This window comes from Podarcis liolepis, assembly GCF_965112155.1.
Source record: "Podarcis liolepis genome assembly, chromosome: 14".
Lineage (NCBI taxonomy): Eukaryota > Metazoa > Chordata > Lepidosauria > Squamata > Lacertidae > Podarcis > Podarcis liolepis.
Window position 1 is genome coordinate 49955456 of NC_139569.1, and position 576716 is coordinate 50532171.

At 45.0% G+C, this 576716-nt stretch overlaps 3 protein-coding genes and 4 long non-coding RNA genes across 20 annotated transcripts; 4 read left to right on the forward strand and 3 right to left on the reverse strand.

Annotated features, from left to right (window-relative positions):
- Nucleotides 1-82946: 82946 nt before the first annotated feature.
- Nucleotides 82947-444057, forward strand: RORA (RAR related orphan receptor A; the record flags this gene model as incomplete). 8 transcript variants are annotated; one of them, XM_083475828.1, is made up of 11 exons in its annotated part: nt 82947-83195; nt 320504-320533; nt 403240-403325; nt 412366-412507; nt 413388-413783; nt 417477-417598; nt 422159-422291; nt 423935-424042; nt 425748-425858; nt 428529-428641; nt 430595-444057. In XM_083475828.1, the coding sequence occupies 11 exons, from the start codon at nt 82979-82981 to the stop codon at nt 430757-430759; spliced, it is 1623 nt and encodes a 540-aa protein (XP_083331954.1). In that variant the 3' UTR covers nt 430760-444057. The 8 variants fall into 8 exon arrangements, 7 of the variants coding, with proteins under 7 accessions (XP_083331954.1, XP_083331957.1, XP_083331959.1 ...); XM_083475831.1 differs by having other exon boundaries at nt 82979-83195; nt 413388-413594; XM_083475833.1 differs by lacking the exon at nt 82947-83195 and adding an exon at nt 83304-83328.
- On the reverse strand, nt 97118-114054 carry LOC310693681. 2 transcript variants are annotated; one of them, XR_014519320.1, is made up of 5 exons: nt 113916-114054; nt 108706-108783; nt 105232-105304; nt 99499-99599; nt 97118-97265 (listed from the first exon to the last, which is right to left on the reverse strand). It is a non-coding gene; the product is annotated as an uncharacterized lncRNA (long non-coding RNA). The 2 variants fall into 2 exon arrangements; XR_014519321.1 differs by lacking the exons at nt 97118-97265; nt 99499-99599 and having other exon boundaries at nt 105139-105304.
- On the reverse strand, nt 253226-260234 carry LOC310693699. Of its 2 annotated transcripts, none has more exons than XR_014519341.1 (3): nt 260107-260234; nt 255999-256092; nt 253226-253607 (listed from the first exon to the last, which is right to left on the reverse strand). It is a non-coding gene; the product is annotated as an uncharacterized lncRNA (long non-coding RNA). The 2 variants fall into 2 exon arrangements; XR_014519342.1 differs by having other exon boundaries at nt 255870-256092.
- Nucleotides 444058-447301: 3244 nt separating the features above from the next.
- Nucleotides 447302-476787, forward strand: ICE2 (interactor of little elongation complex ELL subunit 2). 4 transcript variants are annotated; one of them, XR_014519190.1, is made up of 15 exons: nt 447302-447447; nt 451596-451700; nt 453570-453837; nt 454607-454726; nt 455765-455899; nt 456912-457034; nt 458087-458246; nt 459404-459573; nt 461244-462375; nt 462628-462791; nt 465505-465634; nt 469218-469302; nt 470908-471033; nt 471920-472178; nt 475747-476787. XR_014519190.1 is itself a non-coding variant. In XM_083475653.1 (15 exons), exons 1-15 carry the CDS (start codon nt 447419-447421, stop codon nt 475960-475962), a joined length of 3147 nt encoding a protein of 1048 aa, XP_083331779.1. In that variant the 5' UTR covers nt 447303-447418; the 3' UTR covers nt 475963-476787. The 4 variants fall into 4 exon arrangements, 3 of the variants coding, with proteins under 3 accessions (XP_083331779.1, XP_083331780.1, XP_083331781.1); XM_083475653.1 differs by having other exon boundaries at nt 447303-447447; nt 470983-471033; XM_083475654.1 differs by having other exon boundaries at nt 447310-447447; nt 458087-458153; nt 470983-471033.
- A 31538-nt stretch (nt 476788-508325) lies between these two features.
- On the forward strand, nt 508326-544427 carry ANXA2 (annexin A2). Of its 2 annotated transcripts, none has more exons than XM_083475981.1 (13): nt 508326-508455; nt 521871-521930; nt 523912-524011; nt 529699-529793; nt 531132-531245; nt 535944-536034; nt 537886-537965; nt 539624-539683; nt 540207-540300; nt 541890-541985; nt 542502-542560; nt 543205-543327; nt 543981-544427. In XM_083475981.1, exons 2-13 carry the CDS (start codon nt 521883-521885, stop codon nt 544038-544040), a joined length of 1020 nt encoding a protein of 339 aa, XP_083332107.1. In that variant the 5' UTR covers nt 508326-508455; nt 521871-521882; the 3' UTR covers nt 544041-544427. The 2 variants fall into 2 exon arrangements, with proteins under 2 accessions (XP_083332107.1, XP_083332108.1); XM_083475982.1 differs by having other exon boundaries at nt 508414-508635.
- On the forward strand, nt 524018-525467 carry LOC310693693. The gene is made up of 2 exons (XR_014519334.1): nt 524018-524276; nt 524801-525467. It is a non-coding gene; the product is annotated as an uncharacterized lncRNA (long non-coding RNA).
- On the reverse strand, nt 543973-550270 carry LOC310693698. Its single transcript, XR_014519340.1, has 2 exons — nt 545486-550270; nt 543973-544791 (listed from the first exon to the last, which is right to left on the reverse strand). It is a non-coding gene; the product is annotated as an uncharacterized lncRNA (long non-coding RNA).
- Between the last annotated feature and the right edge of the window lie 26446 nt (nt 550271-576716).

The following is a 576716-nucleotide window of genomic DNA, read 5'->3' on the forward strand; positions in this document are numbered from 1 at the left end:
CCCCAGCTGGGTGTGACCTTGGGCCAGTCACTGCCTCTCAGTCTAACCTGCCTCACAGGGTTGTTGTGGGGTCAAATAAGGACGGGGAGAATCATATAGGCCACCTTAACCCACTTGGAGAAAAAAAGGTGGAGAAATAAGTGCCATAATAAATAAATGTGTGTGCATGTGTTTGCACACACCCACACGTATATGTTTTGCTGCCACTGCCTCCTCCCTTCCTCCCTTCCTCTCTCCCTCCACCAGCCGCCAGGCAAAATGGCACCCATTTGGCTCCCGTTCTGACACAAGATAAATGAGAGCTGGGCCTTTAGCGCTTTTCTCTGGCTGCCAGGGGTTCCAAAATAGCAAACTATTTTTCACAACCACAATGTGATCTTCTGGAGTGAGTTGCAGCAGGTGTAGGGGCAGGAACAATCGTCGCCTGCAGAGTGCGAAGAGGGGGATTCATTAAGTTGCCTTGTTTGTCTACAAAGGAAGAAGTCGCCTTTCACAATTGGCCAGACGTCGCCTTTTACTGGACGAGGCTGCAGCATTCTTTTAGTAGATGTGGACCACCCATTTCAGCTCAGAAGCTTCTGTGAATGTAAATGGGCCACCGAGAACCAACATTAAAAATCTCCAGACTTGCAAGCATTTCACTGATTAAAAACGGGTGCACTCTTGTAACCTCTCCCTGTTGTTATGGCTGCTGCACTGTTCCCCCTTTTATCTAGAACCTATTTTGGGGTCAGGGCAAAATAAACATTTTCATATTGTTATGGGCTGGGGGGGAGTCAGTCTGGATGATGCCCTGTGTCCATTCCAATTCTTGGGGTCCTGCACCCAGGGAGGGTTAGAATCTCATAGAAGAAGTTGTGACTTAACTGATCTCATCAGCATCCCAAAGGAATGAGCTGGGTTGCAAGAGCTAAAACTCGGTGATGGTGCCCTCCAGGCAAATGGGTGGGGCTCCCTGCCCTGACTTTGCTGCTAGGCAGGAGAACAATAGTCAGTGGGATGAGTGCCAGTTGAGTGGAAGCAGATAGGAAAGCTGTGGACACAGAGATCTGCTTGCTCTGTGCTGAATCCAAAGCCCCTCCATCTTATTATGTTCGTGCTGCAGATATGTAAATAAAACCCTATATCCCAAAGACACCACAATCTCTGCTGGCCTTCATTCCAAAAAACCCCGAACCCTGGGCAAGCACAGGCATCCCTATAGTTACTCACCACTCAGTAACACTTCGTTTTGAAATTCCATACTGGTTGTATCTGATTCTTTCACGACTGTGAATATACAGTAAACATGCAGGTACTGTCAACCTATTGCAAAACAGAACCCCTCATTTATTAATGTTTAAATGCAATTGAAAAAGAGGCAGGGCAACACAAATATGTTCATAGGGCAAGAGCTCAAACACAACTTAAATGGCTTGAGCATCAGTGCCTTTGCTCATTTGCCTTCAGTTACGATGCTCTAGCAGATAGTTAGTTATATGATAGTGTATTGTAACTGAAGGCATAAATGCCAGCCTCCTGCCTAAGGAATGCATCTTAGTTTATAAACATAGTTTCCCCCCGGGAATGTAGAGTTATGTGATGCATGATTAACTTAAATGCCGCAGTTTATTTCTGAGGCTGCAATCATAATGCAATTTGTACAGAGCTCATTTTAGGGGGTGGGGGAAGGGATACACTATGCATGAGGCGGCGGGGGGGGGGGCGATATTGCTATTAAATTTCTTAACTGACTTTCAACCAGGCCAGACGTTGAGAAGGCTGGCTTGCCAACACACGTACACACACCCCTAATAAAATGTTGGAGTTGGAGAAGAGCTAGGAGGATGTTCACAGAAAGGAGACCTATCCCTGCATGCCAGCCTTCCCCAGCCTGGTGCCCTTCAGATGCTTAGAGTGGCAACTCTCACAAACCCCAAGAAACTTGACTATATAGAGCTCAGCGGCAGTAATCAGAATCACAGAACTGTAGCTTGGAAGGGACCCAAAGGATCATCTAATCCAGGGGTCAGCAAACTTTTTCAGCAGGGTCCACTGTCCCTCAGACCTTCGGGGGGGGCTGGCCTTTTTTTGGGGGGGGATGAACGAATTCCTATGCCCCACAAATAACCCAGAGATACATTTTAAATAAATGCCCACATTCTACACACTGATTCCCAGGCCGTCTGCAGGCTGGATTTAGAAGGCGATTGGGTCAGATCTGGCCCCTGGGCCTTAGGTTGCCTACCCATGATCTAATCCAATACAATGCAGGAATCACAGCTAAGGAATCCTTGACAGGTAGCCATCCAACCTCTGTTTCGAAACCTCCAACAAGGAGAGTCCACCAGGCAGTCCATTCCACTGTTGAATAGATCAGAAAGTTCTTCCCAATGTTTCGTTGGAATCTCCTTTCTTTTTATTTGAATCCATTGCTTCGGATACTGCAGCTCTTGTGCCAAAGTAGTGAAGAAGTGCTTCTGTACAAGATGCCCAGGTGCAGGTGAAATGCCCCTTCCCCTAATTCAGCTCCTTGTAATTCTTCAAAGGAGGTGAGTCCCTATTGTTGCTTTATTATATTCCCCCAGCCTCTGAAATTGTTTGCTCACAGTATCAATTACTCGTCAAGTGAGCTGCAGTCAATGTGTTTGAATTGCCCCCATTTTACTGGGCTTTGTCTCTGTTTTGAAATCAATCTGCTGCCCCTTTTTAATCCATTTCCTTTCCTCTAAGCCCTCATGTGGGATGTTGCAGCATTGATCACTGCCACAATGCCCTATTGTCTCTCTCGGTCTGTGAATAGATATATAATGGAGCACAAGGGAGATTCTTCCTTAATCCTATCCAGTGGGGTTGCCATTCTGCATTTCAAACACCCTGGACAGGCTCCCTGGTAAGAACAGCCTTTCTGGCTCAGACAAGAGGCCTCTCTGGTCTAGCACCCTGTTCTGCCAGCCAGATGACCCACAGGGAAGCCTGCAGCAGGACCTCAGCACCACGGCAGTCTCCTCGCTCCTGATGCCCAGCAGCTGGCACTCAGAGCAGCTGGCTGCCTCCAATAAGGAGCGAGCGCATCGCCATCCCGACTTGTAGACATTGATAGACGTATCCTCCATAGATTTGTCTGTACTTTGAAAGCTGCCAAAGCTGATGGTAGCCACTGTTACATCTTGTGGCAGTGAATTCCACAGACGGGCTTCCTCTTTCTTGTCTTTTTCACCATTCAGCTAAATTGGATGGCCTCATTGAACAGTATTGTGAGAATTACAGAATCATAGAACTGTAGAGTTGGAAGGGATCCAAAGTGTTAACTAATCCACCCCCACCCCCCCAATGCAGGAACATTTATTGTACTTTCTTGTTGCTGCAAATTTGTCTAATCCCCTTTTGGAGTCATTTAAGCTTGTGGCCATCCAATCCATCTTGGGGCAATGAGTTTCATGGGCTAACAATGTGGGCAGACATGTTTCCTTCCTTTTGTTTCCTGGGTCTCTTTCCAGTAAGCTGACCTTTCACCTTCGCTTCTCTAGGATTCCCTTTTCTTTTTTAAATTCTAAATATTGAAAGATTTTTTGGGTAACAAAAGTACATACAGCACCTCTGTTTTCAATACATGGAGTCCTTTCTACAGATCAGTAACATCTGATGTGAGACCCGACTGTCATAGGCAGTGTGAGGTTGGGGGAGAAGAGAGGTGGGGAGAGAGGGCAGGGGAGAAAGAAAGGGGGATAGTAAACTTTCTTTTACACAGTGTGTGTGTGGGGGGGGTGTTGTGACAGCGTCACATGGGTAGGTTCTTCATCTATTCATTTGTTGGTTTTTGTTGGCGGTGAGGGAGATTTGGGGAGCCCAGGGCAAGGCTGGTGACATTCGGCTGATGGCGGTGAGCTCTTGTTTGTGAGAGTCCTGCCCAGTAACACCTTTTGTCCTGACCTCTGAACTTTGAAGGTCGAAGCAGCCTTTCTCCTCCTGGGTTCTAGTGTCTGCTCACTTCTCTTTGGGGAGGGGTGGGGAACCTGAGTTGATATGGAGAGTGTGCACTGCCTCCTAACATGAGCAAGGACCGCAAGCCATTGTTGCTCCAAGTAAATTTATTTCCCTCTTCATTGGTGATGCGAGGCTTGGCTCCTTGCTGCTTCCACCCCCCCACCCCCTTAACCTTGCAAGCAAAGATACTTTGCAAGAAGCTGGCAGTGTCCGTCTTTCGAAGGCAGATCACACACCGTTCGCTGCACCCAGTTGTGCTGTGAGATTGAAAACAATGTCCCCCACAGCACGGCCCCTACTGCGCCTCTCATTATAACACCATCCTTGGAACCCAGCCATTTGAGGTGTGCTTTCGCAAAGGTGTTATTATCGAGGGGCTGGGGATACTTAATGCTCTGTCAGCATTTCCATTACCAAACTGTTTTTGTTGGGGGTGACACACAGGCCATGAGCATTGCATTCTGGGTTGGAGAGAGAGACATCAATCTGTGATAAATTTTTATTTGCTTTCTCTCTCCTACCCAAATACTCTGAAATCTAACTGGCAAGCCATTTCCCCCCTCCTCTTCATTAATTGTTGCTGATACAAATGAAATTGGGGATTTGGGAGATTTAAATATTTAAGCAGGTCTCCTGTGGCGCAGGAAATGTAAACAGACCACAACTTGTGCTTGACAATGGGGAAGAAAGCAGCCCCCCTCAGCCCCCCTCATCCCTCAGCAAAAGGCAGACTGATATGTTAGCAGGGACGCGTTGCTGTCTGTGGATCAGTGCCAACAGAAACAGAGAGGTTTGTTTTATGCTTAATTACATGAACTTCAAATCAATGCTTGGAGGTACAGGAAAGGTTGTCGGAATGGCCTGCCCTTCTGTTAGGCAACTTACATAAGGGCTGGGATTCAGATTCCTGAAACGCATCTATCCTTCAAAATTTGCACTGCTCTCCATTTTGCCATGCAGTTCTCCAGCCAAATTATGTGTACAAAATGCATTTTGTCATGAGATTGGGTGGGGGGGGGGCACAGTCTGGATGATTCCTGTGCCCTTTCCAAACATGTTTTGCGCTGTGTGTGTATGTGTTGGGTATAAGAGCTTGCCAAACCAGCTCCTTTGTCTTTCACTGACTAGTTAAGTACCACAATTTGCCATATCCAAAGAAGTTGCTTTGTACCATAGAACCAATGGGTGGGCCTCCACCCCCCCCCTCAAGCTGTTAAGTAGGAGAAGAATAGCCAGTGTGTGGGAGCTGAGCTTGGAAGCAGGCTGGAAGTTGGAGACCCAGAGACATGCTGGGTCTGTGCTGGATCCAAAGCTGTGACTAATGGGGAAAGTTGTGTATATGTGTAAATAAAACCATACAGTGGTCTTGCGAAGCACGGTGTCGGAAAAGTTTTGGAAAAACTTCAAAAATTGCCAAAAACCTCAAAAAAGGCTACCACACCGCGTTCTATGAGTTGCTCCTCGAAGTCAAGTCGCAACTGTATTAACGGTGTTAAGAAAAAGGAAACAAACTTGCAAAAAACGCAAGACGTTTTCGTCTTGCGAAGCAAGCCCATAGGGAAATTCGTCTTGCGAAGCAGCTCAAAAACCGCAAAACCCTTTCGTCCAGCGAGTTTTTTGTCTTGCGAGGCATTCGTCTTGCGGGGCACCACTGTATATCCTAAAGATAGCTCAGCGGCTGACCTTCATTCCAAGGAAACCAAACCCTGCGTATGTGCAGGCATTCCTGGAGTCTTTTGCTGTGGTCCAGCAAAGTGGTCCTTACTTTCATCAGACTTCGCTATAACAGGGATGGAGAACCAGACTGCAACTGTCTTACAGCTAAGCATTTGGCCATGATGGCTGGCATAGGCGCCAATTCTATAGCCCTGCCAAAGTCTATTGGAATGAGGCTGAAGCCCCCCAATCATGAGGGGCCGAGCCTCGTGGTGGCAGATCTTGCGCCAATGATGTGTCGCAACGTGCCTGATGTCATGCACACATTTCACACACCCCTCCAATGTTGGGCGGAACTTGGCACCTCTGGTGGCTGGAGCTGATGGGAGTTGTAGTCCCAGCAACATTGGGAGGGCCTTGGCTTCCGCATCCCTGCTCCATCGCTTGCAGCCAGTGGAAGTGCCTTGATGTGTCTGAAGTGGCTCAGGAGGTGTTTTGTTTGCAGCCCTGAGCTCTCCTTTCCCTGAAAATGCAGATCTGGCTCTTCCTCTGTGTCTCTTTGCATTTTGGGCAGGAGGAGCGAGCAGACGGTGGCTGCCGAGGACCAGAGGGAAGCGTCTGCTTGATAAATGCCTGTGCCTTTCATTAGTTATGCTTAACAAGAAAAATATTGTGCTTGATAATTCAGGCCACACGGTTGCCTGCCACATCCAGTCGCCTTCTCTGCCCTTGTCTCTCTGACTACCTCATCCGCTGAAAGAAGTGATGTTATAATAATATGTGAATGGAATCCATAAGTTTGATTCCAGTGCTCTCTCCCTTCCCATCACCCAAGAAATTCCAGGCAGGAGGTGCTTCCTGTGACATTTATCTGGTGTGCAAATTGTATTTGCTCTTTGGGGAAAGTCCATTGTTGTGTTGGGTGAACTGTATGATTTCTGATCCTTCCGTTCTCAGCCTCCACTTTCTTGGGCTGTGGTATTTCACAACTGATGAGTAAGGTATACCAAGTTGTGGTTGTTTGTCACAGGGCACAGGTGCGCTCCACTTCCTCCTGGAACTGTGGACTTGGTTTTTAAAATCTTAATGTGGGGTGGGGGGTGGGGTGGAGTTAGCAGTACTTATTGTTACTCAGGGATACTGCCTGCTTCCTAAATAAAGAGGCAAAGTAAGAGAAAGTGATATTGGTGATGTTCAAGTGAGCAGCCTCAATGACTGATTTATTGTTCCTTCCTTCCTCCGTCTTCCTGACCAGGGCAGATTCAAGAGAGATGAAATAAAAATAAAGATTGTATTATATGTCACCCAGCCTCCCAAAGGAGGCAGGGCCTAGTGCACTTCAGAATTTTAAAAAATGACAGTTTGTATACAATAGTTAATTTAATACATCTAAAAGCGCAAAACTAAAAACTATGAATCCTAGAGCAAATGTATGTCCTCAGAGCCAGGCAAACAAAAACATCTGTAATTGATGTCTAAATACTGAAAGTGATAAGGACAAAATCTTGGGGTCCAGTACCTAAACTGTTTCCCAACTTTCCTAGGGTCTAGCCCTGCAGGTTCTGAATTAGTCAGGTTCAAGCAAGAGACCACAGCCAGGCAAACTGAAGCAAAACAGCAGCTAGGAAGCTTTGATTGCTTTTATGGTTGCAACAAGGTTTCAGCTCCCCCCCCCCCCAAAAAAAAAACACCAAGGAAGAAGAATCCCAGAACAAAGGGCACATGGCTTCTGAAGAGTTCCCAAAATTTCCCACAATACATTTCACACAGCACCATCAAAACATCCCAGGTATGTTACAGAAAAGGTATGGTGTCAGACAGAAACCTGAGATCCAGACATGTCCCTTTCAATCCTGCCTGGTTCAAGTACCCACTTCACACAAGTCAGTGAGAGTATTTACATATCGCTTTGTCAGGAAGGCATCCCTTGGCACCTTTTTCTGTTCTTCCTGGGTCTCATTTCCATTATTACCTTTTGGAACTAAATAAAACCATCTATTTGACTATTTTTGGTAAATTTCTATGCTTCAGAAAATGGGGTTTCCTTGCCTTATTATGGTGCTGGGAGCCCAGTATAACAGAGGGAATTGTATAAAAACCAGTGGTAGTGTGTGCATGTAATGCAGTTGTCAATCCTTACAACGTAGCGTGCAAGCTCAGGAGGCCAATACTTTGTCCACAACAAAAGCATGAGAGGGGCAACTGCACTTTTCCAGGGAGGAAGTTCCATAACCAGGGAGCCACTACCAAGAGGTCCCTGCCTAAAGACACTATGTCTTGACAGGATGATGAACAGGGCCTCCACTGCTGACCTCTAGTGCATGGGTCAAAATCCATTCCACATACCATGAAACTGGGCTCCTGAAAGAGAGTTTTCCAGTGACTCTTAGCGGTCCCCTGCCCTTATCAGTGCCTGAAATGCTCCCTCCTTGCTCCACATCAGGGCCATTTGCGATCCTGCCCTTGGAACAATCATGCTGCCACAGCAGATCTATTTCTAGGTGTCATCCCAGCTTCTTGCTGCTTAGTCACTTGCCCAATTCTGTTCCTCCCCCCTCCCCCCGCCTTCTTCTTCTTCTTTACATACTTAGCACCCTGAAGTGTGTAGATTGGATTCTGGAGGCTATGCTGTTAACTAAGCAGTTTCTCTGCTCTCTTTGACACACAAACCTCGTTGCTCAGGCTGTGACCTGCTGCACCCCCCTGGCCTGGGGGTTGGGCTGGCCATCAGGTGGCAAGCAGTGGCGGGGCTAGGCTGCCATGAAACCCATCAGGACCCTTTGCTCTAGTGGTGAATAGCTGCCCCACTGAGTGAGCCATCAGACTCGCAGTTTGGAGCATGCTCCTGGGCCCTGGGGTGTGCTCAGGCTCCAGTTTGGCCATTAGGCCTCCTAGAGAGGAAGGGCTATGCAGGGCTCCCTGTCTGTGCTGAGAGTTGGCCCCTCTGCCCCTTTCTTTACCTGTCCCTTTCCTTGGCTCTAGACCCTCTGGACCCTGGCTCTCTTTCTCCTTTGAGAAGGGATAGGGAGCCATCTGTTGCCCTACAGCTCAGCCCCTTGACAAGCAAGTACATGGGAATAGGTAGTCCCCAAACAGCTCAGTCTGACTTGCCAGGCCAGAGTTAGCAGCTTAACCGTTGCAAGGAGCAGTTGTGCCACCTGCCATCAGGGGAGACTGTGTCCAGGTTTACCTGCATTTACTTGCTCAGTCTACTGTCCAGGTACTGCTCTCTGTGGATGAGGCAACTTCAAGGGGCCCTCTGCTCTCCTTTCTTTGGGTTATCTACCTTTAAATCCATTGACTAGAGGACTCCTTGAAAGATGGGACACTTCCAAACGAAAACCATCCTCTGTAAATTTGAACACATGACCACCTAGGTCCGTCCAGCATTGTCTACTTTTGCTGGCAGTGACTCCTGGAGGTCTCAGTAAAACTCTTTCTCATTGCCTGCTCTCGGATCCTTTTAATGGTTTGAACCTGAGGCCTTCTACATGCCAGCCAAGTGCACCACCACCAAACTATGGTCCCTCCTGGTACCCACCTGAAAATTGTAGATGTTGGCTTGTTGTTGGCACCGTTTCTTTTACTGTTGGAAGGGGAACTTGTACGGGCTGTATCAGTATTTCCAGCTGCAATCTCTATCTATCTATCTATCTATCTATCTATCTATCTATCTATCTATCTATCATCTATCTATCTACCATCTATCTATCTAACATGTTTTTATATTGCTTTTCAGCCAAGACTCCCAGAGTAACTTACAAATACCTTCAGCCTTAAAATATAAAAAGGCACAACATGAAAGGAAAAGGCTTTGGGGAGGGGGGAGGAAAACCAACTCAGGCACTAGTTCTTAGTTCGTATCATGACCAGGTGAAATGGAAAGATTTCAAGGAGAATAGGAGGAGCAGAATGTTACGTGTTTCAGCAGAAGTGGATGGGGAGACCTCTGCAGTCCCATCTCTCTCCATCTCCTGTTGCCTGATGGACCAGCAGCTTCCACCCTCCCTTTGGATTCTGCCAAGAGACACCAGGCAGGTGAATGAAAAGTGGCCAGTGCATTCAGTAGCCTTATATACCTAAGAACTGTGTCTGGAGCCACTTTTAACAGTTTCATGTTGAAAGTACTTTAAACATGATTTGGAAAGTTTTCTCATTGCTTATTATATTTAGCACCAATTCATAGCTCTAACTTGGATCATTGATGTATCCAGTCTCGCACTTTCTCGAATGGCGCATCTGCCTCACCTTTTGCAAGCTTTAAGGAGTGCCAAGATGCTAGCACATTTATGGGCATGAGTCATCAAGATCTATTCTGCCCATATCAGGCTCAGCAAGGCAAAAACCTTTGTGTTGTGTATCTCTCTCTCCCCGACCTCCCAACAATTGTACCCAAATAACCTGAAAAGCACATTCAAAACTCAGCTATTATTTCTGGAAGTTTATGTTGTTGTTGTTGTTGTTGTTGTTGTTGTTGTTGTTGTTGTTGTTGTTGTTGTTGCTGCTGCTGTTATACTCCACCCATCTGGCTGGGTTTCCCCAGCCACTCTGGGCAGTTTACAGCATATATAAAAACAAAGTAAAACATCAAGCATTAATAACTTCCCAATACAGGGTTGTCTTCAGATGTCTTCTAAAAGTTATATAGTTCTTTATCTCCTTGGCATCTGAAGGGAGGGTGTGCCACAGGGAGGGTGCCACTCCTGAGAAGGCCCTCTGCCTGATTCCCTGTAGCTTCACTCCTTGCAGCAGAAGACTCAGTCACTGGCATTTTTAGGCCTCATTCCGTTAACAATTCAGGTGGGTGCTCTCCTCAATGTGCTTTCACAAGGTCTCTCTGGGAACCCAGGTCAAGAACTGTAGAGTTAGAGGGGACCTTGAGAGTCATCTAGTCCACCCCTCCACAATGCAGGGATCTTTTGCCCAGTGTGGGACTCAAACCCACAACCCTGGGATTAAGGGTCTTATGCTCTGCAGTCTGAGCTCTCCCGGTGTCTGCTGAAGCTGTGGACCAGTTCTGCAGGGTAAGACCAACATTGTTGGACTAGCATAGTATGATTAACATTGGCTATGCAACCCAATGACACTGGATTCTGGTTTTACCTGGAACAAACCTGTCCAATCTCACAGTGTGGAGCAGCTTGATTTGGATCAAATTTCCAATTATGCGTCCCAATTTTGGAGTTTTTGGAGCCATGTTTAGTATTTGAACTGTATGTTGCATTACTTCCTCTCCTTTCCTAATATCTCCTTGTCCCCCCCCCCCCCCCGGTTTTAATTTTATAATTATTGCCTGAAGATTGATATGTTTAAATCAGTACTCTACAAGAAATCTAGAAGCTGTGTGTAGAGTGTTCATTTAATCTAAGCATTTATGCCATGCTCTTTAGCTGGAAAAGCTCCCAGAGCAGCTTAGGTAAAGGTAAAGGTACCCCTGCCCATGCGGGCCTGTCGTGTCCAACTCTGGGGTTGTGCGCTCATCTCACTTAAGAGGCCGGGAGCCAGCGCTGTCCGAAGACACTTCCGGGTCACGTGGCCAGCGTGACGAAGCTGCTCTGGCGAGCCAGCACCAGTGCCACACACAGAAACGCCGTTTACCTTCCCGCTATAAAGTGGTACCTATTTATCTACTTGCACTTAAGAGTGCTTTCGAACTGCTAGGTGGGCAGGAGCTGGGACCGAAAGACGGGAGCTCACCCCGCCGCGGGGATTCGAACCGCCGACCATGCGATCGGCAAGTCCTAGGCACTGAGGTTTTACCCACATCCCATTGTGTCTGGAGTCTCAGCAGCTTGGCTGGGCCATGTGGGGCATAGGGGGCGGAAAGGAGGGCAGGGTCCACCCAGCCATGAGGCAAGGTTAGGTGACCGCCTCGGGTGGCAGGATCCAGAGGGGCAGCTAGCTCTTTCATCCTCCCCCTTGCTCTCAATGTAGCTCTTCTCCCACCCTTTCTTCCCTGGTGGGGAGGGAGGCGCCACTTTATGGCTCACCTCAAGGGCCAAAATGTCTTGGGCTGGCCCTGAAGAGGGGTCATATGGATGCAGGAGTGCGTCAAGACCTCCAAGAAATAATTTTCCAAACCTGCAAATTCTGAGTCTTCATGCCACACTGAAACCCAGCATCTCAGAGCTTGTTATGTGCTGGCATCCACGGGGGGGGGGGGGGGGAGAGTGCTGGTATTATGATCTGCATACGCTTTCCATACAAGCCCAACATTTTCTCTCTCCCTTTCCCTTTTTGCCTTTTTAAAACAATTGAGTTGACATTTTCAAACTGCTTGCAATAATGTCTCCGTGATCTTTCCTTTGGACTGTAGTAGCTGCATCGATAGGCAAAGTTGCATAATTGGGATAATTTTGTTCACTTTTTTGCAACTATCGGCCCCACATTCCAGTGCTGCCAGCACCCGATGAACAAAATCCAATCTGTTAATTATTTCCATTTCCATGTTTCCAGTTGCATCTTTTATTTAATAAAGGGGGGGGGGTCTCTTCTTTTGTTTTAGCTTCTCTTGTGAAACCTTTGAAGCCAGCCTCCTCCTGCTGCCTTCCTGAAGGTTTGTGCTTCTCCATCAACTGGCTGTTCTTTCTGACGCAGGTCCCTGAGGATCCCCTGAGCCCCCTAAGCAGAGAGAGAAATTCCTGTTCCTTCTCCTGCACAGGAAGCGGAATCAGGTCTTATTAAATTCCTACAACTGAATTCACTTAAACTCCCTCAGAGTAGGATGTTTTGCCTGACAAGCTGTGTCAAGAAAAAAGGCTCTCGTCTAGCTAATTAAGACATTTCTTTTGACAGGCTGGATAGCATTTAAGCTCAGTGTGTTGTACACAAGCTAATAATTTAATGTCCCCCCCACCCCCTGCAACTATATATGCTATAACCAGAAAATGTCAAAAATACAGAAGACTCAGAAGTCCCATTGAAATGAATCTGAGGTAAAAGCGATTAAAAAAAAACATGGGAGGGATCACTTGCAGAAAACTTTTATCCAAGTGGTTTATAGGAAAGGCATTAAAAACATCCCAGTTTTCATCAGTTAAGATCATCCTCCGCCCACCTGATGCCCTCCAGTTGTGTGTGTGGCTGATGGGAGTTGTAGTCCAAAACAGCAGGAGGGCAGCAACTGGGACAAGGTTGGTCAAGTTCTGTGATGTTTTGCTTCCTATGCGGAGTCTTTGTGGGGGACACATTGAGTGGATCTAGAGAACTGGTAGAAGTGGATCCCCCTGAGTTTCATGGTCTGCCAGGCCCAATTGTTCAGGTCACGTGGCTCCTTTATTATTTAATCTACATTGTCTTCCAATCTACATTGGCTTTTGAGCCCAGTTCCAAGCACCACTCATATTGAGAGCATCTTGTGACCCGGAAAACTTAGAGCTGTGCAATAGGTTGCAATTTCCATGTACAGGGATAGCATGTGCCACAGAAACACACTGGTTTCTTTTTTCTTTTATCCACACTTACTTTCATTGCCTAAAGCCTAAGCAATGTGGGAGAAAATCCACAAAACCAGAAGTGTGCTAGCACTGATGCAGGAGAGAATAAAATACCTTGAGCATGTGGAGTGTTTTGCTCACTTTTATGTCTAACCCGCCTCTCCCTGCTTCTGGTAACCATACAGATGACTCCCGCGAGTGAGAGATAGCAGACATTCTCTGCCCCACAAATATTTCCCACCACCTCAAATGCTCCTTGTAACATTATATTAAGGTCCTATCTAGCACCAACAGAGTTTATTGAATGCTTGTGGAATTTTAGAGTGAACTCAGCTCTTCTAAGTACAAAGCTGGCAGGAACTCTGAGCCCGAGTGGGAAGCCAAGATGCTTGGAAGGTTTCAAGAACAACAGCAGCAAAGAGGTGTGTTGAATAAAGACATTTGTTTTGCCCTTCCCTCCTACTGGCCACTGATTCAGAACTGTTAGAAATTCCCCTTAGACTTGTGCAAATCTTAGCACTGCCCTTTGGGGAGAAGCCTTGACTGGGAACATCGCACCCCTTTGGTGTTATTGCAGCAGCTTCGCTAAGTAGAAGGAAGAGCACAGCTGCTGCCAGGCTATCCAGGCTTCCTTGATCTCTCTGGCATAGGCCACTTTCCCCTTCAGCTGCAGGCAAGAGCAGCTGATGGTGGCATGGATAATAGCGTGAGGGAGGCGGGCAGGGATAGTTCTATCATTGGGCAAAATGAGGCATCTGCCTCAAGCAGCATCTGCTGGGTGGGAGGGGATCAAGAAGACAGAGGAGAGCTGTGTATGGACTTGCTAGGAGTCCCCCTAGCCCCCTCAGGGAGCCAGTGTGGTGTAGTGGTTAAGAGCGGTAGTCTCGTAATCTGGGGAACCGGGTTTGAGTCTCCGCTCCTCCGCATGCAGCTGCTGGGTGACCTTGGGCCAGTCACACTTCTCTGAAGTCTCTCAGCCCCACTCACCTCACAGAGTGTTTGTTGTGGGGGAGGAAGGGAAAGGAGAATGTTAGCCGCTTTGAGACTCCTTAAAGGGAGTGAAAGGCGGGATATCAAATCCAAACTCTTCTTCTTCTTCTCAGAAAACTACAGTTCCCTGACTTCCCTGTGGAGAGAGATTGTTAAACCATTCTGAGAATTTTAAGTCTGCAAGGGGAATAGTGAAGTCTCCTAACAACTCTCTTCACCCTTAAAAGACTGCAGCCCCCAGAACTATTTTGGGGCAGCCCTGGGTGTGCCATCATAGTGCTTTCAGTGAATGATGTGAATGGAGCAAGAAATGTTAGCAACCCTCACAATGGAAGGGAGAAGTGGAGGCTGGGAGGGAAGTGCCTTGGAAGATCCAGTCACAGGATAGAAGTAACCCCCCCCCCACTTCCTAAACCTGAAGAAGGAAGTGGGTACCTGAGACCTGAGAGGCCACAAGACGAAAGGGATAGCACAGTCAGAAAGTGTGAGAATCTAAATCTCAGGGACGTGAGTCCGAGCCCCACGTTGGGCAAAAGATTCCAGCATTGCAGGGGGTTGGGCGAGATGACCTGCAAGGTGCCTTCCAACTCTAGAGTTCTGTGATTCTAAGCCTGTCCTCTTGTGCCATCATATTTCATCTCTCTATTTTTGCTGCTTATTTAGCTGAATTGTGGCACCTTCCTACAAAGGTGACAGATTTCTTCTCCATCCTTGCTTTCTCTTACCTCCCTTCCCTCCCCTCCCAGCTACCATTTTTCATCTTTGCATCATCTGCTCTATCTTCCCTACTTCAATTTTAATTCTACGTTTATGGTTGGCTTACCTAAGTCTAATCCCCCCCCCCCAACTCTCTCCCTTTGGGACTTTGTAGCTGCTCTGCTCAAAATTTCATTCTTGCGAGAAAAAACTAAACCTTTAAACATGGTAGTTAAAACATCATGGATAATCAAATGAAATGATGAAATAGTCCCCTAAGGGAGAACATACTGCAATTTGTAAAATATTCCCTCCAGATGTCTCAGAAAACACTCCCTCTCCTCGTAAGATCACCCCCCCCCCCCGCAACAGGGCTTGATTTGCATTTAGATATGTTGGAGTGATGCTCAAATGGGGTTGGCTTTCATTTATACCTGAAGTGGTACAGCCAGGTGGTGTCAGGTGTCAGGTGCTGTCCACGGGTGGCAAATACAGGGTGCCAGTGAGAATCTGGGCTGCCATTTCTGGATTTGTGGTCTGTGCACTGACTGAAGGAGAAGAGGCACCCTTGGAGCAGGCGAGAGTCATCAATGCTTGGAAAGAGACTCTGAGCAGATCCAAACCATATATTTAAAGCACATGACTTCCGCCAAAGAATCCTGGGAACCATAGTCTTCCCCTCACAGAGCTACAATTCCCAGCACCCTAAACAAATTACAGTTTCCCAGCCAGTTCATTCCACTGTTTGCCTCCCAATTCTAGTATGATAAGAGAGGGAGAAAAATTCTCTCTGCTATGCAAATCTGTATCAGGCGCCCCTACAGTCACCACTTCCCCTGAACTGAATAAAAATCTCTCTTCATGTTAGCCTCTCCTCATATGGAAGGTGCTCCAGATTCCTATTTCTTTGCTTGGTTTATTTATTTATTTAAAATGTTTTCATTAAGATTTTTCTTGGGTAACAAAAGTATATACAGCATCTCTGCTTTCAGTCCTTTCTACAGATCAGTTACATTCAGCTTTCAGGATGGCTTACAAGAAACAATCAGCTTCATTTCTAAAAGGTACCCTGAACAATGCCAACCTATTAAAAAGCCATTGGGATCCTTCTCACAGGGCAGCTGGTGGTACAATGGCCCTGGGGGCAAGGGAGAGAAAAGTTCAGTTGAATGTCACTCTGAGGTGATCTTCGCTTGCCTCCTGTGTCCTTCTCTGTACATGTTCTAGCTCTACAGTGTCTGTGATGGGGGCAGCCAGAACTATACACAATCCACTTGGGACTTTACCATCCTGGATAACTGGGTTCTCATCAGTGTCCTGGCATCAAGGCAGGCCAGCAGCTGCAGCACCACCACGGAGAGCTCTAAGTGAACCAGTTTGCTCCAACAAGGGCTGGACTGGTGAGCTGAGACTTTATGAGACTCTTCCTCCAGTCCACATGTTCTAAGCTCCATCCACCTGGTCTAAAGGTTGTGGATCTTCAAGTTCTTCTGGGGGCTAGCCAGAAGTCCGCAAGCAGGACCTGAATGCAACAGCAGCCCTGTTCCCACTTGCGAGTCCCATCAACTGACCAGTCACCATGCTTCTTCACCTTCCTGTGCCATCCTGGCATGCTCCCTATGCCACTGGGCACGTGTGGGAACAACAACAACAACAACAACAACAATGTATCTGTACCCCACCCATCTGAATGGGTTGCCCCAGCTGCTCTGGGAAGTGTTTGATTTGCCCTGGCAAGTCCCGCTCAAGGCAAGGCATCTGTGATGCTCCCATTTCAAGGTCTGCAGGCTGCAAATCACCATCCTTGGGCTCTGTGGGCTCCAAGCCACCAACCTCAGATTTTGTGGGCTCTGAATCAGGAGCCTGGTCCAGTACCCCACCTGTTGGGCCAGCAGGCCAGGGCTTGGCCAGTTCCTCTTCCTCCAACTCTGAGCTCAAGGCCAGGGTCCCAGCGCTTAGCCACTTTGCTGTTTACACCCAGCTCTAGATTCAGATGCTTGCCTTGTCACAGCCAAATCTTTGCACTCCAGCCTCACTCCTAACTAGCAGATAACAATATAAAGTACTTAAGTGCAGTGTGTCTGTTGATGAGCTCCCTGCACCCACCGGCTGATCCTGAATTCTTCTGTCTCCCTGTTAATTATGTGTCATTGTGTTTTCGCTGATGAAATCCCTTTGTGGTAGGAGAACAGCCTACCGTTGGGTTTGGCACCTAAGCTGCTCCTCTGCAACGGGGTAATTAAACAACAAAGACCATGTTTGAGTGGCAGGTGTTGAAGCACTCCTTTCTTCTTTGTCTGGGAAGACATAGTTTATTAATTAAAAGCAGAATTTCTAAACTGGGAACAAGAGGAGAAAATGTCAAAGACAGCAATGGCAACGTTCTTTGACTCAGAAAGTGCAGCTTGTTTAGCCAGGGATTGAACTAACCAGCTGCCATCAACTTAGTTACCCCCAGATGTTGTGTCGACTCCTCCTGCCACCAGCATGGCCAGTGGCCACAGACTGACGGGAACTGGAGTCCAGCAACTTCTCCAGAGCCACAGGTTCTCCACCCCAGTCTAGTTCAGCAGCCTCTTATACACCCTCTTATAGGCATTAGTGAGAAATATCTTGCTGATATGTTAATAACATTAGTCAATGTGTCAAAAGACAGGCTTCCTGCTTTCTTCACAAGGATATTAAGATACTGAGAAAAGTAGCTGCCTTTTAATGGCACAAATCCAATCTTACAAGGCAAATGTGAGATTGTACTGGAAAAGCTTGATTGCCACAACTATTTCAATTTTACTTTTGCATGTTTCAGTTTGGCCAGTTGTTAGACATTGGTATGATGGGGATTTAAATTTAGGTAAAATAACTGGCTGAGCTTGACTTGCTAATTATGCCATTGAAGAGTTGATGACTTGGTTTTAATTAAGTTGCTATAGACTTATGTTTAATTCTGTTTACTTTCTTGCACAGTTGTATTCTGTCCACCCCCATTTGTTGTTGTTGTTGTTAAGACATCTGAGTTTAAGGAATAAATCTGGATGGATTGAAAATAATGTATCCATCAATAATAAAGCAGTAACAACTGCAAGTAAAAAAAAATCTTCAAATGTGAGGGAGAACTATCACATTTTTGCCTGGTGGAAAAAGATGTTTGGGAAGTATATGCCATAAATGGGAAGCCACCACAAATAAGGCCACTTCACCTCAGAAAATGGCTTGGGCCAGGATTAGTGCCTGCTGGTGATGGACCTGCTGGCTACCTGGAAAATCCATTGTTTCTATGGTTTTCCCTAGTGAGAGGTTTATGACTCAGTGCATCTATGACTCAGTACATAGAATTTGTCTGTGCCAGATGAGAGAAAGGGTCCATTTAGTTCTACATCCCATCTCCAACAGTGGCTGATCATGACAAAATCAATCATTGTAATTGCGGGCACTTTCACTTTTTAAATAACGTGTTTGCTGCCAAAAGAGCATATTTTAAGGGTCTGTCTTACTTTATGGCTGCCATTTGTCCAGATTTTCCTTTAAAAAGTTCGACAACTTTGGTGGTTTTCTGGTTTTTACTTTTTGAAATATGGCAACCCTATCTTATTTTTTTGATGGTAAGTCGTTTTAAACTGTTTTTGTATAGTGTTTGAATGTTAAGACCCACCTTGGAAACTGGAAACCACTTGAGTGGGAGAGGGCTTGCACTCTTGCGCTCGAATCCTGCTTGAGAGTTTCCTGCAGGCATTTAGCTGGCCCCTGTGAGAACAGGATGCCGGACTAGGTGGACAACTGGCCTGACCCAGCAGGCTCTTTTGATGTCCTTTTGCTCTGGGACCTTAGGGTGAAAGGTGGGTAATAGACAGATAAATCACAAAAGCCCTGTTGAATTAGACCCAAGACCCCTCTTGTCTAGCATTCCATTCTTACTGTCTCTTATATCACGATATGTCTTTTGGATGTGCTTCCTTGAAATCCAAACAAGACAAAGAGCAGTGTACCAATGCTTTACATAAATAAAAGCTGGGCATTCCATGTTCAGGGTCCTGGTTACAGCCCATCGGAACGGGTAATGGGGTGGAGGGGAGGGAATTGCATTTGGCAAGGTGCTTTTGCCTAGGCAGCCTCTGACTTTGCAAATGAGGCAGACAACCAGGGGTTATGTGGACTTATGTTTGTCAGCACACGCACATGTCAGAACCAATTGGAATCTCTAAGCCTCCGTTTGTTCAGAAGGCTCATGTTTGCTCCAGGTATCTAAATTTAGCCCCCCCCCCCTTTTGGTCAGCCGGAATAACTTATGTTATGGAAAAGAACGCTTGCAAATCTTTGCCATGTCACACCTTATTAGTCACACAAGCACTTAAAAAGCAAAGCGAAGGAAGGAGACACTCCACGGATTTGTGGAGACAGGACCTTGTTATTAATATTATTAAAAGTACCGGCCTGAGCTGGCTCAGGATTTTCTTTGACTTGAACCGGACCAAGTTTTAGAACATGAAATCTCAGAGCAACACAGCTTGGGGGAGAAGGATCCATCCCTGTTCTAAAAAGGGGAGGGGGCGACTCAGACGTCTTCACAATGTGATGCAGTCTTTCACGTCTCCCCCCTACCAGGATCAAAGGCAAAGTGTGTATTTTGCTGACATGTTGCTCTTTTGGGGAACTATTGCAGACTTGCATGCTGGTTGGGGGTTACAGGCATAGGCAGTGAGCTTAAACTGGGCCAAAAAGCTCTCAGATACGCAAAGGTTTCTGTGAAATGGGTTTTCTGTCAGGATTTGAACCAGGGGCCTCTCCGTTGGTGCTCTGCTGCCCCCTATTGTGAACCACAAAATTCGAATCATTATTACTATTTTCCAGTTGTAACCAACCAAACCCTGAAATTAATGCTATCTGAAAGACCAAATTATTTCATACGAACCTGCCCAGGCTCTGAGATCTTCAGGAAGGCCCTTCTCTTGGTCCTGGCCCCTCACAGGCAGGCTTGGCTGGGACGCAGGAAAGGGCCTTCTTGGTGGCTGCTCCCGGACTCTGGAGCTCCCTTCCTAGAGAAGTTAGACTGGCTCCCTCCTTGTTGTCCTTCTGCTGGCAGGTGAAGACCTTTTTATTCCAGAAGGCCTTTAGGAACTAGCTGGAAAGGGCTAGTGTATTATTAGTGTATATTATTTCTTTTCTTTTGTTACTATCTTTTTAATAGAACATTTAAATATAGTTTTAATTTTCTTAATGTTCAATTACTTTTTAATGACCATCTTTTCTATGTTTTTAGTTTTTTCTGTTTTATCTGTAAGCTGCCTTGAGTCCCAGTCTGCAAAAAAGGTGGGCTATAAATCGTCTTCATCACCAAAATTTGTTATGTCCATTAACTTAAATTGGTCTAATCTGAGATGGACTAGCATTGGACGCCACCTGCTGCCACCATATTGAAGATGGGTGGCTGAGGCTGGAATGCCTTTTCTAAGGCTACCAGAGTCAGTTCAGGGCTATCTTGGGATTTGAACATGGGCTTTTTTGCTACACAACATTTTATTCGTGTGTGTGTGTGTGTGTAAGAGAGAGAGAGAGAGAGAGAGAGAGAGAGAGAGAGAGAGAGAATTATTTGCTTTTGTTACTGCAATCAAATGGATTTCTCTATTTTCCAAACTTCAGTGTTAAACACCTTATTGAGACCTTGACAGAAGTGGAAGATATAAGCAGAAGCCTTCATGCACAACTGAGAAGGAAAACCCAGCTTGCTTGCTTTATTTTAGTAACATCATTAGATCCAAACTAGCCTCAACAATTGTGGACTCACCCAATAAATTAACATTCGATTGATCTATGGATTAAACTGACCAAAACCTGCAGTGCTAATTTTATGTGTGTGACATTTATTCAGGGCCTATGTGAATGCTATTTGTTTTTAAGCACCCCCAACTACCCACCTCCTGGCCCAATGCTTTTAATAGCTACCTAGCAGGATGAAATCTGACAGGTGCAGCTTCTCCCATTAGAGGATGCCTTGAGGCCATTGCCAGCGTTCCAAGATTTCTACCTGGTTACGGAAGCTCATCTCTCTTTGCCAGATCCCGTTAGGCTAGCCCCAAATGACAGATGGCCCAGCCATACTGCCAGGCAGCACAGATGTGATCTCCGTTCTCAGATAGACAGTTGCCACAGTGCCCAGTAGCCTAAATTGCCCTGGCAAAAAAGGACGACTGAAGCCAGGGGGAGGTTGAAAGAGGTTGCTTGTGTGTGTGTGTGTGTGTGTGTGTGTGTGTGTGTGTGTGTGAGAGAGAGAGAGAGAGAGAGAGAGAGAGAGAGAGAGAGAGGAGGGGGGCCTTTTTTTTTGGAAACAATATTTCCAAACAAGGTGATAAAATTATTTCATTTTGCCATAAGGATAGGTGTTAGCAGCTAAGCAAACTGACTGAATTCATAATGCGATTGCAGCATTCAGTTTTTCAGAACGACGCTGATGTCACAAGCAGGCATGATGTCATAAGGGGGCTCTTTTTCAGAACTGTTCATTTTTACGGCAGCTGCCATGGTACAGAAGTGGCTGGTTAATATGGGAAACAGCCCTACTAGAAAAATCAACCAATAAACTGAAACTGACACGGGGACAAACAGAAGAAGACACCTTCACCCTGGTCTGGCTCCCCTTTATCACATACACAGCCTAACAAGACAATGACAATAATCCACCAATGGCATACAAATCAATATGGCTAACCTGATCCAAAACACCCACCCACCTCACTCACACACGAAAACAAAGACCACCACAGCCAACCACAAATGAACAACCACACCATAGGCCAACCCCAACCTCTCACCACCAAAGGAACACAAGCGAACAGCAGAGAACCTGCACAAGCAATGCTGACACAAAATCCTACATACATTAAGCAAAATACATTAAGCTGGTTAAAATAAAAATAAAAACAGGCAGGCAGCCTGAGTTTGAAGGGGGAAATGCAGCCTATACACAGCTGCCACAGCTGCCTTTGCTAGCTATATAAGGAGTGGGATGATCTATCAGGTATCCTGCTCCCAGACTGTATAGGCCTTTGTAAGGTAAAGGACCCCTGGACAGTTGAGTCCAGTCAAAGGCGACTATGGGGTGTGGCGCTCATCTCGCTTTCAGGCCAAGGGAGCCAGTGTTTGTCCACAGTCAGCTTTCCGCATCATGTGACCAGCATTACTAAACTGCTTCTGGTGCAACGGAACACCATGACGGAAGCCAGAGGGCACGGAAACACCGTTTCCCTTCCTGCCACAGCAGTACCTGTTTATTTACTCACACTAGTATGCTTTTGAACTGCAAGGTTGGCAGAAGCAGGGACAGTGCAATGGGAGCTCACCCCGTCGCATGGATTCGAACCGCCAACCTTCTGATCAGCAAGCTGAAGAGGCTCAGTGGTTTAGACCACAGCGCCACCCATTTTCCTTTGTAGGCCTTTGTACACCAGGCCTTGAATTCAGCCCAGTTAACAGTGGCATCACACGGCCACAATAGTCTGTCCCAGTGAGCAGATGAGCTGCTGCATTTTATTTATCTGTGCAGTATATGAAGTTGGACCAGCCTCAGGGGAGCTCCGCATTATTACCAAACATTCATTTTTATCTGTCTGTTCCTTCAGTCAACAACATGTGCTTAGTCCAATGGTCTATAACTTGAATTTCACTTCAGTGTCCTGCATTGTGAGTAGCCAATAGATGGCACTGCTGTGACTCCCTCTGTTATTATCTTGCCCAATAGGCAAATCCTATTTCAGAAGGACCAGCCTCTTCAAGGAGATAAGCCCAAATGAACAGGTGCACCAGAGAGTTGCAGCCTTTTGCTGCATTTTGGCCTGAGAGAAGGCAAGGGATTGATGCGGTCTGAGGCCAGCCTGCTTGGATGCAAACCACATTATACCCAATGCAACATCCTCCAAGTAAGCTACACAGAGAAGGGGGTGGGGGAGGGAGAAAGGCTCCAGCCATGAGGAAGCAGGTGAATCTTTGGGGTTTGGCCCAAGGGGAAGACTAGAGCTGATGCAGTGAGTAGTGCCTGAAGGTGACCTACACATAAGTGCTCAAATGAGCACTGAGACATGAATCCAGCACTTCTGTATTGAATTTGTGGCCCGCTTCCCCAGTTGAGACTGGATCTCAAAGTGGGCTGCAGCTGAAACCCACAGAACGGTGCCATATAGGAAGGAAGGCCAGTCTCTTTAGGCCAGTATGCAGACGGCCTGGGTGAACAATGGGATTTGCTGCCAATAACTAGGATGGTTTTAAAGGAGGATTCAGCAAGTTACTGGAGGAGGAGGAAGAGAACCCTGGTGACTAGTCATGATGGCTGTGTGCTGCCTCCTAAGTCAGAGTCAGTATGCTTCTGGTAAGCACCATTGGGAGACAATAAGTGTGCCCATGACCTTGCTTGTGTTTACCCCATTGCATAGGAGCCAACTCCTATATTTCAGGGGGCAAGCCCCCCCCCCAGTTGATGGGCATTCACATTCAAATGGTGTGTGTGCACCGTGTCATGTGATCAGTTATGCAGGGCGGGCCTTACCAGGGCCCCCACAATATTTCATTCAAGTTGGCACCCCTGTCTCATTGGGAACTGGCTGGGCATTGTGAGAACCCCATGGGCCTCTGACCTGATCCAGCAGAGCTCTCTTTTCTCATGAACAGGTGCCACAGTGGCCCAGTTTACACGTCATGGTAAGGTAAAGGGGTAAAGGGACCCCTGACCATTAGGTCCGGTCGTGGCCGACTCTGGGGTTGCGGCGCTCATCTTGCTTTACTGGCCGAGGGAGCCGGCGTACAGCTTCCGGATCATGTGGCCAGCATGACTAAGCCACTTCTGGCAAAGAGCAGCGCATGGAAACGCCGTTTCCCTTCCCGCCGGAGCGGTACCTATCTGCTTGCACTTTGACCTGCTTTCGAACTGCTAGGTTGGCAGGAGCAGGGACCGAGCAACAGGAGCTCACCCTGTTGCGGGGATTGGAACCTCTGACCTTCTGATCGGCAAGTCCTAGGCTCTGTGGTTTAACCCGCAGCGCCAGCCGCGTCCCAGTCACATGTCATGGTAACCCATAGTTAATTGCTTGCTGTGAAGTCCATGATCTGGGCTGTTTGTCTCCCTCCAGCTCATGCAGAGAGGGACCAAACTGCAATCTTGGCTTAGCTATACATCCGATAACCGGCCAAGCGCAAACCATAGTTCATATTGGGTTGGGGTTGCATGCAGTGAAATGAACCACAAACCCTGGGGCAGATACAATCCTCAGCCAGGCTTCATGGTTTGTTTCCACCCAGCATGAGTAGGCAGAAGTGGGAAGGAGCAAATAAAATGTGAGTCATGGTTTCTAGTTTACCAGTGATGGGCAAATATGGCCAGTGAGTTGTTTAGCATGTTTGTGTGGGGCGCTGCAAAGTCAAGAGGTGGGAGAATGTTAAAAAGCGCACTATGGATCCCATCTGATGCAGGCCAACTTGAAGGCAAACAGCCGTGCCCATAGCATTTATTTATTTACACCCTACCTTTTCCAGTCAAGATTGGCTCCCATAGTGGGTCACTATTAAAATCTACAAAATTGTGTCCTCATTCAGGGAAGTGTTTGCTTATAGCAAGTTTGTTGGGTCCTTGCCAGCAAACCTGCTGTAAGCGATTGTTGTGGGCCCCTTCTGAGACGTGTCTGGAGGGTGGCAATGAAGGAACAGACTTTTTCTGTGGTGGCTCCCCAATTATGGATTGCTCTTCCTTGGGAAACAACAACAGCAACAACAACAACAACAATTTATTGTTTATACCCTGCCCATCTGGCGGGGTTTCCCCAACCACTCTGGGCGGCTTCCAGCAAAATATTAAAATACAATAATTCACAAAGTACAGGCTTTGCCATCTTTCTGGCATCAGGTAAGTGTGTTTTTATTTTCCAGGCATCTGGATGGTGCCAATAGTCTAGCTTTTGGTTGTTTATTTTCCCTGATCATTCTAATATGGGTGTGGTGGTTATTTTATGATGTTGAGTGATTTTTCTGGATGAACAAAATTAATATATTTGTTTCAATATAATGAACTTTTATTGTATATTTTGGATGTTATTGTTTCCGTAAATCACTTTGGGACTTCTTATGGCAGTGGGAAGTAATAATAAATGGAATAAATTGAAATTGAATTTAACAACATGTGATACAAATAACGGTTGTTGATGCAGGTCCTTTCTTCCTTGTATGGATGACACTTGACCGAGTACCTTATGTGAAACAATGTCTCTGCCCCCAAGGAGCCTGCACTCTTAATTCCAAACCTCATCGTTCTCTAAAGCTTTGCACCTGAGCTTTTTCAGACTCTGTTGCTGAGAACAGGGTTGGGAAACATTTTTTTTTATTTAAAAAGATCTTATTAAATATAGATGAAGAAGCATTTCTGCAGCAGCCTTAATGAGGCTTTTTGTTTATTTCTCACAAAACACAGCCGGATCCATTGTGCTTAGCTAAATTTAGCTGGTGTCAGCTTGGGAGGTGTGAACTTGAGCTCCACTGGATTGGGGAGCAAAGGGGCTCTGTATGTCCGCCCCTCCGAGGTATTGCCTACATGATGCTTCTGTGGCACAGTCACCCCCCAAGTGGAAAGAGGTGGCTGGCAGTGATGCAGTGCCATGGTGTCTGCACTGACATGTGGCAGCTTCAAACTCAGATTTAAAGCTAAGAAGGCGGTAATTGGAGATCTTCTCCACTCTATGAAACTTTCTTGTGTTGTGCCTCACAATTCATCATTTGCCTCTCAAATTCACTGCAGCAAGATGGTGTCACAATGGGGATTACCGTATTTTTCGCCCCATAGGACGCTCCGTCCCATAGGATGCACCTAGTTTTTTGTGGGGGAAATAAAGGAAAAAATTTTCCCTTTATTTCCCCCCCAAAAGCAGGTCGGGGAAACCGAACCAGGTCGAGGAACAGTGGGGTGGCGGCGCTGCGCCTCCCTGCTGTCCCTCGAGCTTGTGGGGCTGGCCGATGTCTGTCCGGTGCGAGGGGCGCTCTGCTTCAGGGCGCCCTGCCCACCGGGCGGCAGGCTGCTATCCGCAGCGTGGGGAGCTCTGCGGGGAACTCCTGCAGGGCTCCCCACACTGCGGATGTGTTCCCGAAGCGCAGGGCGCTCTGCTTTCAGGGCACCCTGCGCTCCAGGAAGCAGGCTGCTATCCGCAGCCTAGACAGCCCTGCGGGAACTCCCGCAGGGCTGCCTAGGCTGTGGATGTCTTCCTGAAGCCTGGAGAGTGAGAGGGGTCGGTGCGCACCGACCCCTCTCGCTCTCCAAGCTTCAGCGAAAGCCTGCATTCGCCCCATAGGACGCACCCAGATTTCCCCTTCATTTTTGGAGGGGAAAAAGTGTGTCCTATAGGGCGAAAAATACGGTAGATGGATTAGTGGAGGCAAGTTTTGTCACGTGGCTGAAATCCATTACAGCTAAATGGAACCTCCATATCCAGTCGATATGATCCAAGAGTTGTCTGTCTCTTTCCCCACCCTCATTTGGTTGCCAGAGAGGATTCTGGGTCCCAAAGCTTGGACTGCATGCAAAGTCCTCTTCTATATTACAAAGGATATTTGCTCGTGTCTTTCATATTGTGTGTTGCAGTCCCCTGGAGCAACCAAAATGTGGGGCTGGATTTAAAGGATGAAGGAGGATCAGTGGGAGAAGAGAGCCATGGATGTCATGGAGAAGTGGATCTTGTGCTCAAGAAAGGGAAAAGGCTTCTTACTTGCTCACCTTCTCTTTAGTGGCCCACACCATCTATCCAAGCTCCCCAGTCCTGGAAAACTATGGGGAATATATGGGTTCAGAACACCACTGTCCAGTGCCCCTTATTTATGAATGCATAATCTTGATTGCATCTGTCCACGGACCATAGCAGGTAACCAGCAGGCAGTAATGCTGGAAGCCACATAAGGGGAGAATGTTCCTCTTGTGCTCAGGTTCTGCTTACAAATTTCGCAAAGGCCTCTGGTTGGCCACCATGAGAACAGGATGTTGGGTAGATTTAATCTGTTTTTAGTCTATTGTCATAACTTTTCAAGAGTCTTAGATTATAGGTGTTGATTTTTCTTATTGTTACTTTTATTGTTTGATCCTTTTTGTAAAATGCATTAAGGGCTTTTAAAGTAACCAAGTGGTGTATAAATTATATGAAATACATAAAATATCCAAAAAGATGGTCCAGCAGGCTCTTCCCATGTACATAACCAGATAAAAAGAAATGGAGGCTCAGATCCTACCTCTGCCGTGTGCTCTGCAACTGTTTATTGCCACAGCTGGATTAATTCATCTTTTTAAGCGTTCCATCATTTTCAGGAATGAAATATTGCAAGCAAAACCTAAGTTTCCTCCGCCATGGGCGCCCAGCTCTTAAGAAGCAAGCTGACATGTGTGTTTTTGCTCCAGTGTTATGGTCTGCCCCTTTCCTGATTTTCAAACAGGGTGGGGGGACTGCAAACAGCCGCCACCCGGAAACGTGTGAGCGCCTTGGAGCGCCATGCATGCCCTTGGCTCTGTGGTTAAGGGAGTGATGAATTAGGCCCCTTTGGAGAGAGCTGGGGGCAGGCTGGATGCACACTGGAGAAGAGCCCTTCTCTGCGTCATGCCTGCCGGGGCTTCGGGATGATTGATTAAGCTGGCATCACCTACGAAGGGAACTTGCCGCGGCACTTTTCTGCTGAAACAATACAGCCGAGCTGGAAAGGGACCATTCTTCCTGCCCTCCTTTCCTAGGAAGGAATATCTGAATATGCCTTACAGCAGGTCAGGGTCAGCTGAGCTGTGGGCACCAGTTGGAGGGGAGCCAGGAGCAGCAGGGCAAGCTGCTGGCCAGGACTGGAGATCCAGCAGTCAGGACCAAAGGAGAAATCAGGCGGCAGGATCAAGGAGGCAGGCGCATGCTGGCTCTAAGGCGTTTCTCACTACTACCGTATTTTTCGCCCTATAGGACGCACTTTTTCCCCTCCAAAAATGAAGGGGAAATGTGGGTGCGTTCTATGGGGCGAATGCAGGCTTTCACTGAAGCCTGGAGAGCGAGAGGGGTTGGTGCGCACCGACCCCTCTCGCTCTCCAGGCTTCAGGAGAGCCCCAGCGCCAGCCCCACAAGGTCGGGGGACAGAGGGAGGCGGAACGCCGCCATCCCGCTGTCTCCCGAAGTGGTTTGGAGGCTGACGGCAGGGAGAAGAGCGCTTATCCCCGCTGCCTGCCCCACCACTCCGGGGACAGCAGGGCGACGCAGCGCGTCTCCCCGCTGTCCCCGGACTTGATCTCAAGGCGGGCGGCGGGGAGAAGAGCGCTTCTCCCCGCTGCCTGCCCCACAAGCGCCTGGGGGGGAAATAATTTTTTTTTCTTTAATTCCCCCCCAAAAAACTTGATGCGTCCTATGGGCCGGTGCGTCCTATGGGGCGAAAAATACGGTAGTCTCTTTCACAGGAGGTTTTTAAGCAAAGGTTGGATGGCTGTCTGTCAGGGTTTCTCTAGTTGTGATTTCTGCATCGAGGTTTGACTAGATGACCCTCAGGGGTCCTTCCAGCTCTGTGGTTCTATGGTTACCCAGTGAGCTTCATGGCTGAGAGGGGCTTTGGAACAGGGCCTTCCTAGTCCTAGTTGCACACAACACCAGCACTTTGCAACGATGGGAATAAGAAGAGTCCCCTCCCTGCCCCAAAATCAATTTGGAGGAAGCAGTGAGGGACTGAGATACCTAAAAGTGATTTGAAATGGCAGCTTAAACAGATGCAGCCGTTTGTTTGACAACACAGCCATCAAGTGCTCCTTACGAATGAGGCTTATCTGTATTCTAGATTACATTAATAGATGTAACTCTTTCAGGGATGACGCAAATCTTCATAGGATGCATGAGGAATGCTGCTGGTTGAGATTTCTGAGGTTTGGGGAATGACATTCTTCAAATGCGCTTCCACCTTATCTGAAAGTGTGTCGAGTTTGTACATGCAGATATTTGCACAGGGCCAGCTTCAAGGGGTGACTATGCGTATACAAAGCCCCTAACAATGTGGACACAGTTTACCTGTGAGGTTGCCTTACTCTACGTACATCTACTTGTCTGCCTCAATCTGCAGAACTGGTGCTGTTGCAAGTGCCACATTGTACGTATTCCACATTTCTAAGAAGCTGATATTTTAGTGTGGCAGCACCTACACGTTGGAACTCCCTGCCTATTGATATCAGGCAAGTGCCATCACTGTATTCTTTTTGGTGCCTGCTAAAAACATTTTTGTTTTGACAAGCCTACCCAGATATTTAGAACGTTGATGTGTTTTGCAGTTTTGCACTGATGGTTTTAATTTTCTGAATGTTTTAATTGTTTATACTAATAATTTCATTGTTTTTATTCTTTTTGTAAACTGCTTGGAGGTTTGGGTTTGTTTTTGTTTTGCAATGTAGCGGTACATGTTGTTTTTGTTGTTTAGTCATTTAGTCTTGTCTGACACTTCGTGACCCCCTGGACCAGAGCACGCCAGGCACTCCTGTCTTCCACTGCCTCCCGCAGTTTAGTCAAACTCATGCTGGTAGCTTCAAGAGCACTATCCGACCATCTCGTCCTCTGTCGTCCCCTTCTCCTTGTGCCCTCCATCTTTCCCAACATCAGGGTCTTTTCCAGGGAGTCTTCCCTTCTCATGAGGTGGCCAAAGTACATACTTTTCATTAAATAAAATAAATAAATAAATAAATAAATAAATAAATAAATAAATATTTATTTACAAAGCCTGAAATGTGAGGCTTCCTTACACAGGTGCTGATGCCACGAGCTGCTTCCACGAGCCACCCTTTCTCCTGCAAAAAGCTACCAGGCCAGCCTAGGACTGCAAACAAAAGACGCCACACTTCGATTTCACTGCTTGCCCTGGGAGCAGGCCCAACATCAGCACAGCTGCTCCAGCTCCTCAGTGGGATCTCATTTAATTTGGGGTCTTTTACAGCTTTTACCCCCTGGGGATGGGGCTAGCATTTAGATTTCCCAGAAGCCTGCTGATCAGCGTGTGTCATCAGGGCTAGCCCATGGGCAACGCCATGGAGAGAGTCAGGGGCTGGGAGCCCGGAGCTGAGTGTAACCTGGATCTGAAGGCAGCAGGAGGCAACGTCAGAGAATAAAGCAGGTGTCAGAACCAAAGAGCAAGCAGGGCAGAGCTGGATTGACTAATGGTCTGGTTTGATGTAAAGCAGTTTCCAATGGGCTGGAATTTCAGAATCCCAGGATAAATTTTCATGATAATTACAGAAGCATCCCTGTGTACGCAAGGAGTTGCAACATTGGCTGCTATCCACAATCGGCATAAAGGCAATGTATTGGCTGTGGGTGGAATAAAAATCTATTATTGGCCTTGACGGGACGCCTGTTCTAACCAATGGTGAATTGTGAAAGAAAATTTCTCATGCTCAAGGCAGTGCTTTTAGTAGCAATCACATCCCCAAGCCAGGTATTGAAGCTGGAGGCCCTGTCCTCCGATTCACACCTAGGCTCATTTCATCAGCACAGGGTAGTTCTCAGACCAGATCCAACCTTTGTCCCCAAGATCAGTTCTTGGTTCCACAGGGCCCAGGAAGTGGTTCCTCCCTCATTTTACCCCAACCTTAAAACACCTGAGGAGGAGGATTGTCACACCTTAGATGAATGAAGGGCTCTCTGTTTCAACCTAGACAGAACAGCAGCATTCTGGAAATCAGAAGCTTTATTTGTTTAATTTGGGGGTGTCACAGTGGGGTGGAAGGTATCCACCTCCACCATTTCCAAGGGGCTCGCCCAAGCCTATCAAGCCGTGGGGAAGTTCAGGGGGGCTGACTGCTCCCTCCCTCAGGGGAGCAGCCACCTCTGCCGTATTTAAGGAAGCTTCCCCATTGTGGAAATTGGCAGGGCAGCCATGTGGGTCTCCATGCACACATTTGCCAAGCACCGTAAGATAGATTCATGGGCCTCGGCCAACATAAGCTTTGGAAGAAAAGTACTTCGGCAGGTAGTCAGTCCGTGCCCCTTCTCCCCTCTTGCCCATACATACTACAGCCTGCTATCTCCCATACCAGGTCTGCCCTCCAGGAACCTCTGGGGGGGGGGGGAACGGCAATTCTTACTGTGAATTTTTATTCCCGGGATTCTTGGAGAACAGGGCTCACCTCTCATCGGAGGCTGGGTCAAAGGAGATAACTGTAACAACAGGGCCATACATCAGTAGCATAAGGCACAGGGTAGGCTGTTTTTCCCCTGCATCTGTTTCTTTAGCCAGTGTGGTGTAGTGGTTAAGAGCGGTAGTCTCGTAACCTGGGGAACTGGGTTCGCGTCTCCGCTCCTCCACCTGCAGCTGCTGGGTGACCTTGGGCCAGTCACACTTCTCTGAAGTCTCTCAGCCCCACTCACCTCACAGAGTGTTTGTTGTGGGGGAGGAAGGGAAAGGAGAATGTTAGCCGCTTTGAGACTCCTTAAAGGGAGTGAAAGGCGGGATATCAAATCCAAACTCTTCTTCTTCTTCTTCTTCTTCTTTATGTTTGCCATGCTTCTGAGCACCATGGATGGAGACCATAAGTAGAGTCAACACAAGCGCAGAAGGGTTTGAAACCAGAACACAATGTTGGCAGCAGTTTGCAATCAATTGGACAAGGCTGGGTTTGGGGGGGCGTACCCATGGTCCCCCATTTGAGTGTCCATTACTCAGTTTCAGGGGTGGCACAGAAAGCAGGGCTTGCAGCACCAAATGGCACCAAATCAGCACACCACTTTGGCACCAGTTTGGAGCCAATCGGGCAAGGCTGGGTTTTGAGGTTTGAGTGTCAATTACTTGGGGGGGGGGCAGCACGAAGCGTAGGGTTTGCAGCACAGAATGCCACAAAACTAGCACAAAACTTTGGCATCAGTTGGGGGGACGGACCCAGAATTTCAGAGTCACACATTAATGAAGCCCACACTGGTTTGCAAAATCCATTCTTGAGACAAGATTCCACTTCAGAGTTTTCTACTCAGAGGCATGACTGCCTCAGACAGATGCCACTGCAAGGAGGACCTGAGTGCAGCAGCAGCACAGTCCCCAGCAACTGTCATTTAGAGGCAACCTGCCTCCAACCGTGGAGACCATCGCCAGAGTGGCTAAGTAGCCACTGGTAGCCTATTATCTCTGTGAATCTGTCCAATCCTCTTTCAGAGCCATCCAAGTTGGTGTTATGAGAGAGGAAGAAGAACTTTCTTTGGAGGACTGGAGCCACCCCCTGCCCAGCAAAAAAACCCCCAATATGGGTTGAGGTGAAAGCTCCCAGAGACACTTTAATTCATGATATATTCTTAGTAAAAAAGAAAGATGGAGGATGGGTGTCCCCCCCCCCATCATTTCTATATAAATAGCATCAAAATTTACAAACCTCAGCATATTACTCTCCTTTCAGAGAAGAGACTTAGCCCAAAGCAAATCTTGGAGACGTGTCACATGGCGACAGTATTATTCATGATTTGCTGTTCCTAGAAGGAAGGCACACTCATCCAGAGCAAGGCATCTTGGAGGGAGACTAGGCAATTCATATTGCAGCTTTGAATCTAATGAATATTCTTTTAAAATATGCAATGTTATGCTGTAATTGGCTGAATGAGGACGAGTGCTGAAAACAATTATTTAAATTCCATTTCAAGAGGCTTTTTTCCAGGCTTAATGCTAAATGGATATGGGAGCTGGGTGGGAGAGGAGATGAGGATGATTAGGGGCCTGACTTCTTGTATTTCGGCTACGCAAATCTTTTCGGCTTTCCCTGTGAGCAGGTGTGGGGTTGCATGTGAGAGAGTGTGCAGTGGAGATTATAACATTACCACACCCTGAAACATTTGTGGCCATGAAATTCATATTTGGCCATTCTAAATTAGGCTTTTAGCTAAACTAGGTTTTGCTGTGTTGCTTTGTGGGTGGGGCTGTGATGCAGTAACGCGACTGAACACAGTTTGGTGCACATGTTTAGGACGTAATTCTCACAGCCTTCCTTGAAGGGGGATTGAGTGGAGGAAGGAAAATACAAAATCCTTTGTAATGCAGTTTGTGCCTTGATATATTTTGCAAACTCAGGATACTAACCCCAACATCTCCTGCGCTCCCAACCTTTTTAAAAAGAAAACTTAGGACTCAGCTGCAAATAAAATGTTTTAAATGTGTTGTAAAGTGCAATATACAAATGTGACACGAGATGGCGACAGTGAGCTATGCAAAATTCAATGTATTTTTCAAAATGTTTTAAAAACAAAATTCACAGCATTTTTTATATGTTTGTAGATTCCACCTTAGGGTTGTATACTACCAAGTTTTACTGATAGTAATGCTACTGAAATTAATAGACCTAATTTAGTTGTGTTTATTGACTTCAGTGGATTGTGTCTGAGTAAAATTTCACTGAATACATTTTAAAAAAGTGAATCAGAGTTGCTTGGTGATGGATGAAGCACAGGTTTAATTCTGTCCAGACACTAGAGAGCCCACCAGTCTAAGACCCTCTGGAGGCTGGGCCAGTTGATACACAGATTTCAAATGGAAACTGGAAATGAATTTAATGAACAATTAGAAAAAAGAGAAAATTTGGAAGGAGGGAGGGAGGAGAGAACACGAGAGCATAGTGTTATGAGTTTGGGGGTGGTCATTCTGGATGATATCCTTGGATCCCCTCCAGGCATGTGATTCTGTATCCAGTGGTTCCAGTAGTAGATAGGTAGCCGTGTTGGTCTGCCATAGTCAAAATAAAAAAAATCCTTCCAGTAGCACCTTAAAGACCAACTAAGTTAGTTCTTGGTATGAGCTTTCGTGTGCATGCAAAAAAGGTATCTGAAGAAGTGTGCATGCACACGAAAGCTCATACCAAGAACTAACTTAGTTGGTCTTTAAGGTGCTACTGGAAGGAATTTTTTTATTGTATCCAGTGGGTTAGAATCTAGCAGAAGAGGTTGCTGAACCAGTCAGGCAAGTTTCTTTGTAAGGCAATGACATTTGCCAGCCACTTAAGTGCCCTCATCAGCATGTCAGGAATGGGCTAACTTGCAATGGCTACAACTGAGAGATGGGGAACAATAGCCTGAATGCTAGAAGCTGCTGAAAGACAGACAGACACCTAGATCTCAGTCACGGTGAGCCCCCTCCACCCTGTTCTCAGGTTTTATATATATCTCTGTAAATAAACCATGTAGCCTAAAGACACCAAAATCTCTGCTGACCTTCATTCCAAGGAAACCAAACCCTGGGTCTGGTGCTTGGAAACCCTGGAGTCTGTCTCCGCTCTGAGATTGGGGCGGCATGTAACAATCTCAACATGAAGCCAACTGTCAAGAATGTATTAATAGAAATAATTGTTTCAGCAAACACATATTTTCAAGGAGCCCTCCTGAGCAGGTTTGGCGGTGACAAAATTTTTCTTTTTTTACAGTATTCCATTAAAGCAAGGCACTGTGGAAGATCCAGCCAAACACAATTTAAAATATCAATTTAAAGTCAGATTAAATAGATCAGACAGAGGGGTGTCCCTGTGAGTGGGCAGGGCCGGCAATTTTATTTATTTCTCTAATATTCCACCTTGAAACCAGAAGTTACCAAGAGGGTGTACAACATAAGACAATCTGCCAAAACTCATTAAGTGCTGCTAGACAGATGAAAATGTACACCTGCCATATCTAAGGAACAATGAAAATAGATGTATTGTTATCAGTCTGCAGGAGGGGGCCAGTCTGAATGATACCCATGGGTCTCTTCCAGACCTGCAGTCCTGTAAATATGGGGTTAGACTGTACAAGAACAAACCTGGTAAACTGGTCAGACAATATTTCTTTGTAAGGCAATAGCCTGAGCTGGCCGGTTAAGAACATTTACATGACCAAAGGGATTGCTTTGTTGCCACAGAGACAAATGGGTAGGCATTTTCCCACCCCCAACTCACAACCAAGGAGGGCTTTGTGTTCATGTGAGTTTGGGGCTGAGGCTGGAAGCTGGAAGACACAGAGACATGTCTTGATCTGTGCAGGACCCCACAGCTGTGACTTGGGGCTTCCCCGGAAAATTAATAGGGAAGCAAGATCTGTTGGAGTGTCAATGCTGTGAGCGCCACCATCCTGTGCTCAGGTAGTGTATATGTGTAAATACAACCGTATATCCTAAAGACACCACAATCTCCACTGACCTTCATTCTGAGGAAACCCAGCCTGCCTCTGAGAGGCCTAAATAGGAATATCCACGGGATACAGCACCTTCTTCTTCTTCTTTTAAAAAAACATTTATACTTTTACTAATAAGATTTGTCATTGACAAAGAAAAGGTTCTGCATCAGGTGTCCAAACTTTTTTCAAAGAGGGCCAGATTTGATGAAGTGAAGGGCCGTGAGGGCTGACCAAAGTTTTTAACCTTTTTTAGGATTGAAATTGGTGAGGTTTTTTTAGGATTTTACCCCCAGGAGATAAACTGCCACAGGGGCCAAATTAAACCAACTGGCAGGCCGGATTAGGCCCCTGAAACAGACTTTGGACATGCCTGGTAGTGCATACCTCCAGAGCAATGAATCTGAAAGGTTTTCCAGCAACAGAAAAGCAAATAAACATTGACAAAAGGCAAACCTACAGTAACAACTTAGTTATCGTGTTACATCATATTAAGCATGAAACCCACCACAGGTAAGCCATTATTGAACCATTACTTAGGACAGATGAAACACAAAGGTACATTTCAGGATATATAAACAAAAAACAAAATATTGTGTCCTTTCCTTTATGGCTACTTCAGGTGAAGGAAAGGGAGAAATTTACACCAACAAAACCATTCTGTCCGCCATCAGACTGTCCGTGTTGGAGCCAGACCAGGACATTTTGCTGCCTTAGGCAAAACCAAAAATGCCAAATGTCTGTACACTGCTTGAGGCAGCCCGGGGAGTAAAAGCAGGTGTGCGATTGCCATGGTAGTGGTGTGGTGGTGGTGTGGGCAGCATGTGGGCATGCGGCAGTGAAAACGGGCATGGAGATCCACTGCCGACAGGAGGATCTGCCACCTGAGGCAATCTCCCCACGCTGCCTCATGGGTAGGCCAGCCCTGGCCCTTGTTCTCCAGCGTGATAGAGCACTTTCTGAAGACTGCTGTGGATGGGCACAGGAGGAGGAGTTCTTTCAGACTTTCTGAAACATCCACATTTTCCAGGCAGCCTTTTAAAAGAGGGAAGAGGCAGTGAACAAGCAAGGAATGTTGCAGATAATCTAACAGGCTGTGGCAGCATTTTATGCAAAATTATTTATTATGAAAATTATTGTCATGAAATATTCATCCCTTCCCCTACTCCTGCAATATGGTCAGGGAAGGAGCCTCTCTCTCTCTCTCTCTCTCTCTCTCTCTCTCTCACACACACACACACACACACACACACTCACACACGTTCAGCAAGGCAGAGAGTGGCTCCAAGATACTCAGTCATCTTTGGGGGATGTGAGGTGTGTTTTGAAGGTAACCTTTCTTGGCAGAAAAGAGGCTGGTGGAAAGCTGACTTTCCCAACTCGGGAAGGGGAAATAAGCTGCCAAAGCAGAGGAGTTTTCTGCTCTCCTGATTATACATGCTGCAGAATACCATTTGGTCAGCCAAACAGCAAGTGATTGAAAGGAAGGAGGGAAGCAAATGGTTGAGGAGGCAGCTAAGAGAGCAAAAAACAGCTGGCAAAGTCCCTGTTCCATTCCCAGTCAGAGGAAGAGTCATAGCTCGGTGTTAGAGCTTTGGCTTTGCAGGCAGAAGCTTCCAGGTTCAATTCTCAGCATCTCCAAGGATGTCTGAAACCATGGAGAGTTGCTGCCAGTCAGTGTGGGCAGTGTTGAGCTTGATGGACCAACTGGTATAGCTTTGCACAAAGCAGCTTTCTGTATATATATATTTTAATATCAGAACCACTAAGATTGCAATTTTATTTTGCTTTTAGGGAAAGTGCTACAGCTCAGTGCTAGAGCCTTTGCTTTGTGTGCAGAAGCTCCCAGGTTCATCCTCTGGCATTTCCAGTTAAGGCTGGAGAGAGACCCCTGCCTGAAATCCAAGAGAGAGGCTGCCAGTCAGAGCAAGCAATACTGCACTTGATGGATCAATGGTCTGACTCAGTAGAAGGCAACCTTGCATATTCCTATACCCCATTGTGAAGGCTTAATGAGCCCCCTTCTCTCTCTTTCTCTAACCAACTCTGGTTTTGTAAAGAAACAATATGTTAATTTTTTATATTGTGTGGTCCTTCCTTCCCCATCTCTTTGGCCACCTTGAACCATGGCACACTCAGCATGCTGAAGAAGCCAAGCCGTTGAAATGTGACAATGGGGCAAAAAGAAGTGGCTGCCTTGTGTCTCAATGGCTTGTTCTTTTGGCTAAAATGGCATTTCATCTTCTGCAACTTGAGGGACCTTTGCGGCTTCAAGGATTGAAATCTGGATGCCAGGGATGTGTTTGGGCCTGCACAGATGCCATTCCTGGGTGAGGGGGTGGGGTGAAGAGACCCCCTGTATCTCCTAGCGCATGAGCCACCAGGCAACGATGGTCTTTGGCACTCATCCAGTGGCTGCTGTTAACTGGATGAGTACCAAACCAGAAGAAAACGAAAGCTAAAGATTAAAAGCTTTGTTGCCTGTTCTTTTCCGAAGTTCCAGCCAGGGATATACATCTGTGGAGGGGAAACTGGCTCCTAGGATGGCGTCCCTTTGCCAAATCGGCACGAGTGTTTGGCATGGCTGGGCGAGACTGAAATAAATGCATGAGTTGGATGACTCTAGGAACTGGATGAGACAAAGACCACAGCACAGAGCGAAAGAGCACTTTCTTGGTGCTGTTTATAACGGAGCTGAAAAAGCCAAATGGTGGTAGTCCTTGGCCAAGATAAGAAGAAATGCACTGAGAATGATTTAGTGGCTCAACACATTCGGAGTCTTGAGACTCCTCTTCAAAGGCAATTGGTTGAATCCCTTCAGATCCATCCCACTCTGCAACAGGGAATCTGTCCATTTCAATTTTTCCTCACTTTCTCATTTTCCCGGTCTTAAGGTCAGTGCATCACATTTCCGCATCACTTTGTGATTATTATTACTTTTTGTAAAGATGTCTTCAGGCTAGCACTAGCACCCGCACTACAGATCTCTTCCACTGCTCCCTTCCCAAAACGTACCTCGCGCTCCTGCTCCCCTGCACATGCTTTGCATCTATTTCTGGAGCTGCATCTGTGAGACACACACATGCCAATTGCACCAGGCATTTCCAGGGAGGATCAGGTTGTTGACCTAATGGTTAATCCAGGCCGGCCTGGAAGCTGTTTGTTCATTCAGCACCAGAGTATGAGCTGCCGGCTTGTTTAACGTTACATGTGTATCCGCTTTCATCTGTCAAATGCTTCATCGCGGGCTTGCATCGGCCTCTAGGTAATAGAAGCACTTGTTTGATACGCTCTCTGATCTTGCCTTAAACATCACTCTCTCAATTTGCTTTCTGAGGAGCACTGCTCTGACCCGGTGGGAAAATGTGTCTTTAATTTGTCCTTTCACCTACTCCTGGAGCACTGAAAGCATTCCGTAGCCACCTTTCCCACTCTGTGTTGTGGAAATGAAGAAATGCTCTGCATGGTTTGTATTTTAGGCTTGGTGGAGTTCTTTAATTTTGTTTTGTGGGCTCCCCTCCCCACCCATCTAGAAATAAATAAGAACCAGTATTTTGTTTTGCATCAATTTACTTTCAAAGTGATGTTCCATTTTCTCTCCACATCCCAGACAGATGGGGGACAGAGGAGTGCAGCCATTGGAGCTTGGCGAGACAACGTAATGGGAGTCCCTGTTGGGTTTAATGACAATGTGCTGCTTTTGACTTCCTTCTGCTAATAGTGGCTTGGATCCTAAGATAAGTGAATGACAGGGAGTTATCAGAAGGAAAGCTACCCACACCCACATAAGAATCATACAAGTGTACAGTTGGAAGGGACCCAAAGGTCCAAACCTCTGCACAGCAGAAATCTCAGCTAAAGAAGCCTTGACAGGAGGGCTTCAAACTTCTGCTTTGAAACCTTCTATGAAGGAGAACCCACCACCTTCTGAGGGAATCCGTTCCACTGTCAAACAGCTCTTATCGTCAGAAAGTTCTTCCTGATATTTACTCAGTATCTTTTTTTCATGTAATTTGAATCCATTGGTTTGGGTCCTACAGAAAACAACCTTGCTCCATCTTCCATGTACTTCAACAACACAACAGGGAGAGTGGTGATAAAGTAGCAAAATGCAATGTAACAAAAGATCACCAGGGCAACCGTTACAAAGTTAGAAATCTCAACAACCATGAAAGTAACAGGAGTAATCTTTTTCTTAATGAACATTAATATATTTGAATCTTGATAGCAGAAGAATCCACTCATAAATTAACAGGTGCTCAACACTTGAACATAGTTCCGGTATACATCATGTTTCCTCCTCCAGAGGGGCTTAATCATCGAGCTAACAAAATTAAGTAAAACAAGATTTTCGTCAACATCTATTTCCATGAGGTAAATAAAATGTGAAGAGAATGTGTTCATGCAACATTACCTGTTGTAGTAAAATGTAGACAGTGCACAATTATTAGTTTAGAACAAGGGTAAATCTATAAGGGTAAAAAATGACAAAAATAACTCATCTGATCACAGAAGGATATAAAATTGACAGCCCTTCAGATATTTCAAGATGACTATCATATCTCTTATCAGTCTCTTCTTATCCAGCTCCCACAACTGTTCCTCATAAGGCTTGGTTTCCAGACCCTTTATCATCTTGGTTGCCCTCCTCTACACACCTTCCAGCTTGTCAATACCCTTCTTAGATTATGGTGCCCAGAACTGGACACAGGACTCCAGGTGTGATCTGACCAAGGCAGAATAAAGTGGTACTATGATTTCCTGGATCTGGACGCTATATGTTGATGCAGCCTAGAATAGCATTAGCTTTTTTTTGATGGTGCAAAGAGACGAGCCTGCTGGGTCAGGCCCTGTAGTCCAGCATCTTGTTCTTGCCACATGCTTCTGAGAAAATGGCAAACAGGACCTGAGCAGAAGAGCATTCTCCCTCTCCTGTGGCTTCCAGCAACTGGCATCCAGAAGCAAAACATGGCCATTTACATGCGCGTTCAGTTTAATAGTAGAGTACTATGGTCACAGCTCCCAACTGGCTCAACAACACATCTCACACGAGTTCCTGGGCGCCACTCTAGACTTAAGTCCAGGATCGCTACCTCTCTGGTGAGTTCCAACACCAGCTGTTTTAGGGCATAATAATTTACAGTAAACTATCTAGAAAATTTATCTCTTCATCATGACCCTGCCTGCTTCGCAGATTTCATTTTTAAAAACTGCTTGGTTTTGTTGTGGTAGAAGAGAAGTTGCATTGTGCTACTATATCTTTTAAAAAAATGATTATATACAGCCAGTGCTTTTTTTCTAAAAAAATGTTTAGAGGTACTCTCATTCCATCTGAGACTCAGGAAACACCGTGAGTGGAAATGAGGCTGCCATCGGGGGTAGGAGCGGAACTGACGATTCACCGTGCTAGAGAAGAAACTTTTTTAAAAAAGTTTAGATTCACAAAATGTTTAGGGGTACGTGTACCCCTGCATCCTGCCCGAAAAAAGTACTGTATACAGCCCTGGAATCTGTTTGGTTGGAAGGTGACTTAGAAAACTTTAAAAAGAAATAAATAATCCAGCTGCTCTGGATTCTTCCTGCTGCAGTGCTGGCTCCAGGTTTTCAAGGAGCCCCCGAGCAGGATGCCTTCAGTGGTCCTTCTTTCCCTCCCCCCCCTCCATCACTTCTAGTTGCTGCACCCCTCCGGCTTCCTCAATGCTCCTGCCTTATTGATTGCCAGGCAGCCAATGAGCAAGTACTTTGCTTGCTCACATTTTCTGTGACAGGAAAAGAGGCAGGTGAACACGCAGGTGAACAAGCAGGCTGCAATGGTGTAAAGGAGGAGCAGGTGTAAGGGGCTCTTTGTCAGTGGTCCCCTTTTGGGTGTGTGTTTGTGGACCCTCGGCAGGTGCCCAACCAGGCTGACCTTTGGCTCCAGCCCTGCATCAAATACTGTAGCTCAGCAGAAGGGCACCTACTTTGCAGACAGAACTTCCCAGGTTCTCTCCCCACCATCTCTAGTTAAAAGGAACCCAGAGAAGACAATGGGGTGGATGAGGAGGCCATGGTCTGAAACCCCACAGAGGTGCTGAGTTCAGATCCTGCTTGTGGGCTTTCTATAATTGGCATCTGGCTGGTCACTGGGAGGACAGGATCCTGGACTAGATGGGTCCTCTTTGGTCTGATTCAGCAGCCAAGCTCTTCTTACATTACTCAGCGTAGATCGGGGTAAGGTGCTGGTGTGACCCTCCAGATGTTGCTGGACTACAACTCCCATCATCCCTCACTGATGGCTGTGCTAGCTGGGGCTCACAGGAACGTCCCACACCATCTGGAGAGCCACAGGTTCCCCACCCCTGGAGCAGACAGTGCCAGGCTAGCTGGACCACAAGTCTGACCTGGGATGAAGCAGCTTCCTATGCAGACATACAGAAGCACCTGCTTTTCACTCTTCGTTTCTGCTCACTGAAGTAGATGTTGGTAGCAGTGTGTTTGAACTGTTTTTAATTCTGAATTTTCAATTGTTGTAACATGCCCTGGGACCTGCTGGTGAAGGGCTGAGTAATGTAAGAACAGATGATGATTCTGATGAGGCCAGAGGATGCCAACTCCTGATGTTGCTGTTCCCCCGAGTAAGGCACCCTCAGTGGACCATCCACTGCTTCCATTTGAACCGGGTCTTCATTCTAGAGCAAAGGGAAGAGGGATTTTTGCACATTCCCTTTTGCAGTTGAGAACTGAAAGCTTCTCAGCCCATTCCAGATAGACTAAGAGCTTTAATCGCTTGGCTTCCACCACCAATTATGCCTGAGAAACGGGATAGCTGGGAGGCTCATATCGAATTGTTATCAAAACGTCTCAGTTCAGATTCTGACAGCTTCTAAGGGGAATGCGTTTCCTCAGCCCGGAGTGGAGAACAGAGAATTCCACTCAGTAACTTCCCACTCAAGCTATAGATTTACTGTCAGAAAAAATAAAATCATGCCTGAATTCCTCTTCAATTAAAGCATCTGGCTATTCCTTTAGCATCTGTTAGTTCCTCTGCTTTGAGTGTACGGAGAGAGAGGCTCACCAAGGTATCTGGATACGGAGACAATTCTACTTGCCAAGAATTCTCTTCTTTAGAATGGTTAATGTTGCCATGACACAGCCTTAGAAATAACATTGTCTGGATGTTGAGGATCAGTTTGAAGACTGCTCTGGGCTCGTTCATATGTGCAGGAATATGCCTTCTATTGAGTTGCACCATCGGTCCATCTAGGCTTGTTTTGCAGCAGCTCTTCAGGATTTCAGGCCAGGCGTCTTTCCTAGCCACACCCGGAGTTGCTGGAAATTGAACCTGGAACCTGCGGCACACAAGCAACAGATGTGCTCTACCACTGAGCCTACCACCAATGTTCCTGATGAACAGAGGAAGCTGCCTTATATGGAGCCAGCTCAATGGTCCCTCTAGCTTTGAATCGCCGTATGGAAGCTGGAGGGCAGATTATACTGAATCAGACCATGGGCCCACCTAGCTCAGAATTGTCTACACAGTGTTTCAGACAGGGAATCTATCCCAGAGCTACCTGGAGATGCCAAGGATTGAAACTGGGACCTTCTGCATGCAAAGCAGATGCTGAGCTATGGTCCTTTCCCATCAAAATGACCCTCTCTCATTCCCCAGGTATGGTTGGACTCCAACTCCCATTAGCCCATGGTCAGTTATGATGGGAGTTAGAGTCCAACAACATAGAGAGAGCCACAGATTCCCCACCCCTGGGTCTACACAGTCAATGGCTCTCCAGGATTTCTAGCAGGTGACATTCTCAGCCCACCCCAGAGCTGCTGGGGGGGGGGGGCTGGCGCCTTTAGCATGCAAGTCTCACCACTTATTTACTGTATCTTTTGATCCAGGGAGCCAGGGAGGGAGGTGCATGGCGATGATGATCCAGGGACCCTGGCAGATGCTCGCTGTTTGACCAGGGCTTCAAACCAATCCCAAGTCTCCATTTTCAAATAACATTGTATTGTTGAACAGGAAAAAATGTGTACCAGTTTGTGGCCACCAATTAGTGCTATTTAGATGAAAATCTCTTCCCCCCCCCCTTCTCATTAAGGTTTTTTTGTCTCGTCCCTCAGTGTATAGGTCAAGACAGTTGGCATAGCATGAACATGAGTGACAAGGTGAATGCCTGTTGTTCAAATCTCCACTCACTCCTCTGTGGTCATTATCGTGCACCCTTTGGAAAGCAGTTAACTCTTTCAGCGACACTCTGCAATCCATCACATGATGTTATGAGTTGTGGGGGGCGGGGGGGGGGAGTCATCAGTCGGATTATACCATGGGTCCCTTCCAGTTCTTGGGATCTTGTATCTGCGCAGATAGGATGCATAAGAGAAAGCTTAGCCAAACCAGTTCATTTGTCAAGATAGTGGCTTTGGATGGCTAGGTAAGTACCACAGTGTAGCATATCCAAATAAGTTGCTCTATGGTATATACACCATATAGGCAGGTCTTTCCCCTCACCTAGCTGCTATGTAGGAGAACAATAGGCAGAGTTGGGAGTGAGTGAGCTGGAAGCAAGCTGGAAGCTGAATACACAGAGGCATGTCTTGCTCTGTGCTGGGCTTTGGAAACATTTGGGGAAGCAAGATTCATGCTAATGCTGTGAGCTCCTCCATCCTATGCAGCCCATCTTCATTCTGAGGGAACTGAACCCCAGGTAAGCTCTTGGAACTCCCGGGGTCTCTCACTGCTCAGAGATTGGGGTGCTTCATAACAAGGGAGCAGCAATGCTTGCCTGTTTTATTCATTTTTAGTTTATTTAAAACATAAATATTATTTACCGTATTTTTTGCACCATAACACTCACTTTTTTCCTCCTAAAAAGTAAGGGGAAATGTCTGTGCGTGTTATGGAGGGAATGCCTACGGGTGGCATGCCTACGGATTTTCCTCCTCTAAAAACTACGTGCGTGTTATGGTCGAGTGCGTGTTATAGAGCGAAAAATACGGTACCTTTCTGAACACCAGGATCCAAGCCTCCCTTTTATAATAGAGAGAAAACAGTCTAACAATAGAACAGAGATGGGTGCAGCAAATACTTTAACTAGAAAACAACAGAGCCTGACACTCCTGGGGAAACAACAATGTTTTATAGTATAGATATACTATAAAAGCTGAAGGTGATGAACAGTCCTTTTGTGACAGGAAAGTGCAGGCCTCCAGGTCCTTAAATCAGTTACACTGGGTTATGGCTTTTAATTTCGATGTGCCAAGTGTTCTGAGCCATGGACAGTGAGCATCTTTTTCTTCTTCAGATGCAGATACATGACCATGACTTGGAGTAACTGAATTACCATATCATAAATTCATGGCAATCCATCTTGCCTCAGGCACCTACAGCTTCCCGCCATCTGTGGATCTTGATTATTGCCTTTTATTAACTAGAGTGCTCTTCTTCCAGAGATGGGACACAAAGCTTCCTACTTAATTTGTTCATGAACTGGAGTTATCTAGTGGACGAGGATACTCTGGAACAGGGGTCAGCAAACTTTTTCAGCAGGGGTCTGGTCCACTCTCCCTCAGACCTTATGGGGGGCCGGACTATATTTTGGGGAAAAAATAATGAACAAATTCCTATGCCCCACAAATACCCAGAGATGCATTTTAAAGAAAATGACACGTTCTATTCATGTAAAAACATGCTGATTCCCTGACCGTCCATGGGCCGGATTTAGAAGGCGATTGGGCCGCATCCGGTCCCTGGGCCTTAGTTTGCCTACCCATGCTCTGGAAGACGATGAGCCTTCCCAGATACTTCCTGCTTTTGGAGGGAAATCCTTCAAGGACAACTTATTCTGTTGCTTTCAGAAGGCATGTAGATGCTGTAGGATGGATCCCCATCCTGGGAATCTGGATGAAAGGAGCATAATTGGGAAAAGGGGGAGAAGTCAACAAGAACTTTGCATCAAAACAAACCCAGGAGGGGGGTACCTCAGACCTGGAATTGAATTTATTTTTTTTTCTTCATTTATTAAATTTGTATTCTGGCCTTCTGAGAGGTTCACAACATAAGAAAGTTCTGGAGGGCCACCATTTATGTTGTGCCACCGCCAGGCCACACCCCCTCTAGCTCTGCTCCACCCTCTATTCCAGGGCTTCTGCCTGGAAGGTATCCTTGTCCTCTTGCCTTCCAGGGCTGGTGTCTGTGTGTGCTTCCAGGTGACACCAAACTGGGAGTGGCAGCTAATACCTCAGACAATGGATTCAAGATGAAAGATTATTTTAACAGATTAGTGAACCAACAAAATGAATTTCAGCAATGACAAATGTAACTTTCTGTATTCAAGCTTAAGAACATGAAAAGCAACTTGCTTGATCAGATCAAGGTCCATCTTGCCCAGCATATTCGTTGCAATAATCCCAGCAACCTGCAAGTACTAGGTTATTAGCTGATGGTGGTCCAACAGGGGACAGCTTGCCTCCCACTCCACATTCCCTCAGGATCATAATTACTCTCCTTAGAAATCCAAAATCCAGCTCAGCCTGGATTGTTCTTGATGCATTGCCCAGGATTTTGCAGCCAACTCACATCACGAAATTTTGCACAGTAATAAATGGGAATCAGAAATGTGAATTCCACCAAGAAGGCTGTGAAATCACCTAAGCTTCTTTTCCAACTTGGGTCCTTCTGCTGGAGAGCAGAGAAGGATGGGAGGCTTCCCAGTGGACAAAGTAAAAGAGAAAAGTAAAAGAGCTTTCTATATTTGTAGTTTAAATACCTTGGATAATTAGTGCTTCTCAAGATAATTAGTACTTTCTTTCCTCTGTTTGCTTGAAATGAGCTAATCAGGTGTTTGTGCTGGTGACACCTTAAGCTCTTGGTTGCTTTGCTAAATCTTTCTAAGGTCATGTTACCTTACCTTATCCGAGACCCCTAGAGAATCTGTGTTAGGTTCTAGAAAGTGCGGATAATTCTTTTCTAGATCAGGGATCATTGACACTCCAGATGATGTTGGATTTCAACTCCCTTCATCCCAGTCACCATGGCCAATGGTCAGGAATGAGGGGTGTTGTAGTCCAGCAATATTAGGCTCCTCATTCCTGTTTTAGACTCAATAAATCTTGGCAGGTCCCAGGACACAATATTCCAGGGACTTTAAGCCTCACATCTCAGCAGCCATCAAGATGCACTCCATAAATGGTGAAAGGATGCAGCCCCAGTGACTGATGGAACTAGGGCAGACACCGAGGGCCTCGGCCAAGCCCTCCTCTCAATGACCACCCTGGAAGTAGGAGGAGTCTGGACTTGATATCCTGCTTTATCACTACCCAAAGGAGTCTCAAAGCGGCTAACATTCGCCTTTCCCTTCCTCCCCCACAACAAACACTCTGTGAGGTGAGTGGGGCTGAGAAACTTCAGAGAAGTGTGACTAGCCCAAGGTCACCCAGCAGCTGCATGTGGGGGAGTGGAGACGCAAACCCGGTTCACCAGATTACGAGTCTACTGCTCTTAACCACTACACCACACTGGCTCTAAGTAGCAGATGGTGCATCAGTGGTGGCAAGCAGGTCTGGTATCAGCACCTGGGTAAACATTGCCAGGTTGGACTGCTGGCCACTGCACCATCCTTTCTTTCTTCTTATTTTTAAAACATTTTACAGTCCATCTAGTTCAGCATTCCCCACCCTGACTGGCAGCAGCTCTCGAGGATTTCAGACAGGAGTCTCTTTCTCAGCCTTATCTAGAGATGCCAGGAACCTGGAAACTTCTTTATGCAAAGCAAATGCAGAACCACTGAGGTACGGTTCTTCTTTCTGGATGTGCTCCAGCCTAGGCTGGTACTGCTACATTAGCAATCACACTACCCACCACCAGAATCAGCAGAAGAGCTACACTTACTGCTTCTGGTCACCACCAGGTGGGGTGGAGAGTAGATGTGATGGAAGCAGAACATTGCACCCCCAGTCCTGAATGGGAACTTGGAAGTGCACTTGAGGGAGGGAGCACCAGGTAAGAGGAAATCATGTACACTCACCCATGGAGGAACAGTGTGCCTTCAGGGACAGAGGGAGCTGCCTTGAATTCCTGACACAGATCAGTGGTCCATCTAGCTGAATGGCAGCTCTACCAGCCATACCTCACTGGGCACCCTCCAGAAGCTTTTGTTTCTGACAAGGGCAGCCCCATGAACAAAGCACTGCAGTCATCTAGAAGTCTTTTAAGTGGGAGACTGAAAAGCAGAAGGAAAGCAACGAATGGCTTGGGATAATAATTTATAATGATGATGATGGTAACAACAACAACAACGATGATGATGATAATAATAATTTATTAATTTATTATTTATACCCCGCCCATCTGGCTGGGATGCAGGGATTACTGTGGACCAGTGGCTGGCAGATGGTACAGAGAACTTGGGAGGCGGCTGGCAGATGGCGGGGGTAGCTGGACCAAGGCTGCAGCAGCAGCAGCTCTTGGCTTGGGAAGAGCGCAGTTTGGAAAGCGAGATCAGAGGACACTCATTTTCCTGGGGATTAACACAAGGCTAGCAAAGCATCCTAGGAGGACCAAGCCAAGGATAATGCTCAGTATGGCATTCAGGCCTCAGCACAGAGCAGCAAAAAGGAGATGTCTTCGGATGTCTGCCAGAGGAATTTTTGTTTCCCATGTGGATTACTATGGGAAATCCATCTGCCATATGAATGTTTGACTAACTCAGTCTGTGTTTGTCATTCCCTCAAGATTGTCAATCACTCTCCGCAATTAAACACATCACATTGTTATTCTGCTCTTCATTTGAGGAGAACCTACCCGAGGCTGAAAGATTCTGATTGGCCCAAAGCCAACCCCTCAGTCTGAGTGACTCCTCTGACTGAAAGCCTTTCCTTCCCTCATCACCCTTGCCTGGCTAAGCTGGGACCTGACCCCCAGCCTGTCTCTGACTGCGTTTCCCCTGTCCTTCCCAGAGTGCCCTTCAGCCTCCTCTGCAGGGTCAGTTCAAGGCGGTTTGAAGTCTCAGGTGTGGGCAAGATGGTGCCCAATAGAGGCAGGCAATTTGTCTGTTCTGCTTTCTCTCAGTTCCTCATTTTTGTTCTCTTCCATTCAGTTCTCTATATTTCTACATCCCTTTGTGATTATTATTATTTTAATTGCTTGTGCAAATTTATCAGCATCTTAGAGAAAATTTCTCCTTATACACACATTCTTGTATGCAATACTGTCTAATGTACACATTTTTGCAAAGCAATCTTACCTAATACAATGCATTTTTGCATGCTATTTTTACAGATATAGGCATTTTAAGGCATTGCACCCCGGGATATGCATTTTTGTACATATTACTTGGCAGGAAAACTGCACTTCAAAATTCTGATATGTGTGAATTTTGAAGGCTGGGTGTGTTTCAGTTCATGTATAGTGTTGCAAAGTGTAAAGTTGGTAGGCTTGCTTTTCAAAGCAAACAGAATAGAAAATCTTCTCATACCTTGTGAGGTCTCCCACATTTCATGTTCAAAAGCCAACCATATGATCAGTTGAACACTGGCACACAGGCTCTGTCTGCTCCCTGGGGCAGCTGCCTCACCCAGCCTCATGGTAGGGCCAGCCCTCAATGTCATCATTTTTCATCATTGTATTTTTATGCCACCTTTACATAGTAATAACCATGCTCAAGGCGGCTTACAGCATGAAAAAGATTACAAACATAACATAGCAAAAGTAGTCATAAATAAATAAAACATCAAAAAGTACACAAGCAAATTTATCATTTTTTGCATAAATCATAAGAACTAAAATAAAAAAATCAGTAACTGCAACAATTCCTCACCCCAGCGAAAACCCCTAAACAAGACCCCAACCCAAGATTCTGTTCAGCAGCACTCAGCTTTTGTAGCTGGAGTCAGTCCGGGTCCCTCCTTCCCAGGCCAAGTGAAGAAAGGTCTGTTAGCCAGGGAGCAGGCCTTCCAGGACTCACAGCCAAGATGGTCTCCTTGGGTGAATCTACACACAGGAAGAAACCTGCTATAAATAAGTCAGGAATAGAACTGTTAGAACCCAATACTAAGAATCTGTCAAGAATGTATAACTTGTTGCTGAAATGGAATACACAAGATGAAACAGTTAAATCAGCTATGATTAAGTGGGCACAAGACATTGGTCATAACATTATGTTTGCTGACTGGGAACAGTTGTGGACCACCGGTATAAAATTTACGGCATGTAATGCCTTGAGAGAGAATATTATGAAAATGATTTATAGGTGGTACATGACCCCAGTCAAGCTAGCAAAAATCTACCATTTGCCTGATAATAAGTGTTGGAAATGTAAAGAAACTGAAGGTACTTTTTATCACCTTTGGTGGACGTGCCCGAAGATTAAGGCTTTCTGGGAAATGATATTGTCAGGGTTGCTTCCAGATCCTAGCTCACAGAGGATCACGCTAGCCAGCGATCATTAAATAAAAGTCTTTATTGAGTTACAGTTTCCATTCTCAAGCTGCTGCGTGCAACTCTACGTCTTATGCTTAGATCGGCGAAGCTCCGTCTGAATCTCCGCCCCTTGTACACCAACTTAATATCCTAGCCCTGCTCCACCTTTTCCGCCTGACTGTTCTTCTCTGGGTCCCTCTGCCCCCCGGGGTCTCTTCCTTCCGGGATTCTTCTGACGCTGACCCCCCGGACCCTCCTGTCTCCTTGCGCCGGGCTTTAGGACCTGGCTCCCTTTCCGGGCTGCCTACTGCGCCACCTTCCTGTGCATTTGAACTTGGCGCGCGCGCCCAACCTTCCACCTTCCGTCTAACCGTCTCTTCGCTCCCCGATGGAGGTGTGGCCACTCCTGACTCGTGCCCTCCCTCCTGTTGTGAGCTGCCAGCGCTTGATCCCTGGCGCCCTTCCTCTTCCCTGCTCTCTGGCGGTGACGCTGGTCCCGATTTCCAACTGCTCCCCTCTGAGTCCCCTCTGGCTCTATCTTCCTGGGGTGTCCCCCTAGTCTCCCCCCTTGCCCTGGCCACTGGTGCTCCTTTCTGTGAATCTTCTGATTCACTGGAAAGACTCGGAGATCTCGGGTCGTCGTCATCACTCATCTTTTCTTCTGCCTCCTCCCCCTCGCTCTCTGTTTCCTCCCTTGCCCTCGCCTCTGCTCCTGAACCCCTGACAGATATATAATGAAATGAAAAAGGTACTTAAATGTACTTTTCCCAAGAAACCAGAAGCCTTTCTCTTGGGCATTGTCGGCCAATTGGTGCCAAAGAAAGACAGGACTTTTTTATGTATGCTACTACAGCAGCAAGAATTCTCATCGCAAAGTATTGGAAGACACAGGATCTACCCACTCTGGAAGAATGGCAGATGAAGGTGATAGACTATATGGGACTGGCCGATATGACTGGCAGAATCCGAGACCAGGGGAAAGAGACGGCGGAAGAAGATTGGAAGAAATTCAAAATTTATCTTAAGAAATATTGTAAAATTAATGAATGCTAAAATGTTGAGGTTATAGAAAAAAGGGGACTACAGCTGTAAAAGATTAAGTAAAAGAAAAGAACAAGGGAAAATTAGATAAAATCAAGGGGGAGGATTAGCTGAAACAAATTTGGAAATTGGGATGCAGAAAGGGGAGGTACGGGGAAGTCGGTGAAGCAAGGTTTAAGAAAAAAGGATTTGAAATTATACATGTTTGTTTATGTGTTTGTTTGTTTGTTTGTATTGTGCATTGTCTGTGTTTATAAAAATTGTGAAAAACCAATAAAAAATTTATTAAAAAAATAATATAAATAAGTCAGGAATCAAATTGTTATAAGAAAAGAAAAAAATGCTATGTAAAAATTGCATATAAATTTCTTTTGTCCTCTGGCACTATTTGGCGTTGCATGTTTATAACGTATACAAAACATTGTTTTTGACTAATGTAGCTGTGTCTGCTTGCTCTGTAACTCAATCTCTGGCAGTTGCAGCCGTTTGGCTCAGGCATGACATGTAGGGAACCCCCTCAGAAATAGAGTTAAGCCTTCCTCTTACACACAGAATACAGAATCTTTTGGTGTGCAAGAGTGAAGCAGGCCTCCAAGTTTTATTTCAGAAAGAACTGTTTTCCAGGGGTTGGTCCCTTGCTGTGCAGGCTGAAGGTCCCAGGTGCAATCTCTGGCCTCTCCAGGTAGGGCCGGAAAGGACTCCTGCTTGCAATCCTGGAAAGCCACTGTCAGCTGTCAATGGACCAGTACTCTGACTCCATACAAGGTGCTCCTAAGAGAGTATTCTCTCTCTCTCTCTCTCTCTCTCTCTCTCTCTCTCACACACACACACACACACACACACACACACACACCTTTAGGCCAGTACAGTGGCACCTTGAGTTCCAAATGCCTCAGGTTACAAACACTTCAGGTGACAAACTCCACTAACCTGGAAGAGTTACCTCATGTTGAGAACTTTCCCCCAGAATGAGAACGGAAATCGTGTGCCGGTGATGCAGTGGCAGCAAGAGGCCCCATTAGCAAAAGCATGCCTCTAGCTAAGAACAGCTTCAGGTTAAGAACGGACCTCTGGAACGAATTAAGTTCGTATCTAGAGGCACCACTGTAGACGGGTGATGGAGTGTCTGCATTCTGAAGGTCCCAGGTTCAATCCTTAGGAGCATCTCCTGTTAAAAAATGGATTGGATAGCAGCAGGTGATGGAAGGGAGATAGATCAATGGCCTGATTTGGTCAAAGCAGCTTTCTGTACTCCGAAGGACCTGAAGTTTAGGAAATCCAGTGCTAGAGAATTCAATGGGCTTTCTCGAAACAGGGGGGGGGGATTCATAAAGGAATAAAATATGTAGCATTATCAGGAGTAGCCCCCCCCCCACCTGCACACACACACCCCAGCCAGCCTCATTATTGGCTGTAAGTTCCCCAAATCACAATGTGAACTAGCACATAATTATTATGTAAGATAACTGCAGACAATTATTCTGCCTCCCTTCCTCTTACAATGTTATAGAACTAATTACTTTCTCCTTGTGTAATGTTACTTAGGTAAATTGAACCATTGCAATAATTTAAATCTCATCCTTTTCACTTCCCTGGGTTCCCTTCTCTGCTCTGCAGTCCTGACTTGTGTTTCTGGAGGTGTGTGTGTGTGTGTGTGTGTGTGTGTGTGTACACACACACTGCACCAATTCCATTTTTATTTCCTCTTAATACTGAACTCAGGAGGCTGACTCCCAATTAGTTTTTAGGTAAAGACATTTTAATTGCATTTTATAATGTGTATAAAACAGAGAGTTATAACAATAGGTGAAAATTAAAAGATAAAAAATAAAACTCTAAAATAGGCACGTAGACTGAGTACAGTTTCACGTGGGTTAAAATAACAAAGTCCACGTAATGAATATTGATGTTATCTGATTTTAAAGTGTAGTTCTAGATTTGCTAGGCTTGTGACAAAGGTTCTCTTGATGGCCCACTGTATATGTAAAAATGCCAGATTATATAAAAAGTGCCTGGAGGTTCTAGTCCTTGCTGAAATCTCAAATTACGCACAACTTTCTCCATTATCACAGAGCAGCAAGGCCAGCTAGTTTTGAATCGATTCCACATTCCAGGCCCCCTCCTTGCACAGAACTTTCTTTTCAGTGGCCTGATCCTCTTCCCCAGGAAAACATTTGCATCCAGGCACAAACTTGCTCCAACCTTGAGGACTTAAAGGAAACCACCCCCATCTTTGCGATCGCTTGTCATTGCTATGAATTAGCTTCCCCTGGCGTCATGATAATAGGTGACGGGACGCCTGAGAGCCGTCCTTCTCTGCAGTGTGTAACTCCTGCTCTGCTCCCATTATCCCTGCTGTGAGTGCTGTTACACCAGCAATTGTTTTGATGATGAATTACAGAACACGGTGCAAGCACTGAGCATTCAGAAGGGCATGGCATTTGAAACCATTCTGCGCTTGAAATACAGTAATTGAATACAACCGGCTCAATTTAATGTAGGCAAAAAAGCAGGGGAGGGAGTCACTTACCACTGTCATAGCGTTGCTTAGCTCTTGTTTCACCCAAATGTTCTGCCTTCCCCTGATCATTTTAAACTACTTTCAACCTAAGTATAAAGACAACGAGGATGCTTCCCTAAGTAGGGACGCCCCATACTGCTGCACTAAAACTCTGATCCTCGACCTCTGCTACTTTGTGGCTCCACTTATCTGAGAGAAAGGCTTTAGGAGTAAGCTCAGAGGAAAAATCCATACCCAACTGTCTTGCAGGCAGTGGTGTAGGAAGGGGGGGCGGAGGGGGCAGGTCGCCCCGGGTGCCACTCTGGGAGGGGTGACAAGATAGCCCCTGCCTCCCCCCAGCTGTAGAGCGGCCGAGGGCGCGCAGCGTCTGTACGGGCTGCCTCTCACACGGCGACTGTATGGGCTGCCGCACATGCGCAGTCCATACGGGATGCCACTCATGCGGCAGCCTGTACAGTCATCGTGCTGCACATGTGCGGCATTCCGTACGGAGCACGCACCTGCAGGATGCCGCACATGCGCAGTCCGTATGGGCTGCGCTGCCCCGGGTGCCGGAGAGGGTTCCTCCGCCACTGCTTGCAGGACATATTTGATAGGAGAAAAGTCTCAGGAGTAAACCCTACACCATGGGTAGGCAAACTAAGGTCCGCGGGCCGGATCAGGCCCAACTGCCTTCTGGATTCGGCCCACGGACAGTCCGGGAATCGCCGCATGGATCACCAGCGCGCACGTTCTTTCCCTCTCCCTCCCTCCCTCCCCCTGACACGGCGGTGGCGGCGGTACCTCCTCCCTCGCTCCTCCTGGCTTCTCCCCGCCCTGCCTAGAGGAGGAAGGGGGCTGGGCTTTGTTGGTGCCAGCAGCAGCAGTGCTCAAGCATCCACCATTTTAAGCAGCCACTCTCCGGAGCCCTTTCATACGCCGCTCATCGTCCCTCCACCACAGCAGCCGCCAGCCCCCGTCGTTCGCAAGACAGAGGTAAGCAGCCACCAGGGCTTGTGGTGCTCTTGAATCTTCTCCCCCCCCCAAAAAAAAAAATCTTGGTTGACCACAAACTTGACATGAGCCAACAGTGCGACGCGGCAGCTAAAAAAGCCAATGCAATTCTGGGCTGCATCAATAGGAGTCTAGCATCTAGATCAAGGGAAGTAATAGTGCCACTGTATTCTGATCTGGTCAGACCTCACCTGGAGTACTGTGTCCAGTTCTGGGCACCACAATTCAAGAAGGACACTGACAAACTGGAACGTGTCCAGAGGAGGGCAACCAAAATGGTCAAAGGCCTGGAAACGCTGCCTTATGAGGAACGGCTAAGGGAGCTGGGCATGTTTAGCCTGGAGAAGAGGAGGTTAAGGGGTGATATGATAACCATGTTCAAATATATAAAAGGATGTCACATAGAGGAGGGAGAAAGGTTGTTTTCTGCTGCTCCAGAGAAGCGGACATGGAGCAATGGATGCAAACTACAAGAAAGAAGATTCCACCTAAACATTAGGAAGAACTTCCTGACAGTAAGAGCTGTTTGACAGTGGAATTTGCTGCCAAGGAGTGTGGTGGAGTCTCCTACTTTGGAGGTCTTTAAGCAGAGGCTTGACAACCATATGTCAGGAGTGCTCTGATGATGTTTCCTGCTTGGCAGGGGGTTGGACTCGATGGCCCTTGTGGTCTCTTCCAACTCTATGATTCTATGATTCTATGATTCTATGATTCTATGATTCTATGATTCTATGATTCTATGATTCTATGATTCTATGATTCTATGATTCTATGATTCTATGAAAATATAGTCTGCCCCCACAAGATCTGAGGGACAATGGACCAGCCCCCTGCTGAAAATGTTTGCTGACCCCTGCCCTATACCAATCTGGAGTGAAGTCCCTAAGATGGCTGGATGGCAACTCCTTCCGGCAACTCCTGCCGCCAGGTTGCTGCCAAATATACTGCTTACAGACACTGACATTCTTGAGATCCAGGCACCTGCTAAAGCAGCGGTGCGGTGTATTCTCCCACCACCTAGGTCGGGCACGCAGGTTGTGCTCCCAGAGCGTGGGGTGTGGAGGGAGCCTGTTGCGCCCAGCCTGGCCAGGCACAAGAATGCAGCCTCAGTAGCATCCTAGCCTGAAGCTGCCCAGTGGAGGAGAGGGGCAGCAGCGCTGCTGTGACTCTCATCCTTCTCTCTGCCCCCCAGGTCAGAACTGACCTGGGAGCGGAGCTGGGCTGTGCACAAGGGATATTGGAGCTCCCTCAGCACACAGCCCTGTTGAGAGGCGGTCTGTTGGGGGACGCCTGGTTGCACCCCCTCCCAAAAATGTGCTCAGTGCCCTGGCCCCCACTGCACCCCCCATGCTACACCCCTACATATAAGGTTAGATTACTGCAATGCATTATATGTAGGGTTGACTTTGAAGATGGTTTGGAAACTTCAGCTAGTGCAGAATTCAATGGCCAGGTTGTTCCATAGGGCAAGATGGTTTGAGCATATTACACCAATCCTGGTCAGACTGCATTGGCTACCAATTAGTTTCTGGGCCCAATTCAAGGTGCTAGTTTTGACCTATAATGCCTTAAAATGGCTTAGGACCACATTATCTCAAGGACTGCCTCTCCCCATATGAACCTGGACCCTGAGATCATCTTCTGAGGTCCTCCCTCATGTGCCTCCTCCATGAGCAGTCCAGAGGGTGGCAACATGAGAACAGGGCCTTTTCTGCAGTGGCATCTCCTTTGTGGAATGTTCTCTCCAGGGAGATTTGGCTGGCCCCTTCATTATACATCTTTAGGCACCAGGCAAAAACGTTCCTCTTTAACCAGGCCTTTGGATGATTGACATCGAATGCCCTTTTAAAATGTGTTGGGGAGGGAGGGTTATTGGGCTGTTTTTGTTTTTATTATGTCTTTTGTGTTTTTATATTGTGATTTTATGTTGTAGCAGCCCTGAGACCTGCAGGTATATGGCAATATACAAATTTAATAAATATTAATAATAAAACTGCTGCATGCAACCCAATCTCTGAGCAGCAAAAAACTACAGGGGTGCTTGCGCTTCCCCGGGAATCTTTTCCTTAGAATGAAGGTCAACAGAGACTGTTGCATCTTTAGGATATATGGTTTGATTTACCCCTATATACAACCTGAGCTCACAGCATTAACACTCCAACAGATCTTGCTTCCTCATTAGGTGTCCAGGGAAGCCCCAAGCCACAGCTCTTGGGTCCAGCACAGAGCTGACATGCTCCTGTTTTTCCAGCTTCCTGCACCAGCCAAACTCACTCTCACACAACCCCTGCCTGGCCTATTCCCCACCCCCCTAGGATGATGTGGCATCCAGCCAGGTGAGGGGGGTGAGGTGGAGAAAATTGCCTGCCCACTTCCTGGAGAGGACCATTGCTATGGCAACCTAGCTCACTCTTTGAGATGCTGATGAGAGCACGTAATAGGCCAGGTAAGACCATTAGCTTGACAAAGGAACCAGACTGGTCTGTTCACCAGATTTCCTCTTGTAGATTCTAAACTCACCACCACAGGATCACAGTTATCATGCAGACTGACTCCACAAATCCATAACAATACTAACGTGCTCAGACTTTTGGCGGTGCTTAGTTCCAGAAATCAGGGTTATGGTTTCATGCTGCCCAGATCATTGCTGTAGATTTTATCGAGGTGTTAAGCTGTTTACAGTTTCTGCATTGGTGTGTACACTGCCTTGTGATACCATATGAAAGGCTGTACAGAAATGTTTAAATAAATGAAAAAGCCTTCCATGTGCATCTAGGATTTCACCAGGGACAAAAGTAGGAATGAGAATATGCCCTCAGCCACATTCTGGAGACAGGGAGAGGCAGGGAACAAAGGATTCCAGAGCACACAGGAAAGCAGCAGAAGCTTCTTCATCCCTTTCCCACCCTGCCTTTCAAACCACATGTGGCTCACAGAAGGAAACCCACAATTACATTGCTTTGGACGAGATGACCCTTTGGGTCCCTTCCAGGTCTACAGTTCTATAATTCTATGAACCTTAAGAGTGATGGAAACCAGCATTTTAAACTGTGCCTCTGCTCAATATCCCTATTTACATAACTCTTACCAAGCTTATTGTCGGCTTGCACCTGAGAAGGAAAAGTTTAGGAGTTCAATGCTTGGCAAGTAAGAGTCGTCAGCAAATGTAACAAGGTATTCTGGGTGTGAACCACACTTCACAGGTACTGCAAAGTTGGGAGCACTTATTATAATAGTGAGCGTGATCCATTATCATCAACACCACCCACATGTGACAAACTAGAATAGTAAGGCATGGTGCTACCCAATTAAAATTGCCAGGCTGTACTTCCATAATGCACAAGAAAAAACTGTATGTATGTATGTATGTATGTATGTATGTATGTATGTAATTAAAAAGGCTACCTTTCCCATATTAAATGTTGCAAATGCCCATTCAAAAGGAGGCAATTTAAAAAGGCCTGTGTCCACAAACTTTCCATTATTTTCAGTGGGAGACCCAGATGCACTGCTCTCCTTAAAACTTCTGTGTTTCCCATCCAATTGATATTCTATTTTATCCCCCCCCCCACTCTATAAACATTTAAGAACTTATGGTTTTTCAACAGATTGGAAGGTAGGTACCCACTTTATAAGCAACTAAAAAGTGTACACAGACACAGCCTAACTGCTCTCTCTCTTCCTCTCTCCTTGCAACCCAAGGGACCTCTATGTTCTATTTATTTGGTTGTCATAGATCAGGGATGGAGAACCTACATCCCTGCAGGTGTTTTTGGTCTTGAACACTCAGAAGCCGCAGTCACATTGGGGAATGAGGGGATGGAGAGGCTTTCATGTTTGTTTGTAACAGATTAGCACAGAAGAAGTCAGAGAGTGAGGGACATAAACATAGGCCAGAGCCTTCTTTGCTTTTTGTGGATGGGGGTTCCTACTTCAAGCTAGCAGTTTAAATAGAAATATTTCTTTGCATGATGGTTTGCTTTTCTAATTCAAAGCTAAAGTTTGTATTTCAGCTGCCTGAAGATCTTTAGTCAAAGCTCATTGGGCTGTATTGTGCTAGTCCTACCCCATGCAATTCATGATCCTACAGTAGTCATGTCTGTTAACTTCAGTGTGTCTGTCTCTGCTTTGAATAAGACAAGCATTGGATACCACACAATGTATTTGAGTTGAACCTATGTAGCTGGTAAGCACCTCTGAGTTCAATGAAGAAGAAGAGTTTGGATTTGATATCTGGCTTTATCACTACCTGAAGGAGTCTCAAAGCTGCTAACAATCTCCTTTCACTTCCTCCCCCACAACAAATACTCTGCGAGGTGAGTGGGGCTGGGAGACTTCAGAGAAGTGTGACTGGCCCAAGGTCACCCAGCAGCTGCACGTGGAGGAGCAGGGAAGCGAACCCGGTTCACCAGATTATGAGTCCACCGCTCTTAACCACCACACCACACAATGAAGCTGAGTCCCAGGAAACTTCACACAGGATTGCTGCTATGCTGATCCTAATGCATTGTGTTATGGACCGCCGCTCTTTGGGGGAGGGACAACAGAACAACACAACTGCCTGCTTCTGGACTCCCCTTGGAGGTACCACAATGACCTCCTTCACTTCAAAAATTTACCACTGCACCACTTTGGGTATCCCACAAAATCTGGAGCATCATAGGTCCCTTGCCTCTGTGCTAACCTTTCTGCGACCTGTACAACCTTTTAATAGTACAATTTTAACAGTAATAGAAACAAATAATTGTTTTTAAGTTGAACTGATTTATTTGAATTGCATTATTTTAGCTTCCTTTTTGATTCATTGGAAAAACGAGCGCATTCATCTTTTCCTGAGTACTGTTAAGTCCCCAGCTGGAACTGATGGACAGATGCTAATTCTGAGACCTCCTCCAGGCTGTGCAACAAAGTTGCATGACTTGTGTTCCAGTCTCACCTGAACTGAACTCCCTAGTGGTTTCAGCCTCAGTCCCACCTGCTGTTGAGGGATAATAATACTGTTCTACCTAACAGAGTTGTTGTAAGGATTACAGATAATAATTTTGAAGTGCTTGCATCCTATAACAAATGCTGGTAGAACAAACTTCAGTAGGAAATTGTACAAGGGAACAATAAAAATGTCAACAATAATAATTATCCTTTTAAAGACACATACAACAAGTCCCAAGGTGAATTACAGTATGAAATTTGGGGAGCTTAATTCTTGGCTAATAAGATTCAACTGCCTACAAGCAGAATGTCAAGCACAAACCACTGTCTTGTGCGGAGTGAAATTTGCCTCTAACCATGGTTTGTTCCGCTTGGTTTGCTTCATTGCAGAAAAACAAGATGCCATTTAGGTTGGAATCTGTCTCACGTAATGAGTAGCTGGGATTTTAATCTTTTACCAGACACTGTGTTTGAAATCTGAAGGCCCTTTGTTGTTGCTCAGAAGTCTCCTACAAAAGCAGAGATGGGTAACTAAGACCCACTAAGTCTCTTCATCTGGGAAGAGACCTTTTCCTGCCCCGTTCAGCAGCTGTGCAGTTCCCTGATAGAAGGGGGAAGGCTGTAGTTGAGGGATAAAGCACCTGCTTTGCATGCAGAAAGTTGCCAGGTTCAATCCCTGGCGTCTCCAACTAGAACTGGGAAAAACCTCTCTGTTTGAGACCCTGGAAAAGGCAGCTGCCAGTTTCTATTGACCATTCTGAGTCAGGTAAATCAGTGGTCAGACTCTTTCTAAAACAGTTTCCTTATGCTCCCAGAGTTATTGCATCAAACTCTGCAGCTGGTTGCCAGTAATAGCCACAGAAGGCCCCAAGAACCAATATCTGTGCCATCCTGGTTTAATTCCATAAGCAAATCTTGCATAAAGTTGTTTTCATGTGAAGGCACATTGGTGTAACAAACAAACTTGTCATGGATATTTTTGCTTGGATGCTTCTGGTCTTCGCAGATTCAAGGTGTGCAACAGTCTTGAGAAAGATGAACATAAGCCCCTGTTTACCATATACAGTCCTGATTGCCCCCCATAAATCAAATGACTGCTCTATCCCTATGTTTGTTTGTTTTTCAAACCTTTGGGAATACTTTGTTAAAATGCCAAACTGAGCTGCTGTTAACTGTAGCCATGCTTCAAGATCCACCCCTGGTTTCTCAGCAGTGTGATCTCTGCCTCGTGAGTGGAGGGATCTCGTCTCTAGTACCCACCAGTTTGTTCAGAGCAGTGTTGGGATGACAGTGGAGTTCATAAAGTTCTTACAATGTCTATGGTTCTGCCTATGCGGGCTCTGGTCACATTCACACGATACATTAAAAGCACTCAGTACCACTTTAAACAGTCATGGCTTCCCCCAAAGAATTCTGGGAGCTGTAGTTTGTTAAGGGTGCTGAGAGTTAGGAGACCCCTATCCCCCCCCATTCCCCCCCCCCCCCGAGCTGCAATTCGCAGAGTGGCTTAACAATCAATTGCTCTCCACAGGGAATTCTAGAACTGTAGCTCTGGGGGAGGGGGAATGGGGTCTACTAACAACTCTCAGCATCCTTACCAAACTATAGCTCCCAGAATACCTTCGGAAAAACCATTACTGTTTAAATTGGTAACATAGTGCTTTAAATGCATGGTGTCAACTTGGCCTAGGAGAGCAGCAACTCATCCCCAATATCAGTGGTGGTTTTGGCTGGGTTGCCCTTGATAAAACTTGCCTGCCCCACCTGAAACACACTGCTTTTGCCCCAGAAAGGAATATATATATATATATACACGTATTCACTGGTGGCAGATCAATCACCAATCTCTGGCATAATGTGTAATTTGAGAGTGCTCAGCTTTCCCTGGATGGAGCCCAAGATATCTCTTTTCTGGCCTCAAACTGGAATTTGGTGTTATCTTAATGTTCTGCCTGAGATTTATTAATAGAGGATGGAGAAAGGACACGATCATTTCCCCTATCATAACCACCTGGCAAAGAGCCATATAAAAAACCTGACGTTTCCCCCATTCTTTATTGCCTAGCAAATGCTGTCAAGGGAAGGTCATCTGATTCCTCACCCATCAATACAGGAAGGTGATAAATGTGTCACATCACATTCTGTGCCGCTGTCTTCACCCTTGGGAAAGTGGCGGCAGGGGAGGGGGGGAGATAATGCTTTATGTCGATGTACATTGATTTTCTTTTATAATTGCTAAAAAAACCTGAAATGTGGAGGACTGCTACTCCTTGATGCCATCAAGGGATGACAGCTTAGACTGCCAGTGCAGCATGGTGGTGAGAGCGTAAGACCAGGACCTGGGAGAGATGAGGGTTCAAATCCCCTCACTTGGCCATGAAGCTCACTGGGCGACCTTTAGGCCAGTCACGGCATCTCAGCCTCAACTACCTGACAGAGTTATTGTAGGGATTGATGGAGGAAGAGGCGTTGAACAATGAATGCAACCTTAAGCACACTGGAGGAAAAGGTGGGATATAAATGCAATAAATATAATAAAATATATAGAGATCGCCTGATGCTCAAATGACCCAGGCCCAACTTACAATGCCTTTGGACCAGTGTGATTGCAGCCCCTCCCCCCCATGCGTCACCGGGTGTCAGGGCTGGAGGCAGAAGCAGGTCAGCACGAAGAAGGAGAGTCAGTTGTCAGTGAAGTTAACTCTTTATTCAAGGAAACAGCATACATACAACTCAGCAACACTTCCCCTATGGAGCAGTTGCCAGGACTGAAGGTCCCTGTCTTCCACCCTTTCTAAGGCTCTTTCTCTCCCAGATATTTCCCAAGCAGTCTCAAACTGCATCTGTGCACCTCTGGCCTCTGCTCTTCTCATTACTCTGCACATTCTTGGAGGGGATCTTGTCACAGCAGGAGAGGGAGACTCCAGGGATTCTCCACCAGTTGCTTGACCCCCCCTCCCTCTGCCTCAGCATCGGAGTCTGAACTGCTCCCTGTCATAGGTTCCTCCTGCCCATTAAACCCTGTTGTCCCTTCACTATCCAGCACCTCCTTCCAGTCTTCCCCCTCTGACCTCTCCTCAGTGTCCCACCAACTTTCTTTCTCTGGGATTTCCCTTAGGGGTTCCCCCAGCTGGTGCCTCCCATTGTCCAGCCATTGGGTATTCTATATGCAGTGCAGGATGTAATCCACCATAACTGGATGACAAGAAGATTCAAGAGTTACCCAGACCAGACTCAGATGCTCACCTGTGACACATTCACACTGTACATTGAAAGCACATTGTTTTCCTCATGGAGTGCTTTGGTTCACATTGACTGCTGATCCAGAGTTTGCCCTGTTTCCAGTGACCAGCTGCAAGGCGTTCCTCTGCCTAAAGCCACAATTAGGACAGGCACATGATGGAGGTGATGGAGTGAGACCCCTAGGAGAAAAGGCTGCAGAATTTGGGACTTTTTAGTTTAGAGAAAAGGTGAGCAAGAGGTGACATAATAGAAGTTTATAAAACTATGCATGGCATGGGGAAAGGGGATAGAGAAAAGTTTCTCTCTCTCATAACACCAAGACTCACGGACTTCCAATGAAGTTGCATGTTGGAAGATTCAAGACGGATAAAAGAAAGGACTTGTTCATGCAACACATAGTGTAACTATGGAACTCACTCCCGCAAGGTTCAGAATTTCAAACAATGCTCTCACAGCTGAGACCCAACATCCAAGTTGCCTCAGCAAAGTCCTGGAGCAACTGGCTGAGTTTTACAGCAGGGCTAGTACTCATGGACTGGAGGCCTCATCTCCTGCGCGCTGCCTCCTGGCCAGTGCCATCCTGGCTTCATCAGGGTACTGGGGTTTACTGCTGTGGGGATCCCATCTCAAGGCCTTCTGGATCCCTGAAGGCATCTGTGGACCAGCCACCTGAGGTTCAGGGGAGGAGAGGGAGACTCCAGTGCCCATGGACTCACATGGGGTGAGCCAGGCCATGGCTCCATCTCCTCCTCAGAGCTGCAGTGGCCCAAAGAGTCTGCTTCCAATAAGTCTTGGTCTGAGGCTCTGACAGAAGATGCTTTTCCTCTGAATGTTGGCCAAAATGGACTGCCTCTCCCCATAGGAACCACCCTGGATCCTGCAACCACCATCCAAGGTCCTTCTTCAAGTGTGTCCTCCATGGGAGGTCTGGAGAGTGACAAGATGAGAACCGGCCTTTTCAGTGGTGGCTCCCCATTTGTGGTATGCTTTCTTTGAGGAGGCTTTCCTGGTGCCATTGTTATGTATCTTCAGGTGGCAGGCAAAAACATTCCTTTTTAACCAGGCCTTTTAACTATTTATGGCCTTTCTGAGTGGGTGAGATGTTTTAATGTAATTCCCTGCACGTCCTCTGGTCTTAATGTATTTATACTTTTCTGTAAGTTGTTCATAAGTTGCTTTGAGTTGCCACTGTTTAAAAAGTGACTAATAAATGTAATAAATAATAAAAATAAATGTGCGTCTATATATGCAAAAGGATGCGGGTGGTGCTATGGTCTAAACCACAGAGCCTAGGGCTTGCCAATCAGAAGGTTGGCGGTTCGAATCCCTGTGAATGGGTGAGCTCTTGTTGCTCGGTCCCTGCTCCTGACAACCTAGCAGTTTGAAAGCACCCCAAAAAGTGCAAGCAGATAAATAGGTACCGCTCCTGCAGGAAGGTAAATGGCGTTTCCGTGCGCTGCTCTGGTTTGCCAGAGGCGGCTTAGTCATGCTGGCCACACGACTCAGAAGCTGTACGCCGGCTCCCTCGGCCAGTAAAGCAAGATGAGCGCCGCAACCCCAGAGTCGGTCACGACTGGACCTAATGGTCAGGGGTCCCTTTACCTTTATATATGCAAATGAACATAATATAGTGTGGTGCAAATTGTGCAATTGGCCTGTGCTCTGAGCCTCTTAAGGTCCTAGTAGCTCTCCTTGGAAGCCATAAACCCACAGCTGTAAAACATAACCTAAGCCAATTTACTGACCACGGGTGTCCTTCTTGAGTAGGGGCACTTTGCTCCTTCTCCCTTGGCGACATTTGCATATGGACATTTGTTCCATGAAACTGCAAGACTGAGAAGAGATGGAACATTGCATTTGACTCTCCAAACTCCCTTGCAAGAGCACCACAACTGACGCTCATATTTAATTCATATCTAAAGCCTCCATTCGCTGCATACATTTTAAAAAAGCGCTCGTGGCATTTCCAGTCTGTTGCATCCTTGGTTCAGGAGGTCAGCACTGTGAAAAGCAGCTGTGCCCAGGATGGTAGAGCTTTAGTCAGGGTACAGCTGGCATTTGTTTGGAGTGGCACAGAAACACTATCCTACGGTTGGATGTACAGGGATGACCAGAGATATTTTGGTGCTGTAGCTGTTAAGATCCAAAGGGTTCTCTCTACAGTCAGAGGGCAGATAATCAGACATCTTCTTTGTCTCTGCAGCCTTTTCTCTGAAAGCATCCTCAAACAGCTTCACCCATTGCTTTGGGTGAGGAAAAACAATTTAATTTGGTAATGTGATGGTCTCAATTATAGCAACTGTGAGTAAGGCTTATGGTCCCTGGGTTTTTTGTGCAGGTGATCTCACCAAGCCAGGGATCACACAGCAAACAGGTTTGTGGCACAGTTCTGTGCAACAAATCAGATTGCAATGTTATGTAATGACATCAATGAGGGCAAGTGAAGTCAACTCCAGGTAATTTACCTGGAGAGCTGAATCTTTTTGAAAAGGAGAGCTTGAAAAATTATCAAAAAGATTGTAGGTTTTTGACAGTGCTTAAATACGTTTGTGCAATTTCAGTTCAGCCTGAACAAAAAACAATAGAAGTTGTTATGGCTCAGTCTCATTATTGGAGTGGGATTTTGTCATGATGACTAACTTCTGCTTCTTCCTGGGGCAAGCCAGCCTTTCCACCTCTCCCTTTGCTAGATGCTGCTCTCAGGTCTTGGATGTCATCCTGCAGAGTTTCTCCAGCAGCAGCAACAGCAACAACAACAGCTGCCTCCTTGGCAGGCTCTCCAGGCAGTTGCCTTTGCCATGCTGGAGTTGCCTTGGGGTCTGCTGCATGGCTGTCTCACTGATGGCTTTGCACCGTCTGCCTGCACCCCATTTTCCACTGCTCATCTTTACATCACGCATTTGCAGTCAACCTGAAGGGTGCAGGTCCTCATTTGGAAAACTGCAGAAAAGAACCACGGTTCTAATTATGTGTTATCTGAGCCATCAAATTGGCAAGATCCGAACCATCCTGGTGCAGGGATGGGTCACTTAGGGTTGACAGCTGGTTTTAACAGGACAAGTACAGGGAATGTCAAGATACCCCCATAACAAACAAGTGACCCAGAGAGCTCTGTCATGAAACCTGCAAGCCTGAGGCCCTCAACTCCTGATTTAGCTATTTGCTGTGTCAAAGGAGAGAGAAAAAGTTGGTCTTCTCCCTTGAGAACAGCAGTACCATTAACAATGCAATTTGTGAGTGGAACACATTGTTACACCTTGAATTGTTCTTGTTGAGTTATACTGAGTCAGATCATCAATCTATATACCGGTAGCTCAGTACTGTCTACACTGACTGGCAGATGCTCTCCAGGGTTTCTGGCAGGGAGTTTCTCCTAGCCCTACTCAGAGATGATGTAGGACACCCTTTCTTAATGTTTGGTCCCCAGATGTTGTTGAACCACAGCTCCCATCATCATCAAGCACTGGTCCTGCTTGCTAGGGATGATGGGAGTTATAGTGGAACAACATCTGAAGAACCAAGGTTGAGAAATGCTTCTGCAGGGGATTGAACCTGGGACCTCTTCTGCAGGCAGCGAAGATTCTCTAACCACTGACCCGCACATCTTTCCCATGTAGTTGTGTTCTTTAGAAGGGGGCGGCTACATGGAGCATCCATGTTCAGATGCAGGTTTGCTGCTGAATACTGGTTGCTGGGGAGGCTAATGGTGTGAGCATGGAGGACTGATCTTTCAGGCTTTGCAATGGGCTTCTCAAAGGCATCCAGGTGCCCACAGTGGCACAGAGTGCTAGCCTAGCAGAGCTCTTTTTACATTGCCCATTGGCTTCCCAGGGTCAACCATGGTTTTCCTCTGTCAAAGAGGCAGCCATAAAGCCTTGACATCAATCCATCTGCTCAAAATCCATGGCTTGTTCAGGCTCCCTCTGTGGGTTCATTATCTATCTGAATAGTTCTCCGCTCCCTTTTCACTACTCCATCCTCTCCACCCAGCCAGGAGCACTAAATTAGAACTAGTTTCCTGCTACTGAGTGACAGCGCTAAATAGTTTAGAGGTTAAAAAGCCACTGCAAAATAATTGGAGGTGCTGTAGGCTGAAAGCCAAACTGGGGCCAGTTCAGCCTTGGAGCCCCCACCTCCACCCCCTACCCCCACCAACTCCCTGCCTTTCTCTAGACTATCATTGTGGGTTATTCTTAGATAATCCTCTTTTGGTTTGGAGGCTTGCAGACAATGGTCTGGGGGCCATTACTAATCGCAATACATTTGGAGAGTGGAATTAAAAATAGACTAAGGGTGAGGGGAAATGGCTTTCTCTCCCCCCCCCCATCTCCATAAGCTACAGTTGTGCCAACATGATCATGTACAGGCCTTTTACAAATTGATCTGCTCTTCATTTCATTTTATTGTTCATTTCCTTGAATCATGAACTGGAAATTACTCCGAAAAGGTCTTCCTGTAGGGATGATGGATCACTGGGTTCAGACCTGGAACCTTGGAGGAGGAGCAGACACACCCACCCAGAAGATTTCTGCTCAACCAGTGACTCTGAGTGAGCTATCAAATCCAGACATCCCTGTCTTACAACCAGAGGTTTTCCATACCACTTGCCTGGTTCCTGGCTGGCTGCCATCAACACCATCCCTGCCCTGGGCCACAGGAACAGAGGAGATGGTGAGCTGGAAAGGAACTTCAGAACTGCTGGTGGGGTGAGGGCCTAGCTGAGAGCCAGGAAAGGAATGGAGCCTCCAAATTACTCCTATACAGTCGTATGTTCGGCTTCCAAAAATAGTTCGCAAACCGGAACAGTCACTTCCTGGTTTGTGGCATTCGGGACCCAAAACGTTCAACTCACAAGGCATCCATCAACCAAGATATAAGCTTTCAGTCTGAGGTGCCTTGGATGTCTAAGCATCAATGCAAAGCTATTGGTGAGAACAGCTAATGAGTCATTAGCCTGGCAGAGGGTCCTTTGCTGCTCTTCATGTGGTATAGAGCATGCCTTCCAGAAAGGAAAAGCTATCATGTGGAAAGCAGGTTGCTGTTGCTAGCATTACCCAAATTACATTTGCCCTCCACCCTCAGCTATGGAGAATTGTCTCCTGGCACCTTCATTAATTTGCTTCACCTTGCTAGCTTTGTTTCTTGGAAGAGGATTAACAGACTCTGAGTATATCTGTGCTGCAGACTTAAACTAGTTGAAGCAATGCTCTCTCTTTCCAAGGAAGCCAGGGGATTGTAGTTTTGTGGTGGGGCAGGGGAAAGTGCAAAGCTAGGGGATAACCTTAGTCCTCCATGCAAACTACAGTCCTCACAATTCTTTAAGGTGAGTCACAGCAGTGAAAAACTGTATTCCACTAGAGCAAGGGTAGGCACACCCTCTGAATTAGGAATTTGTGTTGTTTTGGGTGGTTCATTTTTACTATCATACTGGATACTGAGTTGTAGCAGTGACCACTTTGTAGTGATGATCAGAATTTAAAGTTATCCACCAGCAACACTAGAACTTTCCAAAAGTACTTGCTAATTTTTATTTTCATTTTTAACAAAAGAAAAAAGAAAGGAAAAATAGAGAAAGTGGGGAAGTGAAACAAACTGGGGAAGACTCATCACCTAACATTAAAAACCACAGTAACCATCAATACATCCATCACAACTGAAACGTATAAACAGTTTGTCCATTTCTGGTTGCCATTGCTCAAAAAGAATGTTGTAGAAGTGGAAACGATTCAGGAAAGGGCAACCAAAATGATCAAGGTGTTGAACTCCCCTGTGAGGAAAGCTTGCAATATTCATGGGTTTTTAGTTAAGAAAAGGGTGTGTAAGCAGGGAATATGATAGAGGCCCAGAAATCTATGCATGGTGTGGAGAATATAACTCAGGGCAAATCCCTGAAGCTGAATGTTGGAAGATTCCAGGCAGATAAAAGGAAGTTCTTCACACAACATAGAGCTAAACTGTGGCGTTCACTCCCCACAAGATGTAGCAATGGCTACAATTTTGATGGCTTTGAAAGGGCAGTTTAACAGTGGAATGGACTCCCTCAGAAGGTGGTGGAGTCTTCTTCATTGCAGGTTTTTAAACAAGCCAGATGGTCATCTGTTAGGGATTCTTTAGCTTTGGTTCCTGCATTGCAAGGGACCTTGCAAGGGTCTCTTCCAACTCTACAGTTCTATGAAAAGAGAACTAAACAAATTCATGTCAATACCTCTGTATACCAGTTCCTGAAACTCACAAGTGGGGAGAGGGTGGTTTCACTGAGGTCCTGCTTTCAGCCTTTTCGGAGGCATCTTGTTGACTACTCTGAGAACAGGATATTGGACTAGATGAGCCGCTGGCCTGATCCACTGGCTCTTCTAATATTCCTGCATTCGTAATTATGTGCTTTTGCTAATATATATTTATTTCAAAGAACAAACACCACCTCAACCTTTAAATCAGTAGAATGCAAGCTCTTGCAGAACAGTTCTATGTACAGCAGAGGAGGGTCTTCAGCAATTCAGTCTGGTGAGAGGGGCTACTATGAATGGGCTAGAACGAGAGTACATATGCTAAGAGCCTGTTTCTGTTTTCCACAGTGAAGTGCTGGTGAACACCATGCGCAGCGCACCCTCGATCTTGTAATAACTGTAAAACCCACAGACTTTCTTAAGTCTCTTCAACTTCAGCTGGGATTATACACTATCAGATTGGACGTGGATAATATTTCCCCAGCATCTTCCTTTGTAAAAGCTGTGACATTTCGCTAGGGTGCTTTTGATTTATTTTGCCATCTGTTGAGAACAGTCTGTTATCAATAGAGATGGTTCCTGATTCCTTTCACATCACTGAGGTTTGGCAAGCAGTCAATAACCTTGAAGATGAGGTGGGAACGATATCTTCAGCATATCAATTAACCTTCTGCAAGTTGCTTAGGTGATTGGATCTAAATGAAATCTACCCCAATCCCAGGGCTTTTCCAGCTTTCCCCTGTAAGAAATGGTGGGCAACAGGCTCAGTTGCAGAACATCTGTGCTGTACTCAGAAGGTCCCACGTTCGCTCTCTAGGTGGGGAAAGGAAAGACCCCGGAGAGCCTCTGTCAGTCAGTGTCAGTCCTGGGCTACTGGATGGACCAGTGGTCTGACCCAAGATAAAGAAAATTCCTACATTCTGTGCAGCAAAGTTGGGTAAGGGGCTGGATGTATCAGAGTACCAGCCTCCCATCAGTACACAAACAGATACACATTTTATATCTTGAAAGAAAAGCATTTTTGTACTGTTTGCTGCTCCCCACTCTCCTGAGCAGTGAGAAGTTCCAGAGACAGCATTATGGAGTGTAAGTTCCCTTGGAGGAGAAAGGGCAGGTGACTTAAAGCATATTTTTCATGTGTTATTCAGCTTTAAAATTAACAGGCAGACTCTTACATGTGTGAGGTTACAGCTATGAGTGTGTGGGGGTGTGCACTGTGTTATTTTGCATTGGTCACACCCGCTTTTGTCTTCTCCATGCCCACTCTCAGAATATGGCTCCAGGGGTGGGTGGGGGGGGGGGGAGGTTGGCCAAGCAAGGATGTGGCTCTCAAGCCAAAAAAGTTTCCCCACTCGTACCAGGGAGTAGCTCTCCTACCTTACACAAGAACTACTGCAAGGGTCGCCTGCATCTGCAAGGTGCCTTTGGCTTTCCAGCCTTGGGGTAAATGGGGCACTGCCCCTCTAAGCTCAGTAAAGCCAGCCCCCCCCTGACCTGCCTACTTACTAACATGCAGCCCAGGGGATGAAAACACCTCTCAGCTCCTTCCTCTTCAGTCTCAGTGCAGTGGGTGGGGGCAAAACTGGAAATGAGTTGGCTCTGTTTTTGGGGGGCTTTGGCTTCCTGATACCATCATTTACTCACAGCTCTACTGTTGGTGTAGGGACGCGGGTGGCACTGTGGGTAAAACCTCAGCGCCTAGGACTTGCTGATTGTAAGGTCAGCAGTTTGAATCCCCGTGGCGGGGTGAGCTCCCATCGTTCGGTCCCAGCTCCTGCCAACCTAGCAGTTCAAAAGCACCCCTAAGTGCAAGTAGATAAATAGGGACTGCTTTATAGCGGGAAGGTAAACGGCATTTCTGTGTGCTGCGCTGGTGCTGGCTCGCCAGATGCAGCTTCGTCACGCTGGCCACGTGACCCGGAAGTGTCTTCGGACAGCGCCGGCTCCCGGCCTCTTGAGTGAGATGAGCGCGCAACTCTAGAGTTGGTCACGACTGGCCCGTACGGGCAGGGGTACCTTTACCTTTACCTTTACTACTGTTGGTAGCCCATTTTCAGGAGAGAACTGTTAAGCAGAGGAGGATGTTTAACCTTTCAGCCACCCTTGGATTTCCCCCCCCCCTTCCTCCAGTCAAGCTCAGAAAGCATAATTTACTATATGTACATCCATCCTTTCCGCCATGGAGCTCAGGGTTCAAGATTCTCTCGCTCCCCATTTCATCCTCAGCACAGCCCTGCGAGGTATTATAGGCTAAAAGAAAGTGACTAGTGCAAGGTCACCCTGGTTGAGTGGAGACTTGAACCCTGACGCCCTAGCCCCATGGAGCAAGTGGTGAGGAGGTCAGTGGATGGGCAGGGGAAAGCTGAAAGGCCCATCTGCTCTCCCCTGCAAATTTCAGAGTTTATTTTGCCAAGGGCACGTGTTGTCTCACCCTGTGTCTTCCTGAGAAAGCAGAGGGGTTGCCTGTTAGCAGCGGTGGTGTAGTGGTTAGAGTGTCATATTAGGATCTGAGACACCAGGCTTCAGATCGCCACGTAGCTCACTGGGTGGCCTTGGGCCAGTCACTGCCTCCCAGCCTAGACTACCTCACAGAGTTGTTGTGGGGATTAAATGAGGAGGGGAAGAAAGAACCATGTATGCCACCTTGAGAAAAAGGAGGACTATAAATGCAATAAATAATAACACAATGACTGGTGAGCTGTGCTTGGCATGGAAGTCACCCTTCATGTGGGTCTGGAGGGCATCAACCCTTGCCTGCAAGGAAATCATGTGCCAATTTGCATGTAAAACAACCAAACTTCTTCTTTTTTAAGATAAAAGGAAAGTAAAAAAGAAAGTAAGAAGGTCAGGCTTGAAACTTGTTTAGAATAAAACACTCTGAGTCAGCCTTCTGCGGCCTGGTCCCCTCCAGCCTGGTGCCCTCTTTGGACTACAACTGCCACAGCATGGCTGTGCCAACTGGGCTGCTGGGAGATGTAGTCCAAGCCATCTGGAAGGCACCTGGTTGGGGAAGGCAGCTCTCCACTTCCCAAGCGCTGCTGCACAATGTGCCACATTCTGTCTGGATCTGAGACAGCAGAGGCGTGGGGGGGGGGCAGGGGCTTGGTGGGATGGGAGAAATGGTCTGAATGGAAGAAGGTTGCTTGAAGAGGTTGAAAATGCGCTACCTGCCAAAGGAAAGGCAAACTGATTTGGACTGAGTGGGGAACATGACAGACGGTTTGTGGTGTAGTCTGGGAGCTGGAGGTGAAGAAAGCAGGCAAGGTGCAGAAAGGTAAACAGCTTTGGAGGTGATGGGACCAGCAGAGGAGGCCAGAGGCCAGGTGGAGTTCTTGTTGGTTCAGCGTTTCCAACAGAAATGAAATATTCTAGGAATCCACATCTTAGCTCACAGAGGAAATCCAGCCTGACTAGAGTGCTGCCCTATCCTCTCCAGCAACACCCCTCAGCTCCCTCTTCTCAGAGCTGGAGGAGCGCTCCCTAAACTTTGATGTCTGGAGCACTGTTCTTTTTTTCTGGATTAAAATTGGAAATACAGTGCTCTTCTTGCACTACCCTCCCCTCATTCTGTTGGAAAAAATGCATTTTCTTAATTGGCTCTGCAGGTAAAACCTTGCAACTGTGGGAGGGCCTGGCAAATATTTTGAGCAAGTCACCTCATAGTTGCAAGGAGGCTCTTTTGTTTGGGGAGACAGTAAGAAAATGTATTTGTTTGGGGAGGGAGCTTGGTGGGGGTGGGGGCGTCACAAAAGAGGAAGGCTTTCAGTTTTAATTCAGGTGTGTGTGTGTGTATTAGTTTGGTAATTTTATCGGCTCGTATGTGTTTATTATCTATGTACCTAAATTGCAATGGTGGGTGCCCATCATTTATTTTGGCAATGCTATCTGTTAAGGTTAAGCTTGAACTTTTGTATATAAATTGCAATGAATTAGTGGCTGGTGCAAACAAATATCTGTTTGTCCTTCCAGCTGAAAAATGGGAGGTATAGAACTATTTTAAATTAGCATGAGTGAAAAGCATTCTGATTTGCACATTCCATTAGGCAGAGGCAGCCAATGTTGTTGGGCTCCAGTGATCATCAGCCCCCACCTAACATGACCAGTGGGTGGGGTGCTGGGAGTTGTCATCTAACAACATCAGAGGGTGCCACGTTGGATAAGATAACCTTGCTATAAGAGCTCAGTTACACTCGTCTTCCCCAACATCTGGTGCCATCTATATGTTTTGGACTATAATTCCCAGCATTCCTGAGAGGGAGATGTGATCCAAAACACCTGAGGGACACAAGGTTTAGGAAACCTGCTTGAGACTCACTCAGATAAGAATCTGTATTATCAGGGAGCTATCTGTGGTCCTGAAACGCCTAAGCCTATTGCCTGGATTATGTACCTCTGTTGCTGGACAACCATTCCTGTTGAAGGCCAGTCTGCTTGGTATCCCGTAGGCTAACAGCTGAGCTGGATCAAGGAACTGACATTTGGATTTTTCATTTTATTTCAAAGTGCCCTGAACATTTGCAATAGGATGATATATCTAAATTAAATTAAATTAAAACTCCCTTCCACCAAACATGTCCTGAGTTTTCACAATTCTCTTTGCTGCAGACATGCTAATGAGCTCGGGTGGTAGCCACTGATTTTATTAAATATATTTGGATTCCTGCCCGGTTTCCACTTCACCTTCAGATGAGGTGAACTTCTGCCTTTTTAAAATCTTCCATTGATCTTCTCTCTCTTTAAAGCTTCTCCAAAAACTGCATGACAACGGACAGAAAATATTTAAAGAAAGCCTGAAGAAAAGTCAGCTCCTCTTTTTTCTCTTCCTCCAAGAGGGCCCTGGAGAACTGAGGCAACTTCAGCACTGAGAGTTCAAAGGAATGAGAGTGGTCACTCCCTCTATGGACAGCAGCTTGTTGATCCCCATATTATGTGGCCTTTTGATCTGATCTCAGACCTTGTGTACTGGCTCTTAATTTTGTTCATAGCACTTCTGCAAAGTACTCATAACTGAGCTGGAGGCAGCCGATGAGAGGAAGCCAAGAGCCAGGAAGCAGTAGTAGAAAAAGTCAGAACCAGAGACTCATGCAAAGTCTTGACAGCTCTTCCCATCTGGAAAAGCCAGTGCTCAGCCTGGCTGAGTGGAGTCACTCATCCTCAGAAACTGCAGCTGGGAACCTGCAGTGCTCCTTCTGCGGCTGGACTCCAGCTCCCACCATCCCTGACCACTGGCCATGCTGGCCAGGGCTGATGGGAGTTGGAGTCCAATCATATCTAGAGAGCACAGGACCTGCTCCAGGCAGCTCCAGTCACTGAAGAACTTTCCTATGAATTGTGCCCTATGGTTATTAATTTATTGACTGCACAAGGGACTAAACTTGTTTTGGGCTTGCCCGGCCTATGGCTGCAATCCTAGCCATTATTTGTTTGAAGTAGCACTCACTGAACACTCTGGACCTTACCTCTAAGTAAACATGCATAGAATCACAGTGCACACAGTGTACATGCAGTGTCCTCTGCCAGAGACTGATGGACTCCAGCTTCCATCAGTCACAGCCAGCATGGTCAATGGTCAGGGGTGAGGAAGGTTGGAATCCAAAAGCATATGGAGAGCAACAGATTCCTCATCCCTGCTGTATATATATGTTGATAAACAGCCTAAGATACCAAATTTAATAGCCAATACCAAAGTGCTTTTAAAAGGCTTGTATTAAGCAGCCTGGAAAGTCTAGGAGCCAGCTAATTAAAAAGATATATTTTCAAAACTGACAGTTTTTTGGGAATGGGGATTGTAACAACCAACACCTCAGGATTTTAACAGCACTCTAGGCAGACACCTGGAGTGAGATGTAATCATAAACAATCCAGAATAAGGTCCAAATGCAAAAACTGAGAAGGATAAAAAGACTCAGGTAGAAGTTGAAGTTAAGATTGGTGCTGCAGGCCAATATGATCAGCACCTTAATTTTCCGTTCCTTTCCTAATGATTCCTAGCATGGAATTTGCCTTTTTCATAGCTGCTGCACACTGGGTTGATGCCTTCATCGATCTATTTACTACGACCCAAAGGACTCATTCCTGATCAGTTACTACCCATTCAGACATCATGAGCAGATACATATGTGAAATTAATATTCTTTTGTCCCAACATGCATCACTTTACACTTGTTTAAATTGAATGGCGTTTGCCATTTTACTGACCAGTTTGGACAGGTCCTTTTGCAACTCTTCATAGTCACTTTTTGTTTTAATGACTCAAACAATTTAGGATCCTCAGTAAACTGGGCCACCTCACTGCTCACCCCTCACTCTAGATAATTTATAAACAGGTTAAAATGCACAGTACTGATCCCTGCGGGACTCCCTCCTTTCTGACATTCCTCCATTGGGAAAGGCTCTCAGGCAGAGAATGTCTCTTTAACTGGAGATGCTTCTGGAGACTGAACTGGGAAGCTTCTCTCCAACTGAGCAGCCTTTGGCCTCTCCACAACCCATTCATGATTGTAACACATTTGTTGGTCAGAGAACTTAAGGAATCAGAGTTATGTCATACTATCATTTTAAACTAGATTTGTTATTGCACACCTTAACAAATATACACCCCCCTTTTTTAAAAAGAAGAAGAAGACTCCCCCACAAAGATCTACTCCCTTCAAATTGCAACACTGCAAAAGGGGGCCACCTCCTGAGCTCCGAGAGAGCAATTAAATTCAATGCCCATTTGAAGTGGATGCAATAAAGTCAAACAAAATGGAAAGCAATATGCTAATTACAAAAAACATCCATCAAGCTGCATCTCTTGGAGATGAGAGTCCCACACTTTGTCAGAACTTCTTGACGTGTACGAGAAATTCCAAATTACCCTTGAAAGTCCTCAGCTGGAGAGGCCTTCTAAGTAGAGACATAAAAGGGTGTTGGAACAGATCAGTGGGCTTAGAGCTCAGCTCTGCACTTCACTTTGCTCCTCTGAGTGCTTCAATCGCTGCAAACTTGCAAAACAGCAGCCCCGGCCCCTGCCTGACTCATTAGCACCAGTCCCCAAAGTAACATCAGTCAGGCTGGCTGCAGATTTGTGGAGGATTCTTTGCCCCTTGGCAGATTGAACCAAATAAATCAATACCTTGCCCAACACCCTTTTAAAACAGTCATCCCCCACCCACTCCAAATTTGGCATAACCTTTCCCTTGAACACTTTAAAGGCTGTTGTGGAAATAATATTTCGCCGGGAACTGCTGCAAATAAAGGGAGATGAGGGTCAATTTCCTGTTTGAATGCAGGGTGAAAAAGACAAGGCCCTCCCAAGTGCCCCCAACAGTACCCTGTGTTTTCTGCAGAATAACTGACTGGTGCTTGAGAAGAGGGCCAGCCGGAGACATTTTCTGATGGAGACAAACATGGTCCCCACCTCCCCAAAAGGAAAATCCACGGAGAGCTGAATTTGGTCATGGGAAATGACCATACCTGAGAGCAAGGGGTTAGCTGAGGAGGTGCAGAGAAAGCTAGGGATCTCCAGGATGGGGAGAATGGTGGTGGTGGGGAACTGCTGCCTGAAGCATCTGTTTCACTACACCTAATGATAGGGCTGGCCCTGTTTGAGAATGTGATCTGTGTCCCAACATCATCACTCAGAGCATTTCCCTCTGCCTCAGCCAACCATGGGGAGTGTGGCAATGCATGGTGTCCTAATGTTCTACATGTTATGGATAAGTAGAGGTTACTCCACATGGGGCTGGCATCTTCGGAAGTGGCCTTGTGTAATTTTACTCAACAGATCTAGAACCACTGGAAGCTGCTTTACCCCAAGTCACAGCACCAGTCCATCTCACTTAGAATTGTTTGCATTGACTAGCAGTGTCTTTCAAGGGTCTCAGGCAGGAGCTGTGTCTAGCATACCCTTCAACATTTCTCCACTGAAAATAGGGACTTCCTAAGGAAAGCGGGATATTCTGGGATCAAATCAGAAACCGGGATGACTTCTCTACATCAGGGACATCCCTGGAAAATAGGGACACTTGGAGGGTCTGGCCTAGCCCTACCTACAGAGGCTGGCTATTGATTCTGAGGCCTTCTGCATGCAAAGCATATGCCCTCCCACTAAGCTAGAAACATTGCAAAAATGTCACAGCACTCAATTGTGGCACTCCTTAATATAGGACACATCCCACCTTTATGGTTTGACATGGGATTCAGAGTGTGAACTTGCATATCAAGTTGTTGGTGAACTACTGAGTACATCTGTTAAAATGTACCCAGCTTGTCATCTTTTATATAAAAGCAGTCTAGACAAATTGTTCTCGAGGTGTTCTCTAAAAAGAGAGACCCATTTACTGCCTCTTCCTGCACACTTTTCACTCATATAAGTTATGAATCAGCAAGAGTTAGATCTAGACCCTCATTGTGGAGTTCTTGCATCATAACTGGCGAGTCAATTTGGATAAAAAATAAGAAAGTAATTGCATTCTTTTAGATATAGAAGATTTAGCAAGAATTCCTAAGTGGATGTTAATAAGTTGGAACTTATTCCAACCTTTTACACCAACAGGGCTCAGCACACATACCCTCCACCATCCTGAGAAAGCTCTTTAATCCCAATTTTATTTTATTCTTTGGTAGATTTACAAAAAACAAAAACAGGAGGCGCTTCTGGATTCAGCTGTGTCACTGGAGACCCAGGTAGCCTCAGTGACTAGAAGCACCTTTTATCATCTGCACCTGGTATGACAGCTATGACTGTTCCCAGGTCAGGAGAGCTTGGTCACAGTAGTTCAGGCACTGGTGACTTCAGAACTGGATTACTGGCAATGAACTCTATGAGGGGCTTCCTTGGCGCTTGACCCAGAAGCTGCTGTTAGTGCAGAATGCTGCACCACAATGGCTGACAGGAGTGAGACCCCATCATAGGAGTCAACTCCTAGGGGCCAAGGTCCTTTCGACCCCCCCCCCCCAATATAACACCTCAGCTCAGGTTGCTTGTTTTCTCTACCTGGCCAAGTTCAAGGTGTTCTTGTTAACAGCTTGGGAGTTTACTTCTGGGATTGGCTTGCCCCATAGATGGGCTTAACCACATCAATCTGTGGAATTGGCAGCATTATAGACGACACAAAATGCTTATTCTGCACTTGTAAGAAGTCAGTATTTTAGGATGGCAGCACCTACACTCTGGAACTCCCTGCCTATTTGCATCAGGCAGGCACCATTGCCGTGCTTTTGGGTGCTTGCTTAAAACTTTGTTATTTAGGCAAGCCTATGCAGACATGGAGAAGTTGCTGTGTTTTAGTGCCCCCCCCCACATCAATTTTAATCTTTTGAATCTGTTTAACATCTGTTTTTAATTGTCTTTCTTGACAATATTTAATGTTTTATTTTATATTACTGTAAACTGCCCAGGGGTGATTTTTTTTTTACAGTCAAGAAGTACCGTATTTTTCGCTCTATAAGACGCACTTCCCCCTCCTAAAAAGTAAGGGGGAATGTGTGTGCGTCTTATGGAGCAAATGCAGGCTGCAGAGCTATCGCTGCGCTCAGGAGGCTTTGCGTTGCTTTCGCTGAAGCCAGGAGAGCAAGAGGGATTGCTGCTTTCGCTGTGAGGTGATCCCTCTTGCTGTTCTGACTTTGCTTCGCTGGAGAGGTGCTGCGCAGAGAGGGAGAGATTTTTTTTCTCTTGTTCTCTTCCTCTAAAACTAGGTGCGTCTTATAGAGCGAAAAATACGGTATATGCATTTTGTTAAATAACAAGCAAGCAAGCAAGTACTCTGCTATACATAGAGTCAGTTTTCTGGTGTACTGTATGTGTGTGGCTATGTTAGTGTGTTATAGCAAATAAAAAAAAGAGTCTCATGACACCAAAGACAGATTAATTGTGGCAGAATGGAGCCCAGATTATCAGATACATGAAGCCTGATTACACAGGGTCAGGTCCACTGATGCATCTGCCAGAATATATACAATGGTACCTCAGGTTACAGACGCTTTGGGTTGCAAACTCTGCTGACCAAGAAGTGGTTGCTCCAGGTTAAGAACTTCGCCCCACGATAAGAACGGAAATAGTGCGCCAGCAGCGCAGCAGCAGCAGGAGGCCCCATTAGCGAAAGCACGCCTCAGGTTAAGAACAGACCTCTGGAATGAATTAAGTTCTTAACCCGAGATTAGTCCAGCCCCCTCCCCACCTGGTAGAGTCAACACGTTTTGCACTACAACTTCCATCAGCCCCAGTCAGCATAGCCATGGCTGATGGGAATTATAGTCCAAAACATCTGGAGAACTGCAGGTTGGGGAACGCTGTGTTCAAGACTCAGGTATGTATGTTCTCAAAAGAGAATAAGTCAGAAGGGTACCAATGTTTATTTTATTTATTTTGAGAAATTATGTGCAGCTTAATTACAATCACCTCTAAGTGGTGTACAAAGAGATCACATAGATCAGGGCTGAGAAGCCTGTGAGTTGCAGGACTTCCACTCCTCAGCCAGCATGGGCAATGGTCAGGGATGATGAGAGCCACAGGTTCTCCTGACCCAGATCTACAGGAGCAGAAGCTGTCTGTGCAAGTGTCGGAGAGGCTCCCCAACAGGCAGAAATTCAACTTGTGCAGCTGTTCCCTTCACAGAGATACAGTCCTGGGGAAAGCTTACCTGTTCAGGTTCTGCCTGTTACACTGCTGTTAAAAATGGCGCAGGAGCTCCAAACGCCTCATTGGAGCCTCAGCTCATCAATATTGTGTGGATATATTGGGAAGAAGTTTTGTTTTTGTTTTTGTTTTAAAAAGCAACAAAACACAGGCATCAAACTGAGTTTTGGGAGACAGGAGGGAGGAAGGGGGGCCCACCCCACCCACCACCTACTGCTCCCAGTGACAAGCTTACTTATTCTGAAGGGAACTCTGTCTGCGTTCTTTGAATCAGAGTAATGAAGACTTTGGGAAAGGGAGAAAAGTGTTATTTTGACTTGCATAATTCAGGATGTAACAAGAGCCTGTGGCAGTTGAGAGACTCAAAATACAGTTGTGCAGTTGCTACTGTTCTTCCAGGTATGTTAAATTAAGGTTGAAATATTCCTTAAAACCAGAAACAAATAAACTAACAAAAAACACCACCATGATCTAGAAATGAAGTTTTCATTGGAGGCTTGCTTTATTTATTTATTTATTTACCTGTTTGGGAGGAGTAGAATTAAATGATCTTGCATTCCCAATTTTCTTACTTTTTCCCTTTGAAACGTTGAAGGCTTTGCAGCTACTTTGATCACTCCTCTTTCACAGAGTCTTTATGTCTCTGTGTTTATTTTTATTTTAGTTTTTGGAAGAGGGATGATATAAATCTCAAATACACTCACTTAATAACTGCTTTTAAAAATATCCTAGGCAGGGATCCTGTGCCTTTAACATCTCTCTAGCAGCCTGGCGCAATGAAGGCAAAAGCTGCACTAGCTGGATTTCTGACTGCCGTGCAAAGAGGCCCAAGACCTCAGAAAGTGCCAAGGCAGTTTTTAGTGGCTTACGTCTGTGATTCTTTCTGCACTTAGCTGGGAATAAGTCCCATTGAACTAAGTGGGGCTTACTTCTGATTAAACATGCATCAGATTCCACTTTACACCAGAGCCTGTGGCCTTACAGATGATACTGAACTACAACTCCCATCATTCCCAGCCATCACTGACTTGGGCTGATGGGAGTTGCAGTCCAGCACTAGAACAGAAGAAGAGCTTGGAACTTGCTTGAGGACTTGGTGCACTAGAGCAAAAGGATACTGTGGAGTCAGAAAAGGTTCAGAGAAGAACATTCACAATGATCAAGGGAGATGGAGTGCTTAGGATTTTTTTAGCTTACAGGAAAGGTGAGTGAGAGGTGACATGCATGGCATAGAGAAAGCAGATACAGAAAAGCTTTTCTCCCTCTCTCATGAGAACTGGACATTCAATGAAGTGGAAGGTTGGAAGATTCAGGGCAGATAAAAGAAAGGACTTCTTAATGCAGCGCAGATGAGATTTGGTCCCTCAGGAGGCAGTGACGGACACAAATCTTATGGCCACCACCAAATTCATGGGGGAGAAAGCGGTCAATGACTACTAGTCATCAGCTAATAATGCTTCTGAATATGAGCCAGGAGGGGAGAGTGGTCTTCTGCACAGGTCCTCTTTAGAGGTTTCCTAGGCTAGAGGCATCTCATGGGCCCCTTTGAGAACAGGATGCTGGACTGATCCAGCAGACTCTTCTGACATAGCAGGAGAAGTGAATCAGATGAAAGGTCCATCAGGGCTGGGAAAACTTCCTTAGTTCTAGGGCACATTCCCTTGTGGCTAACCTTCCAGGGCTTCTTTTTCCAGCTGGAACTCAGCAGAACTCAGTTCTGGCACCTCTTAGGTGGGTGCCATTGTCATTATAAGAGAACCACCCTGAGACCTCCGTGTATAGGTAAAGGTAAAGGGACCCCTGACCATTAAGTCCAGTTGTGGATGACTCTGGGGTTGTGGTGCTCATCTCGTTCTATAGGCCGAGGGAGCTGGCGTTTGTACGCAGACAGCTTCTGGGTCATGTGGCCAGCATGACTAAGCAGCTTCTCGCAAACCAGAGCAGCGCACGGAAACACCGTTTACCTTCCCGCCAGAGCAGTACCTATTTATCTACTTGCACTCTGACATGCTTTTGAACTGCTAGGTTGGCAGGAGCAGGGACCGAGCAACAGGAGCTCACTCCGTCACAGGGATTCATACCGCGACCTTCTGATCAGCAAGCCCTAGGCTCAGTGGTTTAGACCACAGCACCACCCGTGTCCCCCATAGGACAGTATATAAATTCAATAAATAAATAAAATAAATAAACAAGGGAGGTGTTCATGGTGAGTTCCAGCATCCCTTTGTCTAGAAAAATACCACTTCTCTTGGTGGGGTGGGAGGGAGAGGCAAATATATGTGTCTCTTATCTTCATACAGTAGTAGGCTGTACTACAGGCCAGGCAAACACCAGAGGTTTCTGCAGCCCCACATCGCTCCATCCAGGCAGGAAAGGGGAATAATTTTAGGTGAAGGACTTAGATTTCAGCTACTCCAGGAAGATGTGGAGCAAAGGCAGCGAGGGGTGAGCCTGGCATATGTGGCATTAGGGGAGAAACAAGGGCCTGAGAGATAGGACTGGAGGGCGACATTCATCCCTCCCTCTGAGACTGTGGTTCCCAACCCCTGATTCATTACCCACACTGGCCAACCAAGTACCTCTGGAAAGTCCACAAAGAAGCTCCCCACTCACTGTTCAATTCCATAGAATTCAAGCTGCAATACTGTACTGCACCAGAAAACAAAAGTTGGGTGGACACTCCTTCATTGGAGGTTTTTAAATGGAGGTTGGATGGCCCTCTACCCGGGATGTATTAGCTGTAATTCCTGTATTGCAGTGGGGGGTGAGTGGTTGGCCTAGATGACCTTTGGGCTCCCTTCCAACTTTACAATTCTGTGCACTAAAAGAACCAATGAAAATGCAATTTAAAAAAAACAATATTGCATGTGGATGTGCCATGGGCCACCTGAGCGAGGTCCACAGTTTGGGATCCCCTGCTCCACCCCAGGGCTAGGGCTCCTGTGGTCTTCCAGACACCCTTGGACTGCACATCCCATCCCCACTGACCAGAAACAGTCCTTGGGCCACCTGGTTACAAGGCTTCGCTGAAGGAGGGCCCACCCAAGGCAGTCAATTCCACTGCCAAAAAAGTTTTATTTCTAAATATTATTATTGCACAACATCGCAATTTGAATTCTATGTAATTCGGCAACTTGGGGGGAAAGGAAGCCTGTGGACTTCCCAGAGGTATCTGGTTGGCTGCTGGAGGAATTGTGATGTTAAACTGAATCGGTGGTTGGGATCTACAACCTCAGGGACCCCTCAGGGAGAGGGGTCAATACGGCCCTCCATACCTCTCTGCCAGGCCCTTGGGACACACACACACACACACTCATGCCAGGCTGCATCCTTTGCTGCACCAGGAGTACTTTGGGCTGGCTGAAGTGTGGACTCCTTCTCCAGTTTTGGAGGTTCACTCCCTGACACCCCCAAGACTAAGAAGAAGCAGAGGGCAGGTGATGGGGAGGTGGTGGTGGTGGTGGTGGACTGGGCAGTTGGAGCAGGCAAGCTAGTCCTGGGAGCTGCAGGGGGACCGATGACCTGACTGGATCTGAGGAACCACCCCCTCCCCAGTCCTTAAAACGTTTTCGCTCAAAGGGCCCATTTCCTCGAAAGCAAAGACCAAACCAGAAGGGGCCAGAGGAGCCCAGATGCGCGACAAAAGCCCATCCAATCCAGAAGCCCAGGATCTCCTGTGGCGGGGGGGGGGGGCGTTGGGAGGCGCAGGCAGCCCGGCAGCCCAGCGGGTTCGAGCCTTGCCTGGGCAGGGGCTGCGCGCGTCTACACGGGAGTAGAGGGGGTGGGAAGAGCGAGCGAGCGCGGGGTCCCCGTTAAAGCTCTCGCTAGCGCTGCTTGTGGTCACAGCCAAGCAAGCTCGTCTCCCATCTGGCTCAGCCTCGCTCCGCTCTGCCTCTCCCCGCCGCCGCCCCCCCCCCAGCATCATTCCCGTTCGCAGCCTCCTTCTTCTGCCCCCTCTCCGTCTCCCCCGCCCCGTCCTGCCGGCCCAGGGAGCCACCCTGGCCCAGCCGCCACGGCCGCCCCCCCGGGCGCGCTCGCCGTCTCCGAAGCCGGGCCGGGAGGGGGCAGAGGCGGCGGCGGCAGAAGCAGCAGCAGCAGCAGCACCAGCGCCAAGGCGAGGCGGCGCGATCGCCCAGCCAGAAACATGGAGTCCGCGCCGGCAGCAGCCGAGCCCGCCGCCGCCGAGCCGGGCTCCGAAGCCGCCGCCGCCGCGGCCACGGCCGGCGCTGCAGCCCGGGATCCCGCGGCCGGCGCGGAGCTGGCCCGGAAAGGAGAGGCGCCGCCGCCGCCGCCGCCGGCTCCCAACCGCAGGCAGAGCTACTCGGGCAGCAGCAGCAGCAGCGGCGGCGGAGGAGGAGGAGGTAGGAAAGCGGGGAAGGGGGAGGGGAGGGGGAGAGGGGGGGAGAGAGAAGCCCCCTCCGCCGGGATCCCCGCGGCCAGGGCCGGGGTCGACCCACGATTGCGTCTCCTTTCCGTCTCCAGATATGTATATAAGTATGTGTATATATATGTGTGTGCGCGCGTGTTTGTATAGGGGTGTATGTACAGTATGTATATGTGTGCACATATATATATGTATATGTATATGTATATCTGGTTCGACATGCTACCTTGCAAACTTTTAATGGATTTTTTTTTTAAGAAAAAGAAACCACAAGCCTTTGCTTCCATGAGAAGCCCGGCCTTTTGGTGGGAGGAGACTCCGAAGGCCCGTTCACACGTTCCCCCTGGTTGGAATGTTTTTGTTTTCGGAACTGGCCTGCCTGAAAAGGCGCGCTTGCCTTTCTCAGCACGTGTCCCGGGCGAGGCGCGGGAGGCGAAGGGCCGGGCTCGTCTTTGCCGACGTGCACGTGTAGAGGCGAGGACGCGGGACTGGCCAGAGCAGCAAAAACATCGCCCCGCCGGAAAATAAAAGTCCCCAAATGCCATTTTGGGTCTGGGATTTGGGGTGTGGGATTTATCTCCCACAAGGCAAAGAGGGTTTCAGCCCCAAGTCAAGGAATCAAACACTTTGGATTGGCAGGTGCTTCTCCCTCTCCCTCTCTCCCCGACTCCTTTTTAAATATAGGTGTCTGTTTTGTTCCATTATTAAATGGTGGGCAGAGTTTTGGAGGGGCGGGGCTGGCTTCTTGCGTGGTTTCTTCCTGAAGCGTGTTGATGGAAGCGTTCAGACGAGCTCGAGGAGCTCCGTGTTTGCACACTGGGCTGGTGCAGTTGTTTCCTTTGGAGTTGTTGCTGGCAGGTGGAGGCCGTTGACCTCTCCTTCCTGGATCTGGCAGGAGTCCTCTGCTCGCCTCTCCTTTTTGAACGTCCCGCGTTGCGCGCTTTTCTCACGGTCCGGAGGCGAGCGCAGGTCAGGTCCTCTTGACACGTGCAGGTCACGCGAAGTTCAGCGCCGGGCGGGCGGCGGCTGCACCGTCGGCGAAACAAAAAAGACCTCGCGGCTGCTGATGGAGGCGGGGGCGCGCGCGCGTTTAGCAACGCGGGTCTGCCTGGCTTTTTTAGCGCAGGGGGGCGAGCGCCCCCCTTTTCTGCTTGGCGCGCCAACGGTTAAAGCCCAGAGGACTTCCAGAAACGTGGATTGGTGTGATCTGCTTTCTTTCTAAAACGAGGAAGGTGATGATGAAGGATTAACTCTCCTCTGTAAATAAAGTAGGCATGGAGGAGAGACGCGGGACCGATTCACCAGGTTGTGAGAACGTAGCCATGCTCGCCTTGCTATGCCAAGCTACAAGTTGGATTTAGCAAGCCCATAGCTAGAAGACTGTCTTCTGTCAGTGGGGGTTATTATTTTGGAGGCGGGGGGAGCTGTCGGCACAGCACTGGAGACAGAGGATCGGGGCTTGGAGAGGGAAGGGGGCTTGCAAGGCAGGCTGGTGCCCCCCTCTCGACGCTGCTCAAAATATGGCTGATCATGTGCGCGCCAATATTATTTGTTGTTGTTGTTGTTTGTTCCTCCCAATTTAGGCCACGCCTTCCATTCCGAGCAGCTTCCTCCTTGGCTGGCGATCCCCGTACAGCGGGCGGGGGGGGGGGCGGCGGACTAAAAGATGATAGACACCCCTTGAAATCAGGAGTGCGTGCTTGCGAGTGTGTGTGGGGGGGGGGGCAATTTCCCGAGATTTTTTAAATGCAACTCTAGGGAGTGGAAGAAATGTGTATAATTGTATTTGCAATACGTATAGAGAGAGGCATTTTTTGGCATTTGCAAGGGACCTTGGGATGGTGGCTTCCACGAAAAGGAATGTAAAAGCTGGTTACATAACAACGTTAATCAGAAACACTGGCGAAAATGTGTCTGAGGAGAGCCAGATTTTTTTTGGGGGGGGGGGGAATGTTTACGAAGCGGCAGGACTTTTGCTGTTATACAACCTCCCTTTTCTTCTTCTTTTTTTGCTGGCTCCATCCCTCCTTAACTTTCTCTGCTTTCAGATAGCTTAATCCCACCTTATTGTTTACCCTGGAATTTTCCTCCCCCTCCCCCTTCAAGAAGAGAGCGGGGAGTGAGAGAGTGAAATCTACAGTGTGCAGAGAATACTTCTGCACTCCTCTCTCTCTCTCTCTCTCTCTCTCTCTCTCTGCACATCTCTGTTTCCTTCCCAGCCTGAGCCATGCAAGTCTGTGGGAAATTATGTAACCAGAGTTGAAGTGTGTGTGTGTGCCTGTTATTATTGCCATAGAAATAAAAAAAAGGCCTGGGAGAAGGAGTAGAAGGCGACCTCGACAGTTGATGGCGATGGCGACTTGTGCTCCATCCTTATCACGGTGATCTTAAACGGTTTAGGCTTTTGAAACTGCTAACCTGCTGACCCAAATGTGCAGTGATGCTGCTTTGCTCTCTTTCTCTATCCTCATTGTCCCCCGCCCACCCCCAAACCAATTGTAGAGAGGATTAAATCAGGAGGGAAAGTGAAAATGTACACAGGCTCTCTGTGTGTGTCTCAGCACGCAAGCACTGCCCTTATGTAACAACCTGAATGGAAGTAACGGGGGGGGGGGGATACGTAAGTTAAGGGGACCGGCTGAGTTCAGGGGCGGGAGAGCATCCACCAAGGAAAGCCTTAGCTGAGGGTGGGGGGATGCAATGGGCCTCCTTTGTGGATGGCAACACTGAGCAAAGCAGAAATGTCTCTGCTTTTGCAGGAGTTCTGGCTTCTATGCTCAGGAGAAGGGAAATGTTTGCAATGGCTGTTGTGATGATGATGTAATAATGGAGTTGGCAGAAAATAATATCTGCTTCCAGTGTGTAAAATGGTTGGAAAAGTGGAACTGGCATTTCCTTCTAGCATAACACCTGCAGCAGAGCTGGAAGCTCACTGACTCTCTGAGCAAAGGCTTTGTGGATGAAGGCTGCAGCTGCCTGCCATTTGATATCCTTAGGGGTGTAGTGGAAGGGGAACCTGACTCGGGATTTATTCCAAGTGGGAGTGATGTCATCTGCCAGAGTGCTGGAATCATTGATGAAGTCTCCTTGCTCCAGCAACTGAATGTAGTGATGAGGAAGCTTACAAGTTTGTGACAGGGTTAGCATAGTTTTCTCATAATGAGAAAAATAACCAAGCAGAGAGGCTAGATACTGCTTTTCTTTGATGGAGGTCCTACTTCAGGTGAGCAGTTTAACCAGTAACACTTCTTCACAAGATTGTCTGCATTTCTAATCCAAAGTTAAAGCCTGCATTTCTGCATTTGACTCAATGTGTTTTACAGGTTGAAGCTTTGGAGCTGGATAAGTAAGCAACACTGAATTCAATGGAGCTTAGCTCTAGGAAGCTACGCATAGGGTTACATTCATGCTAAACTTCACGAATTTGGAATATTTATTTATTTGGACACTAAGATCCAACTCCAAGGGCCTTCTGACTGTTCCTTCACTGCAAGAAGTGAGGTTAGAGGGAAACAGGTAGAGGGCTTTCTCAGAAGTCGTGTCTGTCCTTTGGAACGCCCTCCCATCAGATGTAAAGGAAATAAACAACTACCCAGTATTTGACTTTTAGAAGACATCCGAAAGCAGCCCTGTATAGGGAAGTTTTCAATGTTTGATGTCTTACTGTGTTTTTATTTGTAGGATGCTGCCCATGCTGCCTGGGGTAATCCAGTTAGATGGGCAACATAATAAATAATAAAATTGTAGAATTGTAGAGTTGGAAGGGACCCCAAGGGTCATCTAGTCCACCCCCTGCAATGCAGGAATCTCAGCTAAAGCATCCACGACAGATGGCCACCCGACCTCTGCTTAAAAACCTCCTGAGGGAGACCATTTCACTAACCAAGAGCTCTTACTGTCAGAAGGTTTTTTTCATATGTTTAGTCAGAATCTCCTTTCTTATAACTTGAAGTCATTGCCTCGAGTCCTACCCTCCAGAGAAGAGAAAACAAGCTTGTTCCCTTTTCCATGTGACAGCCCTTGAGATATTTGAAGATGGCTACCATATCTCTTCTCAGTCTCCTCTTTTCCAGGCTAAACAGGTCCCGCTCCAACCGTTCCTCATAAGGCTTGTTTTAAAAACCCTTGGTCATCTTGGTTGCCCTCTTCTGCACACATTCCAGCTTGTCAACATCCTTCTTAAATTGTGGTGCCCAGAACTGGACACAGTATTCCAGGTGTGGTCTGGCCAAGGCAGAGCAGAGTGGTACTATTACTGTACTTCCCTTGATGTGGACACTATACTTCTCTTGATGCAGCCTAGAATAGCACTAACTTTTTTTTGCTGCTGTATCACACTATTGACTCATGTTCAGCTTGTGGTCCACTAAGAACCCTAGTTCCTTTTGCACATCTACTGCTAGTAAGCCAAGTGTTCCCCATCCTCTATGTGTGCAGCTGGTTCTTCCTGCCTAAGTGCAGAACCTTACATTTGTCCCTAATGAAATTCATGTTGTTACCTTGTGCCCAGCTCTCCAATCTACTAAGGTCCTTTTGAATTCTAATTCTGTCTTCTGTGGCATTAGCTATCCCTCTCAGTTTGATGTCATCTGCAAATTGGATGAGCATCCCCTCAGTTCCTTCATCCAAGTCATTTATAAAGACATTGAACAACAATGGGCCCAGGGCGGAACCCTGTGGCACCTCACTTGTCACTTTTCCCCAGGATGCTGAGGAACCCTTAATAGGTACTATTTGGGTACAGTCTGTCAACCTGCTACAAAGCCATCTAACAGTTAACTGACATTTTACCAGCTTCCTCACAAGCTTCCTCACCAGTTTCCTCACAGGAATATCACTTTGTCAAAAGCCTTACTGACATCAAGATACACTATGTCCCTGATTCACCAAGTTTGTAATTCCATCAAAAAAGAAATGAGGTTCGTCTGGCATGACTTTTTTTTTTTTTTTGAGAAACCTATCCTGGGTCTCAGTAATTACATCATCCCTTTCTAAATGCTCACAGGCCAACTGTTGAATTATCTGTTCTAGGACCTTCCCTAGTACTCTTCTCAAGCTCACCGGTCAGTAGTTAGCTGGATCTTTCCCCCCTTTTTGAAGATGGGGACAACACTTGCCCACTTCCAGTCTGTAGAGACCTCACCTGTTCTCCCAGAATTCTCAAAGATCATAGACAGGATCTATGAGATTACATCTGCAAGCTCCTTTAGTATCCTTGGATGCAGCTCATCAGGCTCTGGAGATTTGAATTCATTTAAAGTAGCTAGGTGTTTCTCCCATGGAAACTTTCAAAAATGTATAAAAATGTGTCAAGTAATTGTTGGAGATGCGGAGACTCAGGAACATTCTACCATATGTGGTGGACATGTAGGAAAATACAGGTATTCTGGGAGAGTATACATGCAGAACTGCAAAAAATGCTAAAGATCTCTTTCAATAAAAAACCAGAGGCCTACCTCCTAGGAATAACAGATTTGGATATTCCACAAAAGAGGAAGGGTATCTTTTTATATGCGACGACGGCAGCAAGAGTTTTGATCGCAGCAAAATGGAAGAGTAATGAAATCCCCTCTATACAAGATTGGATCTAAAAGCTGACAGAATATGCCGAATTAGATGGTTTATCAGAAAAAATAAAGAATAAATCAAAACAGGAATTTGTTTCTAAATGGGAGGTTTTCAAAGAATATCTGAAAAATAAATATAGTAATTTAAATTCTGTTGCAGCATTCGAGGAACTTTAGTAATAGTTGCAAGGTAGATATAAGAAATTAGATTTATTGAGAATAAGTTTAATTATGAAAAAATGTGTATTGGCAATAAGTAATATGAATTTGAAATATGGAATAGACGGGAGGTTGGGTCTTTAGTGTTAAGACCAATAGATCTTTTATTGTTTGCTAAGAAAATTATGTGTCTATGGTTACTTTTGTAATTTGTGTGTAATTTGGTATTTGGGTTTTTGTTGTTGTTTTTCTTGTTGTATAAATAAAAAACTTTATTTAAAAAAATAGAGTAGCTAGGTGTTTCTTTCCTACCTCTTTTCCTGTCTTGGGCTGCAGCTCCCTCCTTACACCATTTATTCTGTTATCACCAGGTTGGGCATCACTTTCCTTTTGGGTGAAGACAAGGGAAAAGTAGGTGTTGAGTAGTTCTGCCCTTTCTCTGTCACCCAATAGCATTTCTCCGTGTTCCCCATGCAGAGTACCTACCACTTGCTTGTTCTTCCTCTCACTTTGGACATAGCCGAAGAAACCTTTATTATTATTATTACCCTCTCTTGCAAGCCTGAGCTCATTCTGAGCTTTAGCCAGCCTGACTTTCCCCCTGCAACTGTTGGCTACTTATATATACTCCTCCTTTGTGATTTCTCCTTTCCTCCATTTCTTATACATGCCCTTCTTAATCTCAGCTCATCTGTAAGCTCCTTATGCAGCCACACCGGTTTCCTTAGATGTCTCCCACTTTTCTTTCTTGTTGGTTTTGTCTGCATTTGGGCCTTCAATATTTCTCCTTTTAGGAACTCCCATCCTTCTTGGACTCCCTTCTCACTGAATATTTCTGACCACAGGATGACACCCAGTAGCTCCTTAAGCTTTTTGAAACTGGCCTTCTTAAAGTCCAGAGTGCGTGTCTGACTACACTCAGCTTTCCCTTGCCTTTGTATGATCACTTCCTCCCATGTTTCTGAGTTCTTCCACTTATTTGATCAGTTCCTCCCTGTTGCTTCTTCCACCTTCTGGGAAATGAAGTTGTCAGCAAGGCAATGGGGGAATTTGTTGGACCTTACACCCTTGGCAGAATTTGAGTTTCAACAGATATCAGGGAAATTGAAGTCTCCCATGACTACTATGTTTGGAAATCTTCTTTAGGAAGGCATCTTTCAAGTTTTTAGTCTGGCTTGGGGGTCTATAGCAGAGACCCACAGTAAGGTCACTGTTGTTTCTCTCTCCTACATTTTTTACCCATATATTCTCAATCTGCTTTTCATACTGCAGGTCATGGAGTATATAAGTGTACATATACCGGTATATACAATTGTACATATCCTTTACTACTACTACTACTACTACTACTACTGCTACTAATATTGATTTCAGTAAGTCTTTTGAGTATTATGTGGCACCTGTAACAGTGCCAGTTCTGCCAATCAAAGCAGTTGAGTGGGCACATGTAAGGTAAGGTGGGAACAATAATGTGAAAGAACTAGGTTTGCATGGGTTAAATTGTGCATAAACACAGTGTACACCAAGTCACACACATGGCGGTATCAGAGGCATCAGGCATCAATAGGATGTTTTGGTTTTCCTTTTGATACAACTGGAAAACTTTTACTTCCATCCTGCCCTGCCCTGCCCCAGCCTCTTTCGCTGTTGCTGCTGCCACTGCCAAGATCGCTTAAGCAGCTTGTGGCTGTTGGCTTTTGAGGAGCAACAGTAAAAGTCTTGCTGAATGGCAGAAATGCATTAGTGCTGTAGTGGCAGCAACCCGCTGCGGTGTCTTTCATTTTGTAATTTGATCTAATAATTTTTGATAGAGTTCTAAAGCAACCCACTAGGACGGTGGCAAGTTTTAAGGAATAGATGTGCTCCAAGAAGCGACACCAGGGCTGGCATTATAGCAGCGTGAAAAGGTGCTGTGGAAAGGAAGCCAGCAGCAGTGTAAGAGCAAGCTGAATGCAAAAGCTGGCTGGAGGTGGCAAAGCAGCACTTGGATTGAGATGACCTCCACTGTCGGACTCAGTTGCATTACAGCTTTCAAGGATGCCGGTTTACTGCTAGGATTGTGATGTTTCTGCACAAAAGAGACACTGGAAGATGGGGTAGAGAAAGAAATATAAGATAGGAACATGAGATGTGCTTGCAGGATCAGGCCATAGGGGGCCCATGTCATGCAATATCCTCTTCCCACAGTGGCCAGCCAGGTGCCGTGGAAAACCAGCAAGTAGGACCCCAGAGCACAAGAGCTCTGCCTCTCTCCCTCCCTCCTGTGGTTTCCAGCAACTGGTATTCAGAAGCATTTACTGCCTCCAAACAGGGAGGCAGACAGAGCATAGCCATTGTGGCTAGGAGCCATCCATAACCTTTTCCATGCCTTTGCCCAATCCTTTTATAAGGATTAAAATCTTTAAATGAGTTCTTGCACACTGCAGGGTTTGCAGAGCCCCCAACCCCCTGCTCCGTGCTTGTGTCATGTCAAGGAGCGGCATTCGAGTTATGGGATGGTGCCTCGGCTCTGTCCCAAGATTGTGTGGCACTGCTACCATGTTAGATATGGACATCTCTGCACAGTCTAGTCTCTGTGCCTAGATGACCCGTGCATTCTGGAACCCTGCACAATGAGGGTTTTTCTGGAACATGTGGAAAGCCTTTGCACGGAGAAGTCTGAGCAAGCAGTTGTCCTTTGCAGATGTGCATGCCTAATGCACAGACCATCTGGGGCCTCTCTGCCCTGTTTGATGCCCCTTTGCCTAACGCAGGTGTGTAGAGCGCTGTGGGAGTGTTTGTGGTTCAGTCTGCGGGTGGGCAAATGTGGATCCTTGAGCCCAGCCAAGGCTAAAAGCTTGCTGACTTGTCTTACCCTGTTGGCCAGCTGTATAATGTGAATTGCTTTTAGCTTCTCTGAGCTGCTTTCAAAACAGTAAAAGCGTCCTGTGCCACCTTAAAGGCTAACAGATTGATTGCACCATACGCCTTCATGGACTGCATCCCACTCCATCAGGAGCTGGGCTTTAGTCCAAGAAAGCTGCTGCCACAATAAATCTGTTAGTCTTTAAGATGCCACAGGACTCTTAAGCTGTTGCAACAGACTAATATGACTGAGAGCTGTTCCAGGTGTCTCTGCCACCCTGTAAATTGGGAAAGATGTTCACGAGTGCTGAGGGTTCAGCTGCTTGAAACTTGGTAGAGGTCTGTTTCTTTTGAGCATATTTCTGGCTATGCTTATTAACATGTGTGTACCTTTGTCTCTATCTTGACCCTGTGGCATGTTGAACAATGGAAGCGTGATGCCTCGTTGCTTGAGGAACTAGATTTCATCCTTCAAGATTACTGGCTTATCTCTACATGACAAACTTGTGTCAATTTTATACCAGTTTAGCTGAAACAGCTTCCTCACCAAGAATCCAAGGAATTTACACTTGGTTGAGAGCTGAGAATTCTGCTTCGCTCTCCTTCCTATAGAACTACAGTTCCCAGAATTCCTTGGGAGGGGAACGTAATAACTACTCTTTCAGGTCCATATGGGGATGGGGAACCTGTGGCCCTTCAGATGCTTTTGGACTACATCTCCAACCATCCTTGACCATTGGTCATGCTGGCTGGGCCTGATGGGAATTGGAGCCCAGCAATATCTGGAGGGTAATTGATCTCCCATCCCTGATCTATAGTGTAGATATCTCCTGCAAATTTCAGGCTGCCATGGCTTCTGTTAAGACGGCTGGCTGACCCCATTGTGCTACCTGAACCGTTGTGAAGAAAAGACAGGCAGTTGTAATATTACTGACGTAAGACTTCATGCTCCTTTGCATGAAATCCCCTTTGGTCTGCATGTTGTCTTTAGAATACAGAACTGGGTTGTCAGCTCTGCAGAAAAACTCAAGGCTTCAGAAAGTAGAATTCATGTTATTTCTATTTAGGCTATTATAATTAGGTAATGATGTTATCTCAAATCAGAAGGAGATGGAGCAGCCTCACAAGAAGATCCCCTGCTTTGGCTATTTAGCTTTCTTGTGTATGTGGAGTTTCAGCCATTTTCCCTGACTGATTTCATAAAATTTACATACACACCACTTGATTGTAAAAAAACAACCCCTCCACACACCTCTAAATGGTCTACATAAAGATAAAACAATAAAATTACCAATAAGAAGAATTAACAACAGTCATTTAAGACTTTAAAACTTAAAAGAAAATAGACTAAAAATAGATTCAAGCTTGCAACAGCTTTCTAAGCATCTGGATAGGCTTGCCTAAACAAAAATGTTCTTGGCAGTGAAGGTGTCTGTCTGACATCAATAAGCAGGGAGTTCCAAGGTGTGGAACAGATATTATGTGGCATCTGTAACACCGATTAAAATGGTCGGGCATCCATGTATGGGGTAGAGTGACCTCTTAGGTAAAGTGGACTTGTTGCCGTGGCTGCACCCAAATCCAGATCCGGAGTGTTCCCACACAGCCCAGACCAGTGGCTAGAAGCTGAGCAGGCCAAGATTACAGCCTCATTGATAGGGAAGGTGCCCAGCAACATTTTGGTCACACCTAGCGAATCCAGAGCTCTCATACTACTGCCTGCTACTCACAAGGGCTGCTGTTACACACCTGTTTCCTCCATAACCGGTACCATTCCTAGTCGAGGCCCTTCCTGGGGTGTCTGCTTAGAGAGAGGCTCAGCGAGTGGCCAGAAGGGAGAGCATCTTCTTCATTGTGGTCCCCTGACTGTGGAACGCTCTTCCCAGCAAGGCCCTCCTGGTGCTGATGTGGCTTCTTTTTGATGCCTGGAATATGTGCCAGCTGTGCTTGATGCTAATGTCGCTCTGGATTGCTGATAAGCTTGCATGATGGATGAATGTTCAAAGCAAGAAGGTGTCTGTTTTCACAGTGCTGGGCTGGTTGTGGCTGTTGCTGTGTGTATGTGTGTGTCGGTTGCACCTCCTGGCAGTTGATACATCATGGGAGAGGCAATCCTGGGGAATCTGCTCGATTTAGTAAGAAAAACGTCTTAGTCCTTGTGTGGAAATGCCTGGCCATTATATGATGAAATAACTGAAGGCATCTTGGTGGGCTTCTAGTGGCCAATGGAGGTGCTCAGTGCACTCCCTCGCTCACATCCCCCTGGGTCTACAGCTCACACCTTTAGGCTCCCCACCCATTAAGCATTGTCCAAAATACACACCCCCTTCCACTAATTGATGTCCAGCTGACGACCCCCCCCTCTGCTCTTCTCATATGGGCATTTTTCTTACTTTTGGACTCTGCAGTGTTGCCTGGAGCCAGGCAGTCCTGGTATATTTTAAGAATGATGCACCCCGTGATTTAGAGACTTCCCACTTATGAAGACTTCAGTTCGCCCTTTGGCAATTCATGGGTAATGATAAATCATCTCCAGAGAGGAGAATATGTGCTTCTCTCTTGCTAGCAAAGAGTCAGCCTGACTCCCATGCATCTAAGTGAAGTCCCACTGAGTTCAGTGGATTTACTCTGAAGTAAGTGTGTGCGCCACCACCACCACAGTTTTGTACTTAAAGGCAAATCTGCCAAATCCACACTTTCCAAAACAATATGGAGAACTAAAACACAGACGTCCTTAGAAATCCTCCCTTCAGATTTTGCAGGTCTCTGGAGTGCAGTTCTCCAGCTCAGTAAAGTATGCAAAAATGCATTGTTTTAGGGGAAATAACATACAAAAATGCATAATAGATAATAGAAATATCAGTTAAAACAGTTTAAAAAAACTATTTAAAAAGTTATTAAAATACAGATTACAAATATATTAAATACAGATTAAGGCATACAGCAACTTTCCACATGTCTGTGTAGGCTTGTCTGATCAAAATTGTTTTTAGCAGATGCCAAAAACAGTACAATGAAGGCACCTGCCTAATGTCAATAGGCAAGGAGTTCCAAAGTGTAAGTACTGTCACACTAAAAGATGGATTTTAAACAAGTGCAGAATGAGTTTTATGGTTATGTGGTGCTTGTGGTTGTGCAGGGGAAAGAGAAAAATTAATAGAAAGCATTAGCATTTCATACAATTTATAAAAATGAACAACCACACTAAATGGTTGGCATCTGTCTGTTTCGGAAGTGCCTTTGTTGGTGAAGTCAGACCTTTGGAGAGTTATAGAGACCGATACAAGAGAGACATGTTTTAATGCAACTGGGGAGATGGAGGTGTCTGGCTCCGCTGCTGCAAGTGTACCACTAAGCACCACAAACTACCTTACATATGAGTCAGTCCAGAACAACCATTTCCATTGCTAAATCAATGGAGACTAATAATGCAAGCTCCCACCCTGACTAGCCCAGGCAAAATTTTGGATTTTGGTGGCTGGTGCTTCTGCTGTTTCATAGCCCTGAGCTATGGAGTTGATTTTTCAGCTGCATTTTCTACCCTTTGGGGATTCATCAGCCATCAGGCTCAAACTGAAGCACAAAACTTCCAGGGGCTGCGTACAGACTCTGGAGGGCTGTCCTTGAGCAACTGCAATTGTTCAGTGGCAGAGGTGAGAAATGCCTTAAGAACAGGGGTCAGCAAACTTTTTCAGCAGGGGGCCGGTCCACTGTCCCTCAAACCTTGTGGGGGGCCGGACCTTATTTTGAAAAAAAATAATAAATTTGAATGAATTTCTATGCCCCACGAATAACCCAGAGATGCATTTTAAATAAAAGCACACATTCTACTCATGTAAAAACATGCTGATTCCGGGACTGTCCGCGGGCCGGATTTAGAAGGCGATTGGGTCGGATTCAGCCCCCGGGCTTTAGTTTGCCTACCCATGCTTAAGAGTTTTGTGAGCTCTTTGCTTGGCCCCACACCTTCTCCCTGCCCTTTCCTCTCTGTGTAAAACCCACTTCTTGTTTTACCCTTCTCTTTTAAATCCTACTTGTGTGAGTGCCACTCCTGTGAAAGAAAGGCCAACCCCTGTGTCCAACCCCTCAGCTTCAGCCCATTGTGTGGAGGGACGAGAAATTTCCCTGAAAGAATGCAAATGGTTAGGCATATTCTTGGAGTCATAAGGACTAGAATGTTACCACCAGCAGGCATGAGTTGGCTTTCTAGCTCTTTCTCTTTCTCAATGCTCCTGCTAAATTGCAGAATATGCAAGCAGCTCTGAATATATTCAGAATGCCTTTTGAAATAATACATTTTTCTACTTCGCTACATTGAGAGTGAATTTGAGAGTCACTGGAACCTTCTGCTTCTTATCATTCCTGCCTCGACCGCCACGTCTCCCCGTGGTGGCCCAGTTGTTCCACTTCTGCTCTGCTGATGTGGCCCTTTGCTGGTTACCATCATTTTTACTCCTTTGAATGTTTTGCTCCCTGATTATGAGCAAAAGGCTGCTCCCGCCCCCTTCTTCTTCCCTAGCACGAGTTGAACTTCTTGATAGCGTAACAAATTTTAGCTTAGCTTGCTACTATTCTAATGAGCTTCCTTCTGGCTAGATAAAAAAAAAAATTAAGCTGCAGCCTTGCTGGAAAAGATTCCTGCACACGGATTTGACAACTAAGTTTAGCCGATTGTTAAAAAGCAAGCTATGATTATGGGCTGGCAGCCTGTGCTACCAGTTCTGAATTTTAAAGAAGCAGAGATCTAATGCTTATTGGCAAAACAATCCCCGCTCGAAACAATATGTTTCAGAAAGGGGGGGGGGCAGCCTGAGCAGCTTTGGCATTTTTGCCAAGAGGGTGGGGGGGGGGAGAGAGCACATGCCTGTTTTTCAAGCTGCTTCGGCTCCCCCTAGAGAAAAGCATCTCTACTTCCATCCTTTAGGGACCAGGTAATAAAGTCCCTCTGGAATGATCTGCCCTTTCTTTGGAAATGAAATGCATTGCTCCAAAAATGTCTCTTCAGCAACCCTTTTATGGATTCTGATGTAGATTATTCTCTTAGCTGCTCAAATATTTGTTGAATATTTGATAACTTTCTTGGGCATGCCATGCTTTTTATTTTGTTTTCATAAGACCATGAGACGAGCCTGCTAGATCAGACCAGTGACCCACCCAAGCAGATGCAGCACCCAAAGACAAGAGCCCTCTGCAGTGGCGTAGCGTGGGTTGTCAGCACCCGGGGCAAGGCAAGTAATTTGTGCCCCCTAACCAGTGGATTTGCGCCCCCTAATCCACAGCCCTAATCCACGGCCCTCCCTGCACCCCCCACGCTACGCCACTGGCCCTCTGTCTTCCCGTGGGTCCCAGCAACTGGTACTGTAGCCAGGACTCAGAAGCATTGCTGCTGCCTCTTGTGGAGGCCCAGGACGGCCCCCATGGAGAATGGGAATGGATAGACTTATCCTCCATGAATCTGTCCAGTCCATCACTGCGTCCTGTGGGAGAGAGTTCCACAGTTTAACTATGCACAGCATGAAGAAGTACTTTCTTGTGTCTATCCTAAGTCTTTCAACACTGGATGTTCATGAGTTCTTGTGTAATGAGAAAGGGAGACAAACTTTTCTCTGTCCATTTCTCCGTGCCATGCTTAATTTTATAAACTTCTGGTATAGTACCTCATCCTTGTCTTTTTTAAAAACTAAAAAAAGTCCCAAATGCTGCAGCCTTTTCTCATAGGAGAGTCACTCCATCCCTTCATCATTCTATATAATATAACATAATATAGATGCATATAATATAATTATAAAATCTCTCTCTTTCTCATGATGCTTGATTTTGGGTCTGTCAAATGAATCTGATGATCCAGGATCAATTTGAATCAGAGCAAGAAATGCTGTGAAATCTGGAGCACTCTGATTTTGATTTAAAAAAGAAATCACATTTGATAAAATTTGACTGGAAAAAACTGCATTTGTGTGTGCGTGTATTTGGCATATATGTTTCAACTCTGCCGTTGCCCAAATGGCTGTTGCATTCACTGTTTTTGTATGAATGCTTCTGATATCAGATTGAATCTGCAACATGGGGTTTGTAGTATCTCATAATAAAAATATTGTGGCATTTGCAACAACATGTGTGCTTTAAAATATCAGAACACAGCCAAAAAAATATAGAAGAAGCATTGCTGCAGCATGAAAGTGTGGAAATCCTTCCAAAGGAGCATGCAATAGATTTGACTTGAGCCTTCTGGATTCTAGCAATGCTGCCAGAATAATACTTGGAACAGACAGAAAAGCACTAGTTGAATCAAATTCCTTGGCACTGCATTTGAAGCAAGCTGCATTTTTCCAGGTTAGATTTCTTGGATGGCACTGTATTTAAATTCTCCTCCCCCATCTATGGAGAACACCATAAACATTAGAGTTCTTAACAGGAAGTTTTAAAATTGCCCCATGAGACAGTGTGGCTTCTATGGTTTGGCAAGCAGCAGAACGTCCCCTGTTACAGTTTTAAACAGCCAAGTAACTTTTTGCTGGATGCCTTTGCAGACTATTAGTACATATTTAGGATTATTGAACAGTACAGCCTCTCTTGTACTCTACCATTACAGGATGCAGGTGGAAAGTTGTAGGTCTGAATACTCCCATATGAAGCAAAAATCCCTGAACACAGACATAACCTGAGGGGAGAGAAGCGTAAGCCTGACCCCTTTCCCTGACATGCTAGCTTTCTACAGGCACCTGAAGTTCTACAATATTGAAGATTCAATAGAATCAATATTCTATGATTCTATGAGCCACTCCACTTCCAGTCCTTCAGTGGTCCTAACCATGATGGCTACATACTCTCCAGCACAAAGCAGTCCAAATCCAGGATACCATCTTCCATATCCCACACAAGATTGCAGACATGAAAAAATGCTTCTTGGGGCATGGTGCGCAAAAACACACATTTTGGGGCACTGCACAAGATTGTAGACCTGGAAAAAAGCACGTGGTGGGGTTTTTTTGGGGTGTGTGTGTGAGATGTCTGCTCGAAATTGCACGAGAGCAAGGTGCCCCAAATGGCTGCTTTACTCTCACAGGAAAAAATGGCATGTCCCGGTTTTGAGAGTTGGCAGTTGGCAGATATGTGGCTCTGTTTTACCTCCACTGTCGGAGGCAGTGAACTTCTGAATACTAGTTTCTGGGAATCACATAGGCATTTGGTTGGCCACTATGAGAACAGGAGGCTGAACTAGATGGGTCATTGGCCTGATCCAGCCCAGCTCTTCTTCTGGAATCATAGAATTGTTGAGTTGGAAGGGACACCAAGAGTCATCTAGTCCAACCCTCTGCAGTGCAGGAAGCACACCTTATCTTCTCACTGTTTGGGGAGGGGGGAAGGCTTGACCACTCAGTTCTGCTACCAGTGCCCATTTAGGCAAAACCACCACCAGGGCATGATCACCCTCACAGCATTTGAGTCAGCCAGAGTCATTTCTGGGCTGGGACCACTTTCCCGCTCCTCCAGTTCACCTCTGTCTCGCTGCTTCCCTTCCCTTCCCATAGCATCAGTGACAGCAGGCCCTGTGGAAGCTCAATGATATTGCCTGCTCTTTATCCTTCCACAAGGTTCATGGAAGCAAAGCAGCTGCAGCATTTTCACTTCTGCAGATGGGCAAGCCTGCCAGCCTGCCAGGATCCGCCATGGAGGAGCCAGAGACATCTGTGATAGTGAGTGAATTACCTCGCCAGGTCTGACCCCCACAGTGCTGCTGTTTGGGAGCAGAAGCTTTCATGTGAATGGTGTTGAGCTTTCTCCTCTTGCTTGGTGTATGTTCTCTTTCTCTGGAACAATGAAAAAGGAAATCAGCCGTAGGGGTGTATTTGAAGATGCAATGCCAAGCAACGGTTTTATGCTACTCCTATGATTTGCAGGGATACAGGGTTGGACAAAAGAATGCTGAGAATTCCAAGCAGATTGTAACTCTATAGAGGAATAAATTCTGTGCATGTAGCAAAGTTCCATTTTCAGTGCCCAGCAACGTCATGTAGGGTTGAGGATGTCCCCTTGCATAAAATCAGCAGTTCAAAAAATACATTATTTTTAAAAGAAAAATTGCCCATTAAAATGCATATCAATCTTATTTTTAAAAATCTATTTTAAAATTTTGTATACAGTGGTACCTTAGTTTACGAACTGAATCCGTTCCGGAAGTCCACTCTTAAACCGAAACCGTTCTTAAACCGAGGCGTGCTTTCCCTAATGAGGCCTCCCGCTGCCAGTGCCTTTTTACCGTTCGGATTCTGTTCTTAGACCGAGGTAAAGTTCTCAAACCAGGACACTACTTCCGGTTTTGCGGAGTCCGTAAACTGAATCGTTCATAAACAGGACTGTTCTTTAACCAAGGTACCACTGTATTGCTTTATTGTCAAAACCTCTAAGCAGTTCCTATTTTTTTTAGGTCAACTTGCTTTCGTCTTCTGAATTTTATTGAAAATCTTGGTGTGTACCGTATTTTATGATTTGTGTAAACTGATTAGCAGTTTCTAATAAATTTTAAAATTGAGAGAGAGAAAGTCCCTTTGCCTGAAATCTTGGAGAGCTGCTGCCAGTCTGTGTTGACGCTACTGAGTTTGATGGACCAATAGTCTGACTGGGCGGGGGGGGGCAGGACATGGTTGAGGTATATAATGTCATGCCTGGTGTGCATAAAGATGACCAAGAGGAGTCTTTCTCCTTCTTTCATAATACTGGAACCTGGTGGAGTCATCCTTCAAAGCTGAGTGTTTAGGAAAGGCTAATGGAAGAACTTGTTCACACAACACATCTTCAGCCTTTGGAACTCACTGCCACAAGCCGTGGTGCTGGCCACCAACCTGGGCAGCTATTAGAGGGATTAGACAAAGCCATGGAGGATAAAGCTATCAGCAGCTAGCCGTCATGATGGCCGTGTAGTGCCTCGAGGATCAGAGGCAACATGCCTCTGAATGTCAGTTGCAAGGGGAGGCAAGCAGGGAGAGTGCTGTTGTGCTCTGGTCGTGTTTCCATTTATTTATTTATTTCATAAAATTTACACCGACACGGATATTCAGATGAAGGGGTCATATGTGCCTAATAATAATAATAATAATAATAATAATAATACTGGAAGACTGTAGGAATTATCTAATATTAAAGGTCTGGAGAAAGAGATTTAATTCATCTTTAAGTGTTGCCTTTCTCGTGAGAGGCTCTGGCAGATGGCTGATTCAAAGTGCGTTTACCTTGAGCTCAGTTGCATTAGACTGACAGCTTTTTATAGTCAATTGGATAAGGCAGCAGCCGTCAGAATGGGAGCAGCAGTGTGGGGACAGATAATGGGGGCCCTGAAATGATGATCCGAATGTGAGCTCAGTCCATGACGTGCTTCCAGTTTAGCTTGTTGTGAAGGCAAGTAGTTACACGCATGCACGCACGCACACACACACACACACACACGCACACGCACACACACACACCATGGGAGATTTTGGGCATTTTGTGGTATGCTTGTTGGACGCATATGTCAGGTGAGCAGGCAAGCACCTACACCCATTCACCTTTCTTTGGCCTGGGGCCCCATTCACCCTTGTCCATCCCTGCAGGGCCCCATATTGCCAGTGGTGGGCATGGCCGGAGGTGGGCACAGCCAACCTGCCCTCTTACATGTGTGCGTGCACACATGCCCAGAGGCACACAGCCCTCCTCTTTAGATGGTGTGTGCAGATCAGCTCGGGCAATTGAGTTATCAGCCTGCTGGCCAGATGCACCCACCCCAGTGCTGTGTCTGCTTTACCTTTCTCCTCGGTGCCCGATTCTGCGCCATGAAACTTTCTGTCCCAAGGCATCATGCTGTTAAGTGCAGCTAGGTAGCTATTTTGTAAGCACTGGGCTCTGTATCCTCTTACTTTGAAATGTGGCAAGCTAGCCGTCCTGCTGTGTTTAGGCCCTGCCCCCTTGCCCATTCCAGTGAAGGAAGCCCTAGGCGTCTGTCCCAAAGGCAGAAGAACACTGAAAGCTGCTTTGCTGGGGCTCCATCCAGCTCAGTATCTAGCTCAGTATTGCCAACAGGGCAGGGGGTTTCCAGGGTTCCAGGCAGGGAACACTTGCAGAGCTTTCTGGGATTGAACCTGAGAACTTCTGCAGGCCAAGCAGGTGCTCTGGTGCCGAGCTACGGCACCAAAAGAGTTAATACCGAGATTTTTGATTTTTTTTTTTTAAGCTCCCAATAGCCAGGCTGAATCTCACCCTAACATGAAGGGCTAGAAGCAGGAGCAAGGTGCCTTTAAATCTCACAGATCACTTGACAGAGACACATCTTTGGCAAGAGGCCTCATGTCCTAAACCTGCAGAGTTAAATTTACCCAGCCTGACAACTGTATACTGAGGGTTGAGTTACATAACAGCAGTTGCTGTGTTTCACATTGCACTAATCCTAAAACAGAGATAATGCAGACCCTGCAAAACTGAATCTTTGCTGTGTGCGGAAGCTGGTGTGCTGACAGGACTTACTCTTTCCTATATGTACGTTCAAGTTGCTGCTTCTTTATGTTCTGCCATTTGGGCCACCTGCTAGCTTCTGAATATTTGAATTATAGGCCTGCAAGTCAACAGCACGGAGCTGCTGTGATCTAGTGGGTGGGGAGCTGGACTAGGAGCAGGGAGTCCTGGGTTCAAGTTCTGTCCTTGGACCAGTTACTCCCTCCTAGCTTTAACCCACCTCACAGGATTGTTGTGAGAATTACAATCCCGGGGTGGGGAAGAACCATGTTCAACACCTTGAGCCTTGAAGAAGAGTGGGGTTAAAATGCAATTAGTAACCCAAGAAATATCTCAGGCCTGGCAGGTGGATGTTAGTGCAAGGCAAGAACTGTGATACTGAAACCATTTATCAGCAGTAACTTTGGGGTTCCACTTAAAACCCACAGCTACTCTTCCTCCCACTGACCCTTAGGTTTTGTGATCAACTGGACTGCCAGTAGCAGATTGAGCTTCCACCCAGAGAACGTCCATGATTAAACCATCGGTGGCTGTCAACCCAACATTTAAGTATCACTGGTCTGTAGGCAATGGCCATGTATATCCTCAAGTGTTTTATCTTGAAAAGCTATATTTGTAGTGGGTGGGTGGGTGGGGGGACATTTCTCACTTGCATGAAAACAAAAAAGCCACAATGGCCTGAGGTCTCCCGCGTCATCTCCTGATCACGGATCTTTTCATGAGTAACATTATGGCTCAACTTTTTGTAGCCCTGCTGAGAATATGTCCAAGGAGGCAGCCTGGTGCTTTTCCTAAGCAGTTGTGTTTCACTTTTGCACATGTGGAAATTTGGGCATTGTGTTTCCCCCCTTGGAGTGCCCCCCCCCCATGGTCGGGGAAGATGGGAGTTGGAGCCTGACAACATCTTGGCTGCAGGGGGAGAGTGTCAGTGCTCTGTTGACTCAGTGCCAAAACACCAGGACAAAGGAATGGCTGCCCGAGATCTAATCCAGCCTCCTGCATCTGACAGTTGTTAGCATTGCATGCTTCAGAAGGAAGAGTGAGAGGACCAGCAGGAGGCAGATGTCAGAACACCTTCTGCTAATCCTGAATAGTTGCTGTAGCTTCTGAAGACATGGCTTTCTCTGACCTTTCTGTGTAGGCAAGATTAAAGAAATTTTGATACTCCCCTCCCTACCCCCAAAAAAGGATTGAATCTGAGAGTGGAGAGATTTCCCCAAAATTGCTCTAAAATTTGTTCTGTTCTCTGTGCAGAGACTCTACTTGTTTGTGAATCTTCCTTAAACCTTTGTCTCCTGCCTTTGATTATTGGAGAGTATAAAGCAGAAAACGGATTTTTCTTTTTGCATGTTTATTTTTGTTGGTCTCAACAGTGGCTCCCACTCTGGGCATTTTGGGGCAGATGTAGTCAATGCTGCTGACATTCCTCTTTGCTACTCCTATTTGCCCTCACTGTCCTCCGCAGCCATTTTGTCTGATTGGTTATAGTGACTCAAGCAATTTTTGCCTATGATGTTAAACCTAGTGTCTGATGTGATGTTTTCACAGATGGCTAAAGGGAGTCACATAAGAGGCCACAGCCAACTGGGTTCAGTGGCAGTCTGGGCAACTAAGGCCAAGGTGAGTGAGGGCAAAGGACGTGGTAAGGAAATGACATTTTGCAGGAGCCACAGACAAGGGAACACAAAAGTGTTTTGAGTAGCATTTAAACCATTTGGATGCTTGGAGAGAAGGGTATTTCCCCCCAGGATTTCCCAAAATTAGTCAATATTCCTCCCAGTAAAGAGAGCCTAGTTAATCTAGGTATTCTTGCCTACAGATTAACTAAGCAGCACCAACTATCAATGCTCATAGGCTGTTAACTGTGTGTGCTAAGGAGAAGTTAAAATCTTTTCCTCCTGCTCCCCAAAGAAACAGCAGGCAGACAATTGCTTGTTAGCAATGCTCGAACCACCAGCAGCAGCACTGTGTCAACCTGCTCAAGATGGTTTATAGGGGAATAAATGGCTAATTGGAGTCTCACTCAAACAAGACAAGCAGGACTGAGTCTGAAGAAACTATTAAGCCTATGCTTCTGTGCCCAAAGGTACTTGTTCTTGTTGGTACATTTATATATATAGAAAAAGATAATTTCCTAGGTACCAATATCCAAGTTTGGGACAAGTTCTCTTTGATGAGAGAACCTCAGCGGAGATTTAAAATCACAAAGTATCAGCAAAGTAAAGCGTAGAAATATAGGTTTAGACTTTTAAAACATGCCCTTCCAAGTTCCTTAAAAGTTTACCTCTTCCCCCAGCATAGGAAAAGACCGCAGGTTTGGTAAAATGGTTTACTTACAAATTCTTCAAAGGTCTGGTTCATGTGCTTTTCCATACATCAGTCAGAAAAGCTGCATAGGCAGTAAAATGTAGTTTACTTACAAAGTGGTAGAAGTTCCTAGATTATTGGTATAGGAACTCAACAGTTCCTGATGAGAGCCATATGGCTGAGCCGCAGCAACCAGTGCAAACTACTTCACACGCTGAGCTTCTCAAGTAGACTGGGTACAACAGTAACTTGATGACTCATTTTCTCCCAAGGTAAAGTGACATAGCTAAGCCTAGCAGGACACATTACTCTATGGTCCTAACCTCTTCATTCATTTAGACTTAAGCATGCTGGTTATATGAGGCTGGTTATCGCACAGTACTGTCAGTGTTGTTGTTGTTGTTGCTTTAAAGTGTTGGTTCATGTGCCAAGGCATCATTTAAGCATCGGGGGGGGGGGGGGGCAGGCCTATCACATGGGCTATTAAATTACTCATAATTGGGTGCAACTTTTACTAATCTGGTTGGACACTGTGAGAACTGGATGCTGGAAAAAATAATTTTCTGATTATTTTCCCTTGGTGTTGGAAGCTGTCACCATGTTTGGGTTTCAGAGGATGACAGCCATGCAGCTGATGAGCCAATAACTCACTCTGTGCGTTTGCTTGAAGAAATGTCTGCTGATGACAGGATTCAAGCTTCTTTCTCCACCCCAGTTCTTAGAGCTGAAACAGAGGAGAGGTGAGCTGCCTAGGAGGAATCTGTTGCGGGCCATACCTTTAAAGAATATAAGATGAGCCTGCTGGATCAGGCAAAAGAGGACCCATCTCATCCAGGATCCTGCTTCCACATTGGCCAACCAGGTGCTTGTAGGAAACTGACAAGCAGGACCCAAGCAAAGAGCCCTTTTCCCTCCTGCTGTCTCAAGCAACTGGTGTTCAGAAGCATTGCTGTATCCAGCCATGGAGACAGAGCATAGCCATCATGGTCGCCTTATCCTACATGAATATGTCCAATCCATCCAAGTTGGTGGTCCTCACTGCCTCCTGTGGGAATGAGTTCCATAGTTTAACTATGGGCTGCATGAAGACGGACTTTGTTCACTGCATGTTGGGTCTGGGAGGGAGGCGTTTATCCTTGATCTAGGAGGGCATAGCTCAGTGATCAAGACTTTTCCTTCAGAGAGCCCAGCCTTAACCCGTGACACTTCCAGTCAAGCAAAGGATCAGGTAGCCCAGCCTTTGTCAAGGCAGCCCTCCAGTTCTTATTGGACTACAACTCCCATCAGCCCCTGCCACTATAACCAATGGTAATAGAATAACAGGATCATGGAATTGTAGAGCTTGAAGGGACACTAAGGGTCATCTAGTCCAACCCCCTGCAATGCAGGAATCTCAGCTAAATTACCGTATTTTTCGCTCTATAACACGCACCCGACCATAACACGCATGTAGTTTTTAGAGGAGGAAAATCTGTAGGCATGCCACCCGTAGGCATTTCCTCCATAACACGCACAGACATTTCCCCTTACTTTCTAGGAGGAAAAAAGTGAGTGTTATGGTGCAAAAAATACGGTATCCATGACAGATGGTCATTCAACCTCGGCTTTAAAACCTCCAAGGAAGGAGAGCCAATAACCTTCTGAGGTAGACCATTCCACTAACCAACAGCTCTTACTGTCAGAAAGTTTTTCCTGATGACGAGTCAAAATCTCCTTTCTTGTAACTTGAAACCATTGGTTTGAGTCCCTTGCTCCAGAGTAGGAGTAAACAAGCTTGCTGTATCCTCCACGTGACATCCCTTAAGATATTTGAAGATGGCTATCATACCTCCTCTCAATCTCCACTTTTCTAGGCTACACATACCCAGCTCCTTCAAGCGCTCCTTGCATGACTTAGTTTCCAGACCCTTAATCATCTTGGTTGCCCTTCTCTGTACACGTTCCAGCTTGTCAACATCCTTCTTAAATTGTGGTGTTCAGAAGTGGACACAGTATTCCAGGTGTGATCTGACCAAGACATAATAGAGTGGTACTCTTACTTCCCTTGATCTGGACACTACTGCTGATGCAGCCTAGAACAGCATTAGCTTTTTGTTGTTGCTGCACCACACTACTGACTCGTTCACCTTGTGGTCCACCAAGACCCCTAGATCCTTTTAACAAGTGCTGTAAGTAATCAAGGTGACCCCCATCTTATATTTGTGCATCTGGTTCTTCCTGCCTAAGTGCAGAACCTTAAATTTGTTGCTATTGAGATTGATTTTGTTAGCTTGTGCCCAACTCTCCAATCTGTTAAGGTCATTCTGAATTGTGATTCTGCCTTCTGCAGCCTTACTGTAGCTACCCCTCCTAGTTTGTTGTTATCTGCAAATTTAACGAGAACCCCCTCCATTTCTTCATCCAAATTGTTTATAAAGATGTTGAACAACAGTGAGACCAAGACAGGATGATGAGGAACCATTAATGAGTACTCTTTGGGTCCGGTCCATCAACCAGCTACAAATCCACCTAACAGTTACCTTGTTCAACCCACATTTTACCAGCTTCCTCACAAAAATATCATACCCTCCTAGTTTGTTGTCATCTGCAAACTAGATGAGCACCCCCTTAATAGGTACCCTTTGCGTCCAGTCTGTCAACCAGCTACAAAGCCATCTAACAGTTAACTGACATTTTACCAGCTTCTTTATAAGCTTCATCATCAGTTTCCTCACAATAATGTCATGGGGGACTTTGTCAAAAGCCTCACTGAAATCAAGATACACTATGTCCACAGCATCCCCCTGATCCACCAAATTGGTAGTTCCAACAAAAAAAGAAATGTGATGAGTCCGGCATGACTTATTTTTGAGAAACCCATGCTGGGTCTTAGTAATCACAGTATCCTTTTCTAAATGCTCGCAGACTGACTGTTGAATTCTAGGACCTGTTCTAGGACCTGGGTCTTCTCCCCCCCCCCCCACTTTGAAGATGGGGAAAACATTTGCCCGCCTCCAGTCTGTAGAGACCTCACCTGGTCTCCAAGAATTCTCAAAGATTGTAGACAAAGGCTCTGAAATTTCATACGCAAGCTCCTTTAGTACCCTTGGATGCAGCTCATCGGGCCCTGGAGATCTGAATTCATTTAAAGTAGCTAGGCGTTCCCTTCCTACCTCTTTTCCTATCTTGAGCTGCAGCTCCTCCTTACATCATTTATTCTGTTATCACCAGGTTGGGCATCACTTTCCTTTTGGGTGAAGACAGAGGCAAAGTAGGTGTTGAGTAATTCCGCCTTCTCTCTGTCACCCAATAGCATTTCTCCATCGTCTCTTCCAACATGTATAATTGAACACAGCAGCACATGTATAATTGAGCATGTGGAGTAAATATGCTGCTTGATTTGTTCAACTGGAACACTTCAATTTATGAAAGGGGAAGTGCAGTGGGAGTGGGGGGAGGAAAGGCAATTCTACTCGATACAGAAGGGATTAAAAGTATGAAAGTAACATCTGCAACCCAATGTCTCAGTAGGGGGCTACTGTCCAGCCAGACAGTTCTGCCCCCTTCCTGGACATTCCATTCCATAGCGCTCTCTCTCTCTCTCTCTCTCTCCATTCCATATGGATTGGCCCTCTGAGAATCAGGTTCACTACCAATATGTGGGATGCTTTCCTGACCAATAGCTGTGTTGCAACAGAAGGTAGGAAGAGGCCTGCAGGATTAGTCCAAAGGTCCATCTGAGGCTATCAATGGCTACTAGCCAGGCCCTGTCCTGCCACCACGGTGGTTTCCCATTAAGGCATCCAGCTGGCTACTGGGATCATTGGCCTGATCAGCAGACTCTTACATTCTTAGCTCCCCCCGCTTCCTTCAAGGAGCTCAGGACAGGGTGTACACATTATTATTCCTCCCCAAGTTTTATCCTTATGTCCAGTCTCAGAGGTAAGTGAGGCTGATATAGATTTAGATGATATTGAAATAGATGAGTGTGTCTGTGTATGCCTGCACTCACCCACTGACCTTCGCAGCCAGCTTTGAATCCCAGTGAGAGTCCAGCACACCGACTGCTTCACCACACCAGCAACCAGTCATGTTAGGCAAATGAAGCTTCCATGTATTGGGGTAGTCTACCTCTGAGGTTCTTACCTAGTCCAGCTTCCTTTTTTCACAGTGAACTCAGGTTCAGTGAGTGACCTTGGGCCAGTCACTGCCTCTCAGCATAACCTTTCTCATAGTGTGAGAATAAAATGGGGGAGAGAGAAAACCTGGTGAGATATAAAATCTATCATCTATCTATCTGTCTATCTGTCTGTCTATCTATCTATCTATCATCTATCTATCTATCTATCTATCTATCTATCTATCTATCTATCATCTCTATCTATCTATCATCTATCTATATCTATTCTAATCTATCTATCTTTCTCATTTTTTGTCAGATCATTTTTATAAACAAGTAACTATTTCACCTAGGGATGTGGGTGGCGCTGTGGGTAAAACCTCAGTGCCTAGGACTTGCTGATCGCAAGGTCAGCGGTTCGAATCCCTGCGGCGGGGTGAGCTCCTGTCGTTCGGTCCCTGCTCCTGCCCACCTTGCAGTTTGAAAGCACCCTGAAGTGCAAGTAGATAAATAGGTGCCACTCCAGCGGGAAGGTAAACGGCGTTTCCGTGTGCTGCGCTGGTGCTGGCTCGCCAGTTGCAGCTTTGTCACGCTGGCCACGTGACCTGGAAGTGTCTTCGGACGGCGCCAGCTCACAGCCTCTTGAGCGAGATGAGCACGCAACCCTAGAGTCGGACACGACTGGCCCGCGCGGGCAGGGGTACCTTTACCTTTACCTTAACTATTTCACCTGGTGAAGGTATTACACCCAGCTTGAAATGCACTAGATTGCATGATGATGTTGCATCCAATGATGTCATGCTCAAAGTTTACCCATCAAATTCAATGGTCATGGCTCAACAAGTTCATTGATACAAATAGGTCTACTCTACATTCCTTTCTTTTTTATGGCTTCCTAGTAAGGTAAGGGCCAGATATCTTACAACAGTCGTTTCCGTTTCATTTCATTCGTTTATTTATTTTTAAGAAAAATATTATCCTTCCTATTTTTCAGAAGATGTTCAAGGCAGCTAATAGTAATAATTAAAAAATGACAGTGATAAAATATAAAACCACCCAGAGTTCAACCAAATAGTAAATCAAAATAATGAATAATGAACTACACAACGAGTACATAGCAGCCATCAGAATTAAGACATCGAAGTACAAAAAAAGGAAACATTGAAGCTTTACATAAACAGTGGCGTTACAAATGTCTAGTCTTACCTCCAAAGGCAGGAAAGAGATCCATTGCTCATGTTACTTGAAATAAACTGGCTTCATGAGAGCCTTAGACAGGCGAGTGCTCATGTTGGGATCAGACATTTGGTTAACAATTCAGCTGCAAAACTTCCTCTAGCTCAGTGGTACACTTGCTCAGATCCCATTCATTTCTATGGAACTTAGGAACATCAGAAACTGCCTTGATCCTGAATCAGATCACTAGCTCAGTATTGTCTACCCTGGCTGGCAGTGGCTCTCCAGGTTTCGGCAGGGAGATGCTGAGGATTGAAGCTGGGACCTTCTGCATGCAAAGCAGGCACTCTTAACACTGAGCCAGGATCATTCCCTGGAGTTCTTGCATGGAAGATGTTTCCCACTGGGCTGGGCTATTTGCAGTGCAACACAGTTCTGTGATGGTGATCTCCCAGAACTGTTTTATAGCTGACAGCATCCATTGCATGCAGAATCCACATTTTTTTTTAAAAAAAGTGTTCTGAATACTGATGCCTTGTATCTTTTCTCTCTTGCTTGGTGTCCTTTTAATTATGAGTTGTCGTCCTCGCTATCTGCAGATTCTGGTGTGTCTTGCTGGGCATTTATTTATGTCTTGAGTTGAAACTCATTTGTACCTTAGCCTTTCTGTGCAAATAATTTTATAAATGCAGGGAAATGGGGTGATTGGGATATGGCCGTTAACATGATCAGTAGTTTTTCATAGCAGGTGAGCTTGAGGATTTGGGAAGCAAATTAGAAATGGCCTTGCATTTTGAAGGTCTCTCATGCTTAAGATCTAGAACCTGAACAACTGCCTTAAAACTTGGGCTGGGGTGTTGCAGCATTCATGTCAAATTGTGATAAATCTGCATGCTTCAGGATGGGCGTTGAGAGTTAGGTCAGAGATGGGTAACCTGCAGCCCTCCAGTGATGATGGGAATTGGAGTCCAACCACAACAGCCCTGCCAAAGGGCTCAGGCCTTATCTACACTTATCCCTTAGCTCTTTCCAGCATGGCCCACAATTTAAAGCTCCATTTCCGAGTTCCCCTCTTCTTTAGTCTGGGCGCGTCCCCTGTGAAAACCAGCTCTTTAAAGCTCAGTTGGAGGAAACATCAATCAGCAGGAACCCTCTGATTCAGTTTTCACAAGCGTGTTTTTGCAGGAAAAGCTCTGGAGAGGGGAGGGGGAACTGCTTGGACAGGGAGCGTTAAAGCACAGGCCTCCGTCTGGAAAGAAAAGGTAAAAAGCAAGTGTGTAAGCATAGATTCAGATGAACCTATGCATCACGGTGTGTGTGTGTGTGTGTGTGTGTGTGTGTGTGTCTGGTCCTGAAGAGAACTGGAGTCCAATGACAATCTGGAGGGCCACATGCTTCCCATTGCTGGGTGAGGCCATTACTATAGAGAGCTCCGGCTTAAAACACTCTTATCTCCCAATAGTGATAGAAATGAAACTGAATCAGAGCAGTATTGGGGAATGAGCAGGCTATCTGGCTAACGTTAAAAAAGAAAGCTGTGTGTTCTGTAGTTTAGCCAACCCTTCTGGATGATTCTAGAAACATGCAGACAGTGTCTGCATGACCCACCTGTTGAACTTCTACCCAATTATGCGCCCACAACTCAGAGGAACAATGATCTTCCATGCCAGCAAAAGCTTCCGAGAGCAACTGATGTTAAAGCCTTTATAATCTCTGCTAATTATTAACATTACTATCCTATTCCCTGCTCTTGATACAGCTTGTGTGGGGAATAGCAAGGTAATGATGATACGCAAATGGTGCAGTTTTGCATGCATGCGCTCGCCTGTGTGTCTGGTTTCCTAATTAAGCAAACATCCCTCTCAAACCTTTCTCAGGGGTTCCTTTTCTAATACCCCCCCCCGCCTCTGGTGGCGGGTGCAGCTGTAACACGGGCTCCATTCAAACCAGGGTTTGAAAATTTTAAGTGCCTTTTTAAAAAATGTTTTTAAAAAACATTTATATCTTGCCTTTCACTTCCACAATGGAACCCCAGAACTCATATAAATAGTATATCCCATATACTAATAGCAAATGGATTTGAGTCCTAGCATACATGCAGTTTTTGTTGTTGTTGTTGTTTTGCTGGGATATGTGTGTAAAATGGATGTCTAGGGAGTGGAGATGTAATGGAATGTGTGGAAACAAGCATGACAAGGCTGGCTAGAACCCTTGGAAAGGTGCATCTGAACAAAGCTGTTTTTAGATGATGTATAGAGGCATATATGGGACGCGGGTGGCGCTGTGGGTTAAACCACAGAGCCTAGAGCTTGCTGATCAGAAGGTTGGCGGTTCGAATCCCTGCGACGGGGTGAGCTCCCGTTGCTCGGTCCCTGCTCCTGCCAACCTAGCAGTTCGAAAGCAAAGTGCAAGTAGATAAATAGGTACCGCTCTGGCGGGAAGGTAAACGGTGTTTCCGTGCGTTGCTCTGGTTTGCCAGAAGCGGCTTAGTCATGCTGGCCACATGACCTGAAAGCTGTACGCCGGCTCCCTCGGCCAGTAAAGTAAGATGAGCACTGCAACCCCAGAGTCGATCATGACTGGACCTAATGGTCAGGGGTCCCCCCCTTTACCTTTATAGAGGCATAGGCAGAAGGGGCCACTTTGATCTCTTCCCGTAGTGAAGCATTCGGTAACCTTGGTGCCACTTCCATGAAGGCTCTCTGGCACTCACCAACTTCATCCCTAGTTGTGCTGGGGCATACCACCTCCAAGAGCCTGAAAAGTGCAGGAATTGGGGTCTGTAGTCAACACCTCATCACACAGAACAGATGCAGCCGTAGCAACCACCCCATCCTCTCTGGTGGTGCTGTCATTGAATGCCAGGTCAGTTCAAAAGAGATCTCTCACCCACAACTTGATGATGGATGGGGGCAGGTGTGGTGTAGCCAATGGTCCAAAACATTTAGAGGGGCACTGGGTTGCAGAAAGCTTACACAAACCCATGATTAAGCCAAACAAGGATAGGGAGAGGAGCTGGAGAGGAGATAAAGGAAGATCATCATTCCCAAATTTGGCTCTTGATTTGCAAAGTACAGCCATCAGGAGCCAGGATTATGCCTGTAAAGGCCCTCAGCTACTGCACAGAAGCTCTGCACCCCACTTTTTCCTCTGGAGCCCTAAAACATGCTATTGCAGCTCCTTTCCCGCTAACTCTGAAGCTAACAGTGGCAGAGGGCACTGTTTTTTATTGATCCTTTCCTCTTCAGCACCAACACACAGGAGCTGGATAGCTATTTTTAAAATACCTGTAATAATTTTTTCTTCAAAGTATAGACAAAAGGATGCTGGCTGTTTTCCCTCCTTGTGTTTTTTTTGAGGGGGGGTCTGTTTTGCAGTATATTGTTATTGCTGCAATTTGGCATCAATTGCTGCAATTTGAGGGGAGGGCGGGCAAGGAGCCCCCTCTTGGGCCGCTCGGCAGTCTTTGCAACCAGCCTGCTCCCGGATCGTTTTTTCGTTGTTTTTACACAGTCCATTTCTGTGTGCGCGCCGACCAATTTTCTGAAAGGAAATTGGCCGTTCTCTCTGTATTATATGTTTTAGCTGAGTTCAAACAGCCAAACACCTTCTGCTGGAATCCTCTGCTGAGTGCTGATATTCGATTTGAGTCCTGCAATGGTGATATCAGCTATTAGGCTAACTTGGGGTGGATGTGTGGATGAGTGTGTTTGTGTAGACGTGTTTAGATTCCCTTTCCATTCATTTTCAGATGCCTCCAAATGTGCTGGCTATAAATACCATGGTTTATAATAGTAGGTCAGAGAAAGGAGAGCACTTATCAACCCCACTGAACCTGAAAATGTCTCCCCCCCCTGGGTGGGGGGCAGCGGTTCTGGGCGACTGCGCTAGCATCTCTTTCCTTCCACCCCTTAGCTGCTCACTGAAGCTAAAATCCCTCGGCCCGCCGGGATACGCAATGGCAAATTACAGCCCCGACATTGTCCACAGCAGCAGCAGCAGCAGCCTCTATAGCTGTGGAAGCAAACAAAAGATGGTTGTGGCCGTGTGTGGAGCGTACCAGATTGGAAGTGATGTTTCCTGTCTACTGGGCCTTCTCTGAGCCGGCGAGGAATGAAATCAAAGGCGACGGGTTGCTTCCCTACAGCTCCAAAGAAGACTTTGTGGCTGAGATGTCTTCTTCCATCCCATTCCTCGAGACTGAATCCCTCCCCTGCTTGTCTTCTTCTTGTGGTCTTCTGTTCCCCAGGCACCTCCTGTGATGGAACACTTAGCGCACTCTCAGTGTCTCTCTCCCTAGTTTCCAGCTGCATTGGGTGTCTGTTGTCAGATGCTCAAGACTTTCCAGAACACATCACAATTGCGGGGGGGGGGGGGGAGCTGTATACATGTTGTTTTGTTTTGCTTTTATTTTAAAAAAACACTAAATGTACGGCAGGGGATAGTAAGTAAGTGATGACAGGGTGACATATTGACTGAAACCTCATGTAATGCCTTCTGAAAGAATATGCCTTTTGGTGAATATTTTCTCTTTAATTATTATTACTATTATTAATTTGTTGCCCTTCTTCTAGCAGATGGTAGGTAGGGTTTTTTTGGGGGGAGGGAGTTGTCTGAAATAATTAATATGTTTATTAAATAAGGTAGTGGAGTCCATTATCTAGCAAATCAATTATGTAAATGTGTCAAAAAGCATCAGAAGTTTAGCATTTTAACTGTTGCCAAACTAAATCCACTTTCCTAAATTATAGATGAAAGACGTGGGATTTCTCTTCTCCTTTCCATGTGATGTTGGGGCTTCAGTCTTCTTTCCCCTTCGAGTGTAACAGAAGAACAATTTTTACTAGTGGGCTGTGTGTGTGTCTTTGCACGAATCGGGGTATTCCTTACCTACCACGAAGATGCACGCCCCTTTATATACAGACCTTTATATGGATGGTAAACTGACAGGGTGAAGAGGGGAAAGGAAAGTGGCTGAAGTAAAATGCCTGGATGAGAAAATGAATTGCTGGCTGGTAAAGAGATTCATTCTCTTCATGTTTCAGTGTGAACCCGCCTCGTTTCCCCTTCCTGAACCAACAGGTGAACTGGGATGCAGCCACGCTCTGAATTAAGTACCGTATTTTTTCGCTCTATAAGACGCACCAGACCACAAGACGCACCTAGTTTTTGGAGGAGGAAAACAAGAAAAAAAATATTCTGAATCCCAGAAGCCAGAACAGCAAGAGGGATCGCTGCGCGGTGAAAGCAGCAAGCCCTCTTGCTGTTCTGGCTTCTGGGATAGCTGCACAGCCTGCATTCGCTCCATAAGACGCACACGCATTTCCCCTTGCTTTTTAGGAGGGAAAAAGTGAGCCTTATGGAGCAAAAAATACGGTATGTCTCCAAATTTTGCAGTGCAGTTGGTTCCCCATTCCCAAGGTTGTGTGCAAAAATGTGTGCACTGGTGAAAATGGTGAAAAGTCCAAAAGTGTGTGGAGAACATTGCATGCAAAACTGTGCATGCAGACAAAAAAGAAAAAAGGTGTGCAAAAATTTGTTTACAAAGAGAAATGGGCAAGAAAATGCAGTTGCATTTTGGGTTGCTTTTGTTTCATTAAATCGCAGACGGGGGGGAATGGGGAGAACTAAACTTCAGGCTGGGGGGGGGGAATGAAGAGAAACTAACACTGCCAGATTTGTCCATCAATCCATCAACTCATAGTTCTGCCCCCTCCCAGCAAAGAATTCCCTACAGAAAACCTATAAACCTATTAATAGCTGACCCTTTTGAAAAAGCAATATATTCTTCCTGATTATTTCATGTTGCCCAGAATTCTTCACAGAATTCTGGCCCATTCCAGATCGGCTTCCTCCTTTGCCGCCAAGACTCTGCTCTGAACCTGGGTTTTAGGATTTGGCGAGGGACCACAGCGGATTGAGAGATCACTTGCTTGTTATGCAGAAGGCTCCTGGCCCAATCCCTGGCTCATCCTCAGTTAAAAAGAGGGTGTGGAGGGACCCTTCCTCTGCCAGAGACTTGGAAGGCCTGCAGCTAGTCAGAGAAGACAAATTTTAATATTTTCACATCATTTGTTTACCGGTATTTGGAAATTTTATATTTATGTATATTGTTTGTTTTATTGAACAACAAAAGCAGACCACAGAAATATGAACAAAATAATAGATCCGTTCATGACAAAACACTTCTGAGAATAAAGTCAAAAGAAAAAAAATCTGGAGTGAATGAAATGGATACATTTATAAAATTGTAAACTTACAATGGGATATAAAAACACAACTTACGTTGTACAATAAAGGAAATGAGGAAAAAAGAAAAAGGTCTTCCCTGTTTATTGTCACCTCCAACTAAAACCATACTTGGAAATATTTGGAAATTTTCTAGGCCATTTAACATTTTCAAGAAATCTAAGCAGTGTACAAGATAACTAAAAACATAACTTGAAAACATGGTTTAAAACCATCTCTCTCTCTCTCTCTCTCTCTCTCTCTCTCTCTCTCTCTCTCACACACACACACACACACACACACACACACTCATATGAAATACTTCCAGGAAACATAAACAGCAAGATGCAACAGCAGAGGTTAAAAAAGAAGAGAAAGATACGACTTCAGGAGGTACTTGAAGCTGATGGCACCATTGTGAATTTCAGAGGGATTAGGACATCCCAAACTACAGGGGCACCCATGGGAAATGCCCTTAGCTCAGATTCTCCCCATCGGTGGCCCTTGCACTGCCCCACTGACTGTGGGGTCACCCAGTTACAACACTTTCCTTTCTCCTGGAATTCTTGCAATTCTGATTTCTTAAAAAATGCCTTACGAATGTGAAGCTTCCTTTCTACCCGAGATTACAAGCATTCATGCAACACAACGCCCAATGTGTTGTGTTTATTAATTTGTCAGTGTTAGATCAATCATAACAGAATGAACAGAGGTGTCTGATAGAGTTGAAAGAAGATGGAGCAGGGCTGGTGCTGCAAAAGGAGAGAGAGGGGGATGACAGATGTGATGTCTAATTTGAATGGATGCGCTACAGGCAAGGAGCGGGAGGGAAGGGGACGCGGCAGCCTCAACCCTCAGCAATGGCCTCGGGAAGGAGACAATATTAAAGCTTTATAACAATGAAAGAACATTGCCTGATGTGTTTCGCAGAATGGGGTAATGTATTCCGAACACACAGCAGTGGTTATATTTAATCTGACACTGCTAAAGATGGTTGGGAAGGGGACAACGGATCCGCCAGCATTTTATTTCAACACACACCCTCTGCTTGCTCTGCAGGTTTCTCTCTCACCCCCCCACCCCCGTTTGCAATTTCCTCTTTGCAAAACCCAAGGCATCCAGGAGGGCAGCCTTTGGCAAGCCTCTTGTTCTCCAGATGTTTGGGGCTACAACTCCCATCAGCTGTGCTGGCTGGGGCTGGTGGGAAGGGTATTCTGAAACATCTAAAGTGCGCCAACACTGGCCTGGAATAACACTGTTGGGCTAAAGGGCCAAACACTGGCCTGGAATAACTCAAGTTCCTCTCTTCCTATGCTTGGAGTTATCCAGTGAGAATCAATGATCAGCATCCTCTTGGGCTGAAGGAATTGGTGCTGAGGACTGGGCTTTTAAATATATTAGTAGCAGGAAATCATCTAGCGAAGCAGTTGGACCCTTGGGTGACAAGGGAGTTTAAGGAGTTGTAAAGGAGGGTAAAGAGATTGCAGGGAAGCTAAATGATTTCTTTGCATCTGTCTTCATAATGGAGGATATAGGGCAGATCCCAGTGCCTGAAGTACCGGTAACCTTTGCAGGAGGTAAGTCTGAAAAACTAGGATAGATAGTGGTGATGGCATATGAGGTTCTAGGCCTTATAGACAAAATAAAAACCAACCAACTGCTGCGTCCATCCGAGTGTTCTCAAGGAACTCAAATCTGAAATTATCTAATGAAAATAATGTCTCTCAGATCAGCCTCCATACTTGAGGACTGGAAAGTAGTCAATATAAATCCAATTTTTAAGAAAGGATCTCAGGGATCCTGGAAACTACAGGCTTGTTAGCTAATGTCTGTCCTTGGAAAACTGGTGGAGAGTATTGTTAAATATAAAATAACCCAGCACATAGAAGAACAAGCCCCACAGATGCAGAGCCAGCATGGCTTCTGGAAAGGAAAGTCCTGTCTCACAAACCTATTAGAATTATTTGAGGATGTCAACAAGCATATAGAGAGAAGTGATCCAGTTGACGTAGTGTGCTTGGACTTTCAAAAAACTTTTGACAAAGTACCTTATCAAAGACTCCTGAGTAAGCTTAGCAGTCAAGAAATAAGAGGAGAGGTCCTCTTGTGAATCAAGAATTGGTTAAGTTGCAGGAAGCAAAGCGTAGGAATAAATGGAGAGGAGTAGAAAGTGGAGTCTCCTCAGGAATCGGTGTTGGGATCTGTGCTTTTTAACTTGTTCACAAATGATCTAGAGTTAGGAGTGATCAGTGAGGTAGCCAGGTTTGCTGACGATACTAAATTGTTCAGGGTTGTTAAAACGAAAAGAGTTTGTGAAGAGTTTCAAAAGTACCTCCAAACTGAGTGAACGGGCAGTAAAATGGCAAATGCAATTCAATGTAAACAAGTGTAAAGTGATGCATGTTGGAGCAAAACGTTTTTTACTTCACATACATGCTGATGGGGCCTGAACTGGAGGTAAAGGACCAAGAGTAAGACCTTGGGGTCATAGTAGAGCGCTCTATGAAGATGTTGACCCAGTGCGCTGCAGCCATGAAAAAGGCAAATTCCATGTTAGGGATTGTTAGGAAAGAAATTGAAAATAGAACTGCCAATATCATAATGCTGTTCTCTGGTGTGGCTGCATGTGGAGTACTGCGTGCACTTCTGGTCCCCTCACCTCAAATAGGATATCATAGAGTTGGAGAAGGTTAAGAAAAGGCCACCCAAATGATCAAGTGGATGGAGCGACTCCCCTGTGTAGAAAGATTGCAGCGTTTGGGCCTTTTTAGTATAGAGAAAGGGTGAGAAAGGTGACAAGTTTATAAAATTATGCATGGCATGGAGAGAGCAGATACAGAAAAGTTTTTCTCCCCCTCATAATATTGGAACTCATGGGCATCCAATGAAGATAAGAGCTGTTGGACAGTGGAATTTGCTGCCAAGGAGTGTGGTGGAGTCTCCTTCTTTGGAGGTCTTTAAGCAGAGGCTTGACAACCATATGTCAGGAGTGCTCTGATGGTGTTTCCTGCTTGGCAGGGGGTTGGACTCGATGGCCCTTGTGGTCTCTTCCAACTCTAGGATTCTATGATTCTATAAGATGAATGATGGAAGATTTATTGCAGATAAAAGAAAGTACTTCTTCATGCAGCGCAGAGTCAAGTTATGGAACTCACTCCTCCAAGAGATGGTGATGGTCACCAACTTGGATGACTTTAAAAGAGGTTTTGACAGATTCATGGTAGAGAGGGGTATTGATGCCGACTGGTCATGATGTCTGTGCTCTGTCTCAACAGTTGCTGGAAATCACAGGAGGAGAGAGGCATTTGGTTAACACTGTGAGAGCAGGGGTCATTGGCCGATCCCTCAGGCTCTTCTTGTGTTCTTATGTTCTAAACAGTGATCCTGCCCACCTCATTCATTGCACTTCCCCCTAAATTGGAAAGGCCCAATTATTTAGCCTTTCCTTGTTGGGAAGCCCAATCCAGTCCCCTAAACATTTTAGCTAAGAACTCTGATGACTTGCCATCCTCAACAGATGAATGGCTGGTGTCAAGAGTCTCCTGATGGGACTGATGACAAAGAATCTAAGCTGATAAAAAGCCTCTCTGATCTTAATATAGTCTGTCCCTTTGTCTGTTGGCTGTGCTTAACTTAGTGCTACATTCAGCATTGTGGGTTTGTAGAGATGTTAGTGCAGAGAGTCTGTAAGACTCCCACTCCTTGCTCCCATAAATACATCTCTGTGATAAAGTTTGGAATGATTTTTGCACTTATAACTTTGTGATGCATCCTTTTGGCTTGTTAAGATGAAAGGCCTTCATCGAACTTGCTCTCCTCTGATGTGATTTAAAAAATAACAACACAGGAGCATAGTAAATAGATTATACTCTGTGTGCAAAAGAGAGAGAGAGAGAGAGCGCGCACTGGTGCAGATTAGTGTTTTGAGCCAGGAGGTTTTGCCACCATGAAGGGTGGGGAAAACATGGGGGGGGGGAGTTTCTTTCTTTCTTTTTTGACAAGCTGCTTGTCAGAATTTTCAGAATAACTTTCTTTTATTTATTATTCATTATGCAGAATTCTGTAGCATAAATGGATTTGTTTGCATGCCACCAGGCTGATTGAAAAATAACCAACATCAGGGCAACTTGGGCTGAGTAGGGCTGTGAGCAACTGGGGAGAAGGGGGGAGCAGGAGCAGAAGAGCCTGGCTGCTGGATCAGAGCAAATGCCCATCTTCCCCAGCATCCTGTTTCCACCGTTGGATCTAGCCATGGCGGTCAGTGGGTGATCACAATTGGTTTCTCTCCTTCTCCTTCTCCCTCTCCCTCTCCCCACCTCCAGCCTAACTGGAACCTTGCAGGATGGTTATGAGGACAAAGTACGTAATTGTGTGTGCACCCTGTCCTGGTTTTTTTGGAGGAAAGTGGGGGCACAGAAGAACATAACAAGAGCCTGCTAAGGCAGGCCAATGACCCATCTATTCCAGCGTCCTGCTCTTACAGTGACTAGTCCGGTGGCAATGGGAAGCCCCCCAAAAAGACCCAGGCACAAAGATCCTCTCTCCTCCTGTGGCTTCCAGCAGAGGATGACTATCAGGCTATTGTTAGTATTCCCCTCCATGAAGTTGTTCAATTCTCTTTTAAAACCATCACTGCCTCCTGTGGGAGTGAGTTCCATAGTTTTAACTCTGCACTTTGTGAAAAGGTACTTCCTTTTACCTGTCCCAAATATTCCAACAGTCAGCTTCATTCGATATACATGAATTCTAGTGTTACAAGAAAGGGAGAAAAATTATTCTCTATCCAGTTTCCCCATGCCATGCAAAATGTTATAAGCATCTATCATGTCACCTCTCACTCACCTTTTCTCAAAACTAAAAAGTCCCAAATGCTGCAACCTTTCTTCATGAGCAGTCTAGTGTCCAGATCAAGGGAAGTAATAGTACCACTCTTTTCTGCCTTGGTCAGACCACACCTGGAATCCCGTGTCCAGTTCTGGGCACTGCAATTTAAGAAGGATGTTGACAAGCTGGAATGTGTGCAGAGGAGGGTGACCAAGATGATCAAGGGCCTGGAAACTTAACCTTATGAGGAGCGCTTGAAGGAGCTGGGTATGTTTAGCCTGGAAAAGAGGAGATATGATAGCCATCTTGAAATGTCTTAAGGGCTGCCACGTGGAAGATAGAGCAGGCTTGTTTTCTCCTGCTCTGGAGGGCGGAACTCAAACCCATGACTTCAAGTTACAAGAAAGGAGATTCTGACTAAACATCAGGAAGAACTTTCTGACAGTAAGAGCTATTCAGCCATGGAACAGACTCTCACGAAAGGTGCTGGGCTCTCCTTTCTTGGAAGTTTTTAAGCAGAGGTTGGATGTTCATCTGTCATGGATGCTTTAGCTGAGATTCCTGCATTGCAGGGGGTTGGACTAGACGACCCTTGGGTACCTTCCAACTCTATGATTCTGTGAGGAAGTTGCTCCTTCATCTCCTTGACAGTTTTGATTGCCCTTTACTGAACCTTTTCCCATGTTTACAATATCCCTTTAGAGGCGGGGAAATCAGAACTAGACTAGAGGAAGGCCCTTGGCACTCCATGGAGTCTATTAAGGTCTACAGATCTACATCAGGGGGGTACCCTAGAGGTGGAGTGCTACTATAGAGAAGCCTTAATGCACAGCAGTGACCCACCTGGCCTCAGGAGGCAGGAGTGCATGAAGAAGATCTCATACCATGGGCAGGTGGCCTTTCGTGTACCCTTGCCCTCAGCCATGGTTCAATTATATGAGTTGATGAAGCCCTGGCTTTAGGCTACCCTCTCGGATGTGCTTGGCTGGGGCAGTTGGGAGCTGAAACCCAAATCATCTTGAGGACACCAAGGTAGGGAAGGCTGGTCTTAGGCCACATCAGCCCATGACTGAGGCTTCGTGCTCTGACCACATGGCCTCAGCTCATCATTAACACTTCTGCATAGCAGCCACCACCATATTCTTCTAGTCTGTCTGTATGCATGCATCCAGTTGTATTTATAGAAGAATGCCTGTGAAATGTGAAAGAAACAGGCCTTTGAAGTGTCAAGCCATAAATTCTGGAGGGGAAAAAACAGATCTTTCTTCCCTGCAGGAGGAGCCTGCATTTCATGTCGAACTGTCTTAATTTGCCTAAAATATTTCCCCATTGGCTCCAGCCGTGGAAAATAATAAGGCAGAAGAAGGGAGCTGGCACGCCTCAATCCAGAGATGTTTTCTGCACTTAGGCCCAGTGTTTCTTTCTTCCACTTGCTCTCAGCTTTTCATCCATTTCCATTGCGCTTGAAACCCCTGAAAGGCAGAACATCACTGCCTGAGGTTTGGGGCTGAGGGAGAGAACTCTTCCTGGACATTTTGCTTACTGGTTTCCTCTGCTGATTAATTAATTAAATATTCATTTATTTCATTAAAATTATACACAAAAAACAAAACAACCCTCCAAGGCTCTGTCTGATATCAATAGGCAGGGAGTTGGAGCTGTTGCCACACTCCTAAACTGATTTCTTACAAATGCCAGTCTCCAGATCAAAGTGGTCAAGTGGGCATATATGGGATGAAGTGTGGGCTTTTTTCCAGCTGGAACTCTCTAGAAATCAGTTCTGTCACCTCTCAAGTGGGCACCATTGCCATCATAAGATGACAAGTGAGGCGCTCATGGTGAGTTCTGTTTTTTAAAAATTCATATTTTTATTGCATTTTCCATTTTTTTCCTATTTGGACATTATCTTAAAATTCACTTTATATATTGCTCGTCTGAGCATCAGCTTCCCTCCCTCCGGCTTCATGGCTTCCCCATTTACCGTATATCTTTTCTTCCTAGCATTTGCAGGTCTTTCCTTTTACTGTTTTCCTGTTTTCCTTCCTAGTCTCTTTAACTTTCAATAAAGGTAAAAGGGTACCAATCTTAGCATTGCAAGTCTTCTCACAACCCCGCTAGTGTTGTTAATTGTTTACAATGTTCTTTCAAATATAATATAAATTTACTCCAGTCTTTTTGAAAAGCTTGATCCTGTTGGTATCATTTTCGTCTGCCACTCTTCTAACGTTGGTATCTCTCGCTGTTTCCATTTCTGGGCTAATAAAGTCCTTGATCTGTAGTTGCATACATAAATAATTTCTGGTCACACTTTGGTATCTCTCCTGCAACTAACCCTAATAAGCAAGCTTCTGGTTTTTTAACAAAGCTATTCTTGAATATTTTCTTTAACTCGTGGTGAGTTCTAGCACCTCTTTTTCAAGAAAAATAGCACTGGATAAGGCTATCTCATGGGCAAACTGGACCCAAGTTACTAAGGGCTTTATATACTAATAGTAACACCCTGAACTCGGCCCAGTAGCAAATAGATGACCAGTGCAGGTCTCTGAGCACAGTTGTTATATCCTGACAAGCTTTCACTCCTGTCAGTTATCGTTCAGCAGCGTTCTGCGCTAACTGTAGCTTTTGGGTCAAGGACAAGGGAAGCCCCACATAGTGCACATTGCAGTAGTTCAGTCTTGATGGGAAAGGCAAATGCTGGCTGCAGGGTTTTGAGGGCCTAGGGAGGAGCTGAGGGGATAGGGCCACTCAACATCAATGAGCCCAGGGGATGGGGAGATAGGACTTTTGGTTTTTCTTGGCTTCTGATATTTTCTAGTCTTGAGTTCAGTCTTCCATATTTCTGCATCAGCCTGGGGTTTTTTTTGTTTTTGTTTTTTAAAAAAACTCCTGAAAATTCATCAGCATTTCAAATACCTCTTAATATTTATTTAGTTTATTTATTTCATTAAATGTATATACAACTTGATTGCAAGAAAAAACCTCCCAAAGTGATTTACAAAAAGAATAAAACTGCAATTATCAATGAATAAAACCAGCAGTTTAAAAATATTTTTTAAAAAATAACTAAAATCCACAACCAGCAAAAAACAGATTAAAGCACATGTTTCTGAGCACATTGATATATGCTACTTTGACTGATATGCACACATTTTTGCAATTGATTCCCCCTAATGCATTTTTTGTTATTTTCACTGATGCATGCCTTTGATGCACACTTTCTGCCAGCAAACGTGTTTGTATACATTGCTTTTGGCTGGAGACTTGTATCACAAAATTCAGTGAAGTCTTGAGTTTCGAAGGATAACTGTGTTTTGGTCCCCATGCTGTGTGAATTAGGTTGGTTTGCATTAAAATCCTATCTGAGCCAAATTTCTCCCTATCCCTAATGGGCCTGTCTTCTTCCACGAGCATACCCAATCTCCACCACTGCCATTGTTGCCAGTCGCTCCACCTCCTCTACATCATCACTTTGCAGAGAGCCAATGAAGAAACAGACATTGGCAGTTGTCACTCCTCTTCCTCACTTCCACTGTGGTTTGGTTGTACTTTCCTTCTGTTCCAGAGGGTGGGGTGAGTTGCACGGCTGTAATGGTGATAGAGGTGTCTCAGGGGCTCTTCAGTGGGCCTCCTTTTGGAGTGTAGGGTCTTGACAGGTGCCCAGTTATGCCTCCCTGTGAAGCTAGCCCTGGGAAATACCTCTGAGAACCTTTGCAGTGAGACCGTGGAAAGCCAGTCATTGCAGATGTGGACAGAATTCTAGTGTTTCAGAAGCCTCTTTCCATCCTCAGGCCTCCCCAAATGATGGGGAGGGGATTCAAGACAGAAAAAGGGGGCTTCTTAACACAACGTACAGTGGTACCTCGGATTAAGTACTTAATTCGTTCCAGAGGTCCGTTCTTAACCTGAAACTGTTCTTAACCTGAAGCACCACTTTAGCTAATGGGGCCTGCTGCTGCTGCCGCACTGCCAGAGCACAATTTCTGTTCTCATCCTGAAGCAAAGTTCTTAACCTGAAGCACTATTTCTGGGTTAGCGGAGGCTGTAACCTGAAGCGCATGTAACCTGAAGTGTATGTAACCCGAGGTACCACTGTACAAGGAATTAGCTGCCACAAGCTGTGAAAAGAGCTACTGGACAGCATGATTTTTGCAGGGAAGCAAAGAAACTCATGGAAGAGGTGGAGAGGCCTATCTATTAACCATGATGGTTAAATGCAACCTTCATTTCAGAGGCAGTGTATCTCTGAATACCATGTCTAGGTGATTACACTTTGGGGTACCATGGGGCATTTTTAAAATTCCCAATGCTATTTAATATCTATATGAAACCGCTGAGAGCAGTCATTATGAGTTTTGGGACAAGGTGCCATCAATTCACTGATGACACCCAGCTCTGTTTCTGCACAACATCTGAGTCAGGAGAGGCCGTGCAGTTCCTGAAGTGAATTCCCTGATGGGTTGCATGAGGAAAAATAAGTTGAGCTGGAATCCTGATAAGAAGGGGGCACGGTGGATGAGTGGTTCCTATGCATGGGAAATTGGTCAGTTGCTTGTCCTGGATGGGCTTGCACCCCCCTCCCCAAAGGAGCCACTTCGGAGTCTGGGGGTGCTTGTAATCCAGCAACATCTGGAAGTTTCCCCATCCCCAATTAAACCGTTGTCTACCTTACTTTACAGGCTGTTAAGTGTCTGGAGTGGCTGTGACTAAATGTTTGAACCATGTTAATGTTGTAGCCAGTGCAACACAGACAAGTTTGCCTGGATGATCAAGACCATTTTGGAACTAGAAGTTCCCAGCTTGTTACATCCTATTTTATACTGAAGCATATTAAAGATTCTGTTTAATTACAAGACATTAAAGCTTCCAACAGATTCTTCAAAGGTATCAGAGGGTAAAATAACTACTGACTTAGCTGAAATTCAGTTTCATTAAGACTGTCCATATGTCAGAGAGAGGCCTAATAAGTTTTGTTCAAAGATAAAGATCTTTGGATATTCCCCACCAATGTAACTCTATCAGCTTTGATACTTGCTAATTGGAGACTGATGTCCCCATTTATATTGGCTGACCACTGGATTTGCAGTATCTGCCTGTCCTGGAGCTGGCAAAATCACTCAGAGCAAATTGAGGGCAAGATAGAGTAATGTATTACAGAAACATTACTATGATATTATTATATTATTATAATGAGCGGTAATGGAGGTGTCAATGTATGGTCTATCAGATTCACTTGGCATGTTACACATGGAAGACCTATGCAAAGCTTTCTACGTATTAGTTTTGATCATTATTAATGTTTTATTATTGTCTATGGAGCCGTCAGAGTGGCAAACGTCAAAGGCATTAAACCATAATATCAAACATTAATTTGTCAAAGCCGAATCCGCTGCTGCATTTATGTGGAATAAGTCAAAGCTGATATCAAGGTTACAGATCTGATTTACAGACTGAATCCATTTGTCTAATATATTTACAGAGTCTGGTTACTCTGCCTTTTTATTTCAAAGACAGTGTCCAAGCCTTACTACCTTAAAAATGAAGCACAGCATTTACTTACTTACTTACTTACTTACTTACTTACTTACTTACTTACTTAAACAAACAAACAAACAAACAAGCAAACAAGCAAACAAACACTGGTACCCTTTTTTCTGCTGGTGCAAAAATTCCTCTTAGGGTGACTTTTAAACATACAGCAATGAAGATGGACCAAAACTCACTAGCAAATGCAAAAGTGGGACCTGCAACAAATTGTCGCAGTGTAATGTTCTCCAGTTCAGGGTGCCAGTCAGTCAGCCATGATCTTTCACAAATGTTCTAAAGAAACAGAATTTAAGCAGCAGCAGGTCATACAGCCTCAGCAGCCAGAAAAGTTTAGTCTTCACTTAACGAAGAAATGAAAACAGGAAAAGGATCTCTTCCTTTCACAACCACCCTTAAGTCAAGTTTGTTCAGTTGTCTCCAAAGTCTGCTGTCCCATATATTTGCTCCATTCTGAGTTGGATGAAGGAATTATGGGGATGCTCATCAAATTTCCAGGTGACACCAAATTAGGAGGGGCAGCTAATGCTGCAGAAGACAGATCAAGGGAAGTAATAGTACCTTGGTCAGACCACACCTGGAATACTGTGTCCAATTCTAGGCACCACAGTTCAAGAAGGATGTTGACAAGCTGGAACGTGTACAGAGGGGGGCAGCCAAGATGATCAAGGGTCTGGAAACTAAGCCTTGTGAGGAGCGCTTGAAGGAGCTGGGTATGTGTAGCCTGGAAAAGAGGAGATTGAGAGGAGATATGATAGCCATCTTCAAATCTTAAGGGCTGCCATATGGAAGAGGGAGCATGCTTGTTTTCTCCTGCTCTGGAGGGTAGGACTTGAACCAATGGCTTCAAGTTACAAGAAAGGAGATTCCGACTAAACATTTGGAAAAACTTTCTGACACTAAGGTGTTCAGCAGTGGAACAGACCACTATCTTAGTGGTAGACGATCTTTCCTTGGAGGTTGTTAAGCAGAGGTTGGATGTCCATCTGCCATGGATGCTTTAGCTGAGATTCCTGCATTGCAGGGGGTTGGACTAGATGACCCTTGGGATCCCTTCTAACTCTTAAGATTCTATGATTCTATGAAATGCTGTTTGCATTTTCCTTTTCTCTTCCTCTCTTTGTTTCTTCCTCTTTCCCCAAGATGAACAGTCCCCCTTTTTGTCCAGGTGAAGCTATTGTTGCTGTTTTTCATGTGGAAGGAACATTCTCAGAGTAGGAGACAAAATGGAGGGGAGGTGGAAGGGGAGTAAATAAGATTCCCATTATTTCTGCATTGGCTTGTGGAAGTGCCAGATGTGCGTTTTGATTTTCTGCCCATCTGGAAAGCTGTTTAACATTAACAAGAACTTATGAATTCTCATGTTCATTTTAATTGCCAGTTTATTCTCTTTTAACATTGGGTGACCGTAGAGGAGAACCATATCTTTGCAGCAATCTTGTTGCCTTCATTTCCTTTCACACAGCCACTGTAAGGGGTAGCAGGCTTGATGAACAAACAAGAATTGCATTGCTGGAGCAGATGTATCACACCAAGCCCACTGTCTCCAACAGGGGACAGACACTGGGAATCTCACAAGCAGGAAAAGACAGTAAACCACATTGACTACCCCTCAGTACCTTGTGTCCTCTTCAGCTTCCTGAATTGGCATTCTTCATTCTCTGTTTACTTTCTGGTGATTTACTCAATATGCAATTCTTTAAAAGTCGAAGTTCTACTTAGATAAGGGAGGATTGTAAAAACTGATCTAGACCGTTGATTCCTTTGCAGCATTTCAACTCATCTCAGGCCTGCAGATAGGAGCTATATTTGCTTTTGATGGGAAGGAATCCACAGCAGGGTGGATGTATTTAAAGCACCCAAGAGAGGAGGAGAGAGGTCCAGTTTAAAGAATGGATTTAGAATGGCATTGACAATTAACACTGAGCAAAACTCTTTATTTGTAGAACAGTTGCTCAGACCTTTCAGGGAAGCTTTTATTGTGCAGAGTGTGTGTCTCCCGGGGAAATAATTGTTTGTGTAAATTGGCTCCAAAAGGTGTAACAATATCAGTGGTCTGAGCAGTGGGCTTTTGCAGATCTTAAGTAGCAGTGGGGCCTGGTGGGCTCTGTGGATTATTTCCTGGAGATTATTTCCTGGGGTCAGTCACCAAATGCCTCTCGTGCCTTGCCATTACTATTTACTGTTTTAGTTTACTGTTTTATCTTCATTGTTTTTGTTTTTATCAGCCTCCTGTAAACTGTCTTGGAAATCTAGTCTGTTATCTATTGGACTGCTATTTTTAGCAGATATATTCCTTTTATCTCCATTTTTAAATAAGAAAGAAAGAAAAGGAAACCTTTATAAAGCAATCTGTATATCCCAATGGGTTAAATTCAAAGGTTAATCATTCCCTGTCAGATTTTAGTATTTAAAAAACAAAATATGTGACAATTGAGTATTTTATTCTTTAAAAAATCCACCTTGAGGGGCAATTCCATTGTGACTATGAAGACTGAGGAAGTACTTCATGTTCCAACAGATATGTGAGCTAGTTGAACATTGAAATAAATGGGACAGTTACTCATGAGTTTGTTTAATGTATTTAAAATTCTGCCTTTCTCCCAAGCTGGGATCCAAGTCGACTTGCAACATTTTATAAACATCACTATAAAATATGAAGCGATAAGAACGAACTGTTAGAAACAATTCCCACCTATTTCAGTGGCAACTATTTTAATCTAGCATAGTATTGATCGAAGCCGATGACCCCATGTCTCTTCTTGTGCTCTCGCCTGATATCAAAGAAAAGAGAAGCTGTGGTATCATTGCACCCCCCGTTTCCTCAGTTGACAAAGGGTATTCTTTTGTCATCATCCTGACCTCAGAGGGGAGAGGAGCAGTGAAATATACTCAGAGTCAAGAGTGGATTTCATGCTCTTTATTCAGCTCATAGTGGTGGGGAGGAATGGAAGTTTCCTCACAATATCTCCTTTATATACATTATTTACACAATGGGCTGCACGTGATTGGCTAATTCCGGGATTCTCCTGTAGGCCAATCGGGTTGTGGATTCACTTCCACCTGGAGCTGGATTGGGTGGCTCCTGCTGACCAATCATACTGCTGCATTGTTCTAGGACCAATTAGACTGCTGCATTCTGAATCCTATTGTTCTAGGGCCAATCAGACTGCTGCATTCTGAATCCTATTGTTCTAGGACCAATCAGACTGCTGCATTTTGGATCCTATTGTTCTAGGACCAATCAGACTGCTGCATTTTGGATCCTATTCAACTCAGTACATAACAAGCAGTAACAACAACCCTGTGTTTTATCTCTGCATAGTTGAAGAAGCCAACAGCTCTCACATCCCCCAGGCCAGGTGGTTGACTCATTAATAGTCACTATTCCTTGAACAAAGGGAGGTAGAGCATGGGAGGCGTGGCCTGGAGACAAAGGCTCAAGAAGCCTCAGTTCACCTCTACCCTCTGCTGGAGCCACAAGGCGTTTTCATGGAGCTGTCTGTGGTGCTGCAACCAACAGGCTGCCTTGCTTGCAACGTCAGGTCTAGGACAGAACATCCTTGAACTGGGATGGAAACAGCAGACTGAGGAAAAAATAATACAATTCTCCCTCTCTTTATAATATTAGAAATTGGGATTATCCAGTGATGTTGATTGGCAGGAAATTCAGAACAGACAAAAAAGGTACTATTTCATATGATCCATGATTATTTAGATGATAGCATTGAGAGAGGACTAGACATAATCAAGGAGGCTGTCACTCTTGATATCTACACCCTGATGGTATTCCCCCACCCCCAACCTGTTCAGAGGCAGTGTACTTCCAAATATCAGCTCTTAGGGAGCCACAGCAGCAGAGGAAAGACTGTTGACTTCAAGTTCTGCTTGTGAGTTTCCTCAAGACATCTTATTAGGCACTAGTGGGAAGCAGAATATTGGGCCAGATGGACCATTGATCTACTTCAGGAGGGATCACATGGAGCCGGGGCTGGGAAAATGGGGTCCCAGCAATGTCATTCTCTTTCATTTCATGTTCCTGTTCAGCCAGTGCCTGGCCACTAACATGTACTTGTGTCCCTAAAGGCAGGTAGGAAATTTCAGAGAGGCAGGGAGGCTGAATTGCACACATCAGTCTGATAGAACCAAACCAAATCTATGACTACTGATTTCCGGTGCTTCCGAATTTCCTTCCAGTACTTTGAGCACGACTTTTATGATGCCTCACTTTTTCTTTTTGTATTTCCAGGTAATTTTTCCTCATTAGATGTTTACTTTCAATTTGGAGGGAAATATGAGAAAAGCCCTTAGGTTTCAGATGGCCATAAGTGCTTGCAGCTGTTTACATTGTAAAACTCATCAACCACAATTTAGGTACATCTCCAAAGCCATTAACATGAGCAGAAAACAATAAGGAAATCAGCCCACTAATTGAAATGGGGGAAAGGGCAACTTAGAGATGAAACTCAGCAATGAAAAAATGTTTGTTTATCCAACTTTTATCCCTCAGGTGGGGACTTGTTTTAGTGTTGTACAAAATCTATCTCTATAAGGGCCAGTCATTAGACTGAAGACATTGCTGTTATATGTAGATGTAAGGTAAAGGGACCCCTGACCATTAGGTCCAGTCGTGACCAACTCTGGGGTTGCGGCTCATCTCGCTCTATAGGCCGAGGGAACTGGCATACAGGTTCCGGGTCATGTGGCCAGCATGACTAAGCCGCTTCTGGTGAACCAGAGCAGCGCACGGAAACGCCGTTTACCTTCCTGCCGGAGCGGTACCTATTTATCCACTTGCACTTTGACATGCTTTCGAACTGCTAGGTTGGCAGGAGCTGGGACAGGACAACGGGAGCACATCCCATCGCGGGGATTCAAACCACCAACCTTCTGATCAGCAAGATCTAGGCTCTGTGGTTTAACCCACAGCGCCACCCACGTCCCACATATGTAGATGTAGGGATGGTCATTTTCAAAAGGAGGTGGCCTTTCAAACCAACTGAAGGGCATCGCTGGATGCGGGAGACATATAACAAACCCCTTTGTAACTAATTTTGGGCTGGTTCAACATAATACTAAACCAAAGTTTAGCATTACGAGAATGAGCCTTGCTGAGCCTGTGCTTCGTACACACCTGTCCACCTCTGGCCATTACCAGCCCTACCATTAGACAGAGTGAAGCATCCACCTTGGACAGCTAATTGTGGATGTCATGAAAAGGAAACAAATTGTCTTTTCAGCTGGGATCCTTCATCCAAGCTAGTTATCACTGTTCAAGGACACATCCCAGCCAGGCAAAGGCATTCATGGAGGACATGGAGCTCAGTCGGTGAGGGGTGTGGCTTCAGAAGTGTCCCAAGGCCAAGACAGAGAGCACTGGAAAGTTGCATCCAACTTGTGAGCTAGAGGCTGCCCACCTCTGATGTACACCGAAGGTTAGGGGGCATGAATGAACTGGTCAAAGTATTGCCAATTACATGTTGACACACACACAAATGGAAACAAAAGTTGAGAAATCCTAATCTATCAGTTCCGCTTTGGAAAGTAATAGCAGTTAAATCTGAAACCCCAATATCTAGGGATAAATAGTTAAACTATTAAACTATAGAACTCACTCCCACAGGAGACAATGATTGCCACCAACCTAGATGGCTTTAGAAGAGGATCAGAGTCCCTGGTGGACAAACTAAGGCCCGGGGGCCGGATCCGGCCCAATCACCTTCCAAATCTGGCCCATGGACAGTCTGGGAATCAGCGTGTTTTTACGTGAGTAGAATGTGTCCCTTTATTTAAAATGCATCTCTAGGAATTTGTTCATCCCCCCCCCCCCCAGAATATAGTCCGGCCCCACACAAGGTCTGAGGGACAGTGGACTGGCCCCCTGCTGAAAAGGTTTGCTGACCCCTGGATTAGACAAATTCACAGAGGAAAGACTCCCTAGGTGGCACAATGGGTCTGTGTGTCTGGCTGCTAACCAGAAGGCTGGTGGTTCGAGCCCACCCAGGGATGGTTGTGGACAGAATTCCTGCATAGCAAGGGGCTGGACTAGATGACCCTTGGGATCCCTTCCAACTCTACAATTCTATGATTCTATGAAAAATGTGAAATACAGGCCTGGAAGCAGCTGGCTCCTCTGGCTATTTAGAGATGAGAGAAAAGTTTTTTCTCCCCTCTCTGGAGAGGCACAAGACTAACATGAATTGACAAGTGGAAGTGCGAGAGATCAGCTGGTCTCTTACCACAGGAAGCTCTTGTTTTATGAATGAACAGCAGCCAGGCAAGCACTGGTGCAAAGCAGAAAATAATTTTTTCTGACTTGGAGCAGGGAGAAGTAAAAGAGATGCTGTTAGCCTTTGTGTGTGTGTTCAAACAATGATTTATTCTGTATTTGGAAACTAATTAAGAAGGTTGGAGAAGTTCAGTACATGGGGCAATGACACTGGCAGGTCTCGGCTGTTGATTAGTCTCAGAATAATAGGAAATATAACCTGCTGGGAATTGAGAGAGCTTGGAGTGGTGAACAAATTGAGGCCTACTTTTTACAGTGAACCATTTCAGGTAGCAGGTAGGGGAAAGGCTCTTTTTATGTTCTTATGGGATGTAGTTCAAAGGCCATCTAGAGGGCACCAGGCTTGGCAAGTCTGGGGTAAATTTGTTTTCCAACAATGAGCCAGCAAGATGGTGGGGTGTGTGATTATGATAGGGTTTTTTTGCTTGTTTGTCCTAGACAGACCTTGTTCTGGATAAAAGGTTGAGGCAAGGGTGGTGGCAACTCATGTGTGGGCTTTCTCCATTGTGGCCCCCTGGAGGTGGAACGTTCTATGTCAAGCGGCTAGAGGCCTCCTTCCTCTTCATTTGAATCCAACTAGCAGTTTAAAACATTTCCTTTTTAAACCTTGGATTACGTTGCTGCTTAAAGCATCACTGCCGAATGCTGCTCTGTGTTCTTACGTTTCACTTCCCATTTTGGTGTGATAATTTGAGCTGGATCAGTCTTGCTTTGATGCTTGTATATTTTATATTTGTAAGCCACTTGGACCAACTCCTTCGTAAGGGTGGAGTTGGAGAGGTATGCATTTTAAGGTAAATAAGTAATGAAATGATAAATGAGGCAACAGATTGTAGAAGCAGCCAGTTTTAAATGCACAGGAGGATAGCTAAGCTTCATCCCTGCTGAGGAGCATGGAATGGAATGTGCCTTCTCAAAACAAAAGGCACAACAAAACCAAAGTGCTACAAAGGCAGAGTCCAGCTTTAGCTGTATCTGCTTGCAATTCCCCCACTGGAAGAGAAGTGCATGGATGTATTGACAGAACAAACATGAACACATGGCTCTGCCTTATAACAAAGTCTTAGCCCTCGCTAGAGATGGTACCTGGGACCTTCTACCACTGAGCTACCACCTTTCACCAAAGATTCAGACTATTGGTCTACCTTGTTTAGGGTTACATATAAGTTCTCCTCATCTGTGTTCATTTGCATAAATAAATAAATAAATAAATAAATAAATAAATTAAATGACAGTGATGCAATATCCTCTCCTCTCACCATGTCATTGGCTGGTCTTTCCACCCATTTTTTCAGTGTCCCTCCTTTTCTCCTTGCTGTCTCCTTCTAGTGCACGCTGGAAACCTGTGGAGCTCCACCATGTTTGCATCCATCCCCACCACTGCAATAGATCAGGAAAAAATGGCCCCATTAGAGCATTCTTGCACCCTCATTGTCTTCTCCTCTCCCCACCCCTCTCATGCGTACTTCCTTCATTTGAGTTGCTTGCACCAGTTGGTGAGAAATTAATTGGCCTTTGCCAGACAGCTAATTACCATTAGGCTACATTTGATTTTTTTTCTTAAGTGCTGTTCAGCTAATTGCTGTGATCACTTAGCTTGTATTCTTCTGATCTTTATGACAGTGATGTATTTACTTGTTTGGGATTCTACCCCAACTTGCCCCAAAAGTTCAAGGCCAGTTGCAATGCAAAGCAGTAGATTAGAAACTCTATAGGACAGTCCAGAAATGGCTAAATGCAGCCCTGTGCTGTTGAACTTCTAGTGCATCCAGTTGTTACTGTGCAGGCATGGATAACAGTACACATAGGTGTATTGAACAGGGTTATATGCAGCTCCCTGGCAGAGCTTTTAACACAGGTCTGCAGCACAAGGTTTCATAGTCAAGGGGGCAAGAGTGATGGGAGACCCTGGAAGATGTTGCTTTTCTGTGCCTGGATAAAAATTCTCTCCCAAGGAATTAATTTATTCATTTAAAATATTTATAAATTGCTTCATATCAAAAGATCCCTAAGCAGTGTACAAAAAAAAAACAATAAAAACCAACCATATCCAATGGAAGAACATAATGATCCCCAAGGATCTATGGGAAGCTGTCTTCAGGCACTAGGCCCATTGGCAGACCAACTCTGCGTTACAAAGATGTCTGCAATTGAGACACAAAGGCTGGCAGCATCAACCCCACCGTGTGGGGACCCCTTGCAGATGACCACAGTGCCTGGAGACAACCAATCAGGTTGTGTATCCACAGTAGTGATATGCTACTCCAGAGGAGGACTGACTGCTGGGAGGAGTGCAGAAAGAAGAAACGCCATGGTGCATCTGCAACAGCACAACCGGATGCCTTCATTGCTTCATCTGCAACAAAACATGTCTCTCCCATATCAGTCTCTATAGCCACAGCAGGCACTTGAGCTCATCTCCAAAGGCACACTCTTCAATGGTCTCCTGAAACAGATGGATGTCAACAACAACTTTATGATAATAGTACCACTCTGTTCTGCCTTAGTCACACCCCAACTGAAACACTGTGTCCAGTTCTGGGCACCACAGTAAACGAAAAATATTGACAAGCTGGACCATGCGCAGGTGAGGGTGATCATTGATGATAAATGGTCTGGAAACAAAGCCTTCTGAGGAACAGCTGAGGGAGCTGGGTATGTTTAGCCTGGAGAAGAAGGAGAAGCTATACGATAGCCATCTTCAAATATCTGAAGAGCTGTCAACTGGAAGATGGAGCAAGCTTCTTTTTTGCTGCTCCAGAGGGTAGGACCCAAACCAAAGGATTAAAATTACAAGACAGGAGATTTCTACTAAATATCAGAAAGTACTTTCTGACTTTAAGACCTGCTTGAGAGTGGAACAGACTCCTTTAGAATGTGGTGGACTCTCCTTTGTTGGAGGTCTTTCAACTAAGGTTGGGTGGCCATCTGTCAGGTATTCATTAGCTACGATTCCTGTGCTGCAGGGGGTTGGACTAGAGGACCACTGGTGTGCCTTCCAACTCTGAAATTATATGATTAAAAGGAAATCAGAGTAAAAGTTTGGATGGTGGTGCAACAGGGTCAGACTCTTGCATTATGAAGGATATCTGTGGTGGGCACTTAGATTTTTTGGGATTTTTTAAAGTAGTGATTTCACGCAGCTTTCAGTTTAGCTTCCCTTTCCTTCCACTGGCTTGTCATAGATGTGCCTAGGGAGGAATGCAAAGAAGTCTTATCTTGGCTCTAATAACATTTTCAGCCCGTTTCATTGGGTGTTTGTGAAATTATTGCACAGTGTGGTGGAATTATGATAGAGGTAATGTACACAGACCAGATTTACATGGATTGGATTGCATCAGACATGTGCATTGGTCACCACAGATCTCATGCTCTGGACTCTGACTTGGTTTCTCACCTCCACTTCTGATGGCCTGGTGCCTTCTTCAGCCATTGGAAACTCAAATGGCCTGGTATGCTGAGCTCCTGACAATGGCAAGTAAGGCGCCTTCTGCCTTTCAAAATTGCTTCAGGGGTAAGCAGGCCATTCTTACACAGAGAATGAGGTATCCGTGAAGCCACAAAACTGCTTCAAACACTCAACCAAAACAGCAGTGCACCCAGGAGTTTCTCTGTTTCCCATCATTCTAACAAGCTTCCAGCCTGTGTGTCTTGTGTTGGCTGGTCAGCTGGGAGTCAAATTAATCAATGTGTTTCATCATTTTCCTTATTAGCCTTGATGGTTCTGTCTTGGTGGATTTGCAGGTTTCTATAGCTAATATTGAGTAGATTATTTCAAGCACACACTGGAGAACCCTTGCTGCTTGACAAGGTTTGTCTTCACATGTTATGTTGTTTACGTGTGCCCATGCAGAAGAAAACGTAATGATGCATTTGCCATGAAAGAACATGTGGGTCTCATATGGGTCCATGCAGCAGAGAACCAGACAGGCTGCACTCCTTGCTGAGTGTACATTTGGCAAATGTTTGGCAGGCATGTTGCTCTGTAATGTGTGAGATGGCCCTAAGAAAAATATTATTTTGAATGGTGACATTATTAGTTTGGGCAGGTAGGAGTAAACCTGTGTATGCTCACAGTGGCAAATTTCTAAGGATGTGACTTCTAAATTTCCTGGTTTGGTCTGGCAAAAGAGCCCAGTAGAGGCCAAGGGAGGCAGGCAGGTGTGGCACTACCATGGAGAGCTCCAGCTGAGCAACTTGCTCTAGCGAAGTCTAGAGGCGAACCAAGTGGGCAATATTCAACTAAGTTTTACTCAGTAGAGCCACTGAAATTAATGAACATGACTAAGCTAGGTCCATTGATTTCAGCAGGTCTACTTTGAGTAAATCCTAGTAGGGCAACTGGTTTGAGTTCGGAAGGTCCCAGGTTTAATCCCTGGCAGCATTTCCATCTGACAGATTCAGACAGCAAGTGATGAGGAGGACACTTCTCTGCCTGAGACCCCACTGGAACCAAGACTGCCAGCCAGAGGAGACAATACTGGGCATGGTGGTCCATAGGACTGGGACTAACCTCTTGTATGTCACTCTAAATGAGGTTGCTAGACTCCAGCACTTGCTAGACTCTCAGAATCCATGGCCACTTGCCAGCCTGGCTGGGTGGGATGGAAAGTGGAGTCCAACTACATCTGGACAGTCCATCCCTACCCCTGCCCTAAACTTTTTTTGCGGAAGGGTAGTGTCTGGATGAGATAAAATCAGCATCTTTTTTAAAAATTAAATTTCCAGAATTTCACAAATTACCTTCATTTCAAATAATTACATAACATCTTTGTTTCATAGATTCACTGCCCACTCACACCTCCACAGTGTTTTTATTTGAACCCTTTTATACTTGTATATCAAGCTTCTACACTGTATATCAAACTCTTATCTGTTACAAAAATCCCTGCAATTTTGACATTTTTCTTCCACTGCTCATATCTTGAATCCTGCCGGCGACTTCATTTGATTATAATACTTTTTCAAATAGTCCACAAAAAGTCTCCAATCCTCGAGAAAAAGTTCATCATTTTGGTCTCTTAAATTTGCCGTCAGCTTTGCCATTTCTGCATAGTCTATTAGTTTTAAAAGCCATTCCTCCTTCGCTGGAACCTTTTTTTCTTTCCATTTCTCTGTGTATGGTATTCTAGCTGCTGTGGTCACATACATAAATAGTTTGGTCAACTTCTTCAGAGTATCAGTCCCTATTATCCCTTTGGATCTTTTAGGAATAGCCCACTTAAACATCTTCATTTCATTATATATCATTTCCCAAAGGCCTTTAGTCTTTTTGCATGTCCACCAGATATGAAAGAATGACCCTTCAGCCTATTTACCTTTCCAACATTTACTTGATACATTTTTATACATTTTGGCCAATTTATTTGGCATTAAATACCACCTGTGCATCATTTTCAAACAGTTTTCTTTTAAAGCATAACAGGCAATGAATTTCATGTCCTTTCCCCATAGCTTCTCCCAAGAAACCATATGAATATTATGATCTAAGTCTTTCAATCACTGTATCATTGTTATGTTGGCTAGCTTATGCAAAACAACCTGGCTGAGCTACTGCTATCAAAAGAACAATTGAGGGACATTAGCAATACAAGAGAACTCCTGCCCCTTTGCTCCAGGTGTGAAAAGAGACTGGGGATTTGGAAGGTTGCCAGGGTAACTGCTGGGGGGGGGAGGGTTGCTGGCAGGGAGAAGGAGGAAGAAGAGCTGAAGAGGAGGAGGAAGAAGAGCCTGCGCTACTTCCTCTGGAAATTACCATGCCATAAGACCTGAACTCCCTCTGTGCAGACTGAAGGTGTCAATACAGTGGTACCTCAGGATGCGAACGGGATCCGTTCCGGAGCCCCGTTTGCATCCTGAATGGAACGTAAGACGCAACGGCGCGTCTGTGCATGTGTGAGCGGCGAAACCCGAAAGTAACGCGCTCTGTTACTTCTGGGCTGCCGTGGAGCACAACCCGAAAGCGCTCAACCTGAAGCACATTCAACCCGAGGTATGACTGTAGGTGGAAAAAACCATGTTTTTAAAAGTAATGACTATCTCTGCTGTGTCTTCAGTTCTCCAAAGGAGCACAGACCCTGTATGAGTGCCACTGCTCAGCAGAGAGAGGGGCAGGCACACGATTTTTGTAGGAATATGTATCTCTGTAAGTCTCCCAGTTCACCTTCATATTTATTTCAGTTGGGCACAAGCCTCTATGGGGGATAACCACACTGGTGAGATAAAATCAGCATCTTGAGAGAGATCAAAATGACAGCATCTCCAGAGAACTCCTCCTTGAGTGTGGGGCTTTGTAGCTATGATTAGAATGTGTGAATGAGGTATTTTTCTACTGATTAAACTTGATAATGGCAATAGGGGTTAGCCATAGTTAGTCCTACGGAGAGCAGTCCCACTGAAATTAATGGACCTTTGTGTGTGGTATGAGCTGGATCAAAGATATTTCCCTTCACCACAGAGGACTAGGGGCCTGCTCTCTTCTGAGGGAATAGATATGCAAGGTGGTATCTTTGATAAGATCAGCAAAAAAGGATGTTCACAGGAAGAAGATGCAGAGCTCTTCATTAGAATACAAGGGAGAAGTATCTAACCCCTCAGCAAACTGTACAAAGCTGGTTGTTCAAGGCCTTTTTGGAAATAAATGTCATTGCTTCTTGCATGTAAATGACTTGGCATTGCATCCATCCGCCTCAGGCAAAGCTTTTCATAAGCTCTCTAACACTTTCTTGGAGGCTGGTATAGAGATGTTTGGAACTGGGGATTTGTACAAATGGGTTGGGAATTGTAATTTGCCACTTAGGGTTGTCTCTCAAAACATTTTGCCTTTGAAAGGAAGTCGCCACTCCTGTGGTATTGTTTATAGAGAGCGCAGGGAGGTTGTTGAGAACCTCCACAGGATGAAAACAGGTGGAACTGCAGCTGCTGCTCCAGAAAGTTTGCCATGAAAGATTAAGACGGGAATGAAACATCACCCAAGGCTGTTTTGTTTTTCTGAAAGTGCAACTCTTCATTTCATCCCTGTTTTTGCATTAATGAAGTCATGATCTCCTGGATTCTTTTTTCAATAATTAAAAAAAACCAGTTGCAACTGTGAGGTGGAGTTGCAGGAGCAGAGTGGGGAGGAAGTGGGAGACATTAAGTGAGAAAATCTGAAGAGGTTTCTAACCAAAAAAGATAGTTTGGTTGGTATATTTAATTATCCTAAAAGGATTTATTAAAGGGGGGATATAAACTCAGCACAGGGAAGGAGAGAAAGAGGAAGGATTTGGGGGCAGAGTGCCAACTTGGATAAAATATTGGGGGTTGGGCAGATAAGCCTTACCCCACATAATCAATCACATACACCATTTGAATGGCAATGCCCATCAACTGGGGGAGGGTAGCCCCCTCAAATATTTTATTGGGGTGGCTGAAGACGCCTCGACCCCTAGGACTTTGCTTCTATGCTTGGGAGGATGCCAATGGAATTAGCAGTGAAACAATGTTGGAGGGACAGAGAAGGAAAGAGCAAGCCACCTTGGGATGGAGCTGTGGCCTGGGGGGCAACATCTGAGAGTGAACCTTCTCTCATTATGGCACACGGTCCTTCTCAAAGATCCACATCATGACACTGCTGATGACTATCATCTCAAGAAGGGACGCGGGTGGTGCTGTGGGTTAAACCACAGAGCCTAGGACTTGCCGATCAGAAGGTCGGCGGTTCGAATCCCCGCGACAGGGTGAGCTCCCGTTGCTCGGTCCCTGCTCCTGCCAACCTAGCAGTTCGAAAGCACACCAAGGTGCAAGTAGATAAATAGGTGCTGCTCTGGCAGGAAGGTTAATGGCGTTTCTGTGCGCTGCTCTGGTTTGGCCAGAAGTGGCTTAGTCATGCTGGCCGCATAACCTGAAAAAACTGTCTGCGGACAAATGTTGGCTCCCTTGGCCTGTAAAGTGAGATGTTACCTTTATCATCTCAAGAACATAAAAGCAGCCTTGCTGGATCCAACAAAGGCCTTAAGCCTTCTCTTCCCATTTGAGTTAATCAGATGTCTCTGGATATAGAACCATCCTTTATGGTCAGTTGTCATTGACAGTCTTATCTTCTATTCAAGCCATGAGTTTTCTCTCAGTGAATGCCATAGTTTAGATATGTACTTTGTGAAGAAGCTATGTGCTAAATTAGCAAAGAGATTGTATACACTGAATAATAGAAATGATGTAGACAATTTTGTTTAAATATGGCATCCTTTTATAAAATTGATAACTGAAGAATGGCAACTACCAAAATCACAGGCTGGACCTTGACAAACTTAAACAGACTGATATACCTTGGAGGTGGGAGAGAAGTAAGTTGGAATTTTGGTTTTGCTGCCACAGCGACCTGTCCCCCCCCCTTATTTATAATGGTTGTTATATATTGGAAATAAATAAAACTGTATATAAGAAAAGAAGAAGCTATGAGCTCTGCAGGCATCCAGTGAAGCTGACTGGTGGAAGATTCAGGGCAGATAAAATAAAGTGTGGGAGGGAGGGAGGGAGGGAGGGTTTACCCATGAAATGCAGAGATGGAGGAAGACCAGAGAGAGAAACTGCCCCTCCCCACCCCTTGGACTCAGCCTCAAGGTTTTCTCCAGCTATTTAAATAACAATAAACATGCATGTTACTTGCATTCACTTCACTGATGTGACATTGCTTTGGCCCTCATTTCCGCAGTCATTTCTGATCAAGCAGGTTTTTAACTTTTAAGGCAGAGTGAAACTGGTGCAATTCAAATTCGTAAATTAAAAACATTACATTCACAAGAACAGGGTAGATGCTGATAGATAAAAAAGGTAAAGGTAAAGACCCCGGGATTTTTTAAGTCCAGTCAAAGGTGACTGGGGTGCGGTGCTCATCTCGCTTCAGGCCAAGGGAGACGGCGTTTCTCCACAGACAGCTTTCCGGTCATGTGGCCACCATGACTAAACCGCTTATGGTGCTTATGGACACCATGACGGAAGCCAAAGCACACGGAAACACCATTTACCTTCCTGCTGCAGTGGTACCTATTTAGCTACTTGTACTAGTGTGCTAGGGATGCGGGTGGCACTATGGGTTAAACAACAGAGCCTAGGACTTGTTGATCAGAAGGTCGGAGGTTCGAATCCCCACAACAGGGTGAGCTCCCATTGCTTGGTCCCTGCTCCTGCCAACCTAGCAGTTTGAAAGCACGTCAAAGTGCAAGTAGAGAAATAGGTACTGCTCCGGCAGGAAGGTAAACGGCGTTTCCATGTGCTGCTCTGGTTCGCCAGAAGCAGCTTAGTCATGCTGGCCCCGTGACCTGGAAGCTGTACGCCGGCTCCCTCAGCCAGTAAAGCAAGATGAGTGCCGCAACCCCAGAGTCGGCCACGACTGGACCTAATGGTCAGGGGTCCCTTTACCTTTACTAGTGTGCTAGGTTGGCAGAAGCTGGGACAGAGCAACAGGTGCTCACTCTGTTGCACAGATTTGAACCGCCAACCTTCTGATCGGCAAGCCCAAGAGACCACAGCACCACCAGTGTCCCCTAATCCCAGGTGTCAAAGGCCTGGCTAAAGAGGTGCATCTTCAAGCATTTGCTAAAAGCTGTAATGAAGTCTCTAGGTGCACCTATGTGTAGAGGGAGTTCCATAACTCGGGCCACCTTCTCAGGGTGGTGGGACTCTGAAGAAGGCCCTCTTGGCTGATCTTAACACTCAGGAGTGTCTGTAGGATATATGGGATTTGAACACTAACATGAACACCTTCAATTGGGCCTGGAGATTAACTGGCAGCCAATGCAGCTGCTTTAGGACAGGGTCCTAAAAGCATATGAGATCTAAAGGCAACCCTGGCCAGTAATTTAACTGCTGCATTTTGGACCAGCTGAAATTTCTAAGTCTTCATTGCCATAATTCAATCTGTAAACTACCAGAGCATGGAGTACCATGACTGAGTCACCTCTTTCCAAAAGAGACCATAGCTGGTGAACCACTTCTAGCCGCCAAAGCCACTCAGGCCTCAGGCGACAATGTTGGATCCAGGTGTACCTCCACCCAGCTGTGAACCTGAGTGACCAAAATTCCCATCACTTTCTCTTCTCAAATACACCATGGATAATAATGCATTGGGTGGGCAGGGAAACCCAACAATGCTCATCTGTCTCCAGCCAAAGATGGGCTTCTTCTCCCAGCCTCTCTGACACCAGCTTTTTGCCTTCTGCTTTGAGCAAATGTGATTTGCAAATGAAAAATTTCATTAGTAGAGAAGTTGCCTGTGAGGGAATTAGAGGAGGAGGAGGGAGGAAGAGAAAGAGCAAAAAAGCAGCACAGTAGCACTCAAAGCTGTTGCACGGAGCAACACAATTGCTTCGTTGGAGGAAGAAAAAGATTTACAATCCCCTGTTTGCAATTAAAAGAACAATTGCTTCTAAAGTGGCGCTTATTATTTTTAAGAAGTGTGTAGACATTCCAACAATGCAGATTGAAGGAAATAAGTCAGCTTGTGAGCAAAACATGCTGGAGATAATTGGCAAGGCTCACTTAATGCGTCTTGTTTGGTATCCAAGAGCTATTCACTGTGTGCCACCGTAACAGTATGTTGTTGGTACAACAGTGCTGACAGTTTGCGGAGATGAAAGGCAAGGCAACGGGAGGATGTAGCACAGATTTTGCCAGGCAATCTGGAAGAAACTGATTCTGTGCGGGGTCTGAACGTTTCCAGCCGGCTCCTTCGGTTATTAATTAATCCTTTCTTTTCTGATCTCTGCTCTCCCTGCTGCTGCTTTGGGGCAGAAACTGCTGGCACCCATTGCCTTTTTGAAGTCCTAAAGATTGTGGAGATGATGGCTTTGGGGGTGTGAGTGGCGACTGAAAGCCCCCTTGCCTTCCAAGTGTACAGTCCCCTGTGCCAGGGTGGGGGCCCATCCCTATCCCAGGAAAGCCCTTTGGGGTGGAGGGAAGTTTGAATCTGTAGTGTGTGTAGTGTCGGAGTCATTAGCCATGGGCCACCGAGAGCTGCAGGGCTTCCTGCAGGAGCCCTAGTTTTTCTGTCTGAGGAAAAAGAAAAGCAGAACCCTTCCTAGGTCTTCTGACCAGGGCTTGGAACGCGCTAGCTCAAAAATCCCTGAAATATGCCTGGAAGCCCTTCCTATAATTGCCAGATGAACTAAAGGTGGATTAAGTTCATTTGGGGGTAGAACATTGCATGATTTCCCCTTCGTCTTCATGGTCATTGTCATTCTCTCCCCGCCCCCAGCCTCCTGTGAGATGGACCAGCCTGGCTGCTGCTAAGATTTTCTTTTCTGATTAGCCTTGTAAGGCCGTCAGAAAATGCTGTTTTGTTCCTGGATTGCTCATGAACACACACCCTCCAACATGACTGGATGGCAGGATTGGACTCTCTTTTTAAGGTTGCATACATTTCACGGAATCATAGAATTTTAGAGTTGGAAGGAACTTCAAGGATCATCTAGTCCAATCCGCTGGAATGCAGGAATATTTTGCCCAATGTGGGGCTCAAACTAATGACCCTGTGATTAAGAGTCTCATGCTCTACTGACTGAGCCATCTAGATTTAAAGCACATGTACATCACACAGCTTCCCCCAAATAATCCTGGGAACTGTAGTTTGTTAAGCATGCTGGAATCACAGCTCGGGGGAACCATAGTTCCCAGGATTATTTGGGTGAAACCTTGTGTCACAGATGCAGCCATAGATCAGAACAAAGCTCCTCTTGAGCAATACTGGTTGAGTACGTGTGTGTGTGTGTGTGTGTGTGTGTGTGTGTGTCTCCATCCTTTGTGGATTATTGGATGATGTGGGACAGTGGGAGCCAGTGAGTTTCAGCTGTTTCCCATTTCCTGCCCACCTGCCCACCCAACTCGCGCCTGGTGGCTGCAGCCCAATGTCCCACTCACCTTTGTCTTCTTCAAGTGTCTTCACCCTCAAAGCTTTTTGGTGTGGGGGTGTGGGGTGGTCAGTAGGTATTTGCTCACCCATCATCCAACATGTTCTCCTCCTCTGTAAGTCTGTTTGCACATGACAGTGCTTGGAAAGTTGGGAGGGTGTTCATTACTGCAATCCAGCTTTTGCTCCCTTGCTAAAGTTGCAACCCTAACCCCATTTACCTGGAAGTTAGCCATACTGAATTCAATAGGATTTATTTCTGAGTAGCTACAGTTAGGATAAACTGGTGTCTTGTCCTTTAAAAAAAGAAAAAAGCTTAGGAACATTGAATCAGGTCTGTTCTTAAAAGTGAATCAAACAGATTCCTGAGTCTTGTTCCTGGCAGTGTAGGCTCCAGCTGGTTTATTTTCATTCTTTATTACATTGATATTCTACCTTTTCTCTAAGGAGCTCCTCACAACAACTTTGAGAGGTAAGCTAGGGTGAGGGTCCCTAGGTCACCCTTTGTGGATGAGCTTTGTGGATGAGTTGAACCCTCATCTCCCAGGTCCTACCCTAACACTAACCACTCGGCCACACTAGTGTTCTGTTCCTGGATGAGGCCAGACCATGTGACAAGGGACCATATTTTCTTATTATGCAGAGTCAAATGATAGATTATTCTCTGCGTTCCATAGCAGAGAAGTAGCACGTGTGTTTGTGGGGATGGCTGTATATGCTTCTTTCCTTGGCTCTAAGTGAGGAGGGAGAGAAAGAGAGAGATCAGCAAGGTCTGCAGAGTTCCAAAGCAGGGGGGTCACTTGTGGGGAGGGGAATAGACTCGAGGGAGGATGGAAGCAGCAGCTGTCTAGCCAGAAACTGTTTGGTAGGAGTGAGGAATTGAAGGCTTGGTTGGGAAGAGGAAAAAGGCCAGCGCAATACTTCTTCAGCATCCAAGTGTCGTGCCTCCAGGATCCCAGAGGATCCAGGAATGGGATCCCTCAGATCACAGGTGCCAACATGTGAAATGGGCAACTATTAGGGATGAAGACATTTCCTGGTTCCATTCCTTTACTCTTCCTCTCAAACACTGTCTCTGTCTGCGCCTCTCACCCTTCTCCTGAATTCTGGCTCAACTAGGACCCTTTCTTAACACTGAGTCCAGGATTGGAGCATGAATGTCTAGCCACAGCCTTCTGTTCCTCCCATTTGTTTGCATCTTACCATTTCTCCATTCCTTCCTTCCATTTATTATTCATTGCTTTTCAGGCCCTCACAAAATGACATAGGACAGCAAAATAAAAGCCACAGCAGAACATACGGGAGAGCAGGAAAGCACGGCGAGGATGCAGACAAGTAGACACACGAGGGGAACTTAAGGGAAGGCAAGAGCTAAAAATGTGAACCACCCTGTGATCTTTGGATGAAGGTCGGTATACAAATTTAAAAGATAAGACAAGGTGATAAGATAGATAAGATAAGGGATGATGAGCTAAGTGGTTATTGAAAGCCAGAAGGGGATAAATGAATGTCGCAGAGATTTCCACAACAGTGGGGGCCCCCTGGGAAGGCCACATCTCTCATGTACACCAACCGCTTTCAGAAATGAAAAATGGAACAAGGGAGAATCTTTTGTGCAAGAGAGGGTAACCTGGTGCCCACCAGATATTGCTACACTCCAGCTCCCATCATCCCTGACAATTGACCATTGTGCCTGGGGCTGATGGGACTTTGAGACAGAACCTGTTGGAGGACTTCAGGTTGCCCAAAGTGATTGCTTTGTTTCACCACTCAGGCCTTTACAGGAAGCGAGACCTATTTGTAACATGCAAATTTATTTTGTATATGCCACTTACTGGAGCAAAATACCTCCATGGTTTAATATGGATGAGTCTAAAATATTCATTAAAAATAGCAATTAGAAAAACAAACATTAAAAACAAGTTACATAATAAATGAAATCAAATCAGCAATTTAAAAATGCTTATACTTACTACAACTGCATATCAAAAGTACATTCTAAATTACATGCTGGCTTGCTGGAACAAAAACACTTTTATCAGGCACCAAAACCTGTACCGTGAAGGTGTGTGCCTAAGATCCATGGACAGGGAGTACCAAAGTGTAGGTCTTGCCACACTAAAGGATTGATCCCTTGCAAATGCAGAACAAACATTACGTGGCACTTGTAAACGTGCCCATTCTGCAGATGTAAGTGGTTGAGAGCACATGTGTTGGGTTAGGTGGTCCTTCCAGCAAAATGATAGCAAGCTGCTGAGGACTTTTATATGCAATAGTAACTCCCTGAATGTGGCCTAGTAACAAATCAGCAGCCCGAGTGGGCAGGGGGAATTGGCAGGACCTGGGAAGAAACGCAGAATTTCAGAGGCATTCCTAATGGTTATGCAGAGGCGTAGCTGGGGGGCTGGGAGGGCACACTGGGCACCACACTGTGGGGCGCAGCACTTATCGTGGGGCCTGCAGTGTGCCTGAGCCATGCGTTTCTCCTGGGAGTGATGCGGTGGCTCAGGCGCCTGCAGGCTCCGTGCTGCCAAAACAGCTGAAGTGGAGGTGGCAGGCGGACTCCTTGAAGGTTCTGCACAGCGCACCCTGCCCTGGCTCGCCCCGCCCCATGGACGGCTCGCCCCGGGTGCCCAAGCAGCTAGCTACGCCACTGTGGTTATGTAGCATTTCTGAGTGTGTAGTGCTTTACTACACACACACACACACACACACACACACACACACACCCAGTACAGGCTTTTAATTGCACAGCCAGCCCTTGAGCTAGACTGTCATTTTCAGCAACAGTCTTTCAACCTCCCTGTGTTGGCAAGCTGGAAGTTTGCCCTAAACCTATTAAGAATTTTTATTTCCATCTGGAGCGCAGACTTGTGGTGTTCAGCTGGCAAGTGACTATTTTGGGCCACACAGCAGGGTCCAAGGGAATCATTCAAACGACACTACAACTGTGCTTTTGCCAAGCTATACCTGGTACAGTTTTATAACTACCTATCATCCAAAACTAGGGACTGGCAACCTCTGCCGCCCAACCTTATATGCCAGGAACAAATAAGAAGAAACAAAGGAAGCGGCCTTACATCACGTCTGAGCCTCTGCAGCTGCACTTCTGCGTTGCCACTGGTATCCTAGCAGGCCTGCCAGCAGCCTGGCAATCTTTGCAGTGCCAGTGGTGGCTTGGCCGTCCTTGCGCCAGTAGTCTGGCAGGCCTCGCGGCAGCAGCAACTACCCATCTGGATGCCACACTTTGAAAATTTGGGGCCCCCTCAGCCCCCCTGGCCCCCAATGGTGCCCCTGGTCCACACTGACTAGCAGTGGCTCTCTGGGGTTACATGCAATTGATCTCTCCCAGCCCTGCCTGGAGATGTCAGGGGTTGAACCAGGGACCTTCTACATGCCAAGCAGATGTTCTTTCACTGAGCTACAACCTTCCCCTGATAGGAACATGGTAAGTCACCTCATCCTGAGTCAGATTCATTTCCTGGAATAGTATAACAGTCAGTCTCTCTTCCCAGAACTAGAGCTCTGTGAGGGGAAGAAGGGTCTGCTAACGACTCTCGGGGTACTGAACAAACTACAGTTCCCAGGATTCCTGACTTTTAAGAAAGTATAATGCTGCTTTAAATGAATAGTTCAGGTGAGCCTTGAGTCCAGCCTTGAGGTTGCCAACTGCAGCGGTCAGGCTATCCCTGTCCAGGAACGGGCACACCTGGCAAACTAGACAAAGCTGGTGGAAGGATCACCGCTGTTTCTAAGCTGCTTGGAAGAAGGCCGGTGAGGAGAAAATAGATGATAGTGGTGATAAAATAGCTTTAGGGATCTAGTTTGGCCAATGGGCCACCCCGCCCCCCGGATAGAAAACAAGCCCTCACCTCAACATGCCCAGGGCTGGCTGGGTGAAATTCCAGTAGCATGGGAGAATATACATTTATCATTGCCATGGCAACCTCTGATGTTGATTCATTAAATGGCACTCTTTCACCCTTGAGATGATATACTCTGCTGGCCTAAAGTGTCCCAAGAATTTGTTTCTTGCCTCTGGATTATTACTAAAATGAACGGCAGTATACAACGAAGGCACTTTTTTTTTTAACCACAGAGAAGTCATTGGTTATTAATTGGCTATTATGACATACTTTTGCAAATGAACTTTTTAACAAGTCGTTTTAGCTGTAAAGAAAATCCTGCAGCTCGCCCTTAGCAATTAGGATTTAGGGAGCTGAATAGGAAGGACACAGTCAAAGAGGGAGTATTTATAGAACAGAAGATATTTCGCAAGCAGGAGGAGACCTCTTGCCCTGCTCAGCTCCTTGATTTTATTGATCTCAGGCCCTCCGTGCTGATATCCAACTCTCTCTTTCTTCCTCATTATAAGATCCTTGCTTCCATTCTAGTCATTTCGCTGGAAATGTTTGCTGGAAATGATCGTGATCATGGCTGACCATATAAATTTACCTGGGCATTTATTTCCATCCCTTTTGGATTTCATCCAAGGTGCTGGTTTAGCTAGAACCAGCCCCATATATTTGGAGTTATGTCTGCTGGCCCCTCTCACTGTATGTCCATTTCCCAGAATATGCCCCAATATGGGAGAGGCCACTTCATTCTCCTACCCTGCCCCAGGGCAAACATCAGTTCTGCCATTTTAAATATACCACGGTGTCTCTGATGTAGCACCACCTGGTGGCATTGAGGGCATTAAAATGCTGCCCCCCGCAAAAAAAGCAATGTTGCACTGGGAAAATTTATGAAAATAAAAAGTGGCTGCTTGTAGCTACTCACTGCCAGGTAAGCTTGTGGCTGGAAGCAGAGGAGGATTTAGGGCAGTGCCGCACTGGGCGCCAAGCCTGGGGGGCACCACATGGTGCTACAACTATGACACAGTGAATTGAGCAGAATGGAAGGTGAGAGGCAGGGGCTGCCAAATTTTGGTCTTGCACAGGGCTCCACTGAAGTCTGAAAGACCAATGTTTGTGCCTGCTCACCAATGTAGGGAAGGCTCACTGAGGATGTCTGGCCAACTGTCCAGGAGGGAGCTGTGGCCCAAGATAGGGAAAGAGGTCTTTGTCTATGATCTTTGAGAATTCTTGGAGAACAGGAAAGGTCCCTGCAGACTGGAAGTGGACAAGTGTTGTCCCTATCTTCAAAAGGGGGGGGGGGATCCAGGTAAGTACTGACCAGTGTGCTTGACATTGATATCAGGAAAGGTCCTGGAACAGGTAATTGAACAGTCGGCCTGTGAGCATTTAGAAAAGAACGCGGTGATTACTAAGACCCAGGATGGGTTTCTCAAAAATAAGTCATGCCAGACAAACCTCATTTCTTTTTTGATGGAGTAACAAGCTTGGTGGATCAGGGGGATGCTGTGGACATAGTGTATAGGGATTTCAGTAAGGCTTTTTGGCGAAGTCCCCCATGATATTCTTGCGAGGAAGCTGGTAAAATGTGGGTTGAACGAGGTAACCAAATACAGGGCACTGTATGGTCACAGCAGTTGCTGAGAAAGTCTGGCAAGCTCCCCCCATGGCTACTGTGCCTTTCCCATAAGAAGGAAATTTTGGTCACATCCTCTTAGTTGACAGTGCCCATTGCACCGTCCTCCATCTCTGGACTCAGTTTCACAGCATCCTGGCATTAGACTGATGAGAATTCGTGACTTGGCTTCATTTCAGTCAGTGGAATAGAAAATAAGCCGGCAGCAGTGGCTGTGGATGACTTTCCTTTTTCTCAACAACTTTTTGTTCCTTCCTTTTGATATTGGCTCAAGCCTCTTTTTAAAAAACCTTTTAAAAGAAAAAGTCAAATTCTGATTGGACAGCTGTTCTAGTTTTGCTTGGGGACGTTTTCTCAATGTGGATTAATCAATGTTATGAACTGGGTCTGTGGGGGGCTGGGTCTGTAATTGGTTTCAGGTGACACTTCAACTAGTCAATCTGTGAAACAGTCAAGTGTTGACACAGCTCGGCAGTTCCAGCTGTTCCTGCTCACCCTCTTCATCTGCCCCCGCTCTGGATGTGGCACCCCGTCCCTTCTCCCTTCTGGTGCCATGACTTTCCAAACTGGATCTCTTACTCACCATCCTCACTGTCACCTGCACATCTTTTCCTGGGCTTTGAAACTCTTTTACTCAGCAGGCACTTAGGACACCCTCTTCTTCCGGGAAACTTCCCAGATGTCCCTTTGAATCAGAACTGCATTTTTCATGGTGTTTTCCCAATATCTTTCATTCTGATGGAATAAATAGCCCCTGTGTGGAGAATCCTGCAGCTTCCTCAAATGGTGCCCTTGTCAGGCAGGCTAGCCAAAGAAGTGTTTCTAAAACAACTGGCCCCTTTGCTACTTGGAGAGCTGTTTTTTTAAAAAAAGCTTTAATGCAAAGAGTGGTGTAACTGGAGTGAAGCAATAGGAATGTCTGGGGCCTGGGTGAAGCTTGTACAGGGAATGCCAACTGGGCATCAGACATCTTACTGGCAGTTAGGAAAATAACATTGCATTACACAACACTTCCTTTGAACTGAGGAGTGATTGGGCACATTTTAAAGGGATGGAAGGCCAAGTAATCAGCGTGTTTGGAGGTTCAGGGTGGGCAGTATTCTAGGAAAATATAGCCAACTCCATGAGAGCTGGGTCTGCAGCCTGACCAGGTCATCATGATCACCATCCCACATTTTCTTTTGGCTAAGTTTTGACAAAAAGGGGAAAAGTATACATGCCAACAACAGTAAATCATGTATTTTAAAATTTAATAAAGATTAATAATAATAATAATAATAATAATAATAATAATAATAATAGAAGGAAATAATAAAAAAGAAGCACTAAAACCATTTGTAACATAATATCCAGCAGCAGAGGAGGCAAAACAGTTGCAGTATTTCCCACTTGGCCTGTCCTGCGCCTCCATAACTACCTTGCTGCCCTCAGGGGTGATGGAGGACACAGTGCCATTGCCAGTAAAAGTCATTGCCATTTACTAGGAAAACAGATTCCATTGATACTGAGAGAACATTCGTTGGAGGATGCTTCCGGACAAAGCTTTTTAGCATCTTCTGTGTGGTCCCATTACAGGTCGTTGGCTTTAAAAAGAAACCAACCAGGATCCATATAGCATTTACATCCTTTGGAAATTTTCCAGTACTTATTCCTCCTTCCAACTTTTTGGAAAGATGTGGCACCGCAGGGCAAGAAATTATTTGGCATGGGTGTCCCTTCTGCGTTTCTTTGCACATTTACAGTGGCAGCATTGATGGGTGTGGCTCGACACAGTCAGTGACATTCCTGAGGGGCTGTCCTTTAATGCTCCACCTCTTCTCTCCCACTATTGTCTTTTAGGATTGCAGCCTAAAAGTAGGTGCTGTGAGCTACACCAGGGACTGGCCCTGCCATTAGGCAAAAGGAGGTGACTGCCTCAGGGGGCAGCAGGGGCAGCTCCTTGGTTGTTCCTCCTGAGCCCCTGGGCTATACCCTTTGCTGGAGGACACAGCTGGTGGTGCTGCCCTCAGAGGTGATGAAGGATATTATGCCATTGCCAGCACTGAAAAAAGATTGAACTGCCAGCCCAGTTGGCTTCTGTACATGGGATGGGGAGATGCCATCTCCTGTTAGCTCCCTTCGTGATGGTGGGGCTACTCTCATCAGCTGGCGGTCACCACTCCTCACTGCCCCTCAAGTTTCCTCAGAATGAAGCTGCATGATGACGTGTCCTGCGGTGGTGGGTGGCCTTAACAGGAGATCATCAAGGTTCATTCTGGAAGGGGCTTGTTAAGTCTTCCAGTGCCTGTTCTTGCATCTGGCTTTGTGATCTGTTCACAAGTGAATGTTTCGTTGCATAATTCTGCCCGTGCGTCTCCAAGGTTTTGCAGTCGGACAAAGTGGCAAGATGAAAGGAATCCTACCGGTTAAATTTTCATGTATTTATGCATTATTATAGCTTGACAGTCAGAAATAATATCCTTCCCCTTTTATCCTGTGTTTCCCTCTTTTGAATCTGATATTTCCTTTAAAAGAAAGGGAGGAAGAAAGAAATAAGCAGAAACGAAGTGTAAAAGAAGATAGAATTAAACCCTAGTTAGGATGACTTCGCTTCAAATAGTGTGAGATCTTAGATCTGTCTCCCCCCTCCAACCCCCCCCCCATCTAGTCTGCAGAGACTTGGCAGTCTGAGATGCCCTTGGGTGTTCAAAGGTAGATCAGTCTGCCTTTGATGTTTCACCTACAAAAGTGTCACATCACAACTGATGCTGTTATTTCGCATTGCATGTGAAAGATTCACTAAAAGGTTAATTTCAAATCATGTTGAGTTTCATGCCATTAAAGTCAGTGCTCCCCCCCCCCACTGAACATTACCAGGGAAATGATTAGCTGGGAGGGAGGCTGGGTTTACCTACCTCGCTGTTGCTTGTGAGAGTAAATCGGTGAGCTTGAGAGACACTCACACGGATCCATGAGCCCCACATGCTGCTGCAAGGCCTGACCCTGCATCATGCAACATACCCTTCCTTTGCAGTTCTGCCCCAATGGATGTACTGGGTCCAATATAAGCTATACCAATCAAAGCCACTTTTACTAAGATCCTCATTATGCATAAGCTTGCTGGATCCCCAGGTCTTATTCTGGCCCCAAATATTTGCGACTGAATTTGGAATTGTAAGCAACTCTGGGTCTCAAGCTGGTGGCTCCAGAGGCAAGACCCAGGGGCCACTGACTCCATGCCATTATGCTGGCTTCCTGGAGGAGGGAGCTGTTTGCCCTGATATCTTCTCTGTGGATCTCCTGAAGGGGCAGTGTTGCAATTACCAACTTAGCTGACTTTAAGGAGCCAGTAGGGTTCCACCTGCCATAAAACAAGACCTTAGTTGTTCTCAGACGCTTTACCAGATCAGAACTATTTGATTCTCTGTTTGCTTTCTGGCCAGGGATTAGGGAGAATTCAGTTGACATTTAAGGCAACCTAATTCACACTTTCTGAATCAATGCAAACTGAAACACAGCCACCGTTTGAAATTCATGCCTCTTCTAATTTTGCAGCATAGTTCTACAGCCAAGTAATATGTACAAAAATCCACATACTGTACTAGGGTAAAGTGTGCATGAAATGCATATATCAGTGGAAGAGCATACTAAAATGCATTCCAATAGGGTAAATTAGTTTGCAATACATAAGGCAAAATTGCATAAAAATGTATATCAGGAGAAATTTGCACTAAAACGCTGATGAATTTTTGTGAGGACTTTTAGATAATAATAATAATAATAATAATAATAATAATAATAATAATAATAATAATAATAGGAAACCAGTGTGGGAATGTGGCGAACTTAAGATCAGAAAAATTAAAAACAGAGAAACTGAAACTGGCAGATCCATCTATGCCAATTTCTGCCTCACTATCTCCTTTGTGTGTACCTGATTTCCACTCTTTCAAAGATTGATTTCTGGCAAACCAGGCATTTTAACCAATAACAGCAAGGGTAGTACCAGTAGGTGGGAAATGTCTCAGATTCAATGTACTGGATTAGAACAACATCATCTCATGTGTGGAACACTTGTGAATGGTGGTCTTTTAAGGAAGTGATTTTTTTAAATGATAGCAATTGCTTGTAATTATTCAGTTATGTGGTGGAGTAACAGTGGAGCTTTTAACTGCCTCTTACCAGTAATAACAATGCCAGTTGTGTTGGCATAAATGCATCCGATTGTTTTGCAAATGCATCAAGAGTTATGTTGATGCTTGTGCTGGGATTGAGTGGGTGGCATCCTGCGGTGTGCTGAGCCATCTCAGCCTTGGAGTGGTGACAGATTCCAGAGGGAAGCCGGCAACAGGCCAGTGGCCAAATGCTGTTGTTGCTTCCGACATGGAGAAAATTAAGTCCTCTTGGTTTCATGCCCAGCCCGTGTAAAGTGTTGCAGGCAAAGAGCGAGAGTGTTTCATCATGTTTGAAACAGCAACCAACTTCCAAGATATTGTCCTTTAGAGGCCCCCGTAAAGTCCTTTGAGTGAAGAATTCTTGCATCCTCTGTGGAAGCTTCTGGCTCAAAGCTTCTATAAATTCCACCTGTTATGAGCACTCTCTCTCTCTCTCTCTCTCTCTCTTACTTCAGAGGGCGCATACAGAATACTACTTAATGAAGATCAGCAAAGGGTCCTGTGGCACCTGAAATAGGAATGCTCTATTAGTAGGGACGCAAGAGAGGGCCTTCTTCGTGGTTGCTCCCAGAATGTGGAACTCCCTCCCTAAAGAAGTTAGACTGGCTCCCTCATTGTTGTCCTTCCACCGGCAGGTGAAGACTTTCTCCAACAGGTTTTTGGGAACTGACTGCTTATAACGAAAGAGCTGGTGCCATGCTGTTTTTGTTGGGATTGTCTGTATAGTTTTAATAGATCAGAGAGAGAGAGAGAGAGAGAGAGAGAGAGAGAGATTTAAATCTATTAATGTTTATATGTTTTTAATTATCTCCCCCCCCCATGTTTTAGCTGTTATTTGTGAGCCGCCTTGAGTCTCCTGTCAAGGTAAAAGGCGGGGTATAAATAAATATATTATCTTTTGTTGTTGTTGGCATCTTGGGAGACACTAGAGGAGTGCATCTTTGGGACAGAAGTCAAAGTGTTGGGAGGTTGCAGCGCCTGCTGTGGCTGTAGGGACAGATATGGGAGAAACATTCTTTGTTGCAGCTGCGACAGTTGAAGGCATCCAGATGTGCTACAGGTACAGCATGGCGTTTCTTCTCTCTGTGTCCCTCCAAGCAGTCATTCCTCCTTTGGTCACAGCTGTGGATACATGACCTGCCAGGAGGGGCACAGGATTCCCACATGGTGGGGCTGATGCTGCCAGCCTTCATGTCACGTTTGCAGACATCTTTGTAATAAATTGCTGGTCTGCCAATGGGCCTAGTGCCTGAGGACAGCTGCTCATGGAACACGTCCTTGGGAATCCTGTCATCTTGGTGGTCATGACCAAGTCAGCATAGATGCCACTGAGGCAGAAGTGAAAAAATGCTGGGATGATGATGATAATTCCTTTGCCAAACTGGGCCCCTCTAGATGTTTTGGACTACCACTGCCTACTGGTGTTGACTGGCAGTGTCTCTCCAGGGTTTCACATGTGAGATGTTCCCAGCCCTACCTGGAGAGGCTGGGGATGGACTTGGAGACCTTCTGCATGCAAAGCACATGTCCCATCACTGAGCTATTATCACTATTAATTACTATTACTATATTACTGTTGATTACCCACCTTGCATCCTAAAATCTCAGGACAGGTTACAACAAGAAAAACACAATATTAATATGAAATTGCAATATTACACAAAACTAAAAACAGTTTCAAGCAATTTAAAACACCTAAGAATGTGACTTTTATTCAGCTTTTAAAATTTCTACTAGAAGCTTTTCATTCAAGCACTATAGCATGAGAATGTTGGGTTTTTTACACAAATAAACAATCCTGAGTACAATTTTTAAAATCAAAATTTAAAAACCACACTGTTAAAATTTCACCACCTGCCACAAATGTAATAATGATCATGCACTAAAGTGAAGAAGCGTGGTGATGGGGGCAACAGCCTAAAATGTCACTTTGCACGTCGAAACCACGCTCCTTAAAACATGTGGAAAGGTGATCTGCATCTGTAGTGATAGTGCTACTGCTCCATTCCTTTTTTTAAAAAAGTATTTTGTGAGCTTTGAAAGCTCACAAGGAACTTCAAAGTATAGGGAAAAGGCAGGAAAACCAAATATGATGATGACATCATTCATATGCCCCAAACAAAGTGGGCAAACAAAGAGCAGCTATAGATTGGCTACAAACTACAGCGTTTTCCTCAAGCATGTTCCCCACAACTTCTCATTCTCTGGCCCATTGCTAGGACCAAGCTGGCCTCCCTTGGCTGTGTTTCCTGCTAGCACTGCAGCATGTACCCATATGAATTCTCCCTAGTTATGTTGTCAGTGACTGCAATTACTGAGACCCAACCTTGGAAATAACAGGCTCAGGAGGATGGCAAGTTTGCCACCCTGAACCAACACTAGCAGCAGTTGTATATGTACATTTCCATTCCTTGCTATTGGGTCTTTCTGTTTTTGCTTCCTCACTTCCAGATTGTAAGCTTTTGGGGGGCAGAGGGCTCCCCCCTTATTTGTATTACTTTGTAAATACACTATAAGGTGTATGCATGAAACCAGCCTAAGAGCAGTCAAAGGATGAGGGGCTTTCAACTTCTTCAATGAGTCCTTCACATTGTGCTGAGGGTTCCAGTCTTAAATGTATAGCCCACCCATCCTTCTTTGGAAAATCTCAGAACATTTAGGAGTTTGTGATGTATATTTATACCCCGCCCAGCTGGCTGGGTTTCTCCAGCCACTCTGGGCAGCTCCCAACAGAATATTGAAAACACAATAAAACATCAAACTTTAAAAACTTCCCTAAACAGATGTCTTCTGAAAGTCAGATACTACAGTTGTTTATTTCCTTGACATCTGGTGGGAGAACATTCCACAGGGCGGGCACCACTACCGAGAAGGCCCTCTGCCTGGTTCCCTGTAACCTCACTTCTTGCAGTGAGGTAACCGCCAGAAGGCCCTTGGAGCTGGACCTCAGTGTCCGCACTGAACAAAGGGAGTGGAGACGCTCCTTCAGGTATACTGGTTGTGGGTGTCAAGCATTACGTCTAGAAGAGAGAGAGACCATGTGGTGTAGTGGTTAGAGTATTGGACTAGGGTCTGGGAGATCAGGGTTCAAATCCCTGCTCAGCCATGAAGCTTACTTGGTGTGGTCTTGGGCCAGTCACAGTCTCTCAGGCTAGCTTACCTCATAAGGTTGTTTTGAGGATAAAATAGGGTGGAAGAGGACCATGCATGCTAACTTGAGCTCCTAGAGGAAAGGTGGGATATAAATGCAGTAAATCAAATAACAATAAGTGGAGCTGTATGCTATGTGTGCTGCAAAAGTGTACTGAGGTCAGGGCTGTACATTGGGGTGAGAGGATAGGGGTGCCTGTATGTCAGACACAAAGCATTGTCCACAACGGTGAGAAGTCATCAAGAAAGAACTGCCAAACCAGCAGTCTGCCTCTTAACACAATAACCGTCAAAGGCATAACTTGCCACTGAGAGTCTTATTTTTATTTATGCTGTACTCAGAAAATAACCCCCCGTTGCGTGCGAGCCACATCTCGGCAGGGTGCAAAAAGAATAAAGCCAGGATTGTAAATACTTTATACCGAAACAGCCAACAAGCACACACCCCCTCCGCTCCCCCCCCCCGGGGTGGCTGGAGTCCCGTCTTGTTCTCGCTCCTTTGTGCTGCTGTTGTGTGTTGCCTTCTTGGCCAGCTTTTGCACTCCCTTTGATTTATTGTGGTACTCAGAGCCTCTTCTCGCTGTCTCTCCCACAATGTGTGGCTGGTACATGTGCATCCTAGGCCCCATAAGCGCCTATGTTGCTGTACATGCAGAGCTGTTGTTACAGATAGAGATTAGAAAGAAGACTGCATTCTATACCCACTTACCTGGAAGTCCCATTGAGCTCAGTGGAGCTTTCTTCTGAGTAGACATGAATGGGTTTCCACTGTAAGGCTGTAATTCCACTGTAATTCATCTACCAGGACTGTTTTCTGCACAGTCCAGCTGAAATGAATGGGGAGGTGCAGGGGCCAGGTAGAACTCACAGTCACCCCATGTAGTTACACAACTGGCTCTGTGTCATCCTGTTTGTTTTGCAAAAGCAGATTTTTTTTGGGGGGGGGGGAGGAAGAAAATAGTACTTCAGGGTAGTCCAAGAGCTGCTACTGGAGACATTGTGACATTGTACGGGGGGGAGAGATGGCAGCCCCCGTAGGTACATGGAGGCAACCATGTTTTTCTCCATTCAGTTCCCTAGTATTTTTTTTTTAAAATGATATTTATTAGAAGTTTAAAAAATTACAGAAAAAAGAAAAAAGGAAAACAATAAAAAATTTAACAGAACATACATTACAATACATAAAAAGAAAAACTTAAAAAAACACAACACAACAATACAGCAATACAGCAAAAAGAAACAAAAACACTAAAACACACATCCAATATTCCATATCTTTACCTTTCATTTACTTGTTTCATCGACCTCCTCACACCTCCCTTTTTTGTATTCTAGTTCAATTAACTATTTCAGCAAATTCTTTCCATCTTTCTCCATTTTTGTTCTATAATTTATCTTAACAGTCTAACCTTAAATTTTTTCATTTTGGCCCATTATCAATCAGCTTTTACTTAATTCTTTACTACATTTCTGCTAAAACCATATAACTTCATTCCAGCATCCTTCTAACATTCATTAATTTTGCAGTGTTTTTGTAAATACACTTTAAATTTCCTTCAGTTCCCTAGTAAAGGGACTGCACATTATTCCGTTCATGCTGCTCCAAGACATTTTGCTGCCTGAAGCAAAGGACATACACCACACCCATTCCACATTTGGTAGGAAATCCTGCTTCAATACTAGCAACCCCCTCAACTGTTCTAATTTGAGTGGGACACCCTGGAATTACAGAAGGCATCGTGGCTTGGATCCCAGAATGTCTTGTCTTTTGGTCTGGCGCTCTGCTGCGAATCAGCTGGCTCCTGTGAGAGCTCGGAACCAAAAAATGAGTGTCCCAATTTTGATTGGCAGGATGTTGGAAGGTATGTACTAGCAATGGGGCACTGTACTGCCCTTGTGGAAGGCCTGCAGCAAAGCTGTAAGGGTAGAGAGCAAGGCACATGACACAAACCCTCTTGTCCAACAGAAGTGTGTGGTTAGGAAGCTCAGGAGGAAGAGCTGAGGGGCACCACTCTTCCCAGCACATACTGCCTTAGACAGTCACCTCACTTTGCCTAGTGGTAGGACTGGCTCTGATTGCAGAGGAGGCATTAACAGCTTGGAGGAGAGGAAGTTCCTGGACTTTCTTGGAGCTACAGACTTCTGGGATTGGTTCACTGATTATGAGGCTTGGACAGTAGGTTTATTTCCCAATCCATGCATGGATCTTTGCTTTGCTCCAAAACAGTATCCTCCCCATCCCTTTGTGTTAGGTTTATGTCATTGAGCAAATGCATCCTTTGTGTTTCAGTCTCTTTTGCTCAGAAACTCTCTATTCAGCTAGCCAGGCATCAGTTGTAGCTGAAGGTTTCTCTGCCTTTCTTAAGGCACAGGGTGTCACTGATGTCATAATTGCCCATGGCACTCAAACGCTGAGAAGTGCAGACACAAGCAGAACTTTGCTGTCAAGCACAGTCACCCAGAGCAGGTTGGGTTCCTTGCTTGTGTTGCACGGAGGGTTTGACTTGCACTATCCCTGCTTTGGGACACAGGTGGCACTGTGGGTTAAACCACAGAGCCTAGGACTTGCCGATCAGAAGGTTGGCAGTTCGAATCCTCGCAACGGGGTGAGCTCCCGTTGCTCAGTCCCTGCTCCTGCCCACCTAGCAGTTCGAAAGCACGTCAAAGTGCAAGTAGATAAATAGGTACCGCTCTGGCAGGAAGGTAAACGGCGTTTCCGTGTGCTGCTCTGGTTCGCCAGAAGTGGCTTTGTCATGCTGACCACACGACCCAGAAGCTGTCTGCAGACAAACGCTGGCTCCCTCGGCCTATAGAGTGAGATGAGCACACAACCCCAGAGTCGGTCACGACTGGACCTAATGGTCAGGGATACCTTTACCTTTACCTTTTTATCTCTGCTTTGAGGCTTTATAGCAGGGGTAGCCAATGTAGTCCCTGCCAGATGTTGTTAGGCTCCAGCTCCCATCATCCCAGACTGTTTGCCATCCTGGTTGGAATTGGTGCAGGGCACCACATTGGCCACCTGTACTATATAGGGTCTGGTGAAATGGGATTGGCTCTTGGAGTTGGTTGAGGGAATGCCCTGAAGCTGAATTTTGGGGCGACTGAGGCTAAATGATGGGAGATGCAAGATGGACAAAAGGAAGTGCTTTGTCACACAACATACAGTTAAAATAAGGAATTTGCCAAGACAAGATGCAGCAATGGCCTCCAACTAGGACAGCTTTAAAAGGGGATTAGACAAACCAAGCTGGAGGCAGATTAATCAATTGAGAATTTGAGTAAGAGCTGAATCACACCTGTTCGTTTTGTTCTTTGAAGCACTTTTGACTCACTCTGCTCATTTGTTTCTTAAACTGGTACTTACCTTGCCCTGCCTTTGAAAGCTCACAGAGTGAAATTTGGTCAATACGTGAGTGCCTTTCTTTGGTTAAAAAGCAGGTGATGAATCAACTTGAAAATTATTTAATCAGTCGATGGTCCCCAAACAAATCACATTTGAAAACTCCTTGATGCGTCAGCAAATTGAAATGAGTTTTTCGATATTGTCTTACCTGATCTCAGATTTTAATAATGTTTCCTGAGCTGCACAGGAAATGGCCCAGTGTGTGCCATCCCACCACAACCACCCTGCTCCTTCAGGTTGCTGTCTCCATGGCAACGACATGATAGAACCAATCTGAATTCAATTTCAGGAGTAATGAGAGGAGATAATTTTGCACTCAATCAATCACTGTCAGTAGCTGCTATCAGCCAATCAGTCATTATGTCAGTCACACTCATAGTAAACCTTCCCCCCTCCTTTCTAGAAGAAGGTCCGGTCAGGGGAGAATGTTTTCACATCAAGAAACATCGCTAAACTCTTGTCTGGCTTCAGAGCTAACAGGTACTACATCCAAGTTCTCATTGACCTCTGATTTTAAACCAGCATTACAAAATAATGGGCAGATCCAGCTAGAAGGGCTCCATCCTCATCTTCATCAAGATGACCTGCCATTGGGGGTTTCCACCTCACCAGCCACTTGCTGGCCGTATAGAGTTCCCACAAAGTGTGGGAAAGGGAGCACCCAGATATTTCCTAAGACTTAAATAAGGACAGGATGGGATTATGTGTCTCCTCACATCTAGTCCACCACCTGGAAGGGATCTAGAGTGCAGCTTCCCTCACATGTCTGCTGCATCCCCACAGCATTAGGCCTGGATGGAACACCTGGATGCAGCCTACAAGTGTTGGCCAAAGCCATGTGCTTGATTACCTAGCAAGAACCTAGTACTTAAACCCATGATTTTGACCTATGCCCATATGACTTATTCAGACATTTCCTCCCATGCGGACATGAAGAGCGCACCACGTAGGCAGAAAGAATAGTTACATGCATTCCAGTTTCCTTCTGAATGATAAGAATATAAGAAGAGGAGCCTGGTAGTTGGATCAGACCCAGAGGCCCACCTAGTCCTGCGTTCTGTTCTCACACTGACTGATCAGATGCCCACTATGGGCAAGAGGACAACAACACACTCCCCACCTCCAGTTCCCAATCACACTGGGAACCAGCAGCACATAGCCACTGTGGTGAAAAGCCATTGATAGCCCAATTCTCCTCGATGAATTAGTCCAGGGGTCAGCAACCTAAGGCCCATGGGCCGGAAGCAGCCCATGGAGGTCATTTGACCAGCCCACAAGCCGCCCCTGAACCAAGTTGCCTGCTCGCATGCTGCGCTAAACCGGCACAGCGTGGCACAGGGACTCGCTTCTGCAGCGCCGAAAATTGTGTCTGTACAGACGCAGACACCGAAAATCTCTGAAAATTGTGGGTGCATGTACTCATGCACGTGTGCGGTCTGGCCCATGGAGGGATCTCCACGGGACCGATCTGGTCCGGGCAAGATAAACCTTGCTGACCCCTGATATTAGTCTGATCCCCTTTAAAATCCATCGAGTTGTTGGCTATCTTTTAACTTGTAGTAGTGGGTTTCCTGGGTTAAACTGAAGGAGAATTTAAGTGAGTAGTCAGATGACATGGTCATAGAAAGAAATAGTTTTAGCTCTTTAAAACATGTTGGCTTACCTTATTGTACCCTCCTCCCTTCACTTGCTGCTAGAATAGCCTTCCCCAACCTGTTGCTCTCCAGATGTTGGAGTCCCAACTCTCATCAGTCCCAACCAGCACAGCCAATAGCCAGGGGTGATGATAGCAGTCGTAATCCCAAACATTTGGGGGCACCAGGTTGGGGAAAGCTGAACTAGAACATACAGGGAAGAGAAATGGCTGATTATATGTCTCAAAACATTATAATCTGTAAAACACCAGTAAAACAAACCCCAGGAAGTATTTCCAACATATTTGGAAAGCAATTTAAGGACTGTGGCTGCATTCACATGGCAGTTCATTCCATTTTCAGAATGTTTCTCTAACTGTTAATTGCCACATTATATCTAAGCTTTCACATGATATAAAAGCAACACCTGAAACTATAATAGAAGGCTGTGCAAAGTTTCCATGTTATTTTCAAGGGGATTATTTGTCAAAGCAAAGCACATGGCAATGAGCACTAAGCTTGTGCTATATTCCACCATAGTTCCAGAAGTGGCTTTTACATCATGTGAACTTAACAGTTTGCAAAAACTCACGGAAATTGCCTTGTGAATGCGGGCTCTGCCTCATTATTCCAGATCAGGCTGCTCATCCCTCTAGCTTTGTCTTGTCTCTACTTCCTAGTGGTGGTTCCCCAGGGGTGGGGTCTCATTTAGAGAAAGATCTTTCACACCCACTGCTACTTGAGGCCCTTTGAACAGAAAGTGTCAGGATTTGAATGTGGGGTTTCTGCTTACAAAGCCCTTGCCTGCCCACCAATATATGCCCCCTTCTTTAAAAACATAAATACTTTGTCAGTACTCGTCACTCTCTGGCTGATTCTGACTACCAGGCCCAGGGGCCAGGTGTGGCCCCCAAGGCACCTCTGCCTGGTCCTCAGGCTTTATCTCAGTGGTCTGGCTCCACCCACTCCTTGAATGTTTTTGCCTGTCCTTGTACTGTGTGCTGTGATGGCACATTTTTGTGGAATGTAACTTAGTGTACAAAGGTAAGAGTGATGTCCATTGATCCAGGCACTTTTGCTTCTGATTCTGCCCACCTCTGGCATGTGTGACCCCTTGAAGGAGCCAAGGGGAAGGCTGAACAAGATCTCCATTTATCCTCATAGAATAAAAATAAGCAATTTTGGTCTGTTTACATAATTTCCACAGGTTACAGAATCCAGTGTGGAATAAGAAGCCACTTAGTGTAAATTTTCCTTTTTCCACCCTTGCAGCTCTGTCTGTTTCCTGTTTGTGCTTTTTTAAAGAATCAAATGTGACCTTTCTGGACTTAAGGGAGCCCCATTATTACCACCATACCATATCAGCTTTCAGCAGAGATTTATGCCTTTCCCAGACGTGCAAGCTAAGAGAGATTTTAAAGAATGTTCCCCCAGGCCTCTAACTTACTTTCAGTTCTAAGCTTAACTCACTTTGCAAAGACACCTTAGGCAAATGACTAGATCTGAACTGATGTACGAGGATTCGGAGGTGAGTGACAGCTTGTTGGCACCCCTCCCGCTAAGCTGGATTTAACCGAACCTCCACAAGCCCCACGGGAAGCTGGGAAGTCAAAGCAAGAACAACTGGATGGTGTTGATTCAGCTGTTGCAAAATTTATGTAACTTCTTATATCTGTCATTGCATTTTTCTGACCAAGGAAGGCCACAGGAGGTGCAGAAAGACCTGGTTCTGACCACCCCCATGGCCTACTGGGCAGTCCCCAGCCAAGGGTGGTAGGACCTGGTCAAGGTTGCCTGTCAATTCCTGTTTCTGTCCAACCAGCATTCCATGTGAGTCAGTGAGGATTCACTGAGGGCAGACCTTGATTCAGGATGTAGACAGGTAGCATCCCTAGTTAGTCATGGTTCTCAAGTCACTCTTGGAGCTAGAGGCTTTGAATGCTGCTGCTGCTGCCAGACAGAAAAAGTAGAGATCAGTTCCTGATTTATTCCTTCCATGTCTCTCCTTAAAAGGTCTGATCGGAAGTAAAACTGAGACCCCTGGTAAATCATTCCCTTGTTGGAAGTCAGACTTCCTGTCCCCCAACTGTCACCTGGGGGCAGCCATTTCATTAGAAACAGGACTCATTCCATCAGCTTTGCCAAAAGATCAGCATCTTCTTCCCCTGAACTGTGCCAGTTGGCATTATAAGAGCAAATGTCTAAGAACTGGTACCTGAGTCTGATTTCTTTTCTCTTCCCTTCCTGCCCATTTCCCCTTGTGTGTTGTGCTTTTATAGATTGTTCGCTTGCAATTCATTGATTGCATGTAAGCCACTCTGGGAACCTTTTTGGTTGGGGGGCGGGGTACAAGTGCTAGTTGTGGTTGTAATAACAACCAGTGGCGTAGCGTGGGTTGTCAGCACCCGGGGCAAGGCAAGTAATTTGCGCCCCCTAACCCGTGGATTTGCGCCCCCTAACCCGTGGATTTGCACCCCCTAACCCGTGGATTTGCGCCCCCTAACCCTAACCCCCAGATGTTGCGCCCGGTGCGGCCGTCCCCCCTTGCACCCCCCACGCTACGCCACTGATAACAACACCTCTTCTTCAAAAGTATAGACCAGCCAGATATTTTGGACTACAACTCTCATCAGCCCTGGCTGGCACCCCCATGCTCACATCAGCTCTAGCATGCATGATGGCCAAGTTCATCCAAAAAGGCATAGCTAGAAGGGCTTTGCCATTCTGGAACATGTGTATTCATGGAAGGCGGAAGCATTTCAGACAAAACCCAAAGAGAAGTGTCTGAAATAGGGCTGTGCAACCACTTTGTCCAAGTCTAAAAGTGAATTGGGCCAATCTGTGCTATATCCAGAATGGGTCAAGACAACTACAGAGTAGGTTGGGTGCACCCAAATCAATTTGTAGTGATTTCTGCCTTTGCAAAACCTTTTTAAGAAGTCTCTCTAAAGCCAGACGTACCATCTCCAAAGTGTTGCAATTATTCATTGTAGTGCCATACAGTCCTAATATAAATTATATTGACTCTTCCATATATAGATTTATTTTGGGGGGGCTCTTTAGAAGTGAAATATTATGGAAGAAGGAGAAGAAATGTTTATTTCAGCTTGATTATAATTCACTAGAATCTTCAAGGGCCTTGTAAAATTGCTTTGTGGGATGGATCCTGCCCACATGCCTCCAGCTGTCTGCAGAGAAGGGTAATTGTCCAGAAAAGTGTGAATACATTGGATTGGATTGTGTAAAATATGGTTGGCAGTCCCTCCTGAAGGTTCCAGCCCTGTGAACCAACAAGCTTTGTTTTCATATCCACCCTGTTAACTTGAAGCACTTTACAGAGTGCACTCATTAGGACAAGGTACATCATCCAGGTAAATGTCCTGTAAAAATAGTATTTGCTTAGAGTTTAGGCAAAAATTAATCCACAGATTTCCCCTCTTCAATTGGTTTGGTTTCTCCATCCCACTCCCTCCAAGAGCTATTAAAATCAGACCTGGCTTACCAGAATGAAATATTTATAGTGCTTGAGAAAGATGCAAAAATGTTGTTTTAATTGAAGCAAGAACCGAGGTGCAATGCTAACTTTCATTATGCAAAGAATAATCCATCTCTGCACTCCCACAAACCCCCCCCCCCGCATGCCCTTCTTGTCCTGTGGACAGTGTGCTCTCAATATTTTTGGGTGGCCAGAGTGGGGCTAAGGAGAGAAGAGGTCCATATGACCAGTGGCGGAGCTTCATGCTCCAGCACTGGGGGGTGGAGAGCAGGCGGGGGTGGGGCCAGCGTGCATCCTGGGGGCGTGGCACACCACCCACAGAGGTGTAGCGAGTGTCCTGGGGGCGTGGCGCCCAGCGTGGGGGGAGCCACGATGGCACCCTACTGGGATCGCTCTGCTGGGGGCGGTGCGCTCCTCCCACACTCCTCTTCCTCTGCCAGTGCATATGAATCGATTCAGAAGAAAACACTTCACTTGAGTATCCTTCATCAACCTGAAGTCTTGTGCTGGGGCAGGGTGGGGGTGGGGCTTTTTCAGCCTGAGGGTCACTTTCTGGAGGCCACATAACTGCAGCAGGCTGGGCTAGAGGAAAAGTGAATAGGGCAAAAGGATGTGACTCTTCACTTTGTTCATTGGGGTACATTCTGCCCATGCAAGAGACAGAGGTCCAGACTCTCCATACAGGAAGGGCCGTTGTTGCAGTTCAAGGACACATTCCAGCCAGGCAGAAACACTTGAGCAGATTGTTGAGCACGGCTGGTGAGGGCTGCAGCTTAGCAGGGGGCACGATCTGGGCAGTGTCCTGAGGGACACTTTGAGGAGCATTTGGGCCTGGGGTTCCCCACTTCTGGTCTGCACCACTATTATGCTGCCATTTTCCCTGCCACTTCCAAGCCTGGCTCAGATCTTGAAGATGGCCATTATGCTGACTGCTACTGATGTTCGAGGGGGCGGCAGGCTCTTTAGCTGAGCTTGGAGAGAGCAGCTTCTCAGTTGACCCAGCAGGTCAGAGTGAAAAGCGGTGCCAGTTCTCCATGGTGTCCCGGCAGACCAGAGTTACAGCTGGGAGGAAATGCCTTTCTTTCTCTGGATCCTCCTATCTTCAGCTTTCTCCGTCATTTTGCATCCCTGTGGCAGAGAGGGGGGAATATTCCCCAGGGAGACATTTTCATAGTGGAAAGGGCTGCATTGGCATTATTTTTCCCTGCATCATATTTCCCTTGTGAAAATATTTACAGGCATACGGTAAACCAGGGCAGCTGTTCTAAGGATTCTGGGCGTCTCTCTCCCTGTTGGGCTTCCCCTCAAAAATGCATCTCCTTGGAATTGCACAAATACCCCAGATCTTCTTCCAAGTTCTTGTAGACAATTTTAACCAAGGCAGACACATTGCTAGGGGTAGTCACTATCGGCACACAGTATTATTTAGCTCCTGTATTCATTCTTGAACTTAAAAAGGGGGAATATGTTGGGTGCTTTTTCTTTAGGGGAGGAACATTTAAGGTGCCATAAAAAGGAACCTGTCCCTCTCAATCTTATGCAATTGGCATACCTTTATGGAATTGGCATACGTCACTCATTTCGCCATTTTGGACATCACACTTTGGCATGGGTCCAGATGGTCACTGCCATGGAAAGCATGTCCTGTTAAGAAGGGCTGAGCAAACTGTGTATTGTTTAGCCTGGAGAAATGAGACAGGATAGCTCTCTTCAAGTACCTGAAGGGTTGACATATAGAAGAGGGAAAAGACTTGTTTTCTGCTGCTGTGATAGGAGCATAGGTTATGATGAAACAGTGGGAGAAATGTGTTGACAGTAGGATCAGTTTGATACATAGAGGGTTGAGTGATTTCTCCTTGGCTAGAAGTCATCCCGCAGCAGCAGCAGCTGGGCAGCCCTTCTCTGGGAAGGCACAAGATCTCTGGATTTCCTACACTGAGCCCGGAGTTTGACTCTGTGGCCCGGAAGCCCATTCCCAGCTCATTATTTATGGCAGCCCTGTCTGCCATACGGAGGATTTCAGTACATTACAAGGTAGTTGTTTGGGAGGCTGAGAATAATGTACTACAGAAGCTCTGTAGAGAAACAACTGATTTTTATAAATACCAAACATTTGTTACAAGGGAAGCCAGTGTTCCCTTTCATTCCAGGGAGATCATAACTGCCAGGCTCTCCCTTCTAGTATCAGCCACTCCATCAGGCTGGAGCAGAGGGAGAGGTGGGGCTGCCCACGGGATCTCCCCGACATCTCCGCTGACAGACCAGGAACTCTTGGCTCCTCCTTTCCTTGAACTCCTTCCACTCCATAAGCCTGTTGGATCAAGCCAGTCTAGTGCAGCATCCCGTTTTCACAATGGGCAGATCCAGTCCTTTATTTTCTTTAAAAAAAAATGTTTAGGGGTACTCTCATTTTCCTAATCATATTGAAATACCGCCCCTCAGTGAGGCCAAACTTAGATTCACAAAATGTTTAGGGGTATGTGCACCCCTACGTCTCCCCAGAACAAAAGCACTGGCCCTGTAGGAAACCCACCAGTGGAACTCAAGCCCAAGAGCGCTGTCTCTTCCTGTGGTTTTATTCAGAAGCATTGCTGCCTCTGACTGTGGAGCCAGAGCACAGCCAGCATGGCATGTCGCCCTTGATAGCCCTCTCTTCCATGAATTTGTCCAATCTTTTTTAAAACCATCCAAGTTGGTGGCCATCAGTGTCTCCTGTGGGCGTAGGTTCCATTGTTTAGCTATCTGCTGCATGACCAACTATCCTGCTGAATTCACTTATAAAGGAATGGGGAAGAAATTAATTTCAGTTCACATTTCAATGTAACTTTCCCTAACTTGCACTTTCAAAACCCAGCTATCCTTTGAAATATGCAATTCTCTGAATTTTGCAGTTCTCTGAATTTTGCAACGCAGTTCTCCAAACCTACCCCAAAGTGTACAAAAATGCATATACTGGAGGAAAGTGTGCACAAAAATGAGCAAAAGTGAAATGCAAAAGTAAAACCTCCTTTTTGTCTGATTCTGTAAGCATCAACCTTTCGTTTACTCAGGGCTTGATGGAGCAGCTGTTTGAGGGCTGAGCTGTAGGCTGGATTTGGATTCTGGCAGTTGCTGAAAGAGGGAGACCAGGATTGTGGCCATTACTGAGGAAAGCACTCTCGGTGGGGGTAGTGGGTGGGTGGGTGGAAAGGGGAGCCCTGTAAGCATGTGCCTGAAAGGGTATTCCTCTCCCTCGTCCTCCTAAATATCAAAGGAAACTAAAGAGCCTAATATAGATATGCAGGATTACTCATGTAAATCAGACATAGGTTGGTGGATGGTGGGCATATCAGCCTATGGGGAGAGAATAAGAGTCCTGCTGGATTAGACCAAAGACACAACTAGTCCAGCATCCTATTCCTATGGTGGCCAACAGTGGTGGACTTTGGGCTTTCAAATTTCAGTGGTGCCCTGTGTGACACCAAAATTTGGCACCCCCTGCCTCTTGCCCTCTGTTCTAAGTCATTGTTGTGGCACCCTCTGTGGCACCCTCTTGGCTTGGTGCTCAGTGCGGGCAAACTGATGCTGCTCCCCTAAACCCACCTCTGGTGGCCAACCAGATGCCCATTATGGCAAGTCTGCAGGCAGCCTCTCAGTGCAACAGCGCTCCCTCCCTCCCTCCTTGTGCTTCCCAGGAACTGGCATTCAACATGGTCATTGTGACTAGCAGCCATTGGTGGTCTTATTATCCAGTTAGGAACATAGGATGCTGCCTTATACTGAGTCAGTCTTGGTCCATTGCTTCATCTTGCTCAGTACTGTCTACACTGACTGGCAGCAGCTACCCAAGGTTCCAGGTAGGGGCCCCACCTCTCTGGAGATGCTGGGGTTGAGTTTGGGACCGTCTCATGCCAAGCAGATGCTCTATCACCTAGCTATGCCTCCATCCTTAGTCTGTATTTTCACAACCATGCATTAATTTGCAAATGTTGTTGTTGTTGAGTCGTTTAGTCGTGTCCGACTCTTCGTGACCCCATGGACCAGAGCACACCAGGCACTCCTGTCTTCCATGGCCTCCCACAGTTTGGTCAAAATTTGCAAATAGTTCAAAATAAAAAGAAAATCTTATGAAAATTCCTATTCAAATACTTATTAAAATTTGCATGCAAATTTTTGAAGCTGAGATTGAAGCTGAGAATGAAGTCAGATCATCAGAGGTGTGCTAAAGAGGAAGGATAACAGAAGTTTGGCTCTACACATTACTTCTGTTTGCATTGGTATCTGCAAAGAGAAATGCCTCAAGTATTCCTCATTGTAAACATTCTTGTGATAGGAAGAAAAATTCATCTGGAATCTCCTTCCTGACCCATGCAGTCCAACAAATGTGTTTTGTGGACCAGAAAAAAAGGTGGGGGTGAGAAAGAGCCCATTCATTGGTGACGGTCTCGACGCACTGGCTACTTTTCTCTCCAAAGCTGGAGAAGTGAAACTTGCTCACCTCCCCTGCCCCCCCCCATTCCCTACAGGTCCTGTTCAGCCACACAGCAAATTACTTAAAAGGGCAAATGAAATGTTTGCTGTCCTGGCCAGCTCATTCAGTCCAAGGGAGCAGAACAAATAGTTTGAAGAGCACCAGCACAGAAGCAACCGATTCCCTTTTCTTGCAGGGGTTGGAGAACTTGCTGGAGGGATCAACATTTTTCTCAATGTTATGGTTGTAGTGATGTCAAAATATTTTCAGACTCTCATTAACCATGGCCTGAAAATAACCTGGACTCAGCTATTTAGCCTGGTAAAGCTTGCATAAAAGCATTTCTCCCCTGTGGTGCTAATACACTCAAAATAATAAGCCAAAGAGGGTAGCTGCTGTGTCCCAGCATAACAGAGGTGGCCTTTTAGGAGAGGAGGTAGAGAAGCTCAGTGGTGCACCTGCTTTGTATGCTAAAGGGATCCCAGGTTCCATCCCTGGCAGCTCTAGTTAGAAAGGACCACAGATGGGGAAGAACTTTGCCACAGACCCTGCCAGCGAGGGTAGACAATGCTGGTGGAGATGGACCAAGAGTCTAACACAGCATGAAGCGGAGTATATGTCTGAGATGCAGAAGGTCCTAGGTTCAGGTCCTGGCAATTCCACTTGAAAGAACATCATGGTCAGTGGTCAGTGGTGAAGCACAAGAGGCCATTGTGACAACCTGCCCTAACCAAGATGACAAAGTTCAGACCATACACTTAAAGACTATCATATCACTTTAAACAGTCAAGGCTTTCCCCAAAACTTCTTGGAAAATGCAGTTTTTTTCAGGGTCCTGAGAGTTGTGAGGAGACCTCCATTCCCCTCATTAAACCACTCTAGGAATTGTAGCTCTGGGAGGGGAAGAGGGGTCTCCTCACAACTCTCAGTGCCCATAACAAACCACAGATCCGATAATCTCTGGGATGCTATGACTATTTAAAGTGGTATCATAGTGCTTTAATTGTATGGTGTGAATGTGGCCAAGGATCGTACATTGCCATAGCCTTAAGGAGGTCCAGAAATGCAGGTATCACCACCACCACCATTGACCATTGGTCATACTGTCTGGTGCTGATGGAGGCTGGAAATCAACCATGTCTGGAACACCAGAGATTAGCCATGCTTGGTAAACAACAACCCATGTCTTCTTAATTCACCATGCTTCCCATATTGTAAGAGTTACAGAGTTAGGTGGTAACTAAGGAAGGTGCAGGTTGCTTTTTTATTTTTATTATTGCATTTATATCTCACCTTTCCTGTGAGGAGCTCAATGTCATGTACGTGGTTCTCATTTTATCCCCACAACAATCCTGTGAGGTGGGTTGCTGTGTATAAACTCAGCACAGCACAAGCCCCAATATACTGTGGCACCGTGCGCAAGACCCTTTCCTCTACTTCTTGGGCAAGAGTTCATAGAGCATGTCTAATACATCTTTCTTCTTCCACCCCAGGATCTTTGGATCCAAGTCATTATGCTGGGCAATTTTGGATGGAGCAAAACATGAATGAAGCTAAAGCAGTATATGACATGAAAAAGAAGCAGTTTTTATTTAGTGGTGCAGTGGTAAAATTTGATGTGCAGGAGGCCAGGAACTCATCAGGAGAGCCCCCCACCATAGGTACACCCCCCCAAAATGCAGGTAGATTTGTTAATCCACAATTATTACACACATGCACAGCCAAAAAGAACATCAGTAAATGGCATAATACCCAGTTTATTGGGATCAGCATGACTACAATTCTATGTGCCGTTTCCCAGGACTAAGCCCTATTGAATTCAGTGATGTGCTTCCTTCTGCCTTTATGGGTAAAATATATTGTAAAATATGTTGCGCTTTAAGGGGAAATCTTCTGCCAATTAAAATGCAACTTTCAGCCTTTAAATAGAAATGCAAACAACCTCGCAAAGAAGTGTTGTCATTTTAATTGCTACCATAAAGCAGGAAGCCCATGAAATGAAAGAAAATAAGTCTCTGCTTGAGGATTTTCCTCATTTTCTCACTTCTGCTAGGCCAACCTGTCATGAACAAACTTGAAAGCCTTGTTATTACCTGATTCAGGTAGGTAGCCATGTTGGTCTGACGCAGTCGAAATAAAAAAAAGTAAAAAATTGTCCAGCACCACCTTAGAGACCAACTAAGTTTCTTCCGGGTATAAATTTTTGTGTGCATTCACATGAAAGCTTATACCCAGAAGAAACTTAGTTGGTCTCTAAGGTGCTGCTGGACAATTTTTTAATTTTTTTGTTATTACCCGACACACCTAGGAGAACTGGGAGGGTCCATCAATTACCCTAGCACTTGAGCTGAAAACATCATTGCTCCTGCTCCAAACAAACATCCCAGAGCTGTGCTGCCTTGCATTCTGCTTCCACTGCACCCCTTTCAGTCATTAGAGTTAAATAAATGTGCAGGCTCACACTGTTATACAAAGAGACAGACTGTAAGACATCCCTTGCTGGTGGCCAAAGGCTAATGTTGGTCACTGTGACAGAGCATCCTGGCTGCCTGACCTCATTGGGGTCAGGATGGCTCCAACAACGGAAAGCAGGAACTGTGCCATTTCTAAGACTGCAAGAAACACTGAAGCTTGGTCATGCATAATGTGGGTCAGTGTGACGACATTGCGCAGACATGGGCAAGCGATTAAATGCCTTCCCTCGAGCGCCCTTCATGCGCAGTCGCTTTGGGGGCACCAACCTGCTTTTGCAGAAGTCCCACCGAAATCGCGATGCAGAGACGGAAGCCGTGCATGGCTGATTGCCTCTCTGCATCTGAGCATCTTCTCTCTAACTTGCACTGACTCCTTATTGCTAATCAAATCCAAAGCGGCTTTGTGTTTCCCCACACCTTGCGGCACTGTTTTTAAAATTCACGACCCCTGAAGTGCCTTCGTCTTGGAGAGCTCTCTTTCGAGGTAGAGCGGCTGCTTTAATATTTACAGATAGACACACTAATTCCCTTGATGACGGTAATTAATGTGCTGCTTATATCCTATTATGTGGTGATTTAACGAGCTGGAGGGTAGCTTATGGATCCGCCGCTCCTCTTAAACCACCGAGCGATGCTCAGGCAGGAGAGAAGAATGCGGAAAATAGAGCATAAAAAATTCATGTTTTGCTAACGAGAATCTTTCAGATTAAAAAGGAAAAAAGAGCCCACTCATAATAAATAGATGTTATGAAAACAACTGAGAGATTGCAACCCCTCTTTAAAAAAAAAAGTGCTGCTTTTAATTGACAATTAAAACTCACTTTCATGTTCCCAGCTTACTCTTGGCTTTTACTGTTGTTTCTTACACAATGTTGACCTTTTTTTTTTTGCAGAGGAGTAGGTTGTATCATGTGGCAAATGTCAGAAGTCCATTTCAGATGTTAGTAATCAGCAACAGCTCTTGTTATGCAGGAAGAAGCCCCCCCCCAATTCATTGGATCTGGTCAGAAGTAATCATGCTCCCCCCCCAAGTTGAAAAATAACTCCATTTTGATTTCCAATCCAATCCAAACTCCCCTTTGAAATCAAAGGTGATACTGATGTTTCTGTTGATTCAGAGGGGAGATTCAAGGGGGATGCAGCCTCCTAAGTAGCTGAAAGGAGGGCAGACAGGAACCCACCACCCCAGGGGTCCTCAGTGGTGGGTTGCTGTTTCTCCTCCACTCAGTATTGAATCCAGATTTTGGGAGGGTGCATAGGCTTTCCTCCAATAATGAATTCCTCTCCTCCCTCCTTGGTTGCTTCTTCTCTTCTTCGTCTTCACTGCTGCTACTAACAGCTTGCTTCCCAGTAGGGTTGCCAGGTCAGAAGCCTCCCAGACCCTGAGAGCTCAGGGCCCAAACCTGAGACCTCTGGTGATGTCATGGGAGTTGGGTCCTGGTGAGTCTTCCTCTGTGCTCCCTCCCACCAATGAGCCCTGGAGACTGAGGTTAATCGGGAGAGGGGAGGAGGGCACGGAGTAGGACAGGAGTAATGCACTCCTGTCCGCCTAGAGTTTCACGCCCTCCTGGAGGTAAAGCTGGAGACCAGGTCAGCCAGCATAGGCATCTACTGCTCCTCTTCCTCCCTACCAGATGAATTGTCAGGGCAAGAGTGAAGGGCAAGGGGACAAGCAAGAAGGTTGCAATGATGGAGACCATGCTGACCTTTGATGCCCAGCCTCTGCTAACTCTATTGGGTGAGCAGGCGGAAGTCAAGCCAGGAAGACTTCTTCTTTGAGTAGGATTTTTATCCATGCCAGATAAGAATTTTGTGGTTGCAATGTGTGCTGCCTTACTGAAGTCATGTTTTACAGGTTAGGAAATAAATGGATGAAATAATATACAAATACTGCATGAAGAGAGCAAAGGTTTTTGGACAGCTTGGGTGAAATAGACATTTGCCTACATCCGCCCTCGGTGTTAAAATGCACATTGTACTGTCTTAATGGTCATGAAACAGAAAAAACCCTTGGATACAGGAAGCCAGGCGTTCCAAGAACCCGGTTTAAAAAAGAGATACTGTCTCAAGGACTTAAGAATCTCTAGAGGAGAGTGGAAAGAACTGGGAAGCGGGAGTGTTTTCTCTGAAACGCGTTGCTGTTAAATTCCCACACAATAGCATGTAAAGCTGCTTAAATGTGGAACTGCGCAGCCTGCTTCCACACCTACATATGAAAGGTCAACACTGCCTTACTGTAAGGCAGTCAAATGTGATTTGAAAGAGAAAAGAAATCCTTTTCTTTTTTTAGTGTTGAGTACTCTGGGTTGCAGTATCAACAACTTGAGTTGTGCAGTTCTAATATTTATCAGGAAAAGCTCCCAGGTTTGATGTCTGCCCGTCAGAGTAAATGTAGCATCCTCCAGATATGGTTGGAGAATCATCTCCCTCACCCCCAACTGCTCTGGCCAATGGCTGGGGGTTTCGGGAAGGTCACAAACATCTCTATTTCTTTATTAACAGTAGGAACAAAATCTAAAGGCATGGAAATGGGAAACAACTCCTGTCTGGTGTCTTCTAATTCCAAGCTGCTCCCCTGCCTTTTATTTTAGGTCTTTGATTTTTCAAAGCAAATTAATCTTTTCCCCTGTCAAGATGTACCGTCAATAAGATAAAGCCAGCACAACAAGTAATTTATATAATGGAATAAAAAGTCACAAGAAGGCTGAAATTTTTGGAGCAAAGTTTTTAATTGCCCCACCTGAGCTGAGGGTCCAGGTGTCAGGTGGGAGCCAGGACGCTCCTTTCTTCTCCCTAAGGGGTCATTGTTTAAACCGGGGCTCACCAACATTTGGTGGTCCCGTCTCTTTCTCTGCTCTTTCAAAGGTGGCAGCCATTTTATGTTATTCCACTCACACCATGGCAACCATTTTGTGACTGGCACTCACACACATCTTCCAAATTCCAAATGTGCTCACTGATCCAAAAAGGCTGGTGTAAGCCGGAAAGCAGGGCCAGGGTTTATTCCAATTTCTGTACAGTTACTAGCAATTTGAGGTGCTCCATAAAGATGATGATGATACACTAATAATAATCTTCTGTAATAAGCCGGGAATTTCTAGGCATTTAATGCATGGAGATTTGACTGTGTGGAAAGGACTTTAATTTTACTGGTTTATCTGATAGACAGTTCATTTACCATTAAGAAATGCTAGATTTAAAATGTTAGAAGGCTTTACTTTTAAAACACACACACCCCAACAGACTTTGAGACATCATAGTTCTAGAAATATAATACTTCTTACAAGTATTTTTTTTCTCGCTAGAGAAAGCCCAAGGCATGTTAAATGTATTTTCTAATTTTCCATCTGTTGAGAGGTTCAGATTGTACAAGACTCAGTCCAGAAGAGGTTGTTATTCCAGCTGGTAAACCACTTGAAATGTAAAAATGCTTCATAGGAAGTTTCCTTTTCAGGCTGCAAGTGGCTCTAAATGTTGCATGACTAGGTTTTCTTCTTCTTTTTTGTAGTCCTTTTGTAGTTGCCAAATGAATTCCCATCTGCACGTAAGTTGCACCCAAAGTCTCAGCTATCTTGGCTATTTTAGATTTTTATTTTTTATTTTGCTAAGAATATCAAGTGCAGAAGCTGTGAGCAAAATGTTCTCTGACCCAACAATTTACTGCAATACAGAGCTGAAACTAGTTTGTTCCCAATGATTCCTTTCCATCAATTTTGAAGCTGAGTGTTCATCAAATATTGCCTGGACTTGGTAGTAGTCATCAAATATTTGATATCTGTATTTGACACCACACATGGCAGTTGTGAACAGGCACTATTTGATAGCTGACATGCAATGGCGCATCGTATTTGTTCAGTTGGTTTAAAATCTTTGTATACTGCCCTTATGCTGAATTGCATTCAAAGCAACTTAACGAAATCAAGTTAAAAATATCATGAAGGGGATTCTCAGTCTGCATAAAACACACAATTGTACAAAACCATCATAAAATGATTCCTCAAACATACAAGATTGAGATCTTTTAGCCACAATGGCTTAGGCACTGGTAACATCAGAAGTGGATTACTGACTTTTGCTCCATGTGGCCTGTTATGTAGTGTAGTTTCACCCTGGGCCAACAGGGGGATACTGTATATAGTTTTCACTCAGGTCTGTAGATAGTTTTCACTCAGGTCCGCGCCAGTTATTTTAGGCGGGAACTCTGGGCTGTTGTGGTTACAATGTTGACAGCCGGCTGCCTATAAATACAGGCCGGCTGAGCTGTTCGCAGTCAGTTCTATTCCAGCTTACCATAATAAAGAGCTATTTGAAGAAATCGCTGTGCCGGCTGCTATGTCAACCCACGACTTAACACGGCCCTACCCTAAAAGCTGGTCCAGAAGCTGTGCAGAAAACAGCAGGCCCAGCTGTTGACCAGAGGTGGTTATCAACAGCATCATGCCCTCCAATGCAACACGGCCCAAATCCGGGACACCATCTTCTCGGTCTGAAATCTTTCACAAGTCACGTGACTGCACAAGATTGTAGACCCAGGATAAGTGCTTTTTCAGGCACAGCGCCTAAAAATGTGGGCCTGAAAAAATGTTCCTCCCGCACAGAATAAGGTTCCACTGTACATCTATTTCAGGAGCTTCTAGAATTGAGGTTCTTGGGATCTGTGTGCAGTGTATACAGTGACCCACGTGTTCCAGCTGAGCTTTGCTCGAGCAGCAATGCCTCTCTGAGCTCTGGCATGTTCTTGTATCCTTGGTTGTTCTTCACTCCTGGTTTGCTCATTTAATCCTGCCTCTTGGTTTATCCTTCAGTCTTGACTTTTTTCAAAGAGGGCCAGATTTGATGAAGTGAACATCTGTCAGGGCCGACTAGAGTTGTTGAGCTTTTTTTAGGATTAAAGTTGAAGTGTTGTTGAGCTCCCCCCCTACAATTTCCCCCCAAAGTTGTTGCACTTTTGGGGGAATTTTACCCCGAAGTTGTTGTTCATTTAGGTTAGGACCCCCAAACGGACTTTGGACATTCCTGCCCTAGAGCAACCCCTTTCTCTTGGTTCCTGGTTCATCTCAGACAGCTCCCTGTGGATTAGTTATAACAGTGTGGAGTGTAAGCCCTGGTTTGGCATATAAATGAGCATGCTTTGGTGTTGTAGCTGAACAACCCAATGTACATTGCAAAGTTGCACCTAGCAACTTAAGTGAGTGAGTAGGAAGGAGGGAAGGAGGGGGAGAAGCCTTTACTTTCTTCAAGGTCACCTTTTCCTGAAGAAATTGGGGAATGGGAGATCCAAAAGAACTCTGTTACAGCTTTTGAAGGCTGAGGGCAGCTGAGATACTAGTGAGTCTCTCAGGAGCAGCTTGAGGAAGGTCTTCTGCCACACCTGAGGCAGACTCTCATTTATCTGAGCCACTGTGCTCTGACTGCTAACAACCAGCCCAAATTGGCTTGCCTTCCTCACATTTGTCAAGGAGCCAGCTGCATTGGCTCAGCTGCTGTGGCTGAGGAGGAGGAAGAGGAGGCAGCAGCAAAAGGATCAGAGGAAGCTTGAAGTCATCATCACTCTTACTCAGTTTACCTTTCTTTCCCTCTTAATTTCTTTTTTTTTGCTTCCAAGGCTTCTTTCTTTGCCATAACTATCTCTTCTGTCTTGGACCACTTGTACATTTTCTGGTATTTTAAGAAGGATGAGTCCCCCACACACACACCCAGTTTAGGAAGGTGCCATCAACTGGGATAGACAAATCTGACAATTTTGGTTTCTACCCATTTCTCCCTTTCTAGCCTTAAATTCAGTTCACATTTCTGCATCAGTTTGGGATATACGTATGTAGATAGACAGACAGACAGACAGACAGGCAGATGGATTCCTAACAATAATTCATCAGCATTAAAGTGTGTTTTTCTCCCAATATGCTTTTTTTCACACAATCCTCTTTTGTATGTTATTACTTTTTTATGTTTTACTGAAAACTAATACAAACCTTTTGATGCACGCCTTCCCCAAACATATTGTTACACGCCACTCCTGTCTCTGAGCAGTGCAGGGTTCTGGGGGTTCCAGACCTTGGGTCTTGCTGCTCCCATAGCCACAGCCTTGGATTCAAACAGAAATCAACCATTCCTCTCAAATGTTGCACTGCCTTTTCTGCCTTCTGTTTAGTTTCTCTGTCCCATTACTCTTACTCCCTGCCCTAAACTTTTAGCTCTCATTGCCTCTAACTCTCCACTCTAAACTCTTGCTTTATCTGTTGAGGGCACCCACCCATTTAACATCTGGTACCAAGTCCAAGGGATGCGGGTGGTGCTGTGGTCTAAACCACTAAGCCTTGGGCTTGCCAATCAGAAGGTCGGCGATGCGAATCCCCACGACGGGGTGAGCTCCCGTTGCTCAGTCCCAGCTCCTGCCAACCTAGCAGTTCGAAAGCACGTCAAAGTGCAAGTAGATAAATAGGTACCGCTCTGGCGGGAAGGTAAACAGTGTTTCCGTGCGCTGCTCTGGTTCACCAGTAGCAGCTTAGTCATGCTGGCCACATGACCCGGAAGCTGTCTGCAGACAAATGCCGGCTCCCTCGGCCTATAGAGCGAGATGAGCACCGCAACCCCAGAGTCGGCCACGACTGGATTTAACTGTCAGGGGTCCTTTACCTTTTTTTTTTTAACCTAGTCCTCCTGTCCTCTGTTTTGTTAAAATGTCTCATCCCCCAGACTATCACCCCACAAGAAGCTTAGCCTGGCTATTGACACTTGCTGATTCCAGTGGATTAGAAGTGTCTAGCACAAAATTTAGCACCCAACGCCTTAATTAAATACCTACTGGACCTAGGAATTTAGGGGAGTTTGACTTCAGGGTCAAGATTTCAACTATCCCCCCCCTCCACTCTCAATCCACTGCAGAAGTTGCAGCTGGGCCTGTGGGGGGAACTGCAGAGCTCTAAATCTGTTTCTAGCTTACATTAGGCAAACATTTAACAAACATTTTACAGCATGTATTAACGTTTATTTGTTTTTATGAAGAGTTTTGAGACAGACACAACTGGAATAGATGAAAATTATCTTTTCCCAGTATTTTTGCAGAAATAAACCAGCCCTGCAGACAGTTAGTGCTCAGAAGCTAAATTCATGGGCTTCAGATTGTTTGCCAGGCAAGATTTACAAAGCCCATATTCTCTGGCTATCAAGGCATGGGCTCAGATATAGAGTCAAGCCCCAGATTTTAACCACCGCCATCGAAAAGACTGCCATGGAAAGAAGAGTTGATGGCAAGCATTCCTTCATGGGAAAAGCATTGTAAATATCAGAGGCCGCAGCTGAGAGTCTGGGCTGGTGATAAACAGGGGCTGGGCTATAAAGAAGAGCAGTTGTTGAAAGTTTTTTGCAATACTTTTGTCCTTTCACTGCCATGTTTGTTCCCTTTTGTGATACTTTTGAATTCAGTGTGCCTTGGTGCAAAGGAAAGCTTTTGAATTTACTTCAAAACCAGAAACAGACTCTTATTTTGTAATTTATTCCCCATCCCATATTTTCCGGCAAGATGCTCAAGGAGGTGTACATGGTTCTCCCCTATCCTCATTTAATCTTTGCAGCTACCCTATTGGATAGGTTAGGCTGAGAGGCAGTGATTGGCTCAAGATTGGTCCAGTGAGTTCTTTGGCCAAGTGGGGATTTGAATCCCAGTCTATGAGCAGCAGCAGGAGACTCCTGGGGCACCTCAAAGACTCCACAGTGCAGCACACTGTTGAATCCTGGATTGCCATGGAGACCCTGGTTGTGTGGTCTGGTACTGAGAGGGTTGGAATGCAGGCTGATGGGGGGGGGGTGTCCTCTTGCCCACACTGGTTTGCACAGATGCTGGTACTAAGTCATTTGCAGACTGCCAGTCAGGCTGAAGGTGAAATCTGGGACAGACCACAGCTGAGGAGATGCTGTTCTGTTGCAAGCAAAAGAGAAGCCATGGGGTCTGACGCTGGTGGTGCAGCCAAAATCAGGCTAGTAATAGATGCTGGAGGACAGACCAGGCCAGGGAAGGAAGACCAGGCCATCTGCATGGCTACCTGATGAGCTAAGCTGCTTTGTTGTTGTTTAGTCATTTAGTTGTGTCTGACACTTCGTGACCCCATGGACCAGAGCACGCCAGGCACTCCTGTCTCCCACTGCCTCCCGCAGTTTGGTCAAACTCATGTTTGTAGCTTCGAGAGCACTGTCCAACCATCTCGTCCTCTATCGTCCTCTTCTCCTTGTGCCCTCCATCTTTCCCAACATCAGGGTCTTTTCCAGGGAGTCTTCTCTTCTCATGAGGTGGCCAAAGTATTGGAGCCTCAGCTTCAGGATCTGTCCTTCCAGTGATCACTCAGGGCTGATTTCCTTCAGAGTGGATAGGTTTGATTTTCTTGCAGTGCAGTCCATGGGACTCTCAGGAGTCTCCTCCAGCACCACAATTCAAAAGCATCCATTCTTCGGCGATCAGCCTTCTTTATGGTCCAGCTCTCACTTCCATACATCACTCCTGGGAAAACCATAGCTTGAACTATACGGACCTTAGTTTGAGGAGCTAAAGTAAACATGAGAGCTGACTGTATTCTGGCCAGAACTGCAGCCCAGAGGGTGCCCTTGTTCCATAGCCCCTGGTTTGCAGGGGGACCAGGACACTAATGGAGCAGGAGGCCAGGAAGACTGGCTGCTGGGGGCTGAGTTCAAGAGACACACTCCTTACAGCAGGAGGCAGGAGGCTGGCTTCTGGGTTGGTATTTTGAACTAAGCAGAAAAGTTGTCTTGCTGTAATCTATTACAAGTTGCATTGGTTGTTTTGTTGTGGCTGCTGCTGCTGCTGCTGTTTTAAAACCTGATAGGAACATAGTAAAATGCAAACCATTGGTCCATCTAGCTAGGTATTGTCTACACTGACCGGCAGCAGCTCTCTGGGGTTTCAGACAGGCGTCTCTCCCAATCCTACCGGGAGATGCCAGGGGTTGAACCCGGGACCTTCTGCATGCAAGGCAGGTGCAAAGCAGATGCAGAGCTTCCATATGCAAGGCCAAGGCAAGGCGGACCTTCTGCATGCAGGGCCGGTGCTCTGCCTCTGAGCTACAGTCCTTTCCGATCCTCACTAGGGATGATCTCCCACCCCTGCTGAGGATCAAGAGGGGCACAGCATTTTGGCACTCCTGAGTCCCTGGTGGGCTTCCCAGAGGTATTTGGCCAATCACCGAGAAGCAGATGCTGGACGAGGTGGTCCAGCTGGGTTCTTCTGATGTTTTAAGGTCATGTGCAAATCAGAAAATTAAGAGAATGCTCTTCAAGGCACAACGGTTGCCTTCTGACTTCTCTCTTCCCAAGTTGTCAAGCACACACACACACACACACACACACACAAACACACACACACACACACACACCCCACTGCCCCTTTGATGCTTGGTTTAATTAAGTGTTTCAATTTCTTGAGAGAGCCTCCAGTAGCAACACTGGCCATAAATGAGAAGAATTATGACCTGCAAAGAAGCAGCTCAGTCACTGGTGGCTCATCAACATTCTTTCCCATTAAGATTGCTATTAAGTAATGGGATTTTTTGAATGTATTTTGCTTATGTACGGTTAAGTACGGAGGGAGGGGGAATCCTTCATTTGTGTTCCATCTGGAGAGTTGCATAAGCTGCTTTTGGAGATTAGGAGGGTTACCTGGGATGGAAATGGGCAGGGGCAAATGTAAGCGAGCAGGTTTTTGCTGAGCATGGGCAGAGCGACGGTATATTTAGCAGATGTAGCCACATCGCTTCAGAGTGAGTATGCACACAAACGTCAGGGAACAGCCATGGCTCAGTGGGAGAACAACATGTTTTGGTTAAAGAAACATATGTATTCTGAATAATCATTTTGATTAATTTTGTTGCCTCTAATCATGGGGAAGGGAAAAAAGGTAGAGCAGGGCTGCATGAATCTCAAGCCTGAGGGACCAAATGTGGCCCCCAGACCTCTCTGTGTGGCCCTTGGGACCCTCCCCAAGCTATACTCCCCTGCTCCTGGCACATACCCTCCTCAAATGCTTTTTCCTGGCTTGAATGTGTCCTTGAACTGTGGATACATCCCTGTATTTGTGCATGGAGAAACCTCTGACTTTCAAAAACCTGGAATCTACTCTACTGCTGAAAGAGTCATGCCCATTGCCCCAGCCTCCTGTGACATACAACCCTAGAAAGGTTCCCTACAGGGAATGTGGCCCTCGGGTAGAAAAATATTTCCTGCCTGAGAGCTACAACATGGCACTAAAGCGGAAGTGCAGTTGGACTGTAGTGGATCAGTATAGGTAATGAAGATCATTGTCATAGGCTTGTGGGGGGTGAGGTTAGAATCTACAAGAGAAAACCTGGTGAACTGCTCAGACTAGTCCCTTTGTTAAGGTAATGGCCTTAGATGTCCAATTAAATAGTTCCATTTACTCATCTAAAAGGCTCTCCATGGAGATAAAAGGGTGGGCCTTTTCCCACCTCACTTGGCTGTATGCCACATCCTCCTAGGATGGAGAACATGAGGCCAAGGGAGGCTGAGAGTTGTGTGTGAGAGAGAGTTTTGTTGGTGTGTCAATGCTGTGAGTCCCTCTATCCTATGCTTTTCTTTATATATATGTAAAGAAAACCATATATCCTAAAGACACCACAGTCTCCATTGACCTTCATTCCAAGGAAACCAAACTCTGGGTAAGCGCAGGCATCCCTAGAGTCTCTTGCCACTTGGAGATTGGGGTGCATGCACCAATATATGGTGGGTTCAGTGGACAGAACAGAGCTATTCATATAACTATCTCCTTTGCCTGCAGTTTTCTGCAAGGCAACACCTGGCCACTGCAGATTCAAATTCATGGCATGTCATGTACCAGACTTTCAGAGGTGACATTATCCAAGGTTAACAGGATGCACTTGCTGCCAGTCTCTCTTTTTCCTACTTTCTTGGATGGGCCTGTGTGCCACTGAAACGGAGGCAGATTTATCACCAAGCATGAAAGTAAAGAGCAATATCGGGAGCCAGTTCCAGTTTCTCCAACTTCTTAATTGGCAAAGTGACCTGCATGGCCTTGTTTTTTCCTTTGCGGCACTGGCTGCTGTCCCTTTTGTGGGAATGTTCTGGGGTGCAGGAGAGGATATATTGACTAATTATATCCTTATCCAACTTGTGCTAACAAGTTCCCAAAATATCAGCAGAGTTTATAAACATTCCCCTTTAAGTTCGCAACGGTAACGTGTGCACAGGTTCGCTAGAACCTCTATAATAATTACTCTGGTAATTTCCCCTTTTGTTCCCTCTTAAAATACAAGACACGACACAGTCTTTATAAAAGTATAAAAGAGTTTACTCACGTTCTGTTCACAATATGATCCCAGAAGGCAGACAGCTTAAAAAGGTTACATACATTCAGAATCTATCTTGTAGCAAGATAGACCTTATCTCCTCTCTTGGCTGGGAGCCAAGAGAGCATCCTTAGATGTTTCCTCATCGAAGGAAGATGGCAGAGAGAGAGAGTGGCTGCCTGCCCTGTGCTTTTGTCATTACCTGCACAGGTGAGGCCACACCCACCTCTGGTCACATGCGGAGGAAGTCCGTCCCCAGGAAGTTTACCTGCTTTCTGGACAGACATCCCTCCCCATGTTCTAACATGTACACTCTAGGAATGTTGTCATTGACTGCTCCTGTGTTTACATCCCACACCTTTGAGGGTTCAGGATCTGACAGTGTGCTGTTGTGGAGAGGACTTCCTGATTCCCCCCACCTAAGCTGATTTTGTAACCACCCATGGAATCGTAATATAAAGACTGAATTGGATCAGGCTATAATGGGGTCCACGTTGCATGGGAGAGTGATGGCAGGGGAGGGTGTGTGTGTGTGTGTGTGTGTGTGTGTACATATACTGTTACCTAACCCTGTACCTTGAGGAGGGTGCTTTTTCCAACTTGGGGCCCCTGAGATTGTCAGTACTTACAGATGGAAAAGACAGTGTGCCACAGGCAGCAGCAAGCAAAAGAATCCTAGCTTACTAGGATTCACATTCACACCATACATGTAACAGCATGGTGTGAATGTGGCCTAGAACAGCAGAAGGACTGGGGAAAATGAGCTAAAACCACCAATGCATGAAGTAGAACAAAACTCCTGAAGCAGCCCCAGACAGTTCTGCAAACCATCCTTTGTTAAGTGTTTACACCTCTCTCTGCCAGTTACTATTTATTAGCAGGGGAGGGTTGGGGCAGTAAGTGAGACTATAAGATGGTTTGCCTTCAGATGACACCAGGTGAAAGCACGTGCAATGTGTCCATGAGAGCGGCCTTGAAATAACTTTCACAGCTGTGTGTTTATCAGATCAACCTGCCATTTTCTCCTTCGATCGACTTAATAGCAGCTTTTGTGAGGTGGGCTCCATCCACCGTCTGGATTCAAGCTCAGGGAAGTCTTGGGAAGATGGCTAACAGGAGTAAAGATCTTTGGGTGGAATGTCACAAGGGCGTGCATTTTTCTTATTTGTCTCATCCTTTCCACACACAAAAGGCTGCCAAGGAAGATACATCGTGCTCTCTCACCATGTTTGTGGCCTGAATCACAATAAGAAAGGATAGCAGTGAGGAACTCTCAATGGCTTGGCTGGGTTTGTCATGTCATTCAAATTTTAACTGTTTTGCATTCCAGTTACCGGTAAATTTGACACTGATGATTTACTAAAGCATTTATCAGTTGGTTTTACCTCCCATGACCCACTGGAACAATGTAGGATTGCCATATTTTGAAGAGCAAAAAAGAGGTAAATACCCCTACTATATGTAGGCTATAGAAGCTGTGATATATTGCTGGGGGGGGGAGTACAAGAGAAGAGGAAAGCAAGTCTTCAACCACCAGCTATATCTATGTGTCATCCACAAAGTATAACCAGAGACATTTTGGCAAATTAAAAAAATCCACCCAGACAGGAATTTTACCCCTGAAAAGGAGGACGTGTCCTGGGAATAGAAGACACATGGCAACCCTAGAACAATGTGACTTCTGGTGCATTCTGGGAAAAGGACCATGGCAGTTGACAGACTGAACCATCCGTCTCCTCCAATGCAACCAAACCCACAGGCAGTGGAGAAAGACAGTGAGGCATCAAAAATCTCGGAACAAAAACATTCAAAGACAGAAATGAGTACCAAGACAAATTACATGCTAATAAATGAAACATGAAATGAACAAGATTGTAATGACTGGGACATGGAAACAAATGGTGCCTTAAGTAGGAGAGACAGATGGAATCCGGAGCTATAGATCTATCTAAGCCCCTCTTCAGGCATTCCTGGACATGGTGCCACTCTGGAACACGATGGATATTGAAAATGGCTGGATTAGGAGGGAGACCACTGGAAGGGCTTTGAAGGGGGCCCTTCAAAATGAAGCCAGCCTCAAAACATTTCAGAATTTGTGGTGCGGGTGAGCCACGTTGTCATGGGTTAAGTTGTAGAAACAGGGAGATGGCCACAAGGTGAAGCTCAGTTTTATACCATTGTAACTGTCATGGCTTCCCTGCTGGTGAAGGACAGGTAATAAATTTAATTGTCTTCATCTGTGAGTGTTTGTGCCCCCCACTCACATCTCTGAGTGACATTTTCTTGATCCCTCCATACGAGGGCATTGAGCCAGTATGGTCCCAGATGCAGGTCCTCTGTGGAAGGAGGCAAGTACAGTATCTCATTTGGCATTTCCCTCAGATGCTTTCATATAAGGTCTTCAAGGTAAGATAAATTTAACATCCTTTGTCAGGAGCTGGAGCTGGAACACGATGAAATGCAAGCTTTCTTGAACAAGGTTACGGGCTGAGAATATGGGTTGACCTTCTGTTCCTTTCTCGGTTCCTGTGTGGACTTGCTTTCCCTCTGAAGGGAACAGTTGGGAGGAAAGGACAGAAATGTCACCAGGGCCTAGACCCTTCAGCCAAGCTCCACCAACTGCCTAATTCAGCTGTTACACAAAAATCAAATTCACTGTCAAACTAGAGGACTGGCCAGCTGTCAAACTTTTTCATGCATTGGGGACTCCAATATGCATGGGAAACTGTTCAATGCATGCAATGCCCTGGTAGGATCCTGCTATGGTATGAATAAATTTCATAGTGTGTGTGTGTGTGTGTGTGTGTGTACACACAAATATTTTGCAGGGTGGGGGTGTCCATGTCAGGTGTGGCTGCTGTCCATTGGGCTGGTAGGGCAGACACCAGAGAACCAAACAGTAGGTGGTGCCAGAGGCGATGACAGGGCCAGCTAATTATAGTTTTGTCCCCTTCTTTTCCCCTGCTGAGTTCTCCAAAGGCATGGCACTGAGACAGAGGAGGAAGGAGCTGACCAGCACTGCCACCCCCTGGACTGGTTGTGCATAGGAAGGCTGGGGCTGACTGATTGTAATGGACCCATCCCTACTGATCAATGTGGAGGGAGAGCAGAGAAAGTGAATGATCCAACATATGTGAAACTGATATGGACTGGAAAGAGACTGATCTGTCCACCCCAGGTATAACCCACCATGACATTCCCCGGAGTGAACTTTGATGGCCTGAATGGGAGTTGTGCCACAGCACTGTCATGCATTTCAATGGGGCTTGTGCAAGAGAACTTCCCAGTGGATGGTTGCTGAATGGGGATTGAACCCTGGCTTCCAAGTCTCCAACACAGCCTTTTTTCACATCTCTGGAACAAGGGCAATTGGCTCGATCAGGGATTCAAAATGGCTGCTTCGCAACTGATAAGTCAAGAAGATAAAAAGATGAACAATTGTATTAAATATGCATTTAATATAATTGTGTATCTTTTTATCTTCTTATCAGCTGTGAAGCAACAATTTTGAATCTATAATTTATTATAGATTAGATCTGTAATTTACTATAGATGTTTAGTTATTTTTTAAGATGAAGGTAGTGAGCAGTAAAGGGACGCAGATGGCGCTGTGGGTAAAACCTCAGTGCCTAGGACTTGCCGATCGTATGGTCGGCGGTTCGAATCCCCACGGCGGGGTGAGTTCCCGTCATTCGGTCCCAGCTCCTGCCCACCTAGCAGTTCGAAAGCACCCCTAAGTGCAAGTAGATAAATAGGTACCGCTTTATAGCGGGAAGGTAAATGGCGTTTCCGTGTGCTGCACTGGTGCTGGCTCGCCAGCTGCAGCTTTGTCACGCTGGCCATGTGACCCGGAAGTGTCTTCGGACAGCGCCGGCTCACGGCCTCTAGAGTGAGATGAGCGCACAACCCTAGAGTCGGACACAGCTGGCCCGTACGGGCAGGGGTACCTTTACCTTTACCTTTAGTGAGCAGTAAGAGGTTGAGCTATAACCAAAATCAGAAGTTACTTTGTGGATTTTTTTACAGTGAATGAAGATCTACTATATTTATCAATCAGTTGATTTCTTTACTACGATTTGTGACCAGAACTCAAAAAGAAACTTTCTACAAATACATAAAATAATGCCAAACGAAACAACACAGAAAAAACATAAAAACAACAAAAAAATACTATTAATTGTGTTGTGCTATAGAGCACCAGGCAAGAAAACAAAATTATAAGTTTGTCAGAATTAGTCCCTAGGGAGTTTTTTATTTAGTAGCACAGTATTTAGCTACAATGGAAGAGGTGGATGCAGCCTTTTCTGAAGGCAGCAAAAAAAGCAGCAGCATAAAATGAATCCGATAATCCTGGGAATTTCTGTAAAAAAAGGTTAAATGAAAAGGTATTCAAGAGAACAGACAGGAGTTGATGAATAATTATTTATTAAATATATATCCCGTCTTTCCTCACAAAGGAGCCCAGGGGTACCAAAGCATTTTTAGTGATAAAACAGTATAATTGCAAATATCTTTTTAAAAAAACATTGAAAACATTTGAAACATCAAAAAGCATTTTAAAATGTTTAGTATATCCACATCCTTCTCCTTTTGTGTGTGTGCCATTTGCACTGGCCTTCAAGAACAGCCTTGTACCAGGACTCCACTACACTGGTTGCTGAAGAACTGTGAAAAGATCTCCTGATGTTTTAGAAGCTGTGGCAGGGAACAATTTGGATGAAAGACGTGGTTCTGGAAGAGTTAAACCCTCCCCACCATTTCCCCAATTTAAAGTACCCCAGGAGGTGCTATTAGCTAAAGGATTTGTCCTCTCTATCCCCACCCAGGGGCAATAATATTGCTGGCTGGGTGGAATTTCAATCTGGAAAAGAGCTAACACTCTCTCTTTCCCAGCACTGGAGGCTTCATCCAACACACAGCACCATGGAGTTGCGTTTAAGTCTAAAGAGCATCCCGGCAGGTTTCACAGCCTTATAATAGTCTGGCCATTAGCCATCAACTTTTCACTGAGGTGCAATCTTGGACACATTTCCCCCCAAAATATAGTGCCCCTTGGACCTAAACAAGCTATTCTCATGTGGCTGGTTGGAGGTGGGAGGATGTGTGGCTGTGCGCAATGCACAAGCCTGAGAACGTCATAGAGGTCCTTCCACCATCATTGTTGCTGATGTGAAGATGGGCTGTGCGTGTGGCTGAGTTTAGCTTTTTCATTTCAGATGTCAAAGAAACCAATAAATTGGTTTTTCTAAGTTGAAGAAAACTTCTCAGGGAGGTCAGGTGAGGGGTGATTTGCACATTGCAGCAGCCTTTTACTATGGGTGAAGGTGGGTTTTTGTGTTGGTTTCTTCAAACTGTTACACAAACAGTTCCCAGTTCCACATAGTAATCATATTTTTTAAAAAAAATATTTATACCCCGCCCATCTGGCTGGGTTTCCCCAGCATTCCCTTCATTTCCACATACACACAGCTGAACAATCCCATTCCAAAAGGGTTAGCATGAGTCAACCATGTGATGCAGCAGCAAAAGAAAAAGAAAAAGCTAATGCTATTCTAGGTAAAGGGACCCCTGACCATTAGGTCCAGTTGTGGCCGACTCTGGGGTTTCAGCACTCATCTCGCTTTATTGGCCGAGGGAGCCGGCATACATCTTCTGGGTCATGTGGCCAGCATGACTAAGCTGCTTCTGGCAAACCAGAGCAGCGCACGGAAATGCTGTTTACCTTCCCGCCAGAGTGGTACCTATTTATCTACTTGCACTTTGGCGTGCTTTCAAACTGCTAGGTTGGCAGGAGCTGGGACTGAGCAACGGGAGCTCACCCCGTCGCAGGGATTCGAACCGCCGACCTTCTGATCGGCAAGCCATAGGCTCTGTGGTTTAACCCACAGCTGCATCAATAGAAGAGTCTGGCGTCCCAGTTAATGCAAGTAATAGTACTACCCTATTCTGCCTTGGTCAGACCCCACCTGGAATACTGTGTCCAGTTCTGTGCACCACAATTTAGAAATCGACAAGCTAGAACATGTACAGAGGAGGGTGACCAAGGTGATCAAATGTCTGGAAACCAAGCCCTATGAATGGCTGAGGGAACTGAGTATCCAGTCAACCTCTCTGCCTTTTGGAGATTCCATTTCAAAGCCTGGCTCCTGATGGCTGCTTTTCTTTTTTTGTGACATGTATAAGCGAAAGTCATTTGGTGAGTTCAGCATGCTTATGCATACTGCAGGGTTCTCTTAGCATAGCTGCCATCCCATTACTAGATTGGTAGTATTCCTTATTGTTTCCAAAACCCTTTGTCTCAATGTTCTTGCAAAGGTAACTATGCTTGTGGTATTTTTAAACATTTTTTTAAAAAAATGCATTTCAATTCCCAAGGAAGTTGGGAGTTTTTTGTGAAGTCTGTCGAAGCAACAAGTTTTGACTCATCTATCACACTTCTTTGGGAAGGATGCAGGGCCAGCGTGGAACGTAGCTGAAACCACTCCAGTGAGAAAGGGGGGTGCTGCAGAGAAAGGGCAGCAGCGTAGCATGTCACAACCACCCCAGCTTCCACATGTTGATCCTCCGCTCACTTTCACCTGGGGAAGCTCTTCTGCTAGGCTGCCTCAGTGGGAGAGGTGGGAAGCAGCTGGGCTTGCTCCATCAACTTTGTTGAAAGTCCAGCTCCATCAGGCACCTCCAGCCTCGCCACCAGCTGTCTATGCTTGCTCTGGGACAATCTGTTAAGAGATAGAGGTTAGGAGACATTTAACTGATATAATCAACTCTAAACTGTTATGCAAAAGTGCTTAATGTCTGACTCCCTTATTTACACTGGATGTCGGTGTGTGTGTGGAGGGTAAATGGGTGTGTGTGTGTGTTCGTTAAAGGTATTTTCAGAAACTGAAAAATAAAAGGTTAAAAAGAAGAATGGCTATGATGGACTGCTGTCACTCAGAAGTTGCCACATGCCTCCACCCATCCAGAATATACTTTTCCTTACAGCCGCTGTCCAATATCACAGCCCTCCAGAAATATTAAATGATCGACTGGGTTTTATTGTGTTCAGTCAGAGGACACAATGAGAAGCTGCAAGAGAACCTTCTGCTCTGCTTGGCTCACTGCCCCATCACTCAGGAGGTTTTTAAGAGGACTCTGAATGGCCACCAGTGGGGGATGCTAGCACACTGAGAGGCAGTGTGTTACAGAGGGTAGAGTGTCAGTCTAGGACAGAGTTTCCCAAACTTGGGTCTCCAGCTGTTGTTGGACTACAACTCCCATCAACCCTAGCTAGCAGGACCAATGGTCAGGGGTTATGGGAAGTGTTATGGGAAAAACAGCTGGAGACCCATGTTCAGGAAAGCCTGGTCAAGGACCTGGGAGGCGAGGGTTCAAATCCACACTCAGCTGTGAAGCTCACTGGGTAACCCTGGGGCAGTCACTGCCTCTCCACTTAACCTACCTCACAGGGTTGTTATAGTGATTAAATGAGCTCTGAGCAGTGTGACTTGGGTTCCTCATCTGACACTGAGGCTTAGGGCAATGTCCTTGGGGCAAGGAGCCGGCCTGAGGCAGAGTTGCTGAGGCAGAAGGGGAACTATTCAGCTAAACATCTGGAATGAGGGAGCAAGACTAGGAGTTGGACACAATGAGATGTTGCACCAGCCACTGCCAGGAGGCGAGTAAGAGGTTTTATAGCTGGCCTGGCTGTTCCACCACAGCCAGGCCATGCTATTGTGGAGCATCAGCAGATCCTTGAGCTGGAGAATACTTTGGCTGTGATTTCTCCTCCCCAGTATGGCTCTGAGATGTACACTTTAGGCTGTAGTTCAGGCTCCATATTCCTGGAGTCTCAGCGGTTAGTGTGGAGGGTTGGGGTGGGTCAAGGTATTCCTCCAATTCTACAATGTCCCATAATGGAACATCATTCAGGATTGTAGTCTTGGGGTGCTTGTTAGTGTCCACTGGCTCCCCTTCATGACCTTGCTTACTGGGAGGATGGAAGAGCTCTTCCAAGAGGTTTAAATTAGAGTCTTTCTTGGGGTAGGTTGTGATATGAATACAACAGGATATGACAACCAAAAATACTGGCTTACCCACAGACTCCGCCTTCTAGAAACCAAACAACAATGAAACAATTATTTACCAAATATCTTCCTTTATATTTATGGAATTTTATTTTATTTTTAAACTGTCAGTCAATGATGAGACATGCAAGCCAGCTGCCCCATTAGCTCCCCCTCCCCCTTTCCTGCTACATGCCCAAGAACAAGTGCTGCATCCATAGAGGTCTGGATCCAGATCATTTCTGGCTACTACTGATCATTTCCTAGTCATGAAATGTTGTCTGCTAATGGCTCTGAACAGAGAACAGAGTGCACAGGCTCTCCTGAGAGGTTTAAAACACTGTGAAGCAATTGTGTTGCATCCAGGTATTAATGGACTGACCTCAAACAGAAGCAGCAGAGAGAGATTTTTCTCCCTGCTCACATGCGGACCGAGCAGAATGAATTATTATCTGGACGATCAGCTGTGGAATGTGACTTGCTAGGAGAAGTCAGTCGTATAACTCACTTTAGTGGCTGAGGCTTCCCTGACTGAGGGAGAGAGAAAGAAAAAGAATTTATATATCCCCAAAGAATGTCATGTCTGTTTTAGATTTGCACAGGCCAGTGAATGTATGCAGATGTTCTGTTCAGTGGTTTATATTACAGTTTACTTACTGTTTCAGCCTTCACTGTGGAGAGACAAAATTTGCCAAGATAGCCAGGTAGGATGACAGCGGAGGAGGTGAGCAAATGAGTCCCTTAGCAAGAGCTGTAGGTGAGCAATAGCATTGGTCCTTTGGTGGTATGAAAGGCGCTGTGTGGGCAGGGAAGCTTGCTGCAGTGACACAGTAGCTCTGGCCAGGTTATGTGCTTGCCAGGGTGAACTCTCTTTTTGCATGGTGGTGCATCAGGCATGTAAAGAACAGTGCAGATATCACACAAGTTACAATGCAGGAGAACAGGTCATGCTTCTCCTGGGTCAAACAGGACTCTTCCATTTTCAAGGAATGGATTCTTTTGAAGGTGAGATGTTATTTGAGCCCCTTGTGGGTGGTGGTGGGCTGTTTTCAGGGGATAGTGCCCTGTTCCATCTGCTTCTAAGCAAGATCTCTAGGGAACTGAACCCAGAACAGAGACCACCAGTCTGAAGAAAATACAGTGGTACCTCGGGTTAAGAACTTAATTCGTTCCGGAGGTTCGTTCTTAACCTGAAACTGTTCTTAACCTGAGGTACCACTTTAGCTAATGGGGCCTCCTGCTGCCACCGCGCCACTGCTGCGTGATTTCTGTTCTCATCCTGAAGCAAAGTTCTTAACCTGACGTACTATTTCTGGGTCAGCGGAGTCTGTAACCTGAAGCGTCTGTAACCTTAGGTACCACTGTAAATGAAAGGGGTAGTCAGAAGGATATTTCAGGACCCAGGACAGTTCCCCAGTTCTCCATTTTTGCCCACTTAACTCACACAGCTCTTTCCAAACTTAAGCCTACATGAGGGTTTCCCCTCATGGAGCAAGGTAGGAAAGTTGCAAATGTTCTGACTCACACGACTGAGCTGGTGTAATATAGGAAGCAAAAAACTGAGCTTTGCATCTAGGAAGTGCTCAGTTCAAACCTTTCCTCAGCTAGGAGGTGTTTTTAGACAACTTGCAATTTTCTTATGTATTTATTTAGTTGCTTTCATTTGTATCTCACCTTCTTCCTCCAAGGGGCTTGAGGTGGCATACCTGGTTCTCCCCTATCCTCATTTAATCATCACAGCAACCCTGTGAGCAAGGCTAGGCTGAGAGGCAGTGACTGGCACAAAGGTCAGTGAGTGAGTTCCATGGGGGATTCAGTGGGGATTTGAACCCTGTTTGCATGCAAACCACACTGGCCTTAGAACCTGGTGGGCTGATTTCTGAATCTGCCTTTGGCTGATGAAAGTTTAGATGCACCTGGATCAATCGTGTGGTGTATGTGTTTTAAAAAAGCTAAAACAAAAGTGCTTATCAATTGGAAATACATTAATTAATGTAAGCAGAAGATTTTCCAGTCTCACTATCTGAATAGAAGAGCTGGTTTCAATGGTGTAGAAAGATGCTTTTGTTGCATCTACTTGTGTAAGCTACAGGAGGGATCGACCAAGGACTCTGCCAGCACTGCCCTGGCATTTTTCTCCCTGTGTCACTGGGGTAGCCATCAAGTTGACAAAGCTATCAGTTATCTCTGCTGTGCTGCAGCACCACCTATCTGGTGGCTAAAGATGGTACTGCTGTCCTTCAGTCCAGCCAGAGCAGGTGACTTGAGAAAACAATAGGGGCTTTCCTGGCTCTATATAAGGGCTTAACTCTCCAGCCTAGCAATTAATCTCACTGTCTAGCCCAACATTTCCCAAAGTAGGCGATACCGACCCCTGGGGAGTGCTGGATCAATCTAGGAGGGTGGTAGTAGCCTCTGGTGCAATGGGGGGGGTGTCATTGAATAAAAATAAGGGGGTGGTACAAGCCTAAAGAAGAGGACAAAATGAAAAAAGCTTCATATATGTTTAATCTGCTGTGTAATGATGCTTACTGCCTCCCCTGGATGTGACTGTTGTGCTGGAGGCAAGGGGTTTTCCTGGGCTTGGGTGAACCCTTTTTGGCTTCCCCCAGGCCCAGGAAGTGGATCATGGCTTGCCTGCCTATTTGGCCAATGGCAGGCAGGCTATGGTGCTGGCCCCGCCCCTGGGGTAGATTAGACTGAGCCGGCAGTCTTCCTTCCCATTTGCCCCATGGGTTTTATAGATACACAGGTAATGGTAAAGGGACCCCTGACCATTAGGTCCAGTCATGGCTGACTCTGGGGTTGCGGCGCTCATCTCACTTTACTGGCTGAGGGAGCCGGCATACAGCTTCCTGGTCATGTGGCCAGCATGACTAAACCGCGTCTGGTGAACCAGAGCAGCACACGGAAACACCATTTACCTTCCCACCGGAGCGGTACCTATTTATCTACTTTGCACTTTGACGTGCTTTTGAACTGCTAGGTTGGCAGGAGCAGGGACCGAGCAACAGGAGCTCACCCCGTTGCGGGGATTCGAACCGCCGACCTTCTGATCGGCAAGTCCTAGGCTCTGTGGTTTAACCCACAGCGCCACCCACGTCCCTTTATAGATACATAAAAGAACATAAATTTGTCGCTGCATCTTTCTGTTTGTTTGCTTAAAGAATGTAGATATCCAGGGGGGTACTGAGTAATTCTTTTTCTGAAAAGGGGACGGTAGGCCAAATAAGTTTGGGGACCTCTGATCTAACCCTATAAACGGCCTTGCCTTCTCCAGCTTGATAGTGACTTTGCCATCTAGTGGCTAACGATGGTACTGCTGTTCTTCAGTCCAGCCAGACCAGGTGACTTGAGAAAATACTAGGGGCTTTCCTGAAACTATACAGGGCGTAGCGTGCAGAGTGCCAGGGGGACAGTAGCCCCAGGTGCATGATTTTGAGGGGGTGCAAGCCAGGTGCTCCCATGCACAGATTCCTGACCTGCCTGCTGCCAGGGGTCTCTGGGCCCCAGAGCCCAGCCTTGCCTCCATGTCTTTGGGCCACCCAGCCAATGTTTGGGGAATGCACCCGCTAAGGGCCGTGTCAGCCATCTGGGCTCCCCCCTGTGCAGGCGGGCAGACAGGCAGGCAGCACAGCACAGCCCTGTAAACCCTCTACGCCCCACGGCTGTCTGGTGGCAGTGAGGGTTTGGCTTGCAAAGTGGGTTTTGTTCACCATTCATGCTCAGCCCCTGCTCCCTCCTGGCATGCACATGTGCCCCGGACACCAATAAAAGACACAACGCCACTGGCTCTATATAATGGTTTCTCCAGGCTTGGCTCTTCAGCCTAGCAATTCATCACACTGTATAGCCCTGCATTCTTCAGCTTGATTTTGACCATGCCATTTGCCTTTGATCCTCATTTCCTTGTACTGGAACTAGGAATTGCCACCTCCCACCCCCACTCCCAGCTGCAGCCAGTTTTAGAGCCTGGTAGGATTGCTTGATCCCAGCCAATCAGCTTTTTCTCTTTTATAAAAACAATGCCAAAAAAATCCATGAAAGAGAAGGGCTCCCTCCTCTTTCTTCTTTATCTTTTTTGGCATTTCTGAAACTGTTCACAAATAACTGAAAGTCCTTTCAGCTAAGTTCCAAAACAGTCAATGAATAGCCAGGATGCTACCTCCATCACCTCTTAAATCTGGGAAGGAGCTGGCTCTAGTTGATAGACCAGATAATTCCAGTAGGGGGCACCCTTTCTGCATGCAAGGGTCATGGTGATCTCGGGGTTCCGTGGGACATGTTATCACTTCCAGAGCAGGGAGACACTGCAGAAAAGTGTTCCGCCCCACTGTTATAATTCACCTTAATGAGCAGCGAACAAAAGGTTGTGAAGGACAGTTGTGAGCGATTGCCGGCAGATTCCTGTTGTACTGCATCTGGCTAAGTTCCTGTTGGCAAGAGACATAATATATTATTGCTGCAGGTCACATAATGGTAAATGAACACTTACTGGCTCTGTGGCAACTGGATTGATTATTGTATCCCCTTCCGAACAGGGTCTTGCTTTGTTTTACAAGTAAATGCATTTGTCCCTGCTGTGTTAAAAGTCAGGCGATCAGTCTGAATTCACTGAGCTCAAAGTGAAGATGACAGAAGCAAAGCAAGAGCAGCACTGGGCCTTGCAGGAGCTTGGCAATGGTTTGATTCACTTGCAAAGTGTGCTGTGCTCATGAGCATATATGCAGTGTCAAAAGCCTTCAGTTAAGCTTAAGAGTTAAGGTGTAATTTAAATGCCATCAATCCAGAAGATGTCAATTGCACAATAAAGCATCCCTTGTGACCAGTGTTTTAACTATGTATAGAAATATGGGGTAGTAAGAGAATCAGGGAGATCTGAATGTCAAAACATAAGAGGAGCCCAGCTGGATGCAGCCATCGAGTCCAGCATCCCGTTCCCACAGTTGCCAACCGGGTGCCCTGACAGGAAGGCCACAAGCAGGAGGGAATGTAGTCCTTGGAACTAGCAGTCACTGACAGTCTAATCCTCCAGGAATTTGTCTATTGCCCTTTTAAAGCTGTCCACATTTGTGGCCATCACAACACCTTGTGGGAGCAAATTCTATAGTTTAACAATGCGTTAAGTACTTCCTTTTTGCCTGTCACGAATCTCCCAAATTCAGCTTCATTGGTTGACCCTGTTGGGTTCTAGCAATATGGGAGAGAGGGGAGGGCTTCTCCCTATCCACTTTCACCACACCAGGCATATTATTACGCACCTCTGCCATGCCCTTTGCTCACCATTTTTGTTCAAACTAAAAATTCCCCAAAATATGCAACCTTTCCCCATAGGAGAGTTCCTCCAGCATCTGGATCATTTTGGTTGACCTTTTCAGATCTACAGTATCCTTTTTTAGGTATGTTGAACAGAACTGTACACAATATTCGAAATGTGGCTACACCACAGATTTGTCACAATATTGGGTGTTGTTCAGTTCTTTCCTAATAATCCCTGGCATGGAAACAAGTAGTCCGTGTCTTGCTGGGACCCAGTATAGCGCACTTCCATGTGCTAGGTCTGCTCAGATCTCAGAACAGAATAGCCAGGTACAGTCCCTGTCTCAGCCATTGGCTGACATAAGAAGCTTCTGGACTTGCTAGGTCTAGTATAAGCAGTAGGAACCAGCCTTCCTCCTTTGCCAGATCAGCAGAGGAGGACCGTCAAGCTGCACCAGCTTAAGCCCAAAGTTCCAACAACACACTTTAGAGGCCCTGAGCTGGAGACCCACACCCTGGACTGGGAACAGGCAGTCCCAGAATAATAGAATTGTAGAGTTGGAAGTGACCCCAGGGGTCATCTAGTCCAGTGTTTCCCAACCACTGTTCCGCGGCACACTAGTGTGCCGCGAGATGTTGCCTGGTGTGCCGCAGGAAAAATTAAAAAATTCGAAAGATTTTTTTTTTAAAGTCAAATTTTCGATTGGGGTGCCGTCACTAGATGACCCCTGGGGTTCCCTCCCTCCCTCCCGCTCTGCGCCTCCCTCCTCCTCCTCCTCCGGGGAGGCCCTTCCTGGCTCTCGGCCAAGGCTTGGCGGCTGCCACTCACTCGCTCGCCCACCCGTCCCTCCATCCCTGCACCTGGCCTCTCCCCCTCCGTCCCCGGCGCGGGGGCTGCCGGGATCCGTAGTCTCCTCGCCCTTGGGCTCTGCGCCCGCGCGGGGTGCGCGAACTACGTTTCCCAGCGTGGCCTGGTGGGCCGGGCGTTTTGTTTGAAGCGCTCTTCTCCCGGCCATGGAATGAGCGCAGTGGCGGCCGGGCGGGCAGGGGCTCTTCCGCGCAGACCCCGCGCAGCCTGCCTGCGCCCCTGCGGAGATCGGGCGGCAGGATGGAGCCCGGGGATCCCCGCGGAGGCGGAGCGGCGGAGGCGGAGGCTGCCCCCCAGGTAGGGCTGCGTTGCGGGGGGGTTATTTTTGCAATGCTGCATCCGCGCCGGAGGGGACGCATCGGACCGCGGGGAGACCCCTTGGCGGGCGTGCAAAGCAATGCATGCGTGCAGGCGTTGCATGGAGTGCAGTGCAATGCAATGGCAACGCGGCGCCCTGCATGCATGCATGCAACTTCCACCGGCGCTCCAGACTTGGCAGGTGAGGGGGGTCCCCAGTGGGTGGCAGAGAGAGCCGGGAGGGCGAAGGGGAGCCGGGGGGAGCAGCGCTGCTCCCCGAGCCGAGCCCGGGGGGAAACTTTGGCGTCGTTGCGCCGGGTGTTGGAAGCGGAGGCTGGCGGGGGCCCCTCACCTGCAAAACCTGGTCTCCTCTCATATATTTCGTGCATTGCATTCATCGCCCGCTTTCTCCTCCAAGGAGCTCCTGGGGGCAGGCGTGGTTCTCCCCGTGTTATCCTCGCAACAACAGCCCTGTGAGGTGGGTCAGGCGAGTGGCCCAAGGGAGCACCCAGGGATCGTCCTGGCCAGGTGGGGTGATTTGAACCCTGCTCTCTGCCCGGTCTTCGTCCTCATTTAGCCCCCACATGTGCATGACTGTGCATGACTGAGGTTTTCCCCCCTCGTCTTGGCTATGGTGTGAGTCTGTGCTGTTAATTAATGGGGTTCTGCCTTCGGAGAAGATGAGCCAGCCCTCAAGGAGGTGATTATGTAATTTGCTAGCAATTCATGTCCCTCCCGGCGTGACGCTGCACGCTGACGTCACGGGGCTGTAATGGTGGTGTGCCTCGAGATTTTTTTCATGAAACAAGTGTGCCTTTGCCCAAAAAAGGTTGGGAAACACTGATCTAGTCTAATCCCTGCAATGCAGGAATCACAGCTACAGAATCCCTGACAGATAACCTCTGCTTTAAAAACTTCCAATGAAGAAGAGTCCAGCACCTTCTGAGGGAGTCCATCCCAATGTTGAACAGCTCTTACCATCAGAAAGCTCTTCCTGATGTTCATTCAAAACTTTCTTTCTTGTAATCTGACTTTGTTGATTGAGGTCCTACCCTCTGGAGCAGCAGAAGACAAGCTTGCTCCATCTTCCATGTAACAACCCTTCAGATATTTTTACATGGCTATCTTATCACCTTTCAGTCTTCTCTCCTCCAGGCTAAACATACCCAAGTCCCTCAACCACTCTTCGTAAGATTTCTAGACCCTTGATCATCTTGGTTGTCCTCCTCTGCACATGTTCCAATTTGTAAATATCTTTCTTAAATGATGGTGCCTAGAACTGGAATCCAAGATCACACCCCTTTGCCTGACTCATCTACCTTCAAATCATACCCTGGGACCCTCTAGGCCTTGTTTCCACCTTTGGAGGCTGACTTGACCCACCAGCCTCCCCCCCCCCCCGGCCGCCCACTGCCCTACCATACTGGCTTCTCCTCTGAAAATGCTGGAAGAAGCAGGACCTTTTAGTTGATGTTGCAAGACAGTGCAATTTAAAAGCACTGTGCGGGAAGGCCGACTCTTTGCAACAGATCAATGGCACCATCAAAAACAAAAGTGAAAGAAAATCTTTGACTGGATCGCTGCCAGAGAGAGGCACTGTGACCTACCACAGTTAAATTTGTTTAGCGTGCTACTGATGCTATGGTAATGAGGTGTTCCTTTTAACAAGGCAGCTGTCAGTTGCAAATTTAAAATGCAACTCCTCTCAGTTCAGAGGGGAGGCAATGAAGACATCACGTGAAAGAGCAAAGCAGTAAAAAATACCTATGGCTTATTGGTGTGTGTGTGTTCTCTCACCCCTCCCTGTCCTGATTAGAAAAATTATACAGAGGTAGAAGGGTCAGTGGAGAGGAGAGAATGACTTTCAACAAGCCAGTGTGGTGCAGTAGTTAAGAGCGGTAGTCTTGTAATCTGGGGAACCGGGTTCGCGTCTCAGCTCCTCTACATGCAGCTGCTGGGTGACCTTGGGCTAGTCACACTTCTCTGAAGTCTCTCAGCCCCACTCACCTCACAGAGTGTTTGTTGTGGGGAAGGAAGGGAAAGGAGATTGTTAGCCGCTTTGAGACTCCTTTGGGTAGTGATAAAGTAGGATATCAAATCCAAACTCTTCTTCTTCTTCTTCTTCCAACCCCATTGCACCCCAAAGGCATAATCAGGGTGCCCCAGGGCCTTGAGGGTTTTTACATGTAATGTCCTTCCCAACAAGAATGGGATCATCAAAAGCTGCCTTGTACCTCCACAGACCATTGGTCCATCAATCTCAATATTGAACCTTCTTGGGAAATTAAAGTTTGAGATAAGTGCCAGAATGAGCCTTCCCCAACCTAGTGCTCTCCTGATCAGACTCAGTCTGCATGACAGTAGGATGCTGGGGGTGATGGGAGTTCCAGTCCAAAACATCTTGAGGGCACCAAGATGGGGAAGGGCACCATTTTTGCCCACTGATGTCATGGAGATCCTTGAGAAGGTGGTAAGGTGTGAGGAGAGTCTGGCCGAAAGTTACAGGACCACCAATAACTCTGAGTGAGCAACTTGCTCCAAGCAGGGTTGGGAAGAGACCAAGGCCTTGTAAGCCTTGCCTCCAGACCGTCTTGTGGGGAACCTCCTGGCCTGCAGATGGGCACCCCTCAGCCACTCCATAGCCTCTCTCTTGGGGCGCTACCTGGGCCCCTGGGCTGGTGAAATGCGCTGGGAAGCACCTGATTCCTCATGCTCAGGGGAAGGTGCACAGCAGGGTCTAGGCTTCGGCCCTGCTGGTCTGGGACACTGTCTGTCAGACTCTGTGGCCCCCTGGCCTCCAACAGCTGGGTCACAATCCTGCACCTGATCCAGCTTCTCAGCTGGCACCTCTGCAGCCTCCAGCCAAGTGTCTGGATATCTGTTGTCCCACCATGCTCTCATACCCTCCAACATTTTTGGAGGGCTACCATTGCAGTATTCCTCCTCCTCCTCCACACCGGGAGAAGTGGAGGATGCCAGCGCAGCCTTCTGGCAGGCCTCAGCAGGCCACCTGCTTCCCCAGAGACAGCACAAGGCCAAGAGAGGCTCCCAGAAAGCCAAGCAAGGCCTCATTGCTGCCGGAGATGGTGCAAGGCCTACAGCAGCCTCCGGGAAGGTTGCCCCAGCCCACGCAGCATCAGGAGACACGGGGTCAGCCTGGAGAGAAGCTTCTGGGGAAATTGTGGCATCCCGGATTGAGCTCAGAAGCTGGGGCGGCTTCTGTGAATCTGGCACGTTCCAATTAAACTGGGACACTTGAGGGTCTGCTTTGTTGCGCAACCTAGAGGAGAGACCTAGAAAGGTAGGCCTGGAGCAAGCCCCAGGTGGCAACAATTACCTCAGCGGTTGTTTAACCATGCAGTGAAAAATGACGTTCAGGACAGCAAAGTCACATCCAGCTGCATTACCTCATTTTCCCTCCTTCCAAATGCAGGGAGAACTTGAAATAATGGGCCTGTCTCCCCATCCCCACTCCTGCTCTCCTGAGCGCACTGAATCACGAGCACCTTCTTTCCTCAGAACAAATTTATTTCTTGCTGCCTCTGTCCCCACAAAGGCCGACTCCTGATGAATACCAGGCTCTGTGGCTTATTTGTCAAAACCGGCACACCTGTGAGGGTTCCTGGGCAAGATAAATTTCAGGCGAATCGGAGGGGAGGGGAGGGGAAGGAGATGCCAAGCGAGGAATAAATCTTAACAAGTTACGCCGGGCCGTGAATTCTCCTGGAAAGAAGAAGGGTCCTCTTGACAAGGTATGATAAATTACACTCTTTGTTGACACCTTCATTGAGTTATTTATGGCTCGTTAATTGAACCGAAAAAGGAGACTCGTGGAGGTGGCCAGGAATACAATGCTTTTTCAGTGGCCTGCTATGGTGGATGGCGTGAGAGGAAGAGGCAGGGGTGCCAACTTGAATAAAATATGGGGGGGGGTGTAAGCCCAGCCCCACATAATTGATCACAAGACGTGGCACACACACACTGTTTGAATGGCAATGCCCATCAACTGGGGGGGGGGCTCAAATATTTTATTGTGGGGACCAAAGTGATCTTGGCCCCTAGGCGTAGGCTGCTATGGTGATAACATTCATTGTCTAGATTTTGAAATGGCTGGCATCTCCCCACATTATGGAGAGGTGACCCTCTTTAAAATTGGCACATTTCACCTATTTCTTCTCAGGGTTTGGGGTTCTTGTTAATTTTTGTTTGCTGCGTCAAGGACACCCTCACCCAACCACCAGCAATCCCAGTCTGCTTCAGATCCATCTAGCACTTTATGAAAGTGTTGTGTTTTCATTTCTTTTTCCTGGAGAAGACATCTCACTGCGTCAGGAAATGTTGAGAGTTCTCAGGAACTGACAGCCTTTAAGAAAAGCTATTTAGGGAGCTGAGAAGAATTGTACAATTCCAGCTGTTCCTTGCAACCATATCCCTACCCCCACTCCAGCACCACCTCCAGCACCATAATATTTGGATGCACATGCCATCCTGCAGCAAAGCCTTATCAAATCTTCTCCAGCATCTCCCCCCCCCCCAATGTGGTAGGTCTGCATTTGTATGGTCAGCTTGTGAGCGAAAGGACTTCAAGAGCACCGGGCAAGCGTGGTTGGGTAGGTCTCACCTCCCTTTCCATCCACCATTAAATCAGGCCATGCTTGCAAAGGCCTTCTGGCTCCCAGCTGGTGACTCGTTGTCAATCCTGGATCAACCTGAAGGCAATACAGTCTCAGTTGGGATGCCTCCAGGCACTTTTTAATGCTAATGTTTGAGATATCATTGACTTTCAGAGTTATAGGCATCTTCTCCTAGAGCAGGTTTTTAAATTCTCCTTCATGTATTTATTCAGTTATATTTACCTATTTGCTTAGGACGATATCCTACTTTCCAGCAGTGCTGAGTTCTTTCTTAGAGCAGCGTTGGAGAATAACTGGAGTATGAGCAGCATTCAGCTCACCAGAACCCAGACCCAACATCTAGGCTGCGCAAACTCTGCACATTTAAAGCACATGACTCCCCCAAAAAATCCTGGGAGTCAGTTCCCAGCACCCTTAATAAACTACAGTTCTCAGGATTCTCTGGGCAAAATCAAGCACTTTAAATGTGTTTTAAATATATGGTATGTACACAGCCATAGACTCTTGAAAAACTTTTTTATTATACTGTTATGTTATATATTTCATTGATAAACCACCTTCCTTAGGAAGGCGTATATGACAGTTTCCTATCTCAGTGAAACTTTGCTTGAGCAACAAGATCTACTTGAGGCCTCTTATGTCATGTGTCTCTGGTTTTCCTCTGGACTCCTGCTCTGACCACTGGGTCCTGATTGCTCTTCAGTCTTGATGCTTAGGTTCCAAATGTTGACTCACTGTTGACCCAGGCCCTGCCCTGACAACATCCATTTTTTTAGGTTTGTAATTTTTAACTGTAAAGTTTTGTTGTCATTTTTTTAACAAAAATAAGTTTAGTTAGGCTTTAGTTTCTTTAGTTTGTTTGAAGAACAAAAATAATAACATTTATGCTTGAGTATGTGTTCAATCTCGTGGTGACAGGTGGCGCTGTGGTCTAAACCACAGAGCCTAGGGCTTGCCGATTGGAAGGTCGCGGTTCGAATCCCCGCACCGGGGTGAGCGCCCGTTGCTCGGTCCCTGCTCCTGCCAAGTTCAAAAGCACATCAAAGTGCAAGTAGATAAATAGGTACTGATCCGGTGGGAAGGTAAACGGTGTTTCCGTGCACTGCTCTGGTTCTCCAGAAGCAGCTTAGTCATGCTGACCAAATGACCCAGAAGCTGTATGCCGGCTCCCTCGGCCAATAAAGTGAGATGAGCGCCGCAACCCCAGAGTCATCCGCCTTCTGGTGTGTTAATGCTGTGAGTCTCTCTATCGTAGGCTCAGGTTGTATATATGTGCAAATAAACCATATATCCTAAAGACACCACAGTCTCCACTCTCCCTCATTCCAAGGAAACCAAACTCAGGGCAAGCTCAGGGAAAACCTGGAATCTTGCCATGGTCGAAGATTGGGGGGCGGTGGTGGTCGCATGCAACACCACGTTTGCCTTTGAAAAATATATTCGCTGGTTGCACATTCTAATGAAAGGGGGTGTGCATACATTTGGTGTCTGTGTGTAGTAACCAATGACAATGGTGTGGCAGAAAGGGAGAGAGAGAAAAACCCCACCTGCAGATCCACCTGCCTTAGCCTCCGGCCACACCGACCATTGGCATGCAGCCTCCAAAAGATTGCCCACGTGCGAATGCGGCCTGGAAGAAATAGATGACCCTCTACCTCTGCTTCACAGAAAGTCTCCCTCACTGAACTTGCGTATAAAAGGCTGCAGTGCAGACAGGATCCTCTATCATTTACATCATTGCTTCCCAAACCTTTTGGGCCACCAGCCCCTTGGCTCCATAAACTCACCCCCAGTGCCCCCTATAAAAACCATTATTCAAAATAGTGGTTTTCATGACCTACTAAGGAAAATAACAACACAATACAATTCAAAGCAGTAGCAATCAATTGCACATCCAATTAAAACTAGTTTAATTAATTCAACAAAATTGTTGAATTTGATGATACCAGCTTTTGAAAGTCTGACCGGCATTGCCACCCGCAGTGCCTCCTGCCGCCCCTTGCCTCTTAGCACCCCCCCTAGGTAATTCCCCCAGGGGTGGCACCACCCACTTTGGGAACCACAGATTTGCATTCTAATCACTTGAGAGGAAGAAGCAGTCATGTGTGATCCCAGTTCTTTACCAAAAAAGTGGAACGAGCATGGATAGTTTTATGAGGCTCTGAAATTGACGCCCCACTTTGTTCCCATTGCATAGCCCAAGATTGCCAGCCCCTGCTCCCTGCCCCTCCCCCAAAGCCCCTCTCCCTGCCCTTTGCTTAGCTGGCCAGTGATGGAAGCTGCCACAGGAATTGCGCATGGGGTGGGATGAGAAAGCACTGTCTCACCTCTCTCCCCTCCCCTTCCACTTTAACACTCTGGTAGAGGAACCTGGGGCCTTGAAAGTATGTGTCTCCTTAAAAGTGGTTTTGTATGAGCTCCTGCATTCTTTTTTCAAGGCACGCCTTGCAAGATCTTTGTTGACATCTCAGTTCTAAGCATTTATTTCTCAGAAAACCAGAGTCCATCTACCTAACCCTCTTTTATACCACTAGGTGGCAGTGTGAAAAGCTTCCTGTGCATATTTGCTGAATGCACAGGCTTGTAGTTTGCATTTATTCATTTATTTCATAAATTTTATACACTGCTTGACTGTAAAAAATAAAAAACCCCTAAGTGTGGTTTACAAAAGATAAAACAGTAGAATCAAGAAGAATTTACAACCCTACTTTAAAATGTGCAAAAGTTAAAATACTAAAGCAGAATAAAATTATTTCATCTTTCTGAGCACCCGGGTGGGCTTGTCTAAACAGGAATGCTTTAATTATGCTTTGAGAACTGTGGTAGTTTGCCATTCAAGAAACTGATATTTTCACGGATGGACTGCACATGTCCTAAAGCATCTCATGCAGTGGCGTAGCAAGGTCAGGTGGTACCCAGCACGGAAGATTTCTTGTCACCCCCTACACTGAAATCTAGTTGGACTCCCAAGAGACTGTGATCTACTCACTGTATAAAAAGACTGGCTGTGATCATTGTCATTGCCAGGAGGAAGGATTGACCAAAGTTGTTGAGCTTTTTGTGGTGGGGGGTTGCAGGGTTTGGGCCTGAATTGAGAGAGCTTCTGCTTCCCTCCCCCCTCCACTTCTTTGCTGGCCTGCCTCCTTCCCGTCCCCCCCCCCCCGCCTGCCTGCCTCCTCCAGCAGCCCAGGATCGCATGGCTGTCAAAAGCAGTGATAAGCAGCAAAACTACCCCCCTTCCCCCGACGGCTTGCAGTAGGCGGGAGTTGCGGGCAGGTGGCGCGCCGAATGTCACTCCTCCTCATAGTTGACACCCAGGGCGATCCACACCCACCACACCCACCTTGCTCTGCCCTTGATATCATGCTTCCTAAAGTAGGAATCGGCAACTGGGAACATGTCATGTCCGTGGCGTTCCCATCCAGTCCCCCTGTCTGAAGGGCCCTCCTCCATTAATGTATTTTAACTGCTTTCTTCCACTAGCAGCGGAGACAGTGATCACCTCTATCCAACACAACACAAAGGGGACTTTAGGTTTTGCACCAGGGAGAGGCCACCAGCCGTTTTTCTGAAGGCAGTTTCAGTGAACTGCATCAACTCATAAGGACCTAAGAAGAGCTTCCTGGATCAGGCCATCTAGACCAGCATCCTGTTCTCACAGGGGCCACACAGAGATGTTTGTGGGAACCGCTCAAGCAGGGTCTGAGTGCTCAAGTGCTCTCCTTCTCCTTCATGGGCGTAGCCAGGATATGGGGGGGGGGAGAACCTCAGTTAGCTATGTATTTATATTGATTTTTGTTGATGGGGGGCAGCTGCCCCTCCCTGTCTCCCCCTGGCTACACCCATGCCCTCCTGTGGTCTCCAGAAGTATCACTGTCTCCAGGTGTGGTGGCAGAGCATAACCATCATGCTGAATAGCCAGCGACAGCCTCCTCCTAATTCCAGAATACAGTGGTACCTCTGGTTACGTACTTAATTCGTTCCGGAGGTCCGTTCTTAACCTGAAACTGTCCTTAACCTGAAGCATCACTTTAGCTAATGGGGCCTCCTCCTGCTGATGCGCCGCCAGAGCATGATTTCTGTTCTCATCCTGAAGCAAAGTTCTTAACCCAAGGTACTATTTCTGGGTTAGCGGAGTCTGTAACCTGCAGCGTCTGTAAGAAGAAGAAGAAGAAGAAGAGTTTGGATTTGATATCCCACCTTTCACTCCCTTTAAGGAGTCTCAAAGCGGCTAACATTCTCCTTTCCCTTCCTCCCCCACAACAAACACTCTGTGAGGTGAGTGGGGCTGAGAGACTTCAGAGAAGTGTGACTAGCCCAAGGTCACCCAGCAGCTGCATGTGGAGGAGCGGGGAAGCGAACCCAGTTCACCAGATTACGAGACTACCGCTCTTAACCACTACACCACACTGGCTCTCGAGGTACCACTGTAGAGAAGCAGAATAGAAACCCTTCCTGGTCGCCCTGGGTTGGTGGAGTCTCTCAGGTGCCCAAGGACCCTTTGCAACCCCAGTTGTGATGCAGCCCTCTAACCCCAATTGCTCACAACATCAGGCAGTGGCGGCAGCAGGGCTGTGTCCCAAACTGATCCTCTTCCGCTCCTGACAATGGGATCAAAACATTTATTCTTAGCTCTTCAGTCCATGCTTACTTAAAGATCTGGGCAGCCCAACCTGACCAAATGACTCCATGCTGGCTTCACCCTCCATCTCACGCTGCATAATCAGAATGGCGTCACTTTTTGAAGTGTGCTTTTAAAAGCCAATTGGAACCTCACAACCTCCACCTCTGAAAACTTCTATTGCTACTATTCTTTTTTCTTTTTTTTAGTTCCTCCCTCCCTTGCTTGGTAATGCAATTAGAAAACAGCGGAAAAACATACCTGGTGCTTGATTTACTTCAGCAGTCCCAGGAGAATCTCCCAATGATCTAAATATTTCAAAACTCTCAGCTAAGAACATGGTAACATGCATTACAGTGAGTGAGAGTGTAGCAATCACCTGGGGCGGGTGCCTGGCCCAGTGGCTTTTGATTTGAACCGCGCTGAAGGTCAGAGTTTAAATTATACATCAGCAATTTACTTAAAAGCCCAGCCAGTCTTCAGAACAGTTGTCTAACAACCTCCCTCTGCTTCTGCCTCTTTAGGGCTGCAGTTTTTTGCAATGTCAGTAATACTTTGCCTGATACCATGTTGCAGAAGCTGGCTGATTTAGTGAAGCCCTGCTGAGATTCCAGCTTTAGATACTGTTCTGGGTATATATTTGCTAACTTCTAGGGTACCATTGGATCTGTTTGTGCAAATGCAAAAGTTGCAGGTTCGATTCCCACATGGGACAGCTTCATTGCAGGTGGGTTGGGTGATTCTATGATATCCATGAGATATTGTTGCTGATTTCTTGTTGTCTGATCTTGTGGTGTTTAGTGTCACTGGCTTTGGCCGCAATAAAACTTGAACTTGAACTTGAAATCCATGAGATATTCTTTCAGTCAAACCTTTAGGGTACCTTAGGGGCCACCTGAACCCTTCTATCACAGCTCAGTCACTGAAATAACCTGCAGAAGCATCTTTGGTTGTTTTTGAGTTGGCTAGGCTTATTTGACAAGAAACTGAGCTTTTTGAGTCAATGACCCAGTCTGGTGGAATGCTCTGCCACTAGAGATTCAGCAGACACCACCTGTGCCAACTTCTAAAGGCCTGCTGAAAACCTCTTCTCTTTTTTTCTGCAAGAAATTAAGAACACATCTTTCCTCAGTAGTCAGCTGAGTTTCTGAATTTAACATTTTATATGGTTTAAAATTGTATGGGTTTATGTGTAATTGTAAGCCTGAATTTTTTATTAAAAAAGTGAATATCTGTTGTGAGGAGGGACTGAATGCTTGCCTGCCCATTTATGAATATTCTAATATTCTATCTAATATTCTAATATTCTTCTGTGTGGTGATGAATGCCTGTCCTTGTGCAATGCCTGCTATGAAAAACTTCTGAACTGACCCAAATTGTCAATTTGGGTTTCTCTTCGTTTTCCTTTTTTCCAATCTTAAATTCAGTTGGCCACATTTCCATATCAGTTTGTGATTTTTTTAAAATAAAGAAATCCTTGTGAAAATTAATGAGCTTTTCACCTAATTTTTGCAGGCATGTAAAACATGCGTGTTTTGTTGGAGAACTACGGGTACATTGCGAAATTCAGAAAGGTGCTAATTTCAAAGAATAGTCACGAAAAATGGTCTCTTGGCTACGGACTACCTTGTCTCCCTACTATCATTTCCTTGCCTCACTCTGAACACTTAGAGAACTTTGCTAGATATAAGTATGCAAGGGTAATAAATAAGTAACATGATGGAAGTTGCATCTGCACAGCTGGTGACCTCTTTGCTTCATTCCTTCATTTACAAATAAAAGCTGTAGACACTTTAGTTCTGACACTCACCATTCAAGTGCAACCTTGACCTATTTCTCCTTATTATAAAAAAGGACAGTATTATCTCCAGGAATCCCCTTACTGTCCGGTCAAGCCTGCGCAGAGCCGACTCCGTGATGTATGAGGAGGCCTGTCTAGCAGCATTATAGATTGCTCTCCAGCAAGATGTTAATCTTCCAATATCATATATCTCAAGGGAGATCTTTTGTTGCAGTGATTTGCCAATGTTTTATATACAGTGACTTTAAGTGGGAAGAGGAAGGAGGCTTGTTTAGTGAATTAGATTGCTGCTGCTTGGAGGAAGCTAGTTTGCCCTCATGTGTGTATCTGCATTGAGGGGGAAAGAGGTGAAGTCAATGTACATCTGACACCATGTTGCACATCCACTGTGGGTTTTTATTTCTTTCTCTAGACATGACTTTATTCATGCAATCAGCAATTGTGTGAATGGGGCATTCCCTCACCCAAAGCAAAAAGTCACAGTTTCAAAGCTGTGGCAGGGAGGGTTTAACCCCTCTGCCCCCAGTGCAGTACCATTCTGCATTCTCTCTCCCTCATACCTTCTCTTTGTATTGGAAAAAAGGTCCCATTGATGGGAACTTTCCTTCCAGTGTGAATAACTGATGTGGGTTCCCCACTCTGGACTGGGACAGCTGCAGGGGCAATGGGGCTAAATGCACTTTTCACCAGAGAAATAGCCTCCCCCCCCCGCTTGCTATTGGCTTTTTAGAGAAACACTTGCTAACTGTGTGAAAAAAGTCACCCCCCCTTCCTTACCTATGTGTATGCCAACTTTAAGCAGAATCGGGGGGGGGGCTGGCTGCAGCTGTTGAAATGTATTATTGCAGAATTCAGGAGCCTCTGGAAACAGGGCAGAAGCCCAGAACATTTTACCAAAGTGCAATTAGGCCACTGAAATGGATGTCGTGTGATCTAAGTAAAGGCTGCTATGTGTGTTCCATTTTGCAAATGGGGTTACTGTGTACACTGAGTCTTATTGAACAGCTATGCCCATACGTCTTGGAACCTTAACCCACTGGTGGAGGAGGAGTGTGGGGGGAGCACACCACCCCCGGCACTGCAATCCCGGTGGGGTGCCATTGAGGCTGCCCCCTCCCCCGTGCTGGGCACCACACCCCCGCAGACGGCATGCCACGCCCCCAGGACACATGCAATGCCCCTGTGGGCGGCGCATCATGCCCCTGGGACGTGTGCCAAAACCCCGGTGACAGAGCATGGAGCTCCACCACTGCCTTAACCCTGTCCAGGTTCCCAGACCCACCAGCACACACACTGCTGCACATGTTTGCTGCTCATGCGTAGAGCTTCCTTAATCTAAAGTAAAAAGGTTCTCTCTCATACTCTGTACCATGAAATAGCACGAGTACTATGGAGTTGACATGACAGAGATGTATAAAATATGTATGGTGTGGAGAAATTGGACAGGGGTAGGCGTGCTCTGGTCCATGGGGTCACGAAGAGTCGGACACGACTAAACAACTAAACAGCAACAACAAAAGGATTTTCTTCCTCCCTCATAATACTGGAACTTCTGGACATCCAATGAAGCTGAATATTTTTGAAGATTCAGGGCAGATAAAAGAAGACTTCTTCATGCAGAACACAGTTAAACGTGGCCTCTCTCAGGAGGCAGTGATGGCCACCAACTTGGATGGATTTAGAAGCAGGAGAAAGCTGTCAATGGCTTCTAGCTATGATGGCAATGCTTTGCCACGATGGCTGGAGGCAGGAAAGCTTCTGGCTGACCGCTGTGAAGACAGGATGCTGGGCTAGATGGGCAATTGGCCTGATCCAGCAGTTTCTTCCTATGTTCTTATGCGGTCCGTCCGTCTCCCCCCCCCTCCAGTCCCTTCAAGGCAAAATGCTTATGTGAAGACCCAATGGGAAACCCCAGTGCACAATCTTGTGCAATGTGCTTTGATGCTTGTATAATAAAAAGGCACTAGCAAAGAGTGCATTAGAAGAAATGAAACTCTTCTCACATTTGCATCTGTATTTGTGCCGCGTTCCTAAAATATTTATCAACTCCTTACCCTGACATGTTCCAGGAAACACTTTATAATTCAAAGGGGGATTTTTATTTTCATTTTTAAAGGAGAAGAGGAGAGGCTAATAATCCCCTCTCTCTCTCTCTCTCTCCCTCCCTCTCTCTCTCTCTCTCTCCCCATCCCCCGCCCCCAGCCTGTGAGATCCTGACAAGGGTGTTCCATCTGGGTGATAATTTGTATGTTTACTTTCTACAATCAGGTAGAAGTGTGGTGGCAGGATAAAGCAGGATGCGTGCATAAATAAGGCTAACCAGGCTGATCTACCCTACTGAGCTTGAGCAGATTTGCAAAAAAGCTTTGACAAGTGCTGACTGAAATCCTTTCTTTTGCTGACAGTAGAAGTGTGGGAAGAGAGTGTGGCATTCTTGATAAACTAATAATGCAGAGAGCATCAACCCCACACTCTCTTGCTATCCTGCTTTAGGAAGGGCACAGCTGTAGTGCTCTCCACGCTTGCTCTCTTGCAAAGGCCCAAGGCAGGTTGCAGCAGATGCCATGTCCTCTTATAAGGGTGTGGGACACACCTAGAATCCAACAGGTGCCATCGGAAGTATTTCTGCTTTGGAGTCCCTCTGATATCATGTTCTTTCTTTTTAAAAAATCTCCAATCTACTTTCCCAGATCAACTGATCTCCACTGGCTAGCTCTTTTGCCTGCATCAAACCACACTAGGAATACTCTTTCCAGTTCTGGGCACCACAGTTTAAGAAGGATATTGATGAGCTGAAATGTGTGCAGAGGAGAGTGACCAAGATGATGAAGGGGCGAGAAACCAAGCTTTATGAGGAACAGCTCAGGGAGTTGGGGACGTTTTGTCTGGAGAGGTGATATGATAGCGATCTTCAAATATCTAAAGGGCTGTCCCATGGAAGAGGGAGCAAGCTTGTTTTCTGCTGCTCCACTGTGTAGGACCCGAATCAATGGATTCAAATTACAAGGAAGGAGATTTTGACTAAACCATGGGAAGGACTTTCTGGTGGTAAGAGCGGTTTGACAGTAGAACAGGCTCCTCAGAAGGGGGTGGACTCTGTTGGAGGTTTTTGAACAGAGGTCAGTTGGCCATCTGTCAGGATTCATTTAACTGTCTGGACTAGATGATCTTTGGGTTCTCTTCAAACTCTAAAATTCCATGATTCTCTGTCTAGTATTTCCTGTCAGAATACATGAGGCTTATATTTTCCTATGGCTCCCAATTAAATTAACAGGGCCGGAAGTAATAGAAAACCACAACTTCCATGAACCCTGGCAGAAATTATATTGAAGCAGAGCACAATAAAGAATACAGCGGTACCTCGGGTTAAGAACCTAATTTGTTCCGGAGGTCTGTTCTTAACCTGAAACTGTTCTTAACCTGAAGCACCACTTTAGCTAATGGGGCCTCCTGCTGCTGCCGCATCGCTGCTGCGTGATTTCTGTTCTCATCCTGAAGCAAAGTTCTTAACCCGAGGTACTATTTCTGGGTTAGCGGAGTCTGTAACCTGAAGCGTCTGTAACCTGAGGTACCACTGTTTTTGAAATTGAGAACCAGATTGAGCATGCTAGAAGAGAGTGTTGCTCACAAGCACATTTACACATGGATTTAGGATCGAGCCCTATCCTGGATACTCAGGATGATTTGCACAACTCTGTAAAATAACTTGCATCTCATGAATGCATTCGGATATAGTAGGTGCAGAATGTCAACATAGCCTGTGCTGTTGAGAAAGTGACTGCTATTTTTTAATGTGTTTCCTCAGCATGAAGGAAACGGTCCCAATGTTGTGCTGTGCTAAGTCTCTTTTTAATGTATTTAGTTAGTGTAGCCATTCCCCTTCTGAATTGCTTCTAGAGGTGCAGACATTTTGATTAGGACTTTGTGAGGCCATGCATATTTTTGAAAAAGCTGCAAAGTGTGTAGACTGGATTCTGCAGCAGCAAGCAGATGAAATTAAACTGAACAGGAAAAGAACTGTTCTGTTTTTAGTAAGAAATATTCTCTCTTTCTGTGACACAGATACAGAGCTGGCTAGCCCAGTTACGCATCCCTAGGGCTGCATGTTTGCCATAGTTTTGTAGGAGTATAAAACAAGCACAAAATGTACATTTCGGCTCCCTAAGAATCTGAGCTTCAAGGTTTTGTTTAAGTTGCTAGTCCTTACGTTTACAGGCAACACAGTGGTACCTCGGGTTAAGAACTTAATTCGTTCTGGAGGTCCATTTTTAACCTGAAACTGTTCTTAACCTGAAACACCACTTTAGCTAATGGGGCCTCCTGCTGCTGCCGCTGCCACACAATTTCTGTTCTCATCCTGAAGCAAAGTTCTTAACCCGAGGTAGTATTCCTGAGTTAGCAGAGTCAGTAACCTGAAGCATCTGTAACCTGAAGCATCTGTAACCCAAGGTACCACTGTACTCGGTGGTGATTATTGTTAAATTTCAGCTCCGCCCTAGTGACTTTTGTTTAGTTACTCTCTCTGCCCTAGATGCCTGTCTGGAAAAGAATAATTTCATCTACCTCACAGGGTCGTTGTGTGGATCAATGGCACAGGATCCCTTCCTTTAATCTTGGCTTCAGGTGGACCAACATAAGCCTTCTTCCACTGTTGCTCCACTACAACTGGCATAAAAATAGACTGTCTCTGAATATGGAACTTCCACATAGCTGCTGGGGCTGAAATCCATAAGAACATAGCAGCACACATAAGAACATAAGAAGAGTCTGCTGGGTGAGGCCAAAAGTGGCTTATCTAGTCCAGCATCCTATTCTCACAGTGGACACCCAGATGCCTGTGGAAAGCTTGCAAACTGGATGTGAGAAGAAGAGCACTCTGCTCCCCTGTGAGTCCCAGGCAAGTGGTATTCAGAGCACAACGGCAGAACAGAGCCATTGTGGCTAGTAGCTGTTGAGAGCCTTGTCCTTCAAGAATTTGGGGGTGTAGAAGAAGTCACACTGTGTATCCAGTTCAGGCTATTCTCTGGCTGGTCTTCTTGCCTCAATAGCAATTGGCAGCTCTTGGTCAATGAAAGGGGCTTGCTTCTGCTGTCCCAAGGCAAGTGTCAGAGCAAGTATTTTTTCCCCCCAGACAGGATCCAGAAAATGGAGAAATGAACTGGCTTCTCTGCAGTTGCTCCTTCACTGGCCAAGAAATTGAGCCAAGTTCAGTTGGTCTATCCTCCATGAATCCCCTTTCAAAGCCATCTAGCTAGTGGCCATAATCACATCAGGTGGCAATGAGTTCCGCAAGTTCACTATGCATTCTGCGATGTCCTTTATTTTGCCTGCCCTGAATTTACTGCCATGTAGTTCTTTGGATGACCCCTTGCCCCCACAGCCACCCACTTTCAAGGATTACAAGTTGGAGAACAAATTGCTCTCCAGATTTTCCACACCAGAAATCTCTCTCCCTCTCTCCCTCTCTGCCTGTCTTTCTGTCTAACTGATAAGTTGCAATGCAGCTGGTACACCTCAATGGGCTGTTGTGTGCATCCGTGTGTGCAGTGTTCTGGGTTGTGTTCTAAGGGCACCTTGTTTTGTGAAGCGGCTTCCCTCAATAAATCCACGATATGAAAACAGACAGCTACAGCTTTGTCTTTGTGATATAAATCCAAGTGACAGGTTCAACTGAAAAGCTTGTCCAAATGATTTAAAGACAATAAGCTTAATGGCTCCTCATTGACAATGTATTAAATACAAAGCCTTGGAACTCCCGATGGTAAAGGCTTTGACATCTGCCAGGGTTTGGGCTCACTTTAAAACATACACATCAACGCATGTCCCCAGAGCCTGAATGAAGCAGCTTTTGGGCTACTGTCCAGACCAAAAGCTGTGTGGCTTTATCCACGAAGATGCCTTTGCATGTTTCCCCACTTCTTCCAAGCAGCGGAAGTGTTTGGGGGGCCAATTTCCTTCTGAAGTGCTAGTATCGGAGGCAGACAGCATGCCTGCAAGATGGCTTGTTTAGAAATTCACAAGTTGTGCGTGAGTGAGACCATCAGCCACCCAGACATGGGCTCATCATTAGAGCAGCACTGGTTTCCCCCCAAAGGCCTTAGAGTTTCCTTAAGCCTCCTCCTTTACAAGAGGAATGTAGGAAGCTGGCATATACTGACTGCCTGGCAGCAGCTCTCCAGGATCATAGAATCATAGACTCATAGAAGGGTTGGAAGGAACCACAAGGAGCATCTAGTCCAACAGCCTGCAATGCAGGAATCAACACTGAGATGAAATAGGATTTACCTGATTGGCAGTGCCACCTCCTGGATGGCACAAGTGGGGCTGGCTGAGAGCAAGCTGAGGTTGTGCAAGGGCAAGTCTGCTGAAATGCCGGCTGCTTCTCTCTAGCCAAACACAGAACAAAAACCTTGGCTGGGTGTATCTCTCAGCTCGCAGCTAGCATAGGCCATAATGGTTGTTGACAAAACATCTTCCATCTATCAGTTTTATTCAGGCAACACGGTTGCTATAAAATGGAAAAGGTTGAGACAGGAGTGCCAACTTGAATAAAATTGGGGGGGGGAGTAGGCCTCGCCCCACATAATCTATCACATGATGTGGTGCATGCACACCATTTGAATGGCAATGCCCATCAACTTTGGGGGGCAGCCCCCATATATTTTCTTGGGGGCCCCAAAGACCCCTTGACCCTTAGAAGCTGGCTCCCATGAGAAAAGGGGAAAGCAAAGGATGGGAAGGCTGCAGCGTTTGGGACCTTTTCGTTTAGAGAACAGGCAAATGAGAGGCATCAGGATAGAAGTTTGTAAAATTACGCATGGCATGAAGAAGGTGGGTAGAGAAAGGTTCCCCCCCCCCTCTGTCATAACGCTGGAACTTGTGGAAATGAAGGTGAATGTTGGGAGGTTCCGGACAGACCCAAGAAAGGACTTCTTCACACAGTGCATAGTTAAACTATGGAACTCGCTTCCACGGGAGGAAGTGATGGCCACCAAAGTGGACGGCTTCAAAAGAGGATTTGATAAATTTATGGAGGAGAGGACCATCAAGGGCTACCAGCCTTCATGTCTCTGCTCTGACTCCACAGCGGAAGGAAGCAATGCTTCTGAATACCAGTTGCTGGAAACCACAGAAGGGGACAGAGTTGCTCTTCTGCTTGGATCCTGCTTGCTGGTTTCCTACAGGCATCTGGCTGGTCACTGTGGGAACAATATGTTGGACTAGATGGGTCATTGGCCTGATCCAGCAGGCTGCTCTTATTTTCTTGAAAACAACTCTATGCTTCTCTTCATCTGCTTCTTCCTATGTTACAAAATTGTTGACATGTAGGGGTCTGGTTTTTTTAAAAAAAAAAAATACTGCATCTTTTACATAGGTAAATAAGGTAAGGCAAATGATCCCTGGATGGTTAAGTCCAGTCAAAGGCGACTATGGGGTTGCAAAGCTCATCTCACTTTTCAGGCCGAGGGAGCCGGCGTTTGTCACAGACAGCTTTCCGGGTCATGCGGCCAGCAGGACTAAACCGCTTCTGTTGCAACGGAGCACCCTGGAACACCTATGCTGGTTCCAGCTACTCCCTGGTGCCTTTATTTATTTATTTATTTATTTTATTTAACAAAACTTTTATACTACAGTGGTACCTCAGGTTAAGAAGTTAATTCGTTCTGGAGGACAGTTCTTAACCTGAAACTGTTCTTAACCTGAGGTACCACTTTAGCTAATGGGGCCTCCTGCTGCCACCATCATGCGATTTCTGTTCTCATCCTGAAGCAAAGTTCTTAACCTGAGGTACTATTTCTGGGTTAGCGGAGTCTGTAACCTGAAGTGTCTGTAACTTGAAGCGTCTGTAACCCGAGGTACCACTGTACTAGCTCATGCACACCCACCCACCCAATGATGGTGCAAATGGTAATAATCTGTATAATGAGAACAGACTGTTTTTAAAACCTTACTATTACATGAGCTGTGAAAGACCAGACTTCCTGAGGAATAGAAACGGGAGAACTTTTGTATTTCCAACATTTAAAAAAGCAACATTTTCCAGCCGCCTCTTCTGAGAGGAAGAACAGGGCATTTTCCTCAGATTTTTCTAATACTAAAACTCATTTACTGCTATGGAGGGGGAAAATATCTCTGGCAGAGGATTTAGCTCCTGCTAATCCTTAAGCAACTTGTTTTGACAGCGCCTTTATGGAAGATTTCTCACCCTCCCCTCCCCGGTGAAAGTTCTGATTTGCTGCAAAAGAGCAATTACTGATTTGTCCTCAGGCATCTTTTTAATGCCTGTTTGTTAATGAACTTCATGTATGTTCAAGAATAGCAAGGAGAATCCAGCCACAGCAATTTACTGGGAAAATCTAAGGATGCTTGCTTGTTCCTTCCCCTTCTCCTGGATCTTTCGTTTTCTCTCTCTCTCTCCCTCTCCACATCACTACCACACCACCCAGTGCCTCTCTTCCCCACCCTGCCGCCTCTGGGCATCTGGAGTCTGGATTTCATTGAGTTTGTCATGTGGTCTTCTCAGCAGATTCTCTGACGAGCAATTGAAAACTGAGCCTGCTTGCTATTTACAGCACACTTTCAAAACATAAAGACATTTCCCCCAATGAGCCTGGCAATAAAGGCGTATTTTGTAGACATCACACCATTTCAGACTGTCCATGACTGGGTCTGGCATCTGCAAAAGTCTCTGCACACTGTACAATGCCCCATTTGCAGATCAAAAACCTGGGTGCTGTTAGCGGGTGGTCCAGGCTCCTGAGCTAAGGTTACCAGACATCCCCGTTTCCCAGGGACAGTCCCCGGATAGTCCCCGTACAAAAGCCATTGAAGTTGCAAAGTGTCCCCGGATTCTTTGAAAAAATCTGGTAGCCTTATCCTGAGTTCCAAAGCCTAATGTGCCCAGCTCTGCATCGTCTGCTTCCTGCCCTTTAAAAAAATAAAATTGTGTCTCTTTCCACCCTCCCCCCACTGGAGAAGGGCTGTAGCGTAGTGGTAGAGCATGTGCAGAAGGTCCCAGGTTGCTTTGGTCCCTGGTATCTCTAGGTGGGGCTGGTCAAGTCCTCATATCAGAAACCATGGAAAGCTGCTGACAGTCAGCGTTGGCAGTACTAGGCTAGATGGACCAATGATCCAGCTCAGTATAAAGCAGTCCCCCCCCCCCCTGTTCCTAACTGGGAGCACTGTACTGCTAGCAGGACCCCACCCACCACCTGAATTTCTCCAAAGGCCGTTATTTTGATTTTAAAATGTGCATACGCAAGGAGGTCTTTCTTACCTGTGGATTGTGGGTGAGATCACTGAAAATATCCTAGGCCCAGAAAATCATGTTGGCACCTCCTGGTCCAGATTCATCCCTGGCAGCCACAATCCCTACCCCCCACCCATGGTCTGAAAGTCAACCTGGATTTGTACAGGTGCATATAAATTAGCACACACAATTTCATGCAAATATGCGTCATGGGCCTGTGCCCCTGGCCTTTTGTATACAGTGGATGCTCGGGTTGCGAACGTGATCTGTGCAGGATGCACATTTGCAACCCGCAGCATTCGCAACCCGCGTCTGCACAGGCGCAGGCTGCGATTTGGCACTTCTGTGCTTGCACATGCGACCACCGAAACCCGGAAGTAACCCATTCCGGTACTTCTGGGTTTCAGCGGTCCGCAATCCAAAAAAACGCAACCTGAAGTGGCTGTAACCTGAGCATAGCTGTCAACTTACAGATTTCAAAATAAGGGACCAGCAGCCTTGAAAATAAGGGACCTGCAGCCTCACCTGTTCCAGGCACTCCAGTCTTCCTGTCCTCCTGCAGTCTGGTCAAACTCATGCTGGTAGCTTTGAGAACACTGTCCAACCAACTTTGTAACCAGAGGTTCAACTGAATAGAATCTGAATCACATGCACCGCAAGGCCTATGCAGCCTAACTTAAGATGGCTCCCCGACCTGGCTTGCACTGCAAAGTTTGCAGCAGCACGTGCAACAAAATGGTGTCCAGCATTCAAAAAACCCCTCAGCTTGCATTAACTAGCCACACACAAGGCATGGAAGCTCCACCCCCCAGTTGTTCTTAGACTTCTTATTGGGTGAGCAACACAGCCAAGCAACACAGTTGGAGCCTCCCTCCTCCCTGGCCGGCAGGGAGGGAGGGAGTGGAGCTGCTTCCTTTGACATTTAAGGGACATCATTTAAGGGACATCCATCAATAAGGGACAGCAGTGGGACATGGCGCTGGAATAAGGGACTGTCCCTTCAAATAAGGGACACTTGACAGCTATGAACCTGAGGTATGACTGTACTCAGCAAATGCCGCTGCTAGTGCTTGCACAGTAATTCCCAAACAGTGGCGCTATGGCAACCCGGCATGCCGCAAAAGCCCTGAGAATTTGCTGCAATCAATCAATCAATCAATAATTTATACCCCGCCCATCTGGCTGAGTTTCCCCAGCCACTCTGGGTGGCTCCCAATTAAGCAAGCGTCTCTGTAATGCCAAAGCACCCATAGGGGATGTTGCCCATTGCACCTCTGCCTGATTCAGGTTCAGTATCCTCCAAGGGCAGGCCACTTGTGTTGTCTCTCTGTTGGGTGTGATTCAGGGAGGGAATGTTTGTGAAGGAGGCTGAGGCTTGTCAGAAGGGGGACGAATTGGAATTGGCCTACATTTTATTTAAAATCCCCATGTCTTCTGCCTTGCCACAGTCTTCTTGCTGAGAGAGACCACTGGCCTTTGTCCTCAAGTGCCCCTGGGCCTCCATCCTCTGCAGGAACCAAGTTCTGGGTCAGGAGAATTTATTGCTCTCCTGGCTTTGATGCCAGCAACATGTCTTCTGCAGAAGGCCAGCAAGATCTTGGCATCCTCTACTAACCTGATAAGGTGAAGCAAGAGGCCGATGGTGAGTGCTATACTAGCAAAACAACCCAGAAATGCAGCTTCTGTTCATAGGTGGGGGTGCAGGGAGAAGAGAAGAATAGTTTAAACCAGAAAGCAGCTTCAAACTAACGAGCTGTCAGGACTTCAAGGCCAAGGCAGCACTGAATTCCTTACATTTCCAATGCAGGACAATGGCACAGATACATTGTGGTTGTGACTGTGATGATGTGTTCATGAAGACTCAGCACTTAGCAGGCTGAGGTCAGTTGTGTATCAGAAATGTGTTCTGTGACAGAGGTTGTGAGCATCGATGTGTTTGCTTTGGGTTCTGGCATACTTCCTAGGCCATAACATCCACATGGGTCACGACACCCATGTATCACCACCATGCAATCTCAGTGCTAGAAAGTTAAAATTTGTTGGCTCCTCCATACTGGCTCTGATTCCACCTAGTGGGGGAATCCTTGATTTCCACCCCACCAGTCCCATGGACACCAGACACCACTGTTGCTGGTGTACAAAGCAGGACACACAGAAATATAACCTTTTCCTGGCTCTATTTTCCTACATCTTAGTATTTCTTGAAGGAACATTCAAAGCTTTTCCAAATCTTGCTTTCCAGAACAAAACTCTCTCCCCTTTGTCTTATGCTTCTGATGTTCTGGGTGACTTTCCAGATCTCCCCATTTACCCCTTGCACATAAAAATAGTGTTACAATCATTCCTTTCATGAATATGTTAGTGCACCATAAATTACATATCAAAGGACAGTTGGAGTAGGCCTGTGTCGAAAAACAAAGCCACTTTGGAACAGTAGTTTTGCCATTTGTGTAATGAAACTGCATTTCTGTGCCAATGCCTCATCCTCAGAAATCCCTGTCTTGACACTTATAAAATACCTCTGAGGCTTATTTGGATGTCCATGCTGAGGCTGATTCTAGTATTCCATCTTGGGCCTCCTTGTCCTTCATGACGACCATGTCAAGTTGTCACCTCAGTTAGTCTTTCGTGCAGATGGTGGCCCAAGGAGGCATCTTGAGCTACAGGCAGAAGCACCCCCAAGCACCCTCTCCAGCACTATGGAGTCATCCTGCACCTTGGTATTCCTGAGATCAGAGGGCGTTCTTAACCTGAAGCACCACTTTAGCTAATGGGGCCTCCTGCTGCCGCCGCACCGCCGCAGCACAATTTCTGTTTTCATCCTGAAGCAAAGTTCTTAACCTGAAGTACTATTTCTGGGTTAGCGGAGTCTGTAACCTGAAGCGTATGTAACCTGAAGTGTATGTAACCCGAGGTACCACTGTATAGATATAGATACACATAGCCACATGTGGTGGCCTGTATATTAATTACCCCTCAAAATGAAGCTGACTATCTCCCTGTCTATCATTAGTAGCAGTATTAAAATTCAGTTAAAAAAACCAAATTACAACCACAGAAATAGGGTGGGCCTTGAAAACACACAAGTCCGGTGGCAAAAGACGGGGTAAAGCTGTATAGTGAAGGTGCCAGACATAGCTCTGTAGGGAGGGAGTTCCACAACCAAGGGGCTGCCACAGAGAAGGCCCTCTCACAGGCTGCTGTTCTCACCCCACAAACTTATGAGGGTGGTGGAATTACCAGGAGAGACCACTCTTCTGATAACACCCGGGGGGGGGGGTCTTTCATATATTTGGGGCCTGAGTCATTTAGGGCTTTAAAGACTAATGTGAGCGCTTGGATTGGGCCTGGAAGTGAACTGGCAACCACTGCAGCTGTTTAACCCTGGTCAGCAACCTGGTTGCTGCTGCATTTTAGACCACTTGAAGTTCCCAAGTACTCTTCAAGGACAGCACCATAAAGTGTGCCATTTATTTCAGAAAAGGAATAGGAAGGAAGGAAGGAGATTTACTTTAGCTAGCTTAGGATGCTAATACAGCTGGCAGGAATGCCTTTCTATGGGTTCTATGCCCACCCCCACCTTTTGATGGCTCTCCATATGAGCCTCTTGGAACTTGGCATCACCAACATGTACCAGGGGGTGGGGAGGACAAAATAAAAACTGTCAGAATTTATTAGAGAATCCAGCAAGATTTCAGATGAAGTGGTTGCAGTCTTAGATGACAACCGCCTTCAGCAACATCATCTAGAGCAGTGGTTTTCAACTAGTGTGCCATGGTCATGAATGATGGTCAGGGGTGCTGCAGGCAACACTGGCCTCTGTTCTTCTTTCCTTCCTTCCTTCCCTCCCTCCCTCTGATGCCTTCTCACGTTTCTGCCTCCCAAAGGCTTGCGTGGCTGTTTGTTGCAGCAGCCCTGGCTACAAGCTCCCCAGGCGAATGGTCCCTCTTGGACTGGCCAGGGGGTGCTGGTTGCCAGGAGCTGAGGTGGCCTCAGAGTAAGTAAGCAAACGGGCAAGGGAATCCAGCCAGTCTGTACACCAGTGCTTGCTGTAGGGAACAGACAATGGAGGGTGTTTGAGAAAGGTGAGAAGCTGCCAGCTCTGCGAGTAACTGGGCTCCTGAGCCCCACAGGGGTGCCACAGAAAAATGTTGTTGGTCAAGGGAGCTGTGGACTCAAAAAGGTTGAAAATCTCTTATCTAGCAACAGACAAAACACCTACCAATTTCTCCAACCAACTACCGTAAATGAATATAGTTGGTCAAGGGAGCTGTGGACTCAAAAAGGTTGAAAATCTCTGATCTAGCAACAGACAAAACACCTACCAATTTCTCCAACCAACTAATAGAACCTGGCCGAAATACTTCCACTTGGGGTGGAAGCAGAGTTGCTGGTGAACAAGAGGCAAGGCCTCCTCAGTGGCTGCATCCAGGTCATGGATCTCCTGGCCCCATGAAGTGCCATTGACCCCCTCCCTCCCTATTTGTTCCTCGTGAATAAACAACTCTTCTGGCAGGCTTTTATTTTACGAGTCAGACCATGGTTTTTAAAACTCCTGATCCTGTCTCTTATTTATAGTTGTTTGATACCATTTTATGTGTTTATTTCTTTAAGATACATCTTTCCTGCTCACCGTAAAAGGTGATTCCAGAGTAGATTATAATTGATTGCCAGTAAAAAAATATATAGCCAACAATGAAACACTAAGCAACACACAGGGACTCTAAAGAAGACAAGAGTGCAAAGATAAAATAAAGATTATAGCAATTGACAGAGAAGCCAATGAATCCCTCAAAGGCCTGGGCAAATACTGAAGTCTTAAAGGGGTGGCACCAACCAGGTGTGCCGGGTTCAGCCCAACATTGTGGGTGCCCAGCATGCATGCATGTGTGACATGGCAGGAGGAGCTGATGGAGCCCATAGCAGCCACAGCAGGCCCCATTGGGCTTCCTCCTGCCGTGTGGGCTGTGGAATATTGAGGGGGCCCAGCCCCTTCACCGAAAATTTAGGGGGCCCTCAGCCCCCATGGCTCCACAGAGATGGTGCCCCTCACACCAATGTGATTTGGGATAGGAAGGACTTCCAAAGTGCAAGTGCAATGTCACGAGAAGGATGGGATATAAATGTTTCAGTAATAAACACCACCAAAAGGCAGAGGACAGCCTCATTTTGCAATTTGGAGATTGGGTGGTGAAATTAGGGAGGACATAACTCATCCTCTGGGCAGCACTCGATGCTGTCTGTAGCTTCTTGTGATGGTGGGTCACTTAAGAATCTGCTTTTCTACTGCATCAGGCCACTTGTTCATTCTAGCTCACTGTTTTCCATGCTGACCTGCAGCAGCTCTCCAGAGTTTGAAGCAGGGGTGTCTTCTAGCTCTACCTAGAGATGCTGTCAGGGATTGAACCTGGGACCTTCTGCATGCAAAGCAGATGCTCTGCTCCTGAACTACAGCCCTTTCCTGGTGAGCTATGGGCCTTCCACCACTTATGCTTCATAGCTGTGGGGAATTCTGAACCCAGATCTCCCCAGTTCCTGTCTAACTAAATACCATAGGAATACCCAGTCCAAGGACGCACTCAGATGGTCTGCTTCGTTGTCTTCTCTAAAGGAAACTGATCTTCGAACTGTTTTCAAGTAGGAGAGCAGCATCATTCTGTGCTTCTGGCACTGGATTTTCAAGGATGGCTGTCCTTCACACAAGGTCCAAGATGCACATGAAGCTATGGCACTTTCAATTTGTCTTGCCTGGGCATGAGGCAATGATCCTCTGAAGGTGTGTGGCGCTAGGAAGGTGGACTGCTGCAACCCATCTCCCCAAATGCTTCTAAATGCATTTGTCGCCTTCATGTTATATAAAGTTCTCTTGCTAGAAATCCTTGAGACAACATTGTTCAAGGCCACTCAGTTGTGGAAACCAACGACTTCAAAGTTCTGCTCTCAAGTGCAACATGGCTGTTCTCAATACACGCTCTGCTCTGAACCATTGCCCCAGGAAGCTGCTGCTATTATTCACTTCACAATGCAAGTCCAAAGCACCAGAAGGCTTGATCTACAAGATATATTAACTGCTTTACAAACACCACTTGCATTGGAGACGGTGGGCATCCCAAAGAGGCACGGGGGCCATTTATCATGCAACCCTCCCCCTCACAAAGTTAGATATTCCTTCCCCCCACTATCCCTGCCACCTTCCTCTCACCCAGATACCTTCCTTTGGAAAGCAAATAAACTAAACTTTGGTTATGCTGCATGATGATAATTCCACAAAGAAACATCTTCTTGTAACAGCTATTTTGCCCCTCCTCGTATCCAATTACTATGCTTACCCAAAAGCTGTCATCTCCTATACATCCAGCGTAATTAATAGCTTATGGACCAACTCAATGCCATGGAAAATAATTACTGGTAAAGTGAGAAAGTAGTCTTTTAAACAAATGCAGCAGTCAGGCGCTCCTAACACTACACGTACAGTTTTGCCTTGATCCCAAGCAGCCCTCTAACGGCAATGTGGACTAATTTGTCTGCCCCTTTAGAGATTAAGAAGGGATTGAGTGCTTTCTTAATAGAGACTGTGAGGGGCAGATGCTATAATTAGCCAGATCACATTTCTTTATTCTATTCATTAAAAACAAAAAAAGCTCGCAAGACAATATATCATGTATTAATTTTAAATTGTAACTATGCAGGTCATTTTATAATGTAGTGGTAATTACATATATCCAGTCTAAGCAGGCAAAAGAAATGTCCTTGATGTTGTTTCTGATTCCAACAGAGGTTAAGGATATGCCTGTTCTACAAATATGCATTAGTTTTATGCTAGTTCTGCTGTCCTCACTCTTCCACTGGGGGCAGGTAGTGGGGTGAGTCCGCTACAGATGCCAACTAAGCAAACCAAAACACACATATCTACTTCATAGGTATTTTCGGAAATGGTTTCTCTTGTTTATTTATTCTATATATTGTGGGTTCAGCTGCCTCTTGACATATCATTGCCAAACTCAGCATGAGGTTTCCCAAGGTGGGGGAGGCAGTCCTCATCTACTTTTGAACACCAACAGTCATTTTGAATCAAGAGGACAGGCTGAAATGTGACCTTGGCGTGACTTCACCTGTTTTTGACATAGGTTCCAGCACCTCTTGAGACATCGTCACCAAACGGCAGAATGATTACTGTGCTGGGGGCAGTGGTTTTTGTTTACTTTTGGACGCCAGCCCCTAGGTACAAGTCTTATCCCCTCACCAGACAGCCCTCGTTCATTAGTTATTTGGACTGTGTTAGCGTATACAGGTTCAAACCATGTTCTTTTGAGAAGAGGGTGAAACCAGCCATATGTCAGCAACCATACATTTAGGAATGAAACAAGCATGCCACACAAAAAGGTCCACACAATTTAATTACTAAACTTTGGATACAACTGCTTTAAAAAGACACAGAGCCAGGTCTGGAGAATAGCCAAAATTTAATGATGGAAGGATCAGAACCCCCAAACAGAAAAAAAAGCCAGGATTTGTTGCACAAAATATAGCTTCATAGCAAGGCTGGATCTTCTCCCAAACTTTGAAAGTTTGTGCTTTACTTGAGGTTAAATCTGAAGCAAGATAATGGTGTGTCTTCCTTGTGGGGGTTGGTTTTCACTGCCCTTCCCTATATGGTCACAGGGCAGTGTTATGCACATTAAAACTCATTATTATTACATTATTGTTGTAATTTCTTAGCCGTCCTTCACCCTAAGGTTCTAGGGCAGGTTACAACATTAAAATACAACATTAAAAGCAGTTTAAAACAACTTGCAATCACAAAAATAAGGTGGGTCCTAAAAATATGCACCTCCTCAAAGGCCATGGTAAAGAGCTGTGTCTTCAGCATCTTCTGGAAGTTGTATAAGGAAGTTGCCAGGCACATCTCTATGTGGAGGGACTTCTACAGCTTTGGGACTGGCACAGAGAATGCCCTCTTCCATACTGCTGTCTCCCTGAGCCTCTGAGGGAGGATGAACTACCCAGAGGGCAGCCTCTGCCAAAGTCAGTATCTGAGGGGGAAGGAGGTGACTTTCAGATATTTGGGACCTGAGTCGTTTTTGTGGTGTCCAAGTGTCCATTGGATTTCAATGGGTGTGTCTCTGCCCAAGACGGTTGGGGATACTGAGGAATGATTCCAAGTCTGGAGTAGTAAGGAAATAGATTCTTTTGCAGAGTTAATGTGACAGGGAAGTAAGTGGCTTGCCCTGTACTGAGCAAGAACTTCCAAGGTTGCAACGAGTGCTTACATACTTATCATTTCCCTTGTCTAATCGCTTAATTACCTTGGTCTCATTTGATCTCATTTTGAAGGTGACTAAGTATAGCAGCAGCAGCAGCAGAAGCAAGGCAGGAACTTTCACTGCCTCATTTGAAGGTGGAGAATGGGGGCTTTGGTTGCTAATTAGGGAGACCTGCTTCTGCATCTGCATAAGCAGGGTGGACATCGCTGGTACCACCTGAATGGGAACCATAATGTTAAACTGAGGTCTCCAGCCCCTTCTGAATCCTGTGGCTTTTCTGGGCTTTTGTGAAATTGCAAACGGTACCCACCTCAACCCCTGACGATTGCCAAGGTGCTTCCGTTACATACTGAGGATGTTTGGCGTCAAACATCCAATATTTTGAGGGGCTGAATATCACTCTCTATTCCTTTCCCCACTTTTCTCCTGCATACATCTGTATGGTGGATTCATTTCCCATTTTGTCTCTGCTTCCTGAGCCTCCCTTTTCACAGCCCCCCACCAGAAATCTTCCAGAGGGCTGAGGTGGGTGGGAGGGAAATAAATCACGTCCCGTATATTCCCAGGGCAATTTCAACTTTAAAAAAGGATATCAACATGAAGGACAATTGCAGTGTTGAGCTGTCATCTCGTCCCCACAGGTACCATGAAAAATTACTGCCAATAAAATAACATTTTTCAAAATGTGACACTACCCTTAAATTTATCTTCCACAATAAATGGGTTCTGGGAGAAAATTTCAGTCCTTTTGAGCATAAACTATTCTTCAAGCACTCAATAATAGATTACAAATGAATTGCATTATTAATTTATAATAGAATAATTGTTTTGCTTCAACAGTCACTTTCAAGAATTCGGGCAGTAATTTTCTTTGCTTCTTTATCATCTTAAAGATATTTTCCCCACAGGAAAGAAAAAAGAAATGAAAGAGAATGAGAAGGGGGGGGGGAGTTGTAGACGGGTTCAAGTCAACAAAAGACCGAGACTTTCATTCCAAAGGCCAATTGGAACGAAAGCCTTAACTTGGATGATTGTCTCCAAAGGTTGCTTGCCATGTTCATTACAGCCGCCGTTCGGCCCTTTCTGTGATGCGATCACTGAGCTGCTCGCTCAGAGTACAAGGAAGAATGAGAAGCAATTCTCAGTGGTGAATTAAGAGCATAAGGAGAGCCCTGATGGATCAGAGCAAAGGTTCAGCATCCTGTTCTAGCCAGATGCTTCCAGGAAGCCTGCAATCATGACCTGAGCACAACAGCCCTTCTCTCCCCACCCCCACCCCTCTTGTGAACCCCAGTGACTGGCATTCAGAGGCTTACTGCCTTAGACAATGGAGGTTGAACACAGCCATCATGGCTAGTAGCTATTGATAGCCATCGCCTTCGTGAACGTGGCCGTTGCTATATCTTATAGTATCAAACTCCATGCTTTATCTATGTTTTGTGTGTGTGTTTTAATCGGTCTGTCCTGAACCTTTCAACATTCCACTTCATGGGATGTTCTAATATTATGAGACAACAATGATATGAAAGGACTGGGCTGAACATTTTCACTTCTGGGTTTTTTTTATTTCTCCTCCTATTTTTTCTCTAGATTTTGTCATTCCAAATCACTCTATCTTGTTTCTGAAGCTGAACTGATTGTGCATTAGGAACTATCCACTGGTTGGTTTAATTATTATTAATATTGTTATTACTATTATTACTATTATTGTGAATATTATTAATATCATCATCATAATTGTTGTTGTTATTTATTTGTACCTCGCCCATCTGACTGGGTTGCCCCAGCCACTCTGGGTAGCTTCCAGCATATATAAAAACATAATAAAACATTAAACTTTAAAAAGCTTCCCTATACAGCGGTCATTACATTTCTGCTTACTGAAGTTCCTGAGTTTTCAATCCCAGGCTGGGTTGGGCAGGAAAGACTCTTGCCTGATACCCTAGAGAGCTGCTCGCAGTCTCTAGATGTTTAAATGGACCAATGGTCTGACTTATAAGACAGTTTCTTGGCTCCTAATGTGCTGCAATTTTCAGCCCTTTTATTTCTCTCTCACACTCCATTCTGCATGTGTTTCGCCAACTGAGGTCTCCTTTGGTTATAGCCTTTTCTACCTCTCTGCCTTTGTTGTCGTTTTCTGGGCAAATGGTTTGTTGCACCAGAGTCATTGTCACATCAGGTTTCTGGCACTGTTGATATCCATGCACACAGACACCTGTTTTCTATTTTATGGTATATTTTTTAAAGAACTGTACTCAGATGCAGGCTTTGTTTTCTTCCAGTCTTCATGCTGAACCAATCCTGTTGTTTCTGTTGGAAGTCAACGAGGCACAGAAATTGCTACAAAGGAGTCGGCTGAAGAAACGCTGTAAACATTATGGCAGTATGAGAAAGACTTGTTTAGTTTATTTCCACAGGCTTTGAAGATGCTGCAAAGCCCAAGTTTAAGGTGATATAAATACAGATGTGAAGAGAGAGAAAAGTGTTTGGGGGCAGGGCTATGGGATGGTTATGGCCATTTTAGCTAGATTCTGTAGATACGTTATTCTGTGTTGGATTTTGAAGGACTGTAGGTCTTTATTGAAGCCAGTTGAGACTGAGCAGAACTCCAGCTTTTCTGAGAGAAAATTTGACAAAACCTAAGGAGACATGAGGATGCTTGCTAAGGGCTGATCCATGTGTAGATTTCACAACCATTTTGCTTAAAGGAGGGGAAGGACTTGTTGTGCTTCAGATGCTGTGGGCAGAGCTGGATTAAGACCTTTGGAGTCCCTAAGCACTTAAAAGATTTTGGTGCTCCCATATATCTAATAAAAATATCAACAATAATAAACTGTACAAGAAAATAAAAAGAATCAAAATAGAATGGCATCTATAGTAAGATGGGAAATGTTTATTTTTGTATATCACTTTATTTATATCTGATAAATTTTCTCCTACTTTTTCTAATTGCAGTCTTTGATCAGTTCTTCAAAACTAATCTTATGTAACACATCTGTTTCTTTACTTAGTAGAGATGAGGCATTCAGCCTGCCTTGTTTCATAGCTGTTTTGCTGGGATTCTCTCTTTTTTGGCAACAAATCATAATTTTTATTAATTTTTCAATTTTACAGTTCCAAATAAATATTTTACAAACTTTAAAATATCCAGTGACTTCCCCTCTTCTCTTTCAATGATTCATTTTACATATCATACATCCCTGAATATTTTACTATAACCATTCAAATCAGTTTTCCACTTTTACATCCATCAAATATAATTTACTCTGTTGAATTTATCTTAGTTCTGCCAGCATTTTCAGCTGTATACAGTTATTTTCCATATATTCAATAAATGTTTTCCACTCTTCTTTAAATGTATGTTCTTCATGCTCTCTTATTCTATGTGTTAAATCTGCAAGTTCTGCATATTCTGTCAACGTAATTTGCCAATCCACTTTAGTTGGGACCTCGCTCACTTTCCAATTTGGGAGCTAACAAAACATGGGCCACAGTTGTTGTATACATAACTAACCTTTTCTGACACCTAGGAATTTCAGTCTGGTTTTTTTTAAAAAAAAAAAGTAGTTTTGAACATTGTTTAAAAAATCATTATAAATCATTTCCCAATAACTTTTACCTTTTTGCATGACCACCACATGTGGAAAAAAGTTCCCTCCATTCCATTACACTTTCAACACATATCTGATTCTGTTTTATAAATCTTAGCCAACCTACTCGAAGTTAAGTACCATCTATGAATCATTTTCAAATAATTCTCTTTCAATGAATAACATGCAGTAAATTTTAGGTCGCTTTCCCAGAGTTTCCCCCAGAGGTTGAGATCTATATTATGTCCTATATCTATTGCACAGTGTGTCATTGAAGCTTTAAGAAGCTCATCTTTTGTTTCCCATTCTAGTATAAAATTTTATATTTTAAGATTATCCTTATTTTGTAAGAGTTATTTTTCAAATTGTGAGCTTTGGTCCAGAAATCTATTCTTTTTATTTAATTTAAACTTGTCATGTAACTGGTGATATTGCAACCAATCCATAACTTGCTCTTTAAGTTTTCCACTGATTTCAGTTTGGGTCCCCCCCCCCCCATAAAATCCAGCAGTTCCCTGTAAGTCGCCCATTGTCTGACCATATTAACTCTCTTAATTGTAATTGTTTCAATTGGAGATAGCCATAAAGGTGTTTTTCTTTCCAGCAGATTTTTATATTTCTCCCAAACTCCATACAGATTCTTCCTAAGAATGTGGTTCATAAAATTCTTGTAGATTTTAGCCTTCTCATACCAGAGACATGCATGCCAGCCAAATTTTAAGTCATGACCCTCTAAATCTAAGATGTCTGCTGTTAAGTTGTGGGTGAACATATCAGACAACACAGCGATTCTTCAAACAGCTCTTGTTTATTCACAGGCCAGAACAGAACTGAACTGAAGGGTTCAGTCAGCCTGCTTATATAGAGCTCCACTAGAACACAACAGTAACCATTTTCTGTAACTATCCAATCACTGAAGGTCACTTTCGATCCCTTATTTGCACATGTGGACCTGAACTATATACAGTATCCCCCTGCTGGCCCAGGTTGAGAACTTCAGTACATAACATCTGCATTGTCCAATACAATCAATTCTTTTAACCAACACAAACAGGCTACCTCATAATACATTTGCAAATCTGGCAGAGCAAAGCATCCTCTTTCTTTTGTATCTATCATAGTTTTATGTTTAGTTCTTGACTTTTCCCCCTGCCAGATAAATTTAGAGATATATTTTTTCTATTATTTGAAGCAGCTTAAATTATTTACAATTAGGATTGATTGGAATAAAAACAGCATCCTAGGCAGAATATTCATTTTAACGGCTGAAATTCTACCTAATTGGGGGAGATTCTCCCCCATATTTCCAACTCTTTATTAACCTCTTTCCACAATTTTATATACTTATTTTCAAATAGGTTGAGATTTCTTACTGTCAGTCAAATTCCCAAATACCTAACTTTTTTGCCTATTTTTAGTCTAGACACCCTGTCTAAAAAAAAATATTCATCTGCTCATCCATTATTTTAAACAACATTTTGATTTTATCTGAATTTATTTTGAAACCCGCCATTTCTCCAAACCTTTTCATTTATTCTAATGCTTTGGGAACGCTCTCCAAAGGTTGTTCTAGTGTCAACACCACATCATCAGCAAATGCCCTTAATTTATAAACTCTATGTCCCACCTTAATACCTTTAATTTGCCTGTTTCTCCTTATATTCCGAAGCAGTATTTCTAATGTCAATATAAACAGCAGTGGAGACGGGGTAACCTTGTCTTGTTCCTTTTTCTATTTGCCATTTGTCTGAAAGAATATTATTTATTAATACATTTGCAGATTGATCAGTATAGCTTTAATTCCTGCTAGGAAAGAATTACCTATTTCCATTTTCTCTAAAACCGTGATCATAAATGACCGTGAAATATTGTCAAAAGCTTTCTCCACATCTAAAAAGATTAACACAGCCTTTTTTCATTTATTACTTCCAAATACTCTATTAAATTAACTACATTTCTTATATTGTCTTTTATTTGTTGGCCTGGTAAAAATCCGGCCTGGTCTCTGCAGACTGACTCAGTCAATGTCCTTTTCAATCTATTAGCCAAGATTGTAGCAAATAGTTTGTAGTCACAATTCAATAATGAAATAGGTCTATATTTTTTGGTCTTTGTTAAGTCACTGTCTTGTTTTGGGATCAGAGTAATGAATGCATATTTTCATGAAGGTGGAATTACTCTTGTCACCAAAATTCTATTCATGGTGTCCATTCTGTTAGAATTTTTAATATACTTCAGCTGAGAAAAGGAACCCTCATCTGAGCAATTCGTGACCATTAATGTTAAAAATCTGGCAATGGAAAATATCTATGGTGCCCCCTTTCCTTGATGTGCTTATTTTGCTTAATAGTTAATCCATTCCTGGTTGTTGGTTGCATGGCCAGTGGTCAGCGATTATGGACAACTGTGTCCCCCATCTTGACTCAAAGCGGGATGTCAAAGGCAAATTGGGATGTTCCTGGCTTTGGTGAATCGTCTTGGGCCTTTAATAAGAGATTAGCAAAATCTCAGGAGGCGTTGCAAGCCTCTTTCCACTTGGGGGACCCACAAGAAAATCAATGCAGTGCAATGACACTGTGAATTCTCTTGAGCAAAAATAAGGGAGTTGAGCGCAGTGTGGCTGCTAGCGCTTTGAGCGCAGTGTGGCTGCAGAGACCAAAGTCTGAGAGAAGGTGAGACCTGAGTACTCACAGGAGAAGTGCTCGCATTTGGGCGAAACAGGGAGGTGAGTCGCTGGGGGATCAGGACTGACCGCTACCCTGACAAAGATAAAAGGCTGTTGGACCCCGCCCCAGGTTGCGGGAGCAACATTGCTGTTTGCCGGATCCTGCCTGAGATCCTGTACCTGTCCTTGCCTGGTTTCCTGCCTCATGTCTTGCCTTGGCCCTGTTGGACTGACTCCTAGTGGAACCTTCGGATTCTGGACTGTGTTTCACGAGTTACCCCCGGGCCCAGCACAAGCTGTGATTCTGTGCTAGATGACCCTTATGGTACCTTCTGACTCTAAAATTCTGCCATTCAAGGATTCTATGACCCCCTTCTCTGAAACACTGGAGAACTCCAACATTTCTCCAATGAAAATAGGGACGTCACATTCCATAATAATAATTTTACTATTTATACCCCACACATCGTACTTGGTTGACCCAGCCACACTGGGCGGCTTCCAACATATATAAATAACATAATAAAACATTAAAAACCTTCCCTATACAGGATTGCCTTCAGACGGCTTGGGAGATAACTCCATATCCTCCAACATTTCTCACATAAAAATAGGGACATCCTAAGGGAAAGTGAGACATCCTAGGATCAAATCAGAAACTGGGATGACTTCTCTAAATCAAGGACATCCGTGGAAAATAGAGACATTTCTCACATAAAAATAGGGACATCCTAAGGGAAAGTGAGACATCCTAGGATCAAATCAGAAACTGGGATGACTTCTCTAAATCAAGGACATCCGTGGAAAATAGAGACACTTGGAGGGTCTGCATGCAGTCTATGCTCCTATGCTCCAGCTGCTGTTGGATGACTGCTCCCGTCATCTTTGGCTGAAGGCCAGTCTGGTTGGAGCTGAAGGGAGTTGTAGTCCAGCAACATCTGGAGGGCTCCAGGTTTCTGACCCTGATCAAGAGGGAGGAAACAGAAGCCTTCAGAATGCAAGAAGCGGATAGTGCTGCCTAAGCATAACTCCCCCACTGCTCTTCCCTTCCCTCCCATGCCCTTCCTAGTAGGAAAACAAGTCCCCCGGGAGTTACCATTTGCGGGGGGGGGCACTTCTGCAGCACAAGCCTTCACTCCTCACTTGTTCATTTCAAGTTGTTCTTCATTTGCTGGTTTAGAGAAGAAGCACAGTGCTGGCAACAGGATCACCAGTGTGACCAGTAAGGAAGTATCTTCCTCACTTTCCCTTGGTTACATTTGTCCTCTGTGATCCTTGTCTGGTTAGGATCACTTTAGGAGGGGGAGGGGGTGGAATGATGATGAAGCACCAGAAAAAAACACCCAGGTCTGAATAGCGTGTGTGTGTGTGTGTGTGTGTGTGTGTGTGCGCTTTAAAATACTCATAGGGAAGCACTTGCACAGCCCCACAGAGCACCCACCAGGAGTGTGAGATCCCACAAAGTCTCATAACTCACGCCTTGGTGGTGATTCATCTGTGTTGGAAGCCATGTCACCGGTTGTAACTTTTCCAATTAAGGCAGAGTAGTTGTACTCCCTCTGTAGAATCTGCGAGGTTCTCACTATTCATGGCAAGGTTATGTAAGGCAGAGCTGAAAAGGTCAAGGTAGCTCCATGTATTTAAAATCTTGCTCTCGAATCATGAGTTCCTCAACTCCTTGGAAGGTCTCAACCCGCAGTCGTTTCACAGTTTATCAGTCAGTGAGACTGTGGCAAGGCAAAAGCGATGAGCCCCTGATCTTTTAGAAACTGGAGATAATGACCAAGGTTGTGGGCACAATGACCTTTCCATCCAAAGAGGCCATGAGATCACTGAGGTCCACATGCCACAAATTTAGCCCTTTTTATTCTCTGTCATGACTGTACGGTAAAAATCATTGCCAAGGCTGAACTCTGCTGTCCCTGACCAGCATTCAAGAACTTCAATGAAAAACTATCTTGTCTGCAGAGCAGCTGAAGAGCCAGCATGGCAGAATGGTTAGAGCAGAGCTGGCCTGCAGGTGAAGCGGGTGAAAAAGCCACCACAATTGGCGGAAACGCAAGTGGCAGCTCTCCTCCCATCCCACCACTGCCACGGCTGCCGGAGAAGCTCTGCTTTGCAGAATGTCTCCCCCTCTCACCAAGAGCTTTGTTGCCAAGTGAGAAGGGAGATTTGGCAAGGACTTCTCCTTAAGCAGGGTGGCAAGACTTTACAACGGCTTTTCCTTGAGAAGAAGCCCTTGCAAAGCCTCACTTCCCCATCCCCCCATCATGGGGGCGGCAGTAGGGTGTTTAGCCTCAGACATTTGACTCAGCCCAACTCAAGTTAGCCCTCAGGCGAACTTGGGCGTTGTCAACCTTTTCAGACTCAGGACCCACTTTTAGCCCAAACATGCATTTGGGGACCCATTTCTTCATCTTTTACCATATATTAGCATGGTAGCTGTGCTTCTGTTGCAACCCGCCTTGGGTCAGGTTGTAACCCACTAGCAGGTCCTGAGCTGAAGATCAGTGGGTTAACTAATCAACTGAAATGGATGATATTAACCAGCTATGATTCCTTGAAATAAGTGACAGATCTGTCTTTTTATTTGGAGAATCTGGGATGTCTGCGACTGGGGAACTGGATGCTAGCATCTTCTTTCAAATATGATGTGTGAAATTGTCATGTAATCATGTCAAGAGCTGTCTCCCTTTGTTCCCAATGATCTCAAAGAACTGGTCATGCAGAGAAGCTCCACCCCCATCATAAAGCTTAGTTAACCACTAAAGTGATAATAGTAAAGGTTGCCTGTTTTCTGAATATCGTCTCACCTCTTTGCCCCCTTGGTCTGGTGTTGACAGGATGAAAATTTGTCCACCGTTCGAGGAAAATGAAGCTGGAGGGGGGGGGGAGCAGCAGCTACTTTGCTTTGTGTCTCTGTGGGGGGTTCTTTTCTTTTATCTTTAAAGACACAGCGTGGCTTGCAACCTATTTTGAGATGACATAATGCAGGATCAAAGCAGAGGGTCAAGCTGGGACAGGGCAGTCACATCGCACTGGCTAGGGCCTGGTTTGGATTAAGCAAATAATGAAACCAGAGCTCCTTATCTTGTTTCTTTTGTTTTATTTTTTGAGACATGAGTGGGACATTCCAAGTTTCCAATGAGTATTGCTTCTTGACTGGGACTTCAAGATTCACACCAGGAGCTCTGGGAGCCAGAGAGGCAGTGGCAGCCAATGACTGCAGCACTTCCTGACCTCCCAAAAGCTGAGCCACTGATGCTTACTGGGAGGGGGAGCAGCAAGACAGTGGGGAGGTCAGTGTGATGGGAACACAGCAGCAGTGACCTCCCCACTGCCTTACACCTTCACCTCTACTTCCCGGTAGAACTTAACTCAGCTCTCAGGAGGTGAGCACCAACGCCCCACCATGCTGCCTGCTATTGCAGAGAAGGGTTCTGCTCGCCCTGCACCAATTGCTGGAGGTGGAAATCACAGGCAGTTCAAGCTGGGAACCACCACAGGGCTTGAACCAGGAAATCAGGCAGCAGAGTCCATGGACCTTGCTCTTGGTACTATTGAGGGCAGCTTACAACCAGAGAGAAGCAGCAGCCAAACCCTTCTGCTCCACAGCACATCCCTGATGGTGTTTGTCACTGCAGTTTGTCATCCTGGTCAGGCCAAGTGATCCAGGTGATAGGGGCCCTCACTAAGCTTATAGAATGTCCGTCTTGGGCTTGGCTTCCCAGTCTGAGCAACTTGACCCCCAGCATGCTTTCTCTGTGAACTCATGGAGCTGGGCTCTTGCTGTCCTAGAAATCATACAGTCATAGAGAGCCAGTGTGATGTAGTGGTTAAAGTATTGGAGTAGGACCTAGGAGACCAGGGTTCAAATCCCCACTTGACTATGCAACTCACTGGCTGACGTTAGGCCAGTCACTGCCTTTCAGCCCAACCTACCCCACAGGGTTGTTGTGAGGATTAAAAAGAGAAGGGGCAAACCACATAAACCACATTGAGCTCCTTGGAGAGGAAGGTGGGGTAGGAATGCAATAAATAAATGTTGACAGCGTCAAGAAAGAAGATTCCACCTAAACATTAGGAAGAACTTCCTGACAGTAAGAGCTGTTCGGCAGTGGAATTTGCTGCCAAGGAGTGTGGTGGAGTCTTCTTCTTTGGAGGTCTTTAAGCAGAGGCTTGACAACCATATGTCAGGAGTGCTCTGATGGTGTTTCCTGCTTGGCAGGGGGTTGGACTCGATGGCCCTTGTGGTCTCTTCCAACTCTAGGATTCTATGATTCTATGATTCTATGAATGTGTGCTATATGGCTCTGCATTTCAAGGGCAGCACTCCCTTGGGCTTCTCCCAGTTGGTAGGTGAGTTTCAGCAGAATGCCCTGGATCAAGATGGAAGGAAACACTGATGGGTTTGCGTCCTCCACCTTCAAAATTTGCTCCTCAAAATAACCGAACCTCCCACATGTACACACACACATGTGTGAACACACACATACACACAGAGAGAGAGAGACAAAGAGAAAGAGAAAGAGAGTTATGCGTCTCTATAAATGTGGCCATGGATGTTTTGGGGGAGAGGGCGTTTTGGCCCAGAAAGAATTTTTAAATATTCTTTTGTAATTCCTGCAACAATCAGTGCTGACACAGCATTGCAGGGTAAGAAATCATCACCACACACACACACACACACAACTGCTCGTCTTCACTGAAATAAATCATGAAGAATTGAAAACCACAAATAAGTTAGAAACAGTTTAGAACATCCTTCCAAGAGTATTTGTAATTGGGCCCTTGTAATTGCATGTTTGGGTGGGGGAACACTATGCCATTGGACAATGCATGGCTATTTAGCATGGTCATTGTGGATGCTACACACCCATCAGCAACATTGACTGGCCAGTGTCCCCAACCCCAGAAACATTTGGTTTGGTTTTGCTGTGTCTGGGAGTCGCCATCTAAATGTCCCACAATGCCCTGATGCAGCATTCCCCTGAGGCATTGTGGGAAATTTATAAGGTGGTTCCATCAGAGCACTGCTTTTGCCACCACTAGGTGGTGCCATAACTGAGGATCCTCAAGAAAGCCTTTTGCAGAGACACCCCTCAAACCTAGAACCAGCCCTGAGCTGCTTAAGAAAAAAAGCTGCCAGCCATAGCTGACATTTGTTTAATCTTGGGGCAGGGACAAAGGCTTCTGATTGTGTTTGAAATTTCCTGCATTGTTTTGAGTCTGTGGGTTTTTGTTATTTTCTTGGTGTGGGAGAGATATGTGTCTTGGAACAGAGCCTGGATAAGCATGCAATGCTGGTAGCTAAACTGAACGTGCTTTAACCATTGTGCATCAGAGCAACAGCGAGGTCCTCTTGCTAGCTTGCAGAAGAGGGGGAAACAGTGCTGAATAGCACACAGCCTTTCAGACTTCACTGGGACAAAAGTTAACTAGGCTCCCTTTGCGTTTTCTTTCATCTTAATGCAGTTTGATTACCAGAAAAGTTATCCTTCTAGTAGGATAATTAATTGAAGTGTGTGTGTGTGTCCATCATAATTGCATTTCTTAATTCAGTATTTGCAGTGGAAGGGGGGGAATGCCCATTATTTGGGTTTTCAACCCCCCACCCCTTTCAAATTGATTTAACTCACTTCAGTGATGTGGTTCTATTTTGAGCTCAAACAGGGTAAGTTCTAGTGTCCCAGTATTCAATTTTCCTCTCTGACTTGAAAAGTGAACTTTTTAAAAGGACAGACACATATGTGCCTAAGTACAACGTATGGGATTCTCTCTCCTCCCCCCCCCATCATACCCCCCCCCCCGCAACCTGCTAAATTGGTGTATTTGACTCTTATCGTTTCAGACAGCTGTAGTTTAATCTCATATTACCTTCAGCAATAAAGTACACCACTTCTGCACTCTGTGTGCAGCCAATTCAGTAGCAGAGATTAAATTACTTCCAATCCCCCCTCTGCTTGGTCATTCCACCTGCTTGTGGGGTCCCCTAGAGCATCCACTTTGGCCACAATGGAAAGCAGGAGGCTGGGCTAGTGTCTCCAAGAGTCCAGCACTGACCAGGATGCCAAGCTGAGCAGGACAACACAGTTACTGGCAAAGAAGCCATGCCAGGTTCCTGGCTCTGATCAGGGGACCACTCAGCCTGAGGCTGGCAGGCAGGCAGGAGAGGAATGTTCCATAGTCCTTAGAACCGGAGCTGCCACCATCACAGGCACCTTCCCCCTGGCTTGACTTACAATGAAGCAGAATACTGAAGGATTCTGGACACAGAAAAGAAAGTCTTCATGGAGCGTGAAGTTAAACTATGGAACTCACTGCCACAGGAAGCAGCAATAGCCACCAGCAGAAATGGCTTTAAAAGAAGGTTCGACAGATACCGTATTTAGAGGAGAGCACTGTTGAAGACTTCTAGCCATGATGTCTATGCTCTGCCTCCCCAGCTGGAGGCAGCAGTATGCTTCTGAATATAAAAACCAGTGTTGGAAGCCATGGGAGGGGAGAGGGCACTTGTGCCTGAATTCTGCTTGCTGGTTCCCACAGGCACCTGCTTGAACATTGTGAGAACAGGCTGCTGGGCAAGATGAGCCACTGGCAAGACCCAGCAGGCTCTTCTTGGGTCCTTTCACAGTGCCTCACCAGCTGAACAGGGTGAGGAGCACTCCAGGGAAGGAGCAAATGAAAACTGCCTGGCTTCAGACGAAGGGGGGCTGGCACCTGAAGCTCAAAAGGCCTCAGCTCACCCCCAGCCATTGCTGGAGTAGAAGCATAGAAGCAGAGAGTTGGAAGGGACCAGTCTTAGTCCAGCCCCTGTAATGAAGGAATCTTTGGCCCAAAGCTGAGCTCAGAACCACAACCCTGGGATTAAGAGTCTTGTGCTCTGCCAACTGAGTCAGGAACTCTCTAGGAGCAGAAGGCTGGACTGGATGGTCCTTTGGCCTGACCCAACAGGCAGGATGCAGAAGAGCGAGGTGGACCGCAGATCTGACTCAGTGTAAAGCAGCTTCCTATGTTTTTATATCAGCCCTTTAGTCAGAATCATGAGGACTGGAGTCTTACATATATCCCTGGGGAGCCCCAGTCAGTCAGTATAGATGTAGGGCATGGAACCTTGCATTTGCTTCAGGGCAGCCTTCCGTCCTCCATTCTGCCAAGCAAGAGGCCTTGTTGGTGTTCAAGGACACCTTCCAGCCATGCAGAAGAAGGTGAGGAAGTGCAAAGCAAGGCCAGTGAGGGGTGTGGCCTGGGGAGAGAAGGCTGGGGGGGTGGCCAAATAGAGAGGCCTGCAAAACCACATTCAGGGGCACCAAGTGGGGAGCCGGGGGCCGGGGCCCCCAATATTTCTGATGAAATGACTGCCCCCCCAAAGTTCAGTGGTGCGTGCTAGTGATTGCAGCATGGTGCATGGCGTGAATGCATGGCATGCTGACATCACACAGCCCTGGTTCCCCTGAATTGTGGGGGCAAGGTGGTGCACGTGGCCACAATTGACCTCAGGCCTGCAGTAAACACTGAACTAGATGAATCAGTCAGTGGCGGAGCATGCCTCGCTAGTGCCCGGAGCAGGTGCGCACACGCTGTGCCATAAGGGTGGAGCGCGCCACTGAAGACTACATCCTTCTTGCGTGCCCTCCAGTTGGTCAGGCCTGACCCAGACGTGGAGTGGCTGCTGCTGCGGCCCACCCCCCGGCCCCAAGGGCCAAACCGGGCATGAGGGAACTATTATGGGGGCTTCTGGCAGCGCCCTCTGAAAAATTTCACCCGGGGCAATGGCTCCCCTCGCCCTCCCCACACTAGGCCACTGGAACCACTGCATAAGACGAGGAACCCTTTCCTCCAGCTACAGTGGGCTGGACCAACAATACCACCCCAATTTATTTTGCCTTGTTCCATTTGAAGAGGGAGAGAAGAGGAAAAACTTGTTTGAAAAGCAAAAGCTGGAGTTTCTGAAATCTGAATAGGGAAAGACTAAAGTGGTAGCAGAACAACACCTGTGCTTTGCCGCAGAAAAGGTTAAGCAAAACATGCCGGCATCCCTTTAAACAGGCACCAAGTAAGATTAAGCCCACCGGCCAGGAAAGTACCAGTCATTTCCAGACAAATTAGGCCCCATTCTTCCTGCAGAGGGGATTAAAAAAAATCATATTCCACATTAACAGTCCCTTTGGTATTTTCGTCAAATGAGTTTTAGTGGCGGAAGGCTGCTAAAAATATCTGCCAATTTCTTTCCTAATTTAAATGCAGCGCTGAGCAGAAACCCCCATGAATGCATGGAGCTCGCGGTTCAACAGCTTGAATATCATCATCACGCCGTTCCATTTCACGCAGAGACTTTCGAGAGCTAAGTGTGCAGCGCCCTTGTTAAGGCTAGAACATCGATTGTAGCAAGAGAGACTTCTGCTTGCTGCAGCACAGTATCAGCTCTGGGAAACTTCCTTCCTTGAGATGTTAAGGCATAATAAACATTAGAATATAGGTTTGGGGGGAGTCAGTCTGGATGATTATTAGGGGCCTGTGCTCAGTGAGGTTAGACTCTGACAAAAGGACTTTGTTGAACAAGTCACTTATGTGTCCTCATCAGCATTGAAAAAGAATAGATTAGGTTGTCAGAGCTGCAACCAAGTGATGGTGCCCTCCAGGCAAATGGGTGGGCCTCCCCCCTCACCTGGCTTGATAGATAGAAGTCCTGCCCTGGGATTTACAGATGAATGGTGATCTAACAATTTAAAAACAACAAGAAGAAGAAATGGGGAGCCTATGGGGCTTTCCAGGTGTTGCTAGACTACAACTCTGGTTGTCCCTGAGTGTTGGGCAGGCTGGGCAGGCCCAATGGGGGCCAGGAGTCCAGCAAGTTTCATAGTTTATCTATGCAGTACATTTAGATTCTTTTGTCCTGAATCTAAACATCCAGCTTACTTGGACATCTACAAGTTCTAGAGCTATGAGAGAGGGAGAGAACTTTTCTATCCACTTTCTTCATGCATAATTTTATAAACTTCTGCCATAAACTTTTTCTCTACACTAAAATGGAGTCCATCCGTCCCCTTGTTCATTTGATTTTCCCTTTTCTCAGCCTTTTCCAACACTTCTTGAAAACAGGCAGCCAAGATCCCAAGTTCGAGTGAGGCCTGCCATACTCTCTGCACCTGAAAGTTCAGAGATGACTCCACTGTAACAAGACTCCAATGCTAGAATGTATGCAGGACAGCAGCTCATTTGGCCCTGTCCACATTTGACTCCTGCACAGGGTGCACATCTAACATCAGACTTTCTCCACCTGCAGCCTGGTTTTTAATGAAAGCTTCCAGAGCAGAATCCTTAAGGATTTTGTTGTTGTTGTTGTTGTTAGCTAAGCAGCCTGCTGCCTGCTGCTGGGATGATATTTCAAGGACCCATTTGAGCCATGTCATAAATCACTGGCATCGGACAGTGGGGACACCCTGTCCTAGAGAGCTGTTCTGACTTGTCTCTTGGCCTCCCATGGTAGCGGAAATTGTGAGTTAGAAAAATGCAGTGTGAAGCCTCCCGTACATTTAAGCAAGGGAATAATGATGATCTTCTTCACTTGCAGAACTTGGCCACAGGGAAGGCTGTGCAGCACTCAGCTCATTAATTGGTGTCATGCAGAGCTTGAATAAAGAGACAGGAAGGTGTCTCTCTGCAACTGTAGGAGATGCCCAGGTGCATCTTACTGGTAAGGAGCAGACCGTGGCCCTCGCAAAGGTTGTCCGGCTTGTAGCAAGGTCTAGAGGGATGATCTTCACCAGTGCTTTTTTTTTATTTAGCAAAATGGTGCTGGTATCTGAAGACCATTGTAGGCATGGCTAGAAAGAGTTGGGCACAGGGAGGGTGGCTGGCAGTAGAAACAGAGGCTGTGATTGATGTGCAGAGAGACACCCCCCCCCAAAGAGGGAATAGGTGAAAGTCGGGCTGGAGCCTGAGACTGGTGATTGGACATAGCAGCCCTGGTTTTGGGGCAGGTGAGTGAGGTGGCGCTGAAAACCGGCTGGGGAGCCCCTGCTTTCCTTCCTCTCCTCAGCTGTGCTGTGTCCAGGAGGTGGGTGAGCCAACAAGTGAAAGGGACGCAAAGTGAGCCTGAGGGGGGAGTTGGAGAAGAGCAGCTGCCACCCTCTGACAGAGCTGGATTTCTCCTCCCCTTCCTGTGTTTTCTGCAGTGGGTGCCTGGTTTGTTCTGTCCTCGCCATTTGCTTCTCAGTTCTGGCAGAGCTGCTCCCCAGGGAGCTGGGAGGGAGGCAATGATGTGGATTATTATTATTATTCATTCATTAAATTTGTATACCGCCCCCTATACCCACAGGTCTCAGGACGGTTCCTCCTCTTCCCACTCGGTTGTCTCCTTGCAGCCCCTCATGACATAGTTTGAGCTGGAGTTGCGTGTCTCACAGTTTGAGTGGGTTGGAGGGGACTGGGGGGGGGGTGTCAAGCCGCCCTCTGCAGCCCCTGTAGGGAGGAGAAGCAGTCGTGGGGATGGGGGAGCAGCTCTGAGGCAAAGATCGCTGCCCTCCCTCAGGAAGGGACTGTAGCTCTGGAGAGGGAGGCAAGCAGGTGAGCAAGTGAGCAGAGCAGGGAGACACCCATCTTCCCACAGGGTGAATGAGGTTCCAGGCCCAGGCCATGTCAAGACCTGCCTGGGGAGACAGGAGAGACGGACCTAACCAGGGAAGACTCATAGCGGCTCAGTGGCAGAGAGCAAGCTCTGCATGCAAAGGATGCTGATGTTGGGTTTAGTTGCTAGGCTCTCCGGTTAAAACAAAGATGGCGCTGGCGGAGGGAAAGCCCAGGAGAGGTGGCGCCACGCCGTACCCACCTCGTTGTCTTTGCACAGCAAAAAAGGAGAAGGGGCAGCAGGGTGTGTGTGTGCCATTTTCTGTTTTGCCTCAAGGGGCAAGATGTCTTGCTCCCCCCCCACCCCGTGTGTTTTCTCCTGGTGTTGTTGAAATTTTATTGCTCTATTGTCTAGCTCTGAGCTCATAACACTACTCACTCATGTAACCAGAAGCCTATGGGGCTCAACTTGAACTCAAAGTGCCAAAAGCTTTCAGCCCCAGCACCTCCCATGTCCTCTTCTTTCTCTATTAACATATAAACATCCAACGTATATTTTGCATCTGGAATATGCAAGTTTCCGCTTGTGTGATTTTTTTTTTTTTAAGAGCAGAAGATACAGACTCCTGACAGTTTTGACTTTTCCCTGAAAAGAAATGTTCAAAACAGCATTGGGCTGACTGAACAGTTTATTAGAGATGCACTGGAGCTTACTGTCACCTCTTTGGAGATGTGAGCTAAAGGTAGATAAGGTATTCAATTTTTGTGGGCTGGGAGTGTGGGAAAAGCAGGGCTGAGGATACCAGCACACCATTTTTACTAAGGGGGTAAAGTGACAGAGAGCTCCCATCATCCGCATTAATGTTCCCCCACACATCATCCCAGTGTGAATTTGTGGGTTCCTGCTTGGGAGAAACCAGATGCCCCAACTATAATTGATTTATGGTCCTTATTATTCTATTTCTGGCCTCTTCATCTCTCACTTGTCCATTCAGAAGTCCATCCCATCCTGATTCCACATTAGTTTCCAATTTTATCTTATTTTTTTTGGGGGGGGGGAAGCTATACAAAAATTTACAAAATACTTATTTGGCTGTGAAATTTAAATTTAACTTATCCCAGTGGAGGCATTTATAAATATATTTAAATTAAAATACATGTTTGTAATTGGTTTTTTGGGGAGAGGGGATTGAGCTGAGAATTGTGTTACAAAATATGGAGACGTGTGAAATATGAAGGATAACATTTACTAGCCCAGAAAGTGCAAATTATGCCAAATGAAAATTAGGCCTAACAGAAGTCTGTTTCAAGCCTCTCTTTTACTCCTTCCCTTTGCTCTTCCTGTCTTAAAGGTATCTGCAGGAACTGATGGTCATAGCACTGACCTTGCATTGCTGAGTTAGCCCAGTTGCTCTGGGTGCTAAAGAGACACTTTGCATTGATGTTTTGAAAATGGTATGTGTCCGGTGTGCCTTTGGGCGTGGAGGCTGACTAGGACTGGGACTCTGGCGTGGTGCAGTCGTGTTGAAAATCACAGAGGTGCTATTGACGCATCTTCCTCAGTATTGTCTGCATGGACAGGCAACAGCTCTCTGGGGAATCAGGCAAGAGTCTTTCTGAACCATATCTGGAGATGCCACAAACTGAACCTGGGACCTCTTGCATTCAAAGCAGATGGTCTGTCACTGAGCTACAGCCTCTCACCCCTCCAGAAAAGCTGCCGTTATGACCAGGAGAGGAGCTTTCCAGGGTAAATACCGGTAGATTTTTTTGGTACTTTTTACATTCTGTTACCATTTTTCCATTTCCCATGTGTGAGCAGAAATAAGTAGCATTTATTGTTAGCCACCAGGATGGTTATTATAAGAAAAATGGAAATATTTAGAGGGATTAAATAAGGATTTGTGGTAGGGTCAATCTATACCAGAAGACAAACAAACAAGCAGAAAGATTCATTTCCAACTATGTGGCAAACATTTGTTTAATATATTAATGATGATAGCCATGTCCAAAGGACTCCTGTGAAATATGCTGCTACCTGGAATTCTTAATAACCATTTGGAATTATTGGTAAGCTTTTAGCTTTAAATGAAAGTATCATAAGACATCAAAGACAATATCTTCTAAATAAGACAAATCTTTTAAAAAATGTGACTACCCTCAAACACCAATAATATTTTTTCCAGGGAATGTGAATGAAACAACCAGCATTTGCAGTTTGTGTGTTTAATTTTAGTTTTCATTCAGTTTTGCTGTTTTTCTTAGTTTTTGTTTTTTGTGTGTTCAAGAAGTGTATGTTCTTATTCAAGTAATTAATAATGTTGGGTTTTTTTGCTTGTTTTAAAAAAGTGGCTTGGATGGTGGAGCTCCCTCTCTTGACCCCCTCTCTCCCCATAGAGGCCTTCTTGACCGGGGCAATGACACCCCACAGGTGGTGTGGCTGGAACTGACTTTGATGCCACTTTGGGACCAGGCATGTAAATATGTCTTTGCGCACCCACAGTAGTGTGAGTTAGTTTTAAGAATGGCTTTATCTGAACTGCTTGGGTTTTTTTAAACAAAAACAAAAACCACACACCCTGCAGCCTTGATTAGGACCTGCAGATTATTTCACTCTGCCTTTAACTGTTATTGGCTTCTGATCATGTTTCTCGTACACTGCCCGGATAGGGCTAGCCTAGAGATTTCTTAAATAAATCCACATTGGTCAGAGCAAGCAAGGAAGGAAATCCACTCCTGCCTGTCAAAGGCTGTGCAGTCTCTCTCTTGGATGCAGTTGCCAGGTGAGGTCGAGAAGGCAACGGGCCAGTTGTGCGTGGAATCACTGTTACTCATTCAGATGGAGCGTCTGTATTTGGGTTGTTGTCAAAGTTACTGTGTACGGTGAAGTAATCGCTGGACCCACTGGGTGTTCCTCCTTTGCCTGTCTTTGTGCCCAGGGAAATCTGTAGGGTTACGTCCTATGAGTTAGGCAGGCAGGCAGGCAGGCTGTTTGTGAGCTGGCCCCGAAGGGTGTGGTCAAAGCCGTGAGTCACACGCCGGGCTGAAGTCATGCCTTGGAATGATCCTGCGTCCATTTTCATTCTCTCTGCTTATTCAGCACAACTTGGCCAAATGCAGCTGGTTGGCTACAAGCCCCATTCTCATCCATCTCCAGGAAGAGGCGCAGACTCAGAGAGGCCTGATTTTGCACTCAGATACCCAACGTGTGCTTCTCTACTAAATCTAATATAAAGAGAGCTAATGGGCCTAAAATGGGCTCAGAGGCCCTTCCCCCTTGACCTGGAAACAGTGCCCCCTGACATCCGCAGGGTGTTTTAAAAGCTAACTTGATAGAAAAGCTGTGTCCACACCATACATTTAAAGCCCCTCCCCCAATCCTGGCAACTGTATAGTTTGTTAATGGTGCTGGGAATTATAGCCCAGTATTCTTTTTTTGGGGAGGGTTCGTTAAATGTATGATGATTTAGCTGAGATTCCTGTATTGCAGGGAGTTGGACCAGATGACTCTCAGTGTACCTGCCGACTCTACAGTTCTATAATAAGGCATCCAGGGATCATCTAGTCCACCTCCTGCAATGTGGGAATCTCAACTAAACATCCATGACAGATGGCCAGCCAACCTCTCCTTGAAAGCGTCCAAGGAAGGAGAGTCTGTTTGACTGTTAAATAGCTCTTACTGCCAGAAAGTCCTTACTGATGATGAGTCGGAATCTCCTTTCTTGCAACTTGAAGCCATTGGTTCAAGTCTACCCTCTTGGGTTGTCCAAGATCAAGGAAGGTGTTTGTGGCAGAAGCACCAACTCTCCCCTAAGCCCAAGGACACCATTTTCTTCTAAGAGGATGAAGGAAATCTTAACATCGCACATCGATAAGCCTCCGTCTGAACTTAAGAGACATTGTAGGCTCTTAATCTGAACTGTATCTCATGAGCCCAATGTTAATAAAAATGATAAATTGCCAGCGCTGCAAATCCTCGTATTATTCATGAGGAAGATTTATTGGCCTCCAGTGGGACAGATGGAGTGGGGTGATATTAAAGAGATATAACTGTACAGATTTTGCCAGAGTTTGGCAGTTGTTAAAAACACAGAGGCCCAATTGCCTGCATTGTCAGATAACCCTTGTGATAACCCTGCCATTAATCAATGTAGGAAACCGGTGTTTATCCAAGAAAAGGGGTGAGTGGGAGGGAGGGTGGAATAAAGGAAACAAGCCCAGCTCTGTGGGAAGGCAAAGCAGGCCTGCAATTAGAATACAATGTCTGTGGCACTTCATTAGGGTTGCGAGACCCCCAGGACTGACCCGAAATCTCCAGGTTTGCCTGCTGCCTCCCCTGCATCCTGCAGTGGCAGGGGGAGACCTTGAATATCTAGGTGGGCAAAAGAGCCTTTTAAAAAATTAATAAGACTGTCATGCAGCTTGCAAGCTTCAGCCTTGCAGGAACCATCCGCAGCTTATTGCACAGGATCTCTTAATTAAGCTCAGTTTTTGCAAATTATTACATAGACTCTGGGGGGCAATATAACCTTCTCCCCTCCTTCTTCCCTTCTCCCAATTCATCTATGTCTCTGCAAATTATTGCAGACTCTATGGGGCTGTCCCACTGTGATATCACTGGGGCCCACCCCATAGCATCGCTGAGGCTGTCCCATCCCATAGCAATCACCAGAGTCTCAGGTTTGAGCCCTGAAATCTCAGGGTCTGGGATGCTCCTGACCTGGCAACCCTGTACTTGCTTGCTCTCCACCACCAGCCATGTCCTGTTTCCACGCAGACAGAAGCACGATTGTCAGAGGGCTGGAACAGCACAAGACTCTTCTCTCCACTTTTCCTGCCAAGTCCACATGTGGTTATGGATTAGGTGCCTGAGGATGCCGATGGTGAAGCTGTGCACAGTCCAAGAGAAGACAAAGGCAGGAGGGAGAGGGCCTCCCAGACCCATTGGCAGAGAGCATGTGAAAAGCCTGGGGCCACCACAGAAGAGGCCCTGCTCCCTGCTTCAGAACCAAGGGCAGTGGAGGCTGGTTCATTAGGCTAACCACTAACCTCAGTCTCCCCTCAGCCTGCCCTCACTTGCCTGCTTTCTTCCTTACAACCTGCCTGGTGGCGCTTCCTGCCAGCTGCCTCATTACATTTCCCTCCCCCAATTATTTTTATTGATTTTCCTATATAAACCCAATTACACAAATTAGTTCCAAATTAATACAGTTTTGTTAAGAGGCTTCCTGCACACTGTTCTTGATGGATCTTTATGATCTAATATTACTGCGTTTCATATTCTTATTTTTTCCATTGCATTCCATTTTTCAAAAGTATCACATAATTAACAGCTGCACTCTTAATAATTTCTATTTGTGTTATTATATTATTTAACTTCAAAAAAAAAAAAAAAGGCTTCAAGTGAGGAACCATAGCTTTTTCCTTTTCATCCTGAATGCGCCACATCCAAAAATCAGTTTAGTCTCTTGGCCTTGTATGTCTCTCTGATGTTTTCCTTTTTCCTGCGGCATTTGGGGCTCTCTCCTTACTCCCACTGTTGTATTCCAGCCTGGCTGGGGCGGAGCTGCAACTTCAAGGTTAAACCCTCTCCTTTCTCTGGCTCAGCTCCTTCCCATAATACTCGAGCAGTTCCAAATCGACAACAGCAGATCCCTCCCTTCCACTGGCACCAAAAATCAACAAGTTCCAGAGATTCGCCATTTCTTCCTCTGGCTGGGAAGGGAGGGAAAAGGCAGTGTCATTCCTCTTCCAACATCCAAAAAGCCCTCATGCTGCTTTCCTTTTGCCGCCACCATAGCATTTTGATTTTTATAAAAGAATAGGTTATAGCTCAATATCTCCATGATCTCTTTCAGTCTTTTTTTAGGGGGGGTAGGCTCTAACTCCCAGCTACATCCTTCCAAAAAAAACCAAACAGCCACCCCCCCTTTACCCCTTTTAAGCCGCAAACAGCTTTACATCTTCTATTAAATCTCAATGTTACATCGTACATCAAACCATCCTCACTTGTGTATCTTAAAATTCAATATTAGGAGAGGGTTGCCGAATCATAAATGTAAAAACTTCCATAAAATACACCAAAGAGACCCCCTCTCCTCTATACACCTTCAGAGCAAGATAGAATCTTCTCCCAATTTCAAACCTCATTTCCATGCAGCTGATTCTTCTCAGTTATAATGTCCATCTCCTCTGGTGCGCACTTATTCTTAATGACAATCAGGACCCAATTATAAGGAAAACCTCTGCATCCAATGGTGATTTGGGTGGGGGTGTTCCGCATCAAGTGAAGTGCGTAGCATCCAGAGCCTCTGCCCGTCCCCGAGCCATTAAGGCAACGACAGGTCACCAGTAACTCCGGTACCCCAAGAGGTTTATCTCCATTTTTTCAGCCTGTGCCTCTCTCCGATGTTGAGCCATCGCCATGCCACAATAGAGGAACTGGAAGCGCCAGCTTCCTCCTTTTCAGTGTCTCAGTGTTGCCCTTATAGAACTCAGCAGAGAGAAGGATGGGGACAGAACCAGGAATGAACTGGCTCCACCTGCCATTCATTGGCTCTGGCTCCAACTTCCTCCTGACCTCCGTGCCTGCTGCCCTACCTACCAGTCCCAAAGGGCACCAAACCCCACTGGTGTGTGGGGCATGCTGAATTACATCTTGGAAGGACACAGACCCTCCAAGTGTCCCTATTTTCAAGGCACAGTCCCAGATTTACAGAAGCCACCTCAGTTTTTTATTTGATCCCAGAATGTCCTGCTTTTTCTTAGGACGTCCCTATTTTTATTGGAGAAATGTTGGAGGGTATTGAGTTAAGCAACCTCGAGCCAAGGAGATAAGTAACTATAAAATCTTTAGAAGACATCTGAAGGCAACCCTGTATAGGGAAGTTTTTTTTTTTAATGTAAAGGTAAAGGGACCCCTGACCATTAGGTCCAGTCGTGGCCGACTCTGGGGTTGCAGCCCTCATCTCGCTTTATTGGCCGAGGGAGCCGGCGTACAGCTTCCGGGTCATTTGGCCAGCATGACTAAGCTGCTTCTAGCGAACCAGAGCAGCGCATAGAAACACCGTTTACCTTCCCTCCAGAGCGGTACCTATTTATCTACTTGCACTTCATGCTTTCAAACTGCTAGGTTGGCAGGAGCAGGGATCGAGCAACGGGAGCTCACCCCGTTATGGGTATTCTGATCGGCAAGTTCTAGGCTCTGTGGTTTAACCCACAGCGCCACCCGCGTCCCGTTTAATATTTTAGTATGTCTTTATATATGTTAGAAGCCACCCAGAGTGGGTGGGGCAACCCAGTCAGATGGGTGGGGTATAACATCATAATAATAATAACAACAAGGAATAGGATGTCCCTATTTTCATCGCATGTCCCTTAAAATAGCATGTCCCTATTTTAAGACAGCATCTTAAAAAGCAGAGACATCACCTTACCAACAAAGGTCCGTATAGTTAAAGCCATGGTTTTCCCAGTAGTGATGTATGGAAGTGAGAGCTGGACCATAAAGAAGGCTGATCGCCGAAGAATTGATGCTTTTGAATTCTGGTGCTGGAGGAGACTCTTGAGAGTCCCATGGACTGCAAGAAGATCAAATGTATCCATTCTTAAGGAAATCAGCCCTGAGTGTTCACTGGAAGGACAGATCGTGAAGCTGAGGCTCCAATACTTTGGCCACCTCATGAGAAGAGAAGACTCCCTGGAAAAGACCCTGATGTTGGGAAAGATGGAGGGCACAAGAAGAAGGGGACGACAGAGGACGAGATGGTTGGACAGTGTTCTCGAAGCTACAAACATGAGTCTGACCAAACTGCAGGAGGCAGTGGAAGACAGAAGTGCCTGGCGTGCTCTGGTCCAGGGGGTCACGAAGAGTTGGACACGACTAAACGACTAAACAACATTTTCATCGGAGAAATGTTGGAGGGGATGAGGATATGGATGCCAACACACTGCAGGAGACTGGATGCAGGGCCGGAAGAGGTTGGTGTGGTGGGTGTGGAGGAGAAGGTCAGTGTGAGGTATCTCAAGATGTTTTGTTTCTGGATGGAGTGAGATCCAAATAAGGAGAAGGACTGTGGTTCAGTGGCCAAGCCGCTGCTCTTCATAGAGAAGATCTCAGGATCAATCCCTAACATTTCACACAGGCAGGTCTGTGTGAAATCCTGGAAAGCTGCTGGCTGCCAGTGTGGACAATCTGGGGCTAGATGGACCCAAGTGTCTGGCCCAGTCTAAGGCAGCTTGCTAGGTTGCCATGTTCAACTGGTAGCCCCTCTTCAATCCACAGTCCAGATCCCACTGAAATGGAAAGGAGCTGAAAAATTCATTTTTGGGGTGAGGCTTGCGCAAGATAACCTTAATCCGCCCCTGTTAGTGGCACCCCAGATCTACCCCACTCCGAGGCATCATGGCCATAGTCATGCCTCTGGTGGAGGCAAAGCTTTGCCTTTTCTCCCATCACCAAAAAAGGGGGGGAGGGCTATGTTTATAGCATCAAAGAGAAGCAGCCCTATGTTGCAGCTGTCTTGCGTCAGGCATGAGAGTCACTGGTTGGCTGTAGCAAGTTGATCTCATGTCACCAGGGCTGTTTGTTACATGCACAGAGAAGGAAAGATTTGTGGGATTTGTCAGCCCTTGTGGAGTGCTAAGCAACACACCTGAGATTAGAGAGAGGGAGAGGGGGAGAGAGATGGTTCTGAGTTCTTTAAGGAAGGGCGTTTGAGGTCAGCTTGTGTGAACATCTTTATGCTATTAGGGCTTTGAAGCATCTGCAAAGCAGACGCAAGCCCAAATGTTGTGCTTTGTGTGTGTTTCATTTTTACATCTTGGCATGGATGGTCTCCCAGGTTGCTCCGTGAAGGAGGGGTGGAGATTTTGGAGCCTGTACTGCAGCTATCGCAAAGCCCCGCCGTTCCAGCTGGGTTCAGAAATACTTTAAGCTGTGAAGAGTTTTGCAATGGCTTCTTGTAACTTTCTCTGCGGTGATTTTACCAGATTACTTCAGAATTCTCTAGACTCGGATCTTGAAGATCAGTCTTTTTGTTTGGTTGGTTGGGTGAAAACAAAACACTGCAATGCATTTTTAGGACTTATGTAACACCACAGGGCGATTCCTTCTGCAAAGGTATATTTTATTGCCTATAACTCAGCCAGCAGAAAGAAAGAACAGTCAGTCCTAAGCAGAAAATGCCTTTTGAATCATCAGAATCTTCACAGAATTGTCACTGATTAGGTGAGGTCTTTTTCCATCTAGTGCAGCTGAGAGTTTAGAAATCCAATGAAACGCTTTAGAAAAGAGACTGAAATAAATACTGGGCAGACAAACTCCACTTAGTTGTGGCCCTTTCATCTGGACTCTAGAAGAAATATGAAGACAACCTCAGTGCTAGAATTATGGGGATACAGGTCAGTGAAATTCACATGGTCCACACCAGACACTGTCCAGTTTTATCCAAATCATGGGTCCCCTCTGTGGGCTTCTAAAAACAGTAGTCCAGGAGGTGGGAAGGTCATCATAAATGGTAATGCCTTTCTGCTCCCTGCAATACAAATAAAGGATTTCAAATGTGGCAGCTTCCAAACTGAACACACGGTAAATGAGATGGATTTTGTTTTATAAGCTAGTGTTGGGTGTAACTGTTTTGAGTAAAGGTTTTAATATGGCTTTACCTTGGGGGTACTTTGGTGCAAATAAGGTGTTCCTAGTTAATCATTCATGCTCTTGTCATAAATGTGCCGCTCTCCCAAGCTTGCATAAATAGAAGACTTGTATAAACTAGAGATAGAACAGATGACCCTATTTCCATTCAGTCTGTGTCTGCATTAAACTCATTTCATTTCATTTTTCACTAGTATACTGCCTTTTCACATTACAATACTCCAGGCAGTTCGCAACTCATGCAGATGAAGGCTATTCAAGAAAAACCACATGGCCATCCTTTAACAATTAACATGGCCAAAAACAACTTGACAAAATCCAAGAATCCATTTTGCATATAATATTACAAGACAATTACAAAATACCAGCATGCAATAAAACAAAATCACCCACAAAAGTTGCAACACCTTAATCATGGTAATCAACCAAGACAACACCTGCAGGATACAATACACAAATATAACTCTTTTGTCCCCTTTTCTGCTCTTGCTATCAAAACTGGAAGACAGAAAAAAAAACATATTAAAATGGGACATGTTTTCATACACACTTTCCTCTAAATAATAACAACAACACAATCAGTCCTATTTTTCTAGAAAAAGAGGTTCTGGAATTCACCATGAATGTCTCTCTGGTTCTCTTATGATGGCAATGGCACCCACCTGAGAGGTGCCAGAACTAACTCCCGGTTGAAATAAAGCCCTGATAATAAAATCAATCAATCAATCAATCAATCAATCAAACAATCAATCTAAGAATCACAGGCCATCGATTATTTAACCAGCCAAAGCCTGGGAGAAGAGGAATGTTTTTGCCTGGAGCATAAAGATATGCAATGAAGGTGCCAGGTAAGCCTCCCTGGGGAAATAATTCCACAGATGTGGAGGCACTTGGATGAGGGAGGTTTATTCAGAGCTTACCTTGGATTCAGCAAAAGCAGCCTTACAGCCGAGGGCTGGCTGATGAAACAGCCGCAATTGCCCAGGTTGGAGCTGGAGCTGGCGCATGACATAGTCACTAACTGTCTGTACTATGTGGCCCTTACCTGGCTTGGCCCCGCTCTCAATTCATGTCTCCCTCTACCCTAAAACCACTGTGATTGGGGCCCCTGCTCTTCTCAGCTCCTCTTCTCCCAGACACATCTCCCCTCCCTCAATTAAAACATAACAAACAAGCCAGACAAACAAGCTGAACACAACCAACCAAGATCTAGTCCTCCTAATCTTTCACAGTGCCAATAAAAATAAATAACTATATAAACAAAACACCTACCCATGTGATGCTGACACAAATCCCTACACTAACACTATGCAACAGAACAAAAGAACAATACGACCATCTCCCTCCTTCTCCCCAACCACAATATGTCTATGACAAATGTGCCTCTCACTAAATGTAAACAAACTGTGAAAAAGACTTCATGAATTCATAGAATCATAGAATTGGAAGGGACCCCCAGGAGCATCCATGACAGGTGGCCATCCAAACTCTGCTTAAAAACCTCCATGGAAGGAGAGTCCACAACCTCCCAAGGGAGACCGTTCATGAACAGCTCTTACTATGAGAAAGTTGTTCCTGATGTTTAGTCAGAATCTCCTTTCTTGTAACTTGAAGCCATTGAAGTCCTACTCTCCAGAGCAGGAGAAAACAAGCTTGCTCCATCTTCCATGTGAGAGCCCTTGAAATATCTGAAGGTGGCGCTGAAGATATCTCTTCTTAGTCTCCTCTCTTCCAGGCTAAACATACCCAGTTCTTTCAACCATTCCCCATAAGACTTGGCTTCTAGACCCTTGATCATCTTGGTTGCCCTCTTCTGCACACAATCCAGCTTGTCAACATCCTTCCTAAATTGTGGAGCCCAGAACTGGACACAGTATTCCAGGTGTGGTCTGACCAAGGCAATACTATTACCAAGTACTATTACTTCCCTTGATCTGGACACTCTACTTCTGTTGATGCAGCCTAGAATAGCATTAGTTTTTTTTGCTGCTGCATCACATTGTTGACTTCATTTTGTTAGCTTGCACCCAGTTCTCCAATCTGTTAAGGTTCCAATTATGTCTTCTACGGCATTAGCTACCCATCCCAGTTTGGTGTCATCTGCAAATTTGATGAGCATCCTCTCAATGCCTTCATCTAATACCTCCAGTATTTTCTTATCTCTTCCTGGGCCACAACCTTCAACAGAAAGTCTCTTCAACTTCCTGCCCAGGGTCTCACAGTCCCTTGCTATAGGTTGAAGGCTTTCAATGGCAGTATTATTTGTACCCACATGAATCAGAAGGAGGGGGTAGTGGTCAGTGGGATTTGTAAGACTTGGCAACTTCTCTTCCACATCTTGTATCTTTGCACTTGGAAGACAGCACCTGGAAGACAATTGAAAGTGGAGACAATAGATGTACTTCCCCCTGTTTATTTGTTTGTTTTGTAGCACAAGAAAATCTTTAATAAAAACTATTTTTTTAAAAAACAAGCAACAATAAACCCACACAGATTAAAAATAGGCATTTTGTACGTGTTTTTCTTCTAAAACAAGCAGCTTTGTCTCCTTTTCCCCAGGCATTTCCCCCTAAAATATGCACTGAAGCAAAATAACACCACACAATTTGGATAGGCGTGGAATCTGATTGATGACTGCATTTCTGTCACTGTATAAGTCTGGCAACTGTAACCCTGATCATTTCGCTTTAAAGGTGTGGACTGCTCAGAATTCTGCTCTGTCCCTGGTATAAACAGGAAATTTTAAAAGACGTTCCCCTGAAAGTTGCAAAGGCTCTGCCCTTTGCTTCTAAGGTGCCAATGAAGGCAGGGCTGTAGCGTCTCTTATCGCCACCCGGGGCATTGAGTGTGTGCACCAGGGGTGAGCAGGGCACGTGGGGAGGGGACACTCATGTGCCAGATCCCAACAGAGGAGAGGGGCACCAAAACAGCCATTGCTGCTTCTCCTCCCCGCCACTTCCATCCCCAGGTCAGGCCTGATCCAGCAGAGGAGCTGTGGCCAGTTGGGATCTGTGCCCTCCCCCTACCTCTTGGCCAGCCTAAGGTTGGCCCTAAGGAGAAGGAGCTGCTTCTGCCGCTGCCGCTGCCACTGCCGCTGCCGCTACCACACCAAAGCCTGGGCCTGGGCGCAGCTTCCCTTAATGAAGGAGCGCATCATGGGAAAGCCTGGTTGCACCCCCTCAAAAACATGTCCCTGGGGCTACGGTCCCCCCACGCTATGCCAATGAGTGAAGGAGCATTCAATCTGAGACATGCTCCCCAAGATTTCTCTCAGCATCTTGAAGGATGCCAGTACTCATGGTTCTGTGATCCAGACAAAATGCTTAACTCTTTTCACTTTATGCTTTAGAAATTAAATGCCCTTTCCATTCCCCCATCAACAGAAACTTTCTTTCCAGACCGGCTAAAGGGTTTGTTTCAGTTAAGAATTGTTATAGATGGGCGGGGTGGGGGGCATGGCAAAAACCTAGAAATTAATAAATGCTGGGATTTTGATGATTGGGGATGTGAAGGGATAAATACAAGCTGCTGAGAAATTCCTGGGCTAACCTATGCAAAAACGTCCTGGCCAAGCTGGGGCCATTAAGAAACAATACAGGGTCATCAAGGGCCATTGGCAATGCAAGAGAACATCTCCCTTACACTGAGATGTGAACAGAGACTGGGGGTTTGAGAGGTTGCCAGGGTAACTGGGTGTGAGGCATAGGAAGAGAGTTTTGAGCAAGGGTTGCTGGGAAGAAGAAGGTTTGGAATCCATGTTGGGCAGGCTGGCTGCAGGGCTGACAGGAAGAGATGCCTTGGACTCCAGGGTTGCACTGCTGAAGGATACAAGCCCCTCTTCAAATGGCCATACTGCCAGATCTGGACTCCCTCTTTGTAGACTGAAGGTGTAAATAGGCCGTGTTTCAATTCTCCAAAGGACCACAGACCCTGGGTGAGTGCCTGCAACCCTCTCCAGCAGAGAGAGGAGGAGGCATTCAACTCTTGTAACAGTATTTAACATTATTTGGGAAGATGGCGCATCATTATTCCCAGGCCCATGGCACACCCATGGAACAGATTATCCCATTGGGTTGGGCTAACCCTCTGTGTGTGAATCACTTTCAAACTTAGGGCGAGGGCAGCGGGCAGCGCACCCAACAGCAAAGGCCTCTTCCACAGAACCAGTCACATCTGTGCATTGCTTTAGCTGATGTCAGATGCTGCATCATGGCTGTGATTGAAAAGGGGAAATGGGGAGACAGAAGGGGTCACAGTGAGCAGTACATTTGGGAAGGTGATTTGAGGATTTCCAGCATTTGCCATAAGTAGAAAGTAGACAGCAGGACCATAGCTAAGTGGGGAACATCTGCTTTGCATGCAGACGGTCTCAGGTTTTATCCAGCTAGAAGGCTCAAACAGCAGGTGAGGATAAGGCATCCCTCTTTGTCTGAGACCCTGGAGAACTGTTGCCAGTCAGAGCAAAGTGGACCATGTGGTGGACAAATAGGCTGCCCCAGTGTAAGACAGCTGTTTCTGTTCCAATTATCCAGTAGATCAGTGATGGGGAACCTGTTTTTCCCCAAAAGCTATTGGACTCCAATTCCCCTGGTCCCTCATTGGGGTTGATGGCAGTTAGAATCCTGAAACATTTCAGTGGGGCATAGATTGCCCCATTCCTGCCACAGATCAACCAAAGGGAAAGAACCACAGGGGAAAGAACCATATGAGGATGCACATTGTCTCTGACTCCAGATTGTGATCAAGAGTCTAGAACATAGAAAACAGCCACACAATGAGTCAGACCATTGGTCCATCTAGCCCAGTATTCCCTACACAGACTGGGAACAGTTGTCCGGGATTTTAGGCAGGGGACATTTCAGCCTTACCTTGAAATGCCAGGAATTAAACTTTTTCCATGCAAGGTAGATGTTTTGCCACTGAGCTGGGACAAAGATCAGGGGGAAAGGCCCCATGGATGATGAAGATCAGATAATAAACAACTTTGACTTTGGCTGTCACCTGATACAACAAATCTTAGTTGGTTAATGAGTATTAGTTGATTCATCATTTGCTTAGTTATTTAAATTTGATCACTGGTCAGTGCAATTCTTTTGACACAAGACGTAGCCTTTGTGCTCAGCTCACCTCAAAAATGATGAGTTGGAAGAGGTTCCGTGATGGGCAAGCAAGTGATTGAGGGGACGGAGTTACTCGCCTATGAGGAAAGATTGCAGCATTTGAGATTTTACAGAAAAGGCCAGTAAGAGGTAACCTGATGAAACTTTATGAAATTATGCCTAGCATGGAGAAAGTGGATAGAGAAAGGGTTTTCCCCATCTCGTATTGCACTATAACTTGTGGACATCCAGCCCAGATGAATGGTGGAAGACTGAAGACGTATAAAAGAAAGGACTTCTTCATGCAGCACATAGTTGAACTATGGAACTCACTCCTGCAGGAGGCCTTGTTAACCATCAGCTTAAGATATTTAAAAAGATACTAAAGAAGGATTAGACAAATTCACGCCTCCATGGTCAGAGCCAGCAATGCTTCTGAATGCCAGTTTCTGGAAGCCCTAGGAGGGGCGTGCCCTTGTGCCCGAGTCCTGCTTGCAGTTTCCCACAGGCATCTGGTCAGGATGCTGGACTAGATAAGCCCTGATCCAGCAGGGGTCTCCTTCGGTTCTTATGTAACATGTTAAGCCAGGTGGGAAGGCCCAGAGTTCAAGCACAGAGCAGCTGCTTTGCCTGCAGAAGACCCTGGGTTCAATCCCTGGCAGTGTCTCTAGTGAAGAAGGTGCTGGGAAATATGGTTTTCTGCCGGAGACCCTGGAGAGCTGTGGCCAATCAGAGTAGGCACTACTGGCTCAGGTGGGCCACTTCAGATGGATGGCACCCTGGTGTTTCCTGTAGCAACTATAACATGTGGCTCTGCCTGTTCTGCCCCACCCCCGAATATTTGCATATTTATTCTCCAACTTAAGCTCATGAAGGGTTAACAATTAAATGTGCGATGTGTGGAAACCTTACATAACTCATTCAGTCTCATCTCTGGGGTGTTTCTTTGCACACTCTGCCAGAACTAATTTCACGGTTTTAAAACAAGTTGTGATACAAAAGGAATCTGTGATGAGCTGTTGGGGTGGGGGCGGGGACGATAACTTCCTTCTCTGCCCTAGAGGAAGGCTGGCTGGTGGTTCCATGGGAACTTTTGAGTCCCACGTGCCCCAAGCTGCCCCTCCCTCCCCCCACATGTCCCCCAGGACAGCTCCTCTAGCGTTACGGTATAGTTTGTGCTGTGCCCTTTGGATGTCCTTTTTGAATTTGTTTTCCCCCATATGAGTTACATGAGTTATCATCCTTTAAGACTGAACCTCCTTTCCTTCAGACTTCCAATACCTTCCTTCCTTCCTTCCTTCCTTCCTTCCTTCCTTCCTTCCTTCCTTCCTTCCTTCCTTCCTTCCCTTTCTCTCTCTTTTTTTGCTAGAGCCCCAAGGTCCACCAATTGGATCCAGGTACAAAATGGCAGCTCAAGGGGAGGAGCCACTGGCCAAATGCATCCCATGAGCCACCCTGATTTAGGAGCGGGGCGGGGCGGGGGGAGAGACCTTCTGTTGCTGCTGCTGTTAAACAAGTGGAAGTCAGAAACCATTGTTGGGAATCATCCAGAGATCTACCACAATCTCGTGCATAGTGACTCAGAAGTCCCACTGTGTACAGTGGAGCTTAGTCACAAATAAATATACATAGGATTGCAACCTAAATTTTAGAATGGGGAGTAGATACAGGATTTGTGTACATCCATATATGAGTGTATACAACTGAAGAAAGTGAAAGCAGAAATGTTTGGCTAAGATTTGTTAATATTTAATATTTGTCTTGGATTTGTCCATTTTTGAGCATTTCTGACCTGTTTCTGAGTCATTCTGTGCTCTCGCTCATTCAATCTGTGCACCAGGTTCCCAGCTACTGTGTATAAAATGAAGCTCTGGTGCTCTCTATTCACTATAACGGGAAATATAAAAATGGACATAATTCCTTCTACCCTTCAGCCAAAGTCGATGAAATTTATAGGCACAAGAGCCCTTCAGAATGGATTAAGCTGCCCAAATTACAGACAAATAGGTCCTAGGACCTTTTGTGAGGGGCATAAAATGAAGTCACTTTTCTCCGTAATATGTAACAGGAGGGGGGGTTGTCTCACCATCTTATTCTAATCTCCCACACGAGGTTGTTGCAAGGGGAGCCTCATATCCTTCCTTAAGCTCCTTGAAGTAATGGTGAAATAAAAGCACAATAAACAAATATTGGTGCATTTGTTATATTAAGATTTGACATATGAATTAATGATGTTGAAGTCTGCTTGAACAACCCCCGCCTCTGCAACTCTTTCACAAAGTGAATTCTTGAGGCAGGACTTCTCTTAGGCCAATAGTACAGTTTCAAGTAAATTCAAAATTAGACACATTTTGCAATTCAGATTTTGAAGTCAAACATTTGATGCCAGTGCTGAGGTTAGGAAATCAAAAATAGAAATTGGTTGGTTTCCTGACTGCTTAAATGAATGGATGGAATAATATAAAATCAATTCAATCGTGTATTGCATGTCAGCCGTCATATAAGGTCAAATTCCAGCCATGTCTGCAAGCACATCAGATGTCAATGTGAAGGCTAAATATCACATATCCAACAAATATTTGCCTCATCAGAGAATTTTGGAGAATAATAATAATCCTTGCAGAGGAGAATTTTGAGAGGCACATCAATTTCAGTTCTGCTTTCAGTGACCTGTTATTATGAGCTATCTAGGTTTTCAGAAACCAGGATCAAAATTAGCAAAATAATTGAAATTTTGAGGGAAGAAAGGGCACCCCAAATATATGTGAATATGGGGCTAGCTAATAGTTACTGATTGCAAAAGCCCAAGTCAGGCCTTATCATTTGGCAGAATGAGGCAACCCTTCTATTGGAGGACAAAGCTGTGTGAGCCACGCAGCCTGTCCTGTACCCACATAACCAGCCTGCTTCCAACAGGCTTTGAAGGACTCTACGTTGTTGCCAGTACTGACCGAACTTTTACCTGCCAGCCCTGCAAAAGCCTGCAAGGACATGTCTTACCCCTTTCCTCAAAGCTTCAGCCAGTTTAAGATTTGAAGCCTGTAGTAGACCAAAGCAGAGAGGGTGGGGGGAGAGGAGCTTAGCCTGTCTCTTCCTGCAAACGGAGCCCCTGTCATATTTCTGGAGATGGAAAGCAGGGAAACCATTTTGCTGCTGTCAAAAAGGCATCTAGAAGAAGAACAGGAGCAGCATCCCACCTGTCAAGCCTGATCGTTGCTCTCTTGCAACCATGTGATGTTTTCTTCCCGACGGCCGCCTGGCAGTCAACTCTCCATCTTGGTCATCAAAAGTCAGAAGTCAAGTGACACGACTGGCGGAAGAACCCAGCGCTCAGAAAAAGGCTGGGAATGTGGCAGAGGGGAAATTGCCTGTGAATCTCTAGCAGAGGAATTTACTGAGCTCAGCGTTGGTGGGTTTCACCCTGGAACACAAGCAAGAACCATATTTAAGGGTGGCAAGGGAAAAGGCAGGCTCCAACCAGACTGTAGCCATAGTGATGGGAGAGTATCTTCCACCATACCTGAGGGCAGTGTGGTAGCTTAGGGGACCCAAGGAGGATGGTGGGGGACTGCTCCTGCCCCATGGCACCTGCCTTACTCTGCCTAAAGAACATAAAAATATTAGAAGAGTCCGCTGGATCAGGCCAGTTGCCATCTAGTCCAGCAGCCTGTTCTCACAATGGCCAACCAGATGCCTGTGGAAAACCAGCAAGCGGGACATGTGCTCAAGAGTCTCTCTCCGCTCCTGTGGTCTCCAGTGTCAGGCAGCCAGAAGCCTCTGCCTCTGACTGTGGAGCCAGAGCATAGTCGTCAAGGCTAGTAGCCATCAATAGCCTTTCCAGGAATGTGTCCAATACTCTTTTAAAGCCATCCATGTTGGTGGCCATCACTACCTCCTGTGGAAACAAGTTCCATAGTTTAACAATGTGCTGCGTGAAGAAGTCCTTTCTTTTGTCTGTCCTGAATCTTCCAACATTCAAGTTCCTTTGATGTTCATGAATTCTAGTGTTATGGTAGAGACCAGTGTTAGAAACTGAGATATGAAAGCTAGGAGCTAAGTGGCACGTAAACCTAGGTTATGGGTGTGACAACAGAATGTCTAGGCGCGCTTTTTTATAACAAGAATACAAAGCTGAAAATGAATGTTCAGCTAAAATATTATGTTCATTTTTCGCATGGTCTAGTCCTTCTCCTGCCCACCCTCTTAATATTCTTAAGGTGGTCTTTTTCCAGTCTTCAGAGAGAAGCTGGAAGTGGGGAGGCAGAAAAAGTTCCTCCTTTCCTTCCACCTGGCAATTTTAATCTGAAATCTTAGGCGCAGTACTGAGCCCAGAGCTTAGAAGCTGCTCACGCTAATGAAATTCCCTGTCGCAAAATGTGCCTAGAACAATGGGAGTTTTGAACACTTGGTAGGGACAGCTCTGGGACTTGACAGCGATAAGGAGGGAGTAAAGGTCCCCCACGCCTGAACTTACTAAATAAGGGTAAATGTAGGTCGCCAAAAGATATTTGGGAGCCCTTGGTGATGTCTGGGAGCAAAGAGAGGAGAAGGAACTTGACTCATGGAATGAGCCAATAATTGCACCTGGCCATTGCCTTGCCACGTTCATTAGGGAGGTGCCGATGGGCAGCGCACAGCCGCATTTTTGAGATGAATCCTCGCTGATGTCGGCATTCATAAATAATTAATATGACATTTTAAATTGATTTGTTTCCAAATAGAGTTACGCTCAGCGACTGCTCAGCCTTTATAATGAACTCTCTGCACTGTTCAGAGGATGCACTGAAGCTGGAAGTGTCTCACTTCTCTTCCTTCCCTCCTAACACACACACACACACACACACACACACACACACACACACACACCATCCCCACCTGCATTTCAAGGTGCACAGAAAGGAAGGCATGAAAGAGCAGACCTGTCCGGCTCTTCAGAAGCGAACAAAAGCCCAATCATTGTCCTCCTTAATCTCTGGGGAAAGTGATAAGCATCCTGGAGGGCCTGGGGAGGATTTGACCAAGATGCCCTGTGAGGGTCTTGACTTAAGTGAATTTAGAGCGACTGAGTGAGGGAGTGTGAGAACCAATGGGGGCTGGTTGTGTGATTTCCAAATGTCACCGATCATGTTAACTATGAGAGCACCAGGAGCTATTTTAGTGGGAAGGAAGAGGCAGTGAGCAAAAGGCATTTTTGGCTAGGGTGGAAGCCCGTCTCTTTCTCAGCCCTCTTGGAGGGAAGAAAATCTAAAACATTCCAGGATCCACTTTGGATGTCATTATGCGCTGCATATTAACAATGCAGCTGTGCTCTTTCCTCCAACCTCCCCTGAAGGCCTTTGTTGTGCTTTCTTGCTTACAAGGGAGTTGCAGTGCTGGTGACCTCTTGCACTTTGCGGAGCAAAACACTCGTGCCGGAGAGGAAAAGCTGAATGTTCAGCAGTGGCCAGGGAACTGGAAGCAAAAGCAACTCCTCAAAAAGGGGGAGGAGAGTGTTTAGCAATACAGGCAAAGGCCAGGTTCTTCCAAACTAATCCAAGTTTACTTGCGCAATAGATACACAGCTGTGACTTGGTTGTCATGGCAGAAGTGGTGGGGTCAGAACATCAGGCAGTGCTTTTTAAAACTGGGACATTGTATTTTCCCAGTCATCAGTACTGCTGAAACCAAGGAGACTTAAGGCAGACATAATAAAAAAATTCCTTCCAGTAGCACCTTAAAGACCAACTAAGTTAGTTCTTGGTATGAGCTTTCGTGTGCATGCACACTTCTTCAGATACACATATCTGTTAAGGCAGACATGTTTCGCTGGAACTGTGGCTTGGAGGTCCCAGCCAGTCTGGGAGTTGCAATCCAATATATATTGAGGGCACCAGGTTGATGAATGCTGCTTTGGAGCAGTGGTTCCCATAGTTGGTGGTACCAAACCCTGGAGGGGGTGGGATTACCTAGGAGGGTGCTAAGAGGCAAGCAAGGCAGGCAGCGGGCACTGAAGGTGTAAATGACCATCAGACTTTGAAAAACTGGTATCACTGGATCAAGTTCATCCATTCTGTTGACTTAATTAAATTAAATAGTTTTTTAACTGGATTTCGAACAAATTAATTGTTTGTTGCATTTAATTATTACTGTTTTAAATTTCATTATGTTGTTACCTTCCTTAGTGGATTGTGCAGACTGCTATTCTGAATAACGCTTTTTATAGGGTAGGGGCAATATATAAGTTTGGAACCAAGGTGTCAGGAGCCTGAAGGAAAGATGGGGAGCCACTGCTCTAGAGCATAACCACGGTATAGTCTGAGCACACCGGCTGCAGCCCCCTTGCTGAACCAAAAAGGGTCTGCCCAGTGCCTGGAAAGAGAACAGCCCAGGAATATATGCTGCCTGGATTTCCATGATGGTGGAAAAGTGCAATGCACAAGAGGGAAATGGTGTACCTGGTGCCCTCTAGATATTTCAGACTACAATTCTTGTCAGCCCCATGGCTGCCCAAAAACATACGGAGGGAAATAGGTTGGCAGAGCCTGCCATAGTGCCCAGGGAGATTTCTCAAGGAAGAGATGGGAGGCCGGGTCATTCCATCAGGTTCTGCTGACAGTCCAGCACCACCAGGCTCCTCCCTGCGCCAGTGATCATCTAACCACAACCCTTCCCTCTGAAGCAAAGAACTTGCGTCCAAAATGAAGGGCTGGACCTGGAGGATGGAGCAAGCTTATTTTCTGCTGCTTTGGAGGGGAGAACTTGAACCAGTGGATACAAATGATGAGAAAGGAGATTCCAACTAAACTTCCTGATGGTAATAAAGTTCAACAGTGTCCAACAGTGGAACAGACTCCCTCAGAAGGTGGTGCACCGACTGTCATTGGTGATTTTAAAACAGAGCTTGGGTGTCCATCTGTCAGGGATTCTTTAGCAGTGATTTCTGCATTGCAGGGGGTTGGAATAGATGACCTTTGGGATTCCTTCCTATGAAAATCTTGCTAAATTGCCAGAAATCTGGAGTTGAAAGATCAAGCCTTAAGACTGGGGATACACAGAAGTTTTAAGTAAGCTGGAGCTGGTATGATAGAGGACTCACTGCTGTATTTATTCTTTCTCTGCCATCTCTAGCTAAACAGGTGCTGTAGGTTTCCCAACGTCTGACATAGGCTGTGCTGCAGCCGTCAACATCTGTTGATTCCTTACTCCTTGTTTTTCTTCCTTTCTTTTATCCTTCCTTCCTTCCTTCCTTTGCCATATTTGGTGCCATTTCGACTGATTTGCTTTGCAGTCAGTTGCCGTAATGCTTTGTAGCTTCCGTCAGTATGTAAATTAAACCAAGCATAGATAGCTTTGTGCTGCTTAATGTTCAGCTGATAAAAATTAATGTGGTGTGAAATGAGCATTTTATCTGACTGCAGATACAGTGACGGAGTTAATTAGACCAGCAGAGCAAAATGTTATTAAAACATTGGAGGGGCCCTGGTCTCTGAGGGCTGGCCAAGCCTCAGGATCCGGGCGGGGAGGGAGTTGTCGGTGGACAGCAGAGCATCGTGCTAAATCAGCTGAAGCAGTCTCAAAGCAAAGCATCCCGACTACGAAGCGGTGCTGGTTAAGCAATTGGACATGACAGAAGAAGCCAGAGAGTGCTGATGATCATACGCCTTGGGTGCACGGGGGAAGGTTTGAGGCGAGCGAAAGGCTCCTGGCACACCAAGGAAGTGCATCCATCAGCATTAACACATGGTTGGTGGTGTCGTCTTGCCAGTAAGCATTGCCAGTTCTAAAGTTCAGCGTTTGAGCCTAGTTGGGCAATCAAGAGGCCTGAAAGCAGCAGAACATTTAATTTTGAGGAGCTTCTTTTAAAAAGCAAAGTTTCTTCCACGCCTCTAGCACACCCTCCAAGGTGGAGCTGTTCACAGAGGCAGCCAGGTGTTTATAATCTGAGCCCGACATTCCAAGCTAGCGAATGATATCTTCAAAACCGGAAAAAGGCAAGCATAAATGTTGGTCTCTGGGCGAGCGTGGAGGCATGGGGAATGATTAGGGCAGGGGTAGGCAACCTAAGGCCCGGGGGCCGGATCCAGCCCAATTGCCTTCTAAATCCAGCCTGCGGATGGTCCAGGAATCGGCATGTTTTTACATGAGTAGAATGTGTACTTTTATTTAAAATGCATCTCTGGGTTATTTGTGGGGCATAGGAATTCGTTCATTTTTTTCCCTTTCAAAATATAGTCTGGCCCACCACATGGTCTGAGGGACGGTGGACTAGTCCACGGCTGAAAAAGGTTGCTGACCTGGATTAGAGATTGGGGAGACAGAATTTGTTTGGTTTGATGTTTATTGCAAGCTTACCTAATTCACAGTCCCCAGAATGATTTGGAAGCTGAAGGACGGCTGAACTTCCAAGTTCACCCTTCTCTGAATTTTGCAGTACAGCCAAGCAACATGTACACTAATGAGAATATCAGAGGTGATCATGTATAAAAATGCATAGATTAGTGAAAGTGACATTTTTTTAAAAAAAAAAAAGCATTAGACTGGGGAAAATTGCATGCAAAAATGTGTGCATTCAGAAAAATGTGCCCCAAAATGCTGGTGGATTTTCATGAGCATTTTTAAATAGTAGTAGTAGTAGTAGTAGCAGCAGCAGCAGTAATTCAAATTGATGTGGAAATGTATAGATCAAAAAAAGAGAAAATGAAATCACACAGTCTACCAGGATGGGGTTCTTCACCACCCCACTACATCTAGACACTTCCTTTGTATTTAAAGCTATGAGCTTTTAGGGATAGTTGCCTTTGACATGTATCAGGTTGAGAGTAAAATTGAACCCCTGAACTAACCAACACTAAGAATGGCTTCATCATTCTCTGACACCATACCGTAATTCGCAGCATAATCATTGCAGGTTTTATGCCAAATTTGTGATACAAAAAAAGGGGGTGCAAACAATATTTGAAGTCCCCATCTGTGCCATGTTCCACGCCAGAGCTCCGACTGCCACTGCTGCTGCCCCAGAGGGCTGCCTGGTTGTTCGGATGATTGCCCCTCTGCCCTTGCCGTCTTCATCGCGGCTTCTGGTCCCTGAGTCCACACCCGCCTCTCTCGCTTGCCTCCACCACCTGTGGCAGCATATTTGGAGACGGTGGTGGGGTCCTTGTTTCCCACACCCACCCAGCCTCTGGGAGATGGTTCTGCTGGGGGTGGAGGCAGAGGAAGGGGTCGCAGAAGGGCAGTGGAGGTGGTTGCTCGCCCACTGCCTCTCCTTCTTGGGCAGCATATCACGGGGTGCCAGCGCAGGCTCCTTATCACCCTTGTCTTGCTCTTTGGGCGAGGTGGAACCAGGGGCATAGGAAGGTCAGGTGGTACCTGGTGCGGAAAATTTCTTGTCACCCCCCCACATTGATTTTTTTTTTTTTTTTTTGCCTGCAAAAATAGTGTTACGTTATTTCATATTTTCTTACAAAGGAATGTGGATTAAGGGCCTCTGATAACAAGGAGGTGACTCTGGACAGATACTTAAATCTACAGGATGGATTATGTTTTGGCTCCACTGAATTGAAATTTCAGCCTTCACGACGTATGAAAACGGCCAAGTAAACAGTTATTTTCGTGGAGGAGGGTCAAGATATTAACTGATAAGCATGAAAATTCAGATATAGCTATATAATCCCTAGTGTAGTAAGATAAAAAAAAGTTTCTAATGAACCGCCCTAGTAGGGCAGTAATTGTTCCTTTTTGACACCCGCCTCCATGATGGAACCCGGGGCGGACTGCCCCCCCGCCTGCCCCCTTCCTACACCCCTGGGTGGAACAGTTCCGCGGTAGTTCCTGGCCATTTGCTGTGAGTTGGCCAAGCCCAGGGAAGCAGCCAAAGCGGCCTGGGAGCTCATGGCCGACACAGTGGGGTACAAGGGGTGCAGGGGCAGCGGTGGCTGGAGGAGGAAAGCAAGGGCCCTGAGGCCTAGCAGAGCCTCAGAAGTTACACTGCAACAATTATGCAGTGAAAGCTTTGAAATCAATTTTTGGGCCAGAAAAATGGAGTACGGCGATTCTGCGGTGGTGACGATTATACTGTGAATTACAGTATCCTTCCTCCCACCCACAGCTCCTTCACACCTGAGGGGCATCAGGTAGCTCCCACCCACCAAACTTGCTTATTGTCCCACTTACCCAGTTTCCAATAACTTTTTATTGTTATTGTATGACCTTTGAGCCATATTTTTAATAATAAAGTGGAGTAGGAATGTGGGAAATAAATAATAATGTTCAATGTAACCCTATACACACAAACTTAAAAAATAAGTCCAGGTGAACTTCAGCAGCCTTTACGTCTGAGTAGACATGCATAGTATTGCACTTTAACACTTCCAGGTCAAACAGACGATGAGGTTAAGCCACAGCAACTTGAAAATACCATCATCATAATCCTCAACAAATGGTATCCAACATTTTCATGAAAATATTATTCAGATTTAAGGATGGACTAGTAAAGAACTGCTGAAGCTGTGTAGTTTTACCTTGTGGAAAGTATCTCTTGTAGCTCCAAATTTACTAAATTATATTGCATGTCAGCTCTTAGAATCTGTTAAATATTGACACACCCGTGGCCCCCACAGCTTTTCTGTTACTGTTAAATATCAGCTGTCAGTACTGATCTTGATGGCCACCGCCATACTGTTGGGAGTGAAACCCTAATGTTGTTATCAGAGTTGATGACTATTTGCACCTGGTGTCAACAGGAAGCATTTGCCTTCAAAATTCACAGAGGACAAATTGGGATGGGTGAATTATTTCCAGCTGATGGGTGCTGGTTCCGTCCTGGTGTTGCTCTTTCACTAGAGAGCTAAGCTACTTTATAGGCAGAGCAGCCTTGAGAGGCCAGTCTGTACTTTGAGTTGCTCTCTGGAACAGGCCTACCCCACCATGGTTGGATATGGCGAGAGCTGCCTCTAAGCCTTGAGTGTGTTTATGGTTCAGGTAGGTAGCCTTCTTGATCTGAAGCAGTCGAAATAAAAAAAATTGTCCAGTAGCACCTTATAGACCAACTAAGTTTGTTCCAGTATAAGCTGTACCAGAACAAACTTAGTTGGTCTATAAGGTGCTACTGGACCATTTTTATTGTGTTTATGGTGTTATTGTTTCATCATGACCCAGGAAGAGCAGCTGATGCTATGTAAAAGTTTGCAGGCTTTATTGCCCATAAAGATCCTTCACAGGGTAAGCCACTAAGGAGCTGCATCGAATACAGCCAGCAATTTTGAAAAGGATGGTTCTTCATAAAGCTTTGATTCATGAACTCATGGTGGGAAGATCTAATTTTGTTTAAAGGCCAGGAGACCAGCAATACGTTCATCTTTGTGTTTTGCCGGACTAGCATATCCTGCTATTGTTTTCCATCCTATAAGGCTTTAGGCTAGAGCCCCAGACCACCCCCACCTGCCACCAGGCATATCCAAGAGTCTGCTTTCCAGCAGAGTCAAATGGGTTGTACCATTTTAGATGGTGGGGGGCTGCATCTATTAATATCCCCTTCCTCATGGGGGGAGGGGAGCCCTTATGCCTAGAAAAATGTCACCCCCAGTGTTTTCTTCAGTCGTTTTCTAAATGCATGATGTTTCTTAGAATAAGATTCATGCATGCATTTTAAGTGGAGTCAGGGCAGAGAGAGAGACTGCCTGAGGAATGCAATCTTTGCAAATTCCGGGATGAACTGACCTCGTCTGCGCCTCGTAGGCTAATGTGCAGATCAGGTTCTCCACTGGCTCTCACACTTCCCAAATGTTCAGCTCAAAAATCATATCACAGTTCCTTTTAGGACTCTTGCTTTGAGAGGAAACATACATTAAGAAACACATCTTTGGAGAGAGAAATACCTTTAAGAATACATATAAATGCAAAATTTCATTTTAAAAAATGCAGATTAATACCTGCAGTACCCTGCTGCGTGAAAGCTATAACTGCTCTTCTAGCAAAGGGATGGTGGCAACCTGTGGTCAGTGAGTAAATTGCCATTGGTCTGATATTGTTCTACTTTTCCCATCAGCCCTTAAGAGGGTGAGGACTTTTGTGTAAGCAGGCATTTGTGTATGTGAAGCTGAGTAAATAAGTTCATAAAGGAAGGTACTTGGCTTTAAAAGATGCACTTCTATATCCATATTATGGCTTTGGTTGTGGTTTGTTGGTTAGCATCACAATGCTACATATTGTCACTTGCATCAACAGTGGCTTCTAGATAAGAGAACACTATAATGAGGAAGAGACTGCCTTTTAAATCCTGGTGTTTGCAGATGGAGCAGGTTTGTGAAAATGGGTTCCAATTCTATCACCTTCTTCTACCCATAGTAACTTGGGGTAGACCCATCCATAATCAGAAACACGGTTTCCAATGGAAATTGCAGCTCTGTGTTGAGATCCCTCTCTCCCTCCCAAACCCCTGACATCATTAAGCAAAGAATTTCCCCACCACTGTTCACCAATGATTCGCCATTGGTGGTGGGAGAGGAGTGGATGTGAAAGCCTCAGTTTTGCAGCATCAGGGATGAGATAAGTCAAAGCAGCCAGGGGAGACGCAACACGAGGTTGACCTTTCTCATCATGGTGATGTCATGATGGGTTTCTGCTTCTCCCTGTCTACCCACTGCCACAGACACCCAAAGATTCTTGGGCAGGGGACAGAAAAGTGGAACATCTGTGATACGAGGACAGAGGTTCTTCTAGGTGTTACTGAGGTGGGGAACAGATGCAGAGGAGCCAAATGTCTAATGGCTTTTGGCCCAGAGGCTTCCAGGAGAATGGCCATCACAGAGGTTCCCATCAAGGCAGAGGCAATGCGTGTGTGTTGGGGGGGTGCCTTTGGGGTTCCCAGCAGGCATGTTCAGCCCAGAAAACAAGAACATGCTGACTCGGCATGCTGCTCACCAAGCCAACTTGAGAAGTATCTTCCTCTCTTCCAGCCGCTTTCCCCTGCATAAAATCCCAGGGGAAGCAAAGCAGAGGGAGGGCTTTGCCTTCCTGCGGCACTTGCAGAGGGCTAGCAGTTTGTGTCTGGAAAAGTGAAGCATACTTAGTGTGATTTAATTTCTATCTCTGCTAATTAATCTTGTTGTCAGTCCCACTCCTTTTCTGAAACAAGGCAATCACTGGCTGTCCTGACCTAGGCTGGAAATGGACATTGGGCTCCTTTCTTGCCGCTCGTCCCTCCACTGCCGCCACCCGCCTCGAGTATAAGCCATGGGGGCTTTTTCAGCATAAAAAATGTGCTGAAAAAGCTGGTTTATACTCAAGTATATACGGTAGTTGGTAGTTAGAGCATCAGAACAGGACCTGGGAGACCAGGGTTCAACTCTCTACTCATCCATGGAGCTCACCCTGGGCCAGTCACTGCTTCTCAGCCTAACCTCTGAAAAGCAGATTGTCCTCACAGGGTTGTTTTGAGGAGAAAATGGGGAGGGGGCACATGCGCCCCCCCCTCCGAGCTCCTTGGAGGAAAGGCAGGATTTAAATATAATTGTAAAATAAAAATATGTCCGTGGTATTGCCTGACAACCACCCTAAGAAAATGAAAAAATCAACACTGTGAGAGATTTTGCTTCCGCTGTGAATTTGAAAAGAAACAACACACTCTTTGTTTTATAAAACAATAGCCCTCTCTCACACACATAAATGTAGGAGCATAATCCTAAATTAACAAGAGCAGGTGAGTCGGGCTCAAAAATCCTTGGAAAGCCAGTTTGGCACACATCCATGCCATTGATCTCTGGATTATCCTCTTTCTCACTAAATGTGTTTCTCGATAATTGTTTCTTACTGAAGGAACAACACCTGCGATATCAGTCAATACAGCTTTGCGGCTTGTGGGGCACACGCCTTGTTTGAGGTGCTCCTGGCCGGAGGCAAAACCTGAGTGCTTACGTCAATGGAATCCACACAGCAGCGCCGTTGCATCGACGGCTGGATTAAGCCCCGGTCAATTTATATATTTATACATTATTTTTGCCTGGCAAGAGACGGCACACTTTGGGGAGTGGGGGTTTGCTTTATTAGGAGGTGTTAAACTGTTTGCAGTGCTGAGATACTTTTAAGCCTTGCGAGTGAAGCATACACATGTCTAGCAGCGCAGCTCAATAAACTGAGGAGGTGGGGGTCTGCTTGTGCCTTTTTTGAACCCCTGTTGTGTCCACAAGATTATCAGGTAGGCTCCTTCTCCTTCTCTGAGGTGTTTGGGAGGAGCAATCATCCGCTATCTGTATCCAGAATTGAACAGGGGAAGCAGGCATTGCGGACAGGATTTTCACACAATCAAAGGGTTCTACACACACACACACACACTACCATCACAGTTCCAGCATAAGTTGAGACTGGGTGATAATTGTCAAAGCTCGTTAAGATAGCAAATTGCAAATGAAAGGTTATTGATGGGGTGTGTGTGTAATAAACTGGCTCTTTACCAAAACTCATTCCCATTCCCTTTGTGTTCACATCCTCTACTTCAGTACTTGGTTTATTGAGAGGCAATGTGGTGTAGTGGCTAGAGTGCTAGAAGTTGAGGTTTGTAATCCCCACCCAGTTGGGCCCGTTGCAGTCTCTCAGCATATGCTACCTCCTAGGGCAGTTGTGAGGATAAAATGGAGAGAGAGAGAGAGAGAGAGAGAGAGAGAGAGAGAGAGAGAGAGAGAAGCATATGCCACCTTGAGCTCATTATTATTATTCTGTTACCCTTCCAAGTAGTGAGGGTGGTATTCATAGTTCTCTAACCACAATTCTGCATGGTAGACCTAGGCTGAGAGATGGTGACTGGCTGTGCTGGCTCCAGCTTGGGCGGTGTGTGTGTTGGTAGGGGTGGGGGTGGGGGTGGGACATGGGGAAGGTGTCTTCAAGGGGCCGCCATCTCCAAGATGCAGTAGCCTCTTGCCTTCTCTCTTTCTGGGCCTCATCTGCGCAACTCTCCCAAGGGAGAGGCTAGACATGAGTAGGCAAACTAAGGCCCGGGGGCCGGATCCGGCCAAATCGCCTTCTAAATCCAGCCCATGGACGGCCTGGGAATCAGCATGTTTTTACATGACTGGAATGTGTCCTTTTATTTAAAATGCATCTCCGGGTTATTTGTGGGGCATAGGAATTCGTTCTTCTCCCCCCCCCCCAAATATAGTCTGGCCCCCCCACAAGGTCTGAGGGACAGTAGACCCGCCCCCTGTTGAAAAAGCTTGCTGACCCCTGGGCTAGGAGATGGTCAGAAAGTCCTGTTCTGCACAGGCTGCCTGCATTTTTCACATCTGTTTTCCGGCCATTCCTTGAGCATCTTTTGCAACTGCAGAGGTGCCCATTTCTGCCCTTCGTCTTCTCCTTTCATCCCTCCCTGCCTTTTGCTGCTTTGGGGGTGGGGTGAGGAGCTGTCTTAAGCCTCCTGTCTCCCCTTCCATCTCTCCATGTATTCCCCGCCACCCCCACCCTGAGTCTGCTGACTCCCGCATTCCTCTTATACTAAATTATGCCCTGATTTCCACCGCCTAAAGATCTCACAGCTGAAGCATTATTTCTAACCGTATTTTGTATTCCCGCTGCATGCTGTAATCTGGTTTGAGTTTTTATTTTCGGCAGAGCTGCTGATGCCGTGGCAGCTTCTCTTTTCGTGTTTTGATTGGGTCGCAAAGAGCACTCCCTCCACAACACACACCGCTCCTTCCCCTAATTCTTTTTCTTTTTTACTGCAGGCCTCGGAGCCTTTGCTCTCCAGCTGAAGCAGGAACTTTATTTTTAGGCAGACCTTTTCTCCATCTCCCACCATCCTTTTTTGTAATAAACCTTTCAGCAATAAACTAATAAACCCCAATGGTGAATAATTGGACAATTATTTATTTTATTTTTTAAAATGAAAGATCAAGTGAAAACATGTAGTAGGCCAGCCTTACACAACCTCTAGGCCAGTTGCGACACATAAGTCAGTTGCAGGAAACCGTTCTTGGGAGGCCGGGGGCCGGTGGTGGGCGGGGCAAGAGGCCAAAGGGGGTGGGGCAATGGGTGTGACTCGGATAGTATATAATTTATATTATTATATAAACGATAATGAAGTCTGCTGTTTGTGAGGGAATCCCCCTGTTGTTTGTTTGCTTAAGCCCTGAGCATTAATTTCATTTGTTTGGCAGGTCACAAGTCTGTCCCAGGGTGGCAGTTGTAAATTAAAGTCCTAAATGAGCGAATCCCACAATGCAGGTGAATGATGGCAAGCAGCTCGTGGCTCACTCCAAAAGTTGCATAATGAGCCCTTATGAATGTGAATTCTCCTTTTGAATGTTCAGTTGTGGTGGTTGAACATTCAGAAGGCCCACCCCAAAGGGTCCAGTCAGTCCTGTCTGTTACTTGCTAGGTTTTTGATCCAAATCATAACCCCACAGCTTTTCTTCTTTCTTTCATTGGATACAACTCACCCCCCAACAACCTCAAAAACATGGTGAGCCTGACAACGACCATGCATGCCACCCGCAAGAATTTCACTGAAGTTGTCTCTTCCCTTTGATAATTTTTGAAAGCCATTTCTTTTCTCAGATGGGGAGTGGAGGAAAAAAGTGGGAGAAAAATCAGCATTTCACTAATGTGTGTGCGTGCAGTTGGTTGTAATCAATGCCAGTTCCTACTCAGAGTAGACCCACTGAAACTACTGAGAAATTGGAAGGCTGATTTCAGCAGGGGTCTGCCAAACTCTTACTGTTCTGCTTCTATGTATTCCACGGTCATTGCAGCACAAGACAGACAGCCTCAGATCTGTATGTGTCTCTCATTATTTACTTTTCCATGTCATTTAAGCTAACAACTTGTTCCAAAATTAGTTAGCTTTGGTCTGATCAAATGAGCACAGTGTATTACTTTTTAAAAAGAGGAAACTGGAGATTGAAACTTTGACTGCTTAGTGCCATTGAAACATCTTACTGTTGTTTTCAAAAGGCCTCCTGCTGTCATTGTGAAATGCCCAGATGGGGAGACTGCTGTGAGACATGTAGGTGATGCTGGCTGACAGATATGTGTGTGTCTTTTGGAAGCATTTGAATGCATCAAAGTCTCCTCTGAGGATGCTCATACTCTAATCTCTGCCTATGTGATATTGAAACTTGAGGATTCTAGCACAGAGCTAGAATCCACCTCTTTGTGGGCTGAACTCCATTCAGTGAGGTTGCACCACTGCTGAGATTGCACACTTTGAAAGTTAAATATATATATTCTCCTTCTGCCTCTTTCCCATCTTGCAAATATCTCTGCATCTATATTTACTATTGCTTTGGTGGGAAGGGGAGAGCAAAAGATTCCTCTGTGTCAAATTCCAGGGTGATAAAAAATGGAGGATGGGGGAAATACCACCTGATTCTTAACAGCGGGGTGGAGAAGGGCTTGCTCTCACATAGAAGAGGAAAAAATTCATGACTAGACAAATTGTATAAGCTTTTCCACTTCACATTGCATGCGACTGTTTTTGAGTTCAGTGTGTGTGTGTCGCAGTGAGTTCAATCACATTTTAAAGAGAGAAGAATGCCTGCATTGATCTGGTGATGTGCAGTAGATGGAAGTGCAATAAAATTGTGCGCAGCAAAGAGAAAGTGGGTAAGGAAAAGTTTCTCTCCCGCTCTCCTGCCACTAGAACTTGTAGACATCCAGTAAAGCTTAGTGCTGGGAGATGCAGATCAGAGGAAAGAAACAGATGTTGGGAGATGCAGAACAGAGTTAAACTATGGCACTCACTCCCCAAGGAGGCAAGGATGGCTACCGACTTGGTCAGTCCTTCAATAGAGGTTTGGAAAAATTCATGGAGGAGAAAGTTATCAGTGGCTACCAGCCACAATGGCTATTCTGTGCCTCCACAGTTGGATACCAGTCTCTGGAAATCTCAGGAGGGGAGAGGCCGGTCTGGTGCCGCAGGCTTTCCTTACCTTCTCACAATGCTTCTGCAGGAGCACAGCTTTCTTTTCCTCTCCCATGCTCTCACTCTTCCCTCCCCCGACTCTCACGGAGGATTCTCCCACCTGCCACCTTCATGTGGGTGCAGCCCTTGGCCCTCCCCAGAAGGGGAGGCACCAGAGAAGTACCGTAATTCTCTCCCCAACCTGAAGCACAGCTTCTAGGTGGGTCGAGTCCAGGTTGCCTTCTTCCATGCAGCACCCCAAATAACAGTGTCTTAAAAACCCCATTGCTCTCTTTTGTTTCCTTAATAAGCCAGCTGTTGGCACCTCTGTCAAGGTTGCCCAAATCCTCCTGCTGCATGTCTCTATCACAGCCCACTTATAATGCTTTTAATAAAATAATACCTATAATATGTATAATACAGTCAGTATAGCAAGCATATTTATTAATTCATTCAGTTTAAACAGACTGCAGGATTCAGCTTTTTGTGGTTAACGCCCAGAGCAAATAAAAAACTTGTGGTACAGCTAAACTGGCCTGCTGGGCTAAGTGGTTGCTGACCACAGCAGTACAATTCTGCCTGCAGGATGAGTAAACTGATAAGCAAACCCTTACTTTTTTTTCCTTTTTAAAAAGACTCATTATTTCAAAATAGGTCTACACACAAATCTGAATATGGTACACAGAGCTCATAGCAAGACTCCAAAAGAGGGAAACAAAAGGCCCAGAGGTAGTAATGATCAGCTTTCCTGATAATGCTCCTTGGAATAAAGATTCCATCACTGCATTAAATGGAGGGTACTTTACCTGGAAATCATTATAATGCTGCTTTCTTTCTCTGACTCAAATTAAATTTGTTATTTTAGCCAATTTAGCCGCATGCTACATTTTCAGCACTCAGTCTCCAGCTGTTGAAAGTTTGGGCAATTTTCCTCAGGTCCCTAATTCTATCCGAGCTGCCGTCAACAGATTTCCTATTAATTCCATCTCTGACTTCCCCACCTAGGCCTTCAACCAGCAGAACAAAATTACAAGAGGATCGAAAGATAATTGGTATCTTGACTTGTCACAAATGATATTTAAACGAGCTTTCCAATATTCTAATAGTCCTTTATCCTCTGTCACCAACAGTGGATAAAATCTGTGAAGGCAGCAAAACTCCATCTCCAGCAGTTCTCTGAAGATGTATGTGGTAGATCTTCTCTCTCCCCCTGCCCCCCCATACAGCCCAGACCTGATTTTGATCTCTGTTGGCCAATGAAGTACAGCCTTTAATTAGGTGTCTGTTCTTACGAGAAGAAATTTAAATGCCTTTGACCTTTTCAGTATGAGAAGCAATCCTATCAAACAAAACTTGAACATTTCTTAAAACTGGGAAGCCATTTCCTTCTCTTTTTTTGTCCAAGCATCTTCCATGGAGTCCTTTTTTGTGTGTCAGAGTAGATCCAGACACATCTGTGCACAGTTCTGCGTCTGCCTCACCCACGGCTGGCTTGCACAGAGGATCAAACACAGAGAGATGGGTAGAGATGGTTTAGCCACCTCCAGACAAAACGCATGTGGGCGGCAATCCTCTAGTTCCTAGAAGGGCATTCCAGAGGGTTCCTCAGATGCTCCTCAAGGGCAAAGAGACAGGTCTAGCCTTGGAGGGTAGGAGATCCAGCCTCCTCTGGCAGGCTGTGGAAAGGTTTGGAGGTCTTTAAAAAATGAAACTAGTGGCTTGGGGTGGCCCACCAAGGGCCCATCTGAAGTACAGGCACGTCCCAACTGAGCATCATTCCCTACAACCAGCAAGGTTTGCAAATGGTGTCCCATTTCACAGATACAGTTGAGCGCTATCTGGTGAGCAAAATATCAGCCTCATTAAAAAGTCATTTGTATTCCCCCCCCCTTTACAAAAAGGGGCTTACACACAATCCATATAATTCAACTCCTTTAAAAAAATAACTACCTCCAAAGAACAAAGAAGTTTTTGAGGAAATGGCTGGTGCTGTGATGATTTTATTGTCGTTTTCTATGGTTTTCATAATATTATTTTAATTTTATTGGTGTTTAATTACATTTTAATGATTGTTTTTCTATATTATTAGCTTTTTCTGTTTTATCTGTGAACACCGCCATGAGTCCCAGACTGGGGAAAAGGCGGGATAAAAGTAAATATAATATTCACTAAAACAAACTAAAAGGATAATCAACGGTACTTTGAACAAACAGCAGTTTAAAACTGCAGCAGAATGTATAACAGAAGCCAAGGATGCCATGAAAGAGTAGGCAGCAAGGCAGGCACCCAGCCAGGCACCCAGCTTTGGGGAGGCTGATCAACACCCCTGGGTACAATCCAGAAGAGCCGTCCCTGGGTCTTATTCACCCACTTCATCACAGATAGCAGAAGGTTCACCAGGAGAGCCTCTGAACTGGAATGAAGAGCCCTGGCTCCAGCTTTGGGAGCCATGTGGGCCAGACACCATCTACAGGCCTCCCCTCCCTCACTGAGGTTGTCCCTTTGCTTCAGGAGGTCCAGGGGGCTTTTGTCCATGGCTTGGGGGTGGTCCTCTGCAGCTGCCACATCACACCAGTCCAGGGAAGGAAACGCACAAACAGGCTCATATAGGTTGCAGTTATTCCCCAAGTATTCTGGCCCCATCCCATTTGGGCCTCTGAAGGCCAAGGCTTTGAGGTGAGCACGGAAGCAGACTGGGAACCAGGGAAGCTGATGAAGGTACAGTGCAACGTGCAGGGTCAGCTCTCATCCGAACCCTTGCAGCTGCATTCTAGACTAATTTGAGCTTCCAGGCTTTCTTCAATGGCAGTTCCATATAAAGCCCATTACAGTTATCTGTTCAATGATGTTGCATGCAAGTGCAAATCAGTCTCTTCCTCTTGAGTTTTGTTCCCTGGGCATCTTTATGGTGACTCTTTAATTAGGATGCTCTACTTGTTTACAGGTTGCTCCCTCATAGCTCCTCCCTTCATCCCTCCATTTCTGTTGAAATCCCTTTTTTCTTCCTATTAATGTGTGTGTGTGTGTGTGTGTGTGTGAGAGAGAGAGAGAGAGAGAGAGAGAGAGAGAGAGAGAGAGAGAGAGAGAGATCTACATATAAGAAAAGTTTCAAGGAAATTGCTAGAGGCAAGGAAGGAAAAGTGAACTTGGTAGTGGCACAAGCTCATCTTTCCCAGGGAGACAAAGCTAAATTAGTTCCGAGATGCTTCCCTTCGCTGGTGGCATAATAAGAGACCCTCTTAGCAATTCAGCATTTGCAACAGGGAGAGCAAAAATCTGATGGGGTGGCAGGATTGGGGGGGGGGCAGAGATACTATGTAACAACTAAGCACTGCGTTGTTTCCTATATAGAGGGGGAAACTGCCTCTATTCAGGTGTCCTGAAGGGAAGTGCTTGCTCTGGGCATGCAAGTTCCCCACACAATTCAGACCCCTGCCCACAGGGAGACAAAATGGCTGAAACATGCTCCTGTCTACTTCAGACCTCTCCCCCCCCCCCCCGAAATGGATTTAGGGCAGTATGGGCAGTTCCCGCGCACAGGGCGCTGAGCCAAGGTGGTGCAAAATTGAGACAATCCATTTGGGGATGCCAAATTTGGCTTTGCACAGGGCGCCATATTACTAAAGATCACCAAAGTCCACCCCTTTTCCCTCTCCAAGGCATAGAAGGTGCCAATGGGTGCTCAACAGGGAGTGTGGCCCTGCCTCTCACCCCCTTCTCAACCTGATGGGACAGGTCCAGAAGTCATTACAGCAGGGCTTATCGGGCTTATACTGCCTTAGGAGATGTAGGGAGCATTAGTATGACATAGTGAACATAATTATATTATTATTATTATTATTATTATTATTATTATTATTATTATTATTATTATTATTATTATTAATAATACCCCGACCATCTGGTTGGGTTTCCCCAGCCACAAATGCTGGTATCTGACTCACCTGAAAGATCTGTGGTTCAAATCACAGACCCATTGGATGTATTCCCCATCCCCGCCTAGTGGCAGTTCTATGCCTGAAAAATGGTTTCAGTAGTTTAATTGTTTGCTTTGGTTGATGGATATCTCCTTTAGCTTTCAACCCCAAAGGATCCCCAAGATAGCTTACATTAAAACAGCAAAGTTCAGTCTCACAGTCTCTCTCTCTCTCTCTCTCTCTCTCTCTCTCTCTCTCTCACACACACACACACACACACACACACACCAAATTAAAGCAGAAAACTAAAACTACTAATCAATATCCAGTAGAGAGAGTACAGAAATGCCAAGCTAACTATATCAGCAATTGGCTAGCCACTTTTAGGCATTTTTTAAAAAGCATTTCCCCAAAGTCGGGACATAGGCTTCTTTCAGCAGGGAGTTCCATAGAATCATAGAATTGTGGAGTTGGAAGGGATCCCAAGGGTCATCTAGTTCAACTCCCTGCTATGCAGGAATCTCAACATGTGCTCTATAAAGACGGTGCTGCCACCCAAAGAACCCTCAAGAGAAGAGGCAGTTCTCCTTAAGTACTCCCAGGTAGCCCTAGAAAATAGTCATAATAATAATAATAATAATAATAATAATAATAATAATAATACTTTATTATTTATACCGCACCCATCTGGCTGGGTTTCCCCAGCCACTCTGGGCGGCTTCCAACAAAATATTAAAATACAATAGTCTGTTAAACACTAAAAGCTTCCCTAAACAGGCCTGCCTTCAGATGTCTTCTAAAAATCTGGTAGTTGTTATTCTCTTTGACATCTGGTGGGAGGGCGTTCCACAGGGCGGGTGCCACTACCAAGAAGGCCCTCTGCCAGGTTCCTTGCAACTTGGCTTCTCGCAGTGAGGGAACTGCCAAAAGGCCCTTGGCAGTGGACCTGTGTCCTAGCAGAACGATGGGGGTGAAGACGCTCCTGGTTACGAACTTAATTCGTTCCGGAGGTCCGCCGGCACACAATTTCCGTTCTCATATTGGGGCAAAGTTCTCAACTTGAGGTAACTCTTCCAGGTTAGTGGAGTTTGTAACCTGAAGCATTTGTAACCTGAGGCGTTTGTAACTCGAGGTACCACTGTACAATGAAAACTACATAACACCTCTGTGGGGAAGGAATTCCACAACTTAGAGGCTGCCACAGAGAATGCCCTCCTTTGGGTCATCACTGCTTGTACTTCTGAGGGTGGCATCTTAATACCTAAGATGATCTGTAGGAAAGTAGGCACACTTTCAGATCTTTTGACCCAAATAGTTTAGGGCTTGAAACACCAATGTGAGCACCTTGAATTGACCATGGAAATGAACTGGCACAGCTGTTTTAAAACAGAAACCAGATGAGATCCATATGGCACCCCAGCCAGTAATCTGCCTGCTGAGTTTTGGACCAGCTGAAGTTTCCAAGTTGTCTTCAAGGGCAGCCTCATGCAGAGCACACTGCCATAATCCAGCCTGGACATGCCCACAGTATGGACTACAGTGGCCAAGTCATCTCTGTCCAAATGGGGCCATAGAGGCAATCCAGCCAGAGTTGGAAATAGGCACTCCTAGCCATCGAGGCCCCCTTAGTCTCCAGTGGTTCCAGAAGTACTCCCAAGCTATGGGCCTGCTTCTTCCAGTGGCGTGCAACCCTAACCATGCAGGCTGTCTCCCCACCTCCTCAACTGGGGGACCTCTGACCGTTAGGTCCAGTCGTGACCGACTCTGGGGTTGCGGCGCTCATCTCGCTTTATTGGCCGAGGGACCCGACGTTTGTGCGCAGACAGTTTTTCCGGGTCATGTGGCCAGCATGACTAAGCTGCTTCTGGTGAACCAGAGCAGTGCACAGAAACGCCATTTACCTTCCCGCCGGAGCGGTACCTATTTATCTACTTGCACTTTGACGTGCTTTCAAACTGCTAGGTTGGCAGGAGCAGGGACCGAGCAACGGGAGCTCACCCTGTTGCGGGGATTTGAACCGCCGACCTTCAGATCAGCAAGTCCTAGGCTCTGTGGTTTAACCCACAGTGCCACCCACGTCCTCTATTGGAGAACTTGGAAAATGCAATTCATTTGTTTTTTCAGAATTCAATTTATTGGTCCACCCCATCGCTTTCTCCAAGCACCTGTCTAGTACCTCAGTCACTTCTCCCGATTCAGATGGAAGAGTGGTAGAGCTGAGTGTCATCTGTCTTTTGGTGACACCTCACTTCAAACCTTGCTTCAATCCTGGCAATGGGACACCACACTGAGGCTCGATTGGGAGGCACAGGGCAGGCACATACAGCTGTCTTCTAACACCTTGGTACCAATTCCCACCCTCCAGCCTTTGCCACCTGAGAGTTCTCTCACTCCACCTAATGGCAGGACCGGGGAGTCCAAAATAAGCCAAAGCTGAATGCAAAGACAAGCAAGAGAAGTTCTGAACAAAGGCAGGCAGAGGTCGAGATCCAAGGCTGTCACTAGGAGAAGGGAGTGGAAGCTTAGATGTGCTAGAGGTAAATTGTAGCAAACCCTGACAGTGAGACTCGGGGCTGATAGGTAGGGCCTGGCCTGTTTGGGGGTGGGCATGTGCCAGGTTAGTATTGCAGCCTAGAGGGTACCCTTGAAGCAGAACTCACCCTTGCCAGGGAGATTCCCGGAAGCACCAGAAGGAAACCCAGTTATGGTGTGTACACACACACACACACACACACACACACACACACACACACACCCCAGTGTCCTATATTGGGGGGGGGCATTTATGCTTTCAACTTGCAAAAAAGAAAAGCCTGCTGCCCCCTTCCTCCTGCCTAGAAGTGCATAATAAATCTGTTCCCTGACCTAGAAGAGCAGTGTTTAATTCTATTGGAAACAGAGGTTGCTCATTATATACTTGTGAGAAAAGCAGCTGCTATTGATTTGGATTTTTTATTTTTTTGACCCAGTCTTTTAGCAAGTCTATTAATTGCTATGGAGCCCAAATCCACGCTTGACCTCAGAGCCGCTTTGAGTCAAGAGGGCCTTGCACTCACGTTAATGAGCACGAGGATGAAAAGGCAGCGGCATAATCTCCGCTTAAACTTTAGGGAACAAAATGCTGCTCTGTGGAAAACGTAAAACACATGAGCGAACCTCCCAGGAAAGATGGAGGTGCTCGACTCTATGCAGAAGAGGCAGCTTCTAAATTGGAGGCAAAACAAAACAACAAAACAAAAAGGTCTTGTGAATATCGGCCATTTCCAGAGTGTGCCTTCATAAGACAGAATGAACGAGTGGGAAAAGGAAGAGGGAAGACAAGGGTTTCGACAAAGAATCATGGAATTGTAGAGTTGGAAGGGACCCCAGGGGTCATCTAGTCCAACCTCCTACAATGCAGGAATCACAAATAAAGAATCCCTGACAGATGACTATCTAACTTCCATTTAGAAACCGCCAATGAAGGAGAGTCCACCACCCTCTGAGGTAGCCCTTTCCACTGCCCAATGCTCTTACCTTCAAAATTTCCTTCCTAATATTTAGGTGGAATCTCCTTTCCTGTACAGTAGGCCTGCAACTTACAGTACATGCATTTAACTCGTAATGTCCTCATTCATCTTTATGTGCTTGGCATACACACACACACACACACACACACACACACACACACACGGGGTGGGGATCTGGGGAAAATGACTTTGGCAATCCCACCTGCCATTGAACCTGATGGGTTTTGACTACACACGATTTTGGCTATAGGGGTGATCCCTATGTAGGTTGCAGGCTTACTGTAATTACTGTAATTAAATCCATTTGTTTAGATCCTACCCTCTCCAACAACAGAAAACAAGCTTGCTTCATCTTCCATGTGGTAGCCCTTCAGATATTTTAAGATGGCTATCCTATCGTCTCTTGGTCCTCTCCAGTCTAAACATACTCAACTCCCCCAACCGCTGCTCAGGCGGCTTGGTTTCCAGATAGGGTTGCGATATGTCTCCCAGGCCACATTCGCTTTTGCATGGGTAGAGTTGTCATAGCGATCCATAGTTAAAAGTAGAAGTCGGCAAAGGTGTCTTCTTTTTTCCTCTTCAAAATATGGCAACCCTCTTTGGTCACCTTCCTCTGTGGTTATTGTCATTCCTTCCAATTGCAAACAAGTGTTGAGTGACGAGTCTCAACAGCACTGCAGCTAAAACCACTGAGACCCAAGAGAGAGGTACTGGCTTGCTTGGGAAAACCCCAAAGCTTGCAGAAGTACAAAAGCATTGAAAACACACCCAAGGTGGCAACAGTCTCTGAAAACATCCCAAAGAGCTGTGGAATGTAGAGTGACTCGGGATGCGGATGGAATTCAACCCAGTTCGCATTGCAAGGTGACCCTACATATTTTCTGAAACAATTCAAGAACCAAAATGCAACTATCCTTTGAAATCTGCACTTCCCCAGATTTCACAGTGCAGTCTTCCAGCCAAATAAACATGTACAAAAATGTATTAACTAGTGTAAAGTATGCACAGAAATTTATTTATTTATTATCAGAGTTTTCAGTCACTTTCTCTTGCCCAGGGTAACTCAAAGAAAGTTACAAATGCACATAATAAAAATAACACACCAGAATGTATTACAATGAGGAAAATTGCTTTGCAACAATTGCATACTTTTTAAATAAGTGGGTAAGCAAAATAGACTATATTAGGAGAAATTTGCAGTAAAGTCCTCATTAATTAATTAATTTCATATAACATATACACTGCTTGACTATTTAAAAAAAGCCTCAAAGCTGTTTACTTTCTGTTACTTCATATGTTACTTCATATGTTACTTCATATGCACAAGAATGGCTTCAGAGTCTACACCTCATGACTCATCCTGGTGCAAGAAGAAGGAGACAGAGTGTGTGTGAGGAAGGGGTGGAGCTTAGGTGTTTAGTGGGAAACCATAAAGTGAATTTTCCCTATCAGTTAGTCTCAACCCTGCCCTCTACTGACTGGAGGAATGCACTGTTGCTTGTGCCCAACAGGATCTTGCCCCAAAGGCAGCCTATACACTTTATTTTTACCTTGTGAACTGTCCTGAGATCTTTGGATGAAGGGTGCTATAATAATAATAATAATAATAATAATAATAATAATAATAATAATAATGGTAAAGAAAGTAAATAAAATGTGTGTAAAATTACATAGAAATCTTTAAAAATGATTGCCAAATACTTGTAGTTGTTATTTAGCATTACTGTAGCACCCTGCTTGTGGTTAACGCTTAGCTGGAATGAAATATTCAACGCAGCAATAGAGAAATTAAAATAATAATTTATTTGTCAGACAAATAAATGAGAGGCACAGTGGTATATGGATACCAAAGCTCTGCCCACTCCAGCCCTGATGGCCAGCACTTATATTTCCTCAGCCCAGCCCCCTTGCTCCTCCTTTGGCTGCCTCTGTCCAATCAGCCTGGTTGAAATTCCTATTGGCTATTTGCTAGAACCAGTCATAAAAGATACACCCATTTCCTATTACCTTTTATGGGAGACAAAGAGCTATATTTCCTTCTATCCATAAATGGCAGACAAATAGCCATATATCTTACATTTGCCTCGACAAGGCACCTTAATTGTCAGATCATCTTTGCCCTATTGCCCTATTGCCCTACTCACTCCAAAACAGATGGTGAAAACAGATGGCTCATGGTTTTAAATTTTTATCTTAAACAGAGATCTTGGGTTCACCTTCTCACACACCATCAATGAAATAAGAATCTAACATAAGAAACTAACATTTCTTACTTTCTAAATCCTTTGCATAATTACATTTAGCCAATAAATTTCATACATTAACATATATAGCTTTTTAGAAGGAAAGGAACTTAGTAAAAACAGTTTCCAAAAGCAACCCCTTAAATTTACACCCCCCTTTCAAGCCAGCTGCTGTTCCCATTAGCTCTTGCCCTTTAACCTTAGGAAGATGTGGCTCGAGTCTGATGGGAGGCACATGGTATTTTCTGTTAAACAATAAATTTCACTATTTACCAACTCTTAATTAGTGTTTTTGCAGCTTGATTGTATTCTGTAATTTGTATGGTCAATATGACCTCTGCTCCCAGCCTGTAATTTCCTTTTACAACCCTGAGGTACTGCTATAGATCAAGAAGATAAACAACTGCCAGAGTCCTCAGCCAGCTGCTTTATGTCTGGCATGAAACATACAAACATTTGCAAATATATTTTTTAAGCTCATTTTAAAATACAAGTCTTGATCAGATGCCTCATTACCTGGCATTTTCAGAAGGCAAAATTAAAAGTTCTTTGGTTTTCCCAAAGTGTTTTATGTGCTTCTTCCTCAAACATAGACTTAACAAGCTAAATGTTGTCCAATCACAAAATAATATCAGATTTGAATTCCACACATTTTTAAGACTCTCAAAGATTTGCAAAAAGTAAGTTTCATCTAAAATGACACATCCTACTGCTTGGGGCTCTGCTTCTTTCAGCCTTCCTCCTACTGAGCCCCCCCCCCCAGTTGAACTCCTATATCAGTTGTGAGTTCAGCTGGGAGAAAAGCACCAGCGGGGGGGGGGGGGGAGGTAAGAAGGAAGTGCAGGGAGGGTTCAGCCAATTGAAGAACAAAATGGATTTTCTGCCTTCACCTCCTCATTTGGCCCTTCCAAGGTGGCCCCAGTGAACATCCCCATAACCCCTTAACAAATGCAGTAATTTGGTGATTGCATATTACATCAATGTCGCGGCACTAATGTGCGCCGCATCATTTATCCGAAAGCTCTCGTTAAAGCCAACAAATTGCCGTGGTTGCGCAGGTAATTGCCAGTGTGGGAACAGGTGAGGCATGCAGGAAATTATAGCATACCATTTCTGTGTACACAGACGTTTCATCAAAAGGGATATGAAAGCGAGACGAGAAAGGCGAGCCTAAGGCGAGGGGGAGGCAGGAGGGCAAGCAGCAGCCTCAACATCCATGCCAGGCACCAGGTCTTGCGATTTAGCACTCAGGGCCAGCCTGCCCATGAGCACACCGCTCGCCACCTCCTGCATTTGTCTCCTGCCATTGTCTCCTCCCCTCCCACAGCCGCTGCCGCTTCTGCCTCCTCTGCTGCCTCTACCTCCAACAGTACCATCTCTGCCCCCCCTTTTCTCCCTTGCCACCTACAGTGCATTGGGGCTTCCTCAGGCTACCTCCAATTGCAGAGAACAAGGCAGTAGGGGGCAGAGGAAGCAGGGGGACATTGTTTTCTCTTTTGCCTCAAGCGGCAAAATGTTCAAGGTCGTCCCTATTATCTCAGAGACATCTTCCTGCCCCCAAATAGTGTTGGGTGACCTGGAAATGTCATAAGCAGAACTCAGGAGCAGGGTGGGCATCTAGGGATGGGGCTTGAGTAGGGATGCCAGCTCCCAGAAGGCCTTCAGCCCAGCCCAGAAATCTCCAGGTTGGTGTGCCTTGCCCACTTAGAGCAGTGGTTCTCAAAGGGTGTGGCAGGAGAGGATAGCAAGTGTGGCAGGAAGATTCAAGGACAATCAAAGAAACATTTAACCATGTCAGTGTAGTGTGCCACCGGAATCTTTTTGGTCATACAACTAGGAACAGTATCCACGCCTCCATTCAAGAGCATTGGCTATTCTTCTCTAGCTCTTCATGACATATTGTTATGAACAGGCATCTGCAACTCTGACAAATATGAAAGATCAGAAAGAGAAAGGCTTCTTTCTGCTGATGAGGATATGAGAGTTAGTTTGTGTCAAATTAGACCTAATGTAAATGAGATTACCTGGCAAAAACAAGCTCACACCTCCCATTGCCTTTGTATACATAAGGTACATATGTAAGTGGCCCGTTTATAATTATATTTTGGGAATGATTCATGTTCTTATGTAGCTGCCTTGTTTTATACTTTCTGGATGGATGTCCCATGATCATATTATAAAGTAGTTGTGTTCTATATGAAACTCTTGCTTATTTCAAAATATTCTGGCACCCATACCTGCAGCCTACTTCAAGGTCCAGCAACCATGTCTTGTGAAAGAGGGCGTGCATCCATAGCACAGAGATTGCACCCTACTGGCAATTGCCTGGCTTTTACTTCTTCAGTGTGGGACTGCTGCCATAATAAGCCAAAAAATAAAAACAAGTTTTTAGATTATGCACAGGGTTGTACAGACATGGACAAATAGACTCTCCTTCATTAGAGGTTTTTAAGCAGAGATTGAAAGGCCATTTGTCAGGGATTTTTTAGTTGTGGTTCCTACATTGTAGGGGATTGAACTAGGTGACCCTTCCAATTCTAGGATTCTGCTCTGGGAAGCCGAACACAGAGGGGATGACTGTGCTTGCCTTGCACTTATTCCTCACCATTTGGCCTTTAGAGGTAAATTGTTTATATACACGATGCTGGCTAATAGACCTATACTCCTCTACTGATTCTACAAATCAGTCCAATTGGTATTTCTGAAAGCCCTATTCAGCCAGTGGCCACCACCACATCTTGTGGCAGGAAGTTCCACAGGCTAATTTGTGCATTTCTATCAGTGCTGAACCAACTGTCAACCAAAGAGCTCCCCAATAAGTCTTGCTGACATACTCAGTGGGCCGAGATGAATGATTCAAAAGTGAAAACAAGCCTTCTCCTGCCTCTGTTTCCTTTTGTATTTGCCCAGAGTCTTCAGGTGGTTTAGTGAGTGGCACAAAAGGAAGGGGAAAGGTGGCTGTGTTGGGGCAGGGGTGCCACAGGTTGCACAGCGCTGCTTTTCTCCTGCTGTCCTCTCTTGGATTTCAAATGGAAATGCAGGCTAAAGGAGGCTGATTCATCCCACGGCTCTTTTAATAGAACCTGGTGCAAACTCTTCTCTTGATTTTCCTGCCTTTTCTCCACCCTCCCCTCCTCCAACCATACAAAGTCAAAGCTGATGCTCCGTTGTTTTCCCAGTAGTGATCTACTGACCCACTTTGCCTTAATCCCTTGATGTCACTTGAATAAACTAACTGATGGAGAGTGGGGAGGAGGCAGAGAGTTGACATGGCTAAACAATTTCCCTTTTGCTGAGCTGCAAATTAATTTGATGCTGTTATGTAAGTGCAATTGCCCTCCAATCACAACTCTGGATGGCCAAGACTATAGAAAATAACAGGGGAAAGGGAGTCCATGGAGTGTGGACGTGGAAAGGGCAGGTGGAAAGAGAATTGCAGCCGTCCATCTTGCCCTGAGCAGAGATGAAAGGTCCCTGCCCCACTGAGCCAACATTTCCTCCCCCATGAGGAAAGGTTAGGTTAGAGAAAAGGTGAGTAAGATTGTGACATGATAAAAGCTTATAAAAGTATGCATGTCATGGAGAAATGGATAGAGAATATTTTTCCTCCTCTCATAAAACCAGAACTTGTTGAATGTTGGAAGATTCACGGCAGATAAAAGAAAGTCCTCCTTGGTGTAGCACAGAGGTAAACTATGGAACAAACTCCCACAGGAGGGAGTAATGGTCACCAACTTGGAGGACTTTGAAAGAGGATTTTGCAGATTTATGGAGAAGACTATTGATTGCTATTAGCCAGGATGGAGGCAACGCTCTGCCTCTGTAGTCAGAGGCAGTAATGCTTCGGAATGCCAGCTGCTGGAATAATATTTATTTATTTATTTATTTATTTATTTATTTATTTATTTATTTATTATTTGTACCCCACCCACCTGACTGGGTTGCCACTCTGGGCAGCTTCCGACATATATAAAAACATAATAAAACATTAAACATTAAAAGATTTCCCTGTACAGTACAGTGAACGTTCGGGTTGTGAACATGATCTGTGCAGGAGGCACGTTTGCAACCCACAATGTTCGCAACCCACAGCACTGCGTCTGCACACATGCAGGTTGTGATTCGGCGCTTCTGCACATGCGCAAAGCGCGATTTAGCACTTCTGCACATGCACGACGACCAAAACCCAGAAGTCACCTGTTCTGGTACTTCCAGGTTTCGGTGCGTCCATAACCTGAAAAAATGAACCTGAAGCGTCTGTAAGGGTTCGGATGTCTTCTAAAGGTTGTCTAGTTACTCATCTTCTTGACATCTGATGGGAGGGCGTTCCACAGGAAGCCACTGGAGGAGAGACTGCTATTGTGCTTGGGTCCTGTCTGTGGGCTGCTCATGGGCATCTGTTTGGACCCTGTGGGAACAGGATACAGTGGTACCCCGCAAGACGAACGCCTCGCGAGACGAAAAACTCGCAAAACGAAAGGTTTTTTCGTTTTCGAGTTGCCTCGCAAGACGAATTTCCCTATGGGCTTGCTTCGCAAAACGAAGCTTGCCCCGGGGACAGCGGGTCTTCTCTTTTGAAGCAAGGGGCTGCGGGGAGATCGCTTCTCCCCACCGCCCCTTGCTTCAAAAGAGGTCCGGGGGCAGCGGGAAGCGAAGCGCTTCTTCCCCGCTGCCCCCGGACGTCTTTTGCAGCAAGGGGCTGCGGGGAGATCGCTTCTCCCGGTGCTCCGAAGCCGGGCGGGGGGCAGGGGACACCTCCCGCCGCCGCGGGGACACCTTTTGAAGGCAGGCGGGGGGGAGCAAAGACTTTCGCCCCCCGCCCGCCTTCAGAAGAGGTCCAGGACCTCTTCTGAAGGCTGGCGGGGGGCAAAAGTCTTTGTCCCCCCTGCCTGCCTTCCCAGGGGCTTTTAAATCGCCCCGGACAGCGGAGAAGATCCTTGAGCACACCTTGCTCCCTGTTAATGAGGGAATTGCTGAGGCCAGGAAGCAATCTGAATCTCCCTATGATATGCTGTAGCCTGGCATCTTGACACATGGTTTTGGTTTCAAGATGGCGTTGGCGACTGAGGCAGTGAGTTCCAGCACTTTTGTTTCTAGAAGAACAGCACTGCTGAGACTTGAGGAGGGGAGAGCTAGAGGAGGAAGTGGGTGTGTCCTGAATGAATGCCATCAAATGTGTGTTAGGCATCATTTCAGCTGCAGAGGAGGAGGACCAAGAGTTGAAGCCAGGGATGGGGAACCCGTGCGCCTCCTGATGTTGTTGGAATGGACTCCAGCTTCCAACATTCCTGACAATGGCCATGCTGTCTGGGGGCTGATGGGAGTTGGAGTCCAGCAGCAGCTGGAGGGCCACAAACTCTGCACCTCTGCACTATGGTGTATCTGCTACCATTGTTCAGTAACATGATGAATACAATCATTTTTATCACAATGTCAAAAGCCCCAAGTCCAGCAATACCTCTGGAGTGCCTGACTTTGGGACTGCTCCTTTAGGCTTGTTACCTTGAACCCTGGGCCAAAGGTTCATGGAGCCCACGGGCCACTCAGATCCTTGATTTCACCATTTGTGGTGCCAACTCTGACCACAGTTCTAAAGGCTTACAGGGCCAGACCCAAACAATCCTGCCCCCTTCATCTGCTCCTGTGTTTTGATACTCATCCTGAAACATGCTGGGTGCTGCCCCAAGGGAAGTGGATGAGAAGGGAACATTGCTCAGCACCTTTCAAGTCTCTACTTTTTAATCTCCCCTTGCATGTGAACAGCCCATCTCAAGGGAGACATCAAAGGATCCTAAATTCTGCTGTGTTTCAGCCTGTTTCATCCTTGGGGAGCTGATAAACAAACACAAAGGTGCCAATAAACACACAGAGGCCTTTGTTGTACTTTCCTTTTGAGATCCCAGTGGAATTCTTGATGTTATAAAACTCTCATTAAGAGATTTCATTCCCCTCGCTGTCAATTTCCAAACCTCTTTCTGCCCACAATTTTCTGAGCAACTGGGATCAGATCTGTGATGGAAGGGAGTCAGCCCCTGTTCACATTTCAGATTCCCACACAAGGTTCTAGTGGCTGCATGTAATATCACCGTAAGTCAGAATGAGAGGTGTGCCTGAACTCCTAACTATATTTACCTGACCTAAACTCCATTGAACATATTGGAACTTAACTTCTGGGTAAATGTGTCAGATTGCAAAACAGCAATTCTATTGGAGTCCAGAAAAAACACAGAATGTGGCCTTGGCTGCACAATTTTGCTTTCAAAGAATCTCAGTCTATTTTTCTTTGTTTGTTTAAATAGCAAGTTTCTAGTCCTTATGAGGGGAAGATATACTTGAAATTGTACATGCAATTCTGGGAAAATCTCAGAAAATCAGGGAAGTAGTTGGTTTTAATGAGCCAATGGGGTTTCATGAGCCAATGGACAAATTAATGGCACCAAAGAAGGTGAATCATACAAAATGATTTCTTGATTTCCGTAATATATAGAAATTCCACTCTGTACTCCAAACAAGACCCTTGACCTCTCCTGGATGGAATCCATGCTTCTTATTTCTAAGTGCTTTGGGACGGACTACTGTTGTGTAGCAATGATGGGAAGACACTTCACATGCTCATTTGAGCTTCTCTTTATTATCGCCATGAAAGGGCCCATGCTTCCCTGAACTGCATGTGCTTCCCACAAGAACGGCGGTGTGCCACTTGATTTCATTTCAGGGCAGCTGCTGCTGAAACAAATTACTCCTTGTGGTTTGTGCTTGAGAGCAGTTCTGCAAAAACACATCTGTCGAGTCATCTGAAAGTAATTGCAAAGGGGGTGGTTTATTGAAGGGTTGATTGGGCCTGTCCTGTAGCGTCAACCATATTTAAGACTACACCGGTTTCCTTGTCCTCAGAGAAAAGCTAGAGGCTGTATTATATAAGGTCTTCTCCATTCCTCTTTGCTCCGTCCTTCGCTTAGCCAGCCCTATTCCAGCAACACCACCAACAAAATCCACACAGAGAGCCCAAATGCTTCTCTCTGACCAGCATCATGAAACGAAGCAATGAAATTGTCCTCCTGGGCTCTGTGCAACATAATGGAAACTTTCTTCAAAAGGCTCGTCCAGTTGCAGTTCTTATTATTTCCCTTCCAGTCTGGCTCTAATCTCTTTGGCAGGATTGCTGATCTGTGTAACTTCTCTGCAAGCACGCTGCCCTCTCTGAGACCAGCTATAAAGGGAATTTTCTGGCATGAAGTCTACCTCTGTACCCTCCAGCATATATTATGAATGGTCACATGACTGATATCAGGAGTTACCAGGGTGAGATCCGGGATCAAGTGCCCTCTTCTACAGACAGCTGCTTTGCGTGGTGAATCACCAGAGCAACAGGTTGGAACATCTCTTCCTGTGCTGCAAAGGCTTCCCAAGTACTGGACTGGCTGCATCCACCAAGCTAGTGATTGGTTCAACTCAACAGGAAAGGCTATGGTATTGTTATGAGTTTTGAGGGGCAATCAGTCTGGATACCTCGTAATTCTTGGGACCTGTATCTGTGGGGGTAGAATATCTAAGAGCAAGCTTTGCCAAACCAGTTCCTTTGTCAGGTTCATGGCTTTGGTTCTCCAGTTAAGGACAGGAGAGATCAGACAAATCAGTTTTTCCTTTGTCTCTCTTTTTCTGGTTGGCTGCAGCCATTTTAAGAAGAAACCATGGCAGGAGCGGGGAGACAGATCACAAATTAGAAACGTTTCCATAGAGAAAAATGGAATTTTTCAGCTTGTTATGTGAATGCTCATCTAACAAACGATTTCCTGGGAATGTTTGTCTTTGGAAAGTGGAACCCTTGTGTACGGAAAGCTCAATGTGGCCCAGCTGAAGACTGCCACCACAAGCAGTCCAGTCTGTGCTGCCTGATAACACCTGATTTGCACAGGGATCTCCCACGCTGGATTGCAGCGGATGTTGGGGCATCATTGTTACATTTGTGGGTGCTTTTAAGATGGAAAATACATAAATCAGAAAGGAAGAAGTTGTGTATGGGTAACATTTTGCTGATGTTATTTCAAAGCCTCTGAGGTTTTACCCCCATGAACCAGAAAATGCTTGTCATGCGAATCTGAAGACAAGGTAGGCATTTTTCTCATGCTCTGCATTGCTTCACTCCGAACGTGGATGGCACACAGGAAATTAGTGGCTTTGAATGGCTCAGAAGGCAAGACGGTAAAACCTTGTGGGGATTTGAAGATGCAGAAATCAGCCCAGCCCAACACAGCTGAATCTTGCAAAAAGAAAAAGGGAAAAAGAAAATATCCATTAAAGCCAGGGGCAGCTCATCCTGTTTGACTGCCTGAGGCAAAATGGGAAGGTGCTGCCCACCACCACTGCTGCCACCCTGCCCCCTCCAAAGCCCCACTTACCAGGATCACACAGTGGCAGCTTCCGGCAAGCTCTTGAGAGAGTTCAGCAAGATCTCATGAGAGTTCTGCAAGGTCTTCTTAGAGTTTTGTGAGATCTCTCCGAAAGCTGCTGCCACATGACCCAAATGGCAGTGGGTAGGATTCCACTGTCCAAAGCGCCTGCTTCAGTCTGCCTCATGGGTGCGCCAGCCCTGATTCAAGCCATGTGTGTGCATGTTTAGTGCTCCTTAAGAGCTACTGTAACTTCAGGCTTTGTCAGTAAGAATGAAACTACCAGCTGGTGGTCCTCTTTGGACTGGGTGTGCTCAGGACACTTGGCTCTCATCGCCCCTTAATCCTGCCATGGAATCTCCATGCAGATCATATCACTTATGGGAGGCATATAGTCCAGTCATCCCATTCCAGATAACAACCTGGCTTATGTTTCCAGATGCTTTTGAAGGACAGCCCCTTCTAGGTAACTGTGTACGGTGGAGTCTCCCTGTGCCTTTAAAATGTATTGTTTGAGAACAGACACTCCTGTTGTGGAGTCCTTGGAGCTCTCTGGGTAAACTCAGTGCCTTGCTTATCGAATCAGCATCAGATAGATTTGTGTTCTTCATTGCAATTTACTGCTTTTGAGGTTTTTAAGGACCCACTCTGGCCAGAATGAAACTCCCTTTCATGTTGGAGGGGGAAAAAGGCAAGTTTTCTAAATTCAGCTGTTATTACAGGAGAAAAAACTGTGTCCTTTTTTCTTTCCCTTTTCTTTCTTTTCCACATTTCACTGCAGGAGATTTGGTCTTGCTGGAGCTGGTAGAAAGGGAAGTTTTGTGTTTTAAAAGATCTGATCACAGTCTGTTCCTGTCCATATTCTCCAATTAGGCCTTGCCAGTTCCGAACTCAGCAGGGGCTCCAGTGCCTTTAATGGCTATCTGGCAGAAGGGAGAGGAAGGCTAATGCAACTTCCTCCATCACTGTGCTTCAGTGACAGGAGAAGCTGCACCCTGACTTTTCCCTGCCAGGCAGCTGCTAAACTATGCCAGCATTGTACTGTTTTCTGGAGTGGTGACCCCCACATTGAGAGCCAGAGTTGTGTAGTGGTGAGTGCTGGACTAGGACCTGGGAGACCTGGGTTCAATTTCCCACTTGGCCATGAAGCTCCCGGGGTGACCCTGGCCCAGTCAGTGCCTTCCAGCCTAACTTACCTCGCAGGGTTGTTGTGAGGATTCAGTGGGGGGTGGAATTGTGTCTGCCACCTTGAGCTCACTGGAGAAAAAGGTAGTATGCAAATGCAAATTATTACTATTATTATCATTTATCACTTTTCTGGGAGGCGAGGAACACATAACTCTGCACCTGATAGTAGGGCAGACTCCTGCCTGTCAGAATAAGGAGAGGCCATAATTCATTAGCAGAGTACAAACTTTTCACACAGAAGATCCCAAATTCAATTTTTGACATCTCCCAGTAGACTGCAAAAAAGGAGTTGCCTCATAGCTGCTTCCAGTCAGTGCTGGGAAATGTGGACAGCCTGACCTGCTGTAAGGCAACTGACTCCATTCCTAAACTGACAAATCACAGTTTGGGACACTGCCTCACCCTTGGAGGTTGACTGCTTGAAACACCAGTCATGGATTTTCAGAAAAGGTCAGGGAAGAAGAAAACTACTTAGGTCTGTCCCTACCATTAGTTGGTGTGAAGCAGCCACTGATGGTGGCAGATGTTGGAGGGAAGAGGTGAGCTGCTGGAAGACAAAGTTGTGTGTGCTACGGCATCTGCTCTCCTGCAGTTAGGGGGGGAGAATGATGCCCCATCGCTGGTGTTGAGGTCAAGCAGTGACCGATTTGCATGGGGGTTGGGTTCTGGACCCCCCACACACACACACATGTTGGCGGGGCCTACATAAGGCCGCCCTTTTTGTGATGTTTTTGTGACATTTTTGGGTCACTTCCAGAATCGATGTGATACACACGTGCTCAGATGCACACATATTAGGCGTGCCAAAAACTGGCACTGCCTGTGTCATTCCTGCTTGGCAGTGGGTTGGACTCGATGGCCCTTGTGGTCTATTCCAACTCTATGATTCTATGATTCTATGCCATTGGTTTCTGTATGTGGAACTTGGGGAGGGGGGTACCATTTTGCCCTTCTCCTCAAAAAGCAAAATATCTTGGGCTGCCTCTGCTTGTCTGTACATTTGGAACACAAAGCACAGCTTGAAGTATAAAGTGTGGTTAGCACAACCCTGGCTGTTATATATGAGCCAACCCTGAAATTGACCAGATCTTTAATGACCAACAGAACCATGTGCATTTTAAAAAAAATGATTATGCCTAGCCAGTCTTCTCTCCCTTTTCTACTTTCCCTACAAATAATAAAATGCCTTTTTTTCCTGGTGGGCCATTGAACAAAGCTGGGACTGTTATTTTCCCCTCTTCAGTCAAGAAGGGAAAAGAGCCTCAACCCACCGTGGTCAAGTGCTTCTTTGCTCCTGACAAAGCACACCTGCATTGTATTCCGGAGCCTTTAATGAATTATTGGACTCCGGTTCACATCATTGCAGGATTCCCTGAATGGTTTTCTCCTGCCAAATTGCATCCCTTGAGTGAGCAGGCTGGCTTTCCCTTCTCTGCCCTCCCCTCCCCTTTTCTCTCTTTCCCTCTCACTCCCCTCCTTTTCAAATGGACAGTCAGAGAAGTTCATGTACAGCATCTGAGTTTCCTTTTACATGTCCCCAGGGGGCTTTGCGCTTTATGAGTCGTTGTTCCTCTGTGTGGCAATTACTTTCTCTTTTTTTTTCCTCCCCCCTCTTCCGCATTGATAGCCTGTGTGATGTGCCGGTTTTGAAGCCTCCTCTGGGAATCGGACATTTAGTGCTACAACAAGGGACTATTCCCATGCTGTGTTTTGAAGGCGCAGTTGGGGCTGTGGCTCCGAAGTACAGAAGCGGCTTGACAAGGCAGGGCTTTTCTATGGAAATAGCTACATGTCTCAGTCTAGATTGAGATGTTCAGTAGCAAATGCAGGTTTCCCAGACAGGGCTGGAAGATGCCAGAGGTTAGTGAGGAGGAGCTGCTTAATATCTCTCATGGCTGAGTCCAGCTATTGTTGGACTCCAACTCCCAGCAGCCCCACAGTGAGCATTACCAATGGTCAGGGAAGGGATGGCTATGAGAGTCTTAATCTCAGGGTAGTGGGTTTGAGCCCCACATTGGGCAAAGGATTCCTGCATTGCAAGAGGGTTGTTGTTGTTGTTGTTGTTGTTGTTCTTCTTCTTCTTCTTCTTCTTCTTCTTCTTCTTCTTCTTCTTCTTCTTCTTCTTCTTCTTCTTCTTCATTCAATTTATACACTGCCCTATACCCGGAGGTCTTGATTCCATGCTTCTACAAAGATAGGCACTGCGGTCCACCTCGCCTACCCTGCACCTCCTGAGCCTGGTGCCCTTGTGTGCCTTCGAGAGCTCTGTCCCACTGCCAGGGCAGAAGGAGGATTCAGTGGCCAGCCTGGTTGGCTGTTGCATTCTTAAAAGTACCTCAAAGCGGCTTACCTTAAAACAACACAAAGAAAAATCTAAAACACCTTTTGCAAAGGTGGGATTAAAATGCCACACCCACTGGAGGAGGCCACAGATAATGAAAAGAAAAAGGCCTGGCAGAAAAGAAATGCTTTTGCCTGGTGCCCAGGGGGAGCGCTCCACAAGTGGTGAGCCACCATGGAAAAGGCCCTTTCTTGTCTTGCCACTCTCTAGATCGCCTGTTCAGCTAGAGCCCTTCTGTGGCCTTGGGCCGGCCCTCAGCTCTCTAGTTGCACTGCTGACTTTCCACAGGGCTACTCCAGGGCAACTGGGAGCTGCTCCCCCCCCCCTCATTATTTCCTGCTCTCTCAGTTCTGCCTTCATTGGCATCCCAGCGACTGTTGGAGGCTGTGGCAGTCCAGATGAGTCTTAAGGAAGGAGGCTCACAGTGTTCCAGGAGCGCTAAATGCTGAGCCCCACAGCTTGCAGAAATGTGTTTCTGGGGGAAAGTGCATGTGCCGTTTGGAAGACTCAGCAACCATTCTGCCTGTGTGTGACTGGGAAAACGGGCAAAATCCTGTGAGATAAATGGCCTTCTTGGAATTGTTCACTCAGCTCAAATTTGCATACGTTTCTCTCGGTTTTGCATTTCCAGAGGCTGAATTTTTGTTTTGCTCCTGAAAGATTTAGGCGACTCTCTCCCCCACCCCTCTCCTTTTTTAAAAAAGCTCTGTTCTGACGTGCTACTATAAAGTAACAGGCTAACAAGCACACACCTGGTGGCTTCAAATGCCACCTCTTTTTCTTCTGCCTCTCCCTGGCATTTATTGCGGTCGAAAAACAGCCCTGCTCGCATCTACCCTGCCAATAATGAAACAACTACGGGAGAATTTGAAGCAAATCAGAGGAAAATGGGAATGCATGGAAACAATGTGGAGAGCCTATCCTGGAAAAATGTGCTCCGGGTGGGTCAGCAGTGGCTGGGCAGGGGAGAGGGAGATTCACTGTGGAGCTTCCATGCCCTTGTGGAGAATGCCAGGGCACCATTCATGGGCAAGGGAAGGGCAGGATCCGTGGCAAAAAGGCAAAGACTTCACAAGACCCTTTTCCAAGTGATGGGACACAGATGATGAGTGGTTGGTGGGCTAAGGTGGCGGCTAAGGCCACATTCACGTGATACATTTAAAGCACTCATACTCTATGCTGTTTTTCTAGAAAAAACGGTGCAGGAATGCTGCCCTGCTCCTCCTGCTTCTGCGCCAGCCAAAGAGAGAGGGCTTCTCTGTGGATGGGCAGAGCTAATGCCTAGGGAAGAAGCCTCCCTGCGGGGCCACGGAGCAGCCCTGTCCCTCCAAGCTCAGTTTTGCAAAGTCCTGATCAGTTTTTCCTGATATAAAACTTTTTTGTTTTGTTTTATTTGCTGTTTTGAATTTGTAGGCACCCATGTACCCCAGGGTATGCATTCTCGATTGCATTACTTGGCTGGAGATCTGCATTGCAAAATTCAGAGAATGTCAGATTCCAAAGGGCAGTTGTGTTTTGGTTCTCATATTGTTTAGGTAGTTTCACTTTTACAAGCAAACTAAATCGAATCCCCTCCTCCCTAATCAGTAGCTGTGTTACTTGTTCCTAATTGTTTGCTCCCATCCTGACAAGAGGCAGGCATTGAAAAGGCTGCACTTGCAGACAAACTAGCATAACATTGCAGAGTAGTCAGTAGCGACTTAAACAGAGATAAATTTTGTAATAACTGGTCTCCCTTCATTTCTGACAACTCACCAGAAGAACCTAGAACATCTTCCATTGATTTTTCTTTCTGGAGAGCAGGGCTTTATTTTAGGGGAAAAGGTACTGGCACTCACCATGAAGTTGTTACAGGAATTGCCACACTTTTAACATATGAAGAAGAAAAAGGTGCCAGAACAGTGGACTCTCGGGTTGCAAACATGATCCGTGTGGAATGCACGTTTGCAACCCATAGCGGCGTGTCTACACACATGCGGGTTGCGCTTCGGCGCTTCGGAGCATGCGCAACCCCCAAAACCTGGAGTAACCCATTCCGGTACTTCCGGGTTTCAGTGGTCCACAACCCAAAAAAATGCAACCTGAAGAATCTGTAACCCGAGGTATGACTGTATTGCGCACCCTTGAGCACCCCCAGAAAAAAGCACTGCTGGAGAGCTATGTTATCCTGAACTTTATATCCACATTCCAACTTTTCTATCTATCCTATATGTTTGGCATTTCTAGATTTTTGATGTTTTGTCTGACATACAGAGAGAGAGAGAGAGAGACAGAAAGAGAGAGAGAGAGAAGGAGGGAGAGAGGGCAGGCTAGCTGCTGCCTAAGAAAACATGAGGGAACCTGACAAGGGCAAATGTTTCCTATGATGAAATTGCCTTTGCAGTTGTAAACGGGTTCTCCCCATTCTGCAACCTTCCTTTTTGAATGGGGTAAGAGGAGAGAGGAACCTGAAATAGCAATTACTTGGAGAATGTACTTGAACTCAGCTGCATGGTAGCTCACTTTGTGAGGAGCGGCTGATCTGTCATTAGCAGGGAGAGATGTAGTAATATTAGCCATTACACTGCCTCATTAAATAGGTTGGGCTTAACTTTTTCCTTCAGAAGAGACAAAGTTTGCAAGCCTTGAAGCACTTAATCAGGAGTACTGCCACTGAAGTCAGTGGGGGACTCTCTGAGACCACTTAAAGCTAAGTGGTTTATGGAGAGCATGAAGGCAAGAGGCCTGAATGTCATTTTGCAGGAGGCCAGGGAGCTCCCGCTTGAGCAGACCAGAGCGAGGGACCAGTCTCCTGTGCCTGTGAAAGCAAATCAGAAGGGCTTTGGCAGGGGCAGAGGGGAGCAGGCAGCTGCTGAGCTGAACGATTCTGATGGGCATCTCACGTTCAAAAAGGTTGCTATCAAGAAAACCACCCTGAGTCCCAGACTAGATTTTGCCAGCTCTCCCCAAGGATCCAGATGGTCGTATTCTGCCTCTGCGGGAGAAAGGGGATGAAGCAACTCCTCTGTGAGGAAGACTTACCACGTTTAGGGCTTTTCAGTTTAGAAAAAAGGCAAGTGTGGGGAATATGACAGAGCTGTGTGTAAAATTTATGCATGGTGTAGAGAAGTTTTTCTTCCTCTCTCATCACCCAATGGAGTCACCCAATAAAGGTGAATGGTGTGAGATTCAGGACAGGCAAAAGGAAGAACTTCTTTGCACAGCACATTGTTAAACCATGGAACTCATTCCCACAGGAGGCCACTGACATTTTATTATTATATTTCTTTCTTTATCAAAATTGTATACCCCCCTATACCCGTAGATCTCAGGGTTGTGACCACATAAAATTACAATATAAAAAACACAAAATACATTATAAAAAGAAGAACAGAAATAACCCAGCAATCCCCCCCTTCCACAGGGCATCTAAAGAGGCATTGCATGCCAATCAGCCCAAGGCCTGGTTAAAGAGGAATGTTTTCGCCTGGTGCCTAAAGGTGAGCAATGAAGGCACCAGGTGAACCTCCCTGGGGAGAACATCCCAGAAGCAGGGAGCCACTGCAGAAAATACCTGTTCTGGTGTTGCCTTGTGGAGGAGGCACACAAAGAAGAACCTCAGGTGATGGTTCATGTGAAGGGAAGTGGTCCTTTATTGCGTCCTGGCTTTCAAGGAGGATTTGATCAATCCATGGAAGATAAGGCTATCTATTGCTGCTAATGGTCATGACTGTATGTCCAGGATCGGAAAATATTTTATGAGGGGCACGAAGGGACCTCAGCCCCTAGGAGTTGACTCCTATGCTCCCAGGCCAGGTGGGAAACGCCCTTCCAGGCCTCACAACCAAGATGGTCTGGTTGCTTTGGTTGGGATCTCTCCTTTGTTAGATGAGTATGAAATAACTTTGTGATGAAGGCTTGGAAGTTGCTGTTCTTAAGGAAATGAATGAAGAAAGAAAGAAAGAAATATTGCAGTGTCCAGAATGCTAGCTTGCCATGCTCTCTCTCAGGGTTGTTGTTGTTTAGTCATGTCCGACTCTTCGTGACCCCCTGGACCAGAGCACGCCAGGCACTTCTGTCTTCCACTGCCTCCCACAGTTTAGTCAAACTCATGCTGGTAGCTTCGAGAACACTGTCCAACCATCTCGTCCTCTGTCGTCCCCTTCTCCTTGTGCCCTCCATCTTTCCCAACATCAGGGTCTTTTCCAGGGAGTCTTCTCTTCTCATGAGGTGGCCAAAGTCTTGGAGCCTCAGCTTCAGGATTTGTCCTTCCAGTGAGCACTCTGGGCTGATTTCCTTCAGAATGGATAGATTTGATCTTCTTGCAGTCCATGGGACTCTCAAGAGTCTCCTCCAGCACCACAATTCAAAAGCATCAATTCTTCGGCGATCAGCCTTCTTTATGGTCCAGCTCTCACTTCCAAACACCACTACTGGGAACTTTCTCAGGGTACACCATTCCATTTTCCACCCCTTTGGTTTTCCTTCCCCGCCTACAGCCAGCATGCTCACTCCTCATTGGACTGTTTGGATAGATCTCCTCCCCCACCCTTGGGGTGCCCCACAGTCTGCAACCCTGGTAATGCCCCTCCCTCCATCTTGTGTGCAGATGCTGCTCTTTGGGTTCCATAATGGTTCACACTGAGGGAACTGAGCTCAGCATTACGGAGGAAGGGTGATGCATTCAGAATTCAGTGCGCTCGCCAGGATAATCTTCCACACAGCTTAAAGCTGAAATCTGAGGTTGAGAATGGGAATTATTTGAACAATGTCCATTATATTACAAGCGCTGTCCCCCCTTGCTCAACTTCTCTGCTCCTCTAAAGATTAATCATGTTTCTAAATTATCTGATCTATGGGAGGAAGGGAGAAGCAGTTACGTTACGTTCCTTGCTGAATAAGTACTGGCTCCTTCGTCTTTAACCTCTATGATTTGGCAATTAGCACAGACCAAATATTTTGACGTGTTTCATAAGCTGGCAAGAATTATCTGAAATTGGGAAAGGAAGACCCATGAACGGAAAAGGCAGGGAAGATTCATAAGTTTAAGAATGAGTTTGTGTATGAAAGTTATTACTGCTTTTTATTTTATAGGGAATTTTTTTTTTTAGATTGGGGTTAATTATAAGAGGATGCGGAAGTATAATTAGTGTTCTTTCTATGGAGGATTATAGGCTCTCCTGAATGCCCTCTCATTGCATTCTTACTTCCTTTAATTTTCTCCCTGTGCTTTTTTGATTATCTGTGCCATGACCTTGGGGTTCTAAATTCTGTAACGTAGTGCTGCTGACATTTTTCTATAACAGGTGGGATTTCTTCTTCCTTAACCACTAGTTTACCAGGTGACAGTCAACTTCTAGTGACTTCTGGTGGTGAAGAGTGCTGGATAACCAGTGTTCTCCACAGTGTTAGAGCAGAGCTTTCCAAACTCTCGTGTTGGTGACACATTTTTTAGACAAGCATCATTTTGTGACACAGTAATTCAGCTTTACTAGCAAGCTGGAGGATAAACTAACCACTTTCCAGCCCCGGGAAAAGCTCAGGGAGCATTCACATGAAATGCCTACACACCGCAGCCAGCACACAGCACACATGTCTTGACACACAGTTTGGAAAGCTCAGAGTTAGAGTGTCAAACTAGGACTTAGGAGAGACCAGGGTTCAAATCCCCACTCAGCCAGGAAGCTCACTGGGTGCAGCCATGGGCCAGTCACCAGTGGCGTAGCGTGGGTTGTCAGCACCCGGGGCAAGGCAAGTAATTTGCACCCCCTAACCCGTGGATTTGCGCACCCTAACCCGTGCATTTGCGCACCCTAACCCTAACCCCCAGATGTTGCGCCCGGTGCGGCTGGCCCCCCCTGCACCCCCCACGCTACGCCACTGCCAGTCACTGCCTCACAGCCTAATCTACCTCACAGGGTTATTGGGGGGATTAAATGAAGAGGGAACCATGCATGCCATGGTTGAACTCCTTGGGGTGGGATATAAATGCAATCAATCAATCAATCAATCAGTAATGTCTTAACAGGATCAATCTCTCTCCTTGTGGATAGCATTAGGATTAGGTTGAATTTTGTCGCTAAATATCTCTGAGGCAAAAAGCAAGCTTTCAAGAGGTTCAAAAAGCACACACCCTAACAGTAAACCTCCCTGCTGTTTGGGCTGTTGCTGTCTTAATACCGGGTGGAAGGCTTAAAGTCTTAAATCTGCTGTTTGGAGCAGTATAGCTGAAGGAGCGTCTCCACCCCCATCATTTAGCCTGGACATTGAGGTGCTCCTCTGGAGGTTTTCTTGTGGTTCCCTCCCTGCGAGAAGCAAAGTTACAGGGAACCAGGCAGAGGGCCTTCTCGGTAGTGGCACCACCCCTGTGGAACACCCTCAAGGAGGTGTCAAGGAGATAAATGAGATAAAGAGATAAGGTGTCAAGGAGATAAATGAGATAAAGAACTACGGAAACTTTAGAAGACAAGGGAAGTTTTTAACGTTTGATGTTTTACTATGTTTTATATATGTTGTAAGCTGCCCAGAGTGGCTGGGGAAACCCAGTCATATGGGTGAGGTATAAATAAAAGTATTATTATTGATGATGATGATGATGATAGGATTTAAAGGAGAAAATATATCATCAAGGTTTCTTCATCTCTCTCCTTCATTTCATGGTCCCAGCCAATCAGGGATCTTGTGCTAACACAATGATGTCATGGAGTCAGTAAGATTTGCCTAAATCATGACACGGGCTGAAAGTGCCTTACATTCACTTCAAAGCCCTCATCCAGCTCCAGTTGCTCTGCAATGCCCTTCTGGATGTGCACTGAAGCCCTCATTCACCCTGTTGTCTAATGTGACTACTAAGCTCCCTGTACCTTCATTAATTCTCTGTTGCCCAAATGATGTTCTCCTCCAGATCATTGCATTCCCCTCCCTCAATCCAGATTTTCCCATATGAGGGATGTTCTGAAAGGGGATCCCCTCCTGCAAAGGGATCCTCAGGACTGCGGACACTGGAGTGGACACATGATCCAGTCTGGGTCATCCACCTGGATTGAATCAGGGCCACATTCATGCCATACATTTGGCCATGGCTTCCTCCAAAGAATTCTGGGAGCTATAGTTTCTTAAGGGTGCTGAGAATTCTTAGAAGACACCATAAACTCCTCACAGAGCTCCCTGTGAGGGAGTGATTGATCGTTAAGCCACTGGGAGTTTAGCTCTGTGAGGGAAATGGAGGTTTCCTAAGAACTCTCAGAATCTGTTAACAAACTACAGCTCCCATGATTATTTGGGAGAAGCCATGACTCTTTAAAGTGGCATCATAGTGCTTTAAATGTAGGGTGTGAATGTGGCCCTGGTTACTCTACCCTAATATCCAGAGCAGTTATTCTACACTTTGGGCTGTGGTCCTTCCCCAACTGATCTGCCTAGGAAACAGTTCATTTGGCTCTTGGAGTTGCCTCCTGTGGAGACCACCATGCTTTCTGACTGGCCATGATAGCTCTCTTCTGTCTCAGCAGCTGAAGGCAGCAATGTTTCTGAACAGCGGTTGCTGGAAACTATGCGGGGGGGTGTGTGCTCTTGTGCTTGAATCCTTTGGGATATCTGGCTGGCCACTGTGGGAACTGGACGCTGGACAAGATGGGCCATGGGCCTGATCCAGCAGGCTCTTCTTACGTTCTTAGGTGCCCTCTTTACAAGAAGCTCCTTGTCTGGCTTTGCTAACCCATGCTGCTGCTGCTCTCCCACTCCCGGTGCCTCCCCACATTCCCTCCATTGCATAAAAGCTGCCCATGTCTACGTCTCCCGCTTTCAAAATTCTCTTTTGGAGACGTTCACAATGAGTGCCAATAGCATTTAATACCATCAAGCTTCCCCTCAGGTTGATTAGCATTTGGATACTTAAATTGAAAGGTCAGTTGATTTCTTGCCTCAGTTGTCAATCCATGCAAGCTGCTGGTGATGCTCCTTCTGTGGGCACCTCCCGAATGCCACCATCCATGTGCATGCTTGGCAATCTTTTTGCATTCTGTGTCTCTCTCTCTCTTCCTTAGGGGAGATCCACGTACCCACCTGCCATGCACAACCTCCATTGTTTTGGATGCGCTGTGTGGTACCCGCCACTGCTCATTGAAACATGGTAAACTGAATTCTTTTCTCAGACCCCTGGTTCACCTTGTTCAGGATTGACTGACAGCAGTTTTTCAGGGCTTTGGACAGGAGTTATTTCTCAGCCTTGCCAGGACATGCCAGTGACACCTTCTGCATCTGACACCTTCAGCATACAAGGAGTGTGTCCTGCCCTTTAGGCTGCAGAATCAACCTCCCTGAACATTCCACCAGTTGATCCTGAAGAGCCAATCCATGTCCACCAGGCTTGAGAAAGCCCAGGCCTCAGTGCCCACCCCTCACTCTGAGCAGCTTGTCTCTGGTGTGAAGACTGTGCCGTGTGCCTGCTCTTTTCCCCAAATGGACATCTTGGATCTTGACCTCTAGGTTTGGAACCACACACCTCTCTCTGTCAGGGTTGGGCAAGCAGTGGACATGCACTGGATGTTGAGCCAAGGGAGGGCTGTCTCAAAGCCCGGTAAGCGAGGCACAGAGTCCTACTGAGTCCTTCAGCATCCTTCCCAAAGCCTGGTTAGCACTTTCCCAGCTTTGGGAAGGAGATAGGAAGCTCTAGGACTCCACCAGAGCCCTCATGCCTCCTTCCCAAAGCCCAGCACCCTCTTCCCCACTTTTGGGAAGACAGTGTAAGAGCTGGGGGAGGGCACCAAATTTTGGCCTCCTACAGGGCACCATAGTACCCAAGTCCACCACTGTCTCTGTCCCAGAATATGACTGCCTGGGTCTCATTTTTTGCTGGGCCCTGACAGCCTCACAAAAGCTGTTAGAGCACTGCCCTTTTGGAATAGGGGATTGTTTACACAAGCCTGCCAACAAACCACTCTCCTATCAGGGATGGACTTGGTCTTTCAGATTCCATCATGTGTCCCCCTGCCTCTCACCTTCCGTTCTGCTGAGTTCACGACGTCATAGTTGTGACACCCTGCAGCATCCCTAAGCTTGCACACAGTGCAGTGGAATCGTTCACACTGCCCTAAATCTGCCTCTGCTTCTACACTGGTGCATTCTCTCCTTGAAATCCCAAAGATGGACCTTGGCAAACTCGCAGAGATTTTGTTAGCACAGACCAGGCTCTGATAGGCAAAGGGGTTTTTTTTGGAGGGGGAGCTATCTGATGGCTTTAAGATTTCTGAGTTGTTTAGTTTCGCTGATGGATCTCTAAAGCTGTTAGTGTCTCTAGGGTGCAGCAAGCTTTGCTTATTTTTTGTTAGATTTTTAAAGCTCTGAAGAGGACGGAGAAGGCATTATGTTGTTCCTGTAATACCTTGGCAAGTTATTCTGGAGTTGAAAGATGCTGGATGCAGGCTCTTGCAGCAGTGTGGCTGTAGAAAGGTAAAAGGTGAAGGACCCCTGGACAGTTAAGTTCAGTCAAAGGCGACTTTGGGGTTGCGACACTCATCTTGCTTTCAGGCTGAGGGAGCCAACCTTTGTCCACAGACAGCTTTCCAGGCCATGTGGGCAGCATGACTAAACCACTTCTGGCACAACGGAACACCATGACGGAAGCCAGAGCTCACCGAAACGCTGTTTACCTTCCTGCCACAGTGGTACCTATTTATCTATTTGCACTGGCATGCTTTCGAACTGCTAGGTTGGCAGAGGCTGGGACGGAGCAACGGGAGCTCACCCTGTCATGGGGATTCGAACCGCTGACCTTCTGATTAGCAAGCCCAAGAGGCTCAGTGGTTTAGACCCCAGCGCCACCCACGTGTGACTCCCTTGTCATGGGACAATCTAATCTTGGGTATAGATACATTTTCCTTTAGAATGACTTGATTCCCTTTGGAATTGTTTCCAACTGCAGGGAACATCTGCAGTGAAGGAGAAGAGACTTAAAAGAATTATGCATTTTGGTTAGAACGTAGTGGGGAGCTATGTGGAATGATAGTCAGGTCTTCCCAATAAGGCAGCCTTCACCAACCCGTAGTCCAGAACATCCTGTATGGAGGGCACCAGATTGAGGAAGGCTGTGGTCGGGCATTACTTTTTGTTTTCTTGGTGTTTTAAGTCTTTAGTTGCCTTGGCATCAGGAGCAGGTGTGCAGCTTGAGGTGACTTCTGGAGGCTTTGCTGTCAATTGAGGCTCAAGCAGCCTCAGTGGCATGGAGTGTCTTCCATCAGCTCCGGCTGGTGGCCCAGCTGTATCCCTTTCTGGGCAGGGATAACCTCTGTTGTATATGCTCTGGTAACCTCTAAACTAGATTACTGCAATGCTTTATAGATAGGCCTGCCTTTGACAATGGCTCAGAAACTGCAGCTGGCGCTGAATTCAGTGGCCAGGTTGCTCACCGGGGCAAGATGGTCTGAACACATCGCACCAGTCCTGGCCTGACTGCACTCACTACCAATTAGCCAGGCCCAAGTGCTGGTTTTGACCAGAAGGCCTTATGTGGCTCAGGACTCAGGTGGCAGCATGAGACCACATTTTTAAATACTCTCCTTGGAAAACAAAAGCAGGTTCCCTTAAATGGGAAGACTAGCCTTGGAAGGAGCAGGCTGGGCTTGAACCATTCTTCCTGCAGTGCTAGCTTTTCACTTGCAAGGAGTCTAGCAGCCGTTGCTTACCTAGAAGCAATGCCACCTGCAGCCTCAAGGAGCTCAGCTCCCTCTTTCTTTCTCAAGGTCCTTCACTCTAGCAAACACAACAGGCGCATTAAAAAATCAAAGATCCTATATTTTCCAGCTCCATATAACAGCAACATGACTGAGCTTCTTTTAACAGTGGTATAACTCCCCAGCTGGTGGCTCTTTGAAAAGAGATGCTCTCGACAGCAGCTCTTGCTTAATGTAATGGGCACACTTCCATCACATTAGTTAATTATTACCCTTTTGGGTACACGTGTGTGCGAGCACAGACACACCATATTTGAAGATCTGAAGTGTGTGTGGTTGCCACTCTAGAGGAATGGCATGTTCTGCTAAAAGAACCTGCAGGATCAGGCCAATGGCTCATCTAGTCCAGCAACCAGATGACTGTGGGAAACCAGCAAGCAGGAATCTCCCCTCCTGTGGTTTCCAGCAATGCAGAAGGAGTGCTGCCTCCAGCTATTGAGGCAGAGCATAGACAATGTGGCTAGCAGCCATCAAAGCTGCCTCCTTTTGTCCAATCCTCTTTTAGAGCCATCCACACTGGGGGCCATCACTACCTCCTGTGGGAATGAGTTCCATAGTCTAACTATGTGTTGCACGAACAAGTTCTTCTTCCAGCATTCGTGTTCATTTGAGCTCACAAGTCCTAGTGGGAGGAGGGAGAGAGAATTTTCCCTCTGTCCAATTTTCCCATGCATAGTTGTATAATTTTTTATCATGCCACCTCTTGCTCACCCTTACTCTGAAGTCCCAAATGTGTTTTACATAGTTGCAGGAGAATACCCAACACCAATGAGCCACAGGGGTTCCCCCCCCCCAGTCTCTCTCCTCCCACCAGTCTCTCTCCTCTCCCCAGTCTCTCTCCCCCCCCCCGGCTCCCCCTGCCCCCCCCCTGTGATGCAGTCACTGACTTAGGAGCTGAAACTTGGCGGGCATCCTGTCCACCTTAATCCTTTCTGCAGTTTGTAAGCAATGAGCCGAGAGCAGAGGAGAGCAGGCAGCTGAGCAGGCTCTGCTCTTTGAGCTTCAGTTTCTTTATTGTTTTCCCTTCCTGCTTCCAGAGCTGGTCTTTAAGTGTGAAAGAAACACCATGCAGCGTTTGGCTCCGCTAATTAGGCAGCTTCTTTCACTGACTCTGGAAAAAATATTTGGCCAACACTTGCAGTCTCATGGTCCTTTGGCCCAGCAAATATTGATTCAATTCCTCTGCGATTTTTCCAGAATGAAAAGGCTTTGTTTTCAAAGCGTTGAAGAGAACCTTTTCCAGCTTTGTTCGGTTGCGTGGAGGCCAACAAAACTCGAGGTAGTTCGCTCAATCTGTGATTGGCTCTGGCTCTGCCGGTCATTCGTTATTTCTCTGTCATTAGATATTTCTCAGTGTAAATAATACTCTGACTCTTTATAAGGCTGCTTCCTATGTTCCTAAGCTCTTTAGCTGTAGACAGCAGTTGTCCTGTGTCTGGGCACCTGTTTTAATTGCCTATCAAGGGGGAACCTTTGTCCAATCTTCCTGACAGATCTGCTGCCGTGTGGGAGTTGTAGGCTATCAAGTTAGCCACATTTTTGCTGCTGTTGTTGGATGGAAAACACCAAAGTCACAGGCAGCAGAAGACCAAATGAGTGTCCTTTAAAACGAAGGGAAAGAGGGAATGTGTCTTTGAAACTGAACACACAAAAATCAGATGAAAAGTTTTCCATTGCATGTCACTGTCAAGGAGTGAGAAAAATGAGGTATGTCTAGATCTACTGGGAGACCTTAAAGTGTTTTACAGTAGATCAGCAAGGATTTCTGACTTCCAGGTTTTTTTCCAGAATACTAGCAACAAGATAACTCCACAGTAAATTATACTGCTAAAACAAAGTTTTACCTATGTCTGCCTGGCTTTGATTGTGCACGAAATCCCCAGACCCTTTGCTAAGGGAAGTGAGTCAATCTAAATGCAGGGATCTGTTCTTCTGTCACCTTAATTTCCCCCTTGCTCCCACCCCTTTTATATAAAAAAAATTAGGAAGACAGAAGCAGGGATCCCTGCATTCGACCCACTCACCTCCTTCAATTAAGACTGTTACACTGTTATGGAGCATTTGAACAGTGGCATATAATTATACAATGATTTTATAATTTTAATTTGTAGTTACACATAATTGTGAATTCAAACTGCATAGTAGTAAGAGCAGAGTATAATTTCACATTATTCATTTTCTCCTTTCTTGCTCGTTTGCTTCATAATCGCTAATTACCCCTTTGCAGCAACTCTGGTGCAATTCAGCAGGCAGGTTCTGAGAAGCTTCTCTTTGGAGAGATTCTAAAGCAAGCAGCTCCTAAAAGCTTTGAATCTCCCAAGAACACGGAGTTCTCAGCCTGTCCTGTGCCTGCAGACTTCTGCTTTTTGAGAGCACAAAAAAAAGTCTGTCCAGTGCTTCCAGAGGAAACAAAGTCCTCAAAAGGAATTAAAACCCTCCAACCTCAACAAACAGCAATAGATTGTAGTTGTTGGCAATCGTGCACTGCTGTGGAAGATTTGCAAAAGATAATTGTAAGCAGAGCTGCGTGAGCTTTCAGTTAGTTATTTAGTCCACTGATATCCTGACTTTCTATCAATAGTACCCAAGGTGATTTACAAACTAACAGCTACACTATTCACAGTATGAACAATAAAAGCAATAAACTATAGATGCTCACAGTGTTCTCTGCAGATTTATCCCCAGATTTCACAGTTCAGAATTTCCTGGATGTGAAACTGATGTACTGGGCACCCCCCCCCCCGGCTCTGATTTCATTTCTTAATTTTGTCTAGGGTGGTTTGTGGGCTTTTTCCCCCTTCACTGTAGCTTTCCATTCTTCCCATTTGTTCACGCCTCTTCTCCTGGTACATTGCGGATCCACTGTACGGATCTGTGTTCAGCTAGGGAAGAAGAAACCTGACAGTTTGTGTTTACCTCAGTTTCTCATTTACAAAAAGAATAACACAATAAAACAATCAATAAAAAAATTAAAACAGCTATCAAAAAGTAAAAGATAATTAAAATCAACAATAAGCTAAAACCAGATAAAAACACACATCAGCATACTACATATCTCAGCAGGCTTGTCTAAACAAAAAGGTTTTTCAGCAGCTACCAAAAAGAATACAGTGAAGGCACCTGCCTGGTGTCAATAGGGCGGGAGTTTGCTTTCCTACAAACATGAAAGCACTATTATGTGGCACTATGGTTCACAGGGGACGCGGGTGGCGCTGTGGGTTAAACCACAGAGCCTAGGACTTGCTGATCAGAAGGTTGGCGGTTCGAATCCCTGTGATGGGGTGAGCTCCCGTTGCTCGGTCCCTGCTCCTGCCAACCTAGCAGTTTGAAAGCACGTCAAAGTGCAAGTAGATAAATCCCCCCTCTGGCGGGAAGGTAAACGGCGTTTCCGTGCGCTGCTCTGGTTCGCCAGAAGCGGCTTAGTAATGCTGGCCCCATGACCCAGAAGCTGGACGCCGGTTCCCTCGGCCAATAAAGTGAGATGAGCGCTGCAACCCCAGAGTCGGTCACGACTGGACCTAATGGTCAGGGTTCCCTTTACCTTTACCTTTATGGTTCACAGATTTTAGATGTTCCTCTGGTTCAATGGGAATGTAGGAGTGGAATGCAGGTCAGAATGAATCCACTGAAGAGTCAAAAAAGAGGAATGGGTTTAATCAGCTCAACTTTGAAACAAACACGCAAACACAAACAGCTGTGAAGGACACTGCAATAAACAAAGATTTCTTGCAGAACACAAAAGCCTTCACTGCTTTCCTGAGCACTTAAATGGAGTTGACCATTGTTTCCCAAGCGGAAGGAGTCCAAGGGTGCACCAGGTGTAGAAAGTACTACGAAAGGGGGTAATGGGGGGAACACCTTCTCTTAAAGAGGCCCCTGATGCCCCCCCTTCACTCTGTTAAATACCATGGGGTCTGCATTGGGGGCCCATTGCACCAAACTGGGAGTTCACCAGCAATGTCACTGGCTGGCTTTCAGTGCATCCCCATTTCTCTACATGTTACAAAGGGTGTTGTGTCTGACTGCAGTTCTGATCACAGAACATTTTCAAGGTGAAATCCAGACATTACTTTCTGTGGTCAAGTGCAGAGCCCTTAACCTCCACTGCTTAATGACTACAGCGCTAATTTTCTTATCACATCAGCGGAAATGACAGGCTCCTCTCAATCTGTCTGTTTCCTAATTTAATGCACTAGCTTTTGCAGGTCATTGGAGCAGGGGGAATGTGAATATGGGCCAGAAGCATGGCCTTGCTTTTTCTCCAGTGCATTTGAGCAGATGAGTAACACCAGGCTGGGCTCCTGGATCTCCCCACAAACCCACCACAGACTTTACACTCACCCAGTAGTTCACTTCTAGCAAATGAGATGCCTGGAAATACCTGATATGTTTGGACTCTTGCAGTTACTCAGTGAGGAGGGACAGTAGCACTCTGTACCAACTCAGGGGCACTTTAGTCCATTCTTTCTTTGCATGTCTTGAGGCAAGTCTTAGCGCTGAAAGCAGATGCCACTGCTATTGCCTCTGGCACAAACAGGAGGCTAAAGAAATGGTCTTGATACTTTCCTTCCTTCCCGCATGATGGGGTGAAGAACGGATGGATCTATCAATTTCGGTTCTCTCAGTTTCACACTTTTAAAATCTTAAATTCAGTTCTCCACATTTCTACAGCAATTTGCTTTTAAAAGGAAAAGAAAAAGGTCCTCATGAAAATTCTTCAGTGATCGAGTGCTAATTTCTCCGGATAAACACATTTTTGTATGATGTTTTGACTAACAGACACATGTTTTGCAAGCAGTTATTCCTAAAAGGAATCATTCTGGTGTGCTATTTTAATTAATACCTAATTCTCTGTACCCACTTTCCCTTAACTAATGCATTTTTGTAAATACTGGTTGGCTGAAGAATGGTATAGTAAATTTCAGAGAAGTGCAAATTTCGAAGGATGACTGTGCTTCGGTTTTTGTATTGTTTCAGAAAGTGCAAATTTGATAAATTTGTCTTTAAATGAGAACTGAATCAGATTCCTCCCCCATCCCTGCTGGTGGCTGCCCCCCTTCATTATCTTCCCATGTCACTAACAAGATAACGTAACAGACACAATGTCATTATAAGTTATACATCAGGGATGGGACTACAACTCCCATCATCCTCAGCCAATTGGCCCTTGCTTTCCTCTATCCACTTTATCCAGGTCAGAATAAAAATTTGCTTGCACCACACCACTTTTTTATTGATAAGAAATACACTGGAAAACCAAAAGAAAGAATTCCTAGCAGTGCTTGATTTATAACATAGAACAAAACTACTGCATAATATTGTTACAAAATTTGAGTGCCTCTTCGTCTCTCTGTTGAGCGGTGGCAAGAGCCCATGGGGTTCCAGGCACTCACCCAGGGTCTGTGGTCCTTTGGAGAATTGAGAAACGGCAGGGACTGTTGTAGCTTTAAGAAATATGGTTTAGTCACCCATTTATACCTTCAGTCTGCGTGGAGGGAGTTCTGATCTTGCAGCACGGTCATCTCAAGAGGGGCTTGTACCCCACAGCAGTGCACCCCTGGAATCCAAGGCATCTCTCCCAGTCAGCCTGCAGCCTGCCTGCCCGAGATGGATCCCCCAACCTTCTTCCTGCTTCTTCTTCTCAGCAACCATTGCTCAAAACGCTCTTTTCCGGTTACCTCACACCCAGTTACCCTGGCAATGTCCCAAACCCAGCCTCTGTTCACACCTCAGGGTAAGGGGGGAGAGACAGGTCCCTTTCCTTCCCAATGGCCCTTGCTTGGCCTGGTCATTTTGCATAGGCTAGCCCAGGAATTCCCCTGCAGCTTGTCTTCTGCCTTCATATCCCAAATAATCAAAATCCTACCAATTATTACTTTCTAGTGTCTATGTCAATATGACCATAGGATTCCAGAAAGTATAAAACATTGCAGCTACAGAAGAACATGAATCATTCCCAAATTATAATTATAAACAAGCCTCTTACATATGTACCTTAAGTATTCAAACTCCATGAGAGGCGTGAGCTTGCAGTATCACTTGATGGTCTTGCTCTCATTTTGAAAAGGTATCTATACATATCCTGCAATTAATTTTTTATTTGATACTATACCGTACTGCACTGAAATGTTTAAATATTGCCTTGATTGTCCTGGAATGTTCCCACTCCACTTGCCATCCTCTCCTGCCACACCCTCTGAGAATGGGAATGGAGCCGGGGTTCCCTTTTCTGAACCTTTTCCAATTGCACAATATCCTTTCCGAGGTGAGGCGACCCAAACTGTACACAGTACTCCAAATGCAGTCGTGCCATAGATTTGCACACCGACATTATGATGTCGGCATTTGCTTTCCCAATGTTCAATTTCTTTCCTAATGACAGGATAGAGGATACAGCAGAGCAGGGAGGGGGGCTACACTACTGGGACCCCCTGTCTTGATCTGACCAACCCCTCCATTATGTCCTTTGGGGCTCATGACAATATGGGGCTGGATTCTGCTTAAAAAGGACCAGGGATGCAAGACTGTTTCCTGCCTCCCTTTTTTTCTTTTCATTTTTTCTTTTCATTTTCCTTTTGTCTAAAGTCGTTCAAAGTAAAAGAGAAAGTGTTGCGCCAGATACAATGAATCAAATTGCAGGCAAGGCCGGCTGGGTGGATTGATTCCCCTCAGGAAGTTGCACATTTTACAGCCAGGTAGCTCTGTACAGAATCTAGCACAGGCTAAATGAATTGTTCCCATTAGGGAGCGGCGTCCGTTGAAGGAGCTTCTGTTCTTTGAATGTCACCGGGAAGAAAACGTCCACAGCTTGTACAGAGGGCGTTCGCCACGCGTGGCAATATTTTACTGTCACCGGTGCTGCTGCCTCCATAAAATGATGGCTACCAGGAGGATTAAGAATTTAGACGCACACGCACACACAAATGTCCTGGAAGAAGGAGGCTCATGGTTTTGGTAGAGCTAAAGTACAACCACCCAGCAGGGAATCTCAATGTCAGAGTCTCTTTGGTGGCTTAAATGTTGTGACTTTCAATAGGGCACCTTTAAGCTATACCTGGTACCCTCAAGATCCTTTTGGATCACCTGGGGTTGATGGGAGTTGTGTTGATGACTCATCCAGTGTGATGCATCAGCAGAGGACACGGAGGCCCAGCAGAGTCTTCAGAGATTTCCTGCCCCCAGCAGTTATTCCAGAGTCCCCGGTAAAGGAGGGGAAACTCCTCTCCTGCACAGTTCAAAGTAAGAAAGTGTTTATTGTCTCCAGACACAAGACAAAGCTAAGCACTACTATTTGCTATATACAGTTCTTCTGGTCTTTGAAAATACGTAAGCACAGAGAGATCCACTAACACTATCACCATGCTAACTAATGCTGCTGCATAAAACCCACAGCTTCTTCCCCTGACTGTCAAAGATTCAGAAGTAAACCCAGAACATGCAACAGGACTTATTATACACGAAACCAATGGGAGAATGAATGACTCAGCATACTTGGCCTCACTGGTGTTGCTATAGTAACCAAGTGCACCTGACAGCCTTATCTCAGAACATCCTCAAGTCATGAGACCACACACTGTAACATTTAACCCATTGTTCACATTACACAAACAAGTTATAGTCCAAAACACCCAGAGGACGCCAAAATGGGGAAGGCCAGCTTCATCAGTCCTCTCAGAAAGCCAGATGAGCAGGTGAACATCTCATGACCCAAGCGCCAGAATTCATGATGAGTTGTGGGAAGGTGGCATCTTGGTCACAGCTGCACTTTTACCACTGAGCACTAGAAAACAGTTAAAGGGACATGGGGCATGGTAAAATGTAAAATAAAATAAATACAGAATTAAGGATCTTTTAAAGAGTTCTTTGATGCCTGGAATCTGTTGTCATCTGTCCTTGCAACCTTCTGCATAATTTATCCCCCTTTGGCATGAACTACAAGCATTAGTGTCCATTAACACCTCCCCTCCAAATATATATGTATATATAAAGGACTAAAATGACTTGGAGCACTTTGAGTAATACAGGCTGATGATGATTAATAATAGTCTTTTTGTCCTGAGCAAGGGCATGTTTTCATTGTGCCCGCAGTTTGGGTTTCAGCCCACCAAGGAAGGCTCCTTGAGTTTTTGCTTTTGTGATCCACAGAACTGCTGTTGTAAATCAGCCCCTTCGCAAACCTTGTAACATGGAAAGAGCACCTGAGCCTGGCTACTGTAGACCCCTTTTTGTTTGTTGCTTGGCAGGGGTTAGGAACCTGTAGCTGCACTTCAACTCCCAGTGGCCCCAGAAATCAACAAGATCCAGGGGGGGACACAGGGTTTCCCATCCTCGTTGAATCAACTGGTTCTCCAACGTATGGTTTCCTACATCCCAATCTCAGAGTGGCAAGAGATTTCAGGGGTTCCTGTGTTTACCCAGGGTTGGGTTTTCTTGGAATGGCCAATAGAGAGTGTGATTTCTTTAGACTATATAGTTTGATTTACACAGATATACAACCTTACCATGGGATGGAAGGCTCACAACATTGATGCTCCATGAAATCTTGCTTCCCCATTAGGTTTCCAGGGAAACCCCAAACTCAGCTTTGGGTTCAGCACAGAGCAATACATGCCTTTGTGTCTCTAGCTTCCAGCAACAGCCAAAACTTTCACAAACAGCTCTCCCATCTGCAACACCTTTTTTGGCCTACTGTTCTCCTTCCTAGCATGATATGGCATCCAGCCAAGTATAGAGGGGGAAAGCTCACCCATTTATCTCTATGGAAACCCATTAGAGGTCTACCATGTAAATGGTAGTACTTAAATGACCAGCCAAGTTAACAAAGAAACTGGTCTCACTGTTTAGCAAATTTCCTCTCATAGGTTCTTACTCACATACACAAGATCACAGATTTGGAAGGGACCCACCAGTGTCATCCAGACTGACACCCCCCCCCCCAATGTATAACACTATGGCTTTTCTAAACTCCTCTCTTAGAGGTCTAGGTCCAACCCTGCAGAGATCCAGATCTTTCAGTGCAACCCCAGCATGTTGACTCAGAAGTAAATCCCATTGAATTCCTAGGATTGCAGCCTTAGTCTCTTAACCTGAGAAAGCCTGATCCTGTAACCCCTACAATGTGTGGCTCTAGTTTCTCTTCTTTTCTCCCCTATATTTTTTCTATGGTGGGGTGATTAAAAAGGACACAATGATCCTGTGCTCTGTTTCCAGTTCTGGATCCCTTTGGGTTTTCTCTTAAGCCCTTGTTAAACATTCAACATGAGCATCTCCCATCTGTGTACATGCCAGTCTATTCTTCCTCTTTGCCAGGCTCCCTGTGAGCTCTGGAGTGCCATTCACCATCTTAATTGAGGGCTTGCAATGCTGCTAAAAGTGAAACAGAAGGTGTGAGTTAGTAGGAAACATAGTGGAGTCTGGGAGGCAGTTGTTTTTCAGACTCTTGTATGCCATGTCAGGCAAAAGATGGAGAGTAAATATTTGAAGGAGCAATCACCCTTGAGTCAGAAAACATATTTTAATACCCAGAAAGCTCAGGTGTCTGCACATATGTTGGTGATTTTTAAAAAATAATCATGAGAACCTAAGGACTGACTTGCTCATTCTTACCCAAAAGCCCATCTAGACCACCATACTGTCTCCAACAAGCCAGTGTGCTCCACCAGGACACTTACAAGTGGGTCCCATTTCCAATAAATGTCCCAGAACTGCACTGTGTCAGGGGCATTTTGGAAGGGGGGAATAGCAGCTGGTGGCCAACACTGCTGGTGACATAAAGGTTGATTTGGTGGCAGCAGCAGAAGAAGAATCATAGACTTGTTGGGTTGGTAGGTACCCCCCCCCACACACACACAAAGGGTTATCCTGCAATCCAGGAATCACAACTACAGAATCCCTGAGGCCATCAAAGCTCTGTTTAGAAACCTCCAATGAAGGAGAACCCACCAACTTCCGAGCTAGTCAGTTCCACCGTTGAGCAGCTCTTGCCATCAGAATGTTTAGTTGGAACCTCCTTTATTGTAATTTGAATCCATCAGTTTGGGTCCTGCCCTTTGGAGCAGCAGGAAGCAAGCTTGCTCCATCCTCCATGTTTCAGCCCTTCAGATATTTGAAGATAGCTATCCTGTCACCAAGGAGAGATGGAAAGCTATGTGGCAACCATTCCACATGGAGACTATTTGGTGACTTCTCCCCGTTACACACCCATTTCAGCACCTGCAAATGTGTGGCCATTTTGATCAGTCCTAAACCCTAGCTAGCTGTGTCATAAGTAATTTCAGACTATGTGATGCTGGCTTAGGCCAGAATATGACCCCAATTTTATACTTTTATACAGCATATATGATGGAAATGTTGAACTCAGTGGGACTTACTTTTGAGCAGAAGTGCATAAGACTGAACTTAGGCATCTCTATGTGTGCATGTCTCTACTTTAAAGTGAAAAATTGAATAGCATGGATAGTGCTTTTTGAAGTTGCTTAGCAAAGGTCAAGAAATGACTTATTTAAATGAAACTGTAACTTTCTGGGGAGTGGAATGTCCTGTTGTTGTTGTTGTTGTTGTTGTTGTTGTTGAAGAAGAAGAAGTATGGGGGAGAACCCTGATAGATTTTATGCACAAAACAAAATAGTTGCTCAAAACAGATTATTCTGCGCTCTAAGAAGTTAATCAGCCTCAGATATATACACATATATATTTGCATTGATCAGTAATGTCAGATGCAAATGCCCAAAAGATTGAGCGATATTGAAACATTTGCTCAGTGATAGACGTGGCCGTGTTATGTTCTGGTATTTTCATGACATTTCCTTTTGCTTTGCTCTGAACATTTGCTTGCTGATGTCAGGGAGTTGGCCTGAATTAGCAAGACGACATGGATCCTTTTGCTGATAACAGTGTGATGAGAACTGTGTGCTTTGAGCAGCACAGATTGCATGGAAGTGATTGCAGGAGCTTAGTCCTGAATGCAAACACTGAAATGTCATTTATAGATAATCAGGGCCTATTGGTTTGAAACAACTTTCCCATTTTTGCAGCTTACATTTTTGAACAAGTATGCATGCTAACAGGTTACTATAACAAATCTAATTTGTCTGTTTGCAACAAAATAGAGTTTTGTTCACTTTAGAACAGGCGCCTGGTCAGCTTGCTCTGCTGCTGCTCCCTGTGTGACTTCAGGCCAGTCACTGCCTCCCAGACTAATCTGCCTCACAAGGGTATTGTGGGGAGTAAATGAGGACAGAGGAGAACCATGCATGGCACCTCGAGCTCATGGGGGGGGGGGGAGGTGGGATATAAGCCCAACAAAAAATGATAATAAATAAACAAAAACTTTCTCCTTTGGCTTGCTGGCAGAGTTTCCATTCTTGGTGTGTGAAGAAATAGACAACGTAAGAAGCAAACGCTTTAATCTCAAAGGTGCTATTGGGTTTAGTTTTTAAATGACTGCCCTCTATGGCTAGTGGGATGGTCCCACTCACTTTGCTAACAGTGACTCTCCTCTCTTTCCCTCCAGGTATTTCTGCAACAAAGAAGACCCACACATGTAAGTAAGGCTTTCTGATTTGGTCACTTTCTCTTATGCACAGGACAGTTGCATTGGTGGGATGATGAGGGTTGCCTTTTTGTTGGGTCTGCCATTAACCAATAAGCTTGGAGGGCAGGGGAGTTGGAAAGGTGACGGAGCTCTTGCTTGCTCCATAGGGGACCAAAGAGCTTATAAAAGGCAGAGGATACGCGGGAATTCTGGTAGACCCAGGACTTAGGGAGAAATCCCTACAAGAGCTTCTTATCTCCAAGGCAGTTCCATCTTTGAGAAACAGAGAGTGATATGGACATAACTGTGGGATTTAGGCAAGGCATTTGAGGAGTCTCAGCAACTGTTTAGGATTAGGAATTGGAAGTGTCATAATTTCATATCTATGCTTGACAAATGCAACCTGAAGTAAGAGGAAATAATTGCTATTTTTCTGGTGTGAGACAGAACAATGCCCATGTTAATCATTGCTGTGCTAAGTCTCTGCCCTCTCTGCTAGCCCGGTGACTTTTTTTACCGCAGGTTCTTGTGGGCTTCTGTCAGTTGGGAGGCTTCGGTTGGAAATAATGAAGTGACATTTGCTGTTCAGCATGCACATGCTGCACAATAACCTTAATAACTTTAAATTACCTTCCAGTCTTCATTATTTCAGAGATAAGTCTGAAAGAGGGATGGCAAAATCCTAAGGTTCAAATTACAAAAGTCCCGAATCAAGTTAAAATAAGCCCAAGTGGATTTGCACCACCAGTCACTTCCAAGGACATTATCGTTGGAAACTTCCCAAAATTGGAAATGAAATGATGGTGGATCTGCTCTTGTTTCATGACTCTGTTAGCTGTTATTGCCTTTTCAACAGAGTAAAACAGCTGTAAAGACATTGCAGAAATGGGTTATCACTCAGACTGTGCCTCCATCCCAGAAAAGCTTATCAACAGACTTGTCAGGATACTAAAACTCGCTTGGTGCAATGCCATCAGAGATGTGCCATCTGATTCTAGACTCTCCATCAGTGTAAATGGGCAATCTCATTTCCTCAACATTCATGAAACTGTTTAAATGATGTCTCAATTGAAGGAGTGTCGCATTGCTTGTTCAAGTCACTTTTTGTGGCCATAGTCTGCATTTTAAAGCTCTGTGTCCAAGCATCCTTTTATTTTACTTTTTTTGCTCCACAGCTTTCCTTGTGAAAACTCACTCTTTAAAGCTCATTTGGAGCAAATGCCAATCCACAGGAAACCCATTTGCTCTGATTCAAATTTAAAGAGCAGGTTTTCATGGGGAAAACTCAGGGCAAAACAAAACGCCATTGGACACGGAGCATTAAAGGGTGGGCCTCTGCCTGGAAAGAATGAGGCAAAAGGAAAGTGTGGATAAGCCCTAAGCAGCTGAGACTCTTGCAAGCTCCTCCCAAACCCACCACTACCACTTGCCTTTCAACTTTTGTATGTTCTGCTCTGTTCTACTTCCTGCTGTCGAGCAAACATGAAATCCAGCTACCGTTTCCCCAGATGAGGAAGGCTGGAGTTTGGAGCAGAGTGGTCAGGTGTTGCTCAGCAATGAAGTAGCTCAGACTGGAAGCTTTAGTACAGCCATTGGAGGACATCACTGCTTCCAGACTCTGAATCAGGCCTCAACCCAAGCAAGCGCAACCCATGCGCTTCCTCCTCTTCCTCCCAAAGAGCCTCACAGATACTTTCCCAGCAGCTTCAACATTCCTGCCTGACTCACCAGCTCCTCTGCTCTGGAGAGGAGAGACTGGTGACTGGAGCTTAGAGTCAGCCCGAAACCCAGGGAGTTGGTGTGGTGATCTCCAGTCCTGGGGCAGAGCTGTCCAGATGTGATGATTCCTCACTGGCTGTATGGAGATCTGCTGGAGGGTCCTGCTCCCCTTGTTCCTCCTCTGAGGTGACCTCAGATTTCAAGCAGGGTTGATCTCAGACATCTGCTTATTATTGTAGGGCAAGGAAAAGGGCAGAAGAGAAGACCAGCAGGAGCACTGAGAGCAGAATCCATGACCATTTTAGCTCCCTGTGTTTCCTTGGAAGGAAGCACCATCAATTCAGTGGAAGTTGCTTTCACATAAGTGTGCTAAGAACTGAAGCTATTGGAGGAGGAGGAACTCAAAGTGCTCAGTGCAGTCAGTAAAAAATTGCAGCGCCAGACCAAGTTACCACTTACCTTAATGTCACCATGCTGCATGTGCCCCTAACAGTGACAGCCAGGAGTGCAGAGTGCCTTGCGTGATGATGTCACAGTATGGGGGGCGGACTGAGTCTCCTTCCCCTCAGCAGCTGCACTGAGCATGACCTGCATTTTTTATTTGAGCAGATTCACCTCAAAGCAAAGCATCCTTGATTTGAGTGTTGCATTGAACTATTGTCACTAAATTCCTGTGTCTTGAGCCATTGAAGCCCCATCCAAATATCTAGAACAGTATAAAGAATAATATTAGGAGGTATTGAGAATGGAGGAGGTGAGTTCACGAGTGGGAGGAAGGGGTAAGTAATTTGGTTGGTGGGAAGAATCAGATCTATCAATAGCAGAATGATAAGCATAATGACTACCAGCTGAACTTGCACACTCAGGGGCAGTCCATCTCTGAGTCCCAGTCGCTGGGGTGCAACAGTAGGAAAGAGCTCTTCCACTCCTGTCCTGCTTGTGCACTTCTGTTGGGGATCACAGTGGCAAGCAGGATGATGGGCTACACAGACCTTTGGCCTTTTCTTTCATTAACGTTAAAATCAACCTGCAGAGTTGATTCCAGGCTCGTATTTCCAGGTGGCTCAGAATAAATCTGAGAGCCTCTCCTGTTTTGACATTGGGGTGTGAAGTCAAGGGAGGTTTTTTAGTTTTTTGTTTTAAAGCGTGCACATCCCACTTTCCTCCAAAAGTCAGAACTTTGCTGGAGTGATAGTTAACGGTGTGTGGCTGTTAGCCCCACTGCCTCTGGAGAACTGGAGAAAACTGAATCCTGTCCCCCGAGGCCAATGAAATAGCTGTTTGGTCCCTCGTGTGTTTCTGCCTAATAACTTAACCGGGCAGCCTGGAGGTCCCTTGGGGGCTTCTCTGCAAGACTGCTCCCTCTCTTTGCTAAGATTGCTTATTAAAAATGATTTTATAATGAAGTTGCCTCAAATAGCAGCAAGTTTCTTGCTTGTCCTTGAAGCACTGTTTGCCCTGGTAAAATAATCCTCGAGACAACCATGCTCGCTCTCGCTCTCTCCTTTGCTTGGTTCAAACTTTTTATAAACTACTATATTACAATTGATTTTTTCCCCCTTGGCGGGAGGGAAGGAACACCTGTTCCTCGCCAGCTGTTTAGAAGAGTTGAAATTCCTCCAGTAGCCATTAAAGTGAAACGTGTCTTATTTGTCTTTCATCCATAAGCCAGCCATCTATCACTCTTTGTTCCTTCCTCTGACATGCCAGCTGAGTTCTAGCTTTAATGGCTGGCTGGCTGGCTGGCATGTACTGCCTCTCTGTCTCGAGTCAGGCATGGGCAACAGGGCGCCCTCCAGATGTGACTGGACCAGCACGCCCCTCAATCCTGACCATGGGCTGTGCTGGCTGAAGCTGACTGGAGGCAGAGTCCCACGAAATCCAGCGGGCACCGAATTGGCTGCCTCTGCCTCAAGTGGTGGATCACTTGAAGTAACATGGCTGCTTCTGCATGGCCACAGAAAGATCAAGCTCACAGTGCACTAGATTCACCCAGCCATTACATTGCCCCTTGAATGGTGGCCAGCAACCAGTATCTTCATGCTGTGAATTTTCAACAGACTCCAAATGCTCCCCAACTCTGCTTAAAATAACTTCTCCTGTATTTGCAAACACATGAAGTGAGTTAATTTGCCCACGGCCATAACATCCAAGACCTAATTCAGAATGCCCACAAATGCCTCACAATTTGTAACTTCTTTGCCATATAACTGAGGTATCTCCAACTTGAGTTGTAATAAGCGGAAGGACCTGGGCGGTCAAGGGCACACAGGAGCCCCTAGATCTCAGCTTGTTACAGGTGTCACATAATACCTGTTCCACATTTGTACGAACTCAGTCTTTTAGTGTGGCAGCACCCACACTTTGGAACTCCCTGCCTCTTGAGATCAAGCAGGAACCTTCACTCTGCTGTCTTCGGCACCTGCTACAAACACTTAGCAAGTTGATGAGAGTTTTAATTTGTTTTTAGTTTACTGTTATATCAACTTTTTGAAAGTGTTAAATAATTATTATTCATTCTTCTTAGTGATAATTTTATTCTTTTATCTTTTTGCAAACCGCTTGGAAGTTGTTGTTTTTACAATCAAGAGGTGTATAAATTTTATGAAATAAATATATAAATAAACTTAATCCTCTGAGAAACAAGTTAAAAGCCTTCCTTTTTCTGGCATGCTTTTGGAAGTTGAGTCAGCTCACACACTTATTTTTGTCCTCTGAATTTGGTTTAGTACTTTTAGCTGTTAACGGTTCTGTGTGATATTGTTTGAGCTTGTATTCCTTGATGGTTGCCATCTTATGTTGAATGGCCATTTGCTTTCATGCTAATTTCATAGCAAATTGTGGATGGGAACTTTGCTTGTGAGTGATCACAAATGCCTTTTCACACTCCAGGTTCGGGAATCTCTTTGGGCAGCACAAACACACAGACCCCCCACAGTGAGTCGACCCTCTTGCTGCAGAAAGTCTAACGGGCCCCTGATCCAGTGTGGGCCCTCAGCAGATGCCCTTGGCGCTGATCTGGTTCACAAATTGTGCTGCAGCAAAACTGGGCTGGCCTCATTGATCAGGCTATGGAAACCAATCCCAGCTTTCTGACGAGCGTATCAGATGGGCGGAGTATAAATAATAAATTATTATTATTATTACCTGTAGGAAACTCACCATTTTGTTTTTTGACACCTTCAGACATTAAACCTACATAACTTGACAGGTGAAGAGACTCTAATATGGTCGAGGAAAGGACTGGTGTTCTCCCTCCCTCCCTCCCTCCCTCCCTCCCTCCCTCCCTCCCTCCTCGCACCTGGCCTTTAACTAGCGTCCACTAAGTTGGGCCATTTTATCCTGCAGGGTCAGTGTCTCCTTTTGCCTCCCGGGGGATGCGCCGGCATCTAATCCACCTGTGAGTTGAGAATGCTCAGTGCCATAATCCGGAGCTTGTAAAGCTCGCTCTTCTTAATCTGTGAGGGAATCGCCACATTGAGAACGGCAGCGGCCAGCCAGTACATGGAGACGTGCTCAGATTCCCTTTGAGATAGAGTTGTCTTGCTCCCCGTGACCAGCGCCTCTCTTTCAAGGCCCTCTCAATAAGCTGATTCCTTATCTCTTATCGTTACCATTATTAAACCAGATACGTAGCTGGAAGGGTAGCCAGAGGATTCACATAGATAGAGGAAATGGATTTTCTGTCCCAGTTGGAATAGCCGCTTCTTCCTTCTTGGGAGTGAGCAGCAAATGCTGAGAGCAAATATTTCAAATTACAGTATCCCAGGGGAGGGGGGAATAAATAAATTTGAAGACTAAGGGTGTTCTCTTTCTTTTTAAGGACTCTCTTCTTTTCTTTCTTTTTAAAATCTCATCTATTGGCTTTTTGCATCTTGTTACGGCAAAGCAGTATAAGAACAAAGATATTCTTCTCTCTCTCTTTGCTGCTACATTAAATACCATCCTAGCTTTTCCTTCTTCCTCAGTGCTAATGACAACTGCTTCTTCAGGACAGGTGACGGAATGGAGGAATCCATCTATTTCTGTTCTGTGTACTTTCCCTTGTAATCACTCATACAACTGTTCCATATCTGCATTAATCTGCATTATCACTGTTTTTCAAAACCTTTCACATTTTTTTTTAAATATCTGCACAAAAACAGGGTGCTAGTAACCATGGACAATTAAAGAATGATAACTTTAAGTGTTTTTAACTGAGCTTGCTTTCCCCCTCTGCCCTCCCCATTCCTTTCTCCTTGGGTGCCATGTCTTTTAGATTGCAAATCAAAGGGAATGAATCCCTTACCAATAATCTTTCTAAGTCACTCTGGGAGTCTTCTTGACTAAAGAGTGTGATTTTTTAAAAATAAAAATGCTTCAAATAATTTTCTCTCAAAATATGGATTTTAAACTGCATTTTGGCTTTTTTCCGATTGAAGAACTGTGTTGCAATGTTTTTCCCCAGACTCAACACTCTTTGCCAACACTGCCTCCTTTGCCAGTATCTTGTAGAAGTAGTTGGCACTCAGAAATCCAAAGTAACACATGTCTGTCAAACAAATACCAGAGGCCGCACACCAGGGATTTTGGTCACATGTGTGCTACAGAACTGGTAAGAATTAGAGAGTCCTTTAAAACTTCATCATACCAAAGATGACATGGTGCTTTGAGAAGTTACAACAAATGTGTGAGGCCCAAAGCTGAAGCTTACCAGACTTTATTAACATAATTGAAACATTCTAGAACTGTTAGACATTTTTATGCACCTTTTATAATGTTACTGCTTTTTTATTAAAAATTCTACTGAGAAAATTAAATTGTTCAATATTAACCACTCTCTTAAGTAGCAACTAGCTCCATCAATAAATCTTTCTCATTCATGAAAAAATTACAGAAGCTGGGCTTGGCAATTGAAAAAAGCTAACTCCTGTTGTTGCACTCAACAGGAAGCTGCAAGAAACTACATTTGCTCAACAATGTATCCTAAAACACACCACAAGCTTGCAAGCACATGTGTGTCACATTCCCATATTACACTTTCACTGCATATCTAACTATGTAAGGGTGCAAGAGGCGATTATGGCAGCTCTCATAAGTTTTCCTTTTGATATCACCATCTACCAAAACACGTTCTTTTGTTTGAACGTCTGTCTTAATACTTCACTCCCAGCTGTGTGAACCATAGTTAATGACAGCCGTCCACCAGCAGACAAGTTTAATGGTCCATAAAAATCCCAGCCCTTGGGGTGTCACCGGATATTTATTGTTACACAAAGCAAAGGAGTAAATTTGTCACTTTCAGATTTAGGTGACTCGAATCGGCGCTTTAAAGCGGCGGGAAGTGCTGGCTTCAAATCACTTTCATTGCATCTCATTATTGTTGGTCGCAGATGTGATGATTTTGTTGTGGGAGGAGGGTTTATTTGCTTCTATCTTTCCACCCTGTCCCCTTCCCCTCTCCTGCTTGCACATGCCCTCCATCAAGCCAGACTCAACTGGGGGAGGGCCTACAAACATTTTGCCAGTGGTGCAAGATATATTGGTTGTGGTTGCCCCAGGTAGAGTTACCAGCTCAGGAGCATCCCAGACCATGAGATTTCAGGGCCCAAACCCCAAGTCCACATGGTTTTGTAGCATCTTTTACTTTGTGCTTCATTTAAGAACTTGCTGGCTGTTTATGGGGGGGAAACAGCAGACAGATGCTTTAGCAAATAATTCAGTCAATAAATCTTACCTAGTGGCAGACAAATGCTTTATTTTGGGGTGAAGGTCCCCTCCCCACCTCCAAAAAGAGGTAAGCGAGGTGCAATAGACTTTCCTCCAACTTCTATTCTCATTGATAATGAAAGTTGTGATTATTTCATCTGAGAGAGCTTCACTTGTCAGTATGTGAGCTGTTCTGCTTTCTCTCTCAACTTTCTGTCTAGTCATTTTCCACCTCCTCCCACACCCTGACAAGTATTTCAGTTGCATATTCAGTCCCTGGTCGATTCCTTCCAATGTTTAAACAGGCTTTCCTCTCAGCCTTCCCTAACCCAGTGCTGTGCAAATGTTTTGGACTACAGGTCTCATCAGTCCCAGCAAAAAATCCACATTAGCATCCCCCCCCAAAAAAAACCCATGAGAAGGAAAGAGCGTGCTCAGTGGTCCCAGAATTCTGGATGGACAAGACCATTCCCAGCTGGAAATGGGGAAATGGTTTTGGGAGCAAAAATAGAATGGAGTATCCTGAGTACATCAGCAGAGGACAGGAGCACTCCGGAGGGGAGGTTGTAGCCCCTGCCTGCTCCTCCTTGGGAAAGGGTGTGCTGTTAAAAGGATCTGGGAGGAAGGACTCCAGGCAGGGGCTAGGGCCATACCCTTCTCCTTGGGGTCCCCCTATTTGATGTAGGACATAGGGCACCCCCCTCCAAGATGTGGTTTACCCTTAAATGCACTTCCAGCAGATAGGTTGGAGTGGAATAGCAATGGCTTTACCCAATGCCTATGCCAAACCCTTCACGACTGTAACCAATAAAGTTGTGGCCTTATTTGAACCCAAAGCCCAATAGGCTGTTGTCCATTGTGGTTATTTATCTCTCCAGGGAACTGTGGGGTCAGGGGGCCTTGGCACACCACACTCTGTGCTGCAACGCTTTGGTGGAAGCCCTTATTGTAGAAGTCATGATTTAATTCCTCCTCTGGTGAAGCCATGTCTTAAACAGGGTGGAGGAAATTGTATGTTTTTGACTCCTTGACACAAAGATAGAGGAGTCACATGCTCATGTTGTTGTTTTTTCATTGTGGGTGGGAAGAATAAGAAAATGGTGCTTGTCACCTTCAAGGCTCTGACCCTTCGTCTCCTGCAAGGAATAATTACTCATTTTCAGTTGCTTTCCCCAGAACTGCTTAATGAATGTTGCATAAGGTTTAGAAGTAGGGCAGGCTGATGGGATCACTGCTCAGGTGTCTGGGAGAAGCCAAAGGGACAGCAAGAGCTGGAGGACAGGAGGGGCCAGAGGTGACCTTACAAACTTCTCCTTTCCAGCTGTGTCAAACTGACCGAAATGGCGCCTTGTTCTCCCAGAGGTGGTCAAGGGGCTGGGGTTGCAGCTGGAATGACAGGAATGCTCCTCTTACTGTCAGGAAGTTCTTCCTAGAATCATAGAATCATAGAATTGGAAGAGACCACAAGGGCCATCGAGTCCAACCCCTTGCCAAGCAGGAAACACCATCAGAGCACTCCTGACATATGGTTGTCAAGCCTCTGCTTAAAGACCTCCAAAGAAGGAGACTCCACCACACTCCTTGGCAGCAAATTCCACTGTCGAACAGCTCTTACTGTCAGGAAGTTCTTCCTCTGCTTTACGTAAAATGAAAAAAGAAATGAAATAAAATCCCTGCATATGGAAAAACAGCAGATCAGGGAACACAATCTCAGCTCTCATTGAAGCAAGGAGGAGGGGCCTCTTTTGCCTGCTCCCTTTCTGAGGCCACGCCCCCTGGTGGGTGGGACCAGAGAGAGAAGTGGGCGGGGCCAAAGTAAAAGGAGTCAGAGTAAAGGATGTGACGCTCACCTCTGTACAGACAGCTACATTCCAGCCACACAAAGGCAGTGCAGGAGAGGCAAGGCAAGTCTGTGAGGGGGTGGTCTGTGGTGCGGGGTGCAGTCTGGGTCCCCACGCTCCCCACCTCTATCTTAAATGTCAAGTGCAAAATTGTGAGTCTGTGGAGTGGAGCTCAAGGTCATCGGCCTCTCCTCTGCTGCACAAGTGGGAGGAAGGCGCAGAAGTTCATCAAAATGAGCGGCATTGTAACCTCTGCAGGAAAGTGCAGAACTCTCAGCCCCATGGCAGCAGGAGTTTAATTATTTACCACCATCACCCTGGCAGGGGCTGGGAGGCAGCAATGTGTCAGAAAGCAAAGAGGTGCCCTTAGAGATGCTATTGGGGGGGAGACATCCTTGCCAAATTGAGCTGACTCTTATCTGCAGAAAGAGAAACACTAGAAGGACCTGCAGCAGAATGTTGTATTGCAGGAGTGCTTCTGTGCAGGAATCCTGCCAGTCACCCAAACCCATTTCTAGGACACCTTATGCCACCCCCACCCCTGTTTTCTATTTCCCCCACCCCACTAGTCAGACTGCATTTCATGAATGCTGAATGTGCACAGTTCCACCTTAGGACCCCCCCCCCCGCCCCACAAGTCTTTTTGTAATTATGCAAACCTTCAGATTCACCCCCCATGCCTCGTGATACCTCCCCTGGTGCTGTTTTGGCTACGGAATGATCCACACTTGGCAAATGAGTTTCCTATTAGTATTTAATATAAGTTATGGAAAGGCAATGATGTACATTCAAGTTCTTCTGTGGACTCGCTAACCAAGGTGTCAGTTACCTAGAAACACCAAGTGGTTAAACAGGGAGATGGTTATCGAGTCCCCAGAGTAAAAGGGGGTGTGGAGCACAAGATTTTGTGCTACATCCTTGAGGCAGAAACCCAGTCACAACGAGAGGCTGTGAACCACCACTTGGCAGCTGAAACTTAATTTACATTCTGACGTCACTGAGTACCATCCCTCCCTTCCTTAAGACTTTCTGGTCTGTCATTATTCCATGCCAGCTTAATAGATGAAAGGGGCCAATTTGCATTAAGAAGTAAACACTTATGCAGGAATCTGCCTCCCCTACAATGAAAGCTTGCAACATTTGAAACTTTTTAGTCTAGAAAAAAGGCAAGTGAGATGTGACATGAGAGGCATGTATAAAATGTCATGGAGAACAAGGGTAGAGAAAAGTTTTTGTCCTTCTCTCATAGTACTACTACTACTAGTAATATTTTTATTATTTATACACTGTCCATCTAGCTGGGTGTAATTCATGGGCATTCACTGAAGCTGAGTGTCGGAAGATTCACCACATAGTTAAACTCCGAAGCTCCCTTTGGCAGGAGGCCATGATGGCAGCCAACTTTAAAAGAGGATTAGACACATTCATGGCGGAGGAGAGGGCTATGGGTGGCTACTGGCTTTGATGACTCCACTGTGCCTCCAAGGTCAGAGGCAGTAATACTTCTGAATACCAGTTGCTGGAAACTGCGGGGGGAGGGTAGGGGGTGCTTTGTGCTCTGGCCCTGCATACAATCACAGAAATAAGATGGGTCCTCAAAATACACACCTCAAGTGTCAAAAGCTGGGGTAAAGAGGTGCCTCTTCTGCATTCTTCAGGAACTATATAATGAGGATGCTGGCTCTAAGGGGAGGGAGTTCCCCAGTTTAGGTAGGGACCACCTCTCACAGGTCCCCTCTGATGGAGGAACCACTCAGAGGGGCCCCTTCTGCCCATCTCAGCACCTGACAGGGCCTGCAGAGAAGGAGACAGTCTTTTAGATATTTGGGACCTGAGTTGTTTAGGGCTTTAAACACTAACGTGATGTCAGGCTGCCAGAAAAGCCCTTCCGTCTGTGCTTGCAGTAATGAACCTTATTGCTCAGTAACCAAGGAGTCAGCACACGGTATATCCATCAGATAAGCAGGTCAGTTGCAGAAGCTAAAGTTCTGGCCCCTCTTCCCCCCTTATTTAGACCTCCCTTCTTGCATTTTTTCACCGTGACTCAGCTTTTCTTAATTGTTCTAGGCTTTTCTCGACCTTTCTTTCCTGCGCTGAGAGTGGGGGAGGAGAAGGAGCGGAATCAGGACTCTGTTACAGAGCAGGAGATGCAACCCCTGCTCCTTCTCTTACCAGCATCTGTGGCTACTCAAACTTCTTCACTCTCACTCTCTGCTGATGATTCCTCCCTGGTTCAAAATCCCCTTCCCCCTCAGGTTCCTCCTGGACCACTGGCTGACACCAGTTTTCCTTGTCCAGCCAGCCCCTGACACGTGAGCAACTTCACTTGGGCCCAGGAATGGACTGGCAACCAGCGCAGCTGTTTTAAAATTGGTGTTCAGTGAACTCCAAATGGAACTCCAGCCAGTAATCTGGCTGCTGCATTTTGGACCATCTGAAGTTTCTGAGATCTTCAGGGGTGACCCTACAAAGAGCACATTACAATAATCCTAATATGCTGTGACTAGCTGGCAACAGGAAGAAACCAATAAGTTGTTTGAAATGTTTTATTTTGTCTCCCAATAAAAGGGTTGAGCAGAGGATACCCTCCCCCAGGAGTGAATGATGTTTTGTCCTGTTATGGGACAAATTTCCCCAAATACTGACTCCCAGAATGTGGCGACTCTTTTCACAGGGCCACCCCATGTGCTGGTATGATATTATTGATGCATAGACTGCACCCAACCAGCCTGCACCCTTCCATTTCCTGCCCAATTCTGCTGGAATTTGCTCTCTTTCTGGAAGGCCCCGTGGCAGGAGAGAGAGGCCTCGGGGCCTCACCCTCACAAGCACGTCACAGCCTGAAAGTCCACAAGCACTTGTGATGTTCAGAAACCACCCACAGAAGGAACGTGGGGAGCCCTTCCACTCTCCTTGACATACATGGCCTCATCTGCCCTGACCTTTCGCTGAGAATGCTATAAAATTATATGGGAGGATGGGGCAGTGAGGTGCCTTATTATTTTGCAGAGTGCCTGGAATGCTTTGGTGTATGGAACGCTTAAGTAGCTAATTGTTTTCCAACAAAATACAGTTTTTGCAGGCCAAGCTTTCGTATTGGCATGTGGATCTACTCGCTAAAATAGGGCTGGCCAGCCCCCTGCAGGGGGAACAAATCAGCCCCTGCCTAAGCAGATTGTTCTGCTCCTCCCAGACATCACCAATTTCGGTGGCAGCAGCACAAAGAAGAGCATTTAAAGTAGACATAGCACAGCAGTGGGTTGTAGGTGTCAGCCTCTCTGCCCAGCACAAGACCCTCATGAGGGCACAAATTGCCCCCTCCCCAGTCAGCGATTAATCAACTGATGAGCAGGGAGGGGAAAGTAACACACACAACACTCTGCTGATCTGCCTGGGCCTGTGGGTCTATATCCACAGGTAAGAGTGTAAGTGCAAAAGTGTGGGGTGGTCACACAACCTACTCCTGGCATGCAACCTCCAGATAGTTTGGCCAAAAAGGGTTATCCACTCCAGCAGCAAAACCTTTGCATGCCTTACGGACGCTGCATGCCTAGGCATCTTTATTCAGATGAAAGTCCCACACTTTCATTGGGGCTCATGCTCAGGTAAGTTCAGGGGCGCCGACTTATAAAAAATATTGGGGGAGCCCGTGAAAGCTCATGAATAATAAATAAGCTCATGAATATGCAGATAAAGTGGCGCCACCTCCTCGTGAGCGAATAGGGGAGAGCATGCTGTGCCTATTAATCAGCTCCCAAGGAAATTGGGTGGAGCTTTTGCTCGGGAGGGAGGGCAGGAGGCATGCAGCCCGACCCTGTGCATTTTGGGCTGGGGGAGGGGCGGCGGAGGCGCTCTGCTGGAGGAGCGCCCAAGATTATTGGGGGGGCAGAGCCCCCCCAAACGAATTTTTGAGGGGGCTCGGGCCCCCTCAGGCCCCATGGAGTCGGCGCCTATGGTAAGTTTGCATGGGACTGTAAACTTAGTTCTGATTTACATGTCACAGAACCAGTGTTGACGCTGCTGGCTGCTCTGTTCTCGCTCCCATAGTGGTGCAGGCAGAGGCCCACATGGTTAGGGCAGATGGCGCACCACCGCTTGCTTCAGAGAATGCGTTTGCAGTATTTTCCTAACTTGAATTAAACACAGATGCACCCTTGTTTTAACCTTGGTTTGTTTAATGGGTGATCTCACAGACAAGCAACCAAGCTGCGGAAGGTTTCTCCGAAACTTGGTTTGTTTCCCACACGGTCTTGCTTTGGCAAAGCATCAGGGCTGGCCAAACAAACCATGGCGAAGCACAGCTGGCAGGTTTGGGAATTGTGCCAAACCATCGTTGAAACAAGACACACATTTGCAAACGAACAGCAAACAATGGCTCTGCTATGTGGCTGGTTGCCAGAAAACAAACCAGGGTTTGTGGTTAGATTCAAATATTCAAACTATTCAACCCTGTTTTGGCTAAAGAAGCCATAGGTTAGTGTTACGTACAAGTCAGGCTTTTCTGAGCACTATGAAGAGAATTATCAGATGTGGTTTCTGGAAGGAAGACATATAGTTTTTGGTGTCATCCTATTCTCCTCAGCTTCTGGGTGTTTTTATTTTTTTTAAAAAAAAGACAAACCTTTATTTTAAACCAGTGGTTCTCAAAAGTTTACTGTCAGACCTTCCAAGCATCCCTACTTTCTAAGGACAGTCCCGGATTTATAGGAGCTATCCTGGTTTCTGATTTAATCCTGTAATATCCTGCTTTTCCTTAGGACGTCCCTATTTTCATTGGAGAAATGTTGGAGGGTATGGAGTTAAGCGACCCTGAGCCGCCTGAAGGCAGCCCTGCATAGAGAAGCTTTTTAACGTTTAATGTTTTAATTTTTTTTATATGTTGGAAGCCACCCAGAGTGGCTCGGGCAACCCAATCAAATGGGTGGGATATAAATACTACTACTACTACTATTAATGTCTATATTTTCATCAGAGAAATGTTGGAGGGTCTGTACTGTGTGCTGTTCTGGTTGCCTCATCTCAAAAATGATATTGTGGAGTTAGAAAAAGGTCAGAAAAGGCCAAAGAAAATGACTGAGGGGATGGAGCGACTCCCCCACTAATAAATGTTGCTGCATTTGAGGCTTTTTAGCTTAAGGGGTGTGGCAGAAGAGGATGGCAAGTGTGGCAGGAAGATTCAAGGACAATCAAAGAAACATTTAAACATTTCAGTGTAGTATAGCATCAAAACATGTATTTTTGCAGAATATGGATATAAATATTTTCAAAATAAGAGCAAGAGCTTCAAGTGACACTAAGGACAATCCTAGTTGTGTTTTACAATGTATTTCTTATCAATAAAAAAAAATGATGTGGTGTGAGCAAATTTTTATCCTGAAGGTATAGCCCAGAGAAAAAAGTTTGGGAACCACTGTTTTAAACATTCCAGAAATTAAAAGACGCAGCCTAGATGTATACATCAGCAGAAGCTTGATTAAACAAATACGTTTTAAGGAGGTCCCATAATACCATCGGACATGTTGTCTGCCTAAATGCAGGCTTCTAATGTTTTATTTTAGAGGAATGAGAGCCACAGATGTTAGAACTAAAACTTGCTTGATCAACTGCCAGGTATTGAATTGAAGGTCAGTTCTATCGTTAGAACGCTATCCTTGGTTCTCTTAACTGGATTTTACCTGATTGGCTCCTGCACTGCTCCCCCCCCCCCCCATTTCCATCCTCTTTCTTTTTCTGAAACATACAGGTCAGCTCATGCAGTTAATTCTGCACAAAATATGGATTCACAAAATGCATGATATGCCTTGAATATGAATTGTCTGCTTTGCTTTCCTCTCCTGTGTTATTTGATCTACAGCTAGAGGAGTCATTCCCAAAAGGAATCGGAGCAGATTTTATCTCCCTGTTTTGTAATTTAATTGATGTTTGTTTACACAAGTGACCTTGCCGGAGATCGCTAATTTGGCATTGCAATGTAAAAGCTTAAACAATAATTTAATTCTGTCCCACCAGGGGATGGTGATTCTGCTGCGATCCCTGTATCATTTGTTCTTGCAGCACTCGGGGTTTCCTGTCGGGTGGCCTGAGCTGATTCTGTTTTGTGGCTCTGAGGTTGAGTCCCAAGTTTGATCTGTGGCATCTCCAGGAAGAGCTGCTCAATGCCTCTGCTTGAGACGCTACCCGACTAAGATAAAAGGCTGTCGGACCCTGCCCCAGGTTGCGGGAACAACATTGCTGTATGCCAGATCCTGCCTGAGACCCTGGACCTGTCCTTGCCTGGTTTCCTGCCTCGTGTCCTGCCTTGGCCCTGTCAGACTGTCTCCCAGTGGAAGCTTCAGATTCTGGACCAGTCCTGGACTGCATTTCATGGGTTACCCCCGGGCCCAGCACAGGAGGGCAACCAAGATGATCAAGGGTGTGGAAACTAAGACTTATGAGGAGGGCTTGAAGGAGCTGGATATGTTTAGCCCGGAAAAGAAGAGACTATGGTGGCTATTTTCAAATATCTCAAAGGGAAGCTTGTTTTCTCCTGCTCTGGAGGGTAGGACTCAAACCAATGGCTTCAAGTTACAAGAAAGGAGATTCTGACTAAACATTTGGAAGAACTTTCTGACAGTGAGAGCTGTTTGACAGTGGAACAGACTCCCTTGGGAGGTTGTGGACTCTCCCTCCTTGGATGTTTTTAAGCAGAGACTGGATGGCCATCTGTCATGGATGCTTTAGCTGAGATTCCTGCATTGCAGGGGGTTGGACTAGATGACCCTTGGGATCATTTCCAACTGTAGGATCCTGATTCTGTTATTCTATGAATCTGCTGTTGGTGCAATCTATTGGACAGACCTGGGTTCTACTTTCTCTACTCTGTGCATGATTTTGTAATTTTTTCATTGTCCTAAAACTTCTCCCTCCTTGCCCATGTTGCTTCAGGCACATTTATTCCAGTGCCTCACTTTTAGTATTATGCTTCCTTTCATGCAAAAAGTTGGTGCCTCTTACACCATTTGAACTGTGAATGGCACAGTTGTGTCAATAAACAAATGTGGCTCCTCCCACCTGGAGCTGCAGTGCTTCGCATGTTTAACTGGGGAGTAGGCCCCATTGAAGAGAATAGGTTTACACTCTTGGAGAGTAATTGGCTGTTCATGTACCATGAGGGCTAGGATCCTGTTTTTTAAAAAACAAACAAAAGGAAAGCAAACCGAGGTTTTCTGTGTTCTGTCAAGAGCATGTTAGCTGAGCTGTGTTTGGGCCCCGCAGTACAGCAGAAGGACAAAATGTTTTTGAATGCAGAATTGGGCTTCCTTTTTTTTAAAAAAAGTTGCTAGTCCTTATGAATGCACAGTTGTGCTGCAGAGTGTGTGGGCAGCTGCTTCTTCTCAGAAGGCAGAAGAGCTGCTAAACAGGTTTCCCAGTGGCTTGGGGTGGGGCTTCTGCAGCGCCCTGTTCTTTGCAGCTAGCAAAACAAATAACATGCAAAATTATAAAAACGGTGCATCGTGTGAGTTGCAAAGACCTCAGAATTTACCTTTTGATCTTTTTACCATACATGCATGGAGTTTTCAGAAGCATTGTTTGCATTGTTTGTTCTCCGCACAAGGGCACCATCTAGGGGGGCTGGGGGGCTGATTCCCTCAAAAAAAATTCAAGGTGGGGGGCTGAGCCCCTTCATTATTCCACAGCTGCGGCAGGCAACTCAGACCTCCTCCTGCCACATGATGTCATGTGCATTTGCCAGCCCTTCCCCGCCCCCAAGCTGGGCAGAACCCAGCATGGGTTTCTCCCTCTTAGGCAAAGCAAAACTGTGGCAGAGCAGCCTGCCATATCCAAAGCCTCTTGAGCTCATTCTGGCCAGGGCAGAGGGGTGGAGATTTCCCTTACAGTTTTCTTCCTGGGCTTGCACAGCTGAGGGCCCTTTGGCAGAAGGTGGGAAGAAGAGACTTAAAGTCCTGCAAATCCTTAGCCGCCCCCTAGAACGCCCAGATTTTTTTGGGGGGGTGGGGAGGTTGCAACATCACTGGGAGGACATCTACCCAGGCAGAGACTTCCATGAGCATACTGGGCAGTAGGGCGGGGGGAATCCAGAAGGGCAACTACCCCGCCCTGGACCTCTCCATTTGCCAGTGAAGCAGTTTTTTGCTGGATGCCAGCTGCAGAATCTGCATCCTTTTGCCCCTGTGCATGGAACTGTTTCTGAACCGTCTGAGTCCCTTGTCCTTTTCCCTCCACCTAAAGATGCCACAACAGCCATGTGGGGTCTGATTGGGCTGCCACAGGTCTTGCCAGTCTATGCTGGGGGGAGCACATCAGATCCATAGCCTTTCGTCACCATGGTTTTCTACACTGGTTAGCGCCTGATGTCATCTGCAGATAGCAGTCATATCTGAATCCGTTTGGTTGCCAGCCACACAGGGAAATGTGCTCGAGTCCACAGTCATAGAGGATGAACAAAAGCAACACTTGGCGACTGAAACACTTTCATACAGCACTCGAGTTTCAGTAGAATCCTGAGAAACGGCACTTGCATCCCCCCCCCAATCCTTTGTGCACAGCCCAATGTCTGTTTTTAAAGTCCCCCCCCTTTTTTTCCCTTTTAGTTTGTCTGCAAGTTGGCTGGAGGTTTTGCATCATCTGAAAGGCTGGGGGTTGGATGTTTAAAATAAAAATAAATGCAGGTGTTGTTCCCCACTACGTACGGACATTATAAGAGGCTGCCTTGTGTGGAGTCGTGCCCTTCACCCAGTTCTGCCTGTTCTGCCTGGCAACAGCTCTTGAGGTCTCCAGGTAGAGAATCTTCCCTGTAACTCCTCCTTCCAAGTGGGGTGGCAGGAGTTGAACCTGAGGGCCTTCTTCACGCCTTGCAGGTGCTCTACCAATGAGCTGCTGCCTGTTTCTCCATGGCCTGCTCCTCCTCGCCGGACTCCCTCAGCTCGGCACACACAAAAGATTCGCTGAGAAGCTTAAAAAGCCGGCCCTCCTAGCACTGCCTCCTTAGCCAGCCAAGCTGGGAGACAGGTCCTTTGGTGGCTTTCTCCCCACCGCCCTCAAAGTTCTTTCAACCCTCATCCCTGAAACATCTTGTGATGCGGAGCTCGCCCGTGGCGTGTGCTTCTGACTGTCAAGGACCTACAGGACCAAGTGGCCGTAGGAATTGCCTGCCTCCTGGAAAATTTCACAGGCTGCCTTCTTGCGGCAATGCCCATCGTCGTCTGCTGGCATCCCCAGATAACCAGGAAGGGGAGAGGAAAGAGGGGGGAGCCTTTCAGGAACCAGCCTGAAAACCCAGACATAAGACTTTCCATCAGTTACGGGCAGCGAAGCATCAGGCAAACAGTTTTGAAAGTGAAATCGGACACCTCGGGGAAACTTGCTCCAGTAGGAAACCTAATATGCCAGGATTTGACTCTGGCACTCGGGCACACCCTTCTGCTGTGTCGCCCTCCCCAAAATAGGCACATTAGCTTATGTTAACTTGGTAATATGTATTCAGTAAAACACGTAGAGGCCGGCTTATGCCAGCCACATGAAGTGTAACCGCAAGCTCAGCTGGAACCCCTGGGGTTGGGACTTTTAAAAAAGAAAAACCCTGATTAAATATATACTGCGTATTTATCTTCCATCGTTGTACACCACTGCCGAAATGTGCTGATGTTTGGAGGGATAATTTCAGCGTTGTGTACCATATGAGCAATGCCACAAATTTGTGGCTGTCAAAGGCAGGCTGGATACCTGGAACAACTGGAGTCACTAACCTAGGATTCCTGGCGTAAATTTCTAGGGCTTAAGACAGGTTGTGCTTTGTTAATGATGCAAGGCCAGGAAGCCAGGCTCTTGGCATCTATATTAATCCTGCCCAACGCACAGTCTTCATACTGCCAGCCGGACGTGATGGCCCAACATTGCAGGCGACCCTGGCCTATTCCCAGGCAATGAGGCATGAGGAGCAAAGCATTATGAAAAGACTAAAGTGTAGGGTTGCCAGGTCAGGAGCATTGTAGACCCTGAGACGGCAGGGCTTAAACTTGAGACCTAAGGGCGGGCCTCAGTGATGTCACAGGGGTAGCCCTGATGATTCTTCATCTGTGCCCCCTCCCACTATTCAACCCTGGAGACAGAGGTTAATTGGGAGAGGGGAGAAGGGAGCAGAGGAGAGTAGGCTGCCCCAGAGAGTTGATGGTATAATTGCAGCTAGCTTCTGCCAAGCTGAAACTTGCAAGCTGCATGCAATGCAATAATAATAATAATAATAATAATAATAATAATAATAATAATAATAATAGCTTTTTAAAAAAGCACACTTGCTCACCTGGAGATTCAGGTCCTCTCCCTGCTATCAGGAGGGGTCCAGGCAAACTTGGAGACTACCATAAAATCCCATACAAAGGTTCTCCTTTTCAACTAGAGATCCTTCAGATGTTCTTTAGGATCACCACTCAGTTGAACACCTGCCTCTGGAAGTGAGTGTGTTTGCCTTAGCCTTCCCCAATTAGGTTCCCTCTTGATGTTTTGGAGCACAACTCCCATCACCTCCAGCCAAAATGGAACTTACAGTGCAAAACATATGGAGAACACCAGTTTGGGAAACGCCAGTTTGACTAAAGGGGCAACGAGTGTAAGCCCGGTCTCGAGTCCCTGCCGTTTCCTGAAAAAGACCTCAATGGACAACTGCCATAGAAATCTCAGAACCAGTTTTAAATTTATAGGTAGCTGGGGTCTCAAAATGTAACCCAAATGGAAATTCTCCAACCAAGTAGTTACTTATATAATCCTAACATCTGGGAGGTCTCTAGGTTGCCAATTTTTTTCCATTTCTTCACCATCATTGAGATTTTCCACACATTCCGTAGAATTGGGAACTACACACAGTTTCCAATATCTTGTTAGCTCCATTTTTGTAGCACCTAGTAAGTTCAGAATCATGCCTCTTTTTGTCTGAGTGTTTTAAGGAAAATAACAAGACAGCAAGCTGTATTCTGAAATTAATAAATTAACAAACTCTAATACCCTTGTAGTATGCTATCTGTAGTGTGATCCTTAAGGCGATTGGGAAGTTGTAGACCACTTTGGGAAGGAGGGCTCGATTTTGTGGGAGGTGACTTGGGTGACTGCTTGCAGCAATAAGACTGGGAGTAGTCGACCTGTTTATTCAACTCTTCACTCAAGCGCTAAACAAATAGTACAAGCAGTTAATCTTCTTTCAGAAAGCTGGCAGACGTGGCCTACACAGCAGTGTGGCATTAATGCCCATTCATTTACAACATCAATGCCTGTTCAAAGGGGAATGGGCACGTGAGTAATTGTGGTCAGGTAAACACATGCAGATGTGTGGTCATGTATCATCTTATACAAGATGTATCATCTTATACAACAAGGGAAAATCATGCACACAAACCGTGTAGCAAAACTGTGAAATGGGCTACAGGCAGAGGCGGAGCGAGCTGCTCTGGCACCCGGAACGGCGCACATGCTGTGCACCATGGGACAGGGCTAGCGTCCCGGGGGGTGCCGCCTGCGGCAAGCATCCCGGGGGGTGGCGGCGATGTCACCCCCCCTCAGGGATGACACCCGGGGCAGACCACCCCCCTTCCTCCACCAGTGGCTACAGGCACAATTAAGAAGAAAATACCCAAGAGCTTAACAAGTGTGTGTGTGGGGGGGTGTCATTTGGTCTTGGACTGCTGGGAAGGTGGTTGCAGCTGCTGGCAGGCAGGTTCCTCCTGGCCATTTCTATTCAATGCAGAACTACTCCATGCATGGAATAACAAGTTATCAAAGTTGCAATTTTCTAAGCTTACGCAATCAAATTTCTACTGAGCCTTATATTTCCACACTGCCCATTCCAATAGTCTGTGAAGCATGCCCATTTATTTTCTGGTGGGTTTTGGGCCAAATCCAATATGTCTTTCTTTCTTTCTTTCTTTCTTTCTTTCTTTCTTTCTTTCTTTCTTTCTTTCTTTCTTTCTTTCTTTCTTTCTTGTTCCTTTTAAAGCCCTCAGTGGCTGGGGAACTGCATACTTCAGAAAGCACCTAACCCTGTGGTGCTGGTTGCCAGTTAAAACACAGTCACAAGGGCGGGGCGGGCTTTTGCCAGGGAATGTCACTTTACTTCCCCACATTCACATTCATTATCGGGGGGTGTTGAGGTATAATTACGTTGATTTTAAAATTTGTTTGTAATCCTCCCTGAGCCGTGGAAGCATTTTTTATTTAAATAATATATAATCCCTCTTTTCTGCTGTCGGCAGAGTCACAGCTTCTTTCTAGCGCCAAAAGGAAACCACATTTTTCAAAAATGTGTGCGTCAAAAAGGGTGTGTGTGCATTTGTGTGTGTTTTAAAGTGTGTTGCAGAGCTTCCTGCTTCGTTTTGTTCTCTCTTGGGCTGTAAACAAACTGTTTTGACAGCATCCACCTCTTCTCTCTGTGTGTCACTGATTTGTAAATGTATTTCAGCAGCTTAAAAAATCTCTTCCCAGTGCTGTGTTGGTGGGCAGCGGCAGCTCTGGCACTGGGCAACATTCATTTTAAACTGGCATTTGAGAGAGGGTCTCCCTGCCCCCACCTCACCCTGACCCGGCAACTGTCATGGTGCATTGTGGTTTGCAGGCAGCACCCTCTGAAAGGGCCGCTGCTTCGTGGTATTTGGTGACAGCCTCTGCAAAATCCAATAATAAAAGGCTGTCGCTTGCAGTAATGATAATGGTACAGGGCATCGTCGAATGCATTACTTTTCCTGCAAGATCTGCCCCCAAGTGATTCAACAGCTGAAAGTATCCATGACAGTCTATATTCTTCATTGGTTTGGGGTTTCTTAGAGGAGCAAATTCCCCACTGAATGCATTTCTGCCTCATTTTCTCCCTGCCTATGAAACAGGTGACAGTTGCAGGTGGCCTTGATTTTCCTGGAGTTATGTATGGGCACGCTCCAATCAAAGCCAAGCACATTGGAGCCCCATTGATTTCAATGGGACAAAGGTGAGCAAGTGCTTCGGGTTTTTGTTTTTGTTTGCCTGTCATGGATTCTTTAGCTGAGACTCCGGCATTGCAGGGGGTTGGACTAGATGACCCTTGGGGTCCCTTCCAACTATGATTCCCTTGCGGCATGGCTCACTTGCTTGAGCCAATTCGACTTGCGAGGCCCTAGTGTGGTGTAAGGCAGATCTCTTGAGCAAGCAGGCAGAGGGATGCTGCAGCCTTCCCCCTCCCCCCATCACTGTGTGGTGCTATAATTCTTCTTATGGCTAGTGATAAAAACTGCAATGAACTGATCAAAACAAGGCAATCTTAAACTATCAACTGAGTTCAGCCGGTGCCCCAGTTGCCCATGAGAATGCTGAAGATCCAAAGGCTTCCTTAACGTTCCCCTTATGGGCCAAAGAGCCAAGTCACTTCTCAGTGCACATTTTAAAACTTGAGCTGAAGTCCTGCCTGCCTCTTCAGTGCTGTGAATGGCTGCCATGGCAACATCAAATAAAAGAGGTGTAATGGGTGGAGCCAGGCAAAGATAATTAGCTTTCAGGGTGGGAGGAAGCTGGGGAGCGGGCAAGGAAATTTCCCAGGGCAGCCTTCACACAAGCCACAAGGTTATACATCACATGGAAGTGGACCACAAATAGGAAGCAAATGGAAGCAATAGATTTCAGTATAGCAAATTAAGTCTGCCTGTCCTGGGGCAGGGGTGGGGGTGGCTCACCCATCTCTCTCTGCACTCACCCAAGGAGCGTGCAAAACAGAGCTGGAGAGATGTGTGACTCCAGGCGGGTGTGTGACCTGGTCTCAAGGGCCGCATTGGACCCTGGGACTAAGGTTACCCATCCCTGAGCTAGAAGAACTTCTCTTCCTGGCCAGAGACCATCTCTGCCTCCTCCCCTTACCCTGCCCTGTCCCATCAGCCATCACTCTGAGCTCCTTGGAAGAACGGTGCAAAAAGGTACCGAAACTGAATGGAGGTTCTTTGTTACCCTTCTGCTAATAGTGTGGGTATGTGAAAGCAAACCAGGCCTATGGATTTAAAGGGAGGTGATGCAGCAATAAAAGTTTGCATAGATGGTGTATGTATGACTCTTTGAAATGTTCCTCCTAAGACCTGACATAATGGGCGTTTTCTTGAACCAGATGGGACAACCTGTTTTCTCCAGCTCTGCTCCTCTTGAAACTGGGCATCACTTAGGTGTGGGCATGAGAGCTACAGGGACGTCTATCTTTGTGAAGTTTAACATGAATAAGCAGACGGCAATGAGTTCTGGAGGAATTCATCAGGGTTCTGTTCTGGGTTTTCCAGTTCCTCTCTGCCTCAGTCCAGCCTCCTTCACAGGGTTGTTGTGAGGGTAAAATGGGCAGGAGGAGAAGAATTTTTGCCACCTCAAGCTTCTTTGTAGGAAAATCAGGGTATAAATCAGAGTTTAAAGCAGGTGGTACCACCCCCTGGGGTGCTGTGGGATTACCTAGGGGGGTGCGCTAAGAGGTAAAGGGGTGACTGGGGGGTGCTGGAGGTAAATGATTTTCAGACTTTGAAAAGCTGGTATCACTGGATCAAGTCAATCAATTCTGATGAATTGATTAAACTAAATAGTTTTAATTGGATTTTGAATCCATGTTACAATTGTCACTGTTTCCAATTTTATTGTGCCCTTATCTTCCTTAGTGTATCATGCAAACCCCTATTCTGAATAATGCATTTAATAGAGTAGGATGGGGGCACTGAGCATGAGTTTATGGAACCAAGGGAGTAGTTGCCCCCCCCCAATTGAGAACCACTCATGCTAAACAAAGGAAGTAATAGTAGGTAAGCACAAACCACATACTGAGTCACTAAAATCCCCCCCTTTTTTTGAGGGCCTTGTAGGCTGGGGAAGGGAACGTTACTTGCAAATCATGGTACTAGTCCTCCAGCATATTAGCATTTTCAATGGGAATGGAAGTTCTTCATTGACAAAGAGAATGCCTGGAGGGTTTACTGAAATCTCAGATGGACAGGTTCTGTCTCAGGGAGCAGCACAAGAGCTGTTGGATGTGCAGGTGGGTTCCCAGAGGAGATGCCAAGGAGAACTAGGGACCTTCTTCCTGTCCCCTTCCTTGTAGCTTATGATATCATGATTTGCAAATGCATCATTCCTCTTGAAGGTAGTGTTTAGCCTTTGGCCACCCTAATCATCAATCCTAAACAGCATGAGGCAGGCATATTTATTGTTTGGATGGTGGACGTCAATCTTAATAACACAGCCCCACCCACTTAATTGGAGAGTGACTTTGGAGGGCAGACACACGCCCTTCAGGGAGGCTCATCAGCCACCTCATTTGGTTATGTAACACATCCAGATTCCCAGGAATTATTCAATGTCATGAACTCTGTCCACAAATGTCTTCCTCAACCCTTTGTCTTTTCTGCTGCTCAGACTATACCTATGCATATCAAAAACCAAGAGCAAACGAAGGAGCTTTTTGCCCCATAGGTGACTGAAGCTGCACAAATTCTCTGCCTGCAGAGTTAACTGTGCGAGGACAGAATCTAATGTGGGTTGCAGGTCCATTTGCTTTCTGGGGAGCAGTTCTGGAAGGGAGGTGACAGGAAGCGCCTCTGAGAGGGTGGGTCTTCTTCAGAGGGTGGATCACCATCCCCTAAGCCCCTACGACCTTCACTGGGATCAAACACCTCTTGGGGTTCAGAATCTGCAACTCTCACCTTGCTGGGAACGCTACCCAGGGTCCTCCATATCTATTTATCCAAGCTCCTCCCACTCCTCCTCGGGGTCCCTCCACCTGCCGCATGACCCCTCCTTAGGCCTCATGGCAACCAGGAAGTGGGACTGGGAGGAGGTGGGGCCTAGGCTGGCGCATTCCTTCACACCCACTCATGTACAGCGAGGGAACAGGGTGGGAGGTCCAGAAAGTTGCTGATGGCACAATTCTATCCATGTCTGCTCAGAAGTAGTTCATGTTGATTTTAATTAGGTATACTCCTAACTAAAGAGTTGCAGCCTTTGTGTTACTTACTATACATTCAAGAAAATATCAATTAACCATTTATTTATTTCCCTCTCGTCATATAGAGGGCCTCAGAGCAAGTCACAATAAGAAGAATTAAAATATTAGAGGGGGACAGAAAGCCACAAGAACAGATAAAACAATAAAAAACCAAATAAAAACTTTAATTGTTTGGCAAAGGATTTTGCTGCATAGTGATGATTTTATTGGTTTTGCAAAGGTCTCATCTTCTCAGCTGTATTTCAGTTGTATTGGTAGAGTAAGGAGGGAGGATAACCACCCAAAATAAGCTATGAAAAGGTCAAGAAAGCAGGATGGACTTCAGCAGATACCTAATAGGTAATAAATTTAATGCACAATGGTAAAGGTAAAGGTACCCCTGCCCGTACGGGCCAGTCGTGTCCGACTCTAGGGTTGTGCGCCCATCTCACTTAAGAAGCCAGGGGCCAGCACTGTCTGGAGACACTTCCGGGTCACGTGGCCAGCGTGACAAGCTGCATCTGGCGAGCCAGCACAGCACACGGAAACGCCGTTTACCTTCCCGCTAGTAAGCGGTCCCTATTTATCTACTTGCACCCGGGGGCGCTTTCGAACTGCTAGGTTGGCAGGCGCTGGGACCGAGCAACGGGAGCGCACCCCGCCACTGGGATTCAAACCGCCGACCTGACGATCGGCAAGTCCTAGGCGCTGAGGTTTTACCCACAGCGCCACCCGCTGAGGAATGCACAATGGAATACGACACTTATTTTCCTTTCTTACATGAGGCGTCCACTCATCTACCATCCCAGTTTACCCATCCAGTCTTTGCATGCTTGGCTTCAGCAACTATGCAGTGGTAGTAGATCCTGGACCAGTTCACTGGAGCTATGATCAGGTGACCATGAGCAGCTGATTGGTCCCCAAGCCCATAAAAACCAAAGTGTTCCCCTTTCCAGATGCTCTCAGTTCCTTTGATGCCAGTTGCCAGCAGGGCTTCTGAGTTGTGAATCCAAGTTCATGCTTTGCTAAGTCGCCTCCCCACCCCAGTGGTGCTGGTGAAGGGGTTGGGGGGCAAGAGAGAGAGGTGGGCAGCCTTCAGCCCAATCCCCGCAGAGCATATCTGCTCAAGATAACCTCTTCATTATACGGGAGCATCTCCCATGGCTCCTTATCCATTGTGACCTGACCCTTATATTTCATGGCATGGAAGGTGATGTGGAGAAAGAATGTCATAATGTTTCTCTATTCCCTGACAAGCCTTTGAGTAGCCCTGTCAACAGTGATTTGGGGCTGAGCTGAAATAATCAAGAACGAAGTGTCTGCATGACACATCCTTGAAGGATTCTTGCCAGTAATAGAATGGGGATGCTAATGAGTTTCCAGCCACATTTATTTTAAACAAAAAATATTCTAATCAAGCAAGAAGAAGTGATTAAGGTCTCTTTCACATCCACACTCCTTAATCTTACCTAGTTTTTGTGTTGTGCTGAAGCAGCTTCTATGGCCTAGGGCCGCCTTCCCTAACCTGGAGCTGTTCCAGATGTTTTGGGCTACCATTTGCATCATCTCTGACCCTTGGTCATGTTAGCTAGGCCTAATGGGAGCTGAAGATCAATGCATCTGGAGGGCACTGGGTTGGGGTGTGCTGGCATCAAGAAATTTTAATCCAAATTTTAAGGCAGCTGTTTTCTTGAGGAAGCCAGGATGCCCCCTCTGGGCACTGAGCATCTCACATGATGGTATCAGCCCCTTTGACCAGCTTTTATTGCTGGCTGCCTATCCGTTCATTCATTCCATCTCTAAATTGCCCATTGGCCCAAGTCCTCTGGGAGATTTGCAACAGTAAAACACAAAGACAATTCAGTTGGCAAAAAATACGCAAGAGCTCAGCGTCAAAAAAAACAGTGTCAGAAAAATACAGCCAAAACTTTCTTGGACGTTGTAACCACTTGTCATGATGGCATCACTATGGTGTATGCTTTGGGGTGGGACACCCCAGCTCAGTGGTGCCTCCTCAGCACACTGAAAACCCCAGGTTTGATTCCTGGCATGTCTGGTTGGAAGGATCAGGAAGCAGGGTGAAGGGAAAGGCCGTCTGACGCAGATCCTAGAGAGGTCCTTAGTTGATAGGTGGATGGTCAGTCATAGCTGGGATGTGTGTGAGCACCAAGGAATCAGGAAAGCTCCTTCCTCCCTAACTTTTGTCAAACCCAATGGGCCTTTAAACGATTATTAATATTATTAGCAGTATTAATTGGGGAAGGGCCATAGCTCAGCAGAGCAGGTCCCAGGTTCAATCCCCAATGACACATCCGGGTAGTGCTGGCAAAGACTGCATCTCTGGGGAGCTGCTGCCAATCAGTGTGGACAATCTTTAGCTAGATGGATCAATGCTCTGCTTCAGTATAAGGCAGTTTCTTGTGTTCCTAGGAATCCCCACTTGGATAAAGCTCACTGTGTGTGACCTTGGACCAGTCCTGCCTCCCTGCCTAACTTTCCCCACAGGTTTATTGTGGGGGTCAAATGAGAAGAACCACCTATGCCACCACCTTTAGCTCCGTGGAGAAAAGGGGGGACTACAAATGCAATAAATAAATAAATTATCTGGGTGTTAAAAGTGAGCTTGGAGAAATGCCAAATATTAGAAACTCTTTTCAGCCTTTTCTGAATATTTATTTTCAGTAAAGCATATGTATGCTCAGCAGGAGTGAGGAATCTGCTGCTGGTCAGACAATGTCCACTTGGGCAAACGCTGCCCCGTAAAAGCTGCCACTTTGCGTGTGAGAGGGAAATCCATTATTGATGTGTGGCATGACCGGATAGAAATGTCAATAGTTATTTTAAAAAGTATTTCATAACACATGCACACACACAAAAATTGATTATTTTGCTTGTCCACATTCCTACAGAGGAAAGAACTGTTTCCGTATTTTCTCTGTATTTCTCAGAACCAATACAGCTGAACTCCTCCAATTGTACTTTAGAAGAGCTTTAGGTAAAGGTAAAGGGGCCCCTGACCATTAGGTCCAGTCGTGGCCGACTCTGGGGTTGCGGCACTCATCTCGCTTTATTGGCCGAGGGAGCAGGCATACAGCTTCCGGGTCATGTGGCCAGCATGACTAAGCCGCTTCTGGCGAACCAGAGCAGCACACGGAAACGCCGTTTACCTTCCGCCGGAGCAGTACCTATTTATCTACTTGCACTTTGATGTGCTTTCAAACTGCTAGGTTGGCAGGAGCTGGGACCAAGCAACGGGAGCTCACCCCATCACGGGGATTCAAACTGCCGACCTTCTGATCAGCAAGTCCTAGGGTCTGTGGTTTAACCCACAGCGCCACCCGCGTCCCTAAATTACAATTACAACATTATAAATTATTGCATTGGAAATTATAGCATCGGAAATTATAGAATTGTAGAGTTGGAAGGTACCCCATAGAGTCATCTAGTCTAGTCCCTGTATTGCAATTCAAATTGTTGTAACCCACCCTGGGACCTGCTGGTGAAGGGCAGACAATAAATAATAATACACAGGTAGCATTTTTCAGTACATTTCAGGGCTTGCTAAATACATTTTTGTGTTAATCTGGGAACTGCTTTCCCCAGAACTAGTGGACATCCTCAAGACCCTGATATCACTGCACTCCTGCCCCTAATTTTATCAGCACCAGTCTTCTCAGCTAGCTGAATCCAGGAGAACTGCCTCCTGCGTTTCCCTGAACTGAATGCTGTTGGCCCCTGAGGCCTCCTTGTGCTCCTCTTTGGGGACGCCTGCAGCTCTAGCTGGTGGCCAGTTGGAGAATCTTTGCTACACTGGAAGCTTGCTCCAGCTGCTGCTAACAAATGATACAATCGGTGCTTTTTTCCCTATAACACAGGTGCAGGAATGCTACCATGCCCCTCCTGCTTCCTTGCCAGTGGAAGAGGGAGGGCTGCTCTGTGGACACGCAGAGCTAATGTGTGGAGAAGCTTCTTCCCTGCACATCTGCTCTGCAAGCTGCCCTGTCCCTCCTGCTTGCATGCACAAGTTGGAGAGGCAGGGCAGCTTGCAGAGTTGACACACAGGAAGGTTTCTTCCCACAAGTCATCTCTTAGCCTGGGTGGCTGAACAGCCTCTTTAAAGCCCTTCTGTGCCTTTGGGTCGTGAAAAGACCCTCTCCAGAGCCCATAGAGGATGTCGTCTTTGCGCTCCGGGTAGAGTCTTCTCGTGAGCCAGAGGCATGGTGTGGGGAAAGGTGCCGGAACTGTTTTCCAATGTATTCTGGCTAAAAAAAAAGCCCTGGATACAATACTGTGGCAGAAAGGATAATCTGCCATCTGCACAGTGGCGTCCTAAGCACCATGGAATGTTCAACAATGGATGGCTAATCAGTTGACCCTCGCAGGAACTCAAAGCCAAGGCAACATTGCATTCCTCCCTAAGGGATGTTTGTTTGTTTTCTTGCTTGTTTAAAAAGCAAGCAAAAAAACTCTGGGTCCTGCTTTGTGGGTGAGGTGGGAGCTATAAAGCTCTAATGGTCAAGAGCAGGCACCATATTGTCCACTTAAAATGCTGGTGGCAGTATCTTCTTTAGATATACTGTACCTCTGGGGTGTGTATGCATTTGCATCTATCGGAGACTGACTGCCACAAACAGCCCACTGCATCAGATGTCATCCCTGATTACCATTTTCTTCATCCGGGCTGGAAACAAACACTGATCAATAATAATTCAAGGCTATGTACCTTAAGGTTAAACATCTGACAATTCAGAGAAGACTTAATGGGCTGTGACACCGCTCAAACCAATGGCCTGACATGCCTTGCCATGTCATAAGGATATGCGGAGGGTGAGCTAACCCTGCATTAAAATACATGAAGCCAGTCTCTCTCTCTCTCTCTCCCCCATACACCCCTTCTGAATCTAAAGTTCGTTGTCTTGGTGTGTCTGAATGTAAGGGCACTGCATTGCTGAGCTATTGCAAAGCAACCATAGGCTCATAGTGGTGGAGACGTTAGGCATCGTGTCCACATACACCATGCCCCCCCCAACCCTTTTAACTGCAAATTGACCCTTCATATTATTTCTGCAGTCCTGGACTGATGATAATCTAATCCATTTTCCAGGGTGGAATTTTATAACCCACTAAAGCAAACACAGACCACTCACTGCCCCTGTTGGGCTTCCTTGTACACTGCATGGTATCTTACAGATGCTTAGATCAGCTTTCGACTGGGGTTCTCTGGATATTCTTGGACTACAACTCTGAACTGACCCAGGCAGCACAACCAATGGTCAGGGACAGTGAGAGTTATAGCCCAACATTGGGAGGGTCACCAGGTTCCCCATCCCTGATTTAGGGCTCACCCACACTTACCTTTCACCCTGCAATCTTTAAAGCTGAATCGGAACAAATGGCAATTTGTGTTTTCCATGGGTTGCCATTTGCTCCGATTCAGCAGTAAAGAGCAGGTTTTTGTGGGGGGATCTTCAGGGCAAAAAAAGAAAAAAGAAAAAAAAAGGTATTGGACACAGTGCTTTTAAGCACAGATATGTGCCTGGAAATGTGGCACAAAGGGAGGTATGGATGACTCCTTAAAGGAATAAATGCAGGCCTGGAAAACGAAAGAGACCATTGGAATGATGTGGGGTGAGTTGGAGGTAGGGGGATTGCTACATATCAGAATATAGCGCTTATGGAAATATGTAACGATCATTACTTAGCACCAGGGCTTTTTTAATCTGGAACGCACTGGAGCTCAGTTCTGGCACCTCTCGGGTAAAAGTGGCATTGTCATTGGAAGAAAACAAGGGAGGCAATCATGGGAGCTGGTAGTGCAACATCTGGGGGGCATTTCATACATTTTATGAAATAAAGAAAATAATGAAATGCTCTCAAGATACAGGGCAGAAGTCCCTTCCTGAACACTTCTGCTGCCTGACAGGAAAACAAGAGAGGCGTTCATGGTGAGTTCCAGCAAACTCTCCTTCTAGAAAAATGGCACTGCTTGGCACTGCAGAAAAAGCAATATCTATAAGCAGCATGTTTTCATATATAGGTCTTTGTCTTTGACATGCAGCCCTTCCTTTCTTATGGCTGCCTCTTCGTGGTTTTGCTTTAAAATATATATTGGTTTTTCGTGGGCTGATAGTGTCACTGAGCCACATAAAAACCAAGGCAGTTGATCATTCATTCTGGTGCTCTGCTGGTTCATCTTGTGAGAGTCTCTCACTTCCCATTACCAGAGCAAGGTTAAGCAGAAGATAAAGGTCTTCCTAATACATTCCCCTCACCCTCAGGCAGATATTAATAGCTTTTTGATTTGGATGCATCTCTGAAGAATTAAAATAGGAGGAAAGCCACCTCCGCAGAGAGTGGGATCCCCCCAGATTTGACCTGCTCACCTCAGTCTCTCACCTCTTAACCACACAACACTTCAAACCAATTAAAGAGAAGGGAAAGGAAACATCACAGAAGAGATAAAACACAGCTAGATTCCTACTAGGCAAACTTCTAGAGTCCTGCCCAATATGCTTCAGTCAGAGCTTCAGATTATACACTTTCTTGTTTTTCAGTTGGTCATCTTTTCTTTTTTAATGGTGCACTTAGTCCTTACAATAAATAATGCAAAGAACAGTAATATCTTAAGCTCATTTTAATATTATTTTGCTATATATGTTTGGATACCATTGGATGCCATTGAATCAAGCTAGCAGACCAAACTGGTCAAAACAACACTGATTGGGAACTTCTTAAGATGTTGTCATTTGGCATAGTGGCTCCTGAGATCAAGAAGCAAGTTTTCATCTATGTTTAGCTACAGTTGGATGACACTTTGAATCAAGATGGCATACTAAACCTATCCAAATGTCACTGATTTTGACTTATTTGAATTGCATAACATTTGCATATCATAATCTCTTCCTCACTGTCAGAAACCATCATGACAGATGTGGTAGCGATATCTTAAGAGGTGTCCAAATGTATCAATAACAAGCAGAAAGACAGTCAAACAACTTTCCAAAATAAATAGATATCTATAATCCATATAATCCACTCCCCTTAGCAGAACTGGTAAACTCCTGCGCACATCTGTCGTCCCAAGAAATGCCTTTAAACCTTTGCTCTGTTGTCTCCTTCATATTTAAGAGAAGAAAAATGTGGATTTTCCCGGGGGGGGGGGGAGCTCACAAGGTAACCAGACAGGGAGCTTTTTGCTCCTTTTCTTTTCCCCTCCTTCTTTTCATTCTTTCTCCATTATGTAAGCACTTGCCAAAAGTAAAATACAGTTTCCGAGACCAGAACATCTGCAGTTCATTCAGTTTAAATGTAATAATTATTGCTTTCGTCTCCCACAAGGCCAGCAAAATGCAACTAAACACAATAACCAAATACGAGAGAAAAAATGGATTCTGCAAAAGGCTTGCCGTTCCTTTGTGGAAGACATGCCCTTCAGCATGGAGGCCCTGCTTCCTATTCCCAGATGCAAGAGCTGCGCTTGCAGGAGTGCCATTCTCAGAGACACTCTTCTTCTTAAACAGCTTGCAAGTACAAGTAGGGCTGGTTCCAGATGCTGTGGGCCATTCATATGCAGCTACGGGAAACAGACGGGCCTGCGCTTATCCGCTCTTAGATATACATGCCACAAACATAATGGCACATCCATGTACTCCTTCCCACTCAACATATAATAGACAAACACCATATAACAACACGGGGACATGGGTGGCGCTGTGGGTTAAACCACAGAGCCTAGGACTTGCCGATCGGAAGGTCAGCGGTTCGAATCCCCGTGACGGGGTGAGCTCCTGTTGCTCAGTCCCTGCTCCTGCCAAACTAGCAGTTCAAAAGCACGTCAAAGTGCAAGCAGATAAATAGGTACCGCTCCGGCAGGAAGGTAAACGGCATTTCCGTGCGCTGCTGTGGTTTGCCAGAAGCGGCTTAGTCATGCTGGCCACATGACCCGGAAGCTGTACGCCAGCTCCCTCGGCCAATAAAGCGAGATGAGCGCCAGAACCCCAGAGTCGGTCACGCCTGGACCTAATGGTCAGGGGTCCCGTTACCTTTACCTTTATGTAACAACACAGCAGAGACACAATACTCGGGTTTGTAAGTGCAGAGGGCAAGAGACAGGCACCCTCTGCACACCCCCTCACCCGGCAACACTGCGCTCTGTCCAAGCTCTGTGTGGCAAGACCCCATGTTGGCCTATTCACATGCCAACAGCATAGCGGGAGAATCAGAAGTGGAAGGTCCCTTCATCGTAGTCACACCCACATGCCTTGTAAAATTATTCAATAATCTTACAGTTATACAATAATAATAATTAGGAATACATTATAACCATCAATGCAGATCTTCATGTGTTGCCTTTCAAGTAACAACTTGAGGAACATTCTCTTGAAACGGAAGCAGCCCTTGCATTTTCAGTGTTCTTGAATGCTTAGCTTTGGCACATGTAGAACAACTCCTTCTTAGTGTTTTCCTTATGTGCCATCTGCAGAGTGACCCTAGGAGCCGATCCTCTGTGACTGATGGACTGACTGATTGGATGGCTCTAGGACAGTGTTTTTCAACCTTTTTTGGGCAAAGGCACACTTGTTTCATGAAAAAAAATCACGAGGCACACCACCATTAGAAAATGTTAAAAAAATTAACTCTGTGCCTATATTGACCTATATATAAAGTAATTCTCTTGAATAGGAATCAAATAAACACAAAGAAAGTATTTTATAATTACTTTATTATGAAATAGTAAGTAAACAGAAATGTGAAAAATTATAAAATACTTCATTTTTAAATCTTTCGAATTTTTCAATTTTTCCCATGGCACACCAGGCAACATCTCGCGGCACACTAGTGTGCCGCGGAACAGTGGTTGAAAAACACTGCTCTGGGACACTGGCGATAATGACTCTGGCCCACTACACAGCATCTGCATATGGGACCAGGAAGCAGCGAGTATGTGTTGAAGGGTGTGCCTTCCATGAAGCCATTTGCAAAAGCAACTGGGGGTCCAGGTGCCTGCATTGCTCACATGTGAATGGTGTGTATGGATGGGCTGATGTGGACATGTGGACAGAGACATACCTAGGCTCCCTGTGCCCTTGGCAAGGTGATGTTGGCCGCTCAAAGCAGTGGAGGAGCAGCCTGGGGAGTGCATGGCGGGCAGGCAGATTCCTAGCCACTGCAAGTCGGAGGGGGGAGGTGCAATTTTTGCCCCCAGCCCAGGCCTGCATCCTTGGTGAAAGCCAACCAGCCCAGCCCCTAGCAAACCCCTGGATATTGGTACATAGGGCTGTCCACTGTTTTGTTTATCACAGACTTGAGCTGGGCTTGTGAGTTGGCGCAGTGCATCAAAACACCTGAAAGCACTGAATAGGTAAAGGAGATGGCTGAGAAGCAGGTGGCCTCCAAAGGTTGTAGCGGGTGCTGGGAAGTCCCACCTTTTCTCACCAAGTGTTGTTCCTTCTCACCCATTTTGGAGCTGGGCCTTGATGCTGAAAACAAGGCCTGAGTGGCCTAAGCTGACCACGTGCTGTGGACATCTTTTCACAGTGTCATCCATGAGCTTTGCCCAAGTCCCTGTCCAGAGTCTAAAATTCTCCACAGGGGAGATGATACAAGAAGCTGAAGGAAAGGGGGTAACTGGGAAGGTAGAGAACCCCTGGTTCGCTCTTCCTATGCTCCAACTGCCTCCTTCTGCTGGAGGAAAGAGCTGTGTATGCCACAAGGCCTACCTTGCACCCCCTAGACTAGGCACCTACCCTCATAGAATTGTAGGCTTGCAAGACACCTCAGGGTCACCTGGCCCAAGCCCTGCAATGCAGGAATCTCAAGTACTGTAGATCATATATGACACAGAAATACGGCCTGGAGGACTGTCACCAGTGCTGAAGCAAGTTTCAACGGCCAACCCACTTGGCTTCCTTATTCCTGCAGAAGAAGTCATGAAGCTGAACTGGGGCCAGTGGCAGCGTCCAGGACTGGGGGGGGGGGGGGTCATACACATTCAGTGCAAACGTGCATTGAATGTCAGGGAACTGTCAGGGCTCTTTCTCGCCCCCCTGACTGTGTGTGTGTGTTAAATAGCTTTGAGACTTCAGGGTTGTCACCCTGTGTGACACAAGAGTAAGCCAATACGCTGATGAGGACCCTAAGCCCATTTCCCCGAAAGTAACCTCGCTGACTGGCCTTCCAGCTGGGGTTCTGCGCAGCTCAATCAGACGAAGGTTAATGTTTAACAAAATGTTTTAGGATTATTTTTTTAAGCGTCTAAAGCAACCATTATAAAGGACTGCTGCGAGAAATCGCCTTCCCTTCCATTGCAAGGAGTCTGGCAACACGCGCAGACGCCCCTCGCAGGCGGCCCCCAACTGCTAACTCTTCCCCGGGGGGGAGTCCGGATCCCCGCGTTGCGGCGCCCGCTGCCTCGGGAGAAAGTGGCCCCGAAGTCCGGGCGCTTGGTGCCGAGGAGGCCCGCCGGGGAGCCGGCTCAGGGGCGGCTTCCCTCCCCCGCGGATCGGGGCCCCGCAGGAGGAGGAGGCGGCGGCGCCGGCTGCGGGATGGCGGGCGGGCCGGAGCAGCGTCCGCCCCGCCGGTCCCCCTGCCCCACCTCCAGCGGCAGCGCGTTGGCGGGCGGGCGGGGGGGCCGGGCCGGTCACATGGCGCCTCAGCTGGGCCGAGGCGCGCCGGAGGAGGCGGAGGCTGCTGCTGCCGCTGCCGCTGCGGAGAGGGCCGGTCGGGGCTGCTGGCAGGCGCTGCGGACGAGGCGGACGCTGCCCCGCGAGCCCCGAGAGCGCCGCCGCCGCCGCCAAATGCTGTGCTTGGTGATCGCCGCGATGAAAGGTGAGCCGCGCGGCGGCGCCCGACCCGCCCGGGCTGCGGCGCTGCTTTCTCCGGCTCCGCGGGACCCGCCAGGGAAGCGGCGCTCTCGGCAGCCCAGGCAGGCGCTTCCGCGCGCGGTCCGGCTCCCGCCGCTGCCGGGTCGGTGCCTGCGGGCGGGCGGGCGGGCGGGGGCTGGGAGGGGGGGCGTGAGGGGGCGATCGGGGCGCCAGGACGGGGCGGGGGAGAGGCAACTCCGCGCCCGCGAATCCGAAAGGGCTCTTTGGCGTTACGTAAAGTGACCGCTCGGAATCTACCTCCCGAAGTTGCCCCCGTCGTCACGTGACGCCCCTTGGCTCGGGGTGCAAGCCTCTTGGCGGACACGTCGGAAGGGGCCTCTGGCCCGCTCGAGCCGACCTCGGGGCAGGTGCCCCGTCCTGGAGAGGGCCGGGCTGCCCTTGGCAGTGAGTCTGCTTCATTTTGTGTGTCTTTGTGTGCCACTAACCCAGTTGTGGTCTGAAGTCTGCAGAGTGCTGGACTTGACATGCCACATGGACCCCCCCCCCAACTTTCCAGGCATAGACTCTGCACGGTAAGAGAGGGCACTTGAGCTAGAAGGACCTGTAACTTATTTATCCTTCCAAGTTTGAAGTCTTTAAAACGTGATTTTTAGATGTGATCATTGCCTATTGTTAAATATTGAGGGGAATGCATAGCTTCAGAAACATTCTCCTCGCCCAGAACAGACAGAATATTGAATTGAGGGGAAACTTTGAAGCACATGCTATTTCTGTGAGGCGGTGATGGAGGGGGACACCAGAGGCATGTGCCCAACTGCAAAGTAACAAGTTCTCCGCTCAGCCCTACATGCTTGTGGTTACCTTCCATTTCCCTCATATTTTACGTCCTCACCATGAGGTTGGGTTTGGATTTGAAAATGACTGATAGGACCCAGAACTGGCCAGATGATCTATTTTGCGGTGCATGTTTACTTGGATATAAATCTCACTGTTTTCAGTGGGGCTTATTCCCAGGAAACAGGGCATAGGACTACAGCCTCAGTGGACCAGCGGATGTGGCAGAAAGTGGGTAAGCTTTGGGGTTGCAAGGAACTCTTTGTCACCTGAAAATGATAGCAGGAAACTGAACTGGGTCTGAATGAAAGTGTTTGAGGATAACTACCTTAAGCTGGGGAAAGGAGATGTTAGGCTAAGGAGAATTGTGACCGACAGCTGTGAGCAAAACCCTTTGCATGCCGGTCAAAAAGACCATTAATCCAAAATGCCGTCTTCTGTGCTGTTTGGTAATAGTCAGGCATAATCCGCACTAACCCCGTGTTCTCCACAGTGTCCCTTCCCCAGCTATAAAGCTTATCAGTTGTTGTCAGTTGCTGTGTTGATTTTGTTTCCAGTGTGAGAGAGTCTTTACACTTAGTATATTTTATTGTTCTGAATTCAGCTCAGCCAAGACATCTGTCAAAGGTCAGCCTTTGTGGCTCTGCAGGATCTCTTGTTATTCAAAGGCAAGAAGGCAATTTATGCTCTCCCCACAAACTTAAATGGGAAGAGATTACTTTCAACCCCTCCTCTGTAGCACAGGTTCAGCGTAACATTGACTAAAGTTGCACAGGGGACATGGATCAGGCTGTGTTACTCATGTCTGGTCTCTAAAATGTGATTTATCCCATTTGGCAGGACTTCTGCAAAGTCTCTGGAATTCTGCACAGGCAAAAATAGTCGGTTTTTAGAATCATATCCATTTTTAAAAGAGGAGCTAAAAGGAAGAACTGGATTGACCTTCCTTGATTGGATCATGGAAAATCAGAGGTTTTTAAAATCCCAGTCAGTGTCTGTCCTCAGTTGCCTTGGTTTCAAGGAAACCAGCGGAAGGCTTGCATTTTTGTCTGTGTGAGAAAGAAATGCAAAACTTTTTGTGGAATGTTTTCAATTAGCTCTTCTGCAGTATAACAAAGTGATTTTGCAATTTCGCATAGTTAAAATATAACTAAATTGAAATAATGTGACAATCTTGATAGTGAATTTTGTAGAAACACCATATACCTTATTATCAAGTAACACAATTTTCATGGTGTGGTTTCTCTGAAAAGAATACACAGTCTGGATTTCTCTTTCTGACTAGGGCACTTAATGATGGGGCTGTGGTGTGTTTTTTCATGATGATTCTTCTGAAAACAGATTGGTATATTTGTTGCTTTTTTATGAAGCAACGCACTAAATGAACACTGTTAACATTCCATTAAAGTCTAGTTTGGCCTATACATTTTTTGTCATTGGGTGTAGGAGAAGTTTGATCAGCCGAAAGAGAGGCACTGCAGTCATTATTAGAACCCTGGATCTGGTTTCCTGGAAAGGGTGGAATCAAGATGCAAACCAGTATAAATATGGCACAGAGTAGTTATTTTAAGTCTTATTTTGTTGCATAAGTTTAAGAAATGTATCTCAATGTGTAACCTGCTTGTATCCCAGAGCAAATGCAACAAGAAATTACAAAACAAATTGATAGTCTCTTTTTAGCAGTGCAGCCCAAACTTCTGCATGTCTACTTGGGTGTAAAACCTATTGAGTTCAGTAGGACTTACTCCTAGGCAAATCCATCTGGTACCAAGTTCCACTAAACACAACATGCCTAGGATTTGTCATTAGACAAGCTCTTACACAATTCTAATTTATAAATTAAGGTCAATAATGTTTTTTTAAAGATCTCCTGGTATTGTTATTAAGTCACTTAACATACATTGGATTGAAGCTTCTTGTGCTAACCTATTTCATGTATTTATTTATTTATTTATTTATTTATTTATTTATTTATAACTGGAAACACTTCCTAAAATACGTCCCAATGCCAAGGAGGCAGACTTGGAATCAGACCCTACTGAATTAGTAGGGATCGACTTCCTCGGAAGCTGCATTTAGGACTGCAGCCTTAGTGCAGCCAGGGTGGCTCAGTAATGGAATCTTGCAGAAACCTCTGAGCTTTGAGCTATTTAAGCAACATGGAGTGCAAAGCTGATCCCACCGTGCAGCCCTGCCACAGTGAGGTTGCAGATTTGGGGTGCTATTAAGGGAGACAGAAAGAGAGTCACATAAGTCTGATCCATGATCCATGATCCGCTGGGAAGTAACTTTGTTCAAGTCCATTGAAATGAATGGGAAATGCACAAGGGCAGTGATTTTCAACCAGTGTGCCAGGGCACTCTGGAGTGCCTTGAATGCTGGTCCGGGGTGCTGTGGGCAACGCTGGCCTCTGTCACACTTTCCTTCCTTCCCTCCCTCTGATGCCCTCTTGCATCCCTGCCTCCCAAAGACTTCCACAGCTGTTTGCTGCAGCAGCCCTGACTACAAGTTCCCCTGGTGAATGGTGGCTCTGGGGCTGGCCAGGGAGTGCTGACTGCCAGGAGGTGAGGCGCCTCAGAGACCAGGGGTGGCTGCTGCAGCTACCTGGAGGACTCTCGAGAGGAGGCTGAGGGAATACTCCACAAGGGAAGGTGTTTGAAAAAGGGTGAGAGGCTGCCAGCTTGGCAGGCAAGGGATGACATAACTGGGCTCCTGAGACCCACAGGGGTGCCACAGAAAGAATGCAGTTGGTCAAGGGAGCCGTGAAAATCTCTGCACTAGGGCATCACTTGTGCATGTATCCCCTATGTTTCAATTGGCTTGTTCACCTCCGCCAGCTCCTGTATTAATGCATGGGAAATATATTGGGCCACCCGGCTTGCTTGATAAAATGGAAACAATGAGGGAGGACTGGGTTTTAATGGAGTGCCTATGGATGGGGCGAGGAGAAAGATACTGGTGCCAGTGGCATGACTTGTCAAGGTCCCTGCAAAAGCTTTTTGCGGGATGTAGTCTTTGATACGCTGCTTTTGCCTGGGCTCGCTAAGTGCATTTAGGTGCAGATCTTTCCGCCTGCCATGCCATGATCGGGGACAACTGATCTCTTGCAATTACTGTGAATGTCAGTGTTGAGTTATCTTCAGTTTTGACTTGTGACACTTTTACTATCTGGCATTTCATTTCATTTCATTTCAAATGCTGTAGTTGAAATGTATGCTAGAGTGAAGCTTGGCTACATTTGCTTTTTGCCCTCTTAGGTCTCCCTGGCAAATAGGTTTGTGAAAATTATGATCCCCCCACCTTTCCTGCTCTTCCTAAAACCCCATACCTCTTGTGTTGCACTGACCTCTGGCTGCCGGGAAAGAATGGATTCTCTGTGGTTTGCTCCAACAGAATCAGACCAAAAGCAATGGGGAAAGCCACTTTAAAAATGGTAAACTGAAATACATCGGTGGGAGATGCAGAAATACGTTTAGGTGGTTGTGATGTTTTATTTATTCTTGGTGCCGTCATTGGAGTTTTGAGGAGATGTAATTATTTATGACTGCTCTGAAGATGAAGGAGAACAAAAGTGAAATATACAAATTTCTGTGGTCTTAAAATAAAAATAGGGAGGCAGAAACCCGTTAACTCTCTTCCTTCAAACAAATGAGCTTCATAACCAAAGATGGTTTGTGAGCTGGTAGCCTTATGTCAGATACCTTTTTCTTGCTTCATAAAGCACGAACAGGACCATTGTGTACAAGGGAAGGAAGTCCTTCTTCATGCATGTGGAACTTGCTCCCCCAGGAGGCAGTGTGACCACCAGCTTGGATGGCTTTAAAAGAGGACTAGATAAATTCACAGAGACTAAGGCTGTCTATCGATGGCTAGTAGCCAGGATGGCTCTGACATTCTTCTGAACACCAGTGGCAGGAAGTCACAGAAGGAGAGAATGTTCTTGTGGTCAAATCCTGCCTGTGGGCTTCCCAGGGGGGCATCTGGTCAGCCACCATCAGAACAGGATGCTGGAACAGAGGGGCCATTGGCCTGATCCAGCAACCTCTCATTTTATGTTCTTATGTGGGGAACAGTGGCAGCAATAAAAGGGCCCATTGATGGGTTCAGGGCCTGCTCAGATGCTAGACAAGGTGATCACGGCCAGCCTCCAGGAAAACTTCTGAGGAAGCACTCCTGGGCAACCAGCTACCTTAGCTTGTCCCCCAGCTCTCCTCAGTCAACCCCCCCCCCGAAGACCTGTTGAGGTTTTATAATTAAGCAGTCAGAGATCGTGTGAGGATTATGTGGAACTGGGTGTTGTTAATAATATAACCACCCCAAGATCTACAGATGAAGGGTGGTTCACAAATAATACTAATACTAATACTAATACTAATACTAATACTAATACTAATAGACCCTGGTGATGATAGCAATAATATAAAATGTTTGCATAGCCCTTTAGCAGGTTCCAAGTCCTTCAAGCTACGCTAATAATCCTTAACTGCAGAGGATTGGCCAGAGAGAGGCTTACCTAAGGCCACCTGGAGACAATGTATATGAAGCACTATGACATAATGCTTATGCAAATACTGAGTGGTGGTGTCACTGAGCAGCAAGACAAGATGTTGTCATGGAGGTGTGCCCAAAAGTAACAACAGGCTGCTCTGCTATCCAGGTTCCTTGTAGTTTTATTTCATTCAGCACATATCTGTACTGATTTCAGAGGATTAGTCAAAGAGGGTTGTGTTGTTGTTCTTGTTTTACTTTTAGTGTTTTGGGTACCAAAATTGCAGGGATACCCATGCAGCTGTCCATCCTGTGATAACAGCATGCAATCTTTCTCGTTTCCATCTTCTCCTCCTCAGAGATCTTTGGCAGCAATCATAACCATACAAGCACCCCCCCCCCAACTTACTCATATTCTACTCAAGCGCAACTATGTATATGAGTGGCACCAGGAAATAAATAAATAATTCAATTCAAACCTGGAAATGGCCAGAGAGGGCACTGGAGAGTCCTCATGGCTTGTGAGTAGACCCTCCCGGAGCCTGAAGAGAAGAAAACCTGCCATCAGATCCCTGGGCAATTCCACATTTATAGCTGAAGCTGCCTTGTGCTTTGTTAGATCATTGGTCCATCTAGTCCAGAAAGCCTGGTGTCTCACTGAGAAATTCTTTTCCCAGCTGTGTTATCAAAGATTTAAGTGTGGACCTTTACTGTGTGGACTGCTCTCACGCTTATCATGAGGCCTTTGGAGTTCAGCTCTCAAAGGTTACAAATGTAAGAAGAGCCAAGCTGGGTCAAACTACAGATCTATATAGTCTAGTCCAAAGCTTCCTATTTTTATTGTTATTATTATTATTTATTAAATTTGTATACCACCCTATACTCACAGGTCTCAGGGTAGCTTCAACATAAAATCACAATATAAAAACAAAAAATACATAATTAAAACAAAAACAACCCAATACCCCCCAATAAATGCCCACAAGGAGTTAGCAAACAGGACACGAGAGATGTAGCCCTTCGGTGCTGTTGTTATCCAGCAACTGGTATTAAGAGCTGCATTTCCCCGATCCTGGAGGTAGCAAACAGGCATCATAGCTAGTAGCCAGTACTAGCCTTATCCTCATGAATTTGCTCAATTTTATTTTAAAGCTATTTAAATTGGTGAGCATCATGACAGCTTGCGATAAGGGTCTTTGCTTTCTATCTGAGAACCTTTTGGCAGGACAGAGCCAGTGATTTTGATGCCTTCAACATCTTCAGGCAGAGGCTAGAAAGTCACGTATCAGAGTCACATATCAGACTCTGTCTGTCTTTGGATTTCCTGCATTGAGCAGGGGATCAAGGCCCAATCTGACTTCATGATTCTGTGCCTTGGACCAAAACTCAGTGCAAATGCACCCTGATGTGGGGCACAGACCCCTGGGAACTCCTGTGCCATAAGTTCCCTTTCAGTGAAATGTGAAACTGTATAAGACTATGCCAGTGTTGTCTTGGCTGTTCTAGCTATCCATGTGCAACCATAAAGGAATCTGCTGGTGGGCTTTCAAATCCATTTTGGATTCACCACAGTTTAGTGTTACATCTGAACTATAAACTATGAAGCAAGCCACCTTCATAATGCATTGATTGAAGTGGCCATGTTTCAAACAAACCATTGGTAAACTGTATCAACCATTGGTAAACTGTATCAACCACAGTTTACAAAATTCACCGATATGAAAAACTGTGGCTGATAAGAAGTGGAAGATCACATTTCAGTAGGGGTTTGTGCCAGAGGTCTTCCCAGTGGTCTGATCTACCCCTCATTCTGACCCAGCCCTTGGTGGTCTCCAAGGAGTTTCAGCTCTTGAGTGATCTCCATGTCTGTGGACACTGATCCGTTGCCAGTGAAGAACTCGCAGCAAAAGAGAGCATGTTCTGCTGTGTGAGTTCACTGCTGTGCTTGGCAGTTTCGTGACTTGAAAATGCTAAGCCTGTTTTAACTTGTGCAACACTGAGAGAGGGGGGAAATATCCCCAAAACACGTTGGTGTAGGCACTCCACCCACAGAGGCTTGACTGACGTCAATGAAAACTCTTGAGTGTATGTAATGTGGCAGGATCAGGCCCTTGGCTGAGGGGTGTGTGTATGTTGTTGTTTTTCATGGCACATTAATGAACACACCTGTCTGGAAATACCTGCAGTTCAGAGGCATGTTAGGTAATGGCAGCACCCAGGCTGTTCTTGTGGGTTTTTGGGAAGCAGGTGGGATTACCTCGTGAAATGGGAGATGTAAGGAATGTTCTTTGGCGCTGTGCACGTTCTGTCCTGCACCTTCCAAGGCGTCATACTTTTCTGCTACTGAGGATAACCCCACCCACTGGACAAATCAAACCGTCAATCCAGGAGACAGCCCTGCAAGGAACACCGAACTAACAGGGCACAGTTTCGCCCTTGCTCCTGGGTGTAGGATCAGGATACGAGTCAATGGACTGTGTGCTATTTTCCCATTAAGAAATATTTAGAACGTAAGGCGTGCTTGCTGGATCAGACCAATGCCCATCTAGTCCAGCATCCTGTTCTCACAGTGGCAAACCAGAGGCCTGGGAGAAGCCCACAGGCAGCACCCAGGCACAAGAGCCCTCTCCTCTCTCGTCACTTCCAGCAACTGGTATTATTTAGAAGCTTTACTGCCCCCAACTGTGGAGGCCAAACACAGTCATCGTGGCTAATAGCCATTGATAGCCTTATCCTTCATGAAGTTGTCTAGCTGTCTTTTAAAGACATCCAAGTTGGTAGTCATCACTGCGTCCTGTTTAACTGTGTGCTCTGTGAAGAAGTCCTTTCTTTTATCTGCCCTGCAGTTCCCAACATTCAGCTTCATTGGATGTCCACAAATTCAGGATGTACGCAAGAGAGCAGGGGAAATGGAGAGTGCCCTTGTGTAACTTGCAGGCCGCCTTTTGATTTGCACCAGGCTCTTGGCACTCAAGCAGTGGCCAGAGAGGTGACATCTTGAGAGGACAGGTCTTGAGATGATATTGTTTGGGGCACATAGCTGTGTACACTGCTATTCCTTGTTCAAACTATAAATCCAGTTCTGAGTTGAGTAAGGGGGTGGGATGTTCAGATCAGCTGCATCCTTGTGGTACTTCACTGTCAAGACCAGTCTGGGTCACACTAAGGCATGGCTCCTTCAGGAGTCCCTCCCTCCCAACTCTTCAAAGCCTCATTCAACCCCACCTTTCCCAGTCTCTGTATCAACAATTTGTTAGAACAATATAAATATATCATTATCTTTCTGGTAAAAAAAGAAAAATTGGATTCTGAATGTTCCTTTCCTGGCAGAGCCTGGAGAGAAATGCACATTATTTTTTTGTGCCCAGCTATAAGTGTCCAAGAGACTTCTAGAAATGGTTGGCTAAATTATGATAAAATCTGGATGATTTAAAAGGTTCGCTTCATTTCCTCCTTTTGCTCTACTTTGGCAGTCAGAGCATAACTTTAAAGCATTCACCTTTTTGGTACAGTATTTATCTCCCAAACTACAATTAGCAATTGCAGCTGATAACTCGAAATGATCAAGTGAGCAGCCCACTCTCTCCTTCCAGGATGTGCCTTTTTGCTTGAAGATTTATAGCTGAGGAATGTGTTGTGCAAATGGTTCTGCAGCTGTCTCAGAGACCTCCTCTGCCACCGCCTTGAAGCTCTTCTCGCCTCTCAGGCCTGTTGTGGTTGATGAAAGATTCTTGATTCTCAAAAGTCTTTTGTTGTTCTCAGCCTGAGCCTTACGAAATGGAAACCAAGATTTTTGAGTTCACACTTTCTCTTCTCATGCTTTGGAGCGCTTGCCCATGGTGTGTGGCTTTAACCTTAACTAAGAGCCCCTACATGCGGGCTTAACTTGCCAAACTAAGCCCTGCCCCTGGAAGGTGTGCACCAGTTTGCAACATGGAGACCTACTCATTCCCATGCCAGTAGAGGCTAGCAAGATGGGGCAGTTTTCTTGGCCATGGCTTATGGGTGCAAATGTACACTTAATCATGGTTAATGGAAGCCATGCTTTGTGAATCCCAGAAACCATGGATTTGTGGCCAGTGCTTGGCTTTAGTCTATGTGAACATAGCTATGAAAACAAAGCATAGCTGAATCATATATCTGCACAGGGTCGGTGCATAAAGGCTTTTCAGTACTGTAGTGGTCAGAATTACCACCACCCTTCCTGTCCTGTGCCTATGCAGGTCTTCTTCCTGCAGGTAAGACACTGTAACTGAAAATGCACAGGCAGACCTCTGTTTTGAGCAGGCAGTTTCCCGCTGATCAGTCTTCCCACCAGGCTGGAAGATGCTTAGATGTTCTTCTGAACAGAGATTTCCCAATTCTTGATTTTCCATCTCCAGGAATATCTTGGAGCTCCAGGCAACTGCAAACCACATGGTCCAGTCGGAGGTCTGCATTCTAGCCAGGCAAAATCATCTCATCTTAGCAGAGCAGGACTACCTTGTCTCACTCTAGTACAGCCTTCTGCAACCTGGTGCCCTCCAGTCCTGTTCTAAGGTGAGGCTGATGAGAGCTGTTGTCCAAAACCACAGTACAGTTCAGGGAAGGCTGGCCCAGCTTAAGTTAGCCCAGTATAAATTCAATTTATGCTGCGGTATGGAAGGGAACAAACAGCTGCTTGAGTTGTTTCTGCTCTGTGTTGCCACTGGACTGGGAACTTCTGTAACCTTTCCTATGTTTAGTATGTATTTATGGGGTCTGTTACCTGGTATTTATTGTCCAAAAATAAGTTTTATGTTTATTTATTTAAAACATTTTTTACCATGCTCTTAGGCTGAAAAGACTCCTAGAGCAGCTTGCAAAGATCAGTAGCAAAGTAGCAAGTTGTTCCTGTACATTGTTGTGTGCAACAATTGCCTTTTGCCGCTCTGCAAATCTGTAAGCTCATTTTCTATTTGGAAAAAAAAACCTTCTGTATTATTTTCCCTGAGTTTTTGAAAGCAGCCACCTGCGCACTCAGACATGCACACAAACACCCCTACCAGATTTGACTCTCCAGGTTTACTTAGGAAAAAGTGTGAGTGTTTGTGTTAGAAGCTTCATGAAAGCCAGTACTTGGAAAATCTGAATGAAAAGTACATCTTCCTTTTACATTCAGAAATGTCTGTCTGAATCATTTTAGGACTTGACTGCAAGTCATGCTGTTTAAGTGGAGCTTAGCAGTGGAGCAGTCAGTGGGAATTCCAGCTCTCCTCTGTCCTCATCCTGGACATTGATCCTGCGAACTATTTTTATTTTAGTCATTTCGGGATATAGCTTCAGTCAGCTCACCCATACTGTGTAAGCACCAGAGCTGCACAGCAAACAAGAAGTGAAGATTGCTTGGAAACTCATCACTTTTGCACCCAAATTTTATGCCTGTGTTGCTGTTGTTTTATGGCTGAAAGTTATTGCACTTGCGACTAGTTTATATAATCAAGGAGGATGTAGTGAATTTCTCCAAAGGCCACCTGCGAAGGGTTGACTTCAGGTTCCATCATATTCCGACTGGTCTCCCTGAAGATGGGGTCTGGGTCTTTACTGTGGAGCTGTGTGGAATGTCCTTCATGGACTCTGCCCTTGGATGTGTCCCTCCCTAGGTCCCAGTTGCCTGTCTATTAAAACTTCTCTTTTGCAGTTTTTGTGGGGTGGGGGGTGCTAATTCTTACACCTGGTTTGCTCCTTCTTGATGCTGTTCCTGTAGATCTTTTTTTTTTGCTTGTTATATGGAATGTCTTTCATTGAAAGCTGCCTTGAAATCCTTCTCTTCTTTAAATATTCAGTGGTATGTAAATCCAATAAAATAAGTATCTAAGCTTTTCCTTGATTTTACCACTTGAACCTGCAAGTGGCTGTTTCTTGTTTGCATACTTCCCTTAAAGGCCAGGCTAGGGGCACTCCATGCACATAGAAAAGTGGCATACTAAGGGAGACACGTAGGCCGAACTTTCTTCCTAATACAGTACTTTTCTATCTGCACAGAGTTCCCTAGTCAAGAAAGAGTCATTCACACATACACAGCTTTAGGTGCATAGCCCAGGACTAGCTTTGCTGCTTGAGTTTGGGGATGGTGTAAACTGGTCCTCAGGGCCATTTGGGCCCCCTTCTAAAGTTCATGTCTGCTTGGCTGTCACAACGGAGTGCTCTTAAGCAAATCTGCATGGACACAGCTGGGGTCTGCAAAGAAGCTGCTGTATTAGACAGGAGGGGACTTGGAAGACTGGCTGCATTGTCATCTTGCTAGTAGTAATCAAGCCACATAAAGTTTGACATCAAAGAGAGCAAAGCACACTTTGTGGCAGGCAAATACATCAAAGCATCGGCACAGGACAAAGAATTGTGGAGGAAGGCAGCTGAGTTTCACCAGCTGGGTCTCTGCGGGTGAGAACAGAAACCTTAAAAAAAAAAAAGTTGGAAAATGGGCCCCTTTTTCTCAGCTTATGACAAAAGGGAAAGACGCATTTAAAGAAAGGGATTGTGAAGCTATTCTCGAGGCTTTGTGTGAAAGCCAACAACAAACCTTAGCACAGAGAGAGAGAAATGGAGTCATTTTTGGTACCCTTCGTAAAGTCTCTAAACTACATCCTGCTGCCTTGGCTCTGCAGCTTTCAGAGTCTGGCTGTCATTATTTCCCTGTCCTAAGTTACCTTGGTGTCCGGGACTTAAGTTTTAGCTGGGGCTTCACTCTGGAGCGGAAACATCTGTGGAATCATTCATGTCCAGTGCAATAAAAGAGCAATACTCTCTTGTTGAGTATTCATAACCTGCCCACCTCTGATGGAGGGTCAGTGACTTCCAGGCCAGGTATGTTTCTGCTCCAGCATCCTTTCTTTAAGAAGTGAAGCTCTGTTGGGATTTTGCTTACATTTCCCAACATTCTCTCAAGTCCTGGCACAAATGTCCCCTGCTTGGCCTTTCCACCTGTAGCATGTTTGGACAGGAACTCCCAGTTCAAGAGGCAAGAGACCTTGAATCCGGCACAGTTGTTGCTGTGGCGTGAAGGGCGAGGATTGCACGTGTGGAAGGGGCCATCCTTCGAAGAATGACATCCACCAGGAATACATTCACTAATGAAATGTGGGGCCTTCTCTGCAGCGGCCCTCAGATTGTGGAATTCCCTCCCCACAGAGGTGTGCGTGGCTACAGTGCTACAGGTTTTTTAAAAATTCAGTACCTTTTTCTAACGGATTTGGCACAATAAAGGAGAGCCCTGATCCTGATGCTATATTTCATAGTGGCTTTGGCTTTTTAGGTTTTTTAATAGTGGCTTTGATGTGCTTCTGGGGGCCCATGGTTTAAATCCTTGATTATAATGTTGCCAGTGCCATTCCTAGCTTCGTTGCTGTTGATATTGGAAGTTGTCTTGTGAGCTGCCTTGGGTGTGCCATGCTGCAAAAAGTGGCATATAGGGGAATAACGGCAGTTTGATGCGCACTGGTTAGGAGTGCCAGACGAGGACTGGGAGACCAGGGTTTGAATCCCACTCAGCTGTGAAGTTCACTAGGTGACTTTACGCCAGTCACTCGCACTCAGCCCAACCTCCCTCACAGGGCTGTTCTGAGAATAAAATGAAGTGAGGAGAACCATGTTGGAGGAAAGGTGAGATATCAATTATGTAGTAGCAGCAGCAGCAGTAAATATGACTGTGAGAGCCAGCTCTGCCATAACTGCTGGAGAGTCTCTAGGGTAGCTGGGGCTGGGAGGCAGCCAAGAGCCCCAGAGAATTAGTCCAGCACGGACAAGTTGATCATATGGAGGGAATCCAGTAGATATTGGCAGCTGTAGCATGGGATGTCATCTGGGGCTACCTGATTTCCAGGACCACATGGGAGATCATCTTAGCATCCTGGCTTGAAGTTCTCTTCTCCAGCCAGTGGTATGAAGAGCAGGGAAAATTTGTCTGACATTCAGGGCTTCTTGGGTGAAACAATTCAGACTTGACAGATTCCAAATGCCCTTTGCCAGATGCAGCCCCAGTTGTCTGCCCTTGGTGCAGCTGGCGAGGAGGCTATCCCAGAATAAGTCTACACGTTAGACTTGGTTTGTTGGCCCAATTACAGGTTAGAGAATTTGTTTTAAAAATGCTAAAAATCTCTCTGGAGATCTCAGACGGCTGCTGAATGTCCATGTGGCAGGTTTGGAAAAAAAGAAAAATGCATGCACAAAAATCCCTGAGGCCTTTCCCCCCAAAGCTGCTGTTTGCATGCTTTCTTAGTTACTGTTCCATCCAATATTATGTGAGAGTCAGCCCAAATATGTCTGGCTCCTACACTACCAAAGCCCACACTGGCTGCCTTTTTTTGCAGAATGGAAACTCAGGCATCTGTGTTTCTTTTTTTGCTGACTCAGCTTTCCTAATGCGTGGTGTGGGTGTGGAAAGAGAGAGAGAAAAATACAGATTTCCTGTTCTGATATTTAAATTAATAGACAAGTGTCTGAACTTTAAAGAACCAGCCTCTGCAACTTGCGAATGAAACCTGCCAGCAGCTTAAGATCAACCCTGCTCCCATTTATGTATTGTTGTTTCCCAGGAAGGTAGCAAAACCACGACCCAGCTGCTGGGGGCTGCACCCAGCTTGGCATCCCGCAAAGTTGCACAGGCCTCCTCAGTTCCGTACCTGTCAGCAAACTTCCTGCTCACGCACCTGAGCCATGGGCAAATCTTCCCTCTCAGATGAGGGACTGACAGTAATGGGAGCTGTCTTCTCAGCGCAAATCACAGTGTTGGGGGAGTGGCTTTCATCAAAATTGCAACAAGGGATGCACTCCCCACTCCTAGCACTGGCTGCAATCCAGCTAAGTATCACACGCACACATGCCAGCAGCTGCCATTTCTTTCTTTCTTTTCTATTTAAAGTATGAAGGCACATTTAACATCAGGTCTTGTTTGGACCACGGCTGAGAGAGTGTGGGTTGGCCAAAGTGTCAAAAGTGAGATGGTTTCTGAATCCCAGCCCAGCCTCTTAGCCACGGCGCTGCAGTGGTTTGGGGGATTTATGCAACAGTGACTTTCTGTAGCCGCCTTGTACTTGAGACCCAGGTGGAAGAACACATGCCATGGGCGGGGCTATAGTGCCACCCATCTACTAAGCAAAGCTCAAGAGCACGGAGCTCCCTGGCCTTGTGGGTGGATGCCGATTGCATGTTTATGCCTTCCAGAGTTGAGTCTCACATGCAGCTGCATGTGGTGGTTGCATCAGCACACTCCGTGGTGGACAGTGGAGTTGTGTGAAGTGTCTTTTGTGCAGACACTGATGTGCTAATTTCCACCGTGGGGTGATATTTTGAAACTGTTGTCAGGCATGATTCATGGGGAAAGGGAGCATGCGACAGGGGCAGGACCTACTGCCAGGTTCCTGGCCCACCTAAGAATTCTGGTTTGCCAAGCATGTTGCTCGCTGCCCTTTGAAGCAAAGCAGTTGTTGTTCCACAAGGCCCCCATGTGCTCCCTGGGGCAGGGTAGGGGGATCTTGTCTCCCATATCCAGACCCACTTGATATTCACAAGGGCAGTATTTATGTTCTGAAGTATTTGATCCATTGCTTCCTAGTTCCTTCCATTCCCAGATTTTCAAAAAGATTGAAACTGGAGCTGAGTTGAAACAATTTGTCTAGCCTTGTGACTGTTTTCATGAGTGTTGAGATTTTCATCTCTTCCTCCTCTTACAGTTCTTGCAAATATACCCGTAAACATACAAGGATTATTTCAGTGCTCACTGCCACTTTGGCTACGTGGCTTCTCTATTACCTTTTTCTTGGTGGCCATCACTGTCCTTTTGTCCCCTCTCCCATTTCCCCTTGTTGCTGTTCCTGCATCAGGTCACCGCAAGTCACATCATTTGGGTGGGTGCCATATTGCATTTTATGTGATGACCTCATGGATGCTTGCAAACAAAGCAGGTCACCAAGTTCAGTGAAGGCAAAGGAGGCTGAGAGTAGTGAGGGCAGCCAAGAAGAAAAGGGATGCTGGTAGGAAGCGGTAGGGTGCCCAGAGTCATCAAAAGAGCACAAGTGTCCCTCAAGTTCCCCCCCCCCCCAATAATTCAGTGCATCAAGTATGCTAATTTCTTAAGGATTTGAAACAAGTGAATGGTAGTCGCTGCTTCATTTGCAAGAACAATGTTTCCCCTTTTGAAGATCTACTTTGTGTCATGCTTAGCTAAGGTGCTTTGGGATTTGGGTCAAGCCTTTCCTTTTTAAGATACACTGATGGGGAAAACAAAAGTTTTAGCAAAATTGTTTACTCCATCTCTCTGGCAAGAATCTGGCAACTCTGTTGACTTAAATCTTGGAAAGACAAACTCTTGGAAAGGATAGCACTGGATTCTTCAAATCCCCTTTCCAAAGTCCCTTCTGTTTAGCATGCAAATTGAATTCACTTGATTAGTAAAAAATTTAAAGCTTCCCATCTCAACCAAATTCCGTTCTAGCAAGCAGGCCAAGACTTAAGGCGTTTTTGTGGGGGAAACCTGCTCTTCTATTTTTTGAGACGTCATCTCAAAGCAGAACAATTTTGTTTTGATTTTAAGATTGATGTAACCAATCCTTTTTCTTAGGGTGGTGCTTTGCCAAGTGTTGCCGCTGTGTGTTCTCCATTCATTATAGCATGGCTTGGGAGTTGCTCCCTTGAAGGCTTTCTTGAAATGAATGGAAGTTTTACTGCCTCATTCCTTGGCCAGCAGCAGCTAAAACCTAGCTATAAACACCCCTGAATGCCACTAGAAGCCTATGGCAACAGGGCCATCTGCCCTGTGGCTAAAATATGGCAATTAAAATGACCAGTCAAACTAGGCTTGAGGGAGAGGCCCAGAATTTGGGTGCCACCAGAGAAAAGGCCCTTTCTTGGCTGCCACCCACTTGACATTTGATGGTGGGGTTCGTGTGGGGAAGGCTTCTGAAGATAATCTTACCTGCACTTTTTACTGGTACAGCAATCTGAAATTCTCTTTTCTATTAAAGGTGCAGAAGCGCTGTCTCCCCCCGCCCCAACCTAGCCACACCAATTAGCAGGCAGGTTCATATTGGAAAAAGAGGTGCAACATACAAAGCCCATCAGCCAAGTAGAGTGGCCCACAAGGGGCTGAATAAACCCCTTGCTGCCTTCCTGGGACTATACAAAAGGTGGGCGGAGGGAGATGTTAAGCAAACATCTGACAAGATACAGGGCTTGTATTCAGCTTGTTGCATTGAAAGGGGCAGGCCTTCTCAGTAGTGGCACCCACCCTGTGTAACACCCTCCCTGCAGATGTCAAGGAAATAAAGAACTACACAACTTTTAGCAGATGTCTGAAGACAGCCCTGTATTGGGAAGTTTTTTGTTTTTGATGTTTTACTGTGTTTTCATACATGCTGTAAGCCACCCAGAGTGGCTGGGGAAATAACAACAACCATCATCATCATCATCATCATCATCATCATCTTATCTATCTATAATCCCTACAAAGTCCTCTGGACCTGCCATGGTTATAACTGCTTTATGCCAGGAATTTAAAAGCATGAAATAAGGTAAACAAATATATATGGTGTGCAGAACCACAGAACCAGTGTTAGAAACTGTAATACGAAAGCTAGGCGCTAAATGGCACCTTAAACCGAGGTTATGGGCGCAACAACAGAATGTCTAGGGGCACTTTTTTATAACAAGAATACAAAGCTAAAAATGAATGAACTGCAACTAAAGTATTATTTTTCACATAGTCAGTCCTTCCCCTGCCCACCCCCCTAATATTATAAGAGGGTCTCTTCTCCAGTCTTCAGAGAGTAGCTGTAAGTGGGGAGGCAGAAAAAGTTCTTCCTTTCCTCCCACTCTGCTGTTCTAATCTGAAATCTTAGGCACAGTACTACCCCCAAAGCTTAGAAACTGCTCACACTAATGAAATTCCCTGTCACAAAATGCTCCTAGAACGATGGGAGTTTTGAACACTGCACAGAACACAGCTTAATTTTGTCTTTGGCGTAGGTTTCAGTGCCCAATGCTGTTTTCTTGCACTGCATCCATCCGCACCAATAGGGCTTGTGCAGGAGAATTTTGCAGTTGATTGTGGGTGGAGTCCGCCTGCCGTCCATTATGGATCCTTAATGGGATCCCAGACCCACTGTCTGTGGCACAGGAAAGCCACCTCTGCAGTTGGGACCCAACATTTCCCCACTAAAAGGTGGCAGCTTAGTGTAAGTAAAATGCAGTGACATCCGTAGCTGACCTGGAGACCAAAAACTGTTTCCAGACAGTCTTTTGTTCTCCATAACCAACTTTCTGGTTTTTTTCCCTTGAAGAAAGTGATCAAACCACTTCTGTTGGCATATAGAAGGACTACTTCTAATAATTGTCTTGGCTGCAAATTATTTAAGGGGAAGAAAGTGTTGATGTGTATATCTGGCACAATAGCAGCCAAGTCTTGAGAATGATTTCCCTTTTTGTGATGAATAAGCTCTTTCAAATGTCTGCAAAATATTATGCTCCAAATAAATAATTTGAGACCCAAAGCACTTTTTTAGAAATAAGAACTAAGATAGCTTCTGGCAGATGGTTGGTCAAAATTCTGCTCTGTTCAGAGATCGCCAAATCATTTGATAATGAGCAGAACTGGAAGTTGCTAGGTCAATCTTCTACATATATTTAAAATATTTATTTTAGGCATGGCAGCCATTTTACCACAGCCCAGCACACAGAAGTGAAGCAGGCAACACTTCTGGGCATGGACACAAATGATGGGGAAAGTTTCACCTGGTTAATTGATGTGCTTGCCCGCTCTCTGAGCATGTGCAAAAACAAACAAAGAAACCCTGAACATTTTTCAACCCTATGTATATGTCATGGCTTTGGGCTGAGGGATGCAGGTAATGTGGCCTATTGAATCAGCTTTCTCCAAGCTGATTGGGGAAGGCCAAAAAGCCAGTATAGTATTTAATGCTTCAATGCTTGGGAAAAAATGTATGGGTGATGACTGATGTGATTTCAGGAGTCAGAAGGAAGTGTTAGGGTTAGGGTAGGTTTCCAGTGGCCAGGGTGCACTTTAAGTGTGTTGCACCTTCTATCTTCGTCTTGGCTAGTAGAAGCAGAGTGAATTCTGCAGAAGAAGGGAACTGCAATCATGTATATTGGCAACAGAATGCAACTTGGTGCTGAATTTGGCTCTTCCCCTCTGCCGGCAGCTCTCTGCAAATCTGTACATCCACACAGACCTTCCCAGATATTAAGATCAGCGAGGGTTGGTGAGGGGGGGATGTTTCAGTAGTTCCACCTCCCTCGGTTAGCTTGTAGAGAGTGGGGTAGGGCCTTCTCTGAGGCAGCCCCTAAGCTGTGAAATTCCCTCCCCACAGAGGCGCACCTGGCACCTTCTTTGTACAGCTTTCAGCGAATGCTAAAGTCACACCTCTTTACCCTGACCTTTGACAGCCGAGATAAAGTGTTTTCAGGGCTCACACTTTTCATAGAATCATAGGATTTTAGAGTTGGAAAGGACCCCAAGGGTCATCTAGTCCACCTCCTGCAATTCAGGAGTCTCAGCTAAAGCATCCATGGCAGATGGCCATCCAGTCTCTGCTTAGCAACCTCCAAGGAAGGAGAGTCCACAACCTCTTGAGGGAGATCGTTCCACTGTCAAATAGCCCTTACTGTCAGAAAGTTCTTCCTGATGTTTAGTCGGAATCTCCTTTCTTGTAATTTGAAGGCCTGGGTTTGAGTCCTACCCGTCAGAGCTGGAGTAAACAAGCTTGCTTCATCTTCCATGTGGCAGCGCTTCAGGCATTTGAAGATGGCGATCATATTCCCTCTCTATCGTCTCTTCTGCAGCATAAACATATCCAGCTCCTCTGACTATAATCTGTTTTCCCTGTTTTTAATTTAATAATAATAAATACTCTGTAATTTCATGGATAAGAAAATAAGAATGGAACCTGCGGCATCAGAGCAGTGGCCCCTCTAGTCCAGCTCCTGTTTTCACAGTGGCCACCCAGGTGCGGGTGGGAACCCAGCAAGCAGGATTTGAACCCAAGAGCCCTCTTTCCTCCATTGTGGAGGCAGAGCACAGCCATCAGGGCCAGGAGCCATTGATAGCCCTCTCCTCCTCAAATTTCTCTAATCCTCTTCTAAAGCCATTTAGGTTGGTTGTCTATTTTTCTTTAGTTCTTCTGAACTGTTGCTCCTGAGGAATATGGTCCACTCATTTTACTTCCTGGTGCCTCTTGAGGTCCTTTCCTCTCTGTAATCTATTGCTTTTTCTTTTTGGTGCTGCCCTCCATGTTCCTCTTTAACTGCGCATTCCCTCACCCTTTGAAATAGTTCTATACTGCCCTTCAAAATGCAAAATTTCCAGGGCAGTTTGGCCTTGAAATGCAAAGCTCACAGGCTGGAATGGTGTTTTAGATTGTTTTCAAGGATGTACTCCTAATCTCAGTGTTTTGTTTTGGGGTGGGTGGGGGCAGCCTGTTCTAGATGGGGCCACATTTCCTCTAAAGGAGTACAGTGGTACCTCGGGTTACAGATGCTTCAGGTTACAGACACTTCAGGTTACAGACTCTGCTAATCCAGAAATAGTACCTCAGGTTAAGAACTTTGTTTCAGGATGAGAACAGAAATCGTGCTCTGGCGGCGTGGTGGCAGCGGGAGGCCCCATTAGCTAAAGTGGTACCTCAGGTTAAGAACAGTTTCAGGTTAAGAACGGACCTCCAGAATGAACTAAGTTCTTAACCCGAGGTACCACTGTAGTCTCATAGTATGGGGTCTCTTCTGGATCCACTGTTGTCATTTGAGAAAGAAGGTGGCTTCAGTGGCCCAGGGATCCTTCCACTAGATTAGAATGGTGACCCAACTATGAACCTGTCTGGACGGAGAGAACCCAGGTGCAGGAATCTGGGCTCTGGTCAGGTCAATATCTGATTACTACAAGTGCAGGATGAGTTGCCTGGTTTGCTGGCAGGCTTCAGGCTAGCCAGTCATAGGACAGCAATCCTGGCACAGCTGTACTAACTTACTGTACATTTCCGAGCCCAGTTCCAAGTGCTGGTCCTGTACCCCAATATCTTTCAGAGTGCTCCTCCTGATATGAACCTACCCAGACACTTTGATCTTTACCTAAGACCCTCAGGCTTTCATCTCCCCACATATGGCATACTCTCCCCAGTGAGATCTGCCTGGCATCATTATTAACATCCTTCTGGTGTCAGGTAAAAACTTCCTTCTCCCAGGCATTTGAAGGATTATGATGTTTGTGCTGTTTGTTAGTGTGGTGTTTTTTTTATTGTTGCTAAAGCTTTTGCTTCTGTTTTATTCTTGTGTCTGTTTATACAAGAATTTGTGGGAAATTCCCTGAATAAAAGCAAATTGAAGTGTCAGTTCAAAACCTCCTCCTGGCATCTTGTGGTGCATCATCCATTAGCTGTTGCTGTGGACATCTTGGTTTGGACCTTGATCCCTCCAGATCTTTGTTTCTTACGTATGAAGACTTGAACAAACAAAATATCCAAGTGAAACAAAATAAAAGTTATGAAGCTTAATATATCTTTGCCTATAATTTCACCATCTAAAATTAGTTGTTGTCTTTTCAAAAGAGAACTCTTATTTTTTAAAATGATTCAGAACAGATGTTTTATAAATGTAATTGTTTCATTTAACATTTCCCCAGTGTCAGGCATCTGATGATTGTGGTGATATAAATTAGAGGTTCTGCGCCAGATGTCTTTCTCAAAAAGCACCGTGGATTCTCTTGAAGAGGAAGGAGCATCAGCCCAGTGAATTTGGTCTGGCCCAGCACCTTCTTCGGAACCCAAAGAATCGAGGCAACGAGTTCTTTGCACCCAGGCTTCGAGAGAGCTGCGTAGCCCTTGGCCTCTTGCAAGACATGTCCTCATTTGCCCTCCATGCCTAGATATTTGCAGAACAGAGAAAGGATTATGTTCCTACCAGGATACTTGATACAGGGCAGGCAAGTTCATTCTCTCTTTATGGCTGTTTGCCAGCACAGTATTGTCCTTCTGAGTTTGGCTACTATATTTGCTGGAGGAGGCTGTGTTCATATGGAAATGTTGCTGCTAGCCGAATGAAATCAGGCGTCGCAGAAGCTGCAGCCGTGCAAAGGCATCTAAATAACATGTCAAGATCTTTCCATTTTCTTATTTGTTTGCTTTTTTTGTCTCATATGCCTTTGGAATACCATCATTATGCTTGGTATTACCTATTCTGACTGATGTTGTATTTGTGCAGGAGGTGATGCTTTTGAAAATGTTGTCATGTCAACTGAAGCTATCTTTAAAAAAAGAAAGAAAACCCTGTACTAAGTCTTCAGTAGAAACAAATTCATCTTGCATTATATAAATAACACCTTGATAAATTAGCCCAGCAATTGATAGTTCTGCCCCCTATCCTGCTTCCCTTTAAGGGTGCTGGATTCTAAAGGCCATTGGGTCCCTGCTAACCCTCACAGCTGTTTGGGACACAAACAGGAGCGTTCCTTCCTTCCAGCAGTATCAAATTTGCTTGCTGTTTGGAGCAAGCTGCAGAGAGGTGGTTCCATCCATCTGGGGTTAACAACTGATCCAAAAAACGCCTGTTTGCTCTTAGGCCTTTAATTGACTGGGGAAGTTTTTCATAGCATGATTGCCTTGAAATGTTTGCATGTAACAAGGAGAACTATACTGGTTGGCTGGGAAACCGAGAAGCCTCTCTTTGTTACTTTATCTCCATTAGAATGCCTTTCTGCAGGTCACTGTCGATACAAAAGAATAATTGGACACAAATCTGACCTCAGAAATTGCAGTATCCAAACACCAAGTGGAGGAACTTTTCTGGACATAGGAGCCAATTCCTGGGGGCTGAGGTCCCTTTGATCTCCCCAGTAAAATGTTTGAGGGGGCTTTCCCCCAAGTTGATGGGCTTTGCCATTCAAATGGGGTGTATGCACCACATCATGTGATTATGTGGGGCGGGGTTTACCTGGGCCTCCCCACTATTTTATTCAAGTTGGCACCCCTGCCGCTGGAATACAGTTCATCAAGAGGTATAGTGCTATCCCTTGAGGACTAAATCAAAACAAAAGTATGGCTTTTTTAATTACACAACATTTGTTAATTGCCCCCCTCCCCTGTGCCAAGATGTCTGTGTTAACAACAGCTGGTTTTTGTGTGAAAGACAACTATATAATCAGATGGTTATCACTGCTTGTACTTTCTGCATTTTATTTTCATCTGACCTCGCTGTTTACAATTCTCCTCCCCTCACTCCAAGGACCCCATGCCAGATAGTCGGGATAACACCTTATGCATCTGATCAAGCGGACTGTAAATGCAAAAGTTTATGTCATAAAAAAACTTGCTGCTTGTTAAGGTGCCGCAAGACTATTTGTTTCGTTCTCCCGTAATTCTGCTTCTGAGCTTTGCAAAGGCATTTGGTTGGCCACAAAGTGGGGGGAGAATGGCAGTCCAATCCAGCAGGCTGGTGATTATTATTGTTTTCTTTCTGGGAGCAGTGTTATGTGCTACAGGTCTGATGGAAGTGCAAAAAACCTGCTCTGGTGATGAAGCCCAAGAGGGAGCTGCTCTTTCTTTTGAGCTCTGCCTGTTGGTCTATCCCTGTGAAAGTCTTTGCCCCAAGTGCAAACTTCAGCCAAAGTCACAGTTTTGAGGTTTGTCTAAACTCTCCTACAGCAGAACCCATTTTGAGCATCACTGAAGTGGGGAAGCAGTATTTCAGGGAGCCAGGACAAAAAAAGGAAAAAATGATGGCTGGTAACTCCATTAAGCCTCAGCACTGATTAAGTTGCATTATGGGAAAGGCCTGTTGGAGTTTGGGCCTCCTGTAGCATCTGTTTGTGGATCCCTGGGAAAGCCCACTTTGTACTTCAGGAACCTTTGGCCTGGATTAAATTCACATCATCCTAGCAGGGCAGAGAGCAATTAGCCCTGTCCTAATCCAGGCTAAATTGCATATGGTTGGAGACTTTGTAGGGATGTTAGCATAAGTGTTGCCTCTCTAGCATACATACAATGTGTGTAAGCAGCTCTAAATGGCCTTGTCCCATTTGCCAGGCATCCCTGGCAGGTCTATGGATGGAGTCTCTGTGGTGCAATTGGTTTTTGCATAGTTGGAAGGACTAGCCCATCATATCTCATGAGCTTGACTAGAGTTGGGCAACAGCTGTTCAACTGCTGATGGGTGTCAACCCACAAATTATCTGTGGCACCCTATAATTGCTTGCAACCAGGTGACATACACTGACCTCTTATATAACAGGCCAAAGCTATCCACTGTGAACAATGGGGTCTTCTTAAACTTTCCCAACATTCACCCAACTCGTTTCTTTTTATAGTGGCTTAAACAGAAGCAATTGATAATTAGGAAATCATTATTTTAATCTCTTTTTTTTATCCCTTATTACCCTTCCACCATTTTAAAATGGGCAGATAATTGTATATATTGTGCTCCACTTTGACAGAATGTGCATACTTCATGCTTTTATGCTTAAAGACTTGTTAGAAACAGGAAAGAGATGGGGCGGGCCTTAGTTACATCACCAATGCAATAAGAGTTATGTTTGATATTTTGCTAAATTTAATTTAAATGCCAGGATTCTTAACCGGCCTTTACGATTGGCCTCTGAGTCGTTGCCATCTGAGCTACCTGTAAGATGGTGTGTGTGTGTGTGCAGGACTTGAGAGACAGGACCTTCTCAGTGGTGGCACCATTTTTGTTGTTTTTTGTTTAAATTTTAGCTATATTGTATTGTTTTCAGTTATCTCTCTGTGAGCTGAATCCAACTAATTTGGAGTTCCACAAGTTGATTGTCTGCTGAATGACAAAGTGCTTCCTCTTTTCAGTTCTGAGCCTGCTGCTAATTGAGTAATCTTTAGTATCTTTAGCAAGCATGGAAGATGGAGCAAGCTTGTTTTCTCTTACTCCAGAGGGCAGGATCAGAACCAACGGCTTCAAGTTACAAGAAAAGAGATTCTGCCTAAACATCAGGTAGAACTTTTTGACAGTAAGAGCTGTTTGACTGTGGAAGAGACTCCCATGAGAGGTGCTAGACTCTCTTTCTCTCTTTCCTTGGAGGCTTTTAAGCAGAATTTGGATGGCCACCTCTCATTTATTATCTACATTGCAGGGGGTTGGACTAGATGACCCTCACAGTCCCTTTCAATTCTACAATTCTGTGATTAGGAGGTTTGAGAACCTTTAGCCTTCTGCAGTCTTTGTAGCGTTAGAAACGCCTGAAGTGATTATTCTTTGGTTTTACCACCCGGAGCAGTCAGGGTGTCAGGTAATATTGTGGGCTATTTTGAATCGGGCTCCATTGAAATCTGTGAACCACCCTGAGATCGTGTGATGAAGGGAAATATATAATATATACAAATAAATAGATAACCTTCTTGTTATTTTCTGAAGTGTGACAGAATTGTCCAGAGAAACTGACAATCCCACTCGAGGGGGTCTTAACCTGGAGGAGTCCCCTCCTCTTCCATCTTGGAGATGTGTACTTTTGTTCCAACAGAAGCTAATGCAGAACAGATTTTAACACTGTGGCTAATTCATTTCAATTGAGCCTGTTTTGGCAATTATGAAAGAGGCTAGACATTGGCAAGAACTTAAGAAGTAATTATAGACTTTCCAAATCTGCAGAGTATAAATAATTACAGGTTTAAAAGTGTTATTGCGAGCCTCAGTTAATACCATTTTTTTTTTTTAAAAAAAAATCTTAGTTCTTTTGAAGATGTAAAATGCAAATTCTTACTGGGCCACTGGAGATGCTTGGGATTTAGAAGATGCTGCCTCTTCTGGACTCTGTTGATATAGGGCAGGGATGTCCAACAGGTCAATCGCGATCTACTGGTAGATGTCCACAAGGTTTTGGTAGATCGTGGTCGATCTTTGGCTCCCTTTCCTTAGCATCGCTAAAACTGACTCCTGCCCCCTTGCCCCACCCTCCATTGTTGTATGATCTCTGGAAGGGAAGACGGAGCTTTCTCTGTGCTGCTGTTTTGATCCATAGCGATATTTTTTGTGAGTGACTTTCCCCCTTCCTTTTAACCCCTCCATGGAACTTCCCCCCCCCCAAAAGCATTTTTAACCCCCCCCCAAAAAACGGGGCTTTCCCCCTCCCTAAAAAAAACTCAGCAACTGAGCTGAACCCAAAAAAGGGGGGTAGATCACTGCCAGTTTTTAATTCTGAAAGTAGATCACAGTCTCTTGAGAACTGGCCCCCCCTGCTATAGGGCAAAAGGTGCCAGGTACAATCTTGTAGCACCTCCAGCAGGACTGAGAAAGAAATCCTGGAGAGCCACGGCCAGTTAGCACAGAGCATGGAGTCACCAGATGTTGTTGGACTACAACTCCCACCATCCCCGACCATTGGCTAGGCTGGCTGGATCTGATGGAAGTTGTCGTCTCAACAGTGCCTGGGGACTCAAGGTTGACAGTACTGAGCCAAATGCAGCTTCCTATGTTGCTACGGATGCAGAATTCTCCTGCACAAACACAATTGAATAGCATTCCATTCGCTACACATTGTTGTCTCCACTCTTGGCCCAACTATACGCATTATCATTCCAGGCACACTTGAGGCCCAGCTTGGTAGACCCCAAAGATACTGGCCGAGTGGTTGGCCTTCTCAGGTTTCAGAGATGAAATGCAAGTTCCTCAGAGATGAGCAATAATGGGAGATTGCACTGGTTGTTGTTTTCTGTGTTTGACATGAGCATATAATTAAACCTCTTGTGGTTTTATCAAGGACAGTGAAACAAAGTGTGCTTAGGCCAGATTTATGAATAATCCCTCACTTCGTTGCCTTGGTAAATAAGACAGTTCACCAAGGAAACTTTTGTAAATTGGAACAGAATTTGTGTGTGTCATCTTTCGGGTCATCAGTGTGTCACAAATTACCCATGTGACTTACATAGGTATATGACAAATTAGAAACTTTATGGATTTATTTGCAAGCCTGACTTGATGGCCTTACACAATGGTATTCAGCACAATTTTTTAAAATAATAATAATAATAATAATATTCAGCATGAAACTATTTTAGATTTTTTTAAAGTTAAATCCAATTGTATGAAAATAGAAGAAAAAATGCTTTGATGAGATCTGTGGACTTCCAGATTATCATGGACTACAATTCCCATCATCCCTCAGAATTGGTCATGCGATACGTACTAGCTGGGGTTGACAGGAGTTGGAGACCCTTAGATTGTCATGTATTTTCTGTCTCTACCCCAATGAAATGACAAAATATTTTTGTGTTCTCTGCAGATGCTGTTCTGCTACTTTTATTTTAGTTGCCCGGTCAGCCTTATGTAAGCCATGCCGTTTCTTAATGAACCACATTTTATTCCCCTCCTTTCATTTAAGGAGATTTTGTTCTAAGCTAAATGTTTTAGCCATAAGTTTGGCATCCAGATTCGTTTGATAAATAGTTTTGTAGTGTGAGGCGATGCATTTGTGATCTGCCTGGTTTGAATACTGGAACACTAATTCCTTCAGTTGAAGTGGTTGGAAGACTACCTTAGTACTGAGCAATTCAAATGCAGTTTGGAAAGTGGGTTGGTTTTTATTTAAACGAATTCCATGTTGCTGACAGGAGAGTGATTATGACTGATTCTACGTGTCTATGTGTGTCTGTCTCTGTGTGTAGGTGTGATGAGGGGAGAAGGGCAGAATCTCAAATTTTCAATTTCATTTTATTATTTATTAAATTTGCATACCACCCTTCATGCAAAGACGGTTCACAGCATAAAATACGGAATAAAAAAAGTACATAATAAGAACAAGAACAAGACAAAACAATCACCACCACCACCCCATCACATTTAGGACATAGACTGTTAATCAGTCAAAGGCCTGGTTGAAGAGGAACATAGTTCAGTAGCCAATAAGCTGATGGCAAAGTTCATGTTGCCATTAGGTCTGAGTGATGTATCGAAACATTGTCCAGAACCAGCTTGAGGGCCAGAAAGCAATGGTGTTTAGCTGATTTTTGACCAGGCTGTATAACGTGGGTGGGGTTTGCCAGCCAGCCAGTTCCTTAACTTCCTTCACCAGGTGAGCAGGTGAGCTGCCTCCTCCTCCACCGGCTGGGTGCTGCTGCTGGTGGAACTGGCGGTGGCTTCACCCTGGTGTCTCGTGGCCCAGGGCTGGTGCTCCTCCCTCCTCCCTCCACGCCGTGGGTGCCAGGCAGGAATCACCGTGGCTTCAACCCAGTGCCACAAACAGGTGTGGGGCAGTCTTTGATGTGAGCCGGAACTCCTCATGTGGCATCCTGGCTGATGCGCTCTGCCTGGGGCAGTGTTGCCTGCCCAGCGTTGTGATCTCCTCTCCCTCGATGTTCCCCAGGTGTGGGGCCACTACTAGGGTTGGCCAATGTATCTTGGTTCCTTCTCCCCACCTTATTTCATTCTCCATATTTCATACATTGCGATGTATCACTATATCACAATGTTCGAAACCTGATATCACCCAGCCCTAGTTGCCATCTCCTCCTGTGCTCTTTTTACTTCAACATCTCTTGACTTCAGGATGTGAAAGTGCCATTGAGTCTTGAATCGGGGATGGATAGCATCTCTTTGTAGGTTGGAGGAACTGGACCTGGAATTCTTGATTTATTGGCTCGGGCGCTTCAGTAAGCTCTCTGACAAACATTAGCAGTTGTTACCTGTCACTGTTCACAGCCAAATACATGCGTTCTCCATGAGGAACTGATTGAAACCACAAGCCATTGGCCCTAAGCCCTTGACCAGGTATAAAGTGTAATAGGGAATTTCCCTGTTAGCTGTAAAGTATGACAGGTGGGTGGGGAGCAATCATTCTTCCTTTCTTGCATAAGACAGAGAAAACTATTTCTTACCTCTGATGTGTTAGCTAATGTAAAGACATATTTGTTCCCACAGAAAAATTCAAATTGGGATTTCCCATTTGTTTGACCACGGTGCCATATTGGCAAATGATGTTGATTGTCAATGTGAAATGTTGATGCATCTTTAACTGGGGTGTGCCTTAAGTTGTGTAACTGGCAGTTTGTGACGTGTGTGCGCACACATATAATTACTTATGCATGTACCTGGCACATTTTTCATTTTTCTGAATGTCTTGGAGAGGGTGAATGCGAAATAGGCAGGAAGAAACTGCACTGATAACTTAATGGCATGTTTGGCACAGTGCAATTAGATCTGGTGTTGAGCTCTAGAAGGCAAATACTGCATCCAGGACTCAAGACACGGGGTGCCAGTTCTTTCTTTCATGCCTGTCCTATCCAGTGTGAGGGGGTTTAAACCTGCAGAGTTAGGCCCATGGCTGTGTTTAGTACATGTACCCATGGGTGTAGCCAGGACTTTTGTAAAACAAAAAAGAAGTATAAGAACAATTAAAAGGTTTCATATATACAATTTTTTTTTAAAAAAAAACCCTTCCTTATATAGAAACAGTTAAAATAGTTCCAATGCAGATCAGAGTGGGATTGAGATCTCTATTTAAAAGAATTGTTGAATGATGAAGGCCTGGAGCAGGCGCCAAATAGGCAATAGAGACAGTGCCTGTGTAATATGTAACTGAAGGGGATTCCATAGGGTAGTTGTCACCAGACTAAGGACCCATTTCCTATTTCGGATGCAGCTGACCTCTCTGGTTAGATGGTGACTGCAAGAGGCCCTCACCCACAGAGTGCACTGATCCGATTGCATATATTCTTCCTAATGATGTCTATAAAAAGTTGATTCTTCGAGAGTGAACTCTTTGCTCCGTGCTGACAAACTGGAACTTGTCCAGAGGAGGGCAACCAAAATGGTCAAAGGCCTGGAAACGATGCCTTATGAGGAACGGCTAAGAGAACTGGGCATGTTTAGCCTGGAGAAGAGGAGGTTAAGGGGTGATATGATAGCCATGTTCCAATATATCAAAGGATGTCACATAGAGGAGGGAGAAAGGTTGTTTTCTGCTGCTCCAGAGAAGCGGACACGGAGCAATGGATCCAAACTACAAGAAAGAAGATTCCACCTAAACATTAGGAAGAACTTCCTGACAGTAAGAGCTGTTTGACAGTGGAATTTGCTGCCCAGGAGTGTGGTGGAGTCTCCTACTTTGGAGGTCTTTAAGCAGAGGCTTGACAACCATATGTCAGGAGTGCTCTGATGGTGTTTCCTGCTTGGCAGGGGGTTGGACTCGATGGCCCTTGGGGTCTCTTCCAACTCTAGGATTCTATGATTCTATGATAAAGGCAATAGAATGTTTGTGACAGTGATTTTGTGTGTGTGTGATACATATTTATTAGTATAATTGGATGGCATGTCAAAGCTATCATTTCTGGTGATAGCAGACCTTTTCAGTCTACTGTTTTATTGATAAATAATGTGCAGTTGTTACTCAACAGATGAGGGTCCAGATCGCTTCTCCAAGGTGGTGGTGCTGTTGTGCATCTGTGCTGTGATCAGAGTTCAGTGTGATTTCTGCTGCGGTAGCTCATGGGATCTTACCATTGATCTGTGCAACCAGTTGTAACAGAGAAATCATGCAAAGCACTAAAATGAGTATTAATAATTGGGAAAATGAAAAAAAGACCAGGGAAAGAGGAAAGAGCCAGGAATACAGAATGTGAGACGGGCCTTATTCTGAGCTAGTGTGTCAGGGGAGTTGTGATTGTTTTGAGAAGTATTGAGGGAGCAGAACTTTCTTATTTAAGAGGTAAGACAGCCAAAATGGAGGAAGGAGATTTAAATTGTTTTAATGCTTTGGGTTTGAATGTTAGAGGTTGGAGAAGAGGCAAAGGGAAAGGACCCTGAGCCCTGGGAATAGGTGGGATTTAGACACTGCGGGTCCCTCTTCAGTTGAGAGACTATAGATGGAAAATTATTCTTCTGTAAAGGAAACAAAATTTTTCCTGTCGAGCTCTTGCACATCTAATTCTATCTTGTCCAAAGAACCAGGGATAGTGTGATTTATAAATGCTAAAATTTTCTCTTTTAATGAGGATTTCGATAGTTGTCCTTAAGTGCAATCTTATATGTCCTTAAATGCAAATCTTCTTGCAGCCTGAAGAAGAAGAGCTTATTTTGCCACACAGGCTGATCCTTTTAAACTGTGTCTTTGTGGGTTATTGTTTTTGTTTGTTACTATTTTTGTGGTTTTGATATTGTAAACCATTCTGTAAGCCTTTGGTGAAGGGTGGTATAAAAAAATTAAGAAATGATGATGATGATGATAATGATGATGATGATGATAAAATGCTTTCTGCCTGTGGTGTTGGTAGACCATGGACCAAACCTTAGATACCCTGACCAATGACATGATGACATAGCAAGCCACGGTGCCACAAATATTGACTCAGTGAAAGCATGTGAAGTATCACAAATCAAAAATAATTTTGGCTAGAACATTTCCCCCACCCATGCCAGTTACAATGATTTCTTTCTGCCTTTAGGCGACTATAAAATGACTCTGCTTTCTTTCTAAGCCTCTACTCAATGAATATTTACAAGTTACTTGTTGTGTTGCTGCTTTTACACGAGTAGATTGTGGTTGCATTATTCCTTCAGCAATAAATATTCAGCTTCTTGTTTTAAGTATTATCCCCCCTCCAGATTTTATTAAATGATGGCTAGAGGCAATATAGTTGAGGAAACAAAAGCAATTCTCGTTGCAAATGTCTAGTTTGGCCCATCTCAAATGGGTTCTACGTAAAGGGTTTTTTAGCAACGTTAAATTGGATTTTGAGGAGTCAGCTGATTCTAATAGCCTTTGCGGACAAATAAAAAAAGTTGATCTGATTATTCTTTCTCTGCTTGGTGATGGGTTTATGTAATCACTAATCTTGGCACTTCTTTATCTAAAGCAGATTACAAGACCACTGTCAGTTTGGAGACAGACTTTAAACAGATTTAGTTAGTGTTAAATAAGTTAAAGTTAACTTTAACTTACTTGGAAAAAGAAAAGTTTATCAAACATCTGAAACTCTCGTTGCGGTTAGAGTGGCATTGTCAAAAATTTCACATATTTATTTACTTGTTTAAAATATTTATACCTTGCCTGTCAATCCAATGATTCTCAAGGCAGTTTACAAACAAGAGATAATAATACAAAGAATGGCAAAATTGGCAGAAACAGAAACAGAAACACACACACACACACACACACACACACACACGGGGGAGCACTCCTTATTCCTCTGGCTGGTGACTGGGGCCAAAGCATTCTTGTCTTCAGTTCTGCAGTCCTAGCTGCACATTTTTGCTGGAAGTTTAGAAATAAAAACAAAAAATGGACTGTCAGCCAACAAAAAACAAAACAAACCCTCCAGAATTAAGAAAGAGAACTAATTCTAATGATGGTATACTCCTGATGTAAGCCGGTCTGTTAATCATGGACATGCTTCTTGTCACCAGCCTGATTTCTTCCTATCTGAGGTAGGGGATCTTTTTCACCCCAGGGGATTTGGATTCCCTTGTGATCAACCTTCTGGGGGCCAGTGGTGGGTGTCATCAGAGGAACAATGGATGTGACTCTTCCCTTCTCAACTACCAGCACATTCTAGCCATGCTCCTGGAGGCAGAGGTTTCCAAACACACCCCAACGCTCCTCTCCACTCAGGCAAGGAAGAGAGGCAGGACACCTTTGGCCCAGGCAAGAGCGCTTGAGGAAGGTGTGGAGCAGAGCTGGTGGAGGGCCGTGGCCTGGGGGGGCTCCAAGGGGCAGGCAGAGGAGCCTTGAGGGCTCCCCACTCCCAGCTGGTATTGTTACCATTCACTCAAGTGAGGCTGGATCTTTATCTGGCAGGATCTGCCTTCCTGCCCTGCTTGAGAACTTGCTAGAGGATGCTGGGCAAAATGGGCCTTCCATCTGTCTCAGCAGTGCTCTGTTTATGTTCTCATAACACACAAGAGCTGCCCAAAGTTAGTTCCAATATTTTACAACACCTAGCAACTGTTCTGGACAGGGCAGTTTCATTTGGCCCTCATGGCCAAGAGACACGGATGGGCCTAGGCTACCAGAATGTGTCTGGCAATGGCTTTCTGTCCGTTGATTACTTCATAGAAGGAAATTATTTTTTCTTTTCATCTCTTATTTTATTTTTTCACATTGTACATAAAACTACATAACTCGCAACGCATCAACCATTTTGCTTTGAAATATCAAATCATATTCTCAGAATTCAGTCCAAAAAAACTTTCCGCATATTGCAATGAGATTTTGGGAGGTTATTGTTAGGTTGTGGGTAGACATAGCAGACGACACAGTGATTCTTCAAACAGCTCTTGTTTATTCACAGGCCAGAACAGAACTAAACTGAAGGGTTCAGCCAGCCTGCTTATATAGAGCTCCAGTACAATATAACTTTAACAACTTTCTGTAACTATCCAATCACTGAACGTCACTTTCGATCCCTTATTTGCATATGTGGACCTGAGTAAAAACTATCTACAATATCCCCCCGCTGGCCCAGGGTGAGAACTTCAGTACATAACAGTTATAAACACAATCCTCTTGACACCTACAGTCCAAAAACAAGTGCCATGCTTTGTAAAAAAAGATGTGGGTTGGAGTTCCCTTGGGTTGCTCGAATCTGGCACATCAGCTTTTCAGCCAAGTCTCTCGTCCATATTCTGGAATACCAGGCTTCCGTGTTCAGTCCCAAGGCAGTTTGCCATTGTGGGGCTATTTCTCCAGAAGGAAGTTCAATTGGTTGTAGGAACCAAGCCTAGGATTTAGGTCAGAGGTGGCAAACTTGCAGCCCTGATCCAGTCTGCCAATGCGCTGCAGATGACCCCTTTTCTTTTACAGTGCTGAGCTGAGAGGCTTAAACCCCTCTTGCAGTCCAGAACTGTGATCAAGATGTGTGGTGTGTATCCCTGAATGTGTGTGTGATCATAAATGGGGGGTTATGTGTGCTCAATTTTGGGTGTGTGATCACATGTGAATGGCATGCAGCTGTGGGGGCGGGGGGGAAAGGATGACCACACTTGAATGCGGTTCTTGAACTAATTTTTTTTTAATTCTTCCCCAATTTAAGCTGTGTTCTGGGTTGAACATTTCCCTACTATGACTTCCATCTAACTTCTATTAGAGCACTTCATTTTCTCATATAATAATAATAATAATTTATTATTTATACTAATAAATTCCCCAGCCACTCTGGGCGGCTTCCAACAAAATATTAAAATACAATAGACCATCAAACATTAAAACCTTCCCTAATACCCAAAGCTTTCTAATTTGGGGGGCTGATATTTGTCTGTTTTGTTTGTTTGTGCTAGAGATCAACCATTTATTACAAGTTCAAGATTTTTACAACTTGATTCCCCACCCCCACTTCTAGTTTGGCACTTGTAGTTTGTCCAAGTAAAAACATCATCTTGGCTTCTTTTAGTTAGATGTTCCCAACAGTTTTAATGGTACAAGCTTAACTTTACAAGCTATAAATTGAAACTAATTCAGAACTGAAGAGAAAAATTCCTCTTTAATAGTTTTGCTGTTGGAGGAAAAGTGGCATTGCAGGCAGCTGAGGGTACAGAAGAGTTACTTTTGCATTTGAAAGAAGTAGAGATTGAAAAATGATGGGCACTTTCACTTAGTCAAACCTTTATGACATTACCAGCCCCAGGCTTTTCAACATTATGGGAAATCAATGTTAAAAATAATTATTTTGGTTTTGTTTTAACTGCATTCATATTTTAGAGTTCATATTTTCAGGAATTCTCCAAAGCCTTAAGGCACTTCTTTCTTTTCAACTGTAATATGAAATTCTTGCTTGAAGAGTTTTCGAATTCATAGCTTTAAGTAATTGAGGAATGATTCACTGGAATGTTTTAGAACAGTGTGTGGCAGAGTTATTGGGCAGGGATGCTGGTGATGCTCTGTCAGAACTGGCTCTTAGGGAAGTGAGCGGGGTGAAGGGAGGCGGGGGAGGAGAAAAGCTAAAGAAAATGGGGTCTTAGCCAGAATTGGATGGTGGATGCACATCATAAATCCCTCCTGACATCCACCTGGTTGTCATTGAAGACCCAGGCATAGGCAAACTTGGCCCTCCCATCATTCCTGACCACTGGTCCTTTTATCTAGGGATGGTGGGAGTTGTAGTCCCCAAACATCTGGAGGGCCAAGTTTGCCTTTGCCTGTTGAACACCCACAACAGACAGAAGTTCTTACACTTGTGGTGTGGGCCTTTGGTGCAGCCAGGGCCAAGTTAACTGCACAAGTATCAGGCTCAATGAATTTGAATCAGGAGCCTCTTCTGTGCCATGGTTCCTCTTGTGGTGGGCTATGCAAGACTGGAGAGTGGGGTGAAGAGCCAGGATGGACTGCCCTGGTTCCAGCCTGGCTCTAGAAGCCCACCTGGCCTGGCTGAGAATGCTTCCAAGCTAGGGTTGGGTGTTTGGCAGACTCCCATCATGTCTGAGTGGCTCTCTAGTTTTGTCTTCAGTAGCTGCTTACCTACCTGCTGTACTTCCAGTCTGACACACAATCTGGTTTCTTTTGCTTGTCTTTTGCCTGGATCAGTCTCTTTAGCCTTAAACCCTTGGCTGCCATCAATGCTCCTAAGGCCTTCAATGCAAGATTCTCCCCCCCCCCACACTTCTGCCTGGGTTAGAACCTTCTGTCTTTATTTGCTCTTACAGTCCAGCTCTGACAATAGGAAACCCTTTGGGGCAGCATTTGATTTTGGAGTTGTGTATTCCAGAATCTCTTGCCAAGTCACAGGTGTTGAGGTGCAGCTTTTGAGTTGCATAATGAGTCAACATGAAGCAGCAAAATGTTGAGCCAGACCTATGAATTACCCTTGCTCTTAAATGTATGATGCCCAGGACCTGAAGTGTTGCTGCCCAAAGCTTCATCTCTGCTAGGCTTTGGCACTTTGGAAACAAGGCTAAAAAGGCCCTTTTTGCCAAAAAAAAAAGGGGGGTGACTGATGAGTGGTGTAAAATCTAGAAATTGCTGTGGTCTTACTGCTATTAGGCAGTGAGGGTCCATAAGGACCAAGCACCACTTAAAACCTAAGAACTGGACATTGATTTAAGTTTTCTTCTTCTTCTTCTCCAACTCTGTTGACTGCAGTGACACCTAATGGTCATGGACAGAATTTCCTCCGATCTTTCCTGTCATTCTGATTCAACGGGTATTTCTGTAGCTTTTTCAATTGATTTTCTTGACAATGTAAGATTGTTATCACTGAGTTAGTACATACCTAGTTCATCCTCTGAATAAGCTGCCTGACACTTGCATTAGTTCTAGAAAGATTGGATCTAGTCTCCAGTAATATCAGTGATGGGATGTGTTGCGGTTCTTACAGCACTGGGCACCAAAAAGCTACTTGTGGACAGAAGGCTGCTTTTGAGCTTCTGCCAGTAAGAATTTGAGGTGGGGGTATGTGTTTTGAGGGCAGTGATTTCCTGACTTTTGATACAAGAACTAGGAGTTGTTGTTTAGAAAGACGGAGCCTCCCCCAGAGGAAAGTGGCATTACTTGTGGCCTCACGCTGAGCTTCCCAGGCATTCTAACCACCCTTGAAGCCCAGTACCACTACAGATAAAAGTTTGGCTGAACAGGAGGGCCCAGCCGCCTTGTCTATAACCAGGTGCTGCCTTTTCAGAGAGGAGCAAACCCACCAGCACCAACAGGGTGTGCCAGCAAACTTGACATTCCCAGAAGGGAAGAGAGTCTTGCAAGTCCACCTCATCTTTCCAACTTGGTGGGCAGGGGAACTTGCTGGGACACCTTTGTCACTTCTGTGTGGTTCTGAACTTCTTGACCTGTTCCTGAATTGCGACTCCTGAGCACCATGTCTGCTGCCGAGCCTGTACCATTACTTGTCTGAATAAAGATCTCTTTCTTGGTTACAAGTAAGAGCTTTTTGTCTGTGTGTTTTGGATAGGAGGCAGGACAGCAGTTTGGGAATTACTATCCTATGGGGAGAAACACAGGGCAGACTCGATACAACTATAGTGGCATCTGTATCACAGCAGCCTTAATGGCAGCTCCACACAATGAATTGTCCAAGAGGATAGAATTTTGTGTGTATAGCTGTGATGACACCTGATCACAAGTCACTTTCCTCACAAAGGTCACTCTAGACTACCTGTTTGTTGAGCATTTGAATGTTGCTTGAATGGCTGTTCCCCTAGGTATTCATACGCTCTGGGATCCTTGTCCTGCTGACTTAGGAAAACCCCTGCAGTATGACTGGATGTTTAGATGGGCCACGCCATCCTTTGTTAAGGAATGCTGTGAAAAAGCATATGTATGGCACTCCACGCACTACACCCAGAGGCTTAAGTAAGAGTAGAGCTGCCCTTGTAAATGTTTTTTAAAAGCAGCAAATAAACAATTAATCACTGCTCCTTTTTAACCCATTCTGGTATCACTGACAGTGTTAAAGAATTATCATAACCAGCTATCATGAGGGGCGGGGGGGGGAGGTCTTAATGGTGCTGTGATGATCTAACTCTCTCAATACATTTTTACATTGAAATACATTTATTCACATTTGCAACATTCCTCTCTGCATGTGTGAATGGGAAATGAACAAAAAACACAGCTGTTCTTGTGTATGTTTGCGATTGGTACCTTACCATTTCAAGAGCTGCATGAATGTGCTATTTTCCCTGCACAATTCTTCACACACTTATTTTGTGAAAGTTTTTTGAGCACAAAAAGCATATGCTCCCAGTTTCTGAAAGTTTCTGTGCTACCTGCAATGTTGATCTCCTCTTGGGACTCCTGCTGCGACACATGGAGGAAAGAGCGCCCTCACTTTGGCGCATGTGTGCCACCACTGCCAAGGGTTATTATTGATCAAGTACCTCCTATTGCACCTTCATGCTGTACAAACAAGTCCCTGCTCATGGTTTGCAAACTAATCCCGTCAAAATATGACTGTATACATGAGGCCTGAGGTTTGAGATAGCTGAACCTGTACAGACTGGCAGGAGGCCATTTATCTGAGAGTGGTTCACAGGGCCAGTCTTCCCTCTTAGGCAGAGCAAGGCAGCTGCCTCAGGCAGCCAATTTGGGGGGTCATTAAAGTGTGTCAAGTTGTCCATTATTCCAGTAATCATTTTTTAATGTATATAATTTCTACTTTAATCTCTTCCGGGCAAGGATGTGCTTTTTGGTGGGTGGGGTCTTTATTTTCCTGCAATGAGCCATGTAGACTGCCTGCTCATATATCCGCTTGCTTGTTCATGACTATCTTTGCAAAGGCTGTTCTCTGGGTCTGTTCATACCCCACATATAGCAGGTGAAAATAGTGCCTTTTCTGTAGTGGCACCTCAGTTCTGGAAAACAATCCCAAAAGCAGTGGTTTTTGTTTGCTCCACTTAACTTCTGCTCTCCTAAAGCTTCTACCATTTGGTTTGGTTATTTATTTGATTGTATGCTGCTGTATATGTTTATAAAATCTGTTCTAGTGTTGTTTTTATTATTGTTTTTAATATTTATTGTAACCTGTCCTGGAAATCTTTAAAGGCAGGATGTGTATTTTAAAAGAAATTATAGTAATAGTAGATTGAAGCTGTGGCACATGAATACTAACATTCTAACTAAAGGAAGAAGGGATGCTATGTGAACATTTTGCCCTGGGTACCAAAATGTCTTAGAGTAGCCCAGATTGTGCACGTCTAGGATGTACCTAACAATGCTTACTCTTTGCTTCACATAGCAACGAAGGCTGGCAGGTAAGGGCTGCTCCCCCCTATATGATGCTGTGTGTACAGTGCTGGAGTTTAAATTACCGGTAGACCTGTCACCCAATGAGGGACATCTGACAGTGCAATCCTATAGGTGTTTCCTCAAAAGTAAATCTCACTGAACCTGATGGGGCTTCCTTCTGAGTTAGACATGCATAAGAGTGTGCTGTTAGCTGATTAAACATTGGATTCTAATTTATTAATTGATGCACTAAATCTGCACCAATGTGTGTATGGGTAGCAAGGGGGGGGGGGTGACAAAATATTTCTAATGAAAAAAAAAGCACAAGTGTAATTATACATAGAAGAGGTGCTTCCTTTTTCCTCTTGCAGTAGAGAATTCTTCTTTAGATACTGCTTGCCATCTGCAATTTTTTAAAAGTACTTATTATTGTGGCTATTAGGCACTTTGGGTGTTCGAGGCAGAGAGGTGGGGCATCAGTTGAAATAATAAATAAATCATAACTACTTGCCTGAAAATTAATTTACATTTTTTGCTGCTTTATCAATCGGGGCATTTTCTAGTCATTTGATTTTTGAAAACATTGGTTATCCCAAGCAATTAATTGACTAAACATTGCAGCCCTCCTAGATATCCATAAATCTGTGTTTGACTAGGAGGCTGTTTGTGTTATGAACTGCTTGTGCATTTGTAGCTAGACACCACCAGCCCTAACACCCCAACACGTTGTGAACCTGGCATTGAGGAACTTGTCAAAATGATAATATTGTTGTAAGCTTCAAATGATTTAGGTGAATAATACTTAATCATCATGAATTACTTTAGGGTGCACAGGAGAGCAAATTATTTAGGTAATGGAGCTGAAAATGCACTGGGATTAGAATGTTATGCAGTCAAATAATTCCTTGGTTAATTCTGCTTCAATGCAAATTCTTGTTTGTGCTACTAAATATGTATGAGTGTCATTGACTATGTATAGCTTCATGTTTAATCAATAGAATTAGAAGGAGCAACAGCAATGTTTCTGTCACAAATGGTAGTCTTTGATGACGGCTATTTTTCTAGAAAAAGAGGTGCCGGAACTCACCATAAATGCCTCCCTTATATTAGCAATGGCGCTCACCTGAGAGGTGCTGGGACTGCAGCATTTACCAATTTTATATACAGAATGTGTTTATGTTAGTGACCATCCCAGATTTGAACAAACATTGCTTATGAATATATCCCTTCTTATTTTGGAAGTTTCTTGTGCTACCAGACAAACTGCTTTCCAAATGACTGTCAGATTTTTCTCCCATCTTCTTTATTTGTGTCACCATCAGTATCCTTGCTTCCTTGTGTGACAACTTCTCATGGTGCTTTGTGGGTCTGGTGGATGTTCATGGCAAGTGCTGCTTTTCTTTTGGAGACAGATCTTCAAACGAGAGCTGTTAAAATACGACAGATTCTGAAGTTGGTGATGCCTCTGTATTGAAGGCTGTCCCATCTACCATATGCATGAGATATTTTGTATCAGCTGTTAGGACAACAGCTTTTGTTGGCTTATCTGTTCTGCTCCTACCTTCAGTGAAGGTAACAGTGAAAGAGAGAAGGAAGAGATGGAGGAAGATTATGGCGATGTGGCTGGTTCTAGGACAGGGGTTGGCAAGGTTTACCTTGTCTGGGCTGGTTCCAGCGGAGATCCCTCTGTGGGCCAGATCGCAATTTCCGGCATCTGTGTCTGCGCAGACGCGATTTTTGGTTTCTGCGTCTGTGCAGACGCGATTTCCAGCACCGCAAAAGCAGTCCCCACGCCACACTGCACCGGTTTAGCACAGTGTGTGGGGACATGCCAAGTGGGCGGCTCGGTTTGGGGGCAGCTCGGGGGCTGGTTAAACGACCCTGTAGGCCGCTTGTGGCCCACCGGCCTTAGGTTGCCAACCGCTCTTCTAGGGCAACGTGAGTAATGAAGAGAAAGTTTAAAGTATTCTTAACAGTCCTGTTCAGGTTGTCCTCAAGACGAGTTTTGTGTCACCTGAGCTACATAGTCTTCGCTGCCTGCTGTTGTAGCTGTAGCTCTCCATTTGTGCATTTTTGTGGGTGGGTGGGTGGGCGGGTCCTGACCCAGTCCTGAGACTGAATTTGTACAGAGAATAGCATGATGGCTTTGTATGTCGATCTAGTTGTGGTCTGATATTTGCAAGGCCAGTCCACCCATCAAGCAAGGTGACGTGAGCGCCCTAGGTGGCAGGATCCACAGGAACAGCAGATCTGTCCTTCCAGCATCACCTGCTGCTGCTGCCCCCACTGCCACAGGGATGGCTGCAACACACTCCTTGGAGGCCAGAACTGCCGCCTCCTTGGCAGCAGCCCCCCCCCCGCCTCCAATGCTGCCTCTACTGCAGCCTCTTGGTGGTCGGTCTCTTACGCCTAGGGAGGAAATGGCGGAGGCTGCCCTTTGAAGTCTGCACCCGCTCAGCATGATTTAGAGTAGACCCCTTCCCTTTCGCTCCCATGACAGCCTTTGGTTTCCACTTCAGCCATCAGGTAATGTTCATTTGATTTCCTCCACCTTGTTCCCGATGTAGATCTTAGTCACCTCGTCTTCCCTGGCTGGGGGGGGGGGGGAACGGACGACGACACACCATTTTGTGGTTCTCCTCAGGTGTCAAAATATCTTGGTCCAGGCCTGGATATTTGATTCCTCATTCCAGCAGAGCGATCTTGTGTGGCCAGTGGATGTTACATAACAATCTGCTTAATGCTTCAATCTAACCATATGATTAGCTCAAACCGTAAATAAAATTCGGTGCATGCCTGGAGTGTATGATTAAGTGCTTTCCAGGACAGGAGCCAAGTCTTGCAGCACTTTGTGAGACTCTCTCCTGTTCTAGACTGACTGACTGAGCCAACTTCTGGAGCACCTGCTCAGCGATATCGAAGCTCACTTAGCTGCTTGTACACAGAGCTAAAGGGAAAATAAAAATTACAATGCCGTGGAAAGATAACCCAAATTCTTCACTGAAAAGAGCTGAATCCCACAACCTGCTTGAGTGAATTTATCTCTCCTTTCTTCTCTTTAAAGTAGGCATTGGGGGGACAGAGGCAGAGGACTAGGGCTGGTCATCCATGTACCACACCAGGAAATTCTCTTCAACAGCTATTTGGGCAATGCAGATTGCTGCCCATGCACTTTCACGCTATCTTCACCTTCATAAGCTAAGATTTTGAGCCCAGTACCACATCCTGTGCTTTTCTGCACTTGTGTGGATTCCCCCAACCCTACCACAGTTTAACCACTAACTTAAATGTTTCTGTTGGTGGGTAGTTCTTTTGAAGACTGTTGCTCCTTCAGTCCCCTGGTGCCTTGCTCTTTTTGTCCAGCAGAGAGGCAGAACGAAGTCAGGCACATGGGACCCGGTTTTGCTTTCTTCTGTCTTTTATATCTGGCCACTTTCCCCCTGTATTTAAGAGAGCAGCTCTATTGTCTAGTGCAGGGGTCTGCAACCCGCGGCTCCGGAGCCGCATGTGGCTCTTTTACACCTTTGCCGCAGCTCCGGGGCGGATACTAGCGAGGGGAGGAGGCGCATTGTGCGCCCCGACACTCCCCACCATCGCGGGCGCTGTATGGCTGTGACGTTGCATGGGGGCGGTGCGTGTTTTAGTCACGCACCGTCCCAATGTCACCTTCCCGGTTTTGCGGCTCCCAGTTGTTTTTTTCTTTGGAAACGGGTCCACGTGGCTCTTTTTGTCTTAAAGGTTGCAGACCCCTGGTAGTGTCTTCTTTCTCTGTTGAAGAAAAAGTAAGGGTTTGCTTGGAGGGTGAGTGGCTGGTGGCATCTCTCTCCTTGCCAGAAGTAACCAGTATACTCCAAGTGGGTCCTTTAGAATCTGATGATTTCCCTCGCGCCCATTGCATAAAGACTGTAAGAATTCTAGTGTGAGAGTGCCTCTGTAAATATATATTTAGAAAAAATAATAATCTGTGAATTGAAATAAGCCTATACTCCAACTAGGCATATTGGAACTATGATTCAGGCTAATTTTCATCTAACATTATATTATCATTATTATTTTACCTAGAATGAAGTTATATTTCTTTCCAAATAATTTATTGGTTTTCATGTAAATGCGAGAACAACATAGAACTACAGTAACTTGTCCACTGGTACATTAAATTTCATATGCAGTACACAGTACACAAGCAATATGTTTGTTTATGCCTTATCAATTCAAGTATCCTCAGTGTAGCTTGGAAAATGTTACTGTTTCAATAATAACAATCCAGTTTGATTGAGTTGTGGTTGACTAAGCAGTGCTGCGTTGCAATCCACGCTCATTTCTGGAGTGGGTGGACTTGGGCCCATTAGCTCTAACTCAGTAATAGCGAAACAAAGCTGGAAATTTCTGTCCTTATCTATGCCATGTCCTGTTTTGAACAGACACTGCATTTCTCACTGTGTCTTGTTTGCATGTGAAAACGATTTGAGCAAGCACTTATTTGCATGCAAAAGATGAAACTGATAAGTGGGAAAACACCCTAATTACCCCTTCCTGGTTTTTTTTTAAAAGGAAAAGTAGCAAGCACCTTTTACATTCATCAGACCAGAAACATGTATTTGCATTCACAAGGCAAATAGTAGGGGCAGGAACATCTGGCGTGGGGTTTATTAGATGACTTGTGACCCCAGGCTGTTGTGGAGTGACCCCAGGCTGTTGTGGAGCTGGCCAGGGAAAAGGACACCAGGCACATTTTGGGGGGAAAAGCAGAACACAATACAAATTTAGCAGTAGCATAACAGGGAATACAGGAAAGGATTATTTACTTATTGTTCCACATCACCCAAATCTCCAAGAGGTGCAAGCAGTGTTCGAAATTAACCCGTCACCAGTCACTTTTTTCAGCTCAGGGCTGCCACCTAGTGCCCAAGTCAAGATTTGCAGTTGCGTGCTTTGCAAGTGGCTGGGCAGGAGAGCCTGGCGATACATTGCGATATTGAAAACCTGATATCGCCCAGCCCTAGTGTGTCGTCTGCTTTGTGAACCCAAGTCTAGCCTTTCCGGGAGATGAGTTAGCAAAGTCTGCTGATGACACCAAGTTGTCTGTGGTAGTTTTTAACTAAAAGTGGCTGTGAGGTGCTCCAAAAGGATCTCTCCAAACTGGGTGAATGAGTATTAAAATGATAAATCTGATTTGGTGTTAACAAGTGTAAAGTGATGCATGCTGGGGCAAAATAGCCTGACATTACATATATGCTAATGAGGTCTGAGCTGGTGGTGGCTGACCCAGCTGAGGGTCCCAGTGGATAGCTCAATTAAGAAGTTGACCCAGCTTTTGGAAAATGACTGGAAATGGAACTGGAAATATCATAAAAGCCTTATACAAGTCTATGGTGCAGCTGCACTTGGAATACTGTGTGCAATTCTTGTCACCACATCTCTTGAAAGCAGACATGTCCAACGCGTCAGTCCCGATCGACGAGTAGATCCTGCAATGAATTCTAGTCGATCACCACCCACCCTCCACTGGAGACGTTGGGAGGAGCTATTTTGACGCTGCGCATGCACCCACCCCTGCCCTGTCAGTGCGTGTCTGCCCACGGTGCACCCATCCCTGCCCCCTCAGGAGAAGCAGCCATCACCCACCCACTCTGCACCAATCCCTGGGTGGTAGATCACTGCTAGTTTTTATATTGGATCATATATCACAGCCGACTTCAAGTTATAATGCTGGATTTTTTTAATGGTAGAGCATCACCCTAGTTTTTTAAGATTTGTGTGTGCTCCTGCACCGTTTACAGGGATGTTCTTTCCCTTGTAGAAATAAAAACATTAGAACTTTAAAAATAATCATGTTATGTGGGCATGATGGACAGAATGAGACAATGTCCTTCACTGGCAGCTCCACCTCTCACAGAAGCTGTGATTTTGCAAACTGAAAGGAAAAGGTTCACCCTAGTGAGAGCCAGTGTGGTGTAGTGGTTAGAGTGCCTGTAGGACTAGAACGTGGGAGACCCGGGTTCAAAGCCTCACTTGGCCATGAAGTTCACTGGATGTTACTGTCCTCTACATGCCTAAAATTAAGTCCCACTGAGCCCTCTGTATGGCCTGTTTTGGTATGGCTGGTTTCAACCCTTCAAATACCACAAATTGCAGAAAGAACCAAATAAATTATCTACGCAAAGTTGTTGAGAAATTTATAAAGATACAGGTTTTGGCAAATTACCCCTGTAATTTTGTAAAAGAGGATTGGTTTTCACATTTGCTAGAATAAAACTGCTAGACTGCTTTCCCATTTGACTGCTTCTGTTTTAAAGAATTTGTCTTTTGTGCACAGCATTTATTCTATCTTCAGCTAGCTCTCTCATCTTGTCATCATTTGATTCATAATCTTGTAGGAGGAAAATGTGCCTAGACATATTGTTGTGGTGACCATAACTAAAAGGTAAAGGTACCCCTGCCCATACGGGCCAGTCGTGTCTGACTCTAGGGTTGTGCGCCCATCTCACTTAAGAGGCTGGGGGCCAGCGCTGTCTGGAGACACTTCCGGGTCACGTGGCCAGCGTGAAGAAGCTGCTCTGGTGAGCTGGCACCAGAGCAGCACACGGAAACGCCGTTTACCTTCCCGCTATAAAGCGGTCCCTATTTATCTACTTGCACTTGACGTGCTTTTGAACTGCTAGGTGGGCAGGAACTGGGTCCGAACGACGGGAGCTCACCCCGCCGCGGGGATTCGAACCGCCGACCATGCGATCGGCAAGCCCTAGGCGCTGAGGTTTTACCCACAGCGCCACCCGCGTCCCGCTCAACCATAACTAGGCAGTTACTTTTGCATCTTACCGTATTTTTCGCCCCATAGGGTGCACCGGCCCATAGGGCGCATCTAGTTTTTTTTCGGGGGGAAATAAAGGGGGGGAATTATTTTTCCCCCAGGTGCGGGGCTGGGGCGAGGGAAGCCCGAGCTTCCCCCGACCCCGCCCCTGAACAGGCTGCTATCTGCAAGCCGTGGGAGAGCTGCGCGAAGCCCGAAGCCTGGGGCGTGCTGAGCTCAGCTAGCTGTGGGAGAGCTGCGCAACTTTGCGCAGCTCTCCCACGGCTAGCAGATAGCTTCCTGAGGCCTGGAGAGCGAGAGGGGTCGGTGCGCACTGACCCCCATCGCTCTCCAGGCTTCAGCGAAAACCTGTATTCGCCCCATAGGACGCACACACATTTCCCCTTCATTTTTGGAAGGGGAAAAAGTGCGTCCTATAGGGCGAAAAATACGGTAATTTTTCGCCAAAGAATGAACGTGTCAAAGAATAAATGTGTCAGGAATTGCCCTGCAATAGATTACTTTATACATCCATACAAGGAGAGATGGGGTTCTGTTCTACCTGCACATCTCCATGCCAAGGCAAAAGTGTGGTGGATCTTTATCCGAGAGATGTTGTTTGCAGATGACACCACCTTGACAGCACACTCCGAAGAAGCTCTACAGAGACCCATCAACTCTTTTGCCCAAGCCCGCAGGGAGTTCGGACTTTCCTGCAGTCTGATGAAGACCAGGATGTCACCAGCACCCCACACTTCAGCTTTGATGAGCACACACTTGAAGTGGTAGACAATTTTGACTGTCTGGGTTCCACCATAACCAGCAATCTTGTCATCAACACTGAGCTGGACAAGTGTATTGGCAAGGCAGCTATGGCAATGGCTTTCCTCACCAAAAGGGTATGGGAGAATGTGATGCTAATGTCCAATGCCAAGATGAAGGTCTACCAGACTTGCTTGATAAGCATGCTGCTTTATGGAAATGAGTTGTGGGCAACTTACAACCAACACTTTCCACATTCACTGCATCAGGAGTATTTGGGGTAATCACATGGCAGGACAGAATTCCAGGCAAAGATGTGCTCTCCCAAGCCCACATCCCTAGCAGGTTTGCACTCCTGTCTCAGTGACGTCTACGCTGGCTTGGTCATGTCCACAGAATGGAAGATGACAGGATTCCCAGGGATGTGCTCTATGGGGAGCTGGCTTCTGGCAGCAGGCCAATTGGCAGACCAACTCTGTGTTACAAAGATATCTGCAAATGTGACATGAAGGCTGGCAACGTCAATCCTGCCATGTGGGAATCCCTTGCAGATGATCTCAGCGCCTGGAGACAGGTAGCCAAGTCCATGGCAATGAATAGAGAAGAAATGACCGCTGGGAGGAACACACAGAGAGAGAAAGGCATGGTGCGTCTGCAGCAGCACAGCTGGATGCCTTAATCTGCTTCCGCTGCAACATAGCATGTCTCTCTCACATCAGCCTCTACAGCCACAGCAGACGCCGCAACCTACCGACAGCTTGACTTCGCCTTTGAAGACGCACTCCTCCGCTGTCTCCCAAGACAGGCGGGTGCCAGCTGACAACTGGTTTATGCTGTATGCAGAATCTTCCCATGTGATGCAGTGCATTTTTTTTTTTTGGCCAAAGCAGAAACTCTTGGGTCCAATGCCTCTTGGTTTTAAAATGCTAAATCTGACGTTGTGAGTTTTTAAGTACTTTCTCAAATGACCCATTTTAATAACCTGAAAGCTATTATATAACAAGTAACCATAAATTAGTACAAGGCCCTAGGGGGACCCTCACAGTTCAGCAATGAATAGTTAATGCGGTAGAATGTTGAGCAGGTTATTAGTTTTCATTGTACAAATGCTGATCAGGGAATGCTTTTCTAAGGTGTTTAAAAGAAAATATAATTAACTGGTTGTGTGCTTTTGTTGCAGCTCAAATTGAAATTATTCCATGCAAGATCTGTGGAGACAAATCATCAGGAATCCATTATGGTGTCATTACCTGTGAGGGCTGTAAGGTAAGCTTTATATATATTAAAAAAGTTATATATGAGAGTCAAAAAGTGTGTTCAATCTTGGACTTGGAAATGAGTCTTTTTGCAAGATTACATGTTTGCTAGTTGACACTAATTATCAATAAACCACCATAGACACATTTTTAAGCATTGTTGTGTTTTTCTCCACTAAAGGACACTTGTCTAAATTCACATTGTACTTATAGCTTTAAAGACCCAAATAGGTACCTGTTTAGGAACTTAGGGTTGCCCTAGACTGATGCTTTATTGTGGGTGTATTCTGTAGCATATTCTTGTCACAATAATAGTCCATTAGTGGCGGATTTGTTCTCTTTGTTCTGTGAGGCTTCCCCACTGCTACCACATCATTGCTGTCTGGAGGGCCTAAATTACAACAAAACGAAGACAAAAAATAAATAAATTGGATTTCAGCAGGAAGTTATTGGATAGTCACTGATTGGAAATTAGGTGGTGTGACTACCCCAGCACTTATGCAGGCACAAACAGTATTGAAAGTGGTGTCATCAGGAAAGGTTTGGCTTCTTGGATCATGGCCTCTTGTTTCCTTGAGGAAGGACTTCTGGCAGTTGGCAAGAATGTGTTTGCCAAGAGTCTTGAGAATCTGATCAGGAGAGCTTTAAACTAGATCTTGAGGGGGAGGGAGACAACATTACAGATGACAGAAGAGCACCTGGTATGGGGGATAATTTCACTGATGCACAGGAAGCTGAGGTGGTGCTCCAGAAACCTACTAAAGGGCAGGAAACTACAAGAGGGAAGCAACTGGAGGGAACAACTCATGGTTTCAGTTGTCTCTGCACAAATGCACAGGGTATGGGAAACAAAGAAGATGAGTTGGAGCTTTTAATACAGGATGGCAAATATGACCTGATAGGCATTACTGAAACCTGGTGGGAAGAGACTCATGACTGAAACGTAGAAATTGGCTTGTATAACTGTTTCAAAAGGAATAGACCAAATAGAAAGGGAGAAGTAGCATTATATGTAAAGGATGTGTACACTTATGAAGAAATCCATGATCTGGAACATAGAAAGCAGATTGACCGTCAAGCCAGACTGAGGTCTTGGGTGATACCTTCCTAGAGCAGATTACCAAATATTCAAAAATGAGAGGGAGTCTTCAAACTCTGTCAAGAATGTAGGTTCTGACAAAGTCCTCCATTCCTTCATTGACAATTTCACTTCCCAAATGGTGGAAGACAAGGGGGTCATCTATCCTGGACCTGATCCTCACAAACAGGGAAGAACTGACTGATGAAGTGGAAGTACTCAGAAACTTGGGAGGAAGCAATCATGCCCTCCTGGCAATGGAAAGCTGAGTGTAGTCAGACACGCACTCTGGACTTTAAGAAGGCCAATTTTTAAAAAGCTGAAGGAGCTCCTGGGTGTGATCCTGTGGTCAGAAATACGCAAGGCTAAAGGAGTCCAGAATGGATGGGCGTTTCTAAAAGGAGAAATATCGAAGGCCCAAATGCAGACAATTCCATCAGGAAAGAAAAGTGGGAGGCATTAAGGAAACTGGTGTGGGTTCATAAGGAGCTTACAGATCTCTCTCCCCTCCCAGTTCTTCCTCTGGAACAGCTCTCTTATGAAGGCTTCCAGGGCTGGAGGGTAGGCCAAGGCAGGTGGAAAAAGCCATTGCCTGATGGCCAGCAGAAAACCTTTCTCCCCTCGCAGTTCCATAAGGACAAAGGTAAGGTTCTGCACTTAGGCAGGAAGAACCAGATGCACACATATAGGATGGGGAACACTTGGCTTACTAGCTGTATCTGTGAAAAGGATCTAGGGGTCAAGCTGAACATGTCCACAGTGTGATGCAGCAGCAAAAAAGCTAACACTATTCAAGGCTGAATCAACAGAAGTATAGTGTCCAGATCAAGGGAAGTAATAGTACCATTCTCTTCTGCCCTGGTCAGACCACTCCTGGAATACTGTGTCCAATTCTGGGCCCCACAATATAGCAACCATGTTGACAAGCTGGAACGTCTGCAGAAGAAGGCAACCAAGATGATCAAGGGTCTGGAAATTAAACCTTATGAGGAGTGCTTGAAGGGGGTGGGTATGTTTAGCCTGGAAAAGAGGAGATATGATAGCCATCTTCAAATATCTCAAGGGCTGCCACGTGGAAGATGGAGCAGGCTTGTTTTCTCCTACTCTGGAGGGTAGGACTTGAACCCATCACTTCAAGTTACAAGAAAGGAGATTCTGACTGAACATCAGGAAAAACTTTCTGACAGTAAGAGCTGTTAGGCAGTGGAGTGCTCTCCCTTGCGAGGTGGTGGACTCTCCTTCCTTGGAGGTTTTTAAGCAGAGGTTGAATAGCCATCTCCTGCATTGCAGGGGCTTGGACTAATGACCCTGGGCGTCCCTTCCAGTTCTATGATTCTATCATTCTATTCTATGAATATGCCCCAAAGGCAAGATCTAGGGTGGAGATCCTTCTCTGGGCACCTCCACATTCACAGGGACCTTCAGTGGTGGTCTTAGTTATGGAATATCTTCTTCAGGATTGTTTGGCTGACACTTTCATGACGAGTGGAGACCAGTTCAATCATATTCCTAAGTCCACATAGCCTTCACTTTCCACAATACACCTCATATTCCTGCAATAAAGAAAGATTCATTGAAGCCATTTTGGTTCCCAAAGTTATTCAAGTTAATTGCTGTTTTTGCACTATTTTAGTGTTGTTAGCCGCCCTGAGCCCGGCTTCGGCTGGGGAGGGCGGGATATAAATAAAATTTATTATTATTATTTATTATTTTAACAGAAATAACCATTGGAAAATAATTTTTGAATTTGCAGGTTTCTTCATTGACAAATTTGCTCAAAATGTGTAAAGACCTTCAGTACTTTTGTTGCCCCTTGTAGTACCTTAAAAAAAAAATACTTTATTACTAGACTTGTACGGCCATCCTTCAACACACATTCCTTGGTCAGCTTACAAAATGAGATGAAACACAATATTTCAGAGTTGGTTGCATTATCGACAACTATATGAAACACATAAAGAAGACAGCAAGAAAGGATTTCATTATACTAGATCTAGGTTTCAAACGGAAGTGATTGAAGGGAAAGTGAAACTACTGAAGGCCGCATACAGCATACTATTAGAATGGGAGACGAAAGATGAAGAGGTAAAATCAGTTATGATTAAATGGGCACAAGATGTAGGGCACAACATTATGATGGAAGATTGGGTTAAATTATGGAAAACTGACTTAAAATTTACAGACTGTTCCCTATTGAAGGAGAATTACATGAAGATGATGTACAGATGGTACACAACACCAGTGCAGTTAGGGAAAATGTGCAAAACTAGTTCAAATATATGTTGAAAGTCTAGAGTGGCTGGGGAAACTCAGCCAGATGGGCAGGGTATAAACAAATTATTATTGTTGTTATTATTATTATTATTGTTATTGTTGTTATTATTATTATTTATAAAAACACAAAAAATACACATTAAATATATATTTTCCAGCAGAAGCGAATAAAATCAATTTGCAGCTCAATTTACAAAATTAACTGCAGCTTGCACAATGATAACCCAGATTTTGTTTGTTTAAAATGTTGCACATCCTCCTGTCTGGTTCTGTTCTGCTGCTTTTGGTGCGTTCCTGTGCAAATTTTTAGGCATTATAGCAGGGAAAGGTTCATCTGCCAAAGACTGCTGCTGCCTTTATCTGATCATGGAAGGCTTGTTTTAATGCTAATTGCTGCTGGATAGGGGGATTTTCACTGAGAGGGAAGGCTTCAAATTCCCTGTTGTGCTGTGATTGCTCTCCCACCTCCACACCTGGTATTTAATTGTTTTAAACCATAACATGGTTGCTAATCACATTTAGAACTGTAGCATAGAGAAGACTGCGCCTGTTGTAGCAATTTGATATTGAGTTATGCAGTTCCCCCTGTAAGGTCATCTTAGGACATTGATGACTTGAAGATCAGTAATGCAATTTTTGCTGAAGATGCCGAAATGGACTTTAAAAGTCTGCATATATTTGAAGTCAATTAAAATTAAACTGGCATATTAAAATTAAATCCAGCTATAAAAGGGCTGCTGATCTGCTAGAAAGAACTTTTCTTCCTGTTAGACATGTGTTTTACTCAGCTTGGAATTTAAATATCTGACTAGTAAATTCTTTAACAGACCAGAAGATGACCAGAAGATACGTGTGCTGATCAAGTCACATCAAATAAATTGCATATCCTGTACTGCCTTTTATATAGTTCACCTAGGGACAGATTTCACTATTCATTTCAAAGTTACAAAGTTATCTCATTTCAAAATGAGATGATTTGGGACTGATGTAGATCTAGCTACCTATAGAGCAGCTTTATGTGCATGAGCAGCAAGAAGATTATGTGCTACTTATTTTGACCTCATAAGACTAAAAATGTTCACTGCCAAGGGTTTATTTAAAGGTCCAAATGATGTTGGGAGCTTTGCCATTTTAAATGCAATTTGCAGCTCTAAAAATTTATGTTTAACATACTCTTGGACTGCCTTTCTGTTTGTGATTTATATTGTGATGGCCAATAATAACAAATAATTAAAAAACTGACTAATCCCATCATTAATGTAATGCCCTCTGCCTCTTCCTTGATTCCCAGCAGTTTTCCCAGCAGCCTCACCACCTGGGCTAGTCTGTTCCCTCACTGCTCTCCTGAAACTTATTTCTGAACCGGAATCCCCTGTTATCACAGCGCTGTTGCTTCCCTGCTCCAGCCTTCCCCTGGCAAGACTTCCACAGACTTTAATGCTTCCCGTGGTCTAGTGCATTATATATGTGCAGGATTGTATGTGGGGCGTGGGGGGGGGGCTTGTTATTCACCATGTCAATCACAGCAAGTCTATCAGCTCCTGGCTACATAGGTTAGATCAGTGTTTCCCAATTAGCGAATTACTGAGGACCCCCTATTTTTCAAAAGCCAAGCTATGGACCCCCTGAAATTTTGATAACTCTATGCCCTAGCATAGCTAGGGGGCGGGGCACCCTGGGCAGCACTTATCCTGGGGGCAGCACACTGGAGCCCAAAGTGAAGCACAAGTCCAAGCACCCCAGAGCCCGGCACTCCGCTCCCTAAAGCAGCACGGCCCAGGGCTGGCTCTTAGTGCGCTGAGCTCCTGCGTCCCTCCACCAGCTGCTAGAGAGTGGCTGAGAAGGATACAACTGTCATGTGCTGGCCCTGCAAGCAGCGCTGGACCTGCAGCACACCTGAGCCCGGCATCTCTCCTGGGGGTGATGTGATGGCTGCGGCATCTGCAGGCACCGCGCTGCCCAAAAAAGCAGTGTGGGGCTTGCGTTCACCTGCCACCTCCCTCTCAGCCGAGTGATTGCAGGGGCCAGAGCTGCCACACCGTGGCAATCGCCGGAGGCACCCTCCTGCTGGAGGGAGGCTACATGCGCACTGCCGCTCAGCAGCGCTGCCCCAGCTTGCCCCGTCCCCATGGGCGGCACGCCCTGCCCCAAGTGCCCCAGCAGCTTACTACGCTGCTGACTCTATGGTAGTTACCTCTGCAAAACAATTTTTTGAACAAAATGTGGGGTAGCCCCTAATAAGCAAATGATTTTAGGTATACTGAAAACAGACTTGGGCTGAGAAATACCTCATTTTCAACATTGTGATATACCAGCAGCTAAACATCGCAATATTCCGTTACATCACAGTGTCTGAAATTGGAGATCAGGTGTGGGGATGAGGGAAGGAGCAGCCACAGATATTTTTTGGGGTGGGGGGGGGAGCGGAGTCACCTCCACAACATGGTTTTTTTTGGGGGGGGATAGGCAGCTGGGCAGCCAGTGGTGGCAGCTGGTGAAGATACACATCCATTGTGGCTGCTGCTGCTGCTTTCCAGGAGAAGGTAGTGCTACAGTGCCTTGAAGTGACGTCAGCTCAGATCTGGCTGAGATAATTGTGTGATATTGGCAGTGCCTTGAAATCGGCTGCCCTGTTCCCCCTCGCGTGAGGAGCAATATATTCCTGCGTATTGCCGGGTCAAAATTGTTACTGAGGTGTGATTTCAAAACTGATTTTTGCCAATATTGAAAAATCGCACAGTGGTAAAACAGACCATAAAATTTGTGATATTACCATGCAAAAATGGCAAAAAATAGTTGGGGGGAGGCAAGGGATGGGGCTGCACCCCTAATTGGGAACCATTGAATTAGTTTCTAGAAGTTTGGTGCATTACACATTCACTGTTCATACTGGGTTTTTTATTTGGTATTTGAAAACATGCTCCATTTCTTCTGGCAAGGAGGACTGCCCTTACTAGACTTCTGTGGCAGTAAAATTGTTTTTTGCTGCATTTCACTTGGGAGGCCTAATAATAATAATAATAATAATAATAATAATAATAATAATAATAATGTTTGCATGGTTTGCAAACATGCCTGGAATTTTGTCTATGGCAACAATCATGCCAGGGAAAAGATGCTCTTCCAGTTGGGGGTTTCAATCCCACGGATATTGATTTGATGGATAGTGCTCCACGGGATAAAGGGGATTAAGAATAAGAGATGCATAGGCAATCCACCTGGCCCATTTGCTGCATGAAACTTTCAGCCGGGCTATTGCCTACAGAGATTCGTGTCACAATAAACCAGCCACTCAGCTGGGTGAGAAGGTGAGAAGAAGATGGAGCAGTTACTGCCTCTGGTCTGATCCACGAAGGCACTTCTTATGCTCTTGTAAGAGCGCATACTTTGTTTGTTTGTCTGGCTATCTTAACTATCAAAACATAAAGATATTACTTAAATATGCAGTCTTGTTTTGTAAAGGTTAAACTCACAATAGTGAACCACAGGAGTCCTCTTCAGGCCTTCTTGCATGTGTGAAGGGGCTCTGACAGACAGCCTAGTCCTAACACCTAGATGTCTGTATGCATACAACCCTTCACAGCCCTTTCACAAATACATATTGAATGCCTGACAAAAGCTAGGATACTCGTAAAAATAGTAAGACCATTCAAAACTGAAGCAAACTGCTCCAGAATCACAGCAATAAACAGTCACTGATGTTCCACCCACCTGGAATCAAGGATTCTGAGTAAAATACTTAAAAACTATTTGCTATATAACCCCAAATTTATGAGAGCAAGAATGCAGATTTCTACAGTCAGAATGTGTGTGTTTTTGATTTTTGTTTGTTTTAAAAATAAATTTAGTGAGTTCAGTTTATAAAATGCAAAAGAATGAGAGGGTAGGGGGGGGGGCGGCCAGGGGAGACCAATTCTCTGATTCCTAATTGGCAATTACTAGAATATTGCAAAGTGTAATGATACGTGGAAATGTGTAAGTGTTAGCAATAAATCATGGTATTATGAATAAATCTTTGCTGTCACAGACTGGTGTGTATCCCTTCCAGAGTGTCTGTCATTAGGATGCAACAAGGCAGCTGTCAGCTGTTTTCTTGTAATTAAACAGCCAATGAGCAGCTAATTAAGACATATGTGTATACAGAAGTGGGCATGTTAATGAACTGTAGGAATCAATTCATTAAATGAAAATTGTCAAAAGACAAAATATGAGCTTAGTAGTTCAAGTTTCTGGCAGGCTCAGAAACCAATGGTGAGAGGAGCATTAACTGCCACTCACAAGACATGGATGAACATTTATTTATTTCTTCTTTGAAGAAGGAAACTAAACAGAACACTTCACTGATGCTATTAATAGGTTTTATGAAAACTCCCATTAATGCCATTAAATTTGGTTTTTTTAGAAACTGTACATTCAGACTGACTAGGAAATGAAAGGCACACTTTGTAAGATTTAATCTGTTGGGGGCATTATCGGTGTGTATTTTTTCCAACCTAAACCACTGCTGATTTGTGTGTCATTCATACCATGTTTTCAGTATTTATAGTGGCATAAACGAAAACACAATACCCTTAAATTGGTCAGATATTTGTCAGTCCCAATCAAATCCGGTTTTGCTCTCAGCTCTGGTAGTGAAAACAGTGTTGTGGCTGTCGCTGGATTTGACCTTTCACAATCAGTTCATTTCTCCCCTGATCCTCAGCAGTCCACCACCCCTAAGGCTGGATACACTGGGGAGCCTGTCCTTTGGGCTGAGCGAGCCGTGTCTGAAGGAGGTGTGTGGCCCTCAGGAAAATGATCCAGAAGGCCAGCTGTTTTGTGGTAGCTGTGGGCAAGGAGGGGGAAAGCAACTGTTGGAAGTGCAACAGCAGAGATCATTCGGTGTGCAACCTAAGGGTTACTTACAGGCAACTAGCCATGAGTGGGACAGGGAGAGATGTCAATTAGCAACCAGTCAGTGGCATGATCCTGACTGCAGTAACGTGTGCTCTGATGAGATGTGTAGTTTTGAGGCAGCTTATCCTCAGTAAGTTGAGTTGAATATGTCTTCCTGCTATGTAGAAGACCTGAGGGAAGAGAGACTAAACCTCTGTGTTTCTCTTCAAATTATACAGCATTTTGTTAAGTTTCTTCAGTAAGGACTTCTATCTGGACTCCATCTGCATAACAGCAGGCATGACAGGCAAGAGGAAGAAGCAGTGGTGTGTGTAAGCTTATCTCTGCTTTGCCTCTTTTAGGTTGCTGCTGTTTGTATAGTGTCAAAGTCCTACAGAGTCATTTTGGGGCAATTGTGTGTATACAATGGGAAGCAATGCCTCTTTAAATCACTTTCATCTCTTAAAAACTGTGATTTCTCACCAAGACATTCAGTTGAGAAAATATATGGGTTCTCCAGCCCTCATTTGGATACAGCTGAAATGCCCTAACATTTTCTAATATTATTGCTACATATTTATATATAAAATGTATTTGAAATAATTTTTATTACTGAACCTATTCAAATATATAATCATACATTGTGAAGTATTTTATATTTTGTAACAAAATGGAATAAAAAATATACACTTGATTATGGTAGTTTTTGCTCGATAAGAATTTAGCTGAAAGAAGGTGTCCTTTCAATGCAATTGTCGTGTGCGACCACTTTGGATTCAGCCATCGATAAATCTTCCTCTTGCCTTTTGTCATTGTGCTACAGGGCTTTTTCAGGAGGAGTCAGCAAAGTAACGCCACCTATTCCTGTCCCCGACAGAAGAACTGTTTAATTGATCGAACCAGTAGAAACCGTTGCCAACACTGTCGTTTACAGAAATGCCTTGCTGTGGGGATGTCTCGAGATGGTGAGCTTTACTAGTTCAGGTCAGCTGTCTTGTATGTGCGACACTCCTTAGCTTTCTGCTTGCTCATCCCATTCTTAAAATATTTGTCTTGAAATATACTGTGCCTCATAAGTCACTGAATTTACTTTGGACTGATGCAGCTGGTGGCTTCCAGGGTTTTGTTTTGCTGCTGCTTACACAGTCACACGACACACAGAGTAAATGCCTGCCTTTCTTACTGGTGTCACTAGGACAGCTCTACTTTAATTTTCTTTCACATTCCTTATTCCATTCATACAACGTTATGGCTGTCCTGTATTTTTCTTCCTCCAACCAATCTTTACATTCCCTCCACCTTCTTCCTCCCCCATTACTGGTACAGAGACTATGAAATCCTGCTGCTAAGAGATGTCACCATAGGAAGGGTTAAATACTCCTCTCTTGGATGACAGGCCAACATCAAAGTTATAACTTCTCTTAAGTAAAAGAAACTCTGCATTTTGCACCAAGGAAGCCCAAATATGGAACAGACTATTATGCAAATTAAATATATTTGCCCCTACGATTGAAATCTAATCATGTTCATTATTTTTCTTATTAAAATTGCCCTTCTGATGACTGTTTGCCTAAAAGCCATCTCCTTAAATTCTTCTATTGCTCATACATGCCCTAAGTATATTACACATGACTTACCTATTCAAGAGGCTGACCCAATAGGATAATACCTAACTTCTCACCTTCTAATATATGACTTCACCTGTAGGATCAAGCAAAAGTGTGTTGTAGTGATGTTGTGAACTGCTTAGTAGCTACTCAAGACTTACATATGATGTGTCCTAACATAGCATTTTACTGCTGCAGCTGGTGGTGATAAAATATATTGCTTATGGATATATTTCAGCTGTAAAGTTTGGTCGAATGTCAAAAAAGCAGAGGGACAGCTTGTATGCAGAAGTGCAGAAACACCGGATGCAGCAACAGCAGCGAGATCACCAACAGCAACCCGGCGAGGCAGAGCCATTGACGCCAACATACAATATCACTACCAATGGGCTCACAGAACTGCATGATGACCTCAGTAATTACATTGATGGGCATACCCCTGAAGGTAGCAAAGCAGACTCTGCCGTTAGCAGCTTCTACTTAGACATACAGCCTTCTCCAGATCAGTCGGGGCTTGATATTAATGGAATCAAACCAGAACCGATATGTGACTACACACCTGCATCGGGCTTCTTTCCTTATTGCTCTTTTACAAATGGAGAGACTTCTCCTACTGTGTCCATGGCAGAATTAGGTAATGACAAAAGAGGGGGAAATTTCCATGTGGTTGCTGTAGTAGCTATCCTTTGGATTAAGAACAATGGCTTTGTGGCTTTTCATCACTGAAACTACATGTCACCTTTTGTGTTTTGTGTATGGCTGTAACTGTGAGGGCTGCTCTTTCTGGAAGCGCATTGCCCCCTTGACTAAGGCAGCACTGGTGGGGCTCATCAAGTCCATAATCTTGGTCTAGGTCTGAATTCCAACAAACCAGACTTGCTGTTAGTCAGTCACCTGAGATGACTAACAGGTTGTTTTTATTGTATTTATTATTTCCATTCCTATTCCGCCTTTCCTTCAAGGACTGTCTCATTTATCCTTGGCAACAACCCTGAGAGGTAGGCTAGACTGAGAGAGAGAGTGCCTGGCCCAAGTATATCCAGTGAACCTAATGGCTGGAGAGGGGATTTTAATCCTGGCCTCTCTTATCCTTGTTCAACAGTCTAACTGCTATTCCAGCCTTTTTCAACCTTGGGTCCCTAGATGTTGTTGGACTGCAACTCCCATCATTCCTAGCCAGCCTGGACAGTGATCAGGGATGCTAGGAGTTGTGATTCAGGAACCTCTCGGGCTCCACGGTTGAGAAAGACTGTTCTATACTATGCTAGATCTGGGTCTGGATCACAGACACCCATTACAAAGTTTGTGTAAGTTAGCAAGGCTGGTATATTGTTTATCTGCAAGACTGTACTAAACAATGGTAAGTTACTTGAATTTTTCATTTGATTACAGTATAATGATTCTCCCCCCCCCCCCCGAAGTGACCAGAGCATAGTATTTATTTATTCATTAATTTCTTTAATAAATAGCCAGCCTCAGTATATAGCTGAAAATGATGTAAAGCACATGTTTAATTGGGAAGTAATAATTTTATAAAGAGGGCTAACTTACCAAGTAACAAAGAGTGTTTTGACACATTAAAGAATAATAAATTCTTTGCAGCACATGCTTTCAAAGTCCATTTTATCAGATGCATGAAGTGTGATATTCAGGTGGCATATACCTGCCAAGAGTGTAAAGCAGAAAAAAATAAGTTAAATGGCAATGAAATGTAAAACACTGGTAGCAGAAACATCAGCCCAAGACTATTTGGTGTCTGATGTGAAAAATCTAAATATTTCTCCTACTAAAATGAGACGTAACTTACTGTTGTACTCCTGCACAGCTCCTATTCATTTACTTGGGCTTGCACATAAAAACTTTGGAAAGAATTGCACTCCAAAAGTTTAGCTCTGTCTGTCTGCTTCCCTTAAGAGCTCCAGAACTGGCAACTCACCAGGGTAAATCTGGGTAACTCAAAACTGTGTTTTCTCCATTTGTGGTGAGAGTTATCTAGTACGTGCTAAGGACGAGTTAGATGTGGTTCTCTCTCAAAGTAACAGCTAAAGGAAGTCAACTTTGTTGGGAGTTGTGAAAAGGATCTGTCATGTGTGAAAAGAACCTTAATAACAACTTGTGCATGAAGAGCAGTGGAGAGTTTACCAACCCATCCCTCTTTTGTGCTTTTTTTTTTTTTTTGCTATCAAAGTAGCAGTAGCACTCTCCTATTCCACACTAAAATGAAATCTTATTTCACATATTCTGGGATGAAAATAAAAGAAACAGTTAGTGGGCACGAGAGATCTTATATTTACATGAATCTAATGCCCCAGCAAATCTAAATATGCACCTCAATTTTTAAAACCTTGAAACCAAAAAGTATTTGCTGGCAAATGTAAATACGCCATCAAATCTAATGGGCACCCTAATTTTCGCAACCCTAATTTTCACAACGTAATTTGGCCAAAAAAATGTGTGCATTACATTCAAGGAAGTATAGTACATGTTCTTCGTTAGCCTATACTTCCGTGTCATTTTTGAAATACAGGAAAAAACTTTTGAAAATTACTAAAAGCCCAGTCTATAAAAACTGAAAGCATTGTGAATTCCTATCCATCCATATTACACAGATAGATTTTATCTTCAAGAAATGATAGATCACTGTATGTTCACAGATCTTTATTAATGAGTGCTTTCCTCAAAAGTGCACTTGTTCATGTCTAGCATGTGTAGAAAACTGTGAGGACTTTCTTCAGTAAACAAACATTGATTTGTTGCAATGATAATTATAAAGGTTTGTGCCCTCGTTTCATTAAATATTTAGTAATGTGTCAAAAAGCTTTTTTATTTACCCAGAAACAGTTGATATAAAAGTGCCTTTCCCAGCTCCATATTATGAAGAACTCTCATCATCCCTGACCAGGTTGGCTAATTGGCCCAGACATCTGGATGCTGTATATATATCTATAGCTATATATATAGGCAAAAAAAATAGCTGACTCCAGTTAGAAATCAGAATTCAAACCTATGTTTTACATTTCATATCATACATGAACCCACCTCTTCAAGGTGCCACAAGACTCTTTGGTGTTTTGGCTGCATAGAATGTCTTCCAAAGAAAAATTGAATGAGATAATAGTAGATAGGTGTGAAAATATTTAAAGTATCACAATAACCCTTTGAGTGAAGTGCTGTTAATACCACATACCTTTTGAGTTGAGCAGGGGCCATTACTCAAAACTTATAGTAGAACACATGGTTTCTAATACTGGAAGTTTTGCCTTGAAATTTCAAGTTAAAATAGTTTCTAGTAGCTGGTGCTGGGGGGGGGGGATGCTTCTGCCTGAGACCCTGGAGAGGCTGCTTTTAGACAAGTGGCCCAAAGTGCTACCCATTCATTGTTCTTCCATTGTAAGCTATGAGCAGAATCACAGCTGACTTTCCACACTATTGGGAGTATTGTGCATCACATTATGTTCTGGCCACTCAAGTGGAGAGAATATTGCGGCTGTGAAAAGGGTCACCTGCAGCTCAGCATACATTCACTATAACCTGTGTGGTGGGTGCCATTTTATGAGCCTTAAAAAAAATTCTAAACAATTTCCCAGATTTTTTTTATGAAAGAGGTGCTAAAACACTACACATTTCTTTCATTTTCAGAAAATAGAGATGGAGAAGCTTTTGAGTAGTAACCAAAATATTTTTTAAAAAACAAAGGTTTAAAGAAATGTCATCCACCGCAAATGTTATGATTAATTTGTTCGTTTCCCCATAAAGTCATTGCCCATATAAAAAAGTTGGGAGTGTGGTGCTAGAAAGTATCTTTACCTGTGGAGCTTCTGCTTCTTCCAGTTTGCTTTTTAAATAGGCAGTTTGAGAAAAAACAGGGAAAAAATAGGGAAAATACAGGATGATGATTGAATGATAGCATCATGTGTACGCCCTTAAAGCATCAAGTAAACAAAGCATGGAAATTCCATTCTGAACACTTAGTTGGAACCACCCCAAGGCAGAACTGCCAGTACTGGGTTAGATAAACCAATCATCTGACTCTTGAATAAGGCGGCTTTCTATGTTCATTTGTTGAGGCTGAGAGACTGACTTAGCCAATATAATCTCCTGAGAATCCAGATCAAACCTAGTAACCTCTCCCCTACAGGGGTGAGAATCAGTGATAATTTTTAAAAATGGAAATAAAAGGAAATGGAAATGGGTGTTAGAATTTAGTGTACAAATTTAGTGTTGAAAACATCTATAGTTTAATGATTGGCTAGACAGAACATGTACAATGAAAGTTGAGAATGGCCTTTTTTAAAATGCATGCCACTTCTTGCTCATTCTGTTTTAGAACATCTCGCACAGAACATTTCCAAATCACACATGGAAACTTGCCAGTACTTGAGGGAGGAGTTGCAGCAAATAACATGGCAAACTTTTCTACAGGAAGAAATTGAGAACTACCAGAGCAAGGTATTTATCTTGGTAAACATGCTAAAATGGCACACAGCATTTTTTTAATTGCCCATTCTGAAACACTTCTTGGACTACAGCATTTTGTGCAATCTGCAAATCAGTTTTAAATGATTGTCGTGTGTGTGTGTGTGTGTGTGTGTGTGTGTAGTGAGTTGTACTGCCTATTTCCAACATACCCCCCCTAGTGGTTACTGTTTAGTTTTTTGGGTTCTGAAGAAGTGTGCATGCACACGAAAGCTCATACCAAGAACTAACTTAGTTGGTCTTTAAGGTGCTACTGGAAGGAATTTTTTTATTTTGGGTTCTTAAAAGATTCATGCAACACCACATGTTGTTTGAGCCTCAGGATAACCAGCGTCCTGTTTAGCCTATTTGTACACTTCCTCTACCCACCGCAGCAAAAGATCAATAACAGGCGTTGTGTTTGTTTCTTCATCACTGGGAAAAACAAACTACGAAACCATTAGAATCTCTTGGGTCTAAGGAGATCCTATGTTTGAATAACCATAGCATCTCCAGATTCAGTATAGGCAGCCTCCTGTTTATGTGGGAATTATGACGTGCGTCAGTGAAATCGATTATAATTGAACCCCATTGAAAAAGCCTGCAAACACCGTGTTCTGCCCCACCCTGCCCTTTTAGTGACATTTCAGACATTTATGACATTTCTGGGTCACTTCCGGATTCGGCGTGATGTACATATATACGATCACACACATATTGAACGTGTGTAAACGGGGAGCTGCCTCTACTTCAGTTCTCCCTGTGATGGTGGGAAGCAGTGGGGAGGGCAGGAAAGTAATTTGTTACTCCCAACTGTTTCCCAGGAAGAATTTTTGGTGGGGGGAGACAGCATCTATAGTCCACAAAAGTATTACCTGAGCTGGTGTGAAGCTGCAAGAGTTTATTCAGGTGCCACAGTTTGGTATCACGTGAAGAAGTGTGGAGAAGTCTCTAACTCGCATGCAGCTAGCGCCTCTTTCATGCAGCCATTAGCAATTTCCAATCCTTATTTCATCTGAACAGGCAGACAAGGATCAGAAGTTACTAACTGCTATACATGAGCCTCCTCCACACTCATTCACATAATGCCCCAAAATGATTCGACATTACATGTAAATGTACCCCTTCTGGTCACAAACATCAACTCCCCAAATATCTCCACAATGTTGCTGTCCTTTAACCTCAACTCTGGGTGGATTTTGAAGTTGTTCCACCTCCCAAAGTATTTGAAGGTGGGCAAAAAGTTCTCACAGAATGCTTATGCTGGTTTGAAGCTATATGTTCACCATTGTCCTCAATAAAGGGTCTGGTGAGGGACGCGGGTGGCGCTATGGGTTAAACCACAGAGCCTAGGGCTTACCGATTAGAAGGTTGGTGGTTTGAATCCCCGTGACGGGGTGAGCTCCCGTTGCTCGGTCCCTGCTGCTGCCAACCTAGCAGTTTGAAAGCACCTCAAAGTGCAAGTAGATAAATAGGTACCGCTTCGGTGGGAAGGTAAACGGCATTTCCGTGCGCTGCTCTGGTTCGCCAGAAGCGGCTTAGTCCTGCTGGCCACATGACCTGGAAGCTGTACGCCGGCTCCCTTGGCCAGTAAAGCGAGATGAGCGCCGCAACCCCAGAGTTGGCTACGACTGGACCTAATGGTCAGGGGTCCCTTTACTTTTTATACCTTCAAGGTACTTTGCAATTCTGCGTTTATTTCATCTCTTTCATAGGCATATGAAAGCACTTTAGAAATTAGCATTATTTTTATAACTATTTCTGGCTAAATCATGGATAAGTGAAGGAGTGTATACACCTCCTTTCAGCAATGACATGGGGAGATTCAGGACAGAAGGAAGTACTTATTTGCATAATGCAGTTAAACTGTGGAGTTTGCTGCCACAGGATATAGTGATGGCCTGGACAGTTTCAAAAGGGGTTTAAAGAAATTCATGGAGGGTGTGGCTATTAACAGATACTAATCACTATGTCTGTGAGCTGCCTCCGGGATCAGAGTCAGTAAATCTCTTGAGTACCAAATGCTGGGTGGCACCAGTGGAAAAGAGCTACTGGTCCCACGTCATCTTTGTGGTCTTCCCATGGGTATCTGCTTGGTCCCTGCGAACACAGAATGACAGACTAGCTAGCTTTGACCTGGCAGGGTTTCTGTTATATTCTTAACCCTCCCCACTCCCAGAAAGGTGACTTAAAAACAATTTTTCAAAGACAATACACAAAAAAATTAGGAGAATAATTAAAATAAGTCAAATGCCTGATGAAACAAAATTGTCTTCACTACTCACCTGAAGGACATTTTAAAAAATGTCCCCTAGTTACGTATTTGCCTGAAAAATACTCAAGGGTTGTATAAAGAGGTTGTTTTTGATCATTTATAGTCCAAATGCAAAACTGTAGTGAACATTAATTATTACTTTTCTGTATCATCAAATAAATTAAGATTAATTCACTATACTTGTTATACTAAGCCCTAAGGTTTAACTCTAAGAGGTAGATGTTTTCTATTTAAAAAAACCTCATCACTTGTCCAGTCATGAATACAGTAAGCCCACAACTTATGGGCATTTAACTTGTGTGCGTTCAGCTTTACATGTCTGGGAAGTAAGTAAGTAAGTAAGTAAGTACGGAAAGTGGGAGGCATTTGGGGGAGAAGACTGGCAACGCGACCCTGCATTGCACCCAATGTGTTTTGACTATATGCAGTTTTGGCTTTTAGGTGTGACTCCCAGAACATAACCCCTGAGTAAGCTGAAAACTTACTGTAGTAATAATTTTCTTACAAAGTATTGATTTGCTGCCCTAGAGAAAATGCTATCCGTCTGATATGTATATTTCTGTTTCCTCACACTCGCCCCTAGGGGTTGTGATTCTTCTTGTGGATGGAATACATTCTCTTGGGCCATGTCAGATGTAAACGTGTTTGCCAACCTCTCGCTGCCAGTTTGACTGTAAAGTGGGGCTGGGGGTGTCTAAGTTTATCACTAAATGGACTTTCCTTCTTCTTACCACCCCACATTCCATTTCGTGATCAAAGCAAACTCCCCCATTGTGCTTTATGGCCAACATGGCGAGTGCCTGTTTAGCAAATAGGCACCTGCGTGGTTTGGTCCTTTGCCTTTGTTTACTGTGTTGTTATAGCTGTGCTTTGGAGCACTGGGCAAATGGATCTGAAGCCTATATAATAATGTTATATGATTATCGCAGAAGAAGAGAATGCGCTGACAAATATGGACGGAGGAAAGCAGTATTCAGTTTCACATCCTTGTAAAACGTCATATGGCTAGCATTGCTGTTTAAGTTCTGTTGAAGGTTCAAACCCATATAGAGTTTATTTCTAATTTTGAATGCTTTGTATATTTGCATAAATAATGTAATGTCACAAGATCCGTCATGCCTTAGATATATTACACCTCAAATGGGGGAGTAAAAAATATTTTGCATCAGATATCACCAGAGCGCATTCCCAAAATGTAATTTTAGAGACAACTGATAGTTATTGGTAAAATAAACATTGTTCAATGGGATTAAGGAATATTTTATCTCAAAACACAAAGCACACATTAGATATGCTAATGATTCATGAGTTGTAATAAATATGCAGGCATCCCCCCACTTATGTGGTGGTTACATTCTGGGCTCCTGTGTGCATAAGTGAAATTGCGTGAAGTGGGGAGCACCCTCTAAATACTCTAAATGCCCTTTCTGCAATCCATACCAAACATGCTGATTCCAAAAATATTCACAACTAGAATTGAAGCACTGGGGCCAGCAGGAGGCAGGAGGTTGTGTGGGAATGTGGCTGCTGCTGCGCTACCCTGCACATCAGCTCTTAGGCGGGGAGGCTGAGCAGCAAAACAAAGCCCTGCTGTGCCTCCAGTGTATTCAGGCTTCGGGGAGGGTCTCTTCGCAAGCCATGAAGACTCTCCAATTATCTCCTGCCATTTCCGAGTTTGAATTGAATTATTTAATTAGTTCCTGGTGCTAAGCAAATACTCAGTTGCACATGAGTTGATTGCGCGTAAGTGGGGGGGGGGACGCCTGTAAAACATATTCCACTTACAACTTCTGATGTTTAAATAAGAAGCTGAGCAGAGTGTGGATTTTGCTTCTATGTTCTACATTTTGTAGAATTCTACACAGAACTCTCACTGAAATGAACAAGAGTTTTACCCAAGCATCCAAGATATGTTTTACTATTAAAATGTCATTCTTAGAGCCTATTTGTAAACTAAAACATAAATTGTAAATTTTATGTAAACTAGTCATTGTTATTATTTCTCTGTAGCACTCGCCTTTAATATCTATAGTCTAGTATAGCATTAGAAAAACTGTAGGCAGGCATAAAACTGCCATAAGCCCCTTGAATTGCCATACCACACGTATCACAAATTGAAATACAAAATGGGAACACAGCCTGACATGCAAATCACAAGGCAATCACAAGGCAATCAGTTGTACAGATTAATGATTAATGCTTTGCTTTAAAAAACAAAACTTATTCCCTTAAGAAGGTTTAGCAAGTCTGGAAATAGCACTCTTTTTTGTCTTTAACAGCAGAGGGAGGTAATGTGGCAATTGTGTGCCGTGAAAATAACAGAAGCAATACAGTACGTGGTGGAGTTTGCCAAACGCATTGATGGCTTTATGGAACTGTGTCAAAATGATCAAATTGTGCTTTTAAAAGCAGGTATGTGGGTTGGGGGGCAAAACTGAACCCTTTAAAATAAATGTCAAGTGCACGTTTTATTACTTAACATTGTAATTCTATTACAAAAAGTGTATTTCACAAAACTGTGGCTCACCTAAACATGTTTAATGCTTCGTTCATTACATAATCATACTGCCAACAAATTGCACAATTCAGTCCTGGGCAATCATGGGCCAATGTTGGGCAATGTAGAAGAAGTCAGAGGAATAGCCTGTTGCTTGAATGTAAGGCACGTGCCTTCACATTTCCTTCATTAATAAAGTTAATTCCAGAATCACTCTAAGAGAACTAATACCGATAAAGTGTTGTTGGTGTTGACATTAGGCAGGCCCTTTTGATGTACTCTTTTTGGCACATGTTTAAAAACATTTTTAAGAGCAAACTATTCGGACACATATATGTTATTTTGTTTTAATCTCTTTTACTGTTAATTTTAATTAATTTGTAAATGTTTTAAATTGTTTTAAGTTTTTTATTGTTAATTGTGATATTTCTTGTAAATCGCTTAACAGTATAAAATTTTTGTTAAATAAATATTTTTTAAGGTAACACAGGCATTAAACAGAAACAAGAACCCAGTTTTCTAGAGGGGCACAACTAAAAGAAACCTGGTTTTTGCAGAAAATTGAAGCAAAAAAGCGGGGAGAGAGACCTTAAAATGTGACTTCTCTGAACAAACTGCACAATAAGTGGAACTTTTTTTTGTCTTGAAGACAATATGTTGAAATGGGTTGGAAATGCCATATTTTCCAACATATTTTGTACTTAGAACAAACATCATTTTGAGGCTTTGACTCTTATTTTTGGGTTTCCAGTGCCCCTCCTGTTTTTCTGTTTCTGAAATATTTTCTTTTTAAAATAAAGATTCCAGGTTCAAACATGAGCTTGAATGAATGAATGAATGTTTATTTGCGTCAGCCACTCAAATATTTCTTCCAGGACAAAGGGCTTTCTCAAAGCTTTCATTACCTAATACTGGCCCTGTAATGCTTTACACTTATGAGGTCATACACACAAGCCTTGAGGTCGTACACGTTTTGCAGCCATGAGAGTGGAAGCCTCTGCTTCCCTTTTAGATTTGCCACAGTTCAGCATTACACCAAAGCCCAGAGCTGTGATTAAACTTAATGATGGTTTGTTGAAACAAGTCATCTTCTAAAACTATGCTTTGAAGCTGGCTTGTGTCAACAAAACACAGTAAAAATTAGCCACAATTTATTGTTTGGATGACATGACAAGCTGTGGTTAATCTATCATGGAAGCAAAAGGCTTCCAAACTCTTTCTTGGAGCAGCACTGAAGATACACAAGCATAAGACTCACTGCAGTTTATCCTTATAATGCGAAATTATGGTTTATTGTTACTTTTGAATTGGCTCAGTGTGTGAGCCATATTCCTCTATTACCACCTTTGTATATTCAAAGTCATAAAATTGGCTTAACAGATATAATTTATTTTCTGTTTTCTGAGGGCACATAAACCTCATTTGTGAGCTAGAAATATATTTTAAGAAGATGTACAGTCTATTGTTTATTTAAGAAAGACATGGGGTAAGAACAGTTGTTTGTGAACCACTGTGTTTCTTAGTCTCAATTGTAAAATTGTTTCTTCTTTGGTTATAGGGTCTTTAGAGGTTGTATTTATCAGAATGTGCCGTGCCTTTGACTCCCAGAACAACACAGTGTACTTCGATGGCAAATATGCTAGCCCCGATGTATTCAAGTCATTAGGTAAGGAAATGAAGTAATTAATTAGAAAACATACTTTTAAAAATAACTATTTGGTTAAATTCATTTCTTATAGTAAATGGATTGTGTGCAAATCACTTAATAGATTTTTCATTAAGGATATTTTGGTGATTTAAATAAGTTACACCTTCTGTATTTTTTAATAATGTACTTTTTGTCCTTTCAAAAAATTAAAAACTAAGGTCAGCCTAGACCCATTTATACTTTTTGATTACAGCTTGTTAATTATTACTCAACACTTTGGAGTTCAAAGTGGGAAGCTCACTAGGCATTCTAGGAAACATGTCATCTGAATTCTGTTGAGCAAGCTGCAAAATAAGAACACAATAAATGTTTGCTGCATTATTCTTATACCAAGAGCTATGTCCTCCAAAGAGATAATTCCAATTATTTTTATACCATTAATCAAAAATTATATATAGTTTCCTTAATAGAAAAAAAAATATTATCAGCTTTGATTGCAACTGAGAAGTTCCTATAATAAGTTCCTTGTTGTGAAGTTCTCACATGCCCGTATGGGGCTTCCACGTCAGACACAAGCCCTACCTTCGTATTTAAAATATTCCCAAAGTGAAGCCCTGTTATTGTTGTAATCTAATAATTACTCAGTTTTGTGTTCATGCTGGGAAGCATTTGGAAATTTATATAATGAGCTTAAATATATCTGGAAGTAACAGCAAGTGGATGTTGACAGTACAGCAGTGAAGAACTGCCTGGAATTATTAACTAATTAACACTGAGATTCAATGACACTTGGATATAACAGTGTAGAACATGAGGGAGGAAGCTGAAGGCACTGCTTACGTTAATTCTCTTTAGTGCCATAAGGTACTTTTTCTTTTTCTTTTTCATTAATGAATTCTGGAAGTTTCATATTGGGCTGATGAACTAAGATTTCAGTCCTGCTTGTGACACCAAGCGTTGTGGTTTTTTTATGGAGAATAATGGAGACTATGAGGATCCCTTCTGTGAGTTTTAAGACCAAGAAATACACAAAGTAGTTTCTGTGGTCTTTTGGTGCAAAACTATGCTGGCCTTTGAAATATTGGAACTGCTTATTAGACACAATTGGAAAATGGCTAGTTTTCATATAATTAAGACATCTCATTGATTCAGATTCAATTTGAACACACAAGCCTTGTACCCACTTTAAAATGCATGTACTCAGTGTGCAAAGAAGTAACAGGATTATCATTTGTTCTGCTCAACTGTTTTAATATTACTCCATGCCTAGAGGCAGCAATCCCCCAGTCTGAGGAAGAGGGCTCATGTCTTCTGGTCCTGTTTGAGGCATCTGCGTGGCCACCACGAGAACAGGATGTTGCCTTGGGTGGCCCATTGACACCATACACCAGGCTCTTCTTAGGTTCTTATATGCACGTTCAGAGGGCCCAGGGCTGTGTCATGACTGTGAGGCTACTTAAATCAGACTGCACATCCAACACATGTAGATGACATGAGATTTAGCGTGGACATGCTGTTGCTGCCTCATTGCGTGAATTACGGTGATGGAAAGCAGACCCATAGATATTGTCATGGTAAAACTAACAGTCCACTCTAATGTGAATAAATGCTCTGGCAAGTTATTCTCCATATAATCGCTGTTCTTATAAAAAAGAAAAGTATTGTTTTATATTTTTGAAAGAGGCCCTGTGTAATTTGCTGCTTGTTTTTTCCCCTTTGGCAGGGTGTGAAGATTTCATTAGTTTTGTTTTTGAATTTGGAAAGAGCTTATGTTCTATGCACCTTACTGAAGATGAGATTGCATTATTTTCAGCTTTTGTTTTACTCTCTGCAGGTAAGGCATTAAGTATCTCAAAGCATACTCTAGTCCTGTGTGACGGACAGCAGAGCCAGTCTTTGGGAGATACAATAAAAGGAGCAGTTTCTGAGGTAGTTAGATATGGGTAGAGATGGGGTTTTGTTTGAGGGGGTGAGATGGTTTAAGGAAGAGAGTTGGAGTGAGGAGAGGGGGTTGGTTCTGAGTAGAAACATCCACTCTGATGAAAGTATCTACAGCTAGAGAAAGGAGTCTCTGAGCTTAGTGTGAACAACAGAATTTAGCATCTTATGAGGCCAGGAGTTAACTTGGGGGCTGAACTTGAGCAGGAGAAGTAGGAGCTGTGAGGTCTACTTAGGTCTCATTCCAGTCAGGAGGGGAGACGTCTAGAAAGAGAAGACTCCCAAACCCCTAAAGAGCAGTGTGGTTGAGCTCGGGGGTCTGTTATATTATTTGAAGTACCTCAGGAGTGTGATTGTTAAAAGGTTGGGTAGCTGACACCATCTTATTTAAGAAGCAAAGTATTCAGCTGTAACACCTATGCTGGAACAAAATTAAGGAAATGAAGTGAAATAACTCAAAATAACTAGTCTAGAAACCTGTAACATCTAACTGAAGCGTAATAACTGAACATAAGCAACTGAGGTTTAAAAGAAGTTGTGCTTGATTAGATGCCTGTAGCATCCATTAGATTCAGTATCATTATTAATAGGTTGACTGTTTCCTGAAAGAACATTATCTTCTGATACATCCTTTGTTTTATCCACTTTGTTCGATATAATAAATCTTTCTTATATGTTCAGCTTTTGCCTGAGTCACCAAGTGCAGTGATACCCTGGTTTATGAACTTAATCTGTTCCGGAAGTCCGTTCTTAAACCAAAGCATTCTTAAACCAAAGCGTGCTTTCCCATAGCAGCGGGGGACTCCATTTACAAATGAAACACACTCAACAGGAAGCAAAACATGTTGTTATTCCAAGGCAAAGTTCACAAACCAAAACACCTACTTCCGAGTTTGCAGCATTCTTAATCCAAATTGTTCATAAACTAAGCTGTATCTAAGATTTCCTTCACGCTAAATTTAAAACATAACCTGTGGTGGTGACTATAGAGGGTACACATAGTTTTGATCCACTGTATTTGGTAGGCAGCAGCGGGATCCACTACTTTTTGCATTAAAAAATTTAATTTGATTTTATTAGATTTGTTTAACAATCACTTTATACTCCACAAGAAAGAAATATCTTCTGCACTTGTTTATCATCAAATCCTATACTTAAATAACTGTTGGAAGGAGCAGAATAGAAATATAATTGGCTGCTTTCAGCAGTCAGTTCTGTAAGGTCTGGTACTGAAAACCTTTTACTACTGATTAGAAACAATCCCTGTGATAGTGAAAGTGACTTCCATGTTACAGGAAAGTGACAACAGTGCAGAGGCAATTATTTTACCATGGAAGAAACGATTTTACTACTCATGGTGCTTTGAGGAAGGGTTGGTTCTGCTAGTGGGACCTACTTGGGAAATGCTGGACGTTCAAGTATTTCTGCCTACATCCACATATCAAATTAGCTTTGCACTTCATTTTTGTAACTTTCAGCCTCTCATTTCTGCAATTTTTAGACCAATGCCCCCCAGAACACTTAAGATCCTTTTCTTTTATCCACTACACTCCAAACTGGAAAGGTTTTCCCTTAATTTGGCAGGTTTTGTCACGACATAATGGCCTACCATGCTTGCAGATGCCATACAATGCTGATTAAAAAGTTATAGAATGTTCCTTAAAATAAAATAAAAAATCAAACTTTAAATGTGCTTAGCACAAAAACACCTGGACTTGTTTGCCTGTAATTTGGCAAGCTTTATAAACTCTGGAGGGGCTACTATGCCTGAAATGCCAACCACTTCTATTTAAAGGGAAAAGTTATTTGCCATTTTTTTATTCTCCATAATAGTGAAGGTGGGGAAGTGGAACAGAGCTTTGTTTTTTCCAAGGCAGATTTGCTTTGGAAAGGACAAAGTTTCCTTCCTCACTGCCACTCTCCAGGGAGCCTCTGAAGCACTTCAAACCAAAGTGAGTTGCTTTCGAAAGAGCCAAATTCAAATCCAACCCAAATCTTATAATTGATTCACAATCCTAATGATTATGCACATAGCCAAGAGCGACTATTTAAGAATGGTGTGTGAACACTAGGACAACTATAGGATTCGCTGTGCTAAAGAACAAATGCTTAGTATGGAATGTATAGCTAGTTGCTTAGGAGAAGCACCAGAAAACATGACTTTATGGGCTGATTCACACATGCATATATATCACTTGACAACTCTCTACTTGACAATCCATCACTTTTTCATGTCACCATGACTTGATTTTACTGTATTGTAGGAAACCCCACTGTACACAAGCGTATGCTCTGGTATGGTAGAGTCCCATTCATTTTGTACACATGGAACACATGGGACTGAAATAAAGAGAAAGGAAATATGCCTACCAGTGTGCAGAATTGCAGGTGTATCCGTTTTGGGTGTTGTTAAACGTTGCACAATTTTATGTAGTCGTGCATTGAGAAGAAATAATTGTAGAAAGTAGTTTGTGGAAGGTAGTTTCAAAAACATTTTGAATACTAGATTTAATCATATTGTATGTTTTTATTTCTAAGATTTCAACACGAGTAATTTTCATTTTAGACCGATCATGGCTTCAGGAGAAAGTAAAAATAGAAAAGCTCCAACAGAAGATTCAGTTAGCACTTCAACATGTATTACAGAAGAACCACCGAGAAGATGGAATCTTAACAAAGGTAAGAGCTACAGAGTCTGACAATGGGCTGGTTTGCACGACAGAGTAAGTGTCCTCCCTGGTCTTTTTTTACTGCCACTTAAGAGTGTCATCTGAATTGGGACTCGTGATTAAGCTCTGTCTTCACTGACCGTAAGCTGTAACCAAGAAGAAGCCAGCCAGCTGCAAGTTCCTCTTCAGGACCCCATGCATTTACTCAGTTCCAGTAAGCAAGGCTTTGGCTTACTGTGTTGTGTGCAACACGCCTTTTTCTGGTGAATATTAATTAGACCCTGCTGATGGTGCCTCCACCCTGTGAAACTCAAAGAGGTGGTGGCATGTGAGAGCAGGGCTTTCTCTGTGGTGTGACATGGAAAACATTCCCCTCCAATGTGTGCTTGGTCCCACCATTATGTCCTTTCCAGGAGCAGATCAAGACACAACTCCCCCCCCCAGGCCTTTGGTGTTGAGGATGAACACCAAATGATCTTCCCTTCTCTGCAGTGCTTTGTTACTTGGGTGGTTGTTTAAAATTATAACTTTAGAAGATTGTTTTATTTGGAATAAATTGTTATTTTGACCTCTGTTGTAATCTGCCCTGAGATACTGTGAAGGGCTGATTATAAATGGAAATACATACATACATACATACATACATACATACATACATACATACATAAAAGGTAAAGGTAAAGGGACCCCTGACCATTAGATCCAGTCGTAGCCAACTCTGGGGTTGTGGCGCTCATCTCACTTTACTGGCCAAGGGAGCCGGTGTACAGCTGGTCATGTGGCCAGCATGACTAAGCCGCTTCTAGCAAACCAGAGCAGCGCACGGCTTCCCACCAGAGCGGTACCTATTTATCTACTTGCACTTTGAAGTGCTTTTGAACTGCTAGGTTGGCAGGAGCAGGGACCGAGCAACAGGAGCTCACCCCGTCGCAGGGATTCAAACCACTGACCTTCTGATTGGCAAGTCCTAGGCTCTGTGGTTTAACCTACAGCGCCACCCGCGTCCCATACATACATACATTCAATGTAATTAGCAGTTTAGTTTATGATGTGTTTTGTGAGGTCTGCTTAAAATTTGTACCATTTTCCAAGATTGACATAACAGGCTGAACAAGTGAAATTGATTTTGTTTTTGAAGAGTGGAAAACTAGCCGCATACCTTCACAAAAATAGATTATGTTTGCCTCTGCTTGATGTATTCATTCCACATAAACTACTGAATCAGCACTCAAGGATTAATTTAAGCTAGGGCTACCTGATTTCATTTTAGGAACCAGTTTGCAATGCAGCAGCTTTGCTGTGGAACAAAGGAACAGGAGTAAGGCACTTTTGAGCTTGTGCATTCCTTTTCCTACTAAATACTACAGCCTGCCAGCCACCAACCCTCACACCTGCACACATGTGGGATTAGGGCAAAGGGCTTTCAGATTTGAGTGTATGCCATTCAAGCAGGATCGAAACTCCAACCTTTTAGAAATTAAGTACTAGTTAGGCTACAGGTATGATGCTTTGATTGTGGAAATGTTATGGAAGATTTTGTTGATACATGTTTAAATTTTACAAATTATATTAAGTCATACAAAAAATACAGGCTTAAGGTACGTATTATTTGTTACTGATGTTAATGGAACAATTTAAAATGGATAATTGTTGCTACTTTAGTTTTACAGGCTTCACAAGTCACCCTTAACAAATAGCCATATGGAACACTTTGAAAGGCAGAATTTAGTTGCAACGAAGTCTCTCCTTATTTTCCCTGTGGCTTTTCTAAGTTATGGAAGAGAAGGAGTTGTTATGGTTAATGATGATGATGATGATGATGATGGATGCTGTTAGACAGGCATTCTCTAGCCCCATTCTTACAAGGAAACTAGGATTTGTTACCTTGAAGAACAAAATTAAAAGACCCCAAAGCATTTTCATACCTGTACATCTAATTCATTTTGCTTTTCTCTCCCTACAGCTAATATGCAAAGTGTCTACTTTAAGAGCACTGTGCGGGCGACATACAGAAAAGCTTATGGCGTTTAGAGCAATATACCCGGACATTGTGCGACTTCATTTTCCTCCATTGTACAAGGAGTTGTTCACTTCAGAATTTGAGCCAGCAATGCAAATGGATGGGTAAACGTATCACCTAAGCACTTCTAGAATGTCTGAAGTACAAACTTTAAAAGAGAAAAGGAAAAAAAGATAATAGAAACCAAGACACTTTATATGGTCCTGCATAGAGCTAGGGAGCCAACACACTGCACATCTTCTGGCGAATGGGGTCAGGCAGAAAAAATGGGGGAAATGACATAAAAGTTGAACTTGTTTTTCTCACACAAATGATTTCCATGATCCCTACCGATATGGACCCTTTTTTTGTCTTGACTTCTGTCTTTGACTTCTGTTTATGCAGAATGAGGGTACTAAAAAAATCAGGAGGTTTCCTTTTCCTTGAAACTCACTGCCCACAGACTTTCACAGAACGACGTTTTGTTAGTAAGAACAGAATCTCCAGCCAGAAACCAGCGACTGGTGTGCATTGCAGAGGCTTCAGCATCAGTTTGCACAACTTGCTCATTGTTTCATGAAGGACGATTTCTTTTCACCCTACCGTTGACTGCCAGTAGGCGGAATGGCATGAAAAGGGTCCATAGCAATAGTGACAATAGCATTATAATCTATTACAGGGTAAATGGGCACGAAGTCTATATATAGCAAAAGAGATATTGTTTATAATATTGTTTTAATTAATATAAAATGTAGTTACTGGTATAGCTTTTATTGTTGAATTGATAAGGCACTTTCATTTTGCACCTTTTTCTTTTAAATTATATGCTAGCGTGTTCATTGTTGTGCTGCATGTGCACCAGAAGTTCAAGTTTAACTGTGGGAGGTTTGGAAGGTATAGGGACACTGCAAGGTGTTTATGCTGCTGTTTTCCACATTTACTTTTAAAGAGAGGCCGGTCATATCATGAAATACCTTCAGTGATTTTGTGTAATGGGACGAGGGGGGGAGGGGGGAAGACAAGTTTCTAAACTGCGAGTTTTAGCTTGTGTTTTTAAAAGACAATTTAATATATAAAGAAAACAATCCCTGTTCTTAAAGAGATTGCTGACATAGGGATAGAGAAAATCTATATTTAATCACTTTAAAGGTGCTACTGAAAAATTAGCTCATTTTAAAGTCAGCCGATTCCTTAGGTGAGTAAATATGGATTCAGAAAACCAAATTTAGATACATATCTTTTGGAAATATTGGTCCTAATACTTTTGTTTACATTTAGAGTGTGTGTGTATGTGTGTGTGTGTGTGTCCAGCAAGTGCATGTGCACCATTAGTCATCTGTTGAGACAGATAGGGTACAATCCATCACGAAGTTCTTTTGTGTAGTCCTGATTGAAATGAATGGGAGATTTCCAAATTGTAATAGTGTTTCCTGGTGAATTGTCTCCCTTGACTTAAATCCAGCGTACAGTTAAGAGTGCCCAAATCTCTTTAATATTTAAGACTGAATAACTGTTTGCTGGATTGTGGCACTGTTGTTTATTTTATTTAGTAAAAGTGGGTTTACATGTGGCTACTTACTCCATAAACTAAACAGTGTAATTTAAGCGGGTCCCCACAGCTAGAGAAAAAGGCCTAAAGCTTGATTTCAACTGAGTGCTGCACTTTTTAGCCACAGAGGTATGCTCAATAAGCTGTCCAGGATGGCCAGTTATGTGAATAGTGGATTATGAAATGAAATGAAGTATCTGACTCTAAAGAAATTAATTTAGGAATAGCCCTTTCAATCTTCTCTTATTTTCCCACCTTCCAAGGAATAAAACAGGCCCACACACATTAAACTGGCAATACCATTGCCACCGATAAGGCACACCATATTGATTGGGCCCAGTTTAACTACAAACAGCAAAAACCCTCATTTCACTGGCGTAGTTAAAATGGATGCCAACCACGTGGCTGCTATGTTACACAGATGGCTTTCCACACAGAAAAATCTCAGCACAGTTTGCTTTCCTGGTAGCAAATGGATCATAAACCATGACTTTGAATTAGGCCACATCCTACCACAATGCATACATGTGATACTGAATTTTCCAAGTGTTGTTTCAAATGTGGTTTCCAGTATAAGTGAATCACACACTTTTTGAGAAATCTTGTTTTGTTACTGAAGAGAAAATAAAAAGGACATACATAGGGCTAGGGAGTGCTTCTCTCCACCTGATTTCTCTGGAGCATACTGGGGCTTCATTCAAAATGTAGCAGTTACGTACAAACCTAAACATTTTAGAACCTGAGTTCTAATTTGAGTCATTATTTTAGGAATTATTTACATACCATCTGGAGTATTTTATTCAACCTTAAAAAGTCTTAGGTCATTGTGATTTTGTGACAAATCCTAAATCCTACTCAGCTAGAGGTGGCAACTGTGCTATTTTTTATCTGTTGACAAGTCAAGAACTCAGTTATTCCAAAGTACACTTCTAACCCTGATTCCACCAACACCCTTGATTGAGAAAATGTATCAAAGAGTAAAAGATTCTTCTCAGGATAACTTGTAAAGCAAGGGAGTTCTTCAAACTACACCTAACTTATTCAAATGACTCTTTGTAAAATAAATTTTATAATATAGCAATTTTTAGCATCCTGATGATTTAAATTTAAAGCATACAGACTGATGTGATCTTCTTGTCTCAGTGCCTGAAAGTTTTCATCAAAAGACCAACCATTCAGCTGTCTAGACATGGATTTTTCAGGCTCCTAAAGAAAATCTCCAAAAAAATTGCCGTTTATTGGATATTATGATTATTTAAGTATTTTTTTTTATTTCAAAATGACCTCTTGCAAGGTATGAAAAAAATTATTTACTTGTTGGAGTATACGTGCATTCTAGCATACAGTGTAGTAGTAATTCACATGTAAAAGGTAATACAAAATTCCTATTAAGCAAGGTGCATGAGGGGCTATGCAGTTGGACCTGTTTGTTTTGAGCCCCAAAATCTTCATTCAATGTAGTATAAAGAGCTGAAAATTCTCATCTTTGAGGGTTCCTACATGCCCAGTGCAAACTGTAAGATTAAATTTTCTATAGGCATTAGAACTGTGAAGCCAGTTCAGTCAGACAGGAAACAAACTTATAGCTGCAGAATCTTTCATCTCTATCACTCCCAGGGCAGCTTGTTAGCATCTAGGGAAATCAAGGCCTAATTAGTTCTGAAAGGATCTAATGTGCAAACAAAAGTGAACATGCAAACATTTTAGGGCCATGTTGGGCTTGCAGACAGAAGCTACTCATGCAGACATGTTAGTAATATATACCAGCAGTTCTATGTAAGAGGTTACACACATGGCTGCCTTCATGTATGTACCTCCCACCTGTGAGCAGAGCAGCAGATCTCTATGCTCCTGAGCCACTTAGGTTGGGAATGTAGAAATGGGAAATTCAAATGCAGTCCTCTTGCCATTTACCCTTTCTAGTGACCACAGATACAGTGGTACCTTGGTTTAAGAACAGTCCGGTTTAAGAACGATTTGGTTTACAAACTCCACAAAACCGGAATAGTGTCTTGGTTTGAGAACTTTACCTCGGTCTACGAACGGAATCCGAACGGTGGAAGGGCACCAGCGACGGGAAGCCTCATTAGGGAAAGCGCGCCTTGGTTTAAGAACGGACTTCCGGAATGAATTAAGTTCGTAAACCGAGGTACCACTGTACTTTGTAAGAAGGCATCTACGATACAGTTTCATCAAACACAGGAAGAGCTATGGCTGGCTCAGATATGTTCTTGGCGCTCTGCACATATAGAAGCTCACCCATTCCTTTCTATAAGCAACCCTCTAATGCATGCCAAGAGGTAGCAAATAGATTCCCAGAAAAGCCTGAGAAACCCCTGATCACAATAAACTTTAATTGCATCCAGTGAATGGAATTTTGAAAGCATCCCAATATTCAGTTTTCCTCTACCCCAGTACAGGGGAGCTGTTTCTAAAGAATGAAAATCCTGCTAGCTACATGGACAGAATTTTGCCGTCCTCATAAGTTTTGTTTATTTTATTGGAGTAACTGGTAGTAAATGTTAATTCTGGTCTTTTTATAGATGCAGTCCAAGCTTAAATCCCGGCTGTTTAGCAAATGAGGGGTTTTTTAATGTGACCTCCCTCAAATGCTAATTTAGTTTTAAAGTTCAGCTAAATTAAAACTCCAGTATCTACCAGCCAGCGCCTGTTTAAGGCCTGCCATTTACTAGAGACAAAATGTATAAAGTTGATTCAAATGAAAAATGAACAGTATTCACTTCTGGCAATAAAAGGGTTAGTTATATTTTGGTATTTCGTATTGACTCTCAGTCACGGCCTCTGTTATTGTTAGTAAATATTTTACATTTATCTGCTCACACAAAATATATTCAGATATTGAATTGGTCCTTACTTGTAGGCAATGCCATATCATTCCCAATCTTATCCCTAAAAGCAGACACCAGGTTCACTCCTGTCTTGAAAGCCAAGCACTTTAGGTCTACACATTAGACACACCGTAATCACTTATAGCTTTTTCCAAAATCCGTTAATTGGTGCATAAACTAGCCCATGTTTTCTTCATCTCAGTTAACAGCAAATTATGCTTTGAAAAAAGGTAAAATGGTGGGAACTGTTGCTGATGCCTTTTTAACATGCCGAAGAACTCAAGCTGTAGCTGAAAGTATGTAGATGCCAGCATCAGAGCAGGGGCAAAACCTATCGGGGAAAAGAAGCTGAGAATAAGGACTAAAATCACAATATGACGGGCTACTACCGTATATTCCATTAGAAAACTTGCAGGCTGTAGACTAAATTCAAATGTATAAAGTGTGGGAATCTTTTGGGACTGTACTATATAATTTGACGAAGTTATATAAAAAGGCTACAGGTATTAGAATCAATCACTCCAGAAAGCCGTTAAGTTAAAAATTGTCTTGGATTTTCATGTTCTATCTCATTTTGCTGGACATCTGGTACAGTTGGAATATTTCAAGATAGAATTTATTTCTAAAATAAGATGTGTAGTCTTAGACCACGGTTATATACTTTTGCGTCTCTAGGATTTTCATACTGTTTTGAAATGACATGATACGAGATACTGTTTTAAGTTTAGTTGTTCTTTTCTGGAGCTTTTAGACCATCACCATCATCATATGGCTATCAAGGTATGAATGTGTGTACCACTGTATGTGTGTGGTTGCTTCTGGCCATTAAGTGTCCATAGAATAAAGAAAATGTGTTGAAGATATTTAAGTCAAAAATAGAAGGTGGAAAAAATATTCTATATAAAGCCTTGTCTGGACCACTTAGAGAGACTTCTATTTTTTTAACCCTTCTATAAATATTTGATGGCACTTGAAATATTCCTGCAATAAAATGTGATTTGTGTAAAGATTAACAAACAAAAAGATTTTGTAATGTGAAACAATGAAAGAAAGCAATGTAATTTTTCAGAAAAAGAAAAAGAAAAAACAAACAAACCAACTTTGTATTATTTTTGTTGATGGAATTTGTCTACTTGTCTTTGGAAAAGATTTTATTTCATTGAATGTGCCATAGTAGAGATGTGGGTTGTGGTTTTTTGTTTTTAAGTTTTAGATGACAGGAAAGCTATTTGTGTTACCGACATTCCATAATGTGTGAGGACATAGCATAATAATTTTTTTCTTTATATATATATATTAGTAAGCTTCAGTCATCGTTGCTTTTTTGCACATGTACTTCACTCCTCTATAGTGCAATATGTACATAGAGCACTTGCGGGTTTAAACCTTGACCCCTCAGGGAAAAAATACATATTTGTTGTACATATTTTTTTTTTTGCCTTCTTCTTCTTCTTTTTTTTGCTAAGGAATGTCGATTGAATCACTTGTTGTTGTCAAGGGGCAGCCAGATAATAATCCTAACGCCACTGCCAAAAAACATTGATCATGTAATCATTCATGCCCTGCCATTCACAATGAAAAATTCTGACAGTTCTTTGTGCAAATTGGAGAACAAAAGGGGTATATAAGCACCTTATGATTGACTTAACTGTGAATGACAATCCATCTTGTTATCAATAATAGATGCCCTACCGTTTAGAAGTTGGGGTTAAAAAGTCTGAAACAAATGTGCTCAGGGATCTTGTAGAACTCTTCAACAGGGTGGCCAGTACTTCTGGGACAAATGGCTTTTCAAAAGTTTCATACTATCCCTCCATTGCACAACTGAACTGGGCAGAGACATTTTTTATCCAAGTGAATTTCAGTTGTTTGGGTTTCCAGACCCTGTACTGCTCAACTCTTTTAAGGATTGGCACAAGATAATAATAATTCCAGTGCTCTGAGTATTTTGTTTAATGTATTAGAGAAATGAGCTTGTTTTGGCCCATGAAACAAAATACTTTAATTTTATTTCAGATAGCCACTGTTCATAATGTTTTAATCATAGACTCTTCAATACTTCTATATGTCATCTTGGGACCAACTACATGTTATGCTTACTGTGAAAAACCTTTGATTTTTGTTAATTAAATTACAGGCACGATGAAGTGCATACATTCAAACATAAATGTACCACATGGTGACAGGAGGCTTATGGGAACTGCTCCTCCTGCATGGCAAGGGGCTGGTGCCAAAGGGATTCTCCACCCATTGAAACTCATAGCCATATGGGAGGGGCAGTTTCTATTCTGATCAAAGCTGGGGAAGAGAAGAAGTAAACCTCCTTTCACTATGTGTTATGATAGGAATCCTGCATTCCTCTGCATCTGTAATTTAAGTAAAAAAAAATTGCTGCATATTACACAATAAGCATAGCATGTATCTTGGCCTGTATCTTGGCCCTTGTGGTTCTGGCCAACACAGAGGCTTCTGGGGCAGAATTTTAGACAACACTGAAGAAGCTGGCAATACACTAGTTTATTTTCCAAAGCAAATGTGCTGTATATTTTCTAAATTTCTATAATGAAAAAACATTGGGTGCCAATACGCTTTTAGACACAATGAAGCTAAATTTGTATTTTTATGTAAAGTTCATTGTCAGTATTTTGCAATACAGAATTAATCCTCAGTGTTAAACTCCTGTTTAATTTAAGTTTATGTTATCCTTAAAACTATTGTTATAAGCTGCTGTTTTAATGAGAGCCATGCAATTCAAAATAAACTGAATAATATTCTGCCCAGAACAGGTTATTAAACTCCCCCGCTGTTGGTGAATGTGCTTTACTTTAACAAAATAAAACCAAAATTGGAAGGGAGGGTAAGCTGCATGATAACAATCCCCATATAATTCAGTAATTAATATAAATATGTAGAAGGTAGTGCTGCCACTGTGCCAAACCACAGAGCAGCGTATTTAAAATGTTCTAAAAGGCCCTAATAGGAGTGTGGAAGGAAGGCTGCAGTTCTAAACCCAGGTCTTTGCTTCTGGAGGGAGATAGGATCTACTGGTCTCCACTGGTCACTACTGCCAACATCAGCCAATGGAGGGCTCCAAAATGGAACATTTAGTGGAAGGAGCAGAGCTGGGCTGGCCAAAGTTTTGTTCAATCCTAAGCTGGTCCAATGAAGAGCCCAATTAAGGCCACTGCTGTGCCCGTCTGGTCCTGCTGCAGCAGAAAAGGTAGCCATTACTAGTCCCGCCCACATTCTGTTCCAGCTGGCATGAGCTCTGCCACTCCATTTTGCCATGCTGCTCCCCAACCAGAGTTGGAATTGCTCTGCTAAGCTTTCCTTGATGTGTGAGGTTTGTGCCTCTTTCCATGTTTATTAAAAGCAGAAGAAGCAGTAAAGGAAACAGAAGTTAAATAAGAATTTAAGACTCACTCTGTTTAACAGTCAGGCCAAAGAGAGATTGATTTCATCATCTCAGCTAAGTGGTTGAATGCCCTTCTCCAACTGCAACACCCCCACTTTGTTTAATTTATGTATCATGTGTTCTACTCATGCTTTCTTTCCTAATTGCCACAACATTGCAATCCATTTTTATTTTTATACAGAAGTAACCACCGTTAAGTATATATAAAGCATCCATTGCATGTTCTGTTGTGCTTACATCCTGGTTCTCTTCTAAGACTAAAAAGTGGTTGTTTGTTGAAAGTGTTTTTTTCCCTTTCTGATCTATTAGCAGCTTAATCCTTCAAAATGAGACAGCTATGTAAGAGGTACTCAGATATTTTCAAAGGAGTGAGCCTGTTTGTTAAGTGTAAAGGATGATCAGAAAATTACAGGGTGAAATACGTACATCTAGAAGAGATTATAATCCTATAAAGCTGAACTAATTAGAAAGCATATCTAATTTTTATTTTTATATTTGTTCCTAAGTGTCTGTTCTGTGTGCGCAATTTATGTAGCTTGGGAAATATTAATGGACCAGTGCCAATACAAAATTGTATGCTTTTTCTGGTTATGTGATTATCCAGATTTTGAGTGTCCAGTAAGGGACGCATGATTGCCATGTGATCATTCTGGGCAAAGCTGAGTGCAAAGTATTCTTGATGCAGTTTTAAGGCAATAATTTTGGAAAGATTTCAATTCAACCATGAGCTCTAATAAAAGATTCCCAAATATATGTAAATATGGATAAGTATTGACATCATAATTGTTTCCTGCCACCTCTTTCCTTGGAGATAAAACTACAGAGTTAACGCCAAAGCTGGCTCCTTGTAAGTGGGTGTCCAAGGCAACCGTTTGTGGATGGCTTTCAATTCCCAGATGACTGCCTTAGACACATCTATAAACTTGAAGAATTGATGTAAAATATTTGGATGATCTGTCAATTTGTTTGGCTAATCATTTACTTGGAGGTCTTCACACAATCATTTTTATCATGTCAAACAAAATTAATAATCAAACTCTATCTGTGCATTTACAGGGCCAGGCTATTTAGAAGTCAGATGTCTTATGACTTTAAAGTATTTTTAAAAATAATCCAAATGTTAATACAATGTGAATAAATTTAAATTTTGTGGCATTTACATTTCTTCAATTTAATATTTCTGGTAAAGTGGTGATTAGGAATCAAACCAAAGCCTTATACAATCAACCAATTAATTACTAATGGATTAATGATATTACAAATAAAGATTTGAGAACATATTTTCACATGCCAATTCTGGTTCAAATGTATTGTGATAATTCACTACTATACTGCGAATTCTTAGAGGAATGTGCAGGTGTCACATTTAAAATTTGTCATGTTGAAACTAGTTTGTTTGTCTACTTTTCTAACTATTTGGATATACAGAGATCTAGGAATAAAGGAAGATGTTGTTTTACATTGCTTTATGTATATAAATGTGTCAATTAGATTTTCACATTTATTGGTAGCAGGGCATAATAGTTCCTCTTCAGAGCAATAAATAAACTTAATCCAAATATAAAATTTTAGCTCCTGTGCATTGAAGCATTGTGAATCTGAAAGCCAAGAATCATTATTTGTCATTCAAGTTTTATTTTTTACTGCTGTGGCATTCACCTTATCTTTACTGTTCATCCCGTTGCCGCTTAAGAATACTTCTTTTAAAAGGGGAAAAAGAATTGAGCACATTGAATGCTTTATGCTACATCCTTATTTTGTGCATGTGTTTACTCTGCACACTTGAACTTTCCCATACTCCTTAGAAAGTTTTACTGAAGATGCATAAATGTACAGGACCCTGCAATCTGTTTGCTATTCTCGTACTGAAATGCAGAAAATTCATAAGCAATATAGTGAATTTTATTTCACAAACCACAGAGGTACTGTATATATATTTTCCTAACTCCAAAATTTTCTATTTTGACTCAACAAATTTGTAAAAAAAAAGGCCCCCGTGGTAACTCTTTTGACTATTAGGACATTAACTGGCTGCTTCTTTATATGTAATTGTATTGTCTGCCTGCTCCTTTTTCGGAGATGTGTTTTTGTATGGATGTTTGAGCCAAATGGGAGGCTTCAAGCTATGATGTATTTTCCCAGTTTAAATATATTTAACATATGACAAACCCCAGACAAGGCTTTTAATAATGTAAGAAGAACTGCAGTGTTAGGTGGTTTATTTGCAAACTTTTCTCAGTGCTATCCATTTTATGGCACCTTTAACAATATACTTGTTTCCAAAGTACAAAATAAAGGTTAAAAAAAAAACTTCTAGCCATAACTGAATGTTGAGCAATAAAAACAATGACTTTTTGTGCATAGATTTAAAAGAAATACAAATTTTAGACATCTGCATGTAAATGCAAATATCTTGTTTACTGCTTTCTTAAACTTGATCAACCAACTCCTTGTTTTACTACTAATTTAAGGACTTGTAATGGCCTGTACACATTTTCTCTTGCTCTAATTCTTATGTCATCTTTGTCTCAGCTTCTGAGTCATACTCTTCAATGTTGTTCTGCTCACCTTTTGTATGGTTATAACTACTTTGCTTTCATTCTCTATAGATAAAATATACTACTTTAAAAGCCTATGCGGTGCAAATATTTATCTGTTTATCAAATACCACATTACGCTGTATAATATCTGTTTTACTATATACTCTATTTTAGAAATAGCTGTTTAGAACTAGAGTGTGCTATTTTTGTGTTTTTCTGATGTGTGGTGCTAGATAAGTTAATTTTATGAACAAATCTCCCTTTCCCGTTTTATTCCTAGGCAATACCACATTTGGGTCTTGTACTATTTCACTGAATATCTATGTGTGCATGTGTATATACCTTATATACATTTACACACATGCCCAATCAAGTACCTGTATCAGAGTACCTAGACTGGGGACATGTTCTCTCTGAATATATAGTATCATTCTATAAAGTTCTCTCTAGCATATTTAATCAGGAAAAAAATAACTCCTCAGTAATGATATTTGATATCCTACACTGATTCTTCTTTCTCTCATCTACTTTGCAACCACAACACACTTTGGTTATCCTATGGCACTGTAATTCTGAAATCAAGTATGTCAAGGAGAACCCAGTGGTTTCAGTTTTGTGTATCAAACTACTTTTCTCTTTAATGTGTAAAGTACTAAAAAGTAGTCCTTTCTCCCCCACAGAACATTCTAAATTCTTCAGTGGTGCAATTCAGCATCCCTGCAATTATTTGGGGAGGGCTACCATATGGGTACAGTTATATTCTATTGGGAGGGGGAGAAGTGGAGCCCCCAGGAGAATTCATGTGAAAAGTTGGTTCTGTCTTGATTCAAGGACTTGGGAGAGAAAAGTACAAATTAGAGTAACACTAGGTGCAATCCACAACAATGAACCCTTATGTTTGGGTTCAGACACTTGATGGGCCCAATAATATTACACCTGGGACTGCCAGAAGGTATTGATTGTATGAACTGGTGCATATAAATGGGTCATATATGTTGCCCCAGCTGTGTATTACAACAGCTGTGTATATATGCCCCTATATCAATGATGGATTTAATAAAATTACTGACTCCATGTTAGCCCACTGGTGACCCCCTACACTCCCACAAGCAGTTGTGCAGGGATTGGCAACTGCCTGAACAAAAATCATTATTACCAAGGAGTATACAAAAAACTCTAGTTACTACTGTGTTATCAGTAGTTATTATCAAAGGCGGTAAAATAAAACTTGTCATTTCACTGAAAAAAGTAAAATAAACTTGTCATTTCAATAAGGTTAGAATGTCTATATTTCCCTTGATTGCGCCAGTACAACAGTTAGCATGGCTACACTGTGTTATGTTCTCTTGGCTGCCCCAGCTTTTGTGGATTATTTTAACCTCACAACACTACAAGCATGGGCCAATGGATTGCCAATGGAAATGTGGCCTATGATGCCGCAGGCTGGTTCTGCAATCCTGGGCTTCCACTGCACACTTGGATGCCAACACATCTAAGGGCTGGCCCATCCTTGCCTATAATTTTATCAGTATATGCAATAAAGAATTTCCACAATGTGCAGTAATACCATTAATACAACAAAACAGACACACGGCCAAAAGAGGTTTGGTCTCAGTTTTTAAAGCTTGAGAAACTTAAGCAATGGTCATACTAATGGTGCAATCATATGCACATTTGCCTGGGAATGTGTATTTCTCTGTTGACTAGAAATCTGCTATAAATTAAGAAAATTATAGCCAAAGAGTAAACTGGAATATGCACGTGTGGTTCCCAATGGCACCACAAATTGCACAGCCTAATTCTGAGCAGAATTTGGCACCATAAAGTACTGCAACAGTAGAATAGTAACTTTAAAAAAAGTGCTTAATAACCAGGCTATTTCAGCTAGAATTCAAGTCCTGTTATTCATTACCAGTATCATCTTTTGCAAAAACCTAATGGATATCAAATATCTAAAATGGGGAACAACTGACCTTTAAAGTATTTATTACAACTCTTTTCTGTACTATTACTGAAGCTGTAAGATCTTTAGTAAAAAAAAAATTGAGAAATCTAAGAAGCTGTTTGTTTACCGCACTTTTTAATAATAGAGGATAGTTAATATTAAAGCCACACGTCCTGGTTCCATGCACTGCTTCTGTATTTTGATTTAGCAAACAAACCATTATTCTGGAAGTAAATACAAATGCATTTATCGGCACCCTGGCTATATTTTAATGAATAGAAATTTTAAATACCAACATTTTCAGGACAATTGATTTGATTTTTTAAAAAGAAAAGCTACAATCTTCTTTAAAAATGCAAGTCCATGATTATTTTCTAGTCCCTTATTGATACAATTCACCTCTTAAACAGAGAATCTCCTGATTTGTCTAATATGAGTGTCACATACTTTATACCAGTAATGTTTTCCCTAATTGTTTGGGCTTCATTGTTTTATAAATTATGCAAGTTTGTGTGAGTAATGTTTCTTGTGTAATTAAATGTCTGAAGAATAAAAATAAATGCTGATTATAAATATGTATTGGTTTGAGGATTAAGCACATAAACATCACCAACCTCACTGAGTAACACACTCAGTCTTCTGTAAATAACTACAAATTATCATGAATCTGTACTGTACATGCAAAAATGTGTTGTCTTATGTGTACAGTATGTACAAATTCATTTTCTAGCTATGATAAAAGCATAAGCCATTGAGAGGAATATTAAAAGTAATACTGTAATAAAACTTCACTAATTATATCTTCCCCGTTATCACCAACTTTTTCACTTCTATCAGATCTTCTTTAGAGCTCACTCTTACACTTGTCAGCTTAGACTCAAGTTTATTTTATTCTGATATTGAACGAAGTATTTTGACTCATTTTGTAAATACAAATGTAAAAATAAGAGATTTAATGTTGTCTTTTAAATACTCTTGATTTTCATTCTAATATGAATGTTGTTATATTGTACTTAGAACCTGTACCTTTAATATTACATTACCTTTATTAAGTGCATTGAACACATCAATTTTAGATGTGCTTTATGTACTGTTCTCCTGTAATAAAACTTCAGCTTCTAATGGAAAACTTGGTCACATTCATTTTTCACTTGAAGTGCATTAAGTGTTACTGGTCTGTGGTGAGTGGACCCTGCCCTCAGGGTTAGGATCTAAAAAACAAGAGCAGTAATCCCTAAATAGTGTGCAGGCCAGGGTGCCCCAAGAAAACTGCTTAGATTAGAAAACAGGCACCTACCAACAAGAGGCTACCTGCTTTGTCTTTGCTTCACTGATTTGGCCTGGCCTTCTTCCAGTCAGTCTGTCTACTGTTTTTGTTGTTGTTTAGTCGTGTCTGACTCTTCGTGACCCCCTGGACCAGAGCACGCCAGGCACTCCTGTCTTCCACTGCCTCCCGCAGTTTGGTCAAACTCATGTTGGTAGCTTTGAGAACACTATCTAACCATCTCGTCCTCTGTTGTCCCCTTTTTTAAACTATATATTAACTATATATTAAAAAAACTACAGACAATTACAAGAAAAACAGCATGGCACCAGCCCCTTTCATTGAAAGCTGTCAGTTCCCAAAAGCCTGCTGAAAAAAAACCTGGACTGTACAGTCATACCTTGGGTAACAGACGCTTCAGGTTGTGCGTTTTCAGGTTGCGCACCACCCTGAACCCAGAAGTACCGGAATGCGTTACTTCCAGGTTTCGGCACTCGTGCATGTGCAGAAGCACTAAATTGCACTTTGCGCATGTGCAGAAGCGCCAAATCGTGACCCGCGCATGTGCAGACACGGCGCTGTGGGTTGCGAACACTACGGGTTGCGAACATGCCTCCTGCACAGATCACGTTTGCAACCTGAGCATCCACTGTACAAAGGACTCTATGATCTGAAAGTAGAGACAATGTATGTACTTTTGTAATCCAAGAAAATCTTTAATAAAAACCTTTTTTTAAAAAACGGTTTTCACCTGCTGGTGGAAGGACAAGGTGGGACACAGTTTAGCTTCTCCAGGGAGGGAGTTCCAAAGAAGGATACAATGGTAGGTAGTATCGAAAGCCGCTGAGAAGTCCAGCGGAACCAACAGGGACACACTCCTTGTCCAGTTCCCAGTGAAAGTCATCCACCTCGTTCACAGATCCCTAAGATGAGTAGTTCCATCTTTGAGCCCTATAAAAGAAATAACATACAATGATGTGATTTGAGCCAGCTGTGCTGAACTTTCCTGAGGATTCTTTAGGGATCCTTCTACTCCCTTTCTCCTGCCATCCCCTTCCCTTCTTTGTATTGCCTCTTACTAAAGGAACATTTCCATAAGGCTTAGTGACATTCACTTAATACAGTACCATTCCAAATCCTTTGTGTTCTGTACAAAATTAGTTATAGATCACCTGTATTAATAGAATATGAATTCAGATATAAAGGGAAACATATATTTATGCCATACTTTACTACAGTTGTACCTCGGGTTAAGTACTTAATTTGTTACGGAGATCCGTTCTTAACCTGAAACTGTTCTTAACCTGAAGCTCCACTTTAGCTAATGGGGCCTCGTGCCACTGGAGCACAATTTCTGTTCTCATCCTGAAGCAAAGTTCTTAACCCAAGGTACTATTTCTGGGTTAGCGGAGTCTGTAACCTGAAGCGTATGTAACCCGAGGTACCACTGTACATACACTTCATTTTCAAAATATTAAGGGTTGTAGTCAATGTTAGTCCCACTCAACATTAATTTCAATGGGTCTCCTCTGAGCCAGAATATATACCTTCCAACATTTCTCCAATGAAAATAGGGATGTTGTATTCATTTTTTAAAAAAAAATTCATTGGAGAAATGTTAGTTATGGAATAATAATAATAATTATTATTATTATTATTATTATTACACCCCACACATTTGACTGGGTTGCCCCAGCCACTCCGGGCAGATTCAAACATATATAAAACATTAAATATTAAAAAAACTTCCCTATAGAGTGTTGCCTTCAGGTGGCTCAGGGGTTGGATAATTCCCTGCCAACACTTCTACAATGAAAATAGGGACGTTCTAAGGAAAAGCAGGACATTCCAGGATCAAAACAGAAACTTGGATGGCTTCTGTAAATCTGGGACTATACCTGAAAAATAGGGACACTTGGTGGGTCCGGGACTAACATTGACTAAAACCCAATGAAAGTTCTTTGCTCTTTAGCTGAGTTTTGCTCTTCTGAAGAGACTACAACGGTACAGCCCACAAGTGTAGCAGTTTATCAATATTTATATTAAACATGAATAGTTAGCTATCAGATTAATAATATTTTTAAGGAGAACTTTGTAAACTGACAGATTAACCAGCTTTTTGCACTTAGGTCATGGAACTGTAGAGTTGGAAGGGACCCCGAGGGTCATCTAGTCCAACCCCTGCAACACAGGAATCTTTCGCCCCACATGGGGTTCAAGGCCACAACCCAGAGATTCAGAGTCTCCTGCTCTATCACTTGCACACAGCCTCTTCGTTCCCCTTTGGGTAAAGAAACAGAGCAGAAAGACAATTAATTATAGTTTCCTGTTATTACATCCAAATTTGGAAATCGTGGTTAACTATTTCCAAACAGCCATGCTATTTCACCAAATGTGTAATGTGATGTTCTTATGATTATATTAGCGCTTTGTTATTAGTGCCCCATGGTGCAGTATATAGAAATTTAAGAAATAAACGTAAATTTAAAAAGAGGAATAAATGAAACAAATGATATTTTTATAATCACTTCACATATTCAAACACCAAGCCCTAGTCTTTTCTTTTTTTTAATTTTCTACGACTTTGGATGTACTTTGCCAACTTTTTGCCACATAATTTACATTAGTGGCCATTTTCAAATGTTTATTATTGTACAGTGTGTAAATTAATAGTTTCCACAAATATTTAGTAAATGTTCTAAAACATTAAAATATCTTACATTAACATACATACTTTAGTTTTTCACCTGTTTCGCTAGCACTGGCGTTATTCCACAGCTTAGGTTTTTATTTTTAATATTGGAGTTTCCAGCATAAAAGCTGGGGGAGGGCAGTAAAGCCTAACGGGAAAAGGTTGAAGATAAAGAAATACTAAGGAAGCCGTTTCCCTCAGCCGAGCTCCTCCTGAAGCGTTTATTTCCCCTCCGCCTTTATATCGGGTATAAAAATGACGAAAAGGCGGGCGGGCCCTACTGAGAGAAACTCGCTTGCCCACACCCAAAATGGATCCTAAGCTCCTTCTACGTCTCGCACTTCGGTTGGCTGATTCGCTACCACGTGACTGCCTCGCGGGGAGATCGGCCGCGCTGGTTGGGTAATACCGCGAAGCAGGGGCGGTTCTTAGCGATGCTCACCGAGGCTCTGCTGTGGGAATGCGGTCGCCTCTTCCAGGCCTTGCTGCCCTCTCCAACTCCAGGCCGGGCGAAGCGGCCGCCGAAGGCGCGAGATGGCGGCGAGCGGGAACCTCCTCGCCTGGTGAGTGCGCGGCTTGGGTCTCACGCCCTCCTTTTCCCTCCTCGGTCAGGCGCCGCCGTCCGCATTCGGGGCACGATGGTCCTTCTTCAGGAGCCGAAGGGAAGAGGGCGGGGGACCCTCACTTGCTGCAGTCGTTTGCTACGCTGTGGGACGCAGTCAGGGAAGAGCATCTCTGAGCGTGTGCAGAGTGCTTTTCTCCTCTCAGCGTTGAGGAAGCAGAGCCCGCTCCTCCAAGCGGGTGGGATATGTAGCCTGAAAGTCTCTCTGTCTGTGTTCCCTTTAAAACATTTTAGCAACAGCCTTCCTTTGCAGGTTTTCCTGTTGCCTTCATGGAGGGCTTAACTCCCAGATAGGTTTGTAGGCAGCCATACCCTCACAGGCACTATCCTACCTGCAGTGAATCAGACACCCAGGTATGCACCCTCAGGATGTTCTTCTGTGCCCCATATTTAAGTAAATACATTAGTGTAGCTATTTACAGCGACGATATTGGGGGGGGGGCGTGCTTTTCAGTGGTGGCCCCGCTTGGGCCACCTGCAGCAGGTATCGTCAACCTTTTCAGACCCAGCACTCACTTGGGACCCAAACGTGACTCTGGGGACGCATTTCTTAATCTTTTACCATAGATTTGCACAGTGGTAGTGCTCCTGCTGCAGCCCACCATGGATCAGCCCCTGACTCACTGTGGGACGACCCACCAGTACTGTATGGATCTCCCCATTGAAGCTTTCCCGATGCTGACCATTAACAGCTTCTGGGTGCCCATTTTTGGCCTCTTTCTGCCCCCAGGCATTTGGTTGCATTTTAAAAGTGTGGTGGTTACAGTGTTGGACTAGGACCCGGGAGACCAGGGTTCAAATCCCCCCTCAGCCATGAAGCTCTCTGGGTGGCCCTGGAGTCAGTCACGGCCTCTTAGCCTAACCTTCCTCACAGGATTGCTGTGGGGATTAAACGAGGAGGGGGAGAACCACCTAGACCACCCTGAGCTGCTTGTTGGAAAAGTGGGGTATAAACGTGAGAAATAGCAATAATAACAAAAAGAACTAGGAGGTGGAGAAAACTACAGTGGTGCCTCGCAAGACGAAAAGAATCCGTTCTGTGATTCTCTTCGTCTAGCGGTTTTTTCGTCTTGCGAAGCAAGCCCATTGAAGGATTAGCGGATTAGCGCTATTAGCGGCTTTTAGCGGCTTATCGGCTTATCGGATCAGCTGATAAGCGGCTTAGCGGCTTAGAAAAAGGGGGGGAGGAAAAAACCAGCAGGAACTCGCAAGACATTGTCGTCTTGTGAAGCAAGCCCATAGGAAATTCGTTTTGCGAAGCACCTCCAAAACGGAAAACTCTTTCGTCTAGCGAGTTTTCCGTCTTGCGAGGCATTCGTCTTGCGGGGCACCACTGTACATTTAAATATAGCATGGTTATTACAGAGTCACAGTATAAGAACGTAAGAAGCACCTGCCTGGCGGCTGGGTGACCAAAGGCCCATCTAGGCTGCATTCGAGCCGTGCCTTTAAAGCACCATGGGACCTCTTTAAGCAGTCATGGCTTCCCCCAAAGAATTCTGGGAGCTGTAGTTTGTTAAGGGTGCTGAGAGTTGTTTGGAAGCCCCTATTTCCCTTATAGAGTTAAAATTCTCTGAGTTGTAATGGGACAGTAATAAGGTGTCCCTTAAAAGCTCTCATTCCCCTTAACAAGCTACAGCTCCCAGAATTCTTTGGGGGAAACTATGACCTTTGTGCTTTAAACATAAAGTGGTACCTCAGGTTACAGATGCTTCAGGTTACAGACGCTTCAGGTTACAGACTTCGCTAACCCAGAGATAGTACCTCGGGTTAAGAACTTTACTTCAGGATGAGAACAGAAATAGTGCAGCGGCAGGAGGCCCCATTAACTAAAGTGGTGCTTCAGGTTAAGAACGGACCTCCAGGACGAATTAAGTACGCAACCAGAGGTACCACTGTATAGTGAATGTCACCCTGGTCTAGCAATCTAGGATCACAATGGCCGGACAGTTGTCTATTATGGGAAATTCTCAAGGAGGAGAGGTGAGAACGACGGCCCCTGCCTTCCCTGCTTGTGCTCCCCATGAACTTTTATACCTCCTCCAATAGTGGATGTAAAACAGAGCCATCATAGCTACTGTGGTGTTCTGTCTATTTCTGTGCATAGCCTCCCCATTTCCATGTAGTTATAATTACAGTGGACCCTCCGGATACAAACGTAATTTGTTCTGGGGGTCCGTACGTCTGCATCTAGAGGCGCCGCTTCTGCACACATGCACAGCACGATAGAGCACTCATGCGCACGGAGCGCTTATGTTCATGCACGCACAGCGAAACCCAGAAGTATACACTTCTGGGTTGGCCACGTTTGCAACCCAAAAGTTATGTTACCCAAAGGTAACGTAACCCGAGGGTCCACTGTATCTCAATTAGGAAATTATACGTGCTGTTCTCCCATAATAATGATCAAGATCACAAGGTGATACGTTAAATAATACCTCTCAATAATATAAAATATACTCAGCATATAGAATTGCTGCCTTCCAGTGCAGTTCTGTGTAAGCTCAAGTTACTCAGAAGTAAATTGCATTGTTAATGGGGGCTGCTTCTAGATAAGTATGTGTAGGATTACTGTGACAGGCTGCAACCCAAAACAATGGAATGTCAAGACAATTTTTTTTGGTGCACCAGAGGGGGAATTGTGGGTTTTCTTCAATGATAAACTGTGGCTCCTTGCAGTATGATAAACCATGGTTTATTTTTCTGTTTGTACTGGTGCAGTATTTAACCCATTAGGAGTCTTTTTAAAAAAACATTATTTACCATTTTAGTGCATATGTTAGAGGATAATTTATCAGATCCTTAAAATAAAGATTATTTTGCACTCTCCCATTTTTCTTCTGCAGATATTCTTTGCATAATTTGGAATAAATTATACAGAATTTTATTTGTCTGCTGCCTTTCCATAGTTTTTAAAACCATGTTTAAGGTGGCTTATAACATGAAAAAACCATAATTACAAACAAATAACAAAAGTAGTCATAAGCAATAAAGCATTGCAAAGTACACAACTAAATTAAACAATTACCATAGAAATCATAATAAGATCTAAAATAAAGATGTAAAAAATATCAAAAACAGCAACAACCCTGCCCCCCACAAAACCCTCTAAGCCAGGGGTAGTCAACCTTTTTATACCTTCTGCCCACTAATGCATCTTTCTTGATGGTAAAATTTGCTTACCGCCCACCAGTGCTCGATGGAAGGAGGATTCAGCTTGTGCCGTAGAACCCCCTACCGCCCACCTAGAATCCTGAAATGCACCCACTAGTGGGTGGCAGGGACCAGGTTGACAACCCCTGCTCTAAGCAATACCCCAATCCAATAATCTGTTCAGCAGCCTCAGCTTTTGTAGCTGGAGTCAGTCAGAGACCTGACCTCACAGGCCAGGTGGAAAAAGATCTGCAACACAAGGAGCAAGTGTTGAAGATGGTCTCTCAGTGATTCTCATTTGTTGTGATAGAAATATTTTTGAATGCATTTTAAACCATTTATATTGTGCAAGCTGTAAAACAAACCATCCCCAGTTTTAAATAAATAATGAACACAAATGGTTTTGTTATTGGTTGGCAAATCAGTAGAGTCAAGAGAGGAACTAAGATGAAAAAATTAGTGTTTGAGAAAGTATTCATTCATTCATTCATTCATATAAGCAGGTACAGTTATTATGCAAGATTTCCCTCTTCTGTTTCATGAGATACACTTAGAATTATGCCATTGCCTTTTATACCACTGGATTTCAGTTTCTAAGCAATTTCCATGGTTAGTCTGTTGCAGCAAATTTGCCACAATACTGTTAAAATTTGCAGAATATTTAGCCCACTTTCCATCACCGTTGTCCTCAATTAGAATACTTAATCCAAAGAAGTTAGGAATAGACACAATAACATCATGGGACCTGGTTATGACTTAATAGCTGATGGATAGTGATTTGTGCTTAAACTATGATTTCTTAGCATTTATAAACCATGTTTCTAGTACCCAAGCAGTGTTCAAGATAAAAGTTAACTGATCTCCATCTAGTCAATGTTAAGTTCATTTTATTGTTGTTATTAATTCATTATTCTGCCTTTTCTTACATAAAACCAGGGATATTCCACCTAAAAATGGTCACGATGTGTATTTCTCGCGAGATATTTATGAAAAATACTCATTGACTCCAACTCTCTCTGAGCTACTGTTACTACCAAAAAGGTACCAGTATACCCTTTCTTTCTAACTTTGGTTTGGAAGGCAACAAGCATTCTAGGAAAGAACACATAGGCTTATTTTATATTATTTTTTAATATTGTGCAATAATTTGAATAATAAAATTGTGTGTGTGTGTTTGAAAAAACAGTTAAATTATACATCATCTAGCACGTCACATTGCACTTGCTACAACAGGCAGAAAAATATTTAAGTGATCTACCAAGACTCTCAGCCATTTTCAAGTGTCCAGGCGTGCAGAGGGGTGGTGAGTTTGGGAACCACTGCATTAGGACTTATTTTCAAATAAGCATATGTGATTGCAGCTTTACATTACATTCAGTGCATGTTAACTTAGAAGTTCATTCCACTGTGTCCTCATGTTATTAATTAGTTGCTTTTCAGGGAAAAGCCTGTACAAAGCAGCAGGGAGAGAGAGGATTTCCTTTGGAAAGGGAATGATAGCAAGAATCCTGAACCTGGGACCTAGCTTGTGAAGAGAAAATGGGACCAGTATCTCCCCCTTCGTCTCAGGAGTTAACTTGGGGAGGGGGAAGAGAGAGAGAGCGCTTTCCTTAACTGCATCTAAGGGAGGCTGTGGTTGTGGCTTCAACAGTTTAGGACAGAACTTGGGGAGGAGGAGTAAGTGAGGAGAATGTAGTTGCTAGAACATATAAACAGATAGTCACCTCCATGAATACAGGAATGTGGCTCTATCTGTATTCCATGATGCCACCATTAAGGACATGGAGAGACAAAGGCTGCTGATGGAAGAACAGTGCCCCCAAGAATGTGTGGATTCGCACCTGAGATGCATCCCTTCTCTCCTCATAGAAGCTGTGATCTGAGGAAGAAGGGAGTCTGCTGACAAAAGGGTCAGTCTAAATAAAGAACAGGCTGGCGATGTAGGTGAAAGGGGGCTGTCAAAGTGATTTAGGCTTGCATTCTGCTGAAGGCCTTGACAGCAGCACGCCGTGAAATAATCCTGATGGGCTGCCGTCCCACTCCTCGTCAAATGTAGCTAATTTAAGCTGCTAGAATCACTTGACATTCCTACATCAGGCACATCTGAGTCAGCATCTTGTTGGTGTAGCAGCTTAATTAAATTTGCCAGTTCGTGCCACAAGGATGGACATGTTCTCTCATTCTGAGAGACAGCTGTGTAGTATTATTAAGAGCTGTAGACATGATACTGTTGAGACATTTTCCTGGTGTGTAAATCAAGTCTTTCTTTTTCACTAGATCAGCAGTTAACACTCAGTTTAGTTAATCCAAAATGTGCTTATTACTGAGCATGCTTATATGTTAAATAATTAAGAGGTAAGCCAGCCATCACCCATTAGAGTGTTTTGAGTATCATCCGTATAATTGATAGCACCGTTTGAGGACCTGTGTGATGTGGGGTAGCATTTATATAACATAAACTGGCCTGGATCCATAGTGCCATAAATCAAATTTCATGAGCCCAAGGGGCCTTTATGTTTGTTTTTCTCATAAAACCACTCCATATGCCGTCTGACATATTACTTATGCAGCTGACAAGGTGGGAGGGGGGATACTTGAAAAATAGTCAAAAAATGAGCTCACATGAGCCTCTTACTTACAATGAAAGAACACAGTGGGACTTGTTTCTGAGTAAACATATGCAGGATTTAAGTGGTTTCTTGGATCTTGGCCATTGACCAAGCTGGTGGGGTTTCTTCAAAGTAGTCATGATGGTTTGACAAAACTAGTTATGAATTTTTGTTAGAAAGTTAGGTATTAAAAATGTTGTGGTAGCAATATGAATTATGCTCCCTGTTGAATGAGAATTAAGGCTGTTGGTCTTGTAGGCTTTTGCCTACATTTTAAAAAAATTGTCTGTATTTGTTTCAGGCACACAGAAGGCAATGCAGGCATATCAAACGATGTAACAAAAGAAAACAAGTCTTCTAGCGGGCAGCCTGCAGTAAAACCAGCTGCAGTGGCATTCCAATCTGCAGCAGAAATTGCATCTTTTCAAGAGCCTAGAGTCCCCTATCCTTACTTTTCTAGTTTGACAGAGAAACAACAGAGGAGATACTTATTTCTGTTGTCTGCATACTTAAATGCTGATCCCAGCCTGATCGATCCATCTGAGCAGAAAGATCATTTACAATATCTGGTAAGGGTTCCATCTCTATCTCCCATAAAAGTGACATGATTTGCTAATAAGATGAACAAGTGTTACTAGGTAGCCTTTCATGGAAACAGTAGTGTTGTGTCTGATTGAAGTACAGGCACATGAAGCCTACTGTGTGTAGTTCTATAAACTTAGGAAGCTGCCTTGTTCTTATAGTGCAATACTCTCCCTGGCAGTAGCTCTCTCCAAGTTCTTCTCCACAGATCCTTTTTCGCTGGAGCTGCTAGGGATATACCTCTACCTACTAGGTGAAAAAAGGGACGCGGGTGGCGTTGTAGCTTAAACCACAGAGCCTAGGACTTGCTGATCGGAAGCTCGGTGGTTCGAATCCCCCCAACAGAGTGATCTCCCGTTGCTCAGTCCCTGCTCCTGCCAACCTAGCAGTTCAAAAGCACGTCAAAGTGCAAGTAGATAAATAGGTACTGCTCCGGCAGGAAGGTAAACGGCGTTTCCGTGCGCTGCTCTGGTTCGCCAGAAGCAGCTTAGTCATGCTGGCCACATGACCTGGAAGCTGTACACTGTCTCCCTCGGCTAATAAAACGAGATGAGTGCTGCAACCCCAGAGTCGGCCACGACTGGACCTAATGGTCAGGGGTACCTTTACCTTTACCTTACTAGGTGCAAAATGTTTTTTCTGCAGCCAAGCTATGGCTGCTTTGTGAAAAGTTTTGTGTAAAGTAGTTTGCCTTGTAGATCTGTCCCTTTCCCCCATAAAAGATGCTGTATGATGTAGGTTATGTTTGTTTTTTAGCAAATGAAAGAATTTGTAAGCAGAGAAGTTGGCGAGTTCTTGAAGTTTGCTCAGAATGCTGCCAGAAGTTGCTCTAAAGATTATGATAACATCTCAGAGGAGGCCTTGCTTTACACCAAGGTAATAGCTGTAAAAGGTTGCTTTGCTGCTTTCTGACCTTTAAAAACATAGTTTGAAAACTACATAGGAAACGAGGTTTTATTAGGTGAGAGACGCTATGTGTAAGATGTTAAAATATATATATTCTTAGGGAACACATACCCTAATTTCAAAACAGCAACAAATATTTAAGTTGTGTACATCTGCCAGTAATAAATGCAATAGAAAAAACTTGCATCTCATGCAGAGGTTATGTTTCAGGGATGGCATGTATATGCAAAAATGTATTTACCATACTTTTCCGTGTATAATACTAGAGGGTTTTTTTACTCTCAAATAATGTTCAAAAGTGTGCCTCATCTTATATATGGATAGTGGATGTGGGGGGGGGGGTGATTGGCTGCAGCCGCAAGCAGGAGCTGCAGCCGCAAGCAAGAGATTTAGTGGCTGATTGTTGGCTGCTAGAAGGGCTGCTTTGGGCTGGCTGCTTCTCCTCTAATTGGGTTGGTGTTTGGTTTCTGCAGCAAGGACTGCTGTGGATTGGCTGGCACTGCCTCAGTTGGCAGCTGCTGTTCTGGGACATGCGCGATTGTCACCTGACACATTTTCTCAGTCAAGTTAAGTGATTTTCGGCTCGGGAAGGGTCTGTTGGTGATCGACTGTTGCTGCTGCAAGTGGGCGATGGATGGATTAGTGGATGCCGGCATTTCCTCCCCGCAAAAAAGCTCAACAACTCTGAGCCATCTCCCCCCATTTTCTTAAAATTGAGTCCCCAATTATACATGGGGGAGTCTTATACATGGAAAAGTACTCAAATGCCACACACAAACACACTCTTACCTTCCGGAAGCAGCACACCGGGTGGGTCTTCCCCGCACCCCCAGAAGAGAGCTTTTAAGCTCTCAGGATTTCCTACTGGTCTCTGGGAGGCTCTTGTGTAAGTTATAAGTTGCTTGTATTTCAGAACTGAAACTCCATTGTAATTTAGCTGTACATTATTTCTGAGACACCGTTATAGAAAGCACACTTTTACAACCGTATTTTTTTTTACCTTCCAAGAAATTTTTAGCATCTCGTATTGGTTATGTGACGAACTATCCTGAATTCTATAACCTACAAGAAGTTACCAGCATCATGGGAGGAAAGTTCTGCACAGAACTGACATTTAAATTGGAAAAATGCCTTCTTGCTTTGGTAAGTTGTACTTTCTGGAGGAAAATGCTTTATACCAAGGCTACCTCTAACTCAGCATCGTCTACACTGGCTGTTGCTGGTGCTCTAGAGTTTCAGGCAGGGATCTTTTCCGGCCCTTCCTGGTGATGCCAGGGACTAAACCTGAGACTTTCACATGTTCTCTGCCACTGAGTGAAGACTGGCAGGGCACTTCACATGACAGTTCTGGCACTGAACTCAAGTGTCAGGGACTGGTTGAACACAGAGGAACAGTGGGAGGAACAAGTTGGGGAACCCCTAAGGGAAGAAGTCTCAGAGCCTGGGGATTGGTGGTGGCGCGACAATGAATGGTCAGAGGGAGAAGACTGAGAGGAGGAGATGTCAGAAACTGAAGAGGTAACAGAGCTTGGTGAGGGGGGAGAGTCTGTGGCAGGGAGAAGTCCAGAATCAGAGACAGAGCTGAACAGGAGAGTGAGAGGCCAAGAGGCAGAGATGAGTCAGGCTTGTGAAGGGGCATGGGGCGTCTTCCCCCTCTTGCTGTGGTTGCTTGAGAGCAAACAGGCAAGACTCCAACCTGTCTTTTCCAGGCTTTATTCTGGAAACTATTTACAGTGAAGAGTGTCATAAGTTCATGTCTGGCTCAATCGCTAGCAGAATCTGGGAGTGGTCGGTCCTTGAACCTCCCCCAGCATAACAGTCGCGTGACCCCCAACGTTCTTCCCCCCTCCCTGCACCAAAACCTACTGTGCAGAATTGGCGCTGGCAAAGGGGTACTTTCTTCCTCTCCAGTTTGCTCAGGCTCGGTGTTGAGGCTCTCCCTAGCATCTCCTGGTCCCTGCACCTCCTCTCCACTGGAGGTGGGGCTTTCCTGCTCGCCAGAGGAGGAACTGCTTTGCAAGATCTTTGGAGGTTCCGTATAACACAACTGCCCTTCCACCTGACGCCAAGGGTACGACTGTACTGAAGTTTTCTGTTCATTTGGAAGCCGAGCCAAAAGTGTTGGTTCTCTTTTTTCATTCTTTTTTCATTCTAGGGAAAGGTGAGCCTTGTTAAGCGATACTTTCCAAAACTGCCTGCACCAATACAGTTACCTGATAACCATAAAAATAAAGTGGACATTGCAACTCCAGAGCAGAGAGCTTCAGCACTTCACAATGTAAGTAAATGAGATGCTATCAGCAAGAACTATGACCACACAAACACCTCAGTTTGGGTGGCAGTTGTGAACCAGCTGTTCTTAACAAACTATTCCTAGTGATTATTTTCCGTCAAAATGTACATCACATCACCTAATCAGAAATGACTTTTGTCTGATACAGTTTAATGGAAGGTAGACATATACCAGTTTTAATTTGGTATTGGATCCAAAGAACTGAAGGAACAGAGAAAGAAAATGTGTTTGTGCAGTTGTGTGAATGGTTGTACAAGTGCTAGTTGAAAGCTTTCAGTGGAGCAACCACAACATGTTGGGGGTCGCATTACACTGTGAGAAACTCAGTTAATAAACAAGATGTGGTGTGTAACATGTAAAATCCAGTGCACTGCAAGCAGTTTTTTTTACAAGAACCTCTGCAGAGGCTTACACTCTTGGGTTTGAGAATCAGTTTTCTTGTGTAGTGATCTTCCACTAAGCTGGAAGTGATCCTTTGGTGGGCACACAAGGCTTTTTGCTAGAGGAACAGTACATTCAGAACCAGATGTCCACATTAATCAGTGTTCTTCAACCTTGGTTCCCCAGATGTTGTTGGACTACAACTCTCCGCATCCCTAGCCACCTTATCCAATAGTCCAGCAACATATGGGGACCTGAAGTTGAACACTGAGTGAGTGAGCTTTTGTTCTGAAAAAGCCTTCAGCATTTTGCTCTATTTTCATTGTGGTTTTATGCACCACCTAAAAGTGCACTGCAGCTGAAGAATTCTTCCAAGAGTTATTAGGGCATCTAATCATGCATGCAAGGAAGCTGTTTCCATCTTTAAAATCATTAGTGTTTGAATCCATGAAAATATATCTGCAGTATTAATAAATATATTGATCCCTGCTTTAGAAATTTGGCTCCTCTTTCTCCCCTGTCCCCAAATCAAATGATTTTCCCCCATAATATTTTCCCCTGCTGGATCAAGTACTTTCAGTACATGTCTAATAGTGGAATGTCATATTGCTCTCACTCTGATTTACACTTTGTTTTCTCATTTTGTTTTCAAAAAGGATGTTAGTACAGATCCAAATGCTGAAAAACTTGTATTGAAATATGGTCCTCAGGTAGTGCTGACGAGTGAGTCATTATTTACATTGTTGAACAATAATGGTATGAGTTACAGTGAACAGTGGGAACTTCCGGTTTCTGTGAAAATCATCTCTAATGAAGGTATGTGCATGTTATTTATATATATATACACACACACAGAAATATATTTTGAACCAAAGGGCTGGTGCTTATTTTCTGGTGTATATATTATATATTATATATTATATATATTATATAATATATTATATATATTATAAATTGTGTGTTTTCATACATATAGCAGATATCAAATTAGAATATTATTGCCCTGACAACATTTCCTGCTAGCCCTTTGAAGATGCTGGTGAATTTTGAACTGCACCCACATACCTAGCTGGGTTGAACTAGTTGAACTAATTGAGACTTCCTTCTAAGTAGACATGTCTAGGATTGCATTGGACATGTTTAAGGGTTTTGCTGTTAATCTCTTGGAATTATAAGGGAAATGAAGGGGGAGGGAGAGATTTCTTGTAGTGGGAAAAAGGTCAGTTATATCCAGAGGTGTTTCACTATGTTGCAGCAAAAACAAGACTTAGCAAATTTGTTAACAAACATCAGGAAATAATGAAGAATAGGAAAAATAGGTAAAGCAAAATCGTAAAGTTTATAGAGAGAGATGCACAGATATATTGCATCCTTCTTACTACTTAGAACAGTAACAGTGTCCAGAGACATGGAGCACAACTAATAATGATTTCTGGTGATATTTTCCTGCTACTTTTTCCCACCCCCACTAAATTGTTCTCCCAAGTTGATTATGACCATTGATTCTATTGCTACATAATTATTTGCAGTTATGCAGGAGAGGAAACAAGGAACTGATTTGGTATACTGGTTCTCCTCCAACCACTCAGCAAGTTTTTGTGTTTTTTTTACTGTAAGGACAGCTGAAATGCAGTGGTTTGTGAAAGGAAAAGGTTTGTGAAAAGCAGAATAAGAAACCCGGAATAATAATAATAATAATAATAATAATAATAATAATAATAATAATAATAATAATAATAATAATAATAATAAATTATCTTCATCATCATCATCATTATTATTCCCTGTCCATCTTGATGGGTGCCCCATTAAAGTTACTGGGAGGAAGTCACTTTTATTTCTCTACTGATTAATGCATCTTCTCACAACTTCCTTTAATTAAAAGGAAAACAGGAAGTTAATTTGTAGGTAGGTGTCCAAAAAATAACGATTGTGCTACTGGAAAGTGAACATACACTTTTTTTTCTTTAAAGGTTTCAGACCAGTCAAAGTTGCCTATATTGATCCCCCTCTCCCAAAGAAAGAGATGACAGTGAGAGAAAAGAACCATTTGTATCATGAATTTCTGGCAGATTTCCACATGACTAAAAAATCAAGCATTTTGGCACATGTTGCGATACTAGACAACCCACCTGAAGGACTTGTGAGTTCCATTTTTATGCTTATTTAGTTTTATTGAGCACGAGGGAGAATTTAACTTTCGTGCAACTTACGAGATGGTACTGGATATCTTGTGTTCCCTGATCCTGCATAGAAATCTGCTACAGAATATCTGTTCTTGCTAACCTCCCTTTATATTTTGGGGTGGGGGAAGTTTCAAGTCATCAAGGGTTGCATGGATACATTTCTTAAAAGTGCAAGCGCTCATCTTCATCCAGCTCTTCTTGATCCAGCTTTACCAAAGTCTTTTCCAGAGTGCTTCACCTTTGTTTTCCATCGGTACAGAGCATTTCACCATGCAGAATGAAGGTGCCCCTTGTCATGCTGAGTACCTGGGTGGGCTGGGTCTCTGCAGATCTTTAACTTTCAACCTGCCTCAGTTTGCCCCCCTGTATACAAGGATTTTCTATCTTTGTTCTGCATGACTGCCAGATAAACACACAGGAAGCTGCCTTATTCTGAGTCAGACCATTGTTCCGTCTAAGCCAGCAGAGAGTGGCAGAAGCACTCCAGGGTTATAGACAGGAATCTTTCCAAAATTTACCTGGAGAAATTACCTTCTGGTAAAAATAAATAAATGAAACTTTCCCATTTTTTTACAACTACCCCCTGTGAGGTAGTTTAGGCTGAGAGATAGTAACTGGTCCATGGTCAACTAGTGAGCTCCATCCAGTGTCTCCTTGTTCCCAGCCCAACATTCTCAGCCATTACACCACACTCTGTACTATGCAGTGGATACAGGTTTCCCCAAACCTGTATTCTGACAATAAAATGTGGCTTTTCTTGATAACAAATGTTGGCATTTAGGGTGGGCGTGTATGTACTTGTGACATTAGTTCCCCCTTCTCTCTCCAGGGAGCACAGGGCAGTGTACTATTTATCCAGTTTTATCTGCAAAACAAACCTGTGAGGTAGATTAGGCTGAGTGTAGGTTACCCAGGGAGCTTCATGATTTTATGAACACAGCTCTTCACAGTCCATGTACACCACGGTGTTGAGTACAGCACTGGCTCTTAAATGTCACTATTTCCATTACTGTGCCTTAATAACAGAAAATGAGGCAAAATTCGAACAGTAGCTAATTTGCAAATCCTTCTACAAGAACATGTTTTCATCACCGATGAACTGGGTTTTGAAATATTTTCCCCATTCCAGTGTATACCTTCTAAACACTTCCATTTCCCTTGTTTCCTTGTATCAGATGTAACAATCACAATCTAACAAACCACAATTTGTCAGAACATATGATGTGCTCACTTCCTTCTCTTACTGTGCTTTAATTCAACTACAGTTTCCATTATGTCCAAACAAGGAAATTGTGGTTTATTATATTGAGTGCAAGCCCGGATCCAGTCCTGGTTTGTAGTCTGAGATTAAGCCACAGTTTCCCAGTTCGGACCTGTTGTTAACAATTTCTGAATGTTTTCCATTATGACAAGAGAGAGTAGTAGGTGGAAAAAGATGAGCACAATACAAATTATTGGTCTGATAAACCACGGTTTTTTAGATTGAAATTGTTGTGTGTGAGCCTGACCCCTGAAACATTCAATGCAGAAATATTGAATAGGCTTCATATATTAACTGTTAAGCAGATCATTTTGTTCACTGTTAAGAGTGGCTCTCTATGTAATTTTTTTTGTTTTCCTTCTTTAGCTGGGAGCACCACTTGAAGCATGCCAAGGTAGACGGCTTCAGGTACCTGACTCTGTGGATCTAGACTTTGGCACTGATGTGACAGAACTAGAGACGTTTGGTTCTGTATCTAAGCATTCAAATGCTTCTAAACTGGATAACATTCCTGCAAAACCTGCCAGTATATCATCAGAGCATGTGAAAATGGAAAAAGTACCAGTGTTGAACATGAACAGTGGCACAAGCTCGCAAACATCTGACTCCATCAGCCTAGACATTCATACCAATGTCACATTGACAACAAAGCCTTCTACACCAGAGAGCACTCCTGTGAAACATGAATATATGTCAAAAATCTTATCAAAGCACCTGAAAATGGAGAAAGAGTCAGTGTGGGAGGTAAACAGTGATGTTGGAGAAGGAAGGAGCAAAGGCCCTGAACGGAGGCTAGAATTAAGCACAGAACAGGATTTTAATAGGACTCCAGCATTAAGTGGTGGTGTCTTGGGTTTGGACTGTGAAGCAATTTCATCAGTTAAAGGGTTCAATTCGATGGAAATTGAACCAGATGGCAAAAGAGTTGTTTACGTCAAAGATGAAACTCTGGACAAGAATACCTTATTAACTTCAGATAAAAATAACTTCAAGGAAGGAGGTTTGGCTTATGCAGCCAAAGATGATAACTCATCCATTCTCTCCTGCTGCAGTGACACAGATGAGGAATCTTTGATAATTGACACAGGACATAAAAATGGCACTGACTGTGAATCGGGTGTGGTTGCTTCTGACCGAGGCCCTGAAGCAGTTACTCCTGAGTCTCCTCGCTCGAAACAAGCCCTGTTAGGAAAACTGGCAGATCCTTCAAGGATTCCAGTTCAAGAAATGGCTGTGTCCAAAAAAGATTGTGAACAGATGTCTAAAGAATTTGATCCTGTTGGGCAGATTTTGAAAATGCAAGCTGAACTTCTCAAGCCACCTTCTCCACACCGACAAGATCAGCCGCAGATGAATTCTGAAAGAAGCCCTGCACCAAGCCAGGGGTATCCACCATCAAAAGTACCTTCTGCTATGGAGCCCAAGCAAAGTACCACTGTGGATACCAGTAACTTACCGAAGGTTACCTGGACATCATATTTTCAGGGATCTCAAAAAGGTGAGTTTTTTGGTGGCTGTGCTAAGAATGATTGGGCAAAGCACTACCAGAATCCAGGTGGTGTGCAACAACTTCTGGGACATCCTGGCCAACCGTCAGCACTTTCCTCTTTGAGGTTGAATCCAATGTACCCATTAGTCATACGGCATCCTTACATGTTGCAGGGCAGAAAACACACCTTTTAAATGGGCGCAGCCTAGTGAATGTGATGAGATATCGACCAACTGTCTTTTTCCTCTCTCTTTTGGGAAGACATGGTTTGGGATGCAGCTGAAGATTGTTTGGAATATGAACCTCCTCAACAGGGCAATCTTATCTACAAGCTGTTCAGCCTTGGCGACCTGCAGCTACTGGTGCGCTGCCCTGTGCAGAAAGTAGAGCAGAGGCCATCCAACAAGAAAGCAAAAGTCAAAAGGGTAAGCTTTAGTGTTAAATGGATCTTGTGTTTTTCCAGACATGTAAAAGAATGCGATTTTCTCTTTGAGCCATTTCACTTGCCACCTCCTTGGTCAGCAGCCAGAGCTTGGTCCACTTTGAGAAGGTGGAATCATAGAATTGAGTTTGAAGAGACCAGAAGGGTCATTCAGTCCAGCCCCCTGAAATGCAGGACTCTTTTGCCCAACTTGGGGCTTGAACCCACAACCCTGAGATTACGGGTCTTCTCCTTAATTAACTGAGTTAGTGGCTTAGCTCCAGCTCCCACTCGACAGCATCCTCTTGCTTTAGCTGCAGCTCCCTCTGAGCCTCTCCCCACTCTGGGGGGCTGACCTGCATGCTGTGCTGGAGTGCTGGCAGCAGCTGCAAGTCCCACTTTCTTCACCAAAGCAGAGAATGGGGAGATGAGGACTCCCTGTGTTGCTGCTTTCCCCACTACCCCTTTCCACCAGCTCCTTGTGTGCAGCATCTGTGTAGTTCATTGTCTTCCAAGACTCCTTTTATTAAAAGAGTCCTATAGTTCTATGGCGGAAGGAAGTTAGGGGAAAAACTACTTATGATACTTTTCCTGACACTTTGTTTGATCATGTAAGCTAAGCACATAAATTTGTTGCTGCTTCTGTTGTTGTGCCAGCTAAGCAGAAAGACGAGGAGCCTCCCAGGATGATTGGAGGCTCCTCCACTGCAGCTTGGGATGTGTGAACAACATGGTTGGGGTTCCATTTCTCCATAAACAATCAGCTTTGTTGCTTGAGGGTGCTGTTAGGTAAGTGCTTCTCAAGCTTGGGTCTCCAGCTATTGTTGGACTACAGCTCCCATCATCCCTGACCACTGGTCCTGTCAGCTAGGGATGATGGGAGTTGTAGTCCAACAACAGCTGGAGACCCAAGCTTGAGAAGCACTGTGTTAGATCCATGCCTTGCTACAGATGCCTCAGTGGCACCTGTAGTACGAAGCACCATTCCCCAGCTAAGGTTGTTCCTCGACAGAAAGGGCCTGGCCACTGTTGTCCACATCCTGGAAAGTTGTTTGATGTTTGGATGATTGCAACCCATTATAGGTGAGGCCACCTTTCCTCACACTTCAGTTCATTCAAAGGACAGGTGCTAGACTACCAGCCAGAATAGGAATAGGAATTTTCCAGCCCTGCTGCCTGAGTTCCTTTTAACTGGAGTTGCCAGGGACTGAACCAGGAGCACTGTGCTCTGCTTCTGATCTATGGACCTATTGCCTCCACAGAATCCAATCTAGGGTTGATGGCTCAAGCTAGTATTATGGTTATAATACTATATCCATACAAAGTACTTGCACTGACAGAATTTATGTACTGCAAAGAAAATAAAAGTTCTCCATTTCAAAAATCCCTACTGTTTTGTTCCTTTCTGCTATGTAGTAACATTCTACTGCCAATGCCATACAGTGAAATGTAAGGGGCAGGGTTTATCCTCTTAAGAATTGGAGAGGCATACGTTTGGGGAAATGTTATTGCTACTCTGCAGAAGATAAGTAACACAAATGATGCTTATAAAATTAGTTTGTGGGGAGTTGCCTCAGAATATCTTAGGCCTCTTTTTGTCCTTGAACTTCCTAAAGGTGGCAGCATTGCACTTCTGGATTTTCAGAATGCCCCGTGCATTCCATTCACATGGGTGCAAATGTTGTTAAGTACAATGAAGTCAGGTCATATAATCAGTATCTTTAGATTGTAGCTATCCATAACAAACGTTCCCAATGTGAGTAGAATGCACTGTATCAATGATGACATATAGAGCCATTACAAATATGCATCTACGCAAAATTGAAACCACGGTGTGGTTGTGACCTCAAGACTGTTTATTCCAGCAGTGACAATTACTGCTGTGGTGCTCTTAAGAGAATACAAAAGGGTGAGAACCACTGTGTACTTTTTAAATTTACCATGATGCTACAGAGCTGAAGGGAGGCAGACTCTGAGCTCTCGTAAGTTTTCCACATTTATATCCTCACAATGCATGTATCGAAAAGTTGCATAGCAGAGGAAGTGGGGCAGGGTGTCATGGGCTGCAGGGTGCCCTCAAGCAGGTGAAACCAGCGCTGCCTGAAAACTCAGTGCGGGGTGGGACGTGGGTGGTGCACAGCCTGCCGGGCGCTCCAGCTGCTGCATCCCTCCTGGTCACAAGCGGGCGCAGTGCTGCCAGAAAAAGCAGCATGGGGCGCACTGCTGGAAGGGCACCTGGAATGGGCACCCGGGAGAGGCGTGTAAGTGCCGGCCTGAAGGTGTTCCTCCCAAGTCCTGGGCGCCCTCCCAGCGGTGCACCCCACAATGTTTTTTCCTACAGTGCTGGGCTGGCGCACGCCAGCTGCTTCCCTCCCAGGAGGGATGCATTCACTCGGGCAACACACTTGGATGCCCTCCATGGTGTGTGTGGGGGTGCACACATGCCCCCTTGCCCCAGGCGCCAGCGGGAGTTGCTACGCTGGTGTGCATATTGTAGAACCTTCACAAAAAAGATAATCACCCAGAAGTTACTTCCTTTGCTACTTTGCATCTCAAAATAGTTTTCAGATTAAGGGAAGACTTCGTGAACCCCAGGCCTGGTCCCAGATGAGTCCAGTCTGGCACTGGCAGTGAATCAGATTCTGGTTATTTATGAAGTATATAGACTAAAAATATGTTAACCAAGTGAAAACACCCCCTCCCCTCCGGTTTTGCAGTACTTTCCAGTTTACGTATTGCCAAAGCTAGAATATCAAGCCTTCTATGGAGTGGAAGCATTAACTGAAGGTGAAGTATGTCGTCTGTGGACAGAGAGTTTGTTACATTCAAGAAGTACATTTACAGTTGGTAAGTTTAGTCCTGCTGAACATAAGTTGATTCGTTCTGGGTTAATATTTTCTGATCCTGCACTAAGGGGATCGTAACTTCCTGTCATTTTCTTTCTGCAAAATTCTTCACATAACCATTTTTTTAAAAAAAAATGGACCAACTGGGAATAATTTCTCAATGGAAAAATTATGCTGAATGTTCCAATATGTAATTAAGTCCTGTGGCATGCATAGGAAATTCATGGCCACAAAGATGTAGCAATTGCACTTTTGATGGACATCAGAGTTGGGCCAGAGTTTGGGGATGCAGTCCCTTAGAATTCCACCAGGGGGCTGGAGCTTCTCTGATTGGCTACCAAGACAGCCAGTCAAGTGGGGGGTGGAGCCAGCACTTTGGGAGGGAGAACAAAAGGAGCTGTTTCTGAGGGATAGAGTTGGATAAGGATAGAGAAGGGAAAGAGATTGGAGATAGGGACAGAGATAGGGTGTAGTTTGGGAGGTGGGGGTTAGGATAGGATTTGACTGAGGGAGAGCTGGTTCTGATTTGAGTTGAACATCTACACTGAGGAGACTAACTCTAGCAAGAGGAAAGAGCCTCGTAGTTTAAGATAGGAAGACCATGTGGAGTGTCTTGGGAGGGTATACAGAGGGCTGAGCTTGAGCAGGGAGAGGGAGAAGCTGTGGGAATACAGACTACCTGGGTCTCATTCCAGCCAGGAGGGGAGAGTTCTTCTAGGAAAAGAAGAACCCCAAGCCAGTAACAAGGGGTGAAGTGATCCCCTGGGTCTGTTATACTAATCTGAATACCTCAGGAGTGGGATTACTAGTTAACTGACAAAAAGGACCCCTTTGCTCTTGAACCAAATTAATAAACTGTGTTAAAAACATTGACCTGAAGCATCTGCTGGACCTAAGCATAAGGACCTAGAAAGGAGTAACAGAAACTGAAGTGTAACGGCTGATTTTGAGTAGAGGGAGTTTAAGAGAAGATGTGCCTGTACTACTGTGTTTAACCTGTAACATACAGTGGTGCCTCGCAAGACGAAATTAATTCGTTCCGCGAGTTTTTTCGTCTAGCGAATTTTTCGTCTTGCGAAGCACAGTGTCGGAAAAGTTTTGGAAAAGCTTCAAAAATCAATCAAAAATCAAAAAAGGCTCCTCGAAGTCAAGTCGCAACTGTATTAACGGTGTTAAGAAAAAGGAAACAAACTTGCAAAAAACACAAGACGTTTTCGTCTTGCGAAGCAAGCCCATAGAGAAATTTGTCTTGCGAAGCAGCTCAAAAACCGCAAAACCCTTTTGTCTAGCGAGTTTTTCGTCTTGCGAGGCATTTGTCTTGCGGGGCACCACTGTAATCATATTTAGCTTAAGTAATAAGTTAACTTCTACCTGAAAGAACGCATCTCCTGACCCAACTTTGTTTCACCAACTTCTTCTTCTTCTTTGTAAATAAAACTTCTCTTGTTTGGTTAACTCCTGCCTGAGACTCCTTGAATCGCAGTTTCTCTCACACATGATAGCCTGTGGTAAATTGCAGACATTCATTTAATTGGCATAGTGTGAGGTGGGTCCGCTATATTTAATTGGGAGCAGGATGAATCTGCTACATATTAATTGGTGGTTAGCGGTGGGATCCGCTACAGCCCCATGCATACAAGGCCTTTTAAAGGGATTAGAAAAACCCCAGGGAACATCAGTCTATTAGCTGTGATAGCTAAAAGGAGCATCCCTTTTGAGAAGCAGCCTGTCTCTGCTAAACAGAACAAAGTCATTGCCTTCATGTGCTGCTTGTGAATGTTCAGAGATATCTGGCTGCTTGCTGTTGGAAACAACTGATCCCAGAAGGCTATTCTCAAGTAACGTATTACACAACTTGTAAGAAGAAAAATAAAATCAGGCCTGTACTTAGCAGAAGTATGCCTAGAGAATAGGAATCTGAGTGTTTTGGATTATTGGTCCTTTCATAGAATCAAAGAATTGTAGAGTTGGAAATATCCAAAGGGTCATCATGACCATAAGCAACATTATTTGGAGTGTTGAAGGCAGATTCTTGATAGTCAGTGCCCTTCCTAAATAGACTTACTCCCTGCTATCTGTCCATGACCCTTCATTGCACTGCTAACAACCATACAGGGCTGGGTGAGAGACTTTTTGTTGCTCCATTACTGGCTGGTGGAGAGTAGCACCGCACCCCATAGTTGAATTCGACTGGATTTAACCATCCAGGACTTATCTTTAGTTGTGCAGAGCAGTTGCTACTATGATATCATTTGCCTTGGAATAAAGAAATCTGTTCAAAACTGAGCACCCTGAGTTAGCAAGTTTACCAGCTCTGGAAATCAGCAAAATGGAAACATATCCCAGGTCCCCATTCCAGCAGCACAGCATAGTTTTAATTTGTCTACCCTTGTGATTTTTAAGAGCTGGACTAAATCAGTTTCACAAGTATGAGCAGATGGCTTTTTCTACTTTTTAATGATATTGCATTTCATCATTTTATAAGCCGCTTAGTGGGTTTTTTGAGTGTAGGGCAAGGCAAGAAAAAAACCACACATACCTGGAAATAATAAATAAATAAATGCTTCTTTGAAGGTAGTTGAGTTACTGTTAAAATATGCAGACTGAGGATGCCCAGCCTCTCTCTCCCTCTGGCTCATAAGGATTTCTTGGTTAGAGGGATAAAGTTTAAAAGCAAGCCAACCAAAAAACAAACAAACCCCCACCTCTTAATAATCTCCCTTTCTTGTGTAACCAGCCATGAAGTATGACTGATAATCTTGCTGTCAGGAAATTGACATTTGCTTGGAGTTGATAGCAGTATGTCGAATACAATGTCTATGTAAAGTTTACCTAACTTCAGAGCGCTTTTGGCAAAGCACATGCAGTGGCTAGAAAGGTGCTCCACATTTAATGGCTGAACTGAAATTCAAACAAAGCACAATACAGATTCAAGACTGCATTAGTTAGTAAGTGACAGAACATTCAAACAAGTAAGTGTTTAAATACTCTCCCCATCTCTGTGTACAGAGATGAATCAAAGAAATTAGTTGCAGAAAGAAACTTTCAGTTCAAGTTTATTAATTGTTCACAGACTTCTGCACTTCAAAAAGCAAATGTTTGATTCTGTACACAGAAAAATCCAGAAAAGCCTACTAACAATGCATTTTTCCTTGTTAAAGATTTAAACAGGTTTAGAGCAAGCAATACACATTGATAGCTGAACAATTTAGAGGGTGGTCAGTGGATGTTTTTGTTTGTTAGTTTTAAAAAAAGAAACCAGTACATTACTAGCCACCAGCTCCTATATGTGGCCCAGTGGTGACCAATGGCATTTAAGGCTGCCTGAGACTAGAATGATTGCTGTTTTAGGGGGTTCAGTAGAACTCACTCCTGGGTAAGTACAATAGGATGGTAGCCATCAGGATTTTGGGGTTTGTTTTACCTGGTCTCTCTTTATAGTTCTTAGTTTTGTTTTATTGAAGTTGTGTTTGTGTCATGAAAATGCTGGTCTCTCCTCCATTACTTGAGAATTTCCTTCATCTTTGTTGTGCAGTTCCTCATTTTTCATTGTGAAACGGTTTGGTATTTTTTCTTTTCTTCAGGTCATGTTGATGCCTTGACTTCAAAGTTGTTTCTGCTTGAGCAACTGCCTGCAGAAGGGTTGAAAAAAAGATTTGGCGCATTTAAGTGAGTGAGCTTCCTATAATGTAAAAAATTTACAAGGTATTTGTTAATGACAGCTTCAGAAGAAGAAGCATGTCTGAGCAAGCCAGCTCCTTTTAAATGTCATTCCTCACGTTACTACACTGTTAACAGTACACTTTTATTTTATAACGTTGTGACCACCCTGGTTGAGGTATATTCTCTATTCCAACTCTACATGTTAATGATACAAATAAAATACCGTACAGGGTTACCGCTTCACCAGGTGCTACCTGTTGGTTTGTTGTTATGGTTTGGGTAGATGATATACCGGTACTTAGGCAGAAAGCTGATGGATCATTTAATAAAACCAAATAGACAAATTGGATGATATTAAGTTGAGGGAGGGGGCCTTTCTTGTCAGGTGAATTTCCCCCATTAAACCGTAGGTAGCACTTTCAGTTCACGTTGAATCCTTGCCAAAGCAGGCTTCTTTCGTCATTGTGTTCGGAACAGTCAGGTGACACGGGCCACACACTTCCAATGTTCACTTTGCTGTCAGGATTTTGAAACTTTCCTTTTGTGAAAAAACGTAATATGAGATTCTCTTGCCAGATTTCCCACATGTCTGGCGCTGTGGTGGCTGAATGGGGCAGTACAGTGTTACTTCGGTTTTTTAACATCTCCATTGACAAACGTTTCGGTTTTCAAATGCTGTAAGCCTGGAAGTACCATATTCGCCTGAATATAAGCTGCACCTTTAAAATTGGAGGGAGGGGAGGAAAAAAAAAAAAAACCTGGCTGCATATTGGGGGGGGGGGGAGCCGCGCTACATTGCCAACGGCCTTTCCCCTTCTTTGATTTCTCCCTTCCTGGCCTTGGAGAGGACGGGGGACTACGCACAGGGCAAGTGTCGCTCCTGGCTGCACACCATAAGTTTGTGAATATAAACCACACTTTAACTTTTTACGGTTGGAATTTGGGGAAAAAGTTAGACTTATATTCAGGCCAATACAGACAATGCTTCAGTTTTCGAACGCACTTCAGAAGTCGAACATGAAACACAGCTTCCGTATTGAGTTTTCCATTTTGAGGCTTCCATACTGAGGTTTTGGTTATCGAACATTTCGGAACTCGAACAGTCTTCCGGAATGGATTATGTTCGAAAACTGAGGTACCGCTCTATAGAGCTGAGTAGCCTGGTCAACTGATCAGGGAAGTTTGTCAGAATTCACAAACTATGTAGCTGTATGTGTGTATGTTTTTGAGAGACCAATGATTTATAATGCACTAGTTTTTGGTCTTCATGAAACACTTCCCTCAAATTATTTGTTGCTTATGAATGTTAATCTTTCTGTAAGTGTGGAACTGACACTTTTACAAGCACCACTTTTCAATCAACTAAATAGTGTTAGTTCCATGCTTGCAAGAAACCTGTTGGTTTTAGGCAGGGGCCTTTGCTGTGTTGTTTTCAGCACCTGCTAAAAGCCTTTTGTTTTAGGCAAGCCTACCCAGACATATAATGTTAACATGCAATTTTATTATGTATATTTTTAGCAACTGTCTGTTTATATTTTGATAAGATCAGACACTAAAATCAAGTTAACATAGTTTTTATCAGCATTTTAAGATGAATGTTTTATATTCTAGGTAAACTGCTTAGAAGTTAAGAATGATTAAGTGGTATATAACCATCCTGTTACATTAATAAATTTACACATGCAGGCCAGCAAATTCACTGAATATTCTCCAACATATACTGAAGAAAGTGACTGGGTATGTATTTCCTTTGACTTTATTTCTAAATGGTCTATGGTCCTATGCTAATTTTGTGGATAAGTACCAGAAAAGCCCTTGCAGACTTAGAGCTCCAGGTACATAAGGAAGGCTCACAAGCTGGAAGGTCCTAGGGAGCTATGCAGTGGAAGGCAACAAGAAGAGAAAAGGGGCGTGGGTAGCAGGAACCAGGACCAAGAACCGTGAAAGCTGCTGAGCCAAGGTTGTGAGAATGAAGAGAAGTCAGGGCTGAAGTCACGTGCTAGGCAGACCCAATGCAAAAAAAGAACCTGGGCTGAGAGAAGCCACATTCACAGGCCAGTAAGCTATCCAGCAGAGGAACAAAATAAGGAGAATTCTGCACTTGTTTAGCCAGCATCCTGACCTGACCTGAAAGGTTTTCATTCATTCTTTTGTTAATCTTTTTATATGGCACTTTTCCATGGGATTGTGACTATAGTAACTTGTAACATGTCGGACAATCAGCAATAATTAGCACAATTCAAAACTAGTATGAACAATTGCAAATAGCCATAGTGTTAGTCAGCAAGTACAAGGTAAGATTGTCAACAGTAGGAATAAACTGACAAAGCCTTCTCCATTCCTCCTCCCAGAACCAGTGGTTGAGGAAAACAGCATGGTGGTGAGGATTCTATGTGCAAGTTGTGTTTGCTTTCAAAGGACTTTGCATAATGCAGGAGGTGGAACATTTAGCCTTGTACGAGTCACAGCTCTTAATGTTGTGGTGATCACACTAGAGTGCCTACTCCTATACAGTACATCTGGCAAATGGGAACAGAATACCCTTGTGCTCTTCCCTTTCTGTACTGTTCATTTGCTTCAAAGCCACAAAGCATACCATTTTAGCCTCCATTTGTACTTTTAGTTTGCAGGAGGGCTCTTACCTATTGGCTCATGCAGCAGGAGACTCTTCTGTTACCATCTATAAGAGCTGCGATGGAAAAGCCACCCGAGCAACGTACAACTTGCATTCAGCTCACTCTGCCCTGCCCAGCATACCTTCTGCCCTCTCGGTTCCGTGGGTGCCACTAGATCCCAGCATCCCTCTGCCCTATCATTTTGCTCAAGGGCGAGTTCCCTGCACTTTCCCACCAAAGCCAGCAAACCCTGTGAAGAACCAGAAGGTGAGATTTTAATATTATGTTTTCCATAACATGGGCATTTTTTTGCATTTCATGGCCATTTGATCTCACCATTTTACATTTATATATATTTCCAGTATACAGGTGTGCTTGTGTATATCTGCCAAGTGAAGAATTTATGTATTCATTCCTTTTCTGTTCCCGTACCTTTGACATATGAAAGATACAGGGTGGCTAGTAATATGTAGCATAAACACTTCATACATCTGATGAAGTGGACCCTGGTCCACAAACACATGTGCCTTTTAAGGACCCACAAGGACTCTTGGTAGTTTTAGAAAATTGTATGTGGTTCCATTAAAAAAAAAGGAGCCTCGTGTTTTTCTTGACTGTGGCTGTGTGATTACTTCTAATGTAGGAAAACATGATTTTGTTGTTCCAGTTAGAAACATATAATTTTATGTGGGTGGTTGTTTCTTCTTTTTTCTTTGTAAATAAAACTAAACAGCTCCACTGAATGTATACATTTTCAGTCTCTTCCAACTATATAGTTGAAGCAGTGAGAAAATGTTCAGTCTCTTGCAGCAGTGTGGCCTGTCTGACTTCCTTATGTGCTGCATCTACCCCACTATTATCTCTGCTAAGAGGCAACAGCTCTGGGGTTCCTTGCAGAGATCCTTCTGCCCTGAAATTATTTTCTAGTGATCTCAGGAGTTGAACCTGTGGCCTTCTCTCGACAGAGCCACAGTTCCTTGTGGGTTTTATTTGAAATATTTATGAGAATGGGGAAAAGAAATATATTCTGTAAAATCAAATATCTGGTCACCCTGACCTGCTCAAAAGATAAGGAAGAGCTTAACAAAGCTGCAACCTGTGATGTTATACTTGTAGACAAATGACCATAAACATAAGAAACTTAAGAACTTTTCCATCTATTGCAATATTCTGTTTCTAACTGGTCAGCCAGGTACCTCTGGTAAGCTTGCAAGAAGAGTATGTGGGTAGCTGCATGACCCTGTTTGCCCCCAGCACCTGGTAGGGTTGCCATATTTCAAAAAGTAAAAACCAGGACACCCTGTTTTACAAAAAGGCCCAAAAAACATGTTATTTTTGGTTGACTTGCCTAAGATCCAGTACAAAGCACCGCCTTTCAGAAATTCCCCCCTGACATCAATTCCACCTTTGAAATCCCAGTAATGTCTGGGGAATGGATCTGGATGAATGGCAGCCCTCACACCTAGTATTTGGAGGTCTACTGCTCTCTACATCGAGGCTCCATTTTAACTGCCATAGCTGATTGGTCTAATGACATCAATGAATTTGTCCAATGCTTTTTGAAGCGATCCTAAGCTAACAGCCCAGACCACATCCCATAGTAGCAAATTCCCTAATTACGTCCTGTGTGACAAAGTACTTTCCTTTTTATCAGTACTGAATCTACTGCTTATTTATTTCATTGAAAGACTTTAAATTCTAACATTTTGTGTGTGGGAGAGAAATGCCCTCCTCTAAACACCACGTTTCCCAAGGGTAGCTGATGAATGGTTTATGGAGTAAGCTTGAATTCTAGTACTTCTTCAACTTGCTGATTGGTGTAAAACATTGAAGCTGCAATCCTCTGCATGTTTATTTGGGAGTAAGCCATATTGAACTTGGTGTGCAAGTAAGCCATATTGAACTTATGAGAGTGCAAGTCGGATCTCGTCTTCAGTTTTCCTTTTTCTGTGAACCGTCCCTTGGAGCTCTCCGGGCCACATCCTGTTATTTGGCTCTGCCCAATGACCCACCCTTGCATCGCAGTGTTCACCTTCTGTTGTCAGATATTTCGGTTTTTAAGCCTTTGTGCTTTTTATGTTTGTACATATTTTATGGGCTAATAGCCGTAAATAAATAAATGAAATGAAATGAAAACTTGGTGTGGCTTAGTGCTGAGTAAAGTTGCATAGTATCGCACAGTGTGTTTTAACACTGGGAATGTGGCCCAGTGTATAAGGGAAACAGCTGCTTCTGCTGCTATATAATCGTTATTTAGTGCCAGCAAAGTGAAGGGTGTTATCCAGTATCCAAAAGTGACTTGTTGCCTCTCTTATAATATTAGCTAGAACAAGCTCAGAGGTGTGGGTGGGACAGGGAGCAAACAGGTACTGTATAATGTACAGCTAAAGAGAGATGAGTGTAAATCTGCAATGGCTTTTCTAAAAAGGTGAATTTGGGAGATTGTGAGGAAAGAGGAGCGTTTAAAAACATGGAGAGGCTGTTTGAACCTCAGAGAATATTGTGGTAGAAAACACAAAGATAGAAATGGAGAAGGAGGTGAAAGATGTAGGCAGCTTGCCCAGCTCGAAAGCAAAAGGAGACAGCAAGGGAAGTTAAATAAAATACCTGCAATGTTATGTAAATCTACGCTGCAACTGCATTTGGAATACTGTGGGCAGTTCTGATAACCTCACATCAAAAAGAACACTGTAGAGTTGAAAAAGGTTCAGAAAAGGGCAACCAAAATTGTCAAGGGGTTAGAACGACTCTTCTACAAGGAGAAGTTGCAGACTTTTTACTTTAGAGAAAAAATGTTTAAGAGGTGACATGAGATAAGTTTATAAAATTATGCATGGCATTGTAACTGATGGTGAAGAGAGGCAGTGTGACCAGTGTGGAGATTGGGGCATCATTGATCTATTTTGGCTTGTTGTCATTTTGGATGTAGAGTGCCATAGACCTTTGAGATGATACGGAGGTGTTTTCAGAAGCTGCATGTGATGTGAGTTCTGTGACTGGAACTCCCAAAGTCTTTTTTATTTTGCATGGAGCAGGCAGGGGTGTGCAGTTTGGATTGGTGGTGGGGGAGAGTCTAACCCTTTGCTCCTGTACTACAGCCTCCAGTGTAATTATACACCTCAAAAGTGTTATTAGCTTAAGCTATTAACCCAGAAGTTTTCCCCCATCTATCGTATAGATCTAGCTACACCAAATCAGGGCAGCTGCCTTTGATTAAATGCAAAAACATCAGAAGGCTTCCACATCACTTGTAGGTTTTCGGGGAACTTAAGATATAAACGCTTGTTCCTGAAAACTCTACTTGTGTCTTTTTTCAGAGTAATTCAGGAAGTAGTTAGCCAGGAGCAAGATCACAGATCACTGGAATTTTTACAGATGCAGCTGAAGCGGTAATACTGTACAAAAATGCTGAGTATCCAATGAAGGCAGGGGTGTGTATCTGCAGAAGCTCACAGGTTCAATCCCTGACATCTCCAGGCAGGGCTGGGAATGTTCCCTGCCTGAAACCCTGGAGAGCTGCTGCCAGTCAGTGTAGACACTGCTGAGCTAGATGGACAAATGGTCAGAACCTGTACAAGGCAGCTTTCTACATTCCTTCCTATAAAGCAGACCCTTCACAGCAATATATCATGTAGTGTAATTTGCTCCACCCTTAACTGTTTTAGGACTGAGTTAAGGGGGAGGAGGAAGGTGTTTCACTGTCTTTCATTTCTGAGCAAATGTTAGCAAAGTTAGGTAGACTCTACAAGAAACTTCACACCCTGAACTTTAATCAGATTTGAAGTAGTTTCCTCTTTTTCTCTCTCTTTTTCTTCCCTGTTCTTTTCACTCCTAGATGAGTGGGACAAAAGAACACACAGGCACACCCAACCGCAAAGAGCAAGTTCCCATGGAAACAAACAAGGATCACCCGCCAGCTAATCCTTTTCGAAAGAGACGTGGGGCTGCCCAGAACAAGTCAATGATGAGAAATATCTACAGGCAGGCAAATCGAGGGTCAAATTGGAAGTTCTGGAAAAAACCAAAGATGAGCAAAGATGAGCCAACTTAGTCATTTGGAGGAAAGGTAGAGCAGAAAATAACTTTTTTTGTCTGCAAATGACTGTACAGCCATGAAGAGAATGCCAGGATGGGCGAACTTAATCTGTTAAGAAATGCTGCTGCAAAACCTTTTGACTTATTTTCTGTATCCAGTCAAATTGGAGGAGGGCTGTTTCTATCAAGGCAAGTGCAGACCTGAAGCAACTATCTAATAGCTTGCTGTTACTGGGCCAAGTTGCAGGGAATAAATGTGGGGAACTTTCTGAACATCATATTTTATTATTAATAAAATTAAACCAGCCACAGCATGCCTTTCGAAACCAGCCGTTGCACTTAATTGATCTGGGCCAAAGCAGATCCATAACTGACTCTCAAGCAACCCCCACTCTGGCTTCTTTTGGTTTTTCTTGGAAGTTGGTTGACTCCCACATCACATCTCTTGGATCCTCACTTAAACAGCATGCTTGAAACAAGTACCACAGATACATGCAATGAATTTGTGTTGCAAACAATTACAGCCCAATGCTGCATTTTTAAAAAATACTATTTTATACTTGTTTGAAATTGAAGTAGGCTACTCACACAAAGTTACTTTAATCCAGTTAAAAATAATAATATGATTAATTTTAAATGTTCCAGTTGCACACTCTAAAAGTTTGAATTTGACTTTTCTCATCTGTTTGGTTGCTGATAGTGGTGTTTTTTTCTGTGCGTAGGTTGTAAAAAACACTTGTATTTTTATATCCTGAAATGATTCCAAGTTTGAGTCTTGTCAGCCTGGCTGCCTTAGTGTAATTTTAAGTTGTACATTGATAAACTACTTTTTTAAAGAAAACATTATTGCCCTCTTCAGATACACAGGCGGGCCCTATCATGAAGTGGTGGTGGTGGTTGGGTACAGCAGCAGAGAGTTGCATCAGACTGATGCCACAGGACAGTTCTCCTGCTGAGCCTCCTTGAAGTAAACAGCTGTACAAGAGCACCATAGGGTGGTTCTGCTGCTGCTGTTGAGTTTACTGAGGTTTGCACAGGATAACTGGTTTGTAACCCATATTAGTAAATTTATAGCAGGCACCAAACTAACTTTTCATTTCCGGTATCTTTGGCCCTCTGAATGCAGACACACTCTGAACCTGGCTGGAATGTGTCAGTGAACTCCGTTAATGCCTTTTGCTTTCCTGGATGGAGAGGTGTTGTGAGAGGAGGGGCTGATTTTTGCATGGTTGGAATTTGGCTGCTGTACAAACATAAGAATGATATTTGTTTCTCTGTCCACTTCTCCTGACCCTCTGCTCACTTCTGCCTCTCACCCTGCCACCTCTGCCATGTTTCCCACAAGGAAATGCAACCCTCAGTCTAAAAGAAGTTCCCTACCACTGTTCTAAACTGTTCTACATTTTCATTAGGAGCAATTTCCTTGTCTGGGGCTCCACTTAAAGAACTACTCTTGGTGAGAGAGAATGTTTTTAAACAAATTCTGTCTTCAACAGTTCAAACCCGTACAAAGAGACAACTACTTCATGACACAGAAAAGAGGTTTAATACACTAACACCTTTTCATTCATTTGTCACCTTGTTTACCTTCTGTTGCCATAGCAGACACCCTCTTCTCTGTTCCTCTGAACTTGTTTCAGTTCCTTAATGAAAAGGAGCCAAGTTTGCTTTGCACTGTTGCTAAATAGTAGGTTCTGTTTCAAAACCATAAATCCAGTCTTTGACCTCCCACAGAAGAAATATTTTGGCGGTGAGTCATGTATGTGCTTGATAACAAGAGGGTGGGGTTCAGCAGCTCAGTTTTTCAGCTCACTTTAAAGTGGGGAAAATCAAGGAACTTTCTCAACCTGTCTTTTAAAAAGGTTTACCTTTTACTTCTTGCTGCTCAGCCCTCTGTTTAGAGGCCATTTGGTTGAGAGGCCTCTGACAATTAGCTGTACATGATTGCATACCCTCCCCCTTTTCTCCTGGGATGGCATTTCTTTGCTGCTAGCTGATATATGCAGATTGGCTGCTGCAAGGTTTAGGCTTTAGGGTGTTCTTGGTGTGGCACCTATTGCTTATGTTCCCATGGGAGATGCCAGGCCTGCTTCACTGAAGTCTTTTTCTATACAGGCAAAACTTGTCAGTCAGACTTTTGAGTGCCTAGAGCTTACAGCTGTATGCTGAGCATCTGGGTGTGGCTTTCAAATGGTGCAGCATTTTGTATTCCTGTTTCTAATCTAAGGCAGCCTTTGCCAGCCAAGTGCCCTCCAAATGTTTTGGACTACAACTTCCAACAGCCCCAGCCAGCATGACTGTATTACCATGGGGCTAGTGAAAAACTTACTTTCATGGCAATGGAAGCAGGCTGTAGGTGCTCCAGGTTACAGGGGTGGGGGCAGTGAGTTTTTCAAAAATCTAAAAACCCTCCCGGACCATATCTAAAAACCCTCTAAAAACCATATCAGGGGCCCTCGTCCTACCTGTTTGTTTTTTTTTATTCCATTTGCACTAATTCTAATTGCACAAATGGTGTGTTGTCTGGTTTGTCTAAGGACTGCACTCTACATGGAGCTTTAAGGGAAAGGTTAAAAGTGGTGGGCAAGCTTTCCTCTTCATGGCATATATTCAACTGTCACTTCTCTTTAAGGAACCCTAGTTGGATGCAGCTGATTACCTAGAGGCGGTCCAGAGTTTGAGGGTTCAGTGTCATTAGTATGCTGATGAAACCAAACTCTGTTTTTCCTTTCCACCTAAATCCAAGGAAGCTTCCTTGATACTAACCCAGTGTGTGTCATCCGTAGTGGACTGGATGAGGGTGAACCAGTTGAAACAGAGGTGCCCTTGGTCAGTTGGAAGGCAAAAGAGGAAATAGCCAGAGAAGACACGGTTTTGCAGTTTGGGTGTGTTGCTGGACTCAGCCCTGAGTGTGGATGCCCAGATCTCTGGTGTGGCCAGGAGTGCATTTGCATAGTCAAAGCTTGTGTGCCAGCTGTGCCCATTCCTTGAGATGTCTGATTTGGCCTTAGTTACATCCCATTTGGATTCCTGTAACATACTCTACGTGGAATACCTTTGAAAAGTGCTCAGAAACTTCAAGTGGCTCAAAGAGCTGCAGCCAGATTGTTGACCAATCCTTGTTACAGCAGCTTCACTGGCTACTGGTCTGTTTCCAAGCACAATTCAAAGTGCTGGTTATAACCTATAAAGCTTAGATCCAAAACCATAGTTCCTCAAAAGAGCCTGCCCAAGTTATGAGATCTTTAGGGGAGCCCTTCCCTCATTCCCACCACCTTGGCATGCATGTTTGGTAGGGATGTGAGAGAGGGCCTTCTTGGTGGCTGCTCCCAGTCTTTGGAACTCCCTCCCTGGAAAAGCTAGACAGGTTCCCTCCTTGTCCTTTTGCCAGCAATTCAAGACTGTTTTATTCCAGCAGGCTTTGGAGAACTGTTTTTGAAGGAAAGGGCTTTTAATAGTGCTGTGCTATTTTTTTCACTTTTCAAGTATTGTCTTTTATATTTTATATTTTTGCTTTATCTGTTCTGTTTTAATTTGTGTAAGTTGCTGTGAATCCCGGTCTGGGGAAAAGGTGGTATAATAATAATAATAATAATAATAATAATAATAATAATAATAAAAAATGAATAATAACTGAGAGGCTTCTGAGGATCATCCCAACTTTTAAAAATACCTGTCTAAACTAAAGGGAATTGAAAGTTGCAATGGAACATCAGGCAAGCAGTGACACCATAACAGACGTGCAACAGACGTGGAGTTGCTCTTACTAAGCTGAAAACTTGAAAACGTTTCAAGGAATCGGTGAACATCCTTGGCTCCTTTTATTCAGGGTGGGAGTGGCATATCCCAAACTCATTGGTAAGGAACATAGGAAATCTTGTACTGGCTCAGCTTCTGGTCTCTTTTCCCTTCTCAAACATGACCTTGCAACTATAGCCCCTTCCCCCGTCCCCAACAAAAATCCTGTGTCATCCTTGCCTTGGCCATGTGAAAAAATGAAAAAATATGATATATAACGAAATGAAAAAACTATTTAAATACACTTTCCCAAAGAAACCAGAAGCATTTTTGCTAGGGAAAACAGGGTATGAATTAAAAAAGGAAGATTGCAAACTATTCATGTACGCAACAACCGCCGCTAGAATCTTAGTGGCTCAGAAATGGAAATCCCAAGAAATCCCAACTTTAATGGAGTGGCAGACAAAAATGTTTGATTCCATAGATTTGGTGAAATTGACTTATAAGATCCGGAACCAAAAAGAAGCAAAGTTCGAAAAGGATTGGAGTAAATTTGTTGAATATATACGGAGTAATTGTAAGAATTTAAAAACTGTAGCAGGATTAATGTAAATCTTGTGATGTGGATGGAGTGTAAATAAGACACTGTAAGAAAAGATTTGAGACATGAAAACCGTTGAAGGGATGGAAGGAAGTCCGGGCGCAATAGGCGCAGGGTAAGTAAGAAGACATACTAATTTTTGAATGTAAGAGTATTTATTTTATTTGTTGTTGTTCCAAAAAAAACAATAAAAAGTATTTGGAAAAAATAATCCTGTGTCATCATTGCCTTGGATGGGGCTGGCCTGCCCACTTTATGCAGGCTTGGCCACGTGATAGTGGCATCACATGCTGAAATGGGTTGGACTGAAGTTGCCATGTGGCTACAGCAACAGTTGCCGGGACAGCAAGATCAGGCTTTATCTGTGGCACATGGGCAGCATGTTCTTGCTCCATTCTTGTGTGGTTGTGCTTTCAAATCCCCACCATAGTGCTGCTGCCAAACAGAAGAAGCAGTAGTATCCTTAAAGCGGTGGTTTTCAACCAGTGTGCCATGGCTTTGAATTATGGTCAGGGGTGCTGTGGGCAACAGTGGCCTCTATCCCTCTTTCCTTCCCTCCTCTGATGCCTCTTGTAGCTCTCTCTGCCTTCCAAATGCTTGTGCAGCTGTTTGTTGCAGCAGCCTTGGCTACATGCTCCACAGGTGAATGGTGGCTCTGGGGCTGGTCAGGGGATTCTGATTGCTAGGAGCTGAAAGAGAGAGAGGGAGAGAGACTGAGTGTTAGAGATCGTGTGTATAGGTAAGGTTGCTGCTAAGAGCAGCTGCAGACACTCAGTGCAGTTCAGCATTTTCGTTTAGACCTCATTTAGCTCTGTACATAGTTGTGTATAATAGTTGTAGATAGAATAAAAGAAGATATTCTTCAGAGCTGCTCTCCGAGTCGTTAATGCTCTGCTGTACTCTGCTGTTCGACGACTGTCTTCTTGTTGGAGTGAATCCGGTGCTCACAACTCTAAGCTGTGAGTCCACAGCACTTTGACCTGTTCCTGTGCAGAAGGTGGTCTCTGGAAGTGCTACCTAGCTCGCCTGGCCCAGTCGGGGCTGAAGTGTGTGAGTCCAGTTGGTGGCACTGGCTCAAGGGCGATGCTGACAGAAAGTGCCTCCAGCTAGGGCTGGGATGGGTCTTTTGTCTGAGACCCTGTGTGGACAACCCTGGGCTAGATGGACCAATGGCCCTACTCAGGAGAAGACAGCTTCTTTTGTTCCTAAGTTCCTTCTCTAGCTAGAATTCAGCATAATAGATGCAGGGTTGCCACTGAAAACAGCATGTGGAAGTTGGGCTGTTAGAGCAAATTGAGGGCCAGACTGACTCAAGCAAACAGCGAACAGCACAATTGATACCCACTTAAAAATAAAATGCCACCAAGGCAACATGAGAACAGGCCTTTTCAGTGGTGGCTCCACATTTGTGGAATTCTTTCTGCAGGGAGACTTGCCTGGTGCCATCATTAAATATATTCAGGGACCAGGCAAAAATCTTCCTTTTTTACAAGACCTTTGGCTTTTAAATATGGCCTTTTAGAGTGGGTGGGATGTTTTAATGTGATGATGATGATAATGATGATGATGATGATGATATGCCAACCAAAAATACAGGAAAGACAACAACAAATATTAAAAGACTTCTGAAGCAGGGCTGCCTTCAGATGTCTATGAAAAATTATATAGTTGTTTAACTTTGACATCTGCCAGGAGGGCATTCCACAGGGCTGACACCACTACCAATGAAGCCCTCTGCCTGGTTCCCTGTACTGTAGTTCACTTCTCACAATGAGCAAACTGCCAGAAGGCCCTCGGAGCTGGACCTCAGTGTCTGGGCTGAACAATGCGGGTAGAAATGCTCCTTCAGGTATACAGGGCCAAGGCTATTTAGGGCTTTAAAGGTCGGCACCAAAACACTGTATTTTCTTGCCTCTTGGATTTAATGGGCTTTTTTTGAATTGCCATGGCAAAAAAACCAATGTTGTTGTTTGCAAGTCCAGGTTTTGCAGGGGGAATGTGTCATATAATTCTAAAACATGTGCTTCCTTGCACTGATAATGCAGGTACATGACATCATTGGGGTGCATATCTTTCCCTCATCAGCCACCAGTAATGCCGCTAACATGTCATCAGATCACTTGTTTCCTGGCCCCAACCCCTTGGCTGTTAAAATACATCACATTCTGCCCTTGCTTCACACATGCTTCCTTCTCTCTTGCATGCTACTTTTTCAGATTATTTGGGAAGTCCCCACTTCAGATTGGGGTGCTCTGGAGGGACCCTGCTTCAGTTCAGACAAAGCTGTCTGAAATGGGTCTGCTTTGGTTCTTGAGTCGGGATTCATCTGAATCTTTTGCACACCCCTAATGAAGTTCTGCTAGCCGCAGAACTAGCCGCAGCAAATGAAGAAACTCTCAGAGTCAGTAACTCTGGTCAGACCATAATTCTTTCAGTGTGTTTAGTTTAGCTCCCCACTTTAGAGGAAGGGGTGATCATTATCTGATCTATGCAGAAGGTACACCCTTGATCCATAAACCACGTAGGCACAAATCCAGCTGGTCTTTTGCAGGACCAGAACAGGACTTCGCAATGCCATGTTCCAATTGCCTATCTGTCTATCTCTGTTGAAACAAATGGGCATTGATCCTTTATCTGCATGATTTTTCTTGATTGCAAGGGGTTGGGGAGGTTGGCTCAGAAAGTGTTTTGTTCCTTAAGCCTCTTTCATTAAATCATATTGGCTTCCCATGGCCAAACTGAATCTTTGGAAGCAGCGCATATTGCTGCTGCAGTAAAGAGATATTTGTAATGCTGCTTTTCGAACTTATCCTGAGTGGGTCTGAGCTGACCGATGGCTCTGAAGAGTGCTCAGGAGCTCCCCAAGTAAAGTGAAGGCTATAACATTGCAGGCAACTTAACACATAGTGGAGATGATTTCCAGGCATGTTTGAAGAGATTTTGTTGGTTATTCAAATTTGTGATTTGTCTACAGTGCTAGCTGCTCAGAGATCTACTGCCCCTGTACACTTGGCTCTGTTAGCTACAATGGCTGGTAGCCATCAATATACCAGATCATGGAAGGTATGCCTAATCCTCTTCGCAGCCATGTGGGTAGTGGCAACTCACCACTTTTTGTGGCAGTGAGTTCCACAAGTTTAAATATGTGTTGTGCAAAGGAAGCCCTTGCATTTTTCTGAACCTTGTGGCAGTCAACTGAACTGAATGATTCAGATTGTCAAAGCATGTTCACTGCCTAGGTCAGGTTTAGAGAGCCCTGGTCAGCAACCAGTTTTAACAGAGGGTTGATATAAATTAACCTGACCATTTCGGTTGCTTTCAGTGTCTCATTTCTCCAATCTTAAATTCAGTTCACAACAGCAGTTTGCAAAATAATAATAAAAAGTAAGCCCTCACAAAAAATCATTAGTACTTTTGCGCTCATGTGTCCATATATATACTCATTTTTGCAAGCAGTTTCCCCCCAGTATAATGCATTCCTGAATGTTGTTATCACTAATATATGTATCTTTATGCTCTAACCTGTTTTGTTTGGAGAACTGCATTGCAAAATGGGTTTTTATTGGTAGCTGCAGATGAAGTACAGATAGGTAGATTGAATTTGATTGTTTAATCTCTCTCCCCCCCCTATATATATACAGCCCTGTTTGCATCCTGAATGGAACGTAATACGTGATGGCATGCAAGGGAAAATGCTATCAAAACAGCCAAAAGAACACAGCATGGGGCAGGTGTTCTGATGAGGTTAAAAGGATCATCTCCAAGAACACAAGAATAAATAGCTTTGCTGGATCAGGCCAAAAAAGCATCTATTTCTGCTCTCCAGGTACCCCTCCCTCGGCAAACTCACAAAGAGCCAGTGTCAGATTTTGGAGAACAAGAGATCATCATGGCAGCTCCCAGAGCCACACCCCCAAGAAGAGTCCAAAAAATGCAGCTGTGTTGATCCATTAATACACACGCACACACCCAAAGAACAGAGATCCATGACATAATACTCATTTTATTCAAATCACGTGACTGCAGTCTTACACATAGAGAGTCAGTGGTGATTATTCCAGTGACCACACACTTTTAATTTGTAAAAAAACAACAAAAACCCACACCCTGAAGTTTAATGAAAGATCTTTAGCCAGCTAAAATGCAAGCTTTTGCTTTGAATTAGACTTAGTCTATGTTTATCTGTTCATGAACAAATCTAAGCATCTCATCACCTTAGTCCAGAGCTTTTCAAACTTTGTCAGCTGCAGTGTGTAGATGTGTTCTAGTTCATTGTGGATATCCAATGAAGCTGAATTTTAGAAGATTCAGGACTGATAAAAGAAAGGAAATCTTCATACAGCACATAGTTAAACTATGGAACTCGGTCCTATAGGAGGCAGTGATGGCTGCCAAAGAAGATTGTATACATTTGTGGAGGAGATGGATTTTGATGGTTATTAGGTGGCTCTGCCCCCATGGACAGAGGCAGTAATGCTTCTGAATAGTTCTAGTGCAACACTCTAAGAAGACTTATCATCCCACCACCATCAACCATGTGTATGTATATGTGTGAGGGGGGGAAGAGAGATGCAGATGCCATTTTAGAATTACACTTCATGCATCTGATGAAGTCAGCTCTAACCCATAAAAGCTCATGCAAGACTCCTTGTTGATTTTGCTGCAGCAAACCTATGTGGCTACATCTCTGGAAGCAATAGAAATTATTTTTACCAATGACAAGATGCACCGTCTTACTAAGGGTTTTCACATACCATGTTTTTCTCTTTGGGACTGCTACTATCTCCTCCCCCACTCCTCCCCCCCCTCACTATAAGAAGAGAATGCAGCCTTCTGCACTCAGTGCAACCACATTAGGGGAAGCATGGTTGCTTAAAAGCATTGCTTCTTGCTGATCAATATTGCTAATGAGTTGCGTCTGGTGCCATTTAAAGCCTCCTGCTCTAGCTTGGAAATCACCCCACCAGCAGCAGACTGTTCCAGCAGGCATGGGTTGTGTCTGTACATGAACCCAGCTCTCCACAAAAGGCTTGTTTGCTCCCTTATTTGGATGAATGGTGGGCATGTCATCCTTGCCAATGAGCATGCCAGTACCTGCAAAGACTCACCTATAAAATGTTTTGAGCTTGCAACTCAGCAACAGTTGAAGAAATTATGATGACGTGGGTGTAGTTTTGATCAGAAATATCCCTGAGCTGAGATGGGTGGGAGGCTCAGCCCTGCTGAAGAAAGCACCCCAGCCAACCAGTGCTTCATTTTTTACTGGTATTTGAAGAACTTGGATTTGGAGGGTAGGTCTGGTAAGGAGGAATGGAAGCTTCCTTTCCTTGTGGTTAGCATCTGCAGTGATAAATGAAATCATTGTCTCAGCAATAAAAGCCAACTGTATCTGTAACATTCACACAGTTATGGTCTCCCCTTCTGTCTGAGAAGATCCAAGGGCTCAGTGGTTATCTGACTTTTGTTTCCTTTGGAAGGAGGTCACTGGAGATTTACTGGCATTTTGTAATATCTGTATTTTATTTACAAATATAGATGTTGAAAATAGATGGAGGCACAAAACTTACATCCTCCAACATCCAACCTCCACTGCTTCTGCATCAAACCTCCAGGGTGACAGCCAATACCTTTAAGATGCTTCCAGAGCCCTGAATTGGTCTCCCCATCCTTAGCCCACCTCAAGTGCAGCCTGTCATAATCCATTGGAATGGCATCATCCCCAGCCAAAGAAAGTGGGAAGGGTAAGCCTTGATTCACAAATGGGGCTTTCCTTCCAGAACTATGGTTTATAACTAATTATTTAGGTCCCATCTATTTAGTTCCCATCTATTCATATCTTCTGAATTTGCCTAGCAAAGAAAGATGCTAGGTCAGACCTGGCCAAGCAGTTAGAATGCTTTAGCAGTCCTCTTCTCGTCCTCAGTATAGCAACCATAAAATTGTAGAGTTAGAAAGGACTTGCGATCATCTAGTTCAGACCTTGAACTCATTATAGTTACTAATTACTGCTTTATTCCAAAAGGCTTTTGTTTTATGTGGTCCATAATGTTTCATGTTTGGTTTTTACCGCTGATTGTGTCTCTTTGTGCAGTTGCTTTGTACTGTAGAGTTTTGTTGTTGTTGTTTTTTAAAAAAATCAAGTTGTAATTTTAAATGTTGTAAAGCTGCCTTGAATTGCACCAGGAATGCTGGATATTAAACTTTTAATAAATGACTAAAATAAATACAAGACACTACATTGAAGCACCGAAGAGGCCTTACATCCTGACCATATTAAGGTGTGTCTGACACCTTCATTGTACTGCTGGTGAATGATGAAGACACACCTCTTTGCCCTGGCTTTTGACACTTGAGAGATATATTTTTAGGACCCACCTTATTTCTGTGCTTGTAAGTTGTTTTAAACTTCTCTTTTACTGATGTAACCTGCCTTGGGACCTTAGAGTAAAGGACAGGTTAATAAAAATAAGTAAATCACTCAGAGTCTTGCTGCCTTGTTGCTGGGGTGGAGAAGGCAGCACGTTTGGCCATACTCGGATTCTGAGTTTTGTCAGTCTGCAAAGGATGGAAATAGTGGTGGGAGGAGGACACGACTGGCCAAGGCAGAAAGAAAGTGGAAAATAAAAACCACCACCACATTCACTTAGAACTGTGCAGGCCAGGGCTGGCAAGGTCCCTTCTGGACAGAGTTGTGGCAGAGCACCTGCTTGGCATGCAGAAGGTCCCATGTTCAATTCCCAGTGGCACCTCCAGTTAGAAGAATCAAGTAGCAAGTGATAAAAGAGAGCCTTTTACCTAGGCTGACAAATATTCTGACCTACAAGGCAGCTGCTTATGTCCCTATGCAGGCTTTTCTCCAGGATATAAGGACATAAGGAGGGTCCTGCAGGATCAGGCCAGTGGTCCATATCATCTACATCCTGTTCTCACAGTGGCCAAACAGATGCCTGTAGCAAGCCTGCAAGAGCCCTCTTCCCTCCTGTAGCTTCCAGCAACTGGTATTCAGAAGTGTTACTGCTTCTGAACATGGAGGCAGAGCAGAGTCATCTGGGCTTGTAGCCTTCTCCTCCATTTATTTGTCCAATATTCTTTCAAAGCCATCCAGGTTGGTAATCATCACTGCTATGGGCCTGAGTTCCATAGTTTACCTATGGCCAATATATCTAGCAGTGGATACAGGAGCGGTTTACAAGGGAATAGGTGTGGCTCTCCTTGATTAACACAAGACACCTGTGATTGGTGAGGGAGCCAAAGTTGGCTGAGCAGATAGTCACCTCACCTGCCATCCAGTTTCCCCTGGCAGGCAAGGTGCAAAAGCTTGTTCTGGCAGCACCTAAGCTGATCTGCAAAAACAAAACAAGCCTGCAGAGCTGTTGCCCAAAATCTGCACAAACTCAGGAAGGAAAATGTGGCACTTTACCAGCCCATCACCTCCATGAGTGATGGCCAAGCAACTAGTTCTGGCCTTCGTCCCATGACTCTAGTCTTCATGCATTGCAGATAGTTGTGGCTGCCAAATCACACTCCACACTGCAGCTTTATGTAGCGGCCCCACTTGTATATGTCTGCAATGGTTCTCTACCAGTTTAACTGTCGTGGCCACCTCCAAAGCATCATGGGAGCTGTAGCCTGGTGGAAGTATAGAACATTCTGTGAGCCTTTGCCTCAACCACAGAACTATGCTTTCTAGGCAGAGCAATTAAAACAGATCAAATCTGTCCACAGTTTAGCCTGCTGACTAAAACCCTCAAACCTTTGGGTAAGCAAAGAAATAATCATGTGTGTTTGAAAAGGAGCTGAGCCAGTTTATTTAGAATAAAAGAAGCATATCCTTTAGAGAGATTTACTGTTGCATTTATTGTCTCCAGCAATCGTTTAATCTCCAGTTTGTTTTTTGCCTGGGCTGAGTTGGAGGGAGATCAGAATCTTTTATTTTCTTAGCAGTCATTGCTGAACGTTCTGTCTACTATCCATTTGTTCATTCCTCATATGAGGGATCTCACTGAAAGGCAGCCGTTGGACCAAACTATTTGATTTGGTTTGAGTTTTGCACTTTAGCACATTCCTCAAACATTTCATGAATGTTGTCTTTCCAGGGGCTTTGGTAAGGTGGAGATGAGTCTACATTTCCACCCCTCTGGCATAGACCAGCTGTTTACTCCAGCCTCCCAAATTGCCTATACCAGTGTTTCCCAACCTTTTTTGGGCAAAGGCACACTTGTTTCATGAAAAAAATCTCGAGGCACACCACCATTACAGCCCCGTGACGTCAGCGCGCAGCGTCACGCCAGGAGGGACATGAATTGCTAGCAAATTACATAATCACCTCCTTGAAGGCTGGCTCATCTTCTCCGAAGGCAGAACCCCATTAATTAACAGCACAGACTCACACCATAGCCAAGACGAGGGGGGAAAACCTCAGTCATGCCCAGTCATGCACATGTGGGGGCTAAATGAGGACGAAGACCGGGCAGAGAGCAGGGTTCAAATCACCCCACCTGGCCAGGACAATCCCTGGGTGCTCCCTTGGGCCACTCGCCTGACCCACCTCGCAGGGCTGTTGTTGCGAGGATAACACGGGGAGAACCACGCACGCCCCCGGGAGCTCCTTGGAGGAGAAAGCGGGCGATGAATGCAATGCACGAAATATATGAGAGGCGACCAGGTTTTGCAGGTGAGGGGCCCCCGCCAGCCTCCGCTTCCAACACCCAGCGCAACGACGCCGAAGTTTCCCCCGGGCTCGGCTCGGGGAGCAGCGCTGCTCCCCCCGGCTCCCCTTCGCCCTCCCGGCTCTCTCTGCCGCCCACTGGGGACCCCCCTCACCTGCCACGTCCGGAGCGCCAGTGGAAGTTGCATGCATGCATGCAGGGCGCCGCGTTGCCATTGCATTGCACTGCACTCCATGCAACGCCTGCACGCATGCATTGCCTTGCACGCCCGCCAAGGGGTCTCCCCGCGGTCCGATGCGTCCCCTCTGGCGCGGATGCAGCATTGCAAAAATAAAAAACCCCCGATGCAGCCCTACCTGGGGGGCAGCCTCCGCCTCCGCCGCTCCGCCTCCGCGGGGATCCCCGGGCTCCATCCTGCCGCCCGATCTCTGCGGGGGCGCAGGCAGGCTGCGCGGGGTCTGCGCGGAAGAGCCCCTGCCCGCCCGGCCGCCGCCGCTGCGCTCATTCCATGGCCGGGAGAAGAGCGCTTCAAACAAAACGCCTGGCCCGCCAGGCCACGCTGGGAAACGTAGTTTGCACACCCCGCGCGGGCGCGGAGCCCAAGGGCGAGGGGACTACGGATCCCGGCAGCCCCCGCGCCGGGGACGGAGGGGGAGAGGCCGGGTGCAGGGATGGAGGGACGGGTGGGCGAGCGAGTGAGTGAGTGGCAGCCGCCAAGCCTTGGCCGAGAGCCAGGAAGGGCCTCCCCGGAGGAGGAGGAGGAGGGAGGCACAGAGTGGGAGGGAGGGAACCCCAGGGGTCATCTAGTGACGGCGCCCCAATCGAAAATTTGACTTAAAAAAAAAAATCTTTCGAATTTTTTAATTTTTCCCGCGGCACACCAGGCAACATCTCGCGGCACACTAGTGTGCCACGGAACAGTGGTTGGGAAACACTGGCCTATACAGAGTGAGTCATGACATTGGAAAATTATCCCAGGGAGAAACAATGAAACAGAGAACAATGTGACTGCTTCTCTGGAAAGGAAAATAAAACTCTGGCCGTTGACACCTTCCCCCACTCACACACCACAGTCACTTATCTATGGATATTGGAGGCTTCTCCTGTAACTCACTGAGTGTGCAGGATCAGCCCTAAACTAGCCTCCTCCAACCTATCGCCCTCCAAGTCCCATCAGCCCCAACCAGCATGCCCAATGGGAAGGGATACTTGCAGCCCAGTGTTTTGCAGTGCATGAGGAGATCACTATTTGGTGGGCAGTCTGTCTTTCTGGAAAGTTTGTCCACCATTATTGATCTCCTTATTGAAGAATTTTGGATAAGCTTCCTTTCTGTCATAGGATTCTAGTTTTCCATACCATATTTTCTTCCCTGTTTCTTCTTTTGTGTTCATTGGATGGGAAGAGGCAATCCACGACGCTTTGCATCACATCTGCAGGATGGCTTATAACCTGAGTGTCATTTGTCTTTGGGACTCCATTGCATCTGAATTTATACATTTGAGGACTGCTTTTTCCTGCCCATCAGTTGTGATCGACTTCCATGCTGGTGGGAATTGCAATCCAAAATGTCCAGAGGGCACCAAGTTGGGAAGGCTGCCCTAGGCCAACAAAGAGTGTCCAAACTGATGTGTGTCTCCGTGGCCCAACGAATGCCTCGCAAGACGGAAAACTCGCTAGACAAAAGGGTTTTCCGTTTTTGAGCTGCTTCGCAAGACGAATTTCCCTATGGGCTTGCTTCGCAAGACGAAAACGTCTTGCAAGTTTGTTTCCTTTTTCTTAACACCATTAATACAGTTGCGACTTGACTTCGAGGAGCAACTCATAGAACGCAGTGTACATAGTAGCCTTTTTTGAGGTTTTTAAAGACTTTGGTGATTTTTGAAGCTTTTCCAAAACTTCTTTTGCAGCCATTTGGTAAGTTAAGCTTTTAAAACTTTTTGGGGGGGTTTTGGATTTTGGGTTGGGGTGTTTGGAATTCAAGGACTTGGTGTTGGGAAGGGGTTTGCAAGAATCTGGAAGCTTGTGTTTTTTTTCTGCATTTTTATGATTTTCTGTGACCATTGGGCCACTCTGCTGTTTTTTTTTTTTTTAAATCTGCATTTGAATTTCTGTGTGCTGGGTGGTTGGGGGAACAGTTGGGGAGGGGTTTGCAAGAATCTGGAAGCTTGTGGTTTTTTTCTGCATTTTTATGATTTTCTGTGACCATTGGGCCACTCTGCTGTGTTTTTTTAAAAAAACTGGGTTTGAATTTTGAAATGCTCTTTACAGTATGTGTGACTTTAAAGAGCACTTGATAAACTCTTGTTGTACCAAATTTGGCTTTTTTTGGACTTTTTTTGACCATAGGAACACATTAATTGGTTTTCAATGCATTCCTATGGGAAACCGTGCTTCGGAAGACAAAAAATTCGCTAGAGGAATTAATTTCGTCTTGCGAGGCACCACTGTATAGATTCCACATTCTTATATATGCTGCCCTGAAATCCATTTTTGAAGAAGGTGAGATGCAGTTTATAAATTCTTTGAATCAGTAAATAAATTTCACCTTCATCCAAAAACATGAAAGATGTACATATAATGAATAAAATATAAAAGATGAAAGTACCCAGCCATCTAAAAATACAATGATTTTACATGCCTGTGCAAAATAAAACGATATTAAGCTGATGCTGAGAAAAAGGCAATGTCAATGCCAGTGGTTCTTCTCGGGGTGGGGGGCATTCCACAGTTTGGGGGGCAAAACAGAAAAGGTTCTCTCTTGTGCAAATGAAATTTGCACTTCTCTAACAAATGGAACATGCAGAAAGACTTCCTTTGGTGATCTTTATTTAATACATATGTTGCCCATTTCACAACTTTAATGTATTGTTTGCATGCACAATTTTGCTCTGTCACACAAGGAGATAAATTTTCTTCCCACATTGAACTGATCCCAATTTCTCTCAGGCACACTGTTTGCTGAATGGGAACCAACACTGCACATTTCCTGTGAATTAAGCACAATAAATGTTGGCTCAGTGCTGGCCATGCAGGTGAGTGTTACCAACTTTACATGTGAACAAACTGCTGTTTTTTAGCTGAATGGCTAGCAGATGACAGGGACCTGCCAAACCCAGCATCTCAGGTGATTTACCTGTTCCTAAATTTGTTCCTGACTCTGCGAAGTGTGAGCTGGAGTTATGGCTGTGCTTCAGGAGCTGCTAGCACCAAAAAGCCCTCAGCATTGGAACTCCTTCCATAGAATTTCTGCCAGATCCTTATCTCTGCTTTGTTTATGAGAGCAGTTTAGACTAAAATTAAGGGGTGGGTCAATTTAAACTCCCAAGTATTACTACTTGATAAAGAATTCTAAATCCAAATGCAAACCGCCTGTCACATCTTATACATGCCTACTCGAAAGTAAGAGCTGCAGTGGCACTTACTCCCAGTCAGATAGGTTTGTAGATTGTAGCCATAGCTAATTTACTATCTGGATGTTAACTGATAATTAAGTAATTAACGGATTAAGAATGCAAGAATCCATGGCACTGCTGGATCAGGCCAATGGTGCACGTAATCCAGCAACCTTTTCTCACAGGGCCAACCAGATACCTGTGGGAAGTTGGAAAGGGGGACCTGAGCCCAAGAGCCCCTTCTCCCCTCCTGCACTTTCCAGCAGATGCTGTTCAAAGCGTCCTGCCTCCAACTGGGGAGGCAGAGCAGAGCCATCCTGGCTTGGAGCCACTGAAACGCTTCTCCATGAATACCAAATATCTGTATATTGCATCTCAACAGAGATTAAAAGTTGACTTTTTAAGGGGGAGGGATAAGAAGAGCTTTTCAAAATCATTAAGTGCTGGAATTGTTGATTTCTGATCTTGCCTCCTGAGGTCTGTGCATTTTATCAAGTTTTTAAATGGGAAAACAAACAAACAAAAGCAAGTGTAAAGTTGGGTTTACAAGTGGAGCTAACTCTGAAAACAGTTGAAGATGGCTGATTTTGTGTTCCTCACACAGTCAGAAAATAACCTGGTTCCTTTTTGTTTTTTTTAAGTGCATCAGGAAATAAGCTTGGCCCACGCTCCGGATGCTGGGTCAATGTATATCCTGCGACTGTTCCATTGTCTTTGTTGACACACGTTTCATTCATGTAGTCAGCACTGAGTGGCTGGCAGGTGTGTTATTTATCTTTCTTTTGTGGGTGTTCCTAGGCAACCTCTTATGCTAATAGAATGGTAACTTGCATCTAATGTGGTGTTTATTTCTCTTTGCTAGGTGCCCAGAATTTTGGTGGCATGCTCATGGCTTACCAAAGACATGAATGCTGCCTTTTCTGTGTTGGCCCCCAGATTGTGGAACTTCTGCCACTCAGAAATGTGTGTGGCCTTCATGCTTCAGGTGTTTAAATGTGCTTTAAAAGCCCCTGTTTTTTCGAAACACTTTAAAAAAGGAAAATGTTGTTTTCCAGGGAGCTCCATTAGGTGCTACATCAGTTTCTGCTACATCTTTTTACTGGCCTATATTTTAAAACAACTGTTAAATGTTGCCTTTAGTTTGCTTGTATTTATTATACTTTTATGACATAGGGAGTTGCCTTGAGTGGGCTATGCATAGGAAAGCAATAAATAAATAATCCTATAAATAAATTAAATAAAAGAAGTTGGTGTGTGTGTTTTTTAAAAAAAGTATTTTCTCAATTTTTAAAGTAATGTCAAATATTTTCCAAAACGTAAAAAATACCCAATAAGTCATGCTGTCAGGGCAGGTGTTGGGAGCAGGTCAGCAATAACTCACAAGGCATCAGTGAAGTTGACTCTTTATTCAAAGAAACAAAAAAGCTCAGGCCTAGTGAGCATTGCAAGTCTTCCCAGTAGGTCTTGCCCCCATGAGCCAGCTGTGAGGACTGACGGTCTCCACTTTTCTACAGTTCTTTAAGTCTCCTCCTCCCCCAGGTCCTTCCCAAGCAATGTAAGACTCCGACATCTTGTCTCTGCTCTACCCTCTTCATACCTCTGTGGGTTCTGGGAGACCAAAGACGAGGGGAGCTGGTCACTGCAGAAAGGGGGGGGGATCCCTGGCTTCTTCCCTGACTCCACTCTGCCTCTTTGCCCCCCCCCTCTCCAGCTTCCACTACTGCCTCTGATTCTGGACTGCCCTCTGACAGAGCCTCTTCCTGATCACTAAACCCTGTTACCTCTTCAGCTTCTGACACCTCCTCCTCCCAGTCTGCTCCCTCTTCTCCCTCTGACCACTCATTGTGTCCCACCCCCACTCCCCGGGCTCTAAGCCTTCTTCCCTTGGGGGGTTCCCCAGCTGTCCCGTCCATGGCACATGCTGAGGTGAATTGGAGCTTAATGTGCATAGTAAATGGGGATAGAACAGTAGCCTTAAACGCCCCAAAGGAAGGAAGCCAAGAATTATTGTGACATCAAACATGTGGTTTTTTTCAACTCTAGGACTTCCTGTTCAGGCACTAGGTAGGGGCAAAAAGCATTAACGAAATGTGATATTCTTAGCATTTACTACAAACGGTTTGCCTCATCTTCACAAGGGGTGTGCAAGAGATTTGTATGAATTCTGCATCAAGAAGCAAACTGTCCTTAGTTTGGACAGATTCAAGGTTTTCCTGAGCTGAAGTGTGATCTCTCCCATGTGCCCTAAACTGAAGTGGGGGCCTCCCATGTCCATCAGGGGGCTTCAGTAGTTCAAGTGTAATTTTAAAAATGCCACAGATGCCATTTCTCCCCAAGTTTGCAGTGTTAAGGAAATGTCATGGGGGTGGGGAGCTCTTTGTGACTGACAGGTCTATCTAATCAGAGGGAATTGTTTTACCCTGTCGTTCAAATCTCAGTGGTTTGAGGAAGGGCTGCTGAGGCTTCACCTTGTTGTCTGTTCTGGGCTCTTGTTTCTGCTAACAGCATTTGCTTGGAAGATGTTGGATATTCAAGTGCTTCTGCCTCTGGGCCATGAAGCCCCAGCTTTGCATTGAGTTTATTTAACTTTTGAAGCTGTTTTTTTTTTAACTTATTGTAACTCCCTAGCCTCTGCCCTCAACATTAGAAACTTTTCAGGGTTTTTTCTTGATGCACCTCTGTGATATAAGACATTTTATAATAAAACCACTCACAAAACCACAAGGAGAGAAGCAAATCCCTTTCAGTTCTCCCCTCCTCCTCCAAAACAAACAAACAAACAAACAAACAAACAAACACCTTCAAAAGTGCCCAGTGCAAACCAGCCTGGACCTATTTTTCCACTGTCTTTTCAGGCAAGACCAGATCAGAATGTTCAGAAAGTGTTAAGGCCAGCGGACAACCCCTTTCCAGGACACATACTCATCAGGAAGGTGTGGATCAAGACTGCATCGGAACTTGCATGGATCACATTCTCGATGCATCCCTGCCTCAGTTCACATATATGTGTGGCTTCCCTTGGGCTTGACCTGGAATTGCAGTTAGTGCAGAATGCTGCAGCACAATTGCTGACAGGAGCAAGACCTTTTTGGCATATAAGACCTGTGCTCAGAGATCTGCACTGGCTGCCAATTTGCCACTGGGCCAAGTTCAAGGTGTTGCTCTCAGTATATAAAGCCCTTAACAACTTGGGGCCAGCTTACCCACTTGACTCCTTTGATCTGTGGAACTGGCACTGCTACATATTACCTGCTCAGCACCTGAAAGAAATCCAATATTTTAGCATAGCAGCACTTACACTTTGAAACTCCATGCCTATTGATATCCGGCAGGCGTCTTTACTGCACTATTTTCAGCACTGACTAAAAACATAATTGTTTAGACCTGCCTCCCCAGATAGGCTGGATGCCAATGTGTGTTTGTTTTTAGTTTATTGCTGAGTTTATTTATTTTTAAATGTTTTAAATAGTTGTTTTCAACTTTTTTTTACATTTTATAGTAATTTCTTCAAAGACTTTGAGCTGTTTTACAATCAAGCAGGGTATACATTTTATGAAAGAAAGAATGTCACTGAAAGGTGACACTGTCTAGTGGAAGGCAGGTGTAACACCAATGGACAGGAGGAAGGGAGCTCTCAGCTGGAGTGCAGGTAGATCTAGATATTGATTAGATGGGATGGGAACAATGTGGGAGTAGCTGAAAAAGTTTCCAGGGTGTATTTCATTTCCAGGCTCCATGGAATAATTTACACCCCTTTGAGTATATTCAGATGCAGCAAGGTGATGTTTAGATGTCTTTTTTTAGATGGCTACAGAAACAAGCACAGCTTGTTCAGGCTAGCGAACCCTGGGAGCTGCCTCCTGTTGCATCAGACCATTGAGCCATCTAGCAAAGTTCCACTCTTCATCAACTGCCAGCAGCGCTCCAGGATCTCAGGAAGACGAGTTTCCCCCACCTTGTCTGGAGGTGCCAGGGAATGAACCTGGGACCTTCTGCTTGAAAACTGATGCTCTGCCACTGAACTAGAGCTCTGGTGGTTGGCTCAGCCAATGGTTCTGCTGCTCAGGCGTCTTAAGACACAAGTAGCTGCCGTTAGTGGCCAGAGGACATATTGAGCTGCAGTTTGTCACTTCAATGGCTATGAGATAATCAGAGAAGTAATGGACTCTTGCACCACACAGACAATGCATAAATGCAATTAATTTTCTTACTAAAGAATAAGGTAGCAGTGTCATTTAACACCATTGCGATATTGCTGTGATGTGCTCTATGTTGGCTGCCCTTTTAGTAGGGTTGCCATATTTCAAACAGTTGTTGAGTTGTTTTTAGTTTTGCCAAAAGTTGTTGTGGCAAATTCACAAAAAAAGGTTCTGAGCTATCTTTAAGGAAAATCGCCAAAACCAACACTGCCGACATGGGTTGCCATATGTCCGAATTTTCCCAGACATTTTAAAAAAGCGATTTCCGTCCAGACACTACTTCCAACTGCAGTATTCCAGATATGTCCAGGAAGTTCCGGACATATGTCAACCAAAACACCATCTGGTGCAATCATCAGCAACCAGGTGCTACCAGGACAGGTAGAAGGCTCTTGCGATGGTAGACAAAGCCCTGAACAACTTGGGTCCAGGATACCTTAGGGACGACCTGAGCCCTTAGACCCTACCTCAGTTGCCCAAATAATCCAGAAAATCCCATGTGTCACAAAGGCCTGACTGACTTCAGCCAGAAGTCATTTAGCATTGTTGGTCCCAGCAGAGATTTGGCAGGCATCCTCGCCCTTTTCACTTTCTTGAAGTCTTTTTCATGCCAACAGGCCTATGCAGCTGTTTAAACATTCAGCAAGTCACTAATTTTGATTGGTCACATTCTTGCTTTTCCAATGCAGTGCAGTGGTGAGAGTGTTGGACTAGGAGCTGGGAGACCCGGGTTCAAATCCCTGCTCCTCCAGGAAGCTCCCTGGGTGACCTTGGGCAGCCCCTGCCTCTCAGCCTTGCTTGCCTCACTGACCTCACAGAATTGTTGAGGGGGGTGGGGACTATTATATACACTACCTTGAGCTCCTTGGAGAAAAATGGAATACAATAAATAATAATGATTACCGCATTTTTCGCCCTATAGGGTGCACCGGCCCATAGGTCGCACCTAGGTTTTTTTGGGGGGGGGGGGAATAAAGAAAAAAAATTCCCGCTGGGGGAAAAAGTTCCCGCCGGGCTCCCTAGGCTTACGGATATCTGCCCGAAGCCCAGGGTGCACTGCTCAGCACGCCCCAGGCTTCAGGATGCAGGCTGCTATCCGCAAGCCTAGGGAGCATGGCGGAAACTCCAGCTTGCGGAGTTTCTCCCAGGGCTTGCGGAGAGCTTCCTGAAGCCTGGAGAGCGAGAGGGGTCGGTGCGCACCGACCCCTCTCGCTCTCCAGGCTTCAGCGAAAGCCTGCATTCGCCCCATAGGACGCACACACATTTTGTATTTTGTACTGCTTTTAATTGTGTTTTATATTTTATAGTTGCACAGCATCCTGAAGTTTTATGAATTTGTAATATATACATTTTTATAAATAATTATTAAATTTGTTATGTGAAGTCATAATCATTTATCAATAATTGAAGTGCAAGCTTTCACTCTGAGTATCAACTAAACACTGAATTGATTAATTGGTGGGCAAGGAGAGTGAATTGAATTGTTGGTAATGAGATGTAAGAGTATATTTATTCATTTTGAGTTTGCTTTTTAGGCATCTTACTCTAACAGGAATTGAAACAATTAAACTGTTGGCTCCAATTAAAAATTACTTAATTGTTCAATTAGAGACTTCTTCTTCTTCAGTATCAGGGATACTGCTGCACCCAACCCAGCCTCCAAGTGGATAGAGATTCCAGGGGTGCCTGCACTCAGCCAGGGGTTGGTATCCTTGGAATGAAGGTGTAGAATGAAGGTGTCTTTAGGATGCAAGCTTTGATTTACACACACATGTGACCTGAGCATAGGATGGAGGGGCTCACAGCAGATCTTGCTTCCCCACTAGGGTTGAGCGAAGCACAAAGCAAGACCCTACATCAGCATCAGCCAAAACTCACATACCAGCTCTGGCTGTTGCTGGTCTACCTTACAAGGTGAGGTTACCGTATTTTTCGCCCCATAGGACGCACCGGCCCATAGGACACATCAAGTTTTTTGGGGGGGAAATAAAGGGGGGGAAAATTATTTCCCCCCAGGTGCTTGTGGGGCCGGCAGCGGGGAGAAGTGCTCTTCTCCCCGCCGCCCGCCTTCAGATCAGGTCCGGGGACAGCGGGAAGACGCGCTGTGCCTCCCCACTGTCCCCAGAGCTTGCAGGGCTGGCGGTGGGGTCTCCCTGCCATCAGCCTCCAAACCACTTCGGGAGACAGCGGGATGGCGCCGTTCCGCCTCCCTCTGCCCCCGACCTTGTGGGGCTGGCGCTGGGGCTCTCCTGAAGCCTGGAGAGCGAGAGGGGTCGGTGCGCACCGACCCCTCTCGCTCTCCAGGCTTCATCGAAAGCCTGCATTCACCCCATAGGACGCACACACATTTCCCCTTCATTTTTGGAGGGGAAAAAGTGCGTCCTATAGGGCGAAAAATATGGTACTTTCAGCAGCTGAGAGGGGTAGGGGGATTCCCCCCTTGTCTCTATGGCAATAGGACAAACTCTTCCTGATGTAAATGGCTGGTTAAGGTCTTTACCTAACAAAGGAACTGGTTGGGCTGGTTTCTTCTTATAGATTCTATTCTCACCTATACAAGATGCCCACCCCACCCCAAAAAACTATAGCAATATTTTAAAAAGACAATTGGACTACGTCCACTTGGGTCGTGCAACACAGTTTGATCTTCTCCCAGGAAAACAGTTGGAAGATAGAAGACAAACCATCCCAACGTTTTGTGCACAAATCAATTAAAAAATCACATTTCTAATTATAATGTTTAATAATAAACCACTTTTCCATGCAAAACGCTCAAAGGGATGTGCAAGATCAAAAGAAATCACAACCCCAAAGCAATAAGCATCACCAAAGAACACTTAAAATATCAGTAAAGCACACGATAAGTCAGATCCAAAGTCTGTTTACACCAGCCTTGGCCAGCCTGGTCTCTCCAGATGCTTTAGGCCACAACTCACATCAGCCCCAGGCACCTGTTGAGAGTTATAGTCCAAAACCTCTGTAGGGCTGCAGGTTGGCCAAGGCTGATTTACACCAAGCTGCGGGGGGGGGGGGGGACTGCTGCATCTGAATCATCCTAAACTTTGACAGAAGTAACTTCAAACCTCCGGTAGGCTGGTGGTGGCGACTGAAATGGACAGCCTGATTTATGGCTGTGTTGTTGCCACTCTCCCCTTAGGGTATGTTTAGCTGTACAAAAGTGCAGCAGTTGTGTAACCACTGCAAATGGGAGTCATGAGTGATACCAGCAATATTCCAGAGCGCTTACGTAACTCCTCCTTATGTGTCTATGAATGATATTTTCGAGCTGTGATCACAGTTAATTATACGTTCCAATGGCTCGTCTTTATCTGGGACAGCCTTAAAGTTCTAAAGACTCCTCTTCCAATGTCCCTCCTTTTGGTTTTGGGGTGGGGTTTTTTGGGGGGTGTAGGGTGAGTTATTAAAAATGATGTTTGTGTGAATTCTACGAATCTCAGCTCTGTTTTCGGGACTCAGTAACAAGGATGGGGAATCTGTGGCTCTCCAAATGTTATTGGATTCCAACTCCTGCCAGCGTCAGCCACCATGACCAGGAAAAGCCCCAGGAAGGCCCCCCATCCCTGTCCTGCAGAGTTAATCTCTATAGGGCAGGAAGAGGCAGCACCTGGCCTCCAGCAGGGCACCACTGGCCAGGTCACCTTCTCCAGTTGATTAAGGTTCTTCTTGAACTGTTGATAGTACATCATATGCCATTCTGCACACCAGGCAAGGCCAAGCTTTTATTGCTTATGGGACATTTATGTGGGGCTTAACCTTGTTGCACAACACAGTAGTTGGCTCCCCCATTTTTTAGCTGTAAGGAATAGAAAAGATAGCATCCCTGTGGCTACCACTTTGTTTTTCATCATGCACTGAATTGTGTCATTCCAGTGCATGAATGTTGGCATCTGTTTATCTCGGGAGACAATGGTGGAGTGCACCTTTGGGGCGTTGGCGAGTAACAGAGGCTGATACAGGAGAGACATGTTTTGTTGCAGCTGGGGCAGATGCAGATGTCTGCTTGTGCTGCTGTAGATGCACCATGACGTTTCTTCTCTCTGCTCCTCCTAGCAGTCATTCCTCCTCTGGTCACTGCTATAGATGCACAACCTGTCTCCAGGTGCTGCGACCATCTGCAAGGGATCCCCACATGGCAGGGTTGATGTTGCCAGCCTTCAGCCGTGTTTGCAGACATCTTTGAAATGCAGAGTTGGTCTGCCAATGGGCCTGGTTCCCCGTGGAGCAAGTCCTTGGATATGCATGACAGGAAAAAGAAAATGGTGGCCACAAGCAGATTTTGGCATGCAGGACTCAATGGTTTGGGAGTGGAAGAGGCTATGGGCAGGCAAGAACCAGTGTACTGAACCCTGCCAAAAACAGGAGGCCTGACAGCTGCCTGAGAAAGCTGTATGCTGATGCCAGGCCACATTGATACAGTTGCCTCCAGCTCCCAGCAAACCCATCCAGCATGGCTAGGGAGATTATGGGAGTTGCAGCCCAGCAACATCTGCAAAGCCACTGGTCCCCCATCCTGTAGGAGACCAGTCTTTGCCAACCTGGTGCTTTCCAGCTGTTTTAGATTACAACTCCCATCAGTCCTAGCCTGCAGAGTCCTGTTCCCATCAGTCCCAGAATCACCCAGTTGCAGTCTGGGACTGACAGGAGCTTTAGTCCCACACAGCAGGCAGGCACCAGGTTGATGAAGGCTTCAGCAGGTGGAGTTGAGTCTTCAGTGATATGTCCATTAATGGAGCCTGGAAGTAATGTAAGAATTGAGTGTGGCAAGTATCCACTTGCCCTGTTTCCTTCCCTTGATGTTCTAGAGAGAGATAAATGTGCTTCAGACTAGGCCTTGACCATGTTTGCATTTACACCCCAGAAGCACACTCAACTAGGAAAATAAAACATTTGCAAGCAGTTTTTCCTCGCTCATGGGCAATGATGCTACTTTACAAAGGATTATGGAAAGCAAACAAAATATTCCGGCGGTGCACGCTGAGTGCTGGAATGCAGTTGTGTGTGTGTGTGTACATGGAAGTCCAACAGCAAAGAAATCCTTGATGCCGAGGATTAGTTTGCTAGGTGGAGCACCTAACAAGATCTGCTCGGTCTGCTGGATAAAGAGCTGGCTGTGGTGTCCTCATATTTCCTGATGTTGTAAGACTTCTGGCATCTGATTCATAATGCAGGCAGCCCAGGCCTTTTCAACTAAAGCTCTTCATTTTGCAAACTAAAGAGCAAAGGGAGAAAATATGAAGACAGAGCTGTTCTGCCTGGCATTTGGTTTGGACTCACTCTGACCCTTATGTTTCCCTCCCCTTATGGTTTTGATCTATGGGCTACTTTTAAAATGAGGCTGCATTTTAAATTGCATTTTAACATGTATTTTAAATTGGGTTTTTTCCCCTGTTATGTTTTTACTGTAATTTTACTGGTTTTAGCCACCCTGAGCCCGGCTCTGGCTGGGGAGGGCAGGGTATAAATAAAATTTTATTATTATTATTATTATTATTATTATTATTATTATTATTATTATTATTATTATTTACCAAGTAGCTTGGGGGTAGGCTGGGGATGTCCACTGAACAATATCAACTGAGGGCCAAACTGATTCATCTCAGCGAGGCAGGGGGCATGGGCGTAGCCAGGATTTTTGTTGGGGGGCAGAACTGACATGATTGGTTAGTTAGTTAAGTATTTCTATTGCTTTACTTGATCTGGGGGGGGGCAGCTGCCCCCCTGCCCCCCCTGGCTACACCCATGACAGGGGGTGGGAGAGGCAATGAATGGGGAGAAAGCATACAATTGCCACCCACCCACCCACCCACTATTTTCCAAATCAAGTTTGCTCCTTCTCACCTGCTACTCTTTTGCCTACTGGTGGAAAATATTTATTGAATTTATATCCCGTCCTTCCTCCCCAAGGAGCCCAGGGCAGCAAGACAAGCAGAAGCTGGGTGGGGGAGAGGATTTTAACTGGAGGAAATGACACGGAGGAAATGATTAAGCATCCCCTTCCATTCTGTCTCTGAGCAAATTTCATACCCACCAATATTCCTCAGATAAAATAGGGACATTTTCACCTGAGGAATGTTGGAGGGTCTGCTGCCCCTTTGGCGCCTGCGGTTTCTCCCACCCTCAGGAGTTCTCACTCACCCCAACTGACCCTCCTCTGTCCCCCATTTTTTGTCCCCCCCTAAGAGCATTTCCTGTCAGAAGAAGGGCGAATGCCACCACCATTACACCAATGGGACACAGCACACACTGTTGTGAGAAAAGCCCTTAATTCCGATTTTATTTTATTCTTTGGCGTATTTACAAAGAGAGTAGCACAAACCAATAAAATTTTTTTAGAAAGGGACAAGATTAGACACGGACGTGGGCATGGATTTTTTTAAAAATGAAGACTCCTTGAGCGCCACTCCCCCTTTCCTCCCGCCTAGGGTGGTCCTGCCCTCTGCCCAGTGGCGTAGCGTGGGTTGTCAGCACCCGGGGCAAGGCAAGTAATTTGCGCCCCCTAAACCGTGGATTTGCGCCCCCTAACCCTAACCCCCAGATGTTGCACCCGGTGCGGCCGGCCCCCCCTGCACCCCCCACGCTACGCCACTGCCTCTGCCCACATCTGAAGGCTGGCATGCCACACGGGGCTGGGCCTCTGGGGTGGCGGCTTCTCTTCCTCCTGCCCACTCTCCAGCAGACATTACAAGCTGCCCAAGAGAGGAGGCCAACAGCAGTGGCCATGGGAGGCCATGGGTTGCTCTTTCGCAGCTGCCACTGCCGCTGCTGCTCAGAGTAAGCCCCAGCTCAGCTTCTTCTCTGAGCTCAGCAGAGGTGAGGGAAACTGGGACATTCCAGGATCAAATTGGAAGTCGGAATGGCTTCTGCAGTGGCGGAGCTTCATGCTCCAGCACGGTGGGGGGGGGGCAGAGAGCAGGTGGGGGCGAGGCTGGTGCACGTTCTGGGGGTGTGGCACATTATCTGCGCAGAGAGGGCAGCCGCGATGGCACCCTGCCGGGATCACATTGCCAGGGGTGGTGCGCTCCCCCCCGCACTCCTCTTCCTCCGCCTGTGGGCTTCTGTAATTCTGGGACTATCCCTGGAAAATAGGGACACTTGAAGGATATGAGACCAGTTCATTGCACTGGTTCTGAAATATAAGATTACTTGCGCAGAGCTGGTTTGACCTTACCTGTTTTTGCATATACGCACCATCCCCAGAACATAACCCCCACACAAGTTGCAAGTCCACTTTAGGTGAAAACCATTTCACACCCCACACAGATACTGACAGGGCCCACTAAGCAAAATATGGGGGTCCCAGTACAGGGTTGGTGGCTGCAGGTCCTGGTGGCAACCCCTTGGCAGTTCAACAGCACTTCCTTGGCTGTTAACCTCAGAATAAATTGCGAGCAACTTTCCAAGGTTCTCTCACTCCAGCCACAGAAATGCTGGGCCAGGTTCCTCGTTAGTCATCCCTTGGCTGCCTTGTCCTTTGCTAAGCACATCTAGAAACAGTTCTCCTCACTCTGCTTTTTTAAAAAAATCATTTAAATTGCCAGGCAAATTCTCTTAGAAGAAAAGGGCACTGAAAAAAAGAAGAATGCATGTTGTTGTTGTTTCTTGCTAGCATCAGGCAGCCAAATCCTGTGCACATCTGCTCAGAAGGAAGTGTTCTGTGGCACTTGCTCTCAGGTAAGTGTGTACAGGATCACACCCTTTTAAGTTCAACGTAAATGTGCAGAGGACTGAAGCCCTTAAAATGCAACAAATCAGTGTGCTTGGATTTACAGTTTCCCAGCAGACCTATACAACTGAGTGCCGCCATTTCACTTACTGGTGCAGGCTCACTGGTAGCTATGTATGTGGTTCAGCACACAGGCTCATGACACACATTTGCATAGAATTAGCATGTGCTAATTTATATGTATTGGTGCAAATTTACGGTGACTTTCAGAGTGGGTGGGTGGGGTGAACTCTTGCTGTTGGGGACTTACCCTGAACCAGGGGCCCCATCGAGGAGGGGCTGAGGGGCCCCCTGAAATTTTCAGGGAGGGAGCCGGGCCCCCTCAATATTCTGTGGTCTGCAGTGGGCCTTGCGGGGCCTACCAGTGGCTGTGGTGGGCCTCATGGCTTCCTCCCATCTTGTGATGTCACACGTGTGCTGGGAACCCCCAAAGTTGGGCGGGACCCGGCACCTGTGCCCTGAACTGGGGTCTGCCAACAGATTTTCTGGATCCAGGAAGCACACCACATGCAGATGGTTTTATTTGTTTCGTGCATTCTGCCCCACCTTTTTCCCTCCAAGGAGCTCCAGGTGGCACACATGGTTCTCTCCCCAGCTCATTTAATCCCCAGAAGAACCCTTTCGGGTAGGTTAAGCTGAGAGGCAGGCACTGGTCATCTGGGCCACCCAGTGTTGGGATTTGAACCCCGGTCTCCCAGGTACACTGCAATGGTCCTCTGTCCCGCCTGCCAGCAAGAACTGTTGCTTGTACAGAACTAAGTCAGGGGCTCCTGGGAAACTGAAGATGATATGTACCTGAGGTTTCCCCAGTCCTGCGCTTTGTCACCTGTCCAGTTGCTAGGGAGGAAAAATAATGTGAGTTTTAAAAAGTAAGATAAGGGGTAAGAAAAGGTCTGGGGCACAGCCCCCTTGGTCTGCCCCATAACAGTGCTCCTAGAAGAAAGAAAGGCAGACTCTTAGAATTGCATCTTTGTACACATACCTTGTCTGGAGAACTGCACTGCAAAATTTGGAGATATGCTAATTTCGAAGAAGAGTTGTTTTGGTTCAGTTATTGTTTCAGAAAGTTTGAATTCGGTAAGTTCACATCTAAATGGGAACCTAGACAAAGTTTTCACCCATCCTTATGCCCCTAACAATACCTCTGGAGATGGAGAATATGATACCTAAAACAGAAGCTTTGAAAAGTTTTGAAAGAAAACAGCTATAGCGAGTCTCCCCACCCCACAAATTGGTAGTATGTCAGTACTGGCAGGGATTTTTCTTTTTTAGAAGGCAAGAAGAGTCTGCCGGGGGCCTTCTAGTCCAGCACCCTGTTCTCATAGCGGCTGGCCAGGTGCCTGTGAGAAACCCTCAAGCAGGATCTGAGCACAAGAGCCCCCCCCCCACCGGTGGTTCCAGCAACTGCTATCCAGAAACACCCCTGCCTCCAACCATCCTGGCTCGCAGCTGTTGATAGCCTTCTCCTTCATGAATTTGCCCAATCCTTGTTGAAAGGCATCCAGGTTGGTGGCCATCACTGCTTCCACGGCTTATCTATCATCTATCTATCTATCTATCTATCTATCTATCTATCTATCTATCTATCTATCTATCTCTGTATCTATAAAAATAGTCTAGTAGTACCTTGGAGACCAACTAAGTTTGTTCTTGGTATGAGCTTTCGTGTGCATGCACACTTCTTCAGATAGCTTGCATCTATGTGCTTTTTGACAGTACAGAGTTCTGGCCCCTCTTGTTTGGTTTTGCTGCCATTTTGTGCGGACATCCACGGCACTTCCATCAAGATAGGAGTACCTGGGCCTCCTTTTTTACCAAGATGAGAAGACATGAGGTTTCTGAAAATTAAAAGTGTCCCCACTGAGTTCAGTGAAGTTTTATTCCCAGGAGCCAAGCAAATTCCCTGCATGGGAAGCAGCACATCTTCCCTGATCTCCACTGTGATCAATGAGGTCTCCCTTTGAGTCAAAAGTGTGCCTAGGATCCCCCGGCAATCCTATGCACACTTTCTGACCTGGGAGTAGACCCCACACATCCTTATGTTCAAGTGCCCCTTGATCTGGAGTGAAGAAGGAGAGGACTCTAAAGCAGTAAGACTCCTCTGGAGAGGCTGAAGAGGGCTAACTTCATTTTTTTTATATAAGATTTTTATTAAGATTTTTAAATTACAAAAAATAAAACAAAAAGAGAAAAAAAATACAGAATAAGAATTTTTAAAAACAACCAATCTTTCCATCACAATATTTTCCATTTACTTATTTCTCGGACCTCCTCGGACCTCTCTTTTTTGTATTCCAATTCAAATTATTAGCTCAGTAATTTGTTTTCCTCTTTATTCTACCCAAATCCTTATTCTTAAATTGTTGTAATCTTGAAATTTTACTTTTATAAACCCATTTTTTCATATTCTTTTAACCCATTACAGCTAGAAACCACTTGATTTCAATTCAACATTATTCTAAAATTCATTAATTTTACAGTGTCTCTGTAGATAATCTTTAAATTTCTTCCAGTCTTCTTCCACTGACTCCTCCCCCTGGTCTCGGATCCTGCCAGTCATTTCCGCTAATTCCATGTAATCAATCACCTTCATCTGCCATTCTTCCAGAGTGGGTAGATCTTGTGTGAAGAGGGCTAACTTCAGAGTCAATCAATCAATCAATCATTTTATTTGTATGCCGCCTTTCCAAAGTTAAAACCAGGCTCAAGGCGGCTTACAACATACAGCAAATTCCACAACTACAAATATAACAAAAGTAGTAATAAACATCAAAAAGTACACAACCAAATTGAACAATTTCCACTAAATCATAAGATCCAAACGAAAGATACAAAAAATCAACAGCTACAACCCCGAAAGCAACGACCCCTAAACAATGCTCCAGCCCAAGTCTAGCAGTATGTAGAAGGATCGGTGCCAGCTTGGAAATGGAAGAACCTTGCACTTTGGCAGGGCTATGTGGACTCTGGTTATTGCAAATCATGTGTTTCTAAGAGCAGTGAAGACCTGGGGCAGTTCTACACTGTTTGGTGGGTTTCGTTTCCTACGCTTAGAGATACAAAATTCTCTTCCCCCACCCAATCACAAAACCCAGCTAAATCAAGGTGTATTTCACTGCCTTTATTTTCCAACATTTCCTCTACTTATTTGGAAAATACCTCTCTTTTTGTAACTTTAAGGTTTGTTTGTGATTTTAACAACAGCAAGAGCATCTGTGAATAAATTTTGGAAACTGTTTGATTGAAACATTATTAACAACCTAAAAGTGCAGCATTTTTAGTACAGTATTCCCAAGTCTGGCAAATGGCTCTGGGCGGGGAGATCCCATAAATTAAAAGCTGCTAGAGAACGCAGTACAATTGACAGATCTTTTTTGCGATATGGTATGATTTTATTTCATTGACAAATGAAGTTTATCATGGCCAGGTGGCCTCTCCTACCTGTACCAAGGTGTGGATCTTGAGAGAGTTTACTCTAGTGAGTTTATGCTTCTTTTAATTTGTTGGAATTATCAATAGTATATGTGGAAACACTGCTCTTAGCCTTTCATTCTGCTTTTTTGCAGGTAAATTGATGAGTTTGAGACAATAATTGCTTGCAGGGCTGCCATTGTAACCATCTTCATTTCCTTGCTGGAAGTTGCGATTTATACACCTCTTGAGTGTAAAAAACAACAGCAAGTGCTTTGCAAAAAAAGATACCAACAATAATTTAAAACGTTCAAAATATCAACATCAACAGTAATCAAAAGACAGATTAAAGCATGCATCACCATTACAACTTGGTGGGCTCTGAGAGATTTCACTCGGGGTGTCCTTCCTTTGCTATAATTTAAAAATCAATTTAAAATGTTGCACTTTGGGGTTCTTAATAATGTCAAAAATAGTAATTGTTTTTTAAAACTCTGAAACATTTACGGGCGAGGGAAGCTGTTTCAAGCCGGGCCGGGGTCGGGGGCCTCCAGCCCGCCCTCCCCGCTTCCCTCCCCGAGGCGAGGCTGAGTCAGAGGCGGCGGCGGGCCGGGCTGGCTGGGCTCTGGAGGGCGGCGCCTGCCGCGGCCGGAGACGCGCGGGACCCGCGGCTGCTACAAAAACCCCACCCCGCCCGCCTCTCGCCCGTGCTCAGCCGGACTCGGAGTCTGCAGCCGTCGCCGCCGCCTGCTCGGTAAGTCTCCGGGGGCGCCGCATCCGGAGCGGCTCCGCCTGGATTGACTCCGAAGTGATCTGGATTGAATCTGGATTGAATCTGGATTGACTCCGAAGTGAGGCGGCGGGAGAATTGCACTGCCTTGGTGCGCTTCCATGAGAAGTCAGTCCCGTTGAGTTCAGTGGGACTTACTCTCGCGTAAGCGCGCTCGACTCAGCCTCTCCTTTATCGGGGGGGGGGGCTGCGTGTGTCTGGTGCAAAGGAGCTCGGGGGGGATTGGGGCCGCCGTTGAAACCGGCGGGGCTGACTTCGGAGGAGGGTTGCTACGGCTGGGAGTGGCCCTCGGTGCGCTTCGGAGAAAGTCTCCATAGGATCGGGCGTTTAGGCTGACGTCCTACCAATCCTGACTTGTAGGGATGCCACGCGTCCTGATTTTTCCGTACATCAACGGGATTTCAAAAGCATAATTGACGTCCGGGGGGGAATTCCCGGAAGGTGGCGCTTCTTTGTCCTGGATCTTAGGCAAGTCAGTCGCCTTCCTGAAAAAAGCTCAAGAACTTTCGAGGTGTCCTGGCAACTCTCTAATTGGGAGCCAGAGTCGCAAGTGTGCAGGGACACCCAACTGTCAAAGCAGAAATGCAAATGGAAAAGGTTTCTCGGCTGTTCAGAGTGCCAAGAAGCTCCTTAAAAATATAGAAAAGGGGGAAAAATAAATTTTCATTCTGCTGGGGTGAAATGCAAACTAGCAGAACGTGACAAACATTTTCTAGTGTTGTCTTTCTGCTTACTCATCTCTTGCAATGCATTTGATTTTAATTTTTGCTAATTCACATACCTGGCTGCATTCTCAGCCCTTTTCTGCATCCTCGCTCCCCAGTCTTGGGTGCCCAGCACCTGGCCTGTAGACTCCCCCAAGCAGAGTTGGGTCCTGTGTGTGGAGTCTCTGCTTCTGTCCCTCCTTGGTGCTTTAGAGTCCCAGAATGGTCGAGGTGGAAGGGACCCTGAGGGTCATCTAGTCCAGCTCTCTTGCTCTAGCTGGTAAGGCAGCATCCAAAGACGCCCAGGAGATGAGATTTGCAATATGGATAACTTGGGGACCTTTGGAATGAGGGGCCGGTTGAAAATGCTATTAATAATAAAGCTTCTGAATGGTTAGACCAGGCTTTAAGCCTTCTGTGTGAGCTGTAGCCTTGCATGCTTTGGGGACAGCTGGAAGAGAGACGCCTTCTTTCCTGGGTTGTCGTGCTGCAATAACAGTGTGTTCATTTATTCACCACCCCTCTTTTTGGCCCTCCAACTCCAGGAGGAAGGATCGAGTATCCAGGCTTGAGAGCTTTCCTTTAAAAGTTTCCACCTTGTGTGTGGGCACAACCCCCCCCCCCCATGCGTGGCTCCCTTTCCCCAAGGCTTGTGTAGGAGACGGTCCCACCCCTTGGTGCCCTCTCTGCCAGTGGCCCATTGCCAGCAAATCCCAAAGGGCAGCCCAGGGGACAAGGAGTGGATCACAAACGGCCCCTTCCAGAGCCCATCCCAAGAGGAGAATAACTGGTCGTGATGGTGCTGTGTAAATTCCCCTGCTTGCCTTTCTGGCTGTGGAGATTCCCGCTCTCGGCTATTAGTTTCAGTCCAAGCCTTGGGTGTGTCCGCCTTCTCGCCCAAACGGCTCTCCTGTTACGTCATTCTGTGAAATATCCTCTTCTCACCCCACAGGCCAGAGCTTGGCATGTTGCAGCAAGTTGTGCAGTAAGCAAAGATGTACTGAGAAAGGGCCACACCCGTCCTGCATGCTCCGTTTGGGGGAATTATGGATGACTGCAGTGCCTGAGTAATAGGAGGAGGCTGCCCCTGAAGGAAGCCCACAACCCCCACAACACCTCCCCAATTAGCCCCCCCCCCCATTCTTCAAAAACCAGTTGCTACCTCTGGCCCAACAGTAATCTAACATCTGGATGATTGTATAATCTTTTTAAGTTTCTTGTGAAATGGTTGTGGGGTGTGTGTGTGTCCTGCAGACATTTGCTTGTTTTCTGAACATAGCTCACTATCTCTCGACCTGAACCTACTTTCCATGGTTGTTGTGAAGCTAAAAGGGGGTCAGTTGTTTTTGTTTTGTAACATGTTACAGTAAAAGCATATTTGAAAATAATTTTAAGGCCACAATCCTAATTCTATTGACCTGGGATGAAGCCCCATTCAATTCGAAGTGACTCACAGTGCAATTCAGAAGTTAAGTCGCTGAACCAAAATTCTGCAGTTGCTCAGAGAAATTAATAAAATATTTAAAGTAGCTGCATTTCTGAAGTATTCATGCTTGTTTTGCTTGTTTTGCCTGCAGTGGAACATTCCTCTTGTACAGATATACAGTATGGGGTTTTATAAATGCAGAAAATGGCTTCTGCATTTCTCCCCAGTTTCCTGACTTCTAGAATGTGCTTCTGACAAAGCAGGCTTGAGTCCAGCCCACTAAAACTCCTGCTGCAGTAAATCTGATGGTTGTAAAGGAGCCACAGGACTCCTGGTGCCAAGACTCAGCAGATACTGGCCACCCTTCAGGAGGGCTGCAATATACCAGCCTCCCCCAACATTGTTCCCTCTTTTTTGTACCACAGCTCCCATCTGGCTGGAGCTAATGTAAATTATGGCCCAACCTGGAGGACACCCAGTATATGTACCGCTAGTTAACAACAACATCTTTGGAGGCTTTGGGGACCCTGACTCTTCCCTCCCTCCAGGTCCAGAAAGTCATCATTGTGTAGAGGGTAGAATGTCAGGCTGGTTCAAATCTGGCTCAGCTTAACCTCTGCAGGGTGATCATAGAATGATAGAGATCCTGATCATAGAATGATAGAGACCCTAAGGGTCATTGAACCCAATCCCCTGCAAAGGAGGAGTCTCGACTAAAGCATCCATGACAGATGGCCACCCAGCCTCTGCTTAAAAACCTACAATGGAGAATCCACCACAGTCTTTTCCACTGCCAAACAGTTCTTACCATTGGTAAGTTAAGATAAAAATGGGTGTGGCGAAACCATGCATACTACCCCGTTCTCCTTGCAGAGAGAGAAATGTGGTAATTTTCTCTCTCTCCTTTGCCTCTAGTTGGGCAACTGACTTTTGGCCCAGGGGTTTCCTGTTGCTACCCTTTGATTCTGTGGGATGCCTTTGTGAAGAAACCATTGACCAGTGTAGTCGTGTGAAGCTGCAAGCCACAGTTGACGTGAAATACGGGTGGGAGGGAGGTGAAATCTACCCCAGGCTGGCTCATGAGCAGAGCTCTCTTGACTTGTAGGTGCTGGCACAGCCCAGCAACACAGCCTTGCCTCTCCTTCCAGCTAAATAACCAGCACTGCAAAAATTAAAAAGGTTCGTTTTTTTAATAGTGCTTTCAAACACTGAGTAGGAGAGCTGGCTTCTCTTCCTGCCTCCTCCCTGCTTTGAACTTAATTAAGTTCTGCTGCAGAGTTTGGCATGATCTCATTCTGGCTTGCTGTCTTTGTGGGTTCCGTTTGCAGCAGTGACGGCCTGCCTTTTCCTGCAAAATACTTATCAAAACGAGAAAGCTTTCAGCAATCCTGTTTTGGTTTAGAGAAGGCCTCCCCCCTTCTCACCGTTCCTGTGGAGGTAGACCTCTTGGGTGCGTCCTTTGGGGCAGCTCGGTGCCTCCCTCTCCTTGCAGCCCCACATTCCTCCATGGCCACGCCCAGCCTTCCTTGGAGACGTGGCTCACACAAGCTCAGGGTTTCCATTCTCTCATTCTGAAGACTTCTGAAACTTGAGCAACACCTTGCTTTTTGTTTTTCTGTTTTTTGCCATCCCCAGAGGGGCCACTCCCTTTCAGGCTAGCACAATGGCCCTGGCCATGCCCAGTGAACAGTTGCCAGGAGCTCCTCTCTCTCCCCTTTTCTTGGACTTGATCTGTGCTTCCAGAGAACACTCCGAAGGCTGGTTCAAGAACTTGGCTGGGGCAGAAGGAAGGTGCCAAATGCAAGACAGAGAGAGGATTGGGGCTTTTTTAAAAAAAAGGGTGGCAATGTTTAGTCAATTGATTGGTTACTTACTTATTTCATAAGATTTAAACACCACTCAATTGTTAAAACCCAAAGTGGTTTCCAAAAAAGATAGAAAAGAAGAAGCGCGGGTGTCGCTTTGGGTTAAACCACAGAGCCTAGGGCTTGCCGATCAGAAGGTCAGCGGTTCAAATCCCTGTGACGGGGTGAGCTCCTGTTGCTCTGTCCCTGCTCCTGCCAACCTAGCAGTTTGAAAGCACAAAGTGCAAGTAGATAAATAGGTCCAGCAGGAAGGTAAACGGTGTTTCCGTGTGCTGCTCTGGTTCACCAGAAGCGGTTTAGTCCTGCTGGCCACATGATCCAGAAGCTGTCTGTGGACAAACGCCGGCTCCCTCGGCCAATAAAGCGAGATGAGTGCCGCAACCCCAGAGTCGGTCACGACTGGACCTAATGGTCAGGGGTCCCTTTACCTTTACATTTAAGAAGGATTAACAACAATAATTTATGACTTTTCAAAAGTTAAAATAACAGTAAGCTAAAAACAGATAAAAATTTACATCAGCTTTCTAAACATCTAGGGTAGGCTTGACTACACAATACTGTTTTTAGCAGGCACCAAAATGGGTCTGTGAAGGTGCCTGCCTGACACCAATGGGCAGGGAGTTCCAAAGTGTAGGTGGTGCCACACTAAGACATTGAGTTCTTTAAAAATTCAGAGCATGTATTATGCTGGCACCTGAGCCAGGAGAAGGTGCCTCTTGCAAAGCAATCCAACTTGGATGGCTTTTTTAAAGAACTGGACAGATTCATGTAGGAGAAGGCTATCAATGGCTCTGCTGTGCCTGCAGTGTTGGCTTCCGAATCCCAGCTGCTGGAAGCCACAGGAGGGGCGAATGCTGTTGTGCACAGACCCTGCTTGCAGGTGCCCCCCAGGCATCTAGCTGCCCACTATGAGAACAGGATGTGGACCATATGGGCCATTGGCCTGATCCTGCAGGCTCTCCTTGCATTCTTTTGAAAGTTCCTTCTAAGGATTCTCCGGAGAGTTCTCCTTTGTGAATTAAACTATATGGCTTCCACTGGGGCAGGCAGCTTATTCTGTGCTGCCCCTGTTCCTCATCTGCTTGAATGACACCAGGCTATTCCGGCATGCTCTGGTCAAGTTTTGAGCATGTGTAGATCTGAACTTGAATCCATGTCCAGCTGTGATGCCACCTTGAAATAATAATTTTGCCTATTAACACACATTTTAAAAAGGAGAAACAGAAAGGGCATGGTGATTATGCCTCTGGTATGGTTTGAGCTTTAAGGGTTTTGGTGAATTTTCTGGAATTAAGTAGCTCTAAGTTTCACATGGCATCCTTGGAGTGGGGTAGTGAAGGCCCTGCGGCTTGGGTGGCTGCCCCCCCCCCTTGATTCTCATTCTGCCCCATGGGATGCAGATGTATCTTACTCTTCGTCACACTGGGCTAAACCAGTGTTTCCCAACCTTGGGCCTCCAGCTGTTTTTGGACTATAACTCCCATCATCCCTAGCTAGCAAGACCAGTGGTCAGGGATGATGGGAATTGTAGTTCAAAAACAGCTAGAGGCCCAAGGTTGGGAAACACTGGGCTAAACAACACATCCTTTAGTTCCTTCTTCCATTAGGAGCCAAGTGGTGTATCCAGCTTTGGCAACTTTCATACAATTCATTTAAAGCACTATGATCCCAACTTTAAACAGTCATGGCTTCCCCACCCCAAAGAATTCTGGGAGCTGCAGTGCATTAAGGGTTCTGAGAGTTGTCAGACTGTTCCCCTCCCAGAGCTACAGTTCCCAGAGTGGCTTAACAGTCGATCTCTCTTCCCAGGGAACTCTGAGAATTGTAGCTCTGTGAGGGGAATAGGGGTCTCCTAAAAACTCTCCGCCCTTTGGGGGAACCATGAGTGTTTAAAGTGGTGTCATAGTGCTTTAAGTGGATGGTGTGGCCAGCGTACTTCTCAGGGTCTCCTCTGGGAAAACGTGGTTCCAGGGGAGGCTGGGCTATGATTAGCCCTCAGCCAGCCCCCCACTGCCGACCTCCTTGCTTACAACCAGTCCAGGGGGTGGCATGGCCTGTCAGCTGCCTCCCCCTCCTTCGCCTCTGTGTTAACCCACTTGGAACTCAGCAGGGAGAAGGATGGGCTTGCCTTCCATTGGCTCTTGCTCCTCCTCCCGTGGGGCTGCCCCCCTTCCTCCCTGCCAGCATCAGCCGCCACTGCTTCGTTCAATACCACCGAATGGATGCTATGCCTTCTGCTGCACTTAGATTTCGGTACAGTACATCATTTGGTTGAAAACGGATTTGTGTCAATTTCCCTGCAGGCTTGCAATCTTGGTTTAAAGCTCTGTGTCGAATGAGAGCTTGTGTTCCTTCTATAATAAGAAAGAGCAAACCCTTTGTGCTCTTTGTGTTTCCCATTTCTGAGCTGTTGATAGATGCGACAGGGTAAACCTCAGGGTACGTGGCAGACCACTGTCCCTAATACCTGTATCAGGCACAGCTCTCTTGAAGGGTGAACCGTTCTGTGCTTAAGAAAAAGCAATAATTTTTTGCAATTGGACTAAATTGTACACTTTAGGCTATTCAGTTAGAATCAATTGAGTTCTGGGCAATTTTGCACAAATGTTAGGTGTACGCAATTTTGGCTGGGTTTACATGCTAAGCTAGACCCTTAATTTTTGTTGCTAAAGTCTAGGCAGTGCAAGCTGTGACAGAATTATAGCCTCAATTACTTACTGGGCAGAGGAGATTGCAGGAATTGATGTATATGCTCAGATGGGGACTCAGGGCTACAGCAGAAGAGGGAAGGCATTTCATAGTCTGATGTTTGCAAACACCTTGGGAACTCTGGTGTCGGGTTTTTCTTGTGTCTGCGTTTTCCAAGTCTCTAGTGCAGGCAGGCGTAAAGAGCCTGTATCTCTCCATTGCTCCCCCCCAGCCTGACCAGCAGTCGAGGATGATTGGAGAGGGGCGTTTCCCACCCCTTCCCCCGTGGTTTGTGCATTTCCAACTCTTCACTGCACTCATGAGGACTAGAGGCCTCCTGCCGCAGTTGAAAAATGCAAGAGTCTGCAGCAGCTCCCAGATCCTGTGTAGTTGGCAGTCCACAGTTCACAGCCTAGCCACGCAGTTCAAGATCTGTGACCTCATTTATCTTTTAACAAACTCATCTTTGCAGAATCCCCATCTTCCTGCTCTCTCTCTCTCTCTCTCTCTTCCTCCCCCATGACTGGGCTGCAATAACTTTTCTCTGATTGGCCTCCATTTACTACAGTGTTATGTGGCAACTCAGCTGACATTCCAAGGGCGGGTCGGCTCAATCCCTGGACTTGGCTCTCCCTCTGCCCTGCCTTTTTCTGCCTTGTCTCAACAAGCCTGCTTGGCTGCGGTTTTCATTCAGTTTTGTAACTGAAGCTCTTTTAAAAATCAGTTGGTGCTCTGGCCGAGGCTATTTTTATTGCAATGACTTTCAACTCCTGGTGTAACTGCTGGGCTAGGGCAGACACTGGCATTTCCTTAATAATAATAATTATTATTAACATGGTGTAAGTTAAGTGTGTCTCTCTGTGTGTGCCAGTGTGGTGCAGCGGTTAGCAGGCCCTCCAAGTGTCCTTATTTTCCAGGGACAGTCCCAGATTTATAGATGTCGTCCCGGTTTCTGATTTGATCTCGGAATGTCCCACTTTTCCTTAGGACATCCCTATTTTCATTGGAAAAATGTTGGAGGGGATGGGGTTTTGTGACTGCCGAGCCAAGGAGATAATTAACTATACCATCTTTAGAAGGCATCTGAAGGTAGTCCTGTAGAGGGAAGTTTCTTTAATGTTTTATTATGTTTTTATATATGTTGGAAGCCTCACAGAGTGGCTGGGGCAACCCAGTCAGATGGGTGGGGAAGAAATAATAAAATGATGGTGATGGAATAGGACATCCCTATTTTCATCAGAGAAATGTTGGAGGATATGGGTTAGAGTGTTGGAGTAGGACCTGGGAGAGACCTGGATTCCAATCTGGACTTTGCCATGAAGTTCACCTGCCTCTAAACCTGATCTTACCTCAAAGGATTGTTGTGAGGATAAAATGCCATGTGGGCCACCTTGAGCTCCTTGAAGAAAAAGGTGGAATCAAGGCCATCTTAAGCATATTTGGTGCTGTGGTGCAAAGCTCCCTCTGCCCTCCCCCCGTTTCCCAGAGATTTTTTAGGGAGGACGGCACTGCCGGCGGGGTTGGAGGAGGTGGGCAGCGGCTGGAGGGCAGCTCCTCCAGTGGGCAAGAGGTGGAGGCTGGACACGATGCCTCCCGGCTCAGCTGGCCACTTTGTGCCGCAGTGGCCACAGCAGACGGAGGCTCTGGGCGCAGTGCTGCTTTGGCGTGGCATGGTGGAGACGGGTGAGGGCAGCGAGCTAATGCTGGGAGGCGCTATGTCCAGCCTCAGCCTCTTTCCTGGCGCCCCATGCCAATAGCCTCTATGGGTAAGACGCCCCTGCGTGGGATGCAGATGCAATAAATATATGCAGAGCTTTTTTTCCAGTCGGAATTTGGCAGAACTCAGTTCTGGCGCCTCCCAGGTGGGCGCCATTGCCATTATTAGAGAACAAAGGAGGCATTCCTGGTGTGTTTCAGCACCCCTTTTTCTAGAAAAATCGCACTAAATATATGAATGGTACCTTATAGCTTGATAAGCTTTGATTAATGAGTGAAACAGTGGGGGGTATCAAATGTATCAGGACACCATAGCTGGGGGTGGGGTCTCTGCATTACTTAGGTGATTTTTGAAGGAGATTGGGGAGATTCAGAGGAAGGTGGATCCCAATAGGCCTTGGAAGCAAAACTATTTATTTGAATTCCTTTAAAGCCACACCCTTTCCCCATTCTGGAGCACTTAATGGGAACAGAACATTAAAGCAATAAACAGTACAAAGAGTATCATAGAGCCACAAGACGGCAATAAAATGGCTGAGATTAAAATATTGATGGGACCACAACCCAGCAGCAGTCTGCTCTGTAACCCAAATGCCTGGATTAACAGGAATGTCTTCAGCCTTAATTTTTTTTTTTTTATCGGTTGGGGTGTGCATTTAAAGCACATCCAATGCACATATAAATTGCATTACTTTCCCCAAAGAACCCTGGGAGCTATAGTTTGTTAGGGGGGCTGAGAATTGCTGCTCTGTGAGGCAAAACTGCAGTTCCCATGATTCTTTGGGGGGAGTTGTGTTCTTTAAATGTGCTTCGAATGTGCTTTAGATGTATAGCATAGATCCAATGTCACCTTTGAGAGATCTAGGGCTATAAGGAGCCAGCAGGTTTGCATACTATTTGCTGGGGAGAAGTCTGCCCCCTTCATGCCTTGCTTGTGGGCTTCATGGAGGTATCTGCTTGACTGCTATTGAAAAATAAATGCTGGACTATATAGCCAGTTGGAGGCTGCAGTAGACCAATTCTCTCTCCCTTCCCTCCTCCTGTTTCATTTCACCACCCGCTCCTTCAACGGACACTTCTGCAAGTTGCAGAAAGAAGCTCATGGGTCCTTTTTGAAAGTTGTTGTGATAAAAACAGCCTTTTGCATGTACAAAGTTCAATACTCCTATGTAACTAAAGAGTCCTCTGCTCAGCCGCCTGAGTTTGCGATAAGATGGAATTGCACCCTCAGCCTCCTTTAACAGAGTGATTAACTGTAACCCCAATAATATTGGATCCCTAATAGTAGCAACAGTTACTGTTGCTATGATGGCTCTCACCCTCTGAGATCGCTTTTGTTTCCCTCCTTGGACCCAGAGATCAAAGCACACACCCCCCCCGTAGGAAATTGCCCCCCTTTACGTGTTGGGCTGTTCAGAACTACATATGCAGTCTTGAGGGGTGGGGGGAAATAGGCAAGAGGCACATGGTCTTAAGTTTGGGTTTCCTCCCTTTTCACATCGGGTTGTCCTAGTCATTTATATTTTAAGATGTCCCTACAAAAATCTGTACTCATTTTTCTGTTTATTTTCTCCAAAATATTTATTTGGTGTGAAATCATGATGAATTGGGGGTGGGGATTATTTCTACAGGTATAAAACCTTTATACTTTATTTTTGATTGTAATGGCATACACACTTTTCCCAAACATGCACATTTTTGCAAGTATGTTTTGCTTGGAGAACGGTGTTGCAAAATTCGGAGGCCTGAGATTTGGGAGATTGCTCTGTCTCCCTTGGCTTATTGCTTCAGGGACTTGGAATTAGACCAGTTCTTCTAGGTTGTTCTGAGGGTGGGGATGTGGTGGTGGTTGGGGAAACCATGGGGTGGACTGGATGACCTTCTGGTAGGTACCTGTTCAGCGCCACTCACTTTCATGGCTGTGTGTTTCTGCCGGGTCATCAGTGCTTGAGCAAGAGGAAGGAAGCTGCTTATTGTCCACCTACACCCACACAAACACACATACACCCTGCTGTGACTGTTGCACCTTCATAGGGTCACACAACAGATTCTCTCTCTCTCTCTCTCTCTCTCTCTCTCTCTCTCTCTCACACACACACACACACACACACACACACACACAGAGGCAGTCCTCAGTATATTTGAAAAGTGAGCACAGCTGCTGCACACAGCGTACCATTGTCAGATGCTGTTTGGCAGCTGAAATATTTGTCTAACTTAAGGAATTTGGGAGTTCTGTTCTCATGCCTGATTTCCAGGAATGCAATGGTGGGGCCTGAATTCTTCTCAGCAACACCTTTTGTACAACAACTGCCCCTCCTTCCCAGATTTTTGAGCTCCTTCCAGCCCAACAGAGCTATTTGGCTTGCAAAGGCGTTGAAGATACAGGGAGTTAAAAAAACTTGTTGGAAGAGAAGAAAGCAGGTTAAAATCAACACATTTCCCCCCTGACTAGCTGCTTTGGCCTTTTCAACACCTTTGTTATTTCAAGTTGCCAGCCTTTGTACTTCTGGGTTTTTTGTCATATTTTTTTTTAAACTCTTCCAAATCTTCAAGTTACTAGTCCACAAATGCTTTTCTGCCCTGCCTGCCTGCCTGCTACTCATTTGTAGTCTAGGTTCTAATACTGACAAAGGTTCTAAACTTTTGTTTCCTGTTGAGTCTACCTATTGACAGCCCCCAAAGTGGCTACTGTAAAACTGAAATATTGCAATTAGTGTAGTAATTCCAGAACAGTGCTATGAGAGACCTACTACTTTATTGCAATAAGTAAATTGAATTAAATATTGCTATGAGTCTAAAGTATGAATAAAAAAGAATGCCTTTAAGGGGCACTTCCACAGTATTTCCTGTTATTGGCCATCACTTCCAGGGGGCAGAGCAAGGCTCTGTGTCAGGGGAAATTTAAATTACCCAATCACTCCTGATGCAAAGTTGGAGTGGAATTACTCATTGAAGGAGGATTCTTGTTGCACCTCTGTGTAATATGCTGCTCTCAGCAGGCTTCTGCTGGAAATTTTTGGAAACTTCCTTAAGATCAGTTTTGGTATTTTGGCATCTGATTTCCCCCCCCCCCCCATGTCATGTGAGTGGAGAAGCCTATATCTCGGCAGTTAGGTAGAGATGGTTTTGTTTTGTTTTTCTCCTTGACTAGGCTTAGCCTGGGACTTCAAACCAAATACACATTTTGACACTGAGGCTGCTACATTGCTCAAGTTCTAAGAAGCAAATGGCTAAGGGCACCTGTAGACGTTCCCTATTTATGCTGGCCGAGGTCAATGGGAGCTGCAGTCCAGAACCTCTGGAGGACCCTGGGAGATGGGCAGGGGTCCTCTGAACCTGGGTCACTGCCCCTTTGCACTGCCCCTTCAGGATGTGATTTACGTTCAGTTGCTCTGCCCCCTTTTCTTCTCTTTGAAAGCCTGGAGCTCCTTTTTCTTTCATGGGGCTTCAGGATGGGCGAGAGAGGAGCGGAACTAGGAGCCTGTGAGTTTGGGCATTGGCCAAGCCTGTTCCTTGGCCAGGACTCCTTCCCACGTTTCACTCGCTGCCACACCCTCAAGCTGCCTTCTTCTCTTTGCCAGCTTTGTTAGCTGTGCCCTTGGTTGGGAGCACTTAATTTATTTGTAAAAAGCCTTAATGGCGTTCTGACGTTAATCCCTGCATGACAGCCCTTTCTCCGTTTAATTCATACTTCACAGCCTGAAAGCCATTTATGCAACTAGCCTTAACTTACCAGAATAAAAGAAAATATATGATCCACTTTGCCTTTCCTGTTTTTAAGCATTCAGTTTCACTCAGAAGATCCCACCCTTCTTGTATGTCAGGGCTGGCTCTGCCTCTCCTCAGGAGGAGGCCACCCACTTGCAGGAGCAGCAAATGAATTGTGATTTTGATAAAATACATATTTTTATTTAATGGGGAATTCTAGAAAATAAAATGTAAAAAATGGCAACTGTAGCCCCAGTTGGGCTCCCTAATCGTAGATTGTAGCGTTGGAATGGGTCCTTAGGCTGATCTAGTCCCAACTCCTACAACACTGGAATCACAGCTAAATAACCTGGTCAGACGGCCATCCAACTTCTGTTTAATAACCTTCGTGAAGGAGAGTCCACCACCTTCCAAGGTAGTCCATTCCACTATGGAACAGCTCTTACGTCAGAAAGTTCTTCCTATGGTTTAGTTGGAATCTCCTTTCTTGGCATTTGAATCCATTGGTTCAGGTTCCTGCTCTCTGGAGCATCAGAAAACAAGCTTGCTCCATCTTCCAGCCTTTGAGATATTAGAAGATGGCTATCCGATCCCCTCCCAGTCTTCTCCAGGCTAAACACTCCCAACTCCCTCAACATTTCCTCCTAAGGCTTGGTTTCCAGGTAGCTTATCTTGGTCATCCTCCTCTGCACACATTTCAAACCCTAATAAATGGAGGTATTGCAGTGTGCAAGAAGGGAGGACTTGACAGTTTCTTCTGTGCTGCAGTCGGCTGTTGGTGATGTGGTGGTTTGGGTGTGGATCATCCAATACATGTGGAAAGCACCTGGTTGGCGAATTTAAATGAAATAAAGAGCATGAAAATCTTGCAAATGGGAGGAAATTTCCCATTGACATTCTTTGCTGGGATATTTGGGGAATTGAAAGGTATTGAAAGAAGATCAGGTGACGTTACAAATATCCTTCCTTCACTGCTGTCTAAAACATGTTTTCTTTTGCAGCCTGACACCCTGTTGAAATGTTGCAGCCGCATGCCCACTATGCCTTTAAAACACACCTGAACCACATTCTTTCCCTCAAAGAATTCTGGGCACACTAGTTTCCCCTCACAGAATTGCAGTTCTTAGAAAACATTAAGAAACTACAGTGCCCAGAATCCTATTTGAGAAAGAATGGCCTTTGAACGTGCCTTAAAGGTAAAGTGTGGACTCGGCCTCAGTGCCTCTATGCTCAAGCAGATTGACTTGAAGTCTTCTTACTTTCTTCCAGCCTTCTCTCAAGATGACAACGGTCCACGAAATCTTATCCAAGCTCACCCTTGAGGGAGATGTAAGTATTGCTCCATTTACTCCCCCTGCTTCCCCCTGGCCCATCCCAGCTTCAAACACATCTGTGTGCATGTGGTGTATTTATGTATTGGGGAATGCCTCTTTTGAATGGCACTCAAAAGTTCAAGCCGTGCATCTCTCAGGCAGCAAGTGTTGTGAAAGTTCCCTCTGGATACGCCGGGGGAAGTGGACCAGTGGCTTTATTTGACAGAGGGCAATGCCATGTGCTCAGAAATGCAGACTGAGAATAGGCTCTTTCGAAAGTTGTTGATTTTTACACTTGCACAGAATAAACCTTTTGAGGTGCAAGAGTGTTGGGAAATGCTCTTTAAAGAAATGTCCTCAGGCAGTCTCCTGAGTGAGTCACACCAGATCTGTTTTGCCTAGTGGGACCTGCCTGGCGGTGGGTGTGCAGCTACCTGATCCTTTGAACTGCAGGTGGAACAGATTGAGTTGGGGCCCTTCTGCAGGCCAGGCATCTGCTCCACGGCTGAGCTACGAAACCCATCCCAGACGTGTTCGATGATAAGCCAGCAAAAGAATGTGCTTTTATTCTGAGTGTTCTCAGCTTCTCCATGGTGCAATTAAACTTTTCCACTCGCTGCTTTTCTTGGCATCAGAAAGGAGCAGAATCTTCTGGAAAATCTGTCTATGGTGCACATAGGCCAGCAAAAGGCCAGCTTCCACCTTGGCTGAGAGAGGTGGGAATAGCCAAGAGGTGGTAGTTCAGTAAAAAAAAAAAGGGGGGGGGAGTGTTTACACCCTCCACCTGGAGTCTTACATTTTTAAAGGAGAGTCTTACATTTTTAAAGGCTGTGCTTGAATAACCTGTTTCACAAGCCTTGCTGGAGAGGAGGAATTATGGGTGGCAATTCTGTGTTTGGAGGTTGGTATGTATGTATGTATGTATGTATGTATGTATGTATGTATTGATTGATTGATTGATTGATTGAATGAATGAATGAATGAATGAATGAATGTGGATACTGTCCTTCATCCGTAGTTCTTGGTGGTTCACAACATAAAAGCACAAAATACCTAATACGAACAAGAACAACCCCACTTTCCTTTCACCCTGTCTGATCATTGGCCCTTTTAGCTGCAGTACTCACAGGTGCTTTTTCCCTGGAGCAAAGCTTACGAAAGGAAAGGAACCTCCCCTCAGGGATCTTGGGGTGATGGCAGTTTCCTATTTTTGTGTTGCAATACCTCATATTTTGTGCCATTCCTGGCAGTGAAGCAAGTGGAAAAGAACATGTGTCACCTCTTGCAGGTCTTGCTGGCCTCATTGCACCGTTTCTGTTTTTGACTTTTAAAGAAGCAGAATTTATTTATTGCATGCATTTGTACACAGCTTTCTGATTTTTTAACAAAGTGGCCCACAGATAACAACTATTTGGAATTCAGTTACCTTTAAGCTGCACATGAGACTATCACAGTACTCAAGGACAATATCCTGGTATTGATAATTAAAACAATTTTTTTTTAAAATGTTCCTTTTCTCCCAACACCAATAAGAACAAGTTTTTTCCAGGGAATGTGAATGAAACAACTCAAATTTGTACTTGGTATGTGTATGTTTAATTTTCAGTTTTCATTTGGGCTTTTCTTGTTGTTTTAGTGTGTTGTTGAAGTGGGTGGTCTTGTTTAAATATATAGAAAGTTTTTTGCTTTTTTAAAGACCCATAAGACAGCTCACAGGCAAAGTTCTTATACATCAGGGATGAGGAGACTGACTCCTATCACCACCGCCATCTGCTTTCTGGGGCTGATGGGAGTTGGAGTCCAGGAAGGCCTGGTCCTGTCTTTGTTTTATGCATTGGGTCTGTTCTGTGAGATAAGAAAGTAGCCCCGTCAGGTGAGAAGACGGTGCCATTTCCCCCATGGACGTTAGGCAGGCTTTCCTCTTGCAAGAACAGAGCTGCTGATTTAATGGAGCCAGTTTGGAAGGTCATTCCCCCCTCTCCTCTTCTCTCCCACAGCATGCTCTCCCTCCAAGCGCCTACGCCACAGTCAAGGCATACGGGAACTTTGATGCGGATCGCGATGCTGCAGCCCTCGAAACCGCAATCAAGACCAAAGGTAGGGCTGGGCAGGGGAGACCCTCTGTCCTCCATTGGCAGCTGCCATGTCCTTGACTTGCCACCGTCAAGCATTACTTTATTATTATTGCTTATTAACTTTGAATACCACCCTTCATCCATAGATGTCAGGGCAGTTCACAACATAAACATACAATATAAAAAACGCAAAATACACAATGCTATTAAGAATGAAAACAAACCAATCATCTCCTCTCCTACAACCCAATTAAAAGGGTATCAGATGTTAATCGGCCAAAGACCTGGTGGAAGAGGAATGTTTTTGCCTGGTGCCAAAAGGTGTATAACGAAGGATCCAGCTGAACCTATGTTACATCCTTAGATTAAACGACTGGGTGACACCCCTTTCTTTCCCAGGGAAGCTATTCAGGAGCTCAAAAGCAGCAACTCTTTCTGGTAGATAGGAGGTCGTTCCTGCAACAGCAAATGCTTTGCCGTGTTGAGGCTCTTGTTGTCCCATGTTGCAAATTTTCTTTCACTGCAGGAATGGGGAACCTGTGGCCTTCCAGATGTTGTTGGACACCCAACCCACTCCAACTTCCTTGACCATGGGGTTGCTGGGAGTTGGAGTCCAACGATATCTGGGGCACCACAGGTTCTCCACCCCTGGTTTAGAGCCTGACCCCACCCAGAAGGAGCTCACTTTGGTAGCAAAACATTCTTCTGGCCTACAAGGTAGGTTGAGATGAAAGAGATTGGGTGGTAGGGGCAAGTGCAAAGTAGCAATGCCAATGTGCTCATGGCCGTGCACAGCACTCCTGTTTTCCAGTCTGAGTCTGGGCATTGGCTTTAATGATGCCAGAACCCTTTCATCTCATGATAGTTTCATAGCTGTGCTGTTTCGTTCTTTTGCCTGTCAGTACATGCCAGACTTTGCAAAGGCAGAGCCTGTGGTGTGACGTTGGGCTGTGGAGCCTCATTCTGTATGGATTAGTATTGGGGGTGGGGGGCTGGACCCACCTGTATTGAGTTTCAGATTGCAAGCTTCTTGGGGCAAAGACCTGCCTTCTTCCACTTTGCAAAGCACCATGCATACAGGTAGTGGTTTATACATACATATCAACAATATGTTGCAGGCAAAACCTGCAACAAAATCTTGCAGCTTGTTCATAGGTGGAATTGCATCCGCCTAACCCCAAACAATGAGTCACTGTGTATACTCAGTCCTCATTGGGCTGTAGCTGGGGAGGTGTTCCAGGACTTTTTTGAACTCCGACCAACTTTGGGGTCCCTCATCATATATATGAGTGGCTTACTTATTACAGACTGCTACTGCAGTTACCTTTCGTATTTGTGATGATGCTCCCGCAGCCACCATGCTGGTTTGGTAACCTGTGAATTGGAGGTGGCATTGCAGAATTTAGTCCATTGCATTGCATCCTTGCTTGACTTGAACAGGATTGGCCCTGAACTGATGGGCCTATTTTCTGCAAAAACCCCTCATCATTCTACCATTTGTGGGGCAGAAGGGAGATAACAAATGTGCAAAAATGGAATTCACCTAGTTTGGAGAAACGGGGGGAGTCCTGTGGTTACTTCATGGAACATCTGGATCTTTCTCAGTGCAGTGGCGAGAAGCTCTTGCACATCCCTTCATGTTACTGAGAGCAAAAGCCTGAAGCAAAATAACTATTGGAAACACTTTGACCAGCCTGGCATGATTGGCAGGCCACACCTTAGTTTTTAAAAATTGGAGAGAGAGAAGTGTTGATGGAGTAAATCAAAGTGAGCACACCTGCTGTTTTTGCTCTGGGGCTTTGTATGTACCCTGCATCTGTCAAGCACTCTGAGATGCCTGAAATTTCGTTTCTAAAAATAAAGAACATGCTTCTGGCCCTCAGTGTGGTGGGGGAGGAAAAATACTTTTTGGACCCCACAGCCTTAATCTTTATCTTTTTTTTTCTTCTCCTATTCCTTGCTTCAGGTTCATTATATTTTTTTAGTGAAAGAGGAGAAAGTCTACAAACCTCCCTTGTTGTTCTTTTTTTGTTAGATCATGGCGTTTGCTGTGGCATGCCCCTGTGTGTGGCAAGTGTAAGTTGTCCTTTTGCATGTGAGATGTCAAACGGAAACATCTCCCATCTGAACCTTTTGATATAAAAGATAAATGGCCACGCAAGCAGCCACAAATGCGAGGCTCTGTTCCTCCCATGCGGAGGAGGAGGAGGAGGGGAGGGGCAAACCATCACTTTACAGGAGGTTGGCTAGTAGTTCATCTCACACTGGTGTCCTGAAAGGATGCTACAGCTCACAATTGCAGGAGCTCTCCACTTTGGAACTTCCCCTTTGCAGGCCAGCTTCATTCCTTCTGTTTGGCTGTGGGCCTGCGCAGTAATTCTCACTAGTTACTAACCGCATGGCTGTGCTCTGCCGCCACAGTTGGAGAAAGCAGTGCATCCAAATACCAATCTCTGGAAGCCACAGGGAGGCAAGAGTGCCTTTGTACTTGAATCCTGTTGTGGGTTTCCCACTGTAAGATCACAATGCTGATCTTGGCCTGATCTAGTCAGACTCTTCTTACCCTGAAGCCACAATGGACCACAGAGTAGCAAAGCAAGGCGCATCTGTTAGCCAGTGGACAAAAGTGTCTTTTCTGTTTGCCAGATTGATCAGAGCATTGCAACAGGAGATTAAGAACTCCCCCCTTCCCTTAAGACTGAAAAAGAAGAACTCTGAGCTCCATTCTTCACTGAGCAGCTCACTGCCCCTCCCCTGTCTCAGCAGCTATGAGTCAGCATCCTGCGTCTGATATCCTCTTACCCTGAAATGCAAAGGGATTTTTCCAACCCTCACCCCCTGCTCCACATAAGCCAGAAGAATGAACACAGCCTGTTCCACTATCTCTGCAGACTTTGGAAGTGGCACAATTCTGCATTCTTCCTTGGGGAGAGTGACTTTTCCTGTCCGCCTGCTCTGCACTCCTCCTTAACTGCTTTTTGTCAGCACTAAGCTGGGTCTCCCTGTCTGTGCTTTGGACATGGTTGAAACTGGAAAAAGTGCCCAGCATGATGCCGGCCCATGAATGAATGAGAGGATCTGTATAGATACACAGTGGGGCAGTGAAGAGTCCTCTGCGCACACAAGCATCTAACTACACTTCATGACCAGCAGTAGAACATGAGAAGGGATTCAGTTGCATCCTATCCTTTTGATGGCAGGCTCAAGCATTTATTTATTTTTACTGAAATTTCCTTGGGCAGTTAAAATTGTCTACGTTTTAGCCTGTGTAATTGTTGTCTGTTATAATTTTTATTGTTGCCTTGCATAAATTTATTATTTTATTGCTCATTGCGCTGGAATTGGATGAAGGGTGGTATCTAAACTGTGTTTGTTTGCCATGTGATGGTGTATTCACTTAGAGATCATCTTTTGCAGTCCATTCCAATCTGTCCCTTTGTAGCAGCGTATGTGGGTACTTCTGTTTTCGAAGGCATCAGCATTTGATCAATAAAAACCACCACCACCATTGACTTTCAAAAATGCCCCCAGTTTAAACTGGGGAGTAAACATTTAAAATACTTTTAATACAAGCACTTATGAAAGCTTCCGGTGCCCAGAGGCTTCCTCTTTTTCTCTTGCCCAGGAGGGAAGCCTCTTTTGAAGCAGCACCTGCTATGGCTCATATATGAGTAAACTAAAAACAGAGGTTATTGAGTTGTTGTTTTTTAACCCTCCTATTTAAATGTAATTGAGCTAATGACCCTATGAGTTTTAGTTGATTTATCAGCTCAGGTTTCTTTAACTGGGTGGCAGTTGTTCTCCATGCGCAACAGCCTTCTCTGGAGGTTAGGCTGAGAGTTTGTGGCTGGCTGAACCCACCCTACAAAGGGTTGCTCTGGCTGAAATCCAGTATTAGTCATCACTTTGTCTCTCATGCTTATTTCTGCTGCACCCCTCAAATGCTCTGTGAGTCATCTTTTTCTTCAATGATTCATATTCTGCCATTTGTGTGAAATGTCCCTGCAAGAACAGTCAGATCCTGTGAGCATCCCCTGGCCACAGCCCTGCATGGACTGAAATCCAACACCAGGAAATGCCAGCACATCAGTAAAGCCTGGCCCAAGATATTTGCTGCCACAAGCAGCAAAGCCTAAATAACATCCTTCCTTCATGAGTTAACGTTTGACGTAAGACCCTCTGAAATGAATGGGAGCCACCAAACTGCATGGTAGTAGTCTTTTCTGTAGAGTGCGGGGATATTTTTGGCTTTAAAAAAAAAAAGAAGTTTTCTAGACCTCGACAGTGGAAGACTGAGGTGGTGCCTCACACAACTTCTGTTCCTTCCAGTACACTGCATTACAGTGGTACCTCAGTTTATGAACTTAATCCATTCCGGAAGTCCGTTCTTAAACCAAAGCGTTCTTAAACCAAAGCGTGCTTTCCCATAGCAGCGGGGGAGTCAATTTACAAATGGAACACACTCAACAGGAACAAAACATGTTGTTATTCCAAGGCAAAGTTCACAAACCAAAACACCTACTTCCGGGTTTGTAGCATTCTTAATCCAAATTGTTCATAAACTAAGCTGTTCTTAAACCAAGGTACCACTGTAGAGCGATTCTTCCTGTTGGACGGTGTTCCATGGCTCCATATTTGTTTCCCACTGGGCCACCTTTAATGGCACTCCCCTCTCACCTTGCCTCAAGGGAGGGCCACCTCTGTATCTGGAACAGTAGGTAAAGTGTCCATGGTGTGTGCAAGGGGATGTGCACACACGTGGACATGATATGGTCCGTGGACAATTTGCCTGAAGCCAGTTGCTAACCTTGTATCCTCCCACTACAGTTCCCATTGATTGACTGAGTTTGCTTATATGCCGCTTTCCCAGAAGGAGCTGTGCTCAAAGCGGCTTACAGCAGCCATTCAAATCATTAGAACAGAGAACACTAGAAATACAAATATACAAAATACAGAACGTGTCAGTAAAGTCAAAATAAGAAAAACCAACAATTTAGCAAACAAAGCACAAATTTAATGTTACAAAACCAAACCAATCCCCATCTAGGCTTAAGTACATAAATAAAAAGCAAAATGAAAAATTGAAATGTTTGTCCCAGCCAGCATCTAGTGGAATGCTCTTTGAAGACAGTGTGGCACAGTGGTTAGTGTCTTAGACTACGGAGACCCAAGTTCAAATCTCTGCTCAGCCACAAAGCTCATTGGGTAAGCTTGGGCCAGCTGCTTTTTTCTCAGAACTAATCAACCACACAGGTTCAATCTGAGGATTAAAGAAAAAGGTTGGAGAACTTTTATATGCGCCCTCTGAGCTTTATAGATAAAGTGCAAACAGCCTTAAAGTTTTATTACTTTCAAGTGGTATATAAATTTTGTGAAACAAAAATAAATGTAAAAAACGTAAATAACTTGTATCTCATTTCCATCTGTTATTATAACTGTTCTCCCTGTTTTATACACATTACAAAATGAAATTTTAAAAAATGCAAAAAGAAGAAAATGTTCAATGAAGAGTGGGCTATAAATATTGCAAATCAATCAATGTGCATTGTTGTGGCTTTTTTTGTAATCTTCTGAAAGTTTTGAGGACTGGGACACTGTTTTTGAAAACCCAGCTGGCCTCGGGTTTGCCTTTTAAATCTTTGCAGAAACTACAACATCCAGACCTCTTGCCAACGACCTGTTTTCTCTCCCTTCTCTCTCCTTATGCAGGTGTGGATGAAGTGACAATTGTCAACATCCTGACCAACCGCAGCAATGAGCAGCGCCAGGACATCGCCTTCGCTTACCAGAGGAGAACTAAGAAGGTACTGAAGGACGCCAAAAGCTACACTATACTGCGAGAGGTAGACCTCTCCTTCTCCCATCAACTTGTCAGATCCCCTTTTAAGGACCTCTGAGTCAGCAGCCATCACCATACCTTGTAGCAATGAATTCTATAAGCCACAATTTGGATGAGCTTGCCCAGAAAAGCGGCTTAAAAATACTGTCCAGTGAATAAAAGTAGATAGAATTTGAGCTTCCTTTTAAACGTGGTTTGGTGTGTTGTCACACAGAACTGAGCCCCACAGAAGATATCACTAAAATAGTGGCGTTAGTGCATTCTCTCCAGGAACTGCTGTGTCCTGACTCAGTAGCTCATAAGAAGAGCCTGGCTGCTGGATCAGACCAAGAGGCCAGTCTGCTCTGTCGTTCTGTTCCTGCAGCGATTAACCTGATGCCCACAGGAAGCCCACAAGCCCCTCCCTCCCAATGTTGCCCTGTGGGGACTGGTATCCAGTGGCTACTGCCTCCGGTACTGGAGAGCATACAGCTGTCATGGCTTGTGGCCACTGTAGGGCTGTTGTACATTTCAGTGAAAGGCTTGCATGGGAGAACTTGGTTTCAGCTACGTTTAGAAAATGATCATTTCCACTTTCACAGTTGTTAGCTGGTCTCTCGTGTTCCATCCTGGCTTTCCGCAATCGGAGCCAAACCTCCAATTAAGCCAGAGTGCCTGAATGCCAAAGGATTCTGAGAGACAGTGGCAACAGGCAACCATCCAATCCCTCAGTGGAAAAATATGAGTCAGGAGTAGAGGGAAAGGAAAAGGATAGGAGATTACTTTTCCTGGATGAGTTTCCTGGGGAAGAAATGTTTCCACTGGATTTTCTTCACGACATTGCAAATGGCAAGTCAGTTAATGTTCTTTGGGATCAGGAAGGTGGTCCTGTTTGTTTTGAAGGCTGGGGATCTACATTTTATGAGAGAGAGAAAAGAGAGAAATGTCCCACCACTTAAATCGTCTTTGCCCCCCCCCCCCCCCGAATCTTGTCTCTTTTAAATCTGTCCATTGCATGCTGAATGAACACTTTCCTACTAGGTTTATGAGTGTGAATTTAGTTTGTGTGCTCAAAATTACATGTTCTCTTACTTTTTTTTACACAAAACTCCTTTACCTTCTTGGATGGTAGAATATAACAAGGTATTGGGTTGTCATTTACCTTTAAATAGAAAGATTTTGATCACTTCCAAAAGACCACTATGTCTCCCCTGCAAATCAGTAGGGAAAAACAACAGATTTAAAGACTTCAGTCACTCAGAGGAGCAAGCACCGAGAAATCTGAAATAGGTACTAACTTTGTCACCCTCTTTCCTGTCTTTAGGAGCTCTCTGCAGCTCTGAAGTCTGCTCTGTCTGGGCACCTGGAGACTACTATCCTGGGTCTGCTGAAAACACCGGCTCAGTATGATGCTTCTGAACTGAAAGCGTCCATGAAGGTATGTGAAATGAGGAACCCCCAAAAGGTTCATCGTTGATGCTTGTCTCCATCACTGAAACCCTTCTCAACCTCTCAGCTCTCACTGTCTAAGAAAACCTTCCTTTATTGAAGGGACCACAAGACTCATCTAGTCCAACTCCCTGCACAATGCAGGAATCTTTTGCCCAACGTGGGGCTTGAATCCACAACCCTAAGATCAAGATCACTGAGCTCAGGATGCTTCCCACGTTTCAGCGCCTAGATTGCCCGTGTAACTCAGATCACTGTGTGTTATCGACACTGAACAGGACCCACAACAGTGAGCGTTGGAGTTGCTGTTAAAATTAGTGTTTGAAATACTAGTATTTCTTCATCATGTTTATATCCTGCCTTCCCCCAAGGAACTCACGGGGGCACATGTGGTTTTCTTCTTCCCCACTTTATCCTCAAAAGAACCCTGCAAGGTGGGTTAGACTTGAGAGATTTGTGACTTTCACAGCCGAACGGGGATTTGAACCCTGCTCTCCCAGGTCCTAGTCCAACACTCTAACCGCTACAGCACGCTGGCTCTTTAAAGATCTGTTGTTTCCCCATCACCACCCAGCTGCCAGTGCCAGTAGGGAGGGGGGAGTGAGATTTTGGTTCCCACCTAATTCACAGCTCCCAAACTAGTAACTGAACTGAAATGTTTCAAAATTCGCACTTCTCCTAATTTTGTGATGCTGTTCTCCAGCCCAAAAATGTGAATGTTTGGGGAAAGTGTGTATTAGTGAAGGTGGCATGCAAAAACAGATTATGCCAGGGGTAATGACTTGCAAAAAGCCTGCATATTGCACAAAAGTGTGCACAAAATGGGTATCCTTAGAGAAATTATGCGTGAAAACATACATTTTTGTGCATTTTTTTAAAAAATAATAATCTCAAAACTGATGCAGAAATGGTCCAAACTGAATTTAAACTTGGGGGAAATGAGAAACTGAAATGGAAGGGATTCCACCACCACCCCTCACTCAAGCCCATCATATCAGTTAGGCATTTTGGTCCTGTGGGTGGTACTCAACCAAGTCCTATGCAGTGTAGATGCCTTGAAATTCATAGGCATGACAAATGTAGGTTAATTAATTTCAGTGTCTTTGCTCTGAGCAGAACATAATTGAATGCCATCTTTTGTAAAGATCCACTCTTGAGCTCTCCAGCCTGCGATCTGTTTTGTGTAGAAGTGCTCCACTCCTCGGTCTCACGACATGGGCAGGACTTTGATTTTCCTGTCCCCTAAACTTCACCCACACTCCTGGATTGCTCTAGTCAGTACACACAGTTCTGCCTCCTCTTTTTCTTTATCCAATGCTGCCCTCTGCTGTCTCAGCTCAGCACTGTTGCCAAATGGAGCTTTTAACTTCTTCATTAACAGTTTGCCACCCTGTTTTCTGCCGTAGCTTGCTGTGTCTCAAAGCTTTGTTCAAATGCTTCCTAGCCCTTTTTCTACACATTTACCAGGGCTGGCACTTCTCTTTACGTTGTGAAGCAACCACTGCACACCCTTCTCCTGTGCCTGGGACAAGGTTTTAGGAAAGTCGACTTCCCATTTTATCCTCACGACAGCCTTGCGAATTCGGGCAGATTGGGAGATACTGACAAGCCCCTGACCACCCAGCGATTTGAATCTGGGCCTCCCTACTCCTCATCCAGCACCCAAATCACCATGTACCACACTGACTTTCTATTTGAAAAAGCTTTTCGAGTTGGACTGGAGAGCAAACAATGTAAAACATGTTTTCTGAAAAACAATCAGCCTTTGAAATCTTCCATGTCACAATTGTGGAAGCTCTTGCCCTTCCTTACAGGCTAGAAAACTCCCAGTATTTGTTTTTTGCAACACTGTCACAACATAAAATAGAAACATCGCCACCCGACCTCTTTCCCTCTTTTCTTACTAATGTCTCAACAAATGAAACTGATTTGTAAAAATGTTACATGGGGGGAAAAATACAAGAAAAAGACATTGCACACACTTTTGTAAATAAAAAAATATTTAATTTTTTTTTAAAAAAAGACACTGTCACAACTTTCACTACAGGGGGTTGGACTAGATGACCCTTTGGTGTCCTTCCAACTCCACAATGCTATGATTCTCTGCATGGCATGTTGACATAAGCGAATGGACAGATCTCTGTCCCATGGAGCTTACAGTTTAAACAGGGAGGACAATAGAATGGAGAACTAGTGTGTCAGGAGGAAGGCGAGGCAACAGTTTTTCTCCCCAACATCTTGTTTCCCACACGCTAGAAATATATGTGCAGGAGCATTCTGTTGTTCATGCACCACCACCAGTGGCACTACAATCCAGCAACAGTTTGAACATGTGGCAAGCTCAGTTTCTACAAGGGATGCAGAACAACGTGTGGCCTCCTTGACATTGCTGGTTTCCCAATACTCCTGAACATCGGCTGTGGCAGATGGGAGTTGGAGACCAGGAGCATTGCGAGGGGCCACATGGACTCCCCAGTGTACGCTGCTCATCCTGGAGTTGAATTTTAAATATTTTGACACGGAAAAGTATCTTGCGCCCCATCATTTCCAAAGGGCGTTCCCCTCCCCTTTTCTATTTCATTGCTGTCTTAGTCCCTAGAGCCACGTTGCAGTAGAAAACCAAGGAAATTAAATGAGTAACATGGTTGAAAGCACTTCATTTATCAATTATGCATCTAATTCTGAAGTCAAAGGTTGCGTTATTCTTGTTTTTTGTTAAAGAGGCACATAAAATAAGTCTCTTTAATTATGCTCTTTCCTTAAAAGTTCTCCAACATCCTTGCAGCCAGAGCTGCTTTATAAATGATGCCTGATGGAAGTGGAACGGAACAAAAATTAACGATCTTGTTTCCAGGCCTTGTTTCCAGGGATTGTTTTGACTGAACTGCACCAGGGAGGGTCATTGAGTTCCCAAAGAGTTTAATTAACACCTGATCCCTTTTCATGTGGATTAGTAATTTTCTTATTGTATTAACAGCTTCATAATTGATTTACACTTTACTCCCAGTTAATTCAACTTTTAGTTCAAAGCCATATTTTTGTATTCAGTTTTATATGTTCAGCATGCAAGGGAGAGAAATCTGCTGATTAAATCTTGAACTTTGATCATTAAAAAAAACCCCTCACACTTTGAAATTTATATTTTATAATATATGTCCCTTGAACTCACTCAGATTGTTCAAAATATATGAAATCTGAATAATAGTCTGTCATGCAAAACGTATTTCTGTTCTTTGCTTTTAACAGGGATAATAAAATGTCTTCGTCTATTTTTAAAAGGCTCACCTGTATATTGATTCCTGCTCCCCTCCTTTTTTGTGAAAACAATTTTGAGATGCAGTGTTTCTGGGCACTGTGCTTCTTATGGAGTGAAAATCTTTCCTGTTCATTTCTGCTTGTAATCCCAAGTTGTACGGGATCAATTTCAGTCTGTTACCTACAAGGATGTGGACAGGCTGCTTGGACGAGTGAAACCAACCACTTGTCTCCTCATAAAAGTGACCCCGCAATGGGCTTTGTGGGGTGGTGAATGTTCCCCTCTGTGAGTGAGTCTTCCCAGACCCCCTTAAAAAGAAGTCATTAAACCGCTTCTTTAAAAAACCCATAATTGGACCCAGCAATTTTTGCCAATTTTTACCCAATTTCAGACCTTCCATTCCTGGACAAGGCAATTGAGTAGATGGTTGCTGAACAACTCCAGGCATGGCTGGAGGATACGAACCATTTGGCTCCCTTCCAGTCAGAATTCAGGCCCCATCATGGGGCTGAAACTACCTTGATCGTGTTGGTCAATGATCTCTGGCAGTCTAGTGACAGAGGTGAAAGCTGTTTCCTAGTTCTGCTGGATCTCTCAGCGGCCTTTGATACCATTAGTCATGGTATCTTTCTGGACCATTGGGGTGTGTATGTTAGGAGCTGGGGCCACTGTTACACAGTGGTTCCGCTCCTTTCTCCTGGGCCGTGTTCAGAAAGTGGTGGTGGGGGGTGAGTGTTCAGACCCCTGGGCCCTCACTTGTGGGGTGCCTCAGGGTTCTGTCCTCCCCCCCCCATGCTTTTTAACATCTATATGAAGCTGCTGGGAGAGATCATCAGGGGGTTTGGGCTTGGTGTTCACCAATTTGCGGATGATACCCAGCTCTACTTCTCCTTTAAATTAGAACCAGTGAAGGCAGTGAATGTCCTGTGTGAGTGCTCTCCTTCAGAATTCATTTTCAGCCTTGGAATAGATTTTTGTGGGTTTGTCTGAACATACACAATTCTGCAATGAAGGCAGCAAACAAGAGCAGTATTCTGAAACTGACTGTTCAAAGCAGGTTGAGTAGGATATTCTCCTCACACAGGGCCCTACCTTTAGGCAGAGTGAGGCAACTGCCTCAGGTAGCATATATTGGGGGACCAGTGTTCCCCTAAGCTAGCCTGCTGCCCTCCGGTGCCGTGCAGAATGATATATCATGGTTGTTGTGGCAGTAAGTGTCAACTGCCTCAGTCTAGCTGGCTTCTGTATGAGGAATGAGGGGAAGGTGCCATCTTGTAATTTGCCTCAGGCAGCAAAATGCCTTGGGCTGGCCCTACTCCCTCATAACATTTTTATTTTGATAACAAGTGGAAGCCACACTTTTTTTGGTTAAAATCTCATCTCACTGAGTATGTGTGCCTATCAAGATGTCCATTTCCACTTGCATTTCAGGGTCTGGGAACAGACGAAGACACGCTCATTGAGATAATCTGTTCACGGACAAACCAGGAGCTGAATGCAATCAACAGAGCCTACAGGGAAAGTAAGTTGACCAGGAGGGATGGGTGGGGGGCTGAGTCTTTCCTTTGGGGGCAGATCCACACCATAGATTTTAAAGCACATTCAGCAGACATTTAAACCACATGGATTTCCCCCCAAGAATCCTGGGAACTGTAGTTTGGTAAGGATGCTGGGAATTCTAGCTCTTTGAGGGGGGAGACTAGACTTTCCATGATTCTTTGGGGGAAGTCATGTGCTTTGGCGGTATGGTGTGGATCTGTCCTTAGATAAATTGCCCTCGGAATGATTTGAGGATTGACCTGATGATACCTTGATTGATGGGTCCAGCAACACCAAGCATTTTGTGGTAATAGGTTCAGAAGCTCATTTGCAGTCGCAGAGGTGTAGTCACGGTAAGTACTCAGGGCATGTGAGGCCACTCCCTTGCTGAAGCTAAGTGTCTGGTCAGTTCCTGGATGGGAACCAGATGTATGCTGCCTTAGGTTCCATGACAGAAGAAATGTACGGTATAAATGTCAGAAAACAGAGGAGGGGTAACTTATTTTTCAGGCCTAAAAGTGAGGTCCCAAAAGGTCCCAAAGTATTTCAATTTTCGCACCAGATGCAGTGGTAGGGAAAGAGTGCCTAATTTGCATTCTTAGATCTCATAAAAGTCCTTCCTTGTTTTAAAGAAGCAAGAGTTAGGAGGAGGTGAGGTTGTGCAAAGCTGGTGGTGGCTGCATTAATTGGCTTTTAAAATAAATATTTATGTGATGATGTTGCTTCATAATGAGTAGTGCTTGGGGCTTTTAATGTCTTAGAAAATGGGTGGGGCACAAGTGAGTTGATGAAAGTTCTGTAGGCCATTGCTTCTTTAGTTGGAAGGACTGTGAACCCCACACAGTTCTAGGGTCAGGAGGGTCCTGTGGAGATGGGGAGTCCGGCGGGGGGGGGGGGTGGACACAAGAAGCCACTGGAAGGGACAGAGAGGGATATGTGCTACAGAAGCATGAATATTTGATCACAGGATGCCCTCTTCAGTTTCTGAGACCTTCACAGACACTTTTGCTAGACACTTGATATTTGTTTCATACAAAGACTGACTTCCACATAGGGCCAAATTCTGCACTGGGATCTAGGATGAAGAAAACATGCACATGGGTCTTAAGCTCAGCTTTTCCTTTTGACAACTTGGCTTGAGCTTCCAGAGGATAAGTAACTGGGACTTGCTTCTGAGTGGATCTGAACAGGGTTGCTCTGCCAGTTAGAAGCAACAAAAGCAACCAAAGGTTTGGGCTCTTAGTCTTTAGGGTACTATGAGACTTTTTGTTGTCCTTTATTTTTGGTTGAGGGTTCCTTACTTCACGCTCTTCAAAAATGAAGCACCTTGCAATGTCCCTTGCTGCCCCGCTTTCCAAGACCCTTACCATCCTTTCACAACCAGACATCTCTGCTTAGCAAGTCTCAGTCCCTTAGAAAAAGTCATAGTGACAAACCTTTTTTGTCTCTGTAAAAACAAGCCTATGTGGGCACCCAGCTTGCGTGATCTGTCACCCCTTGATTCTACTTTAACAAACCACAATTGGGACAAGCCACAGTTTCCAGAGTTTGTATGTAATGAGTTACTGTGGTTTGAAAGCAGAGGTTTTGCAGTTTGTTCCTATTCTGTGTGAAGGAGGGGAGGGCAAGAGTTTCTGGTTTAATTTTTGAACTGCAGTTTCCTGTTTTGTCTGAACTCAGGAAACTTTTCTTCTAACTGTGGATAGCTAAAAAACTAGGATCGGGCTTGTTTTTGTAACAGCAGATCATGATTTTTCATTATGGCTGAACTGGGCTTCAGAAATGTTAGTAATAGAGCCTGCTTAACCAATCTTCCTTGATTTCTTTTTTTTAGTGTACAAGACTGAATTGGAAAAAGACATAATCTCAGATACATCTGGTGATTTCCGCAAGTTGATGGTGGCTTTAGCCAAGGTAAGACTCTTCTGGTCCAACCCCCTTTTTCCTCTGTTTGCTGCAAGTCATGGTAAGAACTCGATGTTTTAGTTTGGCAGCACTTGCACTTTGGAACTCCCTGCCTATTGACATCTGACAGGCACCTTCACTGTACCTTTTTCAGCACCTGCTAAAAACATTTTTGTTTAGACAAGCCTGTCCAGAGTGGTGGTGTTTGTGGTGTTGTTGTATGTTTTAATCTGTTTTTAGCTTATCACGGATTTTAGTTATTTTTTGAATGTTTTAAATAGCTGCTTTTAAATGTCTTCATTGACAATTGTATTGTTTTATGAACCAACCCGGACTCTGCAATCACCACCCAAGTCCCTTCTTCATGGGCCTCCTCTGCAAGAGGTCTGGAGAGTAACAAGCTGAGAACGGGCCTTTTCTGTGGTGGCTCCCCACTTGTGGAATGCTCTCCCCAGGGAGGCTTGCCTGGCACCTCCATTATCCATCGTTAGGTACCAAGCAAAAACATTCCTCTTCTCTCACGGCTTTGGCTAATTATTATTATTATTTATTTTTTATAAATATTTTATTGGGTTTTCAAGTATAAAGCATAAAACACATATTAAACATACATATACATCTCCATTAGACATCGAGTAAAGAAAGTAAAAAAAAAGAAAAGAAATCCGAACTTTCATAACTTTTTTGTATAACTTATTGGACTTCCTCACATCTCCCTTACCCTGCGTTCTCAACAATAAAAAAATTCAGCAAATTGTTACCTTGGGTCATACCTTGTTTGTACTTCTCAAATGTTACATTTCTTATCTTAAAATAATTGTTTTCAGTTAATTATGTCTTAGGTTTACTTTAAATTTGCTGGAACCATACTTTTCTAAATAGTGCAATTTCTTAAGATTCATACAACTTTAACTGTTGGCTAATTAAACAATCTATGGCCTTTTGAACTGCGAGGAGTGTATGTGTGTTATTGTTTCAGTACCAAACAAAAGCAGTAACACACACCCCACCCAGTTTAAAAGGCCGTAGATTGTTTAATGAGCCAAAGGCCTGGGAAAAAAGGAATGTTTTTGCCTGGCACCTAAAGACATGTAATGTTATGTGTTTTGATATTGTAAACTGCCCTGTGATCCTCGGATGAAGGGCAGAGTAGAATTATTATTATTATTATTATTATTACAAACCGCTTTGAGTTTTTTTTCTTAGAATCCAATGGCATATGAATTTCATAAAATAAATAAATAAAGGACTGTGGCCTAAATGTGTACAGGATGCCACACAGAATTTGAAATTAGCTCTTACGGCCAGATCTTAAGGATCCACTTCACCCTTGAGAGCCAATAGCCATAACGTCAACCCCCCCCCCCGTCAATCAACCACCGCTAGCATTATATTACCACAGTATGTGCTCTGAGAAACAAGCCCCTGTGATCTGCAACAAATGGTACAATAGTTGAAACACTGAAAATACCGATGCTCCCAAATGTCAAATGTCATAACTAGATATATCAAAGGCTGTAGTCCTCATGACTGTAAAGCTGTCCCCAGTCCATAAATCCAGGCAAGAGCGTTCGTAATATTCTGCATACTTCTCTTCTCAATGAATCCTGGAGCAAGAAGTGTTCAGTGGTTGTATATCTGAAACAGGTGTTTTTCTTCTTTAAAAGGGAAGGAGAAATGAGGATGCTTCCGTGGTTGATTACGAGCTAATTGATCAAGATGCCAGGGTAAGTAATGCTGAATACTGACCTCTTTTCACCTCGTATGAGGGCCTGTTGAAAAGCTGCCTCCGGCCTCCCCATGTGTGCAAAGTGTCAACTGTTCCACAGTATCTGAGCAGACAAATGCACTTCAACTGTAACAGCTCACAACATGCTCAGTCTGTCGCAGTGCTCACGCACTCCAGAAGTATTTGACCTGCTGTGAGCCCTTGCCGATAGCCAGGTTATAGACCAGGCTTCCTCAACCTTGGCCCTCCAGATGTTCTTGGCCTACAACTCCCATGATCCCTAGCTAGCAGGACCAGTGGTCAGGGATGATGGGAATTGTAGTCTCAAAACATCTGGAGGGCCGAGGTTGAGGAAGCCTGTTATCGATCCAAACCACCCCAGCAATATTCTCAACACAATAAAGTGAAACTATCCGTAAGTGGGTGAGGTGCTTTGGAGGAAAAGTGCCGGGAGTCTTGTAACTCTGCTGCCATGGCAGTGGCCAGGTGTCTGACACAAAACTTTTTCATCCCAACTGCAGGACTTGTATGATGCTGGTGTGAAGAGAAAGGGAACGGACGTGCCCAAGTGGATCAACATCATGACTGAAAGGAGTGTCCCCCACCTCCAGAAAGGTAACATGCAACTCCAGGCCGCTCCAGAGGTGTGGGTGGGTGAAGCTCAGGTCTGGTGATAGAGGATCCTTTTCACTTGCTTGTGGCTCTCTCTGCTGGCCAGACTGGAGGAGAAGTAGGGATTTGCTCCACAACTGATCTTTGGTTTCATGATTGCACCCATAGCTCAGTGGTGGAACATATGCTTTGCAAAAAGATTAAGAGCATACGAGAAGCCTGCTGGATCAGGCCAAAGGGGTCAGTCTGGTCCAGCATCCTGTTCTCAGAGGCCAACCAGATCCCTGTAAGAAACCCACAAGCAGGATGTGAGCTCAAGAGTCCTTCTCCCCTCCTGTGGTTTCCAGCAACCGGTACAGTGGTACCTCGGGTTACAGACGCTTCAGGTTACAGATGCTTCAGGTTACAGACTCTGCTAACCCAGAAATAGTACCTTGGGTTAAGAACTTTGCTTCAGGATCATAGCTGTCAACCTTTCCCTTTTTTAAAGGGAAATTCCCTTATTCCAAATAGGATTCCTCACAAGAAAAGGGAAAAGTTGACAGCTATATTCAGGACGAGAAATCATGCTCTGGCAGTGCAGCGGCAGTGGGCGGCCCCATTAGCTAAAGTGGTGCTTCAGGTTAAGAACAGTTTCAGATTAAGAACGGACCTCTGGAACGAATTAAGTACTTAACCCCAGGTACCACTGGGGTTCTGCCCGTACACTGAGGTCCAGCGCCAAGGGCCTTCTGGCGGTTCCCTCATTGCGAGAAGCAAAGCTACAGGGAACCAGGCAGGGGGCCTTCTCGGTAGTGGCGCCCGCCCTGTGGAACGCCCTCCCATCAGATGTCAAAGCGATCAACAACTACCTGACATTCAGAAGACATCTTAAGGCAGCCCTGTTCAGGGAAGTTTTTAATATGTGATTTTAGTGTATTTTTGGTTTCTGTGGAAGCTGCCCAGATAATAAATTATTATTATTATTAGAGCCAGTGTGGTGTAGTGGTTAGGAGAGCCAGTGTGGTGTAGTGGTTAAGAGCGGTAGTCACGTAATCTGGGAAACCGGGTTCGTGTCTCCGCTCCTCCACATGCAGCTGCTGGGTGACCTTGGGCCAGTCACACTTCTCTGAAGTCTCTCAGCCCCACTCACCTCACAGAGTGTTTGTTGTGGGGGAGGAAGGGAAAGGAGAATGTTAGCCGCTTTGAGACTCCTGAAGGGGAGTGAAAGGCGGGATATCAAATCCAAACTCCTCCTCCTCCTCTTCTTCTTCTTCTTCTTCTTCTTCTTCTTCTTCTTCTTCTTCTTCTTCTTCTTCTTCTACCACTGTATTCTGAAGGTGGAGGCAGAGCATGTCCATCCTGGTTTGTAGTCTTCTCCTGCATGAATGGGTCCAATCTTCTTCAGTCATGGAGGCAGAGCATAGCTGTCATAGCTAGCAGCCATTTATGGCTCCATTCTCCACAAGTTCATCCAGTTCTCTCTCAATGCCATCCCAGTTTGTGGCCCTTGTTGCCTCCTGTGGGAGTGAGTTCCACAGTTTAATTCTGCGCTGCATGACTTTCTTTTCTTTTCTTCTGACCCTTCTGTTTCCATTGGCTAAACTTTGCAGTGTTTGAGAGGTACAAGAGCTACAGCCCTTACGATATGCTGGAGAGCATCAAGAAGGAAGTGAAAGGAGACCTGGAAAATGCCTTCGTTAATCTCGGTGAGTACATGGACAGAGGCAAGAGGAGTTGACCATCCCAAAGGATGTTGAGGAAGGTCAGGAGTTGGGTGCTTCTGGTTTGCCCTGGACAGAGGTGTCCCTGGAGTCCCTTGTGCCCCTGGCAAGGAGCTGTATTGGTGCCTCCACCCCCAAAAACATCTGAGGTGGCCTGGACAGGAGGAGCACGCCTCCTCAGGGCTGGACAGGGCGCCCGTACCGCTCTCTGCCTGGAGGCTGCTCTGAGAACCCCTTTCCGTTCCCCTCCTCCAGCAGCTTTTTTAAAAAGGACTGGGAAAGGGAGGGAAGAGGAAAAATCCATTAGTTAAATCAATGTTGATTGGCTGACACTGCAGTGTTTAAAAAATGGAGATTATTAATTTTTAAGCAAAAGAATCCTTTTGACAGGAGGGAGCAGAAATGTGTTTGGTGGTGGGGGGGGCTATCTACTTTTAAACTTTTAATAGTTTGATTACAGGTATGTATTTTAACCCCATGTCCATCTTTTTTTCTCCACAGTCCAATGCATTCAGAACAAGCAGCTGTATTTTGCGGACCGATTGTACGACTCAATGAAGGTAAAATACCCGAACACAGGTCAGGGGCACCCTCTTGTGCAATCACCATTGAGATTAATTCTGTTCACGAGCTCTCCTGCTCAGTGATCCTGTGTGCTCATCTGAGTGGGATTTCTCTTGGAGCACCCCAGAGGCCTGTGTCCGCTTCCTGCACCAAACGTCCATAACATTGTTGTCATATCATTAAATCACTCCCAGAAACCATGCCTATTTTCATTCTGGGTTCTGAGATGGGTCAGGACTCAAGTGGGGCTTGATCATTCCGTTTTCAACTTAAGGGTTAATTCATTTGTCAGTAAGTATGGAAGTGTTGCTTAGCAACTAAGGAGGCTGCATGATCCTGACTGTGCTCTATGTAGCAATGAGAGAATTTCTCCCTGGATGTTCAGTTGAACCTAACCCTGCTTTAACAAGGCCTGCCCTTAAAAAAGAAAGCAAGCTCCGGTTTCCTCCCCTCCTCAAGTTATATGTTGCTTTGTTTCATTTTCCTCAGTAAAGTGTTATTAAGATTTCTTTTCTCTGGATTCCATCTGTGTTATTTTACTGACTGCCAACAATTCCCACCGCCCAAAAAATGCACGGCAAACAATCAAGTTTGATTTTAACAATGAAGTTTAATTGTGGAAAATAATTGTTTTTTTCAGGGCAAAGGAACCCGAGACAAGGTCCTGATCAGGATTATGGTCTCCCGCAGTGAGGTGGACATGCTGAAAATTAAGAGTGAATTCAAGAGGAAATATGGGAAGTCCCTGTATTACTTCATCCAGGTGAGTGGCCGTGTTGCAGCAGATCTCCTGTCAGTCACAGCAGAGCAGACAGTATCAGATCACCCCACGGAGAGCTCAGTTGCGTTGAGCATGGGGCTGATAATGTCGAGGTTGCAGGTTTGATTCCTGTAAGGGACAGCTGCATATTCCTGCCTTGCAGGGGGGTGGACTAGATGACCCTTGGGGTCCTTTCCAACTCTACGATTTCATGCTGGCCATGTGGCGTGCTTCTGCTCAGGATCCCAGCCACTCCATTTCTCCCACTCCCCATTTCTCCCTCCCCCCCACAAGCCAGGCTTCTGTGACCGCTGAGCGTACTCAGTCTCCATTCTGCTGTTTTGCGTAATCCACCCCCACAAAACATTTTTTCCCTTTTGTACATTGCAAGCCTTGGAATCCCTCCCCCACCCCAACTTGCTGGTATGCCCTGAAATTCTTGGCATGGTGCAAGAACACACACATGGGGAATTTTGGAAAACACAGCAGGACAATTTATGGCTGCCTGCATGGAGTGGCGCAGAATGGAAGCCTCCCTTCTTTTTTGCATCGTTTTGGGGGTTCTGATGATCCTGACAGTGTGAGGAGAGTCAGGGCCACGCTGGCCCTCCGGAGAGTTTTGGCCTAATGTCTCTTTCCCTCTATTCCCCTTACAGCAAGACACAAAGGGCGATTACCAGCGGGCACTCCTGAACCTGTGCGGAGGAGAAGATTGAACACTGTGATGGGAATGGAAAGAGTTCCAGCCCCGAGATATGCTCCCCCCCCTTTTTTTTACCCCGCTTCAGCCCTGATCTCCTTTGCAGAACTAGAGCCATTGGCACGATAGCCTTTGCTAACTCATCTTCCCTGTCCTGTCCACTCCAGGCGGATGCTGCTGGCTGCTTTTGTATCATTCCCTCCCTTGGCTCAGGCTTTGCTTGGCTTTTACCCAAGTAGCTAATCTCAGCAGAAGTAATCAGGCCAAAGGAGTTAACATTCCAAAGAGAGGGAGAAGGCGAGGGAGGCAATCCTTACATGCACAGTGGAAGATTCTGCCTCTTTTTGTGTGCAATGTTCTTGTTGGAAAGCCAAATAAAATGGAATTTTTACTTTAAGAAAAACACAGTGTGCTCTTGTGCATTCTTCCAGAGGAGGAAAGTGTCAGCTTCCTGGTGTAACAATAATTACCTTGTGGGATTCAGACACTCCCCCTTCTGCGCATATTTAAAAAATTGCTTCATATCCCTCCTTTTGGTGTAGCCTCCCATCTCACAACAACAGACAGTAAGACTGTTTGACAGTGGAATGGACAACCTTGGAAGGTGGTGGAGTCTCCTTCATCAGAAGTTTTTGGACAGAGGTTGGGTGGCCCTCTGTCAGGGATTCTTCAGCTGTGATTCCTGCATTGCAGGGGGTTGGACTAGATGACCCTTGGGTATAATTTCCAACTCTGTGATTCTAAGGAACTAATCCAAACCACTCCTGCTTTGCTTTAAGGTAAAGGGACCCCTGACCATTAGGTCCAGTCGTGACCGACTCTGGGGTTGCGGCGCTCATCTCGCTTTATTGGCCAAGGGAGCCGGCGTACAGCTTCTGGGTCACGTGGCCAGCAGGACTAAGCCGCTTCTGGCGAAACCAGAGCAGCACATGGTTGCTTGGTCCCAGCTCCTGCCAACCTAGCAGTTCAGAAGCACAAAGTGCAAGTAGATAAATAGGTACCGCTCTGGCAGGAAGGTAAACGGCATTTCCTGCTTTGCTTTAGATGAAAGGCAACCAAAATGGTCAAAGGCCTGGAAACGATGCCTTATGAGGAACAGCTAAGGGAGCTGGGCATGTTTAGCCTGGAGAAGAGGAGGTTAAGGGGTGATATGATAGCCATGTTCAAATATATAAAAGGATGTCACATAGAGGAGGGAGAAAGGTTGTTTTCTGCTGCTCCAGAGAAGCGGACACGGAGCAATGGATCCAAACTAGAAGAAAGAAGATTCCACCTAAACATTAGGAAGAACTTCCTGACAGTAAGAGCTGTTCGACAGTGGAATTTGCTGCCAAGGAGTGTGGTGGAGTCTCCTCTTTGGAGGTCTTTAAGCAGAGGCTTGACAACCATATGTCAGGAGTGCTCTGATGGTGTTTCCTGCTTGGCAGGGGGTTGGACTCGATGGCCCTTGTCTCTTCCAACTCTATGATTCTATGAAAGTTAATTTATGGTAGACTAGTGGGGAGTGCCTGGTGCTGCCCAGGAATTTGTAGAAACCCCAAAATACTATGTTTTTAAATGGATGGTGATTTTGTGAGTTTGGACTTGTCATGTAAATGACTGGGTAGCTCAGTTGGTTATAGCGCGGTGCTGATAATGCCAAGGTCACAGGTTCAATCCCCGTATGGGACAGCTGCATATTCCTGCCTTGTAGGAGGTGGAACTAAATGATCCTCAGAGTTACTTCCAATTCTACAGTTCTATGATTCTATGCCAAACATTGGGTGAAATCATGTTTTGGTCTGCCATCTGGATTCAGCATGGTGCCTGGTACCCAAACACTGATGTAGATCCTCACCCCCTTCTCGGGAACCTCCATGCCAAGTTTGATGAAGATACCTTGACAGGCAACTAACCCTATGCCATCAGACAGGTGGAATCATGCAAATGTGACATTTTGGTCCACCATCTTGATTCCAAATGGCACCTGGCATCCAAATGGCAATGAGGCTCTCCACCCCCACTTCAGGAGCCCTTGTGCAGTCTTTGGCAATGATAACACAAGAGACATCTGAACCTGTGCCCCCAAATGGGCATAGTGATGCCAAACTCACATTTCGATCCGTTGTCTTGGTTCAAAATGGCAGTCAGCTTCCAACTGCCAATAAAAACTGCTGCCCGTATTGGGCACCCTCCTGCCAAGTTTGGTAAGGGTATCTCAAGATGTGTCCAAACCTATGGACCAGATCAGTAGCCTTTATGACAGCAGGGACGAGGAACCTCAAACCCAGTGGGCTGAATAGGACCCTTCAGCCCTTTCTAGCCTGTCAGTCTGGACTCTTCCCTTGTTCACACCTCTCATTGGCCTTGCCCTCGTACCCTCTGAGGGTGCTTTTGCCTGGCTGGAATGTGTCTTGAACTTGGATGATGCTACTTGCTTGCCTGGATGGAGGGATGTGGGCAGTGCTATTTTTATATAGAAAAAATGGCGCTAGCACTCACCATGAAGTTGCTACAGTAAGCATCACACTCATGGGGTGGGTGGTGGAGTGCTGGCACTGCATACCCTTGAGTACCCCCGGAAAAAGCACTGGGGGTGGGGGTAGCAGTCTTTGGCTTTCCCATGGCTGGGCTGCCACCCAGAGGGAAGAGCTACATTCATGGCTCCACCCACTTTTGTCTCTGCCCTCAGTTTCTCTCCTGCCCCAGCTTTGCAATAGAATATAATACAGTGGTACCTCGGGTTACATTCTCTTCAGGTTAGAGACTCAGCTAACCCAGAAATAGTGCTTCAGGTTAAGAACTTTGCTTCAGGATGAGAACAGAAATTGTGTGGCGCAGCAGCAGCAGGAGGCCCCATTAGCTAAAGTGGTGCTTCAGGTTAAGAACAGTTTCAGGTTAAGAACGGACCTCTGGAACGAAATAAGTATGTAACCAGAGGTACCACTGTAATCTATAAAACTCTACAGGTTTCTCGTGCCAACCTTGCCCATCATCATCTGCTTTTTGGTCAGGGTGCAACACTAGCAAATATTGTATTGAAAGTAGACCCATTCATTCATTTCCATACGTCTAGTCTAACATTGAACACAATACTGTGTAAATAAAAGTACACCCAGCTTCAACACTAACTGTGGTAACTGAAACCACAGAACAGCCTACAGATTTCTAGCAATAAAACTATCTACAGATGGCTGGGTGAACATGCAAGTTTTTAGCAGGCACTGAAGTAATGAAAGAATCACCAACCAACATATCTCAAATGTGGCTGGGGGGGGGGGCAGTCATTCCTCCTGATATTACTCTATGTCCAGTGAACTTTGAAAACAAGGAAAATGGAGGAAAGAAATGGAACAAGGACTTGGATGTCCTCAACCCACCAGTCAGAATGGGTATTAGGAGCAGGTCAACAAAAGCTCACAAGGCATCTGTGAAGTTAACTCTTTATTCAGTGAAACAAAACAGCTCAGGCCTAGTGAGCACAGCAGCTCTGCCCAGTAGGTCTTGCCCCAATGAGGCAGTTGCAAGGCCTTCCTCCAGCTCTCTTAAGTCTCCTGCTCCCCCAAGTCCTTCCCAAGCAATCTGAGACTCCAACACCTTGTCTCTGCTCTGCCCTCTTCATACCTCTGCAGGTTCAGGGAGACCAGTGGGGAGGGAAGCTGGTCACCGCAGGAAGGGGGGGGGATCTCTGGCTTCTTCCCTGACTCCACTCTGCCTCTTGGCCCCCCTCCTCTCCAGCTTCCACTGCTGCCCCTGATTCTGTCCCACCCCCACTCCCTGGGCTCTAAGCCTTCTTCCCTTGGGGGGGGGGGTCCCCAGCTGGTTCCTCCCACCACTCCTCCACATCCAGCCAGCCCATGACACCAGCAGCATGTCTACGTTCCTGTCCCAGCACCAAACAGCCCTCCTTCAAATTGCACCCAAGACAGTCATCTGGATCAGGCCAATGGCCTATTTCACCCACATCCTGTTCCCATAGTGGTCAGCCTGGTGACTGTGGGAAACCAGCAAGCAGGGGCAGAGCCCTCCCCTCCTGTGGCTTCCATCAACTGCTATTCAGAAGCATTACTACTTCCAGCTGTGGAAGCAGAGTATAACCATCATGGCTAATGACTGATGGCCCTCTCCTCCATGAATTTGTCTAACCCTCTTTGGAAGCTGTTTAGGTTTGTGGCTGTCACTCTCTCCTGTGGGAGTGAGTTCCATAGTTTAACAAAAGGAGTCCTGCCCCCTGCCCACTCTGCTTCTTGGCCAAAAAGGGCCCCAGCAATCTCTCTCTTGAGGAGCTCCGAGAAGGGAGCAGAACAACCCTGCCTCTGCTCTAGTAGTCTGAGCCATCTCTCTCTCTCTCTCTCTCTCTCTCTCTCTCTCTCTCTCTCTCTCTCTGTGTGTGTGTCTCCATCCAGCTCTTCACCTTAGTTAGGGTCCCCTTTTTAACAGGGTGACTATCGTGGCACCTTCTGGATGTTTATCCCCTGCTCCCAAATAGGCCTGGAACTAGGGGTGGAGCATGGGGGGCTGAGGGGGCCATGGCCCCAGGTGCATTTTTCTAAGGGGGCATGACAAGGTGCCCCACAACTGGCTCCCTCATTGGAGCCTGGCTCCAGCACACGAGGGAGTTGCAGAGACAGGCAGCTTCCTCACACCCAATGCCACCAGCCGCAATGCCATTCCTGGGTCAAGCCTGAGAAAGGAGGCAGAGAAAGGAGGGTGGGTGGCAACGGGGAGGAGAGAAGCTGAGGCGTGCGCACATTGAGCTGCACACTTCACATGTGATGTTCAAGCAGTGTACAGCCTGCCCACACATTATGCAGCTGACTTAAATGCCAATTTCCCCACCACTTTCACCCCAGATGCCAGGACCGGCCCACTCAAGAGTCAAAGTGAGGCAACTGCTTCAGGCAGCAGGATCTACAGAGGCAGCAAATCCCAATGTCAATATATCTTTCCCCTTTGTTACTGCTGTACATCTTCCTTCATCCTTTTTTCCTAGTAGGGTGGGGTCCACCTCAGGTTCTGAAATGTCTTTGCCAGCTGCCAGCTGCCATCCTCCGTCTCCATCTTCCGTTCATCTCACCTCTGCCAAATATAAAAATGGAAATCTCTCTGGGCTGGGACCTCTTTCATTCTTTGCACCAGGTAGAGGGCTGGTGCAATAATAACCCTAATATCCACAATAAATAGTAACACTATGTATGTGAGCAGCCAACTTCTCAATAGCTCCCAAACTTCATGAGCAAAAACCTTGGTTCCTAAAGTGTGAGCTGATTTTATTCTTACGTCTAAGCTCCCTGCTTTTGTGCATTGCAGGGGGTTAGACAAGCGAATCCTTTGGGTCTCTTCCACCTCTATGATTCTGATTCTATTATTCCCCCAAGGACTGATGCTTATAAATTCAGCAGCTAAATAAATAAAAACAGGTTTGCTGGCTTGCATTTCTAGACACTCCCTCACACTCATAGAAAGAGAAATTGTTGGGGAAAGCTCTCAGCTTCTTGCCAAACAATTTATTTGTTTATTTATTTACTTGCAGCATTTCAACCAAAGGTTGCAGACAAGTCACAACATAATACGTAATTTTGCAGGTGGGAACTGTTTTCTAATAAAACATCTGGCCTAAACTCCTAATGCACAAAGTGCGGTTCCCCATTAGAGGGAGCTCAAAGAAAGCCTTACTGCTTTTCCATGGACTGAATTGTTCCTATTCTTCTTGACAAACATTTACGTTTTCCGGCTCCAGTCTGGACTGAATTTTTCTAAAGAATTATATTGGAAAGCCTTTGTGTAGTCCATAGATAGACAGTTGCACACATGCTCTGTGCATCAGAAGTCTGAGAACGTGTTGCCAGCCACCTTGGTGACCTCATAAAGCCAAGATCAACGCAGGTCATGGGAGAGGGGGGCTGCTTTACGTTTTGCTGAAGAAACGTGATAAGCTCTGCAAAGTTCCTTGAAGCAGCAGGAAAATAAGGGCAAATGATGGAAGAAACTATTACATGCTCTCCAACATTTCTCAGGTGAAAATAGGGACACCCTTTTTCTCCTGCATTTGATCTCCTTGCTCACATAGAGGTCATATACACATCAACACCAGTCACCTACAGCCAATTGCAACCTCTCCGCCTCACCTACATCACAAGGTGTAAAGAAAAAAATGTGTGAGGGAAGGAATTGGGTGCAACACCTTCCACAGATAAATGGAATAAAACAAAATTTTAGCCGTAAGCTGCCTTGAGTTTCTGTCAGGGAAAAAGGCAGGAGAGGAGGATAGAAACTGTGAGAATGTTCGGGAACATACCAGAGAGTAAATCCTATTAAACACAGTGGGACTTTCTGACATTTTCCCTTCAAAATTATAGGAAGGGCTTTGCATGCCAGCTTCATCATTTCCTTCATTTGCTGCAGGTATTTTATTTTCAGTATAAACAGGCGTTTTTCTTTAAAATGTATAGGTGTACTCTCATTTTGACTCAAGAAAATCACCATTTTATAGTTCAAATTGGGAAAAATAGATACAGTAAATGAACTGTTTAGGGGACTCCATTTTTGCACCTACACACACACACAACATGAAGGGGAGGAAAAGGGAAAACCGGGACATTCTGGGATCAAATCAGAAACCATGATGGCTTCTGTAATTCTGGGACAGTCCCTGGAAAATTAGGATTCTTGGAGAGTATGCTATTATTCCCCCAACCCCCAGCCGCCGCCGCCCCTGCAGTAATTTGGTGGAGCAGGGCTGTCCCAAGTTACTTTGTCAGCAGTTTAACACGGGGGACCAATCCAGCCGGGGGTTTGCCTGAACGGGCCCCAGGGCTTATTTTCATTGGGAACTCACCAGAACTCAGTTCAGGCACCTCTCAGGTGGGTCCCAGCACCTCTCAAGTCGGCACCATTGCCATTCTAAGAGGATGAGGGAGGCATTTGTGGTGAGTTTCTGCACCTCTTTTCTAGAATAATGAACAGGGGGTGAACAAGAACAATGTGCTTTCCATTACAATGAGATTTCTGCTACAAAGCACCCTGGCAGAGTTGTGTTCCAAGGCAGATTTGTGCTTTCTAGCAGCCTTAATGGCAGCCAACACCTATCTCACAAGAACATCAGAAGTTGCCTTATCTTGGGTCAGACCATCTAGTGCAGTACTACCAACACCAGAAGTGGGAACCCGTGACCCTGCAGATGTTGGACTCTCATCAGCCCCAGCCAACATGGCCAATGGTCAGGAATGATGGGATTTGTAGTCTGGCAAGATCTGGACGGTGACAGATTCCCCATTCCTAGTGTACAATTACAGCTCTCTGGGATTTCAGACAGGAGATTCGCCCCAGCCCTTCTTGGAGATGCCACTGGGGACCTTCCGCATACAAAGCAGGTACTCTAACCACTGAGCCTCTCTGTCCCTTTTCCAGTCTCCTTGTCGCAGGGCTGCCTCACCTTACTTTGTGGAACAGGTGTGCATCATGGGCATAGTCGGGGGCAGCTGCCCCCAATCAAGTAAATTAATAAAAATACTTAATTAACTGACCAATTGCATTGCAAACTCAGTTCTTCCCCCCTCAACATAAAGCCTGCCCCCTGTAAAATAAATCCTGGCTACACCCATAGTGCACGTGGTTTCCTTTTTTAATGATTTCTGGAATACCGTGCCACTTTTGTACTAGAAAATGTTCCTGCCCCTAAGTGTTAAAATAAATACAGCCAGGACTTAATCACAAATGGTTAAATATGCCTTGCTTTTTTGAGAATATTTCTTTACCAATAGAAGAAGAATTAGAATAATTTATGGAGCCATGCCTTATGAAAGTGGCTTGGCTAAAGGAAAGATTTTCCAATTATTTGTAGGCATTAGGGTTTCCTTTCTTCCCTTTCAAAATGACTTGTTTACACTCGGGGAGCACTTCTAAATTTTTAATAGACAGAAAGAATTCATTTAATTAGGTCGAGTGACTTGTTTATGTCCAGATTTGGCAATTTTAGTGTCGGGAAGCCTCACCCAGCGAAGGCCACCAGCTCCCCTTTGCTGTGGCTTCTTTCCTGTAATTGCATTAAATGCTTACAAGCAAAGTCATTCATATTTGACCATGTAAAGGAGAAATGGAGAAAGATACTGCGAGCAGGAAGAAGTCTGGGGTGAGGAGCAAGACTGATGGCATGGAGGGTGGCTGTTGGAGTTGTGGCCCCAAATGTTCCCTCCTTGCTGGGTGGGTGCACCATGGGAGTAAATGGAAAAATTCTTATGGCTTTAAAATTAAAACCCACCTAAAGTAAAGCACATGACACAAAAATGAGGACACAAAAATGGACTCCTTGACCTACCACCAGCGTTATCCAGCAAATTATCATTACCTTTTAAGGGCCTGGTTTTGTTTTACCAAGAAAGCATTACTCCACCCAAAATTAGATGTGGCAAAATCCACAGAAAGGACTGGTTTGGGACATGCAGCCCAACCCGACGTCAGGTTTACTTGAAAGTAAGTCCAAGTTTAACGCAATTGTGCATTGGATTGTGGTCATGCAATGCAATGCTGTGGCTGCTGACTTAGAAGTGTGTCTCATCAAAATGAATTGGGCTAACTCTCTAGGTTTTGTGTTTAGGATTGTAGCCTTCTTCATAACTAAATTAATTTCCATTGATTTCAGTGGCATTTTAATCAGGAGGGCTAGCGTTCACTAGCTTGTGCCTACAGTCATTCGGTTGCCCAAAAGATTTCCCTTCTTTCTTTAAAAAATGAAAACAATTTCATAACAATATTACGTGCATTCCAAACAATGATTGAGACCACTTTCCAAGTCCCTCAAAAATCTCAAAGATTGGATTTCACTTACATGTTTTGGTAATGATCATTCCAAAATTTAATTACCTTTTCTCAAAAGAAGGAAGTTTTATCTTCTCAACGTGGTATTTAAAATGTTTTTCAGATTTGTATCTCCACCTATCCTGAATGTTTGAGGTTTTAAGACTATCCATAGTCCAGTTATTGTCAAATATCATCATTATCAATAGGCATTTGCCACCACGCTATTTAGGACTGAACTACACTATACTGAATTGCATTTCCCCCCCAAGAAGGTGGGTTTAGAATTGCAGCAAGAGAATTGCAGCAAATAAAAACTGTGGCCATGAAAATGCTGAGGGCTTAGCTCCCTGATATGAAATGCTGCCTGATATAAAATGGAACAGTAACAAAACTACATATTAATTTTAAAAATAAAACAGAAGCATGTAAAGTGAAGATAGCTTTCAGCTTCGATTGGTAATAATACATTGTAAGGCCAAAATCAGGTTCAAAAGTTCTACCTAAGCCCCATTAAGATGAATATTGAGGCTTTCAAAGAACCTTCTGATATGGTGGATCATACCTCAACAGCACTTCCAAAATATCAAAACCATATAAATCAAAGTTAAAAATCAATATAACTCTACATATATATATATATATATATATATATATATATATATATATATGTGTGTGTGTGTGTGTGTGTGTGTGTGTGTGTGTGTACTTCAGTACATATACAGTATATATCTTCACTTACAGTATATACTGTATCTCTTTGGTTCTTGCTGCAATTTATGACTCACTTTGTAGGTCTATTACATTAAGCTGAACAAGAATATCAGCAGTAGCCATCCAAAATGACATGTTTATCCATCCTTGACAAACATACCTTGTCTTGCAGACATACTTGGATGCCAAACATATAAATGCATTTTAAAAACTTTTTGATGCTAAGATTTATTTTTGGTGGGGGAGTCCAGTTTAAAGTATGAGATTTTTATTGGATGCAACTTATTCTCCTCCACGTGCAACTCAGAAAATCCGAACTTCACACAAGGAAGAGAATGGGATACAATTTGGGCAGAGAAAATGAGAGATTATATCCCACTATAACATTAACAGGGCTAAAGGCAACATAGGTAGGTTTATTTCCCCAATGCTAAGTTTTAATTAAACAGCTATCTCACAATGTTAACTTTTAATTAAACAGCTATCTCACAACAGTTGAAAATACAGGTCTCTTTTGAATGAATTTTGGGGGCATATAGAACATAATCAACTCCTGTCTCTAGACTTGTGCCATTCAGAAACCACAGGATGTAATAATGTCCTTTAAAAAGTACCACTTTTGTAAAACTGCACTATTAATTTCAGCTCAAGTAAATGTCAGACCCTTAACTGAACAGAAATCATTATTTAGTGGGTCATCCCTTGCTGCTCAACATTGTGATAGCTTTTTGCAGACATATTGTATAACTGATATGGTGCTTTAATAGCATCAAAATAAAATGTGCATTATCAAATAAATTTCTTTTAAGGGTTGGTACACCATCAATGCAATGTGCCCATTTGCTAAAATGTGATTTCAAAACAACATTTATACAAGTAAAAATGCAAACTTAAATATTTTAATACAAGGAAGTAGAAAGCTGTTCCTCTGTAGCATGCAAAATGTTGGCCTTTTAAATGTTTTTTGGGGGGGTTCTTTTATTGTGTGTGTTGTGTTCTCATTTTGTATTTTTATGTTGTGAACTGCCCTATGATCTTTCGATGAAAGGTGGTATACAAATCTTAATAATAATAATAATAATAATAATAATAATAATAATAATAATAAAACACATTTTATTTTAGCAAACACTGCCTTAGTTACAATTCCCTGTGTCTGAAAAGAGCAAGAATTTTAGAAGGTTTTCTTTTTAGGAGAGTTTTTTTCTCTGACAATGCAAAAGGATGAAGGCTGAGCAAAAAAAAAGAAGGGGGGTAGATACTTAGACAAATAAAAACTACAGATCGCAGGCCTGGTCCATGGTTGGTTTGCTTATTCAAAAGTCACAGTCAGGAAACACTTTTATCAGGACCAATCCAAATGCATTTGTCTTTGTTTACATATTGTTATAGATTTTTTTTGGGGGGGGGAGACTCCACCCCAAACCCTAGAAAATAATAAATGGTAGGATTGTGATTATTTGGAGTGTTGAAGGGAAGATTGCAGATCTTTTTCCTCACTTGGGAGAGAGGCTCTAACATGGCAAAAGGTGTTGATGTCCCATCTGAGAGGAATTCTTGTGCCTGGGCAGGCAGAGGTTGCCATGGTGATGGGGTGTGTGTTTGAGGTGTCAGGAAAAGAGAGTACTGGGAGCAAGGTGTGCTGGGAAGAAGAAGGGAGAGAATAGGGAGAGAGCCATCATGGGCAAGATGACTGAAGGCTGGCTGGGAGAGATGACTTTGACTCCAGGGGGTGCAACTTGAATAAAATATGGTGGGGGCAGGTAAGCACTGCCCTACAGGTTCAGTCACATGACTGGGGACACCCATACCATTTGAATGGCAATATCCATCAACCTGGGGGCAGTGCTCAGTGTTGGGAAACTGCCAGGGAGATAACGTCCATCATGGCCCCCAAGCCGGAGTTCGGAGTTTCCATCGGCCTCCCGTAGTCACGCAGATCCAACAGTTAGGGGCACAAAGCCTTAGAAATTCCTAGCCACATTCCAGGGCTTGGTGCACCCTCCTTCAGCAGAAACACAGCCAAAAGCTTGCATCTCAGAAGAGCATAATTTACAGACTTTATTTAGCGTTTAACAGAACAAAAGAAAACACGTCCATTCTGTCAGCGTCTCTGAGCCGACTGAAAACGAAAGGAATATCAGCAAGCATAAACATCCTGTTAACAGGACATGCGCAGACTCTGTGACTCACAAAAGCCTGCTCCCTTTTAAGGTGGAACGGAAATATCCTAACATCCTCCCCCTTTTCGTGTAACCTGTAGTACCTGTGGTTCACCCAATTGCAACCTTTGTACATAAACCTTAAGTTGTTCTCTGTTAACAACCTTCGACAACAGATCAGCAGGAATTTCATTTCCTGCCATGTAGGACACCTGAATCAGTCCTTTCTGAATACACTCTCTTGCACGATGTAGCTTAATCTGCAAGTACTTGGTTCTCTGCTTGCAACTCTCCGAGTTCAGCAAAGCCAAACAAGATCTATTGTCTTGATACACTTGTACAGGACATTTCACAGACACCCTGATGTCCTTAAACAGTTGCATCAACCATTCACAATCCATGAGTGAAAACGACAGAGCATTGAGTTCTGCTTCACAGGAACTTAGGCTCACTGTTGTCTGCTTCTTGCACAACCAGTCAAACAGGCAGTGGTTGTACATGTAGCATACTCCAGAAGTGCTTGTACCATCCGTGGTGTCACTTCCAAAACTTGCATCAGCAAAGATTTCAAGACCTCCAGTCTTCTGACTGGTGAACCTCAGCCTGTAGTGCATAGTCCCTTTCAAATAGCGGGCTATGCGCTTCAGAGCTTTCCAATCCTGAACCGTAGGATTGTTGGCATGTCTGCTAAGCAGATTACAGCTTACAGCTATGTCAGGTCTTGAACATCTGGCAATGAAATTCAGCTTGCCTAGAATGCATCTGTATAGCGTTGTGTCAGAAAACGCTTCAGCAGTACTGTCTACCTGGTAACCTGTCACCATCGGTGTGTCTGCTGGGTTTGCATCAACCAAATTCAACCTGGTCAATACATCAGCAATTTTCTGTGTTTGGTGTACCAGAAAATTACCTGCTTGGTCTCTCTCCACCTGCAGAGAAAGATAGTTGGATACTTCACCAAGATCCTTCATGTCAAAGTGCTCCTTCAGTTGAGCTAGGGTGCTTTGATAAAAAGCCTGATTCTTCCAAAACATCAGAAGATCATCAACAAAACATAAACAATACAGTTTGTTTTGCCCCTCCTCCTTGACAAACACACATGGATCAGCTTTGCCCTGGTGAAAACCTAGAGAAAGCAACGTCTCAGTGAGTTTTGTGTTCCAACACCTGGCACTCTGCTTGAGACCATATAAGGATTTCCGCAGTTTACAGACCATTCCCTTCTGTATCTGCATCCCATCAGGTGGAAGCATGAACAGCTCCTCCCCCAAAATCCCATACAAAAAAGCTGTATTAATGTCATGATGGGTAACATGCAGTTTCTCCTCCGCAGCGACCTTGAGCATCAGCCGAATGCTCTCATATTTGACTGTGGGTGAGTAGGTCTCGTGGTAATCCTGTCCTGGTACCTGTGAAAAACCTCTGGCAACCAATCTGGCTTTGTGTCTGACTACCTTGCCATTCTGGTCTGTCTTGGCCTTGAAGACCCATTTGCTGCCAACCAGTCTCATTCCTGGGACTACCGGTACCAGTTCCCAAGTTTGGTTCCTGTTCAAGGAATCAACTTCAGCCTTCATGGCATTAAGCCAAGGCTCAGCATCTTTAGAGGTCAACTCCTGAACCTCTTTGAAGCTTGAAGGTTCCCATACCTTCTCTGAGCTACTAAGAACGGCAGTTGCTGTCTTAGCAAACTCATCAGCATACCTCTTTGGAGGTCTGCCCTTGGTCGCCCTTTCAGATCTGCGTACCAGACGCAAGTCTTCTGGACTCATCTCCTCTTTCTTAGGAGAAAAGTGACCAATGGTGAACAGTGGTTCTTCCAGTTCATTGTCAGACGCATCAGATGGTCTGACTGAGGCCTTTACGCTCTGGTAGTCTGCTGTGTCATCGCTGTCACTGACACGAGCAGCAGCGCCGCCCACTGAACTGGAATCCGAACTCTGATCATCATCATCATCATCATCATCCTCATCCTCATCATCATCATCATCATCCTCAGCAGCTTCCTCAGCTTTAGCTGCTTGCTTGACATCACCTTCATCCTCCTCTGGGTAACTCTGGAAAATTCCCACATTTTCCCCCCACTTAGGATTGTACTCAACACTCCTTGTGAACTTAATGGACTTAGAGTCAGTCAAATATTTTAGGGGGTGCTGAAAGGACCTCAGCTCTTAGGAGTTGGCATCTATGAGTGTTGCACTGCTGTCTCAGTCAAGCCCCTCTTGAAATGACCATGCTGTAAGATCTGAACTCCATGCAGACTGAAGGTACAAATAGGTGAATAAATATTTCGTAAAGCTACAACAGTCTTGGCTGTGTCTTCAATTCTCCAAAGGAGCACAGAACATGGCTGAGTGCCTGGAACCCCCAGGAATCTTGCTAGCACTCAGCAGAGAGTGGGGGTGGTACCCAACTTCTGTAATAATATTTATACCTTGTTTTTAATTAGCATTCTTCACAAAGCTGTACATGAAATGCACATTGAAAGGTAACCAATGAAATATAATTTAAAACCATTTAAAACATTGGCATGTGTCATACCTGGGGATTAACATGACAGCTACAGTGGCGTAGCGTGGGGGGTGCCAGGGGTGCCAGCCGCACCGGGCGCAACTTCTGGGGGGGCGCGCTCGCTGCCTCCGGAGTCGCCGAAGAGCCTCGGGCGCAGGCTGTAGCTGGCAGCGGCTCTCAGCGCTCGCCGCGGTCCCCGTGCGTCAGGGCCACGGAGGGCGCGCCAGGCAGTCCCTCCTCACCGACGGGCAGCGTTCGCCTGTGGGGCTCGGCCAGCGCGCTTGGCTGGCCGCGTGGAGTCGCCGAGGAGCCGCCGCCGCCTGCCATGCCACCCTGGCTGCTTCAACCGCGTCCGACAGCCGGCTCGAGGCTCCTTCCGGCCGGGTCTCCCGACGGGGCGCTGCGGGCGGAGGCTCCGGCACCAAGCGCCACGCTGCCCAGGCTCGGATCGCTGTCTGGACGCGCGCAGTCCGCCAAATGCGCCATCGGCGGCGCTCTAGTGCCTGCGCGCCAAGACCGCCCACCCGCCCCGACGGGGCTCCCCCACCCGCGCCGGAGGCCGGCCGACGCACTGGCCCCAGAGCCGCCCCCTCCCCGCGCCAGAAAGAAGCCCCCTCCCCGCGCCAGAAAGAAGCCGCGTCGGGACTAGCCGGGCCGGGGAGGGAGACCGAGAAGGCTGCGCCGCGACGCCCAAAGACGCGCGTCTTGGCGTATTAATGACCATGGTTAGGTGTTAGGGGGCGCAAATTACTTGCCTTGCCCCGGGTTAGGGGGCGCAAATTACTTGCCTTGCCCCGGGTGCTGATAACCCACGCTACGCCGCTGGACAGCTAAAAATGGGAATCTATTTAAAGACAATTATGAAAAATACTGGACTGAAGTGAAAAAAGATTTAGAAATCTGGTCAAATTTGAAGCTTTCACTGCTAGGCCGTATTGCTGCGATAAAAATGAATGTATTGCCTAGAATGTTGTTTCTGTTTCAAACACTGCAAATTTTGGATAAAATGGATTGCTTCAAGAAGTGGCAGAGAGATATTTCTAGATTTGTCTGGCAGGGCAAGAAGCCTAGAATAAAATTTAAAATACTAACGGATGCAAAGGAAAGAGGTGGATTTGCCCTGCCAGATCTTATTTATTATGAATCAGCAGCTTTTTGCTGGCTGAAAGAATGGCTGCTTCTTGAAAACACAGACATTTTGGATTTAGAAGGCTTTAATAATGTATTTGGATGGCATGCATATTTGTGGTATGATAAGGTCAAAGCACATAAAGCATTTAAAAATCATATTGTCAGGAAAGCATTGTTTAATGTCTGGATAAGATATAAGGACTTACTTGAAAATAAAACCCCAAGGTGGTTGTCACCGATGGAAGCGAAGGCTCAGAAAAGCTCAATATGGAGGCCAAATGGCCGAAATATTGGGAAATTTTGGAACAAGAGGGAGACAGATTGAAATTGCAGAGCTTTGAAAAACTAAAAAATAAAGTGTGAGATTGGCTTCATTATTATCAGATAATGGAGGCATATAATTTGGACAAGAAAATTGGCTTCCAGGTGGAAAAATAAAAAATTAACAGAACTGTTAGAACCCAAAACCAAGATTCTGTCAAAGATGTATAACTTGCTGTTGAAATGGAATACTCAGGATGAAACGGTGAAATCTGCTATGATTAAATGGGCACAAGATGTTGGACATAACATAAGGATGGCTGACTGGGAACAGTTATGGACCACAGGTATGAAGTTTACGGCTTGTAATGCCTTAAGAGAGAATATTATGAAAATGATATACAGGTGGTACATGACACCAGCCAAGCTTGCAAAAATCTACCATTTGCCCGATAATAAACGTTGGAAATGTAAAGAAACTGAAGGTACATTCTTTCACCTTTGGTGGACGTGCCCAAGGATTAAGGCTTTCTGGGAGATGATTTATAATGAAATGAAAAAGGTATTTAAATATACCTTTCTGAAGAAACCAGAGGCCTTTCTCCTGGGCATGGTTGGCCAACTGGTGTTAAAGAAGGATAGAACTTTCTTTATGTATGCTACAACAGCAGCAAGGATACTTATTGCAAAATATTGGAAGACACAAGATTTACCCACTCTGGAAGAATGGCAGATGAAGGTGATGGACTACATGGAACTGGCAGAAATGACCGGCAGAATCCGAGACCAGGGAGAAGAGTCGGTGGAAGAAGATTGGAAGAAATTCAAAGATTATTTACAGAAATACTGCAAAATTAATGAATGTTAGAATGATGCTGGATTGAAGTTAAGTGGTTTTTAGCAGCAATATTATAAAGGAATATGTAAAAATGGATTGTTAACAGGTAATAACCTAAAGTTATAATATATTAAGATAAAAGATTAAGATAAAATCAAAGAGGGAAAGCATTTGCTGAATTAACTAATTGAACTGGAATACAAAAAAGGGAGGTGTGAGGAGGTCAGGGAAACAAGCAAATGAAAGATAAGATATGGAAAGACTGATTTGTTTTTAACTGTTTTTTACTTTGTATTTTTATTTTTTTATTTTTTTATTTTACTTTTTTTCCTTATTTTTGTAATATGCTGAAATTTTAATAAATATCTTTTAATAAAATAAAATAAAACATTGGCATGTGTCCTGAAACAACAAGGATCACTTAGTCATACAAAACCCAGATCACATCTCAATTTCCCCTGAAGGCCATGACCAAAAAGGTGGGCCTTCAAGGCCCATGGAAGCGTACTGAGGGATGGGGCTTCCCTGATCTAATGTGGGGTGGCTATGTTCTGCCTCCACAATTGGAGGAAGCAATGCTTCTTGAATACCAGTTGCTGGGAACTGAAGGAGGAGAAAGTGCTCTTGTGTTCCAGTTTGCTTGTGGGTGTCTCAGACATCTGGTTAGCCATTGTGAGAACCGGCTGCTGGAATGGGGCCACTGGTCTGATTCAGCAGGCTCCTCCTATTTTCTTACGAATGAATTCCAGAAAGGCATGTCTCCTCCATGTACCCAGCAGCCTGATTGTCTTCACAGGTGGGCACCAAAGCAAGTTCTCTGAAGCAGATTTTGGAACCTGAGCAAGTTAGTATGAGTGTGTGGCACAAAATAGCGATGATCAGCAGTTTCATTTTCTGTCATTGCTGGGAATTCTAAGAAACTAAAAAATCAGTTCAGTTTTGAAGTCCGTGGTTAAAACCAGTCCAGTTTTGATAAGTTCTGTCCACCTTCTTGATTCAAAATGATGCCCAACTGTCTCCAGTCATAGACAAAAGCTTGCTCCTTGATGTCAGGAAACATCACACCCCATTTGGTTAAAATCAATGCATTTTTGAAATGTTCAGTCCATCACTGTGGGTCAAAATGGCATCTAACTACATACCAATGTGACCAGTGATGTTATTACTAAAAGCAGGAAGAATACATTGCAGAATAAACAGAAGGCCTATTGTCTGACCCCTCCCTTTTCTCCACAGTAGTGAGACATTCTCAGCAACCTCTTTGTTGTAGGAGAGTTCCAGAAGCCAGTTTGGAGGCTGCGGCAGAGAGGCTGCTCCACATGAGCTTAGAAGAGGCCTGGCTGTTTTACTTCAGGCCTGTTTTTCTTTCTTTCTTTTTTATCAATTTTCTGAATTTTTACCAAATCAGTCACTTTAAAACAAATACAAATTTTCCAGAAATTGGTTTCCCACCCTCCGTTCTTGATGTGTCCAAAGGTTCTTCTTGTTGCTGCATTATTTCCCTGGTTATTTCTAACTCATATTCCATCCCTTACAATTGTTATACTATATTACAATAGATTTGTGTTGTTTTTAGACTTACTCTCCTTAACTTGCCAATTCCTGCATGTACAGTATTTAACATTTACACTACCTACAAGTGAGCTTAGTCAATTGATTATCAGTCCACAATAAAACAATAACTATCATTTCTAAAATATTTCCTCCCCTTCATTTTGCATTCACTAAATGTCTCCCTCTTCTCCTTAAATAACAAAAGAGGTTGCATTTACCCATGCCTAACCCTTTTATATTGTTACTTATTGTTTCTATATTAATTCCCCTTTCTTATCATCCTGCATGTGTATCTTTTACCAAAAAATTACCTCTTACTCTTCATACCAAATATATCCCTGTTTTCCCCCTTTGCTGCTTGATATTACATATTTATCTATTATTCACAATCCATTCCTTATGTTCAGTTCCTGTTTCCCATCAGATGTTGCTTTTTCACATACCTTTAAAGAACAAAAGAGGTTACAGTTTCCCTTGCCTATCTATTTTAAATCACTTATTATTTCAATATTACTTTTCTTACTATCTTGCGTGTGCCGCCATCTGTATCTAGCTTCTCTGTCATCTTTCCTCATCCGTTGGTTCTTCCTCTTCACTTTTCCAGTCCACACTCCCCCCATTCAGTGCCCATTTCCTGCCCAATTCCGCTTTGTTTTGCCAGTCATGTTCTCTCCACAGCATCTGCACTCTGTTTCCATTGTAAAGTTGCCTGCCTGACATTAAATCTAAATAACAAGAGCTCTCTGCATTCCTTTGACATTTTGTTCCTGCTCACCTTCCAACTCTACACTTCTGTGATTCTCTGTAAAAGGTGGCCTGGTGGGGCCAGGGCAACCAAGAAGCAGCCCTGGAGCAGAAGCTGCGGTCAGTGATTGGACTCCTTTCTCACTTGATTGTTGCCTCCACACACCATATTTTCCTTAAAACAGATCAGAGGTGCATGCTATAGTATAACAACAACAACAACAACAAACAAACTGGGGTGGGTGTGTTGAAACCTATGGGAGTCATATTTAGTGGCAGAGGAAGAGGAGTGCAGGGGGAGCGAACTGCCCTCAGCAGCGCAATCCCGGTAGGGTGTCATTGCGGCTGCCCCTCGCCTGTGCTGGGCTGGGTGCCACACCCCTGCAGGTGGTGCGCCATGCCCCTGGGATGCATGCCAGCCCCGCCCCCGGTGCTGGAGCATGAAGCTCCACCACTGGTCATACTTTTTCCTGTCACTTGGAAAGGTTAGATGCTGCTGTAATTGTTCTATACAGGGATGGCCACCCAGATGTTGTTGAATTCCATAAGCCCTAGCCAGCACAGCTAACAGCCAGCAATGCTGCGAGATGTAATCCAGGAACATCTAGAGGGTACCAGTCCTTGCCATGCTGGTGCCCTCCAGCTGCTGCTAGACTACAAATCCCATCAGCACCAGTCAGCACACCAGTGGCTGAATGCTGATTTAAGCTGTCCCAGCCTAGCTCTCTGGGCAGTTTGGAAAACCATTAAATGTACAAAAATAAACCAGAATTGTAAAACAGTTGAAAAATTGTATAAAAAATATTGAAAAATGAACCAGTTCAGTCTAGGTATAGCAGCTAGAACAATCTAAAACCCACAGAACACTAGCTGAGAAATTATGTGGTGAAATGACAATACCTTTTATAATCAAACAGCCTGAAAGATTGAGGTCTCCACCTAAAAGACTACAGTGTCTGGTAGGTCCGGAAACAGACTTGAAGTCCATTTTCACCAGTGAAATTTCAGAGGTTGTGGAAAATAGGAGGGGATTGACATGTAGGACAAGGCTATCGATGGCTCCTGGCCAGGATGGCTTTGCTCTGCCTCCATGGTCAGAGGCAGTAATGCTTCTGAAGACCAGTTGCTGGAGGCCCAGGAGGCAAGAGGGCTCTTGCGCGTGGGTCCTACTTGCAGGTTCCCCCGATGGGCCATTGGCCTGATCCAGTAGAGCTCCTCTTATGCTCTCAACAGAGCTCCATATTCAGAACTGAAATGCACCTCTGCTAATAAATTGTGTCAGCCTGCCTCGTTTGTAGATGCAGCAGATGGTAGGCCCTCAATGGCCCTCTTTGGCTGCAGGCAAGGATGTTTGAGGGCCAGATTCAAGGAAGCTGAAGCAGGGCTGGTGTCACAGCCACCCAGGCTGTCTTGCAGGATCAGGGCTGCCTTTCATCTTCCTTCGGCATACCTCTATGCAGCGAGGAGGAGATCTTCTGGCCAAGCTGCCGGCAGCCTGGGTACCGCCAATCGTAAATAATGGATTCCCCCTCCAGACTTGCATCCTTCTTTAGTGGAGCCAGGTTTTGGGAGTGCCTTGCTGGCTCTTAGAGCCCAAGGAAATGCAATCTGGAACCCATGTTAATGGTGCTTCTCTGCTGTGCCTAGCTCAGGAAAATCCGGGTCTCTTTTATAGTGGAGCCATCTGGTGCTCCTTGAATGTGCTTATTAGTAATAGTGTAGGTGGGTCTATCCGCCTGGGACAAGAACTCCGAAACAGATGCTTTGTTTATGTGTTTAAAAAAACTACCCCACAGATGGCTCTGAGCCAAATGCGATAATCACGACCACCTCTGAAGTGGCTCTAATCAGCTATGTGAGACTGTATCAACTCTTATGTTGTTTGCTCAAGCTGGTAGTTTAGAGGTGCCGTGTACAAGATATTTGTAGTCGTAATTTCTCCAAACAGGTTAAGGCAAACACGATGGAAATCAGCATATTAATGTGCTGCGTTTTCAAATTAGAATTATAAACACCCTTTCCTCTTTGGAGGCCGGGACGGCAAGGAAGGAGCCAGCCAGATGTTTAATGATGACACTGTTATTTCGAAGGCAACATCAAAGCAAAGCAAATTATTGTTGTTTAAATGGTGAGAAGCTAAGTCTGATGCACGTAGAGTGGGGAAGGTTGTGTGAATGACAGGGGGCATTTTATTGCCAGTATGCCAGGAAGAAGAGTGAAGATAACTAAAAGTGGGAAAATAGGTTATATTTATTAAATATAACAACTTGAGGATCTGCAAAACCAATTAACTAATCAGATTCAACCACTGTAACCAAATCAACTGAAGTCCTTCTTCTTCTTCTTTGGCAATCACTCGTAGCTGAGTAAGATTGTTTTCCATAAACACGGTTTTAACAATCAGTCCGTAAGTGACTGTGGAGGCCAATTCTGGATCCACATGTCCTTCCACAGTGGGGACATTGGTTTCCAGGCGGGAGTTGATCACGGTGTGGATTTGCCAAGCGTGCCTTCCTCTTAGCACGTTTCTCCCTTGTGTCCTGAGTTTGAGTGTCTTCAAAGCCCATGACACCTTTGGTAAAGGCTGTTCTCCAACTGGAGCACTCGCAGGCCAGTGTTTCCCATTTGTCAGTGTTTATACCACAATTTTTTAGATTTGCCTTGACAGTCTTTAAACCTCTTTTGTTGACCACCAGCATTATGCTTTCCATTTTTAAGTTCAGAATAGAGTAGTTGCTTTGGAAAACCATAATCAGGCATCTGCACAACATGACCAGTCCAACAAAGTTGATGTTGAAGAATCATTGCTTCAACACTGGTGATCTTTGCTTCTTCCAGTACACTAATATTAGTTTGTCTGTCTTCCCAAGTGATGTGTAAACTTTTTCAGAGACACCGTTGATGGAATCTTTCGAGGAGTTGGAGATGGCGTTTATAAGTGGTCCATGTTTCACAAGCATATAGTAAGGTTGGTAGTACAATAGCTTTGTAAACGAGCATTTTGGTTTCCCTGCGAATGTCCCGGTCCTCACTCTGCCCTTCAATCGGGAGAAAGCTGCACTTGCAGAGCTCAGGCAATGCTGGATTTCAGCATCAGTGTTGGCCCTTGTGGAAAGATAACTGCCCAGGTAGGAAAAGTGATCAACATTTTCTGACGTTACACCACTGAGTTGTATTTGTGGAGCTGCAGAGGGGTTATTTTGTACTTGTTGGTGCAGCACTTTGGGTTTTTGGATGTTGAGTGATAGGCCAAGCTGTTCATAAGCTTCTGCAAAGATATTTAGGATGGTTTGGAGGCCATCCTCTGAGCGCGCGCACACTACGTTGTCATCAGCATACTGAAGCTCTATGACGGAAGTCATGGTAACCTTACTCTTTGCTTTCAGCCTGCACAGATTGAAGAGCTGTCCATCTGTTCGATATATGATTTCTACTCCGGTGGGGAGTTTTCCTTCAACAAAGTATAGGATCAAACAAAATGGTTTGCAAAGATCCTTGCAAGAATTTTGCCGGCCGCAGCTAATAGAGAGATGCCTCGATAGTTTCCACAATCAGATTCAACTACTAATCACATTCAAACTAATCAACCACTGTAACCAAATCAACTAAAGTCCATGCAGGTGTTCATTAATAGATTTCTACCCCCATCACCTGAGCAAGTTAACAGCCACACCCTGTGTGCACGCAGCAAGGTTTCCTAAGATCATCCCTCCCTGCTGTGTCTGTCAAGTCAAAGGGCACCCCCAGCACCTGCAGGCCATGCCTGGCAACAGTGACTAAGGGATGCCCACAACCCAACACTGCCTCAGCTAAGTGTTCCATTATTTCGAAATCTTCTCACCTGCCTGGACCAAATGCCAATTAGCCAAACTGAAGGAACACCACTCCAACAAACATCACCCAACAGTATGGAGTAGGCAAAGAAGAAGAAGACCCTGGTCAGTTAGGGTCTCTCTCTCAAAAAAATTTCTACTCAGCACCTTGAAAACAGACAACTAGCGTGTAGGCCCACACTGCCAAAGGTCTGAATAAAGAAGAGGGAAGAGTACGGGATGGAGTACTTAAATAGCCTGTGACCACCTCCCCCCCTTGGGTGAAATCGCCCATCAGGCCATTACATTCTCCCCTAGGGAGATACCACCTCTCCTCTTCTTCCAAGGGAAGATGGGTGTAGCAAATTAGTCCCTTCTAAAAATAATGGGAGCTGCATTACCAACAATAATAAAAAGTTCATACTGAATATTTTCTATGACACGTCACATGCATTATCAGGCTATAATCCTTCCAATAACAACCTGTAAAGTATGGTGGGTCCTTATTATTGCCCCCTTATTGGAGAGTGGCTTGCCAAAGATCACGTAGGGCAGAGGTGAAATTCAAGGTCTTCCACTTGGGCTCTTAGCCACTATCTTACACCAGCTCTCTCAGCATATGGTGTGGAGAACGTGGCTAAAGAGAGAAGATCTTTCTTCCTTTTACGAAGTACTAGCACTCAGGGTCCTCCAATAAATGAGAATTGATATGGATTCCAGAGAGACAATGCAAAGGTCCGTGCATAAATACCATGTGGAATTTGCAGCTGTGAGGTGCAGCCATGGCCACTGACCTGGAAATGAACGGGCAGCCAATGCAGCTGTTTTAAAACAGGGTTCTAAAGGCATATGAGTCTTTAAGCCAACTGGAGGCTGCACTTTGGACCAGTTGATGTTTCCAAGTTACCTTCAAGGGAAGCCCCAGGTAGAATGCATTGTAACAATCCAGTATAAGATGGGGGAGGGGCTGGATTGCCAGTAGTGCATGCAAAAAGGATCTAGGGGTCTGAGTAGACCACAATCTGAACACAAGTCCATAGTGTGATGCAGCAGCAAAAAAAGCTAATGCTTTTATGTAGGGATGTGAATAGATGCTAGGAGAGGAGATATCTATTGGATATCTATTGGATACCTTCCTTCCTCACATTTGTGAGTTAAGCAGAGTGGAATCCCTTTGCCGCTTAAAAGGAAAGCTTAAATAGGCTAGTTTTAGTTTTTTAGTTAAAGTAATCCAGGATGCTTGAAAGCAGACTTGTTGAAGAGCAACAGATGCATCAGCTTTGTTCAGGCAGGTTTAAAATGGTAATTCAGTTACAATGACATACTTAAGTCTAGTTTAAAAATGGGCTTGAGCATTGGAGCCCAGATACAGCAAATGTTTTTCACATTTCTGGCTTGGTGATGAGATGAAGAGGAAGAGCAGAAAGAGTAAAAAGAAGAGAGGATATGTTCATGCTCAATGGGAGTGTCTCTCACAGAGCTCTCTAGCAAACTTACAGGGAAATTCTGTGAGCTTCAGCTCCTGTCATGTGCCTATCCTGCTCTTTTCAAGTCTCTTTCTAAAAATTATTGATACTTTTAAACACACAATGTCATAAAAACCAAACTAATCTGACTAAAAAGGAAAGAGGAAAGAGGAAATGAGGAAGAAAAAGAAAACGATCTAGGAGAGGTGGGAGGAATGTGACAACAGCGGCCAGAATTTTATTAGCTCAAGGATGGAAAAGTGATGAAATACCAACAAAAGAACAATGGCAAGAAAAGTTGATGGAATATGCCAAAATGGCAAAACTGACTGTGAGACTTAAAGATAAGGACAATAATGATATCAAAAAAGATTAGGAACCTTTTATGATGTATATACAGAAACAATGCACTGAAATGGACTCACTTGCAAGATTTGATTAAGACACTTAAATGTAATGAACATAAACAGAAAATATAAATATGAGGGTAAAATGTTAAGAATATATTACAAGGTGTAATTTCAATTTCAATATATAAGGTATATAAAACTATAAGCAGAAGAAATGAATATGTGATAAACCAGAAAAGGAAGTTGGGGGAAGTCGGGGGGGAGGGGATGACAACAGAAAATGTAAAATGCAATTTGTGTTTTTTATTAGTATTGAGTATGTTAAAATTTTGTTGGAAAATCTTAATAAAATATATTTTTTAAAAAATGAAGAGGGGGAAAAAGTAAGAGAGGTGGGAGGAAGCGGGGAAATACAGAGACCTCTGTCAGAGATAGGTGTTAATCCTTATTGCACACATAAGGGGGTGGACCCAGGAGCTTCCGTTCCTTCTCCCAGCCTTCCACCCTTCCCTTCCCTGCCTCTCATACAGGGTCCTTCATCAGCCATCCATCCACTTCCTGTGAGTATCTTCATTAACCCAGAATAGAGGACATCAAAGAACAAAACATAATTCTATGATTCTGATTCTATAAGCAAGATTAGGGTTAGCAGAAAAAGATAAAAAAAGGAAAAGAGAGATAAGAGAAAGAAAGAAAGAAAGAAAGAAAGAAAGAAAGAAAGAAAGAAAGAGGACTTCCAATTCTCCATCTACCAATTATGTATATAAATATTATTCAGAATATTCCAAATCTTCACTCTAGATTGGTATCCAGCTTTATTCCAGGATAATGTCTAGCTGTTCCTCAGTCTGCTAGGCAGTGCTTTCCCAGTCTTCAATCCCAGATATCTGAAGTTCATTCATTTTTATTTCCATGTGAAAAGTCCAAAAGGGTTTCTTTAATTGTTATGATCACTAAATGTCAAGACTATTCTGCCTCCAGTCCAGTAAGATGACTTTATCTCCAAGAAATCCCATCATCCCTTACTAGAGTAATAATTCATAATTATTTACTTGTTGTATATTCATTAATTCATACCCAATTCCATATTTTACAATCCCAGTTCCTGTTGGCCATGATTTCTCATCTAATCCCAGTTCCTGTTGGCCATGATTTCTCTCAGCTCTATCTCTGCCATCTCAGGATGTTTCCTACTGTCACTGTCCATGGTTCCACTTTACCATTCCACTCTCATATTCAGGAATATCTTGATCAATATTTCCTCCCAAAGTTACTGTGAATTCTTTAGTCTGATCTTTCTCTGATCTATTTTCATTCACCATTCTACACATCCTAGTTCTGAGCTCTTCCAATTGCTCATTCAATAGTTGCCACATGATACCAACTAAAAACCAGGAAGAACTCTCTAACAGTGAATGTTACTTGACAGTGGAACAGCCTCCCATGAGAGGTGCTGGAGTCTCCTTCCTTAGCGGTTTTTAAGCAGAAGTTGGATGTCCATCTGTCATGGATGATTTAGCTGAGATTTCAGCTTGCAGGAAGTTTGACTAGATGGCCCTGGTGGGTTCCTTCCAACTCTACAATTCTGTGACTCTATGGTATGGCTCTTGAGGTAGGAGCAGAATCACTGAAGCAGAGTGCCCCCCCCCCAGCTCCCACCTCCTGGAGCTGCTCTAGAAAGATTCCATGGTTAATGATATTAAAAGCCAGTGGGTTTCAAAAAGAACAAACAGGGTCACTCTCCCCCCCATCTCTCTCCTAAGAAGAGTAATCAACCATGTTTCACTGCCATGAGCAGGCCTGAAGCCAGTCTGAAATGGATCTAGATATTCAGTCTCCTCCAAGCATGCCTGAAGCTGGGCTACCACAATCCTCTAGAGCCCCTTGCCCCCAAAAGGGGCTGCTTGTCACTGGGCAAGAGTTCATACACATGCTAATATTTTAGTGTTTAATTGGATTGTTTTATTGCATATTTTAATTGCAGATTAATCTGGTCTAGTCCCCTCCTTGTGTCCTTAAATTGCAATGGCTGACATTCCTCCCAACTCTGTTTCTTTCCCTCCCCACTGTCAAATTTATATAAGGATCACCGTGGGGCAGAGACCTTTCTGCTTCTGAAACTCTGTAAACAATTGCTGAGGAGTCCAAGAGGTGCAGGGAAACCACAGGGAGCTGAATTTCACTTCTTCATTTGAAATAACCAGCCGAGAATGTTTTTGCTTCACATCTTCAGTGTGAAAGTCATTTCTTCTAGGAAAGACAGTTGCTCCCTCCTTTCAACCATACTTTTACTAATGTGAAGGATCCCCCCTGGTGCCTACAATTCACCTCTTTTTAAGGTTACTAGGTAGGATCCTTTTACTGGGTACCCAGGATGAAAAGTTACACAATTCCTCTCCACTGACCCTCAAAACTGCCATTAGTGAAGTCATTCCTCCATTTTACCCAGTTTAATTGCCCTTGATTGTTATCCCTGGGAGGCAACTATGCCTTAAATTTGGCTTAATTTAGATCCCTTTACAATCAATAGAGCAAAATCTGTTTCCAAAGTGGGTTGCAATTGCTTTTCTATGCAAAATAAGGAACTTTGGACATTTCTCTGTGTTGTTTTGATTGCAGGGTGCAAGGATTTTGGAACACTTTAATTAATGGATTAAATGTATTAATGGTGCCGATCGTACTCGCTATGTATCAGGTTCATAAAAAGTTCAGTGGCATTTCTGCCTTGGTAATGACTGGGGTGGGGTAAGAAGAGACTTGGCTTGTTTCTTTAGTGCCAGAACATGTAGAGAGATTATTCAGAAATATAATTGAGAATGTTATTTAAAGTCTGTTATGCTGCAATCCATCAAGCAGTTCTGATGCACCAGTCTCAATAGCAAAAGGTCTTGCACAGTGCTTTTCTTCTAGAAAATAAGGTGCTGGTACTCACCCGTGATGGCGATGTGGTTTAAACAAGTGTGGCTTGGACTTGCCAATCGGAAGGTTGCGGTTCGAATCCCCATGGCAGGGTGAGCTCCCATTGTTCAGTCCCAGCTCCTGCCAACCTAGCAGTTCGAAAGCCCATCAAAGTGCAAGTAGATAAATAGATACCACTATGGCGGGAAGGTGAACGACATTTCCATGCGCTGCTCTGGTTTCGCCAGAAGCGGCTTAGTCATGCTGGCCACATGACCCGGAAGCTGTCTGCAGAAGCGGACAAACGCCGACTCCCTTGGCCTGTAAAGCGAGATGAGAGCTGCAACCCCAGAGTCTTTCATGACTGGACTTAACTGTCAGGGGTCCCTTTACACCATGAAGTTGTTACAGTAAGTGCCACATTTATTTTTATTTTTGCACCAGACACAAGCTGGCCCAGCACCTCCCACCGCCCCTGCATGGAGCATCAATGCAGATGGCACATGGCAGAGGAGGGGGAGTGTCCTGCCCTGAGGAGATCACCATCTTTGATTCTACGATGGAGAGAACACAGTTACCAACATTGTCACCAGGGTCTTTAACAGTAGAACACAAGAAGAGGCTTGCTGGATAAGGAATGTGGTCCATCTCGTCCAGCATTCTATTCTCACAGTTCCCAAGCAGATGCCTGTGGGAAACCCTCAGTCAGGACTCAGGTATAAGAGCACTTTCCCCCTCCTGGAGTCATTACTGCCTCCAATTGTGGAAGCAGAGCCTAGCTGTTGTGGCGAGCAGCCATTGACAGCCTTCTCCTCCATGAAAAGGAGACCCAGATTCCCACTTCCAGCACTCAGCCAGCAGAGAAGGGATCTGCATGTCTGTGTGTGTCGCACTCTGGCTCTGCTCCATCCAACAGAGCTTCCTTCCAGATAAAGATGAGTCACAATTTATTTTCCGACTTTTCTTTTTTAAAGCTCCTCCTTGTGGGAAATTGGGGTGCCACGTAGCTTGCAGAAGGGGGGTTTGCATGCGTTAAGACACATAGAGCTATACTAAGATCGTTCGGCCACTAAGATCAACCAGTGGGATAAATAACCCCCCGCCCATCAAAAACAAAATAATCAAAAGCATTGTGTGAATGCCTGGGAGAACAAAAATGTCTTTGCCTGGCGCAAAGCCTCCCTGAAGAGGGCAAGGCCATCTTCTTGGAGGAAACTATTTTTCTAGATCCATTTCAATCAGGGTTTAGGCCTGGTTTTGGTCACCCTGCCAGGAGACAGACAGGGGAAATGTGTCTCTGCTAAATCTCCCTGACCTCTCAGCAGCTTTCGATACCATCAACCTTAGTATCCTTCTGGAGTGTCTGTCTGAGTTAGGGGTGGGTAACACTGCTTTGGATGGTCATTTCCAGAGGCTGTTGCTTGGGGAATATATCTGCAGGTGTGGCGGTGGTCGTGCTGGACTGTAGTCTTGCCTTGGTAATGGACTGGATGAGAGCAAACCAAATGATAAAATGGAGGCACTGTTAATGCGTGGTTCCCTAGATCAGATGACCGAGAGTGACCCACTGGCTGGCTGGCTTTGAGGGGCTTGCTCACAGTGCCCTGCAAGCCCAGCAGAAACAGTGCTGGGCTCGTGAGTTGCCATGAACTATTTCTTCCTTCTCAGGTGCCCTCCGGCTGAGAAGGTGGCTGAGAAGGATGTCACAGCCCCCAGTCCTTGCCCCCATGCTATGCCTCTGGGTGTTATACTCCCTCTGAAAGAGCAAGTGTGTAGCTTGCGTGTACTTTTGGATGTTTTTATATGTTTTGGAAGCCACTTTATATGTGTTCGGGCAGGCAAATGGGTGTGGTTTATTATTATTATTATTATTATTATTATTATTATTATTATTATCATCATCATCATCATCATCATCATTATTTGCTTCTCCTTGAGGCTCAAGCGGCCTCAGTGGCATTGAGTGCCTTCCATCAGCCCAGCTGCACCCTTATCTGTACAGAGATAGCCTAAATTCTGTTGTCTATGCTCTGACAACCATCTAGGTTAGATTATGTTATACATAGGGCTGCTTCTGAAGGTGGTTCGGAAACTTTGGTGGCTAGGTAACTCACTGGGGCAACCAGTTTGAACATACTACACCAATCCTGGCCCAACTGCAGTGGCTACTAATTAGTTTCCAGGCCCAATTCAAAGTGCTGGTTTTGACCTAGAAAGCCTTAAATGGCTCAGGAGCACGATACCTCAAGGACTATCCCCTCCCCTCCACCATATGAACTGACCTGGACCCTGTAATCACCATCTTTGCGTGCCTCATGCGCAAGAGGTGGCAACATGAGAAGGAGCCCCCAGGGAGGCTTGCCTAGCACCTTATCTTACGTATCTTTAGGTGCCAGGCGAAAACATTTCTCCATAACCAGGTCTTTGTCTGATTAACATACAATTCCCTTTTATATGTGTTGTGGAAGTTAGGATTATTGGGTTGTCTTTCTTCTTATTTTTACAATGTATTTTGTGTTTTTTATATTGTAATTTTATGTTGTGAACCACCCTGATACCTACGGGCATAGGGCACTATACGGATTAAATAAATAGACAGGATCTTGTTTGGGCTGTGTTGGCAGGAAGACTCCGTTGAGTTTGTGCCCCCTGGGAGGTGAGAATGCTGAACCTGGACTCGGGTGCTGCAGCAGTCTGTGCCTTGGGCACCTCACCCTCCATCTATGGCCATGTTAGTGGCCAGCAATGGAAATCAGGGCCATGGCAGTTGGCAGCACTCCTGTACGCAAGGCCACACATAAGAAATCGACAGGACCAGCACCTCAGTGCAGAGAACCAGTGAAGCAGCCAGAGCAACTGCTGTTCCTGAAGGCATCTCCAGATCTAGAGGGGTGGCATCACTATCTGCTCTGCTGTTCTTCCTAAATGGTGCCCCTGGAAGGAAACCATTCATTGTAAAGTTTGGTGTCAAACATTCTTCCTTTGAGTTTATGACAATCAGGGCTGTTAAAAAACACACATAAAACCACAAACCCTGCCTACATGTAACATTTCTATTAATGAGGCTGCTATGCCACATTTCCCCTAGAAGCTTATAATTAATTACCTCAAATCTGCTGGTAATCCAGTTGTGCTTAACAAAGGCACGGATAAAACAAGTCAATTTTCTGCTGCTGTTTATTATGCTTAAACATTTTAGTATTTGAAGTAACCCTACAAGTGGGTGAGTTTGATTACATGCAGCTTGCAAACGGTGCTTTGGGTATATACTCTGCATCAAAATCAAAGCCTCTGTTAGGGTGAGCGCTTGGCGGAAGGGGAGGCGTGTGGATTCATTAACTTGGATATTAAAAGATTTACAGGAGCATTAGGGTCTTGTTTACATGGAATACACTCAGCTGCAAAAGGCTGGTAGGATACAGCTGCATGCAATGGAGCTAAACTTCCAGCTCATGGAAATCCTACAGGGAACCTGAAGTAGACTGACTGATGATTGGTATATTGCCAGTGTTCAAATACTTTTTTAAAAATGTCAGTTCTTATCCATCTGATGGAGGAAATGGCTTTACAGGAAAATTGTATCTATGCCTACTCGGAAGTAAGTCCCATTGAATTCAATGTCAGGTGTGCATATTGTAGCCGCCAAAACCATTCATCGCCTCCCTTAAATCTCTGTTCCCATATCCATCAGGAATATCCAGCAGGAACTCCTTGCTGAGCATTGTAGGACTGGGTGAAAATGTCCTATTTGTGTTCTCTGCCCTGTTTTCACACAGTGAAATGGAAAGGGGGCAGGGATTTCATCTGCCCATCAAATTCATTGGGTGGCCCTGAGTTCCAGTGCATGAAAAGAGGGGGGGAAATCTTCTTTTCTATCCAGTTTCTCCACACTTAGTACAATTTCATAGACCTCAAACGTGCCCCACTTATTATGTTAAACCAAAAAGCCTCACACACTCATGGGAAAGGGCTAAGTGGCCTGCTTTACAGATGACAGTCCTCTGTTTGAAGGACTGTCTTCAGTCTGAAAACATCCTCTTTTCAAAAGTAAAAAATCACAAGAAGAGAGAGCAGAAATCCTGAAGATGCCCATTGGCTGTTAGTACCTTGGACAGCCGCCCCAAGAAAGGGGCTCCAGCTGCCTCACTGGGCTGGTTGCACTTTTCTGCACTTTCTCCAGCTTTGCAATTTCCTTTTCGGAGGGGGGGGGACCAGACTGTGGTCACTTCCTCCATTATGGCTACTAGCCATTATGGCTATAACCTGCCTTCACGGACGGAGGCAGCAGGGCTTCTGAATACTAGTTGCTGGAAACCAGGAAAAAAGGAAAAAACTGCTCTTCTGCTGGAATCCTGCTTGCTGGTTTCCTCCAGGCTGGCTGCTGTGAGAAGAGGGCGCTGGACCAGATGGGTCGTGGCCCTGATCCAGCAGGTTCTTGCTATGCTCTTATGTTCTGTTGCCTTATGGAGGCAAACTCCTATTTGGATTGCAGGATTCTGTTTGTCATTGGTACAAAATACTTTGGACATGGTGCATAAACATAGATTTCCTTTATAGATGCTTTGGCATCAATGTAATTTATGACTTAATGTAATGTAACTTTGCCAAACAGTTCTTTGAGGGCGGGGGACCATTCTTTGCAAAATTGTTTTGTAAGGTTTCCTGTACTCTGTGGGTCTCTTAATTGCTTTAATCACTGCTCCTTGCCTGAGGCCATTATAAGGGGGAGCTGGGAAGCTGCCTCCCCTTAGGAAGAGAGGCCAGATGCCGCACTGCTGATTGGTTGGAAGGACTGGAAGAACGAGATGTAAAGAGCAAGCCTGAGATTCCACTGTATGCTCTTTGGGCATCTGCTCAGCTCAAGGGCTAATCTTCCAAGTGCTTTGCAACCTAGCAGACTTTTCATTTGCAGTTCCCTTTCCTGCGCCTGCAACCTGTGTGTGTGTGTGTGTGTGGTGGGGGAGGAAACATTGTTTTTAGGAAATGTGAGATGTAGTTGCTGCCGTTTGCAAATTTTCAGTTTGTTTTTACTTTATACCAAGAGCCTGGTTTGCTTGTCGTGGAGCCAAATTGCCTCTAAATATTATCTGTTCTGTGACAGTACCTTCGAGGCAGGCAGGCAACAGTGGCACTTGTGGAGCTCAACCATCTGGCACTCAGCTCAATTCTGTCTTAAAAAGATGCAAAAGACAAGCAAATTAAACGTTATATATAATTTCAGCTCAGTTCAAATTTATTTGTGGCAGCCATAAACCATAACAAGTCTATAGCCTTGTAAATGAAAGCAGCCTCCCCCCAGAAGCAGGCAGTAAAATTTTTCTCTTTGAAGTGTGACATCTTAAGTTGCACTGTAGTTTTGGGAAGCAGCCTAATCAGTGTCTGAGTTGCTCTGTGTTTTTCCAATTCAACACATTATTTGAACCCAAATTAAATGTGCTAAAAGCAAAGCTCTCGATTGCAGCCAATTATAATGGGG

What these genes read in the sequence shown, in the direction of transcription:
- ICE2 (XM_083475653.1), top strand. Translation starts at nt 447,419, where the DNA reads ATGGCGGCGAGCGGGAACCTCCTCGCCTG. An exon ending in CTACTGTTACTACCAAAAAG is followed by an intron (nt 451,701 to 453,569) that starts GTACCAGTATAC and finishes TATTTGTTTCAG; the next exon opens with GCACACAGAAGGCAATGCAG. An exon ending in AAGAAGTACATTTACAGTTG is followed by an intron (nt 465,635 to 469,217) that starts GTAAGTTTAGTC and finishes TCTTTTCTTCAG; the next exon opens with GTCATGTTGATGCCTTGACT.
- ANXA2 (XM_083475981.1), top strand. Translation starts at nt 521,883, where the DNA reads ATGACAACGGTCCACGAAATCTTATCCAAGCTCACCCTTGAGGGAGAT. An exon ending in TGTCCCCCACCTCCAGAAAG is followed by an intron (nt 540,301 to 541,889) that starts GTAACATGCAAC and finishes TAAACTTTGCAG; the next exon opens with TGTTTGAGAGGTACAAGAGC. An exon ending in AAATGCCTTCGTTAATCTCG is followed by an intron (nt 541,986 to 542,501) that starts GTGAGTACATGG and finishes TTTTCTCCACAG; the next exon opens with TCCAATGCATTCAGAACAAG.